Raw genomic sequence first — 574521 nt, forward strand, 5'->3', positions numbered from 1 at the left:
AATGGCTGCACAAACAAGATGTGTGTTGAGGGATATCTCACCCAGGCAGCCCACTGGACTCCCAAAGCCTGAAAGGACACAGTTTCCCTCCCCTACTGACAGTACCAGTCAGTACTGGCCACTGGAGGACACAGAAGCCCCTAACTCCTTCTGAGGGTTTTGCAATGAAGCACTGGCAGGAAAAGTCCTATCTGAGGTCATCCAGCGCTCCCACAAATCCTCCCTTTGGCACTGGCTGGTGCGGAAGGTTTTCTTCCGAGACGTGGTTCTCCTATTCTTGGTTATTTCACTGGCCCACATTGCCTCACTGCCTGAGCTTCCAGCCATCACAACATCCCAAATAAACAGAGAAGTGAAACCAGACATTTTAGAACCCCCCTAAGTTGCAGGTAGGTCCTGGAAGGGACTTTTCAAACTATTTCAAAGCAAAAATCCATGTGACTAGGGCAAACCCAGAAGGCACCTGCTGGCTGGTCACTCTCCTTGACTTGATACTTCAAGGATATTTGTGAACTTCATCAAGGACAAATGCCATGTCCGGCACCTGGGAAGGAATAACTCTCCTGCTCCAACGCTGGCTGGGGCAGCAGCTCTGCAGAAAAGGACCTGGGGGTCTTGGTAGACACCAGGTTGACCATGAGCCAGCAACGCATCATCACAGCAAAGAAGGCCAACAGCCCCTTGGGCTGCATTAGGCAGAGTGTTGCCAGCAGGTCAAGGGAGGGGATCCTTCCCCTCTGCTCAGACCTGCTGACACCACATCTGGATATTGCATCCAGTTTTCAGCCCCCAATACAAGAGAGACAGGGACACATGGGAACAAGTCCAGCAAAGGGCCACCAAGATGCTCAGGGCACTGCAGCTCATGGCCTGGGAGCAAAGGCTGAGGGTGCAGGGCCGGAGAAGAGAGAGCTTTGGTGAGGAACTGATAGCAAGGTAGATATGAAGATGATGAAGGCAGGCTCTACACGGTGGTGCATGGCAGGAAGACAACAGACATCACGCATAAGCTGAAACAAGGGAGGTTCGGACTGGTTATGAGGAAAAATGTTCCCGCCATGAGGACAGTCCAGCACTGATAGAGGATGCCCAGAGAGGCTGTGCTGCCTCCAACCTCGGAGGTTTCCAAGACTCGACCGGGTAAAGCTCTGAGCAACCTGGTCTGACGCCAGAGCTGGCCATGAGCAGGAGGCTGGGCTGGACACCTCCTGCGGTCCCTTCCCACATGAGCTATCCTGTGATCCTACAGTGCCCGAGGGCATCCTGTGCTCAAGTCACACAGCACATCTGTGGTAGAGTCGGTGACAAACACTGGCCTTCCCGTCTAGGAACAGGACTGGTGACTGCTTCTTCTCCCTTGCCATGGGACCTCCACCGAACCCACAGCTACCAGATGGCTGAAAGCTGCCTCCCCCCAGCACTACCAGAGAGAGGGGGAGCGAGGAGCCTGCTGGCGCTCTCCCAGGCATCCCTGGCTTGTGACTCCAACCACAACATATTGTTTTGGGCATCACACAATAACCCCAGATGGAGCAGGGCGTCGTGGGGGGGTGGGATCGGCAGTCACATCCGGGATGCTGCATGTCACCCCTAGGAACAAAGCCTTGGGGGAGAGGGCAGGGGGCTGTGCCCGCTACCCCTCCCTGCCTAGCATGGGGCACAGGAGGGACGAGGAGTGCAGCCCTCCTTCCTCTGTCGCAATCAGCATTTGATTATCCAAACCCAACGGTCGTAAAAGTCCCCCACTCATCTGGTAACAATAATGAGCAGGGGAAGAGCTCGTCTCTTGCCTGGCACCATGTCACTCCTCAGGCGATGTGGCCAGAAGTGCACCTCCCCATGCTCCTGCTCCTCTTCCACTCCTGTTTGAGTGCAAGGTGAATCCAGCGATGGAAACTGGGGGTCCACAGGCACTCCTGTTCCTGGGTCAAATTCCTCTCACTCCATAACCTTGAGCTCAACACAACCACTATCAGAAATTGCGTGTAAAAAATGGGCTGCCCTTGGGTTTTGACTTTATTTAGGAAGTCTTCTCCTGAGGGAGGACAATATGGGGTTCCTGCTAAGGACATCACTGAATAGCTAATGATGAGTAGTGGCTAATGGGGTGGGTGGGTGGGTGGGTGGATGGATGGATGGATAAGTATCTGCTGCCTGGGAGAAACACATAGCCTGAGGCTTGACACCAGTGAACCGAGCACAGTGGGAAGCTGCGGGACAGAGGCAGTAGCCAGTTTTCCTAGGAGGCCCCGGAAAAGCAAAGAGAAAGGGAGAGTTGAACATGTCTCTGTGTACTTTGGATGAGGTGGTTGTTTATTGTTGTATTGTCTGCTTTCCTGTTTCCCTCGCCTCTCTTCCTTTCAGTGAAGCACTGTTTTGTTAAGTTTCTTTGTTCACAAGTGGGGAAGGATAGCTGGGAAGGGAAGCAGGGGAAGGATGGCTGGGGGATGGCGGTGGGGAAAGGAGAGCAGATGCAGGATGATGGGGAAAGGCTCACAGGGCAGGATAGTCCCTTCACAAGCTGGTTTGACTGAATTTTCCCAGGTTTCTGGCTGAAGATTAGTGACGCATTTGGAAGTACCCTTAGAAATTAAGGGTTCCTTAATTGCTCTCTTGTTGCTGCCAGAAAGGTTTCATTTATTACAGCATTACCTCTAGACAGGGCAGCATCTAGAGCTTTTAGGGCTGTGCCCTGGCTCATTTTCAAGGACAACTTGCTCTATAGACACTTCAGAGCTTGAAGAGGAGGTTCCCAGAAGCGTAAATGGAAAGAACTGGGCTGAGAGTGGGATCGTGGTGGCTACCTGTCCAGCCCTGTGCTTCCTCTAACCGGGCTTATCCCATAGGCATGGCACTGGGCATCCTACCATCCCGCTGCTACTCAGCCAGCAAGCGCCTCGCAGTGATGGGGCAGAACTCAGGATGGAGTGAGCTACAAGCAAGGTCTGCTGCAACCCCAGAGCTCCCATAGAATCTCCCAACTACCACCATGCCATGGCAGCCATTCCCCAGCTCCTGTTGGGATTGTCCCAGCAACCTGCCAACGTCTCTGCCTAGTTCCCCCAGTCTCAGGCCTTTCACCCCAGTTATCACTGTAGCCCCAAATGACCACCTCTGCTCCCATATGATCTGGGAATAGGCTCTGACAGCATTCGCATCCATAGTGAGCATTCCCCACCCACAGACTGCCTGGGACCATCCTCCACTCCCCCCCGTCGCTCTCCCTTATATCAGCTTTGGTGTTGCACAGTCTCCACACACCCAAACTACTCATCTGGCACAAAAATAACCAAGCAAGAAAAGGGAACAGGTTTTTGCTAAGTCAGCACTGAATCGGCCAGCGTGAGGGCTAAGACAGAAGGGAGGACAAGGGCTGGTGGCCTGGAGCTGCAGGAGAAAGGACAGGAATGAGACCTCCGTGTTTGGCAGTGGCAAACTGGAGATCATTTAAGCCCAGGAAGTGAGACTTATCCTCCCTTCTCCCTCTTATCCAGCCTGAGTATAACTGCGGTGGCAAACAGGACCAGAAACCATTACAGGACAGGGTCTGAAAAGCTGCCAAGGAACAGAGAAAAACTGCCGAGTCCCTAGGAAGGACCTGGAGGCTGGTGAGATGGGAGGGACGTGTCCTTCACGTGAGCTGCCCTGTGTCCTCTTCACTGCTTTACACATCAAGCCCCAAGAACGATCGTTATTCTCTCCAGCAATAATCTGTGCTAAAGAGGCTGTCTTCCAGAGTAATTTAGCACCAGGGCTAATACTAAATTTCCTGGAGGAGGATTTGCATGCAGTAAAAATGTGTGAAGGCAGGAGAGTGCCAGACTGCGGGGCATTTCTTACAGGCTCTTCTTGCCTCCTAAACTGGTGCTTAAAGCAAGGCTTGAGCTCCCTTGTGCCAGAGGTCTTGCTCCCTGGGTCTTCATCTCCATTGAAAGCTTTCCATGGCATAACCAGCTCCTTATAAAACCCACCAAGACACTCTAATCAATGTTAAGTCTATAAATCAGTCTTGAAGCTATGTCTGCTTATGTGATGATTAAATAGCCTGAACTGATTTAAATCAGCCAGACTTGGGCAAGGCTTTCAAAGAGTTGTGCTGGACTGCAGGAGCCCATGAAAGCTGTGAACATCTCGCTACCTCCCAGACACTTTGCCCCGCTCCCCACAGTGCCCAGGACATCCAGCCACTGCTTGAACCCCGGGCAGCTGCCTACAGTCCCAGCAGGCTGCTCTGTGCATGCTCTCCACCGCTGACTGCTCCGGGAAAAAGGCTGCCTCGCAGCGCTCAGCCGATGTGGCGGGGAACACCCAGCGCTGCCGGGACCGAGGTTGCACAAATCCCGGTGATTCAGAGACCCGGCATGTTCCCACGCTCCATCACCTATGCATGCTGTGAGCGATACGTTACTAATTTCCCTGTTGGCTTTCTCTGTATTTATCCATGACTTCAGCCTCATGTCCCCCACGCTATGGTGCCTGCTGGGCCCTCCCTATCCAGGGGCTCCTCCACACCCATCACCATCCTCACGGATGCAGGGGAGGCTGTTTGCCTTCCTCACCGCCACGCTGTGATCTGGGGGAGCCTCTGAAAGGCTCTGGGATCTCGTTCCTGGGTGGCAGAAACCCACGTGGAGGGAGTCCTTGCCCCTCTTCAGGGACACTGAGTTTTACATGTGCTTGTATTGCCTGGTCAGGCATTATTTTAAGCTCTTCTCATCTCTTCTCAGTCACCCTTAGTGACCGCCCTGGATAACTCTGTATCCTGCACGAAGACATCAAATAAGATGTACAGTGCAGGGCCAGCAGACCCGCTGTGAGTTACTTCTCACCCCAACCATCCTCCCTCCATGAACACTGTTATCTGGGGGCCGTAGCACCCTTGCACAGATACAGCCCCTCGTGCCCTCAGCCCCAGGGCAACGGAGCTGTGGGGTCCCCCCTTCATCGGAGAGGTGGGAGGAGACCTTAAGCTATGACTAAGATTATCCGTGATCACTCGGCAATGAGGTCCGCCTCACTGGGTGCAGCTGGGGTGGCTGAGCAAGGTCACTTGGGAAGTGACATTCTCCTGGGGCTCCAAAAAAAAAAACCCAGGGCTCTACAGCTGGCTTTGAGCTCTTTGCTCAAGCAAAAAAAGCACTGTGCTGAGCTGAGCGAAAATGAAGCCTGCTGGGTTAGAGGTGGTGAGAGTTATTTGCTGGTTCGTCTCCGTACCAGGAGGATTTAGGCTGGATTAGGCAGTGGCTGCCCGTGCCACTCCGACAGTCCTTCTGCAGGCGACACGAAGCATAAAGCCTGCAGCATTACGTGCGCCGGGTAATCTGACACAAAAGTGATCTTGCGTCCTCAGCTGACATGAATCAGAGATTTGCGGGGTGGGGGGGCGGTTGTTTGGTGTCTTTTTGTGATGTTGAACCTACAAAAGCATACAACCCTCCCAGGGAAACACTTGGCTTTGGGAAACTCGTACTCAGTTTTGCAGTGCTCTCTGAAAGCTCTGCAAACCACCCCGTCCCCCTTGCCACCTCCCCGTCCCACTCAGGCTGTGCTGGGCTCAACGGAGCAAGACAAGACATGGTCTTCTGCTTAGCATGAAGCTCTCAGCTTTGCTGCCAACTCTCTGATATTGGCTATACCGCTTAATTCGCTGCTTTGATTTCTCCAGTGTAAGCTCAGGGACATAGCAAGACTTTCAGATACATGCAATAAAACCAATCTTCATTATTTTTCATTTGCATCTTCAATTCAATCTTCAATTTTTCATTTGCATCTACCATCAAGATGCCCCAGCTGAGACGCCGCTTTGTTAGGCACCATTCAAGCCCCGGCCCCAGAGCACTTGCACCCAAGGAGCAGAATGAAGGTGAACGAGGGCACTACATGATGTGCCCAGAGTCATCGTGGTTTTGGTGAGGTTGAGATGAGCCTCCAGTCTTCAAACTCTGAGCCTCTCTCCCCAGCTGAACCACAGGACCTCCTGCAAAGCAAGACCATATATAACCAAAGGGATAAAACCCCCCAGAAGAAGCATTAACTTTACATATATCCATTATTTTTCCTCTGAAAGGTACAGCCGTGACCGCTGGGCTTGCTCTACCTGCCCTGAACTCGGCGCGCAAGCAGCCATGGCTTTCAGACGGAGATAAACTGTTCTGCTTTACAGCACTTGTGTTACTGTGCTGCTCCGGGGGCAGAAGGGAAACTTCTTTACAGTGAGTCACTGACCTGGAAAGGATTTGACGTGCCGGCCCCGTGCACCCCGCTCCCCTTTCTCGCCAGGGGCGAAGGCGCAGCGCCAGCATGTGCAGCCTCATCTCCCCATCTTACCTGCTGGTTATCTCACAGCCGCACCTCTGGGTGCAGGGTTAAAGTCATATTTATGCACTTAGCCTTGCCATCAGCTGCTGAGCTTCTCCTTTCTTAAGGTCCTCTGGGAAAACATGCTTTTCAGCTGTGCATCAGCCTGTTCCAGAAGAGAGATCAGCTCAGGAGTGACAGCCACCAAACTTGCATTGAACAGTGCCGCATTTCATTTCCCAGTGGCCACCCCTGGCTCCCCGGCTCCTTGCCCTGACGTCTCATGGGATACCTAGGCACGAAATCCATCAGTGATAATACACCTTTGTTAAGGAAATCTCTCTCCTTCAAGATGCTTCTCAGTCAGTGGAATCAAAATAATACATAAAAGCAACTTGCTGCTGGCAAAATTTTAAGGCAGGAACAGGATTCTCTACAGGGAGACCCAGACTCATCTTAGCTTTGTAATGGAGAACGTGATTCTGTTTTCTCATACTGTCAGGTGAGAAAAGTTCATTTAATAAGGAGATGGCAGAAGTGCACTCTGTCCCAGTCTGGGCAAACAGCCACAAGGGAGCTGCTCTGTCCGCTGATCTGGAGGGCATTCTCATGCTCTTTTTCAGTTGCCATCTCACACTGGAAGACCAACGTTTTCTCATCTCACCTCAACCACCTGAAAGACCTTCCTGCAGGCAAGCCTGCATTTGCTGTGGATCCTGCTAGAAACCACTGTGTTTATATATGTGTGTGTGTGTGTGTGTATGTATATGTTCCTGCTGGGAACATCTGCTCTTGGTAGACGTTTCCCTTCCCAATTTCCTGGAGATCATACGGAGGGCCAGAAGGGTGAGAATTCCCACCCAAACTTTCATTTCCCTCACCCAGGGAAGTCTACAGGCTTTTTTGGTTTAACTTCCCAATTTATGTTAATGCAAGTGATAATTGTGATTTCTATATGAATTGGAGCTGCGAATTTTCGCAAGCAGTGGCTACTTCCCCATAACAGCAACAGAACATCGAAACGTTCTGTTTCTACAAGAGATGTGAAAGGGATGGTCCATGTACAGACAATGAGAAAGTCCAAAAGTAAATTACATCTGCCCTGTTAGCCTGGCTTCTTTTATTGCAAATAAGTGATGAGAAACCGCTTCCCAGAACGCTTCTGGTTTCTACAGGGTGAAGCGAGTGACGGTTCTGTAGCATATTCTTTAACATTTCCCAAAAAAACTTCTTTTGGCAAAACAATTCCTCTCATTTCATGAACGTGCTTTGAACAACCTCAGATGACTAAGCAGGATCACCGGCTTTTCCTTGCGAGAGAGGAGGCCTTGCCATTGAAGAGAAGATGGTTTCTGCTGGCAAACCAGGTCAGTGGATGTCCCTCCATCGCTCGCTCGGACTCCTGCCACTGTCTTAGCGAAGACCCAGGGGTCTCTGGTCAACATGAGCAGCAAGGTTCACCAACTCTGATTAAAAATACCCTCCTTCTTGATTTTTTAAGAGTTACCAGCCCACTGACCTGGTTGTTCCCGCGGGCCTGTATTTGCATGACTCATGGGGTGGCACAAGGGGGAAAAAGGAACCGAATGCAGGGAGGCGAGGAGGAACTTCTCAAGCCGCTGCTGCCACCAAAAACACTTAACACGAAACTCCGACCTCAGTCACCCACTTCCCCATTTTCCTTCCAAAAAGTGCGAAAAGTGGCAATGCAGCAAGCCGGACGCTAATAAGCAATTTATGTCGCAGCCAGTATGAACCAGTCTAGGCAGCGTGACTGGTGTTTGTCATTACAAGGGCTGCGAGGGAGCGTGGGACAGGGGATTTACAGATCAGCCTGTGCATTTTTGGATAATCTGTGGACTGCCTTTAGGTTCTGTATAAATAATAATAATTAAAAGCGGATGTAACTAATTGGAATCCATTCTACGGCAGTAACATGATCCATCTTATTGCCAATCCCCTGAGTCACTCCGTCCTCCGGGTGATTATTTTTCTGCTTTTCCCTAATACAATCCGAACACTGCCTTTCACACTGCTGATGGATCCAGTGTGGGTTGGTGCTGCCGGGGCATTTCAAACCCTCTTCTAGCCCAGACACAACCAGCCCGGTTAGCTCCACACCAGCAGGGCAGGACTTGTCCCGTATTTCATCAAAGCTGCACATTTTTAAACTTAAAATCCCCTCCACCATCCACGAGTCTGGTGTTAACCCAGTTGTGTTAACACCTATTATTTGCCCAATTTATTTTGAATTAAAAGCAGCGATGGGCATCCCAGATTTCCTTCTAGGCAGCCTTACTGGGGCTTGCTTTGCATCGTGATCTCTATTTTGGGATAAGGCTCCCCTTCCTTGACCTCCTGGGAAGAGCGTGTTGTTCCCAGGTTTGGTGGCCCCGCGGGAAGGCAAAGCCCAAAGCGGGGCTCTGCAGCACTTGCACAGGAGCACGGCCAGCTGTGGAGGAAGGTCCTCTCCCTGCACATGTGACACCGTGTGCTGGTTTTGACTGGGGTAGAGTTAATTTTCTTCACAGTAGCTAGTATGGGGCTGTGTTTTGGATTTGTGCTGGAAACAGTGTTGATAACACAGAGATGTTTTCGTTATTGCTGAGCAGTGCTCACACAGAGTCAAGGCCTCTTCTGCTCCTCACCCCACCCCACCAGTGAGCAGGCTGGGGATGCACAAGAAATTGGAGGGGACATGGCTGGGACAGCTGACCCCCACTGCCCAAAGGGATATCCCACACCGTATGACGTCATGCTCAGCATATAGACGTGGGGGAAGATGAAGGAAGGGGGAGACTTCAGAGTGATGGCGTTTCTCTTCCCAGGTCACCGTTATGCGTGATGGAGCCCTGCTTTCCTGGAGATGGCTGAACACCTGCCTGCTGATGGGGAGTAGGGAGTGAATTCCTTGTTTTGCTTTGTTTCCGTGCACAGCTTTTGCTTTGCCTATTAAACTGTCTTTATCTCAGTCCACGAGTTTTCTAACTTTTACCCCTCTGATTCTCTCCCCCATCCCACCGGGGGGGAGTGAGTGAGCAGCTGTGTGGTGCTTAGCTGCTGGCTGGGGTTAAACCACGACACACGGTCTGACTTGTCCCCTCCTGGGAACAGCAGTCCTGCCACTGCTCAGGGAGGGAAGCTCTTCTTCCAGGCTCATTCCCAGGCTCCCGAAGGTTGCTGCTCCCTGCCAGCACCCTTCCAGGATTAGATATGGAGAAAGTATGGGGAGAAAAAGTCCACCTTGGCTGGGAGAAGAGCCTTCTAGCTGGATTCAAACCTCTCTGAAATTAGGAGGAAGTTTCTTGTGGGTTTCAGAAGGGTTTGGATGAAGCCCACGCTGCTGTAGAGCAAGAACACCGCTTTTTTTTCTTGTTTCTTTTTTTTTTTTTTGAGATTTTCTGTCATTCATGAGGGTCCTGTGCTCTTTGTTTTTGTGTGACACTAAAACCCTCCCTTGTTTCATCTGCCTTCAGGATGCCTCCAGAAGGTGACTGTTGGTCAACAGGCTTTCTGCAGGCTCTGGAAATCAGGTGTTTGACTGTTTTGCTCAATGGGCAACCAGCAACGTGGAGAGTCATATAATGCCTTGATTTGGGGCACCCAGAGAGGCAGAGTGTCCTGAGGGCGCTCATAAACCTTGAAGGCCCTGACTAGCCTTACCTGGGGCTTCCTCCACCCCTGCCCCCCCTCTCCTGGTCGCACGTAGGGTCCACCCTGAAGCCTCATCTCTGTTCCTGTCTCTTGGAAAGACCTTGGGCTTATGTCGCAGCCTTCCTAGTTTTGGTTCTGGTCCCATTTTTTTTCTCCTCTCCTGGGGTTTAGTTTGGAGCAGAGGAGGCTGAGGGGAGGCCTTATTGCTCTCTACAACTACCTGAAAGGAGGTTGTAGCGAGGTGGGGGTCGGTCTCTTCTCCCCAGTAACGAGTGATAGGACGAGAGGAAACGGCCTCAAGCTGCACCAGGGGAGGTTTAGGTTGGATATTAGGGAAAACTTCTTCACTGAAAGGGTGGTCAGGCACTGGCACAGGCTGCCCAGGGAAGTGGTTGAGTCCCCATCCCTGGAGGTATTTAAAAGACGTGTGGACGTGGTGCTTAGGGACATGGTTTAGTGGTGGGCTTGGCAGTGCTGGGTTAACGGTTGGACTCGATGATCTTAAGGGTCTTTTCCAACCTTAACGATTCTATGATTCCTCCTGACTGCCTGGATAGACCGGGACCTGTTTCCATCGCTTGCCATGCCTGTTGATGTGACCAGGACCCTGCTCTGCCCGAACTACTCTTACCCCGTTTTTAGGGGGGACGATGGAGATGCTAAAAGCAACACAGGGTAGAGATGGAGCAAAACCATTTCCTTCCCACTCCTACGCAGCGCTCCCACCGCTGGGGTCCCTGGCGGGCGGGAGCTGGTCCCCCTGGACGGGAGGAAGGGCAGCGATCCCGCCCAGGGCCCCCGTTTTCCATGCGCCCAACGCGGGGATGCTCGGCACAAGGCGGGGGGGGGGGGGCGCGGCGCTGCGGGGCGCTGCGCGGGGGGGGGCGCCCTTGCGCGCCGCCTTGCGCGGCCGGGTGACGCCACAAAGGGCGCCCCGCCCCGCCGCGCCGCCCCACGTGCGCGCCGCCCCGCCGCGGCAGTGCGCAGCCGGCGGCCCCGCAGGCAGGTGGGAGCGCGGCGGGCGGCAGGGCCCCCGCCCCGCCCGGCCCCGGCTCCGGCCCCGGCCCCGGCCCGCCGCCATGGGCGCCCGCCCCCCGCTCCGCCGGCCGCCGCCGGCCCCTCGCCCCGCCGCCTGAGGCAGCGCGGCTGGACGGGCAGCGCCTCGCCCGCTGCGCTGCGCGGCGGCCCCGGCCCCGGCCGCCACCATGGGGGCCGTCGCGGCGTGCGGGAGCGCCGCCGCCTTCCTCACGGTGAGTGGGTGCGGGGGGGGTGGGTGGGTGTCGGTCCGTCCCTGCGCGCTGCGCGGGTGGAGCGGCGGCGCCCGCGCAAGATCCGCGTGTGCGGGGGTGGGGAGGGGTGGGGATGCGCTGCATTCCGGGGCTGCCTGGCCGCCCCTCCGCCCGGCTGGGGGGGGTGTGTTTTGGGGGGGTTGGGGGTATGCATGTTCCGGGCTGTCCCGCCGTCCCCCCTCCGTGGCGCCGCGGGGTGTGCGGGGCTCCCCGGTGCCCACCCCGGGGGTGCTGCCGGCCCCGGCACCTGGCAGCGGGCACCGGCTGGGTGCAGCGTCCCCTGCCCCATCCTCTCCATCCCCGTTTTACCGCAGGCGGGCGAAGGGCGGCATTCTCCCCGGGGGCCTCATCCAGGGCTGCGCCGCACCCCGGGGTCTGAGCGCATCCTTTCTTCGCCCCCCTGCCCCGCTCCCAGAGCTCAGCACTGCCCTGGGGGCTGTCCGTCCATCCATCCATCCATCCATCCTCCTCAGCTGCTTTTCTTGCCGCCCTTTGGACAGGCAGCAAAACTCACCGCTGCTGCCCTGACTTAATACAGAAATGTTTTCCAGGGGGCCCACCTCCAGGTTTACCTTCCCAGGTAGGGCCCTTCCCAACCAGCGCTTTAGGGCTACCCCCCATCTTTTCGGGGAGAGACAGTAATTCGGTGTGGCAGACACATGCCGCAGCTGCTGCGGCTGGGTTGTGTAACCGAGGAGTGCACTTGCTCTTGAACTCAAGGTGGATCTTAGCAAGCTGATGCTGGCTCGACAGGAATCCGAGTAAACAAAAAATAATCTAAAGCTGGGAGAGCATTAGCTGGGAAATAGCCTCGTTGCTTTGAAGGCGAAGGGTAACTTCACACAGCAGCAGAGCAGCTGGGGTCCGTGCACGGTGCTGGCTGGGTGCTCCCGAGAGCTGGTTTCCCGCTGGGAGAGGCGAGTGCTGCTGCACGTCTGGAAGATGAGATGCTGATGGGGAGCTTGAGATATGGAGCTCCAGCTGGGATCCTGGAGGTCAGTCGGGAATGGCGGGTATAGAGGGAAGAGGGGAAAAAAAGAGTGATATAAAGGGGTAGGGAAATAAAACGGCAGTTTTGCAAAATGAAGCCGAGACTCTAAGCAAACGCGCACAGATATTGCTTGTGCACGCGTGTACTCAAACCTCTGCATGTGCTGATCGTGCGAGCAAACAAGCCGTAAGCCAAAATTCCCGTTTACTCGTGAGCTGGCAGGATGCTCCCTTGGCCACCAGCCAGGGCTTCTTCATCCGACATCTTCATCTTCGAAATTTTGGGCAACTCCCTTTTGCCCCACAAGAAGTTAATGTCTTTCCAGCCCAATGGAAGTACATTCAAATCAATAGTTGGTGGGTCTCTCACTGGTGCAACAAACTTGAATCCGCCCGGCCACTTGATTTTTGAGCGATAGCCGCTTGGCAGTGGTTGTATAAGGCTGGTGTCGGTCGTGGTTTCTCTTGCTTGATGTGGGCTTCGGGCACCCACCGGCTGCCACAAGGTAGCTTCCACCATCTCCCCCAACGCCCTCATCTCAAACCGGCGCGATGTCGCCTTGCTTTGACTCTGGGCTTTCGGGGGCCTGGGGGATTTAATCTGCTCGGAGCAAAACCGTGCCTGCCGGGGATGCTTGCGCGCTCTGGTCGGCGCTGGCTGCCGGAATAGCTGATGGGTTTTCCTTCATGGGGACCAGATGTGCTGGTGCTGCTGTTTTGGCATGCTCAGCTGCCTGCGTTTCGCTCTGGAGACGCAGTAAAGGGACTGCTGAGCAGGGTAAGCCCCGGACTCTCTGTTTCACAAACTCCAGCTGAAATAGCTGGTTGTGTTGCAAGAGGTAGAAACTTGCTTTGCTCTTCAGTGTTTTCCTCACAGGCAACGTTTTTCAGAGTGAGTAACTTGATCCTTTTTACAGTGAGCAGGGCAGGAGATGGGCTCCTCCTGTCTGCAAAGTTACCGTAAAACTTCCAGACCACTTTATTTGTGTTTCTGGGTTTGTTTTATACTATTTTTTTTTTCTCCTTTCATGTCGCAAGCAACTTCCCGGTGCTGGTTGGCGGAGGGTGCAGCTGACCTTCGGGAAGGGCGGCGGGCTGTGCAGCCCGTCCCCGACCTGTGCCAAAGCATCGCCGTGGAGCCAGCTGCCATTTCTACCAAATTCTGCTGGTTTTGCTTGGAAACGGTTCCCAGAGTATCAATTTAGCACTGTCGGTCCTTGGTCGCGTACAGCTCTCTGCTCCTGCTCTTCTCTACCGGGGTCAAGTGCCCTGTGTTTAGATGGTTTTTCTCTTTTTTCTTTTTTTTTTTTTTTTTTTTTTTAATTTTTTAGGTTTATCACTGCCTGCCCACAGGGCTGGCAGTGGGGCATTGCTGTACACAGCCCAAGACGTTGACTGCCTCGAGGTGTCACCCCATTTCAGGATACAAATGCCTGTTGATCCGTCAACTTTCTGCTGGCATGTTGACTCACCGAGTGGGTTTGGGTCCTGAATGAGCCGCTATATTCCCTGCCACGTCCCCGTGCACATGCCCGGGAAGCTTGTGGGCCCCTAAAAGCTATTTATTGTGCAAATTGCCCATCGGGTCTGTCCTGTAGCATGCAGTTATTTAAGAGGGTGATGGAGGCACGGCATAGATGGTATCATTGAGATGGAATCATCAAGCTGGGTGGTGGTAAGGTGGGTCATGCCCACGTCAGCTGCGGGGTGCTGCTGGCTCAAGGGTTGGTTTGCAGCTGAGTGTGAAGGTCCTCTCATCTGAGCCATTTCCCTGATGCGAGGAGGTGAAAATGAGACCGTTCCTCAGCCTGATTTGGTTTTCTCATACCGTTAAACCTCCACGTGTTGGAATAGGGGAAGGCAGCTGGGAAGCGCCTTTGCCCATGCGGCGCAGGGTGTCGATGCTGAGCTGGGGATGCTCTTTGGGATCGCGGCCACCCCGTCCTGCTTGACCCTTTCAGCTTCAGTGTCGAGAGCTGCTGCATTGGGCATGGAGAGCAGCACCAAAACTGCTTGAAACCAGATCTGCTCTTTAGTGTTGTCTTGCACCAATTCCTTTTTTTCTGTGTTTTTTGGTTACCCTATACACTTTCTGTGGTATTGGAGTAATGAACTGAAATCCAGTGGCTGAGCAGAGCTCACTTCATTATTCTGTTGCTTTTGCCGTTGAGACTGGGTGTATCAGCCAGATAGGTCTAGTTTTGCGTGCTGCGTGGTCAATCCTGAGGATGAGGGACCAAACCAGCAGCCACCCCTTTGTCTTGAGGATGTCCTCCTGCTCCTGGCCTTCTCTTTCAGAGATCTAAGTGGTGTTAGCCATGAAACCTGAGCAGCACGATGTTTTTAGGGACCAGAAAGACCAATCCGAATAAATAGCAGATGCTCAACGCTGCTTGGCCTTCCCCCACTGGGACTTGCTGTTGTCCCTAAGCTTGGAAGTGCATGTGCAGCTGAAGATCTGGAGACGTTCAAAAGCATCAGTGCCACTTTGCTTGAGATAGGGTTTAAAAAAAAAAAAAAAAACAGAAACAAACAGAAAACAAACCTGGTGCTGTTACGGTAGCATGGGTCCCACTGACTTTAGTTACCCAGATGAGTGATGGAAAGATGCTGGAGATGGGAAGAAAAGGGAGAGCAGGATGAGACCCGTGGCACGTGCCTGTAGCAGCGTTGTCCATGGGTTTCCTGAGGTCTGGCTTGATGCAGAGGGAGAAATTAGGATCTGAGCTGGTGGCACGCAGCTCATCCCTGGCAAGGCAGGAGAGCCGCTGCCTGTCCTGCCTCTCCCATTGGCACGGGGAGGAGGATGAGTAACGCAGGTGACCCCGCACGCAACCTCGGGAGGCCGGATCCTGCTGTGTCTGGTTTGCTAATTCAGGGTTGCGTCATGAAGATTGCGGGCGGCAGGTTTCCTTAGAGCCAGCTAAGCACTTCGTTAAATCATGTCTTAAGGGAGGGGAAAAATAAAATGCATCCTGTAAGCCTTTCCTGCTTGCCAGGGCAGCCCCGCTTTTTGTTTTAATTTGACGTGCCGTTAATTAGCCTGGCCACTGCAGGATCCTTGTCAACTCCTGCGGGCTTGCCTGCTTCTGCCTGCTCTGTAATTGCTGCTTCAGGAGGGAAAAAAAAAAAAAAAAAAAAAAAATTGAAGCATTTTGTACAAATCCCAAGCCGTAAATTATTTAGCAGGTGAAACAGAAATGTGCTGTGTGTTTCCAGGAAGCAAGAGACTGCACCAAAAATGATGCGGCGCGGCTTGCGGCTCTGCCGCGATGTGCCTTCTGCAGAGTCATGTTGTTGGGAGGCTTTTTTTTTCTTTTCCTTCTGAATATGTTCTTGCTGGCTGATAGCCCAGAATAGGTAGCAGAGCAAGAGGTGAAGGCTTGTATAACATAGCCAAGTGATTTATGTGCCTGGCTGTGCAGTTGAAAAGCGTTAGGGTCTCTGGTCTTTTTACCTTCAGTGTAGGAAAGCACCTTTGGAAATTCAAGGTAACGTTGGCTTGTTCCTTTCTCCCTCCTAACGCAGCCTGCAGCTGTTTGAAAATGTTTTTTTCTATTTGCATGTTGTATGATGTTGTGTCAGCCTTTCTTTTGATATGCCTTTTGTTCCGGGTGTCGTATCTCCGCTGGCATAACTGAATATAATCCATGGACCAGAGGTCTTCTGGAAGAAGCATCTACCCGCTTGGTAGATGGAGCTTCTCCTGGAGATGGAGCTGCCTCGATGCAAAGGGAATAAAGCCCTGGGATTGGAAATAGGTAGAGATAAACAGATTTGTAGCCATCATCTAGCCAACCTCAGCTGGGTGCAGCTCAGTGTCTAAAAACTGGAGACCTTTTACCTGTGTCTGATGCAATGAGGAACTGAGTTACAGCAGAGCTCCTCAGAGAGCTTAAAAATAGCATCAGGTTTTCTCTCCTGTTGCTAATGCATCTGGTTTAAAGTGGGTTCAGATGTGGTTGGAGGCTCGAAACACAACATCCCTTGTGGTCTCAGCAAACCTTGTGCTTGCGCAGAGTTATAAAAAATCATGAAAGGGCAGTGGGGCTGAGAAATAGTCCGGTAACGCCTGCTAGCCTGGATTTCATCCCACTTTGCGTTATTTAGAAAGGTAACTGTTTGAACAAGTGCAGATTAATAAATGCAGAGGAGGAAAGTTTTACAGGTCAGAGCTGCCACCTGCCTGTGTTTTTTGTCTTCTCGGCAAGCTCCTGGCTCATGCTGGAGCCTCTGAGCCTTGAAATGCAAAACGGGTCTGAATTTTCCTGGGGTGGCCAGGTAGCAAGTACTGCTGAAACTCAATTAGCAGTATTTACTGCCCTGGCAGGGTTGCAGTGTAAATGATGCTTAGTCTTACTGAGAAGCGTGGTGTCAAATTCAAGGAATTATAATCGTAGCTGGCGATGTGTCCGGAGAGTGTGCTGCCATCCGCACCGGTTCTCTTACACCCCAACCTCGCTGAGCTCCTTCCCCTGTGTGTAGAAACATCTCTGTGGTCCCGTGGCTCTGGGATGTGCTTCGTGACCCGGCAAGGGATCGCCAGCAGAGAGGGCTCCAGTTGCGTGCTGTTGTTGACTAATACCTCCCGTCTGTCTTCCAGCTGCTCGTGCTCCTTGGCACCGCTGACGGTGAGTCGAAGCTGACCTCCGAGCAGAATGCCATCAGCCTCTCCCCTGGCAAGTACCGCCACTTCGACCGTGCCACCAACAAAGAGCTGATTTGCGACAAATGTCCCGCAGGAACCTATGTATCTAAACATTGTACGAAGAGTACCTTAAGAGAGTGCAGCCCTTGTCCAGATGGGACCTTTACTAAGCATGAGAATGGCATAGAGCGGTGCCACCCTTGTAGAAAACCCTGTGAACTGCCAATGATTGAGAAAACTCATTGTACTGCCTTGACTGACCGCGAGTGCACTTGCCTGTCTGGTACGTTTCAGACAAACGATACCTGTGTCCCTTACACAGTGTGCCCGGTCGGCTGGGGCGTCCGCAAGAAAGGAACCGAGACAGAAGACGTTAGGTGCAAGCCGTGCCCTCGTGGTACCTTTTCTGATGTGCCTTCTAGTGTGATGAAGTGCAAAACGTACACTGACTGCTTTGGGAAAAACATGGTGGTCATCAAGCCAGGGACGAAGGAGAGCGATAACGTCTGTGGTTCTCCAGCGTCTCTTCCGAACACATCTTTGACTTTGTCAAGCACTGAAGTGGGTGAAGAGCCCTACGAAGTTCCACCAACCGCTCATCTTCCCAAAGGTAATGCCTACTGCTGAAACACAGACACGTTTTTGGTTGTGAGATTGCGTTCCTGCCTCGGTCAAGGCTGGCTTTAGGCTATTAAAGGGCAGCCTGGGCGAAAGCGTGGATGGTGCTTTTGCTTTGTGGCCGGAAGGCAGCTCCAGAGTGCATCAGGTTGCCCACAGTTGTGTTAAACCACGTTTAATAACGTTTTCACTGCGACTGCAGTTGTGATTGGACTCCTGGCTGTCCTACTGTTTGGATTGAAAGGACATCACGTTCCCCATCCTCTTTTCCCGTCTGTGTGTCATGCCGGCACAAGTCTTTGTGCATTTGTGGCAAACCTGAGCAGAGTGCAGCAGGAAAACCCTGGCAGAAGAAGGAGCTTTGCTCCACCAGACTGCTCCCTGATGGATTCGCTGCTTTTATGCCCGTGCTTTTCCTGCTGCATTTTGCCCTGTACTGAGCCAGCGTATTGGCTTGAATGGGATCCATTGCCAAAACAGCCCTCCAGGAGCCTAGGCTGTGCTGTAAATTTTTTCTTTAACCTCTAAGATTTCTGTTAGTCATCACCGGTGGGGAGAACCAGGTTGAATTCCCCATTCTCTTGTTTAATTGAAAATGATGTATCATCCCAGTCTTTAGGTAGATGCTTTAGCTGTGGCTGGTTGCAGAGGTGCTGTAGGACCCCATTTGAGGTGGTGCTTAACACTCTCAGGGAAGCAGCCTCCTTACAGTGTCTCAGATGGGGCATTTTAATTAAAAAAATGCAACTTTTTATGGCCTGAACACCTGAGTTGGTAAATAGAATAGCAGGGAAGTGTTGACAGTGGTAGACTCCCAGTCTCCCTTTGCTAGGTCTCAAAGCTTGATATGATGTTGGTGTGTCATTGGGAGAGGACGGGAGGGTGTTCCCTGAACTTTGAAATCAACTGTAGACAATTAGATAAAAGTGAAAACATTCTCCCTGTTTGTATCCTGGTCAGAGTATTTTGGGTAACCAAGTCAGAGGCAAAATCAGATTACATGTGGTTACACCCACTCTCTGGCTCACCTAGGATGAGACATGATCTTCAAAAGCAGAGTTTCCAAAGTAAGCTCTAGTTCTTGCCACAAAAGCCCTTCCTCTTTTCACCAGGCTTTGGTCATGCCACTGGCTGGGACCTGAGAGCTGTTGGTTGATATGAAAAATCACTAAAGATGGAAAGTAGCTCTTACAAAACCTGGTAGAGAGATACTAAGCCTCAAAATTTTGATGTGTTTCTAGCCCAAATACCACATTTTCCACATTTGGAATGAAACCCATGTTCATAAACCTGAGAAACCTCAAAGTTGTAGGTTTTCTGAGAAGTACTGAATGTGGGACAAACACAGATTGACAACATGCCTTTAATCACTTTGGTTTTTTTTAGATAAATTGCCACTAACCTTAACCAACAAGGGTCAATTTTATCTTGAACCTACCTCTGTAACTGTACCCATCTGTTCCCAGAGCCAAACCTCAACTTCACCTCTTCCCCTTCTCACTGCCTGGCGTTGGGTTTCTGTCTGCTGGCCAAGCAGATGCTCAGACGGGTCTTAGACTGTGACATGATGCCGTATCGTGTCTCTGGTGCCGTCACCCTGAACTCTCCTTTCCTTTCACAGGTTTGAACTCTTCAGTTCCTGATTTTGTCCCCTCTCCTGCACCACGCACATCCAGTGGCACAGCAAAGCCAGTGGGCTACTACAACGAAACCTCGGCCAACGAAACGGACGGTGCCGGTGGGACCCTCGTGGGCTCTGGTGCTGCCAGCGAGGCACAGAGCTACCGGCACAAGCAGACCAGCCAAGCACTGGAGAAGCAGCCATCGTTGGAGATGGCGGGGGGCGAGAAGTCCAGCGTCCCATACAGGCCTCCCCGACGAGGTCAGCAGAACACCCACCAGCACTTCGACATCAACGAACACTTGCCATGGATGATTGTCCTCTTCCTGCTGCTGGTCCTGGTGGTTATTGTCGTCTGCAGTGTCAGGAAGAGCTCACGGACTCTGAAGAAGGGACCCAGGCAAGATCCCAGTGCCATTGTGGAAAAAGCTATTATGAAAAAGTCCACCACCCCCACGCAGAACAGGGAGAAGTGGATCTATTACTGCAACGGGCACGGTGAGCAGTAGCGACCGGGGGCTGTAGGGGGTAGCGTCCTTTGTGCCATCCTGTGTGGTGATTTGGCGGGGCCACCACCGCATCCAGTGACTGATTGCTTTTCTGGCTTGATGGGTCTTGTAGCAAGGACAAAGCCCATATACTGCTTCCTCAGATGTTTCTTCATCCTTGGCTTCTCTCCATCCCTGTTCCCATGGTGCATCCCTACTCCTGAAGGAAGAGTTAATGGAGGGAATGTCACCTGCTCACCCCAGCTCCTCTCCTCCTTCCCACCCATCCTTGGTAGAAGGATCTTGAATGAAGCCACCTTCTTTTTTTTTTATTTTTTCCACTTTTCTGTTTTACTCTCTCCTTATTTTCTCGGTGACTCAGATGTGGGTCTGACTGTCTTTTGTGTCATCCTTTTTTCCCCTCACCCTGTCTGTTTCTGGAAGGCTGAGTCATCCTCTGCCTCTTGGCAGCGCCTCAATTTCAGGTTCTTAGTCCTAAATCCCAACTGCTGGCTTGTGTCCCCAGCCCTTCGCCTGTGCTGGAGCCAGGAAGGTTGTCCTTAAAGGTTGTGTCGTGGAGGGATACAGCTCCATGAGTGTCATGAGGTCTTCCTGGAGGTTGTGCTTTGTAGTGTTTCTGTTCTTTTGGTGGATGACTTGCTGTCAGTGTTTTGATGAGACTTTAAAGATGACCTGCTGTGGTCATTAAATTGAAATTTGTAAAAAAATCAGTGACAAATTAATGGTGGTGTGAACGTGAGCACCAAGCAGCCCTGATCTCCCTAGTAGGATGCATGGTTCTTCCTCTGCAAAGCTACGGTGGCAGTTTTGACCCACCCCCCCACCCCCCGCCCCTTATCCTGTGCAGACAGGCAGTGCTGGAGTCCTTACTTTGGGTTGAGGTTGCTCAACCTTAAACATCTGTTCACGGTTAACCTTTAGAAAAGCACATTTAACAAGGAGGGGGCCAAACAAAGAATGGATTGAAAAAAGATTGGAAGGTTTAAGAGAGATCAGTGCTTGATGAAAGTCATCCTTGAGTGCTTAAGTACAAAGCAAAGAAGGCTTTGAGTAGGGCGTCTTCTGTCATGTACTCTCTCCTCCTTCCTTCTAATTAATAGACCTCCTACACTTTGTTTGCCTTTGTTAATGCATTTATATAACCAGTAAGGTCTTGCTGGAATTAGTTTTATGCCTTCTCTTGTGTTTGTGCTGCTTATCAGTTTCCTTTTAACTCTTTTGACTTTTTGGGGTGCTGTTTCTTGAGCTTTTTTCCCTTTGCGATAACTTTTTCCAGTAACCCCTGCACTCCATTGTCCCTAAAATCTGTGGTACCCAAAGCGTGGTCCATGGGGCGATGGTGAGTGATCTGCAACAGGGTTGCAGAACCTTACTAAACATCCTTATTTGTGGGTGGTACCAGAAATACTACATGGCTTTGGCCATGGTTCATTGGCCAAAAGTGACTGGTTTTTACTAAGTTGTAGTAACTTTTTTCCCTATGATCTTAACTACCAGGTGGTTTAATTTCTCACTTTCCTATTTTTTGGAACAGCAAGTGTCCTTATCTCAGAACAGGGCCTGAATCTGAATAGGGTAGGGAGTGATTGAGTGCAGGGACCAGACCAAGTTGCTCTGACCGGGTGCGGCTCTGGTTTCTAACCTGGCGTTTCAGACCCTGTGTCAAAATGCCCACGCTGCAGCTGGCCCTTTTCCTGGAGGCCACATTAGAGCTGCCTTCGTGGGCAACGCTGTGCATTTGGTCACCAAGCATGATTCAGGTTAAAGAAACCGTGCAGCTAAGAGAAGGTGATATGTGGTGAGCAATGAGGCTATGTTAACCCATTTAGGTATAACCCCACCTCCCAGATCTTGCTGTCCTTTGGGGGACAGCATCATTCATGGGTCATCCTGTGCTTCCCAAGATGAGTTGTTCCAGTCTTCTCTGTCATCCTTTAACAGCTGAATTCATCTAGTGCATCAAATTCACAAGATATTTGCAAAGTTTTCCCCTTGTCTTGGGAAATAAGCTGGATGTAACGGCAAAAACCACACTTAGCTGACAAACTGGCCCAGTGTCTGATCAAGCTGCTCAGGTCTGGAAGTGAATTGCCCTGTTGCTCTGGGCTCCTGGCTGGGTGGTTTTGCACATCCCTCGCGGTCGTTCTTGCAATAGTCAGTTCCGTGTTGGCACGGGTGGCTTCATGACTTCCTCCTGCCGCTGAATGTCCTCAGTTGAACTTTGTGCAATGAAGGCAGACAGACAAGCGCAAGCCAGTTAATGCTTTGTCTTGCTTTTAGTGCAGCTCTGGTGTTGCCTCAGTCACGTTGCGTGAGCTGGAAGGGCCTTGCTCGTTAGTTCTTACTTGGTGGTGGTGCTCTGTCATGTCAGACGTGGAAATTGTTCTTCTCCACGTTGGTGTATAAATCCCTCTTTGGTTTTCCTATTGAAACATCTGACTCTTAAGACTGTTTACTTGAAACGAGAGAAGATGTAGTGCCATAGAGGAATTGACCTTTTATTTAATAACTGGCAGTACAGCTAAGATGTACTGCAGAGCTGCAGTGTCATGGCTTAGCTTTCTGCTGCTCCAGCAGTGTTTGTACCCAAATCACGCTTCATCCTGAAGCAGCGTTTCAGACAAGGGCGAATATAGCCAGGAACAAACTTCAGGCTGTTGCAGGGAGGAAATCTTTCCCCACCTGTGCTGCTAGCACAGATCCCTCCATAGTAGGCAGCCAGAGCAAAGCCTCCATAGATGTGAGGACCACAGCTGCTCCCCAGATCTTCAGGTGCCAGCCTGGTTTGTGGTTGCACTAGGGGGGTGGAAGGCAAGCAATTAGGTTTAAATCATCTGCTGAGGGTGAAGCTCTGGGGTCTGGTGCTGGCAGCGTGCCAACGTCCATATGACCTTCCCCCCTTGTTGGCCATGCCAACAAGGACCTGGGGTGTGTTTATTGCGGGGGCGAAGCCTGTGTACGTAGCTGTTGCGCACAGTCTCCCCCCGCTTCCTCCTAGTTTACCATCTCCTCCCTCCTAATCCTTTCAGTAAACAGCTTTAACCTTTGAAAGGGAAGACCGGGTCTGACGTAGGCACTGCAGCCTCTGCTCGAAGGAGCTGTGCTTAGTGGCTGCCCTTGCACCGGCACCCCGTGTACCTTCCGTGATGCCAGACAGGAGCACAGCTGGCATCCAAGGCTTTGCCCGTTTGGAGGATTTTATTATCAATTTTTATTACCGATATCTTTAAACCGGTCGGTTCTGGGTGACGCATGGTCAGGATGGCACCAGCACTGCTCAGTGCTGGATCAAAGACGTCTCGCTGTGATTGGGCTTCTTTCCAAACGAGGATGATTTTAGGGTGGAAGCAGTGGCTCAAATTCCTGCCTGGTTCCTGATGGTGCTTGATGTACCGAATTGCTTAAATAGTTGAGATGCGTGTGCAATTCTGAGCAGTGGTGGTTGTCATGGGGCATTTTGCTTGTCCTCATCTTCCCGTGAGCTGTTGTCTATGCCCCATGCTCTCTCTGGTCATAATACGTGCCTTAACAGCCCAAACCTAAAAATAGCAGTAGCTTTGGAGGCTGGTGTTAAAACAAGACCCGTGTCCTTAACATGGACGTGTTCCAGCCAAGACGGCAAATGACGATGATTCTCACTGGATTAAATGGTTCAGAGGTCTGGGAAGAGCTTGCAGTGACTAACAGCCTGAGTTAGCAGCCAGCCTACCTCCACGTCTGGCCTTGTGTCTGTCCCCACAGCAGGGGCTCTCCCCACAGCCCCTAGGTCTTATCTGTGCAGGATCTTGAAGGTGGAGCAGCATCGATGGTGCAGCTGTGGTTGGAGAAGCTGGACCTCTTGCTGCTTCAGCTGGCTCTTACTTTCTAGCCCTGCAGATGGAAATCCAAAGGGGAAAAGCAGTTTGCCAAAGATTTCCAAAGAAATTATCAGCGTAGTGCCTGACCGACGTGGGTACTGGGCTGATAGTGCTCTGTGGTTTTAACCTTGTATGACTACTTTCTTTTAGAAGATCAAGAACAGCCTACAGACTGGAAACACTTTATTCTAAACAATCCCTTTATCTTAGCAAATACCCATTTCATTTCTTCAGCTGGTTCCAAAGGCAAGGAATTGAGCTGGTAATAGAAATGGAGAACAGAAGCCTGTCTCTTGAACGTCTTGGAAATGCCAAATTTGGCATCAGTCTATGCCAAACATGAAGATGGGCCTGAAATCATCTCGCTGAAATTGCTGATAGTGTTGTCTTTGACTTTTACTCATTGAGTAGCAGAAGATGAAAGGCAAGAGACTCTGTAAAATGTTACATTTTGGACTAAAACCTCCTGTGTATACAAGAAGCTGCCTGACATGATGTGCCAAGAGGCAAGAAGAGAATTTGGTGGTGGAGTTTGTTTTTTTTTTTTTTTTTTTTTTTTGAAGTTGGAAGACTGAAGAACAGATCTTGGCAGCGCTGGCCTGGCATGAGATGCCACTTTCCTTTTATTTTTCCTCAAGTCTGGTAATTGCACATTATTGCAGTGGGTGGTGAGAGCGAAGCCAGGAAGCCTCTGATTAAATAATCAAAGAAATAAACTGTTCTGCAAAAGCTGTTTGCAGCTGAGGTGGAGCTGAGGCTTGACTGCAGGTAGAAGAGCATGTACTGAAAATGGCTCAGGACCAAAAGCAGAGTGGGGAGTTGAGGATGATGCTGGAAAGATGAGGAGTGTTAGGATTTGGGGGTCTTGGTTGCTCAGCTGTCAGGATGCCCAGTTGTCATCACGCTGGGAGCTGGGATCGTCTTGGTTGGTGGTTTGTAGGGAGCAGTCCTTGGCTTGCAGCTCGGTTGCTGTAGGACCAGGGCTAGGCTTGAGCTTGGTCTGCTCCAAAGGAAGTGGGTGAGGATGTTGAAGAGGGACCAGAGCCTCACGGGGAAGCCCTGTGCCATGGAGAACCTGACCCTGTGCTGCAGCTCTGAAGCATCCCCACGTGAATATAACCCAACAGGTGTGTTGGCAGTATGCATCGGGGCGTCTCAGGTCATTGCAGGCTTGCCCTCACGTGGAATCAGATACTTCTTTATGGTTAGTGTTGGAAGGTGCTTATCAGAGTAAAATTACTTGATTCTTTTTCTTTTAAAGAGACAGCACATTGACTGAAAAAGCCCACACACAATCGTAATCTTTTCTATAGATCTGTTACCTAATGAAAGGAAGCAAGTGCATGGAAACAACCAAGCAGTGGATATTCTTCCTCAAGCCTCGTGTCACTCCCTACTCAACTGCTACCCTAAATAAGGAAACCCAGCTGCAGGGGTGGCACTCGCAGGTCTACAGGGTGGCTACCTGGCAGTGAATGCTAATTTAGGACCCTTCCTTAGTGCTTGTATGGGTAAATGAGATGAAAGCCATGTAGTGGGGTTTTTTTGTAGTGTTAGTGTTCCCTTTGATCAACTCCTGAACTGATCGCAGCTTGGTGGCAGGAGCATCACGCTGGGAGGCAGGGCAAGGATGGAGGAGCTGCTGTGGAAATGCACCCCTGGGGACTCCATCTCTTCTGCATATCTGCAGAGCACGGGGAGGAGCGATGGGATTAAAAGCTTCACCAGTCTCAAACCGTGGTGGCCTCAAAGTTTTGTGCCCAGACCACAGGAAGGGCAGAGATGGCCAGCAGCATCTCACGAGGGTGGGTGTGTCCATTGCTGCTAACATAATTTGGTAATTGTGGTTACTTCTGGGGAGGAGCAGCCCTGGGCTTGTGTGCAAACCCTAATATGACTCTGGCAGGCAGAGCATGAAATGAGGGATTAATGTCTGTCTACCTGCCAAAACAGAGAGGTGGAAGGTGTTGGTTTGTTCCGTTTTTTTCAAAGCAGTCTCTCTTCTGGCATCTGCAGCTTAATGATCTGCAGATGACTGCTGTTCCTTTAATGTCAGCCTGTCTACCTCTGCAAAGTGAGACCCAGGCAGAAAGGGAGCTTGTTAAATTGGAAGGGGCAGGTACGTGCCAGGCACCATGAAGAATATGGATGCTGTGGTACTGCTGAGCCTTAAAACAGGAATGCTCCCTCAGTGGGGCTTGTTCGGCTGCGCAGGAGCTCTGCGTTGTGTGCTGCAGTTGCTCCAACACGGGCGCAATGCTTTGCTTCGGGGTGGGATGAAGCAATTCATCTGCAATGCAGACCTCTGCCATGGGAGCTTTGGGGTGACATCTGATGAGTTCGAAACAGCATCTTCCTCAAACTACTCAAAACTTTGCTCAGGTTTGTCCCAAAGTCATCCTTGACCTTTTGGGAAGCTGTGTGGTTTCCATAGGATGTAGGCAGGAGCTTGACCAAGGCTTCATGGTGAAAAGGAGCCTTGGAAAATGCAAACGAGGGAGGCTGCTGTTCTGTTTAGAGAGGAGGAAACATAATCATATCTTGCTCCTCAGCCTTATTGCATTACCAGGCCTGAAGACTGGTGCTTGATCACTTCTAATGTGTGTTGCTATGTGAGCCATCTAGCCGCAACATGCGCAGGGCTGTGCGCAGCTGCCCTGGGAAGCTGGTACGTTTGCTCCCAAATCTGCTTCAAAAAACAAAGAAAAAAACCCTAAACTATCCCGTGGTGAAAATTCCTGGGTGGCCCCTGGATTAATTTAATAAGAGATCGGGATTTGTGCCTGCCTGTTAAGGTGTAGGGCCGAGTGTCAGAGGCAGGGCAGCTCTGTGGGGAGAGGAGGGGTGTCCTTGTAGAAAAACACACCGAGCCCAGGGTTTTTTTGCCAAAAACCCAGCAGCCGTTTCTGTGCCGGGAGGGCTGTGATTTCGCACGTCGGTAAGGCTCTCACACATAACTCCTCAAATAACAAGGCAGGTTTTTTTTTTCCCTCACTTGCCAAAGCTTTGTCTGGGGGGCGGGGGGGGGGGAGTACGCGGGAGGCGAATTTAATCCTCGGGTTGGCATCTGCGGGTGTCTGGATATTTATATGGCTCTGGCTGCGGCAGTGTGCTTGCTCAGGGTTACCAGCTGTCCGACAGCGTTATAATGAAGATTAACTCTGTGAAAGCCGTTTAAAATTTAATAATTACATAAAATACTTATGCTGGCCATTCCCTTTTAAACCAAAGGAAGAGCAAGTCCTGCCAGCATAGGGAGAGATGCAGGGAGAGCATCCCGTGGCGGTGGGCAGGAGCTTGCGCGGGTCCCTGGAGGGCTGGACCAAAGGTGCTGTTCTGGAGGTGGCCTCCACATAGCGTGTGGTGGGAAGGCAGGTCTTGTCTCCTGCTGACCCTCAAGTTCCCGGGTCTGAAACATGTTCGTGACTGCATGTGGCTGATCACAGACCTTCCTCGATTGCCTGGTTTGGTTGAGTTATTTTCCAGAGAGCATGTGGGAAGTGTTTGTCAGCAGTCCCTTTCCTGCCCTGCAAGACTTTTGTTCTTTTTAAAACAAAACCAAACATCACTAGTGCTTTGCCTAAACAGCACTTGCTGTGGATGTGAATCACTGGCTCCTGGGAGGGTCTGATACCAGCACTGTCCTCCATGGGAAAACTAGCAAATCGCTAACAAGTCTTCATAAGAGTATCCTTTCCTCCTGTCCCGACAAAGGCTCCTGTTAGAAACATGGAAAGGTTTGGGTTGGAAGGGACCTTCAAAGATCATCTAGTCCAGCCCTCCTGCTGTGGGTAGGGACATCTTCCACTAGACCAGGTTGCTCAAAGCCCCATCCAACCTGACCTTGAACACTTCCAGGGATGGGGCATCCACAGTTCCTCTGGGCAACCCTGTTCCAGCACCTCATCACCCTCACAGTGAAGAATTCCTTCCTTATGTCCAATCTAAATTTACCCTCTTTCAGTTTAAAACTGTTGCCCCCTGTTCTGTCACTACTGGTCCTGGTAAAAAGTCTCTCTCCATTTTTCTTATAAGCCCTCTTTAAGTATTGAAAGGTTGCAATAAGGTCTCCCCAGAGCCTTCTCTTCTTCAGGCTGAACAACCCTAACTCTTCCAGCCTTTCTTCATAGATGTGTTGCGTCCCTCTGACCGTTTTTGTGGTCCTCCTCTGGACCTGCTCCAACAGGTTCATGTCTGTCCTGTGCTGAGGACCCCAGAGCTGGATGCAGTGCTCCAGGTGGGGTCTCACCAGAGTGGAGCAGAGGGACAGAATAGCCTCCCTTGACCTGCTGGCCATGCTGCTTTTGATGCAGCCCAGAATACGATTGGCTTTCTGAGCTGTAGGCGCACATTGTGGACTCAAGTCCAATTTTCATCCACCAGTGTCTCCACCAGTCCTTCTCCACAGGGCTGCTCTCAATCCATTCATCCCCCAGCCTGTGCTGATGCTGGTGATTGCAGCCAGGTGCAGGACCTTGCACATCTTCCAAACCTCCTCATTTAGGACCTGAAATATATTTGGGGGGAAGGAATTGAGTTTCCAATAACATCCCCGTTTTGTTGGAGGTTGGTGAAATTTTTGCACTTTGGGAAAGTATTTGTGTTGAGGATTTGGGATTTCTAAGTCCTGGTCTGGCCAAGCTGTGGTGTCTTGTCAACCGGAGTTTGGATGTGCCGCATCCTGGCTCACTTGTACATGTAGGCTCTCTGTGTGTGCTCAGAGGTAAAAATAGGCTGCTGTGGCTGTGTTTCGCATGAGTCAGGAGGATATTTGGAGGAGGTAGGTGGGTTGAGTTCAGGAACAGAGCTGGGTTTGCAGTGATTTGGAGCTTTTATCTGAATGTAGGGGAGGGTTGGGCGCATCACCGTGGTTCTGTCTGACTTGTGTGTGCCCTTGGGCTGTGCTCTCCACCCATGATGCTTCATCCTGAAGGTCTGTGCAAGTGTCAAAATCCAGCCAACCTGTCACGGTCAGGATTTGTCACTGCATGTGGTGGACAAATTAATATTGCCCATCTCTGGGATACCTGTGTCAGTAGGTAGGTGGTGGAAGCTCCAGGTGCTCCAGCTCAGATTGGTACTGGGATGGTGGAGGGTCAGTTCCTGCAGGTGGGATGGGTGGACTGGTGGGACCTGTCCCTGTTGGTGAAGGGCCGGAGCATGGAGTCTCCTGAAATCCAGCCTTCTGAAAATGCATGAAGCTGGCTCTGGAACCCTGGGCAGATGAGCTGCTCACTAGATGAGACCATGTGCGCCAAAGGTCCTGGAGGATCTCCTGAGCTTTGCTTCCTGGCTGTATAAGACAGCCTATAAGACTTGAACTGATGTTGTGTTAATCCTTTTCTTGGTGCTATGTCCCTTCATTATTAGTGGGATGGGAGGACACATGGCTTGGGAGGGCTCTGTAGACTTGAGCATGAGATTTCCCCTTAAAGGCAGCAGCTTCTCAATGGGCACTCTTCTGAAAAATACCAAATGACGTTTGACTTGAGCTCCGAAAATGAAAATAATGACAGCTTTTTGTTTGTGAGAGGGTGGGGAGAGGAAGGAACTGAAGCTCCTCTGTGGCTAGGCTGTGGTTAGACTTTACCGTATTTGCTGTCAGGTGCTCGGGTGTAGCCTTCTGGTGTGGTAGCTCTTCCACTCCTCTTGAGTTTGCTTGAAGATGTGAAAAAGTAATGGCAGAGAAGAGAAATGGTCTCTTGCAGGTATTGTACCTAAGCGTGCCAGCAGGGCCAGTCATGGCCCCGTGCTCCACTGGCTTCTTGCCCTTCTTGAGGCCAAACGATCGCTGAAGAACTGGGTTCATGTCCAACCTGTAAATAGCAGGGCTATGGGAGATGAGCAAGGCTTGTCCAGAACAAGCTCGAGAGTCATTAAAGCTCAGCCAAGTCCCATGCACTGGTGTGATGACCACCTTGGTGACGTTCATGAGTGGAAGGAGTGACTGCTCTGTCTACAGCAAACTGTACCTCAACAAGGTGGGAGACATCTGAAGGAGTTGGTAACAAGTGGGAAAAATCTTGAACCAGATTCAAAATAAGCAAATGGAAGTCACTGAAATAAAATGAAATTATGTTTATGGCAAAGACTGGGGCAGAGGTGAGCAGTGTGCTTGGAGGTGTGAGACCTGTCTGTAGATCTGCCCTGCCTCTCCAGGAAGGTCCTCCCTTCAGCTCAGCATCTTTGTAGATGAGCTGGATGTGTATTCAGCAGTGCTGTTTGCTTGTGCTGCTCTGCAGGCATCTGTCCATCTCCGGACTTGTCTCCATTTGTCTCAGTTTGCTCTGGCTGTAGACATGCCTGGCTGTGCCCATGTTCCTGTGTGCGTACATCCACCCTTGGGCTTCGCGTTTGCCTGTGCACAACATGTTGGCCTTGTGCTGGCTTGAAGGGGAATTCTTCATTGCTCTGGGATTACCACCACTTTAAAGTATTAGGTGGTTACGTGGAGTAGCCCATCACAACATGTACACAATTGCAATATTTAGATAATAGCAATTGAAATGTCACCTGCCCAGGTATCCAAGACACACATGGATGTCCTGGATCCTTCAGATGCTGTCGTTGCCTGCTCTGGGGTGGCCACGGCACACGCAGCTCTGCTGGATACAGCCATGGGGGTTTCACAGCAAGGGTTCCTCTTTAATTCCAGTGTCTAAGGCAAGCAAAGCTGGGTGATAAATGGTGATGGTCCCTGATGGTGGTGATGATGGAGAGGGTGGTGGTACCCCCTGCGTTGGCAGCAGGGTGGTAGCAGCTCTCCCAGGCTGTTCCCGTGGCCCGTGTTAAAAAAGGAGGAGGACTCGGGCTATTCTCCAGTATCTTGCATGCTCACAGCAGCTTTAGCATCGCACCGACGTGGCTGTGACAGGCCTCGCATGGGAGGTGTGAAACGGGTGGGTTAAAGCACAGTCTCTGCTGAGCTTGGCCATTTTACTTGGGATTGCTGGGGTCTGGAGGGCTTTGAGCGTCATCTCCAGCCTCAGCATGGAGATGAGCAAGGTGGGAGAAGGTCTACGTGGTTCGGTGAGTGGAGAGGACCCAGGACCTCAGGTGGAGCTGGGGTTTTTTACTCCATGCACCCTGGTGGGCACCTTCCCATCCCAGTGGGACGCTCCGGCACCGTTACTGCTCTGCAGAGTAACTTAGAGGGCTTCTGGAGATATGGAAATAGTAGGACTGTAAGCTTATTATAAGCATTAACATTTAGTTTAGTTTTGAACAAGTGAATTAAGTTACTGTAAATGGCTTGAGCAGTAATACTTGGCAGCATGCAGCTGCAACTTGTCATGTAATGGTTTTAATCTTATTTTTTCAAAAACAGAGGGAGCAATGGTTTTCTAACTGACTAGAGCCAAATCTGCGCTCATGTCTGTGTCTCTTCCATATCTCTCTGGGGTTTTGTTTGCACAATATTGTAGTGGATGTAGCGAACATATGGGGCTTGAATTCATTTAATACTTGCAAGAAAATGACTTTAAGGTTCTTATAGTATTAAGGTAGACGTTTTCAAATTTGTTTTTAATGGAACATTTGTTCTCCAAAGATTATTACGCGCCATTAAGTCCTCTGCTGCCTGGTGCGTTCTCGTGCCCTGGGATATTATTGCCAAGGGATATAAACATGTTTATGGGGCCACTTTATTGAATGGTGAGATTAAATATACTAAACTTGAAAATGTCAGTAGGAGCATAAGCACTTTGTTATAAATCTTGTGCGGGAACATTAGGACGTAAATGTTGTGCCGCCGCATAAAACTGGTGCAAATCAAGTTGTGGCCAGCTGAAAACTTTTCTCACCAGTACAGCAGCTGTAAATACTGGGATTTATCAGCATTAAATACGTAAATGGGAGCAGGTACTATATGGGCTTTTCCTTTTCTGGGAGGGCTAGATGTGTCATGCAGGGGTCATAAAACAGCAAGTTATGTTTTAATGCTTCTCTATGACTGACGAGTGTGGGAGTGGGTGTGGGCAAAGCTCCCACCCAGCTGTAACGCTTCGTCTCACCACGGGATAGCACTGTTGGGGGGACCCGGCTCTGCTCATTTTATATATAAAATGGGAAGCATTTTTTTTATATATATAAAAATGAGCAGCATTATCTATATAGCGTTCAACCCAGAGGGGGAAAAAAAAATCCCTGAATACGAGGGTAGAAAAAGCTCTGAGATAACAACTTATGCACTGAGATATATCTATATATAGATATATAATGGACAGCACCAGAACTGCTTGTCCCTCTTTGCATTGCTGTTGTTACCTTGGTGCACAAGCCTTAAAGAGCTTTTTCTACCCTCAAAGTCAGGGCTTATTTTTTTCCTGGGTTGAGTGATAAAATTAAGCATTGGCTGCATAAACCTAGTCTTTTGCTGGCTTTATGCTGAAACTAGTTGCATTTGCTGGTTTAAAGGATCCGACTCCAAACCTGAGTTGGCTTTTGGCCTTCTTACCAACACGGGTGTGTGATATCCAAAGGCGCAGGGCTTGGCCGCTGGCGTGATCTGGGCTGTGTGTCCTTCCTGCGCAGGACCCACGGCCAGCCTGGATGGATACAAAGGCGTCGAGGGAGAGTGATTTGTCTTGTCTGAGTAACAGGAGGAGTTAACAAGACCAGGCTTAATTCCTGCTACCATGTTGAAATGTGATGGACGATAGCATATATTTATGTGCCTCCGATAATTAGTCCCATCGTAAATCTCAATAGCATATTCGCAGCCTTTTCTTGTTCCTTAATGCTGGGGAACATCTTTGTCTTGCGCTTATTTTGAATAATGAAGAAGGCTTCCCCCTGCTGCCTCCTGAACGTCTCCATCGTTAAAACCAAGCCCTGTGTTTGGTTTGGTTTTTGGGGGGCTGCATCCCCCATGCTGGTGTGGTGGGCTGAGCTTTTATGGTAGGAGAAACCCTGACCCTCGCATCTCCATGTGAGGTAGTACATGCACGTCACCGTACATCAGCTGGGGAGGGAGGTTTGGTGATTACAGTGGGAGGAGGGTAGGGATATTCAAAATGCGGTTTGTACTTTGGTGTTTCTGCTGTAGAGCAGGTTGAACGCTGGCTGCGGATGCTCTGAGCACCATGGGATCATGGCTATGTTATCTAGCTCGGAAGTGAAAACCAAAGTCTATATATAGGAGGTCTTGATAAGCTTGTTTTAATAGTGAGGAGGGTTTGGGTCAAAAATACCTATCTGAGGCTGTGTAGTTTTTGTGTGTGTGTATAAGTATATACACACACATATATAAAATATCTATATCATATATAGAGATACATAAAGTATGTATATATACACATACATATATGAAAATATCTGCATCAGGTTGTATACGCATATGTGTACGTATATACACACATATAAAAATATCTATATCATGTAGAGATAGGGAAAAATATATACGTGTATATGTACACATACAAAAAAGGTATATAAATATATACTAGGTTCTATTGTTTTTATAATATGTAAAAAGAGATATCCATATGTATCTATATCAGGTTGTATAGTTTTTATATATATTTATTTTTTTATGTATATGTATGTGTGTATCTACTTGGCTATATCAGGGCTACCACCTGAAGGTGCAGTTGGGAGGTCTGGTCTAAACTGCATTAGAAATTGTTCAATTTTAGGCCCGCAGAGGGAAGGAGAAATAGTCCCTGTAGCAATGTAGCGATAGAGGTGCACTGGCTTGTGGGGAAATCGGAGGTGTGGTTGCCTCTTCAGAAAAAATGAGTTTATCTCTGTAGCTCACCTATGCCAACCCTTCGTGTTGTGGTTTAAAACAAGGTGGTGTTTGGCTTGATAAAACAAGGTTAATTAGCTATTATGGAAGAGGTATGGCTTTATTTGAAGGTTTAACTCCTGATCTCTTAGTAGACTCAAGGCTGAGCGTGCTTTTTGCATTGCTCCCAAAGCTAAAGGGAGTAAACCCTTACTGTCTTGAACCAACACATTGCAAAGGCTTTTCTGGGGGAAACTCTGCCTTTTTGCTCTTCCGATCCCACACCAGATCTTCCATTCACCCAACACTCAGCTGGTGCTGGGTCTCCCATGCCATAACTGAGTCATCCCAGTCTGCACTGGAAACAGCTCTAAATGCGACTGTAGCTGCTATAGGTGCTCTGTTATGGAAATATTAATCTTTGTAGAGATGCTTTGGTGACTTACCTCTTAATCCAGCTCCTATTCAAAGTGGCAGCTGTGATGCAGGCGTATAGGTAAGCGTGTTGCCATCTCCCCTGCTCCTGTAGTCATGTGGTAGATGAGTACCAAGGTTTTTCATGTGCCAAAGAGCGCAGGAAATTTTACGGTTAAATTAACATGATTAATTTTAGAGTGCATGTGCCTCGTTTGGAGCAACCTATGGGTCTATCACACTTTACTTGCATAGCAGGTGTTGAGCACGTTACGGGTGCTGCTTGTCTGCAGAGCTCCTTGCAGCCTGGACTCATGAAAGGTCTTAAAAATAACAATGATAATAATAAAAATCTCCAAACAAAAAAAAACAACCAAAGAAAATCAAAGCATGGCTATTTGGGGACGGGAGAAACTTTGCTAAAGCTTAGATCTGCAACGCCGAGAGGCTGCAGACCCCCGTGCCTCACGTGTAGCTCTTCTGCCCCACAGGCATCGACATCCTGAAGCTGGTGGCAGCCCAGGTGGGGAGCCAGTGGAAGGACATCTACCAGTTCCTGTGCAACGCCAGCGAGCGCGAGGTGGCGGCTTTCTCCAACGGCTATGCGGCCGACCACGAGCGTGCCTATGCCGCCTTGCAGCACTGGACCATCCGCGGGCCCGAGGCCAGCCTGGCCCAGCTCATCAGTGCCCTCCGCCAGCACCGCCGCAACGACGTGGTGGAGAAGATCCGAGGCCTGATGGAGGACACCACGCCGGTAATGGCGGGCTGGGCTTCGTGTGCTCTTGTCTGACGCAGTGGACATCTTGTCTGGCCCTGGCAAGCATGTGGGTGCGTGGGACCTGGCTGTGGCCTCAAGCTTAGCTAATAGCCAAGTAGCTGGACTCTTATCTCCCTCCAGAGCTCCTCAGGGGCTTATATATTTAAGCTTTGCATGGCTTTTGAGCAAAGCTTTGCCAAAGTTTGCTCAAAACCTTGTCAAAGTTTTGACAAGCTTTTGAGTCCTGCGTGTTGTGGTTTGCATGTATCTTTGAAGGTCCCCAGGAGGACCTGGTACTTGATCCCTTGTGTTGGGGACACGGAAGAAAAAGCATCCCCCTTTAAACTTGCTTTTAAATGCTATAACTAAATGCCCAGGATTTTGTGAGAAGGGCCAAGCATCCTTGAGTACTAAATGTTGCCATTGTGGAGCAGCAAGTTGCTTCCTCTAAGGTGTTCACTGGTGGCATGGGTGCATGCTGTCCTCCAGAGTTGTTGCCCTTTGGCAGCTCTGGCCTTAAAACAATCTGTTCCATATTTTGGGAGAATAAGTAAATTGCTGCAGAATATCCTGCAACTGGGTCTCGGCTGGATGTAAGGTCTCAGGAGGTGCCTCGCTGACCTTTGCAGTTTTGCCTTACCTGTCAGTGTGCTTTGGGTTTTTTGGCTCTGATAATTTGGTGGTCTTCTGGAAGTGTTCATAAAGGTGATGATTGGGGCTTCTTCTGAACGTGAAAGCCAATGGGACAACATGTGGATGGAGGTGGGGGCAGTCGAGGGAGGGCTCTTCCCCCTAAACCAGTTGGTAAAGCATTTCCAGTTGGCCTTAGCAGTGACCCAGACACAAGTGGGAACAAGTGGGCTCTTGGTGGGGGCCTGGCAATGTGGACCTTCATGTATAGCAAAGACTGTGGGGCGGAGCGTTTGTCAGGGCAGGAGATTCCTAAATCCCATTTCAACCATCCCAAACTTTCCCCTATAAGAGGGACCGTGGTCCCGTCACCGTGTCACATATCCTGCGTGACTTCATTTAGTGCACTGAACGTCTTGGTCCCTCATAACCATAGCGTGAAATCACAGGTTTCAATGTATTAGCAGGAGTCCTGGGTTTGTGTTTTTGAGAGACCCCGAGTCAGGTGCGTGCCAAGCATCGCCCCGTGTGTCCTGCCCAGATTTTGGATAGGTTTGCTTTGCCAGCTGCCCAATCACTCCTGCTCTTATACAGTTGCTGTTTCCTCTTTCCAGCTCATGTAATTAAGCAGCATGTAGCTTTCTCATTTCCTACCATTCTCCAAGTTTTTTTTTTTTTTATATCAAAGATGGAAAAAATGAAATAAAGAGCCTGAGACAAAGCTATGGTTAGGAAAAGGAGAGCCAGAGAAAATTGTCATTTTGCACATGTGAATTAGTTTCCAGTATGTGCAATGTCCGAGAGGGACACGTTGTCCTCTTGCTCTCCTGGAACAGGTAGTAACCTCTGTCCTCCTACTTACTGCTTTGAGTTTGAATACTACAGCAAAGCGCTGGGCTGGGACATGAGATAAAATGCGGAGCTTGTTCATCAGCACGGTGCCTAATTAACAGACTTGGGTTGTGCGGTGCTCAATGCTCCTGAGTGTTGTGCTGTTTTGGCCAAGACTGTCAGGTGCTTCTTCTCAAACAGCACAAAAATGCGGGTGGTAGCTCCAGGAATGGGGTTTATCAGGCAACCCATTGGGATGGTGTACTCCCAACGATGGAGTAACCATGAGCCGTTTGCTCACCTTAAGTGTGTCTCTGTAAGTGAAAATGCATTGAGCGGATGCTCCAGAGAATGAGCAAACCCAAATCTCATGGATACTTGTATGCAAGTCTTCTGGACTTCCCAACCAGCTCTCTTGGAGGATGTTTCTCTGTGGTTTTTAAGTGTGTTGTGTTCCCCAGCATCCAGCAGCACCTGGAGGCTGGTAGTCCCCCATGGCTTTCACTTGTTTTCCTAGAAATTGGTAAAATTGGGTTGCTGATCTTTTGAGCAGGTAGCTCAGGTGGGTCCATATGAGAAATAGGACTCATTTCAGCAAATAAGGTGTTTTTTAACAAATTCACTAGAGCTGGCACATCCTCCTCTCCCATGCATCTGACTCGGCTTTTTTGGATGAGCATCCCTTATGATCAACCTTAGGTGTTGGCCATTCCCCTGCCCTAGAGGTTCTGGACCAGTTGCTGTGCTGAAGCGGTGCGTGGGATGTCAAAGCTTGAAAGCACCCTGGGGTACATATTCAGCAAGGCAGTATGTTGTGTTTCTGCAAGGTATTACCTGCTGTAACCTGCCTGCCTCCTCTCCCTGAATTGGCTCCCGCACTGTGGATGCAAGCGATGATGGAGAGGCCCTGGGAGGGATGCGGAAAGCTGTGGGAAGCAGCTTGTGCAAGGGAGAACGAATCCTTGGAGCCTCGTGCCGGCGGCTGAGCTGCATTGCGGTGGTCCGGACCATGAGCAGCTGGGGGAGCCAATTGCTCGATGACGGGAGCAGGCTCTGAGGTCATTTCATTTGTTTGTTTGTTTGTTTTTTTTTTAATCTGCTGGCTGGAGAGCCTTTAATTAGAGCTAAGCCAAGTTTGGCTCTCGGTGGTTTTGTCCATCCAAACACAGACAAATCATGGTGGTTTCTCTCTGTACCAAACTGGTTTGATCTGAAGGAGCAGGTTGCCCCGTGGGTGCTGCACTGCACCTCTCCAGCAACTGGCTGTGCAAAAGCAAAAAAAAAAAAAACCAACAAAAAATAATAAAAAGAGCTTTTTTGTGCTGTGGAGGGAGCAAGGACTCTCATAAGCAATGCAAATGCATGCATCTTCCCTACTGCTAATGGCATGATGCCCTTGGGGTGACCCGAGCCAGCAGTGAGCATCCAACATGTGCCAGCGTGTCCTAGATGAGCCCAGGAGGGGTGCGCAAGGTGGCTGTGCTGTCTGCGATGCCTTTGGCCCTGCCTGGCATGCCTGGGTGCAAAAGGGGGTTTCCCGGTCTCTCCCTGCAGTCCTGTATCATAAGAAAGCACCAACGCTCCCAATTCACAGGTAGAAATTGTGTTATTGGGTGACATAGCTCTCAGACAGCAAATTGGTACCCTAAACCCAGCCAGCCTCCCTTCGCCATCCCATCCCACCCGCTATCGCACCCTTGTCCCAAATCCCTTATCTGGCATCTGGCTTCAGCCTGTGAGACCTGTGGAGGCAAAGCTGCTCTCTCCCCTAGTGCCCCGTTCCCTTGGCAGCCTTTTGGCCTCCAAAATCCAAATATTTATAACCCCTTATAGGAACAGGGGAGTTAATGGGAGTCTCTGGAATGTTACAGTAAGTAGCAGAAACGTTTTCCTTGAGGTATGGACCAGCTCCACTGAAGGCTCACCGGCTTTTGTAGCTGCAGGAGATTATGCTGCTTTTGCATTGCACTGAATGAATTTAGGTTAAAACCAGATTAGCCCTCTGAATCGCTTTGCTAGGGTCTTTTTGCAGCTGATCCAGAAAATACGGCGAGCGCAGCAGCTGTGGGAAGGTTTTTTGGGGGGTGTTTAACTTGCAGGGCTCCTGTTAAAGACTGGCCCTGGCCATGAATGCTTCTCAGGCTTGAGGTTTGCAGAATCTCTCCCCCTGCAGGCAGGCTTGCCGGGCAGTCGCATGTGAGCCCGGGCACTGTTCAGTGAGCACAGGCACACCCCAAATTAGTGGTGCTGACAACAACAAAAATAGAGGGTAGAGGGGGGGAAAGGGAGAGGTTTTTCACTGCTATCCCAGCAAATTGTGATTCTCCATTTTGGGGTTAAGAGTAGAAAAGTTCAATGCAATGCAGGCACTGGGTATTGTGATTTTTTTTTTTTTTTTTTGGGGGGGTGCTTTACAATATTTTGCAGATACCAAGGGGTGACTGCTTGCCTGGGCTGGCCTGGGGCGTTGCTGGCACGGCTGACTGCGTTGGCTACCATAAGTGTCCTACCGTGAGCAATGCTTTAAGCTCTTATCTTTTTATTTATGGCTCTGCTGGCCTCGGCTGAAATATTTCAGGGGATGGATGGAGGAGAAGCAAACGGCCTTGCTCAGGGCGTTCAGCAGCGCAGCCTCAGCAAAGCTTAAAAAAAATATAATAAGGGAGATGTTGAAAATGGAGGGGGGGGCTGCAGCCCGGAGCCCAATGAGATTTAGGTCCATGGATAATTGCATGCCGAGGATAATCCTGTGAATCAGCAGATATGTCAGGGCAGGGTCTGGTGTGAGTTTAAGCTGCGGGGTTTTTGGGGTGTGCCGGAGGAGAAGAGGATGTGAAAGCAGCCCCGTGTCCAGGCACGCGACTCAGCAGCGGCTTTTGGCTCCTTTTCTTCCTCTTTTGCAGGTCAAAACCCTGGGGAGGAGTCAAAAGCCTGGAGCAGCGTTCCCCAAATCCAGCTTCTGACAGCTCCTGCCCATCCCCTTCGTTTCCTCTTTTGGCAAAGCAGAACTGGGCTGGACCCAGTAATTAGCAATTAGCTTTGTGCTTCGTTAACCTCGCATGGCGGAGTAAGGGTGAAGCCGGTGGATGGATTTCCCAGCCCGGGGGGCTGTGGTCTGAGGGCTGGAAAATGCCCAGGCAGCCAGGAAAAAAAAACCAAGATCGCATGTAATTTTTCCTTTTGGACTTGCATCAGGCTTTATTTGAGGTGTAAAGCTGTAGGATAAAGTGGCCAGAGCCCCAGGGAAGGGATAGGGCTGGTTGGGTTTTGCTGGGCTGGGCATCACTGTTTTCCTGCAGGTTTGCTCTAAAGCACGAGTTGTTTTTTGGCAAACCAAGGTTGGGCTTGAAACAGACTGGAGAATGTGCAATAAACAAAAATTTAATAATTTATAAAGTAATACTAATATAGATAATATAAGCACAAAAATATAAACTTTATAGTAGATACAGTTATATTTGAAGTTTCCCCACTGTGGTAGCCGTGTCTTCTTGGGTCTGTGTATTTGCAGTATATTGGGCTCGGGAGTTTAAGATGAACCTAGAAGACGATGGGGTCAAAACAAGCCCAACTCGGTACTGACTTACTCAGCCTGTAGTTGAGTTTGGAAACTCTTCATCATGGCTTCATCAACTCTTCATCGTGGTTTGAGTTGAAAAAGTGGCTGGGCAAGTCCATAGAAAGGAGAAGCCATCAGGAGCTGTCATGAAGACACCACCTCCTTCTGGAGAAGCACTTGGCCGATGAATGGCCAGGGCTGGTGGGGAAGAGCTGCTTCCTCCACAGATGGCTACGTTTTGGTCTTGGTGTCTAAACCCTTCCCAAACCTGGCATTACTCGTCCTGGGTCATGATGATGTTTGACTTGAGTAGCTCTTCTCCAGGGCTGCCTTGTGGTGAGGGACACCAGCTCCACCACAGCAGTGGTGGCCGAACGCTCTTCTGAAACCTGGCCAGTGAGGCTGAGGACACGGAGAAGACATTTGGCCTTTCCCACCCCACCCCAGGGTGCTTAGCACCCTCATGCCTTTCCCATCCTGGCAAAGGGGTTGCCGTCTGCTCTGCAGCACCTGCACACCATCACTGTGTCTCTCTGCCACCTTGGCAAGACCTCGTGGCCTGGCCAACAGTGTTTTGCCTTCCAAGGTCTGGTCTGCCCTGAAGGTGGACCCCCAAATGCCATGTGCACCATGAACCTGCTCATCTGGACAGATCCTCCCTGCGCCTGCGGGGACCGTAGCAAGAGCATCCCCACCACCACCACCATGCATCCACAGCATTGCCCGCGCGGGGCTGCCACCCAGCCCAGCCCACCTGCCTCCTGTGCTGGGGATTCTCCTCCTGCATTCCCTACAGAGGCGTAGCAGTCCTCGGAATAGGGCTGGTGTCAGCCAGCTGTCATCTTTCGGCAGGGAATCCGGGAAACGGTGGCCTCGGTGATAAATTTGTCCCCAATCCCAAGCGGGTGTGCAGCTACCCTCTGCAGAGATTGCTCTGACCCCAGCTCCCTGCCAAATTTTCCCATTTTTTTTTTTTTTTTTTAAAACCAGCAGTAGTTTGAGTCGCGTTTGTGTTGGGGCAAGAAAACCTAACCTGAGCACAGCTGCCCAAAGCCAAGCTGATGCAGCAGCAAACCTGCCACCGGCTTTCATTACTGCCTGCTTGCTGCAGGAGGAATTACAGGAAAGCATTGCCCAAGGGAGGGGATTTTTTAATGCCTGTGGCTGCTCCTTCCTAACATTAGCACAGCAGCTGCAGTTTCTGTTTGTCTGAGTTGAGCTTTTATTGCAGTACAGTGAAACGAAGGCAGAAAATGGGACCAACTAGTTCAGAGCTGTTGAGAGCAGCTGTGAAAAGAAAACAAAGCCAAGCCTATGTCATCTTCTGCACCCATCCCCTTCTATCCCCCTTTTGCCCGTGTAGGAAGGACCTTCAGACACCCTGAGCTGCTTAGAGCATCCTCCCAGATGGATGTTGGTGCTTGAGCCACATCCTAAAGGGCTGCGAGTACACAGGAGCTTTGGGGATTTTTTTTTTTTGGCATTGCAAACCTCTTGCTGCAGTGCTCAAAAAAAAAAAATAAATTGGCGGAGTGCCCCGGTACGACTGACCCGTGCTCGGTCGCGGGAGGCTGCTGATGCGTCAAAGCCGCCACATCGCCTTTGGTTTTCATGCTGGATCATGCATCTAACGGTCTCCCATGTCTGTCTCTGTGCAGGTGCAAATGCAGCCTCAGTGGCAAGCGCAGGACCCCAGCAACGATGACAGAAAGGTGAGAAATGTGGTTCTGGAAAGGCAAAAGAGCTTCAGAGAGTTGGGTTTTGGTTTTTTTTCCAGCCAGAGCTTGGTTTTACTTGAGTACCGCCGTTCTTAAAAATAGGAACGGCCAAGGTGGTTTCAAGCAAATGAGTCACGGGCTATGAATAGTGTATTTTTACACCTATTCCACAGGCTTCACCTCGCAGCAACCTTTTGCTTTCCCTGCCCTTTCAAAACCCTCATTCCCACTCGCTTTCTTCCCGCGGCTTAAATATTAACACGCATCCGAGCATCCTGTTTGCTTTGCCTCAAGCTTGCAACCGTTCAGCTATTTGGAAAGCTTTGGGCTCCCGGGACGCCTACAGTCAAATAACCTCGGGTGATTTTTTTTTTTTTTTTCCTAGCATGTTTTAGCAGCTGTTTAATTAAACTCCAAATGACTCGCACGCTTCTGGGAAGGATTTTTCTGCTCTGCTGGGAAGGCAGAGCCGGGGCAGCTGGCTTCTCCCTGCCCTCCCTGTAATTGCTCCTCGGTCATTGGGTCTCTTTTTTGGAAATCAGGAGTTGGGCTTGTGGCTGGATATTAAATAGATGAGTTGCCTGGGGAAAAACTGGGCCTTAAAGCCTGTTTGGTTTGGGTTGGTTTTTTTTAAAGGGGAAATCGGAGCATGTTGCAATTTGGAAAGCAGCCAGCCGCTGTTCTGGTCCTTCCCTTTTTTTTTTCCCCCCATTAATGGCAATAAGCTGATTGTCGTCGATGAGCTGTATTGGAAAGGGAGTTTCAGAGGAGAAGGCAGATTCTCTTAATTAAAAATTAAAGCTGACTTTTATTTTTAACATGCCTGTTGTGTAACATGCTGAGCTAGAACAAATCCTCCCCTGTTTATTTTCAATAGGGGGGGAAAAAAAACCCTTTTATTCTACCAGGAACAGGCTTCAATGTTAATTTAATGTGAACTAATGGGCGTCTCAGCAGACACGTGATTTTGTGGGTGGCGAATTCTTCAACACAGATGAGGAATGTGCAGGCACATCCATGCCGGCGCGGAGGTGGCTCAGCAGCTCCCTGTCCCGCAGCCTTTAATCCGAATTTTGCATTTTGATCCCTGGGTAGTAGGCAAAAGCGTGTGAGCAGGAATAGCCTGGTCTTCCCTCTGCAGGAGGAGAAAACAGGGTCATGAAATGCTGTTGGGAGAGTGGGTTGCACGTGGACAGGGCTTCCAAATCCGTGCTTTGACCAGTTGAGCAGGAATGCGGGGTTTGGGAAGAAGTTAAATATTAGATGGTCCTTTGAGCAACCTGCTTGGGGGGACCTGGTGACCTGCAGAGGTGCCCAAGCTGCCAGCCAGGGATGTGGGGATGCTGCCCTGAGCCTCTTGTCCCTGCAGGGAATGGGAAGCAGAAATGCTCTGCTTGAGATTTGCACCCTGGGGGGATGCTGAGAGACAGAGGAGGGTAGATAATGTTGGCAGGTAGGAAGGAGATGCAAGAAGGAAGATACAGAGCATGGTCAAGTTAGGAAGCGGGTTCACACCGGCATCCAAGCAGCGCTGCTTCCCCGCGCAGCGTGTCCCAGCAGTGCTTGCTGCGCCCTGTGTCCTCGGCACCGTGGAGCTGAACACTTGCCCTTGGCTGGTGTCAGGATAACAGGGCAAAAGCAAAGGTGCTGGGGTGATGCTGTGGTCACCGCCAGCCCCTGCTTGTCCTTCTTGGTCCTGAACTTGGAGACTGGTGGGATGGATTTCTCCACCACGCTTTAATGGAGTGCTCATGGGAGCAAGGGTGAGATGGGGCAAACAAATCATTAAGTCGAAGTGTTACCAGTGTAGCTGGTCACAGGAGCATGCTGTAGTGGAGATCCCCGAGGGGTTTCGCAGCTCTCGCCCTGCAGCCTCGGCATCGGTTGGAGGCATGGGGCAGGGCTGTGCCTTGCTTCTAGCAAACCGTAGCTGTGGAGTAGGCTTTTGGGGGAGCTTACCTGCTTGGGCATCATCCCCCCGCGTTAATTTCCCCTCTCTTTCTTCCCCCCAAAGCTGGAAGCTGACAGACTGGCGCTGCCGGTGAGTCCCAGCCCGCTCAGCCCTGCGCCCAGCCCCAGCCCCAAGCCCCCCGAGGCGGCTGTCCTCACCGTGGAGCCCTCTCCTTCGGAGAAGAAATGCTTCTTCGTCGATGAAGCGGAGCCCCTCCTGCGGTGCGACTCGACCTCCAGCGGCTCCTCCGCGCTCAGCCGGACAGGCTCTTTTATTACCAAAGGTACCAAAATGAGCCCTGGGGGGGGAGCGGGAGGACCAAAGGGATGCCACGGCACGTCCCCTGCGGTCAGCACACGTGGCAGAGCTGCCCAACATGATATCATTAAAGTAAATAACTAGGAAAACTGGCTCTCCAGGATACATTTATCACACCCTCATTCCAGACCAGAATATCCTGTTAGCAAAGATGATACGGATTTGAGAGGGGTAAACATTTTTAAAGGCTTTTAACTCTTTGAAGTGCTGCCAGAGAAGCTGTAGCATCCCTGGATGTTTGGGGGGGGTTCTGCTGACTTTTGGCTGTTGCAGTGGCCTGTGCATTATTGCGTGAGGTGAAACCAGAAAAATGTCATTTCGAGATTGAATTATTATTACTTTTTTTTCCCACCCTTGGTCCTGCTTGCTGCAGTGTGTGACTTGAGATGTAAATCACCGTTAGTCACCCCCTCCTTTTTTGAGGGCGTTTAATTTACTGCAGTTAACTTGCTGCGTTTAATCTTCTTTAACTTCTGATGAAGGTGAAACACTGAGCTCAGTCAATCTACTGAATTTATACTTGGGTGTGGAAATGAAGCTGACCCAACGAAAACAACTCAAAAGAGCAGAATTCAGCTTTTTTGGCTCCCCTCCTGCCTTCGCTTTTCCATATTGGCCATTCAGCATTTATAAATGCTGTGTTTGCTCTAGCAGGATCCTGGATTAGGTGCCTCAGCAGCACTGGCTTCTCCATCTTCCCCCCTTCCCATCACTCATCGCTCTCCACCTTTTCCCTTGGTTCTCCTTGTGCCATGTCCATCTCCAGAGGTGGCACCAGGGGATGGACTGAGGTATCCAAGGAGAACAAGCCCTGGTTAGCGGAGGTTTCTTGAGGGGTTTCTTGACCACCCTCTCCTTTCCTCCTACAGAAAAGAAGGACACCGTCCTGCGCCAGGTGCGCTTGGACCCTTGCGACCTGCAGCCCATCTTCGACGACATGCTGCACATCCTCAACCCCGAGGAGCTCCACGTGATAGAGGAGATCCCGCAGGCTGAAGACAAGCTGGACAGGCTATTTGAGATCGCCGGAGTCAAGAGCCAGGAAGCCAGCCAGACCCTCCTGGACTCTGTCTATAGCCACCTTCCCGACTTACTGTAGGCACTGGGTCACCACGCACTCTCCGAATATCTGCTAGAGCTAGCTTGGCACTCGTTAAGATGACTGACAATATGCAGGCAGGTTTTGTTGTAGAATATATGGCCAGTATTTTCGTTGAGGTGTCCTTGGTTTCTGGAGGGGGGGCAGTTTGCCAGCGTTGCACCCCTCCACCTTAACTTTATTGCTCAGTCCAAGTCTTTGTACCCTCTGCCCGCTTCCCGAGCATCTTTCCTCCTTGTTCTCATTCCAATCAGATCAGTCGATGCACTTTAAAAAAAAAAAAATGCAGTTGATGAACTAAAAGACCACAAATCTGGTGTAATTTAACACGTCAAATTGGGGATTGCTCTGTAACCCACTTCTGTCAAAGCTGTCGCTCGGAGTGACCATCTCCCACCACCTCCCTTCGCCTCGGAGCGGTAAATGGCAAAAACACGCAAAAAAACCCCAATCGTTGCTGGTTACCGTCTCTTAACGCAGCTAAGCTTCCCACCCGAGCTGACTTTTTTTTTAAATGTACTATTGTATAGCCCATATCCATTGCTGAGATTTTACTAGCACGGTTATTTATTGTATGATTTTCACCTGGACAATGCATCGCGCTCCTATAAGCTAAAGCAGAAGCGCTTTAAACGCAAAGAAAAGGGCCAGTCCCACCAACCTTCGAGGCAATGAAAAGGCCCTTTGCCTTCAGTCGAATGTAAGGAGTTATCTTGCCTTGCTGCTTGCGGGAACGGTGGGGCCCCGAAGGGAGCCGGTGCTGGATGTGGGGAGGCGAAGGCGGCCGCCGGTGGTCCTGCTCTCCTTGTGGTGTAAGACTTAAACCAAGCTATGCTTTTACACTCGTGTCTCTTGTTTTTTATACAGACGTGGCCGATAGGTTCTCCAAAGACCTTATGCGGTCTTAATAGTCTCTTCAAATCACACTTCACTTTTTATTAAAAGAAAAAAAAGGGGGGTGGGGGAAAAAGCTGCATCGTAAGAAGTCTGTCTGATTATATTTGCAATTATTATGCTCCCGTAACGAACAGTCTGTACTACGCTAAATTTGAAGAAATCATGATATGAGGGTGGCGTGTGCTGCCCTGTGGGAAGGGGTGGGAATGGGGGAAGAGGGGAATGAATTGAAAAATTGCCTTCCAGTGTACTAATTTATTAATAAATACTAGGTGTTTGTTATTTGACATGATTCTGTGTTAACCTCCTTAACACCTGTCTCTGCCTGGGGACACCTGAGTTGGAGCAGGGGCTGCTCAGGGTGTCCGAGGGGGATGAAAAGGGAGATTTTGGGGTTTGGGGGTGGTGAGGGGGTTGTCTGCTTTAGCTTCGAGGCCAAAATGTGATCACTTTCTGTTGACAACACTGCCCTGAGTCCCCACGGTCGCTGCTGGGCAGGGGATGCTTCCCCGCAGGGCAGGTCCCTGGCCTGAGCTGGGGTGGGGATGTGTTAATCCCGGTAGCAGTGAGCAGATCAGATAGATGGGTGATGGGGCTTCCAGGGTTGGTTCTTGCAAGCTCTCAAAGACTTTGCAGGTGTTTTGGGGGGGCTGAAGTATTAATTTTCCAGGATACAGCTGCGGTGCTGAGTCACTCCTGAGAGAAGGTCTTGCAGTCACAGCGTTTCTCTTGCCCTGTTACGTACCAATGTCCTTAAAATCTCTGCTTCCAAATAACTCATCCCTTGTTATTCTGTCTACAAATGGAAACCTTAGTGGGACAAATGCTTCTGGTTTATAGTACTGTCATTTTGTATACTTAGCTCCAGAGTGTTTTCCGCTAACTAGGGTGCTGCGTTTTCCTTCTGGCTGACATTGAAATTTGCTGTTACAGAACTATACATAGGTACAGGTTTAAAACTTTTCAACACGTGGACAGATGACGTACAGTGCGAAATAGCAAGAGTCTTTATTGGGAGTGCTGGGGTGGGGTTTTCCCTTGCTGGCAATGAAGCATTAAGCTCTCGGTGGCTGCAACATATCTTCAAAGCATCACGAAGAAATAGCGAGCGTGGCTCGTGTGCCTGGCATAGACCAGGTTGCTAAAAGCAGTATTTTGAGGTGGAGCCCAGTACCACCCTGTTAGCAAGTGGGGTTTTTTTTATCTCCATGTTGGGAGTGGTGGTGGTTGCTGTTGATCTGCCTGGGCAAGAATTGGCAAGGGGAGGGAAGGCGTGTGATCCTGGGCTCAATCAATAGCTTAAGGCAAGCACAAACTGCTGGCTCTAAATTAGCCTCAGCAGGCTCTTGGAGTGAGTCCAGCTGGGAAACTGGGGATTTGTCTTTTTCTGATAGTCCAGATTTTCCTAGGTAAACCCATGGATTGTAAGCACCAGAGCCATCGTGCCACCTTGGAGGGCACCGCCAGCCCCATCCTGCATCTCTGCTTTCCATCCTGGCAGCTGCACACATTTTCTGATGGGCTTTGAAGGTAAAGCAAAAAACAAACAAACAAAAAGAAAGGGTCCCGGAAAGCAGATTTAGCAGCCAGCTGAACAAATGCCATGAAGCAGGCGTGTCGTGGAGGTGCCTTGGCCAGGAGGTGCCGAGGAGGCACGAGAAAGCTGTAAAAGTGGGCACAGGTGGGTCCCCAAGGTGTTGGGCTGCATTTAACTCATCTTGGTGGCAGGTCGTGGGACAGGCCAAGATTTGGGCAATCCTTGGCTCCATCTGTGCTGTGCACACTTCCAGCATCGCTTGTTCCCTCCTTCGCTTGCACCTGGATGTTGGTTGTGTCCCTGGCTCCGTCATTTCCTATTTCTGAGCCGTGCCCTCTAAGCAGCCCTTTGCTGTATGCATATGTATGTGTGTGCAATATATTTATTTATTATATATATTCAATATATACTTATATATTCATATATACTGCATAAATATTTTTGTATTACATGTTATTTCTATATTTTTAAATAATTTTATTATTACGTATTTATATATGTGTATTTTATATATATATATATATATATATATATATATATATATTTTACGTATCTGGGGGCGTGCAGGGGAAACGTCTGAGAGCAGCTGAGCCACACACATAGGCAGGGTATTTCCTGGCGGCGTGGGAGGTGTGAGGAGCCGCAACCCCAGCACTCCCACCCTTCCTCTGAGCCAGCTCTCTTACACCTTAAGAAAACAAACCAGGCACGGGTGGGTTTGTGACCTGGAGGCATACCTCCGTGGGGGGAGAGGCTGTCTTTGTCCTCATACGTGGCTTATTTGAGGCATCGAGGGCAATGCGCAAACCTTGCACGCCGCAACGCTGGTGGTGTACAATTCAAATGGGGGAAGTTTTTGGCTAAATGGGTTTAGCAAGGCAAAGCTGTGAATATAAAGACCTTGATAAACGTATGCATAAAAATGTATCTTGCGTTTTATGCAAAATAAGCATTAGAAAAAGTACTCTCAGGTCTGTATCGTAGGTGAGAGGTGCAGGTTTGAAGTGTGCAGCTTGGGTTTGCCCCTTGCCCAGCCTTGCTCGGCCAGTCGTGGTGTTTGCTCTTCGCGTGCTGTCCTCCACCGAGGGACAGCTACGAGGAGGAGGATTTGGGTGCTGGGGTGGCAGTCCTGGATGGCAGAGCCTGTTAAACCAGAGGGGACAGAAAGCAAGACGAGAGCACAGCCGTGCTCCCCTGCTCTGCCTGCTGTCAGCATCTTGCATTGGGGCAGAGACTGAGATTTCTTGTGTAGGTCACACAAAACAGCAGCCGCTGCCATCCTGCTTGCTGCGGGCTTCGATGTGAGGCATGAAAATTGCGTCTCCTCCGAGCTCACAGTGTTTGCTGGGACAAAACCCTCTGGAGATGCCTCCGGCATGGCCTGGCATCCTCAGGGCTGGGTGGCTGTGCTGTTCCAGAGTCTTTTAATGCCTTCAGTGCAAATGAGATTTGGGATTATTTTTATTTATTCTCTTTTTTTTTTTTCCCATTAATTGCACGCACTCCCTGCAGAAGAACAAGGTATCTGGTGCGCCTTCCTCCTACCCCAGCCCAACTGGAATTTATCCTAATGGGGGAATTAATTGTAACCCTCCTGCAAGGCTGCTTGCATTCCAGGTTGGAAAAGCACCTGGGGTCTTGCAGGGGGTTGTTCAGCCCTCTGGCTCCTTTTACATCAGGTAATTGCTGGTGAATTGCACCACAGCCTCCGTGTAGGAGGAAACATCTGTGCAGCCTTTGTGTGAATAACCTGCGGGGAGATGGGTGGTGATGCCACCCACATGTGCCCTGTGGGCTCCGTGTGGGATGCGGGGGTTATCGGAGGGGTCTGTGCCTCTCCCTGGGGCTGCAGGGCCGAGCTGTGGGAGGGGGACACGTTGCTTACACAGAAATCCTCCTCTGGCATCGCTTGGCTGTGAGCTTTAAGTCATGAAGGCTTTGCGGCTGGGTTTTCTTCTCTCGGACTTCGCTCCTGTGAGTGCCGCGACGGGGAAGTTTCCAGGGCAACTGGTAGGAAATGGGAAGATGGAGGAGAAATAAGAGGAGCCATCATTTATGTGTTCATCCATAATACATGCCTAGTGCCTAGTGGTGGCACGCCCTGACGTATTTATCAAACCAGCCTTGAGGACATGGCTGCTTCTTCACCGTGTGAGCATCTGAGGTTTGCAGTTTCCTTCCTGCTGCTGTAATCTCAATTTCCCTTCCAGCTTCCCTCCCTTTCTCCAGCATTTTCTTAACAAATATAATCCAGAAAAAGGGGAAGAAAAAAAAAAAAACAAACCCAACCAAATTAAACCAGAAGCATCCGAATAACATTAGATCAGCTGTTGATGAAGACACTGGCCAGCAGCTCAGGCAGGGACTTTGGGGGGTTTCCTAAACAAACCTTTCTGTGGATTTAGGTGCTGTTACAGCCAGGCAAGGTTCTCATCTCTGTTCTTCAGGTGCCTAAAATGCTCTTGGGGTATCTGGCTCTGAAGTCACTTAAGCGATGTTAGGGATGTTCCTCTCTGCTTCTGAGGTTTGCTTTGGCTGCATGATTAGCCCGTAATAATGATCTAATTCAAAATGAGAAGCTAGTCCTTCCTCTGATATTTTTTGCAAGGAAAAACATTTAAAGTTTATAGAATGTTGCAACCCTGCAAGTTTTATTTTTTCTTCTAAATTTTTTAAAATTTCTTTTTAAATTTTCTTTATTCCTTTTTTTTTTTCTTCTTATTTTCCTGATGCTGAAGAAGGAAATCGCTTGCGTAGGGCATGACTGAAACCTTGCTAAACTCACAGTGGGTGAGTTATAGACACAAACACACAAAATACGGCACCTTCCCTTTGGGCTTTTCTTCCCCAGATGCGCATGAGTCCCTAACCTGGGGACGTCACCCTGGGAATGGCTGGGAAAGGTGTGGAGGTGGAGAAGAGCCCTCGGATTGACCCTTTTTAGTCCTAACATTGGGAATAAGCAGCCCTGCGCAGGCAGGAGCTCCTTGGTCAGCGGCAGCAGGTCTTGGTATAAGGAGAAACTTTTCCACCCTGAGGACAGCGGAGCAGGTCAAAAGTTGTGACCAGATAAAGCCCTGAGCAGCCTGGTCTGACCCCAGAGCTGGCCCTGCTTCAGCAAGAGGTCGGGCTGGAGACCCCCGAGGTCCTTTCCAATCCCAGATATCTATGGTCCCGTAAGTTACACCATGAAGTAATGAAGCTTTTTTTTTTTTTAATTATTTAGAATCGTTTGGGTCTTGAATATTACCACAAGACAGCAGAAAGCATTTGTACCTTCCTCAAAGATAGCTTACTCTGGATTCCTACCTACCTGCCAGCTTGGACTTCAGCAGCGAGCTTGTGTTTCTTTCAAAGGGCTTCACCACGTGATGGATTTTTACCCAGAGCGCTCTGCTAAATATCAGGAACATGTTTTGCTGGGCTCTCAATAGTGCAAAAGGTGCAACCCAAACCTAGGATTGAGATTTCCCCAACACTGTCCAGATCTTCTGAGCAGCAAAAGAGCTGTACCCCTTGGGCAGAGCACTGGCATGGGAGATTTGTGCCCTGCAAAATAAAAGCAATCTCCAATTAAGCAGTAACAGGATTTAGGAAGAGATGAGCCGCTGCGTCTGAGAAAGGCATTTATGGAAGGTGTTTTCTGAAGCAGTAGTTTCACAACACAGGGACTTGGATGGCAAAACCAGCTGAAGGACCTCCTGTTCCTAGGTGCACCGCTTCACCTCCATGGTGTGGTGCACCTCCACGGTGCCAGGACAAGCTGTGTGGATCCCCTGGGGCAACCCAGACTAGTCTGTGGAACTGCAGGAGGAATGAGAAGCGGTGGTGAAGCTGGTGTCAATCCATAAATCAGCTCCATCTCTGAGGTCAAGGTATGATGAACGCCTGCAAATAGGCAGGAGAATCACTCTGTAGGATCTCAGAATGTTCCAAAGATTTGGATAATTGGATAATTGGGTAATTTAGAACCATAAAGTTAACTTAAGCTGGGAGGGACCTTTTAAAATCACCTAGTCCAGCCCCATTTTCAATTCAGGGACAGCTTCGAAATTGAATCTATTCTCAGACAGAGATCAGGTTGCTCAGGGCTGTGCTCAGCTGAGTTTTGAGCATCTCCACATCTTCCCTGGGCAACCATCCACAGAAAAGGCAGAATTTTCCATTTTTTTTCCACGTTTTTGCTATGAGAGAACCAGATTTATGTATCACAGCATGTGAAACAGTCTCAGGGAAGGGTCCCATGTGTGAAACTCCATGTTGTTGGAGTGCTCCCAGGCAGAGCCTAGGCTCCCCAGCAATTCCCAGGCACAGCGCCAGAGCTTGCTCTGGCCACAGACCACTCCCAACAGTAGCCTGGATGTGGCCACCCCTTCTAGGGTGACTAAGAGGGTCAAATGGTGAGGACATGGCTAGACCACGCCAGCTGGCCTTCTTTTTGACCCCTTGGAGCACCTTTCTGCCATCTCACATAGGCTGTTGGATGCAGATTTGTGGAGGTATTCTGTACCCTTTCCCAACTGAAGGGCGCAGCCTTCCCTCTTGCACCAGTTCTCATTTCTGTCGCACCCTCGGCTGAGCCAGTTTAACTCACTAAAACTGCAGATCACTGTCCGCTTTCTTGCTGGGGTGGTTGGGAGCAGAGGGACCTGATGGGGAGGATGGGGGACCTGCCTGTTTTGGCACCTGTGGGCATTTCTGGCAGCTCAAGATTGTTGCACCGTACCCAAGCCCTTGAGCTTTGCAGGGCTCAGTGGGGCCAAGCCAAAGCGCCCTTGTATCGCTGTGCTCCTCCTACCCCATTTCTGCTCCAAGCCTTGCAGGGACCCCTTGGCTGCAACACCACCTTCACCTGTCTGCTCCCTTCTCATTATGGATGAGATTAACTTTACTTTAATTTAATTTGAAGGGAATGAGTTATTCTGTAAGCATGCTAGTCTCAAAATATATTTGTGGGCACAGGAGCTTTTGCCAGGACCTGTCAGGCTCAGCGGGAAAGCAGGACTGCGGGCAGGACATTAATCTGCCTGACTTTGTTTCTGGCAGCTCAGACCTTTCCAGGCAAATACTTGGCGAGGATTAGATTGATTAAATCATTGATCTTCCGGGGTGCTTTGATGGGTTGATGAGTGCTTTTCATGGTAACTGCTTCTCTTTTACTGATAATATTAATTTACTGTAAGAATAACTATTTGTCTTACAGCTCTCCCAGTGAGCAGTGAGCGGAGGCTGGCAGCGTTATTGTCATTTTACAGGTGGGGAAACTGAAGGATGGAGATGAAACTTCCCATCAGCAAACTGATCAGAAAAAAAATCAGGGTGAAATTCAGAGAAAAGTGTTACCCCATCAGACCCCACACCAGCCTCCCTTGAGGAGCACACAGGTAAGATTACAGGTTTGAAGTACAAAGCCCCAGCAAACGGAGGGGGTTGGAGGCGGTGTTCCCAAACCATGCTTTTTGTTAATTAATTTGCCCATTAAACTAGTTTTTGAGCTGAAAATAAATCCGTGTCCATGCTGGCTCCCTGGTTAGACCATCTGCCTTCCTTTTGCCCTATCTCATCAAGTGCAGCTGGGAGGAACGTCCAGTTCTGGTCTTCCATCCTCTGCCCCTGTTTCCCCCAGAGAAAACCACTCGCTCCTGCCTTTTGCCCCAGCCTGTCCTGTCTCCCCAGAGCAGGGATGCTCCTTCTCTCTGCCTCATTCAAGGGCACGACATGGCAGTGATATCTGTACGGCTGCCGATGGGAGAAAGACCCGAAAATGGTGAGCGGAGCTCTTGGCTTTGCAAGCGAAGAGGTTCCATATGGCCAGGGGAATCACACCTGGAAACCACAGCTGGCCACAAGCAGCAAAAACCTGCTCATCATTTTTTGGGTGGGGCGTAGGAGGGAAAACTTTTGAAATGCAACTTAGCAAATAAAGCATTTCACACATTTTTATCTCCTTTTGTGTTTTTTCTCCTTTTCTTCCATTCCCAAGGACGTCCCTACCCCATCTGGCCATCATTTCTGCAGCGGGAGGATGGAGGAGCAGGGACTGGCAGCAATGGGAAGAGGACAGACTGGTGCTGTGCCAGCCTCCAGGATGGGGGGCACCTCCAAATCCTCCTGTGGGAAGGGAGCACCCACCTGCCATCCCCAGCTCGGACGAACTCTGCGAGTGGTTAGCAGCTTGCAAGTTGACCTACGCCAAAGCCAGGCTGGGGACCATCCAAAAAATTCTTTACTGGACAGTAAAGATGAATTAACCAGCTCAAATGCAGACAGACCACCTAAAGGAGGTGTCAGGAAGGGCATCAACCCTTTCCCTCACCCCTGCTGTTGCCAACTTACATAATTTCCTTTTTTAAAATGACATTTAATCTTGAAAACAGCTTGCTTTTTTTTCCCCCCTCACCTCTGCTCTCTTCTGCTCTAATGGTTAATGGCTGGGAATTTTCCTCTAATTAAATGTATCCATGGACAGATAATCCTGTTTTGCTCTTGTGTCAATATGGTCCTTTAGTTAAATTAAATATTTTCCCTGCCTGATGTTTATCCTTCCCTATCTGCCCCTTGGCTCCCTCCTGGAGGTATTTAAAGACTCTGATCCCATTCTCTTTTTTCTTTTTCTTTTTTTTTTTTTTTTCCTTTTCTGATCTCATGAAGTCAGGTTTTCTCAGGATTTTGACCCATGCCTGATTATTTAAGGGGTTCTCATCCCCAAGCATCTGCTCTCCTCCTCTGGATGTTTTCACCCCTGTAGCAGAGGTGGGGAGAAGGAGTCAGTCATGTCCCCAGCTGCCACAGCTAAACCCATCAGAAACCAAGAGCCAGAGCCCCTTTTCCTTGGGTAAGTGAGTCCATCCTTCCCCGTCGGACCCTCTCCAGGTCAGTCCAGCTGTGGGACACCAGGGCTGTGGCCAGTGCTGCTGCTGCTCCAGACCTCAGCATCATCCTCGGCAGGACTAACGCATGGAGACAGCCCCATGCCATCAGCACGCATCGCTAAGGTAAGGTGAAATAACATCCACCTCTGCGCTGACCTCAGGGATCTTTTCCTTGCAGCTTCCCTCCAACTTTCCTCCCTGCTTTTGCTTGACTTGGGTCAATGGATGGCAATTTAAGACGTTAAATATTTGTTGAATGCCTGCCCCTGTTTTGGGGCTGCACCTAGCTTTGTGTTGAGCTCCACATTTCTGCATGGGGTGGTGAGTCTTGCTCCTTGAAGCTCTTTGCTATTCAGCAAGCTCAACTCCTAGCTGCTCCCCTCTCCCCTCCCACTGTGAACATCCAAGGGAGGGGCTTCGCTCCTGGGAAACCCTGGTTACTTTCATTCTGTGCAGTCTTGATGTTTATTCCTAATATCCTTGAGATGGAGAGTAAACTCAACAGCGCGAGGGCCAGCTGGTATGGTGTCACACCCCACCCCCCCCTCCCCCCATCCAAAACATTAACTCTCATCCTCTAGCATGGGGTGGCCCCATCCAAATTCCCCCAGGGACAAGGCGATGGCCCTGTCCTCCCCCAGGAGCAGAGCACAGAAGACCTTCGGGAGGGTGTGAGCTCTCCTGGGCCAAAACTGGGCCAAGGATGGTCCTCACACTGGTGGCATCTGCAGCCAGGCTCTAGCAATGCTCAGTTTGTGAGCTTTGCCCTTGTGAAATCAGGAGCCTTCATCACGGCCCTGCTTTTGCTTGTGCTTTCACTTCACTTGCATGAACCACCCTGTCTGGACTACTTCAGCTTTTCTCTCCTCTAACTTTCCATGATTGTGATAATTTATGTAACAGGCTGAGTCAGGATTTGTTGCCTGGGATAAAGTGCACAGGCTTCTGCAAAACCTGCCTTGGTCTTGCTGTTAATCTAGAAATAGGGCTGCTAATATAATAAACACGTAATAGTCCTGGCTCTTCTGCCTCCTGTGGTGACATAAATTGGGGGTGACACTGGCTCAGTAACTGCAGCTACTGGATTTTGCCATGAGTGTGTGAGATGAAGTGTCAAAGAGACAAACATACAAGGTTTTCTGGATCTGGCAGTGAAATAAAAGGTGGTCCGGCAGGGACCAAATCCTGGCAGGTCACTGGCAGATGTAACCTTTGAACTCACAAGCATGGGCACATGCTATGGAAGCAGCTCAGCAGGCTCCTTGGATACCCAAGCAATTCCACAATTGGGGGGGGGGGGGGGGGGGGCAGGGGGAAGCTGTTTTGGTGGGAAAAATAAAAGTAACCTGGGTTTTCTCCACCTCATATTGAATGTCCTCCTCTTCTTCATCATTCTTTCCCACTCCCTTTGTTTTGCTATGCTTTCCCCTGCTCTGTATCCTGCAGCTGCATCCCTGGAGGACCTCGGTGTGCAAAGATGTGGGGTGGGAAGGGCTGGGGAGGCTGTTTTCCTGCATCCATCCCCAAGGTGATGCATGCCCATACATCATCCCCATGGATGAATAATGCCAACGCCGCTTTGCTACCGTGGATGGCCATGGGGGTCTTGGTCTGAGCGTGACATCCCAAGCCACAGGTGCTCTGGCCCATTCGAAACCCCTCTGGAGGAAACAAATTAGGATGGTGTGCCAGATTTTAAATGAATACACATGTATCTGTGGAAGAGGCAGTGATACAGCACCTGGCTTGCATCCCAAAATAACATTCAGCTTCACTGATTTTGGCACGCTTGTCCCAATGTACAAGAGCCACGGGGGAATCGACCCTTCAGTTTGGGGTTTGGGTGTTTGCAGGGGTGAAAATGCTTCCCCTGAGGGCAGCAAACCCTTTCTTTGGGGTTAACACCTCTAATGTTGCCCTGGTGCTTGGTGCTACCCTGGGGCTGGGTCCCCAGGCCAGGTCCCAGCTCCCTTCCCAAGTGTAACCCACCAGGGTCTCAATATGAAGCCCACAGGACCATGTTTCAAACTCTATGGCTGTTTCCCAATCAGACTAATTGGTTAGTTACTGTAAAAAACCAGTGCTGCCATTGCACAGCAAACCTATGCTCAGTGGGGACGGACAGACCCGGGGAAACTGCATGACAGACAAGTCACCTGAAATAACCCCTCATTTGTCTGGAGTCCCAGCAGCTCCTGGAAAACAAGCTGCACGATTAATACTGCAGCATCAACGCATGCTGATGCAGCACTGCTAATTATAGAGCCGAGGCTCAAGCAAGCGCAGCACAATTAGCATTTCTTAGATGAGGCTGCAAGAGGCATGAGTGCTGCTCGGCTGGCCCCAGACCTCCTCCAGGCTGAAGGTGGCAGCACGATGCCCATCGAGAGCTGCCCCACCATGGTGGCAGTCCCATGGCGAGTGGCACGGATTTACACCCTGCTGCTCCAAAGCTGATGTTTGAGCTCATAGTTCAGCCTTTAATATCAGAGCCATAAATTGCACGTGGTTTTTGGAGGAAGGCCAGACGCTCCCCACTGGTAGCTCCAGCAGGACGGAGGGAAATGGCGAGAGCGTGACATTAAGGCTTGCAGCATCTGTCCTCTGCATCATTCATTTGTGTTGTTCCCTGAGGCTCTGTTAAAAAGCACAAGGTGTAATTTTCAGCACTGAAATGCTGGCATCTTACCACCACTCATCTCTAAATGTGCAGCCATTTCCTTCCAGAGGAGACATTTTTCTGAAGCTAAAAAGAAATGCATATTTTGACCAGAGTAAGCAGCGATTTTCCTGCGCTTGCCAGTTTTTGGAGCATTTGGCAAGCTGATGTTACCACATTAAAATCCTATTTAACATAATCCTCACTCCAGTGCCCCATTGACACACCCCACCCCCATCCTCAGGCTCTGGGAAACCTCCATGACCAGGGCCACTAAAGCACCTAAAATTTCTCATTAAAGGCCAGGGATGGTCCCTGTGCCCCAACACACGATGCGCAACACTGCTGCAACCGGTGCCAGCCTGGGCACCAATTCCAGGCTGGAGTTTGAGGAGATTAAGCGGCCCTTTTTAGTAGGGTCTGTTGAGATAGATAGCACAAGGGGTAATGGTTTTAAACTAAAGGAGGGTAGATTCAGACTAGATAGAAGGAAGAAATTTTTCACATTGGGGGTGATGAAACACTGGCACAGGTTGCCCAGAGAGATGGTAGATGCCCTATCTTTGGAAACATTCAAGGCCAGGCTGGATGGGGCTCTGAGCAACCTGATCTGGTTGTAGATGTCCCTGCCCATTGCAGGGGGGTTGGACTAGATGGCCTTTAAAGGTCCCTTCCATCCCAAAGCATTCTATGTTTCCATGATTTCTGATCAAAGGGTTGAGTGGGACTTGCAGGGTCTCCTTGTGGGATGTAGGTGCTCAAGTCCCGTGCCAAGGACCTACACCCGCTACCAGCTGGGGAGATGGTGCATGGGAAGTACCATCAAGCCCCATGTGGCTCTCCTAGGACATGTAGTGGTCTGGGGGTCATCCATCCCCATCGCCGCAGTGAGCAGGCTCCCCGCTGTCCCCCAGCCTGCAGACCTGGGTCCCCACAGGGTTTTGCTGGGCATCACATCCCACACCTGCACATTTTTCCACTGCTTCCACCCCAGAGACTCTCAGCAGCATTGGAGCTGGTTAATCGGTTCAACTGAAGAGTTTGATATTTAACTCATTTCCACAGCCAGGCGGCGGCGGCGGGAGAGGTGACCCAACAAGGTCTCGCCCTATTTCAGCCAGGAAAATCACGTCCTGTTCTTTCAGCAGAAAAAAAACTTGGCCACAAACACATTGCATCTGGTTCTGTACTGGAGGCATCTGTTCCTCAACCAAGCTGGTGTCACCTCCTCTGACCCCCTACAACAATGGGCTAAAAACCGGCACAAACCCACTGGCACAGGATCACGTTGATGCATGTAACTGCTTGGGCTGATGGCAATTTTAAAGGGTGGCCCACATGGCGCTCGTAACTTAAAAACAAGCCGCCTTGCACCTGGGATTGTGCCTGCCTGCCTGCGTGTGCAATTGCACATCCCCATCACAACTGGTTTAATGAACCTGAGCAAATGAGCACAAAAACATCGAGCTGTACTGATTTTATGTCACTGCCAGATTTTGCACTCAACTTGGGTAGTGGGAGCCAGGGAGATAAAATGCAGCTCATTTTGTTGATGTCAATGAGGTTTAAAATTCAAGACAAATTAATTGCATCTGTATTTTTTGATCGGTGAAGGCAATTTTGTGAAGCATTTGTTAAAGATGCCACTTAAGGAGGAATTTCCTAACTGCAGAATTTAATAACTTTAAAACTGCTACTCAGTCAGGCTCCCTGCAAATGGGGCTTTGTGCTGCAAATCTCTTTGAGGCTCATAATTCAATCCTATTTAGAAGAAAATTTCTTAGATTTAGAGCAATGAATATTTAAATACTACCAGTTGAAACATTTTCAATTTTGAGATAATTTCAAAGCCAAGAGAGTTTACAGCATTCGGCTACTCTGCAACGCTTTAGCGTCTGAATTCATCTGAACTGTAGTTGAATCTTAAGCAGCTTAAAGAGCTATAAAGGGCTATAGTAGTTTAAAGGGTTAGGGTAGTTTAAGAAGAATATAATGTTTTCAGAGCTTTGGTTAAAGAAACGGGAGTTCACAGGCTGTCAAGCCGAGCAGCTCCAGATGAAGGACTTGATAAGCATTGCTAGAAAAACTCTCTGAAGCACTTGGCATGTTCTCTGCTCTTTCAAACCTTGTCTGCTTTATTTTTTTCTAAGAAAAAAAAGGAAACAAAACTTGTGAGTTGAACATTCACGCAAAATGCAGAATAAAGGCAAAATGTTTGGGAAATCCTGTGAAGGTGGGTTTGCTCTGACAGCAGGCTTGTTGCTGCTCCCTGTATTTGACACTCGTTTTTCTTCAGTACAAAACACTTCAAAACACAATAACGCTCTGGAAAATGGCAATGAAGAAAACACATGAGCTTTGCAGTGCTCATGTTTAGCCCCTTTGATGTCAGATACATGCAAATTAAAAAAAAATGGAGCTTTCAAAAACTCTTTTGTGAGCCTAAGCCAGTTCTGCACAAGCATTTGGCCAGGATGACTATTTCAGATGGGAAAGAAGACAAGGGGAGAAGGAGGTCTTTTTTTGTAAGATACATTTATGCCGATCCTAGCCATAGAAAAAAGCCTCTGTGTACCATTATAATTTATTCCTCTCAACTAAAAGCCATGCATATTCCAGTATAGTTGCTCCATCTGTGCCGTTAATGCTGGACTGTGCAAAAAACAGTTCAGGGTTTATTGGATACAAGAGGCAGCTGAGGCAGAGGAAAGCCTCCTTAGCCTGGTATAACACAGACGGATGAAGGCAGGGGATCTGTTTCCAGGTGTTTCTCCAACTGGACTGGCATAAGGAAGAGCATCTGTGCTGGCACGAGTCACCCACGCCTGTGCTACAAAACAAGGTGCAAAATAGTGCAACTGAGGTGAGCCTGTCAAGGCTCTGCCCGGGGCTGGCTCTGCTGCAGCTTCTTCGCATCAGTCGAAGGGGTTATAAGAACGGGACAGGACTGCTGTCACTCACATGTCCCAGCCACCCACTGTCCTGTCCCTGACACTCACCAGAAGCAGATGTCTGGGAAAGGCATAATAACAGGTAATGACACTTCCTCCATAAACCCTCCTGTCTCAGACCATTTGTGGCTTGGGGAGCGCCTGCAGCAGCCGGGGTCTCTGCGTGTTGGGTGACCCTCCATGGGTTTCTCTCCTGTGACCAGCCAGGCTGCTCCAGCAAAAGCAGGACCCGCCTTTGCCACCCAAAGCTTCCTTGCCAGACTTTGTACCAAACATCAGCTGATTTGTCTGTTTTGAGCCTGGCAACCTCAGCTGACGCCCTTATCTATCTATCTATTTATTTATTTATTTATTTAAATTTTATTTTTCATTAGATGAAGCAGTGAACAATCTGTCCTTCCATTTTCATAAGCCTCACCATGTTTCCCCTCCAGCCATCTCTTTTCAAAGACAAGGAGCCCTCACCTACTCATTGCAGAAGCTGTTTGATCTTCCCTGCATCCCTTCTCCAAACTTCTCCCTTTCTTCACGTGGTGAGCTGTGATGCCAGACGAGGCAGGACCACATCCACACCAGGATCATACTCTCACAGCACTATTGCTGCAGAAGAAGGTGCCAGCCTTGACCAAATGTCCCCTTTCAGGCTATTTCCAGGGGATGAGGTTATTTCCATCAGGGATGGGAAATCTAGCATTGCCACAGTAGAATCCAGGCAATCACTCAAGCAGAAAAATAACTCAGGTGCCATGTAATGAGATCTGACACAAACATAGCAGTAAATGATTTAATTACTCAGCTTATTTCAGTGATGGTGCCAGGATGGACACAGAGGTGCTGGGGGCCTCCAGTTGACAGCAGCATCCTCCCATGGCCCAGCAGCGAGCCTGGGGTGAGCCTCTGGCCTCCCGTCTCACCATAAATATACTATAGGATTGAATTGTACTATATAGAGTGAGTATACTAATAGTATAGCTGGTGTGTGTGTGTATACATATATGTGTGTGTATATATCTCTCTCTCCATACACTGAGGCCCCCAGCAGTCTCATTTCTCCTTCAGTCACCTTCCTCAGCCCCATTTCCCATCTCCGCACCCCCAAACTGCTCCTATCTCATTCCATCTTGTCTCCGTACCCTCTTAAAACACTCTTTTTCAGCTGGGTGCCAGCAATACCCTCTCTGTCCATGAGTATGATATTCCCACCAGATCTTACTTTTCCAGTTCCTTTGGAGACATATGCAAAGGACTTATTTTTCAGAGTGGACGCTCGACATTTCGCAGGAACTGGGTCTCTTCAACATGTGGCAATGTATGTGCCATCCTCAAAAACATCCAGCCCTTGCTTTAATACTTGCTGTCCTGGGATTCATTTCTCCATCACTTTGGGCTCTGGGTTAGGGTTAGAGCACGAGGGTGATCTGATCCAGCAGGATTTTCTGCCCCTTCTGAAGCTGGCAAGTGGCAGATCCCCTCCTTTCCTAAAGCACTTTGCAAGGAAACTGCTTGTGTATCGTATCAAAAAGGAGTGTAACATCTGCATCAGCGGCGTTAAGACTTTCCTGCATCGCCCAAGATTTCTGGCTTGTGAACCAGCTCCCAGGACAAGCCACTGAAAAACTTCCCCCCTGACGTAAGGCACCGTCCGATTTCATCATCCCAAAAGCTTTCCAGGAAGCCCTGAGTCAGGAGATCATGTTCCCCTTCTCTCACCCAGCCCTTCGTCCTGACCTCCACAGTGGTGGTCAGGCTTGGGGGCTGGAGACGTCATCACAGAAATGGGCCGGAAAACGCAAGATTTGGGGGGAATTCCTTACCACGGGTCTTTCTGCTGAGCTTTTGCAAGCAGATCACCTCCAGCTTGGCTGGAGCTCTTCCCAGCGTCTTTTTGAAGGGTTTTCGCCCTCTGGAGGCTAACATTAGGAAAGCAAATGCAAGAGAAAAAAAAAGAAAAATGGCTCAAATCTTACATTTGCAGAAATGCAGCCCCCAGGAAAATAAACCTGCAAAGAGCTGGTGGGCTTCAAAGTGCTTCTCCTGAAAAGCTGATCATGGACAGGGACAACTCTTGCACAGCATTGAAAGCCTCGGTGGGACACAGAGGCGTTGCGCTCAGCCTCGGCCTTCCCGTTCCTGCTGCAACAGCACAGAAAAATGTCCAGCTAATGTTGAATCATCCCGCCTTGACAATTCCAGATAAGAACAGTTGACCTCGTTCATTTTACAATGATATTATTCCCTTTTTTTCTTCCCCATCTTTGCCATAGGTGGTATATTATAAAGGACTACACAGAGGCTAAAATGTACATGACATTTCTAAATTTTCAAAATTAAATGTTTGGATATCCTTTGCAGTTCCCATAGTTTGTCCTCATCAGACACAGCTCAGTTCATTTGCCTGCAATTAGAACCAGGGGAGAAAAACAGTATTTTTTTTTTTCCTTGATGCAAAATACTGGAGGAAGAAGGGTGACACTGAAAACCTGAGCTCAGGTTTGGTTTGCACTGGGCTTAGTCTAGCAGCATCTACATATCTGTCTGATATGATTTCCCTATGTCTTTCTGCCGTGACTTGGTCTCAGTTCCCTGGAGACCCTGATAGCCTCTGAGGGCCTCCTATTCCTCTGTATTTTTCTTGCCAGCCTCTAGCACATCCTCTGTCAAGCTAACACAAAGCTCAGCCTCATGAGTCTCAGGAAGAAAAGTGCTGTGCATGGAGGCACGGTGCCAAGAACATGCCCGATGAAGGCTGTTTTCCAGGCATGGGTGATGTGATTCAGTGGGCTGGAGGCAGAGATGCAGAACGGCCTCTTCCAACCAATGCTCCCACACAGGACACCCTGTATTTTGTGTTTGCTCTCTTCCAGCCAGGCCAGGTCCTTGTATGTCTGCCAAAACGACAACTTGAAGCCAGATGCGTGAAAGCACCTAGCTCCTACCAGTGGCATCAACACCTATGGGTGCTGACACAGGTTAGGAGTCTATATAGGAATGATGATTCTAAACATCTTTGTGGACCAGGATCTTGTTTCCAGAACACAAAACACATAACAGACATGAGGGGCACCAAGGATGGTTAGATTTCCACAGCCTCAGAAGCATCCGCCCACTGCTTCTTACACCTACTACCCGTTCATCTACAAGGAGTTGCCCAGTTCTGATCTATACACCTCAAGAGCTAAAAAAATCCCATATTCCGCCAATATGTCACAGGCCTACATAACCGCTCATGGTTGGAAGTGAACACCATGAAGCAAAGTGCCCCACTCTTACCCTGTCCAGCTTCAGGCCCAATCTCGATGAGGTGCCTACCTCCACCTCCACAACATTCAACACTTCTGCTTGGGGTCAGCTCCATCCCACAGGGCTGCTGAAGGGAAAGGCACAAGCCTTTTCCAAGGGGAAAACCTGAGATTGTGGGAAAACAAAGTCCAGAGAGGAGAGGGACAATAAGGAAAACCTAGATGGGACTGTCCACATTCTTTGTCCTTGACCCACAGAAGTGACAAAGGTTCATCCAGTAGCACCTGTCCAGTGCTACAGACTAGGGCCGGGTTGGCCTTTAGCTTCTCTGTGGGGCTAATTTGACTTCTCATCCCTGAGCTTGTTGAGGTCCTGCTCTGCTGCTGGTACAGGGTCCACAGGTCATCCAGAAGCTGCTCTGGGCCAATAACTCACCAGCAGTCCAGGGCTGCCACGATTCCTTGGTGCCAACACAGCAAGCCTGCGCAGGGCTCAACACAACAAGCTTTGATGTTTCTTGGTCTCTCAGCACCTGAACCCACAGCTGTGAGTTCAGCACCCTAGATCTTCATACAGGACTTGAAGAGATGTCCGTTTACCTCTGAGAATGACTCTTCCCACATTTGGATAGGTCTGAACTTGGGAAGAAGCCTTCTACAAGGCTAACCAAAAGGAAAACAAAACAAAACAAAACAAAACAATGCACTTGCAGGTCCCTCTATCTCAATAAAAAAGCAAGACGATTTCCTACCGTGGTCTATTGGGGAACCATATGCATTCATGAGACTTCAGGGGGACTCATAGCCATTGTAGCCAGGTGGCAGTGGCAGGTAGATCCTCCGTAGGACCTCTTTGGCATTCCTCACACTATTTGGTGTGAGGAAGCGTGCTACTTAGCTGGGTTTGTTCTCAGCAATTCCCAGTACAAGAACTGTGGGAAGGCACGTGGGGGCGGGAACCCGGAGGTGGAAGCAGATTGCTCTGTCTTGATTCCCATTTTAGGGGGCTTGGGGGAAATTTTGACAGGATGGCTCCCTGGGCATGGCACTGGTTGTGGGTCAGGGCTCAGAAAAAAGATTTCCCCCTTTTTTCAGGGATATTATATAATGTTAATGAACCAAGTTACATTTTAGCAAAAGAGGAGGACCTGTCACCACACAGCAGAGGGGCAAAGCTGGGACAGGAGACACTTTTCACAAACCCCCCAGCAGTTCTGGGTACCACTAGAGCAGGGAGCAGGACAACATCAGTTAAACCTAGCTATTGCAATACCTGTGCAGCCCATCACCTCCTAATGCAAGCAACACCATTCCCAACTCCTGTAGGCAGTAAATTACTTAATAATTTAATACTGTGCTCTACAACAGAGGTAAATATGTTTTGGTGGAGGAGTGGAGGTAGATGCATTTCAGTAGTGGAGTATATCAGCTGTGTACTGAAGTTATCAAATCGAAGCAGAAGCCAGAAGGGCACTTTCATAGCGTGTGGTGAGAGGGGTACAATCACAGGGATGTGATCATTACTGCAGATTTGGGGTTGGCTTTGTCAGTGCTTTACAGGGAACCCAGCAAGGCGCCAGCGATGTTTTGAATTCTGTCTGCAGGGCTGGGATTTGTACAGCTGAACAAGTTTTAATGTGATGTTTTCCGAGGCAATAGATGTGGAAGCCCAAAGTGCCACTATTACAAAACTCCAGTCCAAGCAGAGGCACATTTTAAATAAGCAATAAAGATGCAAGAGCAAGTCAGTACCAAATAGCAATTCCACTGAAAGATCACAAAGCCATGACCAGGCACAACCTGATTTTTTATGCATGTTAAAGTAATTGGAAAGTTGCCCTGTATTTGTTCCTCATCTTATTAAAGGACCTGCTGCTATGAGGACACGTCGGGTCGTTTTTCGATGTTACTAGCACTCAGCACAATTTCTTGGCTGGGTTTCACAGTGTGCCAGTAAACAGTTACCTGCTTGTTTACTGGAAAAGCAAGGATTTCAGACCTTCTTTAGAAGATGATTTAATCTTCTTATACATCATTTTGCACTTGGATAAGCAGGTCAGCAGCCAAGGCTTAAACTGATAATAGGATTTGCTATTGCCTTACCTTCTGCATTGGCCGGCACCGGTATGCAAGAACAGGAAAACCAAGGAGTGCACACACATGGCTGAGTCTCTGCAGCTTTAGCATGTTTCCTCATGCCTGATATGCACATGCCATATTAGCAAAATGTGAAAATTTGACTCAGCTTGGCCTACGCTGAACATGAGTCGGAGTCCTAGTAAGTAAACAAACCCATAAGTCATTCTCCAGCCGAGCTGCCAAGAGGCTCTTCAATACCCAGGCAGAATTCAATGGGTGCCACACTGCCAGACTGCATCCACAGCCCACTGCTAATAAGGAAAAATCATCACATTTGAGCTCGCCTTTGGTTCATCTCAGCGTACACGGAGAGCTAATCCTGCAGACTAATTCTCAGCTGGCCCAGCCGCAGGGGAAAGAAAGGGAAGGTCTTTTTAGAAAACGCAGCACAACTTTGCCTTGCTCAGCCCGTGGTCGCTCACGAGGCAGAATTGCACCATCTCACCATGACCCCAACGGGCTACACCAGCGACACAGACATGCCACGCAATGTCCAACACTTCAGGAAGCAACTGGTACTTCCACTTAGCTCCAAAAACTGACTTTTGCTGTGCTTGTGCTGAGCACTGTGTTGTGCCTGGTTGACTCATCACCTGCTGCGTTAGCACACAGGTATCTCTGAAGTCAACCATTGTTGACTTGTGAGTCAGTGACTTGGCTTGTGAGTTAGTAACTCAAAATCCAGCCTTTCTCAGCTGGGCAGCCGTTTGCCCATGCAAGGGTAAGAAGAAACAGGTCTGGGTAAGAAGTGAAATCCAAAACCAGGAGGACAAAACAACGTTTTTCCCCATTTCTAAGCTGGCTCTGAGCCATCACCATTTTCCAGCTCAGTACCTACATGTCCGCTGCGAAAGCTGAGTGAAGGCAGCTGCCTTCGCCTCAGCTGGGGCATCACGACTAACCCAGCTTCTGTCACCCCTTGGCTGGGAGCTGCAAGAGTCAATACAGCTGGGCAAATGTGGGTTTTTTTGGTGAATGTTTTACTCATACCTACCGTCCTGCATAGCATCTGCACATCACGTGTGTGCTGTTTGCTTGTCCCGTGAATGGGGCACGTGTGGTACATAACACCACTTGCAGCAAGAACAGGGACAGAAGGAAAACAGCATAAGGAAGGTAGAAAGGTTGATGGTGAAGAAAAGAAAAATATGAAAGAAACTGTGAAAGACAGGAGAAATAAAAGAGAACCTCTGTAGAAAGCTACAGCAGAGCTCAGCAAGACGATGGCACACCTCCCTCTGGGTTCATTAACCACTAAAAAGATTTATGAGAAGAATTTGTCACACTCTTAGGAGTATTTAGAAAAATGGAAAATTAATCTGGAAAGAATCTTACACCCTATAGATATCTATCCTTTCTAATGAACACTTCATGCTTGCTAAGAGTATAGGAAGCAAAAGGAGCCAAGTGGAAGTTGGGCAGGGTCCAGTTTGAGATGAAGCCCCTGAGGTGTGTAAGGACCTGGATACCTTGGCTCACACAGGTATTTAGGGCTGTATGAAGTGTCCTGAGCATCTGGCCTGGCCTCCAGCCACCACTGAGTGGCTGTTGATGTCCCACATGTTGCACCAGGAGCCCATATCTATTCTCCAATGCCCATGAGCACCTCAGTGATGCTTGAGGCCTTCAGTGAAGCAAAGCAATGGAGCTTCCATGGGCTTTTTGGTATGGGTGCTGCAAATTAAGGGCCAGGCTCAAGGGCAAGAAAGGTCACATCCATTTGTGGGGGATGCCACAACCTGAATGGACCAAAGTCCTCCACTGTAGCAGGGACAGTCCAAAATGGCTTCTGGGGACTCAGGAGATGCTCGCCCTTGCTTGGTGAGAGAAACGCCAGGCAATGGCCTACCTGAAAGCAACTGTGCCACCAAAGCCAGGACTGGGGACACTGAGGTGATTTCTCTTGCACCCCCGACTCCCCCACAGAGCTGAGTTTCTCGAGGTTGTCTTCATTTCTTCTGGGCTTTAGGAGTCCTGAATGCAAACCAATAAGTAACGCCTGAGGCATTTTCAATGCCCTGAACAAAACCACCCTGATAATCCTCAGCTTTCAACACAAGGTGGCAGGCTGTCCCCAAGATGGGGAGCAGGCAAGGAAGTCAAAGTGGCCGTCACCACAGAAAGGAAAATGCCACTCCTTCTTCTCACCTCTTAGAGGAGGGAGGAAGGGCACAAGGTTTCTGTAGGACTTGTAGAGACTTACGGAGAGCCATATGTGGTGAATGAAGGCTCATTGTTGTGAAAGGCTTCCTCCGAGCCTGAGCTCTCTTCCAAAACAACCTACCAGCTTGGGAGGAAGATGACTGAGGGGTGCTCACAGTCTGGTTGTGGCGATGGTGGGATGCTGCTGTGGATGCATCTCCCCTGCCTGGAAATTAGGTACTGGCAGCACCCTCAGCACATCTCCTTTAGTGGTTTGGCTACCAGGACTTGGGGCCAAACTGGATGTCGCACAGCTGAGGGCTGTTTCCCATTGTTTGGACCTGCCTCACCCATATGGACTTGTCTGGCGACCACCGGGCTGTGTCTAAGCCTGGCTACCTCACTAGGCCTGACCCTGACCTGCAGGCTCACTTTGCAGCTTGACTTTGGGCCTGCCTCATCACCCCAACTTGCCTGAGGACCTGGACTCTTTGAACCTGGCCACCATCTCCAGACTTGCAGCAAACCTGCACCAGCCATTTTAGTAGGAAAGAAACAACAGCTAGGGAGGTGCCTTTGAAGACCTCTGGCCAGTGCAGGCATAGCCCTGGCCCAGCTGGCCAGAATTACCCCAGGGGTTTACATCCCTACAGGTGTGGGGGGCTGCTAGGGGCATCTACCTGCTCCCCACCATCCACTGATGGAGGAACGCAGCACCCACATGGAGCACAGACGTCCCCGTGGAGCAGAAGCTTCCCATGGTTCATGGGGCTCCTTGCCCTGAAGTTTATTCATAGGGCAATTTAGATTATATTGCAAAGAGTGACTAAGCACTGTGGGACCGTGGAAAGAGCAGGCTAATCCACCGAGCCTCACATCTACAGTAGCTGTTGGCATTAGGTGATTGGTGTGCTATCTTTGACATGGATGTTGGAGTCTGAACACACCACACTAATGGCTTGATGCTCTGCCTTCTCCTTGCCCAGCTGAGAGCATCCCTAGTTCATTGTACCAGGAATAGCGTGGCCAGCAGGACCAGGGAGGTGATAGTGCCCCTGTACTCGGCACTGGTGAGGCTGCTCCTCGAGTACTGTGTTCAGTTTTGAGCCCCTCACTACAAGAAGGACATCGAGGCGCTGGAGCGTGTCCAAAGAAGGGCAACGAAGCTGGTGAAGGGTCTGGAGCACAAGTCTTATAAGGAGCAGCTGAGGGAGCTGGGGTTGTTTAGCCTGGAGAAAAGGTGGCTCAGGGGAGACCTTATTGCTCTCTACAACTACCTGAAAGGAGGTTGTAGCGAGGTGGGGGTCGGTCTCTTCTCCCTCGTAACGAGTGATAGGACAAGAGGAAATGGCCTCAAGCTGCACCAGGGGAAGTTTAGGTTGGATACTAGGAAAAACTTCTTCACTGAAAGGGCAGTCAGGCACTGGAACAGGCTGCCCAGGGCAGTGGTTGAGTCTCCATCCCTGGAGGTATTTAAAAGAAGGGTAGACGTGGTGCTTAGGGACATGGTTTAGTGGTGGGCTTGGCAGTGCTAGGTTAACGGTTGGACTCGATGATCTTAAGGGTCTTTTCCAACCTTAACGATTCTATGATTCTATGATTAAGCCTGATTTGCATACAGCTTTATAAGAAGTCATTAAGAAGTGCCAGATGCAAGAGCGAAACTGGATGAAAGCTTCACCAGTGGGAACAATCAAAGGAAATCCCAGTGCTCGAGCTCCAGTTTGCCTCAACAGAGGGGAATTCAATTAAGGGCTGATTCGATTTGTATAGCTCAGAGAAAAGCCAGCTGACTGGATGTTGGACATATTTTTGGCCTTGAATCAACCATAAATACCAAGGATTGTTTTAAGCAGACTGGAACAAACATGCTGGACCAAGCCCATCTCCGGCTGCCAGCTGGGGAGCGAGGGTGGGCAGCAGAAGAGGCAGAATTGCCCCTCACCGGTGGAGAGCTGATGTGTAACTGCTTGCAGGGGTTGTCTTCTCCACACACCCCTCCCTGGGAGGAGACCCTGCAGTTTTCGGCTGCACTGGATCTGTCCTTCTCTCCTTTGCAGCTTGCTTATGCCCTGCAGCCACTGCACGCCACTACATCGTTAGTCCTCAGAAACCTGCACAGTTCGTTGCACTAGAAATGCACCTTCTCACTTCAAGAGCTTTTGATGTCGCAATTGCTTCCCTGGGGACACTGAGATAAGGTCAGTAGCCAGTTATGATCAAGCTTTGCAGAAGTTATTAGGTATCCTGTGTTACTCATTATCTTCCTGTTATCGTTTTCTTTTCTTCCTTTGAAAAACCACTGTTTGTTAGATCAACTGATTCATCCTTTGCCAACGCACTGGACAAGGAGTGCCCAGTTTGGTTTCCTTCTCCCAGGTTTCTGGCTGGGGGAACTCAAGATGGGTGGTTTCTTAGTGATCCCCCACATCTGAGCCCACCCCTGGTGGGTACATGTTAAATCCTATTAACTCCTGGCTGCCCCAAAGCCTGGGGGAACTCACCCTCCCTGGGAGTGCATAGGGAATTTTAGCTCTCGCATGCAAAGAGCTGTTGCACTAACAAAATTAATGAGAACTTTGCTCCCTAAACACAAGGGCCCATGTGCAGCTGTGCTGCTGCATAAACACGGGCCAGCTTGCGTGACTCCCATGGGGCCCTTGTCTGTCCCCGGAGTCCCTCTGTGCCCAAAGGTGCTCATAGACTTGTAGCACCAGGCAAACTCCAGTTCCTGCTCACTTTGGGAGCAGAAAAGCTGCACTGATTTGGCCGCAGCTCCCCAAGAGCTACATCCATGGAGCAGAATGAGGACTGGAGGCACAGCCGGAGCTGCTGCTTGATCGGGGCAAAAATAATAGGGCAAATGGAGCAGCCCAGGATAGCAGGGAGCAAGCACTGCTCAAAGACTAGCATGAACAAGGTGTTCATTAATTCTCTTAATACTTCATGTGTCCATGGGGACCTAACAGGTACTCCTTCTCGAAGGAAAATTCATTTGCAGTACAAAGCAGTCCATTGGGTTGATAACACAGAGCATTTTTTCATTTGCTCAGAGAGCAAAATGGAAAAGCACAGCTCCAAAAGGGAGCAATGAACTCATTGAAAAGGATTTGTACTTCATGTCTTAAGACAGCCATTGGTTCTGTGCCTGAGGTCACATGAGAAGTGGCTATGTGAGCCTCTTGCTTGTATGCATAAATCAAGGACTTCTTGGTAGGACTGGGCAAAATTCCTCTCTAAATAACATATTTAACTGAGGAGGGTACAAATTTTCTGCTGAAACAGCTCAAACAGGAAAATTCCTATGGGTGAGTTCACTTGACTTTTTTTCCTCTCCTCTATGTGACACATAAGGGCTTGAACAGAGCTGATGGATTGTCTCTTCCCCTCCTGCTCTTAGCCGTGTCCCCTCCTTGTCCCCTGACCTGTGGCATCTCAAGTGCTCAGCCAGTTCCTCCATCTGTTGCTTTGCTTCATCCCACTACGCTGGCCACAAACCAGCCCAGCAAACATCCGTGAGGTTTCCTGCCAGCTCGGTGAGCTGAATCAGCAGGGCATCTGCCGGGAGGCAGGGAAGGGGAGAAGGCGGGCAGCAAGAGCAGCCGTGCTCGCTTACAGCAGGGATGAGCTGCTAGGGCAGCTCACCTGGCGCATGCCATGTAGTTCTGCTGAAGCCAGCTAAAAGTTATTCTTAAAATTGGGGAGCAGGTCAGGGAAGCAGCAAGTGGTGATTGTGCTATTTGGAAAAGCTATGTCCCCCAAAGACTTTGAATATTGCTGGTAGCTTAGTGCTCCATATCTTAGTTTCCTCAATCAGAAAAGATGCCGAAGGCTGGCTGGAGTTGCCTGGGCAAATTCCTAGTAATTGTAACAGAAAAGTGGACAGACAGGTTATCGCTAGCCAACTACAGCAAAAGCTAAACCTATCTTTTTCAACACTTGGCAAAGACTGCATTTAACACTATGTAAATATTGCATTCTTGGAACCATTTCCCTTTAAAACAAGTGGGCTGGATGAAAGGCTTCCCTGGCTCTCCCAACCGCATAAAAAGGCAGGATTTATTTTCTTTCTCGGCTGAGTGACGGTGGCGGACAACCATACCTCAGGTTTTCCTTCCTGCTTCCATCATGTCCGCTTATCAGAAAGTATCACCTGTCTACTCAAGATAAGGCAAACAGAGTTTGCTCATCTGAGGCCTCTTAGAGACATCCTACGAGCATCCTTTGTAGTCTGAACTGGACAACCCGCAACCAAAAGCCCCATGAGCATGCAGCTCAGGCTGGTCAGATTTGCCGGTGATCTGAGCTAAATCAATGTGTGTTTTTAAGCGGAACCAATGTGAAAGCCAGGCTGTGCTCCACAGGGAGCATCTGACCAACTTTAAAGCTTTGAAACAGAAGGAGAAAACAAAAGCTGCTCTTCCCAGAAAGCAGTGGGGACTGGCGTCTGTCCCATCTGACCTTGATTTTTGGCCATGGGAATGGACATTGAGGCCATGTGTACACAGGTCGGTGTTGTCCCACCTACCCTTGCAGTTGTACGTGAATAAATGGGTAAGCGCGGGCTGGTAGCAGCGTGCAGTTCTTGACAGAACTAAAACCCACCAGCAGCGAGTGGCTCTGGTCTGTGCTGGCTAGTGGAAGGAGGAATGATGCTTTTCCTTTGTGACACATCCTGCAACAGACAGCATCAGTGGAGAGAGGTCCCACAGCGACCACAGCCCTTCCATCTACCCTAGCGGCACAAGCCCCCTTCAATCACCGGGGACAGAGGGATGTGTTTAATGAAGTCTGTGCTCAAGACACTTGCTCACGCAGCTCCCAAGGTCGTGCCAACAGCAGACTCCGTCATGTGTATCAGCAGCACCACGTCATATTGTCCCCTGCCTCCTGGTGCTGGGACCATGAGGATGGTGGATTTGGATGAGTCAGCAGTGTGCTGAGCCAGCTACTGTGCAAGGGATCTGGGGAAAGGAGAGAAACCAGGGGATGTGCCACATCCATCCAACAAAATCCCCCTACGCCACATCTCTTTCAGCTGCTGCCAACAGCACTGTCTCACCCCCTGGGAGACCCCTCTGAGGTGTGTCGAGGGACAGCACATGTTCCTCCGTATTCCTTGCTGGGGTTAGGATTAGGGCCAGTGCTTTACAAGTGTAGACTAGTCCCAAGAAATTTATCTTGCCAGCTTCCCTTTCATAACAGGAAGTATAGCTGGCAAACAATAATTGCAGGAAACGTACAACTGACCCAGGCAAAGGTAGAAGGTTTGCTCTGGATCAACCTTGGGTGCAGATGGGAACAAGGAGAAACGCCAGTGCTGAAAGCTTGTGGGTCTTCTTCATGGACTTTTTTTTTTTTTTTTAACTGAGAAAAGATATTTTGTCACAAATGAAGTCTTGTGGAAATGTGTCTGATGCCACTAAACTATGGATGAAACACTGACAGGGTTACATGTGCTAGAAGCCAGCCTTCTTTCTCACTGCCTGTGATACCTAACCACCATCAGTGATGCCTCCAGGGAAACTGCCCAGCAGAGCTCTTCCATGCTGAGGGTCCTAGGGTGTCTCAGACCCCTGCTAGGGAGCCAAGGCATCTTAGACAGCTGGGATGCACATCTTGGACACCTGGGATACTCGACAAGCAACAAGAACTACTTCTGGGCTTGGTGGAAGGCTCTCAACACCTTGGCCCAGGGCAGTTTTCTCCCAGTGCTCAAGTTCTATAAAACTTGAGTATTCACTGATATGGCTGACAGGTAGCAAAGATGAGAGAAACCACCGATACCCATGGATAAGCGTCTGTTTCAATCCCAGTATCATTTATCAGATAATTAAAATGAAGTATTTTGTTTATTTCAAAATTTTCTACATTTTCCAAAATTTATTTCCTGCATTTCCTTCTCTTAGAGATCCCATTAGAGATTCTTGTTTAAGGTCCCAGAGTACGATATATATTTTACAGCATGTGATGAATTTCAGCTGTAGGGAAAGTCCAGCTTTCAACCACCTCTAATCTCAGCTGTCTTCAGCCTCCATTCCCCAGCCCCCTGGACAGATTGGACACTCCAAAAGTTGGACTGGAGGAGAGCCTGTGATGCATCAACCCTTCTGTAAGGATCAGCATGTTCAGTGATCCGGGACTTGAGGTGGAACAGTCCCAGAGGAGGGGCTCCGCCTGCCAGTCCACAGGTCTGGTCCTCCTCTCCATCAACCCTTGCAAACGGAGGATTTACACTGGTGCCAATCAAATTACACTGGCGCAAAACTGGTGTGAGAGGAAATTCAAGCTGAATATTTGCTGTCCTTTCTGTTCAGCTGGGACCAGTGAGAAATTCAAACCCATGCTCAATGTCAGCTGAGCTTGCTGAATGTACACCCTAACCTAAGATCAGGGTTTATTTTCATGTACACAGTCCACTGTTGACATTTCTTCTCCGTTTTTGTGCTAACCATTAAGAAAGAACCACCTTTGTGCTGCAATAATAAAAGGGCCAGGTGTGCTGGTTAATAAACAAACAAACCTTTTTAAGCCATAAATGGCATTTTCAGGATGTGTTAACTTGATAGTTCAGTATTGCCCTGTCCTGTGTTTCCCTTTCTCTCTTGGAGGGGTTTTGGGATGTGCAGCAAGAGTTTTCTCTCCAGATCTGTTCTACAGGTGGTATGTCTGTACTGGGCCACAATCCCACAGGCTTTCCAGTCATTTCTAGAGATGAGATCTGAAAGGCTATTGGGAGAAAACAAGCCTGGAAGAAATCATAAAATGCACATGCAGCCCAAGATCTTTGGCTTGGCCAGGGACAGCCTGTGATCCTCATAAATGCCTCCTTACATGGATGATGTCTGGACTTGGTCCAGGCTGAGCTCCTCAGGAAGGGACTCTCAGGAACCTGCAAAGCTGAACACGGGTCTACCCAAATAAGTACTGAGCAGGCAGAGGTATCTATAGGCTTAGACAACAGCTGATCAGGACTTTCAGAGTATTTAAGAGGGATATTGATAGCAGACTCAGAACTTGGCACTTGAAGTGGCAATTAAGTATTCACATCCCTACCGGCGCTTAGTTTTGGCTAGGGAGTTGTCTACTTTGAAAAGCACAGGGACTTTCCAGGAAAAACTGTGGTTAGACAGAGCACCTCACACCCATACCTGTTTTACTTCAGAAATACCAATACAATGCAGTCTCAGCATGTCCAAGAGATGTGAATGAGGCCGTGCCACTATGCTTATCTCACCCAAACCCTTTCAGGTTCAGTTTGCAGTTGCTCAGCAACACCCTCATCAGTTCTGCATGGGTGGCAAAGATGCCAGGCTTAGCCTAAAGGATCAGAGCAGTATGACTGCGTGCCACAGAGGCATTTTTGGTGTTGGCAAATGAGAGAGTTCAGGGGCCAAAGAAAAGCCAAACTTTGGTCTCAGATCTGGGGAACTGAGTTGCAAATCAAGGTTGTGTCTGGTATTTGACTCCTTTGGCATCTACCTCTTTGGCCTCTAGTACTGAGGTGAGCGTTTTCCTTGTGAAGAAATTTTTTTTTGGCTGCTCAGAGCTGTCTTTCTCTATTAGTCTCTCTCCTTTTTTTTCTTTCTTTTTCAACACAGAAAGCACAGCAAACTGAAGCCATTAGCACAACTGAGGCCCCCAAACAGGGGAAAAGCCTCTAAGTGGGGTTGCTGAGAGAAGAATCCCATATCTAGCAAGGCATAAGAGATTTGGTACTCAAATACCACCCTGTCCCGCAGCATTTCACTCTTGCTTCAGCTGGATCTGAGCCCCAAGGCAACCAGTCCTCCTCGTGTGTAATGGCAAGCCTGGACACTGAACTGAGGGCAAAGTATTATGGTAGGAGCAGATGCTCATAAGTGAGAACTTTCTTCACATTGGCTCTAGGCGTCTTTGAGTTGTGCAATATAATTGCATCTCTACACACTGCAATACTCCCAGTAGTCATTCCCTATGGCTTCAGATGTCTAAAGGCAAGTGTCATGGCCCTGAGAGAACTGATAGGCTTTGCAAGCTCTTCTTCCTCTCTTTGAGGTTTGTTTGCCTCTACCCAAGGTCAGCTTTGCAAGGGTCCAGCTGTGTCACCAGGGATCAGACTGCCTAGAAGACAGCTAAGGTGTGAGAACAAGCTGGGACACGTCTCATTGGTAGACCCTGCCTTGGCTCAGGAGCCGCATTTAAGTTTTGCCCTCTATCCTTGGGCAAGCCACATTGTGTGTCTGCGTGTGCCCAGCCTTGTACCTTGTTAATCCCGACACCGACTTGCTGACATGACCTCCCGGCTTCACCTTGGACCTGCTCCTTCGCTCGTTTGGGGATGGGACTGTGGCTGAACCCGATTACTGTCACCAGACCTTCTCTGCTTTCCTTGTTCAGGTGCCATGGGACTGTGCCCATCAGTGAGGGCACTGCTTTGCCAACTCCCAGCTCCTGCCATGTGGAGCAGCCAGCTTCTTCTGCTCCCTGGCACTGGGTCTCTCCTTCCCCTGTGGGTTAAGCACCACCCAGGCAGTTGTAAGCCAAGTCCTACGTCTCTCAGCAGGTGCCTTTCCATTGGTTTTCCTGGGAATTTGTCAGTCCTTGGAAACGTGCTAACTGCGAGTCAACCAGAAGCTGTGCTGGAGACTTCCATACCAATGGAAAGCACTCAAAGGTTCAGGGTAACTTGTTATCCAGCATTTGGGATATCTGCTGGTGGTTCCAATCTGCAAGAGAATTCCTTATAGCCCATCTGTCTTGAGTAAAAAGCAACTAATGGACTGATGAACATCATGGATCAGGCACAAAGCAAAGACACTTGGAGGAAGTGTAACCAATCACCACAAGAACGGCTTAGTGCAAAAATTCTACCAGGTGGTGGAAGAGAAGGGGATGCTCTTGGGACGGGAGGGAGTGGCATTGCCCTGATAAGCAACTAAATTGTGCCAGATTCTTTCCACTCTACCCAAAAAACAAACTATACCCTTCCTTAATGCTGTTACAGGGCAGAGTTTCCCCATTTCACAAGGCTATAAGCAAAGAAGGAAGTCTCTGTTAGAAGATGAGAATTCACGTGAACCACCTCTCCCCTTCCAGTAACACTGACAAACGGCTGCTTAAATGCTCCTCCACTGGAGCCAGGGTGCCTTTCCCCACTGCTCTGGCTCCAGGCTCATCGCCGTGTCTCACACCCAAGGCGCTGGCCTGGGCTTCTCTCTCCAGAGTCCTTAGGGTGCAGGAACATTTGGGACTCTTCAGCAACCTCCCACCTGCTTAACATAAAGATATGTTTATCTGTAAAAAGATAAAGTTGTGTTATGAACTATAGAAGTAATTAATTTTTTCCCCAGCTTTATATCCAACACCTTCTACTGCAATACCGTGGAGTCCCACCATATTCCCTATAATACTCACCATAACAATACTCAAGCCACCACACCTGCCCGGGACCCTACTGTAGTCCTTCTGTGTCCTCTCTGTGCCCCTGTTCCCAACTCTTTCCTGTATTTCCAACAGACATATCCCTTACCTCCCCACAGTGCTCCCCAATTAATTTCTATACTCTCCTAATACCATCAGTCAACTCACATGTCTCCTGCCTGGCTCAGCTTGGCTGTTGGCCTGACAGAAGTCTTCACCATGTAGTTGACAACCACTTAACTGGTGTTTGACTAGCTGGACATGTTTTCCAGCTGCTGAGCAGCCAAACAAAACATACTTGTCCTTTCGGTATTTGTTCTATAGTCTAGCCTCTGACAGGAAACATGTAGGTATTTATTATCATTGAGATTACAAGAAATCTCTGCCCTTCAGAGAAACTGTGTGATCAATCTAAAAGGTGTTAGGAAAGGAACTAACAAACATTTCAATACACAAAGCATACTCATGGCTGAAAAAACCTTCCTCAAATTAGTTTGCTTCTCCCAATACACAGGGGGTTGTCCCTTAAAAAATGCCATGGTCATCTGGCCAAGGGGGCCTTTGTGGCAATGTTGTCTTCTTTTCAACAGCGGAAAGAGTGCTTCTTGTCCCAGAGCAAAGAAGGACAGCAAAGAAAAATTTGATTTAATAAAAAGATAGGTCTGGGAGCTGGACTTGTGGGTCAGAGGGACCATCTGATGGTGAAGACATCTCATTCATGCCTGCAAAGGAGAAAAAAGATCAGATTCACACCGGAAAAGTGCTTTTCACAAGGAATTGTACCAAATACAGAGGTTTCTGTATAGCCGGAAGTTTCTGCTTTGCCTAGTCATTTTCTATGCAAAAGAGGAAATGGCTTGCTGTATGAATGGACTATATATATATATATATATACACACACATACAGACTCTCTGCAAGCCAGAATTCATAAGTCCTTTTTGTATTTGCCTTTCTTTGGGCTCGATTACCTCTAGTCATCCATGTGGTGACTCCACAGCTCTCATGGAGGGATCTGACCTTTTCTGTCTCATGCCTGCTTGAGATTTGCAGTGTGCTGCTGGACATTTAGGGCAGAAGGGTGACTGGGAAGCAACTGTGTGACCAGAATGCTCTTTACCAGTAACCAGCATGATGCATAAACATGTTCTGACTAGGTCGAAAGAGCTCTTTTCACTGGAAAGGATATGCAAATCCATGAACTAAATATACATGCAACCCCTTACATGTACTTCAGCCAACACATGTTAAATGTGAATCAGTAGTGCTTGTACAGTTTGTGTTCTTTCACCTTGGAGCCTCTCACAAAGTGGATCCCTTCTTCTTCACCTTCATAAGCATGGAAAACACTTTGGAGGACCTGCCCAAGGTATTGTACCTTAATATCATATACGACCTTTGCTGTCAGAGCAAGGATTTTAAATCCACGTCTTCCTAGGCAAGTCTGTTATCCTAACGCCTACCTATGTAAGGCTTCCTCTCTTGTAAATAAATCAAGCACTAAGTAAATAGAGTACAAAGTAAAAGGAGCATGAGAACATAAGAAAAGGCAGTATATGTATAGTCTATCTCCCCCCTTTTTTGCCTGTCATGGGGACAAGATGAGAGCTCTTTCCCTACACCCTTCCCTTTGCTCCAGGAGAAGAATACCGTTTTTTTTATCATATCTAACACATCAACCTCCCCACCATGTTCGACTGTGTGCCACAGTGACCAGACTTCAAAAGAAAGGTCTTGGCCCTGAAAGCAATCCCAGCTGGATTCTTCATGTGCATGAGGTCACTCCCATGCCAAAGTTTGTGCACTCCTGGAGCTTTAAATCTTCAAGAGCTCCTATTCACACCCTGCCTAAACCCTGCAGGTTCCGCTTGATTCCAGCTACAGGAGATACCCTCTTCCCTCTGTCCCCACCCGGGTTCTGGCTATCTCACTGATGGCACCACCTGGATGATGACAACATTCATCCATCTCCTTCTGCTGGTGTCTGCTCTTGCACACATCATGTCTAGCCTGAGCATTGTCGTAGCTTGTCCCTTTGACATGCCAGGACCAGGACTATTCCTAGTCTCCCTGTCCTGTCCCATCTGTGTATCTTCAGCTACTACTTGTCCTGTTTTTTGGGGCAGGAGCTCTGGGTCTGTACACCTTCAACGCAAAGGTATCCTCCTGACTGCTGGGCTTCTCTGTGTTGTTACTATTACTTCTATTAATAACTTTTATGTGCAGGTAATTACAATAATAAGTAGGAATCCCACAGCACACTGCATTGTATGGAGTCCTCAAGCTCCATGTTATGTAGGATACAGCTTTGCAGAGCTCTCCACACCCAAACCCCTTAGGTGATCATTTCTGTTTGGTAATGCACTATTAAAAAGCATTTCCTTCATTGTCCATTTTCAGAAGAAAGGAGGGGACGACAGGCCATTGCCTGGAGCCGTCCATTTTAAACAGGGCCCAGGTAACCCAAAAGAAGTGGCCTGAAGTTTCAGAAAGGGAAGGGTGGGTTGTGCTTTGTGGGTAGGGACTCAAAAATCCCTGGAGGAATTACTGTGTGTTTTCTGCTAGGGGAACTCCAATAATCGCATGAACACAAAGGCCACCAGTTACAGGCGTTTTCCATTTCCTTTATTGGTTTTCATAAGAGCTCAATGAGCTCTCCATCGTTCTGCAGAAGTCCCTCCTTTGGCCTGGGTCTCTGCACTGGGATTTCTTATCGGCTAAGGCGGCCCTTGGTTGCCTATTGTCAATACTGCTTTTAGCACACGAAGCTTTATATAACCCCAGACAAAATGTATTGTTAAAACCACAGTCCACTAAAACACTCAGATCCCTAATTTAATAATAAAAGAGCTCCAGCAAGTCTAAAGGCTGAAAGAGCAGGTCCTGTATTAGGGATGTCAAACAGCTGTATCTCTATCTAAGCCCAATAATGAAGAAAAACAAAGTACCTCATGTAGGAAAGCAGCCAACCGTGATATGAATATGTCAAGTATTAGTGAATCACACAGAAGTTTGCATGTACGGTTGATTGCTGGGATTATTAAAAATGTGGACCTTTGCTTTTAAATTAAATTTGTCTCAGTTTCCCACACTTGCTTTTTCTGTGCTTTTTTCTAGAAGATTAAATAGCCATTTAGCATTCTGTGACTTCTCATCATGATAATTACATTACAGAGTATTGTAGTCACAGCCTCCTGTGATGAAATTCAGGTAAGTGTGGTAATTAGCCTAAAAAACCACATTACAAACCCAAGTCACTTAAACCTAAAAGAAACCCATAAAGCTGGTCAATGGCAGCGTACAACTGAAGTACTCCGAATACTCAGGTAAATTGTTCTATGACTGCAATGAATTCCTGGTGCTTCAGGAAAAATTTAATCTTCAGGGACCTTATTCATGCAGATAAATATTTTCAGTTGACCACTGGCTGCAGTGAGACAGCCCAGAGCATGTTGCTCCTTTTGGTATGAAATCGTGCAGCCTTCGGCATTGCTGTCAGTTCTAAATATACTACTCAAGTCAGATGTATAATGAGACATTTCATTACTTCCTTCCTTCTCTGCACATTAGAGCAAAGTGAGTCAGGATTTGCTGTCCCCAGTATGAGCAAAGGTTAATTCTGTGCTCTCTGCCAGGATCACCAGGACAACTGAAATATCCCTTTGCTGTCCTCAGGCACACTAGAGCATTGCACCTCACTTGATGGTCATGACATTCCTTGATGACAGGACAGGCTTGTGAGATATCTGCTATATCATCCTTCTAGTGACCCATGGCATTTAATGATTTATATTGGATATAGTTGTACTGAGATGCCCCAGCCAACTTCAGAGCCCCATTGTGCTCAGAGCCATACAAACTGATTAAGCTTTGCTATGAAAAGACAGGGCATAGGATATAGAAGAAAAGATGATAGGACTCTGCTGAGGTCTTGCAAGCCTTTCCTAATCTCTAAAACAGATTAATCCAAACCTAGGTGTAGCTTGCATTTACTCAAATATCAACAGTTCAGGCTTTCCTCGTTCCCTTCAAAATTTGTATGTCCAGCCTAGGCACCAGTCTGCACTCTGGCAAATCAAATTGTTGGTGGATGATGCTGTTGCTGAACCGTGCCTGTCAGCTCTTATCTTGAAGTCCAAAGAGCCATTCCATTTTGCATAATATAACGACACATTGATTGCAGCGAGGCCTTGCCACAAAGAATAGTGTTCATCTCACTTCACTGGAAATGTCAGCCATGGAGATACCTGCTCGTGAGCTGGTCTTCGAGGCTCCCATCAGTCAACAGAGAGAACAACCATCTCTAGTCTGAGCCGATTTAGATACTTTCTTCTGAGCTGTTTTAGATATTTATCTAACCATTCTCTAGAGTACCCATTTCTCTACAGTTTCCAGATGTGAGAGTAAAATCTGCCCCAGGCTTTCTTGAAGATTTTAAACTTATCTTGATGTTGAACAGGAACAGTTCTGAAACCTTGGAAACTACCGTGAGGGTGGAAACCATCTTCCACCCAACACCAAACCCACCAGCAAGCCACGATATAGATGGGAATAAAAGTCAGGAAAACAAGAATGAACAATAAACATATCATGAGCACTTTCTATATACTTTAAAAAATAATCACTCAGGTACCCTACTTAAAAGAAATAATTATTCTGTCACTCTAATTGAAGCATCTCAGCAGCATTTTCTTTCCTACATGTCCCAGCCATCATATTTTACTCATCCCAGCCAGCAGAAGGAGATAAATGGGAATAAAACTTCCAGCTCTAGCCAGACAAAAGGAAATGAAACTGAAAAGCCCACTGAAATGAAGTGACTGCTGTTAGATATAGAAGCTGCTGGTAAATATAAGGAAATACAGATCACACTCATTAATCAAAAGAATGTAAAGATGTGGTATACAGCTCCCTCTCTGTCTCTTTCTCTCCCTCTCCGTGCAAAAAAAAAAAAAAGTGTATATCACTGAGCATGTGGGTGAGGTGTATCCACCAATGAAATGTTCTGATGTCCTTTTTTGCTTTTATAGTATGAACTGGATCATGATAGAATAACTAAAAAGTGATCCTGAGTGGAGATGCCAAGATACTAAAATAAATTCTTGTTGTGTCCAGAAAGAAGGATGCTAGTAGCTGTAGAGACTGGAGTCCTATATACAATTTTCCATCTCAAGACATCCTCAGAAAGATAGTCCAGATTCACCGCACTCAGACCCTGAAACAGAGAGAGGCTAGCTGTCCTCGGCTACTTCTACAGTCAAGAAGGAGAAACTGATACCTCCAGAAAGCAATACTCATCACAGATGGATGGCACGTGCCCTGTGCCATCTGATGTGTTGATGTTGGGCCACGGTGCTGTAGTGAGTTATCTTGCAAGAACATCGGAGATGGTGCAAAGCCAGGAGGGACAAAAGCAAGGCGGTCATTACAGTGTCCTTCATTTTATCAGCATAACCTCTGCACCAGGACTGAGCCCTGGGGAATGATTCCTCACCTTCGGGGGTGCAGTCGTTTGGCTAGTGCATGAAAATGCCCCTCTGGGAGCCCCAGTGTGAGGCAGCAGGACCTGCACAGCACAGTTTGGGGGTTATTCCAGGGGTAGTTGTCCTTCTGGATGCATGAGCCTGCCCAGATTTCTTCTGCACCTTGACAAGGAGCCCTTGTGCCACAGCTGCATCGCTGGCGTGTTGCTGAACATGAGCTCCGTGTGGAAAGGCTCTCCTATATTAATTTGCAGAATATCTCAGCACCTCTTTGCATGAAAGGCACCGTAGCTGAAAGTCTGAGAAGCACCTACACAACTTTTAGGCTCCAAATCACTGTGTATAGTGACAACTGAGGCTCTTAGAACAGTTTACCCTAGAAAAAAAAAAGTAATTTACTTTCACACCCTAATAACAAAAAAAGTGTTTTCCTCATCTTGAAATTACACTCTCCAGCAGCTCTGTGAGCACCCCTGCCCAAGTGTCCCTTGCATCCACTTTCCCCCCCCAAGGCAGGAAAGTGCTTAGAAAATATTTCCCAGGGTCCTTCCTGGCCAGAGGTCATCTCCGTGTTTCGGACCAGCAGGAATCACTGTGTTCTCTGACACAACAAACGGAGAAGGAAGATCTGCCCTGCCCATCCAGCACAGTGCTTTCAGGCTCGTGTTTTTTAGCTGCAACTCCACCCCGTGATGGTGGAGAAGGGATCGGTTCCCACTGATCGCAGGAAAGGGAGGTCACGGGGTTTGCTTGATTGAATCACCACAAGCCAAAATGTTCTCTCTCTCGCTTACTGTGAATTGCTCACAGGCTGTTTAATTTGTTCCAAAAAGAAAAGCAAAACAAAAAAACAAACCCCAAGCCCAACAACCAACGGCACACACGGAAAAGCAGGTGTGTCTCGAGCTCTTGGGAAAACAAAGGGCAGAGACAGAGGCAGGAGTTGACACTTGGATGGGAGGTTTCCTTCCCAGCACAGGAGGACAAGTCTGGAAAAGACTCGGACACGACCAGCACTTGTTGTCCTACAGGTATGGAAGATGTGTGTAAAACGTAACATCGGTCTCCATGTGCGGTTTAATAGTTTGGGGCAGGTGAAGGTGGCTTGAAGGAATTTTCAGGGCCAGATTCTGACATTGCGGTGTAAGCTTTGCATGACTGGTAAACTTGCTGCAGTTTTCTACTGGGCGCATGTTTCATTTTGTGGTGATTAGCTGACAGTTTTCTGTAGGATGCTTTTGGCTTTTTGGGGTATGAATTAAGCCATTCAAGCTTCTGACAAAGTGCTACTGTCTGTTAGCTTGGCTAGTGAATTAATAGAGGCTATGATTAATCTAGTTTAAGCTCAGGGCTGCAGAGGTAAAGAGGGACATGCACAGAAATACTGTGCTAACCTGGACTACATTTATTACCTCCTAAGGCATGCTACATAGTCTCAGAAAAAAAAAAAACAGATCAACTGCAATAGCATTCGGATTTTTTTCACTTTGTTTTATGCTTACCGTGGCTGGTATTTGCAATGCAGATAACAGGCACTGTATTTTTGTCAGCTGTATAAAATGGTGGGTTTGTTTCTTTTAAGAGCAATCTCTTGTATCCTTCAGTTTTATATTAGGTGAGGCTTGCTGACAGGGGAGAGGAACTTGGGGCACCTGTGGCCACAGGCTGAGGCACTGCTGTGTACTGTCTTTGAGTGTCACATTTATCTTGTTCCCATTCTTTTCTACCTGTGTTTTGAGCTGCTTAAATGAAAGCCAGTTTTACGGTGTTATGTTGGAGTGCTGGAGTGCTGTCATCGGTGCACAGTGTTAGGGCGGGATGCAGGGATGCTTTCTGATGCTTTCACCTCCAATGATGTCTATAACCCCAAAAGTCCTGCTCCATCCAAACATCTCTGGTGCAGCAGTATCCACTGGTCACTTAAATGATCGCGATTCAGAAAAAAACCAGCTGTGCAACCTTGTACAACCTTGTTTCTCTCTCCCCATCAGTGGGAAAGCGATGCTCACCTATATGCTTTCAGATTTGGGGGAGAAAGGTGTAATTGTTTGAATGCTCTAACTCTCGCTTCCAGTGACAGTTTTACAGGAGGCAATGAGCTTGTAACAGGCAAGGGAATAGCAAGGGAAAGGACACTGGGAATTTGAAAGTCTGAGGCTCCATTTCTCCTTGCTCCATCACCTGCTGTTGCATGGTGAAAACGCACATTTCAGTCTTCCTCTCACCCAGAAAATTCCTCATCTATTTCTGTCACTTAATCTCTCTTGCGATGTCTGGCAACATTGCAGAATGAAGTGGTACATAAGGAAATTTAGGGGCAAATCTTTAGCATCTGCATAGCAGTGACACTTGACTGAATTCAGAAATGGCTCGCCCAGCTCAGCAGGAACTCGCTGTGAGTATTTGGCATTTGTCATTATTTAACTTCCTTAGATTCCTCTGAATTTGCCTCCAGTGATCCAGATTTAAAAAAACAAACAAACAGAACATGCGTAGGCTCTGGGAAGATATCTTTGTCCTAATCTTCTTGATTATTTTTATTTTTTTAACACCTCTTAGATAGGTTTAATAAAGCAGTTTTCCAAAGTCTGAATTGGAGACGTGGGAAATTCCTCAAACTAGGCAGAGCTTCCTCTCATTGTTAAAACACAAAAGGCCAGCGCAGCCTTTACTAGAGTTCCTTTTTTAACCCATTCATCTTGATCAAGAAATCCTCCATGCTGCCGCTGTTCATGGTTGTAATTTGTGGTTTGCCAGAAGAAACAAGGGCTTACAGTAGGCAAGCATGGACGTGAATTGCATCATTGGTGAGGGCATCATTAGTTTGGGGGCTATATTTGCACATTGTAACAGAAATGCACTTGCACTTGAAACTGAAATTATTTGTTGCTGGAGTTAAGCTCAGCCTTGTGGAAGAATCACGGCTTTTTAAGACTAAACGGGATGAATCTAGAGTAAACCCAAACTCCTTTCAGAAAACCACTTTCCAGTTTTCCGTTAAACAATCTCTTAGGATTGCCGTCTCAAAGCGGGATCCAACTGCGCTTCGTGAGCTGATTCACTGTAGCCGCATGGTTATGTAGAGTTTATTTCTCAAACAATCTTGCATGTTGCTCAGCATGCCTATGGGCAGTTACCACCCGTCAACTAATCTGATCCAGCACCTGCTGTGTGCGGTAACGAAGCAGCAGCTTGTCCCCCTTATCTGCGCTTGGCAGCATCCTGCATAAGGACTGAGCCAGTGCTGGGTGAGGGCAGAAACTGGAGGGCTGTGATGGTGGCCCTACAGTGGGCTGGAGGGGTTGTATTAGGAAAGTGGGTGAGATGGAAGGCACAAGGTGGGTGTGCAGGAACAGGGAGCATGGGAAAGAGCATGCAAAAGATGATTTACAATGGCTTGTTTCTCTCTGACAGAGGAATGATCCACTCCACGTTTTTTGCAGGAAAGAGCAGTTCCTGCAGAGCAGCTAACTCACTGTGGCAGGTTGTCTAGTAATTACAGCACTATATTTGCATGTGATAGTGCTGCACCAGTGGACTTTGTTAAGGAATTTTTGACTATATTTGCAGCCTATTCTGAGGGCTTGTCTGCTTATGGTGGTGGCCTGTAAGAGAGGTTTCACTCTGACAACGATCCTATGACATGGCATGGATGTTGTAACCTTAATCCATCATTTCTGCACCCAGCCCATATCTTCTCTCCAAACCTCCGTTTATCCCTGTGGAAGTCTGTAATGAATTCTGCCCCAAAGCCCTCCCCTCTCCATCATAACTCCCATCTGAAACCAGGACAGCAAACCAAACAAGATGGGAGTACTGGGTCTGGCTGGGATGAAGTTAATTTTCTTCATAACAGCCCATAAGGTGCTGTGTTTTGGATTTGTGGCTAAAACAGTGTTGACAGCACACCAATGTTTTGGCTATTGCTGAGCAGTGCTTGCACAGCATGAAGGCTTTCTCTTTTCCCCCCTCTATCTCTGTAGTGAGTGGGCTGGGGGTTGGGAGGGGCTACAGCTGGGAAAGCTGACCCGAATTCACAAAAGGGGTACTTCAAACCATATAACATCATGTTCAGCAAGAAAAAACAGAGGCAGGGGGCAGGGTTGTTTTCCAAGGTGGCCATTGCTTGGAGACTTGCTGGGCATCTGTCTGCTTGTGGGAGGGGGTGAGCGATGAGAAATCCCCTTTGCATCACTTGTTTTTTCTTTCCTCTTTCTTTCCCCTTTCTTTCCCTTATTAACCTATATTTATCTCAACCCACTAGTTTTCTCACTTTTTCTCTTCCTATTCCCTCCCCCATCCTGCTGACAGGTAGGGAGTAAGTGAGTGGCTGTGTGGGTGCTTAGCTGCAGGCAAGGGTCCACCCACCACAATAGGATATCTAGCCCACCTTTTAGACACCTTCTAATGGACCACTTCTGAATAAACAGAAGGTTTTTCCCAGCCCAGAAAAAACCTTTAACTCCCTTGTGTCATCTCAATCAATCAGCTGATTTACACAAAGTAATATTTGTTTAAGGAAGAACTCAAAGGTCACCTAAAATGGACCACTCCTGCCATTGAAATCCTTCTGGCTGAAAGGGGAGCTGTGTCTCACTTGCCTTCTAGGTATTTCTACAGCTCTCGCTTTATCAGGCTGTTAGTGCAAGTACTGATGGGTTATTCCTGCCCCAGGTTCTCTCTAAACAGCCTGTGAAGAAGGGACAGCTAATACCATCCTTGTCTGGCAGCAGAGAACTGAAGCACAGAGGTAGCAAGGGTCTGTTTACATGGTTGACTGCTGTCAACCCAGGCTCTGCTTAAACCCACCTCAACAGGAGAGAAAATGCTGTGGCAGGCCAGGTCTGAGGGTGCCTGTGAGTAGCAGAGCTGTATGTATTCCCCATTTAAATCTTAATACGAAACATTAATGTCCAAATGCCTTCCCCGAAAACATAATAGAGCTGTGATCTAGTATGTAATTTACTGTCCTCGGAAATTCCTCAAAACGGCAGAGCTTCCCCCAATTGTTCATGCCCAGAGGAAAAGCTCTACTAGAGTTCCTGCTTTGCCTCGCTCCTGTGACCACAGGCTTGGCCTTCAACAACCATCAGGCTGAGTGTGTAGAAACCATCTTCATTCCAAAGCTGTCCCTATGTGCCTTATGACAGGCTGTTCACAGCATGCTCCTTGCTCCCGAAATTGTTTTACTGTTCCTTCTTGAGGGAGAAATTCTTTAAACTCCTGCATGGGGTCCCTAAAATCTGGGTTTACTGATCCTATGGCTGAGATCCTGGATGAGCCTGTGCATGCCTCAAGTCTCTCCGGCTGTAAAACAGGACTGATGCCACTTCCTTCCTTCCTCTCACTATGCGTCCTCTTTCAAGCCTACAGCTTAAAAAGTCCAATTGCCATTCATAACCACTGGCCCTTATCTCAGTAAGGACACACAAGATGTTAGAATCACAGAATGGTTTGGGTTGGAAAGGACCTTAAAAATCATCTACTTCCAACCCCCCCTGCCATGGGCAGGAACACCTTCCACTAGACCAGGTTGCTCAGAGCCCCATCCAGCCTGGCCTTGAACACCTCCAGGGATGAGGCATTCAGAACTTCTCAGGGCAACCTGTTCCAGTGTCTCGCCATCCTCACGGTAAAGAACTTCTTCCTAACATCTAGTCTAAATCTACCCTCTTTCAGTTTAAAACCATTACGCCTCATTCTATCAGTACGCTCCCTGATAAAGAGTCCTTCCCCACCTTTCCTGTAAGCCTCCTTTAAGTACTGGAAGGCTGCTATAAGGTCTCCACGGAGCCTTCTCTTCTCTAGACTAAACAACCCCAGCTCTCTCAGCCTGTCCTCACAGGGGAGGTGTTCTATGTTATTAATGCAAATCTGTCCCAAAAACTGCCTGCTCTTTTCCTAAATGCCTTATTTCTGGCCAGACTTGCAATGGTGGCTCCAACACTGTTTCAGCATCATAGCACCAAACTTGGTGAAGACCTAATCTATCTGACAGCAGATAAGGGAGGCTTCCCTTGTCCCTAATGTAAGTGCAGATGCTTTTGAGGGTGTTAAGCAAGGGAGATTCCTACTGAAGTAAAACTTAGATTGCCCGTACAGTCAGCAGAAACACGGGTGCCTCTGAAGATTTGCCATGGGACATGCCACCAAAATTAGGCACCAACCTCATCTCATTGAGGGCAGAGAAGCTAAAGAATATTCCTGATGTTGAAACATGCATTTTACCTTAGGGCATGCTAGAATTAGGAGAAACACATGCAACAGCAACAGTGTAGTTTGCGAGACCAGAATTGTTCCCTACCTCTGAGGCCATCTGTCAGGGCACAGCTCACCGCCATATGCCTGAACTCTCCTTTTCCCTCTACAACAAGGCAGCCTAGGCTGTGAAGCTGACTGGGAAGAGCCCCTGGCCCATACTGTCTGTTGAATCATTTCTGTGAATCTTGGCATTGGCTGAGACAAGGAACAGGCTAACTATTGACTAGGTCTCCCAGAAAGATACCTCAGCAGGTCATCTACTCTGGCCTTACATCTCATGGCAGGTGTTTGTTTAAGCTCTCCAAAGGCACCCCAGGGCCTGAGAAATGCCACTCCTTCATCCAGCTCAGTGTTGGGTCTCATGAGCAAACCTGCTGTCAGGTATAAGTTGTCTTTGCATTGCTGTGCTTTTACGCCATGTGAGCCCAACATGCACCATAAGGGTTCACAAAGCTGGACCATCCCTGGTCTAAATCTGAAGTGTAATGTCATTTTGAATCAGGCCAAGCATCTGTCTGAAGTCTAATATTCCTTAAAGTCTTCTGAACATTAGTAAAACAAACCAGTCCCATCCACGTTGATGATATTCTATCTTGATCTCACACCTAATGCCAGTGAGGAAGATGAAAGAGCTCTGATGATTTTGAAAACACTGTAGACAAGTGAGGCCTTCAAAGAAGTTAAATACTGGCACCATTTAGCATTTCTGAGTAATCCTGTGCTCTGGAAGACAGATCAGTAGAAAAATAGTAAGGCTGGAAGTGAGATCAAAATATAAACAATTATTTTTTCTCTCAGGCTTGATCATTACAGAAGGCAATTATGAGATATGGACAACAGAGACCTGCCTTCACTAATCTAGGGGATTTGCTTCCATTTATATGATTCTTTCTGCAAAAGGTTGATGCTATTTTGTACTTCTACATTTTTGTTGTTAGGTGTGACAGGCCAGGCCCTCAGGCAGGAAACTCCTGCTGTCCAAAGTGGGATTATACAAACTCCAAATGGCTGACATTGACACAACTTGCAGTAGCTTCCTATACCGCCAGCTGCGCTTGCAGCAATAACAGGAAAAAAATCAAGAGGTTAATAAAATGAAATGAGCAGGAAGCATGCAGTCATCAGACTTTCTAGTACCTCGGTCTATAGAAGTAACCCGTGGCTGGCCTGACTTAGGGACTTAATCCAAAAGTCATTGAAGCCCATGGAAATTCCACTTCAACGGATGTTGTTAGACCTCACTCTTCACTATATCAATATTGGAATGAGTACATGGAGATTTCTACCTTCCCTGTACCCACACACAGCTGAGCTCCAAATGTCTTGTTTCATTGATGCTAACTGTGAGATAGGCCTGACACTTAATAACTGTGGATGGTCCAAAAAGGATGAGGAGGGGGGAGGGAAAGTTCAGTGCTCCATCCCTTCTCCCATCCCAGCCACCAGAGTTGAGTGAATGCATGCTTGTGTGTGCTTTTCCACAGCTTTTCAAAACATATGGTACTCAGCTACATGCAAAGAGCTGGAATAGCAGAGTGGAACTCATTGTTTCACGTTTGCTTTTTTATTTTTTTTCTTTGCTCTTTCTACAAAACTCGAACACAAAGGTCAAGGAGGAGCCTTTAGCTAGCATTGAGCAAAACCTCCTGAGCAGACGTGAGGAAGAAATGCCAGGAAGAGGGCAAGATTTGGACAAGGCTTTCTTTTTCCAGTAAAGTGCTGATTTAAATGCCTTTTTCACTTTGGTTTCAGCTACCACTGTTTTCAGCCTGGCATATTAATGTGCAATGTGGCATGGAGAACATTCATCCCTTCACTTATGAGTGCCACAACATCTGTTTGCACACAACTAACTCACAAAAAATAAACGTTGACCCTACAGTCCCCCTAGAAATGAAACCTCTGCTCAGGTCCTACAGATCGCTTAGCATACAAGCTAGCTCAGCCCCCTGCACCATGCTAGGCACAAAGCAGGAATAGCACGGTTCCTCAAACATCACAGAGCCTCAAACAAGTCACAGCCTGTTTATTGCCTGTTTGAATCCTTATCACTAAGTGGTTCAATTTGGAGTCCTTGATTAACTTGTGTTTATCTTATTTTTGTTCTCATTCAGATGTGTTATCTAAGGTCAGTGCAACTTCCCCTGTCCCCCCTTTCCCTTTTAGCCAACTCTACCATGAAATATTGTTGTGCCTGGGTGTGTGTTTCTTAAAGTCATTGTGTGTTTTATGTCTGAACCAAACATTGTCTGATCATCCAAATTATTACACACTGCCCAAAGGTCATGTTTTATGCACAGAAGGGAAAGGTCTTCTGTTGTGGCTGAGGAAGAACAAACTGGATGGTCACTGAAAACAAGGGCTTTCTACCCAGAGGTTGAGTCTCTGAAAAAACGCTCAGTAGCTGTTTGAAAAGGGTAAAACAGGGCTTAGCTGCTATAAGCTACTGGGCTGCCATGGAGCTAGACTGCCTTGTGCCAGCCACGTATCTGCTCCCTTCACACCTTCTAATCTTTAGGAGCTCCTGGTTCCTCTCTCCATCCATCCTTCACCTCCACAGATCTCAGGGCACCATAGGCCTTTCATCCAAAATGCCTAAAGGGAGGCAGAGCTATTTAAGACACAAGAACATGCTGCCATGGGGACAAATGAGCTTACTTAAGTTCCAGAAAGATATAGCCCAATTGGAAAGATGCAGAGCAGAACAAGTATCAAGGAGGTGGGACGACTGCTGTGCTAGAATGACATAGGACTCTTCAGCCTGCACAACTGATGGGGAATTTTGAGTGATGTATGCTGCTATGAGGCCACGGAGCAAATAAGCCATCCGGTTTCATAGTTAAGGGCCAGGCCTGGCCCTAATGAGTGGCACATTCAAAGCAAGCAAAGGACATTTAGACCTCCTTGCTCCTGGACGTTGTGGATGTTGGCCACTCTCCTAGGTTTCCTTATAGTTTACTTCATTTTGTGCAAGCTTAATAGGCCACTAAGGGCTATGAAACACCAAGGGCTTGCCTCTGCCTCCAGAAGTCCCTGTACTTCTGACAGCCAGAGGTGGAAAGAACATCCAGAAGATGTGCTGCTACAAGATTGCTTTGCTTTCCTAAAACTCTTCCCTAGGGCCTCTGCTGTAGCCTTCTTTGGATAAGAAGTGATTGGGCTAGAGGATCCTTGGATCCAACCAAGTGCCGATCTGCTTATAGCGTTAAGCAACCACTACCCATTCAAGGGGTGAAGGAGCGGTCTCTCAGTGTGAACAAAGGAGTAAAACCACAGAATTAACTGCTTTTACAATGAGGCTTGACAAACCTCTAAAGCCGAGTATAGGAGGGTGACCACACAGAGGGGAAATGCTTGTTTCAACTTACACTTCTGCATTCATAATCCCTCACCAAAGAAGCCACTCCAGGGTGAGTGCTTCTTCAGTTCCCCTCATCAGTTATTTATAGACATTGACAAGATCCCCCTGTGCCTTTCCTTTTCCAGGTGAAACAGTGCCAGCTCTCAGCCTGTCCTGGTATGACAGATACTCTAGGCCCTTAATCATCTTTGTGGCCCTTTGCTGGACTCACTCCAGTATATCTGTCTCTTTTGTACTAGGGAGCCTGGGGACTGTCCACTGTGCTTCAGATGCATCCAGAACCAGGAAATCTTCTCATCATTAAGTCTGGTATCAAATGAGAAATGTTGTCCCAAAGACTCTAGAAAAAATACATGTCTGTGCAGGCTAAGAAAGGCTACTAGATGTGTCTGCCTGTAAGAGACAAGAGTGAAAATCTGGGAGTTAGGCAGAAGGATAAGGTGGAATAAGCCAGGTCTCTGTGAGTGAACAGAGTTTACCTTAGCTAGGGAACCCAAGTAACGAGCCACAGGGCTGTGAGAGTGTTTATAGAAGCAGTCTGGCCATCAGATGTGAGCTACCAAACCCTACTGCAAGGGATTATACAGCATGCCAACAATATATTACTTGTGGCTTTGGTACAACCCAGGTGTCTCTGTACCATGCGACACTGGTAAGGCCATAGAAGCCATGAACTACGTGGGCATCATCTCCCTGCCAAAGATGGAGGTACCTACTCTGAAGAAAAGTTAGCTCTCAGCAAGCCTTTCCTATCCTAACACAGCGAAATGGCTGTAAGTGCAGGTGAACTTTGTTAGCTAGCCCCATGAGAGAGGTAGGCCAGAGGTCTAGCGTTAGTGTGGTAGCTTCCCAGACAGGTCAGCTGTACAGCTAGCCAGCAACCGGGACAGTGCTCATGTCTTGCCAAATGTGGCAGACTGTTTCTCACCTTCCTCCTTCCCTTAGCTAATACTTAGCCAATAACTACTGCAGTTAATGCTTATTCATGTCAGAATACCCTCACTGATCCCACAGATTGCTCTTCTCCACTGACAAGCACTAAGTCCAACTGTGAACTGTTCCAGGAGGGCTGGTACTGTCCAGACTATGTTGAAATGCTCATGGAAAGTTCTCTTTGCTGCTCTCAGAGCATTAGGTGTGCTTGAAGCATGTGATAATTTGGCCATTCGGCTGGGCAGTATTTTCTGTGCTCTCAATTATCTGGCTCAGTGGTTCCTATTCCAGCTACTGTGCCTTGCAAACATGAGTCTTGCAGAGTTATTTTCTTCTTGCAGGAAGTCCTGCTTGGTCATGGTATTATTTAAGACTGATCTGCAGATAGCTGGGACTAAATTATTTTCATTTTCCATATAGACTATTTGAGTATGTAAAAAGGTCATCACCAATTCACAGGAAGGCTTACAGAGGAATAGAGAAATTTAAAGTCATAGGTCAAGAAGGAGAAGGATATACTTCATAAACAAGGATGGAAAATGTGACTTGATGTAGAAGAGGGTGTGAACCAGAGCCCTTCTCTGGAAATATCACTTTGGGAGAAACCCTAGATAAGGCTGTAGATACATTTCACCTCCTCTGTGCTTAAACCAGTGGGAATGTTGTGCTGGAGACGTCCAGAAAGGAATTCCTGAACTTGTCTAAGATGGATATAGCAAAGTCCAAACACAGCTCTGAATACACAGATCGGTGGTCTTGCGTGTCTCCCCTGAATCTCTTTGAACTCATTCCTTGCACAGAAATGGAAGCAGCATAGAGAAACAGAAAGAAGTAATTGGAAGAGGTCAATAAACAGTCTACCTGGCGCCCCATTGTGACAAACTCATAGGGAGGCAGAATCAAGGGCTCTCTTCCATGTCAGCAATTTTATTGCCTGTTCTTAAAAATCTCCACCGAAGGGAACTTTGCAGCTGCCCTCAGTAGTCTAATTCAGTGCTTCTAACCTTTGCAGTTACACATTTTCCATAATCACCAACATACTTATCTTTGCTTCAGATTGTGTGATTTCACATCATCCTTCACTCAGCTATTGCTGTGAACATTTGTGTTAGTCCTTTACCAAGTGACAGACTGTTATTGTGTCCTTACCTGATTCTTCTATCCAAACCAAACAACCTTCAACCTGTTCACAGGGTCATATTCTACTTATGTCTTAGCATTCACATGGCTCTCCTTTGGATGCTCTCCAATACAGCAACATCCGGACACAGCACTCCAGCCAAGGCATCAACAGCATCAAGCAGAGTACTTCTGTTACCTTCCAGACCTTAAATTAAAAATACTTGTTAATAAACTTTAGAATGAGATTAGCCTTATTTTCAAGAACATCATGCTGAGTGGAGTTAGGCAGCAATTTGCTAGGACTCCCTCCAGATTCTTTTCTGCAAGACTGAGGTGGGCAAAACTATATAAAGTCACGTGAGAGATATAATAAATGAAGCCCCAGGCATTGCCAGATTCACCCCAAAACCATTTATCTCAAAGTAATCTGCCTATTAATTCCAATATGCTTGGGATTCACTCTGTCCTTCCATTTCTAAAACACATCTCTCTGAGAGGCTGACCATGACAAATTCAGACTCCAAAATAATGAGAAAGGCAAATGGTATAAGAACCTGCAGTGTTTCATCCAGCTTCTGAGAGGTTTCGCCATCTTTTTCTGAGTTTGGCATAAACGTGGCAATGGGATTTGATTACATAAATTGCCAAGGTTAGATTCTAGAGATGAGGCTGAAGTGTCAGCAGCCAGGACTTAGAATGAAGATGGGCGAGTCAAGAGGGCTGTATCTTGTTAAGTTCATTTCTAAGTTGTTCCCACGTTTACTTTTGCTTTGAACAGTATCTCTCAGGTTGCACCTATGCAGGAACATTACCCTGGTCTATTGTATTTGTGCCAGATGAAATGTGTTCACATGCTAACTCGGTCTAAACCAAGCCTGCCCTCTTCACCTCATCCTCTGTGCTGGCACTGCTGCTTGTCTGAACTTGCAAGCAGACAGCCAAGGGAGCAACACTGGATGAAAAATGACACAGCTGTTTTTGTAGGGATAAACTGTGGGCTCATGCTTAATTGCTTGCCAGGGCAGAAAGGAAGAGGTCCTCCTGCTCCTTACCCTCCTGCCCCTCCTGCCCACCTCTGTTCCTTCCCCCTTCCCTGCTTGGGGCCACAGATCTGCTCCTCTCCTTGCTCTGGCCCTGGCACTCACTGGGCCCTTCTCTGAGCTGATTAAACTTGCTCAGATGAAAGCAAGCTAGACACCTTGCTGCTGGTTTAGTTTTCTGCAGGGAGTTAAATTGTCTCAGAGAGGGGCCTGGAAGGCACCAGCACAAGGCCAGCCATAAAACCTGTCTGCACAGAGAGAGGTGGTTGCATTTAGTACTGTAGATGTAGCCTCGGTTTTCTGCTTGTTCAGATTCCTGAACCAGCTTGAGTGGGCAATAAACCAGACCGATGCCACTGCAACAGTGGGGACAAGCTGTAAGGTCAACGAGGACATCAATCATGCCAATTTATAACCTTAAAACTGCTGCAGAATGACAGGCTGAGGGCTGAATCACCACATCGTGGGTGACCAGATTTGCAGAAAAGGGAAGAGGAATAGGCTGTATTACTGCCAAGGACAATGCCCCCTGAAGTTGGCTCATTGAAGAGAAGTTTACAGTCACATACCATGATATCCTTAGCGTCCTCAGTAAACACTGACACCTGCAAAGGCTGCAGAGCAAACTTTGTTAAACACACATTTTGCTTTTGATGGCTCAGACCCAGTGAGAGGCAAAATGCTGTGACGTTTTCAGGCTGTTAGAAATGGAGCAACCAGCACATTCACCACAGACAGTTGATAGAGGATTGAAGACCTGGTCCAAGCTCACTGTGACACAAAAATGACCACTACAACTCTAGACAAATAACATGAAGAGCAACCCAAACTATGCCCAATGCTGCTATGACAGCCATTCCTGTTCCCCTGAAACAGCCAGTGTCAGCTGGCAACATGACCCTATTGTAACTGCTGGACCAGCCCCAATGTCACAACCCCTTAATTTGGGAACTACTGTAGAAGTGGGAAAGGCATGTCACCTTATCAGGCACCTTGTTGACTTTTTTGCTTCTGTTTTCCTTCCTCGGTGTGACAATGAGTGGCATTTACAGCTTGACTTAATTGTCTGCCTGGGAGATATGTGCCTTTTTGGGATGCCCTGGTGTGTCCCACCTGGCCTTCAGCTGCTGCACAGTGGCTCTGGAGATCCTGGGGCACATCTGCCTACCCCATGAGGCTATCACCCCCATGGACTTCTTCTGAGAAGTCAGGATCTCCACAGGGACCACTTCCAGTTTGTGGGGAAACAGGAGTTCTTTCCATAGACCTATCTCCTGAATTAATCACTGTTTAAAAAATAATCCCCCACAACATGAGTTTAATCCCAGGCTTTCCCACAGACATTGCACAAGCTCAGCGAGTCGCTGCCTCACACACACTGCTGTGGAAACAAATTCTGTTGACAAACCAGCTGTGATCAAACACTGTAGGGACAAGGACCCCGTTGTTATTGGGAGAGATGTCCCCTGTTTGTGCCGTGGGTTCCTGGCTCTAGATTTTATTCAAGGTAGGAACATACATAACACATCAAAGTTTCCTGTGGTTTCTGGGAATTTCCTGCTCTTCCCCACCTTCCACAGTAGCCGTTAGAGCAGTAGGTCTGCATCTCCGTGCAGCTTCTCCAAGGGCACTGACGGATGTCCCTAATACCTGCCAGGTCCAGCCCACAGCAAGCATGCTGCCAGCTCACGTAGCAAAACTTTAGAGTTTTCCTCCCTTGTTGTTTAAGTCAAAGCCCACAAACATTTTGCTGTACCTACAAAACATGATTTTACTGCTTTCGGTCCTCAACACCCTCTTTTGTTAGAACAGGTGTGTAACAGCAGTGGAACAAGTTAGTCCACTTGATAAAGTGATCTGCAGATAAGATGTTGAAGGACTTAGATCAGTGCAGGGGGAAATAATGAGCACTACCTGACGAATGGCATCAGGAAATATCTCCTCTTGAAAAGCCTTGTGGGTTTTCTGCAGTGGCATCTCTGGTCAGCCTCACACGTGAAAACTGAGTGCAGGCTCTAGAGGCAGCTTGTTTTCTGGGCAGTAAGAACATGTTCAGCTCATTATAAAAGTTCGTGTGTCTTGGCTTCCCTTTGAGAGGGATCAAAGCAGCCTGGGCTGTAATAGAAAGCAGAGGACATTCAAGATGGATCTAATTAGAAGACTTTCTATTTGAATCACCTGAGAAGGTAAACCATATTATATCTCTGGGTGTCTTCTTTATTTTCTAAAACATATGGGATAGTAACTATTGTGCTGGGTGGATTTTCAAGAGAGGGTGTAATTATTTTGCAACATTTATGAAAAAGAGAAGCTTACAGAAAAAGTAAAAAGGAGGTCAAATAGATAACCTGTGTCCTGGGTTAAAGTGAGACCTTGCTATTTACCTCTAGGAATCTTCTGCACTTTAGAGTTAACTTTAAATATTTTTCAGCCTGAATGTTGTGGAGAAAAAGAGATTTGGTAGCAAACTTGGGCTTCTTTAGCTCTCTGGGACTTTATAAGTCAAAGATACTTATTGCCTCCCAGCAGACAGCGTGTATGAGAAATGATGAATGTGTCCACATAGCTTCGGTTTTACCAACATAAGGTACATAGATATTTGAGAAATTGCTTGCTGAAAAATTTACAACAATTCTTTTTTCAAGGAGATATTAAATGAACAAGAGCAACAGCCACATTACTTGAGAAGGACGTTAATATTTTTCCCATTTGCAATTTGATATTTGGTTGCTAGTATTCTGGCTTTTGAGATACCGGTTTGGGATTTTGGGACTTTTGACTAGCTGTCAAAGCCTGAGTAGCAGCACGGTTCTCATTTGCATGAGTTGTCCTCTATATGGTTTCTTATGTATACAATTAACAGGGCATTTGGTCTCAGCTACATGGTTGCACAAAGGGCGTATTTGAAAATAGAGGCTGACCCACAACATTTGAATATGAACGCAAGTTTGTGAACAGTGCAAAAGCTGCATGCAAAACTGTAGCAGATGCTGTTTAACTTCATCATAAACTTTGTTTAATGACCTTTTTTCCTTTCTATTATCTGTTTTATCGACCCACTACCAATGAAATACAAGTTCTTTGTACAGATTAAGCTGTTGTACCATATGTGGTCATCATATGCTGCATATACAAAACTATCAGAAATCTTTGGTTTGTTAGTATTTCTATTAATAAGTCATGTCACTATCTCAAGGACTCTCGTCATGGCTTATAACTTGGCAATGTGTCCCTCTTGATCCATCTTGATGCCTCTTGGCCTTGGGATCAGCCAGATCCATGGAAGTCTTGAGGTTGTCACAAGTGGATGATGTCTTCAAAACAGTCTCTTGTAGAATGCTGGATATACTGATGGACGTGCCCAGGAAACTGAAGACACACTTCCTTTTTCCTACCTTTTTTTTTTTTTTTTAATTCTGACAGCCATTCATCCATTGGATAAAAAAAGCCTGTAACAGTATTTTTTTAAATGGATTTTGGTGTGGGATGGGAAGATATTCTGAATCAGTGAGCTGTCTTGCTTTCTGGTTATTCCTATATAGGAGCATAAGAGCAACCATCGTGGCTCAGCTCAAATGTCAAGATAGCATATTTTCTGGTTTGTTTTTTTTCCCTCTGTTGCTTCCCTAGAATATCTTAAAATTAATTTTCATTTTTTAATTGCTCCTCAGAGTTCAGTTGACATTTCCTCAGACCCCATTTCTGAGTGTTAATAGTCAATTCAGAGTCCATCACAGAATACATAATGTCAGGATCATTTCTTTCTACCTTACAGTTATCAGTACTGAATTTCTTGACCCAGTCACTCAGTATCCTGAGATCTCTATGCAGATCTTCACAGGCAGACTTTGTGGTTTTTAGTCTCAATCATTTAAAGTTCTCCACAGTGTTGTTTCACTAATCACTGCCTTTTCCACATCACTTGAGAACAGAGGGTAAGACACAGGCGTACACACACCTTCCCGTGGAGCTCTGGTGATGACAATTCTCTATTGGAAAAGCAAATAAATTCTTCCTACTTTTGTTTCCTATCTTTTAACCAGGTCAGTGTTCAGGTGAAGTCTCACTGCAGATGAATCTCTCTAAGAACCACCTTTGATGAGAAGCCCTGACGAATGCCTGCTGGAAACCCACGTCAGCGACATCAAGTACATTGCTTGGCTATAAACTCATTGCTGTCCTCTATCCATTCACAAGGTGAGGCCACAGATCGTGTTCATATTATACTTTTCTGTCATGGGCTCTTTTGAGCAGGAAAGTCACAGTGAAGCGCCCCGTGTATTTGGGAACGCCAGCTATGATATGCAATGTGGTGGCAATAGGCAGCCATTGCCAATGTTCATTATCATCTCAGGAGGTGCTGAGTTTTCTGCTTTCACCTGGTGATTCACAGCCTTTCAAAGCCCGAGTTTGTATGAACAGCCTTTTCAATACAAAAAGATCATAATTTTACAAAAGCTCATTATTTGAATCAAGCTGATGTTATCCACTCAGGTACTGTTCAGTGCTATACTTAAGAGTCTTTTCTCAGTGCTTTCTTTTCTTAAAATGATTTTCACAATCTGCTTGGGTTCTGCCTTTTCCTGTAGCTCTCTACTAGCTGTTCATTCTGGAGCTAGGGAAGTGCTTTGTTAAGAATAATCAGAAAGTGCATATTTATAGCACAATACATATTTTTACGTATTCTTCAGCTCCCTTTCTCTGTTCCCTCTGGTTGCATAAATGTGTCAGCACCTGTTATAAGGGTCCATGCGCATTTTGCCTCTCCCTTTATGTTTCATAATTCAATCTACTGCATGAGTAAATTAGCTTAGGTATTAATGAGCTGGAAAAGGTTGTTTTTTCTGGGTTTTGATTTCAGGTACCACATTATATTCTGGTGTGTCAGTATTCTTGGGTTCTAGGTTATTTACTTGTTAACTTCAGTGCAATTAATGGGGATGTATACTAAAAACTCAAAATTACACGGATTTTTTTCCAGGAGATACCACTCTTCATTGTTTCCCTTGTTAGCCAAGGGGTAACAAACATACAGAAATCTCTCCTGAGCCCATGATGTTACTGCAGCCCTCTCCAGAGTGGGACACGGCCAGTAGCAGAGCTCTCCCTGCTGCAATGGGACAGGCCCTCACTTGCAGCAACATTTCTAACTCTTCCTTCATGTTCTGGTTGTGCCTTTGCCAAGTACCACCGTGAGGAATATTTGAAGATCCAAAGTCAACTTTTCTCATGGCAGACGAATTTCTAGTACCTCTTTTGTCCCTGTCAGGAATCTACTTAGGACTCTGCTTTCTCCAAGCAATTTCTTTCTCCCTCCACTTCTAGTAGGTACAGCCGACATGAAAAAAAGGAGATATGAAGGAAACAGTCTGGTGACAGTGGCAGAGGAATAATTACAGACCTTGTTCCATGCTGTGTCTTGGATGGAGTGAACGGGCAGAGCGTGCTGAAAAAAGTCTGAACATACTGTTTTTGTAGAGTGTGCTGGTATTTCCTACTCTGTGAGTCAGCTGAAAATTCCCCGATCCTTTTGCTTCGTTTTCCTCTCAGGCTGTACAGCAAAGTCACTGGACAAAATGCCATCCCCGATTACTGCAGGTCTCCACTGCCTATTTCTACTGGTCACAGCACGTTGCCAGACATCACAGGACTCAAACTTTGATCCATTCATCCCATATGTAGTGAGTATACTTTCCCAGCCCCATTGGTTTTCATTTGGTCTCTGTAGCACCCCGCTGCTATAGCTCTCCTTTACATTCACAAAACCTTAGAGGAAGTCAGTGTAAGACCAGGTGGGGAAACTGAACCCAGAGTCTCCCCAGTGTGTAAAAGAGGTGGAGAAATCCAGGAACTGGGTTCTTCTTGCTTCCCAGTCTTAAAGCCTCTCCAGAAGGAACTGAGCAAAACTTCTGGTTTCTCACTTATGTTAGTCTGCAGGGGATTTAAATTGCTGTCCTTGGAGCTAAGCCTAAGTAACAGTTACGTCGGCACTGTTCCTGGATTCACCCATCCTCTATGACAGAGAGAAACCACCAAAGTCAACAAAACCAGCTCAGGCACGGAGGTGCTTACAGGGAGGTGACAGGAGACTCACCACTGTCTTGACAGTAGGACATGAGTATGCATGACCAAAATGCCACTCCTGAGTGACTTGTGTTTAGATGTTGTGCTTGGACTCAGACTTTACTTCAGTTTCCCACTTTTTCAATAATTCTCACATACCTCTTTTGCTTCATCAATAGTGCAAATTATGGAAATCTGTTTTGTGCTTCGTCCTGTATGTGGGTTTGGTAACAGACAGTTTCTGCACAAATAGTCCCTAACTAGAAACGACAAAAGAGGAACAGAGGAACAAAGGCACTGACCAAATGGAAGTTAATATAGTCTGGTAAAGAAAACTAGTCTACAAATCTACCAGCTCTTGGTCTATCACAATTATTATTAGAGCAGAAAATACTTCTTTTGTCTTCTACATTATGAACCCTATCAAGCCAGAACAGATTCTAACATCTATAGTCAGTCCCTAGCACCACAGGGACCTTAGCTCTGATGGACTGAGCAGAACACAATGTGCTTTTTTGAGCAGGTTGAAAAAAGGCAAGGAGAGGGGAAGAGGAAGGTGGAAACTCCTTAAGCTGTTTCTGCCACCGTCCCCTGTCTTGGCAAACCAAGTTATAGCTGGTTCCAGCAGCCTTGTCTGCCCTTTGGCAAATGTCTAATAGGGACCAAGTATCTTGTTTGCTCTGTTTTTTCAAACTGTCTCCAGCTCAGCACTTACGCATTTTCATGAAAAGACTAATGCTTGAATTTTTATCACCTTTGATCCATGGCCGATCCTGCAAATGAGTCATCACTTAATGGTGTGAAATATGTGAAGTATTTAATGACACAGCAATACCCTGCAGTTGTTTGGGAGAATAATTAAACAAACCACTGAGAGCAAACCTGGGGGAAGAGGATCACAGTGGGCTTTCCATAACTTTTGCAGCTAACATCGAAGGTGAAAGGTAGTACCCCTAGCAGTGCAAAAATGCCAATGCACCTTGGGATCTTCACTGCCAGCGCAGCTGCGATACTAAGCCCAGCTCTAATCACACACCAGATGGTTCCTTTATGTAAAGAGATGACTTAAGAGTTGCCAAGCTATTCACCCTTTCTGTAAATAAAGATTTCAGTAGGACTCAAGAAACTGGCAAAGCTGCAAATTTCCTGCCTGAGTCTTTGCTTGTTCTTTAGCCTTTCTTGCTAACTGTGGTGCCAATGTATTTTTAGGGCATGACTAAAAAAATAAGATGGTCCCCATCTCACTTGGCTGCACCCTGCATGAACCCAGTCAAACTGAAATTGTGCCACAACTGCCCTGGTCAACTGCGTGCTACTGAAGGCCCACAAAATAGCTGACCTGACACCTGAGCTGGAGCCAAGACATTTTAATCCCCTTTCTACTCCTACTCAGGCTGGTTTTGCTGCTGCAGAGCTGGGAGCTCAAAGCAAAGAGGAAAGCAGAGAGTAATATGAGTCCACTTTCTGTATTCAAAGGCTGAGTGACCAGGTACCCCAGGTAGCTTGCAGGGCTGGACTGAGAGCACTACATCAGCCCCATAGCTGGTTTGCAGCTCAGACACAGAATTTCTGCTAAGCTGAGACAATTGCCTTGGAGAGATATGCAGAGAGACACCTGCAAACTCAGTACATCCCTCAGCTGGTGTTTAACATTTCCCTACTTGGAAGATATAAATATCCTGTTTAAAAAGGACAAGGAGGGTGGGGAAGGGCAAAGATTGGTGGAGGCAAAAGAATTATCTATGCCAGTATTTTCTTCACTAATTCTTTCATGCCAACAACAGAAGCTAAAGCTTCACTTTGTTTTTTCACAGAGTTTCACTCTCTTTTTTCCAGATTGACAGTGTGCTAGGAGAGGAAAGCTTCCATTCAGAGATGCAAAGGCAGAAGCGAAACAGTACGTACCCAAATGTGTGGTAACAGAGCAGGTTTCTAGTAAGCCAAGGGTGAAATCACTACTGGGGACAGCGTCTCTTGAGGTACTGAACTGCGATCATCAAGGAGGAGTAGCTGTTGTGGTTTAACCCTAGCTGGCAACTAAGCACCACCCAGCCACTTGCTCACTCTCCTCCAGTGGGATGGAGGAGACAACTGGAAGGGTAAAAGTGAGAAAACTCATGGGTTATGATAAAGACAGTTTAATTGGTAAAGCAAAATAAGGAATTCATTCACTAATTCCTAGAAGCAGGTAGGTGTTCAGACATTTCCAGGAAAGCAGGGCTCCGTCACATGTAACAGTTACTTGGGAAGACAAACGCCATAATTTTGGATGTCCTCCCCTTCCTTCTTTTTCCCCCAGCTTTTATTGCTGAGCATGATGACATATGGTGTGGACATCACACTCCAGGTCATATCATGCGTTGTCATATTGGTCAGTTGGGGTCAGCTGTCCCAGCTGTGTCCCCTTCCAGCTTCTTGTGCACCCCCAGCCTACTCGCTGGGAGGACAGAGTGGGAAAAAGAGAGTCTTGATGCCGTGTAAGCATTGTTCCACAATAACTAAAATATCGTGTTATCAACACTGTTTTCATTACAAATCCAAAACATAGCCCCATACAAGCTACTGTGCAGAAATTTAACTCTACCCCAGCCAAAACCAGTACAGTAGTAAAGGCACAAATAAAAGAGATGGAAACTTTTGTCTGGTCAGAGATTGTCATAGGATCATAGAATCATAGAATAGTTTGGGTTGGAAGGGACCTTTAAAGGGCATCAAGTCCAAGCCCCCTGCAATGAGTAGGGACATCCTCAACTAGATCAGGTTGCTCAGAGCCCTGTCCAACCTGCCCTTGAATGTTTCCAGGGATGGGGCATCCACAACTTCTCTGGGCAACCTGTTCCAGTGTCTCTCTGTCTCATTTTTGTAAAAAATGGCTTCCTTATGTCCAAGCCAAATCTATCCCCTTTCAGTTTAAAACTGTTGCCCCTTGTCCTGTCACTATAGGCTCTGCTAAAAAAGTCTTTCTTCATCTTTCTTAAAAAGAAGCCCCTTCCAGGTATTGAAAGGCTGCAATAAGGCCTCCCTGGGGCCTTCTCTTCTCCAGGCTGAACAACCCCAACTCTCTCAGCCTTTCCTCATAGCAGAGGTGTTCCCAGCCCTCTGACCATTTTTGTGGCCTCCTCTGGCCCTGCTCCAACAGGTCCATGTCTTTCCTGTGCTGAGGACCCCAGAGCTGGACGCAGCACTCCAGGTGGGGTCTCACCAGAGCGGAGCAGAGGGGCAGGATCACCTCCCTCGCCCTGCTGGCCACGCTGCTTTTGATGCAGCCCAGGATACGGTTGGCTTTCTGAGCTGCAAGTGCACATTGCTGACTCCTGTCCAGCTTTCCATCTACCAGTATTTCCCAAGTCCTTCTCCACAGAGCTGCTCTCAATCCCTTCATCCCCCAGCCTGTCTTGATACCAGGGGTTGCCCAGACCCATGTGCAGGACTTTGCACTTGGCCTTGTTGAACCTCATGAGGTTCACATAGGCCCACATCTTGAGCTTGTCCAGGTCCTTCTGGATGGTATGCATATGATGACGTATATAAGCACATCTTCTATGCAAGTTGAAATACGTGGTGTAAATAAAACAACGAGCCTCTTAGCAGGACAAGTGTCACAAGATAATCCTGTATGGCTTCAGTCTGTGGCTGACAGCCCATCCACTTGCTGAGTCAAAGGAGAGAAGGGGTGAGACAGCTTTTCTCTGTATATATTATGCCATTTATATCAGCTTCCTATTGCTCTGAGACTAAAGAAATTTGGCTTTTGTCAGACAAGCAGCAAATAAAACACATGCAGAATATCTGCTGAGTAAGAAGCAAGATTTCCTAAGCAGAATGTCACACTAGGCTACAACTAAATAGCAACAAAGAGCCCAAATGTTGAACTGGAAGCCATCAATTTGTGATTTACCCTCACACACAGCTTTGTGCTCTCATGCTATTTCTCTTTCAGTGCTTATTTTTGACCTTCCCCCTCTGGAGTACACCGTTGACATTGAAGTAAGCCTTATGGATTCATCTTTTCTGGAGCCAATCAAAGAGTATATCAAAAACATTAATCTTCCAGTTTCAACAAATATTTCAAATGTAGAAATGACAGTTTCAAACATCAACATTACAACAGGTGGGTTAGTTATTTATTTTTATATTCTGAGTGACATGCTTTTTTGCCAATATTTGATCTCTCCCAGTTTTACCATCCATCACGCTTAGAAATCAGCAAAACTCAACTGTCTCTGCTGCCTACTGAAAGACCCACCAAGACTGAAGCTCTAGCACACAACAGCAGGTTTTGTTATCTGCATCCCACCACTCCTTTTTATATAATGTTGGCATTAGCAATAGCCCTGAATGCTTTTCTTTTCCCAAGGAAAGGACAAAGCCAGAGGAAGCCTGAGCCGAAGGATTTTGCTCCGGTTTGACTAACAAGCAGTCTGAGTTACTTTCAAGTTTCAGGAAGCTGCGATAGCAGTTATCAGACTGTTTACTTCCCTTCACTTGTATTTGGAACGTAAATCGCTGTAAGAGGCTGTACTCTGACGCTGGCAGAGACAGGCTGCATGAGAAGCAGTCTTTTCCTGATACAACTCATGAAACATACTCTTACAGGGCAAGATATCAGACAGGTTTTATTACGAGTGTAATGGTTGTGCAGTGTCACATCCAAGTAACTAATACAGTGGAGGATATACAAGCACACCAAGCATTTACAACAGTAGAGGAGGAGATTTCATACCTTCTTATCACTGGCCCATAAAGCAGTGAAAGGAAGAGTTCATCAGTTCTCAAAACAACATGCAAATGAATCTTTTAAAGGCCTTCAGGGTCACACGCAACATGTAAAAATCACTTTGTTAATACCTTACTTTGCCAACAGCACATTAAGAGCAGAAAAACTTACACTGAAGTGGGTTTTGTTTTGTTTTGTTTTTTATTAGAAGGAATGTTTGTCTTTAAAGCACTTTGTGATAATTTTTTTCTCTCATGCAGCATCTGTCAGGATACAGTCAGAATGACACAGCATCTCACTAGACACCGGGACTTTGAATGACTATTACATGCTCTTGCAATCTTTAAAAGACTATACATTTGCTTTCAGCCAGGCAATATAGAAATATCCAATCTGAAAACTATCATAGGACCCTGGCCAATATGCCAGGTAAATTTTTAGGATCAGGCTTCACATCTCCACCCAATTATTTAAAAGTAATTGATCAGACTTATTTCTGTACCGGTCTGGTTCCCATTTCTGGTTAGTCATTTATATTAGTATAGTAAGATTTGCAAGGCGTCAGATCATCGTGTTTGCATCGTTCAAGTGAACTCACAAGAAGGGTAACATTTAGTTGAGATCACTGGCATAAAGATACAGCAGGGTAAACATATATCATGCTATACATTATGCTCTGTTTACCATTCTCATAGTATTTCTCTGTCTGTCTGACACTAGTCTGTCTGCCCAGTGAGGAGAACAATAGTTGTTGTTCTTGTGAAAATGGATATGCCTGGCCAAGTGCGGTGTGTCGTGACTTGATAACCTGCGCATCTGTCAGCCTAGCACCTGACCGGCCCTGTGGCTACATGAGGCAAATGCCTTTCTACGGGGCTTACTGTGAGCCTCAGACTGAAGGTAAGGAGAAACAGTGCTGAACTTCAGCATTGTACGACTTGTATATTGGTTAGAAGATGGAATAGTGTTAAAGGTGTGATAAAGCAGCACATCAGGACTGACCTGGCTACCACATTGCCCATGAATGTGGAAAGTGTGTAGAGATGCTCTAGAGCTCTTCTCTTTGTGACATGGGTCCACCTTGACCCAAGTACTTGCAGATGTTTAGTGCCATACTGGAGCCCCAGCTGCTGGAATCACTCACATGCCTCTTTGGGACTTTCAGCTTCCGCTAAGCAAAGAGTTTCATCTCATCATATTTTCAACAGAGGAACTTACAAATGTGACCAAAGTGTGCCATAGTGCTCAAGAGAAGAGAAGGAACAAAAAGCCCCAGCATGTACCTTTTGTTTGGTTTTATTTTATGACTCTCGTGACAAGGTGCCCATGAGTTTTTAGAAACCTGACTGATGACTGGACACTTAGGCTTGGCAGCACTGGGATGGAGCACTACCTGTTGTCTCTGCAATCCAAGACAAACCCCCCCAAGGCTCTGCCTTTGCTGGTGGTGGAGCAGCATGCAGAGATACCCAGAGGCAGCCCTAGAGCTGGAAGCAGTCCAGTGCTGTCAGCATGCCCGTTCTAATCAACTCTGCTTAGAGGCAATCCTTTTATCACAGGGCAGCTTCATATCAATACTGCTGTACTATTTCCAGGACTAGAGCTAGTATCTCTTCCATGTGGAAGCCGCACACCCCTAAGACGTCCAGGGCCATGGGTAAAATGTTCCTCTACCACATCGTATGGACATGTCCTTAAATGGACTCAGCTTAGAAAATTCCAGTATCTCTCTAAGCATTTTATGCTCTTTTGTGCCCATTGATGGGTCTTCACCCATAATATTACCCTCCCAAAGTCATTGAGGATTTTTCCATTCATTTCAGTGAAACATAGGTGAAGATTCATCCTGTGTAACTTTCACTATGTAAAAATTAAGTATCTGATAAAAGTTATTAATCTAAATTCTCTGTAACTGGAGCAATGTAACAATTCAACCATTGTAGGAAAGCTGTCTATCACCTTCAGAATGTATCACCTTTTGAACATGTCTACAGCTTTGCATCAGCTAGAGAGAGAGTCTAGATATCTAGCAGATGCCAGGCATCTAAATTAGATATAGAAAATTAGGAGAATCCCAACTTTCCTATTATACAGATGAATCTTTCCAAGTTGTAAGATTTTGATTTAGGATTAAGATGGCTTCACCAAGGGCAAACTGTTCCTGACTAATCTAGCGATCTTAGAGGATGGAGTGACTGCATCAGTGGACAAGGGAAGAGCCACAGATGTCATCTACCTAGACTTCTATAAGGCCTTTCATATGATCCCCCACAACATTCTTGCTGCTAAACTGCAGAGATGTGGGTTTGACAGATGATGGACTGTTAGATGGATAAAGAACTGGCTGGATGGCCACGTCCAAAGAGTTATAGTCAATGGCTCATCATCCAAGTAGAAGCCAGTAACAAGTGATGTCCTCAAGGATCTGTACTATTTAATCTTCATCAGTGACATAGACAATAGGATTGAGTGCACCCTCAGCAAGTTTGCAGATTACACCAAGCTGAGTGGTGCATTTGATTTGCTAAAGGGAAGGGATGTTGTCCAGAGGGACCTTGACCACTTGAGGAGTGGGCCCGTGCAAACCTCACGAGGTTCAACAAGGCCAAGTGCAAGGTCCTGCACATGGGTCTGGGCAACCCCTGGTATCAAGACAGGCTGGGGGATGAAGGGATTGAGAGCAGCTCTGTGGAGAAGGACTTGGGAAATACTGGTAGATGGAAAGCTGGACAGGAGTCAGCAATGTGCACTTGCAGCTCAGAAAGCCAACCGTATCCTGGGCTGCATCAAAAGCAGCGTGGCCAGCAGGGCGAGGGAGGTGATCCTGCCCCTCTGGTCCGCTCTGGTGAGACCCCACCTGGAGTGCTGCGTCCAGCTCTGGGGTCCTCAGCACAGGAAAGACATGGACCTGTTGGAGCAGGGCCAGAGGAGGCCACAAAAATGGTCAGAGGGCTGGGAACACCTCTGCTATGAGGAAAGGCTGAGAGAGTTGGGGTTGTTCAGCCTGGAGAAGAGAAGGCCCCAGGGAGGCCTTATTGCAGCCTTTCAATACCTGGAAGGGGCTTCTTTTTAAGAAAGATGAAGAAAGACTTTTTTAGCAGAGCCTATAGTGACAGGACAAGGGGCAACAGTTTTAAACTGAAAGGGGATAGATTTGGCTTGGACATAAGGAAGCCATTTTTTACAAAAATGAGACAGTGAGACACTGGAACAGGTTGCCCAGAGAAGTTGTGGATGCCCCATCCCTGGAATTATTCACAGTCAGGTTGGATCTCCCTGCCCATGGCAGGGGGCGTTGGACTGGATGATCTTTAAAGGTCCCTTCCAACCAAAACCATTACATGATTCTAAGAATCTGTGATTAAGTTAGAAGAAAAAGCTAAGAAATCACTTTGTAAGCATTGCTTTTGGTTATTTTTACACTTACTTTTATGTTTTTCCTTACAGAATCATGTGGCATGGGAGAACCCATTGTAATGTATATGTCAGTCAGACTCGACACAGACTTTGGGGATGATCTCAGGAATTCTTCTTCTGAATTATACAAAAAATATAAGGCTGACCTTGAAAAAGCGGTAATGACTTTAGTTTTCTATCTAAAGAGGTACAAAGCCCTCTAAGAAATACGGTATTTACCCTAAGTGTCTGGGGAATAGGGTACACTGTCACTGTCTCTGTGGGGAGCTGTGAAGTGTGCAGCAGTGGTAGCTACAAAGTGGGCCAAAGCTGACCTCCACTGAAAGGCAATGTCCATATTCCCATTCATTTTAATATGCTGGCCGACAGGGAAGTATTTAGGAATCTTTTGCATCAAAAGCATGAAAAAAAAAATCACATTATTGGTGCCAGCTTAAATCCACATGAGCACACATAGAATGAAACCATCAACACAAATTTATCCCATGACAGTGGGGAGAAAACTGGGCCTGCTCTATCAGATATGCTACGTGCCCTTATTCACATCAAAGTTGAATGGAGAGTTTCCTATTTTAAGCACACTAGAGTAATATACAGAGGACTTATGTCATGTAATATGTCTTTGTTTACAGTTTAATGCTAGCTACAGATGTTTACCAGGCTTTGTATCGGCAACAGTAACTGGTTTCAGGTAAGTAAACAATTTAATTTTTTCCTGGAAGACGCAAATCTTTATGTCCAGTATCAAGGAGACACCGGTCAGCAAAGACTACATTCATTCTAGCTAGAACCTGTGCCCAGTATATACATACTAAATAACAGTATAATAGCTGCAAAGGAAAGCCCAACTGTTAGCATGGAAATAGGATTGTGGGTACAATTCACTACTGTGCAAAAGTCCAAGAAACATAATCATTCTCCATCTGGATCAAAGCCTTTTGTGGGAAAGACTGGGAAATTCCACTCAAAAGGGGAAAAGGATGCGAGTAAACCTAACATAATTTCCTAGGTCATCAGGAAGATGAATTAGTACATTGACTCTGGATATAACATTGGATCTGGATAACAGAGACATTACTCAAGTTCACACATATTTAAATGCAGCTGTATTTTAGGTTTTCTAAGGGAAGTTTACTAGAAATAGACAGCAGACGAAGGAGATGATGTCACATAAAGGTGTTCTTACTTTGGGAAAAGCTGTTAGCACAACCTTCTTGTATACCAGCACATGTCTTGAGTCACAACAGGAGCCTTCACAGGTGTGCCTTGTGAAGCCTTCCTAGCCAGGCAAGATGGGTCACCACAACATAGAAAATCACTAATATGCAAGGAAATTTGATTCTGGTGCTTCTCTCATTCTTGTATCTGTTTAGGCCTGGAAGTGTTTTTGTGAACTACGAAGTAAAAGCAGGAGCAGCAAGCTTTGATCAGATAGCAAGTTCCAATAGATTTGTACCACGATTTCTACATGCATCATACGAGCTAAAGCCAACTACCTTCACAACAGAAATAACTAGTAAGTTCAAAGCTCTCTCAGTATTTTCCTTCAACCTTTACTTCAGTATTTCTAGCGTGAACCACGTAGCTGCCTTATACTGTTGATTATTTGGTACTGGACCTTCAAAAAACATTTATTTCTCTGGTTGTTTGATTTCATCCCATGCCACCAAAGCTTAGGGCTTACATGAGATGACCATGCACGCAGTACCTCCCACGGAAAACCAAATCCTACCAGCTGCTCTACTGAACCCTGATGCAGTCTTTCCATGGGAGAGAGATGGAATACCCTTAAGTTCACCACCAGAACTGAGACAGCTCTTAGCATATCAGGCTGCCAGCACTTCCCACTTCTTCAAACAAAACAAAAACCTCTTGCAGTTTACATGAGAACAGGTTCCCCCGGCTTCCTTGGCATATTTTCCATGCTGCTGCTGGAGAGTGTGTTACAATTCAGTTATCTGATCAAGTGCCTCAGAGGTGCTGGACCCTCAGTGCACTGAGCGCTGGACTGTCTGTCTCAGAGGATTACTTCAACCTGGTTGCTTGTCCTCCTAGTTTATCTACTTAGAAAGTAGTGGCATGATAACATTTCTGGCTTTCTGCATAAAACCTTCTGGGATCTTTGGCTGACAAAGATAGTAGAAGAATATGTTGCAGGAAGATTGCATAGCTTGTATCAGAAGTAGTGCCCTGCAACTGATGCCGAGTGCATATTAGTTGTGAAGCACCTAGGATTCCCACAACATGAAAGACACCATATGAACATGAGCTGAAATCACAATACTGCAAAATGTTGCTCTTTGTCTTCCCAGATCAGACAAACTTCACCGTGAGTCCTGTAGACATTTTTGAAGGGGATACAGTACAACTGACTTGTCAGATAAATTCAGGAGCTGACAATATGACCTGGTATTATTTTGATCGGGCCATTTCAAGCGGCTTCCCATATTCGATAATGAGAAAATTGTCAAGGAAAGCCTCAGAGTCGACTCTTAAAATTGCCAACGTTACAATGAAGGATTCTGGTATGATTTTCTATCATTAAAACAGCAGATGTAAATCTCTAGAGTGACTAGTTCTATAAAAAGCAAAGAGGAATGTAGTGACTGCATTTTCCTAGAGTAAATGTGAAAAATACACTGTCCCTTGTAATTTTCCAGTGGTTTTTTTTTTTTTTCTTTAATGAACTACATACTGACTGGCATTACCAGTAAGATGTGAACTGACTGAAGTGACTATACAGGCCTGGGTATTCTCAGTGCCAGCCTTCACTGTCATATCACAGGAGAACAGCAGTGACTACATGGCTGTGAGGCCTTCCTACCCTTTTGGTGTGGTAACTTGAGGCTGTGGCTGAATTTGTCCTTGGTGGCCCTTGCCCCCTTTGCAAACATAACCTAACTAAGCAGAGCTTGGAGTTGGAGTTTTTCATGCGCTCATGTTTAGGGCTTTTTGAAAATCAGAACCAGGTAAAGTGGTGGCATTTTACTGGGAGGAGTTACCAGGGGAATTATCATGTGTTATCAGAGCTTTAACTCAAGGTCCCACTCAGTTCTTCTCTTTGGACCGTGAGTTTTACATTCAACTTCAAAAAGGGTAGCCTGTGGCCACATATTTGGGCACACATATGCGAGGTAGGAGTCGTGGCTCCAAAATACTTTGGGCTAAGGATGCCCTGAACCTTTGTGTCTCCACTCCTATGTAAGTGGCCTACTCACTTGGCTATGCCAGTGGGGAAGGGGAACCCACGTACCTAACGTATGAAAAAGTTTGGAGCTCTGATTGATTGCCAATTTCAAAAGGAAGCTTGGCTGCATCCAGGGGACAAGTGCCTGAGAAAGGTTGATCAATACTCTGCTCTCTTTGTTAATACATTCTGAGCAACGTATGAGCCTACAGTTAGAGTGCCAGCTCTTGTGGAGTCCACCCTGGGCACCTATCTCTCACCCATTCTGTGTAGGAACCTTTTGCACAGTCAGTCTGCATTCTTACCATGACATATTGCTGCCACATGGACTATGGGCAATATACAGATCCCCAAAAATACCAACTCAGTCAGATTTTAAGTATTTCAGTCCCAGAGTGCAGGTTTCTTCTCAAGTACCCATCAACACTGAAGCTGCTTAATCTGGATACACTCGGCACCAGGAGTCTGCAGAAAGCATACTGCTGATGACCTGAGGGTACATTTTGATTAGCAAGTAGCAGAGCCACTGCAGAGCAGGGAGATGTGAAAACTAGGTGTGGAAGTAGCTCCCGGCTCCTAACTACAAATGTAGAGGAAAAAACAGCAAAACGTGTTCCCAATGCTAAGATATTGCCTATGCTTTACAGGTTCCTATAAGTGCGTTTTCACAAACAGCAGTCAGTCTGACACACTGATATACACGGACACGAAAACGATAGCAGTATCTCCGCTACACATGACTCCAAACTTAGACGACATCAGTATTATATGCAATAGTCTTGAAATGCAGACAAACAGTCCTCTGCTGTCCTGTTGTATTGACAGACAGCTACCATCACTTACTGGTGACTGGAAAGTAAATGGAGAAATCAATATTACAGGTAAGATTAACAAAAGATTGTCTTTCACCTGCTAGGTTTGTTTATTCTTCAAAGATCTTCTCCTAATTGGCTACCCCAAAAGCCAAGTCCTAGGATGAATACAGGGTATGCTCCAAAGGGGTGTGCGTGTGGGAAGGAGAATGGATGGATGGCGTGGTACAGACTCTATAGGACAATGGATGAATGGCATGGTACAGACTCCATACGTGTTGTGCAGGTGCCAGTGGGATTCTGGGCATCTCCATGAACTGTGCAGACATTGATGCTTAAAACTGTGCCATCCAGCATCATAGCAGCTCTTTCCAAAAACCTTATTTCTGCATTTTCTAGTTTTGAGAGCAAGGATGAGTGCATCAGTCTCTACTACTATCTCCAGAATCACCCTTGGGGTATGAAAAGCTTCTGTGTACCACATACAGAGGTTTGGCAACCAAGAAAGGCAGGTGCTACACTTTGAAACAGCTGCAGCATAGCTAAACACTGAGTGCATGGTTTCCCTCTCCACCTGTGGTTGTGATGCATCACGTCAGTTGAGTCAGTGGCATCCCACAAGACTTTACTTTTAATATGGAAATAAAGAGTTAATAAGGTTCTGAGTAAATGTATTACAAAGAGTTGCAAAATAACTTCAGTAGAAATGCTCATAAATGTCTATGAACCACAGTCATAAACAGCCTATTGCCCTCTTAATATTTTATGGATATGGATTAACTGTTTATTGTTAACTGTTCGTTATAAATGGAATTTAGCAGAAAGCAGGACAGCAAAATGAGACAAAACCTTCAAAGCTCATGTGCACGGTCATTTCCACAGAGGACAGGTACTGGTGTGCAGCAGGTCCTTGCAGAGAGAGGGCTGATCCTGGCCTACTGTAATGAGCTGTTTTGCCCTTGATTCCCTGTGGCCGGGCTTTCCCCCAGGAACTCTGCTCTCATGCCAGATGCATTTTCAGTTGCAGCATGGGACAGTTTTAGTGGGGTTTTCCCCTTATAATTAAACCAGAACCCTTCAGATTTAAAGTTGAATGACTGTCAAGTACCTCCAAATGTTTATTTCAAAATAGGATGACACTAAAATCTGCACTATTTACTCCTCTTTTACTTATCTTACTCATCCTAAACATCACAGATAATGAGGTTAGGCTGAACTAGAATACTCTGCATTTTGGCTTATCCTGAGGTATCCAAGCAATGTTGTTGTTCTCAGATTGGTTTCGCCAGTAGATGCCCAGCACCGTGCTGAGAGACTTCAGGCCTTTGGAAGACCACTGTGAGTGTTGCCAGAGTAAAAGATGTGAATGAACTTCAGAAACGATGAGTTAAAAGACCCGTGCTGTCAAAGGTTACATACAAACCCACAAAGTCTTCCTTAGCTAGAGTGATTGCTTGTGGTTTCCAGAGCCCAGGTATTTTTGGACATCCATAGCCCTTCAAGAAATGTTTATTTCTCTCTAGGATTCTCCAATTTCACTAAAAACTGCACTGAATACAAGCTCAACATCAATGAATTACTATGCCATCCTGAGAAGTCAGGTACAGTGACGACATATACATGCGAGCTGCAGACTGGACAGGGTGCCAGGCGCAGTCAAAACATCAGAGTGACGTACCTCCGGACAGGTAAGAGTCAGGTAGCATGTAACAAACCATCAGCTTTTTAATGTGTACGTGGCTTCTGTGGCACATGTCATTTGCAGGCAAATGATTATAACAAGTGACTCTCAATAATATAACATTTATCTTGTGTTGTCTCAGCCCACGTAACAATATCTTCAAGCATAAACTCATCAGTTTCCGAGGGATATGCTTTCAATCTAACCTGTGAAAGTGATGTGAGCAGTTATGACAGTATCAGTTGGAAAATCCAGTCTGGAAATAAAACAAAAACAGTAGACTGTGGTACGTGCATCAAAAATAGCAAATTTCCAGCCACGTCTGTGCTCACAGTGAAGACTGCCACACAGGACTGGAACGGTGAGTGAACCTGGTTTGTATTGGCTACAAAGGCAATGAAATCACTGTACCAGATCATTTACCTAGCATCCCTAGCCCTGCCACAGTAAATAAAAAAAAGAGTTAAAATCATAACTGCTGGAGGACAGCAAGACATGATGCTGCCAACAACGCTATGTTTGTTCAGTACTAGGGCTCATGACCATGCAAAAGCTGAGGAGCACTTCTGTTGAATGAGCCATGCTTTTTGTGTCACTTCTTTCAGGCACCTACATCTGCACATTCTCCCAGAAGAACCTGGAGAGTTCTGCCAACATGACAATTGAGATTATTTCCTTGCCTCTGAAGCAGAACATCCTGATAGACCCCATTGAAGCACCTATACAGTGCAAACTGCCACAAGCCCTTGAGTGCTGCATAAGTGCTAACACCATGGAAGATTACACTGTCACATTTGTGGTTCAACAAAATGAATTTCAAGTTGGTAAGAACAATAAACTTACAGAATCACTAGTTGCACTGTGTGTCACAACCCAGTCCCTGCGTTTTTTTGTTTCCGGTTAGGTCCGTGTAACCAATTCATATTTACTGCTATTATGACAACCCACAAGCACTCCTGAGAGTGTAAAAAACGGGTAATGGACTTTTTTTAGGATGGTTGCTATGCCTGGGGATCATGGCTGAGATTAATAGAAGAGCAACTGAAGTCACTGCTGTAGTGATAAATACATAATAGGTAAATTCGATGTTTGGTTTGCCTTGCCAGGCAGTGAGAAGTGAGCATCCTCATCATTGTTCAGACGAGAAATTGCTGAACTCCATTTATTTGCTTTTATCTTCCACTCTGCCACTTTTTTGAACTGAGTATCAAGGAAACCCCTGAAAGGAGGTTGTAGCGAGGTGGAGGTCGGTCTCTTCTCCCAAGTAACAAGCGATAGAACAAGAGGAAACGGCCTCAGGCTGCGCCAGGGGAAGTTTAGGTTGGATATTAGGAAAAACTTCTTCACCGAAAGGGTGGTCAGGCATTGGAACAGGCTGCTGAGGGAAGTGGTTGAGTCCCCATCCCTGGAGGTATTTAAAAGAAGGGTAGATGTGGTGCTTAGGGACATGGTTTAGTGGTGGACTTGGCAGTGCTGGGTTAACGGTTGGACTCGATGATCTTAAGGGTCTTTTCTGACCTTAATGATTCTATGATTCTATTCTTATTCCTTAAGAAGATAATCTACTAATTCATGAAAAATGTATAACAACACTTTAAGAATGCAATTCAGAGAAGTATTCTGATTTCTTCAAGGATAGAGGTAACATATCTTCAGCAGCACAAAAGCCTAAGCTTCTATGTCTTCAAATTTAGGGCAATTCTGCAGCTTCCCCGGCATGTTTTTATATACTAGACGTTTTCAAGTGGGTTACAAAACAGTTAATTTGAAAAAAGCAAAGGAGAGCCACCTAAACTAACTCAGAAAGCACGCAGGAGTGTAAAAACAACAGGCTGAAGTGTAAAGCAGGTGGAGCTGAGGGGTCCTTCGGCTGCTGAGAAAAATGCCAAGATCTTGTTGGAAGAGGTTGCAGTCAGGGACCCTCAGGCACAGGCATACTGAAAAGCAACGGGACTGTGGTGCAGATCCTGAGTTCAAAAGAACCATATAAGAACAGCAAAAAAGTATCCTAGCCTAAATGAAACACCTGTGGTAGAAGCAGAAGCAGAAAAAGTATTCTCCAAAATGGTTTCTAAAGCAAATTTTGCTTCCTGCAGAGTAAAGGAGGGTTTGGGCAGGATTTGCTCGTACACCAGTAGTTGAAAAGGCACTGATCATGCAGCAGCTGCCAGAAGATTTATTAACTGGGGAGTAAGAGACAGAATATAAAAAGGAAGTTTTTTCACAAAGGAAGTTTTTTTTCTCTAAGACCCACAGAAAAGAAAGTCTTGCAGATGCTTTCTGCTGTCTGCTAGCTGATTGACCCCAAATCTGTGTTAACCTATCTTAACCCTTCCATACAGGGAAACAGAAAAAAGGAAATTTGTTTTGCTACATGTACAATTACACAGAAACAGAATGCAGCAAAGAGAAAAATGTCACGGCACATTGCAAGTTTATTAACAACATTGAACAGGAAGTCAACAGTGAAAATATAACACTGCGCCTGATACTTGGTAAGACAAAAATTTCTATTTAAAGCTGTTAAATAGGAAATCCAAGTATCTTTGTTAAATCAGATGCCACAAATTTATCACTGGTGACACCTAACAGGAGCAGGTTTTTTTAGCCAAGAATTTTTGTCTCCTTCTTTGACAGGAAATTTTGAAATACAGAGGAAAATATCAATTTTGCTGTAATTTTAAAAAATAAATAAACAAGATGTTTTGTCTTCACTGTATTTGACAGTGGCCTCAGTATGTTCCCAAGCAGTTGTAGTTCAGTCATCTTCTGTCCCTACTTCCTTCTGGCGTAACCTGCACCACTGAGCTTCATCTCCTGTGTTGAAATGTGGTCATGCAGCTCCCAGCTTGCACCAACAATTTAGCAAGGGTAAAAGATTGTGGCGCCTCAGGAAGAAGCTCAGGAGGTCAGCCTGTAGGAGAGCATATCCACTTTAAACAAAAGAATGGCAGCCTCCATGAGGTGTTGCAGAGACCTGGGCAGACCCAGCTTCCAGTCAGCTCTGCAGGAAATGCTGGGTAATTACAATTCAACGTTGCTAAATCCAGTTTTGTTGTTTAGTTCTGACCAGAGTTTGGATATTTCAGCTTCTTATTCTGAATCGGAAAGAAAGAAATGTTGGACATCCCCATAATGCAGAAATTTTGTTTTTTTCCACAGTAGTGATGTCTACTGTTGAATCACTGTATCTGGCCAGATTTCACTTTCTTAGGCAATAAATATGCAGACGCTTTATTTACTTTAATCAGCAGATACTTACGGATATAACTAATCCAACCAAAAGTGTTGAGGCCTTAAGATCTTAATGAATTTCCTATTAGAAGACCTTATCAAGGTCTTAAAGAATTTCCTATTAGTGCTGCAACAGCACTGAGTCTCTTAGCAGAATAAACTTTGTGTGAATTACTGTTCACATAGGGGTCAATATAATCCCACTCCACCCTTATCTAATCATGTAATCTAACAGACAGATCCTAAAACTTTGGGTATTGGTTTGTTGATTTGATTCAGTACTCAAAAGCAAGGGGCTTTATTCAATTTTCTTTTTAATTTCATTATTCCAAAAAATTGGGAATGCAAGACATATACATCCTGAAAGGTCATAATCAATGAAGAGAGCAAGCTGAAATCCTAAATAATTTAAAGACCTCTGAACTTCAGGAGGTCACAGGTTTGATGGGGGTAAATTATTCATCTCCCTGCTTCTTAGTTTTCTACGTCTATGTCTTTTTCTCAACACAGGTAAGGAAGTTTCCTGCTCAGACAGCTTTGGCACTGGAATAGAAGGGGCCACATTAATAAAGCCATGCTGTGAGTTAAATAATCCAGATGGTTTTACCAGAGGCAATAAAATTTACAAGTGCTCCAAGAAATCATGGATGATTGAAAGGAATGACTGCCTGTCTGTACCAGTAAACCAACTGCTGACTAGTGCCAAGGTAATATTTATGAGTTTTCTAGAGGTTGGGGCGGGGGAGGGAAGGAGAGAGCAAAATTTTTTGTTGGATGTTTTTTTGCTTAACATAATCTAAAATATATGAAACACTAAAAAATCAAATATTCAATTAAAACTGTCTTTTAAAGGATGTAAAGAATGATTGGATATATCTATACAAGTCAGTGAAAGAGACTAGGTCCCCTTCTCTGGCCTAGAGCACATGTGGCACTGCATGGCTAACATCCATACACATGGACGCTCTCTCCCCCAGACAAGGTGACCTTATTCAGAGCGTCCAGCAAGAGCAATCACTGGCCTGGGGAGTTCTCTGAACCATGCTCAGGCATTGCCTTGGTGAACGCTAGTTGGCACAAGCCCAACGCATGCTACAGAGTACACTAACAACCATGCAATAGGGACAACTCTGGGCCACTGCCCAACCTCAGACCCAGGCCCTGTTTACCATGCCCCCTCAGCATGCTACACTTCACAGATAGGTGCTGGGCCTCGGCTTTCAGCCTAGGTATCCTATCACAGCACTCTTCACTTCTACAAACCATCCAGAGTCACCCTTCTCTCAGTGAGGTTAGATGAGAACAATTATCTTTCTTTCATCAAATATGTTTATTTTAGTAAATTAGGCACAGCAAGGTCCCAGGCAGAGGTACAGCTACTCAATTATGTATTTTTTTAACTTGCTAGATTGCTCCCTCATATGATTTGGGCCCAGGCCAACTATTTTCTCCCCCTAAATTTCCAGGAGCACTCTGAGAATTAGCACAGATGAGAGATCACTCTCAATATGCAGTTAGGATACCCTGTTCTGGAAGGTCAGAGAGTTGAACACTACCAGCATGTCTAGAATGACCCTGGCTCTGTTTATTTTACTAGTATAAGGGTAGCCATTATGGAGGAGGATCAAGCTCCAGGCAAATTGCACACATGTGATGTACTGTTATCTTTTGTTCCAGAACTTGGTCAGCAGTCCTGAGGCAAAAGCAAACCTACCTAACTACCTTGCAGAGCTTAGGAAAAAGACAGAAAAAGAACAAAGCACAATAAACAATTCTCCTGCAGACCTTGGAGCAATCGTTACCATCCTGGATATGATCTCCTCTATCCCAGCAGATGCGGAAGAGGACAATATTCAAGTAAGGTTTTATTTTAAGTCTTGCCTATACTTATCAAGCCCTTTGGCCCCTTTTGTCACAGAGGATGACATACTTCCTGAAGAGATTTCACAGTTAGCTAGGGTCAGAAACAGGAAAGTATTAATGGAATGAGATGAAATGACAGCAGAGATGAAATGACAGCAAAGATACAGAAGAGTTTATGAAAAGTCAAAATGATGAAGACAAGGAGCCTATGCATGAAAGAGACACTGCTGTATTCTTAGCAACTAGAAATCTAGGGACTCGTAAATGTCTCTAGCATTCTAAGTTACAGGAAAGGACAAGGAATTATGGATGAAAAATGGGACATGAGCCAGCAATGTATATTTGCAGCCCAGAAAGCCAACCATATCTTGGGCTGCTTAAAACAGAAAAATGGCCAGCAGGTCGAGGGAGGTGATTCTCTTGCTCTACTCTGCTTTTGTGAGACCCTACTTGGAGTACTGCGTCCAGCTCTGGGGTCATCAGCACAGGAAAGACATGGACCTGTTGGAGCAGGGCCAGAGGAGGCCACAAAAATGGTCAGAGGGCTGGAACATCTCTGCTATGAGGAAAGGCTGAGAGAGTTGGGGTTGTTCAGCCTGGAGAAGAGAAGGCCCCAGGGAGGCCTTATTGCTGCCTTTCAATACCTGGAAGGGGCTTCTTTTTAAGAAAGATGAAGAAAGACTTTTTTAGCAGAGCCTATAGTGACAGGACAAGGGGCAACAGTTTTAAACTGAAAGAGGGTAGATTTAGTTTGGACATAAGGAAGAAATTTTTTATTATGAGGGTGGTGAGACACTGGAACAGGTTGCCCAGAGAAGTTGTGGATGCCCCATCACTGGAATTATTCACAGTCAGGTTGGATCTCCCTGCCCATGGCAGGGGGGTTGGACTGGATGATCTTTAAAGGTCAAAACCATTCTGTGATTCTATGATTCTATGAGTAGGAGCAGAAATAGAAAAAAAGGGTTGAAATAAGGATAGGGATCAAGCAAGGAAAATCAATTAGATATTACACCAAACGAATGCCAAAACATCTTAGAAATACTTGGGAACCTTGATTGTGAGGTATACAGGAAAAGCACTGCTCTTCTGAGCAGAAAAGTACAAAGATACTTGACATTTTGTAGCTGGAGAACCCTACATGAGAGAGAGCGAGAAATCAAAGATAGCACAAAGGCTGAGAAAGAAGGGAAAGAAGGCTGGAGAAGAAAAAATACTAAGTCGTATGTAAACAAAACCCATGCAGCTCCAGTTTTGGAAACCTTAACTTGAAAACAGAGCATGCAGAGGGTTAACAACTGAAGGTTTCACATGGATTGAGCAAAATAAGAAAATGCTGGACTTTTTCAAAAAGCAATTCTAGGACCACGCAGAAATTATCGTCAGAAACAGCAATGATTTCTATGGGATTTCAGTAACAGCATTATTCTGTTGTTGTTCCAGAATTTCCTCTCCACGGTGGACTTTATTGTTGATGATTCCACAACTGAAGTTTGGGAAGAACTGAATAAAGAGGAGACACCCAAAAGTTCTTTGTTACTGTATTCAGTAGAAAATTTTTCCCTGCGCCTCCAACCAGTTAATAATATCATTCCTCCTGTCTCTGCAAAGACCCTTCAGCTGCAAGGCATAGTTGTCCCAGAAAATAGCAACACAGATTATAATAAGACCTTTCACAGTACAGAAAACCTCACAGTTAATGTGCTCATTGGTGAAACTGAAATTCAGACTCTAACCCAAAATTCAACCATTGTCAGTGTGATGTACTCAAAACTTGGACGTATTTTGCCCCGGAATGAGTCTGAGTATGTGAACGGCTTACTGATAACAACAACTGTGAGCAGCAACAGAAGCCAGAAGTTCGATATTAATATGACCTTTGCAAAGAAAAACCCATCTCTAATGATGCCCCAGTGTGTCTTTTGGAACTTCACACTCAACAAAGGTATGGCGGGCTGGGATACTCATGGTTGTACACCCACAGAGGTTGAAAATTATGTCATTTGCTCCTGCAATCACTTGACATCATTCTCCATTCTGATGTCACCTGATAAATCCTCCCAAGTAATCTTTGAAGATTATATTACCTACATTGGCCTGGCCATTTCAATCTTGAGTTTGGTGGCCTGCCTTATAATTGAATCCTTAGTCTGGAAATACGTGACAAACAACACAACCTCCTATATGCGCCATGTCTGCATATTCAACATAGCTACATCGCTCCTGATTGCTGACGTTTGGTTCATTGTCACTGCCTCCATCAATGACCAAAACCGACAGATGAGCAGAGGTATCTGTTTTGTGGCCACCTTCTTCATCCATTTGTTCTACCTGTGTGTCTTTTTCTGGATGCTCAGCCTGGGCCTCATTCTTTTCTACAGACTGGTCTTCATTTTACATAACACAAGCAAGACTGCTCAGAAAGCAGTGGCATTCTGTCTGGGATATGGGTGCCCCTTTGTCATTGCAGTCATCACCATCGCTGTCACACTGCCGGGGAACAGTTACACCAGAAAGGATGTCTGCTGGCTCAACTGGAAGGACAGCAAAGCTCTCTTGGCCTTCGTCATACCTGCCCTGATCATTGTGGCCATGAATTTCTTCATCACCGCAGTTGTTATAATAAAAATACTGAGGCCAACTATTGGGGATAGGTCAAACAGGCAGGAGAGGAACTCTCTGTTTCAAATTTGCAAAAGTGTGGCCATCTTGACACCACTGTTAGGCCTCACCTGGGGATTTGGCCTTGCCACTGTCATCCAAGGCAGCCATCGAGCTTTCCACATCCTCTTTGCTCTGCTCAATGCTTTGCAGGTGAGTTACACATATGTATGGTTTTGTTTCCTCTATGACCATTTAACATGTAGTGACATTCTTGCAGTGCTGTGCTTGGAGGGGGAATAAAAACAGCTTGGGAAAGCTCAGGGTTGCCTTACACATCCTTATTCCCAAAGGGCTCTTTGGGAAACCCATTCCAGGAATTCAGCAGTATTTCACATTCTCAGCTGCCTTAACAGATGCGTCTTATAGATAAAGACAACATAAAGATAACTTCCAACTTTGCCAGTAGCTTTGGAAAGAACTTCATTCCTGAAGATCAGGAAAATAGCCCTATTATCTTCAGGTGGGCAAGCTTCAGCATGTCTGGTCTCATTTACAGTGCATCTGGAGGCATCATATTGTGCTCTTGTGGGTTCAAGTAATGGAGGAGTATAAACAACATGAAAGTCAAAGAACAGCTGAGTAGTACTAATAATAAAGAGAATAACTGATCAAACTACACATGAATGAGAGTTTTCAGTTAGTATAATTTTTACAACAACATATTTAAGTGGCCAGTAGGATCCCAACACAACGGGATTTCTTAAGGACACAATAGTTATGTATACTCTGTCTCTTAAGAACAACCTCAAAATTGTACGCTTCAGACCAAACTCACTTGCCTTTTACATTGTAAGCCTCCTAGCTTACCTGGGGAGCATAAGCAGGGTATGTCTTCCATACACAACGGTCCCTTCTTCCAAATATGTTTAGTGCTAGCAAACTATCTGTGTCACTTTTGTAGACCAGATATACACACAGTTTAAGCGGGCCAGCCCTGGAGAACGCCTACCACGTCAACAGTCCATTATGTGAGATGCAGTTAGAAAGATGCCATCTATCAAAGAGTTCAGAGTTTAAACGGTCAACATGGACAATGTCTGAGATAATTATGAGGTACTGCAATTAAAAAGTTGCTGTCATTAAACTGAATGTAATTATCTGTCTCCTAGGGATTATTCATTTTGGTGTTTGGGACTCTCTGGGACAAAAAGGTAAGAATTCAAATTATTCCTTATATTATGTGAAAATACTGTTGGAATTTGAACATAATTGGTGTATTTACTGATTGATTTTTTTTTTAACAAACAGATACAAGAAGCCCTGCTGAAGAGGAATTCAATGTCCAAATGGAGTTCGCAGCAAACAAAGGTTAGGTCCTTGACCTAAGAATGTACATCAGAGTTACTGCTGAATAGTCTAACATTCTCCAAGTGTCTTTTAACTCAAACGCACTTTATATTCTGAAGTATTTATTAGAACTAGTCAGAGAAAGACAAGACACTAACAACATAAATATGAATATACCCCCTTTTTCAGAAAGTTCATTATTTCACCTATAATTGGTAAAAAATGAGGAGGAGGTTGGTGGACATTTGCTCTAAATTCCACAAGAAATAAACCACAAAATGTAACTGAAACTTTGTTAGAAAACAGAAAATTTCAGTGGCACCATTATTCATTCACAACCTAAGATAAATGCAAAGGGAACTTCTTGGGGAAGATGCCCTTCAGCTATGCGCAGGAAAGGATGGAGATCTTGAGACTTGAACTCGTGAGACAAAGAGACAGGTTAGCCTCCACTTTATGCTGGGAACAGAAAACGGGAGGAAGTATGAATATTTTTTCAAAAATCATGTCTATGTGTTGCAAAGACTCAGGTTTCGCTGAGCAAAAGATAGAACATAAATGAATGTGGTTCTGGAACCAAGTGTCCTGGACACCCTTCTAGAACAGGAGAGACTTGAATTCCATACCCAGCAAATTCCTGCATTTAACCCAAAACATTCAGTACCTGAAAAGAAAGAAATGATGTTGCAAACAGCACTGGATCCTTAAGAAAGGATGGAAGGCTTCTCTTCTCTCAGAGACTTTCTCTGGCCCAATGACTCTTGCACTCCTCTCTGCATTGAAGCACAGCTTGAATGGGTGTCTGGAAATGCCTTTGATCAGCATAGACGTTCACATTAAAGGGGGAAAACCATTCCACTGCCATCTTTAAAAGAAAAAATAAAGTTTGCACAGTGACTCAGGAAAGTGACTGCTGAGGAATACAATTAGGACAGAAATGCAGGCAGTGTTTCTGCTGAAGAGAGATGTCAAGGAATCATGGAACAGTTGAGGTCAGAAGGAACATCCAAAGATCACCTAGTCCAAACCCACTGCTCAAAGCAAGGTAAACTAGAGCAGGTTGCTTAGGACATTGTCCTGTCAGGTTTTCAGTATCTCTAAAGCTGAGGAATCCACTAACCCTTTTGAAAAAAGCTGTGGTGTTTTCTGCCCTCAGCATAAAAAAAAAAGCTTTTTCCTATGATTAAATGGAATTTCTTCCATTTCAATTTATGCTCCAGAGATCAAGACTCTGAAAGAAAATGCTCAGTGGCTATTTGAAAAGGGTAAAACAGGGCTCAGCTGCTATAAGCTACTGAGCCGCCATGGAGCTAGACTGCCTTGTGCCAGCCACGTGTCTGCTCCCTTCACACCTTCTAATCTTTAGGAGCTCCTGGTTCCTCTCTCCATCCATCCTTCACCTCCACAGATCTCAGGGCACCATAGGCCTTTCATCCAAAATGCCTAAAGGGAGGCAGAGCTATTTAAGACACAAGAACATGCTGCCATGGGGACAAATGAGCTTACTTAAGTTCCAGAAAGATATAGCCCAATTGGAAAGATGCAGAGCAGAACAAGTATCAAGGAGGTGGGACGACTGCTGTGCTAGAATGACATAGGACTCTTCAGCCTGCACAACTGATGGGGAATTTTGAGTGATGTATGCTGCTATGAGGCCACGGAGCAAATAAGCCATCCGGTTTCATAGTTAAGGGCCAGGCCTGGCCCTAATGAGTGGCACATTCAAAGCAAGCAAAGGACATTTAGACCTCCTTGCTCCTGGACGTTGTGGATGTTGGCCACTCTCCTAGGTTTCCTTATAGTTTACTTCATTTTGTGCAAGCTTAATAGGCCACTAAGGGCTATGAAACACCAAGGGCTTGCCTCTGCCTCCAGAAGTCCCTGTACTTCTGACAGCCAGAGGTGGAAAGAACATCCAGAAGATGTGCTGCTACAAGCTTGCTTTGCTTTCCTAAAACTCTTCCCTAGGGCCTCTGCTGTAGCCTTCTTTGGATAAGAAGTGATTGGGCTAGAGGATCCTTGGATCCAACCAAGTGCCGATCTGCTTATAGCGTTAAGCAACCACTACCCATTCAAGGGGTGAAGGAGCGGTCTCTCAGTGTGAACAAAGGAGTAAAACCACAGAATTAACTGCTTTTACAATGAGGCTTGACAAACCTCTAAAGCCGAGTATAGGAGGGTGACCACACAGAGGGGTCATAGCCTCAGTGACCCAGGACGTGTCTTACAGCCCTAGGGGAGGGCCAAGAGCTGAGGCTATGGACTAATATTCACCTCACAAAGAACTCCCCTGGTTGAAGACATGTTGCGGCTACAGAGTTGTTTGTTATCCTCTTCTTGCTGATGCCAAAGGTGTGTTCATCACTACTTCTGCACAAGAGGGGCCACATTCCCAGACAAAGAGTAGAGAAAAGTTTCAGCTGACAGGAATAAAATATCTCTATCTGGGATGGCTGCATGAGGGTGGATAACTGTGTATTCTAACACAGAAATGCTTGTTTCAACTTACACTTTTGCATTCATATTCCCTTACTAAAGAAGCCATGCCAGGATGGGTAAGGGATTGAAGGCATCAGAATCTAATCATTGGCACTTGGGGTGGAAAAAGAAAATGGTGGTAAATGCTAGCATCACTCTTATATGACAATAGGGCTTAGTTTTATATTCATATCTGAACAGGGTTTATTCAGAAAAGCCTGTAGAGGTATTGCTAAAGAACTGGGAAGCAGACTTAAAAACCAGCATCGTTAAGATAAATGAGTACATAGCCTCAAAGGAATTAAGGAGTCCATTAAGACTGGACTGTCAGCCCAGAGGAGCAGCATTGGCTTGAACCACTCCAGCTACCACAAGAAACACAGAATTGTTGAAGTTGGAAAGCACCTCCAGAGATCATCTAGTACCACCCTCCCACTCAGAGCATGGTGAGGTAGAGCTAGTGTTGGGTTTTGAGTAGCTCCAAGGATGGAGACTCCACAATCTCTCTGTGCAGCCTTTTTCTGTGTTTGACCACCCTCACAGTGAAAAAGTTTCTTCTTAAGCAGCATTTCCTGTGTTTCTACTTGTTCCTACCAGCTCTTGTCCTTTCACTGGGCACCAGTGAGAAAAGTCTGGCTCTGTCTTCACTCCTTTCCAGTCAGATGGCCCCCAGCATGTCCTAGTGCATGGGGTTGTTCCTCCCCAGGGACAGGAGGACTTCACCTTTCCCTTTGCTGAACTTCATAAAATTCCTGTCATCCCATTTCTCCAGCCTGTTGAGGTCCCTCTGAATGACAGCAGACTCACCTGATCTATCAGCCACTCCTTCCAGTTTTGTATCATGTGCAGACTTGGTGAGGGTACACTTTTCACATCATCTGTATCATTAATGAAGATTTTAAAACAGTATTGGACCCAGTACTGACCTCTCCGCATGTCCCCTCCAGCAATGGCCTGAAGCCCCAGGAGGAGGCAGCCTGTGATTAGCCAGGCAGAGCGGTGCTGTAAGTTTTAAGTGTTCCAGCCATCTGCTACATGCAGATCTTGTGTCCAGATGAGGCAGGAAAGATGCAGTTTCTGCCTCACGCTTCCTCATTTAGGGTCCCAGAATCATCTACCTGGATTTTTTTAACTGGTACTCCAAGTATTCCAGCATTTTCTGCAGGAGGATTACTCCTGAGAATCCAGGTCTGGGATCATTTCCTAATACATTTTTAAAGCGCCATTCCTTCCTTCTGACTTGAAAATGACATCTGCTTGACGTGGTGCTATTCTGACTGTGGGAAAAAATCCTGTTTCCCAGGAAACTAGAAGAAAGGTGGGAATAACTGATACAACTATCATTAAGCATGTCAGGTTCTTCATCCCCTCCTGTATTGACACATCCAGCAGAGTAAACTAGAGAGAACAAGTTGTTAAGTCTTGGACCCCAATTCTGAATTCCTTTTCAGACAAAATCTGGGCCAGACACTTCCAACTCTAGTTGACACTGTGGAAGCTGTCCCAGGCAGTGGGAACTGGCATATTACCATGGCAGTTCTTCTGATAAGGAATAAATAAAGCAAGATCAAAGTCTTTGATCAAACTTTTTAGATGTGGTTCGTTTACCTTCTTCCTCTACCACCTTATGATATAGGTGACAATGCACAAAACTGTCTAATTTCCCCCACCATGGTAAAACCTAATGAATGGAGAGGGATTGAACAGAGAAAGACGTGTTTTCCATACCTTTTTTTAACACATCTTTTGAAGGAATCCCATTAAATTCTCAAACCACTCCAGAACCAAAAAAGAAACTTCATTTCAGCAGCAAAAAGCTTCTTCCTTCCCATCTGGACTGCAGAGAGCTGTGTTCCAATGCCCTCTAGTGTGTCAAGTTAAATTTGCCTCTGATTATCTCAGGCTGTTGGCCTTCAATGACCATCTGCTAGCATATAAATCTTAGCTTTTGTGGTTATCTTAATGGATATACTTCCTCAGATAAGGGACTATACTGTCTGATATAACAGACTCTGGAGCCTAAGCCATCTTCCCTGGCCAACAGTTAGAGACATGCTGTTTGTGTCCTGTAGTTTCTTTTAAAGTTGATCATCTCCTTCACCGCCATCATAAACATGCAAACAGGTGAACTTGATGCCTCACAAACATCTAGCTTGTCCCTCTGTGTACTACCTGCTTGTACTACTGAACAACATTTTATTGTAACCTCTTTTTTTTACTCTCAATGTGGTTACAAAGAAAGATCTAGGCTTTTCACAAAAAGTAATTTTCTGTCTTACAGTCATCCTCCCTGATCCTGGTGACACCAATGCTTTCTATGAGCTATCCATTTTCAAGAACCTTTAACAACTTATGTGGGAAAACAGGTATGTGACAATAGATCTCTCCTACTGAAGCACAAACATTTCACTATTTCAGTTATGACTTTATTTTGCAAGAAGCATTGCAGAAAATATGAGTAATTTCATTTCTAAATGTGTAATCTTTGCATCCAACCATTTCTCAGAGAAGATGGTGACATTTGGTCAAAGCAGGATATGATGGAGTTTAATCTAGGCAAGCAACTGCTTTTTAAGAGTCTGTTTATTAGTCAGATAACAGAACAAGAAGTTGGTCTCTGGCTGTGCTACAGTAAGTTTACACAGGAATGAGACTTGCCTACAACTGCCTTCCATGCTGCTGCCACCTGAACCTCCCATATTATCAGCTCTCTCTTCCACACTCTGCTCTTGGGCTCTGCGCACCTGGGTCTTAGTTTAGAGCCTTGTGGTCAACAAGAGGGAGGGAGCTGGGATTCATCTCAAGAGCACGTGTTTTAGATGCGTCCCCATGCTCAAGGAAGACCAGTAAGTCTCTCCATTTGTGTGAGTAAATTACTACCCTATGGCACGATTGTCAGTTCAGGCTGACATATCCTGGCTGTGTAGCCAAACACATTGACTTCTGTGGTCACTGGTATTGCTGTAATGCAGCTAGTGTCAGGGCTGCAGACCAAGTCAAAGCCACCTGGGTCATCAGGACAGTGCTAACTGTCCTTACTTTGCAGTGCCAACATGTCCTAGGCTATCTGTCCTTATGTCTAACCACTATGCTTTGTTTTGCAGGAAAATACAGAGTGTCTTCTTCAGAGCCATCCACCTCCTCCTCTGAAAACATTTCCAAGTCATATTCTTTGCTTAACTGAGGCACTGCAAATGCTAAATCATGTAACTCTGAAAGGACCTCTGCCCTTTCCAAGACACACACTAAAAGCACCTGTGAGCCATCAAGAAGTGGACTGCTTCACTTTGACTAAACTGTGCCTTGGTGCATTCTTCTGGAATAATCATTTTTGGTTAACATGTAAGGCAGGGAAGCTTTGAGAGGTGGAATTTTACAGGGCCTACCAATCCCAGAAGAGATGACAAGGTGTTTCAAACTTGGAAGAATTTGAAGGCCTTCAAGTGCCAGAAAAGACATTGGGAGTGAAGAATTCTCAGCCCTTAAGAGGATGCTTAGCACTATGCAGTACTGAGCCATGAATTGTAGTGCTATATACAGCTGTTGTCCAGTGGCTTTAGCATTTCCCCTATCGACTCTCTGAATGATTCCTAAGGCCTGTGTAGATACACAAGTACCTCGTAGCTTCTCTCCTGCCCTCGTATTAGACTCTGGAAAGGCCATAGGGTATAGTGCTCTCCACTTTCTATTTAAGACTTTCTGGAACCAAAGATTCACAACCGAGAAGGTCCATTTCAGATCTTCACTTTTGACTCAGAAAAATGAAGACTGTGATAATTCCTGCTGGTCTTCTTTCAGATGGAATGTACTGAAAGCTCCATGTGGCACTTTTTTGAAGAAAAGGAAGCTTTATATCCTTAGCTATAATTGTCTTTCCCTTGATATGTAATGTGGTAAGACAGAGATGGTTGTTGCCCTCTGTCACAGAGGGGACTGAATTTATTTAATGCATAGTAATGTTAAGTATGCAAGGAGTCTCTCGTGTAAAGTCTGTACGCTTGGGTCTCCTCTCAGAGGAGAATCACACTTGGAAGGCTCAAAGAGCCAACTCTGCAGTGAATACAAACCACCATGGCAGGATGAAAGGTTTTGTATAAATTATTGCTCTAATACTACATTTGTGGAATCAGTTATTTCCAAGCCTGTATACTTTTAAAGGCAGGACTCCTGTCTTAAGCAGAGGGCTATGAGAGAGCCTGCAAAGTATTTATAGCGCACACAAATGTTAAAAACTTGATGTAAAATATGATAGATGGAATCATGACGATTAGATTTGAGGCCAATAGCAAATACTGCTGTCAGGTGGTACAGCCCTATTTGGTTATTGGGGAATCAGGCCTATGTTTACCAGTGGTGAACCTGTTCCCAGGACTTTGGGATGAACCAGGATGGGAAACTGTTACCTACAGTTACACGCATGTGCGACAGTTTGATATGGGCAGGTGGTGATGACTGAAGACAATAAACAAGCATCAATCAAATGTATTACTTATATTGAAAGCAATTTCTTTTTGCTTGAAGATTTAGGTATAATACTAGAACTAGAACACAGTTAGAGATTAAGAAATATTTGAAAATCCAGAATCTCTTTGAACTGCATGGCTAATGGAAACTTGAAAATCAGACCTTCGCACATTATTCCAACCCAAATTTGCCTTTGGACAGCCGTTTGGTCTAACCCACTCTGGAAGTAGCTTGTGCAATATTGACCTGCTGCAGAACCATTCACTCCCATGGAGTTAGAATAGGCTTTACATAAACTGTAAAGTACGAGTCGCTGTAGACAGCACAGTCCCACCACACCTTATCTCTGCAGACATTTCACCTCTGAGGTTTCACCACATCTCCCAGTTTAGCTAAGCGTGGGTCTTGACTGTATGTGAATGAGAAATCAGGATGTGATGGCGAGCTATCTGGCACTGAAGGGCCATCTTTGGGTGGATCGTCAATGGCAAGGTCCTTGCCAGTGTTCCAAAAGCCATGACAGTTCATGAAAGAGAAGCCGCTAAGAAATTAACTGTGCCAGTCTTAAAGACTTGGGACCAAGGCTTCACTTCTATTTATACAAGGATCAAGATAAAAGGGGAGAGAAGAAAAGGTGGAAGTGAATGCTGAATGGAGGAAGAATGGGAAACACATGACAGCAGCCACCCTATACCCCTCTCACCCGCTCTCAGCAGTGAGAACTAGGTCTTTGGCACAGGCAAGGTGGGCAGTGGGCTCACCAACAGCTTGCTCCCCTCAGGAGTCTGGCATTTTGGTCAGCTGGCTGGTTTTGGTCAGCTGGCCCAGTCCTTTACCCTGACTTTGTCCTGGTCAAAGCCCAAATCCCTCCATTCACCCCCCTTCCTGAAGCAAGGGCTGTCACAGGACTTGTTCCCTGATGATTGCTGTCACTCTTGTACCTCCCCCTGCTTAACTGCAAGGCACTAAGTTAAAGCACATTGCAAAAAACCTACCAGGTTCACCTGATCTCTGGAAAGGGTGGGATCTTTCCCTTACCCACCTTTTATAGCAATGGATGAAGAACAGTCACTGCCTTGGTACTTTCCTCTGATTTATTCCAGCTCAGGAAAAATAGTAAAGGAGGGAATTGTGACATACAGGTCTCTGAAGCACAGACCTGCCTTCCCTCACACTCCCTGCTTAGAGTTTTTGGATTGTGACAGTTGCTGAACAAATCTTACATGTGCTCAAGCCCAGATTTCACCCTTCATTCCTTAAAGACTTTGGGAACCTTCGATATAAACAATGCAAAGAGCCCAGGACTGTTTTATCCACACGACAGTGGCCAGTGAAAATCAATGTGCCCCAGAACCAGGGTTTACAGGTGTGCGGTTCTGATACCTTTTCTTTGGACCATGAAGCCAATTATGCTCTGATGTCTGATGTTTTCACAGCTCAGCAGTCTGGCCCATATGTTTACTTCTTACACTGACCCAGAAAACACGTTCAGGAAACAGCTGCATTTTCGAAAAGTCAAGTTAAGCAAGAATAAAAAGGTGCCCCCCGCTCCATGTACAAAATGCCCAGTATGTAAGGTATGTCCAACTGCATGTTACCTTGTAGTGCCTGTGACCTCAGTTGGATTTTTTAATCCCATGAGCAGAAGAAATGAGGTTCATTTCTTACAAGTTTGTGTCCTGTACCCTCCAACCCTCTTCTCTTTCCAATCATCCAAGTTTCCATGGTCTTCCTCACGTACCCAGTCCTCACATATCTCAGCCCACCAAGATTAGGGCTGCCCTAAACCTCTCTCTGCTGTACCCACAGTGCTTTCTGCTGATACAACCTCCCTCACCCACCTTGTTGCCAGCAGCTGTAGGAAACTGGATGTGCTGTGGGGAGGGCAGAGCCACAGAGGTGATGAAGGTCTGGCTGGGGCTCTCCAGGGGCTGGGATGATCACGTTCTGCCCATCCCTCCCTCTGTGGCAGCTCTAACAAGCTCTACCAACCATCAATACTTGGGAACTCATAAGGAGAACTTCTCTGAGGCTTTTGGTCCTCAACAGCTAACAGGATTCAATGCTGTTGAGAAGACATGGGGCTGACAGGCAGATTCACACACAGACCATGTCATTTCTTGAGTACTTTCCTTATAGAAAACCAGGGTAAAGCATGTGATACAATCTACACCAAACCTAGGATCATTTCTTCTAATTTACACTCTTTCCAAGTTCTTTTCAGCTTTTTCCTTGGGATAAATAGTGCAATCCCATGGAGTCCATGTCCCCTCAGGGGTAACCCTGGCCCCGGCCTAATGCTCCCCTTCCTCCCCTTTAATGCTCCCCACTTAATTAAGTGGGGCAGTGAAAATCAGCCCCCAGCCCTAAGGGAAGGGAATGGAGCCGCTGCACCCAGGAAAGCAGAGCTGTGGGTGAAAGGCAGTGCTGGCACCGCAGCTGGCGGGCCTCTGCTCGCCTACCGCCTTCGTCAGGCAGTCTGCCCTGCCCGCCAGCCGAGTTGGCTGTGTCCAAAATAAACCAGCGTGTGGGCCAAATGAGAGCCTTTTTCCCACTTGCTGCCTGGCAGGAGCAACCACTCAAAGCAATGCGCTCAGGAGAAGGTCCTGGGTGACTCTGGTGATGCTGCAAGCATCACCCAGATCATTTAGCCTATGGTGTCCTCAAGGCCAGGTGAGCCAGGATAGCAAAGAAGGAGTCTGTCTGCAGCCCTCCCTGCAGCAGTGATGGCCAGCCAGCCCTGCGGTGACAGCCCCTGTTTAACCGTGGATCTGCAGCAGCCAGCCACGCTGGGAAGGATGAGGTATCTTTTAACAACAAAGAAAATACATGTACATGAGAACCGTCTAGTTCCAGTCCCAGCCTTGGACTAGGGAACAATGGCAGAAGAGCCAGCCCACTGTGATGCTTTGACGTGTTAGAAAGAGGCTTCATTTCTTACACCAACAGAAGATCTGGCAGTGGGGTGGGGGAGCAGAGATATGTGGGGTTGTTTGCAAATACCCAGATCATTTGGATGAAGTCTGAAATGCCCCAGCAATCACTGCAGAAATATTTTCTACCGTTTTACCCCATGGAGCCTGGGCTACAGATCTTATTTTGCCCTAGCTGAGTAAGTGAATGAGGCAGGTTCACACCCTTGAATGATGCCATTGCTGATTAGAAAACACACAAGAGTTAGGGCAGGCACCTTGCTTGAGAATAACTGCTGTGACAGCTCTTCCTAGGGGACATCCTAAGCTTGGGCCTGGGAGATGGCAAAACTACACTTGCTTCTCTGCTCAGGCAGTCTGAGCTGTGCCTTTCGCATCTCTTCCCTGTAGCCCAGAGCTACAAGCAATCCTGACAACACCTGGTGGCTCCAAAGGGTCTTCTACAGGTTACACGGATCTTTTGCAGAAGCTAAGAGGATGTGGTGGCTGCCTTCCCTATGATCCAGGTCTGCAGTCTCCATTAGCTTCGACCACTGTTGCTTGCAGTTCAATGCTGCCAGGTAAAATAGGTAGGTAAGGCAAGCAAGGTATCAGCAGCTGCAAAACCATGTCAAGGTTGCAGGTCTGTAACCCAGCTCCACCACCCGCACAGGCCCGGGGCACACAAGCAAGACTGATGTTCTGCACTAGAAGCCTGTGGGTGGAGGTTAGAGAGAAAGGGATTTGTCATCCCACAACAGAATTCCCACTTCTCATGCAAGTTAAGCAAAGGACAATTGGAAACACAGTTCTTTGCTTTTAGGAGAATAAATCCCCTAAATGCGAGATGGAACAGGAAACAAAGACCTACACATGCTTTGGCCACGGGCAAAAATCACCAACACTGCAGCTACTGTTTGCATTTGCACACGAAGCAAATTTTTTCCTTCATACAACACAGGTTTAAAAAAATCTGATCTACAGTTTCCAAAAACCATTTCTCTGGAGAAATTCCAGATGGCAGGTCAGACTTATTATAGTTCTCCTCCTGGAGGGTCAGAGTTAGGGGATCTTGCTAGAACTGACCTGGTATTCAGAGGTACAGATCAAACAAGGTCTCAGGCTAGAAACTACAGTTAGTCAATGCTTCTTGGGTAACTTCAGTACAGGCCTATTTCAGGAGCCTAAATATAGATTTTAAAAGCCTTAGAAGCTCATGCTTTAAATATTCTGCTTCAATGACTGTGGAAAAGCTGACTTTATTAGACATGATGTTTAAGAGAGCCAAGAGAGGCTGTCAGCTACATCCTATAGTGACTGAACACAGAAAGTATATGAGTTAATTGCAGTGCAGACACACTGGAGAGGGGAACCACCTAAAACTATAGTGCTTAGCAGCTGACCTTTCCTAAGCTTGTAGCCCATGGGCTGAGTGCAGCATTTCCACTTGGGAAACAATTTACACTGTGATGATTACTTTTATTTGAACTTCAGGAGTTCCAGAAAACCGCACTTCACCTGTGGCCATGGCGCCTTTTATCCATTCCCATGCTTCTTTCCTGGATCAGCTCAGAAGCAGGAGAAGCCAAAAACAGGAACTGCAAGCCTACATTAAAAATGGCTGAGTTAACTCGGCCTGGAAGCCAACATAGGAAAGACCAAGCTGCTCTCTGCAGCCGTCCTAGCTTTTGTGAGATAATTTTCCCCAACAGCAGTGAAACAAGCAGTTGGCCCAGCAACGCCTGTTGTTGATTTTGCTGCTCTATTCAGAGCTTTATCCAGCATTGATCAGTGTCATGTTTTGCCTATAATAACCTTCCTCTTTTGCTAGTAATTAACCAAGTATCCATTTGCAAGCAACAGCGACTGCCCAACATGGATTTTGCTACTAGTACAGAGAAGTCCTGTGTCCTGGAGACGTAGGCTCCTAGGAAATGAAGGAGAAAGCATTGATGCTGACCTGCAAAGATCCTGGAAACTGTCTATGAAATTAAGTTGAACAATATTTAAGGGATATTTTAAGCTTGTTGCAGATAATGGAGCATCCCAGCATACCCAGTACAAAGCCCAATGGGTAGTAAAACAAAGCACTTTAATTGTGAACTGAGGAAGGGAGCAGACTCTGAATAGGTTCTTTTGGGCTTCTCCTTTTGGGACGATTGACACGATCAATCTTCAGATCCCAAGGAAAATGTGTGAACAGTTTCCCAGAAAAAGAGTAGAGAGTGACTGCAGCTACACTCTTGAGGGTTTTTTTCTGCATCGATGAGGTGCTCTGAACTCTGTTACTCTCAGGTTGAGGAGCTAGTGGGGCTAGGGTCTAGCTGAGGGGCAGCTGGGATGTGTTCCTCCTGCAAAGGCCTAAAATAACATCATTCAAAGGGAGCAGGGCCAGTCCCTGTCATCTTTCCCAATCATCACATTCTGCTGCCAGCAGGTTTTGAAGATGCATGAGAGCAGGGCCAAAACCAGCTTCCTGATGTGGGGAGAAGAAATCCCTGGACCCAGCCACCAGCAGCACTGGCAAGTCCAACAGCCTCCTTCCAGAAGGCCCCAGACCCAGCAGGACATAAAGCAGCAACCAGCATATCCCAGCAAGGCCCTGATGTCCTGGACATGGACTGGACAGGGTTTCCTCTTTCCTGGAGGAGAGCAGCTCCATCCCCTTCTCTTGGGGCTGGGGACAGACTTTTATTCCCAGGTTTCAACAGGGAGCCTGAACATCAAGCAGGGCCCAAGTGCACCCAATATCACCTGCTGGGACATCCTCTGTGGCTGGATGCCATCACAAGTTCCCAAGAGAGGAGTCAACATGTGGTTTGGCAGGGGGTGAAGACTTGGGCTCGGTCTACACAAGTAAACTGAACACTGTCAGAGCCTATGCATCTTTTTGGAGTGAGTGGTAACAACTTGCAGTCTTATTCTTGGTGTCCCTTTACTCTAGGAACAGAGTATTAACTTGTTGATAATGCCTTAATTAAATGAATGGTTTGTCCCTACTTACAGGACCGGTGTGAGCATCAGGATGAATCCAAGTGTAAAAACAAGTGGAAATCAGCTCCCTGTGTACAACCTACTGCCATGAGAGTGCATATTCCCTTGGCTGCCATCCCTTGTGACAAGTATCTGATAAATACAAGGGTAGCTTCACCCTCTGCAATTATTTACATTCTCATTCTGAACTCCTTCTGTTCTGATATGCAGACAAGAAGAAATTGCTTTTGGAGGAAACCTGGGTAACAAAGTTTCAAGTGTGGAAACTGTTAGAGCCCTTGAAAGCAGAGATCTTAGGGCATAGGAGGTCGGTTGCTTCCTGCCATCTGCAATAAGTTCTAGGATGTTAACATCTTATCCAGCACACTCTATACCACAGACCCAGTCTTCGTTTTCAAACACTCCCACCCCTGTCCTTGACTTGTGCATCTTTCCAGAGATGCGAATTTAATGGTAACCGCTACAGATCCTATCCTATGATAACTGATACTCTGCTCCAACTTCATCCAGAGTCTGCTGAAGTCATGGGAGTTTTATACATGTTTAAAAAAACCTTGGATTATGCCCAGAGAATAGATTTACACTTGAATATTTGAAAACCTTATATGATGAGGCCTTCTAGAAAGACAACTAGCTTTAATGTGAAATTATTTCCCTGCTAGAGAATTGGCCAAAAATATATAGTAGTAGCTTACTATGAATTCTGTGTAATAGCTACTCAGCTTTTGTAAACCAGCACAGCTCCATGGAAAATGAGTGTTATGTACTGATTTACATAGCTATGGATATGTACCCTTTAGATTTCTTGAGTAATTTCTATAGGAATATTTCTAGAATCATAATATATGTGCTTCTATGTGACTTTTTCCAGTGTTTGGAGAGGTTCCACCCATTATTTAACCTAAGTTTGAACTGTGGTTGACAGTAAATGCATGGACTCCCAGCACTACTGCTTGCTATTGGATGAAGAAATGAAACATTAAAAGAATACACAAGAGAGGCAGGGTATGAACTTTCATTAGACAGCAGTTCTACATGATGTTTTTTAACTGCCAAGTCCTACAGAGTAAACAGATTGCTGCCAAGATGTTGACAGGGCATTTCATCCATATGCTGACTGGTCTTCTACAAATGGTATTCATCGTGTTTCACTGAAAACTGATGTCTTATGAAGTATGGAAAAATACCAGGCTGAGATTTACTCCCTGCAGCTCTTTATCTTCTAGCCATCATGGAAATGAAGACAATGGTTAAGACAATGGTTCCAGCAATTCCACCAACTGTCATTCCCAGGATGTTCCCATGAACCTGCCTTGACTGACATCTCTCACCTATAAAGAAGAAGGCTTGTCCTGATGGGCACCTGGGAAAATAAAGTACAGATTCACATGGATCAGGAGTTTTGTCCTGCCCTATAGGCCCACCTCAAGGTCCTCACACTCACTACCCTGGATGAGCAGTTCCCATTAGAGGGATTCATGTCACAACATCCCCACCTTGTTTGGAGGCTATTTACATCCCCTGGAACACCCACAGAATGGGGTTTCTTTGCATCCCCTTATGTCTGCTAGTAGAAACCCATCATTGCAGTGAAGTGTTTTGTTCCTACTGTTCCTTGAAGACCTAGTGGCTCAGACCTCTGAGGTCTGTAGCTCTGGATACTTAGTAGCTGCATCATTTGGTTCAGAAGAAAGTCAAGGCAAGCAGGGAAGAGGTCTGTGGTACCTGCAGCTTGCTTTCCCTTTCACATTCACACAGACTCCATCATTCTGGCAAGGGTTTGGGTCACACGGGTCTTGCAGATAAGGCAGCCGGTCCATATGAACAGGCTCCATATCCTGGGCTGCTCTCTTCTGCCTTTCAAGAATGAGGTCTTCCATGAAGGCAGACTGTCCAGGTTCAACAGGGACTTCAGTGTGATTGAGGTGACTTAGATCTTTTAAGAAAAGGAAAGAGAGGAGAAAGACATCATATAACAGCGAGTGATGCTATATGTAGTATTCTTCATACCAGGGGCTCACAGGGTGCTTTGTGGACCAGAATGTACTCCTTGCCCATTTGCCCTTTACAGAGCTCTTGCCGTACCACAGCAAATTCTGCATATTTAAAGCACAAGATAGAAAATAATACTGAAATTATGGTAACCAGTTAGGTAAATCTGTGGTATTCTGTACTTTGAAAAATTATGCCAAGTGTGGCTGTTCTGTTTGAAAACAAACAGAATGAGGAAGGCCTTTTAGTATGCTTAATGCTTAGAAATGGACATAGCTACTGGTTAGGGTGCTTAAAGGTGTCCAAGAAGTTAACCTTCAGTAAATCATTGCCATTTAGATTCCTCTGAACTCACATTCACTTTAGTCAACATCACCCACCTGAATCTAAGACACAGAAATGCTTTTAAAAGTTGATCCCCATTAGAAGAGAACTGAGAGACGGGTGGCAATAGTTACTTGACTGTGTAAAAAGAAATAGAAAGGATCACTCATTTGTTTTTGTAATGAGAATCAAGAAGAGGGTCTTTACCATGAAATTCTGCAAAAATAATCAGGTCATCATTTTTCAGGAAGCTTCTCCGTCGCATCTGGCTGTGGGATATGAAGTTAGTCCACCCCCAGGATACACTTCTATAGCAATTGCACGAGGCATCAAATTTTCCAACAATTGATGGCTTCTCCCATATTAAGGTTCTGTTAGCATCTGCAATGAGAATATGATTGATGAATAAGAACCACAAAGTTCTGCAGCTGGAAGTATGACATGACTTCTTTGTGCATTACAGTGTTAAATGGGATTTATGCTGTAAAATCAAGTTCAGAGCTGAAATGCCCAAACAAATCACAGAGGACTGACAAATTATGGGTGCCAGCAGATCCTTAGATATGGTCTGCATGAGGACTCTTAGTCTATGTGAGGGCATTTAAATTCCACAACTCCCCTTTCGTTGAGGGCTAACCAAAGGCAAGTTACCTCCTTATTGTCACCAGCTAAGAGCTCCCTCCTGCGTAAGGACACTTCCCCATCAGTTTTTAAGCACCTAAGTTTTAAGTACATAAGTTTTTAAGAGTCTAGCAGATTTTATTCATTACTATGGTTCTGTTAAACATATTCATACAAAGGTTTAAAACCTACTGAAAGAGTGTATACTAAACTTCCACTAGAAAAAGTGAAGAAGGATGGAGATTAAATCTCTAGTGTTTTATTCTGTACCAAATTCAATATTGTTCTGTTGTTCTTATTTCTTTGAATTAACACATCCATGGGGAATCCTAGGGGTGGATGTGGAACTATGGTGCTACATGCTATATAAACCTGGAGTTAAAAGGTAGCCCCTGTCTGAAAGAGTTCATAATCTGCAGTCTACACCCAGCCAAGCAAGACAGGCTTCAAATGCTGAGACTGATCTCACAGGTGTTTTCAGGTATTTTTTTCTTACATACAGCTACAGTGTGAACCCTGTGAATCCAGAGCATGTATGTTCAAGTTAACCAAGCCTCCAAAATGCAGTTTTAACTTAAATTATTGTTGATTTAGTAGTGGAATACAGCACCTTGCTGGCATTGCACCATCCTGCGGTGATATGTCACCTATCATTATGGGCAAACCACAGGTAGAATGGGAATTGCCAGCTCTTTGGAGAACTCTGTATTTAGAGTCAAACTCAGATTTCCCAGGGACTGTTCATAATAACACCAACCTTCTGTGCGTCACTTTTCACATTAAATGATCTTTCACAGACAGGAATTCTGAGTCACACACAGGAAAGTCATACACAGGAAAATGTCCCAAATTGGGAAATGCAGCCAAAGTTGCCCAACTTTGAGTCCTACACTCAATCCTCCGACTCAGATTCTTTGGCCTTCATTTTCATCATTCCTCCAGGCAGACACCACTTACCTGAGCTAACATGTTCTTTTCTTGTGGTGAAGCTTTTGCTTGAGGACATCCTTTTTAAGACATCAGGGTCCTGGTCCAGCACTGTGAGTATAGCTTGGCGGTTCAGAGCTGGCCACTCCAGAACACCATCGTTCTCTCCACTGCACAAGTGAAAGGCAATGCGACTGTAGCCATCGATTCCGGAGTGGGGATACAAACTTATGCCAAAACCATAACCCTCAGGGCTATAAAACCGGGGGCTTTCAATAACATCACTTGATGGTTTTTCAAGGATTTGGCTGAAATTCCGAATGACCCACACAGCTGTGGGACAGGGCATTTCTGTCAGTGTGACGTCATCGATAGCAATCCCACCAGATGACGAGCTGGGGTTGCCCTTTAGTCCTTGGAAGAGGTAACGGAACTTCTTCTGAGCATTGAGGGTTACGTGCGCAATTTTCCAGTTATAGTCATTATCCGCTTTGGTAAAAGGAGAGCAAAACATTGCCATCAGCATGATTACTGATATTATGAAGCAGCTTATTCCTAGACATCCATTCCAGCTGCTTTTTTAGACAATTGGACCTCTCAGAGAACCCTGAAGTCTAGAGATCTTAAGTTGATATTGTGATTATGATATACTCGCATTGCCTTATCACCTAAATGCTTTGGACACATTGTATTAGGAACTTTTCACACATTAGTGAATGACAGTCTCTAGTATAAAAGGCAACAGGCTAAAGGCTAAGACATAACCAGTGGATAAGAGTCAATGACCCAGCATGTTAGAATTAACTGTTGCTGCCACTTGTCCAGGGACTTATCCTGCCCTGCAAACTGCTGCAACTTGACATAGGCAGGTTATCACAGGTCTTGGGTTTTGACAATATAAACGCATAGTGCCACAGTGGCTTAATTTGTCCTATTCAGCAAAATCACCCAAAGTGGGAACTCAGTTCATATTTCCAAAATTGCATATGTTTTTACATTGCCAACCATATAAAAATCAAGCTGGGATTTTTATTGACTGCAGATGAGCACAGGTATTTATATCTGGACAGCTCACTCTTAGATCATATAACAGCCAGTGGAGATCTAGTCAGTTGATCTCTAGCAGAGTTTGGGGTCCCTCTCAGCCACTGAATGTAACATATCATTAATAGGAACATTGTGACTTCTGCTGTGGAGCACCTAAATTACATTATTACAGCCCACAGTTTCACTGCTAAATGTCCTCATGTAGTACCAAAATCCTTAGCCAGATTGCAAGATATTCTGGTAGCTTTGGGAAAATCTTTTGGTTTCTGAGCCAATCCACTGCATTCATGGACTCAGTAAGACAGCATTTCCTCCCCCAATATTCTATATATTCCTCATATTTCCAGCATTACCTTGAAAAGTTTGGATTTTCCTCATCTTGCGAACATTTCCAGTGCCATCATCCTCTTTAAGCCAGATGATCAGCTTGTCAGAGAGGCTTCCTGTCATCTTATAGAAGAACTGGAGGCACTGCTCAGTTCTCTTTGGATAAAGAATTCGGGACTCTAGGATTGCCACCTCATCTGCCTTGCCAGAGCTAGTGCTGAAGTACATGAAATAGCCAGCATCTATGAAGAAAGTGTACAGCATCACTGTCTCTTCCCAGATTTCCCGCTAGCTGCATAGTGTAAATTTATCATTTCAACGCCACTCTTTTAGTAGGCATAAGTGTAGTACTTAACATGAACAGTAGAGGAAATGGTGTGTGACAACCATCCAAGACAGACCAGGATAAGAACAGGACTAGTAGTTTAGCATATATATGGAACTATATATAGGTTGGCAGCTGGCAGCTTATGTCAATTTTGCATTAGTTGGTCTAGTTGGAAGTTGGATGCCTCAGGGATGTCAGAGATACGAGACAGGATTCAATGCTGACTGCAAGTGACTAGCAAACATATTTTTTACTTGATTTATACTGAAGATAATCTAGAGGTGCTATCTTAGAGATCACATTCTCTATTACCTTGTAAAGAGTAAGATAATTTCTTACCAGTGCTGAAAATAACAAAAAAGAGTTGGACACAGAACTGGCACTCTCCTGACCTTGAACATGAAGAAGCAATTTTTACAGCTTACCCAAAGACTTTTTGAAACTAGCTTCTCAGTTTGGGGAAATTATTTAAGAATACTTGCCCCTCTAGTTTAATTTCCCACTAAGATTTTCTGAAATGTTCATTACTTTAGATTTGAAACGTCTACTTTTGTCCTTATATTTACAAGGGGTTCACCATTTGCACACGTATCTTATCTTGGTATCACATGGACTTGTCAAGTCTTATCTGTATTGCATTGCTCTTTCGCTGTTCATTATAGTCTATGATTAAATTAACAAGTGAAATTCTTTTAGCTACTGTGTGAAAGTTTCTTCTGTTGGAGGCTGGTTTCTTGGACTCTTGTCCAAGCTAATATCTAGGGCATCATCAGTTAAACCTGCAGCTGCACAAACAGTACAGCCTCCTGCATGGTTAGTGGAGCTGTTCGAGCTGTCTATCACGTTCACTCTAACCACATCAGGGGAATAGTCTCCATTACCTCCCACACGGTAGCAGTGCTTTGAACTCATACCCATAGAAACCTTGCCAAAGATACCCAGTTGCTTTACGCACATGTATGACACTGCACCGTAAGTTAAATTTATGTTAAATTTAAGTATGTTAAATGTAAGTATGATCACTGTTGCTCCAAGTGAGAAACAGGGCTGTGAACCTTATTCAGGTGCCTAACTTTGTTGTTGAACTTATTATGGTATCAAACCCTGAAATGATCTAGACTCTACCTCCTTTTTGATAAGAAAGTCAAATAAAGGCAACATTAAACATCTATGGCAATTAGAATACGGCCTTAGCAGACTTCAGCATGGGGATACAGGGATCAAATCCAGAGCCAGGCTGCCAGCTCCTCTCTAAATGTTAGGCTATACTTTCTCTCCTTCAGTTTAGCCAGTAATAAGTCAAAAACCCAAGAAGTCAAAACTGTTTGGACAAAATTCGATCCATCTGTGTTAGAAACTTAAAATTTGCCCCCACTTGAGATGACTGCAGAACCAGTTCTCCAAAAATATCTAAATTTGAAGGAACCAAGGGTCATTGAAGGCATCCAAAATGAGAGGCACTCCCTACTCATGCAATCATTTAGACACTCTGGAGATCCTCAGAGGCACCTACCCCTCTCCATTAACTCTTCAGATAATGTCAATACTTATTCTGTACCGCGTCACTAGATGCTAAAGCATAAGTGCAAGTTAAGTGCTTACTTTAGACAGATTGGATTTTACCTGATAATCTCAAACAACTCAGCTGAATTATTTTTCAGTTACAATTATAGTATATGGGTTAAAAAAAGGAGAGAAAGAACTAAAAAAGTCATATAAGGGTTAGGAGCATGTACTTCTAGAAGCTGTCAGATAGTTTTCTTGAGTTCTATTGCATTCTTGGGCCTGATCAACAAGTACCAGCATTATAAGAGGTTGAGGACCTGCTCTTCTTTCCAGTGCGTGTGTCACATAAGGGTAATCGTCTACTCCTGAGTGCAGCAAGGCAAATTTTTCCTTTATCAAAGAGTAACAAAGCACAACTGAATGTGCTTTAGGCCAGGATTCTTTCACTCTGCACTTAGGCAAAATTTACCACAGAAGTAACTTCTTTTTTTTTTTGAAGTCTGTAGTGGTTTTCCCTGTCTAAATAATGACAAAAGAGGCCCTTGCTTTTCAGAACTGCTTGTTGGGATTTAATCTTTATTCTCACCTGTAAGCTAGCACACTGTGACTGTGACAGGGGCTGACTCCACCCCTTTTGAGATTTTCTTCCTTTGAAAAGTGGCAAAATTACCATGTAAACCAGAAAATTATCCCTAAACTCCTATCATAAAATACTTTGCAACTTCTACCTCCAGAACCAGCACTCCTCAAGCTTAGCTTATCATTCACTTTGCAAACACAACATTTATGAGTGGCTATGAGTGCTGTTTCATTCTTATCATGGGGTAACATAACTCTTACTCAGACTTTGGAAGTTGCAGTAAATCCTTTTCCAGGTTATATTTAAAAGGCCTCTAGTCAAGATTGTTCTTTGACACCTTTTATCTTGCTGGTGTGGAGAACATTCCACTATGTTGAGAAAGCTTAATGAGAGCACAAGTGCAACCATGAACTCACACTCACAGGGCCAAGACATATGAAAAGAAAAAAGGGCTTTTTGCTTAACTAGAAACATTACAACTCAGATGTTCGCTGGGTAGTCTTCTAAATATGGTCATTTAATCCTGTGTTTTCAGAGTAGCCAGTGCTGCGTTTTCTCAAGGGTTGACTACAACAGGTTCAGAGACGTTGTTAAAGACACTGTAGTTAAAGTACACAGACCGGCACAGACATGCACAAGGGACCATTACTCCAGCTAATCCCTTTTCCATAGGAAAGTGTTCTGTTACTTTGTTTTACCTCTACAGCGCCCAGAAAGTGTGTGGTCTTCCTGCCCTGAAGCACTGCCCTGTTGACGGACCCAGTCTAGATCATCTCTGGTGCCCTGAATCATGCCGCAGATATTTTCAAGCTCAAAAGAACACTGGTCCAAGAAAGTGTGAGTTGAAGCTGAAAAAAAAATGCACACATGGTTACCTCCAGAGTAGTATCTCATTAAAATTTCTGCCCTAATTTGGGGGGGTTTTGTTCACACTAGTATAGACATCATGTAAAGAAGAAAACCCACAGCAGATGTGAAGCCAAAGACTCAAAAGAGGAAAAGTTTGATTTCTGGAGGGATTCCCTGCATAGAGATATCAACATTTGACCACTTTGCAGAAGGTTAACAAAGTCCCACTCCACAGCTGAAGCACAGTGACTGGTGCTGGCTCTCTTTATGCCTGTTCGTAAGCCTTGGAGAGAAAAATCACTTTGTGAACAGTGGTGGTCTTGCACTTAACTATTCCTCTGCTGGAGGTTATTGTTCTTCATGGCTCACTCATCTGCTTATGAGCATGAGCAGTGTTCTTCCACTTCAAGCAAAGTCCACCCATTTACCTTAGGCCGGTTCAGCTGAGTTTGCCTGCAAGTGGATGCTTCTGTTGGCAGATCCGTAGGGACAAGAACTTCTTACTAACAATCACACATGGTGATAACATCTTCAACCAGCTTAGCAATCAACTAGACAGAGTGTCAGACTCTAGACTTAGCCAATCTCAGGTGCAAAATAATCTAATTAAGACCGAATGTCAGTAAAAGAGGACAAAGTACAGTTACATTCACCTCCCGCAATGAAGCTGCCCACACACCAGCAGAACACAACTATATGTCTGAGCCCCTAGGAGCAACATGAAAGAAAAGATGTGAACGGATTGAATTTTATTAACTAATTGAACTTTTACAAAAGTAAAGACAGTTAGCAGAGCCAAAGAGAGGGATGAAGAGGGAATAAACAGTTTCTCTACAGCACAGGTCCTCTCCCATACCGCCTCAAGAGCACTTGAGAAGAGTTTTTGTGGTTTTAGAGACATAAGGGAGGTAAACCAGCCAGGCTCAAGTATAAATGAAGAAAGAGTTTGCCATGGTTAAATTATGACTTACTGCAGTTATACATGCGATTCAGTCTTTCCAGGTCAACGGCACTGAGATCTAGACGTTGTCCAATTATGTTATTAAATTCTGGTATCTTTGTTGTGATTGTGGGCTTGCTTTCATTTTTGTTAAATGAAAATGGTTCATAGTGCATCAGTGACTCATAGTCATAGGGGGTGTTCAGATCTGTGATGAAGCCGTCATCATACTTCAGAAAATTGTGCTCTTGGCCTGGTAGAAGAACAGAAGAGTGCTTCATTTTTAGAGGAATTGGAAAGGAAATGGCTTTAGCATGGCCCATTGCATACAGTTTTCTAAGGCAGAACTGTTCTACTCAAAAGCAATTACTTTACCATAAAATATTCAGATTTAGCAAGATTTGTTTATAAAGTAATTTGTACAACAAAGCAGTGTCTTTAGATTGCAGTTCTGCACCCTCACATGTGACTTCAGTAAGTTTAAAATCAAACGTCAATGAGCTATAAAGAATGGGATATATAGGAGGTCAGATTAGATGGTCTAAGCATCCTGAACGATTAGGCTTAAGGATTAGTGTACTCCATTCCACAGCCTGTGAATATTGACGCAAATGTTTCCCAGGATATTAGATCATATATGAACAAGGAGAGGCCCTGGAGCCTGCCACTCTTTAAGGGGATGGGTATGACAGTCCTGGAGTGCCTCCAGGTTCTATTCTTCTTTCAAGCAAAGAATACATTTGGAATACATAGGAATCTGTGAAAAAAATTTTGGTTTTACCTTAGACTGACAATATTGCTATTGTATTTCTATTGAAATGCCTTTTGGAAACATGTTTCTCGTGGTTTCTTAGAGAAAGATTTTCATTATGAAGGTGTCTGCTAGGGCAGAGAGAGGGAGCCATTTCACACACTTTGGTATGGAAGTAAAGAGAGATTGCTGGCATTTCCAACTACAAACATTTTCAGAACATTTGGCTTTCACTCTCCAAGAAGAAACAGCACATGACTGCACTGGGTGGATAATTACAGCTTCTCTGTGTAAAGGCTGCCCTTCCTTTCTGCAAGCCCATTCTGGGTGCAAAGGTCTTCAGTCCAAAGCTTGAGATTGTATAAGAGCTTGGATTGTTTTCTTACAGATACTTGAATTGCACCTTTATTCAAAAAGGGTGCTTATCTTGCTAATTAAGTGCTATCACTTTTTATAGCTGGGGACAAAATCTTGGCAGGACACAGGCATGTGTAATGATGCTGGTTTTTATGATCATTACCAGGCAAAGGGCAACTGCCATGTGTTTTTAAAACAAATAAACCATACAGTGAGGAGGCTATTTCATTAGGCTCTCTTGTGTGTTTTCTCTGAAGTCTAATAGGCTTATTAGCTTTTCTGTCAACAGCAATATGAATAGGGGATCTCTTCTCTCATCAGCCAGCTATCTGCATTGCAGTTTATGAAAATGTATTATGGCAAAAACCGCTACCATGCTATTAAATTTGGGATTGCAGATCACTGATGTGGGAACAGATGTGCAGTGCACATACACACACAGAGCACAATCATAGCAGCCTTATTTCCCTTTAGAGGAGCAGATGTCCTTCAAATGGCTTCAGTAGAAGTTTTCTACTTAATTAATTTGCCTAACTGGAAAACGACATTTTCTAGCATGGATAGAAACCTACAGAATACAGGCATTGACTGTAATATCAGACCAGCCCCAGGACTCCATTCAGAATAGTGTCACACTAAATTCCATCACCTGTATCATTTTTTTGGTGTCCCAGATTTGTGGATACTGAATACACCACACAAGTTGAGAGGATTCAATGTTATATTTTGAGGAAAAAAAAAAAATGCATGGAGAATTGGCACTGTTTTGTCAAGCTTTTCAATACCTCTGTACATCATGGAGCTCGCAATAGTGCATTGTAGGCACGTTGTAATTCTTCTTGCTTTGGAGGTGGTTACTTACAGTGCACAGCAAAAATGGGGCCCAAAACTCAGAATCTAGATGCTATTATGATAAAATCATAGAATTGTTAAGGTTGGAAAGGAGCTCTGACATCATTGAGTCCAACCTGTTAACCTAACTGCCTGGTCCACCTCTAAATCATGTCCCTAAGCACCACATCCACACATTTTTTGAATACTTCCAGGGACTGTGATTGCACCACTTCCCTGGCAGTCTATTCCAATGCCTAACCACTCTGTCCATGAAGAAATTTTTCTCTTGTCCTGTCACTTGTTACTTGGGAGAAGAGACCGACCCCCACCTCACTACAACCTCCTTTCAGGTAGTTGTAGAGAGCAATAAGGTCTCCCCTCAGCCTCCTCCAGGCTAAACAACCCCAGCTCCCTCAGCCGCTCCTCATAAGACTTGTGCTCTAGACCCTTCACCAGCTTCGTTGCCCTTCTCTGGCCACACTCCAGCACCTCGATGTCCTTCTTGTAGTGAGGGGCCCAAAACTGAACACAGTACTCGAGGTGCAGCCTCACCAGTGCCCAGTATAGGGGCACTATCACCTCCCTGCTCCTGCTGGCCACACTATTCCTGATACAAGCCAGGATGCCATTGGCCCTCTTGGCCACCTGAGCACACTGCTGGCTCATGTTCAGCCAGCTGTCAACCAACACCCCCAGGTCCTTTTCCGTCAGGCAGCTCTCTAACCACTCCTCCCCAAGCCTGCAGAGTTGCATGAAGTTGTTGTGACTCAAGTGCAGGACCCGGCACTTAGCCTTGTTGAACTTCATACAATTGGCCTCAGCCCAACGATCCAGCCTGTCCAGGTCCCTCTGTAGGGCCTTCTTACCTTCCAGCAGATCGACACTTCCACCCAGCTTGGTGTCATCTGCAAACTTACAGAGGGTGCACTCAATCCCCTCATCCAGATCATTGATGAAGATATTGAACAGGACCGGCCCCAATACTGAGCCCTGGGGAACACCACGCGTGACCAGCTGCCAACTGGATTTGACTCCATTCACCACCACTCTCTGGGCTTGGCTGTCCAGCCAGTTTTTTACCCAGAGCAGAGTGCACTTATCCAAGCCATGAGCAGCCAGCTTCTCCAGGAGAATGCTGTGGGAGACAGTGTCAAAGGCCTTACTGAAGTCCAAGTAGGCAACATCCACAGCCTTTCCCTCATCCACTAAATGGGTCACCTTGTCACAGAAGGAGATCAGGTTGGTCAAGCAGGATCTTCCCTTCATGAACTCATGCTGGCTGGGCCTGATCCCCTGGTTGTCCCACATGTGCTGCATAATGGCACTCAGGATGATCTGCTCCATGACCTTCCCCATCACCGAGGTCAGGCTGACAGGCTTGTAGTTCCCCAGATCCTCCTTCCAACCCTTCTTGTAGATGGATGTCACATTTGTTAACTTCCAGTCATCTGAGACCTCCCCGGTTTACCAGGACTGCTGGTAAATGACACAAAGTGGCTTGGCCAGCTCCTCCGCCAGCTCCCTCAGTACCCTTTGGTGGATCCCATTTGGCGCCATAGACTTGTGGGCATCCAGGTGGAGGAGCAGGTCGCTGTTACCGCTTCAATTACTGGGGCTTCATTCTGCTTCCCATCTCAATCTTCCAGCTCAGGAGCCTGAATACCCTGAGGATGACCAGTCTGACTATTAAAGACTGAGGCAAAGAAGGCATTAAGTACCTCAGCCTTCTCCTCATCCTTTGTGGCAATGCTTCCCTCCACATCCGACAAAGGATGGAGATTCTCCGTGGCCCTCCTTTTGTTGCTGATATATTTGTAAAAACATTTTTTGTTATTCTTAACTGCAGTGGCCAGTTTAAGTTCTAGCTGGGCCTTTGCCCTTCTAATTTTCTCCCTGCATAACCTAACAATACCCTTGTAGTCTTCCTGAGTTATCACCTTCATCGCCACGATTCGAGATGAGACCAAGTTAGTAATAAAGTGAATCATTTTTAGTGCTGTTCATAACAATAAAAATGATGGTCTGCACAATCAATATCCACATCCCATCTACTGCTCAGCCACCCCAAGAGAAACTACACTTACCAGGTAGAGGCAAGTAGGAATGCACATGGCCATTCAACTTGGAGCAATTCAAAATATCAGATACTGCTCTTAGAGGTCAGCAGAAATTGCTTATGCCAGCAGTTCTTATCTATCCAAAAGAGAACACAGTGCTCCCTTAATCTTGTTCCTTTCTGATGACTTCTGATGATTTTCCTTTTCTTTTTGTATGTATTTTTCACTTATTTGCAAATATGGTAAGTGCATAACCCCGGAGACTGAAGTGATCAGTTTGTCCACACAGAACATGAGCAATGGCAGGGGAACTTTGCTGCACTGGCACCATCACTGGCATCACAAAGCACCACCACTGGGCACAAGAGTTTACACTTGGTGTCTTTGCTAACATGCCTTTCAGAACTTGTTATAGCCTTCCATTCACTCTTTTTCAAATAAGCGATCACTAAGTAGCACAGAATCGGACCTTGCAGGAGACAGCAGGAGAAACTGCCTAGGGACCGGGGGACTGTGGAGAGTTTGCTGAAACTCAAAGCCACTGAATCTGATGATACTAAACCTGAAGGCAAGAACCTGCAGAGATAAGCCAGACAGGAGAGGACAGGACAGAGCCCTATTTTATGTGTCTCATCTGATCTAATCACTTTGAGGTTTCTTCATGTACAAAGTAAATCTTTCCAATTTCAGGAAAGCCTGAATCTCTCATTGTAAAAAACTTTCAGATTTTGAGAGGACCTTTGATTAAAAAAGAGCCACCTCCAAGCTCACCATCCCAGTAAGCTTACAATTTGTGTTACATGGCAGGAGAAAACAGACTCATAGAGAGGGGAAGTGATTTGTTCAGAATCAGAGACCAGACCAGTCCTAGAACCAAGGGGAAACAAAGTCCACTGACTTCCAAGCAGGGCCTTTCTCTTCTGGCCTTAGAGAGTCTCTAGTCTTTGACCAGAGAAGTTACATTAAAATCCTGCTACATCTACAGGTTGATGTACAGTGGTCTCAGGTGCAGCCCAGTGTTTCTAAAATCATATCTTTAAGAAGGTCTTAAAATCTAGGAGGGAAAATAAGACACTGATGAATCTGTACTTTACAAAATCTGACTTGAAAGTCAAAACCCACCTGTATTAATCTCATCCCACCAGATTGTCACATAGTCATCCCGGTCCATCCTTGACTGCTCATGGTAAAATCCTAAAGCATGCAGGATCTCATGTTCCACAATTGCTCTGTAGTCACACCCTGCCCCAATAGAGAGGTTCTGTCCAGTCTGCAGGTCCCCCACCATGGACCAACACCTGAGGAAGAAAGAGATCTTACAGCCTGTTAAGTAGAGTTTTCTTCTCTGTGTTTAAGTTCTCAATCTGCTCACTGGATTTCAAGTAATATCAAAAAAGGTTTAAATATAAAAGGAGTAACACAAATCATTATTTAGATGCTGACCAGATGCCTTGATACTCTACAGATACTCTATTGTGAAAGCAGACTAAGCCTCAAAAACATATTCACTACCACTTGCATGAGGCCAGCATTTTACTGACCCTCCATGTTAGATGAGCTTGCCCTGATTTTTGAGATCCGCAGAAGTTTCGTTCTTCATCAGCTGCCATTTTGCCAAGAAACATAATACATACATAGAAACAGTAAACTCGTCAAGAATGACATTTTTTGCAATCACTTGGGCTAGAGAAAGGATCTAGGAGGATTTAGAATAGCAGCATTTGGTCCTTTTTAACAGCAACTATGCAATGCATTGGCCACAGGTGTGAAATTACATTTTTCTGTGAAGGGCCGGCCCCTCATCTGTGGCTCAGCAGAAGCTAATCATGATTGAGGAGGAAAGGAGCTCCTCAGCCAATTCACTGAGAACTTTTTAGGGTAGCCCAAGGGTGATGTGAGACATAAGTGCCAAAGAGCATCTGGGAGAACAAGAAATGTTTGCAGCTGATATAGCAAAAAGACTTTTGTGCTTTTCTAGATGTTCTTTCAAAACACGTTTAGATGTAGCAAATAAAATAAATCTTTCCATTTCCTGGAAAACCTGGATCTCTGACTATAAAACGCTTTCAGATTTTGAGAGGACTTTTCATCAAAGAAGAGCCACCTCAAAACCATAGCAATATTGCAATAAACTCGCTTCCCATAGATTTTTTTTGATCTGTCTTCCAAAGATTTCAAAACCTAAATTCTGGCTATTCATATCCTTGGTAAGATAAGAGGATGTACATGGCGGTCATTACACCCACCACTGAAATGGAAAACAACCCTAGGTAGGAAAGTAGAAGCAGTTGAAAACTCAGTGATGCTGGGATTCACCTCATCGAAGAGTAACCATCCAAACATCAGATATCTATTCCAAGTTCATTATCCAAATATCCTCTGCAGTCAGCAAAGGGAGGCAGCTGCTTCCAAGCTCTGTGTCTAAGAAGATAAGATGGGTTGCTTTCTCAGTGGCCTCTTTTCTTCTGCTGACAGTAGACTTAGACTAAATTTTTAGACTGCTGAAGTCAGGTGGAATGAATTCCCAGCTGATTCTACACAGCAAAACTAAACAGAAATTGATATAACTCTTACCCGTCTTCTTTTCTAAAGAATATGTAGGTTCTCTCTCCTTCATATGGTTTGAAATCAATGCAAGACTTAAGACGGAACATTTCAAATGCCTGGAGAATGACTCCTTTGGCATTCAGATCTGGAAAACATATATCAGAAAAGCACCTTTAACACACTGCAGATCATTCACCCTGGACAGGTAAGGTACGCACACAGATATACACATGGGGCCAAAAGAAAAATGACTGAAAAGAAAAATTATTTAAATTGATTAAATTGTGTTTTGTTATGCTAGCTGTAGAAGAAAAAATGGTTTTGATATAAAGGAGCAATCTAGTTATTAGTGAATTTTAATGTGAGAGAACCAGTTCTGAAAAAGGCATTTTTTAATCACAGTAACCCCAATGCAAATAAGGATTGGAGCTAAAATCTGAACAAAGTATCTGCATTACCTAGGTCATCACCCAGAATATACGGAATGGGGAATTTCCATCTGTACATCTCATTTCTTAGGGCATTTCGCTGATTTGGCTGAAAAGGGAAATAAAAGCTGGTGATGCATCTGTTGTGGGGAGATGGGCTGATTTGTACCAAAATTACAGTTAGGACAAGTGATAGATACAGAGTTCTGAATTACTTACAGGGAGCAAGATATCACCCTGAAAGAGATCCAGTCCAGCAGCTGAAAAGCAATTTTATGAAAGGTAATGTAAATGAAATATCAAACGTATTTCACCTCATAAACCATATTGAGCCTGCTTATATGAAGTTAATATCTTCAGGCATTTACAGAAAAATAAAGAAGGACCAACCTCTTTACACTGAAATATAGGGACAGGCCTAAAGGTAACAGTAGGTTCTACTCAATATTTACTACTCAGCAATGTCCGCATTTTGGTGGCAGAAATCTGGTGGCCACCATTATCCATATCTAGTTTGATAACCTCTTGCTTGCTACCAGGCAGTGGCAGCAGCCACACAATGAGACAATGCTCTACAGAATACCGTAATACTGAGTAATGCATCAGGAAGAATATTGTACAGTGCACCATCAAAGGGTGTATGGAAATCTGCACTACAGGAAATAAAAAAAATTAGAGAACGACAATACAGTGTCTTGTGTCTTTTCCATTTGATTTCCTTACCACTTATATAGAAGCTCAAGAAAACTTCTAAGCTATTGCCCACTTAGTAAAACTTTATAAAAATCATATATAGATGGAGGGGAAATGCTGGTGGGACTCCAGAGCCTTTCCAGTTGATACAGCGTGTTACTGCCTTAACACTGGCAGCCTGTCCAAACTTCAGCAGTGAAAGACATCTGCACCCCTTGTTTACATAGGGTTACAGTCCTAGGATAGATTCGTGCGTCATAGCCAGAGGAAGGTAATTCAGAGCTCACTCAATTATATTTCTCTTGTTACCATGAACTACCTGACCATCAGTCACCCATGTCTTTTTTACAGTACTGAAAATTCAACATTTCACTCACAATTTTTCAGGCCTTATGAGAACTTAGGCATGAACTCACCTACGTTTATGTCTGGAATGTCTTTGACTATCTCACCAGCGTTAGCATCTGCTGCTGCAAGGTAGACAAAACATTATGTGTTCAGATGTGGTGGCACACAGCAAGCAAAACAAAATGCTTCAAAACTCAGAAGAGTTCACAGAGCACTTACCAGCTTCACTGGAGACGTGTCTATCCTGAAAGAGAATAAAATACAACCAGTATGAGGTATGAGGTGTCTCTGGACCAAGAGGAGCCTGTAGCAATCAGTTTTCTACTTACAGAGACTGGAGTACTATACACATAACGTAACAGAAGAGCTAGGCAGAGCGGGAATATTCTGGAGCCCATTTTTGCAATGGGAGAGGAAGCTGGTCCCTCTCATCTCTCGCAATATATAGGGCATGCTGCCGAGCTTTCCACAGAACATCAGCCAATCAGCTTCCAACTTTCCACCTTTGTACCTTTATTATAACAGCAAGATTTTCCTCCTAAATGACACATGACGGCATTGTTGCTATCAATTACCTAAGTCCACTTTGGAGGAATGTTACAGAGAGCAATGTGATAACGTCGTGTCTTCAGTGCAGCTGGTGAAAGGCTTGTCCAGACTTTGTGTAAGAAGATCTCAATCTGGCCCAAAGCTGCTGACTCCTTCCACTGTGCTTGTTATCTGTCAGCATTACAATCTCGACTGCACAGGAGGAAAGCCACATGCTTAAGCAGAATTATTCTGGGTTTGTAGCACTCCAGCGACATTAGAATTTGACCCAGTGCTGTTTTCAATTAATAATTAACATCACATTGTAAAGGTTAGTGATAAAAGATGAATTATTATGAATGCCCTGACAGTGTTTTCCCACAGCAGATGCCATCTCAGGACTGGGGCCTCAGTGCACAACATGCTACCCTTTGCCTCCAGAGGTGGTCACATACATCAGTAGGTCCTTGGCCTTCCAGCCTGATGCTCCTTTCTTTTCTGGTGGATTTCAGACTTGACAAATTCTTGGCCTGCCCTTTGCTGTCTTCTTTCTCAGGGTACGTGGGTCAGGGAGGGCAGATGGGCTAACTGAACCAAGGCTCCAGAAAGCTCTAGATCTCCCACAGGTCCTGCATCATACCTGTTATCCCCTTGCAAATGTCCCATGTGCCCTGGAATGTCACAGTGCCTTAAACTTAGGCAGTTGAATCCTGCTGCCTCATTTCACATCTGAAATTGCAAGTGATGAAGGTGAGGGTGTCCACCGCTGTCATCAGCAATTAGGTAGGAAGAGGCTTGTGCCACAGACACCACCACACACAGCAAAACACAGAGGGCTTGAGTAGGAAAAGAAGAAAAAATGCTCTGGAGCTGCTTCACACACTGCTTCCCAGCAGTGCTGGCAGGAGACACAGGACTCCAGTGTGAAGAAGCCTCAAATGCAAGTAGGTTTTGAGTAGGAAATGTGCCTGTGTACAGTGACTACCCTGTCCTAGAAAGGAATCAGTCCTCCAACCTAAGCAACATATTTTCCTCCAAACAGATCAAAGTAAGAAGCTATTTGTATGAGACCACATTACAGAGGAATAAGTACAGTGATCTCTCCTTTTTTTCAGAAGGGCCACAGAGGACTGATCTTTCACCTAGCATACATGGGTCTTCTTCAACACTTGCTTATATGAACTGTTATTTGGAAGGACACTGATACCTAAGGAGAACAGGACACACCACTAGTAAAAGAGAAGCATGCCTCAAGATGCATCATGTAAAGTTTATTTTCACAGACAAGCACAGAGGGTCAAAACACAGCACAAAGGCCGTGATTTGCAGATGTGTAGCAGTGGATGTGAGAAAGGAACAACAAACTGAAGCAAAATCAGAGTAGTCTGAAAAACACTTGGTTTTTAGTCCCCTTAACTTAAAAATTGCCCAAGAAACTAAAGAGGATGTCTAAAGATAAGTCATTCTGCAGGCATATATTTGAGTTTGTAGAGGACAATGGTTATGCAGCCATCTCACGTTATACTAATGCAATTTAATATATTCATTTAGCACCTTGCACAATGTATGCATCCCCAAATGCATCCTGTGTTCGTTTCATGTGGCAAGGTTTTGGTAGCAGGGGGGGCTACAGGGCTGGCTTCTGTGAGAAGACACCAGAAGTTGCCCCCATGTCGGACAGAGCTTGTTTCAGCCAGTTCTAAGACAGACCCACCACCGGCCAAAGCTGAGCCCGTCAACAACGTTAGTAGCACCTCTGTGATAACATATTTAAGAAAGGGAAAAAACGGCTGCAGAACAGCAGCTGGAGAGAAGAGTGAGAATATGTGAGAGCAACAACCCTGCAGACACCAAGGTGTGAAGAAGGAGGGGAGGAGGTGCTCCAGGCGCCAGAGCCGAGATTCCCCTGCAGCCCATGGGGAAGACCATGGTGAGGCAGGCTGTCCCCCTGCAGCCTGTGGAGGTCCACGGTGGAGCAGATATCACCTGGAGCCGGAGCAGGGGGATGCCCGAAGGGGACTGTGACCCTGTGGGAAGCCCATGCTGGAGCAGGGTCGTGGCAGGACCTGTGGGCCCGTAGGGAGAGGAGCCCACACTGGAGCAGGTTTCCTGGCAGGACTTGTGACCCTGCACTGGAGCAGGGGAAGAGAATGAGGAGGAAGGAGCAGCAGAGACAGCGTGTGATGAACTGACTGCAATCCCCATTCCCTGTCCATCTGTGCCATCAGTGAGAAGGATGCAGAGAAAATCGGGAGTAAAGATGAGCCTGGGAAGAAGGAAGGGGTGGAGGGAAAGTGTTTTTAGATTTTTTCTTATTTCTCATTGTCCTAGTCTGTTTGAATGGCAAAAAATTAAATTCATTTCCCTAAGTCAAGGCTGTTTTGCCCATGACAGTAATTGGTAACTGATCTCCCTGTCCTGATCTCAATCGACAAGCATTTTGTTGTATTTTTCTCCCCCTGTCTTGTTGGTGGAGGGGGAGTGATAGATTATCTTGGTGGGCACCTGGTGGCCAGCCAAGGTCAACCCACCACAAGATCCAAACGAATTCCCATTTTGCTTTCATGAAAACTTCTCAGTAATGCTTAATTAGGTCCAGATGCAGATGAAGGTAAGGAAGCATGCCATTCTTTTAGCAGTGACGTAACGAGCTGAATACTTGGGAGTGAAAAGCTGGGCTTCAAGAAGTGGTAACGGCCATGGAGAGAAAAGGGAAGTCCTGGAAGAGGATTTTGGAAAGTCAAGCACTGGTTCTTCTGGCTAGGGAAGGCTGGACAGAGAGACTTCAGACACAAGAGCTGGGAAGTAAGCATTCCCATCAGCAAAGATAAACAAAAAGAATGAAATACAAGGAGAAAAAAGACGATACAACTAAGAGAAGGACTTTGCTGCTTGGGCGAAAATAATCATTGGAGAGTCTATGTGTTTAGTGTCTTAAAACTAACAGGGAAGCTTAGTTCAAATTCTTAAAATACAGAAACCACTGAATACAGTTTCTTTAATGAAGTAATATATTTTATCTGCCATGGATGACTGTTTGTAATTGTAGTGAAGAGGTTGAGGGCACCTCAAGGACGGACTGGGACTTCAGATGCAATCAAAGGGGTGAGATCTGCAAGAAAAGACAGTTAAAGTAATTAATTTAATGCATGGAGTATGTAGTACAGTTCTATCGTATGTGTTGGGCTGACATGCAGGCTGATTCCAGGGCAAGAAACGAAGCAACAATAATTCTTCCAAATAACTGTAGAGGCTGCAGTCCCCAGTGAAGGAGGTGGGAGGGGAAACTGGAAGGGCAGAGAGCTGTAGTCATGCTTGGAGCTCCAGCCTGTGTCTTTCTCAAGCCATCAGGGGATCCTGGGATTACTGAGCTGGAGGGAGACTGGGGTGAGAGAGCAGAGGGCTTGGGTCAGAGGTGATCTGAAACAGGGTTGGGAGGTGAGGAGGGAGGGTGGAGAAGTGTGAGGCCCAGGGCAGACCCTCAGTGGTTATACAGAGACAGCCTCCAGCTTTCATCAGAGGGCAATGCAACACTGTCCCTGAGTTTTTAGGCATCCTGGTATCAAAATGAATATCCAGATGCAGAGACTGGAACCTTATAAATGCGATTATATTAGATTTAATGTCTAGAAGTGAAGCTGAAGCAGTCTACAACTGGAGACTAAATGCTGTCTCCTAACAAGTCTTTCAATTTCTTAATTAAAATTTCATCTAGCAACCGCAAGCGCTTTTGGAACCACTGACGCCCATATCACACAGAGGGACTGAATTTCCCCCAGTGAATTACTCCCAGTACAAAGCACTGTCAGGGAAAGAACAAAGAGGCCTCAGCTGCTTTTCTTATTGCTAAAGGGGACTTGGAAGCATTGCTGAATGCCCTACATAACCTGCAGAAAAGCTGGGACATTCTGTATGCCAGAAATGTAGACTCCTCTGCATTTTTATTAGGCAGCACACGTTCCTGGTTAAGCATTCATGGGAAGCAGATTTCCCACCTTGCAAAAGTTCTTGCCATTTCAAAAGTTTCTCCATTCTCTGCTGGAACAAAAACAAGAACTGTGCATTTTTTTTTTCATGAAGAGCAAGGGAGAAATCCTCCTGCCAGGAGTGTTCACAGTGGTGATTACAGCCCTCAGTTGCACGGAGTGAGCCTGGATTATCACAGCGTCCTCTCAACTGTCCTCTCCTACCTGAGACAAGTGCTCTGACCCCTGTACTAGAGTCAGGTCTGGTTTAATGATTATTTACTTATACAAAGTGTTTTCACTTTCCAGGCACTGACATTGTCCAAAGGAAACTCACTTCAGAAGGGTGATAGGGTTCATCTCACCCATCATTTGTCATCAGTGATGGATCACTTTGCAGCCGATGGAGATCAGCACATCAGAAGAGCAGTTCATCACAACTATACTGGAATGGGATCCACTGCTCCCCAGAGGTACCCGCTGGCCTCACATGACCCACCAGGAAGTGTAGAAAGTTCATTTTTGGACACCTAACATGAGGTAAGATGAAGACAGCCATCTGAGCTGTGGCTGTCACAGAGGATGGGCATGCACAGTCCCTTTGGCCTGCTCAGAGGGGTGCCTGCCAGGCTGCCCTCTAAACCAGACAGCTCTTTTCCTCCTTCTTCTGCTTCCCTGCCGCCTTTGGCAGAGCAGAGCGGCTGCACACAGTCCTGACAAAAGATTGCAACCTCAGAAGAGAAGCTTTGGATCAAAAACTCCTTCTGCCAGTTTTTCAAGGTCTGAAAAGAACCCCTTCATTTTCAAACCACAATATTCTTAAGTTAGAAGTGATATAGGGGTGGTGGCAAATAGGAACACCATTAAGTAGGCTGATCTTCAAGACATGGAAGTATAATCTGTCCTGAAAATCTGGTTTTTAGGGACCAGAGAATCAAGGTCATCCACAGGGTTTTGTATTGGGTAGTCAAAAATCCAGAAACTTCAAACCACTAGGCATTTATAAACCTTGTTCCTGAAATAGATGATTCTCTAGACGTTTGTTAATCACCCTCATCTTTTGAGCTTTCCTTACCAACAGAAGAATATGTACCTGCTCTGTTCCAGTGGGGATTCTGGTAATATAATACTCTACCTTCAAAATCGGCAAAGATGAAAAGACTGTCATTTTTTAGGAATTTTTTCCAGTGCAGCTCCCTGTGGGTCAGGAATGTATTCCAGCCAACACCTGGGCTCATGTAGCAGTTGCAGAAAGAAGAAAAACTTCCAGTGATAGATGGTTTGTCCCACTGCAGGGTGTCATTTCTGCCTGTTGTGCAAAATTACAGAAGTAATTAAAGCTGATCTCCAGTCAGCCCGGTAGTGTTACATGCAAAGAAAATCTTGCCCAGTCTCTTGACTTTCAACACTTTTTTCCAGCTTGAGCAAATCTCTGCATTTCTATTTTTCTCCCTGGTGCACTCTGACTTACCATATACTGGCTGCTCTGGGTTTGTAGTGAAGCTAAGGCTGAGGGACATTCTGTGGATTACATCAGGGTCTTGATCCAAAACTGACAAGATAACTTGTCTGTGTCCCGCTGGCCATTCAAGAAGGCCATCGTTCGGACTGCTGCAGAGGTGGAAAGTAATCCCCATGTAATTCATGTAGGGTGATGAATTTCTTCCATGAGGATACAGCTGTAAAGCAAAGGCATAGCCTTCCGAGCTGTAAAATACAGGGCTTGTGATATAATCGCCTTTTGAAGTACTGTTAAAGAGGGATGTGAAGTTTCTGATGTGCCAGACGTTGGTGGGGCAGTTTGTCTCTGTCAGGCTGGTGTCATCGATGGCAATCCCCCCAGCAGACTTGGCTGGATCTCCTCTGATGCCCTGAAACCCATACCGGAATTTGGTTTGGACACTGAAGGGAATGTTGGCCAATTTCCAGTGATGTTCTCCATCAGCTGAAGAGGGAAATAAATATATGTAAGAATAAAAAGTCCAAGATACAATCCCAAATCAAGCTGCGTCTTCCTCAAGCGTCCTGTGGCTTGGCTTGTTTGTTTGGATGATGATTGTCTGATGCTCTGCACCCTACCTAATCTAGGAACAGTCTTAAGGAAACTGCCTTCTGTTCTCATGGGCACTAGCTCTCAAGTTACTCAACTGAAGAAAATGAAGGCTAGATTTACACTGGATACTTGAGCAAACTTTCATACGATAAACCACGCCAGTGTTGTCTCACATCAAAGTTTGCCAGCACTTCAGATATGAAAACACACTTTCACTTACCTGTAATAGTGTGCAGCTTTTCCATCCGTCTAACGTTTCCAGTTCCATCGTCTTTCTTAACCCAGATAACTAGCTTATCCTGTGGACTTCCATTTAACCTGTAGAAAAACTGAAGGCATTTTTCCTTCCTCCTTGGATAAAGAATGCGAGATTCCAGAAGGGCTGACTGACCAGCATGTCCAGTTTTTGTATCTAAGTGCATGAAATATCCTCTACCTGGGAAGCACAAAACAGTGATGTGATAAAAGGTTTTGATCCATTCAGTAATGAAATGCCAGTGCTAAATAAGCTTTAGTGTAGTTTCCACTTGCCTGAGTTAGAAAATTATTTTCAAAGTAAAAAAAAAAAATTCCATAGAAAAGAATTCTCCCTACATTGTAAATCAATATTAAAATGAAAATGCATTGAAATATGGCTTGCAAACTAGTGTCAAGTTGATTAGATAAGGTACACATTGGATTGCACTCTTCAGAAATGAAGTATGAACAGTACATGTGTCAATCTTGTAAAGGTGTGCAAATGTAAGTGGGTGCACTTGGGCAGGGATTTTTTTGAATACAAACTAGGAAAGTATTGGAAGGGTCCTGTTAGGTTAAGACCTTCAGTCTTCTGCTTTGCCTAGAAACCATGCCCTCTAAGCCTTTTATCAATAGATCAGACTTCCCTACACAAGTAGCTGAAGACATTTTTGCCTTACTTCTGCTATGGGTAAAGAATTTATTAACTTCCAGCCCTATTACTTTGTATCAGCTCTCTTGCTAATGTGTTTGAAATAACTATTTCCTTTCTTTCACAGTTAGTCTGCAATTCTGTCTGTGGGCTGGAGTGATACCTCCTCTGAGTCTTCCATCTTCCTGGTTGCAAAGGCTGAACACTTGCACCCTCGTCATCCGCATCAGCCCCGTTCTGTATATTCCAATTTTAAATCAGCTTCTTGAAGACGACTGAGCAAGTGCATCAGCTTCACCGAACAGCCTCAATACATCCCTTTTCTGTAGGAAGCGTCTCTCCTGGTAGCAAGAACGTTTTCAAGCTGCATCACACTGGGGGTTTCCAAATACCCTGTGGCTGCATCTACAGGTTTGCACTTTTCTGTCTGTCTGGGAGCTGACTGATACAAATAGCAGAGACTGTGTAGAGAACGATGACTCTGAATTGTCACCTGATGCCACTCTGAGCTCCACTCCTGCTTCCAGCTGCATGTCTGTGCTTGGATGTGCTCCCATAAGCATTGCTGGCCTTCTGCAGTAAGTTCCCCTACAAACACCCAGTAAAGCTGCTTATTTTCCAATAACTGCTGACCCGTTTGCTCTCAGGAAACTTATGAAGGCTGACTGCTTAGGTTTTAAACATTTTTCTTCCCCCTGCTTGAAGAAGAGCAGTTAATTGTCTGTCACCAGCCACGAGAGGCAGGAAGCTGCTGTCAGCTCCCGAGCCACATGCTCTGTCACACATCCAGAGCCTTGACAGTGTCAGCAAACCGCACACCCTGCAAAACGCAAGCAAACAGCCCATCAAACAACAGCCAAACAGACTTGAGAAATAAGAAATTTCTCTTTCCTTGCTCATGATGGGACCTAAACAACCCTCCTATTCGTTTTGCTCCTCGCTTGGTGGGTCTTCCAAGTGCTGGCTTTTGCACTGTGCCTTTCACCGGGCACACATCTGCCCTCTCAAACCCCACATGTGATGAGAACAGCAGCATCTCCTTGCCCTGCCTGCGACGCGCCTGCTCTCCTCCTCACTGCCGGCAAATTTGGTATAACCGCAGGACCTCCAAACTGTAACCAAACGCAGCGTTAGGCAGCAAATACGATCTGTTACTGCCAAAAGCCACCTCTTGCTCTCTCCTTCCTGGGAACAAGTTCCACAGAAATGGCTTTCTTTTCTATTTAGTACTTTTTTCCTCTCCTGCACCATGAGACACTTTTGTGACTAATCACCACTTGTGTTTTGAGAAGATGTCCCTAACCGTGACCACTTCTATGCAGACCAGCTGCAATTCTTTTGCCTTTCAAAAGAAACTATTTGGCTAGAGGATTTTTGGACTGTTTATGTGATATTCCTCTGCTGTATTTAATTTTCTCCCCACTGCCTTTGAAAACAACAGACCCTACTCAATTCCCGTGTCGTGGCAGCAGCCGAAATACTGCAGAACTCAATACACTCATATATGTTCCATATTTGTTTCAATTGGTGCAGTCAGAGCCAAACCCTCGATCAAAAGGACCCCATACAACACTCTTCTAGGAAGAGGGGAAATCACTTCTGGTTTGCTTCCCAGATAATCCTTCAGCCTCCCTACGTGCTGTCGCTTGAATGAACTTTGAATTAGCAGCAGCTACACCCTCCTGATATGGCTCTGCATCACCCAGCACCCCCTCCCTTGAAGAAGTCTTCTGAGGGTGTTTTCCTCCTGCTCCATGACACATTGCTGAAGCTCAGCTTCCTATTTTGATGATCCTGGACTGGTTTCAATGTCAGAATTTGTCTGCAAACAAGATTTGTGTATTGTGAAATTTGCTTATGCATGGTACTTCTGTGGGGATGCATCAAGTGAACTCCTATACAAAGGAAAAGTGTCTTTCAGCTTCAGCTTCAAAAAAACCTAGAAAATGACTCAAAATACTGTAATGTAGACATAAAAGGAGGAGACTCTCACCTGACTCAATTCTACGGAGTTTCATCAAAGTCAGTTGTGGCAATCTGGTGGAGCTCCCTTCATTTTAGTGGAGCTACAACCAATTTACAGCAGCTAAGTCTCAAACCTCCATTTCTTCATGAGATATTACAATTTAGGGAGGCAATTTAAAGAAGGGTTAAACATTTCAAATTAAAATTATTAGCCTTTCTATCTGAAAATTCAGGAGTCATGTTTAGCATCAGGTATACAGTGATTAACATTAATAGAAGGGTATTCCTAATGACTTATTTATCTCTGTATATCTTCATTCTCACATCTCATAAAAGCATGGTAAAGTTTACTGACCATCTAAAACTACATGTGTTACCTGCACAGTTTCCCACCAAAGTATGGTCTTCATCTCCTGGTTTGCCCAATGTGTGGTCCCAATTAGCACCATCTTGTCCACTTTGCACCATCCCACAGATATTGATGTATTCAAAGGAGCACTGGTCTAAGAAGGTGAGGCTCGAAGCTGCCGGGAATAGAATAACATGTTTTACCATGTCCACTAATATCAAACAAGGCTCTCACTGTTAACCCCATTCCGGAGTATTTACATACAGCACTTAACGTCAGGAAATATGTTCTTAATACAACTGAAGACTGCACAAACTTTCACATCTACGTGTCTGTTACCACACATACATGATGTTACCCCCTGAAAGAAACATGCCATTTCTTTCTCCTACTCTTGGCTGAGTATTTCCCTGTGGGAACCAGCTCAGTCCCTGTGTGCTAGTTTCCCCTTTCAGACATCTATCATTTTCTCTAAGCCTGCCTGGGATTGGCTCTGTGGCCCATTTCTCTCCTCAGGGTGTAAATCAGAAGTACTTCTGCTGAACCTAGTGGAAATATTCAGGTACATGTTACCACAGTAAGTCTGTATTGCACAGTATGTGGAGCATTTACTTTCATAGCTTTTCCAGTGGAGCTGGAAAGCATGATTATTCCCATTCATGCTCCTGACCGCAACTGTCTTATCAAACATCACATAGGCAGAAAAAGGTACTTGAAATACTCTGATTTCAGAGACCCCAATTCCAGACTACTGTTACCTGAAGATTTTATCATCATCAACAGCATGATGATCATCATCCATGAAGTAAACTGTAACTATTACAAGTAATACTATGGGAAAGTCTGTGTGAATGAAAGGTGTTAGACCCTTGATTCACTCCAATGGTATTCTATAAAGAAATGGGGATCTGACCTCCATAGAGCTTGCTGCTGTATAAGAACTATAGTTCCTTTTAGCATTGCGAGAGGATCCCGAGGGTGAAATGTTTCTGCTCCTCTCATGTGACTCCATCCACATTATCATGAAGCTTGAGTAAGGATTTTCAAATACATATGGGAGAAGAAGGACTTACTGCAGTTGTACATGCGATTCAACCTCAGTAAGTCAATCCTGCTGAAATCCAACCTCTGCCCAATGATCTCGTTAAATTCAGGAATTTTTGTTGTAATGGAAGGAACGCTGCTATTGATGTTGAAAGAATACGGTCCATAGTGTAGGACTGACTCATAATCATATGGGGTATTGAGATCATCAAGGAAACTGTCATTGTGTTTGTCAAAGGCATACGCATAACCTAGACAAAAACATACATACGTGATTAGGCAAGACCAGAAATAAAACTTAGCACATATAACATCTTTTCAAAATGCTTTACCCATGGCTAAATAATGGTCCAGTTGTCAACATGGAGGCAGCCATTCTCAACCAGAGATGTTTTAACATTGTAAAAACAGGGACATGCATCTACAGACAATTGTCAGTCATTTCAGACCTGCATTGTACCTTCAATAATTTGATCCCACCATATCTGAACATAGTCATCGCGATCCGTCCTGGATTGCTCATGGTAAAATCCCAGGGCATGCAGGAGCTCATGTTCCACTATGGCCTTATAGTCACACCTCTCTCCTATAGACACTGTCTGGCCACTCTGGAGGTCCCCCACATAAGACCAGCACCTATAAGGCAAAGACTCAGATATTGTACCCATTTTGCATAATATCTTCTATTATTTGTATCTACACACTAACTCAACCACAAGATCAAGGTAAAAGTAAAAAAAACAAAATTTTTTTAAAATTCCCACCTGATTTTTGCAGTCTCGCCAAGACTGTAGATTTACAATGCCAGAATACAGAGCAACGTGTACCTTCAGCATCCTTCCACAGTCTGGCAACAAGTCCCTGTCCCAGATGTGATTGACCTTCTTGTTTTATTTTGCCCTCCCTGGAGGGCAGTGCATGCATGTTCTTCAACTGGCTGCAGTTCTTGTAAAGGAGGTGGTGATGGCAAATGTTATTGCTCTTCAACTCTGGGTAGCCCCAGTTCAGCCAGTGTAGGAAGGGGAGTAGCAGAAGATGAGCAGCACAGGAAAGCACAGCAGGTGCCTTATAACCTCATACACTGCATTGGCTGTTGTTCATATGCATGTTTACGAAAGTATCTAAATAAGTGGCCCAATTTTCAAAGGTATTGAGCAGCCTCCAGTGAACTCAGGTTGCATTGGCTTCCCTGGTTTGGTCCTAAATATCAATTTAAATCCTAACTTTTCATGTCCATTTAGAAATAATTCATCACTGTGTGTTTTAAAAAAAAGACAACAAAGATGCCCCAAAAAGCTGTGCACCAGTCTTTCCACACCCGAGGGCAGATCTACACTCAATTCCTAGGCACCAACACTAGCTGGTGTCACCAGCTTCCTTGTGGTCCTTCCCAGTAAGTGGGGAGGTCCCCTGACCTAACTTTAGACAGTCACAGAGTTGGCATCTGCCGCTGAGTTAACTTCCCTGGCACCTCTACAGTCCCTGGACAGTAACAGGCATTCGGGATGTGAGTCACCAGACCTATTTTAGACTTCTATTTTAGGTGAGATAATTTGTGGCCTGGAAAAGTCACCACCTCCCCACTGACTGGAAAGGCAACCCCCGGTAACCTGCACAGCAATAGAGGTTGTTGGCTTCAACATTTGGTCAGGTAAAGCCCAACCCTGCCCCTAACCAATGCCAGGAGGAAATTATTTGCTTGTTTTCCCTCAAAGAGTGGCAAGAAAGGAGTTCCTTTCAGTAGCTAGGATGCAAATGGAAATAAAATGATGTTTTCTCACATTAAGAGAACATCAAATGCAGATAATACCTTTGGTTAGCCTGTTTGCATTTGTTTTATCTCCAGTGTAATACAAATAAGCTCTGGGACAGAAATGAGGCTCAGGTATTTATGTCCTTTGTACAAGCAAGAATGAAAATTAATGTCTCCTGAGTTGGAAAAACTATTATATCACACAAGGCAGTACAAACCAGATTGTTAACATAAAATTACCCGTCCAGCTTCTCAAATTTTAGGTAAGTCTGTTCCCCTTCGTAGGGCTTGAAATCAACACATGACTTCAGCCTGAACATGTCGAACGCCTGCAGGATAACACCTTTAGCATTCAGATCTGAAACACACAGCAGAGGATAACAATAACAGTTGTTCTGCTTTTATAATATTATAAATATCTATAATTCTAGGTAGAAAGTATGAACAAGCGTGCATTAAAAATATGAACATGTATAAAAAATATCTACTTGGATCATAGAGCAGGAAGCTGTTAGCAGAATTCCCTGACTGGAGTAATTTTGGCAGAGGCCATAGGGAGAAATAATATCTTTTATTCGATAAACCGATAGTGCTGAAACAAACAAGGAGACTTTTGGACATCCAGGGCGTTGCTGGGTAATTTTATTGCGTATGATTATATAATTTCAAGTATTGTAAACTTGGAGCTTGGGGCTCATAAACACAGGAGAGATTCATAGGATTTTAACACTGATTTACTATTAGTTTTTACTCCTAAATTGTTCACAATTTAAAATAGTGCTTAAAATTCGATGAAACCAAGAAGGACGAATGCTCTGAACTTTTTTACTTATAAAATACCTATATTTCCTTTCTTTCTGTGCTGAGCTGGAGCTGTTAAGAAGAGATAAGGCATGAAGGGTGCAGTAGATCAACATGCACATTCTTGAGATTAGGATTTCCTGACTTCTTTATCTAGAGATCTCAGCCAGATACACCGGTATGAGTTAAACTGGCTGCTCATCAGCATCCAGCTGGTCACTGAGCTGTGACATTGAAAACAGCGTGTGCTGGGACAGAGCTGTGTCGCTCTGTCTGGCCAGCAGTAACAAGGGCATTAATGCAGCATAACTCGATAGCAAACGAAACAAAAGCAGCCCAAAGAGCGGGACAAAACCAGAGTATATCTAATGCAAGTAATACAGTGCTACCATAATAAAAAGTCTTATTACCCAGGCTGTCAGCTAGGATATAGGGGATGGGAAATTTCCATCTGTAGGAGCTGTTCCTCAGAGCATTCTTCTCCAGCTGTAAATGAGATCAACATGCTTGTGTTAACATTTTAAGCCCCATCTACACTCTTGCTGATGTTGGTTTAGATCAGCAGCACATACCGGTAAGATAATATCACCTTCAAAAAGCTTCCTTCCCGTTTCTGAAATGAGATAATCAACAATTTAGGCCAGAGTAACATATCAAGAACTACAATATGTGTTTTTTTTCAAAGACCACACAATCTATCAGGATGCCTCATCAACCAACCCATCTCACTTTTAAACAGCAACTGCCCAGAAACAAGCAAACAAATAACCATTGCCACGCCACAGCATGACACTCCTCCGTCTGCAGCAAAGGAGGACTTGGGGTTGAATTAAGATTTCCATTGCAATGCCATAACAGCTGCCCAGAGGAGATTTTTTTATTTTTGCCAGGCTTGTATCCTGAAACAACTGCGGACTTTTGAACATTGTAGTTGATATATAGGTGGGATGGATTTGTCCAGAAGTTAGGCATCTAATAGCCTAAGTAGTTAGCTAACCTGGGCTAATCATCTGGGATTCCCCAGATGATCAAAGGAGAAAGACAAGGATTCTGGAGAGGGAGGAGGTTCAGTCCACCTTTTCAAGCACCTCAGCCTGAACCAAGCTCAGATTGAAGGAATTAAATCTATGTGCTATGTCTCTCAGATCCCATTACAGCTGTGTGTCCATTCAGTTGCCTAAACATAGGTGTCTGGTGCCATTTGAGACACACAAGGGTATCCGAAATATCCATATGGGCTGGTGGATACAAAGTTTGGGAGACTCCTACCCCTTCGAGAGCGGTGCTGGAGAAGAAGTGTTTGAACTGGCAACAGACACCTGTGTTTTAAGCAGCTGATCCACATCTTCCATGCTTTAAAACACACAGCATTTGAGACTCTTATTTTATAGCCTTATTTTTTTAAGGTGCCAAATTTCCCACGCAGAGCTGAGTCCAAACCCCAGCAACTGTATGGTCCTTCTAGTGTAACATTTTCATTTAGTGCTATCATATAGGCACAATCTCAGCACAGACAGTTCATCTTTAGACCTTTTGTTATAGAAATAACTTACATTCTCCTCACATACACATGGAGAGAAGAAAAAAAACCCACAAAAACTAGCACCGTGTTTTCTGTTCTGTCAGCAAAACCAGAGGAAACCTACACCAGAGCACAATGCAGATAACAGGCAACACCAGGAAACGAAAACTCTCTCAAAGCAATGCTCTGAAACCCTGGGGCAGGGATGAAGGTAATATCTTGATCATTGGTCATGTGAAACCAACCAGCTCACTTAAGATAAATGCACAGCAACGAAGCAGAAGTTGAATTAGAGCCACTGCCAAGGTTTCTGCAGGAGTCGTGTTGCAGAAGAGTGCAGTGGGGCAGGGTGCAGGTTCAGTCCAGGAGCAGTTGAGTGTGATTCCAAATTTAAGATTAAGATCCTGGGCTTCCTACAAAATTATCCTTGTGGAAATTTCTTGGCCTTTCCATCTTCCCTTTCCAACACCAACCTTTTATGGACCTTTCTGTCCTCTGCCCCATGCCCTGCCCCTGCCCTCCCATCTTCCCTGATGCTACCAGACTCCAAAGTGGAGGTCTTCTCCCTTCTCTCCAGAAGTAGCTGGGGTTCATCCCACACATTTTTAACTGCACTGCAACACTCACCATATCTGTTATACATTTGGGATTTTTCTCACATAGAAGGGAGCTTTCAGTCCACGCTGGTGCCATCACATCTGCCAGACTTGTGGTCCCCAAAGGTTACCTCAGATCTCTGTAATAATTCAACACTCTGCTACTTTCTGTCCTGACTTACCTGAGTTTATTTCTGGAATGTCCTTTCTAAGCCGCCCTCCATCAACATCATCAACTATCAAAAGAAATAATATACCTAAGTTAGCAATTAAATGACATGAGTTGATATAATTTCCCACTTGGTGACTGACAGTCTTCCACTAACATTAAAATGTTGCATCCTTACCTCTATCTTCAACAGATTTTTGGATCTGAAACATAGAAAGTACAGTTTCAAAATCACAGACAAATGACATTAAATCTCACCCTGACCTCAAGCCAGAAAGTGGAGGAGCAGGTGGGAATACCGTAAAGGCATAGAAGCAGGTAACCAGTGCTGTGAAACAACATATCCTCCAGGAATCCATTTCAGAAGATCAGCTGGTACTACCTGTCAGTGTAGATATAGTGTGCTGCAGGCGAATAGCCTTCAGAAGTACTGATAAGCATAAGCCATCAAAAAAGTTGAACTTTAAACAGAAGAGCAGATGTTAGTGATATTAGATATAGCCATAAGCCAATCTGATAAGCAATCTGCTTCCCCATTTTATAACTATTCTTAGCATACTGACCCTTGTAGCAATCATAGAATCATAGCATCATAGAATCATTTTGGTTGGAAAAGACCCTTAAGATCACCAAGTCCAACCATAAACCTAACATTGCCAAGTGGAGCTATTGAACTATTTAATATTTCTGTGACTTCTTCAGACATAATCTCACTCTTATTTTCTGCTTTTCTGGCCCCATCCTGACATGAGACCAACAAAGCTGCTGAGTATGGAAATAGCACACGCTTCAGAAGAGGCTTATGGTCTGCAACCTGAATAAATCACTTTAAGAGAATGTTTGCTTGGTGGTTTTTTTTAATTCCTGGAAATATCTTGGTAGATGGAAACAAATTTTTGTTTTCCTCTGATTCTATGGGTAAAGCATCACCTTTAATTTAAAAATAACATTATTTTTATAATCAACAGAATGTGAGTCATCAATTTCCAGCAAAAGTGTGTTGGTTTGGGTTTCCTCGGGAGATCTTGAAGACTTTGCGTCTCAGAGTAGGAGTACAGCAAGGGGTCCTGGCTTGATCCTGCTCACGTGCCTCTGAAGCCATATGCTCCCAGTGTTTTGCATGGGAATGCCACCCAGGGCTTTCCCTGTGGACACAAGTCATGTGGGCCAGGGTGAAGCAGGGCAGGAGAAAGGCCCCTTGGTGAGAAGAGAAGAGCAGGGCTGAGCTTTGCCTCCGGCAGTTTGGACATTTTCTCCTCCTGGCAACCACACAGAGGTTTTGCATGCTCCTGCAGATCTCTTGCCCCCACACACTTCCTGCACCTCCTCCTCCTCTCATCTTCACACCGCTGCTGCTACCTTTGCCTCTCCTTTGCTCACTTGCCCAACATCATGCTGCACCCCCATCCTTCAGGGCAAGGACTGTCCTGATCTGGCTGTGGAGGGGGGAACAGGAGATATTCAGCAGGGAGGCCTCTGGCCATGCTTTGCAGCCTGCTGGCAGCCTTTCCTCCCAGCCTGTCAGACCCCAGGTCCTGGGTGCTGCAAGAAGTAGGAGGGTTGTTACGGGACAGAAAGGAGGCAGCTGCACCAGACTGCGGTGGCAGGGGCCAGGACTGGCCACCTTGAGAGCCTGGGGTCTCTACAGGTTGCACGCTCAGTACCGCCACCTGCGTGGGGCATCTGCCTGGCAAATCCCCTTAGTTCAGTGGGATCGGAGAGGGGAGTGGGGTACCAGCGAGTGCAAAGAAGGAGTTAATCCACATGCCTCATCGGCAGCTTTCCCCCAGAGGCATGATCACAAACCATCCCATAAAACCAGGGCCACAAGAGAGGAAACAAACTGAATTCACCGAAAAGCATCCATCAGTTCCCAGCTCACCTGTCACAGGAGCAGCAGAATGGGGGTTACAGGGAGAAAATTTGCCAAATCAGCCTCCTGAAACACAGCTTGCAGGGAAAGAAAATACAGTAATGGCCAGATGGCATAAGCCAGCCCTGACTCCTGAACTCAAGGGCATAGACCAAAAAAAAGGAACGGATTTGCCTTCTTGCCACCCAGTCTGTAAAACTTCCACCCTCTTTAGGCATGAAGGCGATGGTAAATGAGATGATACAGAGAAGAGGGTGATTCATTAAATGCTGCTTCTTACTGATACCCACTGCAGGCCAGCAGCGTTGTGTCCAGCAACCATAAGGTTGCTCTTCACACACACAAGAGAAGCCTGATCACCATCACAGTTTGACGTCTTCACTCCTGACTTTTTGCAGGTCTAAAGGACCTGGAGATCATCTGGCTTCACATTAATTCTCGCATTTTTAGCCTCAGAGAAGTGGGTTGTTTTCCTTAAGTAATTCTCTTTCAAGCTTCCAGACAATATCCATAGACATTTTACATCCGTAAGTGCAGTGACTATCTCTAATGTCATCTCAGTCAGGCATGACTGGTTTTAAATGATCCATAATATTTTTGAATGACTGCATCCAAACCTAGCTATAACATTGATGTTTTCTAGAAAATATGAAAAATAAAGGGTGGTGAACATCTCACTAAACTTTTATTAAAAGCCATTGGACTATCTGAATGGATTTCATGGGAACATGTGGTAGGTACCATGTTTTGTTCTTGAGATGAACTCCAGGAAATGTAAAAACATTTCAATGTGTTAATGCTCTAGCAAGGTCCTTAGCAAAAAAATGCAAATAGGAGCATGTGGTAATAATATTCAAAGAGTAGTGCTTGCATTTATATCCCCCAGAAAACAAGTGCATCATTCTAAAGAGAGAAAGTGCTGGTGGTTTATTTCTTGTAGCTATATAGCTATTTGCTGTGATTTAAATTTTTCCTGATTACATCACAGCATCAGCCAAGATCCAGTTGGTAACTGTGGTCCCAATGTGCAAGGTCCAATGTGCAAGGTCCTGTACAAACCCCAGATCTATAGGCGCTCCATGCCCTACAGAGCTTAACACACCTTGCCTGTTAAAAACCCACATTTTTCAGGACTTAAAGTCATTTGGAAGCTTGAGGGTATTTCAGTGTGGCAGGAACCCAGCATGGTCCCATCCCTAAAACTCTTCACATCATTGCTAGCAGATGAGTTTTGAACCCTGGCATGGGGACTCATGCTTATTTTTGCCCTTTTTCTCTATATGCTTCAACTTAAACCTTTAAAAGAAAGCCCTGCTTTTTCTTCAATGCCTTCTCCCTACCATATGGCTCTTCACTTATAATTAAGGCATTACCATTGGGAAAACTAACATGGATTTCAGTGCCCATGGAGGATCTTGTTTTCCAGCATCTTGGTTGAATTTTGCAGCTCCTGGACTCTCAGATGAAAGAGGACAGTGACTCCCCTGACTGTGCTTCGCTGAGCACACCTGTCCTCATGAGCATCATAGGCCACAAAGGGACAGAAGAACCCCAGAACGTGAATCCTGACAGTGATCAAACATGGGACAGTCACTAAATCACAACATTGTCCACTGCAGAAAAACATCTACATTGTTTGTGTCACCCAAAACAGCTCTTCTGAACTGAAATTCAAATATTGAAGACTGACACTGATACCAGGTAAGGAAATACCCAGCACATTTACTTTCCTTCACCTGCCCTGCTTTGAATAGGAGCAGCACCAAAATCCCCACCGCCACCAGCTCTATAAAGCTCCTGTTTCCATAGAGGACACTCAGGGAAGAGCAGCTGCTAACCTGCGATAAGCATTGGTGCAACAACCTACTATTCCAACACAGCACCACTACTCATCTTGGAGGATGGAAGCTCGTTACTCTCAAAATAATTTTAATGTCACTTCATACGATGTCATGGCTATGGTTGTCATCACACTTCCAGCATTTGCTGGCATGTGGATAAATGCTTTCATTGTTTCTGTGCTTTGTATTGCTTGGGTCAAAAAGAAAAGCTTTAACTCTAATGAGAAGATCTTGCTGTCCCTGGGATGCTCCAGGTTTTGGTATTTGTGCCTAGTATGTGTATATTCCTTTCTTTCAATAATTTGTCCCTGGGCCTTTTATGTTCACCCCATAACCCAATTATTTGTAGCTATTCAAAGCTTTTTAAATTCTTCCAACTTGTGGGTTTCTGCATGTCTTTGTGTTTTTTATTGTATAAAAATTGCAAATTTCAGGCACATCTTCTTCATCTACCTGAAAGTAAAAATTGACAGGATTGTGCCATGGCTGTTGCTGGGTTCAGTGCTTTTATCCCTGGTCATCTGCATCCTTGTCTACAAGATCACTGATGAAGTGTACTGTAACAACCTCAATTCCACCACCCTAGAAAATTTCTGGAAACCGAGCAGCAGAATGGATGAACGTTTTTTCACTATTTATTTTATCAGCGGCTTTGGACTTGCCACTGCATTCACGGCAGTAATCTTTTCAGCCTCTCTCCTCCTCTTTTCTCTCTGGAGACACAAACGCAAGATGCAGGCAAACTCAGTGAAGAACCTCAGTATGGATGCCCACATCAAAGCCATGAAATCTATTCTGTCCTTTTTCTTCATTTACAGCGTTAACTTTACATGTTTGCTCTTGACACTGATTTATGCCATGAAGAAGGAAAATCCTGTGACACTTTTTATTTTCGTATTTCACTATGCTTTTTCAGCTGCTCATTCCCTTATTCTGATTTTCAGCAATCCCAAACTGGAAAAGACACTACTAAGGACTCTGCTCTGTTTGAAGTGCAAGGTTTGCATGAGGTAGAAACTGTAATAAAAGCTGGAGCCCATTAAAAATGTTCATATTTTATTATAAAAACCAAGTAATTTAATTTCTAATGCAACTCTCCAGCCAGTGTAGATGATACAGATATTCTATCTTCACTAAGTTAAGAAAACTTTATTAAAATTCTTTGAACTAAATTATTATGAGTTAAATAAATTATTATTGTAATTTGATTTAGGTAATTCTTTGAGTTAAATTATTGTCAATAACAAAGTAATTTAGACCTTATTCATGGGCTAGCTGCAAAAGGGGAATAACAATACTGCAAACCTTCTAAAAATGCTTTCACATTTGCTGATTGAAACTACTTAACTAAACAACATGTTTATATCTATTTTGTTTTACATTTATTTCTGCTGTGGCTGTGTACTTTGTAATATTATGAGTTGTATCACTATCTTGCATTGGTTTATAGCTTATGTGTGAATATATTGATCACTGTTATTCACCAGAGGTGGTTACTGACTGACTTACAAACAGCAATGCAGAAATGGCCGCAGGGTGGACAAGTGGGGTGGAGACCCCATTTCTCACAGCAGCCTTATGTGTCCTCTCTCTGCCCCATTTCATGCAAAAATATGATTTCCCCTGCTCTGTGCAACTGCTCTCCTGTTCTGCTTTTACTTTTTTATGAGATCTGCTTTTACCAATGGACTCTGGCTCGGTAGAACACCGAGGAAGGTGGGTTTTGTGCAAAGTGCGGTGTGGAATAAAGTCATGCTTTCACGTCACAGTGATCCATGGGCAGATGTACGGGGTGTTCGTGCCAGGTGCTGGCAGCTGGGGGGTCCAGGGGGGTCTCTGTGAGGCAAGGTCAAGGCTGCCCTGTGCCAGGGAAAGCCAGTTCCAGCTGGCTCCAATGCACCCACTGCAGGACACAGCTCAGCCCATCAGTGACATCGGTGGCTCCTCTGGGAAAATATTTAAGAAGGGGCAAAAACAATGCCTGGCAGTGAGGAGTGAGGAAAATTGTGAGAAACAGTCCTACAACAAACAGGGTCAGAGAAGGAAGGGAAGGAGTTGCTACGGGTGTCAGAGCAGGGATTCACCTGCAGCCCTTGAGGAGGACCATGGTGATGTAGGTTGTCCCCCTGCGGCGAATGGAGATCCACAGTGGAGCGGCTGGGTGGGCATCTGGCAGCTGGCCAAGGTCAACCCACTACAGCAGATTACCTAAACATGAAATATTTCCAGCATGAAGAGAGCAGAACCTGAATTATTAATTTCTTTCACCAGCTTAGGCCCAGAGGGACATCTTACCTCATGCCAAGTGCCAAGTGTGCATTTTTCATGCATCTTGGCAGGTTTTGTTTCTGCTTTTGATTTAAAACACTCACCTAGAAGGAGTACTTTTGCCAGGTGTGCAGCCCAAACCTCAGAGGCCTCCTGAAGCTCTGCAGAGTTCAGATATCCCCAAAATGATCTCTAGGGAGTCATCTCAGGTGTAGCATCAGCCCTGCTGGACATGGATTCACTCTATAAGAAGCCCTTGAGCTTCTCTGCTGTGTTTTTGAGAACAGCCTTTAATGTATTTCTACTAACAGAAGGCTTCTCAGATCTTCTTTGTACATTTCTATGTACTCTCTATTAGAAATCAACACAGAGCAAGAGTTTCTGCTCAAAGAACATGAGTGGCCCTGGGATGCTGATTTGAAAAGCTGAAGTGAAACCAAAAAAGCTTGGTTTATAACCTTTTTCTTTTAAGGGTTGCCTTTTCCGTAGGCAAAAGAGCACTCCCTTCCCTCTTCCTCTCCATCCCCACAAAAATAAAAGGGGAAGAGGTTAATAAGAAAGTATAAGAAAGTGTTTTCAAACCATTAGCTTTCACTCTGTTCTGGCTTTTCCTGCAGTAGTAAAGCAAAAAATTACGTTCATGTTGTTCCACTAAAAAGAAAGGGTTTGAGTCATCTGGTCAAAATGAGACACTCGGAGCACATTGCCTTTAGCTGTTTGCCTTTAGCTGCAATTCAGATCAGATCCAAACTCCACTGAGTTCCTCTGGCACAGTAGGAGCCACTCTGCACCACTCACATTTCCTGAGGGAGGCAGATCTTAAACATCTCTTCTGGCCACATCTCCCCAGCTGAAAGGCCTTTAAAGGACAGGCACCACCACACCTCCCTTCTTTCCCTGCTGTTGGTCAATGCAGTTGATCCTTTAGCATGATAGTCCCCATTGCTTTCACAAAAAGACCATGGAAAATCCTTCTTACTCCCTACATTCCATGCAACATCATCCCTCAGAAGCTCAAATACCACAAGACTCACCAGGCAAAAACATCTTGCAGATCATAAAATCATAGAATCATAGAAGTTAAGGTTGGAAAAGACCTCTGAGATCATTGAGTCCAACCTGTTAACCTAAACTGACTGGTCCACCTCTAAACCATGTCCCTAAGCACCACATCCACACGTTCTTTGAATACTTCCAGGGACTGTGATTGTACCACTTCCTTGGGCAGTCTGTTCCAATGCCTAACCACCCTCTCCATGAAGAAATTTTTCCTAATATCTAATCTAAGATGTTCTCACAAAAAAGAATGCAGCCCAAGCAAACCACGCTGAAGACACTTTCTTCCATCTCCATGAAACCTCCGTGAATGTGATGCCCAACACAGCATCATCCCTGCCACGCACCACCCCCATCCAGCTGGCACTGGAGAGACAGGTTGTAAAACACCATGGCCACAGTGCCATGGTGCACAGACCGTATGCTAAAGTTGCTCTCCAGAGAGATGCAACGGTGTGCCCAGCTCTGGGGAAAATGTTCCTCAACTACAGGCCTCAGCACCAGCTGGTCTCAGGGCTAGCAACAGGCCTGTTTAGTTTATCATCATCAGCACGGGAATAGGCACTCTGTCCCACGTATGTCTTTGCTTGCACTGTCACTACTTCAACAGCCAGGCCAACTATGAATGGAGTTGATGTTTGATATGGCTTGGAAAGTGCAAATGGCAAAAGACAAAGCTGGAGCTTGACTTGTTTGCCCAAACATAGGCATCTCGAGTCATCTGAGATGTCCTAGGGTATCTGAGACATCTGCACGGGGTTGGAAGCTACAGCACAGGATCTTCTGGAGACCTACAGGGTCAGCCTGGGTACTCAACAGCATCTCAAGTGGCATTAGACACCTCTGTGTGGATGGCCGAATTAGTCTCTGGAGATCTAGAAGAGGGAGATGGATCACAGAGTTGTTGGTTATGATTGCAATGCCTGAGTGGTGTTGTGGTGGTGCATTCCCCACCCCACCCCCCTTCCTGGACTGTTTTACAATCTCAGTAACTCCCGTCAAGACTTGACCTTTGTGTAACGAGTTTGGCAATTAAGCGTCCCTCAACCATATCAGAAACTCTTACATGGCTCAGGTGGGAGTAGCACTGTCTGTACCAGGGAGCCAGTCACCCCCTGACAACCTTGGAACATTTTTTTGACTGTACCAGGAATAATCAGCCGCCCTCACCAGCCTTGGGGCATATCTTATCTGGGTTGTAACTCAGGAGGATCTGTACTAAAGTCACTGGAATTTTTGAGAACTTTAGTAATCACCAACCCGGATTGTGACAATAGGATGGAAATTTACTGATGCCTAAAGTCAATCATTTCACGATCCTATAAACAGCGGTACCAACTGAGACCCTTTGAGCTTTCCTGGACTGCAGCGGGCTGCAGCAGCATCTCCCTCTGAGTGGGATGCCCCTCAGAGCTGTGAATTTTTAAGTTTGCATACAGAGGCCTGATAACAGGACCTGGGCTGATCTCCAGCGCCTTTCACTCCTTAAGAATCAACCTTCGCCCGTTGAGATAATTATTTGATGTGAGTATTTCACTGAACCCAAGGGGAATTTTTACTAGGTACCTTTATATATGCATATTGTGAGTATTTCACTAAAGTCAAGACAAATTGCTAGGCCTATTGTGTGTATGTGCATGTATCGATACAAATATTGTAGTAAACCCTATTTAATCACCTTGTAGGTGCTAAATTAACCAATGACTAGTTATTGCTAAATTCTTGTGATTCTCTCTTAACTGTGAACAAACCTTAAACTGCTGCTAGGCATATATAATCCTTAGACATAAACCGTTGACCAAGTCTGAGGCTAGGATTGGATCCAGCCATACCTAGGCTCCTCTCTGAGAAGGAGTTTAGAAAGCAAGGGGGTCCATTCTGAACCTCGTGACTCAACAGGAGGGCCCCCTTTTCCTCCTTGTACTTCCTTCTAACTCAATTTCCCCTTTCTTTCTCTTTATATATATATATATTCCATTCATTTAATAAATAATAGAGTGAACGTTGCCATCAAACTTTGTTAAATCACACCTTTATAAATTTCTATTAAAATCACTATTTGCAAATATCTTTGGCGGTGATTCTTTAAGCGACCTAGCCACTCATCCATGACAGTTGTGTGGAGGATGTTGAGGACACCTGTAACCAAAGCACTCCAGAAGCACCAGGTTTGGGTAGTGGAGGGGAAGCAGAGGGGAAGGGAGGCAGACACATAAGGGGAGGGGAAGCAGACACATAAAAGATGTCAGAAGTCAATACGAATGGCTGCCCAGTGCTGGCATGGTCTGGAAAACTACTTTGGATCAAATTCAAAACATTTTTTATTGTCGAGAAGTGAAACAGTTAAAAATGCTTTTGCCATGGAAAGTGCTGATGAGTGGAGGGATAGCTCAGGACAGGTTCCACAGCATTTCTACGAGCATAGACATAAAAATGGCTGGAGGCACCGCTAAAAATAAAGCGTGCTCTAACTGTCTTGGCAGCCACAGATGTCTGAAAGCAGAACGAGGGAGCCCTTTTGCTGGGCCAGAAATGGTAGGTACAGGCTGTTAGACCCATGTGTCCAGCAAAAGGTCAACATCAGAGTCCCCCCTTCAGCTAGAAGAAGCAACTACGCTCCACTCCCAAAGAAAAGAGAGAGGCACCACCAGAGGCTATGAGCTCCTAGAGAGCCTCCTGGTTGACTCAGGACCAGAAACAAACAAGCAAAGGCCACGGACATCATCAGAGTGAGCAGAACCACAGTCCCAGATGCCTTCATGAATCAGTTAGGAGCAAAACCATTTCCCTCTCAGACAATATGAGTAATTGCTGTCATTTCTGTAAATTTATACATTTCAGTGACTTCGAGTATTAGTATATTTAAACATCTTCTGCAGTTATCTGATACATATAGACACACAGATAGACAGAAACACTTCTAGCTGTTCCCTATTAGTGACAATATTTACAGTACATCACAAAATGCATTCTTATGTCCATCTGCTTCTCCTGTTTATCCATATTTCACCCTGCAGATGCACCTGAGGTCTGCCAGTGTCTTTGCTCTGCATTGCACGTTCTCAGTGGCACCAAATAAGCAGGGCACACTACTGCTTCCCCCCTTTTTTTCCATTTTTCTTTTGAGCAGAGGATGTGTAGTTCTCCCAAGAACACGGTGGGTTTCTCTCAAGCTCTTCTTTCTTGAGTTCCCAGTCTTCATCTCTCTGGTCTAAGGGGATTCCTTTCATTGCAGCTGTCCTGCGATAGTTTCTGCTCTCCACCTCTGCTCTGGGGGAGAAAGTAAGAGCACATCTTCAGATACTGAGCCCAGCACAGCCACCCCACCGTTCATGAGCAGCCCATCTACAGGAACAGGGGATCATGTACTGGTATGGTCAAAACACTGTTGCCAGCAATACATAAGAAAACACTGAGGCTCCAAATCCAACAGCATTCATCACCCCACGCGATCAGGTACTCGCTGAGAGTTGGGCTAATGTGGGGAACCTTTGGTAAGGATCTACGGTGAGACCAGACTCTTACCATTGGAAGCATAATTTTAACCGTGCAAAGCTCTCAAAGACTGATCTTGTGAATTTGTGTGCTATTAAATAGATTTAAGCACATTTAATGCAATTGTACATGGTATTTTAACTCACTGCAACCACAACATTTCCATTTTCTTTTATTTTTTGTACTGCTCATTCATAAGTACTAGAAATTCTTAATGCCAAAATATCAGATCTGAAGATGACTGGAATTTGGGAGGATTTGTACATAGTTATTCTTTATAGATGACCTTTTAACATCAGAAATTATCTAATCCTAATCCAATTCAGCCCTGAAATTTTGCTAAACTTTGCATTCAAATCTAGAACTAAACTTGACAGTTCATCCCCATTTCAGTTTTTTAAATAATAACTTGAACTAAGCAATGTCATAGAAATAAGGCTGTGCTGTGGAGGTTCAAATTTTGCATGGGGAAATATTATGTAGAAGATACCATTTTCCCCAGCCCAATACCTCTATATGCAAATCATTCACAACTTTCCTCCGGTTGCTGGGGTTTTCAGCTGTGTTTTTCAAGTTGTCTCCGTGATTTCAAGTGTGTGAAACCTGTGGATGTCAGCAATGAACCATCATCCATCCCTGGGATTTCCAAGTCAGCAGTGAGTTTGCTCTTGGCATCCGTGATTTATCAAAGTCCTCATTTTTTGGTGATGTTCATATATTTTCTATTAAGCAAACACAGTCCCAGATCTTCAGTGAAGGACACTGTACAAGCTAACCTCAAAATAAACATATTTCACTGTAGGTTTCCTTATAGCCTTGAAATATCAATGGTTTTCAATATAATTCCCATTGTAAACAACCAAAGCAAATTAAAAGACACTTTCATCAAGACCAAAATGAATACACTCCTTTGACCAGTAATTTCTTTTTTGTCACCTCACTTATGGTTTTGTTAATCACAGCTCTTAAATATATTTCCTATTAAGTGTTGTTAACATTCTCTTTACAATCTTTATACATGCCTGGCACCAACACAGCTGATTATCTTGGAAAGAAGTGACCCCAAACTAAAAAATAGCTAGATACTTCCTGCATTTTGTAGGCACTGAGGAACTTCAGAATGAGTACGTCTATCCTTCACCTCTGTTGTGGTTTAACCCCAGTCGGTGACTAAGCACCATCCAGCCGCTCATTCACCCTCCCGCCACTCAATGGGATGGGGGAGAGAACCAGGGAAAAAAAAGTAAAACCCATGGGTTCAGATAAACACAGTTTAATAGGACAGCAGAGGAAGAAAAAATAAGAATAAGAATAAGAATAAGAATAAGAATAAGAATAAGAATAAGAATAAGAATAAGAATAAGAATAAGAATAAAAGAATAAGAGTAAGAGTAAGAGTAAGAATAAGAATATACAGAACAAGTGATGCACAACGCAGTTGCTCACCACCCTGACCGATGCCCAGCCCATCCCCGAGCAGTGATTGCTGTCCCCCGGCCAACTCCCCCCAGTTTATATACTAAGCATGACATCCTATGGTATGGAATAGCCCTTTGGCCAGTATGGGCCAGCTGTCCTGGCTATGCCCCCTCCCGGCTTCTTGTGCACCTCCTTGCTGGCAGAGCATGGGAATCTGAAAAGTCCTTGACCAGTGTAAGCACTACTTAGCAACAACTAAAACATCAGTGTGTTATCAACATTATTCTCATACTAAATCCAAAACACAGCACTATTCCAGCTACTAGGAAGAAAATTAACTCTATCCAAGCCAAAACCAAGACAATGTCCAAATCATACAACAAAGAATCATGGAATGGTTTAGGTTGGAAGACACCTTTTAAGATCATCTAGTCTAACCACAAAGTTTCAAGTCACTGAAAGATAAATTGGTTCTCTTCCAAAAAATAGCAAAAGCAAAACAATAAGGCCTTCTTTTCTTTCTCATCAGTGGTAAGCAGAAGAAAGTACTGAAAAAACAGAATCCACTGCAATGGGTTGACCTTGGCCAGCTGCCAGACACCCACCCAGCCACTCTCTCACTGCCCCTCTTCAACAGGAGAGGGGGAGAAAGATGGAAAAGCTCACAGGTAAAGATAAGGACAAAGAGATCACTCACCAATTACCATCACAGGCAAAACAGACTTGTGGAAAATCAATTTAATTTATTGCCAATTGAAAATAGGGTAGGATGGTGAGAAACAAAGACAAAACTAAAACACCTTTCTCCCACCCCCCCTTCTTCCCAGGCTCAACTTCACTCCTTCATTCCCAGCTACTCTACCTCTTCTCACCGAGCAGCACAGTGGCATGGACAATGGGGGTTGCGGTCAGCCCATAACACACTGTCTCTGCTACTCCTTCCTCCTCACACTCTTCCCCTGCTCCAGCGTGGGTCTTTCCCATGGGCTGCAGTCCTTCAGGATAAGCCAGCTCCAAGCATGGGCTCTCTCTTTGCTGCTCCTTCAGGGCATGCCCACCTGCTGACATATGGGGTCTTCCACGGGCTGCAGGGGTACAACCTACATCACCATGGTCTTCTCCACAGGCTGCAGGGGAATCTCTGCTCCAACGCCTGGAGCACCTGCTCCTTTGACCCTGGTGTTGCAGGGATGTTTCTCACACTTTTTCCCTCACTCCTCACTACCAGGCAGCGGTTTTTTTCCTTTCTTCAATATGTTTCCCAGAGGCGTCACCAGCATCAGTGACGGGCTTAGCCGTGTCCTACAGTGTGTCTGGCACAGAACAGCCCTGACCTCTCCTCACAGAGACCCTCCCCTGCCACCAGCACCGGGGCACTGACATCCCAATTGTACATCTTGTTCAAGAGCACAAAAACCCTTTTCTCCTACTGCAGAGGTCTGATTTTGTAGGTACTCAGTGTTTACGGAGCTCTGTCAAAAATACCACCAAATATTGGGAAAAGTCCTTTTTTTCTGTAATACAGCAGCACTCTCACATCAGTGCAACGCTGTCCTGACTAAGAGCACAGAGCAAAGCCAGCGGCTCCACGCAGAGATGCACTGCATAGTGTGGGCTTACTATATATATATATATATATATATATATACACACACACACGCAAACATACTTATGTGGGAGTGTATATAATATACATATATGTATATACATATGTATATATATATATGCCCTGGGCTTAGATAGCAGGAGCCTTTGGTGCAGTTTCAGTGCTTGGCACTTTGCAGAGAGGCTGGCAGCAGGCACGAGCCACGGGTCCCCGTGTTGCCTCGGTGCCGTTCCCAGAAGCTTTCACAGCATCCAGGGTAAAGCTCTTCTCATGCAAAAAAAATCTCATGCAAATTATATGCTTGTTGCTCAGAAGCAGCTGTGTTTTGAAGGCTGTTTGCTGTTCTTTGCATGTCCATGCAAACCTCAGTGAGTGGTACAGATACTCTGTAGCAAAATATTCCTAATATTTACATGTTAATAATATTTATATGTCGATACACGTGTTATTTCCATGTTGATGCAAACAGTCCCCAGCACAGAGCAGTTGCTCAGCCCAGGTAGGCCAGCGCATGTTCATGCAGCCAGCAGCACCTAGGGTCAGACACACAGTGTGCAAGGATCATGGTGGTGCTAGAGGGGGCTGAATTGGGATTTAGGAAGGATTTGGATGTTCATAGCCCTGTTTAGATATGCATGTCAACCCTGCATTTGGCACAGGCTGTTATTTTAAAAATTGCCTTTTCTCTCTTTTTGCATGACAGGCAAATTATCCAAAACTGACAGTGATGCTCTGTAACAAAATACCCCTCACATTTACATACCAATACTACAGACACTGTGAGCAGAGGGCAGGCCTACTCTGTGCTGCACAGTATTAGCATGCAGACACACACACCTCATTTTCTGCCTGCAGCGCACATCAGTCCTGCCCAGCTCCCGCTGGAGCCACAGAGCACTGCCTGACCATGGACATCACCTCTGGGACCTTCTGCACACTGGGAGGAGCAGAAGGTAATCATGATGATTATACTACAAATGCCAGTAATTCCCCCTAGTTACCTCCAAATTTGCCGACGTGAGGAGGTCAAACTGTTGCATGAGGGTGAAGGCATCCACTGTGGTTGTAAATTATAGTGGCTTAAAAAAAGGGTTCCTGAGCCCTGGTGATAGAACTCTTGGCTGCCCACAGGTTGCATTATGGCTGTGAGGTGATCATACAGGCTTCATGTGTCTTATAAAATGTCCTAGGCATGGGCATTCCAAGCATCTTCCCAGTTATTAAGTTCTCCCAGCTGAGCCACGCAGCCGCAGGGCAAGTCAGGCCAGCACTGTGGCTCTGAAAGACAAGTTTTCCACCTTAAATTAGTCATTCACCTCAGAAAACCCTCCATCAGCTACACGAGTTGCCCTAGGCTGTTGCCTAGGTGGCTTAGATGAGGTGTCAATCATCCTGTCAATCATCTTGTCATTCATTTTCCCAGCCACCTCCAGCAGCACAGGCACCTCTGCCTGCCGCAGGCATCACCCGTCGGCATTGTCCAGGCAATTCCCCCACCCTTGCCAGCACCTCACCACCGTGGCTCTGGTGCACGGCCAAGCACACAGCAAATGCTACAGACTTGACAGGACTCGATAAGCAGGATTTAATGGTGACATTAGTGCAAAACTGATAGCATTGAATAGGTAAGCAACTGCTATAAATGATTAATCGAGGGCAACAAGCCTGTGGACCTTTCACTCTCTAGGATAGACAATATTTACCTGGTCTGATGTAGAAACTAAGCAAGCCAAGAACTGAGAGCAGTATAAAGGGAAAACCTTCCTCTGGAAGAAAGCGCCCCATTCCCAAAGAACTGGCAAACCTGAGCTTGTCCCAGCTAGGGTCTAGGTAGTAAAAAACCTAATTAATTAGCAAAGCTTAGGTATCAGCTGCTTGTTGTTTAAATTTCTTTAAACTAAAAGTCTAAAGGCAGTAAGAGCTGATTCTTCTGTGTGGAAGGAAGGTGGTGAAGAGTGAGGGTTTGCAGTACGTCAGCTTCTATAATAGCCAGAGCTTAGAAACAGGAACATATGGCTCCCCTAGAAAAATTCTGGGGCTCTGTACAGGGTGATTTTGCACAGTTTGGGTGTCTCTTCCTATGGAAGGACACTGATGCTGTGTCAAGATTAAAGGTGGGCATGGAGCATTTCAGCAGGAACCAACAAGCTGTAGAAGTACAGCAAAAGGACAACAGTACCTACGGAAATGTTTACATGGATTAATGAAAGGTGGTATTTGGTAGGCACTGGCCACCTCAGGCCTTTGCCCAGCCACCATGCCTGATTTTGAACTTGGCAGCTCTTGTGCTGAACTAGCAAGCTGGAGACTTTGAGTTGGATATGGGTCTATAAAAAAATCCATGATTTATATGATGCCAAAGCAGTCTCGAGAATGTGGCAGCGGTAAAAAAGATGCCAGTTAAGGACTATGGTGGGACTGTAAATTCACGGAAAAACCCAGGGGAGGAAAAGCCTTTGGGTGCTCTCAGCATCTCAGGGTCCGGGACATGCAGGTTTCACAAGCAATGTATTTAAACACCAGGTAACGTGTGGGACTACAGTTTGCACTGAACAAGCTGGTTAGCCTCTTGTGATCTGTCCCCCTGCTTTAGAGAGATGCAGGTATGGGACACAGCTCAGACCTCTGGAGGACAGCATCCTGATCCAGGGGAACACCTTTGCAAGGATGAAAATATCCGTGAGCCAAACCAGTGGCTGAAAAACAGGAATGATAATTGGGAACCCTTTAAAAGCACATTCCTCATTGCGTATGGTGCCACAGTGATAACCATAAACAGGTAAGACAATAAGGAGTTTTCCAAAATTTTGAAGTAATATGTGGCCATCCTATTAACAGATCAAATGGTATAATTTTCAATAATTATGTAAAAAAAGGGTGGCTCCATTCTTTACTACGAGAAAAAACAAATGATATACATACACTAACATCAACTGCTGAAGGGCTGTTCTTAAACAAGTCAACCTGTGCATTCAGTATTCTTGCTTTCATTTCCATTGCTTAATAATTGCTCTGTAATATCCTTATAAAAACAATGACGTCATGCAGTGGTAACAATTGTGTAAACATGCCAAGGCAAACCATATATAAATTAATGTCTTCCCAATGGCTTCCTCATGACAAAGACTCGTATTTGCTTATCAAGCACTACTCGTGCTTGATGACTTTGGTAGGCTTTAGGTGGAAAGATAAGTAACACACTCATATTCGTTCCGGTCCTCTATATAGCAGTCAATTTAATTTTCATTGCTGGAGCCCCGTCAGCTGCCGGAGTGGGACCGGCCATTGCTACTCACATTTCTAAGAACCTGGAGCAGTCTTGGTGACCGTAGATTTCCGCAAGCCTCTTGGGAGTGTCGCCGAAGAGGTCGGCCGCGTCCATGGCAGCGTGCAGGGAATGAAGGGTGCGAAGCACCCCCAGTCTCCCCGACTCGGCAGCAAAGTGAGCCGGAGTCCAGCCCACATCGCTCCGCAGGCAATGCCGGGCGCCGTGATCCACCAGGAGCTTGACCAGCTCTGATTGCCCTTGTGTTGGGCAGCAAAAGAGGGAGAGAAGATGCACCTGCATTAGACTTTATACCTTCAAGATGCAGAAGACAACCACACACAATTGATCATAATTCCCTCAGTCACATAACAATGGATTTTACCCATGACCTGGCCACTTGATTTATCAAATAAATGATACCCATTAGAAAATACTGATTTTTTTTTCCAAACTAGACTGCTTCCAGAAGCATTTTACAACAAAACCAACAATAAAATCAAAAAGCTTTCTACTAATTTCTGAACAGCATATCTGAAGCAGTCATTGACCAATTGGCTATTGACTATTTCGTTGTTTCATTTTGGTTTTTAGTTCAATGCAAAATAAAATTTAAACATTAAAAAACTGGAAAACCTGTGAACGGCTTTACTAAAACAGAGGTTTGTTTGATAGGAGATAGAGAAATTACTTGTTTTCATTCACCTTCATATTTTTCTAACTTGTGGAATTGCTTAAAGAAGCCAAAAGAGTTATTTCTACCCCACTTTACACTGCCTTGACTGAGCTAGATCATTCCCAGTGGCACCTAGGCCATGCCAGTCTCTCATCATCATTTTCTTAAATAGCTCAGTTCCCTTTGCTGCTGCCCAAATGAGTAATAATCCATCTGGGCAAAAGTAAAGCATGGTATCAAGTGTAAAACAGCAAATCACACACTTGATTTCTGAGCAAAGACAGATGCCATGATGTGAGATCCCAACGTGTAACAAACACCCCCGCACGGAGGAGTACAGGTCTGGTTTCCCATTTTACACTGTGTAAAATTATGCATTATATATTGTTGCAGTCATCTCTTTTCTGGGCTGCAAAGAGATATTTGACTTTACCAGACACTTCTGATGATGAAGGACAAAATGAGAGCTGCAAATATCTCTGGTCCTGTGTTGTTTATTTGGACAGGTGGGATAAAGGGAGGGCAATGTAAAACACACTGTAATTATTTTGTTCTGCTGCGTTTGATAAATACCTAATAAAATACAGTGGGTTTGACTTTCTGCTCATTCGTGCAGGTATACATGAGATAACTCCTCTGCACTGCATGAAGTCAGGTCTTAAAAAAGTAATGTGGGGGACAAGCAGACATGCTATAGGTACATATCGCGTAAATTGAAAATTTTCACATGGTGGAAAAAAAAGCTTAAAAATCACTTTGATGGTAATCCCATAAATTATTTTGGAGGCAAAGTTCCCATTTAAATTGGTATTTTTCTCTTTTTTGCTTGTTAAGGACAAAATGATCAGATACAAGCTGTGACTCTCGCCAGCATTAATTGCCATCATAGCAAGATGTAATTACAATCAGCATCACCTTTTATGACGCCGGTTTGCAGAGGTAACAGAGGAGGGGCTGCCCTTACCTTTTGCAGCAGCCCAGTGCAGCGGGGTCCTGTCATGCCAGTCGACATCCTTGTGATTTGGGTCGCAGCGCCCTGTCCTCAAAATCTCATCCACCAGGTCGTAGTCCCCCAAAGCCACGGCTTCGTGGAGCTCTGTCATGCTGCAGACTTCAGAAAGGTTCCTGGTAAAAGAGCAATGGTCTTTTAGTGGGTGTTCACTGATGTATCAGCTCCTCTCAAGAGCAATTTTAACAGATCAAGCAGCATCTGGATTAAAATTGAGACATGCACTGTGAGAAACCAGGATTTATCCAAAAATAAGGAAAAAGGAATGAGAGGGGGAAAAAAAATATAATTTATCTTCAAACCAGTGATCACAGACTGATGGTGATGTTTGGTTTGCAGTCATGGCAATCTGGAGCAAAGTTCAGCCAAAGAGAATAATATAAAGGATTTGTGGATAAAACCACCTTGCATTTCTCAAGGATGTTGCTAACAAACAGCCAGCTCAGGCCAAACATTTGCCACGGCTCTGTTGGTACTCACTTACCATGGAAACTGGCTCCTCCCTTGCCAATGCTGCAGACCCATTATTGGTAGCATTTTATTGCAGTGAAAGAAATGCCTGTGCGAGTATTTTCTGATGTTCTTTGGTGCAAATAATCAAGCTATGACATGCTGCTTAAAAATCTTGTCACCATAGCCGTGCTTTGCGCTTTCTGTCCCCATACAACAGACCCCCATCAAGAAATGCAAGCAGATCTTCGGCCCCTGCAAGGCTGTGGATTTCAATAATTATACCTGGGCTAGGGGATATTTCCTGGCTGCTTTGCTGGCAGGGAATTTAAGCAGCTTGCAAGGATCACTATGCTACCCCATCATCCTGAGGATGAAAACACTGCAATATTTTCTCCAGTCTGGCCAAATCAATGGGGAGAAAACTTTTATATTCCCATATCGACAGCTTGTCTTGAGCTAATTAGTCCAGTCCCCTTCATAAACCAGAAGAGTTTTAGGATTTGCTCCAGCTTTGGCATTGCGTTTACTTCATGGAGTAATTTTCACAGATTGAAGAGAGTGTGATTTCCACGTTCAGCATGTCAGAAAGGACCAACATTGGAGCTTGCAGAGGCTGATGTGAGGGAAGGTTTGCAATCCTAGGGGTTACGTCTTGGGAGCCAGAGGTGGATGGGGCCATTTCCATGCTCCCAACTTCCATAAACATCCCAACCACATCCCAGATCCAGGCTGGAAGGACACACCACCATCTCTACCCTGGTTTCTTGTAAGAAAAAGATGAGATACAAATGTCAACGGGAACCACAGCCTGCTTCAGTAAGTCCCCTGACTTAGGTGGTTGGATTGTGTAGACCAGATCCAAGAGAAAGGCCCATACATGACTTCTACTGAGTTTGACTCCTGCACATCTGGGAATATCTGAATATATTAAAAAATATAATAAATTTTGGAGCTCCTCAGCGGGCTACAAAATTATCAATGGCTTTGGCGTGTCTCTGGTACTTTCACCACTCGTGCACCACCTCCTCCTCCTCATTGCCTCTCACTAACCTGGAAGAACCTGTTCCTTCAGATTAAACAGAGGTCTTCAGAGTTGTCCTCCAAGACTTTTCATCAGCATTAAATTTATCCTGAAAATGTTATACTTTAATGCATCCAGCCTGTCACTGAAATGAGTGCTGGACAAAAGTACAGAAAAAAAAAAAAAATCTTGGCCCTTTTTATACAACTTTCTTATTCTTTTCCAAGGAAATGCCAACAAAATTCAAAGTTCAAAAATATAACTTAAATTTCAAGCACCTTTGTGCTCTGCTAGCTTCAGATCATACCCACACACATACATTACATGCAAAGGGAGAGGAAGAGAAGCCAATGATCCCACCCCAGGAGCTCACCACCTCTCCAAGGAGACAGTCCATGGGTGCAGCTTCGTAAGAAATGTAGCCAAATTTTCTGTTTCCTCCCTCCCTTGCTACCTCCCTTTGCTAGCCTTGAAGCTATCTGCTTCATCAGCTGGATCAGCCTATTGATCTCTCAGAAAACTAATCTTTTATTATTGGTGCTGGTTTTAGGGTTAATTCCCTAAACTCAGTGTTACTAAGAGGGCAAACTCTGGGGCTGCGCAAAGGGTGGGTGCGCACAGATCTGCCCCATCAGTAGGGATCTGTGCTTGATCCACCTTAAACTGCTCCAGAAGTTGCACCCAAAAGTGGGATCAGCTTCTTTAGGGTGTTTTTATCCCCTTCTCATAAGGCCAGAAGAAAAGATTTGCACTTTTATGGAGGGAACTTGAGCCAAAGGTCTTCCCTCCTCACCCAGCCATAAGCATTGCAGCTCCTTTGTGGGACGTTGCAAGTGGGACGGAGGGATTTTCTCACAGGGATCCTGGTGCTTGACCCAGCCCTATGCCACCACGCTTGGCAGCACTGCGAAAAAGCCAGAAATTCACAGCCACACGCAAACAAGCCCGTATATAAACCTGTCCCTGCCATACAAAGGCACAGCCCAGCATTTAAGCAGCCGCGGGGTCCTCTGGGCTGTGCAGTGTTCATTGGGGATGGCTCCATGCCAGAAACTTGTTTTCCAGGCCCCGGGAAGATATCTCCCAGAAAGATTGTCTCATCTGAAAACTAAGGCAAAGTTTGGTCCCTCCCCTTCGGGGAGAGCCCGGCAGTCGGTCTGCCCGCGAGAAAGACGTCTTCCTGCAGGAGCAGCCGCCTCTCGCCTGGCTGCGGAGGGCCGTGGGCGGCCGAAGGGTCCATCCTGCTCCTCCGGCCAGCGGGACGGGAGCGGAGGGCAGCCGGGACACCGCACACCAGGTACACGGAGCACCGAGTGCTGCTCAAGGGGGTAAAAGGGTCTGGGGAGAGCACGGGGAGGAGCGACGGTGGCGCGAGGGGGATTTTAAGCCAGTGCTCCTGCTCCCTGGCTTCAGTCTGCTCTTCCCAAAGCCTGTTCCCAACCCTCGAGGGTTCGTGCTCCTCCACTTCCTCCCTTCCAGCCCCTTATCTGGCCCCAAATCCCTGCGTGTCCCTGCGGAGGGGTGGGATTTGCTCCGGGTAAGCTGCAGGGGGGGATACGGTGGACATGCCCCTTCCTTGCTGCGTGTACGGCCAGCGTTCAGGGAAAAGGTGAATGGAGTTTTCCCACAGGGAAAAGTCACCCACCTCCTGACACGGACGTGTCTAGCGTGGGGATGGGAAGCTGCAGTCCCAGGCTACAGCAAGGGAAACTCAGATGAGATGGAAGGGGAAAAAAAAATTCACAGCAAGGGCGATTAAACTCTGCTTCAGGCGTCCAGCACTGAGACATGCAAAACTGAGGCAGTCCCATGCGTGCCCTGCTTTGAGCAGGGGTTTGGACTAGGTGACCTCCAGCAGTCCTTCCCGACCTAAATTCTTCTGGGTGGCTGAGAGGGACACAGAGTGGGAGGTTTTGGGTGCTCTGCCATCACGGCATTTCTCTCTCCCAAACCTAGCATCTACAAGGTGGGTGCCTGCACGGGACCCTGCGCCCTGGCTGCTGTTAGAGCCGGTGGGGAGAGAGATGACAGTTTTAGGATGTGTTTTCCCCTGGTGTGTTTGAAGCCCGATGAGCTCAGATATAGGTGACACGGTGGTGGACTGTAACATTAGCCAGATGAACCTGCCGGGAGAGCCTGCCTGTACTTTACCCCATGACACAGCCATCGGAGCCTCTCCGGGAGCAGGAGATGGTGGCTTTTCAGGGTAGGAACCGAGGGCAGCAATGCCATCCGGGTTTGCACTTGCCAACCCCGCTGACATGATTTACAGCAGCCGAGAAGCTGCTCTCACTTACTGCTGGGGACACGCCGGATCCTCTAACGGGCAGCTCTAGGAGGAAACTGGAGATGCTCAAATCTCCATCTCTGGCTGTCATTAGTGATCGGCCTCTCCTTTTTCTCTGCCTGCTGGAAGTGAAACACTTTCTCTCTTCAAAATCAGCTAATATTAGGCGGGAAGGGACCTTTCTGCAGTGGAGTCATGCTTGCAGAGAAGTGAGAAGGGACGTTCCCGCAGGGGGAGGTAAATTTTGATTTAGCCCTTGGATCCAGGAGCTCCACAGTTTATGGGATGACTGAACCCAAGTGCCTCCTCCTGCTGACTCCAAAGCTGCTGCCTGCTGCTTCCACCTGACATCCCCATGTCCCAACCACACAGCAGACAGGTTTTCCACCACCCAGGTCCTGCTTCAGGCCCAAACCAGCAACCAAAGGGTGAGAAGAGTTGCTTCAATGCCTAAAACGGGGTATTTAAGAGCAGGGACCAGAACTGGGGCTCTCAGGTAAATGCTGTCATAACGCTTAGGAGTGCTTTTTTCCCCAGACCCAGTGAATGTTGAAATGTTTTGATATCTGGGGTAGGGACTAAGGTGATCCCATCCCCTGGTGATGAGAAATGGCTCTCTGGTTCAATCTCCAGTGCCAAATCAGGCAGGGGATGTACTTAAAACAGATTACTCAGATCTCAAGAAGGGGACAGTGACACCTCCATCTGCTGGGGAATATCTCACTGGGGAGTGCTACTGAGACGAACACGTGGAAGTGCCCTGAGACGTGGCTGGGAGACCCTGGCCTAACCCAGGATGCAGGAGCATCACCCGAAAGGCTGGGATCACCCAGCTCCACCTTGAGAAGGGGGATGTACTGGCCTTCCCCAGCCTCGCGTGCTGCCTGTGCTCATGGGGATGTGCTATCACCGAATTACTGAGATCAGCATCACTTCTGCACTAAGCCACACCAAGATGTCAGATGGAAGCAGCCTTTAAAACGTGCAGTATGCTTGTTTACTGGAAAGAAAAAAGCGGCTCAGATCAGTGGAAAAATACACGTTTGCATTTTGGTGACGGCCTCAGCCATTTGCTCCCTGCAACACAAAAGGCGTCAGTGTGAAGGACTCTCTCCTTCAGCTCCCTCACATTCCCCAAGCTCAGCTCCCCCGCTTTGGCAGCCTTCGAATACAGGACAAGCCAAGGTCAGGGGGAAAAAAAGAGAAAAAAAAATTGCAAGGAAAGAAAAAAAGCCTAAAACCACAGGCGCTGGTAAAACCTCCCTTACCGCTGGCCGCTATCCAAGTGAGAGCTCCTGTATGGGAACTGCTTGGTGTTTGCTCTGACGGCTCTTGCCCTGCCCAGAGCCCCCTGCAGCCCCTTCCTCCCTTGCTGGAGAAGCGCCCCGTTGCTGGGATGGACACGCGTGGAGGTGGCAGAGATGAGGTTTTGTCAAGCGTGGGGACAGCTCATCCCGACACCAGCACCACCATCCTTTGTCCTCCTCCACCCCTAACTTCCCACAAGCTTCACGGGAGATGCTGAGCAGCCTGAGGAACAGCAAACCCACTTCAGAAGGTGTTAGGAAGAAGCACAGTGACACTCGCGACCCTGTCCTGCCACACTCATGTGCATAACTCTCCTGCTGCAAGCCCCTGGAGCGCTGGAGGGGAGAGTTTGCAGGATCCGGCCCAAAAAAGCCCAATGCCGGATTACCTCCTTGTGCCAGCTCGCACAGACCCATGGAAGCCAGCACTGATTTATACTGATGTTGGATGCAGCCTTGGGATTTAAAAAAAGCCTCCGTGTTTATCCAAGTGCCGGGAAAGGCTGTCGGAGCCGCTTCCTGCGCCCTTTCAATCCCCAGCTCCAGCCGGGAACTGCCCGGCCGCAGCACGTCAGCTCTGGCAAACAAACTCAAACCCACGAACTAAAGGCAAAAACACCCTTAAACACGAGGAAGCCATTCGCGAGCAAGAACGTGGGCGTGCTGCTGTCAGATGTAACTTCCATTTTCAGACTGAGATGACACCCTGTTTATCGCACTTGAAGCGGACCCAGCTCTTGGCCCAGGCGTGCGTGGACTCCACGCATTTAGGAGCAGGAGACTCATCTCAGGTCTCAGCTACTGTACAACCAGCAGGGCTGCAGAATTCCAGACTCAAAGACACACACAGACATATGCATTTCTTAAAAAGAATGTAAGAATTTGATTTCCAATACCGCAGGAGAGCAGGGGTGATGGATGCTGTTCTCCCACAGTATCTGTAGGGAAATCAATTCCCACTGCTTAATTTAACAGCCTACAGGGTTTTGGGTTTCTTCTGCTACAGATGCTGGAGGTGCAGAGATGAACGATGAAAAGTTGGTTTAGGACAAAAAGAACAGGTTGATGATGTAAACTACAGAGACTAACAGGCTGGAGATTCAAAATTTCCTTTTCTGCTGTTCCTTCAAGGGCTGGACAAACTGGGCAGAGCAGCAGTTTAGCATCAGAGCAGTAAAATGCCCTGCACAGGGCATATCACTGTGCTGTTATTTAAATTCCCCCAAAAGAGCAAAGCAGAGCAAATGCAGCATTTTTACCTGTGCCTGAATCAGGCATCTTCTGAATTTCCCAAGAATTAATGACATAGTTCTAGATGAAAGCTGGAAAGGTGTTTAAAAAATGTCACGTTTCAGGTGTAAAATGTCTTTTCAATTTGTATTTCTTACCATAAGCAAAGTGCATGCCCCAAGAAAAAGGTTTTTAAGGTGTTACAGGTGATGTTTTACTGAAAGAAATTCAAGTATAAACAGGAGTAGTTCATAGGATAAGCAAAGGGGTTTCCCCACCTCTTCTGTGTCCTTTTCTTAATATCTATTATTGCTTTAAAAGTTAATGCTCTGCTTAACCCATTTAGCTTATGAGACTGGTAGGAATTTTAATATTTAGTTTGCATTTTAAAAAACAGCCATAATATTTGATGACAGTTTCTGGTCCTGATTCGATAACCTCAGAACACACCTCACCTAAACACCTTTCCTGTTCAGAAAAGCCGCACTAAAACATCCAGACCCAGAGCGGCGGCTGCGGCTGAACTCCAGCCCTTTGGGCTTGGGATGAGCAGTCACAGCTCTGCTCTTAAACCCGCTGCCAAATCCTTTCGTAGCTCTGGATAAAGGGAAGGAAGCATTCCTAGCAAAAACCACTTTAAAACTCAGTAACAGCCTTGTAGCTACCAAAAAAAAAAAGGTTATATAAAAAAAGTTACGTAAAAGAAGTCCTGCAAGATGACAAACAGGGCTGCCTGGAGTATTTAAAAATCAGAAGAAACTCTCAGAGAAACTACATCATAAAATAGGACACACACCTCTTCAGTAACTTAAAACAACTGTTTTATTTTTGCTTTTCTGCTCTTTATTTCAAAGGGGAATAAAGTTCCCAACAGCTCCAGAAGGCCTGAGTCTCCCCTCAGGTGCCGATTTTTCTTCGGCTTATGTGCTAAATGCCAAAGTTCCCCCGAGATCTGCAGTTATGGTTAGGACAGCTTTTGCTCCAACGCCTGCTCCGTAAATGATGCCTAATTGCCAGCTGGAGCCCCACACAGCAAAGGTACCGAACTCAGAGTATCAAACTTCCCTTTACGACTTCACATGAAAATAAAGTCATTCTTTTTTTTTTTTTTTTTTAATTCCGTTTCTGGCTAAAATTTTTACAGTTCCAGAAATGCAGTACTTGGCTTCCTCGTTTAGTGCTGACCCTGATCAACCCCTGCATTTCCCCCATATATGCGTTCCTTGGTATCAAGAGAAAACCCTGCCCGAAGCAGCTCCTCCGGTTACTGCGCGCCCATCAGCTGAAGGAGGAATCGGCAGGGCAACCTCTCAGAAAAGCGGCAGCGAAGCTGCCAAACTCAGTCCTAAAACAGCCGCTCGTCCAGGCGCAAAACCCCTTCCAGCAGCTATTATTAGCACTTAAACCCGATCGCATCCTCTCTTGCGACCAGGCAGAGACCTTTCGAAGCACTCTGGCTTTACGGGATGTAGGTACGGTGGAGCTGGGCTATCGGACGTTTCCTCGGAGCGATGGACGTGGCAGGGAAGTTTCTCCGCGCGGATGAAGGCGGCCGTTAGCTGTGCAGGGGAGCTCGGAGCAGAGCGATACGTTGCTAGAAGTGAGTCCGTTTCCTTCTCGCTCCCCTTTCAGGTGCGTTTGGGGGGGTGTACATATCCGATGGTGGCACCGCCGAGGTTTTACCGGTGGGTGTTTATTCCCACGCGTGTCGAAGGGGCAGAGCAGGAGAGCGCGGGCGGCAGAGGCAGGGATGGCGGCGCATCCCTAAGCGGCCAGGTCGAAGTCGTCGCGCTCCTCGTTGTAGTCCAGCACCTTCTGCCTGATGCGAGAGGCGTCCACCCAGGTGATGAAGTCCTCCACGGCCCGGGGGATGAGGAGAGCGGGGTCGGTCACCACCTCGGGCCCCACACGGACGTGCCCCTGCTCCACGAAGGTGACGGCGTGGCGCAGGCTCTGGGCCATCCGCAGCTTCACCAGCAGGCAGGGCAGGCGCCGGCGGCAGAAGGCGGCGGCCGAGAGGCTCTCGCAGACGGCCAGCGACCGCCGGCAGCTCACCAGCCCCAGCCCGTAGAGCTTCTCCAGCAGCGCGGCGGCGCAGCGGGCGCGGAAGGCGGCGCTGGCCGGCCCCAGGTCGCGGAGGCGGCGGGCCAAGGCGCGGACGGTGCGGGCCAGCGCCTTGTACTGCACGTAGTCCTCCCGCCGACCCAGCCGGTAACGCCGCAGCGCCTTCACCTCGGCCAGGCTCCCCCCCGCCGCCTCCCAGCTCACCAGCTCCAGCCGCCGCAGCAGCTTCTGCTCGTGGTACTTCAGCTTCCGCACCATCTTGCCGCCGCCCCCGGTTCCCCGCCGCCGCCAAGGCCGGCCCGTTCCGGGGAGGAGCCGCCGCCCTCCGCCCCGCCGCTTCCGCGGCCAGGGAGGCCCGCCCCGGCGCGGCTGCCGGGCCCGGCTGGGCGGCCGGGGCAGGAGCGGAGCCGCCGAGCTTCTCTGGCGGTGCTAGGATGGCCCCGGGTCTCTTCCACCCTGCGCCGGGGCTGCTGCCGCGGGGGGACAACGTGGCGGATAAGACCCAGCCCGGCTGGCGGAGCGAGGGGCAGGGGACGCCGCTCGGGCCTGCCGCCTAGTCTGGGATGCGGCTGGTCCCCAGGCGGAGCCTGGCGCCGAGCTGTCACCCCAGGTACGGGCCGGGGACGGTCAGACCTTCCCAACAGCCTCTCCTGCGCGGCCAGCCCTTCCTTTTCTCTCCAGGGGTCGCATCCAGGCTTCGTCATTCCTCTTGGAAAAATGGGTGCAGCGCTGGTTTTCTCCGCGACGTCCTTCTCGCTCAGATGCGTGGGCCGGTTTTGTTCCCTGAGGAGCTGCAAAAACTCCTCTCTCTGCCGTTCCTACGAGGAGGAGCAGCTCAAGGTCGTAGCCTGGGAACTGCCTCCACGGCCGCCGCTCGCCGCCCTTGGGCTTGCGCTTCCCTGTTTGCGCCCAAGGAGCGAGACTGCTGCTGCGCTGCGCCAGACCTCCCGAGGGCACCGCGGCCTCCCCAGCCAAACCTTCCCCCCTGCCTTTCTGTTGTCTGGTCCTTGGGATTTGGGACGCTGCTCCAAGGAAATGCCCTGATAGAGCAGGTCAGGTTGGACTCAGGATTTCAGATCTCTCAGTCTCACAAGCAGATTCTTGTATCTGCTCAACCTTGAATTTCTTACTCCTGGACCTTCAACGCGCTGAATTGTTTTCAGGGTAGGTGATCTGGTCACACAGGCCATGGCGGTCTCTTGATCTGCTTTGTGTTTTTCCCCAGGTTTGTCAGTGAAGGCACCAATGGAAATGGGGAGCAGCAGCACTGAGAAGTTCTATAGGATCCCCAAAGGGAAGGGACCGCACTCGGTTGGATGTACAGACCTGATGACAGAAAATGCAGTTGAGGTAAAGTTCTTGGTTCTTCCTCCTTTGGATTTAAGCCACAATGTTAGTGAAACAACTCGGTATAGTTTCACAGATGAATCAAACAGAAGGCCTTGCCTGTGTGCAGGGATGCTCCGTGGCTGACGCTCGCAGCTGAGCTTTCTGTCCTGTCCATCCCAATGTAGCATGTGTACTGGGCACAGTTCAGGAAATATCAGGTGCCTCCAGGAATTGGTTCAGTTTGCCAGATGGATGTAACCTGCAAGTCTTCCCCTCCTCCTTCCTCTTAATATCCTTACCTTCCTGATTCCCCTACGCAAGGTACTGCAGAGCGGCTGTGTCCTCCTGGGAGCCACGGGGTTCCTCCTGCCCACCCCACCGCTCCCTTCTGCCCTGGGCTCCTGGGGAGACTCCGCACGCAGTCTCCGTGACTGTAGCTGTTCTCATCACAAAGATCCCAACGGGATTTGGTGGGGTCGGGTGATGAGGGTATGTAATGTTTCAGCTGCAGGGTAAAGCATGAGATGTCTCCTCGGTATTTTATCTATCTGAAAAAAACAGGATGTCAGTTCTGCAAGTGGTTAGTACAGAGAGAAGCCACGATAAGAAGATGGGGACAGTAAATAGCCAGCTAATGAGCTCACTTATGGGTTTCCCTTTCAAATCCTCTTGCTTTTTAACTTTGCTATGAGAATACGCCTGCATTTACACTGTGGTTTTACTGCTCAGACTAGCCAGGTATAGTGGAACTTGTGATCAGTCTGCAGTGGTTATTCCTATGTTTTCCTTTACTGAGCTTACTTTGTATTAGCATAAAGAAGCGATTAGCTTCTCTTTGCAATCAGCCTGTGTTTTTTTCTTAGATAAGCAATCTGTATAATTACAGTTCTCTCAGGCACAAATAATGAACCTCTTTCCCCTTCTGGTAAGCTGTTAGTTACCTGGGGAAGTTCACTGAGACTATTCTGGGGTCAAATTAATATCATTGCCAGTATAGATGAAGGTTTGATCGTTTCTTCCTTAATGGCCTTTGTGTCAAAGGTTGATTTAAGTTTGATCAGTAAATAGAAACAAGCTTCATTAAACAAGCTTTTGGTACACACTGTGTATGAAACTGATAAATTAGTGTTGAAGAAACCGGCCTTTATTCCAAAGCTCGTGTTCTTTTTGGCCCTAGACTTAAGTTGTTAAAACAAAAGTACAGTTGGAGCAGGACAGTGCATTTGAGTAGCGTGTCGCAAATTCCCTTGCAAACCAGGAAGTAAGAAGGCAAATTACGCACAGTTCATCCGCAGGGGCACCTGCTTTAAGGTGTGCCATTGGTACATTGCTGCTGTCTGCGTAGAAAAATACTGGCAAGGGGGGCCCGGAGGCTCCACGTGAATGTGGAAAGCTTGGGGGGTTGCCTGGAAGGCCTGGAGTGCAGAGAGTAAGAGAAGATTCAAACCGGCGGTTAGAAATGGAGGCAGATAAAACACAGGTTAACAAAATTGCGTTTAGAAAGATGGACCACTACAGACTTGTAAACACCTTGATGAGGAGGGAGAACAACATATTGTACTCCTTTGCTGTGCAGCTGCCCAAGAGCTTTACTGACAGCCTTTTGCTCAGGTTAGCCAGGAACACTTATAGCCACGTTGAGACCGTGCCCCATGCTCCACCCGCACCTCCTCTACTGGACCACACTTCCAGAAACAAGTCTCAGGGTAAAATTTTTCTTGCTAACCCAATGGAAAAATATACTTCTAGGAGGGTCCTGTTTTCCCCCCAGTTTAGCAAGCTGAATTGGGTCAGTAACAGATCCATGAGACTCACTGGTGCAAAGAAAGCAATGGCAGCTCCCAGCTGGAAGGGCGTAGGGGACACAGTCACCCCTGTTAAACTGATCAAACTGTATCATTGTACCATTCCCCAAAGGGAGGCCTAGTGAGGAAGACAGAAGAAAAGATCCAGCAGGGTGCAGAAATAAATAGAGCAAATAGGTAGTGAGTGTTCGTAATGATTAACTTAATTAAATGGAGCATTTTGAATTAGCCATAGGCTAACCTAGAGAAGGTGATGGGTGTCTCTACCTGGATGCCAACTGGCATGCTACTTTAAATTCATTGCAGGGACAAAAAGATAGTGGCATAGGATTGGCATCAAAGCCTGTATAGGATCCTAATTTTTTCATGAGATTCTCTTAATTCTCTTGAGCTGTCACTCTCGCATCTGAAACCCTTGACATAAATGTTTTTATCTTCCTTATTCTCTGCCATATATAAATAAATATCAGTCTTCCCTCTTTTTTTTTCTGCTAATCCCAGGGAAGCTTCTTGCGCCTGTATTATCCATCATGCGATGCCACAGATAACGAAGAGGCACCGTGGATTCCAGATAAAGAGTACTACCAGGGACTCTCTGACTTCCTTAATATGTACCGAGTTGTAGGAGAAAGGCTTTTCCAGTACTATGTTGGTAAGACTGGTTTTGGTTTTATTCCTTGACTAGTGGAAGGGCATGAGCTCTATATGCAGGTCATTGCCTCGCTGCTCCGTGAGCAGTGTGTTGTTGCTGCAGGACTCAAAAATAGTTTCTCTAGAGGAAGTGTGTGTATTTGGGAAGGGTTTGTGTAGCGATGCTCAATGCTGAATGAGACCCAGTTCTCAGGCAGATCTGCGGTCCCTGGCTGCTATGAATAGGAGTGTCTGGGCCATTTGCTGTAGCAAGCTGCACCTATGTGTCGGGATTTAAATCCCACAAGGAAACGTGCAAATATACAAAGGTCAGATAGATACTGAGGTCTGAATACCAGCAAGACTTGGATGCGTGACTGTTCTTGAAAATCTGTTCTTGTAGGGTTTAAGAGGCCTTGTGCTAGGCTGTGGAGGGGAAGAGGAGAAGGAAAGTATCTTCTGCCAAGTAGAAAATATTATTTTCAGAATCAGATCCTTATTTGTCTTCTGCATTTTAAGGATGAGGTTTGGTACCTTATCTTCAGATGACTGCTCTGAAATCAGTGGTCACCAAGCTCTTGGGATCTCTCCCACAGGCACAAATGCTTTCTCTGATTTCAGTAGTAATGACATATGCTTCGATTTTTATCTAGGTTCAGTGACCTGTCCTGCAAAGTCAAATGCTGCTTTTAAGCTGGGAGAAAAATACCCACTCCTCGTTTTTTCCCATGGACTCGGAGCTTTTCGGTAATTCTGCAGTTTGTTGACGAACTATTTTTGTCGTCTATGGAGACAGCAGTCTCTAAGAATGGTTCTGAACAGTTTTTCAGTAGGGGGGTGAGATTGCTGTGGCGTTGAAACAGATTTGAAGAACAGGCTGCTGTGTATCAGTATGCCTCCCCTAAAATCAATAGCAGTAAATAAAAGCAGGGTTGGTTTGTGTTTTCCCTTTGTATTTTAGGGGTGAAGGTATTTACCAATCCATAAGCATGTTGTGAAGATTAGCTAATTGATTTTTGGACAGCTCTTTGAAGATGCAAAGTGTCATACATTTTTAAAAATCATTGGCATCTTTCCTTCTGAATAGATAGTATAACAGTAACAAGGTTTTGTGAACAGGCTTTGGTGTCTGGCATGCAAAATCCTGCTCTACTGGCTAGCAAATTCAAACAGAAGAAATACTGAGTGGGGGCTAGCGCATACGTAGTGTGGTCAACCTGTAAAGAGCAGGGTAATTGAAATAATTATGTATGCACGTGTCTCACCAGAGTGTGGTTTTGATTGCAGGACAATCTATTCTGCTATTTGCATAGAGATGGCTTCCCAGGGCTTTATAGTGGCTGCTGTGGAGCACAGGTGCGTATACTGCATGTTTTTGAGTTCTGATGGAAGAAACTTTCTCACATTGAATAGAATGTTATTTATTGTAAAGAGGAACTTGCAATTTTTTTAAAAAGAAAGACTACCATATCTTCTTCAGCCCTGCCCACACCGCCTGTTTCTCTAGCTCAACTTTTATCTAAGCAAAGGGAATTTGCTTAGATAAGCCCTTGAATGAAAAGTCCCAGGGTAGATATCATTCATTATTCTTCAGGCATGCTATTTTTCTCTCTCTTACTGTTAGGACCTGGAGAATATAAAGGAGGTGGGAGTTTTGGTGGGGTTTTTGCATTATTTAGAGAGTCTGTCTACGCTCAGTTGTGATTGCAGCAGCAGTGGTTGGTAGCTGGATCTCTTGAGATAAGTGAAATCTAAAACTTCTGCTGACTTCATCTCAAACCAAACAGAATACATCCCCAGAAATAACCTTTTGTTGATATTACAGAGATGAATCTGCTTCAGCAACGTATTATTGTAAAAAAAAGTCCGTTTCTGAACCCCAGGAAGAGTCTACATCAAACACGGAGAAGGAGTGGATCTACTACAGGAAACTGAAAACCGGAGAGGAAGAGCGCTGTTTGCGCCATAAGCAGGTACTCGTCCTAGGTCTGCTCTAGGAAGTGAGGCAGGAGTGGTGTGTTTGGGACTCACTAGCAGGCTCTTTCCCTTTGGCCATGTCTGCAGTCTTGAGCCATGACCCGGGGGATATATAAAAATGCATCAAGTCCGATGTTCCTGAAGATGGGAAAGCCGACAACAGCTTTCTTCAGAGCATAAACTACTTCCTTAACAAAGCTTTCTCATGAAGCTGCACTGTTAGCTCAGCTGTTTCTCCTGTGGTTCCACTCTACTTTCTGTTTCTTCTCTGTGTCTTCACACTTTTGCTGCCCCACCCAGTCTTTAAGTGACACAGAGTTGAATACAAATGTTTGTGTGGCCTTAGGCTTGCTTCAGGTTTTGTCTGCTGTTGGATAGCAAGATGAATCATGGCTGCTCTAAGGGGAGTGTTTGCTTCATCATCTTCAACACAATTTAATGTGGTTTATAGCAAAGTAAACAATGCAGACTTCCTGATTAGAAGCAGCATTCGTGCTAGATATGATGTGGCCAGACTGACGAGCTCCTGCAAGCATAGACTTGACCTTTAAAATATGGGAGTGTTTTCTTCCAGCTAATGCAGGCTCAGCCAGGGAGGTGTTTATCTCCCAGAGCCATACAGACAGCAGTACAACTGTCATTTCCTGTCTGCATACAACATTCTACTTACGAGTCTAAATACGTAATGTCTGAGCTTGCAAATAACCTCCAGAAGCCGTTGCCTGCAAATTTCACTAGTAGAGAAGTCAGGAGATAGAGATTTATTTGAAATTCAGTGATGCACAGACATCTTGCTAGCTGCCTACACACTGCGGTTCCCAAGGATGCTACTGTTCTTTGGTTCTTTTTTGAAGTTTTTCTTTTGCTGACATAGCAAAGTCAAAAACACTTCTTACACTGAACAATGAAAACCTTTATTTGCAACAGCTTTGCTACAGTTTTCAGGAATGTTTATATATATAAAACAAGATGGGCTTCTTGGCTGTTTCTTATTTTGGGTTTATCCAGTGTAAAGACAGTTTGAAAGCTATTGTGCAGATGGGGCAAGTGATGTAATGCCATTTGCTCATCAAAGCGTGCATGAGGAGGAGCAGCGAGTCAGCCTTCCTTGTAGTTGTGTAACGTAAGCCTTTGCACACCCCAACAACCCCTTCTCTGAGTAGTGACAGGACGAAGGAGTTGAAGGTTGAAGTTGAAGATGCATGTTAAGTTGAAGTTGAAGGTGTAGGTTGAAGTTGAAGGCGCATGTTATGGGGATAAATTTCTCCACGTGCAGAGGATCTACGCAAGATCTTCAACTCTCTGGACCTCCAAAAGTCAGTTTTGTTGTTGGTCAGACCTCATCAGAGTTCTGTTTTACAGATACATTCTGCATTTCAGAATAGTCGTTGCCATATCCTTCCACTGCTCTGCCCCAACTTCTCTTTCTCCCCAGGTGCAGCAAAGAGCGCAGGAGTGTATCAAAGCTCTCAACCTCATTCTTAAAATCAATTCAGGAGAGGAAGTAAGGAATGTGCTGAATTCAAACTTTGACTGGAATAGCCTGAAGGTGAGTGAAGGGCAGTGACTGCATTTTGTTAAAGGCCTAATAATGCTTCTGGTTTCCCTCTTCCATTTCTAAACTGGTTCCTGTAAAGTATTTTGAAGATCACACCGTAGATCTATGAACATATCCTCAGGTCATCCCAAGCTGGATAGATAGTAATGGAGCTGAAATGATGCTCTTCCTACTTCAATAGGATCTATTGCCTAAAAAATTAGTCCCTTATTAAAAAAAAAAAAAAAAGGTTGGGAAAGAAAGTCTCTTACAGCACCTGGATTTTTTTGACAGGATTCTGTTGATACTAGCAGGATAGCTGTGATGGGACACTCTTTTGGTGGTGCTACAGTTATTGAGAGTCTCAGCAAAGAAATAAGATTCAGGTAAGTATGCAAAACAAGGCAAGAGACATTTGGCACTTGAGAGGTCTGGAGCAGGGGACCTTCCCTAAGATCCCCCAACTACTAATTCGCTCTTGAAGAAAAGTTTTGTTTGGCATGTCTTGTTTTTTCAAGTCATGCTTCTTTCAACTGCGGGGATGTGGTGGAACATAATAGCTGTACCAATTTATATCACGATACTGTGGGACCCTGCAGAAGCTCCTGTGCCCAGCTGCACCTGGCAATGGAGACCAACAAATGCAATAATGGATTAATTCTCTTCCCCCAGAGTAGAAATCATTTTGAAACAAAATGACTCATTAACCCGTTTACCTGTTCGGTATCATAGAGAGTTTCTCTTTCCCATGTGTCCTGCAAATCAAAGCACGCTGAGAACTTCCATACAAAGCTTTCTGCTTTTGTGACTGTATCCAGTTGTTTTTGACAGGTGTGGCATTGCCCTCGATGCATGGATGCTTCCAATAGGTGATGACATTTACCAAAACAGTGTCCAGCAACCGCTGCTTTTTATCAACTCTGAAAAATTCCAGTGGGCTGAAAATATCTTAAAGATGAAGAGGCTCAGCTCCAATGACACAAACAAGAAAATGATCACTATCAAGTAAGTGTCCAGGAACCATCCTTTCTGTGGTTGAAGATGAATCTTTACTCTTTTGTTGGAGCCGTTCAGTTACATGTAACTGCAGAAAGACAGGCAGTCACTACTTCCTCACGGCCTGGGTTTTTACTGCATGTTTAAATTAGACAGCAGCATGTCCCCCACAGTGGAGACAGAGACCTCTCTCAAAGAAGCCAGTAACCCTAAGTTCAAGATACTCCAAGGTGTGCGTTCATGCCTTGGGGCACAAGTTTTGCTCCAGGCCTCATGGGTCATCTGTGTTTGAACACTTTGAATAGCCTTCTGGGTGCAGTTACGCACTCACCTAGTGAAAGGACTGCGTGCAGGGGAGCAGATGGCTCTACAATCCGCCTTAGAACAGAGAGACAACTTGATCTTCAAGTTTTGCCAAGCCTATCCTTTATTGCCGTTGCAACGATAGTGACTTACAGTACGTACAAAACTTCCTCCCTTCTGTGGTTAGGACAGAATTTACTGCTAATCTTGCATGTGTGACTGTCTTTGAAGAAGTCTGTGCAACCCATGGCATCTTTTAATCAGACAACTGCATTCTTATAAACCTGTTGATCATTTTTCTGTTTGTAGGGGGTCAGTACATCAGAGCTTTCCTGACTTTACCTTTGTGAGCGGAGAAATCATTGGAAGATTTTTCAAATTAAAAGGAGAAATAGATCCAAATGAAGCTATTGATATAAGCAATCATGCTTCATTAGCCTTCCTGCAGAAACATTTGAGTAAGTATCTGTTTAGATTTTAATCTGAATTCCTATGAAGCTTTTTATAGAACCATTCTGTTTAGAACAACAAGGGCATCCTAGCCTATATCAGGAATAGTGTGGCCAGCAGGAGCAGGGAGGTGATAGTGCCCCTGTACTGGGCACTGGTGAGGCCACACCTCGAGTACTGTGTTCAGTTTTGGGCCCCTCACTACAAGAAGGACATGGAGGTGCTGGAGCTTGTCCAGAGAAGGGCAACGAAGCTGGTGAAGGGTCTAGAGCACATGTCTTATGAGGAACGGCTGAGGGAGCTGGGGTTGTTTAGTCTGGAGAAGAGGAGGCTGAGGGGAGACCTTATTGCTCTCTACAACTACCTGAAAGGAGGTTGTAGTGAGGTGGGGGTCGGTCTCTTCTCCCTAGTAACGAGTGATAGGACGAGAGGAAACGGCCTCAAGCTGCGCCAGGGGAAGTTTAGGTTGGATATTAGGAAAAAATTCTTCACCGAAAGGGTAGTCAGGCACTGGCACAGGCTGCCCAGGGAAGTGGTTGAGTCCCCATCCCTGGAGGTATTTAAAAGACAGGGAGATGTGGTACTTGAGGACATGGTTTAGTGGTGGGCTTGGCAGTGCTGGGTTAACGGTTGGACTCGATGATCTTAAGGGTCTTTTCCAACCTTAACGATTCTATGATTCTACGAAAAGTAAGTGTGTCAGAAAAATTTAAGTAGAAAAAAACAAGTCAAACTCTTTCCCAGAGGTTTGTTAGTTACTTTTGTAATCTCAGCAATTCGGAGGAGAAACATTGCAGTTCTGTTATAATACATAAAAACCTGGAGTGTCGTTTTCCCCTCCTTAAAACATCGTGCCTCCCCTACTTTGCCAAGTTGATTCATCTGTCCTAGAACTTGTTTTTTCAGTGTAGCTTTACAAAAAACTGACTACTTAATTCATTACCACTTGGGTTTTCTTTCCCCTATTTTATAGGTCTCAAGAAAGATTTCGATAAGTGGGATTCTCTTGTGGATGGCATAGGACCCAATGTTATTCCTGGTACCAATATTGACTTATCTCCAGCTGAACCTGAATAAGGAATACAAAGAAGTACTGAAAATGCCACAGACATCAGGACACTAATATTGGCCAGACATTGCTCAGAGATGTAATAGCATTGGCCACCTACACAGCTTTTGGGGTGTGGAACAAAAAAAAGATAAGGCATTAGGTTACATTACCATAAAAATGTAAGGAAGTTTTAGTTCAAATGAGTTAGTGGGATTCTCTGAAATACTGCAACAGGGTAACTTCTGCTTTATAGGCAGCTGGGGGAAAACCACTTGTGTAAGGAAAAAAAATAATCTTAATTTGTTATTAAACTACTTAGTATTTCAGCTGTGCTCTGACAACAGTTGAGAGTTGGAGCAGGTTTTTGCACCTTCTAGTCAGAGAGGTGCCAGTGGAAGAAGGTCTTCAAAACTGTCTTATTTTATTAAGAGTCATAGTAAAAGCTACAGGAAATAGTTTAAGAGAACAGGAGAGAAAGGTGTTTGTTCAGACACAGGACTCCTCATATGAACTTAATCCACTTAAACTTAAGATCTGTGTTTACTGCCATACTCAGAGGATGTTTCCATTCCAAAAGCTGCTGAAATGGTCACTCTTGTTGTAGCAACTGTGATTCCACTTAGGCAAAGCTCCAAAGAGTGCCTCTCTTGTTAACGTTACCACTGTCACTTAGTCATACTATTGTAGGTGAAATTACAGAAGAGATGTGTCACTTCTACCACTCCCTTTAAAAAGGAGTATGTAAGCATTGCTTGATCATCTTGATGTCTCTCATGGTTGTAATACTCTCCGGCCCCTTGTCTTTGTCCAGGTACTAACTAGCATTGCTGTCTGTATCTGTCAGCAGAAGCAGTTGACTATGTGGTTGGCTAAAAAGAAGGCTCCGATTTTTAGAACAAAACTCTTTGAAGCTGCCACATGGAAGGGTGACTTAAACGAACAGGCCTTGCAAAAGGGGGACTACTTCTATCTGTAGCCTATTTGTTTCAAAATCAGGTTACAAACAAAACAACTGAAGCAAGTGGAACAAGCAAAGCAATTAACAGTGTAATTAAATATTTATATAGGCTGTGATCTTAACATGAGATTGCAACAATATCCAAGACTTGGTTTTCAGAATTTAATTAAACTGTCTCCAGCCTAGCATCGTGTATTGTCTCTATTGATGGAATCAACATGAAACTGTTTCTCTTACTAAGTGAGCACTAACAGTTGAGATCTGCTGTGATACTCAGCCAGACTATTACATTGTCAGAAATCTTGGGTCCCTAAAACATTATGGCAGGGTGAAAAATCCACAGCCTCTGAAGAGGAGGAAGAACCTATGCTACACAGGAGGATGGAACAGGATTGGAAAATAAAAACCCCTTTTCAACATATGAGGTGGAGAATAAAAGGCGAGATAAGCTGCAGCTCTTCTAAGGAGAAGTCCTTACCACACGGTACACATGCAGCAGCAAACCCATTCTACCAGGTCTGCTTTATATTTATAGGAAAAGCTTCCTTTCATTAGTGCAATTAAGGCCATCTCATCAATACAAGTTTATTTCGTACGTGACAGCGTGATGTTTCAAAGCATTCACCACAGCTCTCAGTGCTCTATAGAGCTGCTTAGGGTCAAAACAGAGCCAGTAACGGCAGAATGTGCACAGCTACATCTCGCTGCAGTAGTGCAGTTGAAGAAAGCTACTCGGTATGCACACAGCGTTTGGGCTGATGCATAGGGAAAGAACACAGGTCATTAACAAAACACTAATCAGTATATGCCAGCCAAAGCTTTATTCCAGCTTCTTCCATTGCTTCATAACAGCACCAAATGCAAGACTTCAACCCAAAACAACTGTGTTCCCCTACAGCGAAAACACTCCTCCCACCACAAAAAAAGAAGATACCCTCAACTTTTCTTAGAGAGAAAAAAACCCCCACACTTAACAATGCAACTTTTCAGAAAGCAAACATCAGAAAGCAGTATTGTGCAACACAGTAGCCTGTACAGCAACTCGCAAGAAATCTTTGTTCAAGAACCACCCACCAACAGCTAGATACAAGTTAGTGCACACACACATTCAGTAGGGAATGCCAGTCAAGAGGCAAATTCTTATTTAAGTAAAGAAAGTACAGCTGTAAGAAGCCAAGTTGACAATAACAGTCTACGAACAAGCAGTATTCCTTGACAGGGAAGTATGGCGGTGACAGGCATTTGCTCAGTTAGGTAAAAGAAACACACAATGCTTTGCCTGTATTCTTGTTCCCATAAAAAAAAAAACATTTTCATGGGAATGTTTGTGTAGACAAGTACTTGCTCAGCTTCATGCGGTGAACATGTCACTTGGTTTCAGGAATGTTGGAGGACATGAGGATCTTCGGCGAAATCTGAACTGCAGCCAGTTTGCTTTTCTACAGGGAATAAAAACAGATTAGACCCATCAAGATGTTTCCATAAACATGTATAAATGCATTAATATCTGAAGTCATAGCTCTACAAGGCTTCAGACTAAACGTCATCAATATATTGGACCGTATTAAAAGACTACACTTATGTAAAGCTGTCATATAAGGATAAACAACAGAACTGCCCAAGAACATGAAGCAAGCAGCGCTCCCAGATTTCAGTTATGAATTCACTCCACCCCTCAATGGGCTTAGCATAAGCCACTGCAGGAGTTTTTGCATCGTGTGGATCAGGCACCTTCTACTCAAACTGCCTTTCCAGGGTGCGGCCCACGTGTGCAGCAAGATCCAGTTCTGTGCCATATGGTTGCATGACCTTAGCTCACATTTTCTGCACGGTTGTTGAGAGGGTGCATGCACTAATACCGTGCAAAGTATTCAAGAACACAGACAGTGGGCATGTTTGGACAATAATAATTAGCAAACAGAGGGGAAAAAAAAAACCAAACTAAAATGAAGTGGCAAAAACTAGAAGTGTTATCAAAACCAGAAACAGCAAGATCAAGAATAATCCTGAATTTGAGCGATGCAATTGAGGGAGGATTTGTAGATTCACCAGTTTAACATTTTAATCAAGTTCTTTTAACCACTTTTTTGCCCAACAGGTAACTAGATCTCTGTTGCAGGCATCATTATTTGTTACCCGGAAACCAGTCAGCTTTCAGTACAGTTGTACTGAAATACAATTACCACTTCAATCACTGAAAACACAAACGCTATCTCTGCTTAAGCCTAGTTCAGTCTCCATCAGGCAACCACTGGTCAAACACAGAAACAAGTTGCCCAGAGAGGTTCTGGAGTCTCCATCCTTGGATAGATTCCCGACCTGCAAGGAAGGTCCTAAGCAATCTGATCTAGTTGACCCTGCTTTGAGCACCTCCAAAGGTCCCTTTCAACCAGAACTGCTCTATGATTCCATAGATTATAGAAACAGTAATTATCAGAAAGAACCTCTAGTATTTTCTTTGGTACACAGAATAGCTGTTTGCCTGTAACACTTCAGAATTTTTAAGTAACAATAAAGGTGTACATGCACTATTCATAAACTATCCTTACAACAACTGAGATGATGGTATTATCATGGGTTTAGATTCATAGACCAAGACCTATTAAGGGATTGGGGCATTCAAATCCCAAACTACAACGCTTAGTTGAGTCTGTCTAGCAGTTGCTCACCTTGCCTCAGAAATGTGAGCAAGAGGAGCATGCCGCTGGCTGATGCTCAAAACCCTACCAAAATCTAACACTTAGGTGTACCGCCCGAGCTTGTCCAAGAGGCTCAGTCCACTAAGTTAAATAAATAAATACTAAATTGATTTCTAATCAAGACAGAGTAGCAGCTTTCATTGCATGTATTCACCATTAAACTGACAGAGTACGTAAACTAATGCTACTAAGAAAATCACAAAATTTGACTAAATACATAAGCTCAAAAAGTGTTTCAACTGTATTTTCTAAAATAAAGCATTTTCTAGAAAATTAGAAAGCATCCAAACACCAAGTACACAACCTCTTTGGGAGGTTTAAGGCAGTCTTACCTTGAAGTACGGACTCCTCCGGTAAGGACTGCAAGTTTTCCGTTGCAGGGGTTATTGCCTAAACAAAAGGGGATTCTGTTAGGAAGCTGGCACTATCACCAAAATAGTTTTCCATTGAGGTGCTTCCTTTAATACTAGACTAACTTTTTACATCAGCACTGCTGGACTCTTATTTACCACTGCTTTCCCCCCTTATAACTCACTACAGAAGTCTTCTCCCCACTTTTTGCTTTGATGCAAAAACTGCATGTGAAGAATGAACCGGAAATTCATTCGGTCATCGTCGTCAGCAGCATGGCTGACAACCTGAGTTTTGGGTTCCAGACATGAGTTTTTCATTAATTGGTACTTAACCTTACTAAACCTTACTTAACCTTACTATAATTTCCTAATTACTTTGTAATAAAAGTATTTTTCATGATTTACTGGTTAGTTACATGCTCTACTAGCATGATCTGTCAAAAGCCACATATCATCAGCATTGTTCTACAGTCTTGATTAATAGTAGTCTTCCAGTAACGCTTCTTCCTTCAAGCTGTTTTCATTAATCTATTCCCAGACTGAATTCACAGTCCTCAGGCCAAACAGCTGACAGTTTATATAAATCAATTTATGTAAACTAATTATATAAAATCAGTTATACAAGAGATTTATACAAATATCTACAGTCTCCATAGAGATCTATTACAGAAGGAAGGACAATATGATGCCTTAAAGAAAAATATTGTGCCTCTAGTGGTTGGCATGAATGCACAGATTTAGATTAATGCTACTTTGCCTTTCTGTTCTCATGGTGAAACAGGAAGAATCACAACCAAACTCAGAGTGCCCTTTCTAAAAATCAGTACTGTCCTGCCCAGTCCATTATCACACAGCCATACCTCAGATGATCTGCAAGCCCAGTCAGGAATACGGTTCCAGACATTTTCAGGATCTACGATCTCCTCATTGCCATTGGAGAGATTCAAGACCTGTACAGACAGAGCCAAATCATATCTAGCACATCAGTGGATCCTAAGAATACACTCAGGAAATGAGAGCTAGTAGTAGGAAAACACAACTGAGGACTCCCTGCCTTTGAGAAGGCTTTCAGTCTGGATCTGGCAAGGAAGAGCAAGTTAACCTCTAATAAAGCTGAATGTCACTACTGAATCTGCTCAAGGCTCTCCTGGGCTTCTAATCCAAGTATGGTGAAAGAGCAAGGCTGGAAAACACCTACTAGATCAGAACCAGTAGGAAACTGAAGAATAGGGATGTCACTACATACCTGACACTGACACTCATCTGAATACAGCTGAGGTTAGCTTTAGACACCTAAGGAATCTACTAGCAAAAGAGCTGGCTTCCATGATCTCAGGCATTCAATTTTCCAAAAAGTTACATTTACAAAATTATGTTTTGGATTTGCAACCTTAAATTACAACTTAAAGGCCTTTTTATGCAAGTATAACGTCTGTCCATATGTGTACATACACACATGCTCCCCCTGAACTGGAGGAAGACTTCTCATTTATCCCGTAGCTTAAACAGCAGTAGAACACGGCAGCCCATTAGATTATGATCTACTGTTAACTCCCACCAACCACTAATTCAATACACATTTCACTGAAGCAGGAATAGTTGTGTATTCATTATTAATTATGGGATAATTTAAGTTTCTTCCCAGGTTTCTACTGTTCTAACACTAATTCCTCAAGACATCAGTAAAAGGATGCCAAGTTTCATGAGCATTTAATGGTAACCCAGCTCCATAGCATAACATTAACTTGCAGGCCAGGCAGAACCACACACATGAGTATGTATCTCAAACTGGAGCCAGATCCTTCAGACTTCGCAGTCAATGCAGGGGAATAAGATATGAAGGGAATATCAAGTCTTGACATATACCATCCACTCGGTTTGAGACACTGCTGTTTCTATGTAGTCTATATGTCCAGAATCAGCCTTTGCAATACTAAGTCTTAAATTCTGTAATAGACTTCTGTAAAATATTCGAACTTTGGAGGAAGACCAAAGAAGGACTGGATCTTAAGAATGCAGAAAGCATATCCAAACCATACTTACCCTGGTACCTTTTTCAGATACCTCCAAAATGCGAGCCTCGCACCATTTTAGAGAGGTCCACACCACACATTTGGAACCAACAGCAAAGCCCTTCAGGTTACAGGTATACTCATTGTGTTCTACAAAAATGATGACGTATCAATGAGGAGGAAGAAAAGAAAAAAACAAAACCACAAAACCAACCCCTCCAAAAAACTCAAATGCCTCACAGCCCTCTTCCCATACTCCCCTGCCCCCCTTCCAAAGTACAATAAGTATTTGAAAGTTAAAAATCTGTCATCATGAACTGTCTTGCAAATGCATTTCATGGTCAGAAATAGATTTCCAATCATAAAATCATTAACCTCTCAAAGTAAGATTAGTTGCTGTTAGACTGTCACATTATCCATGAGATACTACACTTAGTCTGATGTCCACAACCCATCAAAGCATACTGACATTAACATTAATATAGTAACTTATTAGGGAATAAAAATTAGGTTTTTACAAGAAAGCCATTCTCATGTTTGAATGTGCACAGCATTTTGATTATTTAATTCCTTAAAATCAGATACTTCACCTGCACTGCAGTCAGCCGAGTTCTCATTTTGCTTTTTTTCTACTACTTCTTCCCCAGGCTTACACTCTGAAGACTGCACACGTCCATTTCCACATTCTTCAAATGAGTCAGTCAGATCTTGTTTCATCCATTCTTCCACATAACAGTCATCTGTCTTCTTCTGCCACTCCTTACGCTTCTCAACTTTGCAGTCACATGATTTTACAGTGCAAACAGGCCTCTGATTCATTAAGTCTTTTGTAAGAAATGAAAATTGACTTCCACTGTTTGCAGAACTTCGCAGTGCAGCATGTTCCAACCCTAGTAAGTCCTCCTCCCCATCTTCCTGAGATGGCTGCACATCAGGCAGCACCAGTTCCAGAAGCTGCTCAATTTCGGCACCCAGCATTGACAGCATGTCATGGGTCTTCAGGTCCAGTTGTTTCTCAGGCCTACCACCAGTTGAAGACAGCCTTAGGGGAGGAGGCTCTACTTCCATCCAATCTTCTTGTATAGCTTCTGCTTTATGAACTCCAGACAAATTCAATTCCAGTTTCTTTGCCTTCTCTCCCAAAGCAAGCTGACCATCAGATGGAATCAGCTCTACTGTCTTCTGTCCATCGCTAACGGAAGGCACCAGGTTCTCTCTCTCATTAAGTGATGTTAAGATTTCAAGAAATTTCAGAGCTGCCAACTCCCCCGTCTCCTCACTCACAACTGGCAGCTCAAACGATTCCCGTTCCAACACGTTCTCTCTTGCTTCACTGCCTGGAGCTGCCTGCATTTCAAGTGACTCTGTTACCAGAGCTTCCTTTGTTTCTTCACCAAAGGAGGACTGCACTGAAAGCGCATCTAGCTCCAGTATGAGCTCTTTTAGATCATCATATGAAGAGTGCATTTGTAATTGATCCAGTTCTACTAATGTCCCTGTTTCATCACTCGAAGACGACTGTACCTGGAGCACTGGCAGTCTTTGCGGCTCTTTTTGTTTGTTTCCTAGGAAAAGACTGGCTGCTGAAGCACTGCCTGTCAGTTCTGCTTTCGGCTCAGCATCTTCTCGAAACAGTACTTCAGATAACTCTTGTTCTGCAGCTTTCATTTCACTCCTCAAAATATGAAGACTGCGGCTTCTTGTTGGGCCTAGTAATACATTGTTATCACTCTCTCCTTCAGATAGAGGTATCTCTTTATCAAAGCTGTTTTGATGTTTAGCTGTTTCACATCCATCATCAGCCTTCCCAGACATATACTCAACAGCTCCCACTGACACATTTGCTTCCACAGTATTTGAACACCCAGAAGTTACACCCAGGAAAGGTTCAAAACAAAGTAAAGCACTTTCACTTTCTTCTTGAGCTAATCCACAAACAGCAGTAGTTTCTCTTTTGAGACAAAGACCAATATCATTGTTTGAACATCTGTTTTCCTTTAAGGGGTTCTCAAGGTTTGAGAAAGCATCACCAGTTCCTTTATTAGCCTTCCAAAAAGACTTCATCTCTTCATTAATACTCTTGCCAGAAACTCCCAACTTGACAACAGACAGAGGGACTTCAGAATCCTTATCTTTCCGAGTTTCTATTACTTCAGCTGCTAATAAGAGGTCTTCAGTCATATCATAAAACTTCTCTTTTGCTTCACTAAGCCATGAGCCCTCTGAGCAATTGAAACCTGACAGACAGCAAGCAAATGCTTGATTAGGTATTCTGAGCAATTCACATGGAATTTGCCTGACCATCTCCACACTAACAGCTTCCTCACTTCCATAATCCACATGTCTAACAACTACGTTGTCACCTTTTATGCTGTTGACTTTAGCTCTGTAGAACTTTCCATCTTGACTATATTTTGCCAGACAAATATCACCGCTTTTAATACAAGCTCTGCAATCGTTCAAAGAGTTCAGTCCAAGGTTTTCAGCTTCCTCTATTTTTTCCTCTATGTAGTTCATGTCTTCCGTATCAGCACTGCGACTCCAAAAATATTCTGGACCGTTTACCACTGTGACATAAATTTTTACAGTCTGCCCTGCCTCTGGAAACTTCCAGATAAATGATTCACAATTGCTTACACTGGAAATTTCATTTTGTGCCTGAGCAGGCAAAGGCTCACACACAGTTACCATGTCATTCTCTCTATCAAGTATTTCTGTTGAACAAGTTCTTTCCCTACTTGCAAGATTTTCATCAGCTGAATCCACTGTTATTACACCTTGATGGTCACTGAGAATAACTTCCCATTTATCCTCAGCCTTCTCTACAAATTCACACATTAGCAGAACTTCACTTGTTCTCTTGGTGAAGTAAAGCACTGCTTTCTCTGCCCAGTCTATATTTTTCTTGCGTTTAAGTCCACCTAGAAAGCAGTGAATGCTTATTGCTGGAATAGATGACAAGTCTTCAGGGAGTCTGTGTGCCTGATCAACATTAATTACTGAAGTATTACCATAATCAATATATTGTATACTTATCAAATTGTCAGAAGTCTTTTCTTTTACTACAGCTCGATACCACAGGCTGTCTCCTGCATAAACAGCACTGATTAAGTCTCCTGCTTGGAAGAGCTGTCCACAGGGGTTCTTTGCTTGTGTCCTACTGTTTAAGCTTTCTGAAATGCTGTTAAGCTGAGCCTCATCACTTTCTAGTTGAACATAAAAATCCGATGGATCATTTACATGAGACACATACACTAACACTTTAAGAGCCGGCACTATCTTTTGTTGCAGTACATCAGATACACTTGTAAGCATTATACACCCGCCTTCAGCATCAGATTTAATATCTGACTGTTTATCCATCTGGACGGAGAGCAGAGACTCCTCCCCAACTTTATTTAATAAAAAAGTATCCTTCTTACTACGAAGCATTTCATCAGATTCTACTAATCCAGCTGCCAGATCTCCCTTTGTAGCAGGCTGGAAAAGGTTTACATCTTCTTTGAAGTGCCTTTTGCTACTCCCCCATCCTCCCTGGGCTTCACATCTGCATTTTTCTCTTTCAATCGGCCTACCTGCGTTTAAAGGGGACTCTGCAGTCTCATTCCTCTCAGTCACATCTGTATTTCTAGAGCACGAAGTTTCATTTTCTACACGCCTACACAGTCCTGTATTGTTTATTAAGCTTAACTCCTTCAGTTTGGCATTAATTTGAGTATTACCATCAAACAACTCAATCAACAGTTTACCATCAGATTCTTTTGCTACTACTATCGCTTTTAATTGCCTTTCTAGGACGGCTTGCTTAAACCACGCTGTAGCTTCTTTGGGAACGCTAGATATATCAGATAAGGAACACTTTATGGCCTGCATTGGCAAAAGCAAGATATCACAAGCATCACTGGGTAAAGGAAGCAGATGATCTTTCTCTATTGTCTCTGTGTTCCCAAAATCCACAAAGAAGACTTCCGTATTAGGTTTTGTTTTCATAATTACTCCCCTGTACCAGTGATTGTCAGTATACTTTGCTAGACACAAGCTCCCAGACTTTTGCAAGGTTTCTAAGCTGGTTATTGTTTCACTTAGGCGACTGATGTTATCGGTAAGCTGTGCTAAGACATCTGCACATCTTTCAAGTTGGCAGTAAAATGTCCACGGATCCTCAACGTGCGTAATATAAACATCTTCCTCACTCCCAATTTTGATACCGTGCATAGAGTAATAGTAAGAATGAAGCTGAACTGAGGATACCAGAGGCTTTTGAGGAGATAAAGGCCTGGCCACACTCCTCTCAGTCAGAAACTGGCAAGCACTCTGAAAAGGCGTCATTAAATCTACAATGTTAAATAGCTCCTTATTGTTTATCGAAGCCAAGGCAAATATTGTACACTTCAGTTCAAAGTGAGAGGACGAAGTATCAACAAACTCCTGAAAAGCCTGAATCGCTTCTTCATCCCAAGCAAAAGGATCCTGACCATTTGGTTGGATTAAGTTGTAAAGGCTGCACCTGAAAGCCTGAGCCTCTAACCTAAGAAAGCGTTCATTAGTTGAGCGGAGGTTTGTTAGAGATACCAGCTCTCTGTTGCCATAGTCAACATATACGACTTCCACTTTTTCTGCAGAAGGAGCTTCACTAACAATTAAAGCCCTGTACCATTTTTCATCCTCTGAGTACTGGGCTAAGCATACAGAATTTGGCCAAGCATGTGGGTGGGATGAATTTTTACAGTACTCCTGAATTTCAGCCATTAATGCCTTAAGGTCATGGCAATTTCTACTTAACTGACACCAAAAATAACTAGGATTTTCAACACAGGACACAATGACATTAACTGTACTTCCCACTTCTAGTTGACCTCTGTAAGAGGAGCCTGGCTTCATTTCCACATAATTCTGTCTCAAAGAGATTGGCAGGTTTTCCTTGCCCTCACACTTCTGAGCAGGAAGAGATTCACTGCTTTTAGAACTGTGAATGGCTGCAACAGGGCTTTCTCTGACCACCACAGCTGCGTAAGGATTAAGTGCTCTATCACCTCTCTTTAGATCAGACTCTTCTCTGAGCCTCTTCTCTGCATTTACTTGCTTTTCCTCCCCAGCACATGCTGGGGAAGAGGCCTGGCTCACAGCCTTATCAGGCAATTTCTGGAGAGTCTCGGGTATTTCACACCTCTGGTATTCAGCATGCCCTCCCTGGGCCATGAGTTTACTTACACTTTTCTCTCCTAATTGGGACTGGTCAAAAATTTCAACCATGTATTTCTCGCCCTGCACACTCAAAAAATGAACTTTTAGTCCCTTGTTCAGTACAATCTCTCTGAAGGCAGACAGAGATGCTTCACTCCAACTCCCACTCAGAGCAGAAATACCTGCCAAACAACACTTCAGAGCTAAAGCAGGTAGTTCCCTGAACCGAGGGAGCAGCTCCTTTACTGCACACCGATCTACAGTTTCCGTACTGCCTCTGTCCACCAGGTGTATTTCTACCTCACTGTCCAGTACCCTGGTGATCACCGCTCGATAAAAGGCACCGTCTTTCCCACCAGCACAACAAAGGGATCCAGGCTGTAAGTCCCACCCAGCACCATCCAGCTTTGTGGCATGGGAGTAAAAATTCCACATGCTCTGCCTCAGCTGCCTGAAGAGCTGGCGATGCTCATGGAGCTGCAGCCAGAACTCAGATGGGTCGTGGAGATGGGAGACGTGCGCATCGTGGAACACGCCCAACTTCAGACGCACAGCAACTACAGGAGCAGAGGCCAAATCTCTGTGCGTTAAAGCAACAGGAGGTGCTCCTGGTGGCAGTTCCAGTTCTTCAGCTATGGATTCTTCTACTTCCAGCTGCTCCTGAGCCTCAGGTTGGCTGACCTGCGCATGGCTGCTCACCAGGCAGCAAGCCTGCACCCCAAAAAGATGGTTCAAGTTGACGCCATTTTCCCCGTACAGGTGCACATAATAGAGATGCTCAAAGGAGTTAAAAGCTTTGATGCGAGCACTCACTCCCTTGCCTAGCACCAATGCTTTCAGCTCATCAATCTGTGACGAGGACCAGCCGCGACCCCCATCCGAGATACCCTGAAGAGCACATGGATAAGTCACCACAGGCATGCGAAAACACTCAACAGGCAAATAGCGCAGGTTAGCTCTGGTCACAGTCTCCTTCCTGCCATAGTCCACAAAGATCACCAGAGCCACTTGCTGGTCCTGCTCCCCAGCAATAACCTCCAGCAGGAGTGCACGATACCACTGGCCATCTATGCCACGGGCAGCACAGGGTGAGCCCACTTTGGGTAATAAATCCTGCTCCCACCGGTCATAAGTGTGGCGCATGGTATCAGAAAGGCAACGGATCTCCTGGGACAGGCTCTGCAGCTGGCAGTAGATGTGGTGTGGGTCAGAGACATGGGTCACTAGGACAGGCTCTGTCACGCCCAACTGAAGCTGTGGGTAGAAGTAATCCAAGGGAGGTGACACAGGCTGATATGAGAGCAAAACACGGAGAAGCTGCGGCACTGCAGAAGTCACAAGGGAACATGCTGGAGGCTGCAGCTTGACCTGGTTCCTTAAGTGGCCATAAGCTAGGCAGCGCCTGAGGACCTGGTGGAACCAACTGGGAGCGACCTGCCTGGCCAGGCCCAGGTGATGCATCTGGGCTGCGAGCTGGGGCAGCTCCAGCACTATGAGCTGCGGCGTCATCACCTCCTGCACCAGGCCAGACACCTCCTTGCCATGCAGGTAGCTGAGGAACTCCATAGCCTCCACTGTCCAGGTGGAGACTGGTGCATCCCCACAGGCTGCCACCCTGGGGCCTCCGGAGGGCATGACGTCAGCCACAATACAGCCCAGCACCTCCGGGGGCAGGCGGAAAAGCTCCTTGCAGCCCCGCGCCAGGTAACAGGCAGACGTGACCACCGTGAAGCCCTCATCAAGCAGGAAAACACGGTAGTCCTGGCCGCGGCGACTCACCACACAGCAGCGATACCAGAGCCCGACCACCTCCACCAGACCCAGATCTCCAGTGCACAGCTCAGCCCCACCGGCCACCAGCCCGCCGGGACCCGGGGCGGCCGCCAAGCGCGGCCCCACCGTTGCCTGGATCTCACGACGGAGGCAGACGTAGTCAGCGCTGCGCTCACCCAGCAGCCCCCACAGCCGCACAACGGGCACCTCGGGGCGCAGGCCCACCGCGCAGACCCGCAAGGTCACGGTGGCGCCGGGGCTGAGCATCCCCTGCCCGGAGCTCATCCTCCCCCGCCTCTGCCTTCGCCGCCCACACCAGGCCAAACGGCGGCCCCCGCCCCGGCCTCATAGGGCACGCGCCGCCCACGTGACCGGCGGGGAACCGTTACGCGGCTGTCCGAGTGGTCGAGTCCATTTTGATCCCCCCGGGGGGGGTGGGGGGAACAGGAGAGGCGGACCGGGCTAACACATCGGGCCGCTCCTGCTAAACGGAGACCGCTCGGAGGTGTCGCAAAGAGGAGGGCTACCGCCGGGGCACGCTGGAGCCGCAGGGCTGAGCCCAGAGCCCGCTGGAGCTGCCCTCGCCCGGAGCGGAGCGCACCACGCCGGCTGTGTGGTAGCGGCACGGCCGGGAGGAGGGTTGAGGGGGGAGAGCCCGCTTAGCCTCCATTGGTCAGAGCGGGCGCCCGGGGCGGGGCATGCGTGCAAAGCTTGGCGGCTATTGGCCAGCGTGGGGCGGCAGTGTGAGGGCGGGGCGGCGGCGGGCCCTGAGGGGCCGGGCCCTGAGGCGCCGGGCGGGGTGCGAGGCTCCCCGCCGCCGGTAGCCGGGGTCGGGCGCGGAGCCGTGGCAGCCCCCGCCCGACGGCCTCCCAGCGGGGCAGGGGCGCCTGAGGCGCGGGCTCTGTAAGCGTGTGATTTCTCCCTGGTTTCGCCCCCTTTTTTCCAGGCAGACCTTTAGCTGCCTTGTAGCCTTTAGGGACAATGGTCAGGAGTGGAGGTGTGAGGGAAAAAAAAAGGCCCAGGAGTTCCGCGAGCTTTTCTGAGGCCACAGGAGAGTCCAGCCAAGGAGCCTTAGTGCCATCCTTGGGCTAGTGCTTGGCTTCGGAAACTGAAGCTGGTGAGAAAATAAATATGGCCATGTGTTTCACAGGGCAGAAACTTCTGCTTGAAAAATTTGGAAGTAGAAAACACTCAGAAGTAATGCAGAAAGTGGCAGGTTTTCCTATTCAAATTATGTATTCATTTTAAATACAAAATACTAGGAATCAGCACTGTTACAAATCTCTTTAGTGTTTCACGCTAAAAACAGAGAACTGTATTAAGAATTAAAACAGTTTTTCACTACAAGACTTCTAAAATTACTTTTTTTTAACTCGATAGATCAGGTACTCCTGCATACCCGTTATCGGGGTTATCTGAGTGCCAGGAGTGCAGGCAGGACCACTCGGGATGTAACTGAAGAAGCAGCTTTGGCTGCTGGTTTATAATTGCTGGTGATGGTGTGGAAGAAGGAAAGAGCTCAGATTAGTTTCTCAAGCTGACAACTAGAAAAATAACAGTATTTCTGAACAAAAACTTCTGGCCTCCTAATAATGGTGAGACGAATTTTTTCCAGGCTGGAATCACATACCCAAATGCATGCAGCCACAACAGATCTACAATACAATCAAAAAGTACAAGTGCAAGCCAAGAAGGGGCCCAAACTGTCATCAGGAATTGGCACATTGAAGCTACTAGTTGCAAAGACTAGTCTGGAAGAAATCCTGAGTATTTACTCAGAGAACTAAGTCTTGTACGGTCGTTTCATTACTAGGTATTGCTAAATCAAAGCCAGCTTTGTTCTATCTACATTATGATGGCTTTTATACTGCATTTTTGTCTCCTGATTGCCAAAGGTAAACCTAGTGACAAAGAGCAGCAGTCCCCTTTCCTATGAAATATGGAAAGCTTTAGGTTTAAAAAAAAATAAATCTCTTCAAAAACACAAAATGTTTGAATATAACATTATATTTTCACCTAGATTTAAAATGGGTAGAGTGCCTATTTCCATAGACAAGTGGAACTGTAATGACCCAGTCTGCCACATCAGCACTGGGACTCTCAAAGGACAAGTAGTTCAACTCAGTCCTATGGACAGCATGTGTCTTATGAGCCCTTCAAGAGGGGCAGAGCAAACTAAGCTTTTCATTTCTGGGATACAGGACTGCATTTCACGCATGGATACTCGTCAAACGATTGAGTGAAGAGGTCAGGCAATCTCTGGGAAGTAAGAGGAACTCAACCCCTTCCACCTTTTGTGCAAAGCAACTCTGAAATCAGGTAAACTGCTTTAATCTTTTTCAGTTCCTAGCACTACAGGCTTGGTTTGCTGAGGCATCAAACTAACAAGAGGTAGTTCTTCATGTGTGTGCAAATGTAATAATAACGAAAATTCCCAAATGATTTTATGGATGGCTTAGCCACAGAAGATGTTCAGTGCTGTGTTGTTCAACCTGCTCTTGACCTTAACAACAGGAACCATCTCTATTATCAAACAAGCAAACAGTATTATATTCTACTTGCTTGGTAGATTTTTTTTTTACCTCTGTTTACTGTTTCAGAAAGCTGATGCTGGCTGCCAGTTGAAGTATTATTGTTGCAGTTTTATCCTGTGGATAACTTAAATTTCATACAGCAGTCTGACAAGCAAATAGTATTCTTAAGTCATGGCTACTTCTAACCAATAAGGACTGGATTTGGGGCAGCAACCTATACATGTGATCCTACTGCCAGTCTCCTAAGTGAATTAGTTCCCTGTGGGGTCAGGATGCCTTGTGGAATGAGAATTCAGCTTTCTGATTCTTCTTGGTTTTGTGAATATTGAAGTGGTTTCACGATTTTAAAAAGAACTAACTCCACAGATCCTTCTGATTTGTTCATACGTAAGCCAGAATACCAGTGACCAGGGAGCCTGTGGAAGCAAACACTGAAGTTAGAGGCTTAAAACAAAAGTGACCCAATAAATAAACCCATTAGATTAAACTATCTCCTCTTAAAAATCATATTCTTAAGGTCAATCTCATATTATGTCTTTCATACAAAAATTGTAGTGTTGCATATGGTTAGGGCTACCCAGTCCTTCACAAGACCCCTAAAACTTTTTTTTTCAGCTTGCCAACTCATAAATGTTTGACCTGAAATGTTTCATGCTTGGGGACTACTTCAGTCTGAATGATTTTTAAAAAAATTTTTAAAGGGTTTACTTGTTCTAAAACCTTAATCAGAAAATTACACAGTTCTCCTTGCATAAAATTTATATCCTGCACCCATTGAGTTGAGATGCTCTACTTTTTTTTTTTTTGGCAATAGATTGGTGTTTTCCAAAAGGCTGCCTTGTGCCTAGGAAACACCTTTTCCTGCTCCTCTGAAATATCTGCTAAACATTCCCAAAATTACAAGCCTTTGGGAAATCTAAGTTGGTCTATGCTCCATGGAAATTTTTAGCTTAGTAGTAAAGTCGCAAAGACCCCATCAATACTGAATGTGCTCCGGCTGAGGGACACGGGCACTGAGCAACTGAGCAGAACCTTCCTATGATTGCTCTTACCAGAGGCTGTGGTGCTCAGTTAAATTAGAGAAGGGAGGCTTTTGCCTTTGATCTTAGTGCTCAATCTGGTAAGTTAAACAGTGTCAAGACCTTGTAGCCAGCTGGCAGAGTCTAGACGTAGCCATACTGTTAAATTCTTACAGACTTCAAAAAAAAAAAAAAGGTGGTCACATCTAAATATTCTATTGGGAATTGTCCCTTGCCCAAAATAACGGTATAGACAGCCAAGTTCCAGTTCCCAGGCTCCAGCTGCTGCTTGGCTTAATTGTACAAGATGTAGCTTTAACGGCCCAGCAGTATGCAGGAGGAAGCCACCAGCCTAAATACAAGAGGGGCAAAAGTGAGATCTGGGATGGAAGAGTAATAAAGCACTTCTGGGTTCAGGAGAGGAGGAATGAAAGTAAGAGGGATGCAAAGGGAGTTCAGGGCTGGGAGCAAGAAGGGAACAAAAGAGAGTTAAGGAAGGGAGAAAGGAGGGAGCCTGAAATTGTAAAAAAAACCAAGGAAAATCACTAGCAATTAGGCAGGACAGCATTTTCCAAATTAAAGAGATGCAAGAGGCAACGTGGGGAAAGTGACACTGCATGCAGTTGTGTCATCCAGTACGTTCAACTATGCTAACTGCAATTAAATAAAGCAAGAGACCCAAATAGTTTTGGAAAAGTGTTGACACAGAAAGAACTCCTTACATTTTAATGCCACATTGTCCAACTGTCTTGTAAAGAGAGTTAAAAGGCACTTACCATTCGCATCCATGTTGGTATAAAGCCTTTGTATAGAGACATAAACCCTTCACCCTGTACAGTTTGAATCAAGCAGTCCATGGAAGACTTATACAGCAGACCTCTGGCAATGTGCAAGGAGAACAAATACTGTTAGGATCAGAAATATGCAATTTAAAAAAATCCCCCCCCCCCCCCCCAAAAAAAATAATCTGTATCTGATAAATTTGTACAAGCAAGAGCTCTTTTGTAAGTTCACTGGAGTCTCATCAGAACTGAAATCCACTAAGTAACTGGGTATGCTTAGGTGGCCATCACAATAACCCGCCCCTGGACGTGCAAAACTAAAACAATAAAATGATCATCAGAAAGATGAAGAGCAAATTAGGGACTTAGCACTTCACTCCTAGTGAAATCAGTGAGACTCAGGGTTTCAATTTTCTGCTGAAAAGTCAGTCTCTGAAGTGTCTGTACCTTCCCTGCTTATCTCTTGGCTGGTTCATTATCCTGGTTTTGACCACATCAGCAGGAGTTCCCAGAACAGCAGCTACCAGGCCAGAACAGCAACTGTCAACAGCAGCAGATACTTAAAGAAGAAACTAAGATTTATCATGACAATTTAAGCATCATGATTCCAGTTCTAATAATATATAATATAATATATTAAAACAGTTACCATAAAATCATGAGTAATACCTCATAACTTAACATAAACTTGATTTGGGAGGAGGCTTGCTAGTATTGCTGTTGCTCAGATGTCCTCCCAGCGCCAGCTTCCCTCACCTCTGTGTGCAGGGTCCCTCACTCTCTGTGAGGCAGGGATAAAGGACCCACAATAGGCATTTTATTATTGTTTGTATAAAGCAGATTTCTTCATAATTTAAGGGAGTAAAAGAGATTGTTCTGCAAAGTTTATATTGCTTATTCTTATGGTTTGCTAAAATTAAAACTAAGTTAGATAAAATAGTAGCAGTTCTAGAAAAGTGAAAATTCCTGTGCTCTCACAGATGTGTGAAGTGTTTAAATGCATCAGCAAGGCACTTCTAGTGAGGGCAGTTTTGTACAACGGTTGCATCCTTTGTCTTGTGTCTTTTGTACAAAGATGTCCTCTCAGGCAAAAAAAAAAAAAAAAAAGTAGTTATAAAGGTGCATTTTATCAGCAGTATCATGACCAAAGAATAGGGGCTTCTGCTGGCCCAGAGAGGCAGATCAAGACAGCGAGGCTGGAAATGCTCCACAGCGGAAAAGGGGTAACTAACTGGGGAATACAGCACCTGGCAACACTGTGAGTCAAACTGTTGTCCACAAGCGGTGTGTTCAGAAGCAAAAAGTGTTTCACCGAGTCGTAAGTGGTCAGATCTGTAAAGAGGATAATGAGAAAAAACAGCCTTGTCAGAAGTAAATGGCGCCTGCGCTGTTCATTACTGACATAGGATGGAGGCTTGGCAAGACCTAAATTTCCAGTGCAGCTCCTCCCATCGGCACAGCTGGCACTGCCCCCAGTTTCTGATGACAGTTGTGGCACCTAGGTCCCGTCATTAGACATGGGCGCACATGCTCCCTTCCACTACCGTCTTCTCTGATTTACCCTACAAATGATAAAATGGATCCCAAATGGAAAATTCTGCAAAATTAACTCATTAACCAAATGCAGAAACATCACAATAAGGACAGTTCTACCTCTCCCACCTCTGTGCAAGCATTATAAAAATGCTAGAAACATTAGACAAAAAAGTAGATGACGTAATGGAAGTTATATCATGTTCTGCTGAAAGCAGACATGAGTTATAGCGTCTGGGCATGTAAATTGAAGACAGTGATACGAAAGTTAACAGCAGACATTTCCAATGTCCTGACCTTAAAACTTAAGAGCCCAGCCTGCTAACCAGGATGACCCTTCCAGCACTTTGTAGTGCTTTACAGCCCAAACGTACCCAGTGGAGATCTTTTCCCACTTGTAAAAGAGTTTGCTTGTTTACGTTTACATGCTGACACTGCACGTTAATCTTGTGTATGGAGATAATAGTCAATAGTTAGTTAATAGTCATTCTATAGCCCTCATTTAACAGCTCTTGCTGCAAACGTTATCCATCCAGTCATTCCTTTACCGCTGCCTAGCAAGGTGTAAGCTTACACCACCTCTGATTTTCTATCTTCAAAAATGTTTTTTGGTCATGCTGCTAACATATCCCTGTGCTGAATGACATAGAAATTAGTAGCTGTCATGCCAAAGAAATTTAAGCATGTGAAATAAAAAATTGTCAAGGCAATGCTATAATATTGTGCAAGAGCAAGTGTTTATGGTGGGCACCCACAGGCGGTGTCTTTCAGTCCCAAAGACATCTCCCTCCTTACTTTATAAACACAACCTTGGGAAGGAGAGCAAAGACTATCCAACGTATCCTTGCAGTTTTGGAGAGGCTCAGGAAAGCTCTGTCTTTATGTGGAAGGACTGAGCGCTTCTTGGATCAGCCGAGCACTCAGGCAGCCACTTCACCTTACAACCCTCAGTCCCTGACTGAACTACACTGTAGGGGTACCTGTCTGCAGCTCCATCACACCATGCCTGGGCTGTGGACCTCGTTGATCTGGACACTGACCCATGGACCGTCTCTGTAGCTTGACCTTGGATCTTTCTTATCACCACGGGCCTGCTGGTGATTGCTGAACCGTGTCTGACCCTGGTGACCCTCACCAGACCTGATGCTGGCTCAGCTTCCTGGCTTGGCCTCGGACCTGCCTCACCACCACACGCTTTCCTGAGGATCTGGATCTTGGTGGAACCCGGCTGCCTTCTCTGGCTCTGCCCTGCTCACCTTGCTTGGGCAGCCGGGAGCTGGGTCATGGCTAGCAAGGTCCTTGGTCTGCTGGCTGTGAGACTCCCCCCAGCTCCCGGCTCACCATCCCTCAGGCTGAGGCATCAACTGTTATTTTTAAGGAATTTGATTTCCACAGGAACAAAATGCTCAAGGCAGAAGTCACCTGCAGTGCACTTCAAACGGGTCCCCAGTGTAGATAACCAAGAGACGAAGACCCGGGGAGGAACTGAACTCTCCTTAAAGTTAGGATGCGGCCGTAAGCGCTGCAGACCAAGTTAGGAAATTTACCTCCCATGTTCACCAGAGCAGCTCTCTGGACGTTTGGCACCCATCCAGCCCAAAGCCCCCGTATTCCTCCTTCAGACAGGATCTTCATAAATGCGTGGTGCACTCCTCGAAATCTGAAATCAATATGCAACTAGTAAGTAGAGAGCCCAGCTATGGAGAAATCTTTGCATATTCCAGCACTTTGCTGTGCCAGGTCCTCACATAGGAAAGGCAGTTTATGCCTGCGAGGATCTGGCCCTCCGGATCCATTTTTTGATCCATTTTTGGATCCATCTTTGACTTTCATGCTGCAATATTTTACCAAACATACCGGTTGCCCTGGTAAGCAGCAGTCTGGTCACTAATGACAGACGACCCTTTGGTCCCACAGCTGGGTTGCAATACTAAATGTACGAGACACCAAAGGATGCCAGTGGTTTCGGATGCAAAGAGCAGTGTGTCCTGGTATTTGCAGGAGGGTCTCGAGCCCTGCTGTCTGCAGGCGACCCAGCCCTTCCCTGCACCTGTGCATCCTGCACAAGCCATTTCCCCCATCCTTTCTTCCAGATTCCCTTCTTCAGAAAGCATCCTTCCCTCCCTACTGCAGAGCACTGGCATGGACATGCTGCACATGTAGGATGGGCGAGTGTTTCTGGGCTCTGGGACCCATACATCAGCATAAGGAAGGTGGGTATAAATGAAATAATTTATATTGCCCCCACCCTCTCCACTGCCCAGAGCCATGGTGTGCCTCCCCGGGCACTGCTCTTCCCCCGAAGGGGCTCCAAGCAGCTGGGGAGAGGGGGTAGCAGAAAACAGAGCTAACCACACCCTCAGCCAGACAGTAATCATCAACAGGAAAAAAACCGCCAGCTTCAAGAGGAACCGACCGTAACGGCTTTCCTTCCAACTTCCTTTTTCCTTCCATCTGCATCTGCACCTTCACCAGATCAGTTGGGCTGGCAAAAAACTGTCCGATGGCACCCGCAGACATGCCTCCAACTACAGCTTTCCTGCCGAACAGGGAAAAAAACCGTGCTCCAGACTACACTGAAAATCTTCACAAATGACAGTGCTCGAGCTGAGGAGTTGAGCAGCCGGTGAAACAAGTGTAAATGGTTATTCCTTATATTAACAGCCAAAGTTAAGGTAGTAATTGTGGTGACTGCAGGTAGTTAAGGTAGTCAATAATACTTCTGTCAATTTTAAGAAAGGTTTAAAAATTATCTGGGGGAAAAAAATCAAGTTGTTATACATCACCAAGATGCTCTGCTTCCTCTGCAGGTTACATTATGCTCCTCACTTAGGGTTTAAAGGCAGGATGGCAAGGTACACAAGTAAGGGATGGTGCTCCGTATATTATAATAACTGAATGCCAATCTGAAACTCTGAACCACTTGCTGATATATAAAACTTTATCTCCCATTTCTACTAGAGGAGTTGCGTTAATTTTCTGGTTCTACTTATTTTAGAGGAACGAGAAATTTCGGTATTATCCCTAGTTCCCCCTTCCTATGGCATCAGGCATGACAAGTATTTTGTAGTAGATTTTATAAATCCCATCCTAAAAACAGTTACATTTTGGACCAAAGATTTGATTTTGGAGTAAAATACTTGATTGGATATGATACTGTATATGATTATAGGAGTACATGACTGACATTTTAACAATAAGGATTTGACAGTTAGAAATTACCAAATTTTGCAAAACGTACAGAAAAATCTGCTTCATTCCCCACGGGCAAAGAGTCACTTCTATGGCTATATACTGCTTGCATTGTCAAAAAAGGGATTGAGTGAGATTTAACTGCTGCTGAACTGAACTTGCAAAACAAAGACCTTGGCTTTGCTGTTCATAGGGATCATTTACCTCCTCGGGAAGGATGCACAGATTTAGCTTAGGTTGACATCTGCCGTACACACAGGGACAAAATAGTGTCTTTTCCTTCACAATCTGCCTCTTCAGTAGCCAGGAAAGTTCCATCTCTTGGGCTAAAATACACCACCAGAATCGGCACACCTGCCTGTTCTTACGCTCCCTGTTAATAATCCAATGCCATAATAATTTCTTACCCAGACAGTACTGCTGCTGCATAACACGTAACGGGACCCATCCCTCCAGCAGCTGGAAATCTGAGATGTACCACCCCTCACTTCTTTTCTGCAGAGCTCCAGAGGACATTTGAGATGTCCATCATACCTTTGGAAACGTGTCCTCACCCCGTGTGGAGCTAATCGAGCTCTTGGGTGACCTCGGAGCCAAGTGGGGCACGAGCTGCAAGTCCAGCTTGGCTCCACTGAACCTCTGGTTTGCATTACCCAGGCAGATGTAGGATTAGTCACGGTTACTGACGCGGGTGTTGGGTTTGTGCAATAGCTCACAGCTTCTCCAACAGCCGTCACACACAGCTGTACAGTCAACCACGACTCACCTGCACTTCCGAACATCCCCCCCGGCCCATGCAGAAATAAAAGAGCTGCCACCACATCGCAGACGTTGAGTCATGGTAAAGCTGCCCTGCCTCCACTCTCATCCAGGCTGATTCCTGCCAGCCCAGGACAGCTGCTCCTATCGATGGGTTTTATCATGTTTCTCCATCTCTTTAGGAGAGTATCCTTATTAGAGTAATCATGGTCCTAGTTAAGCCTCTGAGAAACTTATTTCAATATTTCTTAGTCCTGTTCCCAGCTGAATGAAAAGATACTGCCCCGAAACTAAAATCAGAAAGTCCGTATCAGTGCTTACACCCTTACTTTATATTTACCCTTTTTAGGGTCGGCAAGCTGCGAGGAAAAGACAGCTTTTAGGGCTGCAGGACTCCTACAGTAAGGACAAACCCGAAACAGGGAAAAGCATAAATATGCAACATTACCAGAAAGGAAAGCTTTTATCCTCAGACCTGCCAAGCACGGACTCACGGATATGTTCGTACGCAACCATCCGAACGCCAGAGTACACTGTGGAAAACAAAAGCAGGAGACGATTCTTGGGTCTGCCATTTCTGAAGGTCACACTGTGATAGAGAGGTCAAGAGATTGGTTGTAAAACACTCCGGAGCTTGCCTGGGTCAGCTGGTCACTGCTGGGAAACGGGGAAAGCAAGGGGGCTGCCTGGTAGGAATGTCAGAGCCAGAACTTCTTAGCACCAGAGAATCTCTCTGGCTGAGCGATATGTCTGCCAGGAGGCAGCACGACTTATGCCCACACGCTAAGGAGACGCGACCGCATTGCTTCCCTCTCAGCTGGTGCCAAGCACAAAACCTCCCACAAGTGCTTTTGAGGTTTGTCGCTGTCACCATATTTCCAAATAAAACACAGAAGGCTGTTACCTGTGGCCAAACCACTAATGCATTTCTTCATCCTAGTGCTTGCAACCTTATCTTTTTTTCCCACGCCATCCCCACTTCCCTCAAATAAAAGATACTTATTGTTCTGAGGACTCTGAGTGCTTGCTTGCACTGAAGACCTTCCTGCAAAGACCCCAGGGAGATTATATTTTGTTTTCCCAGAAGACAGAATAAGGCTGTGAAGGAATGGACAAGAGAGGGAAGAGAAGGGGTTGAACCAGAATCCCGTATATTTCAAAGTGGGATTGCGGGGTAAGCTGAAGAAGTCCTCACAGATATATTTAAAGTACAACAAGATATGGCAAGCTCACTCCAAAAGGCTGTTGGCCACAGAAAGCAGGAACAAAACTTGTCAGATCATGAGCAGATAATCACCTATGTGGCGGTAGACGGCTGGCGTGGCTCCTTGCCACAGCTTTAGTAAGCCCTCCTCTTGCACGATGCCAGCCGCGGTGCGCAGCATGCCACGGTAAGGGACCGCCTGGCTGGCGGCAGCTCCATTGCGATGAACAGCAGCTTCACCTTGGACCTGCAGTCGAGTTTTTGTGAGATCCAGGGGAAATGTCACTGAAGAGAAAGAGCAGGGAACAAACGTGACTACGGGTGCAGCTGCGGGGAGACCTACCGCGCTGGTAACACCTGCACCACAATCCCCGCTGCCAGGCGGCCAAGGGGGCTGTGCAAGCACCAGCAGGCAGCAGGGACCGTACCCAGGCAGGGTGCAGGCGATTCGTGGAGAAGAGGAGATTCATGTCCAGATCTGTTAAAAGTGGCTCTGGGCATGAGTAACCAAAATACATTCCCGTCAAACACCAAGTCTTTCTCCCTTATTTCTTTTTGCAGATTTGTTATGCAATACGAGTACTTTCCGAGAGACTCTGGATTAAAAATCCTGTTCCAGTTACTCCCCCTGAATAAAGAAGAGTCAAATCTCTTATTGAACATGTGGCCTCTCCAGTTCTGCCCAGCATAGTGGCAGCACACGTTACAGTCAGGAAGAACCCCACAGTGACCATCGTCTTGCAGACACACACGCAGGTGAGCACCTATCCTACGAACCACCCTAAAACATGCTGCTTTTCTGATGCAGGCACAAAACATGTTTAGCCTGTTATTTCTCTCACTGAATAACTGGTGGCCAGGGAAAGCGGTCCAACTCGATGTCAGATTTACAGTCTATTTGTGCATTAAGTTTGGTATTCACATTTAAAGATTAGCAAAGATTGTGAAGTTACAAATCATTAGAGCAATGCAACAGATTTGCCTGTAAGAGCTTATAGAAATTATATAGAATATCCTAAGAAATATTCCAAATAAGTTACTGATCACAAAGTAGTGCTACGCAGATGCCAGGGTGCTGCTTTCTCGCATTTCAGCAAGCAGTTTACTATACTCCATTTTTACAGTCATCTCCACTGTAACCAGAGACGTAAGATTCGATTTTTTTTTTAATTAACCTGTATTAACTATGGAAAGCAAATTCCTGTAGAAGTCAGCCCCTTGCTACTAACTTAGGCAGCAGATCGTCTTGCCTCTTTAGTCTTCTTCCAGAAACCCAGCAAGCGCAAAGCTTAAATTAGGCAGAACTGCTCTGTGTTAATGACTGCAGCCCTTCGGTCTCAGAGGCAAAGATTTCAACCTGAAAAACCCCTCCCTCCAGCCACATTCAAGTGGCATAAAACACTTGCAAGGCTTAAATTATTGAAAAGTCACGACGAGCAGAGTGGAACGAACAGATTTGCAGGAGCAGAAAAGCCGGAGCGAACACCGAGGAACGAGGTGTCCGGGGACTGAAGTTCCCCCTGCCCTCCATAAGTAAATTTTGACCCCCTCGCCTCTCAGAAAATCACAGTGAGTTGTACCTAGTTCTGCCACAGCCGCTGCACAGGCTGACAGAGCGAATTTGCTGGCTCGGGGCCATCTCTCTGGAAGAGGTAAGCTCTTCTCTTCTTCCGCAGGTGACATCTAGCGTCTAACATGAAACAAGGCTAACCAGCTGCCCTGCGAGGGTCTGGAGCAAAAGCAGACCCTATCTCAGCTCTGTTCTGGGTTGCTGAGGAGCCAAATTGCTGAAGGTCATGTTTCTCGAGCGCCAGCACCAGGAACTGCAGCAGCCCAAGTGCCTCCTGCAGCGCTGCGAGGTCCTTATGCAGTGACACAAGAGGCTCCTGTGCAACAGGCTCCTGGGAAATGTAGTCTGTCACCAACGCTACCCTCTGCCAGGAAACCGGTGGTGCAGGTACAGTCACACGCACAATTTTGCCCATTATCTACATTAAAAAAATATATTATTAATGAGACCTCAAGATTATGAGAACGTATGTGGGGTCTGTTTGCTTTATGGGGTGCTGCCATTGACGGCAGTGCCTCGGGAACCCCAGACTGCGTCCCCGTGTCAAACAGCTGCACAGGCATCCGGGATGGATGAATCGGTCCAGATCCTGGTTTAACGAAAGCTGCGTTAGCAACAGCCACATGCTGAGCTGGAGTGCTGGAGTGCTTGTAGCAATTCACGTCTGCTGGGGATTAGGCACAGAGCACTGCAGTTCGAGCAAGGGGCACGCAAACCTGGGAAGACAGAAGCCGATCTCTGCCCAAAGCCCCGTATGTGAAAAGTTTAAAGCTTTTGCTGGCTGAATGCTGAAGCTGTGTTAATTGTGTGCCAGTCCTAATTTCTCTTAAATTAATGTAGGCATATTTAGGTTCTCATCATGAAGAAAAGAGTAAGGCATACGCTGTTCAAAAGAAGCTTTTCATTTATCATTAAGGCTCAGCTGAATCGCTAAGTTAATCATTAGCCATTAATCACTAATCCTCATGCTGAGGATCTGAGAATTTTTTAGGTCACAAAAACTTATCCCAGAACACCTCCCCACACCCCTGTCTGACTGCCTAACATTTTGGTGTGCAGTCCTGGTCACAACGATTCAGACAAATGAAGGGAGCATTGCAGGTGAAATATTCAGCTGAAGGCAGATGAATTTATCTCGTCGGTCACCAGTAATCGGTATTAAATTGGATCCTTCTTTGGGTTAGAATTCATTAGAATTCATGCAGTGATAAAACAAACTGCTGACAAAACCCTGACAAAAATGGGAAGAAGGCATAATGCAACTTAATGTAAACGTGCGTAGCTGCACTGAGGGTGTGAGTGGTTCAGAGCCCTGCTCTAGGCAGTTTATGCAATCTGCTGTTGGCATTTTTGTGCCTCCCTCTGTAGCTATTCTCTGGGCTTGGGTCAGCTTGTGCCATTATGTATCAGCCTGTATATCATCGTTTCGTAATTTAGGTTGGAGAGGACCCCTAGAGGTCATCTGGTAGAATCCTCTGCTCAGAGCAGGGATAGCTTCAGACTTACATCAGGTTGCCCAGGGTCTTGTTTGGGTCACTTCTGCGGATGGGGTTTTCACAACCACAGCCTGCTCTGGTGCTTAACCACTTTGTGAACATTTTTTCCTTATATTCAGTCAGAATTTCCCACGTTGCATCTTATGCCCGGTGCCTCTCATCCCTTAGATGTACACCTCTGGGGACAGTCTCATTCTGTCTTCTCTATAACCATGCTTTAAGGGGCAGAAACCAACAACTAGATCCCTCTTTAAAATAAATCCCATAACATTGGGGCATCCTATGGAGAGAGCAGCTCCCCATGGTCATTTTTAGTCTGACGAACTAAGTTCTTTTTTAAACCAGACTGATTTGGGGTTGGCGGTGAGGAAGAATTTTCTCTTCCCACAGGATCTTTGAAGTGAGCCTGACCTGGAGGCAGACGCTTGCGTGGACAACTCTGTGATTTGTGGAGCAGAGAAGGGCCAGTGCTCATGGAGGTCACAGCTGGAGTTTATATATCCCCAAATCCTGAGGGAGACAGCTCCAGCAGAGAGGACCCTTCCTATTTATTTATTTCAGTTCTCAGTGAGACAGCATTTTCTGGTTTGTGTCCAAAGCCAATGACAGTTTGATCAAACGCTGCATAGGCAGGGGGGGAACATGGACTTCAGATGCGATGGAGACACAGCAGCAGGGTCTGGGAGGGCAGTATGCTGCTGCAGAAAGGCAGCCAGGCTGCCCCGCTCCTCTCACCTGCTTCCATCAGTGCTGACTGCGTTAGTTTACATTGGAAAGGCCATTAACTATTATCTGCCCCGGACTAGGACCTAGTCTGAGGAAAGCTTGTTAGTGACTATCACACCATCGTACTGGTTGTGTCCTCCTCACAATAGTGCCTTTCAGTCTCGTGTCCCTCACCAAATCGTGCCCCAGAAGCAACAGCTAAACAAAAACAAAAGTCCAAAACAAACACAAAAGCCTGTAATGAATGTCTTCACAGAGGGTTGAGGGCTTGTCTTACCTGTATACACAGATCACCTTAAACGGGCTACTCAGGCTGTGCGTATAATGAAAATATACTCCAACGTTACAAGGCCTTTCGCTCTCTTATCACTTTACCCCTTTGTAGGAAAAGAAAGAATTTAATGCATAAAATAAAACCAGGAAATAAACATACAAAGAGCTGTGATAGCAAAACATAGAAGTGTAGTAATATCAGAGTTAAAAGTGATTTATCTGTTTCTTCCAGACAGTTTGCGAAATGAAGATCCACATCCTGCTTGTCACAGTTGACACGTTTGGGCTTGTTCTTCTGCACCTATGACTGACGTAGGTAACACCCCAATGTATTTCAGCATGACTGTTTAATGAAGGCCGTAGATCTGTTTTTCACAACTTTTAACCTCCTACTATCAGGTGTATTTCTGCTGTGCTACTTTTACTGTACTGCCTGCACAGGTACAAAGGTTCCTGTCTGTACACCTACTTCCGTAAAGGAAGGGAGTTAAACTGTATTTGTACAATGCACTTTCAATGGAATAATCATGTTCATGCAAAACGGTGCACAAATTGTACCCCATACAAACAGGGTGGTGTTCCCATGGTACGGCGTTACAAAATATAGTAGCAATGAACTATATTCTTCTCCTAGTAAAATACATAAGGCTGGGAAGTGGATAAGGCATCTGGGTTAGTAACTATTGAAATATCATAAAAATATACATGAGGACAAGTTCGAGCACAGTCCAGGTCTGTCTCTTACTCAGGCACCAGCGTGGTTTTATGCTGGTGAGATTTGGGAGCACAGATACAAAGAGAATGGGACAGAACTAAGTAGGGCTCAGGAGGAAGGACATGGGGAAACGGTTTTGGGGGCAGAGCCAGAAAGGCTGAGACTGATTAAAGAGGAGATGCATGTGTGAAGGTAGTATCTGAGAAAAGGGAGAAGTGTAAGATGTGATGTAGAGCTGGATGCTTGTCTATGGAACAAACAGATGAAGAGCTAGAAAGGCTGAGCAGGGCTTGTTCAACCAAGGAGTTTGGGCCTGAGGATCAGGTCCTGGGACTGAGCAGAAGAAGAGATTTGGACAAAGAGCCAGAGCAAAAGAAGACAAAATCACAAAAAAAAAACCAGTTAAGGTTGGAGGGGAGCTGGAGACTGGCTAGTCCAACACCCTGCTCAAAGCCAGGGTTGCCTAGAGCAGGCTCTCAGGACTGTGTCCAGCTGGGTTTTGAATGTCTCCCAGGACTCCCCAGCCTCTCTGGGCAACCTGTTCCAGTGTCTGACCACCATCATGATAAAAAAAAAAAAAAAGTTTAAGTGGAATTTTCTGTATTTGTTTGTGCCCACTACCTCTTGCCCTTTCACTGTGCACCACTGAAAAGACCCTGGCTCCATCCTCTTTGCACCCTCCCTTCAGGTGTACATACACACTGATAAGATCCCCCTGAGCCTTCTCTTCTCCAGGCTGAACTGTCCCAGCTCTTTCAGCCTCTCCTCAAATGACAAATGCTCCAGCCCATTTGTGAACTTTCTGGCACTTCACTGGGCTCACTCCAGTCTGTCCATGTCTCTCTTGCAGTGGGAAGCCTAGAACCGGACCCAGCGCTCCGAATGGATCTCTCCAGCACTGAGCAGAGGGGGAGGATCACCTCCCTTTTCCTGCTGGCAACGCTCTTGCTAATGCAGCCCAGGGTGCTATCGAGTGCAAATGCGCATTTCTGACTCGTGTTCAACATGGCATTCACAGCTGCTTTCCACTCAGGTGACCCACAGCCTGTACTGGTACATGGGGTTGTTCCTACCCAGGGGCAGGACTTGGCATTTCCCTTTGCTGAACTTCATGAAGTCACTTTTTTGCCAAGAAATCTTGTTTTCTGACATTGTAGTGATACTATAGGGGCCACCAGCAGGTTTTGAATTGTCAGTTCAACCTCCGAAGCCTTTCTCTTCTCCTCAGACACTGGCCTTTAATGAGATGATCTCAGACAGGTGAGAGATACCTTTCATAAGGCTTACTATTTCAGGTGATGCCTGCAGAAGTTTCTTGCCATCTGCCTTGCTGAAAGCTCAGTGCCTGCAAATCACAGCCTCTCTGCTTTGTAATCTTCATATTGCCAAAAAATAATTTTTTTATCTGAAGAAAGCGACGCACTGCTTTGCCACAGTGTCCCTGGCTGTGTCCCTGGCTGCTTGGGTAGCCTTCCAGCAGCTGGTGCAAAGTTCAAGGATTTGTCACAGTAACATCTAAGTTTTGCAAGCGGTGGAGTTGGTCCTCGTCCCAGAGCAGAGGAGAATTGGCTCTGCCTTTTCCAAAACAAGGGCTTGTCCCCTGGGCTGCTTGGTGCTTTGACATCTTGTCTCCATGGCAGTGATCAGCTGGCAAGGCTGGGAAAAGAGGCCCTATTCATTGACTCGGGTAATCCCGGCCAGCGCGGCCACGCAGGGTGCTGCAGCAGGCGGAGCAGCTGCTGCGGCAGGCAGCGAAGAGGCAAAATGGCTCTTGCTGTCCTCTTGGCAGCAATCCTGGGACTTCTTATTGTCAAGGCTGTTTTGTTTCAGCTGAGAAACCCGAGCTCCCCTCCTTGCATCAGGAGCTGGATCCCTTGGTTTGGAGCTGCGTTTCAGTTTGGGAAAGCTCCTCTGGAGTTTATAGAGCAAGCTAGGAGCAAGGTAACGGCTGTGGCAGTGTGCCTGCTCGTGGGTGCGTGCTCAGGGTGGCTGCCTGCAAGGGGAAAGGCAAGGAGAAACTTCTGCATTAAGTTTGCCCCTTTCCTGTCACGTTTTATAACATCAGGGGCATTTAGCTCGTGAAGGACCGGCTTTCTACCAGTAACACAATCTAAGTTGTGGAGCCGATCCAAGCATGATCTCCGTGCTGTGATCATCCTGTTTGGACCCAGCACCTCTGCTGTTTTGCTTTTGCAGTCTGGCTACGTGTTAATCTTGGTTTCAGATAATGTGGAAAGCCCTGTGCCAGGCGCTGGGACTAGGAGACTAATTATTTGCATGCCTAAAGTTAGGTTGGATTTCTGAGTACCAGCTGGTGTCCCTCAGCATTCAAGAGAGACGCAGGCATGCTCGGCAGGCAACTTTTTCCGTCCTAAAAAACTTACCAAAGACGGGTGTGAAGATTTACCCCGTGGACATGCCTTTCTTTCTGTCTGATAGAGAGACTCGAAATGATTAATTTAGATTAGATGCTTAATTTCTAGGCAGCTAATAGTAACTGACATAAAACCCAGTTTCCTGTTTTCATTCAGTGATGATAGCACCTGCTACTGCCATATAGTCAGCCCCAAGTGTTCGATACTGAAGGATCGCACAGCCCACTACTTGCAAAAACTAGCTAAAAATGAAACCACTGTAACATCCTGAAATTTGAAAAAAAAATATTAATAAATACTGGATGTTTAAGATTTATTTTCTCATTTTGAACTATTAGATTTCATATTTGTAAGTACTTCTTCGCAGCCATGGTGGTTATAAACTCGTGGTGTTAAATGAAAGCAGAGGTTCAAGTATAATCAGCTGAAGTGTGAGGTGCAGGAACATCGAGAGCTGTCGGTCTTGCATTAAACCACATGGGGTGCACCATGGAGTAAGCTCATGTGTATGATCTGGAGTTCTTTGGCTTCTTTGAGCTTAACAGGTGGGTTTTAACCTTATATTACTCTGTCTTTCCTTTATCTTTCATCTGTGCATACCATGATGGGTCATTTGTTCATTCATCTTAGGGCAGAAAGAAGGAAACTCATTCCAGTCCGTTCTCCTACTATTTTGGAAAACATGCCATATAATCCTTTAAATAAACTGATCAAGCCTCCCTTAAAAAAAACCAATCATAATATTTCTTTGACTCCTCTGATACAAGGCTGTTAGAGAAGTTCCTTGTTCTATTGAAAACATATCCTGGGGGCAACCCAATTAAAGCAGCCTGCCAAACTGTCCTTTCCAGTGCAGTCCCTTTTGGGGACAGATGTCTCACCATGACTTAAGCTTGCTTTAGTTGCCTTTTTTCCCAGGAAGCTTTCAGCAAAATCTCTTAGGCGAAATTCTAAAACAACCCTGACAGAAGAGTCCTTTTTGGGGTTTCATTCACAGATTGAATGAGCAAAACTTTTTGCGTACTAAAGAATGTATTGAAGTACAAATTCAAACTTAGTGGCTCTGGGTCCATTGATTTTGATGTTCATTTGCCTGGAGACCCTTTAGGCCGCTGTTGGTGCTATGGCAGCTGCTGACACATCTGAACACACCAGAAGCACCTGGAGGACTTTATAAACCCCAGGTTTTGTTGGGACAGAAACTAGAACGATGCATTTTCAATGGGAGAAAACTCAAAATAAGGCAAAGCAGAAAGGGAAGGCTTTCTTACATATCTCGCCTTTATGGTGTGTTTGCAGATAGGACCTTTCCTGTGACTTTTTTCTGAGTCCAGCAACTCAGCTTCCTTGTGACCTCTCCCTGCAGTCCCCAGGGGCCAAGAGGGACCTTTCTGTCCATCACCCCCAGGCTGGCTGCCTGCAGCACCAGCATCCCACCATCCGGCAGTTTCCCTGCCCCTGCTCTCCCCTTCCTCTCCTCAAACACCCCAGGCACGTCCCCTCCCTTCCCACCTCCCACACCAGCTCCATGTGCTGAGGCCAGGCAAGATAAGCCTTTTCCTGCCTGCTCCCTTTTAATGGAGTAGGCACTGTAGCATGGTACAGCCAAATAAAACAGGTGCTGCAAAATACATCTGCAATAATTCTCAGCTCCTTAATATTGCCAGAACAGGGTTAAGTGTCCCTAGTACGAGCAAGCTGCCCTTGTAAAAGTTAGTGCAGAAACAGGCTCTAGGCAGTGTGAAACCTCTTCAGCTCCGTAGGGTCATTACCTTCAGGGGAGGCTTTCGCAATTAGAAAATTCCTTCCCTGGATTAATCCTTCAGTCTGTCAAAGTGACACTCATTTGTTTTTCTTTCTTAAAGAGTTAGCTTTCTTATTATTGTCCCTTTTGTGTATATCCCTCACTGTTTTTTCTCTCAAGCCCTGGAATAACACCAGAATTCCGCTGTTTCCAGCCTGCGCTTTGCTTGAAGTTGGCTGCTTCTGTTTTCCTCCTACAGAAGAAGACGTGGGCTGGAAGAATTGTCTGGTTTTCCCCTTGTGTCATCAGTGGGTCTAAGAAAAGAAAGATCCCCTGCTCTAATAAAATATTTAATCTCTGGTCTAATAAAAGATACCACCTCTTCCTCCTAAAGCTGCCTGGCTAGTTAAAGCAGTTTTGCAGGCGGTCTGGGATGGGCAGGGTGGGCAACCAGAGCCACCATGCAACATAAAATAGAGGTAGAGCTGCTTAATGAGGGGCTCAAAGGATGTGGTCCCCACTTTGCCTGGCAAATGTGACAAGAGTTAATAAGGAAGTTCAGATGCTTCTCATCAGTTTGCTAATTAAGCTAGCAAGAAAAGCTCAGTTAAACCCAGGAGATTGTTGGGCACTGTTGGACCTGTGGATCCATGCATCACCCTCAGCGTGTTGATTGCATTTGGGACGTGGTGCCATGTCTTGGAACTTGGCAAGATGCCTCTCAGCCTTATTCTCCGTAAGCGGCTGCATGAGGGGTGGCTCGCTGGCTTACGTGGCAAGGGACATGCATCCTGCATGAGGTTTGATGGAGGGGAAACAGGCTGGAGAAGAGGACAAGGCTTCTGGTAGAGCATTTCTGAAGACAGTGTCCACAGCTGAGTCGCTAATGGTCTGTGACCCTGGTCCCATGCACAGAAGACCAAAATGCCAAAGTCCCTGAGATAGAGAGAGGACGTGGCATTGAACTTGTGCGTGTGTGCGTGCCAAGGGAGAGAAAACCAGCCCAGTGCACCCAGCTCCCAACGTGAGTCTTGACACCACTGCAGCTGTCTCAGCTGAGAGCGGTTGCTCCCTGCCTGGCAGCGCCCCTGGGAAAAATGGCAGTTTCCCTGGTTTCTGTCCTTTGGGATTTTGGGGAACACCTTTCTGAAGTTTTTCTTTCTCTGGAGTGTTACTTTCATGTAGGCTCAGATCTGCCTGTGATCATGGCACTGCTGTTTTGTGCAGTGTTTCACAGTCTTGGGGGAAAAACCAGAACTTTCATGAATGAAAGCAGCTTCATAGGCCCTAAATCCTAAGAGGGTTTTTATTTTGCTTTCTGTATCTCTGAATGTCATCAGGCGTCCTTAAACACTGTTTCAGACAGAGCAGTAAACTGGGGTGCAGTGTTGGCAGGCAGTGCCCACACTTCGTTGGTACCCGCCCATAACACAACGATGGTAAATGCAGAACTGTTTGACAGCTTGTTCCAGCAGCTGATTGTATTACATTAGAACATCAGCATCATTATATGGGGACAGATGAAAAATCTGTTTATTCAGATGTCTGTCTCAAACAGCAGCTATTAGTAGGTGCTCAGTAACGGGTGTAAGGAGCCGCCTTCTGCTTTTCCTTCCCAGCTTCTGGTCATTGACAGTTTAGGGACTTCCTAGGCTGGAATTTGCATCCAGGTGATCTGACTGTGATAACCTAATCTCTTTTGTTACCCTGTGGATAACTTTGGCTTCACAGCAATGAATCCATAATTTAACCGTGAACCATATGAAGAAAGTATTCTCTCTGGTTTTCAACCAGCTAGCTTCTAAGAGGTGCCCAGTAGCTTTTACATTAATTATGAACAATTATTCTTTTTTCACCTTTCCTGGGATCTAAGTCTCATTTAGTCTCCTTTTATTGAAACTTCCATTCATGCGTGCTGTGCAGCCCTTTGCCTTTTCTAGCTCAGTCTGTCCTGCTGAGATGGAATGGGCAAAGATACACATTAAATTGAAGATGTGGGCACAGGATGCTTTTAGTTGTTTGCTGTCCTTTCTCAGCAAGGTGAGAGCTCTAAATTAATTACTAGTACTTGTATAATAGATCTTGGTGTCATTTCAGAATGTGATTCTTCCAGGCCGCCGCCTTCTGTGATGTTTCTAGGTCTCCTCATAGTTTAGACTGCCAAATGACTCCAGATCATGAGTAAACTTTTAATTCTTTCTAAGGAATGAATGAGGAATATGTTTAAGGCCACACATCCTTATGTCTTCCTAAAAGCTGTATTGGGCTCTTCTTCAGTACATCCTATATATCCACTACTAATCTTGGTCTTTAATAACGCTTGTGAAAATTTGCTGAGTACTGGAATGACTCTTTGAGGCTTCCCAGGTCCTCCGTCAGGAGCTCTCTAGAAAGGCACCGCGTTTGCCCGTCCCATCCTCCTGTTGCTGAGGGTGAGTTAACAGATCACAGTGGGTAGTGCTGCAAGTTCATATTTTAATCCCTCTAGAGTTTTGAATTGAAGTCTTTATCACTGATTTACCTAGCACTTGTTTAAGTCTATTCGACTTAATACTTCCTTTGAAACAAGGTCTCGGTCCGTCACTCCCAGTGAAAGGCTCCAGGGTGGGACTTGTCTTAAACTGATGTGATCGCAAACTCAGGTTGCTTCCCCACTTGGTTCCTTTACACTTTGAGCGTTTGTCAGGCTCAGCAACACACTGGGAGACTTCCTGCGTCTGGCGTGCTTGGAAAAGTCTTTATTACTGGGGATGGGGATTGCCATTAGTAGTTTGATCCTCAAACCTTTTTTTAGTATTTTAATTTTACCTTTAATTTATCAGATATCATATATATTTGTAATTTCCTGTTTGGAGAAAAAAATCCTGCTTTCTGTAAGATATGTCTTCAAATATCCACCGTCAGTGTGCTGTTCAGTGAAGCTGACTTGCTCTGGAGGTCCTTCATGGAGCTTTTTTATTTCAATTTTGTTTAATATTGGTTTCATTTTAATTATTCTAAATAGATTGCAGGAAATTGGATGAGATTCAAAACCAGATTGTTTGTGTAGGTGTTTACAGGTAAGCAAGACGTCCAAGCTTTACTGATGGTTGGTGGACACGTAGTCAGTCCTGTCAGCGGAGTCTGAGGACGGTTCAGCTCCCCTTCAGAAACAGAGGTGGGCAGATGAATCGGGTTTTAGGCCCCCCTGACTGCATAGACTCGATCTCTGTTGTCTATAATGGGAGCTTAGGCAACTTGCTCACACATAATCATCTCAAATAAAGTGTTCCAATCTTTAATTGAGTGTGACCTTAATTGAATAATTAAGTGTTATTGCAGGTTACTATTAGTTCAAATTTAATTTTATTTTAAAATTAGTTTAAGTACTAAGTACATTAAGTTTAATGTGAATTTAAAGTTTAAAAAATCTGATTTAAAAACAAACACAGTACAAATTCACTGATTTTTATCCAGCCGGATGATGAGGACATGCTGTTATCCATAAAAAAGCAACTTTAGCAATTTAGCTATTATTAAAACAATATTTTATTTATTGTCACCCAGAGAGTTTAAACAGTCATTCTTTCTTTAATAATTTACAGTTGAAGGACACAATCAAAATCCAACTGATGTCAAGAGGAATCTTTTCTTTGGCTTCAAAGAGCTTTTGATGAAGCCGGCTTTACAATACAGACACAGACAACAAAAGAAATGGTTGAAGTCAATGGCGTAAACCATGTGAGCAAAGTGGATTCAAGGCTTTTCAGTACTCCAACAGAAAACTTCTTCTCACCCTTGTCAGCAATGTAACCTGGAAAAGAAAATCAAGTTTCTTGATGTGTCTAGAGACTTCACGAAAGCCCTAAACCTTTCCGTATATTTAATAACTTTGCCAAAAGAAGGTGGTGTGCATATAAATGTAAATGCTGGGCGTTTGATTTCCAAGGCTTTTGCCTATGAGCAGAAATTGCCTTGACTAAGAAAAAGATGCTAAAGATGCTTCATTTCCTAATTCTGATTTTTTTTTTTTATGCCTACATCTGACAGCCAGTAGATACGGCACATTTGTTCGCTGGTTTAGAGTATCTACAAGTATCGGTGATCTTTTTCATAACGTTGGAATCCAGAAGTGAATACGTATTGCTGAAAGTTTTGAGAGGGCTCTAGGGTATTAGATTAAGGGAAAATGAAAGAATGATTTATGGCATCAAAAACCTGCCCTGAATGTAAGTCTCAACAAACTCCATCTATTCTGCTCGAAGCTTGTTAGCTATTTTGATATTAATCTTTAAACACCTGTACAAGAAAGAATTGTTGGTATTAGCAGAACTATTAAACTAGAAAAGAAAAGGAAAAAAAAAGACATTAAAACGATGCAGGAGTGGGGAGTTTCTGTTAAAAAATGTAGACTGAAATAGCTAGGATTCTGGATTTTTACAACGTGGGTACTTTGCTATGACAGCTAAGGGGTGCAGTAGATAATCCATCACTTGGGTTCTTTGAATCCAGGTAGGTTGTATTGTTTGAACTGCAATGTAATTGAAATATAAAATGTTCATCTCAGAGAAGGAACCTCTTCTACGCTGCAGGAGGTCAGGCAGGCCGCTGTGATGTTCCCTTCTGGTCTGTCAGTCTACAGATTTCGGTCTGATTCATGTTCATCTTTGCGCACTTCTGAGCCAGGGTGTACAGAGAGCAGGAAGGACCAGGTCCTCCCTCCTGACCTCTCGGCAGTACTGAAGTCCTGTTGGGGCTCCCGTCAAATGCGTTAACAGTACAGTAACCTGAAATCTTTGTTTGTTCCAGCATGGGCCTGTATTCACAATATTCGCTCTGGGAAAACGGTTTACTTTTGTGACTGAGGAAGAAGGAGCTGAAGCATTTTTTAAATCTAAAGACTTAAATTTTGAACAGGCAGTACAACAAGCTGTCAAGAATGCAGGTAAATGAGACCTAGCTCTTTTAATGGAAATCAAATCTAGTTACCCAGGAACATTAAAGCCCAATCCAAAGCCCATTGGCTTTTTGATCATGCTTTAAGTGCTTATCTTAACCCAGGACTATGCTACGAAATGAAGGTGAAATGAAATTCCTATATGTAGATCCAGCACTGTAAGCCTGCTAAGTGATTTGGATTCAGTCTCAAGGGATCAAAGGTTTCTGAACCAGAGGCTGTTATCGCTTTTATCATCAAGCAACCTCAGTTTGAGATCAGGTCCTTTTCTGCGGCTCGACACTCCACCGTCCGTGGTTTGGAGCAATAATATGTTGTCCTATCATTTAATTTGAAAATCAGCTTGTAGCAATAATTAGTTGTTACCCTCTGGTACAACAGTGATTAGAAAGGGATGAGGTATACATCCCATCCGCAGTGGCATGCTCCACCAGCTCACGTGCTTTGAATTCTTTGAGCAGTTTGCCAGTTTTGGACTGTGAAATGAGAGAGAAGCAAGTTGGCAGAGAGACTGAGTCACAGAATCACAGAACCCCCGTGTCTGGAAGGCACTGCAGGAGGTTGCCTAGTCCACGCCCCTGCTCGGAGCAGCGTCAGCGACAGCAGGTTGCTGAGGGCTGTGTCCAGTTGGGTTTTGAGTATCTTCAAGGATGGAGACTCCTCAGCCTCTCTGAGCAACCTCTTCCTGTGTCTGACCATCCTCACAGTAAAAACTTTCCTATGTCTCAGTGGAATCTCCTGTATTCCCATTTGTGCCCATTGCCTCTTGCCCGGAGAAGAGCCTGGCCTCATCTTCTTTACTCCCACCACCAGATATTTATCCACACTGATAAGATCCCCCTGAGTCTTCTCTCCTCCAGGCTTCACAGTCCCAGCTCTCTCAGCCTCTCCTGGTATGACTGAGACAATGTACTACAGCATGAAGACCCAAACTGGGTTTTTTGGGTTAATTTCTTTTTCATGTCAGTTGGTTTTGTGGAGTGCGTGCACATCTCTCTACATCCACATGGAAGCTGGGGGGAAATCTCTGGATTGTTGATTCTGGCACTGAAGCTTCGTGAGGCAGGAAGATGTTACACAGACTGGTAGAAGCAGAGGGCTCACCAAAATCTTTACAGGGTTAGAAGGAAGATGTCTGGGAATGTCACTCTAGGAAAATGAGGGCTAAGGCATTTAAATTAGAGTCACAAGTTATGTGTAAAAATTTTCACTCTATCTTTCAGTGAAAATCTACTTCATCTACTTCCCAAAACGTTTCTGCTTCTCTTTGTATTTAGTTTCTGTCCCTGCAGAAGCATTTTATCAGAACCACGGTAACCTCTACAGCATGATGAAGGCAAAAATGGGTCCTTCTAATCTGCACACGTTCACAGGCGCTTTGTGTACGGAACTACATGAGCACATGGCACACCTGGGCACGGAGGGCGCAGGCGACCTCAACGACCTGGTAAGGTAAGGGAGTTTTGCGGCACATCTCTAAGGCATGGGTAACCTGTGTGGGAGCAGAGATGTTACCATAAAGCTCAGGCTCACAAGTCTTAGAAAAGCTGTGTCAGGGTGCTCATCACTGCTTCACAGTTTCGGGTGGCTCACAGAGCGGACAGGTTTTCATCTAAAGGTGTTTCACCCAGTTAGGAGAAACATCTGAATTACTTATTTGGAAGAAAAAAGAAACCACAGCATCTTCCAACAAACCCTCTTTCCCAAAAGATGGGATGAAAGTTTCACATGTTTATGAAGAACTTATGGACAGACAAAATGCTTGATCTGCAGCAGGATGAAAAATTTCCCTGCCTGTTTTGAGCCAAGCCTAGCCCAAAGCTTAAATAAGACTTCTGCAACTGACTTTGCTGCCAGAACGTCATCCTTCACGTAAAAAAATCCCTTTACTGAGAGTTTCATGATCTCGGGCAACACCTGTATCTTGCTGTATTGCTTGCATGGCAAGGTTTTGGTAGCAGAGGGGCTACAGGATGGCTTCTGTGAGAAGCTGCTGGAAGCTTCCCCTGTGTCTGACAGAGCCAATGCCAGCCGGCTCCAAGACAGACCCACCGCTGGCCAAGGCCGAGCCCATCAGTGATGGTGGTAGCGCCTCTGGGATAACATGGTTCAGAAGGAGGGGAAAGAAACCCTGGGCAACTGGAGCCGGAGAGAGGAGTGAGAATATGTGAGAGGCACAACTCTGCAGACACCAAGGTCAGTGAAGAAGGAGGGGGAGGAGGTGCTCCAGGTGCCAGAGCAGAGATTCCCCTGCAGCCCCTGGGGAAGACCACGGTGAGGCAGGCTGTCCCCCTGCAGCCCATGGAGGTTAACGGTGGAGCAGAGATCCACCTGCAGCCCATGGAGGACCCCACGCCGGAGCAGGGGGATGCCTGAAGGAGGCTGTGACCATAAGAGTCATCCACAGTAAATCTGCTGTCATCTGTTCTTATGATTTTGCCAGACAACACAGGATAGAAGAATTGGAATGCAATGCCCTGCATAATTGTTGTTTAGCTGCCTCAAAATTAAATCCATAGAGCCAGCAGGTGGCTCCATCTTCCTTATGATCTGTAGAAAAGCAAGAAAGTGAAAGAGCCCTTGCCTGAAATAGGTGTTTAGCAGTGGCTGGAACCCAGCAAAGACTGCATAAGGGTTTCTCAGAGCTCAGGAGTACAGGTGAAGCGGCCTGGGGAATGAGCTCAGAGTCTGCAGGATAACAGAGGAGAAAATAGGAAGGAGCGAGATAAAAAGAAAACAAAAGAAGCATTGTTCAGTCCAGCAAAGCTGCAGCCAGAGGAAGGATTTCTCAGGGTGTCTGGCTGCAGAAGGGGTTGCGCAATGCCCAGAAGGTCCACCTGGGCTAAGCTGAAATAAGAGGGGTGGTTGATGGGGAGAAGGGGATGTCATCACCCAGAGCTTTTCTGCCACTGCTTGAGTGACCAAACGCTAACTGATGAAGTTCAGCCACAGGCAGAGGACTAGCCTGAGGTCCGTGTATCTCCCCGCCTCTGCTTAAAATCTCCCGTAAGCGTGTGAGTGAGGTAGGAGCCTTGTGCCAGCCCTTCCATACTCGCGTGACGCTCGAGTCCTGCACTCGTAGTGTTGGCAATTCAGCGTGCCGCGTCCTGACCTAAAACTGCTGCACCAGCTTCCCTGGGGCCTGTAAGTCATGGGGATCTTGTCCTTGCAGGCATGTCATGTATCCAGCAGTGGTGAACACTTTGTTTGGGAAAGGCATCTGCCCGACAAGTCAGAGTGAAATCAAGGAGTTTGAAGAACATTTTCAGAAGTATGACGAAGACTTCGAATACGCTTCTCAGATGCCCGAGTGCTTCCTGAGGTAACGGAGCGGGGATGATGCACGTGGTGTACCCATTACAGGCTTTTTGCTTGCTGGGATATCAACCGTGAGAGACATTTCCCCTGGAGGATGATGAACTGTCTTTATCGACAGTGCACCCTTGGGTCAGGCAGGCTTTCAGCTAGGTGCTTCAAAAAAGTTCTGACCTTGTCTCCTGCATTTTCCTGGCATAAAGCAGAAACAACCTTGCTTAGGTGGGCAGGGTCCGGCTTGGAGCTGTCAGGGAGCAGCAGAACTGGGCAAATGGCAAAGGTCTGAGCCTAAATGTGAGTCCCAAGCTGCGGGGGTCCCCCGTGAGGCATCTCTCTGCTCTTTCCCACACTTTAAATGTTTTCCTAGACTGATCCCAGGTTGCATGGCTGCACTGTCGCAGAGCTGACCTTGGGTAGAGGCAACCAGACTCCAAGGAAGGGAGCCTGTCAGTGCTCTCGGGGCCATGACAGCACTTTGAGCACCTCAAAATAGCCTTCAGAAAGAACTAAGGATGCTCTAAAAATGTGGCCTTCATTTTCTCAGGGGAGGTCATTCTTGAAAAGATTGACCTACGCGATTGTGCAAAGCCACAGTGAAAACCTGTAGTGGAATAGACATGAAAATCTGGGAGTCTTACAGTCACAGGTGCTGGCTGCAAGATGAGGTCTGGCCAAGGTGAAGTCGACACTACTGTCGGACTATTCATCAACTGACTGCTGCCCAGGGGCTTTTGGAAAGAAACCACAGAGTCCTCACGGAAAAGGAAATGTCGGTTTGTGCTGCCTCACTTAACTGCTTCTGGTTTGTTGCTTTTCTTTACAGGAACTGGTCTAAATCCAAAAAATGGCTTCTAAAATTATTTGAGAAAGTAGTGTCAGATGCTGAAAGGACCAACCCTGCAGAGACCGCATCCAAGGTAAACATCCGAGGCTACGAAATAAGATGACTTCGTTCTATATATTGTATGTATTCCTTTGCTGAAGGAATGGAGGGCAGGAATTATTTCAGTACTGGAAGAAATAAGCCAAATATGTCAGCTTTGATAGCTGTACCTTAGTTGTCTGGTATTGCTGTCACCTACAGTAGGACAGACCCATAATTTTGAGTCCTACTCCTCAGTTTAGTTTATTTCCTACAATTCTGAGAATTGACATCTTCCGCTGGGGAATTTTAAGCCAAGGGTTCAGAGCTATGACCCATCGCCAGCCTCTGGTATCGCAGTTGCAGTGAGCAGCTGAAAGAGGTGAGAGAAAGACCTCTTCAGTTATTTCTCTGAGGGCACCACGCTGTGAAATTTCAAAACCTTCGATGTACTATTTTTAAACCCTGGTGTAGAGTGAGTAGATCCTCCAGCAGCCAGACGAGTAGAAAATAGCAGATTACTGGATTGGAAGCCAAGTACCCTAAATATTGATTGTGTCAAAGCTGTGATAAGTTGTCCCCCTGGTTATTCTCCTTAGCTATGGCAAGAATTCTGTCTGTACGGCTGACAAACGCGAGGGCAGACTGGCCTGGGAATTTTGATCTACCAAATGATTATAGAACAGATCATTAAACAAACCAGGTTTTATTTAGACTTTAAAAGCTTTACATACCACAGTTTCTTTCATAAAATAAACCAGAATAATGGAAGGACAGAGAGGGCTGGAGAGGGGGTGGTGGGAGGTAAGAAGGTGCAGGAAGTAGGAGGCACAAACTCAGTGTCTTAGATTGGGTGGGAACGTGGAAAGAAGAGCGGTCATTTTTTATTCAAGGTCAGCCTTTTCCCCTCTGAAAAGCAGACAGGTAGCTTTGCCTTGAATGCATGGTTGCCCTGTATTTAAGGAAATACTATAAACAAAAGCTGATCCTAGAACATTACACAGTTGCTATAGTTTCAAAGAATATCAAGGCATTGAAGTCACTGGTTAGGTCACCACCAAAGCACCTGGAGCTAGGGAGCTCGCTGATGTATCAGACCATCTCTTCATAACAAGCACCTTTTTGGCAGGAACAGAGAGAACATTTTCTTCATTTCCATTCATTCAACTTGTTCAGTCCCATTTTCAGGTTCTTTAAAGTAGAGAAGTAGAGCAGGAATTAAAAAAGAATAGATTTCTTTTTTCTTTCTTCCACATACAGGCAACAATGGGGAGTGAGGGAACCAAATCCCCTAAAAACTTTAAGAAAATGGAGGGCAATGCAAGTATTCAGTAGGGATTCACGTGGTGCATTGACTTCTTCTGGCCCTCTGCCTAGGAGTGAGTCTCACTTTCTCCTAACAGCTGTCAGCTCTGCTTTGTGACTGCAAAAAAAACCATAACTAACATTACTTCTCTTTGATAAACTAGTCGTACATTATATCCTTGAATTCTGGTAAGCCCTACCCTAAACTAGATTTTAGTATGTTTTTGGAAATACACATTATTATCTTTTATTTATAACAGACCCTACTGCACCATCTCCTGGATCACTTGCAAGGAAAACATCTAGCTCCCAACTATGGTCTCCTGATGCTGTGGGCTTCCCAAGCAAATGCTGTCCCTGTAAGTACATCGGCTACAGAAACACCTTCTCTCGATCCTGTTCAGAAGCCTGTTATTTGGAAAGCAAAGACTTTGAACCAGAGGTCACACACACTGCGTGTATTCCAAAGAAAGGATTATCACTCCCACATGCATCACTACAAATATACCCAGGCTGCAATGTCACAGAAGCGATGACAAGAAAAGCTCTTCTTGTTTTTTTCCTAAATTATTATGTCCTCTATCATAAGATTTCGGGAACATATGTCTCATAGCTATTCAGATCCCAGTCTTAAGCTGCGAAGAGCATTTAACTTTATTTTGAAGCACTGTAGCTGTATTATAGTAGAGACTCTATTTTAAATAGCCTGGTGTTATCAATTGCAAAGAATATCAAAAGCATAATATAGAGTAACTTCATCTGTGTGTAAATCCTTGAGTGAATTTGGCTCTTTCGCTTTGGGGGATCTGCTATACAAATGCCAGTGTTGCTTCAGGGGAAGAAAAGCAATAGTTTGATTCTACTGCCACTTAAGTTTTGTCTGTGTTAGAAACGGATTTGACAGATTAATGATACAGATGTATGCATGCTAACAAGCCCGATATATCTAACACAGCTTAGGCTGGACAAAGACGTTTATAGGTATTTCTTAGATGAAGAATCCATAGCAGCAAAAACATCCTTTATTGACCATGACTACTAAGCTCTTTCCAGCACAGTTACGTCCGTTACAGATGTGATTTAGAAAAAAACGACAGTGAGTTATTTTTATATGTACTCCTAGTGGATATATCTATGTTTTTTGTAGACTGGATATTGCTACAATTTACCCTAAAGGGATTTCATCCATTTCAGTGAGGTTTCTGTGGATTCACATGTTGGTATAAGTGAGAGTCATAGCCTGCCGTCTGTTATCAGGATAACTGACATTCCTTCCACAACACTGTCATTACTTACTTCTGTAATATTCAGCTGTAAATAGACAAACAGATATTTCGTTGTTTCTCAGAATAGTCACAACCACTGTTCCAGGGACTGGAATGATGAAAAAAGGCCTTTCACCTTCCAAGGGGAATTTTTACAAGCGCGTTAAACCCTTTTATCTGAAACAATTCCGTTATCCCTCCTCAGCCCATGGAGCGAAGCCACGGCGTCCAAGTGCTGCACAAGAAAACTAAGCGACCAGATTTGTTTTGCAGAAGGAGGGCTGCATCCATGTGGGGCTATTTGGGAAATAACAGGAAGAGTTCTCATCCCTCACCAGCACAGATGGCCCACGACCAGATCTGCGTGCAGGCTGCATCTCCTGCTAGCTCAGCAAGAGGGGAGGGAGTCCTGGCAGTGCTGCGAGTCCTTCTGGTTTCATCCGACTTAAGAGGATTTTCTCCTTTCCTAAATTTCTTGATTTTCAACTTCATTGCATAATCAGTTAGCAAATTATTTCTAAAGGGGATATACCACTGCTTGTTTTGCTGTTAATGAAAACTTTTCCTGCCCATCTTAGTGCGACTCACTGTGTCGATGCCCTGCAAATTATATCACCTCATTTCTGCTAATATTAGTAGGAATTTACTATTCAATTTTTCCTCCATTCATGCTGCTAAATGTAGTCACACACAATGATTTAGTAATTCATTTTAACACCTAGTTATTGGAAATTAAAGAAAGGATTCTGTGTCTCAAAGCTCAAAGCCAAAGCTATGTAATGTTCACTGAAGATAAGTACACAGCAGATGACTAGACCTAATCTCCCGGGATCTGAGCCCTTAGATGTGGATTTACCCTGGAAGCACAGCTCCCCGGGCATCCCAGCTACAACAGGCACATCCAAAAAAAGTGCCAGTGTTTTCACCTGCCTCTGTGATGTGCTACAAAGATACTGTAATTCTGTGCCATATTCCTGAGTTAAAGTACTTTCATCTCTGTTTAGATTGCATTCTGGACCCTTGTTTTCATACTGTCTTATCCTTCCATTTACAAGAAAATCATGGAAGACCTGGCTTCTGTTTTTGGCAAAGCAGGTAATAAATCTGATCACGTCCTTCTGGAACCTAGAAATGATTTATTCTGTGTTGGCCCAGCACACGGCCAATGGGCAATGGCTGGGAATAACAAGTGTTGCTGCTGAGGGTACTACTGATAACATAGGGTCCAGCTCAGAGTTCTTTACTCAGCGTATGCTCAAGACATATTTTTAAGCAAAAACACCTTTGAAGTTAGCAAAAGAAGGTAGAAAAAGAACCGTGTGTATTTGTCTCTTTGTTCCTCACCTATCATTTAAAACTAGATTTGTATTAATGAGTCTTGTGCTTTTTTCATGCATCTATGGTAGGGTCAGATGAGGTCTTTCAATTCAGCTGCTTTTCATGGTGTGATGTTCCCCAGAGTTACAGCTGCTCTGTGCAAAAACAGGCCAGAAACTGGTGTCTTTTCTCTCATCTGAGGCCAGTTTGTCCAGCAGGATTCACCCCCACATGACTAATCTCTTTCCCTCAAAAAACAGTCACCTACTGGGAGCAGTTATTCACACATGCAGTCCCCTGAACGAGGCTTAGACTTTCATGGACGACTCTTGGTTGACATGAGTCAAAACCACATCAAGGAACATGCCAATAATTAACCAATAAGGATAATCGTGAACCAGTGCTTAAGCCTTTCTCCTGGCCCTGCTTTATTTGCTAATGTTAACATAGCCCAAGGGCTCAGCCTTGACTACTTGTCTTGGTGCCTACAGTCCCTGAGATTCCCACGCCGTGTCCTACCAAAGTACTGAAAAAGTCCAGGGACTCCTAACTTCCAAGATGAACTTTGTTTGGCCTCTTCTGGCAAATGCTGTATCTACAGCTACCTTAGAGTTATTAAGTTATCTTCAGTGGCTTTTCTTAAATTGTACTGATTTTGGTCCATTTATTTACTTTGAAATATAAAGAAAATTTCTGGGTGTAAACAAAGTCTTAAAGTCTTGAGGTATTCTGTCAGAAGGTCTAAAGCAAGGCATGTCAGCATGTATCAAAACAAGTATGAAATCTAATTTTTACACAGTCTCTTCTTTCTCATGCCACAACAGGTAAAGATAAAATAGAAGTCTCTGAAGAGGACCTTAAGAAGCTCCCTTTTATTAAATGGTGCACTTTGGAAGCCATACGGCTGAGGTCTCCAGGTGCAATCACCAAGAAAGTAGTAAACCCAATAAGAATTCAGGTGAGTTTCTTTTCTTTTCTTTTTTTTCTTTTTTTTCTTTTTTTTTCCCAAAAGGAGGCTGTATGTTTTGTCTGGAAAGTGGCTTCCCAATAGATCTAGATAAAATTAAAATAGTAGAGATATTCCACAATCTCACATATAACTTCTGTTTAGTTTAACAGATTTACTCATCCTCGTTATTTTAATTGTCATTAATTTAAGAGTGGTTTTGCTTTTTTTGCTCATAGTTTTACCTTCAGTTTTGAACTGAATTTAAATTAAATTGAACTGAGCTGGAGATACTGTGCTGATGCTCTATGAAATAGTAATCGGACACAATAAATACAGTAAAAGGCACCATGATTTATTAACTGATGAAGCTCCTTCTTTTCTGTTTGTTCTCTTCAGTGCCATTTAGAGGGGAAGTGCCAGCGTTCAGGAGTCTAACAAATAAATATTTGGGAGAAAAACACTCTCTCTTAAGGAATCGGCACTCATGCCCATTTAAGAAATTACTAAAGTCCCGTAAAGGTCTATTGTCATATAAGTCTTTCTGTGAAGTTCTTTGTGCTTTGAAGGAAGTGCTTAACAAAAGATTTAGAAAAAAATACCAGTTCACATGGTACGTCAAGAAGTGGGAAAGCCAGAAATAATGTTTCTATTATTTCTATACCTGAAAAACCAAATAAGAACAAAAATAGTCTTTCCACATTCTCTACTGTTTAGGTCTTTCTTATGGAAAAAAGGGCAACAGCAAGAAGAAGCTTCAAACGTGTAATATGCCCACCGTGGCTTTACCACCTTTACTTGTCCTCTGTTAGGACCTTCTGCTGATGGAAGAGAAGTACTAAGGAGGGACTGTTTTGTGAGCTGAACCCGTGATTTTCTCTTTTCTTAAGAGTTTTTTCTCCTTTCCAGAATTTCACCGTCCCTGCAGGGGACATGCTGATGTTGTCGCCGTATTGGTTGCACAGGAATCCAAAATATTTTCCTGACCCAGAAATGTTCAAACCTGTAAGTTGTCACTCCTAGCATGGGTATTTTGCTGTCTTTTCTCCTCTTTATTTCACAACTAAAGCACATGGACAAATTGGCTTAAAGTGGGGCATTCCCCATCGTCTGGAGGATGGCCTCGTGTACAGAGAAGATGTGCACAAAAAGGAGGAGCCTGTAGGAATAAGCAAGACTTTAAAGTTCAGTTCTATATTCCAAATAATATGGTGCTACTGTATATCACTTTGGTCTTGATTCAAAGCCCACCGTGGAAAGACCCCACTGATTTCACTGTTGAACCCAGCTCCAAGTGCTCTCCTCCCCCTGGCATCTGTCTGTGTAGCTCATCTCCACGTATTTACCCAGGCTCATTGGTCTTTCCAGTCAGATGATTTCGGGTAGATATTAGCTCTGCTAATTCAGTAGCTCATCTAGAGTTTCTTGATTATTATTCCACTCCAGGTGGCCGCGTGGGCAGGCTTGTTACTGCTCTTTTTAGCACCATCCGCTGAAAAACGGTTTGTCTTTTTTATAGAAATACATCAAGGAGTAATTTAAACAAAACTTGCCTTTTAGCAAACTCTTCAGCAATTTGAAATCCCTCGTAACAATCCCTGCTTGTCTGAAACCCTAAGCAGAAACCTTGATGCGGCAGCTTATTTCTTTAGTAACTTTATTCCTAAAAGGCAAGGTAGCTTGTTTTTTAGAAACTCACCCTTTTTCCATGAGGAACAGGGGAGTACCCCTTGGACATTGCCGTCCCAAATGGTATCGCCTTGCTTCGTCACCACTGAGATTTTTTTGTCTTGCTTTCATTGGATTTCGATGCTAACAGGTTTCCTCTTCAGAAAGCTCTAAACAGCCCAAGCTGAAAAAAAATCCAAAATAAACAAACAGAAGATTGCATCTTCTCTAAGACAGGTTCCTCAGAGGAGTTAGCCACCATAAACTTGGCGGGGTGTTACCTGAAGGCCTTGGTAGAGTTGCACGGAGTTTCTGGAGGCTGGTATAGTTTGTCGCCCAGCATTCAAGAGATTTACTTCTGTCAGTGTCGCCCACCCAAACTTTAGCCAATACTGCTTTGCTTCTCGTGTTGTTCCTTTGCTCTTAAAGCAACTTGATGGAGCAAGGAGCCCTCTGGGTACAGACAGGTCGTTTTTGTTGAGAAGAGTTCATTTTCTCACACACTGGCTTGCACCTGAGAATGGGACGGTGCAATCCTGGCCTTTCTCTTGTGTGACGGCTCAGACACCTGGCATTTATCTGTGCACAGCGTCTTAGAAACGGTTTGTGTGCCAGACATGCACGAGTCGTTTGTGTGCCGTCATACGATTTTGTGGCTGAGGGAAGGTATGGGTTGAACATTTGCTTTGAATGTGCATATATTTAAAAGGAGAAGGTCGCATTTTTGTAGGCATGCTCGAGACGCAGGATTTAGAAAAATGGGGAGGTATAGGAAGAATGCTTTAGGGGTGATTTTGAAAACCTCTCCAGCACTAAGTATGTTGGAGATGGGACCCTCATTTCTTTCCCTGAGTTGGTGCTGACTTTTGAATCCAGACTCCCAACACTAACAGGTTGAATGCAAAAAACTGCGTTAATGCAACTCTGTATTGAGGATTAGCTGTCCAAGGTCATTTTTAGCCTGGAGAAATAAAGTTAAGCTTTATTTATATAAGGCTGATTTGGAAAAAAAAAGTTTCTTCCCACAGGATCGTTGGAAAGAGGCAAATTTAGAGAAGAATGCTTTCTTGGACAGCTTTGTGGCATTCGGAGGAGGGAAGCATCAGTGTCCAGGAAGGTCAGTGAAACAGCTGGGGTTTATTTATTCCCAAACCCTGCAGAGAACAACTCTCTTGAACTGGGCTCCTCTTACACTTGGAGATAAAGTGTTTTCATTGCTTTGCTCTTTGTCAGTGCCTTAATGTTCAGTATTATCTGGACCTTGTTTAAACTGATTTGAAAGTGGTTTCATTCCTGGAAAAGAGAGGTTAGGTCACGATATAAAAGCAGAATCTGAGACCAGCGTATCAAGGGCTATCCCCCAGGGAGGAAAGTCAACTTTCAGCTGCTGCTGAGGTACCTTTTCATCAAGGGAGAGTTGTTTCACTTACAAACATGCCAGTTTACAGACACAGGCTTTTAGGTTGCCATAAACCAGTTCTAAACTAACCTAAAGAACATTTCTCTGGTGTGTGACTCTCTTGTCATCCTCTGTGATGCCACTGATATCTTTGCTAATCTTCATATGTTTTAACTCTCTCCTCTCTGTTTAAATCTTGTCTTTGCATTAAGGCCCACGCAATTGTACAATGGCTTAAATTGCAGATCCTGTCTCTCTTCACTCCTCCAGCAATGCCAGCCTCGATGCTTCCTGCATTCCTTCTGCTGTTTTCTCTGCTGTCCCTCTTCCTGGAACAAGTCCCAGGGAGCCAGCTGCTCCTCTTTCCTGTGTTCAAACATCTATGCTCAATTCTCTGCCTTCAAAACCTGGTCTCCTCTCAGAAGCAAGTAACCAAGAATCCTTAAAACTAGTCACTTTAACTCAAGAGTCCCATGTGGAGCAAGGAATCCAGAGGGTGTTGCAGAGGATCTGGATTCTTGAATCTGCACCCTATAGGAGGCTGGACACGACTGTCAGATAAACTTTGTGAAGGCATTAAAGACATAAACAAAATGAATAAACCTGCATTCACTATTTAGGCTTGCCGGAGGCAAGTGCTCACTCACTGCTGTACCTCCGTGACTTGTACCATAGTCCTGAGCTAAATATGAGCACAGCCTCATTCCCAGCAAGGGCGACAGCAGAATTCACAAGAGGCATCCGCAGGTACAGGACAAGCTACAAAACAATGTTTCTGAAAGCTGCTTGTTTATATATACTGACCTATTTCTTTGTTCGGGCTGTTCTCTGCACTCTGATAATATCTTTAAAATAAGTTTAAGGTTAGAAAGAAAATGATAACATTTCTACATAGACAACAGGTGGAGAATCTTTTTCTTGCTGAGAGACAAATAGTCCTTTCAGACCCTTTGGCAGTCCACATGGTAACACACACCTTCACATTTTTCAGCAGTAATTCTAAAAGAATAATGTGGTGGTCTTGGAAGAAAGGAAATGAAATCAAGGGATGTATCTAGATCCCAGGTTGCAGATTTCTTTGGTATGACTGAATGAAACAATGATATTTCAAGTTTAAGATGCATTTTCATTTAATTCAGTGCTGTCATTTATAAATGAAATGTATGAAACATTTCATTTCTCCATTGCAAAAGTTCATCATGAAATTAAAAAGCTAATTTGATCAAACTGAAAGCTAGATAATAACTTACTTGTCAAATATTCTAGCAAACTGACCTGGGAAGAGCTCCTACAAAGCCATTTCTGAGCCATCTTCTCTTACCTAAAAGAAAAATTTGATGGCAGTGAAGCTACTTTTGTCAAACCAGGTGACTGTTGCCTGTGCAACTGTGCTTGTCTTGCACGGCTCCGTCTGTTGTCTCCTATCTTATGCTGACATTGTAAACCCTTCAGCACAACGGCCACGATTTCATTCTCAGACTCCATTTACTGCAGGACCTCAATCCACAGCTGGGCTCCTGGGTTCCAGCACAGCACCAATATGTAGCAGTGCATTGGGGGCAAGATCTCAGAAAGCACATCCTTGTCAAACCCCCTTGTGACTAAATAAAATGAGAAGGCAGCCGTGACTCAGAGTTTCTGCAGGAAAACTGCTCTAGAACTCAGTCACGAATACGAAAGAGAGGTGGGCATTTAGCTGCAAGAAAGCTCATGGTTTCTGCTCAGTATAATGCGCTGTGGGAGAGAAGGATGCACTGGGACTCCGCAGTCCTGCCTTTCACTCCTGGACTGTCCCTCTGGCCCCCCTCGGACATGTGTGTTGCGTATCGTCCTTGTCTCTCAGCGTCTCTGTTTGCAGAGCAGAATAACAACAGCAGCCTGTTGGGAAAAGAAAGCACTTTGAGATCTACCCCTAGTAACAAGCGATAGGATGAGAGGAAACGGCCTCAAGCTGCGCCAGGGGAGGTTTAGGTTGGATATTAGGAAGAACTTCTTCACCGAAAGGGTAGTCAGGCCCTGGCACAGGCTGCTCAGGGAAGTGGTTGAGTCCCCATCCCTGGGGGTATTGAAAAGACGGGTAGACGCAGTGCTTGTGGACATGGTTTAGTGGTGGACTTGGCAGTGCTGGGTTAACGGTTGGACTCGATGATCTTAAGGGTCTTTTCCAACCTTAACAATTCTATGATTCTATGAAGCGCCGCAGTCAGTTACCGGTTACATCCATTGCCGCTCGGGCAGATTGCAGCCGAACCCCGCCGCAGGTATGGAGGTATCAGAGCTGGTCAGCCTGCATCCAGCTGTGCTTGTGTTTGAAGGACAGCCCTCTGTAAATGCAGCATTTCCACTTTCAGGGCAACCTAGAGGCATTTTGGCATTTGGCTGCATCATGGTACATCCATGCCAACCCAGTGAGGATGGCTCAGAGGCGGGACCTCAAGGACCGCACTGTGCAACCAGTGCAGTGACTGTGAGGAGCCCACCTTTGTGCGGTGCTGCTGGTGTGGAGTTTGGGTTAGCAAGTCCTGCCTGACCTGAGCTAATTTCTACTGGAATCTCTCTGCACTGCATTCCCCCGAGCTCAAGGTCACCAAAAGCTCCCTATCTCAAGGTAATTCCAATGTGAAATCACGGAGATAATTCGGGTCTGAAGCTATGCCAAAACAAACAAGTATCCTCCCACTCGGGAGCGCAGGGTGGCTCCGTGCGCAGATCTGGATGGCTCTGCAGGAGTTAGCTTGGGTCTCGTGGGGATTATTAGCTTCCTCTTCACACCTGCCAGGCCAAATCCAGGCTGACGCCATGTGCAGTCATGTGGCCTTCTCCCCAGTGAATTCCCCAATAGCTGTTTTATCCAAGTTTTCCAGCATCTCTCAGATAATGGAAAATAAACTGTGTAGAAGACCAAGGTAGTATTACTATTTTAAGTAGGTATTTAAAACTTACATCTAAATTCTGCAAGTGAGTAATCCCGTGGTCTGGCGTAGGCGCATGCTAGTGCCCGAATGCAGAAAGCTCTTGTACATACCAACATTAAAAAATAATAGCCTAGAGGGGTTCACCTGCAGTTATCTGAAATCTTCTCCGGACTGACTAAGAAGGACTTTTCTGAGAGCGTCACAGAAAAAAACTCATGCCCTTGGGCCTCATACTGCATTCTAATGCTGACGCATTAAATAATAACTCCTGCTGTCACAGCTACTCTGAAGTCATCAGGCTCCCAGCTGTATTATATAACTTTATATAGCACAATTAGTCATATAGCCTTTTCTATATTTGACTGTCTTCTCACTCCTATGAAATTATATCAAGGCAGCAAGCGTTAGAAGAACATAAATGTTTACCCAGTGGAAAAAACCATAATGATAAGGGGCTGTTTTAAAATAGGGTGTCAGAGGGATACTGTCGGTCTAACGTTTCACCGGAATGAAGGGGCAGCCGCTATGTTCGTGTTGTTCGGCTTCATTGCTCAGCGAAGAAAGCCACAGCATATTTTCCTACTGAAGATAAACTTTCAGGCAGAACTAAAGCATGGAATGTAAAATGTGTCAAAGACACCCTGTTTCTTATCTGATGACAACACCCGTGTGATGGTCAGGCTGGATGGCCAATGTTTTCCTCCATTTTCTTGCAGGTGGTTTGCTATCATGGAAATCCAGTTGTTCGTTGTGCTATTCCTATACAAATATGAATTTGTGCTTTTGGATGCAGTACCAAAGGAGGTAAAAGATCCATGCATTTAGATAGCGTTCCACATCTTTATATCCTTCATTCATCACGCTCAGCTGAACAACCAGGTTCAACTGTGGTTATGTATAATGAAGCAAAATTTTGAGAGGAGTGTTAATAAAACATGTAATGAATAACTTGATCTTCATTTTAACTCAGAAAACCCAGAGTAACTCCAGCAATGTTAGTGGGGCTGCGCTGTCTATACAAGAATGCACCTGCAAGAGTGTTTTGTCTCACCATTGCCTAAACATTACAAGAGATTTTATAATTGCTTTCTGCCATTCACAAAAACAATGACTATGGAACTGGATTATTAATACTTTAAAGATATGAAATCAGATGCAGCACTCGCAGTGCTCTTCCACTACATAGTCAGGGGTGGGTGGAAGAGAAGTGATTAGGGTAAGACTGTAGGAGCAACTGTGGCACAGAGAGGTTTTACCATTAAGGGAGAGTGGCACGGTCTCCACCCTCAGCAGTAATTTCCTTCCCTGTTTGGACTGTGTCCTTTCCACTTTCCAGAAATCCTTCTTCCTCACAAACGTGGACTGCTGCAAAGTCAGCATGTCTGTCTGTCACAGCCTAAACGTGACAAACACGCTCTATAGCTGAACTGCCAAGGAGAAGAGGGAGAAGTTGAGAGTGGCATGGGCTTTGTATGATTGCCCTTTAGGCTGGAAGTCGGAAGCTGGGAGAACTTAATTCCTCTGCTCTCCTTGAAGAACGTGAGATGTTGATCTCAAGTAGTGGTAGAAAGTCCACCCAGAATGTGGAGGAAGGTGCCTCTTCCTGACTGGTGGTGCGTTGCCACGCCAGCTCTCACTGCAGTTGATTGTAACTTGGGTCTGCACCCACAGGCAATTATGCTGGTGAAGATATTCAAAACCATTAGAGTTTCTTAAGCTCTCACGTGTCATCCTCTGTCAGAGTGAGTGGAATAAAAAGTAATCATGAAGGCTCTACTCAGTGGCTTCAGCAAAGCCAAGAAATAGTTTCAGTATTTGGTCTTGGTTCTCTAAGACCAAAGCTCCAAGACTATGTTTATATCTTTTAGTATTAAAGCATGATGAGAATTCCATTCACTGAACTAACCTAAATGTTTCTACTGATTTTCTTCTTTTTGCAGAGCCCTTTACATTTGGTGGGGACACAGCAACCCACGGCACCATTCCGGGTCCAGTATAAATGCCGGGAATGAAAGCTGCCCAGCACTAACTTCCCTTCCTTTGCCAGCCACCCCTGGATGGATGGACCACTGAGCTGCTTCCCTGTCCTGCATCTTCAGATAGGTTCTCTGCCTTAACAGTTCTTAATTTCAGCTTTAAATGCTGTACGTGCTCTGCGTTGTGGTATGCCATACCAGTGTAGTCCTATCTGTGCTCCTCACCTGATTGCCTACCTCCTAGTACTGAAAAATCAAGCTCTCCTGCTGCATTCATAATTTGTGGGCCAATTATTCGCAGACTTTGCAGATCTGATATACTAGACTCACCAGCCAGACATTCAGGACAAAAAGCTGCTGTGTTTGGAAATCCTGCGTGGAAGTTGTGCTGGAAGCAGCGGAAGAGCAGGTCCCTTGGGCCAGGTCACTGCTTCCTGCAGGTCTCTCTGAACCAAGGCCGAAGCGGTGCCTTGTGGTAACTCCGTACAGCTTCCTGGTGCTGGTGGGCACAAAATACAGGACGGCGCTGAGCAGAGACCTCCGGATCAGATCCACAGCCGCAATAAACTAGCATGACCTCTGTACCACTGCCTGTGTAGTTAAGTGGCGATCTGGCCTGCTCTGCCTGCCATCGGTGCCAACTTTTTGCAAATAAAATGCATTTGTAATGAAAAAATTGCAAGCATGGGAAACACTGGGGTCTTGTTCCACTGGAGCACCTAAAATTTCTACTGAGCTTTATTTGCTCCGCAGGATTCAGAATCAGTCCTTGCATGCATATGCAATGAAAGCTGGATCGTGATGTTTGACTTCTAATGAAAAGTGATTGCAAGAAAAGCTATTGCTATTCATTAGACTCGTTGTCTAATATCGAGAACATTTTTGCTTTCCCTTTAGCATGACTTACTTATAGAACAAATTGCACAAGTCTAAAAATATTTAATCCTATAAAGAATACCTAGTAAAAGTTGTTCAAAGAAGCTGTCAAGTAAGTTCAGATACCAACGCTTTAACTGCTGTCAGATTTCATATACGATAATAGCCGGCATGTATTTTTAGTCTTTTAAGTAAAGATTATTCATCATTTTAGAAGTATTTGCAAAAAAACACAAATGGACTTTCAACAACAGTAAAAACTATGGGAATAACATGCATAGGAAAATAACACGTTGTATAATTCATTAAATGGTTGGCTTACTTCAGTTATGGATACAACCGTTTAACAAACTTTAATGATTTATATGGCTGGAAAATGCTTCGTTCAACTTCTAATTTACCTCCTAGTGGTTAACTCTGCAAGAGCTGCACTCTTAACTGCTGTTTCGCTCTCTCTTCCATAACAGAAAACTATTCCCTTGGTTTTCATGGGTGGTCATTATCCAAAAGTGTATATTTTAATTTTAAAATTTGGAAATGTCCATAATATCCGTTCTGGTATTTTGTAGTTTTGTGAAGAATTTTTTTTTTTTCCCCAATGTGCATTTCTTTTTATTTTTCTGTTTAATTAATTTTGGGGTTTGGGGTTTCTTTTGTGTGTGTGGTTTTGTTTTGGTTGGGTTTTTTTCCCAAGAGAGGTAACTCAAAAAAGCAAAAGTCCGTAATGGCAAACTTGACTTTAAAGTAAAAGGTCCCTAAAGGAAAGTATAACCTGAAGGTCAGCATCAATTTGGTTAGAATGAATAAAAGGCACTTCAAGCCAACTAAAACTGTGAATATTTCATAACACACCCCTGCGCATGGCTTCTGATCTGCCCTAAACACGAGCACAATTCTGCTGCAGTTTCTGCCTATTGCTGAGTTTTCAGACTTGATGTGATCTTGGGTCTGGTCAGAACTACGTTCTGCCTCCTCCCACATCCCGCAAGAAGAGCCTGTGAGCTGGGTGTGTGATAAAAAACATGTTCCCCCCCAGGCACAGAGGAGCAGAGAAGCAAAAGCAGGTGGGGACCCTGAGCAATGCCCTACCCAGCACCTCCGGGGCTGGCCGTGGCCTGGGGGGACACCCCGCAGCAGCAAGGGGGCGGCTCTCCCATTGTGGGAATTCCCTGTGGGAATGGGACACGTTGTGGGATGCAGGGGAGGAGCAGCTTGTGGTTGCACAAGACTTCTTGTGGGATGTTTAGGGGAGGAACCAAAGGTGGGGAAAGGGGGTGATCAGGGTGGGTTGGGGAGGAACAAATGTGGGAAAATAGAGGGATAAGGGGATAGAAGAGGTCAGTTGCATGTACACAGGCTGCTGGGTGGGATGCTCGTCTGGCTGTGCCCTGTGCCTGATCAGTGCAGTCTGCCCTGTCTTCTCCTTACCCTCTGTTCTTAACTTTTCCTGGGTGAGGGGCTCTCGTGTGTGTGCATGTATGGGTGTGGGGTGTGGGGGCAGCAACGGGAGTGGGACCGCGGGTCAGAGGGGCCACGGGTCCGTGGTGCCAGCAGCTGGAGGGAGTGCGGGTGTGCATACTGTGTGGGTGTGTTACGTCAGTGTGTGATGGCTACCAAAAATCCAGCCAGGCTAACTGGCAAGTAGGTGAACTGTGTGTCTCCCAGGGCGAGGCATATGGAGGAGCTGGCTGCTGGAGAGACCAGGGGGTTCAGGCCAGCTGAGAGCCCGTGGGGTCTGGGGGTTGACGGAGACCTGTTTGTACGTGTGTGTGCATGTGTGTTTCTCTGGGCAGGAGGCAGCTGGGGAGAAGAAGGATTCCGAACTGGAGGGATCCACATTGTACATGTGTATTTTTGTATATATTTTGCACTCACAGACCTTCACCCTGATCTGCCAGAGATGGGAGCAGGACGGAGCCCTTGGTGCTGCTCGTGTGAGTGCTGAGTGTTTCTGTCTGTGCCGGCCAGTGGCTCATCAGTGCACACACACCTTGTACCTGTGTGTTTGTGCACGAGCCTGCTGGGAATCCATGCGCAGCCTCGCTGCAGACTGGATGCAGGGGTGTGGAGCTGCGGCAGCCTCACCTCTGTCGGGCTACTGGATTTAGCAACTCCCTAGCAGGCTAGAATCAGTCATGAAAATATTTGTCCTGAAAGGCAGGACATATTTTTATTAAAGTGTAGGCTTTTGGCAGGAAAGAAGTACCTGTTCTTGACAGCCAGAGAGATACCAAACAAGCAGGTGAAGAAAAGTCGGCTTGCCTCTGGGATCCCGTCGCTGTGAGACTGCCCTGGAGGGGATGACAGCTCCATGACAGCCACATGACCATACTTTCCTAGGCAGAAATACCAAGGGAGGTGGATTAGTAAAGCAACGTGGTGGTCAAGTGATAGAGCTAAATGGGGTCTTCTACCTGGAAGTAATTCAGAAGCTTCTGGGGGAGGGAAAGACAGCACTTTCCCACTGGGTATTTTCTACATGTCAGTAGGAGGAGTCAGAATGAGGTTTTTATTCATACTGCCACCACAAAGGTAGTATCTCCTCTCCACAAGTAGATTTTTAACCCAAAAAGAAAAACAATTAATGTATTTTTACCCATCTTTGTATTTCTACCTTCTGGATGAAGTGTGGATGTTAAAGGGAACACAGTGAGGCATCCCTCAAAATGCCCCACAAAATTCCCCTCTTAGAAAATGCAATTGTTCCCCCTCCAGACATGCCGTAGGCCAGATCTATCTGAGCAAAACCCGCGGTCTTGGTGGGCCAGGACTATATGTTGTGAAACAAATGGTAGGAGTCTTCTTAACAAGAGAGAGGAAATCTAGAGGTATGAGACATGAGCAATATAACTCTTTTAAATCAAATTTCCTTTAATAATTTTTGGACTTTATTGTATATTAAAGAAGAGTTTCAGGAAGAAAACCCACAGAAAATATCACATTGCAGCGAAACCTTTTTTGATACTTTTGGGGAAAGTATAAACATACTCCCTGAAATCATAAATTTCCTGTGGAAATATAATATGTGACAGAAAACTCATCAAAACATTTTGAGTTAAAATTGTTGACCTACTGCAAGTGAATCTTATCCAGTCAGCACGGTGAAAAGATAACCCGTGGTATCAGCAGCCACCTCCCAGAATAATCACAGCTTCTTTTATGTCTTCCCTTTAATGAGCCTCACTGAAGGCCCCTCTCATCTGTACTTAGCAGTCAAGTATTTCAAGTGGTCTCTTTCTTTACGCTAGTAACGGTATTCCATATCTTTTCTGTGCCACTGATTGTCACAGAAACCAGAAGTTTAGGCTTAGCACGTATACCTCCTGAAAATAGCTATCTGGGGACTAAAAGATACGGCTGTAGCCATTGAGAGCTAAGCTAAAAATAATTACTTCCTTTCGAAAGAAATTAATTCTAAGGCCCTAGCTCTGCACTGTGCCTAAGCACTGTGCCAAGCAAAACTCGACTTAAGCATGTGTTTTGCTTTAAGCAAACAAAATGGACTTGCAGAATAAGAATGGATTTCAATTTAAGCACACGCTTAAGTGCTTTGCTGAACCAGGGTCCAAATGCCTCAGTTGCTAGCCCGTTGTTTACAGTTAGCCTTGGCATCTGTGTTGCAATTTTAAAGATGTACAAAGGTTAGTGGAAATACTGAGGTAGCTTTGCTCATTTTAGGTGAACCTGGCAAACATTGAGGGCTTTCAGGAAAAATATTTTTTTTAAACGGTCACATTTATAGCATGAACCAGTAGGCTTTATTGGCAGCAAGCATCTTTCCCAGTTATTTGGTACATTCTAAATGCGTGGCTCATCACATGGCAAAAAATACTTCCTCTCCACCGGTATGCAGTGGAAGGGGAACTGGACGCAAGAAAGGCATTCAAAAGATAGCAAGCGTTTAACTGAAACAACCAAGGAGAAGCTTTCATCATGTAGGCATTCTGAATGACATTGGACATGCGACTGATCGGCACAGCATAATTTATTTTTTTCAATTTGATCATAAAATTGCTAGGAAAGGCTTAATGGAGTTATAAATATCTTGTTTCCGTGAGAGTCCTGGGAAGATAATTATAGCACTGAAGTCTTTACAAAGATAGAGCATTTATAAAATGATATTATCGGACGACTCCAATGGATAACGCAGGGAATTCTGCGCGCTATTCCCAGCATTCCCATTGACTCACTCTGCTCTTTGGGCAAATCACTTCATGCCTCAGTGACTCAGTTTCCTCATCTATACGGTGGGGTAATAATGATAATTACCCACTGCTGCAAAGTCTCTATGGATTAAAAGCTGTAAGTGTTGCTCACACGCATCAGAGCACTCAAGCCTGCCTATTGCTAGCAGTGGATGTCTGTAAGACTTTGGATAAGCTACATGCTTTCCTGAATTGGAACTGTCATATTTGTGTTACTGGTAAATTACATTACTTGCAGAGTTACAGTCAAAATATTCAAAAGAAATATTTTAAATCTCTTAGTTCACACTTTTTAAGATGCTGATGAAACAGCTGTATCCGAGACTCCTCAGAAATACTTTGGTTTTAATGCAAAGCTTGGAATTTAAAGACTATGGACAAGTTTCTTGTCGAGTAAAAATACAATGTCCTTTCATAAAGCCAACCTCTGCGTAGGAGCATTATCTAGAAGGCTGTCTAGCAGCTACCTGTGAGACAGGAACTACATCTGTACTCTAACTGTCCTAAGTTGTATCAGGCTTTTTTACTTGTATACTGCTTTTACTGCATAGAAGTTTGATACATCATCTTTCCCAAGCAGCAGGCAGAGTATTGGAGTAACAAGCATCAAAAGGGCTTAATGTACCAGCACAGTGCAACTATTACTGCTAAGTCTTTGCAGCTTTGAAAAGGACAAGTGAGGAAAGGAGTTGTGGCAAATGAGCAAACAGCTGGCCCCGAACTCCAGTGGGATACGATGCCTGAAGGGGATAACATGGATTTTGGATAGGAAAACAAGAAATTCTGTGCTGGAGAGGAGATATTACATCTCCCATTGACAGCACTGTAACTGCCCTGGCTGTGATTTCAAAAGGCTGTTGATAAATTTGAGAGAGATCAGAGCTGAATCAGAAAGTTGATGAAAATGTTGCTAAGCCTGCCGAGCCTTGGAGTCAATCTGGTTAGCTTAAGAAAGGGAATTCTCAGAGGTGACTTGAGAACAGGCTGAGGATACTGAAGTTCAATAACGGATGGGCCTTTGGAGCTCGCTGTGCCTTTCTGCCGCGGACTGAAGTGAAAACGAGCAAATTCCCACCTGAAATGAGGTAAAAATGCAGCTCGGGAAATGGAATTGTTTTACCAAGGACTGAAATTACATTTCTATATTAATAGTCCTGAAAACAAAATTGCACATTTTTCTGAAAAAGAAGCTTTTGATCAGGTGTGTGTGCGCTCCTGGGGTGGAGAGAGGAGGGAAAGGCAACCTGATTACTTTTCAGGAATCCACAAAACATAAATCAGAAAAGTCTGAAGACCTAAATTCTCTGTACAGGCATTCCGCTTCCATAAAGCAACTTTTAGGTAGTCTACAAATGCAGAAAACATCTTTTCTGAGGGTATGATACTGGTCAGACAAGGTAGGGTTTAGAAGATGTCAGATTAGGTACTCACGGCTGGCCAGAGAAACCTCAGGCTAAGGAGGATCGTGTTCTTTACAAAGTGTAACTAGGGAATGGCAAGATTTGGCATTCACTTTTCCCTGGATCCTTGCTCAGGGATTTCTGTGAACATCTGACCCGAATAAGAGCCCAGTGAGGCTCTATGGATGTTGTCCTTCAGCATTGCATTTCCAGACTCCTCTGGCTAAGGGGTCTTGCACTGGTAAAGCACGCTCCAAGCTGAAGACAGGGCTCTGTCACTCCTTCTCATGCCAAAGCTCTCAATTGGAGCTCAACTTGACTCTCTTGAATTAAACAGAAAAGTTTTGGTGGGTTCATAGTGTTGGTCTTTGTTACTGCTGACACAGATCCAGAGGCAATTTCAAGGCATTGGCCTTTTATCTGGCCTTTATTCTGAAAACTATCATTGCTCAGAAAAGCATTAAGTGTGTCCTTCTGTTTGCTTGATACCAAAAGAAAATCAAGGGCTTTCCAGTATCGTGCCATGGCTGCCCGAGTGTGATTTCCAGGTTAAAACGAATAGATAAGCAGTGCAAGATACTTAAAGATTTCTACTCTTTAAGTAATTCATTGCAGCTCAAGATCCTGCCTTTGACGTTCTTCCTCTGTCCAAACCTTGGTGTTATCATTTACTATTTTAAGCCTGTTTATAGAACTAGAATAATACACAGATAAAACAGGATGATTACAAGGCTGCTTTCAGGCATTAAACCTGGGGTTTGAAGTTTCTTTTTCTGAAAAAATAAACCAAAGAATGTTTTACTATCTGAAAACCTGGCAACTGGCCTTTGCTTACCATGAACTGAAATCAAGCACCACTTTGTTAAATGCCAGTCTCATCACAATGGTCTGGTTGTTCCTTAAAATAATAAAAAGACCCGGATCAGCAGGAGATGGTTATATTCTGTCCTTTGGGTTTTAATCAACATATTCAGCCTTGCTAAATTTTTCTTACAGACCTTGGCTGTGCCGTCTGGTTCAGAGGTTTAGTGGACGTGCTCAGTTTGTACCTGTAGGGTACCCTGTATGGGTCTGTAGGAACAAACTGGGTAATGAGTTCTCTCCGTACCCACAAGCCAGGGCAAATCCAAGTGACAGAACCTAGCAAAAGCTGCAATCACTAAAGCATCTGCCCTGAGCTACCACACCTGCCAGCACTGATCTGCACATGACAAGATATGTTTATCCCTCCACACGGAGACATGCCAGCGTTGGCATCTTTGTACAGGGGTTGAAGGGTGGGAGCTGGGGCTGTCCCACCTTCTGGACTCTGAGCATCTCACAACCTGGGAGCATGCTGTGCCGCTGGATCTCTTGATGGGCTGGTTGTCTGAACGGGACATCTCTAGCACAGGCTCTTTCTGCAAACAGATTTACATAATGAATTCACAGCACAGCTGGCTTCTTCCAGAGGTGGCATTGGAGCCGCCCAAGGGCAGAATCTAGAGCAGAGGCCCTGTTTCTTCTCTCCTTTCCCTTTTAACTTCGCTTTACTGTTCCCATCCTCCCTGGGAACTTCACTAGTGCCCTTTTTCCTCCTTCCCAGCTCAGCTGTAAACCCAGCTTACTCTTTCCTTTTTTCCTGGATTTTCAGATATCCAGGCTGCCAAATATCTGAAAAGCTTAAAGTTGGACTGCAACACTGCAAGGGTAAGACTGGCAGATCAGTGCCTTGGTAGAACATAATGCCTGGATGGTCTGGCTCTCTCTTTTGGAGCTCTGTCACACGGCTGGGAGAGCAGGAGGAAGGGGTAGTGACTTCCCTCTGGCTGATGTGGAAGAAGGACACTCCTCAGAGGTTGCTCTGCTGCAATGACTCAGCATCGTGGAAGCTATGACTTTCCAAGAATACCTGTGTCACGAAAACCGGTGCCATTTTGCCATCTCTAGTGTTCACCTTGCACTAGGGCTGGCAGTACGTAGGCACTGGCACCATCTAGGGGCCAACTGTCAATCACCAATGTATTTCTAGAACATCAGTGCCATAATATATATATAAAAAAAATATATATGTAAGCATACACTAACATAATGTGTCTGAACAAAACATGTCTTAGTAGAAGTGTTGAAAAAGGCCATGTGTGTAAGTTTTTACTTCTAGGCACAATTCAGGCACAAAAATATAGTCTCAGTTGTTACCTGCTTGAGCTGCTTATTTTCTATTAACTCAATGTTATGTAGTGTCATGTGCTGACTAATAACTCATCATTCACACTCCTCTGCTGCCAATGATATCCCAATTATGCCTTCAACAGTCATCTAAAAGTGCCAGAATAATGAATGAATATTTCAGAAAGAAAAGAAAAACACAAAAATCCTTAAGACTATGGCTCACACTTTAAGAGAATGAAACACATAAATAATGTTTTATGATCTCTCAATATAAACAGAACTCCTTAGTCTGACATTTTTGAAAGCCCTTCTGTGTCAATCTCTGTAATTATGGATAAAGATTAATAAAAAGCAAAGAAATCTAGTACAATGGACTTCTCCATCAAACCTGTCTAGCACTGCTTCAGAACTAGGGCTCCTAAATTCTACTTCTCAACAATTAATAAACAATAATTACCACACTATATTTGCTTTATAGGAGTAAATTGTGTCTTGCAGTTGATTACACTCTCTGGCCTTCTAATTACCACACGTAAAAATAGTATTTGTCGTACGTTTGTTTTCTTAGTTGTTTATATTCTGAAGCAGGTTAAAAAATATATTCAGAAGCTCAGTCTGTATTTAGATACCTAAATAAGCATCTTGATTTTTCAGAGCACCTACAAGTCTCAGAGTTGCACAGTGCTTCTGAAAATCAGGCCATTTATTTAGGTGTCTATATTTAGGTACATGAGTTTGAAGCGTTTGGCTTGAGGTCACATAGCTATGGCTCATTTTTTATTTCCATTTGGGTCACAATGGGCAAGTCACTTCTAATACGTCTCATCACAAATCTAAGAAATAGCAAGAGAGGTGGTAAGAATTACTTACTAAATACCATCATGATGCTTAACACTTCCTCAAATGCATGAAGTTTCCTTCCCGGAGAATTTCAGTCTAAAACAGGACAGAAATCAGTGCATCAGGAAGGTAAGACAGTATGTTTAGAGACTGAACTTATGTTCTGGTTAAACTGTGCGCATTTTCTGGATTTTATTTGTCTGGCATCTTTGGCATTCCTTCTATAAGCTTATGATCATTTTGACAAGCCAGATGTTTTAGCTTCCCGTATTTTGATTGGGTAAATCCTAGAAACCAAGTGCTTCTACTTGTTAACACATGGCAGCAAACCACAGTTTGTTCTTGAGGAATTTGAGCTGACATTATCAGTCATGCTGTTGAACTGAGACTATACCTTCAAGACCGCTTTTGAATTTGCATGGTAGCTTGCACAGGCCTTGACCTTAGTGAACCAGTTATGAAAGAAACAGTCTAAGACTGTGCAAAGAGAAGATCACTGGGAAAAGGACATCAAGAGGAAAAGAGAATCTTTTAAAGAAACACGGAAATTGGTTTCCTTAACATCCTACCTCTGCAGTTTGTCATCCCTCTACTTCACAACGTGAGATGCTTGTAGCTTTGGTAGCAGGTATACACACAACCGGTGATTCACACAGCGCTGCCTTCATTTTGCACAGAGATGGTAGCTGAGAAGAAACAGGCAGCCCATAGGTGAAAACAATCATTTTAAATACCTCATATATTTCGACAAAATGAAAACTTCCTCGTCTTTCAGCATCTTCTTTCAAATGGGAGAATTTAAATCTGGCCATAATATTTCAGATTGGAGAGAACTGTACTTGTACTTTAAGGATGGTATTTGTTACAGAACAAAAGGCTTTTTTTTTTTTTTCCTTTCTTGAAATGGAGATTGTTTTAAAAGTCAATGAAACCTGTTTTTCCCCTTGATCTATCATGCATCTAGGCTAAAAAAACATCTCTTGGTTAAAAATATTCCTTAACCAGAAACTGGGACATGGCATTTTTGTTGTCTTCAAAACTGAGGGTTAGCTGTAAGATAATAAAGCTCTGTTTTGTGGGACTTTATGTTAGATATGGAATTTTTGCAATGTCAAAGCAAAAAGACTTTTTTTCAGGCAACTCTCACTCTCAGAAGTGGATGGAAAATGTGAAGACTCTTTGTTCCTGTTCTCATTGCCTTAAGAGACACGAGCCTCCTGTCTGACCTCCGTCTGACCCTGAAGATGCTCAGAAACAAGGTGGATATTCCAGAGAGAGGATTTAGGGAGCAGCAGAGCCAAATGCAGGGGTTGTCGCACTGCAAGGCTGGGAGCTCAGGGGTTCCCAGAGTGTTGCCACAGGTTCTCCCCACTTGCCTGACCCCCATACACCAGATTTGGAGGGAACCGGCATCCCTGCGCACAGCTGAAGCATGTGCTTCTCTGCATCTCCAAATCCCCGAAGAAGGAAAGGGCCCTGCTCCATGATCAACCTGCTCATGGGATGCCATGTGCAAGGGCATTACAGGCACAGAAATTTTACAGCAAGAAAAGGATACTCTCCCTTTCTGCAGCAATTTTTCATTGGTGCAATTATTAATCATTCTTCCTGCACCCAGAACTGTGCAAAATGCTCTGTAGATAAATGAAAAAAAAAAAAAAAAAGAAAAAGATAGCCTTTGCTTTACACATTTTTATAGAAACATCTGCAATATGTTGTATCTAAGCTGCTTGGCGATTGCTACACACATACAGGATGGAACTGAAGAGGTGTCGAGGCAATGTTGTCTCACTGTACTGAGTGACTGGGTGATAAAATAGCAGATGAAATTCAGTGGTGATAAGTGCAAAGTAATGTACATGGGAAAAAATAACCCTAACTATACGTACATGAGACACTGGTTCGAGCTATCACTTCTGCTGCAGCAGATCTGGAGGCTAAAGTGGAAAGGTCTCTGAAAATGTTAGTGTGGGGCTAGGAAGTGGTCAAAAAGGGGAAATGAATGTTAAGAATTAGTAGCTCCCCCCTTAGATGACAAGGGGACCCCCAAAGTCATAGGACTTTGAGTCATCACTCATATGCTCAGAGTTCTTCTGAGTCCCTCTGCCACACAGCTCTTGCCTATTCCAGATCCAGCAAAATTCATCAGTTATTTTAGCAGAATCAATGTTTTAAAGAAAGTAATGTTTTCTATTAAAATTAGAAAGGATAGAGAAGATGGTGATAAAGTTTCACACTGGAAACAGAGAACCACATCAGCCTGAAAGAGGGATAGCTGAAGGGAAATCCAATTAAAGTCTGGAAAATAATGATGGTGAGAACGTCAAAAAAAAAAATTTCATTTACTGCCTCTGTAACAAAGGAACACTTAATAAAACAATCAGGAATAAGACTTGAAATTGTTTTTACACAGTGAAGAATTATCACAGCACGGCACAGCACATTGTGGAAAGAAAAACCACAAATGGGCTCAAAAAGAGTTTGTCTTAACTCCTAGAGAACAGGACCACTGGTAGCTACCAAGCAGAGTAGCTTGGATACAACCCTGAGTTCCAGAAGTTCCTACCTCAGTAGTTGCTGAAAAATTATAAGGTAAATAGGAAAAGAATACATGGTCTATTTTTACACTGTTTTACTAAGCATTCAGTCTTGGCTGCTGGAGACAAGATACAGAGCTAGATGGATCCAACTATGGTTTTATATTCTAAAAAAGTAACAAACAATCAAGGGTACGCTAATGCTGATAGAGTCAACATTAATTTTACTTGCTTTATCCACTCTAATCTCCAGACTCAGCCATTTGCAAGAAATCATAATCTATATCTGGCCAAAGAATTTGGGATTATCCCAGTGAGCAGAGATGTCAAAGCAGCAGTGTTCACTTCTTGAGAATCTACAGATTTGGAAACATTACTTACTCATTTCTTCTGAAAAGAGAAAACTTTGTCACCAAAGCTCCTGCAAAGGCTGCAGGAGTGAGTCAGTGTTTGTATTTTGATGATCAGAAATCAGCATAACATAGGGGGCCACAGTCTTTTGGTTATAGTACTTTATTTGTGTTGATATTCAGTGTGGTTGCTTCAGTACATTTGAGAGGCCACTTCTGCTTACAGATTAAGTCTGTAGATAAGAAGCAGGTGCAGACTGAAGATAATGAGTAGCTCAGGATTTGGATGAGATGGGCTAAGCCTGTGCTCGGGGATATCAGTAACAAAACTCCCACTCAGATCTGTGGGAGCAGGACTACAGCACTGCTTGCAAATCTTGCAAGTAGCAGCTGTTTTATCACCTCCTTTGGTATCCTTTCCAAAATTTAAGCTTCCTCCAGGTTTTCGCACTCTACAACTGCTTGGGTTGTGAGAAGATGCTCACAGCATTTAGGAAGCAAGGGTGCCTACTTGGGCTGCATGGCCGGAATAGCGCTGGGGCCTAAGTGAGCAAACAGTGCGACTCCAAGAAGGACGTGGTCTCAGTTGCTCTTACTCTTTTATTTTTGCAGCGCCGCTTTTTCCATGTCTAAGTAATATATTACTTTGTGACCTTTCCCAATAGAAATCCTTAATGCTTACAACAGGGGATATTAAAAGCCCTGCAATTGCTGCCATTCTCATTAGTATCTAATTTGAAGGACATTTTCACTACAAACAGTGGAATTCTGTTTGTTTTTTTTTTTTTCCCCTTCATCTTAGCAATAATGTCTGGATGCATTTAAAAGCATTGCCAAAGTACTGGCTTAGGCGTTCCTGATTTTTCCTGAACGTGGATTAGCTTGCTTTCATAACTGTAGAGATTCCCGTTTTACTACAAGGAAAGCATACGCTAGGGCAACTTCATCACAATGAAAATATTCTTCCCAATAGGAAAATATGAAAAAGAATAAAACTTGAGGCTGGCTACTGTGACCAAGACACAATTAAGAGGTATGGGGTTATGAAGACACAAGGAAATTGTAGAACATAAAACGTGGGACAGAAAAAGCACGGTGGATGCTCTTCCTACTCAGAATATTAAAATAAGACATCATGCAAAGGGAATGCATGTAAATGGAGACAAAGGAAGATATCCTATCAGGTTTAATTCTTAAAACAAAAACCGAAGCAACAAGCATATAATTTGATTTAAAACCCAATTAGTTTATCTTGTGACATCTTCGGTTCCATAGCTTGCTTTCTCTTCTGCATAGTGCTTAAAGCAGTAAGATCACGGTCAGGAATTCATATTTTAGGCACAAGGATAAAACGACAAGAAATAATAATTACTGCTATCAGTTACCGATTATATATTAAAAAATAAAAGTAGAAAGAAAGAAGAAAGCCTGGAAGGTGTCTAAACCAGATGTGCATCAAGACATAAGTCAGTTCTTAGTTAATGGGACCAGGAAGAAACTCCTCTGTTGCAAGTACAACAATCTGCAATGCATTGCTCTTAGGTATTTGCAGAGATGAGGTGGGACACACTATTGATCTCATTCATTACAACAGTTTTTCTGCCATTATTGGAAAGTGCTGCTATAAATGGCATACATCTTTTTATATATTTTTAACTAATGGAGACTTATTCCTTCCATGGATTTTTTATGGGGTATTTAATAATTATATGGGAGTCTTCTAGTTCTCCATTATATTCTATAGATTTTCAAAGACATCTTTACAGAAACCTATTTACATTTCTTTATCACCCTATTGATTAAATCCCTCTGTATTACATTCCAAAGAGAAGAGACTGCAGAAAATCAGCATTAGCCTCTGATGCTTAGCAGTCTCCGACGTACAGCTGGAAGAGAGAAAATAGCCCTTCCTTTAATAAAGCGTGCCTTGGGGGCATCTGCATGCTTTCTCTTCTTTTTAAAATCATGACCATGATCAGCCTTTTTCCACTGTAACCTTCACATTCCTTAAGAGTCCTACAAATGCACCTTCTGGCCTCGTCTGTAACAGGGAGATACACCTTATTCACCTGTTAGTCTGAAAAAGAGTTGAACGACAACTGGATCTATTCCAGACGGAGCTCACTTCAAGGGCCAGTTTGCTTGTCGGTGGTCAGAAGTGGGAATAGGGGTTGGGAGCTCCATCCTCCAGAGGTATTTAGGCCCCTTACAAAGTCACCACAGCGGACATCAGGTTTGTCACTAAAACCATGGCAAGGTGTGCTGGCACTGTGTGGGCGTCCATCCCACCTCTCTCCAACCCATGCAGCCTCTCCTCTACCCTACCTCATCCCAGCTCACCCCTCCTCAATCCCATCCCAGCCCACCCCACATCTCCCTACACCATCCCACCTCACCCCATCCCATCCCTCATCTCCCTACCCCATCCCATCCCACCTCACCCCATCCCACCCCTCCTCACCCCCATCCCATCCCTCATCTCCCTACCCCATCCCATCCCATCCCACCTCACCCCATCCCATCCCTCATCTCCCTACCCCATCCCACCCCTCCTCACCCCCATCTCATCCCTCATCTCCCTACCCCATCCCACCCCTCCTCACCCCCATCCCATCCCTCATCTCCCTACCCCATCCCATCCCACCTCACCCCATCCCATCCCTCATCTCCCTACCCCACCCCACCCCCCCTCACCCCCATCCCATCCCTCATCTCCCTACCCCATCCCATCCCACCTCACCCCATCCCATCCCTCATCTCCCTACCCCATCCCACCCCCCCTCACCCCCATCCCACTTCACCTCACCTCTCGTCACCCCAACACCACCTCTCCTCACTTTACCTCTCTTCTCCTCACCTCATCCTACCCCACCTCACCTCAGGGCAGGGGGGCCGACACCCTGAGGGAGAGAAGCTTTGCCACGCACTGCTAATGAGGACACAAACCAGTGCCTGGTTCCTACGACTCCCTAGGTGCCGGGGGCGACGTGAGACCCTCCCCCGGCTCACCTGTCCCCACACGGAGCGGGGAACGCCGCCGCCCCTCGCCCCCGCCGCCCACTCTGGTAACCGAGAGCCGGCGCGAAGCGGTGGGAGCTGAGGGGCGTGGCCAAGGGATGGAGGAGGCGGGGCCAGTTTGCTCCTCGCATTCTTATTGGTGAGTCCCGCCCGCTCGTTTGGGCGGAGGAGTTTGCTGATTGGGTTGCGGCGTCCCCTCACCCCTCCCGCCTTGTCCTCCACCTTCGCCTCAGCGGCGCTGGGCGGGCGAGAGGTGCGGGGCGCTCGCTGAGGAGCCGGCGGCGCGGTCCTCGGGGCTCGGCGGCGGCGACAGGGGAGGCGGGCGAGGAGGCGCAGGACGAGCGAGGCGCAGCAGGTAAGGGCAGGGCCGCTGGCCGTGAGGGGTTCCTTCCCCGGCGGGCCCGCCCGCTTGCAGCCCTGCCCCGCCGACCTGGCGCCGTGCGCCCGCTGTGGCGGGGTTATATAACCGCCCCTCCGGCTCTGCCCGCGGTCCTGCCCGGGTCCCGCTGCTTACCGCGGGTCTCCTCTCACCGGCGGCTTTTCGGGCGCGGAGGGATGCGGGACGGGCTGCGGGGCGAGCCTGGGGCTCTACCGCCGGCGCCTGCCCTCCGGCGGGGGTCGGTGCCCGCCGTGCAGCCCTGGGCGGGCGGCTGGAAATGGCCGGTGGGCGGAGGTGGAGGCGTGCGGTGAGGGACAACGCTGTGGCGGCTGGTCCGCTGGGGCAGGTGGTTCGTCCGCCGGCGGTGGAGAGAAGCTTGGTGAGGTGAGGGAGCATCCCCGCGGCTGGGGCAGGAGGAGGTGGGAAGGGGGCTTGCAGCCCTGCGGGTAGCGCTGCGTGTCGGCTCGAAGCAGGTGGACGTTTGCCGTGGTGCAGACCTCTCCCAGCTACTCCTGCGACTTAGGGTTGGAGAACGCAGGGAAGCCCGTATCCCCGAGGGAGACTCTTCTTGGGCTGCTTTAAAGTTACCTGCAGCCCACACCGGTGTTATTCGGTGCTTATATAGCAGGTAGCTCTCCAAAGCTGTTGCTTGGTTTTCTTTTTTTTTTCCCCCCCATGTCTTTAAAATATTTTGGTCCCTTTACTGCTTGAGTGCGGAGTTTAATCTAGTTTCCTAAAAGGAAAAGGTATGATAGGTTTATACAGCTGAAAGAAATCATACAGATGAGAATCGTAGTTTAATCCGGGGTTATGCCTTACATGAGCTTCTGTGTCAGGCTTTCAAGTTCTGCCCTTACAAACTGGTTTGCTCTTTGTGTTGTTTACATAGTTAGAATGGTTGTTCTGTAGAAAAGGAAAACTCATTTTCTATGAAAATAGATAATTTCTGCAAAGAAACTCTGCTGCATTTATTCTTGCAGTAAAACTAAATTATATGGTTACACATCATTCCTGAACAGATGAAAGTCTGAATACTGTGAGAATATAAAACAGTCAGAAAAACTACAAACGCATCACAGTAAACAAGGACAGAAGAAGATTTTTATGTACATTATCAACTTTGTTAACTAGTAACTGATACCTTTCTTCTGTAACAGCAGGAACTGTCCCATTCTCCTTAAACTTCTGACAAGGAGCTGTCAGTTCTGTGATCTAGTTTGTCTGTCCTCTTCCAAATATTGTAGTGTGTATTCAGATTCAGTGGCTTGGTTTGTCATTGTTTATATTGAACATGTTTGCCATTGCATTGGTGTCCTAATGTTTTTTAAGTTATAAATTACTTGTGTGTACTAGCAGAAAATCGTTTTCAAGGAAATTTTGAAATTGTATTCCAAGTCATCATGGTGTCTTGGGTATCTTGTAGGAGTTAAACACTGTGAACAGCTCCTACTGAACGTAGTTCTGACACACAGGGTTTCTTCCTTTTTTTCCTCCCAACAGGGAAAGGGAAAGCAGGTCTTGGTAAGAATTGGGGTATAGTTATGAATTTTATGTTACAAGCTAGAGGGCTGTTCTTTAAAGGAGTGTTCCACTGACCCCTGTGTGAGGTGACAGATCTGGCTGAAGGCCAGTGACGTTGTAATATTGTGTGCCCCTTATAAAACTGGCTTGCTTTAAATAGAGTAGCATAGAGGCCAAGCGAAGGTAATTGGAAAGCTTGTTCTGGTTTCTTTGGGTTTGGGAAGGGTTTTTTGTTCTCTGAATACCTTAATGTTACCATGGTAACTTTAGTGGTTGATTTATCATAGCCCAGCTTCTTGACCTTAAGAATAGCGCATAAAATCTTCATGCCTGGCATTGGTTGCTCAAAGTATCGTCTTCCTGTTGTGGAATGGGGCTGGAGTTTTGGCTTAGTAGGGTTGAATACCAGTGTCTGCTGGCTTGTTTTCTGCAGGGCTGGAGACACAGATTGCTTAGCAAGCCAATGTCAACTGAGCTCCTTCACTGGTCGTAGGATGCATCCCTGGCACGGGGGGCACAGTTGAGCCTTCTGAGCAATACGCAGGTCTTGAACAGCTTGCACTGGCCAGCCCTGCTTTAGATGAATAAAACTGAATAGTGCCTTTGGATGTTAAAAGCTTCCAAAAATAGTTACAAAGTCTCGGCTAAATTTAATACGGCTAGAATGTCAATGGAAAGGATTAGAACGTTTGGGATTTGCACCAGTTAGCATTTAAAAAAAAAAAATAAAATCCTCTTCCTCATATCTGCCACTCCTGTAAGAGGAAATAGTGGAGACTGCTATTTTTGTGTGGTGGTAACCAAATTGGAGTTAAAAGGTGAGTGGACTTTGCTGTACTAGTAATTTTTATTACTGTAAAGTGAATAGTCATTGCCTAGGTGGGGGATGCAGGGGTGAAGGTTAAGGGAAGGGGTGACTGTAGTCCATATTGCTTTTGTGACTGCAACAGTTCATCAATCCTGTCATGTGAGGTCCCATTCTGCTCTTTCTAATTAAGTAACATGTCCACATTTAAGTCCATGGAAGCTTTCCATAGTGAAGAATTAGCACTATATAAAAATAATGCTAATCTCCAGTGTTCATTTTGCAGAATGGAGTGAAATTTCAGTAGGTTACCGCTATCTGAACTTCCCTGTTCTACTGGTGCCTTCTGCCAAAGTCTTCAGTGTGGGTCCAGTTGGCTTCAGCAGGAGTTGTATCCTCAGGCTAACACTACAGAAATTGGTGACTCTGCTTTCACTAAATCAGTGACTATTTTAAGTAAAACCTGATTGTTTCAGTAAAATCTTACCCAGCGGATTTGAATTATGGTAAAACTTGCTGGTTTGGGTTTTTTTTAGTAGGAGCAGAGATGGAATCCTTACACTTTTTCTGGATCCTTCTAGAAAAAAAAAACCTGCAACTTTTCTTGCTTTTCTTAATTCCTGTAGACTACAGTTTCCAGGTTTGCACTCAGGACTCAATAATACTTTAGTTTATGGTGATAGTATTTAAAGCTTCTATTTGTAACATTTTGTTTGCTTTATTCTATTTTCAGTCATGTTGTTTGTCATGGCAAGCAGTGTTTAATAAAAAAAAAAAAGAGTAAAGTTTCCTAGCAATTTCAAGAGATATGTTCCTGTTTCTTGATGTCCCTCAGGGACTCTTTTTAAAAACTCTTAAGACAGGAAAATGGTCACCAGGGAAATGCCTTATTAGTTTCCATAAAAAACAGTGGATAAATCTATACGTGCTTGGTGATTATATAAGGCATTAGTCCATTCAAACACTCCATGTGCTCCAGTTGTCTTCATTCAGGAAAATTTCAGCTGAAGTTCTTTGCGCTGTAGGGGTCTAACATCATAACAAGCTGTACATATTTGCCCTTTCAGTTTTACACTAGAAAAGCAATACTTTTTGATAACAATTTGTCAAATAGAAACTTCAGTAAGCTAGTGCTGTTTGCCAATGATTATAATTTTCTGCTGGTCTCTGTTAATTTTAATTAGAGGTGTACCATGTCTAAAACTAGCGAGGTAACAGAATGAATACTTGGCTCTCACCTGGAATCTCTACAGAGCTTTTGGTTACAGTATCTACAGTGTTGAACGCTGACATGACCTAATCTGTTCCAGTGGGAAGGGTGTTTGTTTCATGTTTTGAACTACCACAAATCACAAGCTCTTGCACCCCTTGACTGCAGGAGGAGGAATTTGAAATAACTTACATCAATGTAAAGTGATGCAAATTGTGTATATGAATTGCACGAAAGATTTGACAAGGAGATTCCACCAGGGTCTGGAAGGGTCGTGGTTTTCCAAGGGTTAATAGTACTGCACCCTTCGGGTGCTCTATTCTGTGTAATGTATTTTCAGACTTGAAAGTTTAGGGTCAAAATGCTACACTAAATTAAGAAATAACATAGGAACACAGGTTGCATATGGGTGAACTTTATTTAAAGGGGATAAATGAATGTGGCAAGGAATCAGCATTAGCTGGAGGTTAAATGAACTTGGGCTCAGGTTTGTTTGTCTCAGTATCTCAGTCTTCTGAAGGGAACAATCCTGCTACGGAGTTTACTAATGTGGTCCCAGTTAAGATCTTGGTGAATGAATTTAGCACCAGTATTGGTGCTGGATGATGCCTTAGCGTTACTGTATTATTTTTATGGCATTGCCACTTCTGTTGAAATTCTGTATGACAACTTCTGGTATCTTAAGTATTTGAAAAACTTCCTGATTTGGGGAGGGAGGAGCAAAGGCACAACTCAATTTGAACTCTCTACCATTTAAAAGATGAGTATGGTTTACCCTTATGTGGATGTCTTTCTGTGTTTTTTTGATAATATAAAAGGGACCATAAGAGGGGGGAATTTAACTTATTTTGTCAGAAGCTGTAGAAAGGAATGTGATCCAGTAGTATAGTTACATAAAAGATGACTTTTAATTGTGTTTATTTTATATGGCAATCCAGTTCATGGATTACACGTGATTTAGAATTAATTGTTTTAAGAGATTTGAAATGTAAATTCTTCTGTTCTAAATTAGTAGAAGAATTGGAAAGAGAACATTTTTTTGACAGAGCACTGCCCGAAGTGGCTAAGTAAATTCAAAGAAGCCACAAAACACCATCACCGCACCTGAGCCTTAAGGTATTTGATGGACATAATAAAGGATATGTAGTTATGATTTGTTTTACATGTGTCTAACACTATAAATAACGCAGGAAAAAGTAAGAGTTCTAGCTCGTGACTAGCTGAATAATGTCTGATATAGTGACTTATTATGAAGTTCATGCAGAGCTGTGAAAACACAGACTGTAATTTCATGGATGCTTTAAGTAGATTAGTTGCTGAAAAGTACAATCCTAAGCTTTACTGTTGCCTGTCTGCTCCCAAAAAGCTTTGCCCACTTTTTTTCTGGTTGCTACAAATGCTTATGCAGCCACGAAATGAATTGGGTCAGTTATCTACCTAATAGAGTTAAACCCAAACTTTTTTCTTTAGGCCTGGTCTTTTCCTTTAACTGAATCGGTTTGTGTGGTTGTGCCATGAATTGGAGCAGGAGACGCTTTCTCCACTACAAAAGGTAGCGTGGGGCACTGTCTCTGTGTAGGAAGTGACTGGTGTTGGAAGTGAAAAGCCTGGGGTGCGTGACAGATTATGTTGCATCTTTTGGCAGAAGTGCTGGTTTGTCTAGTCAGAGCCTGAACTTAGAGCCCAAGGGCTTGAACTGTGCTAATAAGTGTTGTTGATTCAAGTATGTTTGTCCCCTCTGATGATCATTGAGCTTGGGCTCAAAGGCAGTTCATTTTTCTTTGGGAGCATATATGTTTTATTAGTGAGATTTCTGTTTTAGTTGTGGTGCTGTGCTTAGTATTGTGCAGTACATGGCCCTTGTTTCACAAATTATACTTTGCTATACAATAGTGTTCCCATACAGATGTTCTTAACTGTGCAGGTCCCATCTTAAATTGGGCAGAGGATTTAATAGTCAGGGTATTGTAAATTGACTGGCTAGTGGAGGGAAGACTGATCAGAATTCTGGGTATATCTTAAGTGTAAAAGAGGCATGTGCGTATATCCACACCCACCTACACCTACAAGTCTTGGAAAAGAGATGGTCAAAAGGCATGCAAGACAGTGACTCTCTTAAGAAGACATGGACAATACCCAAGTCCCACTGAGCAAATCTGTCTCAAGAATTGACTGGGGAAAAAGGAGCAAGCTTTGCTGTTAAAGAGCTCTAGCAGAGCAAAACTACTGCCACATACTGTAAGAGTATTTATTAATTTCTAATCTCAGATGGAACTTTGAAGGCTATATATTGTAGAATTGCCTGCTATAGTGTATGCTCATTTCCTTATTACCAACTAAAATGGTTAAAAAACTGAACTTCATGGTTGTAACTTAAAATCCTGTTCTGTTTTGTTGCTTGTCATAGTGGTTTTGGTTAATTCTTAACTTAAAAGCTTCCTTTCCCATCTAGTACCTTATGATATGGCTCTCCCAGGAGAAAAAAAATAAACAAGTTTAGTGAAGAAACCTGTAGACTTTTCTGACTTCTGTCAATAACATTGAGATTCTTTACTTCACTGCAGACCCTAATAGCTTTGTTATGCATTGAGGAACAGGATGTATGAAACTTGTTAGCTACCATGAAGTTATCTTTAACATTGCTATCGTACCTTATAGTGAAAGTGAAGCTTATTTAGTAGACTCAAAAGTACAGCTTAAGAAATCAGCTGTTACAACTAGAGATGTGTATGGAAAACAGATCAATGTACCATGTTGCCTCTCTTATTCTACTTTGGTTTGAAGTTCCATTCAGCCAGCAGATTCCTGTTTTGTTATATCCAAGGACATTCTTGTAGATCTTAAACTTCGCTACTCCCAGTTCTGTCTAATCTCCCTTCTTCTCACTATAATGCTTATTGAATGTTAATTCATAATCCAATTTCCTACAACTTTTGAGTATCAGCTTGTGTCATCTTTATCCTCTTGAGTCTGTTGTGTAAAGTTGGCTTCAAAACATCCCTCTGTGCCGAGTGGGCTCTTTCAGCTTAATACTTCTGGGGGCAGAAGGGGTTTACCCAGTGTGACTATAAAACACTCAGTATCTTCACTGACTGCAAGTAATTTGACTGTTGTGAAGGAAATACTTCATACTCCCTGGCAAAAGTCTGCTCTGCCATGTAAGTTATATTTTGTAACATACGAGGCTTGAGGTTTATTTTAATAAATCTGAAAGCAATGAGTCTAATCTTGATATAGGCTAGACATGATGGCAAACACATTTAGAGATGGTTGCATTTGGAGTAGATGATCTATTAATATTTTCTGCTACATTCTGAATTTAAGTTTCTTCCCCAGTAGTGGCTGCTGTGAGTCTTTCTTTATAGTACTTATCTGGGTGTGATTACACTGGAATGTATGGTAATGTAGGCTTAAGTGAGTTGGTTCAAATACCAGCGGCAATACTGCTGTGATACTGAGTTCCTATACACTAATGTATACTGTTGAAGTTCTAGCCACCTCCTCCATCATTTATTCAGGCTTTTTTTCCACAGTTAGAATTAAATTCCTAATCTGAAATTAGTTGGAGATAGTTGTGCTAATGTCAGTCTGAGTTGGTGAAAATACTAGTGTGTATTTGATTGGTCTAAAAGCCTGTTCTCAGGTTGACACAGTAAAAAAGAGGTAATTGGCCTGAGGCTTTCACATTACACCTGCTTCCTTACAACACTGCATCCTTGTTTGTTTTAAAACCCTCCCTCATAAATTCCATGCATAGAATACAGGACTAGGAAACTATTCTGTTTTTAGCTGTGTAACGTATTTTAGTACTTGGAAAAGGAGGACAGCTAAGATCCTGTGACCTACCAGCTCTCTGCAGATCATTATATGCACTGAATAGTATTGCTGTACATTTACCTCTGGACAAGATCCTGAATTGTGGTTCAGACTAGATGACCTTTGTGGGCCCCTTCCAACCTTAGTCATTCTGACTAATATTGGCTAATAAATCTGTCTCTCATGTGATCTGAGAGTGTGGTAAGCATGGATTCAGTGCTCCAAACTGATACTTTTGAGCATGACTTTAGTTGTTTTCTTGAGGACTTCTGTCGTTAGCCCTGAGACTTCAGCAATAACAGTTACTGACGTTTCTGTAATGTAAGGTTATGGAATGATGTGCTCTGTCATTGGTCAAATGTCATTTCGGAGCTGCAGCAGAAATGAAAGGCACAAGCATGGCAAATTAGCTCCACAATTTAGCTTTGCTTTACTGAGATTAAGTCTAAATAAGCCTATGGGGTTTAATTTTGGACACTAGTCCTAAATAGTGTAGTTGAACTAATATTTACAACTATTTATAGAGAATAGCAAGTACGCAACAGAGCAAGGGCAAATCTGAAACAGATGAGCACACTGTGTTTATGTAACTCTCTAACTCCTTATGTTATGAGGAGAAAAAGCAGCCAATGATTGTATGTTCTTACTCAAAGAAACAAAACTATAAGAGAATTAATTACTTCTCTGCATAGCTTCTAGTTAGCTTACTGGAGCTCTGTAGAGGTTATAGGTTGATGCTTAATACACCTGTACTAAGGACAAATACCTGAATTTATACTAGTGAACACACTGATAATTAATTGGACCTTTACTTACTCTGCTTGGCTGGTATGAAGTTTACTCTTGTATCAACAGTAGGGATACTGTTTGATGTACGGGCTTGTTACTTCTGTGTCCTTCAGCATGTCTTAAAATTGTCTTTCTACTCTGGATTTGGGGTAAAGGCTCTAAAGTCAGCAGGATGTTCCTAAAAGGTGGTGAGAATCATCTCTTGAGTCTACTCTTCCCTTCGCTTTTTTATTTACTTCCTAATGTGATTAAGATGCAAACAAAGAGATTGCTAATAGGCATGGAAAAACAGGGTACGTTCTGTCCTTAAACTAGAAAATATTGGCTTTATTCTTTGTAATAGTGATGCATCTTTGTTGTACTGTTTTTCGATATTCTGTGTTCATGTTACTTTCCAACAGGGTCTTTTTTCTTTTTTTTTTTTTTTCTTCGCATCGATGCCTGGTGTAACTTTTGAAGTCATTTTCATTTTCTTCTTATCCAGTGCATTACACTTTATCTGACTGCACGCTCAGAAACACCAGCCTGCTTTCCCAGTAACAAACATGACTCTCTTAAACCCAAATACAACATAGTATTTTCTTTTAGGGCAAGGGGCACTTAAGTAATGCCTTGCTTCTGGTTGTGTTCAGCAGCTTGTGCTGACATGGTTAGGTCTTTTCTGTGCTAATAAATGAAACTTAAGCAAAGTCCCTATTTGAGCCTTGGTGAAACTAGTCTTAGTGCCCTGTTTCATAGGTCAATTGTTGCCTTAAAATAGCATGAAATATACTTTCTACAAGCCAAGCCCCCAAACTAAGAATTTCTGGATTAACTTGTGTATGTGATATTTTTAAAAGTGTAGTGTAACTGTGTCTCTCTTCTCCATGCTGCCAGGGATGAGGGGAGACTCATACTTCTTTGGAATGCGAGGCCTCGGTCACTATGGCTGCATCCCGGAGGATGGAGGACAGTTCTTACTCTACTCTATAAATGGAGACAACGATTTAAAGAGATGTTTTGCAGAGGAAGATTTTCATGAAATAATTGACTTCAACGATCTCCCGAATTCTCTCTTTGCTTGTAATGTTCACCAGTCTGTGTTTGAAGATGAGGACAGTAAGGTACAGTGTCAGTTTCCATGTTTTCAATGTAAGAGAAACATATGCCTTATGTTTGTGTTTATTGCAGTTGCAATGAAACAGTTTAATCTGTCTTGTACAAAGAAACTGGATCACAAATATGAGTTTTCTAAGGTGACAACACTGCTCTGCCATGATGTTTATTTCAAGAGCTTGAAAGCCTTTTTGTCAACAACAATGAACAAAAATGTTTTTCTTTTGTTCAGATCTGCAGAATACTGAAATGTGGGTACATGTCTTCATAGCAACCATAGTTGCAGTAATGATGGAGGTTGCAAAGTTAAACATGTGAAGGTTCCTCCCACTTGCTGATCATATACCACTGTGATGGGAGGCTGCCTTTCTTCTGTTTTCTTATAGAATCATAGAACCGTTTAGGTTGGAAAAGACCTTTAAGATCATAGAGTCCAACTGTTAATGTGACACTGCCAAGCCCACCACTAAACTATGTCCTCGAGCACCACATCTCCCTGTCTTTTAAATACCTTCAGGGATGGAGACTCAACCACTTCCCTGGGCAGCCTGTGCCAGTGCCTGACTACCCTTTCGGTGAAGAATTTTTTCCTAACATTGAACCTAAACCTCTCCTGGTGCCACTTGAGGCCGTTTCCTCTCATCCTATCGCTTGTTACTTGGGAAAAGAGACTGACCCCCACCTCACTACAACCTCCTTTCAGGTAGTTGTAGAGAGTGATAAGGCCTCAAATGTTTTAAGTTATCTAAAATACTATTTTATCTGGAAAATCTAGAATGATAGTGAGAACAAAGACAAGAGGAACTGTGTGAGAATATTTTTAACTCTGCAATTAGCCTAAAACAGAATATTGAAAACAATATCCTCTTAAAATTTTGGGGAAAAAAAAAAAAAATTCCGCTTTTGCAGGAAGTATTCAGTCCCTGTTTCTTAGCCTAGTATTCTTCCTGATGGAGATGTCAGGAATACAAAACGGATAGCTTGGGGCTTTATTGTCTGATGAAATTAGTCTAGGCTAATTGTTATAGGCACATCTGAGGCTGCTTGAGTGTCTTGTCCAGAATTTTCAATTCGGAAACAAGGTGGCAGTGGTAAAGTGGGTTTTGGCTGATGAGGTATCCAGATAAAACTACAGAACATATTCACTGGGACCAAAGCTGGCCAGGATGGACAAAGGGTATTTAGTGGGGAAATTACCAGATGAAAGGGAAATAAAGCAAGATTTCTAAGGATACGGGCTTCCTGTTAAAGGTACCTGTTAAAGGTAGTGAAAGTGGTATCTGAGGCTGCACAAATGGAATTGTTTGGATTTTAATTTTTTAGACATCTTGGTCTTCTGTAATGGTGTCTTGTGTATGTTTGAGTAATACAGATTAAAAGAAGAAAAAAGTTCATATCACAGCACTAGACAAAATGATCATATTATATATAAATAAAAAATTCCACACTCTAAATTGCAATCTTGGAAAACAATGCACCACTTTATTCCGTTTAAGTCCTTTTGTTAATAAGCATCTTGCATCTATGTTGTGCTGCTTTGTGGAATTTTATAACCCTTTGGTAATGAACTTCACTAAGGTTGAAGGGGTCTGAAAGTCTCGTTTTAAAGGAAGAGAACAGAAGCCTGCCTAGAACTAGAGAATCTGTCTTTATCCTGCAGAGATTCTATCCCCACTTGCTCCTGAGCTTTGCCTTTTGAGAGCTGTGTTCTTGTATTGAGCTGATGGCTTAGTTAGAAAATGGAAAGGGTGATTATGTAAGTATGTGGGATAGCAATCCCCAAAGACTTGCAGGGCTTAGGGATGTGTCTTAGGAATAGCAGCTGGGTTGTGGAGGTGGATATTCTGTTCCGTGTGCATGTCTGTAAACTATCTGTCAATGGCATGGATTGAACAGCTCTGTTTGCAGGTAAGTAGTTACTCCTGTAAGTCTATATTTAACTAGATGGGATTACCTTCAGATTTCTCATTAAATCCAAGGACCTGGGGAGCTGATTATGATTTTTATTATTCCTGTAGAACATGTACTTGTGTTCCCAGTTGATTAATACCCGTAATCCTTTGTTATTAACTGTTGCTGCAGGATAAGGGCACACATAAATTCAATATAGAATATTGTCAAGCTACTAAACTAAAGTTTACAATCTTACGCAATCGCAATTAATAAATGCTGCGAAGATCATGTCTTCAATTGTATATTGATCCAATGTATATGTAGTGGTACACTAAACTTTTTAAAGAACATACTACAGTAATGGTTATATCTACAGTAGTTTCATGGTGTTATCCGTTCTACAGAAAGTAAAGTTTTTGCAATGTATCTTTGACTTTTACTCCTGACCTACGCTTTTAGGAGGAAAATGCAAGTATGATTGGTTTGGAAGTTACAAGTTAGCTAGTAAAGAAAGCCAGAGAAACCTGTCATTGTAAATGATTGTTTTGATTTGGCATGTGAACTTGCTGCATAAATAATGTTCAAATATATAAACTTCTGTTGCATACCATAGCCACTCAGTATTAATGTAAAGAATTCATGTTGACAACTTTAAAGTTACATTACCTGAAGTGTCTAAGAGCCTGAACTGTCAAGTTCAAACTTTTAACACATATCTAAGCAATATACTCACTAAAGATAGGTTTTAAAAGCAAATGCCTTAAATATTTTTGTTTTAATTTGAATGCATTTAACTACTTAGTATCAGAGAGAGGGTAAGTTTGTGCTTGAGTACAGGCTTGCAGCAGCCCGGAGGGAACACTTCGCTGCACATACACCTGCACTGTGGATCAGCCAATTTACTTTGTTCTTACTGCGTCCTGTATCGGATGTACCCTTTCACCAATCTCATGTGGCTATACAGCACTTAGTAAGGATTCTGTGTTGCCTGCCAAAAGCGATGATGGCATCTGTAGGGAGCCCAAGTTTGGACCTTCATTTTCTGAAGGTGAGGAATTCTTGCAGCTGAAGGCCATGCCCTTTACAGATGACGAGACTGTGTCAGGCCAGGCTTGAGTTTTCTCCTGGCTGGCACCCGAAGGTCTCAATATAGAGTGAGTCTGAAGAGTTGCGGGCCCTGGGATCTGAAGATGAGTGTTGCCATCTGGCTTAAAGGAAGCTGCTCCGGAGTGACTGCCTGATCTTAAACACTGGTAGAAGAAAAGGGCAATATAGACTAGTACTACTACACATGTCTGATTTTGCTACAGTAACAGAGCATCGGGTCAAAAAATCTATCCCTACCTTTCAGACCTGTGTTCTTGGAAAGAAATCTTAATATTTAAGTCAGGAGAATGCCCTGGATAGCTGGGTTTGCACAGGATGGCTTAGCAGCATCAGTGCACTAACAGCTTGCTACAACCAAAGGGAGATGGTTTTGCTTATCTCCACTCCCATCGTGGACAGCCTGCTCCTTTGTACAGAAAACGAAATTGTACCTTCTCTACAATGTGACTAGAAAATACTGAACCTTTTAGTTTTTAAGGAAGAACAAAGGTGCGGAGAAGTAGATTATCCAGCAGGCCTGTTGCGAAGCTGGGGTCACATTCAGCTGTGTTCCCCCATCACTGTCCTGTGTTCTGATCATTTGTTTTGGCATATAACCCGTTAATGGTAGGGGCAGACGTTTTTGTGTTTTGGAGTGTATGGCACTGACTTGGTTGGGTCCTGGAAGTCGTATTGTAAAGAAGCTAAAAATAAAATTACTCCTAAACCCTGGGATTTGCCACATGTCTCTTGGAAAAACTGATGGGACTACTTATGTGAGCAAGATAGGGCAAATTGAGACTGTTATTTTTGGCTGATAGTGTGACTGAATGGGAGGTGCCGCTGCTTTTATCTTTCCTGATAAAGCAATTGTGGTGTTGAGCCAAAGGGCATGACTCTGATTACTCCCAAGGGTGGATATGTGTGCGTTTTAACAGTTAATTGCTACACGTAGCCCTCAGGGTTTCCGGCTGGTAACCCTTTTGTTGTACTTTTGTTAGGCATATATCACTGTTTTGTAAAACCATCCTTTCTGTAACGTGACAGAGTAATTTCCTTCAGGCTGAAACTGGTAAGCACACTGTCAAAGTGAAGTATCTTTGTCTCTTAAGATGGTTTCTTCAGATGCTGTAACGCTTCAGGAGATGCTTACACAAAACTGTCACTATTAGAATACGCTTACATGAGGGAAGGATGTGTTTCTTCATGCTGTTTAGAGGCTGTATGCTCTTTTTTCCTGCTCTTTTTTCCTACTCTTTTGGCTCAAATTGGAAGGAGCACCTATTAAACTTGATAGTTATATTTGGGATAAAGAATGATTGATCAATCAGTTTCTGAGCATTTTAGTTATGGTGGAGCTGCCTGGGACATGATAGCCAAAGTCCATTAAGTGCTTTTCTTGCCAACGTAGTTCAAACCAGTAGGGAATATTATTATTATTTCTGCATGAGAAAATAGTGAGCAAACATGTATCCAGTTCTGGACTTTCCATTACAAGGAAGACATGGACATACTGGAGAAAGTCCAGCAAAGGGCCACTAAGATGATGAAGGGACTGGAGCATCTCTCCTATGAAGAAAGGCTGAGAGAGCTGGGACTGTTCAGCCTGGAGAAGAGAAGGCTCAGGGGGATCTTACCAGTGTGTATTAACACCTGAAGGGAGGGTGCAAAGAAGACAGGGCCAGGCTCTTCTCAGTGGTGCCCAGTGGCAGGACCAGAGGCAATGAGCACAAACTGAAACACAGGAGGTTCCCTCTGAACATCAGGAAACACTTTTTCTTTTTTTTTTTTTTGTACTGTGGGAGTGACTGAGCACTGGCACAGCTTGCCCAGGCTGCCTGGGCAGCTGGCTCTAGGTGGCCCTGCTTGAGCAGGGGTTGGGGGTTGGACAAGATGACCTCCAGAGGTCCCTTCCAACCTCCACCAGGCTGTCATTCTGTGAACATAGGGTGAAGTGTATCCTAATTCTTCTGATGAGGAGGGTCAGTGTGTGAATGCAAGGCTGGGGAATGAAGGTGATTAAAAATGCATTTCCTGAACAGTGAGCTTAATGTAAGCGGGGTGGGGAAGGGAGGAGAAAAGAAGTTGAAGTAACAAGTCAATGGACAAGATAATCTAGTTTAATGGAAGGACTTTATTATGAAAACAGTTACTATTTTCATGAGGGATTCTTTCACGTTACCACTTTATTTACATATATTGGATGACTACTTGCTTTTACTACAGAAGCTTATATTAGACTTCCTTTGACCTTTTTTTTTTTTAAGATGTATTGTTGAGCTTGGGCCTTGAAAAAGATTTAAGGCTACCTCAAATGAGTGTTGGAATATTTGTCCAAGAATGATGCTTTAAGAAAACTCTGTAGTCTTACTTGGAAAGGCTTTTTTACCTTCGTGCTTGTATTCAGCTTTCTCAACAAAGCACATCTTCATGCTGCTATTTTTATTTTTAAGGTGCAGTAAAAGACACCGGACTGTTCAGTGGTTTGCTGTGTTGTCTTTAACTTTTATATGTTAATTCTGGAACTGAAACTTTCTACTGATGCTTTGACTTTGAAGCATATAATTGAAATGTGTCTGTTCAGTGCTCCTTTTAAACAAAGTGGAGCCGGTGTGTCTGCTGCCATGCGTGAAATGTTTCTTTGGTTCCCTTTTCCTACAGGCTAATTCAAGAAGATGCTCTAGAAGGCAGGCTTTGTTTCTGCAGAGGAAGATCTGTTCCTTTTGACTTCATTTTTAAAAATCTGGATTGTGAAGTCAGAACCTCTTTGGTCATATTACATCACTGAAGCCTCTAGGTGTTGAGTCATCATTATATTTAGAGGGTGGCACACTTCTTTTTAGGCTAATATTAGTATTCAAGCCTGGACTCAGTGGAAGGTCACCCTAGCAAAGATGAAGTCACCGCTCCAAGGCTGGAAAGGAATGCAGGCTTCATTCTGCCTTCCTGGTACACTTGCTGTTGCTTTGTTTTACTTTCAGTTTTTCTACCTTTTAAGGTTGTCGTCCGTTGATATGATAACATTATCAGAAACTGCCACTTGAAGCAGACTCTGCCTTGTGCTGTGGAATCTCTACCTACTTTGTTTTGTTCTGCTTTATAAATTGGATGAATGTTACTCCCTGTCATTCTGTAAAAATTGAAGTGTTTTTTTTACTATACACTGTATATGTATTTTTATTTCATTAGATGCAGAGAGCTTGCAAAGAAAGGCTGCAGGAGCAGTGTCCTTCAGCACTTCGTGAATCAGAGCTGCCCTCTGGGAATCCTGTCTTGCACTCTTCCCTGGGTGGTGGTTTACAGACATCTAAGAACTACTTTTCTGTATGATCGTGGAGGTACTAAAATGTAACTATAGGAAGCTGTTCTTGCTCTGAGGAGTATGCAGTCTAAAAAAATTAATTTTCCGTGGCATTTATTCAGTAACTCAATTCAAATACTTTCTGTGTGAACCGTATCAGTGCAATACAGTATCTCAGCTGAAAACACCTATGAACTTTCATGCTCTGCATCTGAGATCCTATCTGACTGCTGGAATGATAATCCCAACTTCTTCAGCCCTGTTATGTAAGTCCTCTCTACAACCAGAAAGAGCTGTTGATATTTGTCATTCATAAACCTGCCTTAGTTAACTTTCTGTGGTATAGCTGCTGGACCTTGTTAGTCAACTATGTATTGACACGCGGGACGGGATGCTGGTGTAACAGCTCCTCTGTAGAGCTGTTGTTTCTGTGCTTTACTCGCAGGTCAGTTGTGAGTTATGTTGAGGAGCTCAGATAACAAGAGCAGTCACTTCATGAAGTTGGGCATACTGTATCATATGAACTCTCTAAACATGACTGGCACTAAGATGCACGGAGTGTATCAGTGTCTGGAACTCCCTAGGATTGTAGAACCACAGTAACAGTAAGGTGCTGAGGTTTTACTGGAGAAAGGGCAGTAGTAAAGTTAATCTTCACTGACATTTGGGATCTATTGAGTGTTCATTCTGGTTAGAGGGAAGAAAATGAATTAGTTTTGATTGGTGTGGTTTGCATATTCAGAATTTTGAATACATATATGTAAGGAGATTATTTAAGGTTGCTCTTGCTGCTGTTAACAAGACAACTTACTGAGTGTACTAAAGGCAGCTCATGTATTTAGGTATGTATATAGGATCTGACACTAATTTTGTCCGAGGTGATCTGCAGAATTTCTAATGGAACTGTAAGGAGTCGTTAGTCTAGTCTGGTTCAGGCATTCCTTCTGTCTTCCCTCTTAGGTGGTTCTGGCTGTTACTGAAAGGCTTCAGCATTTCTACTGTCTTTCTGGAAAAATGCATAAGCTTTATGATTTGATAGCCTTCGAAGAAACACATAGGGCGTGCTGAGATTGTGCAGTTGTAACAGTATGGTCAAGTTGAATCTGTGCGTATGCCCACTTCATCCCATGCAAGCAGAAGGTATACTTAGCCACGATTATCCTGTTGGCATCCAGGAATTGCCAAGCTCCAAATATTCCTCAATTCAGTCAATGCTCAGTTCCTGCTCTGAAGATGTGGTGGTTTTTTTTTTTTTTTAAACAACAAAAAAACTCAACCAACCAAAAAAAGTAACAAGTATTTCTGGGCCTGAAACGCCACTGTCTGTAATGTGGATGCAGTCTAATAATTTATACAGTACTTGGGCTTATTTTCCCATCCACGCATGGGGCTCTTGGTAGTACAAATACCCTTGTTTCGATGGGAGAACGTGCCTGGCAAAAGACCAACTGGGTTAAAGGTAGGCCTGTATTCGTTGCAGCTGAAATTTGGAGTAGTGCTTCAAAGCATCTAACTATACTAGTTGCTTTAAATTACAAAAATAAACTGATTAATATTCTTTCCAGAACACACAAGACAGCAGTTACTGATTGCTTTTTAAATTTGGAAATGTACTTTTCTGCTTAAGAGCAACTATGGAAAAATTCTTCTAGTGTTGGCTTTCTGTGGTCATGCTCTACTCTGCAGTCTAGGGGGAATGCGTTATCTCGAGAAACCAGGATGGGTGTGAAATCTCTCCTGGGAAAGGACCATTCAGCGTAAGTATTTCAATTTTTTTGTACAGGAATGTAATTTTCTTGTCAGTTTTGCCAAGATATGCAGAGTTTTGAATAATGAGACATTTGAACAGAGGTGTTGGTAAATCCATGCCAAGGTTTACGAGGACCTTCTGTTGTGGCATGAGAAAACAGGCTTCGGGAGCAGAGGGAATTGCAAGGTCTTACCTGCAAGTCAGTAAAGAATCGTTTGTTAATTACTCTCTTCTCGAGCACAATGGACATTGTAGGATAAACTATGGGTAAGTCTGATTTAGATATCCCTAAACACTGTACAAATTTAGATTAAGATTCCACTTTGCAGTTGTCTGTCTCCTGTAATAGGTTGAACTAAATTCCTGGACTCAAATGCCTTTTGATCTTTGAGGAAGTCGAGATCTGGCCTGGAACATTGAGGCTAGTATGCCTTTCCTCTCAACTCGCTGCCAGTGTTAGCTGGAACACGGAGTTCAACCAAGGACTTCTGCTGACAGAGAAGTTTTGGTGGTGGTGTTTTTTTCCTTCTGATTATCCTGCTTGAAAATATTTGAGAGTTTGACTGTGTGTACATGGAATACTGAGCCTTTTTTCCCAGGATGATCACAGGATATGTTGCTTTCTGGGATGATAAACAAGAGAACCTAGCAGCAATCTCTCCATGCAATTTTATGACATTTCCTATTTACCAAGTTAGAGAGGGTTTGATTTATTGTAACTGGTGATACTTGCTATTCTTGACCAGTGTTACTCCTGGGTTTTTTGTTGTTTTTTTTTTTTCTTTTTTTTCTTGTCTGGCCATCTAAGGTGTAGCATGTTTTTGTAAAGCAATATAAAGCCAAGACGACAGACACCAGGTCACATTTGGAATAAACCACAGCAATGATTTCTACAGCAACTTCCTTGCATCTAATTGAAACTTTTATGCTGGCACAGTGTGTGTTAAAGCAAGAAGTCAACCCTTCTGGTATTTGCCGACATAAGCAAGAGCTACATCTTTCAAAGGAAAAAGCTGCCTTTATGTAGTCTATAGAAAAGTCTTTGGTGTTTGTTCCACTAAGTAGTTCTTATCTGCTAATAATCAAACACAGTTTTGCCCTTCTGCCTCCAGCAGGCTGTCATTCTGAAGTCAACAAAAATAGTGTTTTTCTAGCTGATAGTGATCAAAAAGTGCAGTAAAGCCATTCTAATGTGGTTAGGGCAGCAGCTGTTCCTTATTTTAATACCATCAGAGGTCCTAATCCATCCACAAGTTCTGATATCAGTTTTCTGGCCCAAGGAAAAGGCTTCTAAATGAAGCTCACCCTTCATTACCAATGTATAAAGACATTGCATTTTCAGAAGCTACATTTTGGCTTAATCCCATTAAAAAAAGTAAATTTATGACTCTACCAGTTATTTAAGGGAATTTCTCAAATGTTTCATACAAAACATGTTAAAAACACTGCACCAGAGTTTAATGTAATTAATAAATCAAACAATGCTGAATACAGGTAGGAAAAAAGTAACACTTGAAAAGGAATGTAGTCTCAGAAAATGAGGGATACTGGAAGGTGATTTGAGGTAACAGAGTAGAGAAGAAAGAGGCAGCAGCTTTAAGACTGTGGCATTGGTTAAGACAAATTCTGCAATAGATTTGAGCACAAAGGTGAGAGAATCAAGGTGAAATGAATTATCAATTACTTTTATGCATTTGAAAACATGTTTTCTTCTGTGCCAGATAAATTCATGGTTCTTTTTGTGGTTGATGGAAGCTTTAACATTTGCTGCAACACTGCAAGGATCTCTCTATGGCTGTGTTCTCAGATCCAATCCTCAGGCAACAGATCTGCTGATAAACTATACCATTCTGTCAGCTGAGGAATTTGTTCAAATTCTTAGTTTCCTGTGTAGCACGACTGCGTGAATGGTTTAAAAAAATAATGTATCTTGTACTATTTTATTGCCTTGCTCTAATGTGATTACTTTTAAATGTAGGTTCTTTTGCTCTAATTTGATTGCATTTTATGGACACTTTACCCTGCTTAGATTACATGACTTCTGTATGGGGCTTTGAAACTTAATACAGAAGCAGAGGCATTGGAGATATGGTAGATGTAATGTGTATGTCTCAGAGGGATAAGAGAAACCTTTTCCATGCAATAGAGACTAATGAGCTGGAAGTTACGATGACAGTAGAATGAGAAAAAGAAATTACGGTATTCCTGGCAAGAGAGTAATGAAGGATCTATTACACTGCAGCAGGGTGGATTCAAATCAGTATGTGTTGTCTTTAATTGGTTTTGCAGTTAGTCTAAAAAGCATAAAGACATTGTAAGACTGCTGCATGCAATAATTTAGAAATTCTGCATTTAATGTTACTGGAATTAGTAGTGTGGAGAAACCTGATAGTGTCATCCCTGTGTTTCCAGTGTGTGGCTGGCTTACAAGGGAAGGAAAAAAAACTGAAAACTTTTAAGATGCTGAGGAAATGAGTACCAGCCCCTTACTGAGTGGAGCTGGCCCCTGTTTTAAAGTCTCAGTTACAAACTGGTGTGCACCATGGGGCTGACTTCTAAAAGCCATGATAAAGTCATGCTATGTGTGTCTCTTCTGTTTTTTATCCTTCATGACTCTTCTTAATGGTGATTGTTTATCTATTTCTCAAGATACTACTTGTTGAAAGCTTTGGGTGTTGTTTTTTTTTTTTTTTCATTTAACAGCTGGAGTCCATGGTATCCCTGACTGAAAATAGTCAGTTCACTCAGGCTAAATAGCACCAATGTTGAAGTGAAGGGAGTGGGTATTTCACATGGCCAAGATTGTGTTGCATCAAGCCACAGGGCTATCTAGATCAGCCTTCTGCCAGTTTGGAAACTGGAGTTATTTTTATTTGGTTTTCCTTCAGTTCCTGGGACAGGGCCATATACAACCTGAGAGCACTGACAGCGCAGGCCCTGATCTGGAGGCTGGCTCCTGTACCATATCAAGCATGTTTAATATACATTAGCAAGTTTACTTTCTTTGACGCTGGTTGCTTTTACTTTCTTGCCTTTGCAAAGCTTTTGGGTAGATTCTCCCAAGAACGTCTGTTGAACAAGCAAAGAGAAAATTCAAGTTATATAATGATACATACTTAAATGAATAACTTCTAGACCCATTTGGTTCTTAACTGCTAGTGATCCTGTTCCTCTGAATAAATGTGCATTGCGGCTTCTCCCCATCTGACTTAAAGGTTTTGGTCATGGACAGTTCCAAATTCCTTTAAAGTCTGCTGCTGTCAACAGGAGCTGCAGAAATATATCACAGAATGGTGTTATGTTGTCCTTCCTTCCCATGTCCTTCTGTAAATCCCTTCATCTTTTGTATCTGTAACTACAAATCTTCCTTGTTACTATGACCAGTTCATTTCAGGTGTTTCTTTAAACATAGTGTCCATTATATCTGCTCTGTGCTCTGTAATATAGCTGCTTCTGATATGAGCGTTCTAATTGCTCCTGTTTGTCTTGTAGTTAGAGGGAGAAACACATAGCACAAATAGTACAGGAGTGCTTCTTAGGAACATGTGCCTTTCTTTTTTTATATTCCATTTCAAGTGATGTAAATAATAAAGCTTATACCTTTTAATAAGTCTTTCCCAAAGAAATGGTTGTATTCATTACTGATTGTCTTCATCTATCAGCCGTACAGTTTTGAAATGGAAGTTTTTCTGACTCCTGCCGTTTTATGACCTACATATAGCAAATGCAGTGTGTCCTGCATATATATTTAAATTTTGAGAAATTTTTGTGGCGGTAACTGTCACTTATTGAAGCATAGTTCAGATTACCTGTTCAAAACCCTATTGCACTGTAGTCTTTCTGTTGAACTAAAATGATCAGGTTGACATTATGTAGTGATGAGAAAACAACTATTTAAAGTAGCTTGTCCAAACTATGTATCTGCATTTCATGTATTTACTTCAGGTCTAAGAATTAAATCCTTATCTGATATTTGTCAGAGTCTTAAATGAGAAAGAGATGGATGTATGCCTTATCAATACCTTTACTGAATACATTACAAAATAAGATGAGTTATATCTTCTATTCCAGTACAATCCTTATTTTTCCAGCCCATTCTATTTTTTTCCCTGTTAGTAAGTCTTGCACAGATTTGCGCTTTGAATGATAATTATTCCAATGTAAAAAACAAAAACAAACAAAACCAAAAAACCCCACCAACTACTTTCTGGTAGTATATCTGAAGGGGGCAGTGGAGTCTGAATGCAAACATTAACAGACACTGGATTCTCAGAAAATTCTTCATAAGCTGAAAGTCATGTAGGATTTTGTTTTATATGTACTGCAAATATATACTGTAATAAAACTGTATACAGTTTTTTGGACAGGCCTATCTCCTTGAAACGTTTATTACCTACCTTGCTTTTTCTTCTACTTCTGCATTAGCAGTTAATGCCCTCCCTACCTTACTTTGCTTTTCAAGGACCTTCAGCTATCCTTTATCCATGTTCTTGTGGCATATGGACTGCTATTAACCCCAGACCTATAAAACATGGGTTGTATCAGTATTCTGTGATATTGATTCTTAGGAAAACTTTAGATTCTCTTTAATGCCTTCTGTGTTTTTGAGCTTTATGGTACACCTGAATCACCATCGGTATGTGAGGTTTTTTCTTTTTTTCTTGATGTCATATCTTAGGGGTGTGTAGGGTGGGGTGAAGGAGAGTATTTGAAACTGCAGTTCTCACACAGATGCATCACTCATGAAAACTGGGTAAAAACGCCAATATTGTGGAAATTGAGATTAAAATTATGTAAGTGCAAAGCACTGTTTCACTTCTTTCTGATATCTCCTTGCACCTGATGATCATGCAGCAAGTCACCTTGATAGTGAAGATAAACTTAATTTGTACCCACTTAGACTATTTACACTGTATAAAGGAAAATCCTAGCTGGTAGAGAAAAAACCCATGCTTTCTGTGAATAATCCACTGTGTGTGAACTGAAGCACATCAGCATGTGTGCGCTCTGGTTGTATCGAGTGCTATGGGTGCCCTCTGCTGACTGCTTCGTGTACCACATAGCTGTACAACTGCGGGAAGAGGAGGAAAAATAACATATGTTAAGGAATGTAGTTCTAAATCCCCTGCCACTCGAACATTACATACAAAATGTAATTTTTAATCCTTGCTGGTTTTGTGCAATATGAAAAACAGTGTTCACCCTAAATGCATTTGAGTTTTATTTCAGCCCTGCATAATAGTTTTACAGAGTAATTATTATTTTGCAGTGTTTTTGCTTACAGTGAACCTAGATCTTAATTTTTGCAGTGTATTGCAGCTCATTATCTGAACTCAGCTTCTAGCTGTGCACTTTCTTTTCAACTTTTTTTTACATATCTGAATTCCTTCCTTGTTCCACTTTTTATATTCCGTATGTGTTATCCTGTAAATAGCTAGGAAGTGAGACTGAAATAATTTCTTTATTGTGCTTGCTTGCAAACCTGGTAAAATAGATTCTGTTGTCCTCAGCAAACATAGCAGCAGCGCCACCGGGCAAGGTGGTATAAATAGTTGGCTATACCTGATTTAGTAACAAAGCTGAGGGAAGGGGCAAACTGGAGGAGTACAGTTTAGCTAGACCCAAGAGCAGTTTATAGCCTATTTATTAAATTGGTTTAAAAAGGAAACTTCTGTTTTGTCTTGGTTGTAATGGTTTTCTTGAAAACCTAAATTGATGTATTGCTTTGGGTCACTCAACTGAATGTCAGTAGGTATATACCGAGGAGAAACTCAATCCTAATAAGCATGTAAGTGTAATATCTGATGCTATAGTCTTAGGCTGTGTGGCTGCTGTAAATCAAATAGTGTTCTGGCAAGGGTTCCAGCACTATAATGTGAGATAATGTTTTCAACTGAATTGTTAAAATGGTCTATGACACGCTTTTGGCTGAGGACAAATAGTACTTCCCTGAACAACTTCCAGGCATGGTTTGGGCGTCTGCATGGTCCCAGGGATCATTCCCAATAGCCATTTCAGAAGCTAACAGTTTCCTTGAAATAATGTAATTATCGCTTAATAGCATAGATGTGGCCAGCGCATGGCGATTTGTGTCAGGGCCCCAAGGGCACCAACAGGCTTCAGTTACTGTGACCAGCCTCACATTCTGCTTATTGGTCCAGGGGCTCCATTTAAGCTCAGGATGGGGCCTTTGTTCCTGGCCTGAACAGTTACATGGGTCTACTTGTCTCAAGCCCTGTCCTTAGACTCACATTGTAGCCTTGGACTTATGTTGCAGCCTTTCTAGTTTTGGTTCTGGTGTCCCATTTCTTTCTCCTCCCGACTCCCTGGATAGACCTGGACCCGTTTCCATTGCTTTCTGTGGCCAGGGCTGTCAATGGTTGCTGTGACCAGCACCCTGCTCAGCCCATCCTGTTCAGATGCTGCCAGATAGGCAGTACCCTCACAGAGCAGGGCCTGTGCTGTGGTCACCCTCAGCTTCCAGCTAATCTTCATTCATGGAGCAGCTTTGCTCTTGCTACTCCCAGACAGTTGTCCTCAGGACATGGGAATGGGCCTTGACCTTCTGTCATGTAGAAGCAGCTCTAGTGCCCTGATACCAGTCTAAGCCTGCTGGATTAACTGGAGATTTCTCATGTGATATCTTGGGATCACATGACTGAACATATGGTCAGGGCTTAGGCTAGTTACTCATGGAAGTATTGCATATGAAATAGGGACAATAATCTAGAAATATCTAGTGGGGGACAAAGAACACGTTTAAGAGTTGTGCAAAATCAAAGGTCGGGTGCACCTTCTTTGAGACCCTAGTGTAAATCAAGGGGTGCTCCAGAGACTCTCAACATAGCTGAAAGCAGGATGCAAAGGCAGGTCCTGATGGAAAGTAGTGCGACTTCAACCTTGATGAACATCAGTGCCAGAGATGACGTGCCGAAGGTGCTTTGCTAGTGTCTGAACCCACATGTGGCTAGCAGTCATGGCTTGAACTTGAAAGTGCAGATAAGTCAGAAATGGGTATTGAAAGAAGTTTATAAACATTCTTTCTTCCTGTTACCTGATCATCCAAACCACAGTAGAAAATGTAATATCTACAGAGGAGAATAATAGTTGAAAACCTTGGAATGATACCATCAAGACTCCTGTATTGCCTACCCAGCTTCATTTGCATCTAGCAAAACACTTAATTCCACAGTTTTCTTGCCTTCCTTATAAGTACAAAAGCAAAACACTTGGAAGCCTTTAACCTAAAAATGGGGTCACTGAAACCCTAATACAGAAGTGCTGTGAAGGTATGTGCTTAAGATACAAGAAGAAAGGTTCATTTTCCAGCTTATTTGATTCTTTCACAGAACTTGAGGCTGGTTTTCGTCCTTTGACTTCAGTTCAAAGGAGCATACAGTCTGTCTTTAAAATTACATTTGAATCTTCCATGGTTGAATTATAAAGAAACTAGCATTTTTTTCCTCCAAAAGATTTGGTTCTTGATTACCTGAGGCTTTCTACTGAAACCCATTTTAACTAAACAAAAAACCCTACGGACTTCTTATCATGGCCTCGTTCTAAATACTTGAGATAGATGCCTGCCTGCTTTGTGAGAAAGATTAAAGAAAACATCTGAAATGGGAATTCATACAGTTCCTTTACCTTTGGTTTTTTGCCTCTTGCTGTTTGCTTTCCTCTGGATCACAATCTTGCTTCTTGCAGATTACAAAATCAGAGGGAGCTACCGTGTGCGTATTCTGTCATTTCATGATGTAGGTTCTAATTTTCAAATTCTCTTTAACTAGAACATACTTCTAGAAGATAATCTATTTTTTAAAAGCTTGTTTGTATTATTGGTGTGCGTTACCACAATATGTTTGATGGATATGTGAAACTGGAGTTATATAAAATTTCGGACAGTTTATACAGTCACTCAAACTCTGAATTAAAACACTGCCAACTGGTACATTGCAGTAGAACTGAAGCTGAGTAGAAATTATCTGCAAGGTTTGAACAGAACATTTTATGCAACTAAAATTTAAGTGCTCTGCAGTGTTAAAGGGAGTCTTCCGAAAAGCAAGTATTGATATAAGCACTACAGGAAACTGATTGCTTCTCAGTGCTTTACACTAATAAATTGCTTTTAATACTTAATTGTCTGCTGAGCTCAGAATCCTAATATGTTTTTAAATATCCAGTGTTTCATCTCTGTGGGGGTGTGTGTGTATATAATGTACACCTTGTACTTTGGTATTTGTTCAAGACTTTATGGGTCTCCTACTATGCTAGCTAAATTTTGATGAAATAGCTTCACTGCTGTACTGATAACAGTAAACCGGATCTAGAAGTGAGTTTTTGAACAAGCACTTAATACTGGGTTAGATAGTTGAAATTGATGAAGTTAATAATTTTTCAGTGCTTAGAAAAAGATCTTGTTCTTCGAACTTGAGATGAATGGTTGGTATTTGGTAGCTTATTCCTTTTAAACAGGCGGCACAATGCCTAGAAAAGGAGGTCTAGAATGTGTTGGAAGGGTTTAGAATCTGGCCCATGGGGGTGATGGTGGAAATCAGTGCATGAAAACTTGAATTACAAAAAAAGAGGCCTAAGGCACAAAAAAAAGCACTTGGAACAAAGGCAGATCCTGTTCCTGGAGACTTAGTTTTGCAGTCTTCCTGTAGTCCTAAAAGTGTCACTAATGGGCATGTTATTTATGACAAGAAAGGTCAACCCCCCACCCCCCTTGAAACAGGAAGCTTAAATTTCTTAAATTTCTCATGAACATGGCTACACTGCTGTGTTGAAAGTAGTTTCAGCCTAATGTACTTAGGTAAGCGGTAGGTTCTGTGCAGCCTAAGAAAAAGATAGTACCTTATTTTTGTGAGGGAAGCTTTCTGCTTCTCGACATCGATACCGTAAATGTGAGCTTTTATCTAACTTCTAGGATGTTTTACTTCTCGCGGTTGGAGTCTCTCATCTGTCTAAACAGACTCACCAGAAGGTGGGGATAAGGACCTTTTCAAAAGCTTGGAAAGGAAACATGGGAGCTTTTTCTTTACACTTCTGCTTCTTACTGATACTTTAAATTCTCCACTTGATATATGCCAGTAATTCAAATCATAATATTGTATTCGGATATGATTCCACTTACTCTCACGATGACTTGAAAAAAAACCCAAGCCTACATCGGTAAAATAGCCTTCTGTTATCTGTTTCTAGTTCTTGGTTGTGTGGTGTTTTGGGTTTTTTTTTTCCTACCCCCCATCTATTCCCTGTCAATGTTTGCCTCCATCAACCTGTTTAGCTGTGGATTATACGAGTTCTGTTCTTCATACCAGCTGACACAAGGATATTTGTACCTCCACCTACAAAAATGATCCAAGACACGTATTAAGTGGTAAATCCTTAGTGGATAGTTTGGAATCCATGCTGTGGAGAAGAAGCATAACCGAATGATTACAGACCTGTTTGGGACTTGGGACCCAAATTGTGTTCACAGGTTTATCTTTCTGTCCTGACCAGGCTGCTTTGCATGTGTATCGGAGGGCTCCATCACTATCCCACCTACTGTAGCAGGGATGTTGTTAGGATAAATGTATCGTGAGAATTATTTAAGGCACTTAATGTGCCTTGCTGTTACAGGTAGCCCCTGGCTGGTTTGTTTGGTTTTTTTTTTTTTTTTTTTTTTTTTTTTTTAAAGAAAAGGAGGGGAGGGGAAATACTGTTGCATTAAGGTGATTAAAATCTGACCATGTTTATGCATATTTGTCATCTTATTTGGCAAAGCCCTACTGAAGTATATAGGATTACTTGGAAAGCAAGGTAATGCATAAGATGGATAAAGTTTCAGCCTGGCTTAGATGAATGAGTTCAGCTAAAATATGCAGTAGTAAATTACTTAATCTTCCCATTTTGTTCAAAACATACTGTAAATTTATTTAAGTACTTGTGCTGTTTATAACTCAGCCTTGGCAAGGAGACTGTTTTTGTTAAATAACTTGATAAAATATTCTAGTTTTATCTTTGTATCTTCCTATTTAAGAATATATTGCTTGTGTCCTCTCCACTTGACTGTTTAGGGACATGGGGAGAAATCTTTGGTATTCTGATCTTTAGGGGGGAGGGGGGATGTCCTCCAGAGTAAAACACACAAAAACACTTAGCAGAGCTAACTGGTACCTAACGGATACAGTCACTATCTAATGCATAAAGATAGTAAAGTAAATGAATGGACTGAAGAGAACGCTTCCTGAAATATTTGAATACATCAGTAATTTAAATGCATTGAACATAAAGTATATTTTTGCAGGCCTTGCAAACAGAAGGACTGATCTCTTTGACCAATGACATGATTATTGAATTTTACTTATCTCTGTCAGAAGATGGTACGTTCTGCCATTTTTAATTCCTCCCACTGCATGCTCATTTAACTCTAGTGCTGAGTGACATAAAAGACCTCTAGATGAGCATGCAGTTTGGGATGCATTCACTTTACAGATGCTGTAGAGAAATTGTTTTCATAAACTTAATCTGTTTTGTACACGGGCCTGGGAAGAAGAAAAAATTTCATTTGGGGTTATCACTACTCCATTGACACTGCACTACTTCCTACATGAGAGCATTTTCTTAAAGAAGGATGTAAGTTCTTGATATCAAATTCTGTTTTTGGCACATTGTATGATATGAATTGTAGCTACTTTGGGGGAAAAAATATGTTTTGCTTTTGTAAATCTCTACTGGGAGCTAAATTTCATCCCTATATTCACAGTGAATGGCAGTTTCCTCCAGTAGCAGTAGTCTGCTGCATGAAGCTTTTAGAAGTTTATGGCCTCTTAGCATATCAAATAGAAGTTTTACCAACAGAAAAACTTTCTCCTAATTTATCAGCTAGAAAGTTACAAATGCCAAGCTAATGTCTTTATTTTCTGATTATTTCATTGTTTCACATGATGATTTACTTTCCTTATCTGTAACTTACACTGTATCTTAAGTGCTTTAGGCTTGTGATGCTTGTTAGTACAGCACCTAAAACAATGTACTAGACCCTAGAGGAATAAACACAACCAAAATGAGTAATAAAGCCCTAGTGATGCCAGGAACATTTTTTGGGTAGATAGGACTCGCGTCCCTCTGTAATATCTTGGTGATACTATTCCGTACTTATACGACTTTGACTTTCCAGTGAATGCTAAGCCAGATCATTTAATTACAAACTTCCTGCTCTAAGGTAGTATTTAAAAATGGTTTTACTGTGTCTAGAAGGAATTAGCTTACTGTATTTACATTAACTGAGTGCAATTACTTTTTTCTTATATTCTGAGTATGTAAGGGCAGATGATAAATCTTCCTACCAGTTTGGTTTTATTCTGCTTTTTTGTGTTGCATGTAGATGTGTGTAGCATGTGTGTGTGCATACTTCAGAAAAATAATTCTGATATGGAAGCTAACTGTGATTTTCTTGGGCTAGCAGAAAAGTCAGGTTACTCTTAAGCAAGCCAGTAGGAAGTCTGCTTGCCAGGCTTCAAACAAACGAGTTACTGGAGCAGCGTAGGCAACTAAAATTGAGTACAAGAAACTTAGACAAGTACAGAGCAGCATAGAGGAGATGTCATTGAATATTTTTTAGGTAGATAACTCATTGCTGCAAAAGTTATTGTTTTATTTGCAAAACAAGTTGCTCTAACTGGAATTCAATCCTGTATGCATCTTAATAGGCTATAGGCCAACTAGGTAAAAAGATGGCTTTGTATACTCAAAAGCCACTGTGATGAATTACATTGTAATTCAAAGTTTGCGTAAATGTAGTGAGGTATTTAAGTGTACTTGCAATGACATTTAAGTGGCAGTCAGTGAGTCAGCTTGACAGAGAATTGTGAGACAAAAGCAAGGGAGTCTTTTCTAAGCTCTTGGCAATGGAAAGTGTACTGTATTATTACCATATTGGGAATTTGACTTCTCTCTACTTGAGGTTTTTTTGAGTCTGCAAGCAAGTGGGGTCTGTTTACCTGAGCAGAATGGCAAGCATTTTATTTGGTGCATCCACTTCGTTCAATATATACTTTGTTCTTCCTAGGAGTGTTCCCCAAATTATCATTGCTGTCCTGAGCATTAAGTACTTGTATTGTATCATCACAGAATCCTAGAAACATTGGTTGGAAGGGATCTCTGGAGGCCATCTGGTCCAAACTCTTGCTGAAAGTGGGACTGCTGCCAAGACTAGACAAAGTCAGCTGTGACACTTTCATCAGCTCTTGAAAACCTCTGTGAAACTCCACAGCCTCTTTGGGTATATGGCATCTGTGCTGCATTACTCTTCAAGTGAAGAAATATTTCTCTAATGTCCAAGCAGGACCTCCCAAGCTGCAACTTAAGGCTTTACCCCCTTATTTTACTATCTATTTTGCTATTGTTTACACTTTCAGCAAATTTGCAATTTGTCTTGTTGTCCAGCGTGCTTAGGAAGATACTGAACAGTGTCTGCCCTGATACTGACCCTTATGATATTCTGCTTGTTACTTGTTGCCAAATGGATGTTGAGCACTTGATTAGTGTTTCAGCCTGTCAGTTCAGCCAGTTTTCAACCCATTTCAACAGTGTGTTCATGCAGCCCATACTTCCTCCGCTTACGAATGAGATCATTGGGTAAGGATTTTGGTAAGTCAGTCTTACCCAAAGCTCTTTACAGTGCTTATGAAACAGGTGATATTTGCATTATATTTGAATGCTTAGTATTAGCATGTTATTTGTCGTATGCGTGGCTGAGACTGGCCTACAGAGAAAGCTCAGTTTGCCTTCTGTGAGCTACTGGACCCTGAAACCTGAGCTGCTGGACAGTCAAAGAGATGTTGTTTCTTCCTTGGAAGCAACTGAGCACTGGGAAGGACAGGCTTCCAGAATGCAAAACAGGAGGGAAGAAAGGTTAAGAGAGGAAGAAACCTGCAGTGCAACAGAGTTGTTGGAAGAGCTGGGAGCAGAAACACAAGCTGCTGAGATATTGGAAAGAGGCTTCCTGGGGAATGAGGGGGCAATGTACTGAGTTTCCTGCAGTGCACAAAACCACATTATTGCTGGATGGAAAGCCACCCAAAGGTAATCCTTCTATCTGTTAGGACACAGTAGACAGGTGAATTTGCTTCCAGCTGTGTTTCATTTCTGTTTTCTCACTGTGAGACTTCTGTATTTTAAAATATTCAAATTCCAGTCTTCAGTCACAGCTAACTGCATAATGTGCTATGTCAGCAAGAGCAGACGCAGCACGCTGAACAAGGTGATTTATTTTAGTTAGTTGTGAAGCAACATCTGGAATAGCATGTCCTGTTTTGGGCTCTCCTATATAAAAAAAGATGCAGACAAACTGGAGAGGGGCTGGAGGGGGGCACTGAAGGAGCACGTAACACGTGGAGAGGCTGTCTGTGGGGGCTGTGTTTCTTCAGCCTAAGGAGGAGAAGGCTAAGACTCAGGAAGGCTCTGGTTGTTGTCATCCTCTACCACCGAATGAGTGTCTGTAGAGAAGAGATAGCCTGACCCTTCTCACAGGTGCACAATGAAAGGACAGAAGGCAGCAAATAAAGTTGCAATGTGGGAAATTCCAACTGGACAGAAGGAAAAACAGTTTTCACAGTGGGTAAGCACTGAATCAAGCTGCTGAAGGAGGCTGAGAAACCTCCATCCTTGAAGATTTTTTGGAACTTGACTTAAATGAGGCTGAGCAATCTGATTTAACTTCAAAGCTCTCCCTGCCTTGAGTAGGAGGTTACACTAGATGACTTCCAGAGGTCCTTTCCAACGTAGATTATTCTACTGTCCTATGACGTACACTGACATGGCACTTTATTGGTGTATCCTGGAAAGTAATGTGGTTTTATGTACACGGGTATTTGTCTGCTGCTTGAATTTTGTTTCTGCTGTGGCAAATCTGCTTTAGAAAATGGATTCACTAGATATGTCTGGTATTGGTCTTTTTGTTGTCTAATTGGCAAATGTAGAGGTTCTTGACATATAAACTGCCATAGATGGAGCACGGTTGGTTGCAGGCCTCTTAAAAGCATGCTTTTATTTGGACTGCTTCCTGGCCCTTCTGTGCATTGTTGTTATTACACATCAGAAGATCGCATTCTTTGCATTCCTTCCGGCATGACTGGGAAGAGATGGAAAATGGTTAGCATCATTCCAACACCAACCTTATCTTTTTCGCATTGTTGATAAAATTTTATTTTTTTCCATGATAGTGGCTAAGTACTGTGTGCTTAAGTTCTTACTTTCTGACAACCTCTGCTAAATGAAGCTATCTCTGGACTGAGATCTTGAAGGTGTTCATTGGCTGTGTCTGTAGTAGAGAGCAGGACAGCGAAGCACGGGTGGGTCTGTAGAGGAAAATAGTTGTATGTGTGTGGGCACGTGGTATTTCAGACTACTTTTTAATCTAGTTTAAGTCCTCTGGGCTGAGCATGCTCGTTATGCTCCTGGAGTGCCTCTTCCACTTCAGTTTTGTCCAAAGAAATCCAATTTGTGTGCGCAGCCTGATCACTGGTATAAAACAAAGTGTGATAGGTGGGGGTTGTCAGGAGGCTTGCTTTAAAAGCACAATCCTGATCTGAACTAAATGCAAATATAGATGTACCTGTAAAATACCGCTGTGTATCTGAAATCTACTGAAGTTGAGACTTTTCTTACGTGATGGGGGAGACTTCAAACAGGAAAATGAAGAATGTGTGGGGCCATATTAGCAAGATTCTGTGTCATGTAAACTCAAATTCTAGAAGAAAAATACATCTTTGATACACAAGTTAGTGTTCCATTACTATGGATTATATTCTGATCTGTGCATATCTGTGATGTGGAGCTACTGAACAGCCATCTGCAAATCAGTTATTGTGCTAGGGTATGTTTAGTTGAATTTCAGGTAAATGGAGAGGCAATAAAAAGCAGAGGGGACAGAAAGGCAACTAATTGGGGGAGGAAAAAGGGTTAAAATGGGTTTTGGTTCATTCCTCAAATTATAGTGTAAAATGTTAAATATGTGGGAAGTCATGCTTGACCAACCTGATGGTGGTCTGTGATGTGACTAGCTCAATGGATGAGGGGAGAACAGTTGTTTATCTTGACTTTAAGGCTTTTGACACTGTCTCCTGTAACATCCTCATACACAAACTAATTGAGTAGGTACTAGATGAGTAGACAGTGAAGTGGATTGAAAAGTGGCTGAGCTGCTGGGCTAAAAGGGTTGTGATCAGCAGCACAAAGGCCAGCTGGAGGCCAGTCATTAGTGGTGCACCCCAGTAGTTGATATTACACAACACTGGCCCTTAGTGTCTTCATTAATGACCTAGATGATGGGAGCACATGTACCCTCAGCAAGTTTGAAGACAATACAAAATGAGGAGGAGTGGCTGATAGACCAGATGAGTGTGCTGCCATTAAGAGGGACCTCAACAGGCTGGAGAAATGGGCCAACAGGAACCTCATGAAGTTCAACAAAGTGAAATGTAAAGTCATGGCCCTGGAGAACAACCCCATGTAGCAGGCTATGTTGGGGACTGACTGGCTGGAAGGAAATGGCCCTGAAGTCCCGGTGGATATTAAGTTGAACGTGAGCCAGCAGTGCATCCTGGTGGTGAAGAAGGCCAAAGACATTCTGGGCAGTATTCAGAAGAGTGGTGGCAGGTTGAGGGAGGTGATCCTTTCCCTCTGCTCGCTCAGATCTGAGCGCTGTGTTCTAGAACTAGAGTTCTGGGCTCCCCAGTACCAGAGAGATAGATATACTGGAGAGAGTCCAGCAAAGGGCCATGAAGGTGACTCAGACTTGAGCATGATATAAGGAGAGGCTGAGAGAGCTGGGACAGTTCAGCCCGGAGAAGAGAAGGCAAGGCTCAGGGGGATTTTATCAGTGTGTATAAATACCTGCTGGGCAGGAGTGAAGAAGATGAAGCCAGACTCTTCTTGGTGGTGATCAGTGAAAAGAAGCAGTGGGCACAAATTGAAATAAGGAGACTTCCTTTAAATACTTTTTAAAAAAGTTTATAATAATAAAAAATGGTTTTTATTGTAAGGTGGTCAAGTGCTAGCACAGCTTGCTTAGAGAGACTGGGGACTCTCAATCTTTGGAAATATTCAAAACCTGTCTGGGCACAACCCTGAGCAACGTGCTCTGGCTTGACCCTGAACAGAGCAGGGTGTTGGACTAAATGATCTCCAGACTTGCCTTCCAGCTACAGCTATTCCCTGATTCGTACTTGTCTTTCTCCCATTATAAAAAAAAGTCACGACTTAAAACTGTTCTTATAAAGCATTGCTATGAAAGCTCCATATGAAGTAGAATTTTCTTGGTAGATGCAGGAGTGTTGGTGTGCTAGTATTGGACTTCTCCTGGTTCCTATTTGCCCACACTTAAATTAATTATTGCAGACCAGTTAATTTAAAATGATCAATTGCTTGTACTGATTTAACAGTCATTAGAATCATTTTATTGCACAAATTTGGGCACTTCAACTGGCACTTCTTGAAGTTTTTACCCAAATTAAAATTGGGATCTGTGGAATTAAAATAGCTTCCAGTGTGTTCTTAGTTTAGGTTATTAATGAGCTCCTGTTAGACTTGGATTTGATACTGTATTCCCAATTTGCTGATGAGACATAACCTATTGTTGCTCTGCGCTTCACTGTCTATTTTGGTAGAAACCCTCTTTAAAAGTTGCCTTGGATCACTCCTGTTTTTCACCTGACTTCAGCACAAAAGCTGGAGTTGATTCAGCTTCTGAATTCTTATCTGGCTCCTTAAATCCAGCTGGCCTGTTTTAATGGACACTTGCGTGTGCTTTGCTGACAATGTAAAAACTTGAATGACTGAAACCAAATTCCTGTTCCTTTTCTGACGTCTTTTTTTTGTTCTTTTATGCTGAATATGTCGCAATATCTTTGCCCTGATTCCAGGTGACAGACCCAGACAATCCATCTTATTTTATCTATGCTCAGCAAACTTCAACTTTAAGAACTATTCTTTCCCCCTGCTTCTATGGCTGAAGGAATGTATTGGCTGTAATAATATCTTAGCTGAGCTGACCCTGTGCTTGGGTTTCACGACTCCCGCACTTTGTCCCATGCTATTTTGTTATTCAAAACTGCTGTTAAGGCTTCTTCCTTATGAATCATTGTGACTCCAATTCTGATGTATCTAATGATGGTATGAAATAGGAGTACACTCAGGCTCCTTTTTTCCTCTCTCCAGCACCGTCACTCTTACCTATTCAAGCCATTATTTTACAGTTCCATCTCAAGTTTATCACCACTGTTGCTTTGTACTTCTTCCCTCCCATACTTAACTTAAAACTCTTTCGAATTACTCCTGTCTTGTTCCAGAAGCAATACCACTCTTGCTGTCTGGTTAGTATTCCCACAGACATCTTGGAGCTTGTTATTTTATGACAAGTGTGCATTTGTTTGCTATGCCACCACCATCTTTTAGCTTTTAAACTGTACTCATTATTGAACTGAGGTGTTGTGAAGTGACATAATAATTTCTGTCTTTATCTTGAAGCATTCTGCTGCTGAAACCTGGGATTGCATTGCCTTTTTCCAAATGCTATTACGTTAACTTACCAGCACTGCCAGTCTGTGATAAACTGCTAGTCCCGATCTTGATCTTCCTGTGCTTTGAAGACACCTCTAACTTTAAGCCCTTGGCAGTTTTGTGAGTGCCTGTCTGTTGCGTGGGTTGTCGTGGGTCGTGCATGGGTTGTCGTTAATATGCCAGGTAAAATTGCTGCTAATAATCCATTTCAATAGAAGCGGTATTAGTAGCCTTCCCCCGGTCTGGTACTTCCTCTGTTGGCGCTGAAGGTAGTGCTATAGCAGTTCCTATACCAATCCTATCTTCTCTGCATTAACAAATGATTTGCTGTCCAGTACTGTATCAGATGATCTAGTGTATGTGATCCACCATGTATTTATCTGAAGTAAACCATAACAGAGAGAAATCTATTAAAGATTCTCTTCAGAAGGAAACTAACTTTAAACTGTTGCTGCCTTTTTTAGCATATAAGTGTATGGATTGCAATGATCTTTTTCAAAACCTCTTCCGAAAATATCTTGAAATTGTGTAAGCTTGTGCTTGCCTACCGTACTTCTACCTATATTTAAGAAAGCTGTGTTTATTCTATTCTATTCTTGTTATGACTTTGTGACGCAACCCCAAATTGATCAATTTTGAGGTTGACCTAACTCCCTGTCTTGATTTGAGGTGGAATTTTCAGATGTTTTTATTAGAATTTGTAAATGATGGACTAAAAGAAGAAAGCAAATAATGATCTCAGAAGTAATGTAAGAGGCAAGATGAAGTGGTTAGATAACTTCACTCTGTGAAAACAGGGTGTAGAGGAGGTGCAGGAATCTTTTTCCAGTTCACCCGTTTTCAGTGGCTTTCTGGGTTGCAGCAGATTCTCCACAGTCGTAAATGGAGAAAGTCTGAGATAACGGAAAGAAAGGAGCTTGGTTTTGGTTCTCTGCCATTATGAGAACTGAAATCTCTGTCAAAGATCTGTTTCTGTTCTTACATTTGAATTTAAAACTACACAGACTTTAGACCACTTTTATTTATATAAGCTCTTCTGCAGTGTTCAGTTAGTTAACAACTTCCTGTTGAAAATAATAGTACCTCTGGTCACAGGTGATGGCATGGGAAGCTCTGAGCTGTTGGGGCCACAGGTAGGGTGTCTGTCTGACTCAAGAGCTGAGTTAGAATCTGAACTGGAGGATGCCTCTGCCAAGCCGAAATAGGCAAGCTAGTTCTAAGTTGGTTTTCTCTCTAAGCTCTTTTTGCATTGATATTTTGTGGAAGAGTTTGGCTTATTTTAATGTAGCAGAAGCAAAGGCTGCGAACTACTGTGTTGCTGTTTATAAATTCAGGAGTTAAAAAAAAAAAAAATTAGTGGGGAGAGGGAAAAACCTGGCTTTAAGTTTGTCTGAAAACTGGAGTTTCTAGCTAACAGCATCTGGTTTTGGAACAGTTTCCCAGTAGTAGAGGGGCCAAAAAGCCAAGTTCTCAGTCTTTTCATTCAGCTCAATCTGCTACTATGGCAAATAGCTGCATCAAAAGACTGAAGGACTTAATGAGTGAGAAGATTCCTAGCTCTGATAGTGGGGGTGGTTGTTGTTGGTCATTCCCCCTCCCTGCAAGATTATGGGTTTGCAATGAAGTACGTACCAGTCTTTTAATGGGGATATCGGCTACCTTCATTGCAAATTCACAGAACAAAATTGCTGTTGTGTAAGGAAGAGGTCTGCTCTCAAGTAGAGAAATATGCAACAGAAAGCATTTCTGCTGCGCTTTGTGAGTCCTCTTGTAGCCTTTGTACAAAATCTTTTAGAGTTAACTTGTATATATTTAAGATGTGACTGTCCCCTACAGTTCAGTTCTAAGCTTCCGAAACTTATGATATAATATGTGAATATCTCTGTATCCATAAGTCCTCCTGGGCTTCTTGAGGTAAAGACCAGCCCAGAGTCTCTGGACAGCACCAAGTGTAGTATCTAAATTTGACATGTTTTCTGATTTATAAAGTTGTTGGTACTACTTCCCATTCACCAAAGGAAATATTTAATTTACAGACAAAGCAAATTCTGTACAACTGAATTCTCCATCACTATTACATAGAAAAAATTATAGTCAGAAATATAAACTAAAAACCATAAATTATTCTGTTAGTTGCAGGATGCAACTATCCTGTGGATTACAAAATCACTGTTTGAGGATACTGATGTTTAGACAATGGAAAAGATATCTCCTCACTCTTTTTCTGCCTGTTCTTAAATTTTGTTTTTAAAAAAATATTAATTTGCTCAGCTTTTGTTTTAGAAGTAGTGCTAAAATAGTTCTTAACCTATAATCACTTCTACATTTGAGAGGTGGAAGGAACTACTTTTTTGTGCATTAGGCTTGCATAAATGTTTTACTTCCAGAAATTTGTATAGTAATAAATAAATCAGTAAAAGTAATTATTTGTGTTTATCTTAATAAACTGAAGAAAACTGAAATACAGCAGTTGTCATAGCTAGGGAATGGTTCAAAGGTATTAGAGGAAAAGTTAAATATGCAGGCCATTAGAATTTAAATAATTTTTCCGGATCTTAAATTGACATTTTAAAAAAAACCCAACCAACCAAACAAAAAACCCCCAATAAACCCCAAACAAACAAATAAAAAACCCAAAAAAACAACAACAAAAAACAAAAACCAAAACAAACCATACAACTCCAAACCTGTCAATGCCTTGAAGATTCTTTGTGGCATGATTTTGTACTTGGTAACTACTCTGCCTTCCAGAAAAGCTTTTGTTATGTATGTGTTTTCAAAATACCATGAGATATTTGCCCCATCTCTGGAAACATTCAAGGTCAGTTTGGACGGGGCTCTGAGCAACCTGATCTAGTTGAAGATGTCCCTGCTCATTGCAGAGCAGTTGGACTAGATGACCTTTAAAGGTCTCTTCCAACCCTCCTATGATTCTGTGATATTTAGTAGCTTTTGAACACTTATTTTACAGGTTTGGAGCTAGCCCCACATATAAATGGATCTTAATATAGAAACTTCTCTGTCTGTTGTCTAGCTTCTCTTTTGTATCTTTACAGGAAAAAGGGAGCAAGTTGGGACTATCTTTATGGATGTCAGAACATGTATCTTTATGAATGAATGTCTTTTACTCCCTGTTGGTTTATGTTCCTGCCAAGGCGGGATCAGTGTAAGACTGTGTGGACCATGTCCCTGTTTCATGACCACTGTGCTTCCTGGCTCATAGCCAGATGGTAGACTGGGGCTGTCTTTTGGTGGTTCGCAAGATGTTCTCTTACTCTTTTATGTCCAAATTTTTTGTACTATGGCCATCACTACAGTGAATGTGATGCCTTAAAGACTTCAACGGCCTTCTCTAGGACAGTCTAATATGGGGCAGCCCTCTGCCCTGCAACAGTCTGCAACCTGATCTAGGAATTGTTTTGCTGGGGAATTTGTTCTTTTTAAAATCTGCTTACTGTATATGGTCTGGTACATGTCCCTTCAGAAATTTGGCTGCATTCTTTGGTGTATGTAAAATATTTTGTAAATAGCAACCAGACATTACAATAATATTTTAAGATACTAAAAGAACATTGACGGAACAGGAAATTTATAACTCTCAGTTGCTCTGTCCAAAAGATAAGAAAATATTTTTTTGTTCAAGTTCTAATTCAGTTATCTTCAAGGAATGCTTCTTGGCTTGTGACTGTCTTCAGTTGCTTCCTTGTGTAACTGAAACATAAACATGCTTGAGAGATGCTTAGTAATTTAGAGTGGGAATAAATCTGTATTAGCTGCAGAGCATATTCTTTCCATGAGAAGTGGTTGCTATTATTTGATATCATCCAATATTAGAATACTTTTTAGCGATCCTTTAAGAGCCAATTTAAAGAGTTGTGACCTTCCTCTGTTATGTGCATTTTGGAGCATGAATTTCTTCTTGTTCAAGTTGATGAAACCAGTGCCATGGAATAAAACTAAGTAGTTCCAAGTACTCCTTTGAGAGCAGGTGGTACACCCAAGATGCCTCTTGCTGTGTATTGTAATATTTGAGCCTAATTTTATCTCTGTGGCCTGAGGAAATTGTAATATAATTGGTGATATCTCAAGTGAACTGAAGTAGAATTTTGCTTGCCCATCTTAAGTTGGAAGGGTGAATATGAAGTTCTGACTGTAAAAGGTCAGTTTATGACTAAAATTTATAGATACTATTTTGAAGTTGCACATTAAATTACAAATTAATACTTGTATTTTTTGTCTTTTCAACAATGAGGAAACAACCACCTTTCTACAGTAACCCTTACTTGTTTTATGCTGCAAGGAAAAATTCCTTTACAGAGGAAAGCTGTGAAACAAATAGTCACCTCCAAACAAATACAATCTCAAATTCATATTTTATGGTAAAGGTCAGTACGGAGCACCTTATGTCAAAGGGCACAGGGTACAGAGGAGTGGGCTTTTTTAGTGAGGCTTCCCCCCCCGCCCTGCTGGGATCCTGTGCATTATATGAAAATCGAGGCTGTTGGATTAACTCTTAATGGTTTGAATTTTTTGATTTTTGAGTGCTTCAGTGCTGGCTTTTCATAGCTTATTCGCATTGTTCTAATTTAACTGACTAAAGAGAAAATCAAGTGATCTATAGCTATGTGATAAACTTTAATTTCCTGTATAAGGGCAAGCTGTAGATTCTGTATCAGAGCTGTATCCGTAACTGTTCTATGAATTGATTCATATAACTAGAACAGAATATTACCTTGAATTCTTGGTAAGAGGTTACAAAAATGATTAGCAGATTAAAGTTAAATTGTCAACAAATATTCTTAGATAATTTGAAGAGCTTACTTGTTAAATATACATTGCTTGATTATGAGGTGAAGTAAGCTGTGATAAGGTTTGTGAACAAAATACAGTGGAAAATAACTGGGGCACAAGTGGTCATGATTAGAAATGCAGAATTGAGTAGCAGGTAAATTCATATTGTCCTAACAGATAATTTTAATGTCACTCTTTAACAAAGAGAGTCTCCTCACTTGGATGTTTAAATCTAGCTTGGACAAAATTACAGATGGATTGTGCTATAGAGAACAATTCCACATCAGATTAATGCGCCTACATCTTCGTGTCTTGACATACAGAACTCAAAGGCAGATGTTTTGGGATTGAAATTACTTGTGGAATTTTTACTTAGCATTCTCGGAGATCTAGCGACCCCCTCCCCCTTTGCAATTTGAGTGTTTTAACATAGTTTTTTATAAAAAAATAGTGATTGAACAGGCCCATTGGACTCTACAAACTATCTTTGACTGTTAAAGTCTGCCTGGGAGTGGGAGCAACTGAGAATTCTTAAAAACAGCATCTACAACAGTAAGTTCAAGCATGCTTGTCTATGTAAATGTGGCTAGGAAATTGTTAGACTGGCCTGAATCTAGCTGTGCTAAGTAGTGTTTTCTCCCAGCAGTTCCTGAGCACAGGTAGAGCTCCACAGCAGTTGAGACATTCCCCAAAGGTGGGCTGAAGACAGATTTCTCGTTTTGTAGGCCAGCAGTACCAGCACAGATATGGACTGTTGTGTGCTAAATGGTGTCAAAACTAAGCTTAGAGTATTCCTGGCAGACTTAGTTTACTGGTGTAGCTGCAGGTACAGTTTAGGGATCAGTCGTAGGTCCAAATGTATGTAGCCACTTAATCTGAAATCTTCAAAAAATTAACCAGCACATTCACAAAGTCAAATAAGTTCATAAGCTGGGTTTGCCTACATGTAAAGCAACTGGAAGACTGTAAGAAGCTATAGAATAAATAAATATCTCAGGCTGAGAAAGTGTCTTGTTTCTAATAAAACAAGAAACTTCACAGAACTTCATGGAAACAGTTGTTCCTGTTTTTTCAAGTTTTTACAGGGACTCCTGATTGAAACTAAGTTACTTAAATGAAAAAAAAAAAACCAAAAAAACCCCAAAAAAACCCCAAAACCAACCAACCAAAACCCCCAAAAAACAACCCCAAACCAAACAAAACCCAAAAGCTGAAGTAACAGCTGAACTGCTCTAGGTTAGTTGAAGCCAATATTTGGGTTCTCCCCCTTCCTGCCTTTGGAAAAACTCTTGAAAAATCACTGTTGTCTAGGCTTTTCTATGTGATTAAGAGGCTTTACAAAGTAAGGTGGTGAGGAATAACATGTATGCCTGAGGTCTTGTCTTAACTGACAGTTTGCATCTACCATAGACTTTGTATGGCAAATGCAGAACTGCTGCCTCAACTGCAAGTATGGGTGATACCATTGTTCGAAAGTGGGAAAAATCTGCACTGGTAGACATAGAGGCTTTCTCTGTTAGGCATTTTAGTGGTAGCTCTAATTTGGCCAGAATATCTAGTGCAGACAAGACTTCCCATGGATCTGGATGGCTCGAATCAGAAGTACGTCAGGCTTTTTTCCTGAAGGCTATCAAAACTAGAGTGAGTTAGAATTTTTGTATGGAAATGTTCTTCTACTATAAAATGTTTTGTGTAATAGCATACATTTGGATTAATTGTTTGCAACTCCCTGTTTCAGAAGGAAGCTGATTGTTTAAATATAGATAAATTGCTTTGAAATAAGATCAATTTTCTGTCACTCACTTGTATTTTTTAATGTATCTGCTATTTAATTACTGTTAATTTAATATTGACAGTGCATTGTAATGCCCTTTTATTAGAGAGTGAACTAACGGATAGAATGACTAAATAATCTAGAACTGTATTGAATACCCATCTTCTGAAACCACTGTACTGATATGTCACGTGTGAGATGACTGTATGGGAACTGGCTGTGTTTTGATTTTTTAATTTTATTTTTGTTAATATCTATTTAGAGCTGTATCACACTTTATAAAAACTACTGAAATATTGAGTAAACGGAGAGTGCAAAACAGAAGAATGAAAGACTGGTTCTGGTCCTTTCCTGGGCTGGGTCAATGGAAGACTATTTCTCAAGTTCTAGTTGGGAAAATAAGTCTGTTTTTTAGGGATAAGAAAAAGGGGAAACTAAATCTGATCTGTTGTATCTTCATGTAAGATACAAGCTCTTAAACAGGCCATCATGGTCTCTTTCTTCTGTTTGTGAAATCATGAAATCAGCCTTGTGGGGAGGGACTTGGATAAAGCCATTTTATAAATACATTACAAGTTCACTAATATAATATTTAAGAATTACTTGGATTTTTTTTTTCTGATCATAGTTATATGCTGTAGGGGGAAAAAACCCACAACTTTAACAGATTTCACATTTTACTTCAGAGCCACTGGAGAAGCTTTATATCTGACTTTTGGGTCCCATATTATCTAATCTCCATCTGTCCTTTGAACATAAATAAAAAAACAATAGCAGAGAATTTATCAAAATGGAAGACAGTGTCTTCTGTCAGTAACGAAGACAAGAATGGATATTTGTATATGGTAAATTTTAAGTATCAACACCTTATTTTTTGTCTGCTGTTGGATCAGGGGATTAACAGGAGAAGAGAATATCTGGTTTAAAGTGTTGCAGCAAAATAAATACCCACCCTATAACATCAGGATAAAATAGCAATTATGTAAGAAATCTATTATTCATTTCTTCATTATTTGCTGTCTGACTGCATGCTGTTTGACAGTTTACTCTTTTTTTCCCTTCCCCCCCCCCCGCTTTGAACTGGACTGCTTTTGCTGGCTTGGCAGTAAGCACTGTTTTCTCTCAGCACAGCCATTAAATCTCTCACCTGTGTGTCCTGTGCAGAGCTGCAGCTGAGAGATAAGGTTGGTCTCTCTCACAGCAGTGAGCATTGGTATTCCAGGCTCTTCTTTCAAGGGCATTTTGCTGTGATGAAGCATCTCAAATGACAAGGAAAACATACAGGCATGTTAAATACCCTCCTTGCTAGTCTGAGACAAGTAAGGGTAAATGGAAATTATTTAAAAATACATTTTGAAACTGTTAACAGAGTTCATGGATAACTGTAAATCACATTTTTAGGCAGGAGTATTACAGGCCTATCCCAACTGGCATCATCTGTTAAATAATGTTTAGTAATAGAGAGTACCTGTCCTGCCCAGCTTACACTTAAAATCCAAATAAAACACAAGGGCTCTGAGCCCTTCTGAATGTGTGTTCCTGTCTGTTCTTCATCCAAGGTCACAAAGGTGGTTCTGTGGAGAATTGCATCTGTCTCTTCAGCATCGTGCTCCTGTGCCAGCCTATCAGCACCTCCATCTTCCCAATGTGAACTGAGAAGGTGCCTGAGATTTCAGAGTTCCTTGCAGCTCTGAGAGCTTTGGCTTGGCATCTTGTGTGTGTGGCAGTCTCTTACAGAATCCATGTATGATCTAGTCTTAATTCTGTTTTCAAGTACTGCAAGAGTAAATACATGTAAGCATGTCACCTGTTTTGTAGTCTTTTATGAAATTAAAGAAAATATAAAAATCTATTGATTAGAAATTTGCCTGGGAAGTCTTACACATGCTCATTAACATTGCCATACGTCTACACAGTAGATAAGTATCACCGTTCCTATCTTGCTGTTGAAGAAATTGAGGCATGGTGGTAATGTTATGTGTAGGATTCAGTTCAAGATCAACACTTAAATGTCAGCTTATACGTATGCACTATATGTTTAAGTTTCTGATGTAGTTGCTGGAAATCTAGTTAGTAATTGGTAGATGTTAGAGAGCAATTCAGCCCATCTTAAACTACATATCAAGTGACTAGTCAGCAAAATCCCACTCTAGAGTCCATAGATGTGTTGAACAAGAAGCATTCAGTTGCCCAAATACAGGTGCTTAGTGCTAATTTAGATATCTTGGATAATCTCTCGGGGCCTCTGGCTGATGGTGCAGAAGAGAAGGGTCTTCCAGAGGTCCTTCATCACATTTGTCAGCCCTGTCTTGGATACCGTAAGGCATCTCACATTGCACTAGCTGTCCGTGCTGAAGCACTGAAATTAAGTCCCAAGTCTGTTGCCTATATAATGGCAATGTATATACCGGGATGTGGAGATCTATGTTTAGTTCTATTAATTTAAAACTGAAACCTATGCAATTTATCTATGGTACTGTGTAGATAGACTGCAAATAACTTTAGCTTACACTGCAGGGTTATGGTCCTCTTCTCTTACCAGGGATTCATGTGTGTGTTATGTATTCTGTGGGTGGTCATCTGTTCACCAAATGAATCAAGAACAACATCCTGACTTCTGAACTGCAGCAGCTCGTTTTATGAGCAAGAGGGTTCTGTAGTCTGAACTGTAACAGTTCTTATCCTGCGTGGATCTGGCACAGGGAAGGATTTGTAACCATTTCCAGTAGACAGAAGACACATACACTTATTTCCACCCCCTCACGCCTCCCCACGTATACTTGGAAGCTAAGGACTATGAATGATACCACCACGTTAAAAGTAACTGAGCAATTCTGACTCAGAGTTAAAACTTGTATGTAGCCAAATGAGACAGCAAAATGATGCTGGCTAGATGACATAGTTGTTTATTTAGTCACTGAAGTAGTCTCACATTATCATATGTGGGGTTTTGAGTTGCTTGATGTTATCTCTGTTAAAGGAGGGAGAAATCCTACATAACGTTTATGATGTGTTTTATTTTCTGACTCTTAGACCCAGGTTCTGAGATCTATAAGTGTGACTGACAGAAAGTTATTACCTACAGGAAAGCAAAGTATCGCTTATAATACAGAAAAGTTACCTTTCAAAAATCAAGGCCAGCCAAGGCATGGTTCAGCCAGGGATTTTCCAAGCTCTAGAGTTTCTGCACATAGGAGGAATTTATTGATTTAGGGTTATTCTAAGTTTAATTAAACTTCCATTTTCTTTTTTCTCTGGCCAAAATTCTGTGTCTTTAAAAATCTTCAAACCATAGGAAAGATTATTTGTTATGAGAAGGGGTGAATGGGAGTCCTTTTTTGCCACAATTGTTGCCAATTTAGAATTTGTAGAAACTTTAGTTTGGGGGTCAAACTAATCTTGGAAAAATCGGCGGTTTTGTAGCTGTTGGATAGTTTGTTGTTCCTTATTTATTGTACGTGCCAGTTAAATTTTCTGTCTAAAAGATATTCGATGTATAATTCATCTATTTATCATCTTTGGGGAGTTCAAAGATGCTCTAGATGCTCTGTTTTATATCTTTGATATTGCTGTGTTCCATAGCCTCTGAAAATTCATGAAGTTTTGATAGTAATTTAGAACCTAGGAAAGAGTAAGCGGGCGCAGGTAGGCTTCCCTGGCTTAACACCCTCTTGTTTCAGCTTTGACTCCATTCTTGGAGACATTTGCTAATGGACATTAATGGAATGTTGGGCTTTTTCATCTATTAAAAAAGGGTATACATCAAGAGTTAAAATCCTCACAACAATGTTAAAAGGGGCATAATTTAACAGAGTAACATTTGATGGTTGTTCCGTTTGGGAATTGAGTGGGAATATTATTTCCAGGTAACAGTGAATTCATCTAGCGTGGTGATGCTAGCTCATAGCATCGGGTAATGTATTTTATCTCATTTGCTTTCACATCTCCCTTGACTTCAGACATCTCTCTCTGAATCGTGTCCTGAAAGCACCAGCCTTTCACCCTTCAGTATATACAGAGCGTAAACCGCAGCATAGCTAGAGACGAGGAGAACTCCTTCCCTCAGTTCCCAGGTCTTGGCCCAGATTCTCCTGGTCTGATGTGTTGCTGCTGTGTTCCCCTGGCTGGATCTATCTGTTACTTCCATGCTTTTGGGGGTAATCTACTTTAGCGTGAGTCAATGCTCACTGTCGTAAGAAAAAAATAATAATTATGCATGTTCTTTTTCCTTCTATGGCTGAGCTGAATCCTACTCAATCTTCAGTGTTCCACTTTCTTTTAATGTCTTTATGAAAACCTCTTTGAAGGAGCTAACTTCGCTCCTGAAGAATGTATCTAGTTGGCCTTTATCTTCTGCTGCAGACAGAGAAACAACTGTCTTTTTTCTGAGCTTTTTTTCAGGGCTGTCTCTTACATTACGAAATTTTTATGGGTTTTTATAAGTATTTATAATTCTGTTAATAAATAGGATTATATTTGTAAAAGTATGTTCCTAGCAACAGGTATATAAGGGCGCTCAGTTTAAATACTTTTGACTTCTGTAGGTTGAACAAGATCAATAAAGATGCACATCATTAAAAACATTTGAGTCAGACATAATGGGAATCTATTTACGGTGTTCCATTCAAGCATCAACGGGTCAGTGATGTAGGGTTTCTTTTTATTGTTCTGGATTTGTACAGCACTTAATATGGTTTGTACCCGCAAGCAAGAGCTGCTACAGAAATAATCTCTCTATTGCTAGTAATGAGCACAAGCTTCATCCCATGAGCAAAAAATGTCATGCTTACTTCTGAATTTAGGTGGTGTTTTTGGTTACAATGTGGCTGTGAGGTCTGGATACAGTGAAGTTTCCCTAAGGGTACATCAGCAGTAGTTTGCTTGCAAAAGGAGGGTCAAGATTTTGCACAAGTTGTTTTAATGACTTGACAGTTGAGCTCAAAGTCTTAAATCTGAGGTGCTATTTATACGTATCAGGCTGAGACACAGCTATAACTATGGTAACACTGTAGAAAAACAAAAACTCCACGCACAGGAGTAAAGGTTGTAGACTAGGCTTGTGTTGTCCCAGGCACTGTACGAATCCAGAACGCAAGACTGTCCCTGGCTAGGGACTTATTTTCCTTCTGATTTTGGAAGCTTTTTGTCTTTTTGAAGGGGATTGCTGATTCATGTATAAGACATGATCATCAAGTGTTAATCATCAGAGAGTCTAGTGATGCTACAGGATTACATTGGTTCTTGTGAAGGAATGACACCACCTGGAGTTACGTTTAATCAGTATTATTCTGAGTTCTCAAACCTGTTTCATGGCTACAAATGTAACTAAAAACTTGGTATTTCTGTACTCAGCCTAGATGTACAAGTGGCTCTCAACTGCTCTTAAATTCACTCACCTGAAATATTCGTACGTAGTGAATGGCGCCCATTTAATTCCATGCATGATTGTTACTACAGACAAACCTGAAATGAACTGAGAAACTTCTGAATGACTGTTCAAAACTCTCTCTCTCCGTTCTCAGAATTAGTGGTCGTGGCCTTAAGCCCAATGTAAAATTGGTAGGGGATGGCAATAGCATTATATACTTTCGGATGCACTTACATTAGCATTCTAGTTCAGGTCATTTTCTTCCGAAATGGTCTTCCACCTTCTGTGCTTTGGCTCGCATCGCAGAGCACTCTGCATGTGGGTTCCCTTAGATGAACCTAAACCAGAGGATGCCTCCAGGACTGCTGCTACTCTGCTGCTGCTGGGTACCAGTCCACAGGGCATGCTAGAGCTAGCCTAAAATAATCCCTCTTGAAATAGGTATACTGTTGATGTCAGGTCCTCAGCACCAACTGTTTTACTTGGAAAAAACAATCTGCTTGTATTGGTCAGTATTAATATTCCATATATTGTCTAGCCTTTAACTTTCAGGTGAAGCTTTAAGGTATATACGTGATCCACGAACCTTCTGGCTTAGCACCCGCCCACAAGAGAGCGGCTTTCCTGCTCACGTTAGTACAAAAGGTGGGATAAGCAGCAGTTTGTGACCTGGAGAACCTACTGAAAGAGTAAGTTCTTCGAGTATGCTGAAGTGCATTATGTGTCTATATCAATTTGTGTTTATTAAATATGATGCTTTAAAATATGCATGAAATACGGCTTTATTTTTTCTTGGGAGTTTGCCAAATTGAATTTAGCAAGACCATCTAGAGCCACAGTTAAGAATTGTTTTGAAAGAAATTGAAGGAATCTTTCTTTACATTTGATTGAAAAACAAGTCTTCTGATCTGGAGAAAGCAGTCAATATTAATAAATTTTAAATTATCCATAATAAAATTTTTTTTTAACATTAGATGAGACTATAAGGAATTGTAGAGTGCCCTGAAAAAAAATCTTACATAGGATTTCAAATGAGAAGTGCGTAGTAACAAATAGAATATGACGTATATTGAAAGACGTAAGTTGAAGCGCTCAAATGCTCTGTAGAGTTCTTCTGTTAGGTAATCTTTGTTTTCGAGAAGCAAAAACAACTAGGTTGTCTCTGTAAAGAGCTCACTAAAATCCCCGAGTGAGCTAGAGTGGTTTTTAAGGGGAAAAAATAGGTTATGCTTAGGAACAGGCAAGAAGAAACAAGAAATGAAAGTAACTGTGATCTCAGTAAGGTTTCCTTACTCAGGTGGAGTGGAAAAATTGCAATGATTCTGTTGTGAAAGGAGATGAATAGTAGAAGTGCAAGAGTGATCGTGAAGTGGAACAGGTTAGTTCACACACCATGGACTGGTTTTCATAAGATTAAGGAGATGGGCTACTGAAATTGATAGCTGACAGTTTTAAAAATGAAAAAAGGAAATAAATTATTATGGAACTAGCCAGTGTAGCTCTGTATTGTAAGATCTTTTTTCCATCACTGCTATGAAACCACACTCAGGCCAGGCACTTTCACTTCAGATGTCTTTCTAGACCTTAGGGATCAGCATTGTCTAATTCTTGATCTTTTCATCTTTCAATTGTTTGTTATGTTTTTTTGTCCTGTTGGTCCATACTGTTAAAACTTTCATTAGTTGCAGATATACATGACTAGTCTTTGCTTTCAGTGTTTCCTTCGAGCTCTTTGATAACCACTTACTAACTTCTCAGTTTTCTGATGGCATGGATTTTTCCATTGCTGCCTGCTTAGAACTTCAATCAGGCATTCTTCTAACTTTTTTTCTATGATATCACATATATATGATATTTAAATATATGAATAGAAGTTCTTCTAAACATGTACAAAAATGTTAAGTTCATATTCTTTCTTAAAAGTCTTTTCCTATGGTTTATGAAAAAACTTGACAGTGATGAAGTGATTGGTATACAAAACAATTGATTACCATGATAAACCATATTGATTCTTTTGCTGCTTTGTACTACTCTATCCATTTCTGCTGATTGGTATAGTCTTGGTCTGTAAAATCTTCAGTGCTGGGATATGTTTCTGTCCTGGTTCTGGGTCTTAGTTTGTGATTACTGCTGAGGGGCTACTATAAATGCAAGTTAAAAAGCGGGCAAAAAATTCAATAGAACTTGGAAAAGAATGTTCTGTTAAGAGATCTCAGCTTTTCTGTAACAGCATCTAACCTTACTGCCAGCTCACAGCGGTAAAGAGGGGATTTCTCAGCGGAGGTTGTTCTGTCATCGGCTAATCTGGAATTCCCTGCTCTTACCAAATTTACGGTGCTGGTGAAAGAATAAGACAGGAAGCTGGGTAGCTTGACTCTAATCTGAAGCTGCTTCTGCTTTTAGGTGCCTGAATCCACAGTGCTGGTATATAACTTGGTATATTTTCCCCAGGTGTCTTCATTTTGAATTTCATTAAGGGTATGGTAGTCTACAGTGCAAACTGCCCATGGTTCAGCATGTATCTGAGATAGTGTTACACAACCTAGTTTAAATATCAGTAGCAAACTGTGCAGCATCATAGAACGTGATCCAAGGTACAACAGCTGTCAATGAAGCAGAGTAAGCAGAACAGTCTCTTGCATTGAGCTATGTGCTGCTGCTAGGTTTATATCAGTAGCTAAATATTTTAATTCTGCCTGTGTCCTCGTTTTGGCTGAAATAGAGTTAATTTTCTTCCTAGTAGCTGGTATAGTGCTGTGTTTGGATTTAGGATGAGAATAATGTTGATAACACACTGATGTTTTAGTTGTTGCTAAGTAGTGCTTAGTCAAGCACTAGTCAAGGACTTTACAGCTTCTCGTGCCCTGCTAGGGAGAAGCTGGGAGGGGGCACAGCCAGGACAGCTGACCTGAACTGGCCAAAGGGCTATTCCATACCATAGGACATCATGCCCAGTATAGAAACTGGGGGGAGTTGGTTGGGGCAGGGGGCAACCACTGCTGGGGGACGGCCTGGGCATCGGTTGGCGCGTGGTGAGCAATTGCATTGTGCCTCACTTGTTTATTATTATTATTATTATTATTATTATTATTATTATTATTATTATTATTATTATTATTATTATTATTGTTATTATTTTCCCTTCCTTTTCTGTCCTATTAAACTGTCTTTATCTCAACCCACAAATTTTACTTTTTTTTCCTGATTCTCTGCCCCATCCCACTGCAGGGGAGGAATGAACAAACGGCTCTGTGGTGTTTAGCTGCCTGCCAGGTTAAACCACAACAGCCTGTTAGTCTGATTTACCCATAAATGTCATCTCTAGGCCTGCAACAATTAAAAGTAATTTATGGATCACAAGAGTGAAACATTAGAGGAAAAACAATGGTGCAAGTCTGGGATAAAGATCAAGTTTAGAAGTCCCAAATTTGTAGATATTTTATTTCTCTCTATCATTAAAAAATAAACTTGCAAAGAATAAACAGACCACTGAGTCAGCAGGTGTAAAACTTCTTCACTTTACTCAAATTTATTTCTTTCAGTTGCATACTGGTACATTTGTGAAGGAGTCACCCTAAGGACAGACAGTGTAAAGGTTGCCTAGTGTGAAGTCCTAATTTCAAGGCAAATTTTCATGTTCTGTTCTTTGAAGGGGCATTGACTTCCCGATCACACACAGACATGCCTCTGATCTTTCTGAAGATCATAGTGCAACTTGTATGTCTAAGTACTGGGATCGAATTTGCAGTATGTTGATCACTCCTGATGATATAGGACTAGATGTTCTCTAATCTCATGGGTGGGGTTAAATAGCATGCTTTATTAAAAAAGACTTAGAGCTATTAAAAGCAGAATGGTGAGGGGTTTTGTTGGTTTTTTGTTTTGTTTTGTTTTGTTTTGTTTTTCCTTAGTGCTCTGCTGTAGATTTTAAAGTATAATAAAGTAATGAACGTTACCCTGAGCTTAGTGGCTTTAAATGCTGGGCTAATTTACACTCAGAGTGGAGCTTTCAGTGTCAGGCGATCTTTTTTGCCAACATAAGCGCTCAGCTGAAACAACAGCTATGACTCAGTTGCCAGTGAACGCTGCTTGAATTGATTTAGTCCGAGTTCAGATTTAGCACATAATCATGTTCAATTTGATCCACTGTGCTGCCTAGAGATAAAAGGGTTGAAAAAATAGATTTAGCTTATGTCAGTCTTTGTGGTGATGTCATTGCCATGAGAGATGGAATAGCGCTGTTACTATGCTGTGCCTGCTCAGTTGGTGGGTGTACGAGGGAAAGGCAAGGAGCAACTCAGTTAAGTGCAAAGAGCTTGTGTCGGAAGCTTGCAGTTATTGTCAGCCTTGAGACAGAATTTTGGACTGTTCAATTGCAATACTGAATTGAAGATTTTTTTTTTTTCCCCTTCCAATCATTTGTTACTCTGAGGTTGCCTAACTCTGTGTACAAAAGGGGGGGATGCCAGCCCGTAGCATGGACTGTGATGTCTCCACTCTGGTTGCCTGTGGGGTTGACGTGGAGATTTTTGCCAACCAAGAGGTTAAGGTATGCACCTACAATTCTTTTGTTACAGATGCTTCTTAGAAAAGCCTTTGGGGAGCAATAGGCATTTGTATGTAGCAATTCAGAATAAGGAGGCAGATGAGATTCTGCTGCAGTAGTAAAAGACATGCAGTTAAAAAAATCTGTTAATTAGGGGAGAGAAATATGGGAAAGAAATGTGCCTGCTTTTCACTGTGTTTGATAAGCTGAAAGAATAGGCTGGTGTTTACTCTTTAATGATATAAGAAATGGGTTATATAACTGACATCTGTGCATATGCATGTTTCATGCTCATAACACATCATTCATTGTTAATTTTGTCGAGATATTTTTAGTCCAGTGTCACTTTTTAGATCAGCCTTGCCGTAAATGTTATTTATCAATGTTGATAATCTTCAGATATTTTTACTCACTTGAACAGTAGCTGTTTCTTTTCTTCAGATCCAAATCCTTTTGTGAAGGGTTAAAAGTTGGTAGCAAGTATTTTGGTGCACCTGCAATATAACAGAATACAAAAAGTTGTGCATCTTGCATATCATATGAATACCTCAAAAACAATGCTTAAATCTTGGGCTTGATATGCTGGGCTCATAGTCTCTTAATTAGACAACTGCTGTAGAAAAGTCATTGTGTGCAATTGCTTACTGTTTAAATCAATTATCTTTTTCATTTATTCTCATATTACTGCAAGAAAATCACTGCAAATTAAGTTCGAAAGAGGAATTTTAAGTATGCTTTTCACAGATCATCTGGAAGAGCTCATAGATGTAATACAGTGATATTCAGCAGTTTATTTAAAGGACAAAGATACAGACAACATTAGTTTCTAATCTGATTGTTCTTAGTATTGAAAGAATGGAACAGGGGAAAAAGGATTTACAGATTGGAGGTCAAATTTTAAACTCCTGTTCTGTTTAATTCTGAGTCAAACATTGAAGCCAGTGGAAATATCTGGAAATAAAACCACTTTCATTTGCAAGAGGTTATTATGATTTTTATTTCCCTGTTAGTTTGTTACCAAGTGATATCATGTATACTTTGTACAGGTGCTTTTGTGTTGCCAGCAAAAGATTCTTTTTAATTTAAGAAGCTTTTTCTTAACAGTTTAATACTGGATTAAGAGATGAAATAGTGAGTAATTCAGAGGAATGTTTCAGGTGAGCAGTCTTCCCTGCACTGGGACATGTTTCCTGTAGTGTTCTGAAGTACTAAAATGTTTGTCTGCTTATTCCTTTTTTTTTCCTTCTTTTTTACTTAAGAACATATTTTTTTAGAATTTAGGAATCCCACCTGCAGTGATATGAGCTTGCACCTGGAGCAACTGTCTTTCAGAGACTGGTCCACGTTCAACATAAGACTATGCAAGAAATTAAAGTTGTAGTGATCTTCTTGTATCCTTATTCATATGACAGTAGCAATGAAAAAGCAAAATTTTGGCTTCCATACAATCAGGAGAAAGCTTTCCATTGACTTTGGTAAGACTTAGATTAGCCTGATTTAAGCTGCAGCATCTGGAAAGTGTGGCCCAGGAACATGGGATAAAAGAGAACAAAGGGGGGTTACAGAGACATTACAGGAATTGTAATCCCTTTCATGTTACTTGGACTTTCTGTACTTTGTTTGCTTTGGTTGAAACTGCCTTTTTTTTTTCTTTTTTCCTGGTGTCTGAAATAAAATGTTGAGTGCAAAGACTTTGGGTATATTTACAATGGAGACTGCACTGCAGACTGCACTGCAGCTTAGAAACGGTAAGTCTGCTTTGAAGTTGTCTGGCATTTCTGCTAGAAGCAGTCTGTCCTCAGTGACCCACCGCTCACTGCAGACTAATTTTCACTTAGTCGTCAACAAACTCAGTTGTCGGAGGCTGTGTGCAGCGCTGCCGCAGCTAGGCTGCGTCCAGTGCTCAAGCCTAGCTAGCTCTGCGCTGATCCCCAGTCTTTCTCTACACAGCAGGCTGCTCTCTGAAAGTTTCAGGGCTACTGATACTTTAAAGGTGGAGGCACCTACTGCTCTTTACTCACTCCCAGGAGAATCGCAGGAAAAAAAAAGAAGTGTTTTTTTGGTCTGCAAAAGGGGTTCGCTTCAAGGAGGGGTTTTTTGTTGACGGTATGGTCACTGTCAACATAAAAATGTTTATGTTGACCTTGATAGGATGAAGGGAACATCAAGCTTTAAGGGTAAAAAGGAAGGAGGCTGTTTCTAAGAAGAGATGGGTGTGGAAGGTGAAGTAAAAGAGCAAAAGCAAGCACAGAAATCCTGCCTCCTCCCCCTCCTCTGTTCTCCTGTGTGCGCCCCTCTGCCCAGCCCTTCGGCAGGTCGACTGGAAGGCACAAGTAGTATTGAAAACTGAAGTCTTGGCTATTGTCCTTTCAGTTTTCTTCTGCTATAGAGCTTTTCATGTAGGGGAAAGTTTTTTTGTAGGGAACCTTCTGGCTGTGTGAAGGGAAGGCACCTTCAGTGGTATAACAGAGATTTGATAATACGTGTGGTGCTCAATGAGATTTGTTAAAATGAACTATTAGGCCTATAGAAGTAGTTCTCTAATGTCAGCAAGGATTGTGTTTAAGGTTTTAGGATATGCTTGCAGCATAGCTTACTTTATTTCAGTTTAGGGTTAGAACTGAAGTGAGGCTTTGGAGAAGGATGCTGGCTGTTCTGAGCCATCGTGGTCCCACTTGCGGCATGTGGGTTGGACGCACCGGGGAGGCTGCCTGCCGCCAGCAGGCCGCAGAGGGGGGTGGGCAGGAGCTGCCCTGTTTGCCAGGCCTGCAGTGGAAAAGCCTGGTGTGCGTTTGGGCTGTAGAGCAGGAGCTGTCGCAGCAGGTGACAATGGTGACTCCTTGAAGCTGCTGCTTCTCAGGAGCATGGGCCCTTCAGTGCTGGGGAATTCTTACACAGAGAGGCAATGTCTGCTACTGGGCAGAGGGCTTGGAGTGGAGTGAGCTGCTTAGCTTATTGCTGCTTTTCCACCTATGGAAGTGACCTTATTCTGTAGGCATTATGCTCTTAGCATCTGGCAGAGAGGCTCGGAAATACTCTTTTTTCCATTTGGCCTTTGGAACAGGAGAGCGATTACTTAGTACTGAAGGCAAAGCTTTTTAGTTTCAGCAGTTGGAGTGGCTCATCCTTTCGCCAAACAGAGGCTTGTATGGATGCCCTGAAACTGGCAGCTGGCCCACAGCACTGACACCGTTGGTTTACCATCCATGAACCCATCCAACAGGCCTTCCAGTGTTGATCAGCTGCTGCTTTGAATTGTCTTTTATAAACCAAAAATTGGGCCAGGCTAATCAACATGCTACTGACTGTACAGTGCCTGTATATCAGGAACTAGTAAAGTTGAGAAGGCAACCATAGAAATCATGAAGTGCAGTTCTGCTTTGAAGTTCACCTGGATAATTAAAATTCTTCTTTCGGTGTCTCTAGATGATAATTTTATGTAATGATGTTTGTTACATAAGCAATTAGCTAATGAATATCTTGTTTATTTCTAATAGAGGAATTCCAGACATCAACTGAAACAGTGGAAGAGAATTTAAACTCTTATTTCTTACTCTATACAAGATATTCTTATATTATTAATTCTTCATGTTCTCTCTTCAGTTACGTTCACACGCACCATTCCGCTAGGCAACAAGATGCAATTGGGACAACGAGGCACTACTGTAACAGAAAATTAATGGTAATGATCCAGACTGATGGAATTTGTATCTGAAGACATTAATGTAAAGTAATGTGGATAGGACCATTATCTTAATGCAGGGAAAAAACACACATGAGCCAGGCAGCAAAGGGAAATAGCAGAAATAGTTTCACTGTTCCGACTGTATTGCTTTGGGGGATTAATCCTCATTGGAGGAGGATCTCTGTCAATCTGTAAACTCATTACTCAGTTCAAACGCTCCAGTAAGCACACTGCTAATACTAGTTGGTTGGGATGGATGGTTTGGAGATCAGTCATTGTCCTGTAGTTGCCTTTGAGAGGTTTAGCAGTCTAATGTCTTATCTAAACTTCTGAGGTCCAGAGGGTGAAAGCATACTAGGTTCCTGTGTTTTTTCCTCCCCACTTCAATTCTTCATTTGTAAAAGTAGCTGATTCACAGAGATGTTGTGAGGTTTAAAGTTGAAGTGGTCCAAGATTAGAGTCAAGTGAAGAAAGCTGTAGAAAAAGGGAAGGCTGTTGCTGCCCCTCTGGGTACTGCCTGCTGCCCCTCTGGGTACTGCCTGCTGCCCAGTGGCAGAAATCATGACTTGTTGGGAGAGTGTCAGGGTTTCTTTTTTCAAATTCTCCTTAGCCATGTGAGCTTGATTTGTGGGAAGAGACTGTTGCACAGTCATAAGACTGCACAGGCTGGGGCTGTAAGGAGGAAGCCAAACAACAGTATGACTACCAAAAATACCCTGATGGCTTGAAAGGACTGCTTTATAACTTCTTCTGTTAGTATTTACTGTACCTGATAGTTCTTTCTATTTGCATTTAATGTTGCATCTGTGAAATCTTCAAGATCCAATAGTTCTGCTTGAGAAACAGATACACATCTTTTGATCTCTGCTTACTCTCTGTCTTCATCTAGAGTAACAAAGAGGAAGAATGAAAACACTTAGCTTTCTTACTCATTTACTCTATCTGTATTAATGCTTTTAAAATAGGACTGTTTGGTTTGGAGAGAAAAGTGCAACCTTTTCCTACAGTGTTCAAGAAGCTGTAATATTGATATAACTGATGTAAAATAAGGGAGTTAGAAAGATAAAATATGTCACCTTTGTTTTAAGAGGTTTGTAATTTATTTTTTTATATAAAGCACTAGTCGTTACGTTGTAAATATGAAAAATTTCAAAAGCAACAGAAATATTTAGTACTTACATAAGCAGGTACATGTCCAGACAGATACTTTCCACTTCTAATTTAACGGTAGCGCTGTCCTCTGTTCTTCAAAAGGTCCCAGAAGCTGTAGTGCTGTTTCCAGCACATTGACCCTGCTGCATGCCTTCAGTGGCAGCGCTGAGAGACTCTGAGCCAGCAAACCTGGGGCTCACGCACCCAGTGCTGCTGCAGACTGAGGTGCTGCAGGTAACCTGTGTTACAGTAATAGTTTAGGGTTTGCCTTTGTCCTTCTAACAGCCCCCGTGTGAAGGCAACTGAACCCTTAAGAAGTTTCCAAAGAAGAAATGATACAATGGTAAGACTTCTCAGGGTTGTGATGTGCCCCCTAGGCTTACCTTCAATTATTTGTATTCGCTTTTTGCTTGTCTCAGAGGCAGTCAAGCTGTTACACTGGAGGTCAGTGGCAGCTGCCGGTGCTTATGCACCTGTGAACATGAGATGCTTTCCGCTTATCATTCTTCACACTTTTAATATTAACAGAGTGAACAGCAGAACAAGTCGGAGGGTTTTGTATTCTTTTTGCTCCTCCTTTCTGTTGGAATTCACATAAAGATATTTCCTTTTCATAAGGATAATTAGACAATGAGCAATTTGTGGTCAAAAGAAAATAAATAATAGCTAGAATGTGTTGCTAGAAGGTGCAGCATTAATCCAAGGCAGGTAATAAAGTAAGATGGACCTTGCAATTATACTGATAAATGGCCCGGCCTATGTGAGGAACAATGGAGACAATGATTTGCTTTAGCAGACTTGAAGAATTAATCTGTACAGCTATAGATTGAGGTACTTTTAATACAGATGCAAGTGTGATTTTTCATTGAATAATTACTTTGCTTAGAATTCCCAGAAGAACCTGGAGAGGTGAAGTACACAAATTCTTTCTGTTTTTCTGCAAAAGTTTTTTCAAGGGCACATTGTTTTCAGGTTTATAGTGATCTAGTCTCATTCTTCTCTGAAGGTACTGTATATGTGCACCATTTTGTCTCAAGCTTTACTGACACCGTTTGCTGCTTCTTAGCACAATCTAAGCTTCGATATTGAGAGAAGTTGCAGGTTTTGAGGCAAAGGTCTGCACCAACCTTGTTGTGTGTCTCTCTTTAATATTTTTTTTTCACGTAGATTAATGGATATGCTTTAAGGTTGTACAGTTCTTCCTTTAATATATTCTAGGGGTGATTCTACCAAAGGTGTTAAATAATCTACTTAGTTTTGATTGTTCATGGGCTGAACAGCATATTTGCTTTGGAAGATATTATCTAATCATATGCCAGAATGCAAACAACCATGACAGCATGGTCTCGAGCAGTGAATTCTTCCTTGGCGAAGAGATGCTGAACAAGAAGAGTACCGCAGTTTATCAAACACTTGGCTAACTCACAAGCTGCCACGGTCCAGAAACTGGCCAAGCTAAGCCTCTAGTCAGTGCTCAGTTGCTGCAGGGTTTTGTGGTTTCCATCCACATATTTATAGTGGTGCCAGGACTGTGTGCAAGGGCTTTTCCTGAAAATTTCCCCCATTAATATGGCTAAGTGTCAATAAGCACCTTCTTCTGAATGCCAGCAGAATTAAAATTTTCCCCGTGGGAGACTTCTGAGACTGTACTGTCTAACTCTCCTTGAAGTAACCGCATTTACTGACTTCCTAGTGTTGAGTCTTGATTCTTTGGTTTGGTGTAGATCATACAGATGAGCTTCAATTGCTGCTAGCTTGAGGCATGACAGCTTAGCTGCTCCCTGCACTAACTGCAGTACAGGATATTACACATTTAATTTTTTCTGGCCAAATAGTAAGCTTCTCCCCTCTTTTTTTCTCATTGACAATGCTTCTAAAATGCACATGCAGCCATCAAGTTTGGCTCCAGCATATGCTTTCCATCTAGAATGCAGGTTGATTTCTGCTTTGTTCATGTTAATTCCTGAAAGCACAGAGCACCTTCTCACAACATCAGTGTTCTTGTGATGCATTTAACTGCCCTCATTTGGTGTTTCTGTTGGTGCTGAATCAAGGAGAAGCCTTTGGTTGCAGCAGCTCTGATGGAGTAAACAGCCCCGCTGTCCTTGCAGGATGTCCACACAGAAAACGGCGCAATAGGAAACCAGATAGATGGGCCTGTGGGCAGCAGCTGCGGGCTGCTGTTTGCATCTCCCGGGCAGTGTGTGTCTCTCTTCTGCACTCCTGGAGCTGCTGAAAAACTTCAAAGTGGTGTTGTGGATAAAAAGCTCCAAGTATTTTTGTTTGCAGATGGCGAACTAAGGAACCAGGAAATAAATTTTCTGATTACAAAGCTGGCTTGGAATGTATCAGATCTGGTGTAATTAATAATCCTTGTTTTTAATAATTGGGTTCTGTAGAAGTTCAGTCTCAAATGCTGTTTGAGCTCTAGATGCTTTCCAGAGAGCAAGGAGCTTTGCTTAGTTGATAGCTAGTTTGGGTTGTTTTGTTTTTTTTTTAATTAGCCCAAACTTGCTACCTTTCAGAATCTGCCTGAGATTCTGGCAACATCTGGAAGGAGAGATGGACTTTTATCTTGCGGGATGGTTTCATATTTAGCAGGAGAAATGTACTGCAGCATGGAAGAGTCTCCAGTTTTGCATCACTGGATAGTTCTATCTGTGGAAATAATAGTCATGGAGCTGAGAAACACAATGAACCTCCTGTGCTCAGAGCAGTATCAGCAGGCAGCTGTACACGGTGATTTCTTCAGCTCAATTTGTCACTTGCAGAAGTATCTGTCTGCTTCATATACTGCAGTGAGTAATCTTGCTACATTGGCCATAAAAGGTGGAGGCATTCAGACAGCTGAATCATGCACCGTGAGTTCTGTTGTGTTTTACCCATGTCATGGCCAGAGAAGTAGTAACCTTGCAGAAATCTCATTTGTCCTTTAATTCATGTAGGTCAGGTGTGCTGGTGTGCGGGCAGATAAACAACTTATGGTAAAAGAACTGCTAATCCTCTCCAGAAATGAAATTCCATTTATGGAGGAGATAAGAAGATTGTTTCATTTGTCGTGTAAGTCTTACTCCAGGTTTACCAGCCTCAAGTTTCATTGTCCTTTGCTTCATATTCTCTTGCCTGATGACAAGGTTCATTCAGTTTTGGTTACTTTTCCATGTTTCTCAGAGAAAACCAATAACTAAACCAGTAAGGATACAAACTTTTTCATTGTCTAAATAATTAGAACTATACTGAGAAATGTGTTTTAACCACCACTTCTCTGTAGCTGTTGGTTTGGTGGGGGTCCTTCTGTTTGGTTTTTTTTTTGTTTTTTTTTTTGGGGGGGGTGTTTTGTTTTTTTGGGGGATTATTATTTTATTTGCTAGTGCTGATTAAAAAAAAAACCAACAAAATAAAAAACAACCCACTGTCAGAAATGGCTTTTCCCCCTCAAAGAGGAACATTTATTTAAGAGAAGCAAGTCTCTTTAAGGAGCAGGTCATAGGTGGAAATCCTCTGAGCTGTCGTTTTAACCTGAGGGAGGAGGAAAGCAGTTGGTTATTCAGAAAGGTGGCTGAAATGAGGAAGGGGAGCACAGGATTTCAGAGGAGGGAAGTCAGTATGACGATAGGGATTTTCTTTGTTTTTTGGGTTTTTTTTCCCCGTCAGAAGTGCCTCTGTGGTGCAAGACCAAGGACTGAGAAAACTCTTGCGGAGGCTGGAACAGGCAGGTGGATTGGGGCAGGCCTTCTTATTGAGCAGGTGACAAAGGCAGAGAAGTTCAGGATGGAGGGAGAACTGATAGAAAAAAGAACCATTGATTGAGGACTTTGACTTCTCATGGTGTAGTGGAATGATTTAAGGACTTTGAGAGCAGAAGCTGACACGAGCTGTCAAAAGAAACCAGGTGATGGTGAAAAAAAGGGGGACTTTGTGACAAAGCTTTTACCAAGCAGGTGTTAGCATCATTGAAACCTTACGTAAATTAATCTTGAAAGTTCATCTGCTTCCCTGAAAGCGCCTTCCACAGGCTTCCATTCTGCCTCCAGGTAGAAAAATCCCTTTGCAAACTGTTACTCTGGGCTGCTGTCCCCCTCCTTTCAACTCCCTCCTCAGAACTCTTTGGTGTTAAATGTCTTACAAGAAAGGAAGTCATTGAATGTGGCTAGACTAGGCTACATACGCATGCATGGGACAGAATATGTTTTTGTAAGCCCTAAAAAAAACCCCAAACTATTCTCTTTTCATAGATCTTATTCCTGCCTTCTCTGTCTTCCTTTCGGCTTCATCCTTCTGCAATGTAAGAAGGAATTATGTGTTTTCCCTTGTTGTTGTCCAGTGCGGTAAATGATACTATAAATAAAAAACAATACTTTCTAAATTGTTTAAAGTACCCAAACAGTGATACAGTAAGACGTAATATATCAAATTATGAGAATATTCTGGGCGTACTTCTTTCAGCAAATGGAGAGAGGTAATTTGTACTTGATTATAGGTTTTGATCCTAGCAATTAAGGAAGAAATTAATAATGGCAAGTACTTTTGGTGAAAATTTATTTTGAAGAAAGCTTTTGAAATAAAGAAAATCTGAGATCAGATGAACAGGGAAAAAAATTTTTTTTTCAAAGTAATTTTCAGCAACCTTATGGAGCTGGTAGATAGTGTCTTCTAAGAAGATTATCTGAGAGACCGAGAAGGGCATGAGAATTAGCAGTTAAGGAGGCACTTTTGAATGCATAATGGAGATTATCTGTCCTGATGCAAAGGACAGATGGGATGTACATTAAGCGACTGTTATGGCTAGATCAGATACTCCTTTTGCTTTACAGCAGTTTAAGGATTTCTATATAAAGAGAAAACTAAGTGTGCAAAATCACAAAATGAATTTCAATTAGCAGAGGATTTAAAGAAGAACAAGGAAATTCCTGGGATGCATATAAAGTAAAAGGAAAACAATGTGCAAATCCATTAACAGCAAGAAGACAGCACATAATGAACAATGCAGGGAGGGTTAAGGTATGCCTGATTTTGTGTGTGTCAGTCTGTATAAAGAACTTGACAGATAATCAGCTAAATTAACAGAAATAAACAAACAAACAAAAAAACCTAGTGGTGGCCAGAGCAGAGAAAAACTGCTAAAAATACAGAGGTAAGGTAAAGTTACTCAAGTGTACAGGATGTGATAAAATCTACCAAAGAATGCTTTAGGACATAGTTGAAATAATCTTTCCACTATTTGAAATTATCTTTGAGTTCACAGGTTACAGAGAGACTGCTGAGGATGAGAGATGGGAAGAAATAGCATTTGTGTTTAAAAGGAGGAGGGGGAGAAAGGCCTGGATAATTACAGATAGTTTTATCTAACTTGGATTCTGGGAAATAAGTTTGTAAGTAATTCAGAATTAATTAGGCCTGGGTTGTCTAGAGCAAATCATGTCAAATCAATATGCATTCCTTGTTTGACAGGGCAACTGGATAAGTGAGATAAAGGAGATGTGGAAGGTGGATATTTTGACTAAAGCTTTCATGCTGTTCAACAAGTCATTTTCATAAGTAATTTGCAGTCTAAATATAATTTCCATAAAGTGGGTGCATAGTTGTTTACAAAAATGTCTAAAACAGAAGTGGTTCATTCTCAAAGAGTGAAGGCATTTAAGTAGACAAGCTCACATGGTTCTTCTGGAACCAAGTTGACATTAATGACACTAGTCCACAGCAAAAAACCTTAAAAAAATGTGTGGATGACACTGTGCTGGTGGGGCAGGGTCAAAATTCTGAACAACCTTAAATTAAGCAACAGGATGATATTCGGTGAGGACCACTGCAAAGGAGTAAATCTTGAAATCAAAATTACAGCTATGTAAAGAAATTCACATGTCTAAACAGTTGTGTGATGCAAATCTCTTCAGTTCTAGTGAATTGCAATGAGTAATAGTCAGCAGTATCATATTTTTGTAATCAAAACAAATACAGAATCACGGAATGGTTTGGGTTGGAAGGGACCTTTAAAGATCATCCAGTCCAGCCCCCCTGCCATGGGCAGGGACATCTTTCAATATATCAGGTTGCTCAAAGCCCTGTCCAGCCTGACCTTGAAATGCTTCCAGGGATGGGGCATCCTGTTCCAGCATCTCACCACCTTCATTGTAAAAAATTTATTCCTTATGTCCAAGCTAAATCTACCCTTTTTCAGTTTAAAACTGTTGCCCCATGTCCTGTCACTACAGGTCCTGGTAAAAAGTCTGTCCCCATCTTTCTTATAAAGCCCCCTTTAAGTATTGAAAGGCTGCAATGAGGTCTCCCCGGAGTCTTCTCTTCTCCAGGCTGAACGACCCCACCTGTCCCAGCCTTTCCTCATAGCAGAGGTGTTGCAGCCCTCTGACCATTTGCATGGCCCTCCTCTGGCCCCGCTCCAACAGGTCCATGTCTGTCTTGTGCTGGGGTCCCCAGAGCTGGACACAGGACTCCGGGGGGGGATCTCACCAGAGCAGAGCAGAGGGGCAGAATCCCCTCCCTCGATCTGCTGGCCACGCTTCTTGTTATGCAGCCCAGAGTACAGTTCCCTGCATGTAATTTCTGGATGTACAGAAGATGGTGCATACCACTTATTCTCTCTCTTTGGTACATTGATGCTGGGCTACCATGGCTAGTTTGGAGTGTGCTCTAAAGAGCTGGAGAGAACGTGGCAAAGCTGCAAGAACGTTAGAAGCTTAGCAAAGAGGCCGGGATGGCAGCCCTTCCAACGGTGCCGTTACAGCGCTTACACTCTTCTGTTATAGCTAGTTATTGGTGTGGGGAGATTATTCCACTTCTTGAAGTTGTTACGGAGTCTCGTTGTGCGGAATAAAAGTCTAGGCCCACTTGGTGCTTGGATAGTGGTTTGCAAGAGCCAGGTACTTTCTGACTCTGTTGTCAAGCTGACTGAAAGCTCTCGAGTTGTGGATATTGTGGTGTTCTTGAGCTCATTAATTCTGTTGAGTGGTAGTTAATTATTTTGGGTTCTGTGCTAATGGGGCCATTGGTCAGTTAAAGTAAGCTTGCTATTGCAGGTGTGCCATTTGTCTCTTCAGGCTGGTTAGACTTTTCAGATGCACATTTTTTATCTAAAAATGAGATTTCAAGTTGCTATCTTGTTTACACATCCTAAGAAGAAAACCACTGAAGTGTGACAGGTAGTACCTTTATCTTTAGAAACAGCTGATTATATTAGAAGAATTCCAGGGCTTTGCGACCAGCCAGCTTTCTGCAGGCTACTGCTAGTCCTTGAACCATAATCTGAGAATCATTGAACTAAAAAAAATTCTTATTAATCACGACAGCTGGGAGCAAAGCCAAATGCTGGGCCATAACAGTAATAAGTGTGCTGCTTATGTTAGACAGAAATAAATTATTGGCATACTTAAAGTTTTAGAGGTTTGGGAAGTTGATGTATTTTTGTCTGAATTTTTAAATAAATGAATAAAGAGGAAAGATGTTTAGATATCTATTTCTTGCTTTTGTAGCAGATAACTAGACTGAAACTGTTGAAAAACTGTAGTGATTTAAGCTACCTGCCCACAATATTAACTCCCAAAGTAGTGATATTTCTTGGGGTAGGGGAAAGAGCTTGGTGTCACCAAGTATTGCTGAATAAAAACATTTGCTTGGCTTACAGTAGCAGTCGCGAAACAGGAGATTACTCAATGCGTACTGCATCCTAGAAAACAATGCAGCCTTTGTTAATGTCATTGGCTCGGTGTTTGCTAAAATTTCTGCTTAAGCTTTAACTGGTTTATATAGTTTTATAGCTTATATAGTTTTGTAGTGAAACAGAAGCAGAGCAGGTGGATTTTAAGAAGTTTTAAAATGTCTTGGATAAGGAGAATTCACTTTGGGAATAAGTAATTGGTATATGTGTATGTATATGGTAAAATGATAATTAATGGGAGCATATACGTCTATGTAAAATAAAGTATGTGGTTGATAATAGCTGCAGATTGGTATATATTGAACTACTCTATTTTGAGACCACTTATCTATAGGAAGGTACCCTTGCTTTCAACCTCTTTTGATTTATTCTCCCCTAAATGTTTTCCATCAAATTTGAGGTTTATATGTAGCAAGTCTAGATCTACTGTGTTTCTGATTTAAATACCCCTTAGAAAGAGTCTGTGGACTGCACTAAGGGACTTGTAGGATGAACTTGTTCACTTTTAGTTGATAATTTGTCCTTCTTAATTAAATATCGGTATCCCACACTGATTAAGTAAACAGTTCAATTGAAATTGAAAAGTGTAAATTCTGTTCTTGAGGCTCCAGCTGACATTGCTTCTGCAGTGCAGTGATTTGCAGCTGGATGCAGGTAGAGTCCGTACATCAGGCTGAGGGGTCTGGGAGACCCCCTGACATTTGAAGATGTAACCTCAGTAGTGAACAGGTTGCTTTCCTTTATTTTGACTGACTAGTTCCCCCAAAATTGGTAGTCCCACGTCTTCTCATGTCATTTAGAATCTATTTGCACCAAACTTTAGTGCTTTGAAAGTCTCACTGACCTCAAAGCCAGACTCCCTCGAGTCCACGCGTTTGTCTCCCACTCTGCAGACGTACGCATTACGGACTTACGTAACGGCATTTGCAAGGCACGTACCTTTCTTTGGCACAGAGAGAGGGTGAAACAGTGCCACAGGGCAAGAAACTGGACTCTACGGGAAACTAATTATTCTTATATGTCCTACTTATTTTTAAAAAACTTGTTCATGAAAAGAATAAAATCTACATTTGGTTACCACTCTGCTTGCCAGTCACCGGGCTCGTTGCCTTCATACTGATTGCTCTGGATACAAGCTTCTGTGAAGAGCGGCTTCAGTTTCATAATGCCAGTCCAGTATCACTTTAATATCATGCTGTTACTGATATATTTTTCACATCAGGAAATGAAAATGATTTTGATGAAGAGCAGTGCTGTTTTTAGCTGTAAGATAGGATTAGTCTACTTTCCAGTTCTTGTTTCTAAACAAAATCTGTGCCAACTGGAAATTATCCAGTTGGTTGAAAAATGACATGGGAGCAGTTTGGTCAGGAATATTTGCTTTTTCACCCTGGGGTTTCTTCCATCTGCCTAATAAAACAATTATATCACTGTAAGACTGAAATTCCCTCCTCTGTATCCTGTCTGGTAGTGGACAGCACTAGCGGCTGTTGGGGCAAATAGAAACCATTGCTTCTTTTTCTGCCCTTACGTACCTGATACAGAGCCAGGGCCTGTTATCTCAGTAACTCCTTCCTGGGTGCTGGGAAGCTGCTCACCAAGTCCACCCAAACCCCTCTTCTGGCCTACACAGCCCAATTTTCTCAAAGGTGCCAAATTCTTGATTTCATTAGGTACTATAACACAACAAAGTTCTGGAGGCTAATTAAGCATTGTGGTATATACTGGAAATGAAAATATGCTGTTGAAATTTTTTTAATTAGGCAGGTAGACCACTGTATGGCATTTCTTTGATATTTCAGCATCTGTGCAGCTTGGGATCCTGGGGTCCTCCAAAGACTGTGACCTCTGATGGGAGAGAAGACAGCCTCTCAAAGTGTAAAAATATTTCAAGCACATTTTTTTTTTTCACTGAAGCTTATTCAAACTGGAAAGCATCTTCAGATTTTTGTCGGACGACGTTGAAACAGGTGTTACAGTGATAGTATAGAAAAAGCATGGAGGGAAGAGTGTAGCATCTCTGTTTATGCAGATACTCTCCATCCATTTTCTGCCATGCTCTGCAAAGTCAAATTCCCAGGTAAACTTTTCAGAGTGACAGCAGCATTAAGATCAGTCATACCCAGCAGACTATAGCTCATCTGAGGCTCCTCTGTGGGCACCAAATCAGTGAATGTGGGAGAATGCTATACTTGCAGTCTTCTATAGTTGCCTCTTTCAGTACAAAGTATAAATATAACCATTTTAGTCTACGGAAGTTCTGCCATTTGAAGTTAGGAGGAATAGACTGTTACCTGTAGTTATCCTCTTTTTTTTTTTTGTTATCTATATATATACACTGGTGTCTTTCCATTTTTGATAGCACCATTCCTGTTGTGAGGAAAGTCTATATCCTATGCAATAATAAAAAAGATTTTTTTCTCTTCAAATAAATGTATCAAGCTCAAATGTTTTGCTACAGACTCCATTCAGTCACTCAACTGGAGATAGCGTATTATTGTCCTTGATGTATCTTTATTGTGCAAAAAGACTCCACTCTTAGAGGCTGTAGCTTCTAGGAGCTGTTCGAACGTATATAGAAAACAGACATGCTTGAGTAATTTGCAAATGAAGTGTAAGAGGGCGAATGACAGATGGTCGAGACAGACTGGCAAGAATAAGAAACAGTCAAATAGTACAAGCAGGGTGTTAGACAGTGGTCGCAGTGCTGCAGATTCTGCCCACTAATTGTGCAATGGCAGGGAGAAAGGCAAGAGGGGATAGTAGGAGGCTCTTTGGTTTATGTTTTAGTGCGGAGGTGCAAAGTAAGACTAATGCCTTGAGTGAAAACTGACTTCTACGTTTTTGTTTCTGCATAGACTGTTTTTTTCCCTTTGTATTTGAAGCCACACTTCAGCAGAGATTTTTTTACTAAACTTCTGAGGATGTGTATTGGTGGGTCAATAGTTTCCCCTTGCGCCTTTTTTCGATGGTTAAATAACATTTATGCAGGAGCATGAGATTAGATTCTCTTCCACTTTCTTGCTTGTTTTTTTTAATAGTCACTTTCAAAGTTGTCAGTGTCCTTTCTAAATCCAGACAAATTGAAACTATATTTTTAGTCATGTTAGTCCAGCTTGCAGTTGTTGGGGAGAGGGAAGGAAAAAAGCATTCCCCGTGACCGTGATGAGAAACAGCTGAAATGCTATAAATGTTGATCACTGTAGGCGAAATAGTAAATCCAGGAATGGGCAAGGCAAGCACTTCATTTTAAACTGTCCCATGGCTTTTTCTTGTTTATATTTCTAGTTTAACTGGGTTGACAGAGACAGGGAATGAATAGTATGTATTTTATGGTTGTTTCACAACATTACAGCTCCAAGAGTATAAATAAAGTTTCTCAGCTTAGTGTTCTCTTTATTCTATTTCATTCTTGCATTTAGCATTCTGTTCAGTGCGGTCCTGATTCTGCGTCACTGACAGCAACGAAGGTGTCCCCTGACACTTTGACAGGCTTGGCAACAGATTTTTAAGAGACTGAGCTTTCTAGATGCTCTGACTGGGACCGTTTATGCTTGTAGAAGTAAGATGCTCCTGAATTACTTAGGGAAACGCTGGTTCTACTCCCGTGGTTCCCTGTAAGTGGGCACTGTGACCATAAGCGAGTCTGTCCTCGCCTCAGTGTCACCACATGGAAGAAAAGAGTGGTACACCTCAGAAGGGTTGAGGAGATGACACTTAAGTTGTCAAAGATCACTGAAAAATAGTGTAATAAGAAGATGGATATTTATGCAGTTTTTCTTGCGGTCCCTAAGTTCATACAGTTAGTAGGATTATTTTTCATGCAGCTTCTTGTAATGCATAACTTTAATCCTAGTTTCCTGCACAAGTTTGACTACCATTCACTTAGTTATTATTGTCCCCAGCACTTTTTTTTTTTTTTTTTTGCTTTTCCAGGAGTGCCAGCTAACTATTCTTATGAGAGATACTGGCTTGCATCTACGTTAGCATTTTTAGTCTGAGCTGGGGATCCTCATGAGGCAACTTTCCTCTTGATCTTCATTAACTATGCTTTTCGTTCACATCACAGAGCAGTTCACGAACTGGATACCTTTCAGATGAAATTAATATAGAAGACACACTCCAGTAGTGTGCTTAATACGCTCCAACTGCTAACGGGCGTTCAGTCCATGGCACCTGATCAGAAAGTCCTCAGCACCAACTGTTTTGCTGTAGAGATCTGCTCCTATTGGAGCACCTTATTGATAAAAACACAGCAACTATTGGTAAAAACTAATTAAGGTTGGTTTTCTTCCTTGGCTTTGTTTGCTAAATTAAGATAATAGGAACTTTAGGAATTACTGAAACAGGCTAAATGTATAGACAGCTGTTTGTTCCTTGTGCTACCAATTAATTGTTGGGCTTAAATGTTTGCAGTAATAAGACAAAATCGATAGCCAGTATTGTACTATGTACATTCTTAAATCCAATGCGGACGAGCTCCTTGGAGTTCACTACATACATTATCTACTCATTTATTGTTTGAGTTCTTAAAATCAAACAAATAAAAAAAGGTTCTTTTCAGGAAAGTGTGACTCTTTTCTTCATGTCTTTGTTACTAGCATTACTTTTATCATTCTAAAGCCAAAATGTAAGGCTGCTATTTGGAAAACAAAAATTGCATGAAATCCTCCACAAACCTGTTCTTGCCTTTTTTTCACTGCCAAATACGATGCAAAAGAGAAAAAAAAAAGAAAGTATCGAGTGATGTTGCACAAAATGGTAGCCGGCACAGGCATCCAAAGTAGCTTCTCGGAGGACAAAGCATGATGTCTGTACAGAACGCTCCCTAGCACTGGGGGCGAAACGAATAGGTCTGGTCATATAATGTGCACTTGGCCAGCCGGTTTGAAAGAGTGCTTCCAGCGTTTCAGGGAGCTAATATGGCATCTGGAACTGGAGTATTTCAAATACGGAGCGCTCAAAAAAGCTGTTGCGGGTGATACAGTAAAATAGCAGTGCTCGTATAAAGAAGAAATGTAAAGTGTGGATTTTTCTTTTAGCTCAATCGTTGGGTGTGAAATTGAATTGAGAAGTCTCCAAACTATATTAAATCACCCCCTTGGCATTGCCACAGGAACAATTTATTTCATCTTGAAGGAGCCTTTGGTTTCCAGATCAGTGGAGCTAAGCAGGAGGAATGTGCGTCACATTGAGGTAAACAGGGATGTGAGCTGGTTAAAAACAGAAAAGGCAACGCAGCAAAATTCTGTGCCCCTGACATTTGTCAGCCTCTTCTGAAATGTGAATGCCGTTTCCATTAAGCTTTGGGGCAGATACAATCTCTGTACCTTTTGTTGTGCTGACGAGTTGGAAGCTGAACATAAATTTATTTAGTTCAGCTGATTTTTCAAGAAGCAAGTCTGTCTTGTTTTGTTCACCAGGAGGTTTGCAGTGCTATTGCAGTGCTATCATGCCTTGGTGGACTGTCCTCATGCAGGAGGACCGGTAGTGAGGGATGGTTCTTACTCCCTCCGTCCTGGTGTGCGGGGGAACTATCAAGCTTCTTCCACTTTCCTACCTATTTTTGTCATCACACGTTTTTGTGAGATGATGAATTACAAATGTCTACACCACACTGTGTAATGTCTGTTATACTTTCTCAAAGTCTCTCTCTGGAACAAGTCGCTGAATCTATAAGCAGTAAGCATTATATCAACTATTTCTGCTGTCAGAATGATTTGGGCACAAAACGAAGGCAAAACTCTGGATGCAGCCTTCAGGATGTAAAAGTTCTATGCAGATGCCTCCAAACCAGCCCTGGTGTTTAAGGGTAACACGGCAGCATGCGTGAGCCATGGACCAGGGCTGTTCACTGCAAAGAGCAGAGCAACAAGGTCACTTAGCATCATGTCTAGAATACAAAATGTGTATTCTTTACATAGTAAAACTTAAAGGTATTAGGTCACCCTTTAACATTAACAAGATTGCAACAGTGCAAGCAAATCGGTCTTTATTTAACCGCAGAGAGCAAGATTTAATGCATTTTTTAACCTGCCCCTCTTGAAGTCCAACCTTAAAATTTATTTTTGCTTCTTCTGTTTCATTTCATCTTTGGCTCACAATTTACCTGACCTTCACCCCTTAAAAACAACAGAAAGCCAAGCACAGAACAACACACTGCATGAACTGGGGTAGCAAACCTGGGTTGATTTGTTCATGTACTGAGGCAATTGTGCAGTTTTGGAAGAGGCTAATTAGTGCTGTGTTTAATATAAATAAATAAACCCAAGCTCTTTTCACCCCTATCTCAGTGCTCTAATCTAACTTCAGGAAGAGATGAGCAGAACTTTGCACTGAGTTCCAAGGTGAGAAACACACTTGTAGACAGTACGGTAACCAGTGGTCATTGCAGAGTACTTTGTAATTCTGGCTACCTGACAAAATACCTAGTGTTCCCTGTTTTTTTCCCCCTTTCAAAATTTCTCACATGTAGAAATGTTACCATCTTAAAATGTACCCTGATGAATGACAGGTGGAAGGACACATTTTTCTATTGCATTTTTTCATTGCTTTTTCCACCTATGGGATTGTATGAGGGATTCCCTTTGATAACAGCAGAAACTTTCTGCAAACCAACATTCAGAGAGTAGTATTCAGGCTGAAAATTTTTTTAAAATAATACCCCGTCCCACTGGTAAGGAGGGAGTAGGAAGATCTCACACGCTTGGCTACAGCTACCCTCAGTGAAAGGTAAAATAAAAAGCTAGGACCTGGAGACCTGTGCCTTAAGGTGATCTCTGAATGATAAATTCAGATTTTATTCTCCTGCCATTTCTTAAAGGCCTGAGGACAAGACCATGGGAGCTCTATTGATCATCATCATAATTGGCTTAAAATATTTCCTCCCTTTACAGCACTCCTGGAATTTTAACTGAGAATCAATGGTGCTTTCTCATATGGGCTTCCAAAGTTTCCTGGTAAGTTTTACCTGTTTAGAAGCAGAGAATTTGATCATTGATTAGGCTGTTGTTTACGCTGGCTACTTGCAGGAGTTCTTGCCATTTAAGGAATTTTCACATGTGAGTTATATCAAGCTGCTTGCTTGTTTTCTGTGGCTCATGAAGTAAGTGTTAAAAGCACTTGAGGTGAACCCAGTTCTTTAAAGTTCTGATTAGACAAAGCAGAGCCCCTTTTTCTTTTTTTTTTTTTTTTTTTGGATGTCCAGAACTACTGAATTGCATACTGCTGTCCTGTAATCTTTCCTTCCTATCCTTTTCATGAAAGTAATTCGCCTTTTTGCTACTTCTGGGCCAATGGCATTTTGAAATTTTACGGGTCTAGTACTGAATAACCTCCTCAATTTGAGCCTAAATCTTTTAATGGGCAGTCTTTGTTTCATACGAACACTGTTGGTTATTTTAATTCGGATAATCCCTTTCCCTTCACATCATTTACTGATTTCCTTATACTTAGGTGTAGCGGGAAACACATCGTACCTTAGTTTCTGTTTCCCAAGGTGAGATCATCTACCTTTACCTCCTGTGATAGCCTCGCCACTTCTCTGATCATCCTTGCAGTCTTCTGTTGCTCTTCCAGCTTGCCTCCATCTTCCTTAATCCTGGATGAGAAGAGCCATACACAATATCCAGATTAGGTCATTACAGTACCCTTTATGTGGCATTGACATATCCCAATCCTGAAATTACTTCCAGCTGGTATTTTCTAGGCTTCTGTGTTATTATTTTTTTAAATGTATGCCACTTTAGTGACTCCTTTATCCCCCCTAGAATTAACCAGTATGCCCATCCTCTTTGCTATAAACGGGGAATTAATCTGGTGGTAGAATGTTTTTGTTACTAGACTCTTTGGTGTACGGCCTCCATATGTTCTATCAAATTCCATCTTTCTTCTTGTGCCGCATGAGGGATCTGCAGTGTTAGAACCAGCGTGGCTATGTGAAAATAGAAAACATTCGACTCTGAGATATGAGCTTATTTCTTACAGGAAAATTTACCTCCAGTACAGAACTAATTTCAGGAAAAACATATTTCATAATTGTAAATTATGTCTCAGTTTCCCTATTGTATACAGTTAGTTCCTTGGCTATGTATATTCATTTATATAAACGAACAGGAAAATTAAAATGGGAAAAATGCTTGCTTTATTTGCTTGCAAAACTCTACGAAAAAGGATTAGACTAAAGTTTCAAATCACAGCCATCTCCTAAATCAAATGTGTAACAAGGGTGATAATGAGAGTAAACACACTGAATAATAAAATGTAATTTGTGTTCTGAGTTCTAGGGCTCTAATCCAAAGCTCAGTGATGTCTGTGGAAAGGCTTCCATTGATTTGAATTAGGCCTTGGCTTTTGTCCTGAATGGTCACAGTACCAGTGGAGCTATTCATGAAAGAAATGTTTGGAAATAAATCACAGGAACTTGCTGTGTCGGAACCCAATTCACTTGCTAATTCAGGCAGTCATGTTGTACAATGCTTGTTGTGTTGATACTTTGTCATAGTCCCTCTCCTGAACTAACCAATTTCAATCTTAAAAAAAAAAATCTTTTGCCACTGCTGCTGTAATTGGAAGGTTGTTTCTGGATCATTACTCTGATGTTTGAAACCTTCTTTAACTTCTAGCCTAACCCTGTTTATGCCAACTTTTTGCACTTGCTTTATGCCAACATAGTCTTTTAGTCTTTATACAGTATACTTTGCCTTTACTCTATACAGTTCTGGTAAGCTACTGATGATTGTCCCATCTCCTCTCAGGCTTTGCTTTGTTTTGCTAAATAAGCTAGGCATTTTCATTTCTTATTCAGTAAGTTGTTCATTCCCTGTAGCCTTTACCTGAATCTATTCCTCTTTGGCTTAATCTATCTGGGATCCAGGCAACAAAACCTGCATTTTTAATGAGGTGTAATAGTGCTCTATATAATGTTGTTAATACGTTCCTTGCTTTACTGGAAATACTTTTCCAGATGCATCCAGTATTTTGTTTGCTTCCTTATGGCCGCACTTCACTGATCACTTTTATCGTGTGACTTACAGGATCCTGGTTCCCAGGTGAGCTCCATTCAGTAGTAGAAATCGTTTTCAGTCCAGGAGCGCATAGCTTTGCCTCTGTACTCTGCGGCTTTTAGCTTATGGCTGTTACTCCAGTGCTCGTTTCTTCCCTGGATGGTGCTCTGTTTGTCCTCTGCATGGCTGCCGTAAATGATAACAATCAAGCTTGAGTAATCAGCAGCATTAACTAGTATGTTCCTACTTTGTGCTAATTTTGTTAATTTAAAAAAAAAAAAAAGAACTCTAGAAACTGCTAGAGGTGATGAATGATGGGTGTTGGGAGCTGATGTAAGGTGACAGCAAAGAACTGGGGAAAGGTGCCTGGTGTTGGGCAAAGGAAGAGCGAGATGAAGCGAGGGCACGGAGCCCTCGAGGGAGAAGTGAGAACTTCTGCAGTATTGGTCACATGAAGGCCACTCACATTTGCCAGAGCGTTAATTGGGTCACAATTTACCTGACCTTCACATACTTGGGATAGATGAAGACATGCCAAAATCCCAGAAATAAATGCATCACTCGTGACTTTCTGCATTCTGACTTTTTAGGAGTAGCAACACTGCTGCTTAACTTCAGACATTCCTTTATTTTTTTTTCAGGAGTTTTCAAAGTATTCTGAAAGTTTAAAGACTTATATTCTAAAAGCATCTTTAAAATACCGAATCCTAAAAGCACTTTAAAAGTCCTGAATTGAGAGGATTATGAGTCTTGAATAATTTATCCACAAAACTTGAAAGGGAGAGAATTTGCTTAGGTCTTTAAAATGTATATGATACATTTTCTTATAGATTGGAATGACTCTGAAAGACTTTTATCCAGATAAGTACATTCAGCAGATATTAGAAGTCACAGGCTATAGCAATTAAAGCATAAAGCGTTTCCTGGGAATTAATGTCAAGCTGGGAGGAGTTGAGATGGCTCAAGATGCAGCTGAGGGCCATTAACTGCAGCTGATGATTAACGACCTCTGCTGAGGTCATTATTATTATCAGCTGAAAATGTAGAAAAATTCAGATGTATGAATCTTTTTAATGGGAGATGCAGGTTGAGTCGGTGCAGCAGATGTGTCCCCACTGTGGACAGACTGCGCCGTACTAATATCAAATGGAGGGCTTGATTTCCCTCCTCCCCGATGGTGTTTTTAGGAGTGTTAATCAAAGCTGGATCTCTAAAGCTGCACCAGTATCAAATTGAAAAGTAAGCAGAATAAAGTTCATAGCGCTTTAATGTTCTCCCAGTATTATATTTGGCGTCCAGTACTTGATCAGCTTTATTTAGAGATACTCCCATCTGTCCCTTTCGGTGCCTAATGAGAGTGCATCTCAGTATTGTCCAGAAATGTGCCCAGAACATTCCTCGTGCTCGCTGTTCTTAGACCCACGTCTGAAATCACATCCTCCCTTCTTCTGCATTATGGCCCTAACCAAGATCTACGTTGTCGCGTATGCTGTGCACAGAGAGGGCACGCACACAGGACTGGCTGATGCAAGAAAATACCGCTGCGTCGATACAGCGAGAATCTGTTTCCTAATAAAGTCAGTCGTAATAGATACTTACTTCCCAGTGTCCAGACTAGTCCATGCATGGTTTCTTCCACGGTTGGTTGAAATATCTTTTTTGTATGACGAATGATGTCATTGTTGACTTGTGGGGAAACTGAGAGCTACTACAGGGGACTAGGAAATACTCACCTTGCTGCTTAATTTTAGCTTATGTGACTTCTGTTATAATACGTTGATCATCTCATATATATGTGTGTGTGTGTATATAATAAAATATAAATACCTTGATATCGCTCATATATATATATATGCATTTAAGTTTCTTTACTTCAAGGTGCTTTTTAAAAAAAAATACTGAAGAAGTCTGAAATCGGTAATATAGGTAACATAAAGAGATAAGCTTTAATTAGTTCGTCGCTATTATCTGTTATCTAGATGATACACAGTACTGCATGTTTCTGAACACTGCGTTAAGTCCTACTTTACCCATGCGCTGGTGCCCTGTCCCTTTCCCTGCCCCCAGCCCTCTTCCCCTGGTCACTGTGAAGGTTGTAGCATCAAAATGCCAAGCAGGACAGGACTTAGATGACTGCTGCTTTTGGCTGACCTTTACACAAATGTCACTGGATGTAGCCTTCTGCTCAGGAAAATGGAATTTTGCAAAATTGTAAGCAAAGCAGTTAAAAAACAGAAGTCAGGTGTGAAATGTTGACAATTTAAACGTTAGGTGGTATGACTAGACTTGCTTGTACAAACCTATCAACCTCACGCTGTTTGTGGGATTACTGTGTGCCTTTATTCGCCCTCAACCAAACCACTGAGCTCTTGCCTCTTTTTTTATTCCTCCCCTCCTCCACAGTATCTCCTGCGGTGAGAGGAAGAGGTGAGTGAGGTCAGGCGAAATGAAATGAAAATCATGAAAGCTTAATAGACCACAGGGAGGTTCCTTTGAAAGGGTGCCAGAGGTGGAATATCAGTTATGGGGAAGAAGACCACAGAGTTGGCAGTGAATGAAAGGAGATCTGGTACATGCGCATTAGTGTCTCATGCTCCTTGCCACGAAACCGGTTTGTTTTCCTCGTTAACTCTTTAACAAATGTGTCATGCAGACAGTAGGCGCTCCCGCAGTGCTGTTAGTGCTCCCTGATGCAGCTTCACTGTGCTTCAGGACACATTTTTCTAAGAAGTTCTGGATTCTTTCTCTTCCTTGTAAGATCAACAGAGGAGAACTGAAGTATTGATGAGATTACATAAATTGCATTTTCTATTTCATCTTCTGCGGCCTCTACCAGTTATCCACTCTGGGGGATAAGAAATTGTTTTCCTGGATGAGAAGAAAAGAAGTTACATTTTAAAACATGTAAAAACATGCTTACTTGCAGATGTATCAAAGAAAACATCAGGTTATTGTAATTATACAAACCCCTGATATAATAGCCTACAGTGTATGAAATCATGTGGCAAATCATCTCAAACTGTTTTTTTCAGGATAAAGAAGTCTTAAGAGAAGGGGCTTTGCTCTGGCTGATTCACCATCTTCTAAGACTCCAAGTCTTGGTTGCGGTAGTTAAAATGCTGGGACTTCGTGTGAGACTCACTGGATAGCAGTCTAAAATCTGAGGAAACACAAAGGCTAGACTAAATGATTACTGCTCCCTTTCAGTCTTAACATTTTATGAATCTATGCTTATGTGAATGAAAAGACCTGTGCAAGTATGTCAGAATTGATTGAAAGACTTTGGTTTTATTTGATGATGTGGAACTAGTCCTCTGTGTGTGCACAGTTTACAGAGAAATTGCAGAGGGAGCCTGATCCTCCAAGGCTGCTAACGTACCTTGAATTTCTCTTGATCTCTAGGTCCATAGATGTGGTACACTTCAGACCTTTCTTTTACAATGTTAAAATATCCATAGTTGTGTCATGTGCTTTTGAACATGGAGTTCTACAGCTAAACATTTTTAAGCCTGAAGTTTGTCTTTGGGACAGGTCACTGTTTTCAGTTATCTTATTTTTTCCCTGCTGCTACAGGAACTCTGAAGGAATGAGTGTATATCTGTGCTAAGTATTTAAATGACAAAACATCCAGAAAAACATACCATGCAGTACAAAATGACCCTGCAGCGTTGATGTGAATGTAACCCTCGGTTACAGTGGGCCTGATTTTGTCTGCTGACTCCATTGTAATTCAGCACAATGTTTGCTTTTGTACAGACGAGACCACAGTTGTCTGGTATTTTCAGTCATATGCCCTTTTCAGCATCATTTCCTAAGTCACTGCTGCAGTTTTGCTCAGCTTTTACGAGAAGTTCAATAGTTGCTGGGCTCTCAAGTTGCAGACTCCTTCCCCCAAACGTTTTGCAGAGTTCAGCGCTTCCAGACCAGTGTTTTTCTTAGTTTCTTTTCACAGGGCCTTTATGAGTCAATGGACACCCACCCCCAAAGGCCACAGGCTGAAACCTCCTGGTTAAACAGTTGCCATCAAGTTTCAGATTATCCTTTGACACAGACTGATGCGACAGAGCACAAAGTTAATCTTCAGCATTATTTCTTTTTCATTTGCAGGAAAAATTTGAAGGCTTGTTCCGTGCCTATGATGACTGTGTGACATTCCAGCTGTTTAAAAGCTTCAGGCGTGTGCGGATAAATTTTAGTAGTCCCAAATCAGCTGCTCGTGCCAGAATAGAGCTGCATGAAACACAGTTCAGAGGGAAGAAGTTGAAGTTGTATTTCGCACAGGTAATGAAATCTGGTATCTACTTCTATGTTAGTGCATAGCTTTTACAGAAATACTGTGCAGTAGCACTGAACAGAAGTAATAAAGGTTCCTCCCATGCCCAATCTCTCTGCTAAAAGATTACTCAGACATCCTTACATTGCCTGAGCTGTACCTGCCCAGTGGGTCTGCAGTAAATTTAAAGGACCACTTAGGACCCAAGTTGCTTATTCAACACACAGAAGTTACGTAGCTTAGAACTGATTTACAACACTGGGTATTTTCTGTGGGTAACTCTCTAAACTAACCGTAAAAAAGCAGTAATGTGAAGTGTTATAAGTTCATAAAAAAAGTAGGGCCGAATTACTTATTTGGCTGCAACCCTGAGCCGCAGTCAGGCTTCCTCCTGCCTTTTCTTTTTTCTTACTGAATACATGTGTGAATTTTCTAAAAGGAATTCAGTAAGTTCAAGTAAAAGGGAGAAGGTAGGGGGAAAAGAATTACTCCAGCCTGGGGGCACAGGGGATGATGTCCATCTGTTGGAAGTGTCAGGTGGGGGTTTCAATTCTTCTTGGCCACGGCTGAGAGAACCCAGATGTCCCACAGCCTGGGTGAGTACTAGGCCCCAGCCAGGATACAGAAAGGTGAGGGAGGTTGAGAACCTGACCACCACCTCTTCTGAATGTATTTTAATAAGTTGCTGTGGCCACTGTGGCTTATGGGATGGTCACTAGTGCTTATAAGCAAAGTACGTGTGCTTTGAGCTGCCAGATTGGTCCTTCAGAGGTCTTAGGTGAAGGGCGGGCTCATTTGAACATCTCAGTCAAACCTAAAAGGCAGTTAAATTTTGAGCCCCTACAGCCTGGACAGAATAGGAGCTGTTTGGAGCCTAGGCAGAAGCAGACCCTCAGGAAGATGGAAGACTACAGTTGTGGAAAAGCCAATATGCTTAACTGGTTAGATGAGTTCAGAAGATCTTACAGCTGGATTTAGGTGTTGACAGTCTACCTCAGTCCCATTTTATATGCCTTAATCTCCCAGATCTGGCTCTGAATTTTTTCTGGAAGGTTTCAAAACCTGCTGTTAAGCAGATCCGAGAATCATTTCACTCTAACTGCACAATCAAGAGGTTAATAGGAAACTTGGGATAACACAAGAAAAAGAAAAAATGTGCATAGTAGTGATTAGTCTCCATATCTAAGCTGATTTCCTGCAAAGCCATTTAGGTGTCTGCACTATGCTCTCCAGTACATGCAGTCTTAAAAGAGCTTATTAGTTGTGTCCAGGGAATGAATATGTGGAAGCAGCCCAGTGTCTGGAGCAGTGTCTGTTTATATGGACCTGAGCCAGACTGAATAAACACTTCTAGAACTAGAAGTTCTGGGGAACATGGAGTTGAGAGACCCAAACTGGCTCTTTGCAAACCCCACCGTGGTACAGCAGGGTGCTGTCTCAGGCTTGCTGTCATGCCAATGCAGCTCATTGCTTCTGGGCCCGAGCTGGTTGTAAACTCGCTCAGATATGGCTGTAGTGTAATTCATTGGTGTTGAGACTCCTTTAACATACCAGAAAAAAGCAGGAATTAAACTAGATAATTTAAGATGAAAATAAAATGAGAACAATTAGTTGCAAATGACTAAGGGATGTGACAGATTCATTTATCACTTCAGCTGAAGAAATCAAATCTTCAGAAACCTTTCTGAAGTTACTGAGAAGGCCTTGGTGCAGGCGTTACTGGTTTCTCACCTAATGTCTGTTTTTATTTAGGAGTTTAGGCCAGTAGATCACAGCAATATCTTTTCAGCCTCAAAAATCGCTGAACCAGCAGCTGTGGATACCAAGGCTTTGCATTTGTCCTCAGAGAACATATACAGTAGGCACAAACATTGTAGCTTTGCTCATACAACAGCCCCCCACCGTGTATTTACTGTAGAGGAACCATCTGTAAGGTTGAGATGAAATTCATCTCCAGGCCTTCTCTGCTGAGACTGACGCGGAAACCCTGCCTGGGTGGCATTTGGTATTAGAAGTGTATGATTTGAGTAATTATTCCATTTACCCATCCTATACTAAACAATGTCTTTGTTATGCTTTAAAGATTCAGACCTCTGAGACAGATGGAGACAAGCTTCATTTGGCACCACCACAGCCTGCAAAACAGTTTCTCATCTCGCCTCCAGCCTCCCCACCTGTAGGGTGGCAACCAATAGATGATGCAACACCTGTCATCAACTATGACCTCCTTTATGCAGTTTCTAAGCTAGGACCAGGTAAGCCTGTGGTCCTTGTGTGAAAATGTGTTGGAAGCAGCAGATGAGAAATAGCAGTATAGAGAATAACTGTAGAGGAAGTCGAGGTAAAGCCTGTAAGTTGCAGTAAAGCTTTGGATTTAAGTGGATGCATGTCAACTGGTTCTTTGCTCCTTTCAAAAAAAATGAGTTTTACCATATGTACATACAGAATTATATCTTATCTGCGGCTCCTGAGTGCTATGTGATTGAACGGCAGATCAAAGCTTGTTTACACAATTTATTGTGCTTGGATTTGTGCTTAGATGAGACAACTGGTGGTTTATGTGGGGAATGGACAAATGCTTGTCCATGAATTTGCAGAGGTTTTGCTTTAAATCACATCTGCTGGGTGCTGCTTTCCAAGATGCAGAATACCTCATCAAATGTTTAGGCATCACTGCATCTCCAGCAGAGTGGAGAATCTCTCACGTTAACAAGTTTGTTGAGAGAGAACTAATGTTCCCCAACCCTGGCAGGATTGCTCTGTTGGGACTGCCCATTTTCTGTTGAAAACTGTGTGCAGAAGGAACGGGATAAGTTATAGCTTCTATCAAAATCAGGTAGATGTCAATGGATAATGCATAGACTTTATTCTGTCTTCCCATCTTCAGCTAATGCCAGGAATTGAAGCTAGCTGGGATTTTCAAAACAATGCTTTCCCTTAGAAAATGCTCATCTGATGAAACCAAAACTTTTCATAGGAGAGGATTACTTTTGATTTAATTACGTCATCTTTACAAATAGTTTTCTTTCAAAGGTGTTAAAGCATCCTCTTTTAAAATTTTCAAAATGGAAAAGGTTTCAGGTCTAAGCAGTATCATTTAGAAATCAAGTCTAATTTACATTTGTAAACCATTAGCAAAAATAGCTTGTTAAATTATTTTCATATTGAAATAAAACACTTCAAATCCAATCTAATAACAATTGGAGGGTGAGCTCATGAAAATTTATCACAGTTTATTTTCGAAATTCTTGTGGGATGCGAGATTTTTTTCTCCCCAGCTGTACTGAAGACACTTCTTTCTTGTTCTGAGCCTAGCTTCCGATTGCAGACATCTTATCACTGGGGCTTTTGCGTAACTGCACCAGGGTAACCCAGAGCTGAAGTGCGCGGGGTGCGGGAAGAGATGTTTCGTGATCCACAAGGTTTGCAGGATCATCTCTTTATCTTTTTCACATGGGATCTCTCACAGGGGGAAAATATATCTCAGGAGAACATCAGAGATTCTTGTGTTTTATTCCCCTTCAGCAGGAAAGCCCATAGAAAAGGGCTGTCAGGTGTAACACTTCGTACTATATTGCATATTATTATTTCCAGAATTGATGCTTTGCTTCTAAACTGCTGAATAAAAGAAAAGCAAAATACTCCTTTTTTTTCCTTTGATGCAGCAGTGTTATAAATGGAAACATGTAAACAAATTCCCTAGCTAGCTGGGTAATAAATCAATTCCTGTTCTAGAGCAGTGGAATGTGAAATATCACTCATTGTCCCACACCCTGGGACAGCTTTGCGTGAAGGTCATATTCACCCGTATTTAAGGAGCCTGCAGGGAGCAATATGAAAAGTCATTGTGTGCTCTCTTCTTTCTATTTTTAGCAGTTGTTAGAGAGATCAATTTTAGTTAACTGCAGTGGCAGTTTTAAAATAGTGTTGCAGTTCTCAGTTGTGCATTTACTATGTTTAGAATTTCATTGAAAAACAAATCCCACCAAAACTCGTTTCTCAGTATCACAGCAGTAAAACACACTGCTGTACATCAAATAACACTGTTAGCCTCAGCTAAGTTAGATTCTTTTTTTCATTCAAAAAACACAATTGACAAATGTAACTGGCTTAACAGCTATCAAACAATACTCACAGGCACAGTCGTTTACAGAACTCCGAATGTTAGAGCCTGACTTCTATGTCTTTTAAGCTGTGAGGAATCTTTGCTATATTAAATACACTGACTTGGTAAGATTAATATCTGAGGACCAGAAAAACTCATTTAAGCGTGTAGTGAACAGTTTCTTTGTGCGTCCTCAGTATAAGATGAGCTTTACTGACCTACTTCACTGGGAACATAAGATACACCACTTGGACACAGACCCACACTACTTTCCCATTCCCTGAATACAGGTCATCTCCTTTCACAGTACGCTGCCATAATCATCATGGCCACAAAATTAGAGACTAAAACTGTCCCTAGGCGCAAAGGCTGGGAGATTCGCTCCAGAGTAAAATGAATAGTCTGGAAGCTAGCTAACAGATTTGCTGTGTGTTGTCTTTTTCCAAGCTCAGTTTTGGGACAGGTATTTTTTTTTTTTGCAGCCCTGTGGCTGCAGCAATGACTGTGGCATCTCAGGGGTCCAACGGAAAAGATTTCTTTTTGCTGTGCACAAAAGGAGGCTGGCTTTTGGTCCTTCAACATTAAATTGAGATCAGTAAGGGTGCATTTACTTCTTAGAGAAGACCATGGCACGTTTAATTAAGTTTCTGGTTGATTGATGTATATTCTCACTTTCTGCAGATGCAGAAATTGAGCTTTAAATGAGGCATGAACAGAATGCCGTAGACCAGTCAGAGCCAGCAACTGTGTCTGTGCCTGGTTCTGCCCACCAGCCTACACTTTTTTCAATGTATTGCAAATAAAGAAGTGTGATCGTTAATCTCTGATGAAAAACACTTCCACTGTCAAGAGAACTTCCAGTAGTTTAAAACACTGATGAAGATACAAAGGCATTGCACTGAACTAGGGTGGTAGTTTGGCTGTTTGCCTGTCAGGCCCAGGTTGTGTCTCTGCCTGGCCTGACTTGGACCTAACTCTTTCCTACAGGAACGCTTGCAACGTACCAAGCTGGTCTAGGCCCTCATGTCTCTTCCATAACATTTTCTAAGGTCTTAGTTTCATCCCACTGAGGAACACAGGAAATAATTTTAGAACCATAGAATCACAGAATGGTTTGGGTTGGAAGGGACCTTAAAGATCATCTGGTTCCAACCATGGGCAGAGCCACCTTCCACCAGACCAGGCTGCTCAGAGCCCATCCAACCTGGCCTTCAACACTTCCAGGGATGGGGCATCCACAGCTTCTCTGGGCAGCCTGTCCCAGTGTCTCACCACCCTCAGAGTGAAGAAATGAGAAATATCATATATCATATCATATCATATCATATCATATCATATCATATCATGAAATGTTTGTAAGGGGGAGGAGGGAATCTCCAGGTCTAGGTTATGTACATACAGCAGAGCTGCTCCTCTTAAAGAAAAGGCAGCTATGCTTGCTCTGCCATTTATTAGTGCAGCAGTTTACAAACCATCACCATCTTCCTGGCAGTGGTGTAAGTCCTTATTTTCTGGAAAGTGGTCCTGCTCCCTCCCTATCTACCCCCTAACCTGCATATTTCTTCCCTCCTTCCCCTCTTTCAAACCTGTTCCCCCAATTTCTTCTCAACAGACTGCCCTGTACTCCCTCCCTTTTTCAGTCTGCACTCTTCAGAGCGCCTTTCCCCAGGGTCCCAGGTGCCACCCTGGCCTCCCCTTGCCAATCTCAGCCCCTGCCCACTGCCCACACAGCGGCTGCCCAGCCAAATTGCCTTTCTCCCATGGCTTTGATTCAGGGATCACGGCTCCACTGGTGAGATCTGCACGATGCAATGACACACAATATAGGTCAGGGTCCTGAGCACTTAACTGCTCCATGTGCTCCCTGCTGCAATTTTGCCCTCTGTCAGTTAGCACTCGCCTCCACAATTTCAGGCACCATTTGAAAACCAGTGCAGGCTGGGCACTACTTCCAGTAGCCCATATAGACAAATTTGTAGCAGTTTCAGTTCTCTCCACATTTCCCAGTCCTTCATCAGCATTCCAGCAGGCTTTGCACCCCCTAAATGCCCTCGGGCTACACTCCAGGTCATGTAAAACACATTTTTCATGTTAGGAAAGCACCATTCTGAAGTGTTACACGTGATGGCTCTCCGGTCCACAGTGGTACCTCTTGGGACACAAAGGAGACCCCGCAGCAGTCTGTGCCACGCGGCTGCTGGGTCCGCGAATGATTAGTGGTCAGAGGAGGGGCTGGGTCAGGGTTTCATTTTCGTCTCTGAGCAATTAAGATGTAGCTGTTCCTGCCATGCTCTAGCTGGGCTTCTTGAGGAGGATGCATAGCTACTGCCCCTGCTCTGCCCTGGGTTTGGCTTAGCCTTGCACGGGGAAGGGGGAAACAGGGAAGAGCAGGACCCTGCCCAGTAAATGCCGCACGCAGGGATTTCAAACCATGTCTCGCACTGCAAGTTTTCTACGCCCAGGTGTTTTCAAACTCTCATGTTTGTTCTCACTAATTCAGAGGAAATAGTAAATACTTCATATGACTTCCAGAGAGGATTAAAAGGGGCTGGAGGGGCAGTCAGATGGGTGACAGATGAAATTTTCCATCTCTGTCCTTCTCCCCTCTGTTCTGTGCCTGCTTCTGCCCTTCCCTCCCCTTGCCAGGGCCAGGGTGCACAGAGCTGCTGGGTGCAGAAAGCTTTCCCTCTGCCTTGTTCTGCTGCCCAGGAAAGGCATCATAGAATCCTAGAATGCTTTGGGATGGCAGGGACCTTTAAAGGCCATCTAGTCCGTCCCCCCTGCAATGGGCAGGGACATCTACAACCAGATCAGGTTGCTCAGAGCCCCATCCAGCCTGGCCTTGAATGTGTCCAAGGACGGGGCATCTACCACCTCTCTGGGCAACCCGTTCCAGTGTTTCACCACACTCATCAGGACAAATTTTTTCTTTGTGTTCTGTCTAAATCTACCCTCCTTTAGTGTAAAACAATTACCCCTTGTCCTGTCACAGCAGGCCTTGCTAAAAAGACTATCCCCATCTTTCTCGTAGGCCCCCTTTAAGCACTGAAAGGCCACAGTAAGGTCTCCCCGCAGCCTTCTCTTCTCCAGGCTGAACAACCCCAGCTCTTTCAGCCTTTGCTCATAGGAGAGATCTTCCAGCCCTCTGATTGTTGTTGTGGCCCTAGGACAGTGCCCTTCTCCTGCAACATCAGTAATGGGCTTTCAGGGAGCAACTCCTCCATCTTGCATATGGCAGATGGGTGCAGTACAGCTACCATATGGGCTGGGTTGTTGTCTCTCTTCCAACACGAACATGCACCCGTACAAAGGACTACCCATTATTTGCACCACATTATTTGTAAAGCACTTGGATGAAGGGACTGTAAGTGGAAGGTATTTTTATGATGCTAATGACACGTTTAACAGGGAATGGACAGCTCTGAACTCATTAACCTTTGATCATGAGTCAGAATCAGGGATGAGGTAGCTCCACACTATCATTACCACTTCTTCATTATTAATTAAGTGTATGAACATACTTTTTGCTGGACAAAAGAGCCTCATTAGACAAGAGATACACCATCAATGAAAGGTCATAGTACTGACTCACAAAGGGACATAAAATCACATGCCATTATTTTTAATTCTGAAATATCCTAAGTTGCTGTTGTGCTGTTCTTGTGGTCATCTTTGTTGCATCACCCGAGGCTGTGGGTTTGCTTGTGGTTAATGTGGTCACAAAAGGTAGTGCCAAGTGACAGAAAGGCAGCCAGGCCCACTGTTGAATGCTGAAACTTCAGATTCCTATTTTGTTTCTTACGTGAAGCAAATGAATAGAGGAACATCGCTGCTGTTTTCAGGGGTCTGTTAGGAACATTTTCTGACAAATCTATATGGTGGAGGTGCCACGGCTTAATTCTTCCCTGCATTATAGCCTGAAGGTGGAGTTTAGATGTTTGAGCATACTTGATAAATTTTGTGGTATTTTTCTGAGTAAATTTATGTGGGTCTTCATTGTTATCTCAGCTTACATGAATATTTAAACAACTTATTATTAAGGGATAGAGATAGCCCAAAGACTGCTGGAGGAGAAAGACGCCCCTCCCCAGGAGCGCTTTGGCTTAAGCTGCAAGAGTTCTCGAGGCAAGCGGGAGAAGCAGGAGTGGTGGGGCAGCGCAGGGCCTGAGAACATGGAGGGGGCAGCATCAGAGCCAGCTGAATGAGATAACTGGACACATGCTGGAGTGATGTTAACCACAGGAGGTGGTGAGTCTTAACTATGCTAACTCGACTTGCTACTCGTAGCTTGGGACAACCTATGTCTTGTAAACACGACTCGATTGCAGTGCTTCAACCGTTACTACACTAGCATAACTGCTGCAGATTTAGCTCAATTTTTTTTTTATGCTGGAGATGTTGTTTACGAGGAAAGAAAAAAAAACATAGGAAAAAGGAGAAGGGAAGGGGTAATCTGGCTGTATCTATTGGATTTTTATTTTGTACTTATTACCTTAGTATTTTTTCGCAAACAACGGTTACGTTTAGGAACAAGCTACAGCTGTATAAAAGTCCCGTAGTTACTATTGTCTTGTTCCTAGCTCAGCCATAAAAAGGTTTTCTGCAGTTTGAGCCACAGTTCTGCAGGCATGAATAATCGTGAGTCCAGAACTGAGTCTGCAGCTCATTTATGCTCAGAAATAACTGTATGCTTTAAAAACTTAATTTATGAGTGCATCGCATTTTGATTTGCAAAGTGACATTAATTGCTGTTGCAGTTACTTGTGCCAGAGGCATCTGAATATTTTTCCTTGTGTCTGTACGTATTTCCACTGTTCTTTTTCAGCTGAAAGAGTCGTTCTGGGAAGGATTTGAACAGTAGAAAAATGTGGCATTTGAACTGGGATTATTACCTTTTAAGAGGGCAGTGAATCTGAGTTACTTCACGGTGCTGGTGTACGAGGAAGGGGCCCGGCGCTGTGTGTGCGCAGCGCTGCAGAGCTGCTTGGAGCTGACAGTGACCAATGTAGCCTTCAGTGCTGGTTGGCAGCATTGACGTCAGCCCATAGCTGAGAAATTAGCTGAAGCCCACAGGGAAAATAGGCAAAGAAAAACCATATAATTTCTCAATGCAGCACAACCAAGCTATTTCTCTTTTTATATTTTAGCCTATCAGCAAGACCTGTAATGCTTTGCTCAATTTGGATTCAGAGGAAAGGTTGCCAAAAATAGAGCAGTTAAATGTCAACATTAATGGTATCACAGCAGTAAAATATTTCTCACAGCAAGATGCCTGACTTACAGCTATTATTCACTAGTTGCCTCCTATTTTTTTAGGCAAAAATGCAGCACGTCCTCTAGTCCTAAGCCACCCAGTCTTATTTGGACCAAGAATTTGTCAGCACAGAGAGCATGCCGTGACAGTCCCAGAACTGCGTGTGCTAATGCAGGGCCAAACCTGCAACGCCTTCCTTACATGAATTACTCTGCCATAAAGTTGTCGACAAATAAAAATCCAAATTAGTGACACGAGCAAACCACAAGTGCTTTGAGGTAGGGACTGCCGTTTCACTGTCGTCATACAGCACCTAGCGCTGCCAGGTTCTGCCTGTGATGCAGGCATTTAGGAGCTGCTGCACCAGGAATACAGGTCAGCTGGGTGTACTGGGACCCCACCTTCCTCATCTCACAGTGTTCTGCAGGCAATATGCAGTGGGTTTGGAGCAGTCTTATGAAAACGAATCCAAGCTGTCAGGTATGCGTGCGGTCACTGTAAGCCTATTTGAATTTAACTGCGGCTTGTGGGTCTTGGAGATGAGAGTGGACAAATAGTCCAAAGGGGAGTAGCGCGTTATCTGGAATGGTTTCTAGTTTTTAGTGCTGATAATGGGTGTTTGTCACTGCTAAAAGACCAAGTCATCCTGTCAGAAATGTCACTGTTGGGACTTTTTTTTTCTTTACAGTCTTAAATTATTGCTTAATTAATTAATCACCAGTCCCTACTTAGATCCTGTATATAATGCAAAACACAGAAGTGCCAACAGACTGACGTAGGACTGAAAGTCCTATGTCTGATCCTGATTTTCCTTTGTTTGCTTGTGGACCCTTGCAGGTAACCACCTAAGCCGTATTCATCTACCTCGCAGGAGTACTGGGTGGAGACTTAAATAAGGAATGTACATAGTTAGAAAATCTAATCTACTGTTTAAGCGTTTAGCCTGCTAGCGAGCATTTACAGACTGTACTCTGTAATCTCATCCGTGGAGACAGAATTTGTTACAGCCCCAGCTAAAGAGCTTTGAATCTCAAAATCCGTCTGGAGCAGATACGTGTATTTTTTTATTTCTGGAGCAATTGGGCCAAGTGTTGATGTCTGTCTGGAGGCGACAAGTTGCAGAATCTAGTGGACTTTAGATGGGACTGGAGCCATGCTCGGCTGAAAGAGAACGACCACAACAAAAGAGAAGAGCCCCAGCCCAACAGCTGTGAAACGACTTCAGGCCAAACGTTTGATAGGTTGGATTCCAGTCCCTCTTCTTAACCATGAACTTCTGTGCTCTCTCTCCTCTTTGTACTTTTTTTTTTCAGTGCTGTTGGCCACTAATAGGTGCAAAATACCATCACAGGCACCAGGGTATTTTATTAGGCCTTACAGACCAATGATCGCTGCCCTCCGGGGGCAGGATCCCCAGGATCTGTTGTGACAGCTGATACAAGTCTAGCCATGCTTGCCCTCGCCTACAGGAGCAGCACACACTCATCTGCCCTATCCAGGTGCAGGAGTATTCTGCAGTCCAAGAGTGCCGTGGTCTGCACTGCTACTCGGACGGTCGTCTGCTGATCTAACTGTTTTTCTCTGCTTCCAGGAGAGAAATACGAGCTGCACGCAGGAACAGAGTCCACTCCCAGTGTGGTAGTGCATGTCTGCGACAGCGACATGGAAGAAGACGAGGACCCAAAGAATTCTCCAAAGCCAAAAATCATTCAAACTCGGCGCCCTGGTCTGCCACCGCCTGTATCTAACTGAGCCTCTCCGGCAGAAGCAGCACATCTCTCCTCCGGCACAGCTCTTGGTTTTTGTTTGCTTTGTTTTGTTGAAAGGCAGCCATTGCCTTTTGAGTACCAGGACATTAAACTCATTGAAATCCCTTCACAGTAATCAAGCCTATGTAATAAAAGGGCTAGGAAAAAGATCTTTGTATATGTAACCATATCACACACCAACAAATAGATTTTTCTGGAAAGGACAAAACAAGGCTGAAGAAACAAGGGAGGGTTTCAGTCTAAGGATTTTTTCACAGCTATAATTTGCATGCTAAACACCACTATCAGAGAGATTGTTCAGGGTGGGCAGTTAGGCTGATATCAGGCTTGATATTCAGACTCCCAGAATACTTGCTAGTGCCCTGCATCGAGCAGCCTGCTCCTCCGCCCTCCTCAGTTCCCCAGCAGACCTAAATCTTTGCCCTTTCTTTAATTTTTTTCAAGGGGGGCGCATGTGTTGTTTTTAATCTACTAGCAGCTTGGTGGCCTTTTCACCCCCCTGGAATTTTCTGTGAGGAATACTATCTTTGCAACATTTTTAGAAACGGCAGAAAAACACCCTCTTCCACCAACCGCTGTGGAGTACGCTGATCCTTAATGGTGGCAGGGGTGGGAGACAGAGCTCTCTGGGCTGAGGGGAGAGGCAGCAGCTTGCTGGAGGGTCCGGTGTCTTTCAGTCCGTCTCTCTAAGGAGGAGGGAGCCAGAATATCAATAGGGATTGCCATTTTATCCCCCGTAAAGGTATGAGGGATACTTCTCTCTGAGCTTGAGGAAGAAAGAGAAGCTAACTGACTGCTCGTTTAAGATGGGATTCATTGCTCTCTGTCATAGCTGTAAGTTCTAATCATGGCACAGGCTGAATGCTTTCCTAGTGGTGTGTTGAATAGCCCTGAAACTGTTAGTAATGACTCGTACATCTCTAATATTCAGACCTTTTCCCTCCCCACTTCCTGTGCTTTAAAGCCCGTTTTGAGCTGTATGCAGTTTGGATTTGTGGAGGTGAGGAGAGGTTAGTTGGTGTTCTTTTGTTGTTTGTTTTTTTTTTTCTCTTTTTTTAGGCCAAAGAAAACAGGACCATAATTACACACTTGAAATTAGACTGCATGCAACTGAATCCCCGTTTTTCCACTCTGTCCTGCATGTTTCTTTCACTTCCAATGTATACTGGGTTACAAAAATTGTTCTGTGTTTTCATCATGGCTGACAGCAGACAAATACTGGATTCCCTGTCTGGCAGACCTTCCATGATGATTTTTTTTTTTATGCGTACTTGTCATTTTGAGAACATATTTTCTAGACATTTGAGCTCAGATTTTGCATATATTTAAGCATGCGCTTAATTTATGCACGAGTAGTTCCACTGAAATTAATACTGCAGAAAACTGAGCATATGTGTAAGATACGGTGGGATTTTTAAGCTAATTAGCTGCAGCTGTACTCCCAACAGTGACTATAAAATGGCACAGTGAGATTCCACGGTTTAAAATCCTTTACAAGTTCAAATAAGTAAATATGTCTTGGAAGCTCATTCTGGGATCTGAAAAGTCAGCTTAGGTTCTGTAATCAAGATTTTTGTCATAAAACCTAATGATCCGGTTTCTGAGGGAGGGTTCCATTCCACCCTTAATTAGCGGTGAGGCTACAGGCTTCAGCAGAGGCAAGTCCCCCTTGCTGGGCTGGTGGCTCTGCAGGGCTGCCAGGAAAAAAAGCACGTTGCTCGGTCGGTGAAGACAGGAGATGCCATTCTCATGTAGTTCATTCGCTGACCACCCCCTACTGCTCCCATTGAGCTGTAGTGCTTTACTTAGCATATGCCTATGATGTGATACTTGTTACTGCATTATGGACGTCGTCGTGCGTGTGTTACACTAATAGAAGCACGTTAAATACAGCCGAGACTGAACAAAAAATGGGGCTTTAGTATCCTCGTGATATCTGTGTAAAGTTGTCTTAAAGTAACTCCTTATTTTTTCAGTGATGCATTTAGAATTGGTTTCAATAAATAAATTGTCACTCAGTGCCCTAGGACCTGACACTCCTGTTGAAAACACCGTCGTAGGCCACCTGCAATATTTCAGGAGTAACACCGCTGTCTTTTTTGAGGACATACAGAACGCTAAGGTCCATGGGTTTTAGACCAGTGTAAACAGGGAGAGTAAGATTTAAACGGCTGAGATTTTTTGTCGATATATGCTGTATGGAAGAAATTACTTTCCCATCATCAACTGATGTAAGCGATCAGCGATCATCTCCAATCAAAGCTGATACTCTGGATTTTTTTACATGCAAAAGTGTTGGAGGCTGAATCTGGTCCTTGTATCCATGTACTCAGACTTTGGAGAGACTTGGTTCTGAACCGCCGACTTTGGCCTCAAATGGTGTAAAACTATACTGCAAATTAAAGCATTGGATCTTAAATGGTCTTTCCTCAAAGTGCATTTTCAGACGTTTAAGAGCAGGCCCCATTCAATGACTACTCTTTGTCTTTATAAAACGATGTAGTACTACCCAGGAGGGACTGGAACATAGCTCATTGGTTAAAGCACAGAAATAGAAACACAGCTACAAACCTGAAAACTCAAAGAAGCCTGTTTAAACTGTGGTCAAAGCTTATATATCACCTTTATATGCTAAAACAATGGTCATCATAGAAAAATGTTTCAGGTATTATGGAATAATGTCCCCATCATAAAAGTAACAGCATTTGTGACTCTTAAGGTAGCATTTTGCTAAAGGCTGGTTCTTGCCTGGCACAGAAGAAAGGCTTCGGTCAAAAAATGCTGACCATCTGGAAGAGTAACTCTCCTAGTTAATTCCGTAACTCACAGAGAGAGCCCCTACTCACTTCAGCAGGAATCTTCTTTGGTGAGCTCAGTCCCTCTGACTTGCACTTTTCCCAGGGTGTCTGCAGTGCTAACGTAGCTTCTCTCATGTTGTAATACTGTAGATTGATAAGAACGAAACCTCTGTGTTACCTTGCAGCTCCTGATGCACAGTGACACAGACGACGGGACGGCCTTTTCGTTTCCTTCCCGAAGCAGGAGCCTGGGGAAGGCTGGCAGCCGAGCCCCGGGGCCCTCTGTAGGGTGGGCCTTGCTCCCGCTGCTGGCTGGAAATTAAAGAAGGAACTCGGGAGTACAGCTGCTGTTTCTGTTGCCCGCTGCCTGCTTGTCCTTTCTGACCTTTCAGATACGAAATCAAAATGTTGATGACTTCCTAAGCACAGTTAAAAGCATGAAAAATGGAGAAAGGGTATTTTGGAATCTGCTCTTTTGGAACAAAAGAACAATTTTTGTGGCCTTGATTTTTGTAATTAAGACGAGGTAGTACAAACTCCCCCTTCCTAACACACACATTCACACTCAAGTACACTTTGTTTTCAGCAAGAAAACATGGTGAGAGCATCCTCTCTTCAACCAAGACTGCAGACATAGTTATTGTAAAGTGCTTTATATTATAAAAATGTGCCCCGCAGATAAATTGTTTAACATTTATTTGATCCTAAATTCGGTGGGAGGGGTGGGTTGTTATTATTTTGGTCTTTTTCCCCCTCCCTCCCATTCAGCAACAGCGAAAAAGCTTTCTGCAAAGAGACAGACTGTTCTTTGTGCAGAGTAACAGGCTGAACCATCTTGCACGACTTGATTACAGTGGTATGTCTGAGCACTGTGACAGATTATGTTAGCATTTCCATTGTATTGTACATACTTTTGAAATATTCTATTTAGTCATATTTTATAGGAGTATTAAAAAGCTATTGGCTAATTAATCACTTTTACACTTGTATAACTCAGAGCTTAGTTTAAAAAATAAATATGGCAAACAATATTTTTGTGTTCTGCTTGCATTGGCATTTTGAAAAGCAACGTTTAAAGAGTTAAGCGATATAAATAAACTGACTAGTGTGGTATACACCACTGCTCTCTTAACTGGTAGAACTGAAAATGCTTAAATGTGTGACATAGGCCAAACTCTGTTTCAGTAGAAATTAGGGAGGAAAAGTAGCCCTCTCGTTGGCAGGATATGCCATGTTCCATTTTAAACTGCTGCAGTTTCACGGAGTCATGTGAACTTGCACTGGTTTGCGTGGATTTGGCTAGGTGTACGCAAAAAAAGAATACAGCACAGTCCCCGCTGAGCGAAAGCACATCCCCGACAGCCGACGCGGTTCTTCCTGTGCTTTTGTTGTACTGGGGAATGAGTGCTTGCCTAAGGAACATGGCATCCAGCTACCATCCAGGCTGGGGAAAAGCTTCTATTAACATTAATTATTACAAAAATCAAAACTCATTGTTTGTAGTCTCTTGTGTCAATTCGTACTGGATCTTGCAAAGGACTGGAAACCAGGAGGTGAGTTTGCTGATTAACTGTCTTGTGAAATTCTTATATTTGATCACTCAGATCTGCATTTGGAAACATGATTTTTTTTTTCTGGGTGCCTGGCATAAAAAATTCAGTTTCTCAAAGGATGATTGTTCATTATTCTGAAAAGTAGATCTGCTTACAAAGTCTTGTTGGAAATGTAAGCTCTGAGCTCACTGATTCCTTTTGAAAAGACAGGCCTTAACATCTGTGTTTTGATTAGAAAAAGTAGTAGTAGTCGTCTTCTTACGGAGTCCTTCAGAGGTAAAATGCACTATAGGAGGCCTGATCCGTTCTTCACTGTTGAGCAACAAATGGTCTTCCCCAACTACAGTAAGGTTCTTCATCTGATCCGACTGAAATGTCGCATTACCTACATGCCGACTGCGGCTCTTCCGTCTTGCTTGGCACTGGACAGAAGCTTCAAGGCCTCAGTGGTAGATGGTAGGAGCTGCGTGTCCCGGAGCATCTCAGACTGGGCTGTGGTTGAGGACACGACTGTCTGTATGCGTATAACTTCGGCACGCGCTTAATTTGCACACACAAATGGGCAGTATTTATTCATCTGGGCATTTGTGCATGCAAGCGATAACGCACAACCTAACCCTGCACGATACCGACTCAAGGGAGTTAAGAGCATTTCTCCCAGCTGCAGCAGGGGCCTGTGGCTTCCGTGGCTCGTGCCTTGGTAACCCACAGCCGAAGCTCTCCGTACTTCATTACCGACAGTCTGGCTGTTGCTGTTCCTTGCGCAGCCCTGGTTTTTTGTCCTAAAGAGTGACAATCAAAGCAAGAGAGATGGTGATTTGAGGAGGACGTGTTGGGAAGCGGAGAGCAGGCTCCAGCTCTGCAGCTGGCTCTGTGGTGACCACCTCCCTCCCTGATGATCGGCCCAGCTTCTTGAAATGGATTCAGCAACTCGCAGGGGTTGGGGCCTTCGGTGTTTTACTGTTGGTGACGAAATCCGTAGTCAGTTTGGTGGTGTTACAGGCAGACTTACGGGAAGAGCTTGCCTGAAGTGAAGGCAATACCTGTCACGGACCTGGGGAGCTGGAACAGGCTTTCTGAGGAAGAGGGGATTTAAGCAGGTTATCGTGGATATCCTGATTAAAGTGCATTCAGATCGCCTCCTCTAAAGAATCTTTACGAAATTTATTTTTGTTCCTTCTTCAGTGGTAAACATTTTACCACTAAACATTTAGCCACTTTTGACTTCCTCTCACATACTAGTGTGAATTTAAGACCTTTGCATTTCTTTGATTCCCCTCTGCCCAAGAAATCATATTTAGTTCTGTTTTACTAAAAAGCAAAACCAGGTATGGATTAAAATCCCAGACAGACCTTTGCTTATACTCATCCTCATGCAATGCTCTTGAATAACTATGCTAGCAAAAAAAAACCCCAAACCAATAACACCAAACATCAAAAAAACATTGCTTTTTGTGTTTTAGCACATCTTCTGGGGGGAGTACAGCAGCTTTCAAATACTCTAGGCTCCTCTCAAAAGGAGATACTTTTTCTAATGTGAGCTGTGCTCTTTTTTTAAGTACACGTAGACTGCGGCATTCGGGGGTAAAATGACAAGGGAGGAAGTGTTGTAAAGCTCTTTCCCCCACGCCTGTATGAAGTGTTGAGTGTGTTTGCTTTGGCTTGGAGGGGAGCGGAGTCCGCACCGTTAGAGGCAGAACGGCAGCCGCACTCCCGATGGAAGGGATGCTCAAAAAGCATTAAAAAAAGAGACTTAATTCGTTTCTCCCCTTTTGTCAATTTGTTCAGTTGCTACACAGAGATTCTGGGGCTACAATAAGAGTCATCCGTGAATTCTTTGAATATAGGATTGAGTACCGATGCAGCAGCTACAAAGCCTAGGATCTGGGGCATCTGTTAGTGAGATTCTTGCTGGAGTAAGACTGGGAAAGCTGTGAAGTGTGAGCAGCCTCAAAGTTAATGAAAAATGAAGGTATTCAGCACCTTAAGACAGACTTCAGGGTTTAAATCCATGTAAATGAGAGCTGTATTAAGAAGGGCCCATTTGCTGTTCCTGAGTCAGGGGCTTCCTCACTCACCCGAGTAAGAGTGTCCAGCAAGAAGGATTAAACTTCTCTGTTATTATACACCAGAAAATCAGCCTTGTTTTAACAAATTATTGTATGTGATCCATTTAGCTAGTATGAGAAAGTTGTACCTACATTAACGCCACACAGATGCGTTCTCTTCACTATTCGGTTAATGAAGGTAAATGTTTTGAATCCATTTTAGATCAGAGTTCTTGTTCAGAAACTTCCAAAAGAAATGCCACCTGTAATGTCTGACGGATCCTTAAGTGTCAATTTGGCAAGTTGTCCTACTGTGGGTAGCTGCAGAAATATTTCATGTATGTTGTTGTAGATTTAAAAACATGACTCATGTTTTCATTCAAGTGTCTGCATTTCTGACACAGATGTGACATATCTGTATATATGATAAATCAATACTATTTTTAACCACATATTTTGTACAAATATTCACATTAGCTCTGTACTTCAGTGAAACTCTATTACGGTATTAAACATTTTGGTGGAATTAGCAAACTCCTTGTCCATGCCTTGTTTTCATTTTATAACAGTTTTAAGCAGCTGAGCCATTTCTTACATCCAAGACAAATATTATCATTTCCACCTATTCAGAAGAGTGCCTTAAATCCATATACACCTCTACCCTCTAGTGACGAATTCCTGCCACTGCAGAAGCGTGCAGGTCACGACCGGAGTTGCCCAGACCTCGGGATCTGAGTGACCAGAGCCCAAAATTAAAGTTGAACCAACACTAAATGTGAGTACCATTTTTCCTAGCTAATGAGAGTAACGATTCGCGTGAGACAGCACATTGCTGTTGAAGGGCACCCAACCAGAGACTTCAATACGCACAGGTGCAATTTTATAATGGCTTTTTTCTTTTCTTTTAACCTCTTTCTCCCAAACTTCTGGCGTGGGTCGCTGTCAGGAATCAGATGATGAACTTGGTGCTACAGTTGTGGTCTAGTTCAGTTTCCTGTGTACAAAAGCCACATCCACACAGCTTCTACCAACCACAGGAGCAATATGTATTTTCAGTTTTGTACTAGTCTCAGTCTCGTATCTCTAACAGAACAACAGTAATTAAGGGAAGGGGAAAAAAAAAAGACATTAAGAAAACAATTAAAGAGCCTTGTCCCCTGCTATAATTCTTCACGCCAGGGTGAGGGGGAGGAAGGTATCACTCTTGCTTAAAAAATTTAAATACAGTGACCAGACTTTGCCACTGCCCCTGGCTTGAGCGAGTCCCTCACTGCACAGCTCAGTCACCTCGAGCTTGAGAAGTCAAGCTGTAACTTTACACAAAAAGGAGGGGAGGCAGCCAGAACCTGACCTGGATTCCAGCCTGAACGCTGGTTACACGTAACCCTTTTCTGCCTCCTTACCAGTAATGTACTATGTCGGAGATGTGAAGGCTCCAGTAGGTTGCCACCAACATGAAAGCAGGTTCATCCTGTATGGATTAGGGAAAAAAAAAAAAAAAAAAAAAGAACAAAAAACCAAACCCCCAAACCTTTCAGTTATGTTTTCTTTACATTGTAATGCTTGTTTGCACCAGAACATGTAAGTTAGGCAGTGCCAGCTATAAAGTTATTAAATAAGTAGCATGTTCCTACGCACCAGTGAAAGTATAATGGTTTTCTAGGCTGCCACGAGGTGGGGTAAGGTTTGTGTACATACACAAGAAGGGGTAAGGTTTGTGTACCTACACAAGGCATGGGCTCTGGACCTTTATGTAGCACAGATCCTCAACTAGTAAAGGTGGGAAACCCAGCTCGGACTCCTGTCCCCTTCGGCAGTTCAGTTCCCAGTGAGATGAGGAGGGATAAACTGATTTTCCTCTTCATTCCAGGGCACGGCTATGGGTCTTGAACATCACAATATGGGAAAGTGTAATCATCCACCTGAACAAAAATGGAAAATTTAGAGCCTCAGAATACAAGAGGAGAAAAAGGGCAGACAGAAAAACACCTGAATCAAAAGCAATTTTTTTTTTTTTTTAAACTGAAGCAGCACTTGGGAGATATCCAGAATTTTGCTCCTTGCCTTTACAGTCGGGTCACGGCACAGCCAGCCCAGCCCGGGCCCTGTTTCTTGTCTCTTTAAAGCAAGTCCACGGCAGCGATACCCTTACAACTCGCCCCATTCCGGACCTGCCCAGGCGCTGCACCGCCAACCTCCCCCCCTCCCTGCTCCTCAGGGCGGGAGAAAACCGCCCCTGCGGCGGCTCCGCCCTGCGCCGCCCGCCCGGGCCGCCTCACCCTGAGCCGCCTCCACTGACCTCCGGGAGCTGCCTCCTCGCCCGGGCCCTTCTCGGGGAGCCCGGAGAAGCGCTAACCGCCGCCCGCAGCGCTCGTACCGGCCAGGACAACACGCGTGGCCGCAGCCCGCGGGCTGAGGAGACTCCGCGCCGCCGCCCCGCCTTCCCGCGCCGTGACCGTTATCCGGCGCTGACTGACAGCGCCGCTGGCCGCTCCCGGCGGGGCGGGGCGGTGGTGTCGCTCCGCCTGGGCCGCCGGCAGGTAATGGCGGGTCGCGGCGCCGCCGGGGCTCCTCCTGCTTGCGGCCGGGCTGGGGGAGGCCCCCGCGGGGCGGTGGGAGCTGGGGCAGTCCGGGCCGAAGGCCCGGGGCGGCGGGGGAACGGTTCGTTAGGCCCAGGTGGGCCGCGGCGGGGGCTGCCCTGCGTGTCGAGGTGGTCTCTGGCCTGTGGGAGCGGGGGTTTCTTGAGCCCGGGTGTCGCTTGGGTTGGCCCCTCAGGGTGAGGTAAACCTTTCACAGAGGTGTCCGGCCGCCGTTGGAGGCTGCTGTGCAGGGAAATGCCGGTCTGCCCTTGTCATTCGTTTGTGTGCTGAGCTCCTCTGACTGCTGAACGGGTCTCTGGGCGCTGGGCGGGCTGGCAGCTCCCGGCCCCGGGCAGTCAGACACCTTCATCGCACCAGAGCCCCTTCAAGACCCCAAAGCTGTGCTTTGTGGTGCCTGGTTTCTGGAGAGACCCAGGCCAGTAGATGTGCTCAGGGTGTATCCAGTGCAGACCAGTATAGGAAGGCCTTGGGAAAAAACAACATTATTTATTATTGTGCAATTACAGGACTAGGTGGCATTGACATTAACTGTGTAAAATTCAGAAGTGAAGACCTGGTTTCACTTGAGAGGACTTAAATTCATGCTTGTCGCTCCCCAGAACAGGGAATTTATGCCTCAGCCATGGGCTGTGCTTAATTTGGCAGAGGGGCTGCAGATGGACAGAACAGCGTGTTCTCCCTTTCTTCCTGGGGATTCAGCTGAAAGAAATCCTGCACGGGGTGACACTGAGTGATTCTGCAGCCTTTGGGTCTGTGGTGTTTGCGGAAAGGGGAATTAGGCCTCTGAAGTGTCAGTTCGTTCTTAGCAGGATTCTAGGCCTGGGTTTTAATTTTGGGAGACGTGCAAGTTCGGTGTAACACTTGACTACGTGCAAGTCAGCAGTGCCTATGCTGTTTTCCAGTGTAAATATATATATGAGAGATTTAGCTGGGGAATTGGAGTAGGAAAATTTCCCATGGAAGATACCTTGTGTTCTACCAAAATGACAAATCCCGTTCTGTCATTGCAGTGGTATTCAGACGCTTGTTACGCTATAACTTTTTATATTACCTAGGACGTTTCTGTAGTCTGGATATTAATATGGATTTATTGGTTACACAATCACTGTTTTCCAGCTGAATTTCAGTAGTGATGTGTTCCAAAGGATTGCTGGAAAATGGGAACCTAAAGGGAACTGTGTGGAGTATCGTATCAGTACAGTCCACGTGCAGGATTGCATTGAACAGTATCTGGTCTTGTGGTTAAATGATGCTGTTGAGCAAGAAGTGGGGAATATTAGCATGAAATTTTAGGTCAGTTACAGATAGGGAAATCCTGCGTGAGGGTTCTTACAGGGAATCTTACTTAGAGTTAGATAACTGAGTTTTGAACAAGAAAGTGTTTGGGAAGGGCAGAGGGAAACGGGCAGGGGAGTACAACCCAATGCAATATGAAATTATGTGTCATAGTATGTCATGCTATTAGATAAGGAATGCCAGTCATAGCTAGGAATAGTCAATATTCTTGAGTCATATGATCAGAATTAGTGCTGAATGTTTATCTAGGGAGCAAATGCTTTAGGGTACAGTGTGTAGCAGTCACCATCTCATGCAGTTCACGGATGGGATTTGCCTTATATTCCTTGTGCCTTGCATACTTCAGCTGTCCTTTCCAGTCAAATACCACTGCTACCTGAGTGCAAGCAGCATGATGCTTGCTTGAAAGATGTAGTATTTCCCGTGGCTCACAACTGTATCACTGAATCTTTCAACCACCTCTTTCCAATCCATTCAGAGACCTAAGTGGTTAGTTAGAAGAACTTAAACTGCACGCTGACTTGTGTGACTTGTATACGTTCTTGTTTGTAAAGCTTTCTGTACGCTAGAAGTGACCTTTGGTAGTAAGTGTCAGAATTAGTTGATCAGTAAGAGCTACGTTATGTAGGGACGCTATGATCAGGTTAGAGATGTGATAAAATGTTGGGAAACTGATGTTCCTGCTCTTTGTTTGTCTAACTCTTGATCTGACACCTTTTAAGCGGCAAAACCTTTTAATGGATATACTGCTGTATATGAAATTCAAAGCTTATTTGCTAGTTTCTCCACTGGAAATTGTACTCGGCACATTTAGTAATCCTATACCGAGTATCTGGGCTGAGAAGCTGTGACGGTTTCTAGCTGATCCTCCTTCCCTGATGGGAGCTGGGCAGGCGCAGAGTCCTCCAGTTCCCCGTGTACTTCCTGCTCCCGTCGCTGCTCTGCCACGTGGTGCTGTTGTCTCGGTGCCACGCTTGCGCGGAACAGAAGTAATGCTCCAGAGATTTTAGTGAGGGTTATGAAGTTCTGGTGGAGATGGACGGTGTTATTCTCAAGGTGAGAGCTGCCCCTGTTTACATCTTAACAAGCAGAAGCTTTCTCATAGGACGGTTTCTTACAACTTTGAGTACAGAAAATACTTGAAAACTTCTCAAATTGCAAGAGCAGGAGTTCCTCTGTATTGGGACCAGGAAGAAAAAAGGAAGAGGTTGGGCCGTGGTGTTGGACAAAGAAGTTGCTTTGCAAACTGCATTTCATTCAACAAATTGTAGTGTCTCACTTCCCATCTCTGAAATTGGGATATCAATATAACTGATAGGTAAAAGGTCTCGTTCCTACATAGGAACGAGTGCTCAGTGCTCAGTGGAGTGCTCAGTGTTAGTAAGGCAAGCTGTGTAAATACATAAGGAATAGTTTAGCTACTCATTCTTAAAACTAAGTTATGACTTTGATGAACAGGTTAATGCAAACAAATCTTCTGTCTCTGCTCAACAGATGCCACGTTGCCTCAGAAGAGGGGACGAATACCTTCCAGAATAGCCATGAACTGTTATTGGAAAGTCCTGGCAATTTTCTTACTGTTTCTTCCAAGAGCATTGTCTCTCCAGCCAGCCCAGCCCAGAGTGTTGCTAGTGTCTTTTGATGGATTTCGATGGGATTACATCTATAAAGTCTCAACGCCCAGTTTTCACTATGCCATGGAGAATGGTGTTCACGTCAAACAGGTCACTAATGTGTTTATAACGAAAACGTATCCTAATCATTATACAATGGTGACTGGTCTCTATGCAGAAAGCCACGGTATAGTTGCTAATGAGATGTATGATCCTATTCTGAATGAAACTTTCTCTCTGAACAAAATGAATATCTATAACTCCAAGTTCTGGGAAGAAGCCAGCCCAATATGGGTAACGAACCAGGGGGAAGGACATAAAACCGGAGCAGCTATGTGGCCTGGAACAGATGTGAAAATACATGGAGTCTTTCCTACATATTATATGCCCTACAATGAATCTGTTTCCTTTGAAGACAGAGTTGCTAGGCTTATTGACTGGTTTACATCGGAAGAACCCATAAACTTTGGTCTCCTATATTGGGAACAGCCTGATGAGATGGGCCATATCCTGGGCCCAGAAAACCCACTTATGGGACCGATAATTAGTGATATTGACAAAAAGCTGGGATATCTTATGTCTGAACTGAAGAAAGCGAAGCTGTGGGGTGTGATAAATGTTATAATCACAAGCGATCATGGAATGTCACAGTCCTCCTCGGAAAGGCTTATTGAGCTTGATCAGTATGTGAACAGAGAGCTCTATAAAGTCATTGACCACTCTCCTGCAGTAGCTATTTTGCCAAAAGAAGGTAGGAGCTATAGCGGTAAAATTCTCTGAAGGAAATACTTGAGTATCAAAACTTTATAGACTTCGTTCCTTAACTGAAGTGGTGGTGGCAGCACTGATGCCAGTAGGACATCACCCTTGAGCAAGGAGTACTTGCAGGATCACTTCTTTGTTCTTGTTAGCTCTATCAAAAGCCTGGGTTAACTTTCTGAAATGAAGAGTGAGCAAATCTGACTGTTGCTGAGTAATATTGCCAAATATCCTTTAGTCCTTATGGGAAGTAAGATAATCTAATGGCATTATCAAGGATGAATGGCGTTCTAGATAGATAACAACTGAATGTTACATATCTTGCCTTTCATCAAGATGCTAAAGCCATAGCAAAAGAATTAGATTTCTAACTCAGACAGTAAACTGAAACCAGATGGGGACCTTTGATAAAAAGAAAGCCTGTGTTGGCTGTTTGATTAGCTGCCAGCTGCTGTAGTTCACTTTAAGTTCTTTTTACCCCGCCGTGCTGAACAGCCAGCCAGTTATGTTCATACCATTTTTATTGTGATAATGATGGGCAAGAATACTGTTGGAATTGAAATCTGAAGTCTGGTTGCAGTCACTGAAAGGTTGCTTAAGTGTCAGGTGTGCGTTTAGTGTCACTGATGTAGAGGTGCTGCTCTTTATTTTGATGATCAAAAGCTATAACTATTTGGTGCAAATGTGTTAACCTGGAAAAGAGCACTTTTTTGTGTGGGCAGGGGTGCTAATTTGGAAGTTGAGTTTCAAGGTGGCCTTCTGAAAAGGTGTTTTTTAAGATTTCTGTAACATTTGCATCACTAATGGTTAGCACCGTATTTACGCCCCAGCGGGGAGGACATTTTGCAGACTTAAGTGTCTTTTAAATGTGTAAACAAGTGTCTCGTGTCATTTTTAGTTTGAAGAATACTCCAGACTAAAATGCTAGTATGTCCAGACTGAGATCAGTTGCTGCCTGAGCACACGCACGTGCGTGTAGCTGGGCACTGTTTCTCTCAGCGGTGACAGAAGAGCCGAGTTTGGGAGCTCCATCCTGATGGAGACAAACATGGTTGACCAGGATGTTCTCATTATCAAATAAAGGAGTTGTAAAAGTAAACTTTATTGCTGAAACACCCCTGATGCCGTAAATGAGAACTTGAAGATGCGTAACCTGATTCTCCTGTCTGCTAAATGCTGAAAAGAAATAGTATCTCTGCAGCAATGAGATGACAGAATAGTAAAAAAGCCGTTTCAATGGATTTCAGAAATAGCTTGGATTTGGTTTGGCCCGGAGGTTCAGGTATTTATTACACCACCAATAAACAAGAACTAGTTTTGAGCACAGCTAAAATTCCTTCCTTCTGTGTTACCAGATGTAATTTTTATTATAAAACAATGAGCTTCATTCTCAGTTTAGCTGTGAAATAACATATATTTAAGTACATACGATTGATTCTTCAACAGTTATTCCATTTGTCTTGCTTAAACCAAGGCAATGGTGAAACTTAGTGAGACATTGAGAAAAACTGAATGCTTAAAAATACGGCGATTCGTGCTACTTTAACTGTTTGGCTGCATATTTCTTCCTCAAGAGATGGATTAAAGCCATTATTTAACCATGCGAGTGTACTAGTGTGTGTGGAACTAATTATATGTTCATGAAGATGGTACCTGTAGCACAGCTGGTCATGCTGGCCTTTTTCTTGCATTTAATATAAATATATTAATTTAAATAATTAATTTAGTGTAAAATCATAGTTTGCTGCATTTGGGGCTTCTCCTCTCTGTTATCCCATATAGAAAAGTGGCATAACAAAATTAATTTTGTTACTAATATAGTCCTAGAAATGCTAGATTGGAGTCCCTTTTCTTGTTGCTGTAACTATCTCTATCATATCTGGACTTTTGCTGTCTCATCTTGACCTTTATTGTGTTTCCTAAGTTTAGTGATTCTTTTTTTATGCCGCTTTGAGATAAGAAACATTATACATTAATCTCTTTCCAGTTTTCCTCCAGAATTTCTATACTGGATCCTAGGAACTGAGGAGGAAAATGAAGACAGTTTCTTTAAAGACACTGGGCACCTTCCCCCCAAACTTTTTTTCCCTTAGATATATTCAAAACCCCATGCACGCTGTAAATGGTAGACCGGATTTTATCCTTGGTTTACTTCAGGCGGTGTCTTGGGTCAAACTAAGCACTTGTTCTTGCGGTCATCAAGGCGATCATTTCTTGGGACAGACAGAGAAGAGCTGACTCGCAGGAACACCCACTGCAGGATGTACAGCTAACCGTGGAGGCAGAACTGGCGAGAAATGATACGTCAAAATGACAGGACGTGCTTAAATCCCACTCGTCTGCTAAACACGGCAGCGTTGGCCACAAAGAAAATGTAAACATCTTCCAATCGTGCTTCAGAACTTGTGGTGCTGAAACTGGCCTGCAGAGGCTAGCTGAGAACTCAGCTGTCCAGCTGGATTGTGCACGTGTGTAGCACAAAGTACTTAAATAAGTCATGGAGCTGAGTTATCTGGTATATAACACAAGTCTGTTATATACACCACATAGCCCTCAATAGGAATCTGTGCTTAAATGGAGGGGGGGGGGGGGGAGGTTGAAGAAACTTGCTCAGATTCCTGAACTTGCTTTTGTGTTCCTGTCTGTGTGTCCCGGTTCCTCCTTTCTGTGCGCTGGTGTTCCAGCTTGTCCAACTGCTTTCCAGCTGTTCAGTGACTTTTACTGGAAAGAAAAGCTCAGAAACTGGAAATAAGCAAATAAAAAATTGGGGGTGGAAAACACCCATTTATTTGGTAGTGTTAATACAGCTCTTGAGGGTTTACACTCACTATGCAGTAGATGACCAGGGAAGGGACAGGAGTAGACACTAAGAACAGAAAGGAGTAGGTAGTGCTGGTAGCCATTATGGAATACGGAGTGGCTGACAGTTCTAGACCAAAAGTACCAGCTTCATCTGCCAGTCCAACCTGTCCCTTCGTATGTCTGTCCTGTGTTCCCTGCTTAGGCCTCTGCAGGCTTTGTACAGCTCCTAACCTGTTAGTGGCATCTGGACGGTGACGTGAGGGCTTCTGTTGAAGGATTAATGCAAGCTCGTTTTGCTTACCCCTAGGCAATGAATTGCTAATACTATGATGTTACATGGTGCGTAGCAGCAAACTAGCTACTCTTTCTGAATTGGCTAAACTTGTCATCAAAATGGTAGAAGATCAAAACTGGGAATCAAATGAGGCCAAATATGTAGCTGTTTATTGGAGCATCTTGTAGAAGGAGGAATAAATGGTTGGGTTCACTCAGAAATAAATTTTCAGAGATGCCAAGAAACAAAGTGGCTGCTCTCTTTGGCCTTTTAAAGGAAAGCAACTAACAATTAAACTGCTTTAAAATAAATAAAAGTGTCACTTGTCATCATAGACAACCGGGGGAAAGACAAAATATGGCCTTAATGCGCACATTACGTCATAAACAGGTTTAGGAGCTATCTTCTTGCTTTCAGGCTTTACATGGAGCTAGGAGGAGCTGGTTTCTTTTCTGTCAGACTTAACTGAATGCTTTCTAACTCATTCTTGTGAGAAGCTTCTGATAACTTCTGCTAACGTTCTGATAACTATGAAATGAGGGATTTTTCTAAAATTGGCGAGGCACCTACTGCTTATGCACAGGCTGTGAAGTCTGATGGCAGGTGTGACCTTACTGTGAATGACGCTCTGGATTTCTCACAGTAACTTCTGTGCACGCGGTAGTCCGCTGTTGTCTCTTACAGCTGTAATTAGCTTTGGGGAAAGTGCATTTTGCCCTCTTCTTTCAGTTGTATTTAAACTGCTGATGAGTTCAGTAAACATTGGTATGTTTTTGTCTTTTGTTTCTTTTGTTTGTTTGAAGGCAAACTGGATGAAGTATATGAAGCTTTGGCCAATGCTCATCCCAACATGACTGTGTATAAAAAGGAGCAGATTCCAGATAGATTACATTACAAACACAACAGTAAAATTCAGCCCATCTTAGCAGTGGCTGATAAAGGATGGGAAATTGTATATAATAAGTCAGACGGTTTTCAATGTAAGTATTCTGTCTTTACAATGTTTTGCTGTATCTTCCTACTCGGAGACCTGACATGGTACTTTTTCTCCCAATCTCAACAAATGTTATTTTTTTTTTAATTTTTTTTTAAGACTGGAGGAGAAAACTCTGACGCTAAGTGTGTGGAATTTATAATTTTTTTTTTTTCCTGATGGGATGGGAAGCACTGTACTATTAGGGGAGGGGGAACTGCACTTCCATTTCTAAAAATTAAACTTAGTGAGATAAGATCATTCACATGTTTTAGTGGCCGCATACTTGAGGTCTTCTTGCGAGATCTAGCAAACTGACAAGCACTTCCTGAGAGATTAAAAAAAAAAGTTGTAACTGAACATGTTGAATAGATGACGAATGGCGTTGTTTTATCATGTACTATTTATTTACTGGAGAAGGGTTGGGTTGGAAATACAAGAATGCTTTCTGAAAGTCCTCAGCTTCTGTGGATGCCTACGCTTACAGTAACCTTGTTCTATTGCTAGAAAGAGTCTTTGAATATTGTGTTACTGTACAGCCGTGATTTTCATTTGCCTTATAAGGATAAGATGCATTCTAGGTGATTTGGAGGAAAAAAAAACCACTTCTAAGTTCCTCACCTTGGGGCTGTGAGATTTATTATAGGTAGAATGCAGACAGTAGACTGTAACTTTTGGTTAGCTAGGAGGAAAAATACAGGTGTCATATGGTCAGTTCTTAAGTTTCTTAATTGAAAACCTTTTAAACTTTGCTGCTGGTTATGAAGCTGAAGAGCGTTACCTGCAAGACTTAACAAGTTTTTCAGTTGTTGATAGCTGATGAGAGCAGCGTTTGATGCCTGCATGTTTATTGACTTGTTCAGAGTTTTTAGTGCCCCCGTAAGGAAGGGGCACTGGAGACCCACTAGTGAGATCTGTAAACATTTTCCTTGTTGATGAGCAGACAGTGCATAAAATGGGACAGCGTCAGAGCAGTCAGAGCTTAAGTTCTGTCTGCTGCTAGGAGTCAAACAGACAATCTGTCTCTACATGGATTTTTTTTTTTTTCCTAAGAGATCTGGTCCAGTTGCAAAGTTGGAGTTTTTCCTTGAGGAAAACCAAGGAAACCTGGATGTAGCACAGCATGCCATTGACAGTGCTGTTACTGCCATGCAAGCTTACCTTTTATTTTCTTTTTCTTTTTTTTTTTTTTAAGTAGTGCTCTCCATTCTTTTTTTAAGGCATCTTCTCTTTGTAGTTGTGAGACTTGGTATTTGCTAGGAGACATATGTGCTGTTGATTAAAATGGTTCCTCTAAACCTCTGCAAGAATAAATTATGGCTGTTCCTTTTCTGCATTATGCTAATTCTAGGAAAAGGTTCAATGCTTGTTTTGCAGCTTCAGAATATTGACCTTTATCTATCTTTTCTTTCTAGTTGGTAATCATGGATATGACAACGTCTTACCAGAAATGCATCCAATTTTTTTGGCAGTTGGGCCTGCTTTCAGAAAGAATGCCACCAAAGAAGTCATGAATGCTACAGACTTGTATCCCTTATTGTGCCATCTCCTTGGTATTAACCCACTGCCAAACAATGGTTCATTCAACGCTGTGAAAGATATACTTGCTGAAGAAGTTCCTGTAGCCTTTGGAGCAGACACCTATGCTACTGTTGTAGGAATATTTCTGGGCAGCTTCCTTGTTGTGGTTTTTATTGTGGTGTTTGTTAAGCATTTTGTCCTCACCCAAGCAAATACCATGCAAATGCAACTTACTGAAGCTGCCCAGCCACTGTTGCAAGATTAATAACACTTGGTGCTATTTTCTATTTGATGCTTAAAATAAGCTTATGCAAAAAAAATTAATAGGAGTGGATCAGCATAAATATGTGGAGTAAAAGGAAATGGATGCTGATCCATTGGTACACTGGAGTACATACGTACTAGGTATGCAGAGAAAGAGCATGTTTCTGTTTCACCCTACAACCACTTCACCTTTCAGGGGTTGAAAATACTCTAGGTAAACCTGGAAAGCTGTATATTTATGTAGACATGTAGTGACAATAGACCTTGAATACCTCATTCTGAGCTACTTTTAGGGAAATAACATCAACTGAGGTGCACTTCACAGGCTATTACGTGGTGATGTAATTTCCCACCCACCCCCCTTTTTTTTTTCTTTTTTCCTTTGAGAGCATTTTAGGGTTTTTAAGTCTCTTAGATTCTAACAAGTCACTGAATGTAACTAGACTTCTTTGGGATTTTTTCTTCCCTGCCCAAGGAAGCTTTTTGCATGGATCACCATTACAGATAGCTTGGTGGATTAAATCCTGAGAAAACAACATTATTATTAAGCTAGGTCATGCAGTGCTATGTGTCTAAGTTTAGAGTTAGGCATATTTCTTTAAACTACTGTGTTAATTGTAGCCCCAAAATATGAATCTAGGTGGTATTGCCTTTAGCAATCAGCATTAAACTACTTGTGTTTTGTTTTGTTTTTATTTAGGTATAGGTCTTTACAATTTTAGGTGAATCTAAGTCTTTACTTTTTCTATTGTTTCCTGTGCACTGGACTAAATTTTCTAGGAATTCCACATGGCTGGCAGTTTAAAGACACATACAAGCACAACACCTGTCTATCAATGCATAAATAGAGTCTTTTATATTTCTGTAATGAGAGGGTTCTTTCAGAATAAGGCAGATGAATCAGTTAAGGACCATACATGTACAAGCTGGTTTCAGAGTGCTGTCAAGCTTGTCACCGGGTGTGACATCAGATCTGTTACTGGAGACTCTTCTCAGGCGTGGGCTTGGCTTTCTGTCTTGTGTTTTATCTGATATGTCTGGGTGGACTTTAGAATTTGATGAGTAGGATTAGACATGCAATTTAAGGAACAGCTGTATAAATCTTAAGCCATATATATTCTTAAATCTGAAAAAGCACACTTTAATATGAAAAAAGATATAAGACTGGAGTTTGTTCTTCCAGAGGAAGGTCTCTGTCAGGGAAAATTATTAATTTTGAGTCAACAAAACTATATATTACTCTGATTCTTTTGTGTGGGGCAATACATCTTGCTATTGTGGGTTTTTTTATGAGCTCACTTAAACAGTAGGTGAGAAGCTGCTGACTAAGATTTGTATGAAAAACGTGGTGTGAAGTGAGAAAAGTTGACTAGTTGTCAGACTTGTTTAAAAGCTGATTTTTTTTTCCCCTCCCTGTGTGAGTTAGTATTTCTCTGCACTTCGCTTCTGAATACAATGCCTGAAGGCGAAAGAAACACTTTCAGAATTCACACAAATACTCAGTCTGGTATTTCTGGAAGTGCAGTTTATTGCTTTATCCACAGCACCCAGCAGAGGGCAAAGATGGGAATGTCTTGGCTTCGGATGTGCTCTGTCAAACTAAGGGTGTGACTAACAGTCTGATGCTGCAATTGGGAGGGTTGCTAGCAGACCTGGCAAGGAGCTGCAACAAGCTAACTCACGTTCAAAACTCATTTTGCTGAACTTAATTCCAGACTTAATGAATGACATCTAGGCGAGTTCAGAAGCGAGCGAGCTTCTTGCTGCCTCAGTGATGACTCTACAGTGCCATGTTACAAACTGCCCGGTCCTCGCTGTGTCAGAAATAATCTGTTGGATTCCTCCGCGATGGCAGGGACGCTTGCTTAGCATTAAGCTGTCTTGCAAACAGATGTGGAAAGTTTCCAGAGACCACAGCTGGGTGCAGTGAATGCTTGAGAGGGAAGGCAATGAAATATTCCAATTTAAGGTATATGCTGAAAGTCTAGCTGTAATAGTAGCTTTAGGAAAATGGGAAACTAGCAGATGTGTTGGAGGACAGCCCCTTAATTTGGGGGATAAGTATGGTCTTGCGTAACTTTATCTGACTCATCACTGCAATTCTGCTGTTATTCCGTGTACTGCCTCGTTTTCCTATGTTGCCATTTTCTTAAGAAAGCCCCGAAGGAAAAATTCCGGGATAGCTGTGCCTGACACTGTAAAGCTGATTCTTGGTGGAGCGGACCATTAGGTATGTCTTAAGTTTAATTTGCTAATACCAGCTAAACCAGAATGCTGCAGGGGCTTATCAGGCTGAAAGATGAAGGCAGTAATGACATTCACGGTAGTTTCTAGAGAGGCTAGGGAAGGCCGAATAGAAAACGTAAACCTCTAAATTGCTACTAATCACTTCCCTAGCGACCTTCCAAGAAGTGGATGGCAGATAGCAAATTGATGCATTGAGTCCACCTTTTCTTGCTTATTTGCAACTTAAAAACAAATTCTAGCACAAACTTAGCGTGTGTTTAAAGAAAAATCTACAGGCTCGGTTAAGGGAATAACAGTGAAAATCGGAGATGCTATAATCCTCACCTGTAGCTACTTCAGTTACACGCTTTCTGACTTTGGAACGTGCTGCTTTAATAGAAATTCTTCTTATTGCAGTAATTTCATAGCAATGCTTATGGTAGATGTAAAAATAACTGGCTTGTAATCTCAGAAGTGTTCATTAAACTCCCACTTTTTTAATTGTGACGGGCGTAGTTCTATCATCGGCCAAAGTGACCCTTGATTTTAAGGAGGGGACAAAGTTAGTCAGTGTTGTTCACCCATCCTGGGACTTAGGCTTACCTGCCCAAACATGCGAGAAGGGAAGAGCAGTAGGTTTCTCCTAACAAAAGGTTTGGGAACAATAATATTCGAAATAGTTTGGGAACACAAACATGAGAATTCTTCTTGATATCATTGTTCTGTATTGCACTGTAAGGCCCTTCTCTGAGGAGGGTAAAATGAAACTTTGAAGGCAATCTTTCAGCATTCGGGTATTTCAGTTTAGGTTTAAACACGTTTCCTTTATTGCTTAGGTGTATTTGCAGGTACCTCTTGGGTAGATACCGTGTTAGGATATTTGCCTAGCCAGTGTTTAAACACTGTTTTAAGTTGTTGGGTGTATGCTTAACGAACCTGAAAGCACATATGATGCCACTGGAGAAAAATATCAACTTTTTCTCTGATGTGATGTGAGTTTTTTTTCAGGCTACCTTTTCGTTGGGAAGGATGTGGGCTTTGGTTTCTGTGTATATGATACTTTTTATGAGGTACGAACAAGTTTATTGGAAAGTAGATTTGAGTACACTGTATAATAACGTAAGCTTGGAAACTGAGAAGCGTGCATGATTTTGTCTTTCATTGTTGACCTGTGAAGCATACTTTGAGATGTCAAACGTTTTCTTTGTTTCTTCCTGTTTGGAAATGTTGAAGTTGAAATATATATTTGCTATAGTGCTATCAGGCATTAAGTGCTTGCTTCATTTAAAAACACTTCTAGAAAAAAAAGTTGAATTGGGGGGGGGCAGCTGGGGGAGAACAGCCTTAACTCATATACATCCCAAATGTTTCTTGTACTCTGCATAGTGTATGCCTTCATTAAAAATAACTGGAAGTGTGATAGAACTTAAGAATTTTAGGTCAAAGCTCTTATATAAAAGACCTCGTTTCCCACCTTGCTACTGTATATGGAAAGAACAGCTATCTGTTACCAACAATGGTAATACACTTTCTTTTATCAATGACTTTCTTTTTTCCCGACTTTCTTGGAAAAGAGGTGCAGTAATCCTGTTTACAATAAATGCAGTCTCAAAAAAAAAAAACCCAACCAAATGCACAAATGCCTATTATAAGATGAAGGGTTGTGCAGCGTGACTTTTCGAAGTGTGGAACAACACAGTCTTGAGCTGTGTGGGGGAAGAATGACAAGCGTGCAGCTGTTGAGTCTGCTGTTTTGTAAAACGCAAATGTAACAGGCTTACTTCCAAATTTTCCCTGCTTAAATAATGGCCATGGATGCTGTCTTGACCATACCTACTATGCTGCCGTACATACCTTTCAAGAAATGTCATGTTTGTACTACAGTAAAGGTAACATAAGCATTTATTAGATGTTAGACTACAAAAATTATTGCAAGCACATGAAAAGGCTACGTTCAGCAGTGGTGTCTGCAGCATTGCAAATGCCTTTTCATAATGAAATTCAAATCTGAATCATACTAAGTTAGCGAATCTCTATTACTGTTTTTTTGCAATAAAAGGTGGTAGCATGCGTATTAAAGCAAGCATCTGTCCCTGTGGACTGATCCTTGGAGGTACGTGATGCTGTTAGTTTATTTTCGTAGGCAGTCCATTCTTTTCAGTTTATAACAAGTTAAACTTCCCCCTGAAACAAGTGGTTTGGACCTACAGTTAGTTGAAATCAGCTCAGTTCTGGAACTGTTTCCTTGGTGCTAACAGACAAAAAGCATATAAACCCAGAGGGCTGGATGTTTTAAGGCTTCTCTACCCAGTGTGGAGAGCTCCTTTATGGAGGCGGTCAACATAATGAAACATCAGTCTTTACTGCTGGCAAAGTAGCGTGACAAACTTCCCCTCTTCCCTTCTAAACTCCAGTCCTAGTTTAAGTGTTAAGGACTTCCCCTAAATTAATATGCCCTGCGTGAACGTTGCAGAGTTGCGTATATTTAGCAAGTCATTAAATGTTGCCACAAACTATTGTAGGCTATCGCCTTTATCACAGCTTTGAGGAAGGGGGAAGCCACAGTTTCTCATGTTCTTGTTTTGAATTAGCTATTCAAAAGGATATCAGCCACTGACTTTCACAAGCAGTAATTCATACAAACTGTAATTAGTGGAAATATTTTATTCTGTTTAAGGCACTAACACTTTTAAAAATAATCATCTCCAAATATATCAACTTTAAGGAAAAAGAGGTGTTTTTCTAGATTCTCTTGATTCGTACATGATCTGTACGAAATCCTGGATGTACAACAGCTACTTTGAAACCCTCCCTGCCAGCAGCAAAGAATTGCGCCAGGAAGAATCCTCAGCGCTCTTACAGACCATGCTGCATCTTTGGAATTGAAAATAATTAGCAATGCAGCTGGAATATAGTTTATCCTATTTCTTAATACTTAAAATTCCTCTTTAAACCCTTCCTACAACAGCACTGCTTAGACTCAGCACTAAAGGGAGGAGGAGTAGAGGGTAATAAGGATTTCTGCTAGATACGCAACCACTCACTTTCTGGTTTCATAGGAGCACGGTTGCCTGTAGCAATTCTTATCAGCAGGGGCTACCTAGAGCTAGGAGGAGAAATGTATTGAGACCTAGATTTCTCCATCTGTAACAATATTTGTATTTCAGATTAGTGCTGCCGCTGCACTTCAGTCAACATTTACATTTCTGGTAAGTAAAACCTTGGTGGTAACCTTGACACCTGGCCTACGATGGTGATGAACAGAGGAACTGAAAGCACATCAGTCACACACCGTATGACAACTGTGCAGGGGAAGGAAGAGAAAGGGAAGAACCTAGTGGAGCATATACTGTGCTAATCAGTTTTAGCATCTAGGAAAAAAACCTTCCCAGGTAGAGGACAGCAGAGCTTGGTCTTGCCAAGTCTGCCAGAAAGATAAAGGTAACTCGGCTGAGTCAAGCCTCTCCATATAGAGATGATGCAAAGCATCTCCCAGCAAGTCTGCCACCCTCCAAGGATAGCAGCCTTTATTCGCAATATTACAAGAAAATAACAGCGCTCTCCAATGTAGCAGTTCAAGCATCCTCCCTTTTACAGCATCTCTAAGCCTAGGTTTGATCCTACACAACATTCACATCATAGTTACTCATTAACCTGACCTCTTGGTGCATGTAATTAATTATTTTAAATCTTCCAGCAGGATGAAGTGACTTCTGTGTTCAGTCCAGTTATCACTATTATAGCAAGACTCTAAAATCTGTACGCTGTCAGTAACAGTACAGACTTTTCAGGGGGCCTGAGCCTCTTTCAAGTTCAGATTAATCCAGAGTAAAGCGTTAATAAGTAGTAACTAGTAGTTTAAGAAGGGGGGAAATAAAGGCAGAACAGCTTAAGTTTTGTGTTGTGTTTTTAATCAGTAAAACAGAATCCTCAGGGAGGAAGATACAAATTAGTAAGACATCCACACATCATTTTTAAAACTCAAATGTATTTTTTTCAGTGGGCCGTTAAAAGTAACCTTTCCCTCCAAAGCCCATACTTCCTCCCAGTTGGGTCACTAAAAGGTAGTCTGTGGCTAACACCAAATTGCATTGAACTTGAGCCTGTGAAGAAGGAACCACGTTGCACGCTACCAGGTACCTCAGCTCTCTCACTTCAAATTATCCGTTCTTAAAACTATCAAACTTGCAGGAAAAGGACTTTGTAACTGTAGTTTTCTTTTTGGGTTAGCATTAACAATTTAACCTCACCTTCTTTCCTCCCTAAGAGATAAGTTACCACTAAGGCTTTCTAAATCAAATTCATTTGTTTTTCTAGCAAGTTACTAGACTTGACCATTAACAAGGCATCGAGAGTTTCAGTTACGAGAACCATTAGCACTGGTCTTCACCAGAACTTTACATCTATACAACTTAGACACTACAGAAAACAGAGCCTATCTCAAAAAATAAATTAACTTTTCCCTTTACATTTCCAGGGTTTAAAATAAGACTTTGGAATCCTTGCTTGATGATTGCATGTCAAACTTTCAGTTGTTGCTTTTTAGCACGGCAGCCTTCAACAGATAATTGTCAGCTGGTACCCAGGGCAGAACCACCTTTATTACAAAAACACCTTCAGCAGAGTTGACACCTGAAAAGCTTTTCACAGGGTTTAGAAGCAGTAATTTTACTACTACAGTGCATTAAACTGAGTAATCCAAGGATTCTCAGATTAAATCGACATCTTTGAGATAAGCAAGTACTACCATCCCGGCTCTCCGGGCGCAGGAACTGTGGAACTAAGTCATCCCCAGACACGCGTCTAGAAATGTCAGAGCCATTTGTCCAGTGTTATACCTGCTGAACCGCACACTTCATTGCTCAAAATAGGGGTGATACGCACCAATTCTTTCCTCACTGACTTCCTTCTCGCCAGTTTCTTGTCATATTGCTGGCTTAAGGTGGAAACATAAGTATTGGATCTTCCTACACCCTCTATCCCCAAATTTAAGAACAAATAAGAATATACTGTCCAAACAGAACTAACTTCTAACTCTCATAAAAGCTCTTCTTTCCAATACAGGTACAACAACAGTAAAAGAAGTCAACATTAATTTAAATTTAATACAAAAAACAATTATCATTTACAAATGTTAAAATTCACTTAGTCTATCCTGGCTAGTTCATACTCTGGAATTTCACTTTGAAAGTGTTCAAAGGCTTGAACGAAAAACTAAGCATCCTTATTATGTTAAGCATCTCCTCCAGCAGAAAGCCACCTGTTCACCATTTTGTTCTGAAAAATATTTTTACAGCACTACTAGTCAGGCAGCACACACAAACAAGTTAGCAAGATGTGGCTGTACAGTATTTTGTACGGATACTGTTAAAGTGCATCAAAGAATGCCATCCAGTGCAAGTTCAAACTCTCTTCCTGAAATCCCTATTTAGCAAGCGAGGCGAGGTTCCCTACGCGCTATCCGATTAAAGGGTCGTCGTCATCATATTGTAACTGAAGTCGGGAAAACGGCTGTGGGGGAGCTACTCTATTCTTCGAGATTATTATAATGCAGGTGAAAGTAGTCAGTATCATAAAAGCCCCAACAACTATCCCAATAGCTTCTGGAAGATTTATGCACCACTGGTCGGTGAGCAGGCACTTGGCGTTACTGAAAGTGCCATTGTGTGGCCGAGGCGTCAGTCCCAGGATGTGGCACATCATTGGGTAAATATCAACGTTGTTCATCGTGCTCTGCTTGTAACCCCGATGAAAAGCAGGCCCGCGAGCAGCCAGGAACGGGTGCATGCTTGGGAGAGCGTTGTCATAGCCGTGGTCACCTACTGGAGAAATGCAAAGTTAAGGGTTAACATCGCAGTTTCTGTTTGCATATCAAATATTCCCTCCCTATCTCTCCCCCACCCCCAAAAGGCATATATTTTAACCAAAAACTAATGCAGAACATAAAAGCAGAAGATAAAAGCAGCTGTTGGATTAAACACTGAAGGAACCCAGGGTCCCTTCCCTCTTCCCCAGTCCCCAGAAGTCTGTTCCCATACTGGTCTTCAGCCGTGGTCCTTCCCACCCCCCGATTATCTCTTCTCCTTTCGGCCACTAACATTTTCAGTTTTCCCCTTCGCACTCCTCATGCCAAAGCTGAAAAGGATGTTGCCACTCCACAAGTCCGTAGCTGGAATGGAAATTTGTTCTTCTCAGATCCTGGAAAGACATCTCCCCTTGCAAAGCAGACACTTTAATTATTTCTTAAAAGCCAAGCACTTTCCCCTTGACAGTGTTCAGTTCGAGCACATCAAGTACCCTCAAATCATGTTTATCAGATGAGGTACTTCAGGAGATGGGATACCCAAATCGTCAAAGTCAAAAAGCAGTCAAAGGATCACGAAGACAGGCAAACAACAAGACATTTGTGGCTACAAGGTCACCAGGACCTGGACATTTGATAGGTTTCTAAGAAATACTCACTCCAATTTTTGGTGGAATATACACAGCTAAAAACCAGACACAGTCAAATTTCCTAATAACATGCCTGAAAAATCCATCCAAGATGCCAAAAATTTCTCACAGCACACGCAGCACTGTATTTGAGTGACTGCATTTCAGCTTTGAGCTCATTTCTTAGTAACAATTTAATGAGTCTCCCTGAGAACTGTCTCCTTGGCTGCTTCATTGACGTTTCTGATGTGAAATGTCAAGATTCCTATTGATGAGGTCACACTCACCACTTCCGTATACTTCCAATATTCCTTTTTAATGTTTTCCACCATTATGTTTGTTACCACAAAGATACTGCACCACATCTTGCTTGTTCGTTTTAATGCAATCCTATGTTTCTTGATTACGTATTTTTTCCTTTTACTGCTTGCTTGTTTTGTACAGAGCTGTTCCAAGTCCCCTCTCCAATGAAGTTTCCTATCTCTCACCTCTGAAGTAGGAGGGCTGGTGTGTGCTAACATTGCTAGATAAAGCGTAGGTGTTGGTACGCTTGCCGATCATTACGCTGCCACTTTGTCCATGAAGACAAGTACAATAAACACTTAAATAGCCTTTTAGGCTAAAACCTTCCCTGCCTGCTTCTGGGAAGCCTTGGCTAGCAAAATTGTTTTGAAAAGCGATTCACTTCAACTGATACAACTTATAAATATACACTTATTAACTATTTTTAGGTACATGAAATTGAATCTAACCATAAACAAGAAAGAGACCTCTAAAGAAAGAGACCTCTATTAGAGAACATGTGTGCTAAGTGTTGTCAGTTTGAAGATGACTAGCAAATCTGTGGGCAGGTTAAAATACAACACATCTTACATTAAAAGCAGTACTTTTGTACAAATAATGAGAAAAGTTGAACTTAAACGTGCAAAGGGCAGACAGTAAGAACAGCCAAACTGGGTGAAACCGCGAGTTTACACCACCCAGCATCCTGTCTCTGACAGCGGTCACAACAGGGAGTCTGGGAAGTACCAAGCAGGGTTAGCCCCGACGTACCCACCAGCCTCGACCTTCTGGCTGCTCAGAAACTTCCTGGAAGTTGATATTTAATTTCTATTAATGGATTTTTCTTCCAAGAATTTGCCCAATCACTTTCTGAACACACACGTACACACACATACATACACACACACACATATATATACACACACACGTGCAGCCTTCATCTGCAACCAGAATTATGGGTTGAATTCTCTTATTATGACAATAATGCAATCTATCTGGAATTTCTTTGAGATGTACTTTAATGTGACTGTTGCATTTTTTCAGTAAGTTATACACGCCTCTTTTGTCTGCAAAGAAAAAACCTGCATGTGAAACACCTGGAAATATATACATACACATATACATATATATACACACATATATGCATGTACGTAATTTGACATTCATAGCATCTAGCAGGAAGAAAGTGCATAGCTTAGCAATGCACTGTGTGAAGTAACACCTGTTTTGTTTTTTGTCTTTAAAACACGCTATTTGATGCCCCTAACAGGAAGAACTCTGGCTTCTTTGACCATTATTGTTGCATTCCTATTATTTTTTAGTATTTCCTCTCATTTATTTTTGTTTCCTAGTATATGCACTGTAACATTAAATGTTGTGTCTTGCATTCTTCAATTTATGCTCCCCATATATATATTTTATATACAAAAAAGTTAAATCACACTCTAGTGGAAGCGTGAGACAGACTGCTAACTTGCCAAAGATAACTTTTAGAAGTGTACCTCAGGCTATTAAGTTAAACATGACAGTGTTTTAGCCAATGGAATATCCCCCATCTCTTCCTCATCTGTTAAAACACTCCAGGCTCAGGCTGAGAACGTTCTAGAAAACGCTGAGATGTTCCTAAATATACACAGTGCCAGGACTCCACTCACTAAACTGGGACCATCCTACAGATGGCTGGAATAAAAACAAGACAGTTTCCCAACATAAACCACCAAGAGCACAAACGAGGAACACACACTTACGTTTTGAAAGTGACTCGTTTTGTACAATTGTCCAGCCTTCGTCTGCAACCAGAATTATGGGTTGAATTCTCTTATTGTGACGATAATGAAATCTGTCTGGAATTTCTTCTCTGAGATATACTTTCATGTGACTGCTGCATTTCTTCAGTAAGTTATATACATCTCTCTTGTCTGCCAAGAAAAAAAGTGCATGTGAAACAGCTGGAAATTATGTCCCATTTACTGCAATTATCTGTCATTAACCTAAGATCTATTTTTTCGAAACGATTATTTTCTAAAAGGCAGATAGAAAAGGACTTTTTCATCTCCCTAACGAAATGCTACATGTATCAAGGTGGATTTCACAGTTTTAAATCAGGCACCTCCCGGCTGTGGTTTTGGACCTACAATTCAACTCACCCTCTGGGCTTGCAGGGGAGGGGGCAAAACTCAAGCAGAGCAATCAAGAGAAAGCAATCACACACCAAATTAGTCAATATTTATCCAAAGCAGTAAGTATTACATTTTGTTACTGTATAAATCATTTTGTTCATTACAATTGCTTCAGTCTGGCCACAGTTGTGGAAACTGAGACCAGCAAGACATGCCTGTTAGTAACTACTCCAAGATACAAAAACTGAATTCACAGTATGAAAACTGAAGTTTCGTTCACAGAAACAGAAGTGGTAAAGCAACCGAAGTTGGGTTTAGATTTTTAATTGGAAGTTTAGACAATACCAATTTTTATTCTGAATAAACCTGAGGGCTTATTTCATGCTCCCTGTGAATTACAACCGCATAGAATAAGTGAGCAGCAAGAGAGCAGGCATACTAAGTGCCTATCTGCTTTTTCAATAAGCTGTACCAGGACTATCTTTACCACCCATAGCAATTTGACAAGAAATGCTCCTTGGCCCATTGATTACCAAAACAAAGTAAGTTCTAAATAAACACATGTTCTTTAGCTTATTCATTAAATTATGTCAAAGCTGTGCAATATGAACTACACTGGTTTTGCAAAAAGATGTGAACGGTGTACCATAGTGTGCGCTTTTTAGTAGTAGGATAAACAAGATTTCACTCTCAGTGAATGACTTCAAAAAAACCCAAAACATACTCTGCCTTGGCAGCACTGCAGCAACTGGACTCTTGTCTATCAGGGTGTAGTTATTGCGACCAATGCAGTCATCCAGGATAATCAGCTTCTCTGCAGAACAGGAGGCCATTCCGTGATCACTTGTTATTATGATATTAATAGTGTCCCACAAACCTACTGCCTTCAATTTATTAATAAGGAAACCAATATGATTATCCACTTCTTCTAATACTTTGCGCATGTTCTCAGTGTCATCTGGTCCATACTTGTGCCCGCTTGCATCTGGTTCTTCCCAGTATAATGTAGCAAAACTGACCACTGGATTAGAACTGTTCAGCCACGCAACAATTTTCTCCACCCTCTCCTCAAATGTCACTGAAAAGTTATACTTCATAAAGAATTGAGGGGTTGTATCGTTAATTTTTACATCGGTACCAGGCCACATTGCAGCAGCACTTGCTCCATTTCCCTGCTGTTGATTTGTTACCCAAATTGGAACTGCCTCATTCCACCAGAAGGGATCTGAATCATTGAACTGTGAAAACTTCTTCTTGGCATCTGCATCGTACATGTCATTAGCCACGATGCCGTGGCTTTCTTCATATAAACCTGTGACTATGGTATAATGGTTTGGGAAAGTCTTGGTGATAAAAGCATTCGTAACTTGTTTTACAAGCACGCCATCCTCAATGAACTTCTGAAGATGAGGAAGTTTATAGGTTTCCAAGTAATCAGCCCTGAAGCCATCAAAGGACACGAGGAGTAACCTGGATACCGAATCACCAGCAGAGCGAGCACAACAGGCAACTATTCCAGAAAAAAATAACGTCAACATTGAGTTCATTGTCGATACTTCGAAGTATTTCCAGCAGGTAATCAGATGCACCTGAAAAATTTAAGAAGATAAGGCATGTAACAGAATAATTGTACTGGAACCAGTTTAACTAGCTATACATTATGTACATCTTCCTTATAGAGGTTAACTCCAAAATAACCGGTCTAAACAACCACTGAAGTCAACAGTATATTTCCCTACTGACTTCAAAAGTCTCTCATATATTGTAATAGTTTTTCGTATATTAAAACAAATGAGAAATGAGATTTTTTTTTTCATTCCAGACTAAATGAAAGGAAGAATTGTTTTCTCTCTTTAAGCAATTATTCCATCATTCTGTGTGTCTTATTACAATTCTACATTCCAAGACAGACAGTCAGTATTCTTCCCTCGTGTTCAAGCACAGGCACCTGAAAAATTCCAGCTCCACATCTGAGAGTCCTGTGCAGCTCTAAATCCTGCTTACACATCACTGTTCAGACCAAAAGTTTGGTTTTTTTACTGTAATTATAATTTTTCTTTTTCATCCCTCCTTTCCTTTTCCACAGTTTCCATCCTCTTGAGTTGCTGGAAGACTTTTGAGCCTTACAGCATTCCTATTTACTCATTGCTTACTCTACAGATGGAACTGCCCGGAATAACTTCTATTTCTGTTTTCCTTCTAAGTTGTTGTACATCTACCATAACAGTATTTAAACCTGTTCTTTATGTATCGTATTTCTCTCTCTCTCTAAAAAAAAAATTAAAAAATCGTTAGTAACATTAGCTGTGAGGCAAGTATTTCTCACCAAGGAATTAATGACTATTATAAACACAAGGTATGATTTGTAAGTTGGGGGGGGGGGGGGGGGAAGCAGCTTATTATGTGTGACAGGAGCACTTTGTGAAGGAAGGTCCGGAATTATTCTATAAGCCTTTAAGAAAGAGGAAGCGAAGCTCCCGGTTTCACAAAAACTTTTGCAATATTGTTAGACAGCGTATTTACTTCTCAAGAGCTCCGCTCCAGCAAACTTCTCCTTTATCTCACTTGCACAAACTAGGGTGATTCTAGGAGGAACAGCAGGTATCTTCCTAACTGCCGTAATATCTGCTGGCCTAGCTCAACCATTTCCCTAAAACTCTTTAAAACTGAGAGTGTATTATTTTAAAAGCGTAAGTAGCTTTAATGGTAGCTAAAGCTTTAGCAGTGAGAGGAATTCAAAGCATGGGAAATCATCCCCCCTGGCAACCAACAGCTAAAATTCCTTGAGAAGCCAAATTTTAGAAGAAAGGATCGTCAAAACCAGCATTAAGGTACCTCCTAATAGAGAGGACCTGTAACACACAGCCCCTTTAAAGAGGGGAAAAAAAAGAAGAAATGAGATGGGCAGCAACCCGTTTCATGTTGTCAGGTGCTTTAAAAAGCAGAACCAGAGTTTTTCATAGCGTAGTAAGACTTAAGGCCTCAATATTAGCTTCGAAATACTCCAAAGATGCTAAGCATCTGTGTTTTTACACCCTGTATCACAGCTATCTATAAAACGCCATCAGCCTTACAGCTATCCGCTCCTGAAGCTCTCCTCCACCTCCTAGCCAGGTTTTCAAGTCTCCAGTAGCTCAGATCAGTCAGAAATGAGTTAGCCTGGCCTTGAAAGCTTGCGGCGAGATGCCGCGCTGTCATTACAAACTTAAAATAAAAAAAGACTCCTGCGGACAGGGCCGGCTCCCGCGGCGCGGCACCGAGCCCAGCGCCGGCACTTGCAGCCGGGGCACCCGCAGCGGGTCCCGGGGCCGGCTGCTCGGCGAACGGACCGGCCCCGTCCGGGGGGCCCGGGCGGCGGGGGGCCCCGGCGGCCCCGCCGCTCCCCACCAACGCCTCCTACCCCTCAGCGGACACCCGAGGCGGGCGGAGGCGCAGCCGCCCCGCGGAACGAAGCCCGAGCCCCGAAGCGGAGGGGGGTGGTGGTGTCCCGCGGCCCTGCTGCGCTCGGGCAGCGCCAGTCACCACCGCCTCCCCCCGCCCGCCCGCCGCCCCCTTCCCCGCCGCGGTGCCGCCGCGACCCCACCGTGCGGGCCCGCTCCTGCTGGAAGCGCCGGCGGGGACGCGCTGGAGGTGACTGGAGGGACGGGAAAGCACCGCGCCTGCGCGCCCGCCGCCCGCGCGGCCCCAACTGCCATCAGCGGCGGCAGCGGCGCAGGCACGGCCCTGGCGGGGGGGCGGCGGTAGCGGCGGGAGCCCGGGGTGTGATTGGCTGGGGGCCCGCCGGAGGAAGCTCCCATTGGCTCCAGAGGGGTGGGCGTCGCGCTGGGGGACACGGAGCGGGGCGCGGGGGGGCTGAGGGGAGCCATAGGGGGCTGAGGGGAGAGGGCTCAGAGGAGAGGGCTGCAGGAGAGCCATGGGGGGAGAGGGGTGCAGGGGAGCCGTGGGGGGCTGAGGGGAGCGGACTGAGGGGAGCCATGGGGGGCTGAGGGGAGAGGGCTGCAGGGAAGCCATGGGGGGCTGAGGGGAACAGAGCTGAGGGGAGCCATGGGGGGCTGAGGGGAGAGGGACGCAGGGGAGCCATGGGGGGCTGAGGGGAGCCATGGGGGGCTCAGGGGAGAGGGACGCAGGGGAGCCATGGGGGGCTGAGGGGAGCCATGGGGGGCTCAGGGGAGAGGACTGAGGGGAGCCATGGGGGACTGAGGGGAGTGGAGCTGGGGGGAGAGGACTGAGGGGAGCTATGGGGGAATGAGGGGATGGAGCTGAGGGGAGCAGAGCTGACCGGAGCCATGGGGGACTGAGGGGAGCAGAGCTGGGGTGAGAGGGCTGACAGGAGCCATGGGGGACTGAGGGGAGGTGAGATGAGGGAGGGCTGTGGAAAGCTGAGGTGAGGAGGGGCTGAGGTGAGAGGAGCTGTAGGGAGCCGTGGGGGGCTGAAGGGAGGTGAGGGGGGTTGTAGGGAGCCATGGGGGGCTGAGGAGAGCTGTGGGGGGTGGCTGTCACAGGCAGGGAGATGTGGCGGGTTGCAGGGGAGCACAGGTTTTATAAGAGGCATGTTAGCCCCCCCCCGGGCTGGGATGCGGGGGGGTTGGCCCCCGAGGTGGGACGGTGAGGCCTGCTGGTACGGGGTCAGAGCTCGCTTGGGGTGCAGGCTGTTTGCTGGGTCTGCTGGGGTGACCGGTGGCTGCAGCAGGACGCCGTGGGGTGAGGCAAGGTGAGGCTGTGATGGGGTGTGTTAATGGGCGTTGTGCTGAGTTTCCCCAGGATGCCTGTAACCTGCCTCCTTTGCAGGTGTCACAGCAGCCCCAGGCTGTGGTCTTTGCAAGGCAATGGCTCTTGTCAGGGTGACTACAGATCTGTTCTCCATGACTCCTGCTTCCCTTTTGGCCACACAGCTCTGAAGTTGACTGTTCATATTTCCTGCGTATGACCTTTTTGTGCTCTCTTGTGACAACGCTGGTTTATCCTTAAACTTAGAGTACATGCAGGATAAACCAGTGCGTGTGTTGTTGAATGCAAGTACTCTTGAGTGCGAGTGCTGCTTTTAGGAAGGCAGTGTGTGGTATGATGGGTTGAGGTCTGTTTTGGGTGCTGGTGTAGGTTTGCTTCATAAACTAAGGTAAATAGTTTACATTCCCTTGGTTTTCCTTTTGAGAAGGGATTAGTAATTCTGCCGAACCTGTTAAGTTGCTGGTGCTGAATAACAATGAAATCAGCTCTGTATAAATAGAGAAAACAAGTGTCCTTTAATAGCACAGGGCAGAAATCATCACTCCATTTTAAATTGTGTCATAAAAACTGAGAAAAAGACATGTCTATAGCTTCATGATTGACTTAAGTAAAGGATCTGAATTTCATTCTGTGTATCCTGCTAGCATGTTTATTCTGAACGCTGCGTAGATTTGAGCTTGTTTCTTCCTGATGGCTTTCACATATGTATGAGTTTGGCAGGTTGTGCGTGCCAGCTGTGGAGTGGCTCTAAGGATGTGGTACAATAGGCTGAATAAAGTGACACGCCTCTGGTTCACCTTGATTTATGGAATGTAGCAGGTGTGGCAAAGCACAGGATTGTTAAAGAGGAAAAAAATAATGCCAGGTGAGCTAGATAAGACTTCTCACAGCTATTCACATGTTGTGTGTCAAGTTCAAGTCAAGGTCTTTTTGTCTGTTTTTCTTTTTTTTTTTTTTTTTTTTTTGGTTTATTACACTAACTCAGCTTTGTAAATATTCATGTGACAGCTGATCATGTGGAGGAGGGAAGTGTCCTTTGTGAATTACTTTATTGTTTCCTTCACAATATTTATTACACAGAGTGAATTAGAGGTCAAGGGAATACATAACAGGTGCAATCTTTTAGCCACTTTCATCAAATTACGATTGAGGTCTTGTTACAAGTTTTATGCAGAGATACAGACAAATTTTAAGCATCAAGGCTCTTTTGCTAACCTAGTTTGGCAACATACTTACTCAGCTATTCAGTCCTAAAAGGTGTGAGTAATCTCTTGTTTACCCTTACCTGTGTGCTTTGAAACCTATTCACGGTATTCACCTATTCATGAGCCCAGCCTAATATAATGTGTCCAATTTGACACATCGTAGAGGCAGCATTCCATACCAACTCTGGACTTCGAACTGGGCTAGCCAACACGTATCACATGTTTCGTACAGCTCTTGGATCCATTTACAGTGTATGCCTACAAGAAATGGGTAAGTTACGTGTACACTTACATTAAAAGAAGTAAAACTGGGAACTACCAAGATGTTTGCCTTCCCTCACCTCTCTCTGTACTGTATTTCACCCCACATTTGTCTGTATAGACTGCAGTTCTTTTAAGCACTAGACCATACTAAATCCTGCCAGAAGTTGTGCAGATTTACTGCTGTAGCAGAATTGAGCATTTGCAGCTCAAGAACCATTACACGCGTTTGTTTGTGTCAGTGGAATTTAGTGAATGACAGGAAGTAAAGGGTAGGCAACCTCAACATATTCTCAGTGTTTGGCTGGGTTTAGTAAAACACTTAATTTCTAGATGGGAAACTATGCCCTCCTGTTGGCAGTGTTGTGGAGGGGAGGCAACTCCTTGTTTATTTAGATGAAAACTAGATGTTGCACATGGATAGTTCAGATACTTAAGTATTTTCTTAAGAAAAAGCAGGGCATTTTCATTACTTAGAGTTAAAAGAACTGAATACTGAAAGAGAAACATTTTTCTATATTTTTCCAGGGTTTTTTCTCAATTTTATCCGTGTGACAGAGATCTCTGGTCATTTTTGCTGAGTAGTTTTTTAATCCATCATTTACTGTGTTTTGATGCATCTTTATATAGTTGAGATGAAGAAAAATAGGAAGACGTTTCATAAAACCGTAAAAGGGCTAGGTGACTAACAGCTGTTAGGCTGTATTAGATTTTAAGCTTTTAGTGCCCATTTAATCTGAAGAATAGGTTGTACATGGAGGCTATAACCAAAATAGGGCTCTTAACCATGCTGTTTCTCAAACCGTCTATGGAGCGATATCCCTAAGGCTGCAGGACGGTGATACAGAGTAGTGTGGTGTCTCTGCCTTCTCTATTTTGGCTGCTAGAGCCTCCACTGTGAGCAAGCTTGAAGGCAGCTTGCTGGGCTTTCTAGGGGTGCTTAGTTTCAGAGGTAAACAGGGATGTTGAAATGATGCCAGATTTTAAAGGTAAACAAAAATGTTTTCCTTGGAGCAGTTGGGTGAATAAAAAGTCAATATTTCTTAGGCTCTCAGATATTCTAATGGAGTTTCCAACCATGGAGTTGGAGAGCAAATCAAACAAAATTTTATAAAAGAGACTGGAAGACCACAAATAAAGGGCTTTGAAACATCCAAATCAGGAATAATTGTTTAGGCCCTGCAGCAGGTAAAGCAGGTTTTCAAGTGTCTGTTGACAATGACTACTCCTGGTATTATTTTTAACAACTAAAAGCTGTTGATAACAGATGAGAGATGAGTGTCCTGCGTGAAATAATTATGTCTAGTTCCCAGTTGACAAGTGTCTGTCTAATGCAGAGTCAAATTTACTGATGTGTTGGCTTTAAATATGCCTTTTATGCAGTCAGTAGCAAAATCTGGGTGAAGGTGAATCACGGTTATTACGGCGGGGTCCTGAATTGATGAGCCAGCCCCTCCAGGCTGCAGAATCCAGGTCAGTCCTAGTTGAGCAACAAATGGATTTCTGGAGGCGTGCTTCAAGGATGTGCTGACTCTTGTGTGAAATGGTGTGAGGATCAAAGTCTTCTGCCGAACCACTGCCTTCTGCAATGGTTTTTCTGTGTGTTTTGTTTTCCGTACTACCTCTTAAATAGAGTACAGAAACTGCTATAGCTGCACATGTCAACAGTTAATATGAAACTGAGCTGAAGCATGCGTTTCAGAAGATGAACTCCATATGCACATATACAGCACAGAGAAAACTGTCAGCATACCTATGCAGCTTCTTGTCCTTCGTAAGGTAGCACTTCATAGCAGCGTGGTTCCAGTGGTCCTCTTGGGTGTCCAGAGGTGACCATCCAAAGGCTGGAGCAGAACAGGGCCGTACGGAACAGTCTTGTTCCTTCTTCTCACCAAATCATTCCCATTTTGAAAAAGAATGGGGAGCAGCAAATGCTCTGAAGAGCGCGGTTTTTCACAGACTGTTCCTGTTATGCAGGTCTGTGAGTGTTAACGGCTGTAGGAGTAACTGCGTAGAGGAACTTGAGTCTCTCATTCTTGTAGAGAGCTCAGAGTCAAAACAGAAAAGTACTCTACACGGAAACTTCCTAAAAGATCTGAATGCGGGGTAAAGGTCTTTTCCTCACGTTGTTTAGTGCAAGATCAGCAGTGAATAAAGCACTACTGTTCCTGAACTGTGAAGAGATGAGGCGCTGCTAACCATAAGTAACCACAAGTAAAAGCTGAGGCTGGAAAGGATGCAAGAAAGTTTGTTTGCAGTTGATTTCATCCAGGTATTTATTGCAGTCAGGAGTGAAAACAAAGTGGTATGATTTTACTGCAACTCCCTTGTAATATGCCTGTAAACCATGAACAGTCTTTCTCCCAGAGCCCACAGGGTAGTTGTGATAATGGACTTGAACTACGTGTTGCAAAGCTTTGGAAACATTTGAGCTTTACAAAGAAAAAAGTTATTTTTGTAAAACCAGCATCCTGAATGGCCGGGAACATTCATGATTTTTGCATTGAGTGCTCTTAAGTGTAAACGAAGGGCCTGACCCTATGGGATGCTAAGATCCCTCAGTTTCTACTGACACAAAAAAATGTTGTTTACCATCATTGAGTTTCACATTCAGCTGTTTCCAAGAACTCTGAGTGTTTTGTTTTAACTGTTCAATTTTCTTGCTTCTCTTACGGCTGGAAAAAGATACTCTAGAGCAAGCAACTGAAGGACCTCAATTTGTTTAGGTTATGAAGAAAGATTTACAGGCTCTTTGCTTAAAGTGTGCAAGTATCTTCATGGAGAACAAATAAAACTGAAGGACTTTTTTAATTAAAGCACTAAAATCGTAGCAATAACCAACTGGAAACGACCTCCCGAGAAATTCCAATAGGAACAGGTTGCTATTCCTAAGCAGGGCTATTAACTAACGAAGCTACTCGTGGCACTGATGGATGAGCTGAAGTTTCCAGTACCGTGGAATGTCTAGAAGACATGCAAGTTATTGGCTTTAATAAAGGCGTACCCAGGTAACAGTCTTTTTGTATTGGGAATCTGAGTTAAATAGTGTAATGTGGCTTTTTGCCTTTAATTATTAATCTCCGAGAAGATGTGAGGTATGCTGTTTAGGGGTCTGACGTTCTTGCTGCTCTTCCTTCTTTTCACCCTTCTCTTCCGCTCTGGAGGTCAGGGATAACTGACTCTAGCCATGCAGGAATTTCTTTACAAGCTGGTCTTCTGCTTGACATTTTAAAATAAGTCAAAGCTGGAGGTGCTGATTTCTGTTAGGGTTACAGGGTGAACAGATAAAGTTTCAGTAATAGCTTCAGTGGTCTGATTTTAACATACTATTCTAAGTGTGTCAGGGCCCTTACTATATTTGCTGTCCTTCAGGTAAAATCAAGTTGGTCTAAGCAAACAACTTGAATACCAATAAATGTCCGTGTGTGTTTGGGCTACTGAACTGAGCTCTGTGTATCTCTGTAGAGTGAACCAGGCAATTATCTAGGTTCCTAGCATGAGTTTTGATGTTCATTTGTAGGCTTCTAAATGTAGGTGAATCCCAACCTTGCTGTCTAAAAAGACATCTGTTTTAGGGAGCTCAGATGACTGAGTTTTGCAGTAATAAACACCATCTCTAAGAATATACTTAATCTCCTTCTGACATAATTCTTTCCACCTCTTTTTATCACATACTCTGAGATGCCCGTCGCTGTCCATTGGACTGTAGGAAGAATCAGTGATTAGCTAAATCTAGGTGCTGAACAATAGACAGCTAAACTTAGTACAAACAAAGTGTCTAAAAATGAGACCTAAGAGATCTTACTGGTTGACTGTAACTTGTGTCTTATGTGTACTAACTGCCGTTATGGTCATGTTAATTGTGGTATTTATTGCTTTAAAAAGAATAAGGTTAGAGTAAAAATGGAAATTCAGTCAAGCAGTAAAAAATAAACCTTGAAAATGAGGAGTTCTGTTGCTCACGTTCTTTGTCTTTATATGAATTTTACTACTTATGGTTTATGTGGTTATTTGTATTTCTGCCGAGCAAGTAACCAGTGTTACCGGATGGCTCACGTGGGAACGGATGGTACATGCAGTGGTAAGTGACACAACTTCAGTTACAGAACTAACAGCGGAAAGTATTGCTATTACTAACTACCGCATTAATTCAACACCTTCTAGGTTTGGGAGCAGAGGAATTTAGGGAATGGATGAAATTGGTGATCTCTCTTTTTTGTAATCTTCCATTCTTGTGGCTGCGGGGCTGGGACTGTTCCTCGGACGGCTTCGTTTTCCAGTGGAGCATGGAGCGCAAAGTGGTGCCTGGACCTTTTTCGGCTCTCCTGCCTCATACAACCTCTTTCCTCTCGCTTCTCTGCAGGAGAGAAGTCCCATTTCACTGGACACATGCACACAGCTGCTCTGCCCTGTTCCTTTGCTGGAGCGGAGCGTTTTTGGCTGCGAGTGGGGAGGTAGCAGGCCAGGACACAGGGGAGCAGGCCAGGACACTAGTGTCCCAGGTCACAATATGGGCGCCTCCATTTTGATCTCGTTTGTTATATCATAACATTTGAATTGTGTCACGAAAATGATTTCTGTCTTCCCTGAAGATGAAGCGTGAAGGTTGTAAAGCAGCAGTGGGTTCATATAATGTGATTTGAAATGCACCTGATTTTCACCTGGATAAATTCTTAAGTGCAGTCAAGTTTACTCTGGGGCTTTATCACTCTCTCTCAAGTGACGTCTGGATCTTGGAGCTGAGTGGTACTTTTCTTTGCTCTTGAAGGGGGGCAGAGGAAAGGAGAACTTGGGTAACTCATATTTCTGACTAATGAAATCCACCTCAACTGTATTTATTTTTAAATAATACTCATACGTGACACTGTTATTCCTTATTTGACCTGTGATATTTTATACCCTCCAGCAGGTGCTGCTGCATCCTGCTAATGTCGTCTTCGTGGAGGAAAAAAAAAAAACAGTCATTTGATTGAATACCATGCAACAGGACTTTGCTCTTTGTTTTGCATCATGAAACATGTTTTGCATTTGTGTCTGTGTTCTCTTTTCTTTCTCAAGTTATTTGCCAGCAGAGTGACTAAGGAGGGAATTTTTATGATCCCAGCATATTTAATCTTGCAAGCGCTCTTTGTAAGAAGGGGTTGAAGATCAGTGGGAGTTGCTTATCAAGGCCATCCTCAGAGCAAATTGAACAGACGCAGGTAGAAATACATTTGTATTTCTACAAAATGTGAAGAAATGCAAGTGTTTTCTTAAAAGTAAAAAGTACTCATAAAAAAATTAAAGTTATAAAAGTTTCTAGTTGGCTCATTGGTTTTCCCCAGCTTTAGTACATTAAGCTCATGATTTTAAATCAGTCTTATTGTTAGCCTAATAGCTGGTCTTGAATGCTAGAAATTTGCAATGCAGATTACACAGCACACATTTCAGAATCTCTTACTTACGATTTGCACATGAAGAATTTTAGCTGAGTTACATACAGAAAATATAAAGAGGAGATGTGCTTCGTTCTGTTTGCTGATGGACCACTTGTGCCAGGCAGGAATTTGTGGTTAGTAATAGTTGAAATTGGACCTTGATATGGATAACTGCTGGTTTTGGCTGGGATAGAGTTAATTTTCTTTATAGTAGCTGGTATGGGGCTATGCTTTGGATTTGTGCTGAACAGTGTTGATAAAACAGGGATGTTTTTGTTACTGCTGAGCAGTGCTTACAGAGAGACAAGGCCTTTTCTGCTCCTCACCCCACCCCACCAGCGAGCAGGCTGCGGGTGCACAAGAAGTTGGGAGGGGACACAGCCGGGACAGCTGACCCCAACTGACCAAAGGGATATTCCGTACCATATGATGTCATGCTCAGCATATAGATGTGGGGGAAGAAGAAGGAAGGGGGGGGATATTCAGAGTGATGGCGTTTGTCTTCCCATGTAACCGTTATGCATGAGGGAGCCCTGCTTTCCTGGAGATGGCTGAACACCTGCCTGCTGATGGGGAGTAGGGATTGAATTCCTTGTTTTGCTTTGCTTGCGTGCGCGGCTTTTGCTTTACCTATTAAACTGTCTTTATCTCGACCCACGAGTTTTCTCACTTTTGCTCTTCAAATTCTCTCCCCCATCCCACTGGGGGGGAATGAGCGAGCGGCTGTGTGGTGCTTAGCTGCCGGCTGGGGTTAAACCACGACAGTTACCTATCCTTGCAGTCCTTGAGTTGCATCAGACCAGAAATGCACTCATGAGCTAAGAGATCTTATTGATCTCTGATAGTTACCTGCATCTTTGTACTGTATTGCTGGTTCCATGTAGGGAATTGAAATTCTGCTGTAGTGTTTTTCCTCACTGTTACAGTGATTAAACCTGGTTGTGACTATTATTTTGGCACTTTTGGGGTTGTCTAGGAGCCTTAGAAGGTGAATGAAGTTTAATAAGCTGAAGTATTGGTTTGCTTTTGATATTTAACTTTATTAGTAGTCTAAAATGTTCAATGTAAGAATAATGACAGTAAACTACAATCATAAATCTCAGGGAGGCAGCACCTGCTACTCTACCATGTGAAACAGCACATGTTCCCCTGGTCGTTCTGTTTGGAGATGGCTGGAACGACAATCTTTCTCTCTAACCTCTCTTCTGTGTTTCTTTTAGAAATTCCACCTGGCTGTGGCAGTTGTCTCTCAGGAAGTTACAAGGATGGGTCAGGAGGGAAACGCTTTCATTTTTCCTTTTGGCTCAAACCCAAAGGTTAAATATAATTAGATTCTAAGAATTCTGATAATAATCTGCATAATCCAGATGCAGTACACGTGTAGATAAAAAGTCCGTAGTTAATAAGGTCTAAAGTTCTCATAACTTTGATAAATTCAGATTTGGATCTTTAATGAGTTTCAGCTCCATTGATTTCAGATGCTCTAGAATGTGTATCTGTCTTTAAGAGGGCAGTTCATTTTATGGTAAAGCTGGGAGTATTCACCTGCTTTAGGTTCTGTCGAGTTTTGTGTGTCTCTCCATTCTTTAGAGAAAAGGAACTGTATAGACGAGGTGGCTAACTAGATTGCTAAAGTCAAGCGGCATTAACACAACTTTGGAAACTTGGGTCTGTGTCTTATGACATGGAGATATATAACCTAAATGTGATTATAAGTAATTGATATATTAAGTATACATAATAATAGTTAACGCTTATTCAGTGCTTGCTTTTCCTATTTTCCAAGGCAGCTCGCAAGACTTCTTATGGTTTTGGCCCTAGTTTATAGATGAGAAGATGAAGTCTCTAAATATGAAGTGACTGGTTCAAGGTCCTAAAGTGAACCAGTGGCAAAACTGGAAAGAGTTCAAGTCTGAGGCCTTTTTATTTTGGGTATACCACTTTATATTTTTTTATTTGTTGTTTTTTATAAATGATCATCATTTGTTAATGATGATGTAAGTAACTACTGAAATGTTGCAGACGATTGCTTGTATTGTTGAGGCAGCTTTGCCTTGCTTTTCCTTGAGGCTAGGCTTTTGTGTGTTGAAAATATGAGTAAATGGGTGAAGTCTGCATTTCTACCCTTTTACACAAAATGTACATAAGATTTCCAGTAAAACTATTTTTGACTTCCTGTGAAAGAATACATATTTTGTACCATAGCTTTCTAGTACTGGTAGGTGCTTCAGCTGTTTTTCACTATACTTGGTCAGGCTGTATCCAGAAGAAGAAAAAGTGATTACAGCTCTTAAGATATGGTTAACAGCAGTCAGATTGACAAAAGGGTTAATAGTGAGACAGCCCTGTCTTCGGTGCAAGTGTAGTTGTTGATTTAAAGCTCTCTGTAAATGATTGTTGGAGATCTGCCATGTGTAGCAGAGCATTCAGAAAGCATACCACAGACTCTGCTTCCTCCTACAGAGCGTTTGTCTGTCAACATCTCACTTTAATTGCAGTCTTTTAAGGTACCAGAAGGCAGGCAAAACTCACCAGCCAGCAGTCATGGAAGATCAGGTCTTCACCAATGTTTATCAAAATGTTAACACCACCAATATTTATGACATTCCAGAATCTGAGGAAGACAAAGAGAATAATCTTTATGATCATGTCCATGAAGATCCAGCATCTCCTTCTTCCATCACTACTATCCCAGAGAGCATGGTTAGTAGTCAAGAGAGCTCAGAAGACAGCTGTAGTAATTCTGTGGCCTCTCAGCATGGGGATGATGGGGATGATGGTTCTTCTTCATCTCACCATGGTGCTGAAGAAGACCACCCATACCAGGAGATGGATCTGATGAGCCCAGCTCTGGAAGATAAACACGAAGAGGGCATGATGTTTGAGAGCAACATACGTTTTCCTCTGGATTTCCAGTTGCGTCGGAGCCAGAGCACTTCTTCCAACTCTTCAACTTCCCTCAAGTTCCCCCTTAACAATAACTTCGGAGAAACCGACAACTTTCACGAAGATTATGAGATTTTCATATTTGTAAAGGTAAGAGCTTGGGTGCTTCTAAGAATACAGTAGTTTTAAACCCCAAATAAATCTGTGTCCTCCAAATCAGTAAAATACAGCTACCTGCCGCTTTGTTCCAAACGTTGTTGCCTGTGTGCTGCGGGGCGCCAAGCCATAAGACCTCTTATATCTTAAGGCACAGAAACGGAAGATTCGTGTTGTGTGGAGATGCCTGGGATTTCTTCATTTCAAGTGGAAATATGAATATGGTGAAAGCATTCTGATTGTTGCTGCAATTCATTTATTCTGTGGTATCTCCCTGCTGCATTACTACTTGAACTGGTTTAGCTAAGCTGGTTGAGCTATCCCTGTGTTTTACTATCTATCTAGTAGCTAATAGCTCAAAGGTGATAGTTATTAATGCTATAAAGAAAACTAAATGTATAGTTTAAATGATGGCAATAAAATTTCCACAAATACTCATCCCTGAAAGAGGTCTTTCTTTTATTTCTTTCCATATTTAGATTAACGTATTTCTGTGATAATTTTAACATGTATTTTTCATTAATTTCAAGTTAGCTTTAAATTACTGAAGGGACTTTCACACTTTCCCTAACCTTGTAAAGTATTTCTTAAATTTCTAAACCATAAACACCTGTGTTCTTGAATAAACACTACCCTTCATTAAAGCTCTTGTATTCAACCTTTCTCAATATTTATTAGGCCGTAACACAGACCTGACAGTTCCTTCTTTTTAACTACATAAGAGAGAAATTTTCAAGTTCTTGTTTCCCTTAAATAGGACCATACACCATGAGTGTAATACTTTGTTATTTCAGCAGAAGTCTTGTGAAGTTTGTCACTTTTCAACATAAATAAGATTATCAGAAGCTGTTCCTCAGTTCCACAGGTGCTCTGAAAGTAGGATGAGAGATTTTGTTACCACACATAGTGAGAAATGGTTTCAGCAATGTCTGTATTTCGTTAATTTAGTTTATTTAAGCAAGAACACACTATAACCTTTGCATTGGTGTGAGGTACTGATTATCTTGTATGAGCTAGGGAAGATCAAATGGTTTGATGGACTCTCCTAATACTTCATTTGGTTTCTGTTATAAATCTTGGATTTCTTGGAAAACTGAGTTAGTTAAAAAGTTACCCCGCATGTATGTGTAGGATAAAGGAGATCACTTCCATAAAGTGTCAACAGAATCTTGAGATTCTTTTGAATACATTAAGAAAGTTATGATTTAAGTATTTTTCCTTTGTGTCATGTCTTCCTGTAGATGAAAACTTGAGGTTATTCCCTTTTCATGTCTCCCTTCTCTATGTGACAATCCTTTGTGATTGCTTTTCTCATTTTTGTACAAAGAGAGATCATTTCAGTTATTGAGAAACAGAAAAAAACAAACAACCAACCAAACAACCAAACCAGAAATGGCTATTGGGTTACTTAGTCCTATTCTGCATAAGATAAACCATAAAACATCAGCCACTTCTCTTGAATTTCAATATAACTGCAGCTTCTCTTCTAAAAAGGTGTGCATCCTTCAGGAGAGGGAGTATCTACTGACTGCTGGGTCGTGAATCGTTCTGGGTCTGTGCGTACTGCCAGAAGGGGTTTTTGCTACTGATTTCTGTAGAAGTGGGCTACGAGAGCCATATGTGAGGGCACTTGGCCTTTTCATTACCTTCATAGTACTTACAGTGCATGGCTCTTTGAAGCCGTAGCTGTCCTATATCTGTGACTGGATCATGGTCATTGCTAAAAATATATTAATTATAGGGGCAAAGTAATATCTATGGTGGTGTTTCTAGTTCATATCTCTGCTTGTAGTCCTGCATGCATGTACCAAAAGTTGCAACAATTGGGTATATTTTGTTTGTTAGTAACTTCATGGTGTTAGCAACATGAATGTTGTATTTTGACTTTAAAATAATCTCCCTTTAGTCCTTATTCTTTCACCTTGGTCTTGTTTAAAGATACTGGTGTCTTCTCTTCCATGCATGAAAAAAGAAAATGCATGCAGATGCTCCTATTCAAACAGAGATGGTGGGGTTAACTCGAATTTCTGAAAAGTGAGAAGAGGGGCTTTTTGAAAAGAACTATCATGGAGAAGGGATTGAGGAAGTCCTTTTCCTTGCTTTTGTTGTGCAGCATAGCAGAGTATCCCATAAAGGGGCTTATCAGCTAGTCTAGAGAGAAGCACAAACTTTGGACCCAATTCAGTTGCCTAAACAGAAATGCCTGGTGCCGTTTGAGATGTCCTTGAGCCCCAGGACATCCCTACATGGCTGGGAGATGAGATGTGAGGCTTTCACGTGATCCATACTGCGATTCTCCTCCAGCAGGAGCTGGAGGCCCGGTGGGCAGGGCACTGGGTACTTCTGTGTGGGTGGCTGAACCAAACTCCTACGGCAGCATTTTATTCCTTGAGAAAATGATGACGTTTCATTTTTGGATTTTTGCTTTCTTTCTTTCTTTCTGGTACTGAGGTAATAAAGCACTAACTCCATGGAGTGCAGAGCCAGCTTTGCTGTCTTTAATTATCTAGATAGCAAAAGTCAGCCTATAAAATGGAAGGTCATAGGGTAATATATAACAAGAATTGTGAAATACCTGAGGGCTATCACTTCTTGCACGTAGGAGCCAAATCTCTCCGTTGTGTCAAGGGCCATTATTCATAGACAGTTCCTTTCTGGTATGGTCTCTAGTTCATCTGAGGCCAGTGTTGCTCTGAAATTGGGTTCATCTTCTGGATTTGCTCTTTTCTGCAGACATTAACAGTGAGAGCAGGACCTTTTGCTGTGGGACAATAGCGGTAATGACAATCCTGCCACTATTTACTCTTTCCTTTGTTTGTAGCACTAATAAATCTCTGAGTGGCTGGAAACGTCATTGTCAGACAGAGGTTGCTGCTGGCCGAAAACCAGAGAAAGTGGGAAGATTAAACGGTATCTAACTTACAATCTAGCTGGCTTAGTTGCAGTGCACTGCCTAGACTAGAAATTTAACTTCATCAGAATATTTTAAGTGCTGTTGCATTAGGACCATATTTTCAGTCAGACTGGATAATCTTTTCTGTAGTCCATTCTGTGTGATTAGACACTGAGAAAATCTTTCAAGGCCATTAACTCATCTTTCACTCATTATCAGTACTTGGTAACTATGTCATCTTTAGTGGACTATCTCAGGATGTGCCATAAGGTAAAAATTTTTGCCTTTCATCAAGGAATTCCCTGTACCTTTAACAGCAGAATACAGCATGTACCAACATGGAGATGTTTGTGTGAATCCAGCATGTCCAGGCTTGTCACGGCCACCTTAGTGCCCTTTCAATAACATTGTAATTTCTTCAAACAAAAGCCTTTGAAATTTGAACAGAAATATGACTGACACATGAGCTAAGTTACTGAGTGTATAGGACAGCTTGACCTAATTGTAGCTGTTGCTCAGAGGTCCAGCCTTTTCACTTGTATGCTGTATTTCCCTGTTTAGCAGTGTGTTTGTTGTGAAGGTTGAGTTTCTTTGAAAATTTTAACTTTTTGTTTTCCTGAAGTTTGAGTTGTTATTTAAAGAATAGTCCCTCTATTTTCTTTTCAGAAGGAAATTATTGCCCTTCTGGTTTACTGACGACACGAGACGGGCTACACATTATACCCTTTCTATACACATTTGTGCCATAGGAGCACAGTTCCCAAAAGAAGGAAGGTAATTCTTTACCCCGAGCAACAAACACCTCATGTTATGCAAACAATACAAATTTAATACAGCGGTTTAGCATCGTGAACACACGTGTTGGATCACTGCACTGGGGTAACGGAGTTATGGATGCTGCTGGAAGGCAGCTCTGGAGATCACCTAGTCCAACCCCTTACTCAGAGCAGGGTCAGGGCCATGTCTGGTCGGGTTTTGAATATTTCCGAAGACAAAGAATCCACAACTTCTCTGTACAACCATTCCAGTGTCCTACCTGTCCTCATGGTAAAAATGTGTTTTCCTATGTTTAAATGGAATTTTGTGTATCTCAATTTGTGCCTGTTGCCTCCTGGCCTTTCACTGGATACCAGTGCTTATATTTAAGAATGCTTTTTTAAGAAAGATACTGCTTTTAACTTCTTTGTACATCAGAACTTAAACTTCTAGCTGTTTCCATTGGGATTATTGCATCCTTTAATAAACTTTCTTTAAGTCAGTAGCTGGGAAAGAAAGGGTATTTCTGTTTTTTCCCGCAAAATGATTCCCACTCCTTTGTTTCCAAGTCAGGAAGGTCTGAGGGCTCTAACTTGATGGCACAACCCTGTGCTAGCTCCCTGCTGACTCACAAAGTTGAGCTGAACTCTTATGAATGACAGACCATGTTCTGACAGGGACAGTGGGATTAATCGCTTGTATCACTGCAAAAATCGTGCTTCTTCCCATTGAGTTGGCTTTTCTGTTGTTTTGCAGAGCACAGTGGTATCCGTTGAGAAAGTTTTGTTTCAAAATGTGCATTAATGGTTTAGAACGTGAAGTTAGAGGACATAGCTAATTTTTAGTATGTATTATTTGAGAAGAGCAGAGCCAAATTGTAACGTAAACACGTGGATGCCCAGTCTTAAGTTAGTGGTTATGCTGGTGCTTTGCTGAGCAGAGCTGAGCATTTTGTTGAAGCAGATGGAAAGTAAAAGAGTACCCAGCATAGGTGAACATTTGTAGCTTTCAGTAGGAAGTCCTGCAGGGGGTTTCAAATAAAGGGATGGATATCGACATTAATGAGAATATCAGTTTTTCAAATTTTCAGCTGCTTGTTTCTTACTACACTCATAGTCTACAGAGTAAAACAACTGTACTCGCAATTTTGGGGGGGGGGTGATCTTTGCAAGCATAATTGGATGTCCAAATACCTTTTAGCAATGCAAGCCGGGTAGTCTTTTAATTGACTCCAATATAGCACATAAGGCTGGTGTTAAACTGTATCTTCTCCACCGAGGTTTGCAGGTAGTAAAAGGAGTTCTGGCTGAAGCCAGGTGGCAGGTGCAACTTTCAAAATGTACATAAAATTATAGCAATTTGGCTTTTTATGACATTTTCACTTTTAAAAATATTTTTTATAGTAAACGTAATGGAAGTAAGCAAATATTATTTCGGTCTTATGAATAAGCTTAGAAAAAGGTTAAATGATTCATAATCCACCTTTTAAATAGTGTTAACTGAGCAACTTCAGCAAGGAAAATATCCAAGAACTATTTTCAGAGTTGCCCAGTCATGGCAGATTTACAGTCCAAGATGCAATGTGCTGCAGTTAATATGTTCACAGCAAGAAATGACTAATGGGAAGCCAATATCCTAACATGATACCTTTTTTTGATAATTTTAATGAAATTAATGGATGTTTTTTTGCTGCAAATAGTCTTATTTAAGATAGTTTACAATTAAGTATAGAAATACAAGTCTGGAATATCCCTAACAGATGCTTCTTTGCAAACATTCAGTGACGCAGATTCTGCACTTATACCAATTAGTCTCTGTCAATGTTTAATTATTTTCCTGAGACAAATATTTTCCTTTATTAAAATTCTGTTGCTCTGAATTATGCTATTTTTCTTTTTAGTAGATAGGTTCTTTATGTATTAGAAGACAGATATAAAATTTCCTTCAGTCTTTGCTTTCCTAGACTAAACAAATTCAATTCCTTCAGCCTGCCTTCAAGCTTGAGTCAACATTTCCGAACTTTGAGTAGTTTGGTGAGTTGTGGGGGGATTTTTGTTTGTTTTAGGGGGTTTTTGACCTTTTCCAGTTTCTCCCTAGTTAATTGATATGTTTCTTAAGCTCTGGTTTTCAGGTACAGGTAGTGTATTTAGCAATAAAAATTTCTACTGCAAGTGCCTCTTCAATTCATCATCTGTCCAACCCTCTAGTTGGGACGCTTTACCTGCTGTATTTTAGCATATTTGTGTATCCTTTAACATTTTGTTTAGGATTACAAAGTTCATCTTCTAGCCCTGGTATTTTCCCAATAAATGCTTCTGTAATGGTCTCGACCATTTATTACTTGCCTGTTTGCAAGCAGCTGTAATGCAGTCCTATTGCACAGTTTGCGCCTGCCATTTGACTTCAGGAGCATTAGGTTTCTCCGAGTGAATGTGATCAGACTCTGATCACCCATCACTGAAAACAGTATGGCTTTGAAGCCAGAGAGTTGCTCTGATATAAATCCGATGTGGAACACACTGTCACCAATGCTTTTTCTCTCCTAACTCAGGAAATAGAGGTACACCTGTAATATCTCCGCACCATACTCTGCAGACAAAGCATGGCTTTATGGCTGCCTCCTAGACCCTATCATGGATAGGAGACTGGTAATCTCTTAAGTCTTAACGTATAAACCTAGTAGCTATGTAGCCCTTATTTCTGAGGAGGAAAACTGTGTTGTGGGTCTCCTCATAGCATGATTTATGCTTATCTGAATTACTCTGTTTGCGTGTGTGAAAAGATTAGCGAATGGCAGTTCTGGTACAGATAACATCCAGTTGTCCAGCTATCAGTCATGAACAGAACATGTGCTTTAGCAGCAGGGCACAGCAGTTTGCTTAATCTTTCGGATACAAAGGGTAAAAGGTCTTGGTTCTGACCTCTGCTGAGTCTGTGCCTTGCTCATGCACCTTTTCTGCCTCCGGAAAGGTCCATGAATCAATTTTCAGCTGACACTCCTGTGCCACCTGCAGCTTTTGGCTCCAGCAGCGACTGTGGCTGGGTATAGCGCAGTAGCGTAGCAACAGCTTCAAAATACGGATCCGTATTGTCTAGGAAATTGTTACTGCACAGTGATTGCAGCAATAGCAAATACAATGTAAATACATAGGTCATACTGGGAGAAAATTAAAATGGGATTTATTTACTTGTTTCTTTTTCTTACCATTTTCTTTTTGTGACCCCCTCTTTGATGTTCTGAAAATAAAACTGTTATCCCAGCCTGTGGGGTTTGTTTGTTTGTTTGTTTGTTTTTCTTTTGAAACATCTCAGTTCTTTTTGTTACATTTTAGGAGAGGAAAACGTTTGGATTTGTGGATTGATTACTTTTTTGCTGTCCCTGACAACTTATCTATGTAGCAGTACTGTCAGCTGTTAAATGGTTTCTGTCCAATATAGAGGGATTTGTATTATTTTTAATCGTTTATTGCAGAAGTACCTAAAGAGCAGCTCTACTGAGACTGGTGTTTTACAAACACAAAGTAATAGATAGTCCCTGCAAAGTGCCTGGTAATGATATATGTAAATTATTTTGGAATCTGCAAGAAGAAAGCTGCTTTTCTGCTCTGCTTTTTGTTTTCTTTGGAAACAGGGATTGGATTTGGCTCACCCAACTTAAGGTGTGTCTGTAAGCTGTATTAACTACATCTCTGCAGGATATTTAGGCCATTTTGCAGCAAAAAGCTATCTGAAATAGCACAATGGGAGGGTAATTCATGTGGCCAAGTGTAAGCGTCAGCTGTAGGGTGAGGTTAGTTGTTCTGTGGACTCATTAGTTGTATTGAGTAGGGGCCTAATTCAGTTTTCCAACCATAGGCATCCAGTGCTGCTTTAGGTGCCTTAAGGCTTCCCTCCTGGCCTCCTGCTGCCTCTGCAGAAGGCCACGGGTCTCCCATGGATCGTTCCTCATATGTGGTTACAGAGTTCCTCAGCTATCCTAGGGCCTCTCGAATGCTGCTGGGTATCAAGGTTTAGGCAACTGAATCAAGCCATAAACTTTCACTGCATACAATGGCATGGTCACTTGAAGTTAAATAAACTGAATGCCACCAGTGACAGTTTAAATAAAAAGCCTGGATTACTAGATTAGGCTGGAAGCTAGTTCTGATAATGGTATCTGGAAACAAACTCCAGACATATTTTTCCCCCCCCCTGCCCAGGCTATTTAATTTTCCTTTTTCTTTCAGTGTCTGCACTCAGCAACAGCTGAAGTGCAACTGTGCACTGTTGGACAGTTCGGCTGTTCACTGGACCATCTAACTTAATCAGATAGAATAATCTCTGATACATCTTAGCATCTTTCCAAGACTGAGAACCAGCACTTTCTTTAACTTAAGTCAACCCTTATCCTTCACTTAACGGCAACACCTATATGCATTTCTTTCAACTATATTTGTTTTGTAGTTTTATTTTTATTTTAGACACCATAGTAGAAAAGAAAAGCCAACTGAATTTACTAGGTTTGAATTCCTAGGTACCTGTTCAAACACAGCTTAAGATTTTAATTGTGAAAAGAAAATCTGCTTTGTTTCTTTGGGTCATAAGACCCCATGTTGGAGGGAATTTTCCACTGTTCTGCAACTGTATTTACTGGTCCATTAGAAACATTTTCAGTGTTCTCTCATACACTGTGATTGTGGCTGAAAAGGAACATCTGAATATTTTTCTATATCAGTGGCAATTTTTTAAATACAACTGCTTAATGGCAAATGTTATGAACCTGTATGAAACTATCTTCTGTGGGGGAAAAAAAAAAAGGATGTGGCATGTCACTCTAATTTTAGTCATTGATTTGTTATCTGCAGGTGTGATTTTTATACTTAGACCTCTAGATGATCCTTTTCATATCAATTAATGGTACAATTGTGGTTGACTTTTTACTGTTGGTACCTCTCTGATAATGTTGTAAAACATCAGTGACCTTCATGAAGTTATAGTGATACAATTAGGAACAGAGGAGAAGTGAATTGGTTAGTGCACAGGTCTGGTTTCAGTACAGGCAAGCAGTGTTTGAAACCAGGATTTTGATTCGTGAGTTAATTGATTTTCTGTTGCAGCCTCCATGCAGTCACCTCAAAGCAGTCTACAAGTGTTAATGAAGTAAAACTCGAGAACACATCTTCCGAGAGAAAAAACAATATTTTCCTGCTTATGTGTTTATTAAAAATGAGGCACAGAAAAGTAGAAATCTTGGCACGCTCACCAAGATTTTTTTTTTTTTTTCAGTTCCTGGTAATCTGAGAAAAATTTCATGGGACTGGAGTGACCTTTTGGGACATGAAATAGAGTCCTTTACTGTCACAGACAGCCTCATATAATACATAACTCATAAACCGATCAAGGTCGATCTAAAAACTAAGTGGCCATTACTATTAATTTTGGAAATCTGTTTCAGAACATCACTGCTCTGATGGTTTGACACCTTACTCTAATTTCCAAATGACATTTATTCATGTGCAGCTAATACATCCTTGTTCTTGTGCCAGCATCGTCCATTAGCATTCATTCTTTCATTTAGTGCTTTTTTTTAAAATCAGTTTAGGCTTAGACATCCTCAGATGTTTTTGGGCTAAACCAGCCAATCCTTTTTGTCTCCATTTCTTCCAGTCGTCACAGTAATTCCCTTCTGTGCATATCTTCTTTCCACAAAGATGCCTTTTTTTCACAGCTGCATCCTGTCTCAGGTTGCTGCTACTTTTATAGCCAGACTAAACAAGCAGCAAAAAAGATTCTTTTAATAACTTCCTGGTTTAAGATACCCACCATTGTTTAAGTAAACACATCATTCTATTTGAGGTGAAATATCCTGATATAAACACATTAGAGTCAGTCAGAAATAGCTTCATTAATTTCTTTGTGCCTTTCACAGTTTTTGACTTATCCTGACACCTATTTTCCTTTCAGCAACAATAATGTTTTCTAGCATCATGGTAAGGTTCCCTAGCCTGCCTGCAGAGCACCAGCAGGGCATAATTCCCACTGTCCCGTTGCCATTAAGAGTGCTCGCAGGTACCAGTCCTGAGTCTTAAGTTCAAGAGCTTTGAAGGGCTTTTCTCTGGATCCTTAATTGACATTTCGATGGAGCTGTTCACTTGTCTATGTTACTGCTCTTTGGGAAATCTTAGCATCTGAAGCTCAACACTGTATGCCCGTAGTTTGAGGACTGGTTGAGAAGCAAATGGAAGGAGTGGAAGCTTTGCATCTGAATATGTAGGTATTTAATCTCTCTTCTGACCTCTGCTCATGTGTATTTGTACCATTTTTTGATTTATTTTAAAATGTATTTGATTAAAAATCTGGCCATCAGAAGTATGTTATACTTGCCCCGCAGAACGGATCATTTATACTTGCTCTATAAATATGTGCATCCTTACCTGTGACGCTGATACTTTGGTGGCTCCTCGTTACAAGAGGGCCTCTGTTAGCCAGAAATGGCATGTGACTGGTCGGTGAGGTGTCTAAATAATCCTGGCAAGTCCTCATTAAATAGGAATATCAGGAGAAATAATTTAAACTTATAAAGTTTTATTTCTTAATGTCTCTAGAAATTTTTCCTAATTTTAATGTCTATTAGCTAGAACCTTTCCAGATAAGTGCTGGAGAAAATAAATCAGGAATCCTGAATTTCATAGAGTAGACTTGTTGACCTAGGAGTCCTTTTCTTAGATTTATTTGTTTCTTTTTTTTTTAATATCGTGCTGTGATTTGGGCATGGAAGGTAACCTTTCTTGTACATATTATGGGCTTTTTCACAGGCCATCAAGGAGGCCCATTAAGAATGAAGACTGCACTTACATCCCTGTTGTTTAAAAATAATTATCCAGGAGCTCAGTGCTGCAGCATGCTGAATGCTCTGATGGTTATCCATAAAAAGTATAAAACACATGCCTAATGTTTTAGGATATAGAAACTTTCATTCACATTTTTCTCAATCATTTTAAATTAATAAAATTATGTTTCTACTTAAATGCTTCAGTGCTTTGGGAAAAGGAAGAATGAAAAGCAGGACTTTTTTTAAAAGCTGATGAACATTTAGAGAAGAATCATAGATTTAAGGAAGAGGAAGTTCAATGGACAACACTAAAATGCCATCCTTTGCTTTATGAAGATAGAGAGGTTAATTAATTTAAAATGTTATCATATAGAGAAATCATAGATAAATTTAGATGTAAGGTATGAAACTGTAAGAAACTAATTGTTACATTTTCATTTCGGTATCTAATGTTTCAGTCTCTGTGTCATCATCAATTCAGATGAATATTATAAAGGGCTATAGGGCCAGTATTTTTAATCAAGTGATTCAATGTGGATCACAGTTAATATGCTGTCTGCTCAGTGGGTCTTGGTGAGATTTCAGGGTTACTTCTAAATAGTAGCATGCTCAGGCTGAAAATGTAAGCTGTGCTGAAATTAATAAGAGTATAGCACTGATTTAGTGCAGACAGGATGTTACTTAAAATACTTTGATGCATACTCTGTGCAGGCAGTTTGAAGATTTCTTGGATTTGGGCATCCATCTGTGTAAAATTTATGAAGTCTGTTTTAATGATTGTCTGTCAGATATAAAATTGCTTGAACATTGGTCTGAGCTGCTTGCTTTTCTCTGTTGTTTCCATGGTGGAATAGAAGTTGAATATGGAGAAGGAGTAATTCTGACTTGGGCTAGAAATAGCAGTTCACAAACCTCAAATCTATTTGATTTAAACAGCCCGAGACCCAGTATAGACCATCTTAAGGAATTCGTCCAGTCTAAATTTCTTGGAGGTCAGTCATTAAGTTGTAGATCAACTAATGGGGAACTCTGATCACATCTGACCAAGTACCACCTGAGAAAGAGCAGTTTTTTGAAGTGATTCAGCTGCTGTAACATGTAAGAGGTCTGATCCCATGAAAAGCAACTGCTGGAGGCTGGGCAGGACACCCCAGGGCATCTAACATGGCCCTGGAGGGCTATGTCTGCGCAGTCTAACCCGACCATCGATTTCTCAAAGCCTTAAGTTACTACAAGGTGATATTTCTGTGAAGAGATGCTAAACAAATATACTGGACAAAGGTCCAGTATCAAAAATCTGTTATATACCATGTGGCCTGTTTTGAAGAGGCACCAGTCTTTCTTCCCTTTCTTTGGTGACCACATGGATTTGTAAATAAGCAGCAATCAGTAGTTTCTAGTTACATAGTGCATAGTTACAAGGTGACGTAAAAAAAACCACCTTTGTAAAAACCACACATTGTTTTATGTATGTATCATACTGCAGGACTGCATACTTTAATAGACTTTATGAGTCATCTTAAATGTACTTATTTTCACCCAATGTAGGCAGGGTGCTTATCTGTGGAATCAGTAAGTTCACCGTGGTCCTAACTATTCACGTACTTCCGTTGTGCTAGCGCTGTGTGCTAATGAGCCCGTATAACGAACAGCAGAAGTTTAGAGCAGCAAATTCGCAGTCATTTGGCTCCTCCCTGTGAGATTGCAGAGAATGAAGTTTGGACGGGAGCAGAGTTTCTTGCAGGCATCAGGCGCTGATTGGCCCTGGGCACCGCGGCTGATAACAGCTAAAAATAGCACGGGTATAAAAGCCCAGCGAGCAGCACAGCTGCCCTGGCATTCCCTCCTCACTGCCAGCGAGGGAGGAGACGGTGTTCTCCAAGTCCCGGCAAATATGTGACCAAAGAGCATTCTGCTGCTTAATTCCACTTAGCAATTAACCTGTCAAATAAAGACGCACGCTGGACTCTCTGACTCATGGGGGAAGTAACCAAGTTCTACTTTAAAAAAAAAAAACAAAAAACACCACACAAACTGAAGGCCAGATTTTCCAAGCAGCTTTTCCAAGCAGAGTGTGGCAGGTGGGCTGGTGGAATGTCTTTGGAAGTGTGCCTGCAGAATATCTGTATTTGTATGTACAAGGATGTTGTACATATACTCACATAATCGCCTGTATAGGGAGCATCCTCTGCGACGATGGAATTCTGAACACTTGGAAAAACAAATGTGTTTTTATTTGACAATGGTTTGACTAAGCTGGCATTGAGGAGTTCAGGAATCTATTCTTAGCCTTGCTGTTGCTTCTGGGGAAATCAGGTCACTTCCTTGCATTGCTGTTCCCTTTCAAGCTCTGCCTGCCTTCTGTTTTAAACTGTAGACTTTGGGGGAACGGTGACTTCAGTGGTTGATTGCATTGCAAGATAAACCTTTGGATGTCTGAAGTGCTTTGGATGAATGAAGGAGGCAGACACCTGCGTTGAAGAGCTCCCCTTTTAAAGTCTGGCAAAAGTTACACTGAATTGAGAACAGGGTGTAATCAGGGAAAGCATTAGGAAGCCTTAAAAACAGGTGGCAGTATCAGCCCTGTCAGTAGTAAACTATTCCCTCCTGTATTCATTTCAGTTGCTCTGAGTCCTCCTCTTTGATTTTATCAAGCTTTTCACTATAGAATTTGTATGGCTGGATTTCCTTTCAGTTTAGTTATAGTATTTTAACTTTTTTTCTGGTTTATAATAATATACTGCAAGGTTTATAATATCCTGCAAGATTGACAGAAGACCTGGCTAACTTGCCTCCCATTTTGATTCGATACACTTAATTTTCTGAAAAGGTCACTTATAACTGCTTAGCCATTTTCCCTTTCACAAGAACATTCAATTACCTTTTAGTTTATTTTTTAATTGAGAGATCTCATGGCAAACGGGATAATTGCGGAGGATGTTGGTTTGGTAGTTCTGTAGACTAAAGTCGTCTTCTTCTGGTCAGGAGACCCAGTGTGAGCAGTGGTGGTAGAAACTGCCACACAGTGGTTTCCACCTAGTTGAGATACAGAGCTGAGAGGAGTCAATCCTTACAGCACACCTATGTCACCCTTCTGAACTCTTCACCTTTCCTCTCTGAAAGTCAGTTTTCTGTGTAAACCTGTAGCCAAGAGAGAACCTGAGAGTCTCTTATTGGTGCCATCCTCTGCAGGGGGATTTAGGCTTGCTTTCAACATCATGAGATACCCTAATATATATATATTTATGAATTAGACTGGTGTCAAGGCTCACGTGTTGCTTGGGTAGGAATGGGTAGAAATTGCTAATAATGAGTAAAGGGCTCCATATCTCATCAGCACGTTTCTAACTGATGTAGGTCTCCCAGGAAAACCCACTCCATTCTCTAGAGTTGTATCATAATTGTCATCGAGGTCAGAGCAGCGAGACTGCAAAGACGGCTCTGTGCTTTGACATTTCGATATATCTATGAGGTTGCTTCCAGCTATTGCAGCTGGTGACCAAGGGCCCTCACCTTCCTTGTAAAAGTTACACCTGCCACGTGCACTATGTTCAGGAAAAGATGACAAATTTTTGTAAAATCTTCCATTTAAGAGGAAAAAATCTTTCATCTTTCTAGTTAGACTACTCAGTATTTCCAGACAGACTTACTTGAGGCACCATCACTACTTAGACTCCGTGCTCAGAGCTCAATTTCATACAAAGATTTACTTTCAGTCTTAAGCTAAGCTCTTCTTTAAGAATTGCCACCACCCTCTTTCATTTAAAGATGTGTGATACAGTCTCTGAAGTCCTAAAAACCTGCACAATGCGGTCACTTGTGAAAATCTACTAACTTGAAAGTGTAGCTGCAGCAGAGAGGTTCACATCTGTGCTTAACCACATTGCTCCAATTGGTCCTGGTTGTCTGCATTAACTCTGCAGCAAAAAGGGTCCTCAAGCAAAGAAAAACTAAAATGAGATATCACCAAGTCAACATCAGGTGCTTCAAGACGTTGAACTCTTACATTGAAGAAAGAAGGAAAAAAACCCAAACAACCAACCCACCATTCATTTAATAACAGCTTGAGGTGATGCCCTAAGGAAAGTGAGCTTGTTCACTGGCAAACTTTGTGGAAACTTTATCACAGAAGTACCAAAAGGTGAAATGAAAAATGAATGAGGGCAATTTTCTAAGGAGAATGGAAGAGTTCTAGAGTTCACTGTGAGGCTGAAGGTCAGCCAGCGGCATTAGCCCAGGCATACAGCACTGCCATTGATGGGGGGACCAAAAAGTATGCAGAGGTTAAACTTTACTGCCATAAAGAGAGATGTAAAGATGTTGATCCCTGCTATTTCATACTGAACAAGCATGGATTTATCAAGGAGCCAAAAGCCAGAAGCCCTTTTCTTAAGCCAAATAGTACGTACACCTCAGAGGATACTGTCATCCGCTGTGCAGATCCACACACATAACCTGCTGTGCAGGTACTTTATGGCTTAATCTGGCATAGCTAAATGTCACTGATGCCAACATTTGAACCCATGGGAACTAGTTTGAGTCACGAGTAATTTCAGACTGAGTTGTTCAAGGCTTCATCTTTTAGGAATAATGTGCATCAGAACATAGAAACTAATTTCTGCTTTCAGCCAAATTGTTTGCTAAACAACAGAGTGAAACACAAATGTATCCAATGAAATCAGCAGCAATTGTGCATTCTTTGGGCCTTATTTACTGGGGGAAATTGAAACCTAGCCTGAGATCTGCATGAGATGTACATGCCATTGTGAACACTTTCTGTAAATAATAATTCATAAATTGCGATTGGAGTAGTGTGTTGTGTGATGGTCTTTTGCTTGGAGGGATTTAATCCTCGTTTACATGTACATACTTCAAATCCTAATTAATTTAGACTTAATTTATGACAATGAAGCATACCAAGAAATGAACAGAAATAGTCTAAATAGGGACAGGGATATGCATTACTCTGTTGTGGACTTGTAAGTAAAATCATATAAATTGAGTTCTGTGACAGCACTGAGTCAACAGCAACGGGTACATCACACTTACCTGGTGGTGTTTTTCTTCATAACACCTAACGGTACGGAGGATTTCTTTTGAAAAGCAAGGGCTGAGGGTATCTACATTCCTCCTTTCATCAGCTATGGTATCCATATAGCCCGCAGTTCGGGACAGTCCGTAATGCTCTCCATTGTATCCCCTCCAATACCGCTTTCCAGAGCAGTCTCAGTCCCATTTGGAAGTATCTTTTGTTTTTAATGGAAATGATGGTTTTGGAATGATAGTAAAATGAAGCAATAAAGGAAGAAACCGCTGCCCTCTAGAAGCCTCTCTAGTGAATGTGGTATTGGGAGATGACTGTGTACCTTCTAAGTGCCACTTCCCTGTGAAAGGTTAGCTGTGGCTGTCTCAACGCGAGCCCTGAGATAATTATCCATAATGAAATCCCTCTTCACACTGAACAGCAGCGGGTTTTTCTCTTGAAGTTGTTAATGCTTATTAATGTTACAGCAAAGTTTGATACTGCATCTATGTGAAAACATAATTATATATAAAAATAATTTCATGCCTTTGGAGTAGAACGTACTTTGCCAAACTCCTGTCTGAGCTGATTCTAGTGATCTACCATTCCGTTAAACAGCTGAGTTTCATCCAGAGACCTTTAGAGCCAAAATAATGCATTTTCGTACGGTAAAGGAGAGCTCCTGTAGCTCATGGCTATGACAGACTCATAATGTCTGGGAGATGGATGTAGAGCAAGCTATCTAAAATTTGCCAGTTAAGGGGAGCGCAAAGTTTTCTGGGCTAGATTTTGCCATCTCATCCTGTTTCTTGGGACATTCAGGCTGTATGCCTGTTGTATGACTTGATGTCTTCTGTTCCGTGCCCTTGAGTGTGGGACAATTTATAAGCAGCAACAAAATCACAGTTCCTCCACCAAACCAACAAGTTTTGAGGCACTGTACATCTCTGGAGTTAAGGGGAAATATCTGCTCACCCAGCCTTGGCATGAGGCTAATGAGAAGAGCTTTGTACATCCTTGCATGTCTTGGGAGGGGAACGTGCAGTCTGACCCCAAATATCTGAGACAAATCCCTTTTGCTTTTTCTGAAGATCAAACAAGAACTTGATAGTGACGCATTGTAATTCAAAAGGAAATTAAAACTATTGATTTCTTGCATTTATTAACTTGTTAAATAAGTAGCATGTTGAAGCTACCAGAATGCAATAAATGCAGTTGCAAATTGCCAGTAATTCAGAACTGTCCCTGGAAAATATATTTTCAGAATCCATTCAAACATGCTGGTTTAGTACCTGGTTGCTGCTTAACTGTGTTTTTTTAGGCAACTAAGCAGTTAAATAATTCCCAGGTAAGACCATAGCTCCAAATACCATTTACTGCAGCTCCAGCAAGATTTTACTTCTTCTTTTCACCCATAATAGAAGTTTATTCACAACATGAAAAATGTTACCTGTGTCGTGTAAAACTTGTAATGCTCCTCTCTCACAGAAGGAGCTGGGTGGCAGCACCAGGGGATGGATGCGCTCTGTGCCCTGATCCTTCTTGGTAACTTCGCGGTCTGCTGGAGAACTCCACGATAGAATTACATTCTGGATGCTTGGCCTCCGATTCACCTCCTCGGGACAAATCTTTGCTGGAAGCGAAGCTTGGATCAGGCCTGTGAAAGCTGATAGTGCGTCCGAGTTCACCTACAATAGAGGTCTTCTGTGGAGATGTGGCAGTTCCTTTTCTGAAGCTGTCCTCTTCTTTTATTAATAGGATGACGTGCTCATATTCATTTATATATCTCATAAACCTCAAACTATAATGACTTGGCTTATGAAGAGTTCATAATTCAGTGCCTAATGTTCTTGTACGTAACTCAAAGCCTCTGCTACTTCTGACTTGTGAGAAAATGATACGCCAAACTAAGCGATTCATTCTTTGCAGTAAAATGAGAGTGTACTAATTATTTATCAGTATCGTACCCTTAATTTGGCTGAAGAAAGCTGATTTCATAACACAAAACAGAGCTGCGTAGGCAATAATAACCATTATAGTAAAAAAGGTTCCACCCAGATGTAAGCGATAAGTCAGTTTTATATGACAGCAAAGCAGTAAATAGGTTCCCGAAGTAGTACATATATATATAATTTCCTCCTTCAATATTTATCTTAAATCAAGCTTTCAGAATCTATTTTAAAAAACACAGCTTTTATATGATCAAGGACTCTGTTTTGCTTGGTCTCTTCTAGGGGTTCCATAGGGAGATTTTTGAAAATCAGAGGTTTTTTTGAGGTGGCCTGGGTTATTCTCTCTGTGGATACCTACAAGCACAGCTGGAATACCAGACGTGTGGTGTTCACACTACAGCTTCTCTAGCCTCTGCGTACCCCATACCAAGTCCTGGGCCAGAGGATGAGTTCAAGGTGGTGCCTCATGGGTGAAAGCGGATGGGGAAGGGACCTTCCAGGGGCGCTGCTGCCCAGGAGCATCCTGAACCAGATGGAGTCTGGCCCGTTCCTGCAGTAATTTATATCTGGGGCAGGGTGGAAATGGCTTCAGGGCATCTCAGCTCCCTTTCTCTGTATTGTACAGTTTCCCTTCTGCTTTGCTGAGCCTCAGCACAATAATCTTCGTCTTGCAAACTAATTATAATACACCACTAAACCCAGGCAGTAATTGGGAAGGAAGGATTTAAATGTTTTGACACGTTGAGTCTCTACTGAAATTGCTACATCTGTACAGTTTAACTTTCAGAAGCGCAAGGCATGCACAACTTCTGAAGTGGGAGATGACGCATAGAAATCAGGCACTAAAGCCACAGACTTCTTTTACTTAATAATTACAGCGGGATTTGTCTGACCATTATAATGTCTTTATCTGGGCTTGTTACCCTGGTCTCCCTTTATTACCAGTGGAAAAGAGTAGGCACTTCTAGGGCACATTTTTTCATTCTAAAATAGACATTTAAATAGGTCACATGCATCGGATCGTAGAAGTGCTGGCGTCTTGAATGCTGATTTTATTTAAACATTTTGGTTTAGCATTAGCAGTATTACCTTCTTACTGTTCTCATAGCTGGCCGTATGGTCTCTTCCAGTGCTGATATGTACGCTCCTGTGATATAAATTGTTCAAAGCACTTGCCTATATCAAAACAGTGTTTTAAATGAGGCTGGAGCTACAGGTAACCTCAGTCAAGATGACCCACTTCCCCTTGTTTCCAGGAGCCCTCATTAAAGGGAAATTACGTCGTCACTTGAGGTGCTAAAGCAAAACATTTTTTCAGCAAAAACAAAAGCTTATAATCATGTAGTTGATAATATGTCATTTAGGGATGCATTTTAGAGATACAGTGACTATACTTACGTTTTTGGCAGACTTTTATAACTGTAATATATAATTAGAATGCAATGATTCTTTTTGCTACATGTAAGTACACTTAGCCCATGTCCTTGGAAGTTTGCCTGTAGGCCTAAGAATAATTATACTATAAATGTTTGGTAATTAATGTACCTGGTCCAAAAATTACATGTAAAAATTTGAAATCAAAGCAGTAATAACACTTAATTCTCTTATAGTTAACCTTCCAGTTATTTGAATGAGTGCTAATTAGATCTAAAAACCATAAGCACACTTTTACACTAATTATAATGTTGATTATGTTGTAATTACAGTTGCAACAGCATAATGAGATTTACTTGTTAACCATTTCAGTGCTTCATGGAGCGCACACGAAACGGCTGTTGTGGGAAATTCCTGTAGAGCTTACCCAAAGAGCCACGGAGTTGTTGGCTGCTACTGCTCTGGACCCGTGTCAAATGCCTAGGGGTCACGGCAGGGAATTAAAGATCATCACGAAAGCACACAGCTAAGAACACTTTCAGGAAAGACGAGTGTTTGATCATGTCAAAACCATACCCAAAAGGCCTCTCTGTGTCAGAAGGGGAAGGCAAAAGTGCTCGTGTCTGGCCGTGGGAGCTGCCGACAGCCTGCGAGCCGGAGCTGCGGCAGTCCCGAAACGGGAGCAGAGCGTGGCGGGGTAGAGGTGAAGGAAGGGACTTTGCAAGGGCAGGAGGGCACGGAGGCAGCCAGTCCCTCCAGGCAATGATGGCAATGAAGAGGAGGTCCCATCTGACCCCTTTGCCTTCGTCCGCTCTCCTCTCCCGTGCCAGCACTCCCTTCCTCCGTGCCTTCTAGCTGTGTCAGGCCTTTCTGTCGTGTGCCACCGCTCGCTTAGGGCTGCTGTGCGGCGACCTCCGAGTCACGCAAGGAATGCAGGGTGAAGGAAGGGAGTAGAGATGACGACAGTATGTCAATAGCAGGCTGAGGCCCTTGAAAGTTTTCTTCCATACTCCACCCCAGCGTATCATCGCTCTCCTGGCCCCCCTCTACAACCAGCACCCTGAGGGACACCCTGAGGAATAGTTATGGGACCCAAATATTTTATTTTCCCAGGACCCCGCGGCTCTTTGTTCTCCTGCATAACCCCATTCCCGTTCCTCTGCTCCTGAACTCCATCAGGAGTGGTGGCATGACGGGTGCTTTTCTCACCCAAGACTATTCAGTTTCAGCTTCTGTACCACTTTGTACCTCACACAGGGGTTTTCGCTGAGGCAGAGCTCTGCTTTTCTGCACACTCCTTGCACCGATGCAACGGCCAATGCACAGGGTGAAGAAATTAGGCTTTTTTGTCCTTACCATTCTTGGCAATAACAATATTAGGACTTTGAACAGCTAGAAGCAGGACACACACCCTTCAGAAAAGAAGGAAAAAACATCACTGTTGCTTGAAGCAATGAAACCAGCCTGCTGCGGACCTTCCCTCTTCCCCTGTCACTGGTGCTCCCAGCCATAGAATAAGGGAGGGAACAACAGAAACGCTGAAAACGAGCAGAGTTATTTGCTCAGAGAGGGATCCTGCCGTAGGTAGCAGGAGCTTGTCCCCTCCCCTGTGAGTTAACCCCACCCTCTTGTTTTATGCTCTGGGCTATTTTGGGCAGGCAGTGAGAACTGCAGCTCTGACAGATGAGGATACTGTACCAGAGCACAGCAGCACTTGTTGCTCTGAAGGACACTACACAGCCGTAACAGGGACTGCTTCTCTGCCGCCTGGCTTTTTTTTTTATGGTTATTATTTATTTATTAACCTGCAAACTTGTTTTCTCCACTGGTTTCGAGCTTTATCATTACAAATGATGTTTTAAAAGCTTTGGGAGAGCTGTTCGGAAGGGAAACCTCCCCGCTGTGCAGTTGAAACCTCCTTTTGCCACTTAATAGCGGGAGATCAGCTGGTAGCCTTGGGGGTGAAAAATGACAGACTCTGTTCCTGCAAATGGGGAAGGAAAGGACCCTGAAATTGAGCTCTTTGTGAAGGTAAGTTGCACTGTGAACTGGACACTGGCGTGACTCACGGATCAGCTCGGCTTCTACTGAATAATCCAACTTTAATTTTCTGGCGCTGTGCAGAAGCGGTGCTTTGACAGCCCGTTATCTCTTGCACACATGTTCACACTGCTTTCTTCTTCGTGACATTAGAATTAGGTAACGTTGTGGAGGGAGAGTCAGAGTTCCTGCATTTCATTGTTATTTCTCTCCTGGCGAGTTTGTTCTGTTATTCTCAGCCTGCTGCCTGCAATGTACTGTGTCCTAACTTTAGGCTTTAGCCTTTAGGTTTTTCACTAAGAATTCTGACTTCCTTCTCCATTTTTGGGAAGAGAGCACAAAGATCTGAGGGGTACCATGACTTGGTACCTCAGCAGAGGCTGTCAGGTCTGAAACACTAATGGATGATAAACCAAAAAGGACTGAAATAAGCTGGCAGTCTTCTGATTATTTCCTGCAATACTTTTTTTTTTTTCCTAAAAAAACAAAAACTGAATCAGTATTTACTCTCAGGTTCCTCAGCCCGAAGCTCATTCTGATTTTACACAAGGGTAACTGAGAACAGAAACTGAAACAGAAAAATAAGTACACCTGTTATATGGTAGGATTTCAGAATGTTTCCAATTTGGAAACATAGGTCTTGGGCTATGAAAATCTTGCCATTAAACTCAGTGGCACAGTTCAAACCCATTACACATACAACCTTATTAATAGCAAACTTCATGCAAACTCTGTCCCAGTGAAGAGCTCAGATTTTTTGATGTTCAGAGCATGTTTCAAAGCCTGTACGTACATCGAGGCTGAAATCCACTATGCCCATATAAAATGCGGGTGTTTGGTCTCTCCGAGCCCAAACCATCCCTGTAAATCAATAAGATTATTATTAATATGCGGGAGTTACCTCAGACCCTTTGCAAACAGAGCACTGAATGATTGGGAAAGCAAATTCCAGCCCCTCCCTTCTGTCCAGTTGAAGGTATATAATTGCTTTGTACTCCCTGATGGGTATTTTGGGCTGTGAGTTGAAATGTCAGCCACATCCATGATGTGTATACATGGCCTCTTCACGCATCTTCCAAAACCAGTCAGTTCAGATGCAGCCTTTCTGACCGAGCCAGCGTCGAGGTCTTTTTCCCTAGCAAACAGATTCTACAGGAATTTCTGGTTCATAAATGCCCAGTAGCTCCTCTGTGCAGAGCTTAATGTATTAAACTGGACCTACATGGGTCCCTACATCCAGAAACCTTGCCTCTTACAAGTTGTTTCTACCAAAGTGAGTTTAATGGAGAAGTTTGTGGGCTAAAAAATAGCTTAGTGGGATTGTCTGGCACTCTGTCATCACAAATGTATTGTGGAATGCAAACCTTTAGCTACAGATTTGTTTTAGTGCCCACACTATTTTATTGAGGCTGATACGGATGTTTGTGATGATATATGGTTCTTTGACTGCATCAGCTGTTAAAGTGAAGGTCATTGCCCAGATTCATTGTCTGAACTTCTGGATCCGTAAGTTACTGGACAAAATTTGCACTGCATTCAACTGAGCCGTGCCATCACCTGAAGATTTATAACTCCAGAAAGAACATTTCTAGTAATGTGACTTCCTGCATAATGCATGGTGCAGAATTGCATAGAGACTCTCACATAAAACTGATAATTTGCAGAGCTGGAGCAAAAGAATTAATTGGTATCTTCCTGAAGACTTTCCATTTAGGTTGAAAAATTGCAATTCTTGATGTTTTGGAAAGGTGCCATTCATTTAATTAGAAGTCTAAAAAGTTGTACAGTAAAGCGTGTAACCAGAATATTAAGTTATACAGCTCAGACATTGAAAATAAAAAAGAGCAGAACATCCAAACAAGAGACGAGCTAAAAGTTTAAAAATAGGAGCATATAAGAGAAATATGAACAGGTGAAAACTTTCCTGGAGCGTGAAATTTAAAAGAATAGGATGTTAGTGAGGGGAGATAAACAGGAAGGCTGATCCAGGAGAGAACCTCCAAAGGAGAAGGCACTTACTCTGTTTTAAGGCTGGAAAGAAGAACAGAAAGGTGGCAACTTCTGGATGAGTATGAGATACTGGGACAAGTGGCAAATCTAAATACACCGGACCACGCTTGAGGCAAGTTCTAATAGCAGGAGATGTTGGGGTCAATGAGCATTTCATCATTTGATTTTTGTGGAGCTAATACTTCACTCGAGGAAAAGAGTCCTGCATCCTCGAATGAACACACAGCCAGAAAATGCAGAGATCAGTGAGAAAAATGTAGGACAGCAGATGTGGCCTGGAGAATACTGCATCCTCCATAAGCACAAATAAACCAGAAAGGGCTGTTTTTCACCAGCTATAGAGTCTCTAATAAAAGCAGTTTCTGTCTCAGGTTAAAAAAAGAAAGGCGTTACACAATTGCTCTATTTCCTTTTTCTATTTAACAACGAGGAGAGCAGGAGCCTTAGAAAGACAAGTAGAGAGATGATTGTAAACAAAAGAGCCGTGCTGTAACCCAATGCAGGTGAGCTGTCTCCGGAGCTGGGCAGGTAGGCTGGGCACCACCAGGACACAGCTCAACCGCTATGGCACAGGTTAAGCGGTTATCGCACCTACTTGTTATCATCCCCACTGATTTTGCTCTTTTTCTAACGGTTCCCTAACCTGGATCTGTGAGATATTTTTTTGCGAACGAGTGTTTGTTCTTGCAAGATGCTTATTTGAGAGTAATCCCCCCAAATCCAGGGCAGGACACAGGCAGACTGATGGTGAGAACGGGCCGAGCTGAGGAGCGGTGAGGTGCACCGGGCAGATAATGCCGCCTTAATCAGATCTGCAGTTCGTGTAAGCGGGCCTTTTGTGAACGCTGAAACTCTCCGGCAGCAATTCCCCCTCTAAACTTGTTTGACAAGGAGTTGGAAGAGGCTGCCAGGGAAAAAGGCTCGCTGTGGGGTAGCGCGAGGCGCTGGCAGCAGCGGCGTCGGGGAAGTGAGCGTCGGGAGGTAGCGCTTGCTCTGTGCTTAACCTAGCTTGTTGTAACTCAGGTTGATTTTAATTCTTTGTGTGCTGGAGAAGCAAAGTACTTCTGTATAAATGACACCCTGATGGAAGGTATATTTAGCTTTTTCTGGCAGTCTCGCACCTGTATACTTGAACATAATGACTACACTGAAATCGTGCTCTTTTTACATGCAGACTATTAAAATCCATATGGGAGGATCACAGAACCTTTATGGTTTCTTTCTGTTTGCAGTGGAAACAGGTGTTTGGATGTACATTCCTTGTGCTTCAGAATTAGAGTGGTGCCTGATATCTAGAAAGTTAATTTGAAGGGAGATGATACATTGTATACATGGAAAACAAAGCATGATAGAAACAAGACTTGAGCGTACAACTGTCTATGTGCACCGGTCAGGATGAGTGCAGTCTAGAAAACAAATGACACAAACGGTCCAAAGTACATTGGATTTAAAAAAATCTTCCTGCTTTAGAAATACTCTGTAACAAGATATATAATAATCCATGTTTCGGGCAATCAAAAGGCAGTAGTATCATCATGGTAGCAGGAGAATGAGTGGTGAACTGGCAGACAGTTACTTCTGGAAGGAGTCGTTGTGGTACTGAGTGATTAATGTTCTGGGTATGTTCATCAGCTCAGGGGTGCAAGAGCTTTGGCTTAAAAGGTGTAAGGTTTTACTTCACAAAGCGTTCAACCACAGTCACACTGACCACCCATCTAGAGAAAACATGAAGGTGCTTGCAAATGTAAGAAGCAAAAGAGACCTCTCAAGGGCCTTGAGCTTCCACGCTCACTGACTCATACATCGAACGTAATCCCGTCTGCCAGCGGAAGGCATAAAGGCGTGAGACGCACCGAACGCTCTCAGCCCCTTCCTCCCATGAGGAGCTGAGTGTTGTGCGTGACCAGGCACTGTGATGGTGTGTTTGCAATGTCGCAGGGATACGGCACCAGTCAAGGCAAGGTTCAAGGACTAACGGCATTGAAGTATTTGTAGGGCCCCTTGCAGTCATTTTGTGTTAGAGGATTATCACAAGGAAGAGAGGTTGGTCCTGGGATGCTCACCGTCTCCTGGAGCAGCAAACAGATGTGCAAGGAACCTGTGAGCCCTTTGTCATCTCCAGCAGTTTCATTTCGGAGAGTTTTAGGTGTCTGTTAGGAGTATGTTTAAAAGCGATGGCAAGATTTGGAACCAAACTTACTGGCCCCGAATGAATGGGTCAGAGAGCCCGGCTGTGCAGGCCAAAGCAGTCGTCCTGCTGATACAGTGTGCTCTGTCAAAAGCCCAGGGGTTGCTGCTCTCGGGAGGGCATGGCTGCCCTTCTCCCCTCCTTTGGACAGACTTATCCCAGAAGTTATCCCAGGGAGGTGCAAGATTTTTGTGCACTCTGGGGTTTCTTTTTGTGCATTTTTTGGATTTTTTTTTCTAAAAAGTTATCTCTGATGAAGGGTGATTTCAAACTCACCCTGGTTTGCAGTTTGGTGAACTGCTGCAAGGTAGCTGTAAAGAAGATAGAAATAAAAATATTGCTCCTGGTACAAACAATCATTCCCTGCTATTAAGGCTTTTGTGGTTTTAAGGTAAGAGAGTCACTGATAAGAAAACTGATTACAGTTTCAGAATTTGAGGGTTATCAAAACCAATAATGGCTTTACAAACTGGGAGAGAGGACTTGACAGGAACCTTTTAACCCATTATAACAATACAGGCTCTGTAATTTATTTGATTCATAGACTGCCCTCAAGAAGTATTTTGATGATGAGTAGAAATCACAATCATATCTGGAAGGTACAAAGTTTATTTCTGTTTCTTGAGAAGTTGGAGTATTTTACTGGGTATGAAGAACTCAGCTTTTGGCTTCCATACAAAAACATTCCAATGTTCAGCGAAACTTTCTAGGTAAAGAGGAAACAGTAAAGAGAGAAAAGCACAAGGAAGAATGATGATACTGAAACATCTGATTCAACCTGTCTGGTGCTCCAAGACCGACAATAACATTTTTTTGGATCCCTGTTCATGTGGTTGGCCAAGGCTTTCACATTTTGAGAGAGACTTAGACACCCTACAAAGCAGACACGTACAGTGCGTGCAGTCTCTGGCATTTTTTAGCTGTCACCCTGGAAGTGGCTTGAGCATGGGCCTTTCTTATGGATCTTGTACTGTTCACCCATTTGGAGCTGTCGAGCAGATGACGGGCACCATGGTTCATGTCTCTTCCAAACTTATTTTGGTGAGGCAGTGTATGAACAGCAGCCTAAGTCTCCTCTTCTAGTGCACTGGCCTTGTGATCAGTATTAAAGTTACCAAACTTACAAGGTTTCCTGGTAGTCCGGACACCAGCATACATACTGGGAGGAAAATAGTTTTACAAGGTTTGTTCAAACATCTAGAAATATATTTCATAAGCTCCATGTAGGCGGACTCAGTGTAGTTCTGGCTCAGTTCCTATCTTGCTCAGTTCTTTTCAAATCAGGAGTGCCTCCATTGAAGCCCACAGAGTTTATATGTACATAAAATGGGCACAAGAAGAGAGTCAGGCCTCCTAAATTTGAATCGCACTGTTTAAACAAGAAACTTAATAGTAACCCACTACAGACCCAGTTAAATCAGGGAAATGCTGCCTGGACTGACAGTTACTTCTCTGGTCTTTTTATTAAGTATTTTCAATACAATAATAACAAGAATTGTCAAGGGAAAAACATCCATCTTGGCAAGATCTAATTTTGCTTTAATCTTATATTGTTAAATGAAAATAATTCAATAAATTAACAAATAGCTGCCTAGCAAATGTTTTAAAATGACAAGTTGCTTGTTTTTCCTTGTGATGAAGAAAAACAATACTCTAAAGAAGCTTTAGCCTGAGTTATACAACCCAGAGTCTCTATGTCTGCGGGTCTGTTTTCCCTCTGAGCATTCGCAGGCTTTGTTTTGCATCAAGACAAGTGCCTCATTGGTGGGAATATCAGAGATGGGCAGCGAATAGTTTAAGCACGCCAAATTTCTAAAAGGACTTGTGATTATATAATGACTATTCCTGCCACCTTGAACCTAGTCTGGAATGCTTTTAGGATTGCTTGGGAAACGATCTCAAGTTAAGGAGGGATTTTCGACTATGACTCCTTCTGCCTAAGTTCATGACCTAACTATTACTTTATGGCTAGAGGTGAATGACACCCTTATCTGCCATGGTTTGGGTTTTTTTCCCTCATAAATGGCTGTGACTACTTGCTTTTTATTGATGCTTGATGGCATATATGTTATATATGTTAATTGTGATCAAAACATCTGATTGAAATGAAACATATTCAAATGCTTTGTTGAATATGCATAACTTTATTTCTTTAAATGCCTTTATAAATTGGATCCATAATTCATATGGATAAGACTTCAGAAAGATTCAGGATGGGTCATATCCCATGGCCATAAAGGCCAGTCAGGTTTGTACTGCTGAGTTCAATGGCAGCAGAGTTAGGCCAGCTTAAGTGTATTTGAGATGTTTAAACTCCACCTACTAACTCCTTCATTTACTCCAGCTTTTCTGAGCCACATAGTCAAATTAGGTAAATGCAGTATTTTAATTCTCCCGTGAAGAACTTGTGATATTCATAATTATTATTGCTTGTCCTTAGACATCGCCACTGGTATGCTTTGGGTGCTCTATGTTTAGCTGCAGATAGCTCTTTTTCCATCTCTGGCAGCACGCGTCTCGTCAGGCTCCCAGGTTGTTGTGTCATGGTTCAGCAATGACAGTGAAGCTCCAGTCAGTGTCCCCAGGAAACTTTTATTGGCAATATATGGCTCTGCTACGGCTATTCCAGAACAGCAAATGTCACAGAGATCGTTTGACATAGCATCCCAAAAATACACAGGGATCCTTTCCAAGAGAGCCGGTAGGAAGTACGTCTGCCTGTGCTCCAAAGTTAAATGTTAGTATCAGTTCACCTGGCTATGTCAAATATATTTTGGTGGAAGGCTGTGTAAGGATCATTTAGGATAACATATTGATCATGACAGCAGCAATATTACTTAGTGCTTGTATGACACCTAATTCTTCAAAATCTGGCAGATATCAGCAACATAATCCCAGTAATACTGCAAAGAGGTAACATAAACACTAGTATTTCCATTTTGCAGGTAAAAGCTGTGGTAGAAGATTTTTCAAATTACTCTTTTTTAGTAGAGTCAGACAGATGATAAAGGTCTGTGAGTTTGCGTGTTAGTTTTATACATGAATAAAAGAAGTTTTCAATGATACTTTTTTTTTTTTCCAGGCTGAGTCAAAGTCATAGGGAGAATCACACGGCGTAAGGAAGGGTTGGTTTTGTGCTGGTTCATATTGTATTCAAACGCATAAATCTTATGTGAACTAGGAAATCAGAGCAGGTACCTAAAGTGCTATAGTAGGTACTTTGAAAATAGCTTCAAGTGGTCTGTTTGGCACAGTAAAGTTTAACGCTGACGAAGTCCAAAATAGATCCTTCTGCCCTTTCCTTCCTTGCCCCTTGCTCTCCCCATTTGTTTGCACTTCTGTATTGCTGACATGCAGTAAAACTCATCTTGATGTGATAACAGTGATATATATGTACATCTGGAGCTATGAATTTAAAAAATCTTTGATTTTTGTAGGTCTGATATGTTTAATCAGCATCATGTATTCCTGGCATGATTTTTTTATATTAGACTTAAGAGTTGGAAATTATTACAGTGGAACAAAAGTCATTCAAAATGTATTCAGTTGTGTTTTGAAGATCCAAACCAGTAATTTTATCTAATAATACCTAAGGGCAGAACTTTCTGTAACTGATTACATTTACAGCATGTCATTGCTGTTTGCTGCGCAACTCGATTGCAAGTTCACACATACATGTAGAACAGGTCCATAGGTTGTTTTCTCTGACTGTGTTAAATCAAATGACTCTTTGTAAATGAGTATTATTCTGTCCCTCTCTATAATAATTTCATAACTTATCTTTTAGAGTGTTTATGATTTCACCCTTCTACGTGTATCCTTTTTTAATGAGAGTGGTCACTGTCTGAGGTAGATCTTCCATGATATAACACAGATTCCTCTTCGATTCAGCGACCCTAGTGTACCACAGAAATTGCGTGGCTACAGTGTCATAACAGAAGTTGTACTACAAAAGAGACAGGGACACAAAGCACCTGAGATACCGTTCTGTAACACGCCATAGCAAAGTTTTGGCATGTTAAAATGGCCCCAAGTGTTGTCAAAACTCAAATCAACACGGTTTTACTTTCCACCCAGTGTTTCAGTGCTTTATCTCAATACAGAGCGACAGCCACAGCTCCTCTATTATTTTGTTTGTTTGTTTGTCTAGCTCTAATCAAAATATGAAAAGGTCCCGCCATGCAAATTCTGTAACATGTTAAGCTCAGTAACATTGCTGGGTTACTACTCAAGTTCTTGGGAGGCTTTATTTACTTTTTTGCTTTTCTGCCTCCTTCAGCAACGCAAGGTGAGTTATTCAGGCTCTCCTCACCTTGATAAAATGCTGATACCAGTCCTTCCCCACCAGATGTGGACTCATTGTGGGAGCAGGGACCATTCTTCACCCTTGTCCTCGGCATGGCATCCTGAACACCACTTAAAATAGAAGAGAAATATATGATGGGATCACGTCTTTGATATGAAACTGTCTCCTGACAAAGTATATTGAAAATCTCAATTTCCTGGACATAAAAGAAATCAAATCAGAGGAAACTGGACATTTGTCTGCTCTCAGGTACAGGCTGTTGGGTGCTTTATTAAGTGTCTGGACCTGAGCTCTAGCCCAGAGTTTGTGCAGCCGTGTTAGCACCGCGCTGTGCCCAGCCAGGCAGTGGTGTGGTGGGGAGCTCAGTCTGAGCTGCCTCCCGCAGCAGCTGAGCCGAAGCTCCTTTCTGCTGGCACCCTGTCCACTCTTCCCTGCCCTCCTTTTTGCTTCTCAGGGTCTTGTATCATCTGTAGTGCTTTGTTTTTCAGCTTCTCTGTTTTTTCTGCTTGTTCTCACAGGCATTCAGACTCATAAATTTATACCAGTGTCCTAATCCCCATGATTTCTATGTTGGTCTCCAGGGTACCCTGGTTCAACTTCTGCCTAAGAGGTATTGTATATCTGGAGCTCGGATGCTTCTTTACTTTTTTTCCCATGCACCTGATTGCCAAAAGACGTTGAAATAACTCCTTTATATGTATTTCTGGCAACTCTGCATAAGACTGAGATAAAGCATTAACTGAAATGTATTTCAGGAGGGTTGTGTTGTAATAACTTATTAATGCCTCTGTAGGACACTAGGAGTCAGACCTATCCCTGCTGTAGCTATTTTGGCATAAATTACATTATGTTAAGGATGAAGTTGCTCAGATAGTGATAGTTTGCTCTTCTAAATCCTCATTCTTGATAGTCACTAATTCTGTGTGCAGAGGAGATGACAGAAGCCTGTGGCATTTACCTGCGTATGCTTGATGCAAAATGTAACAAGAATGTTCAAAGCCTAATATTCAAGGCCAAAGCTGATTTTCATTTACTTCAAATTCTACAAAACTCGAATTTCATACATTTAAAACTTGCAAAGATTATATATGGGAATAGTGTTCTTTTTCCCTCCTTATGAAAGTCAGGCTGTAAAAAAGCCATTTTTTGACTATTTTTGTTGCTTCTCTTGCATTTGTTGGTTTCCTCTGGACTAAGAAAAAAAATGATGATGCAATTCTCCATTCACCAGTATTTTAGGTGTTAATACCTGTTCATGATACTGGGAATGGAGTTTATACACAGAAGGAAGTTTGCTTGATTTAGGTATGGCTTTAGTTTCCCCTTCTGTTAACCATGAAAATGCCAAAGCAGATAGATATAAAATTTTCTAACTTCTGCTGCTACTAAAGACATATAAGTATAACGCTCTACTGTTTGGAAAAAGGCTGATCATAGAATCACAGAATCACAGAATCACAGAATCACAGAATCACAGAATCACAGAATCACAGAATCACAGAATCACAGAATCACAGAATGGTTTGGGTTGGAAGGGACCTTAAAGATCATCTGGTTCCAACCCCCCCACCATGGGCTAGGACACCTTCCACTAGACCAGGTTGCTCAAAGCCTCATCCAACCTGGCCTTCAACACTTCCAGGGATGGGGCATCCACAGCTTCTCTGGGCAACCTGTTCCAGTGTCTCACCACCCTTGTAGTGAAGAATTTCTTCCATATATCTAATCTAATTCTACCCTCTTTCAGTTTAAAGCCGTTATCCCTTGTCCTATCGCTATGTGTCCTTGCAAAAAGTCCCTTTCCAGCTTTCTTGTAGGCCCCCTTCAGGTACAGGAAGGCTGCAATAAGGTCTCTGCAATAAGCCTTCTCTTCTCCAGGCTGAACAACCCCAACTCTCTCAGCCTGTCTTCACAGGAGAGGTGCTCCAGCCCTCTGATCATCTTTGTGGCCCTCCTCTGGACTCCCTCCAACAGGTCCATGTCCTTCTTATGTTGGGGGCCCCAGAGCTGGACGCAGCACTCCAGGTGGGGTCTCATGAGAGTGGAGTAGAGGGGGAGAATCACCTCCCTCGCCCTGCTGGCCACGCTGCTTTTGATGCAGCCCAGGTTACGGTTGGCTTTCTGCGCGGCATGCGCACATTTCTGGGTCATGTTGAGCTTCTCATCAACCAACACCCCCAAGTCCTTCTCCTCAGGGCTGCTCTCAACCCATTCTCCACCCAGCCTGTGTTTGTGCTTGGAATTGCCCCGACCCATGTGCAGGACCTTGCACTTGGCCTTGTTGACCTTCATGAGGTTCTGCAGCTCCAAAGAGGGTGTGCTGCTGCAGGCTAGCAGTGGACTTCAAAGTATGATGAGCTAATCCATGCAGATGTATGCTCCATCTCAAAAAGCATTTGACAGCTAAGCTCAACAACTGTCTGAAATTCAGAAAAGATAGTTTAGCATACATTTTAAATGTTCATCAGTTGCTTTTTCTAAAAAAAACCAAACAAACACCTTAGTTATAAAACACAAGGTGATAATAGAAGGTCTATAACCTTCCTGGATGCTGATACATATTAAGTGTACTTAGACCCCAGTTCTGCAAAGGAGGCCACACAGGCTGCTCCATGCTTTGGCAGCTGTCTCTGAACATGATTCTCTTTGCAAAACCCAGTCCCTGAGATAAAAAATACAGAGGCCTTTTTAGAGCAATTCTGAAGCACTTTACACTCATGGTCAGCACTTTACGGGTGTAGAAGCTGAGAAGTGGTTGCCTTGTGTCAGGAGGTCCAGCAAGAACACGACGCTCGTCCTGTGCTCCATCCTTTAGACGTAGCTCTTGTGTCTTTTGGGTTTTGTACAGCACTTAGCACCACGGAATCAGTATTCGTGTGCCACACCTGCTTAGTAATTCACAGTAAATATTCCAATAATAAATACACAAATTATACTGGTGACAACTATGCTTTTTTATTTTTTTCCATTGCTATTAGTAGGGAGGAGTCAAGGTTTAGGTTATCTTTTGTCTGGCTATTTTAAATGCACACAGAACTAATGTGTTATGACATTGGAAAAGATTTAGAGAATAATAATTTTAAGACTTCAAAAAATACCTAAGATTGCCATCCTTAAGGCAGTCTTTCTCATTTAAATAAAAGACCAAATGTCACTTGACGGCAATATTAAATGTATCTGTAGGGGCCTTTTTAATATAGTGGTAACTAGTATAACAAGAAATATTAACAGTTAAGGTCAGATATAGTCAAGTTAGAAATAAGCTTAATAGTAACTGTAAAGGTGATTAACCATTGGAATGAACCACCAAAGAAGTCATGCCCTTTCTTCTTCTGGTTAAGATCAGGACTAGATATGCTTTAATGAAGCACGTATAGTTAGAGTTGATAAAAGAATAAACAAGCCATAAAACCTACAAACCACGAAGGCATTGCAATGAAGGATATCTTGGCAAGCCAGAACAGGGCTTGGTTCAAGCACAGAAGAAATCTTGGATTTCCATGTCTCTGAAAGATAGCACAAATTTGGTCGAAGCCAGTCTGACAGAAATTATGTTCAGAGGCTGCTTGCGTGTCTTAAAATATCTCTTGGTATCCTGGGTGTGATAATGAGATGGGATTAGTTCAGGTAGTGGCTAAATATGTAATAGCTTATCTTTGTCTGGATATGCAAGGGCCAGACTTTGGAAGGGGCTCCAAAGGCTGCAGCAGATGCTGGCTTGGCCAGGGCTCTGAATGCTGTGTTGGTACGGGTCAGACCTTGTGGCCGAGATGAAGGAAGAGCAAACTGGGAGATACGACAGCTGAATTCCCTTTCTGTCTGTCATGGAGCCATAGCCTAAGTCATGCCACATCCCTGTGCCTTGGCTTCATGTCCTGTGAAACATTTGCACCAACATTCATTTTCATATCTGTGTAGCCCAGTAGCTTCTCCAGCTAAAATTGCTTTCCTTCTTTTCTCTTTACCTAGAAGAATGACCGTAAAAGCTTTTCAAGCATTGTGGTTTAACTCCTCACAAAATACTGACTTAATTCTCAGGTCGGGCAGATGCTTCTCTATATCAATTGCCAAGCTTGTCCTTCCCGTAACATTTCAACACCCAAATAAACATCCTGAACCTTGCCACCCACCGCATATAGCTATTGTTGTTTTGGGTGCTGGTGCGTGTCTGTACCTGTGTATTGTCCAAAACAAGTGGAATTCAGAGGAACCGGCGCCCCGATGGATCATCGCTATTGTTGCTGGTGTTTTTCTAGATTGTGATTCAATTTGTGTGGGTCAACAGGCACGCTGTGTTACTGCTTTCCTTTTGCTTTTAGCTGCTGAATGGGCAGCTTCAAACAGATACGAATGCTTATCATGGGAGGAAATTATTTTCTTTCACTGCCCTGTGTTTTGTGATGAACCATTGCTGCTGATTCAGTGTGCAACTGGAGACCTGTTTCATTTGTTTATTTTGTTTATAGCATTTTTAAAAAAACTGTTCCTGGATGAAGAGGGGCTGAATCATGGAATATTCTTGCAGGTTATGGGATCTCTCAGAATGGCAGTTTTAGTCATTTTTCTGTGCCCAGTTCTTTTAAATGTTCAGGACATGCCAAGAGGATCCAGTGCTCCAACCCCCTTCATTAATAAGCCTTTTTTTTTTTTTCAGACTTTCACTATTGTTTGGGTGATTTTAATTTTCTTATCTTCTCTGACTGTTGACTTGCACATGCAGTTTGACAAGGAATGGTACTTTTGCCTTGACTTACTGAGTTGCCCTTTCTTGTACTGAGGTGCTCTGACTTTGGATTTTTGGTTTTGTTTTCTTTTTAAAGCCAATATATCTGAGTCCCCCAGTTAAGCTCTAGACCCGGTGCTAGAGCTGGGTCTTGTTCAGAAGGCTCAGAAGCAATCTGTTGCTTCCTCTGCATTAAGCATTCACCCTGCTCCAAGGTGGAGCCACCAGGATCGCCTCAGTGTGTGAATGTAATCTTTTGGCGTTTGGTTGATCTCCAAGTACGTATTTCTCTGAACACTCTGTAAGTCTTACTTCTCACTATTCAGTCTGTAAAAAAGGCGGTTGAACATGCATGCAGGAAGACTTGTTTCAGATTAGGAAGTATCTACCTGCCCATCCTGGTACGCTGAACCCACCACCCTTGGATATGCATCTGCAGGGTGGACATCATCCTCTTCCTGGGCTGAGCAGGACCTCTGCCTGATGGCCTGATGGTCTGATGTTTATCTCAAAAGAGTTGATTCTGTAAGAATAATAATAATTTTTAAAAGTGCTGATTGTAGACAGCTACTCAGGTCCAACCTTGGAGAGCCTGGGAAGGATGTGACCAGGACGGGAACTTAGAGGAAGCGCTGTCCCACTCCCCTAACAAAGAGACAAACCTTGAAACGGTGATTTTGTTCTCCGGGGGAAGGAAAAGCCTCTCCCCCTGACCTTGGCCACCGCTCCCAGCCCCGTCTGCACGTGTGGCAGCGCCTTGCTGTAGCTCCTATGGGCAAAGGGTTTTTTCCTAATTAGCTCCTGTGGGCCAAACATTTAGTTGTTTTTTGGGTTTTTTAGTTTATTTACAATTTTATTTAAATAGTTATTTAAAATCTTATTTAACTATTTATTTAAAATTTATTTTAAAAACCATAGTGCAGCTAGTAGTAATCATGTTGTCTGGCTGCTGTCAGTCAGAGGGTTTTTGTATTGGCTGATGTTTGGCTATTCATTGGAAGTGTGAATTTATAGGATTTCTCTATATTTCTTATTTTTCAAGAACCACTTGAGTGATTAGCACTTCACAATAATAAAAAAATCTCAATTTCACAGAGAATTATAAGTAAACAAGAAAAAATAGCTAATTCTTCAGAGCTTATTTAGGTACTTGAATGAATTGGGCCTAGCTGTACAAAAATGTATATAAAATGTTCAGAAATTCTCTTGCCAAATGCTAGTTACTCAATTACCTCATTAACGTGGATGTTCCAATCAGCTTTTTTTGGCGGGTGCGTGGTGTCTGGACTTCAAATGGCATTCTGCGGATTGCAGTTGTTCAGGCTAACGGCTCTCCGACTGCCTGCGAACGGGAACTGCTGCCTTCTTCAAGCAGGAGCACAGGATAAAACAAAATGCTGCCAGAGAAACTTCTTAAATGAAGCAGGGTGAGATTCAGCCCTTCTCTAGATGTGATGGTTAGGCCCAATTACCTGTTTAAGAGTACAGAACTAGAAAGTGGTAAGGTATGAATTATAATTGGTTAACCATGCTGGGAAGCAGATTAACCATGCCTGTTAACAGATTGCACAACAAACTGGAACTATAAAATATATAGTATAATAAACATATGTAATATAAAGACATAATATAATATCTAATAAATATAAATTAAATATAGAATACAAATTATATAATAATTTTTATAAAGGACAAAATATAAAACTGTAAATATAAAATATATAGAAGTGGTGTAGAAGACTAGAAAGATTGTAGATTGATAGAATGAAATCTCGGTCTAATCCATCTAGAATGAAATCTAGGTCCAAAGCACAAGCAAAGCATAGGAAGTATGATGGCCTGCTTGCACCGCTTTAAATATCCAGCTCTATCAGCCCTAACCTGAGTGTTCACATTAAACTGTAGTGACAAATTTTAGTGAACATTCTCCTGTAGAACTGACAATAGGAAGAAGGTGCAGATGAGATTTTGTGTCTATTTTGTTAAGCTTGAGAGAGGAAAAAACTGTGAGAAAGAACTTGTTTGTAAGAGTGCCAAACAGTGATTAGGTCTGCAGTGTTGCAGGTCAGGAAAGGATCATGAAAATGAGGCAACCAGTTGAAAACAGAATAAAGATTTGGCTTACAGAGTGTAGTTGGAGACTGCCTTCAGAGGAAGAGACGGTGGCTCCAGGCTATGACCTTAATGATAAAGGGGCGAAGGAACTTACAGGGCTTGAGCCCCATGACACGCTCCATTTCCACCATATCAAATGGGTTTTGTTTAATTTGAATAAGGCAGTTGAGTGACAATCTCAGAGAAGTAGAGTGGACAGGCAGGGGAAGGGATGGGAGGTGGGGGCAGATTTCAATGTTGCTGTCACCAACTTGGTTGGTGAAGCCAGTGAACAGAGTATGTGGCTGAAAGGTGAGGGGCATAAAAGGAAAGAAAATCAAGAAAGTGATTATTTTGGGGGGGGGGGAAGAGAGTGAGCAAGGCAAGTTTGGGGAGGAGGTTACTGATTGCTTCTGAGCCAGGTATGATAGGAAAGACCAGGCTGGAGAAGAGTTTTGCTGTATGACCGTGCTGGGGTCGCTGCTGGTCTTCTTGGAGAGTGGTCCACTTGGAGCATGAGGGGCCTGGGCGAGAGAGGGACTCAGGAGGGATGAGAATAAAAAAAAAGATGATATTGGGAACAGACAGCATGGTCAAGGATGCCAGAAGCAAGAGGACAGTAAGAGGTGAAGAGGTGCTAGGGAAATTGCAATGGCATAATTAAGATTTTGTATAAAGGGAAGAAAAGTAAGAATTATTTTAATAAATAGCATTGAATTAAACTTAATTAAGTTTTTTTATGCTGGATAACAGGATAAAATGAAATTAGAGGAAATTCAGTCTGAGCATCAAGTCAAAATGTGTTTTGAGAAAATTGTCAGAACCATTTCCTATGGGAAGTTTGTAAAGCAGCATCGCTGGAGCATTTCCAACTGCGCCAAACAGTATAGACACAGAGATTTGAGAACTCATCCTGCACTGAGATGGCGAGTAGACAAGAAATATGATTCAAACTCCACTCAGTGATCCAAATGTTTTTTCTATTTACAAGATCTATCATACATTAGTTTCAGAAGTCTGTACCGTAAAACACTTGTAAATTGTACTTCTACTGGTATACACACTTATTGAAAATTTCTCAGTAGCTTTTGGAAGGCATCACTGTTTTTTTTTTTTTTCTTGAGCATTTGATATTGAAAACGCAAATTGGTTTCTTTTAGATGAGTCACAAGGAATGTTTGCTTGCTGTTTGTGTGTACGTCTTAGACTCTTGTTTTCGTTGCAGGTATTTACATTTACAAACTCGGAACTTGCTCTCTGTTTCTTGTTTAATGAAATATTCAGAGAGAATTGCATTCCCCTCCTTTGTAGATGGCTATCAGAAAAGACTACCTTGTAGCGTAACACCCACTTTAACGGCTAAATTTGACTGTATGTCTGTGTAAATGATCAGATGAACAAATACAGCAGTTTTGGCAGGTAAGAAAATGTTGAAGGTGAAAAAATATCCCCTCAACACTAAATTCTGTAATGATTTCTCTATGAGTAGCTGGGAATCTGAAAATCTGTCTATATTGCATTTGTATTCTCATAGCAGGAAGGCTTGGTCCAAATGCTGGTAATATTATATTGCTAAGTAATTATTTTCCTGAAGGTATTGTGGGTTGCATTGGGAAGTCATACTGAGACGCAAACATCAAACCAAAGACTAGTTTGAGGCTGCGATGTGCTGCTCCTTTGCAATGCAACTTGATCTGCTTTCAGTGAAAGTCGTAAGCAGTCATCGCATCTCGGGATGAAGCTTCTCTCGTACCCTCTGCAGCGCCGTCAACTTTGGAGATGCAAAAGGAGGTAGAAAGACCAAGTCCTGCCCACTGCAGGATACCCCCTGAGAGTTACTGATTGCTCTTTCATCTTAAATCAACGGAAGTCACCAATGGACAGTATTTATAAGACGTTAAATAAGATACAAAATGAGACCATTAAGGGCAGATTATGGCCTGCGCTGGTGGTAAATGCCGTTATGAGCGACACCCCCCCATTCAGACCTTTATTTGCAGTGCCTGCAAGTGACTCTCTCTTCTAATAGTGCAAATAAAGTCATGGAATTTCAATAAATAATTCAGCCCTGGATCTGATTTCAGGTTCAGCATTAACTTACAGCACCTGGCTGCTGTTATTATTTGTTAGTCCGATACGCTGCTTAGAGGCATGGAAATTTGGCTGCAATCCATCAACATTTGCAGAATATACTATATGACCAGATTACTGTCCCTGGCTCAGAGATTTTTAACAGACATTCAAATTCCAGATGTGCACAGATTTAATTCATACAAGAAAAACTGTGTGCAGGATTCTGGTACTGTAATGGGAACTGGAGCTCTGCATAGAGTTTGCTTTGGAGAAATGACTCCTTTATTTGCACCTGATCTCTACTAGAAACAGGAATAATTTGACTATAATTTGCATTGCCTGTGGCACCTTTTGACAATGATCCGTCTCATTTTATTTTCTGCAGCTTTCCTGGGGAAATGAATTTTTTACATATTTAATCAGCTCTCAGGATATAGAAACATCAATATTTGAAATTATTATCATTGGTGCTTTGTGAACAGCTAAAACAGATTCATTCCCAGATTCTTTTTCCACAGCCCATAAAACCACTTGAAATTTTAATCACTTATTGGAAAGAAACTAGTGAATCCAAAATATGACTGTGCTCTCACCGAAGTCGGTGAAATATTTGTCATGAGTGGGAATATTTTGTACAAATATTGACTGTTATGGAGGAAGAACTAGATCAAGTGTATTAGAGTATAATATATTAATAGCTGTGGCACCAAAAGGCCAAACCCAGAATATCACCGTATAGGCATAAGCTGCCAAAATGTTGGAGCTGCATTCTGTATGTGCAGAGCACGAACAGCCATCCAGTATGAATATGTTGCAGGACAAGTTTATTTGTCTTAAAAAAGGATTTGTGGCTTTCTTATTCAACATCCTTGCCTCTTCCTATGAGATACACAGATGTAGCCCAGATATCCACACAGTAGCTGATGCTATTGACTTTAAAATTGTGACGATTTTCTGAGTACTGCTGAGGCCTGACTCCCCAAATCCTGTGACTAAGCTTCCTTCCACTAGTTTAACTCACATACAGCAATGCAACTTATAGAAAAAAAAATTACATAGATAAGCAATGGGGTAAATTAGCTACCTTTAGCAAAACCCTACAAATGGGATGTTTGTGGCCGACTTCCCTGGGAGTAAGAACTTCACCCTGCAATGCAAACATATACCACTAGAGGGGATTTTACTACCACTCTATGTCTAGCAGATGTCTATCCTGAAAAACCTTTCAAAACATATGTTCTAGTGCAACCACAAGATGTTGGCTACAGACTGAGTGAAATCTATGGTTTGTATTACGCAAAAGGTCAGGAAAAATTATTATAATTGTCCCTTCTGGCCATTAAACCTATGAGTGAAATTCTGGTCCCATCAAAGTCACGGGCAAAATTCCCATTGACTTCACCAGGGCCAGACTTCATCCTGTGCAGGTCAGAGGAAAGCAAAAGTCTGTGCCACCAAGCATCTAGCACTGACAGCAAGAACAGCTTTGTTGTCAGAGTCACTAATATATACTGTTAGAAAGGATTTTAAAACATCCTATGCACCCTCTCTGCTCCGCAGCAGGGTGAAATAAATCAAGACCAGTTTTACCAACTTTTTTTCTTTTGATTTCTTCAAAGCCGCCACTAATGCAGATTACACAACCTCCTTAGAAAGCCTGCTTTGTGTTTCATTATTCCTATAATTACACTGGATTTTTTTTCCCCTAAAGCTTTATTGTTGCAAATTGTAAGCGAAATACTTAATCCTATCCTCTGTGGGCATGAACAACAATGGATCATCATCCTCTTTGTAAAACAGTCTTCTGCATGCTTGAGGAGTGTTATGGAGTGGTAGAACATCGCATGTACATCACATTATCTTGTTGCTGTTGCTTGTAGATGCATACGCTGATGATTCATATTGTTTGTGATTGACGTAAAACCTCCTTTGCTTCATCCTCGCAGCCTCACCAGCTATTCCCCATCCTGTATTTGTACATTAGATTTTGTTCTTCTGACATCTTATATCTTGGGGTTTACTTTCCTAAATTCCATTTAAGTGATTTCAGACACTTTATTCCATCTTCTTAGCATCATTTTGGAGTCTACTTCTCTCCTGGGAAATACCAGTAACTTCTCCGTGCTTGTTGCTGTCAGGAAATTTTGTAGGGTTCTGTCTATTGCTTTCTCCATTTTGCTAATGGAAATATCAAGTATGACTCATCTTGTTGTAGACCTTTATGGTACCTCTATTTGTTAGGTGTTTCTAGAGTAACAGAAAACTTGATTATTACTACTCCGTAAGTATTTTTTCAACCACTCATACAAGCACTTAGCAGAGATTTCATACAGGTCCTATTTCCCTACTTTGTTCATGAAAATACAATCTGGAGCTTATGTCAGAAGCCTTACGGAAGTCAGCTTCTAGATACCTGCTGCTACCTGCTGCTTCCTTCCTACCCACTGTGCTGGATACCCTGTCAGAGAACAAAATTTGATCAATTTAATGTGATTTGCTCCTGATAAGTCCTTATTGCCTTTTCTTATCAACTTTACATCTCCACATGTGCTTGTGAGCTTACTGTTTAATCATTTGTTCCAGTATCTTTCTATGTGTTAAGCTTGTATAGGTGTGATTTCTTGAGTTCTCTTCTTGTTCCTATGGCGTCTCATGTGCAATGAATTATTGATGGGTCCCCCAAAAGCAAAGTTTTTAAAAGCTGTATCTGTGGTTACATCCAGTGGCTAATGTGGGTACACAGGATCCTGTGCCATGCTACTGGTAAGTGATGGGAGCACAATTGCTTTATTAGGTTGGAAAAGGCTCAGGAAGAAGTGTAAAGGATGATTGTTATTTGTCCATCAAGCCAAGAAAGAAACATATATATCCAGTGCACTATGTCCAGAAGCACATGACCTTTGTGCATAATCTAAGGAGAGCTGTGATGAGAATGGCAATTTTGGGTTTTGAAGAATTTCAAGATTTTGCTCTAAATTGCTCTAAGTCTAAAAAGCACATTTTAAAACATTCGCAGTGTTATTGAACAGAAGCTGTGGGTTTTCTGTGAGAAGGGAAATTGAAACAGTCTCAGTAATTTTGAAAGGAACTTTTGGCTGGTGGGTGGGCTGATGGGCAGCCAGGAGCTCTGCGAGTCCTGGCCGAGCTGTGCGTTGGGACCCTGTGCTTTTACGGCTTTGCGTGGTCCCAGCACCTGCCCAGCCTCCTGCAGGACTGCGGGGGGTAGCCAAAGACTGGGACTCCAGGCGTATTTCCAAGGTGGTATGGTCAAAGCCATGGCACGTGTCCACCAGATATTTGTCGAATTCCAAGTGTGCTCCTCAAAAGAGTATTCTTCCAATGGAGATTTTTTTTTTCAACAGTCTTATATTATTTTTTTGCCTAGTTGCACAAGAAGCTCACAGTCAGGGATACTCCCAAAGCAGATCTAGAAAATTCTGACTAAGACTTTTAAAAACAGCTATTTCTTCTGGGTGGCTCCTGGCCCGATTTTCCAAGTGTGGAGAGCTGATACTTGTGAGAAGTCAGCCGCCTTCAGATTGTCTCATAGGATCTAAAACTGCTAGCCACTTTGAAAATGTCAGCCTGCATTTACCACCCATCCTTTAGCCGGTATTTTGCTAACATTGAAAGGATCCTTATAAATGAAAGATGTGCAATATGCGGTTTGTCTCTATGATACCGCTGATGTTACTTAATGACTTTCACTCTTCTGGGGGATTTTCCCTTATACATCACCATGTGAGAGTCAGATTTGGTATGCAGAAATTCCTCACAGCAAAGCATGATGGAACATGATCTCCTAGAAAAAAAATGTTTTGGTCCTATCCTTAATTCAGGAATTGCTGTATATATTTTGGTGTAGAAAGTTTCATTATAATTCCTACTTCCTTTGATTATTTACTATCAATATCTCATTAAGTTGAATGCATGCAATAAGTAAGGGACCTACAAATATAAATGAGAACAAAATAATTTCTTGGACCAGGGTGTCGGACCAGCCTGTGCTTTTCTACTGTTGTCATCCATCAAGTCATGGACCTTTAGTTCTTTAAAGAAAGCGGAAGAGGTGATGGAATAGCATGAATCATTTTTACATGCTGAGTCTATCTACCTGTGACTAGGCTGTAGTTTCCTAAATCCAGACTGTACATGACTGATTGGAGTTCTTAGGCATCTCAAAGTTTATTTCAAAGCAAAACGTATTTCATGCAGAACATATGCAGTGGCCAGTGGCTCTAACAAAGCCCTTGAGGAAAACCAGGACCTATTTGTACAGGCTGATCACTGTGCCTGTAGCTATTATGCCACCAGGACCTCAGCTGATGTGGCAGATGAATCTGCTCTGCACCAGGCGCATGGACCAGCTTGAGTCAACTGATCTTCAAGTATGAACACCCTAAGCCATCATGAAAGGATCCCTAGGAAGAAGCTGACCTATGTGACTGATCCCTCCCTGCCCAGGCTGCCACTCATGTGAACAGAAAAGCTGGAAAACAATGATTTACCAAACCTAAAGAAAATATTTGTCATGTCTTAGCTACTGATGCCCATGGGGTCTCCAACCTGCAATTCCATCTCCTGAAAATCCTGAATGTCTCACGAGTACAAATGCATCTGTCCCAAAACTGCGGAGATCTGAGAAGTGCAATGGCAGCTCCTTGGAGATCCTCAACTCTACTGACGTGCTGCTCGGCCGGTTTGAACCGAGCGTAACAAGCCAGCTCCCTTCAAATTGGCCGGCAGCGCAGACCAAGTTAAGCTTATGTGCATCTATAATATATGTCTGTATCTATGCCAAACTTGGACAACATTTTGGCTGGCTTTTGGGGAGCTGGCTAAAGAATTTCACCACTTCCTTTTTGTTTTGTTACTACCCTGACAGTCTTTCTAGCAAATGCTCTATTTTTATTTGACATATATGCACATGGTCCATTTCCATGTGTGTGTGCTTGGGAATATATTCCTGCTCTATCTTGCCCTCCCTTGGAAGGCTGCTGCTAAGAGTTTCTCCTAGCAAAATGAAATCTCGGAAAAAGTCCAACGAAGTTAAAATGCTGCACAGCAAATTTATTATTGTTGTTACAGGCCCCCATTCAAGAAAGTACTTAAGTATGTGCTTAAGTCCCATTGAAATCGTCAGGACTTAAGAACATGCTTAAAGTCAAAGATATACTTCCTCTGAATTGGGATGTATTTCAGCACATGCTTAAATGCTTTCCTGAACCAGAGCCACAGTCAACAAGAGTGTCCTGTGATACACAGGACTTGTGCTGTAAGATTTACTTCTTACTTGAGACCTACCAGGGCTGCTCTATGAATATACACTTCTTAGCTTGCCTCTCCGTTGGTGGCACTCCAAATAGCTTACTGGCTTTTACATTTGGACGAGAAGTTGTGAAAGAAAAGAGACGAGAAACTGGAAAAAAATGATCCTTACTAAAGCAATACCTTGGCATGTCTGATCTCATGTTGCAGCCAATGATTTTTCCCTACAATGGAGATTTGTGCTATTGTGTGTGTGGTATAATTACTAAGACAGATTTTTTTTTTTTAATGGCACAATAAATAGGATATTTCCTGGCCTGCTCTGCGTTTCGAATAGGATTTTCACTTCCCCTTTGGGTTCTGAGCGTAAGGAGAGTAAGTGTCAAAAGGCAGGCGCTTTCCCAATTTTAAAACAGAGAGGGTGTAACCATGTGTAATGTGAGTCTAGGTTTTGATTGTAGGGATGATGAAATCAAATCCCTCCTTAATCCTTACTGGGAAACATTGAGGTAAATTAGCCTGCCTGCTTTTGTTAACTTGTTAAAATCCTTTTGAAAAAGAAGGGTGTTTTAGTGTCATCAAAATTATCTGCCTACGTTACCACAGAGTCTAAGAGAGTACTGCACCATTGTGCAGAATGGCCTCAATGCAATGAAAACTAAAAAAAAGGAGAATAGATAAACCCAAATATATTATTTTCCTGGAAAAAACATAGTGCTCTCTGATATGCAACACTTTCCAGTGCCACCATTTTTAAGCTACATGCTTCGTTGTTATTATTAATGATGGTATATTTTTTAAAGCTGCTGTATTTTGGGAATAACTGGAAATGAAACTTGCTTTTTTTCCCCCTTTAAGGTTAGTTAAAATAATACACAGTTGTCTGTGTGCATTGCAGTCACTGTGCATGTACCAGTTGGAGTATTTTTGGAACAAGTGAGGAAGTTTATTCCAGTTATTTCATTTATAGCAAAGTAGTAGCTTGAACTTGAGAAGAGCTCCCTGTTTGTGTCGTTCAGCTGTGCTGTGCAGTGGTTGGAGGCTCTCGATACTACCGCTACTTCACAAAAGTATTTGGCACAAGCTCATAACATCACTGAGACATTTTTCCTCCCCCCCCGAAACCCTCTTATTTTTTTTCCTTGGTAATGTGGCATACATCCCCCACTTGTGCACACAAATATCTTTAAGGTTGAATTAATTCATTAAAAATAGCTGAAGTATTTAAGGAGAAGTACCTTATAAATAATAAAGGAGAACATCTTGTTCATTCTTGCCGTTACTCAGATAGAGGCAAGCAGCTGGTATGACGGTGAGGTTGATTATACCTGATGTGATTATACCAAGTTCCAGGGCAGGACTGTGCATCAATTGGTGTGAAGTACCTAAACGGCTGGAGGTTAAGTAGAAAAGCGTCTTTTTTTAGTAATAATAATAAGAGTAAGTTTGTGTGAAGCAACAGGAGCAGAAAGTGATGTTTCCAAGATGGAGTAAAATAATTCTCTAGCAATTAGGCCTCCACAGATTCCAGGCTTACCTATTACTGGGGTCCACATTTATCCCACCTAAATTCAGATGCTTATCGGATTCAGTCAAAGTGAAAAGTGGCCAGATTCATCTTTTGGACGTGCATCCCGGCCTTGCCCGCACAGGAGACCTTCCCTTAGGCACCTCAGTTAAACTTCAGTGGGATGAACATTGGCCAAAGAGTCTCACCCAGCGAATCCTCAGCTCTGTTTTACTCTTCCACAGTCACTCTGGGAATTTGCCTTTTCAGGTGAGGTCCTGCCCTGTAGGGAACAGGAGGGGCTGCTCATCTGCAGAGAGAAGGTGGCTCTGAAACCCTTTCACAGCTTTGGGAGTTATAGCGTGCTTTAAAACCTCTGTTTCCTTGATCCTAGTGCCCACAAAGCCTCAAGTCTATCCTTAGTTGCAATCATTAAATCAGAAATATCTGGTATTACTGGCAGGGAGAGCGCGTATATCATCAAATTGCTCCTTTTTATAAGTGGTTGATCACTTTTGCTGTGCTTCAGGGAAGCTATGTGAGAAAGCTTTTGTGCTCATTTGTGAATAACAGCAGGGATAAATGGTGTTTCTCCAGCTTGTCAATTATTTGTTCTTTTCTTTCCATCCACTGTTTGAGTTCTTGATCTTGATGAAGGTATTATTTAATTCCTTCATTTCTGAGCCCTTAACCTTGGACAGATACATAATAGGCTTGTATTTAGGCACTACCAGGGTGGTTTAAGCAAGCTGTTTTCCTTTGAAGCGAAGAGTGACTAAGCCCGGGAAGTTCTCTGTTCTTCCTCATCTCCTCCTGGTAGTTAATAGACTTCACAAGGGATCTCGAGACACTGTGTTAAGCCTTTGAAGTTATTACCTATTAAGGTTTTGCTCTTTCTGAGTGCTGAACATTGAATTACTGACTGCTGTTAGAAGCAGTGAGGAAGGATTCACAAAACCGACAAAGCCTTGCCTATAATTTCTGCAGAAAAAGAGCTGAATTTAATGGATAAATTGTGTTGATGGGGAGATTTTGATCCTGTTCCCTCTGTCACCAGTTTGCCTTGTGATTTGTGGTAGCGTTTTCAGTTATGCCAGTCACATGAGATCAAAACCCATGAGTCAGACTCCACCCAAATCATGAGCCTGGCTTCCAGATCCAGGAGTTTGAACAGAGATCATACCGTACTTTTTCTTTAGTTTATCTTTCTTTTCTGGAATTTCCTCTGTCTATTCCCAATGTGTCTCTAGCAATTAATGTTTCCCACTCTTTTGGAAGTGTTGGGAAGATATTTTGACCATTTGAGGCAGTTGGAGGCCTTGTTTGACCTCCACAATTAATTTTATTTTTGGTGTCTAAGTGAATCTTATTTCTTCCATACTCCTCATCTTTCTCCTGTCCCCAATGACTTGTGCATCCCTTAACTTCACATGGCCCATCACTTCTGTGTTTTCGTTGCCATTCATCTGCTTTGTTCCCCCAATAACCCTCTCTGGTCTCGAGAGGGTTTTTTGCCATTGCCTTGCAGGAAGGAGAACATGTAAAAAGATGCAGATCTGGGTAGCACTTAGCCTTTGTATGAGAATGTATAATTGGAGAGAGCAGGGAAATGGTCTCCCTGAGTCTCTTTACTGAAAAAGGTGAAACTGTTACTTGCAGCACAAGAAGTGGGGGATGAGGATGGGCAGCGGATTGCCTCCATGCAGGATGGAGACCTGCAGGAGGGCTGGAGCTTTGCATGCTATGTGAGACAGGACCCCTTTGCTCGCAAGGTATTTGCAGGACTTGGCAAACCAGGGTTTTACACTCACTTTGAAGGGAGTCAGGTGAAGAGTGAATCAGACTCAATGGAGTTATAAGCCAAAGTAAATCCAGAGAAGGTAAGATGAGAATCAGCCCTTCTGTCTGCATTCTTTTGCCCTCTAATTCAGTCGTCGATCTGTTTTTCTTCAAATTTTAGGTTTGTAATGTATTGTTTGTAGACTCAGTTAGCCAACTCAATTATGAAGGATATGATTATGATGGTGAAAAAGCCAAGGGGAAATTTGGTGTCGTATCGCTGTTTTCTCCTATAACATTTGCCTCTTTTCAGGAAGGGTAAGAAGTTAAAAGTTCTTGGCAATGGTTTAACAAGCCAAAGCCAAAACAACAAATGTGACTTGCAGTAATTATTGCATGCAATACGGTGGTGCCTGGTATTCCCATGGTAACGTGTCATTGTTTTGCCATGAAATTTGCAGAACAGAGCTAACTATTTAATTAATAAAATTTTGCAAAACTAGGCTACTCACACCTCAGGCAGATGGGAAAATGCATCTTCTCTTGCTCATCCTCATGCCATACCCCTCTTTTACCCACATTATTTGCTGATTCTTGCATACGCCATGTGCCAGGCATATTGCAGATCCATAATTTCTGGTAAAAGTGCAGCCAAGCTGTACCCCCATATCCAAATACCTCTGGAGTCTGAGTGTTTGGAACCGAATCTGAACCCAGAGAAAAACTCTTTACATAGCCCTAAACTTTACGACGGGTTGTCTCCAAGGCTTGAATCCACACTCACTCCATATTCTGGTGGATGGGAAATCTGGAATTTGTTTTTAAACCCAGAATCATCAAAAGCTGCATTCAAGACATGAGAAAGATTCATGACGCCTACCAGAAAACCTTTCAGCTAAACATTTCACATGCAAGGCCTGTATTTGTAGCAACTGGACACATCGCAAAATGTTTCTTCTTGTGCTGTGAACGTTTCACAGAACTGCAATAACTAGAAGTGATTCCTTCTTTAAGACAGTGAAATGGTACCTCACAGCTTGAATATTAATAAGATAAAATTTATGAGAGCAAACAGAATAACATAATATTTTCTCCAAAGGAAAAGGGCATGTATTTCCTTAGCTCTTTCATCAGCTGTTTTCGGACACACACTGTGTGCATAAAATACAGTTATGCAACCCATGTGGGTCAACAACGGAAGGTTGGTTGCTTCACCAGAATTATAAGAATCTTTTAAACACAATGGTACCACAAATTAAAATGGAAATCTATCAAAACCATTATCGTCCTGAAAGCTTTGGCCACAGGCATAATTATTGTAGAAGGATGTTGTCCTTGGACTCAGCTTTGGCTCAGTTCGTCTAGTGTTATTTGTATCCCTCCATGGCTCAAAGTCAGAATTTGCATGGCTAAGGACCATAAATTTTTAGAGGAAAAAACAGTCTGTTTCCTCAATGCTAACACCAGCAGTTCTTTATTGTTTTGTAGTGGTTTGTAGGCAACTCATTAGGTACTAGAGATAGGAACAGACCGAATGCGGTGGCTGAAATCTGCCTTGAACCTTGGAAGGATTCGGATGGAGATTTCTGTCTGGATCTGGTTGGTTGTGTCTGAGGCTGTTGCTTTACTGGATGTGAACAAGAACGAGCGAATGTCCGGAGAGCTTGGGTTTAAATCTAGATCTGAAAGTCCACATTTTGGATAGTACAACAGTGAAGCAGGTCTTAGGCTGGTATAAGCTGCAGTCCACAGACTTAAATAGAGCAGAAAACCTGTCCTGAGTTTTCTAGCATGTCCATGAAGCAGGCAGTGGTGTAGGGGTGAAAGTAATTGAAAGAATATCCAGTCTCCTGGATGTTGCTTGCCATCAGCTTTACCCGGAGCTGCCCTCAGGAGAGGCACCAGATTGCTTTCTCAAGCTCCTGACAAAGGCTGAATCCTGGAGTAACTCCATTCTTGTGTTGACGATAAACTATATCAAATAACAGGCACTGTCAGTTATTTTTAAACTGGTTATTTTTCTTTCAGCATTGGGTTTTCCATCTTGAGGGACATAAGTGACTAACAAGTCTGAAATCTATTTTTCTTCTCTTTCCATCCCTCAGGCCGGTATAGACGGAGAAAGCATCGGGAACTGCCCGTTCTCCCAGCGTCTCTTCATGATCCTGTGGCTTAAAGGAGTCGTGTTCAATGTCACCACTGTTGACCTGAAAAGGTAAAAATTGTTCAATTTAATTGAAAATAGTTATACGACCCAGTGTTTGCCCTATAGAAAGGCCCCACCAAGTTCAGTCAGATTTGTATCTAGCCTAGACAGTCTGTGGTGCACAACAAAATAGCTGGGATTCAGGTTTAGCATTTGTTTTTTGTTTTTTTTTTTTTTCCACGTGTGGAATGTTTTATATTTAACAGGGTGCTTGGGGTAGTTTCAAAGTCTTCTAACCACAAGCTACAGAAAAAAAAAAGAAGGGGAAGCTGATTTTGTAGGAACTATAAATATCTGTGCAACTACCTGACCATAAAGATTACTGATTTCATGACTTTTTCTCTCTTCAGAAAGCCAGCTGACCTACACAATCTGGCTCCTGGGACCCACCCACCTTTCTTGACTTTTAATGGAGAAGTCAAGACAGATGTTAACAAGATTGAGGAATTCTTGGAAGAGACTCTTGCACCTCCAAAGTAAGAACTTGGGATTTTTTCAGTCAATATTCCATTTCCTAGGAATGAAAGATGTCCTAAGAGGAGTTCCTAAAAAGCACTCCCTCCTACAATCTTTACTTACAGGAGTAATATTTATTTATGAAACTTGCTGGCTTCAGTGAGATGACTTCCATGTGTGAAGGTTACTTGTATGACTAATAACTGCAGAATGTTTTCTCTGTACACATTTCAGGATGCCCTTGTATGCAGAATTAAGGAGACCAATGCTAGAAAAATTTTGTAGGGGTCTGGTGTCCACATTTTACCAAGCTAAAAATAACCTGGAATAGATGCTGAGAATTGCCACACAAAATATCTGTGCCAGGAAAAGCATTTTACAGCAAAAAACTCAAGGTTTCTGAGCTGTATGGTGTATTAGAAAGGTTGGAAGGGGAACTGATTACAGAGTATGAGAGGTTCTGGAGGCAGAAAAGTGCTCATTATTCTAGTCAAGAAATGACAAGAGCCCATGACTGGTAGTTATAACCAAACTAATTTGGATTAGAAACAAGGCACAGATTTTCTCAGTATGGATGATTAACCATTGGAACAAGCTACCAAGGAAAGGTTTAGATTCACCAGATATGCCTTAGTTAGTCAAACGTTTTGGACTTAATAGAAGGATAATGGGAAAAAAATTGTTGGCTTGTGTTTTGGACTTTAAAATCTATGAATCAATGAAAATTGGCTCGGTTCCTTACGGAGTGTTTTACCTCCAACTGAATCAGCAGCTATAGGCCAGCCCTGAGGCAAGAGATCAGATATTTAAATTTTCTATACTCTGGTCCAAGACCACTGAAATCAGTAGGAGTCATTAGTTTGTGTTGGTCTTTCAAATCAATATATTCCTTTGCACCAGATGTCTATAAAAGAATTCAGAGACTGAAAACTTTATGTTCCTTCATCTGGGTAATACTAACATGCCTTGCTATTACATCCTGGAGTACATTTTCAGTGTAGGGAATTAGACACGACTGCCATTCATAATAGAGAGAGCTGACTGCCAAACTCCCCTGCACCTTTCTGGAAATTTATGCTTCTTTCTGATTTAAGGCCACTGTATCTTGGATCACGGTCACATAAAGCACCAGTGCAATTACCTTTGCCATGAAGCCATCCTTGTGCAACTATCCAAACGCCTGCCTTGACAGACACGGATATTACTAAGAGGGACTTGCCAAGCTGTTGTTTTGAGATAAATGACAGTGTTAATTACAGTTCCTCCTACAGGGCTTTTTTCTTTCTTCTTGTAAATTGTATTTGTAATCATCACTATGTTGCTGGTAATGAGATGTTACTCTCCACACTGCTTCTCCCTTTTCAGGTACCCCAAGCTGGCTGCTAAGCACAGGGAATCAAACACTGCTGGAATCGATATCTTCTCCAAATTTTCTGCATACATCAAAAATACCAAGCAGCAGGATAATGCTGGTGAGTAGGATCATTACCAAATGTGCCAGGGAGTTTGTGTATGTGGAATGGGAATAATTTTGCCATTCTCCCAACATTTTATTGTAAAGTCTGTTCAGATGACACCAGGTACCGCTGCTGATCAACTTGAGATGGTAGGTTCAGTGGACTCAATTCACATGTCCATGGTTGAATTGACTACATTTATACACGTAGATAAAACAGGCTGCAGTGTGTTCAGTAGCCCCTTTACCAATTGCCATGACATGGCTCCTGTCCCTACAGCCCAGCGTCCTCACCAGAACAGGATCCCATACTGCTTACTGGAAGTGGCTGGCAGCCCGTGCTACCTCCTCTACTCTGCCCAGGCACTGCTTAGAGGAGTGCTAATTGACTGGACCCAAACCCATGCTAGTACTAAAAATTTAGCAGTGAATGACTGGATGAGAGCAACCCATGCCCTGACCCTTCATAATTCGTTAGGTGTGGCCATCAGACTCTTGGACTGCTTATCTCATGATTATATTACGCTGTTGTAGCTAATTTGCTCATATAAACTGAGTTATGTCAAGATATCAAACATAAAGTAATTAAATTAAAGAAGTGGCTTTAAGAAATGTAATTGCACTCTGTAAGCTCCAGACCTTCCCTCACATGTTTGTGTGTCAGAAGAAATACCCGCCCATAAGCAGGATGCCATGCATATTTACACGCATCCTACACTGTCTTCGTAATGAAATTGTTTTTCTTCTTCACATTCCTTTCCCTTCAGAGAGGCAAGACTTCAGTCTAATCTCCTGTTGCTCCGTGAAAGCTAATGGATTTATACTGCCACATCTCCTGAGATGATCTAGTAGACTATCTGCAGTCACTCACTGATGTACATCTTACCTTATCTTACTAGTTTCACAGACAGAGACCTAAGGCATGTTAAACACCATGCGCTCATATCATATCATATCATATCATATCATATCATATCATATCATATCATTCAGGGAAGACTAGATTTTTTCAGGTTCCAGCTCTGCCACAGATTCCATCTGTGCAATTATATTTCACTGCCTGAGGCTGACCCGTGAGATGAAAATGGGTAAATGATGATTTATGTCAGATAACAATCTGCTCCTTAAGATTTTTATGTTGTTAACAGAAGGAAATAATTATAGTGATTCACTTCTCAGGGATGCTAAAAAGTTATTTTTTTGTCTAATGCTAATGGGATGCTCAGCTAACCTCTGTAGGAAGTTGTAAAAGGAAGATAAATTAAGAGTTAGACTAAATAGATGTTACAGTGAAAATAAAATATCTTGGCCATTTACAAGGAATTTTTATGGTCTGCTCTGCAACTGTAAATCTTAAATTCAGCTGTGCTGCCCCTTGCATTCTAAAACAGCCACGGGTATCTGTCCACATGCATAATCCCAACACGTCCTCAGTGACTCCGCAATATGCAGATCCCTGGACTCATAAGGGCTAGCAGCTCCAGCCAGTAATAAATGGCTGTCCTAGAGGTGTCTGCATCTGGCTATAACCAGAGCTGGAATTCAAGGTCGGATATCCATTACTGTGAGATAAGGAATCTAACCCCACAAAGTGCTCGTCACCGGGTCTCCACATATTTACTAGCTCCAGCATGATTAATGGGAGCTTTCCCTAGTTCTGCCTAACAAACTCTTGGTTTAGGTACTCTTGAAAATAAAAGGACAATGCTTCCCAATGGCAATTAAGCACACCAAGGTTCTAAAGAAAAGAGATGTTAAGCTGCAGGAGAGCAACAATCTTTGTTCTCTGCAAACGTCCTCACTCCATTTTGTTAGCTGTTTTGCGTTCTTGTGATACCCAGGCACATTGCAATCTCTGAACGTACTGATACTCAACTTTCCTCTTTGAAGTAGAGAAAAGTTTTTAGCTTAATTTTTTACAGCTGGAGTGCTGCAGTGCAAGAAGAATAAAGCAGAGATGAGCAGAGTATACGTAGTACCTACATGTTCTTTCTATCAACTGAGTAAAGTACCTGAGGACCTCGGAGTCCTGTCAGTGCAGACTTATGCCATGTGGGAAGTAGACCTCAATTTCAGCAGAGTTGAATTGACTCAGTTTCCAAGGGCTAAGCAAGAATAGCTTTTCCCTTATTCCAGGGACGTTTTGCTCACTTTCCTATCCAGTTCATCTGAACCTACAGCAGTTATTCTGAAGGCTGATTCAGATGGCAGGTAATGAGTTAATTAAAAGGTAGTTGTGTTAGATTTCTTGAGCAGTGAAAAGACTGTGCAAAAAGGAAAGGACAGCACCACTATATACATATTTCCTAATGAACCTATTTCTTTTTGATTGGTATTTTTTAAAATTGCAACAGCAATCAAAAAGAGATTTGGGGCCCTAGCCCTGATGTGATACATGTCATTTTGCAGCAGGTTCTGATGCATTATCTTCCCTGTATAACAGTAGAAGTAGTTGTATATAGTTCTGTAATAATAAAAAGCATTTTATAAACATAAATGTAATTACTTAGGATAATGTCCCTTTCTCTGTCTCCATATGAGCAGGTGAGATCCAAAAAGAACAGAGATTGTTGCTTGTGGTTATCTTAATGGTTCCTATACAGCTCAGCTCTCAGATAAAGGTAATACGTGTCTCACAGTCATCCTCTATATTGGCTCCTAGCTCCAGCTGACTCAGGTGCTTGGGTGAATCCGGAAAGCCACACCAGTGACCGGGACATCAGTTGCACATGATCAAAATACACAAATAGTAAAAGACTTGTTAATAAATCCAAAATAGAATGGGCAACCCGGACTGTTATATAAAAAAAAAATAAAAAATAATTTTAGTTGGGAATAGCAGAGTGCTGTATAGCACCAAGTAAGCTGAAGCACCCAACTTCAGGTTGTTTAAATTATGTTCTCTTAACTTGCGAGTCAGGGATGTGAATTCATTAATGCATGGGATATCAGGCTGGGAATTTGTAGCATCAGCCTATCTCTAGCTGCGAGAAGTGTGGGTTAGGTGTAATTATATACGATCATTCTTCATAGCATAGTGGTTTAGCAGAGATCATGCGGTCTACGTAACGTGAGCTCTCACTACAGCCTGTGGCTATTAAATCTTTGCGGAAAAGTGGCATGAAGTGGTTGAGATGATTAATGAGATTTATGCAGTATGAGGATACTGGATGTGAGAAATAATGAGAACCTAATGCATGCCAAAGATAAGCCCAAGCTGTTCTTCAAAGGAGGGTTTGCAGCCAGGGTCATGCAACAATTTCAGACTTCAAGTGATGCCATCACTTGCCATATCATTGCAGTATTTCCTATCCTGAGAGAGGTGGCGAGATGGAACTGATAACAGAGTCTGTAGCCTTTAAGTAGCTAATTTTTTTTTTTCTTTTTCTGATAGTGGAAAAGTTACTGAAGAAAACAAGATTTGTAATTTCTTGGTTTAGTGTGTGCCTGAATTCTTGCATGTAAATGAAGACACAATGATACATATGTCTGTTTGTTTCTAAGATTGTGATACCCTCTGCTGGCAAATATGTGAATATATAAAGCAATCAGTTTTATAATCAGGGCTGAAACATCCCTTTAAGAAAATAGGTTTCCTTCTATCGAGACAGTTTCCTCTTATAAATGCAACATCATCAAAAGAGAAGTGTTTCATAGTAACCTATCGATTTTGACAAAGTTTTCATGGGAAAAATAATGTTTTTTCTGGATGAGTTAAAATTACTTTGAAGTAAAAGGCTTTAACATTACACAGAAAAATAGTGCTTTCTTCTGGATTCATGCAGTACTTCATTAGCCTCACGCCGTTATGTTTTATGCCTGGCACAGAAGCAAGTGATAACCTTCCTCTGTAAGTCTGTATGGCAATATGCTATTGATCATGATTCGTTTACTTACCAAAGGTATTTGGCAGCTAGGCTGCCCTGATTTAATAGTTCCCTGAATTTCTGATTCTTTTTTTCCGTCTTTGTTTTCCTAACTTTTCTGTCTTATAATATAAAAACGTTGAAAGATTTGGAACAGGCTGGTGAGGGCTGTAAGCCCAGAAGCAAACATGCTCATGCCATATCACACTTTTAAGCTTCTTGAAAGGGAAGGAATTGATTCCAGATTCTCAGGATGTGGCAAGCTGTGTTTAAAGAAAGTGTGTGCATTTATTATTTCAAGTCAGTTCAATTACAATGGGCTTGATTCCTTCCACCCCCCATGTCACTCGATAATTTTATAACAGGCCTCTCTGAAGGAGTCACCTCCTCATCATGGGATCAGATCTGCGCCTTGCTTCGATAACACAACTGGGTTATTCAGTCCTCCAGCCGTTGCCACCAGGCTTTGCCGCTTGTACTTGAAATGACAAGTACTCATACACACAAGAACAGGACTGCTTGGGAGAGTTGAGTGGCGATAGTATTAAAAATTATTTCCTGGCTGCTCTTGCTCAAGTTTTTTTTTGCCAATTGGAGAGTTTTTGGTTGCTTAGTGATTGTTTACTATCTAGAAGGAGATCTTGTCTGAGCACAGGAAAGTAAACCAAGATCTTGTGAGTTTACTTTGGTTCCTTTCATTGATGTCACTCAAGCTCTGTACAGTAACCAGGGTAGCAACAATTTCTGTATTCACTGGAGGAGGATGAAATTTAATTAATTGGAATGCTGTGTACATATTCAGTACCCTGCTTAGTACTTTTTCTTGCGAGACTATATACTGCAAACCAAGGGGACAACCTATAGTAACCACCCATTAACTGTCCCGCCTGAAATTGTAAGTTCTTTGGCTCATAGAATGAGCCCTTTGATTTCATTTATGAGTTTAAAAAGTTGTTCTTGAATTGAGTTCTTAGGGGGCACCAGCTCCAGTGTGGGTGGGCGCATTCATTAGTGGCACGGAAGGATATTTCACTGTACGGCTCTTCAGAAGGCGCTGAGTCGGGAGACCACCAACATGACTTCATGCAGAGGAATTTCCAGCCGTCTGACCAGAGGACTCCGCTTGTCTGGTTTGGATTTACATCAAGAGACCAAAAATAAAAGCGCATTTAAATCATTAACTTACATGTGATTAAATGCCATTCACCTCTTTCAGTAGCTACATCACACTTTGTGGTTAAGTGCGTGAGGTGGGAAATGCCTCTCTTCATATGCTGTGTATGTATGTGCGCGGTAGATCTGCACAGACGCATACAGGACTGGAATTAAAACTGGCCTACATCAGTATTAGGCAGCTTTGCCTCTGTGGAGTTACTCCTGCTGAGAAGAGAGTCAGACCCACAGTATCGGTAAATGCACAGGCTGGAGGGCGTGCTCTGATCCTTTCTAGAAGCCATCACATGCCTCCTTAAATAAGCAGAAAATCAGTTCACTCCAAAACCCTACGTAGAATATTTACAGTAATAACAGCTCTGTGGTGCAGACCCTTTGTGGCACCTGAGCTGATGTACCTAGCGGGGACAGGAGCTTCGTGATGTTGTGGGTCAGCCTGTGTCACCCTGACAAGCGTGGTCTGGTCTGGTCTGGTCTCCAGCAGCAGGTCAGTGCAGGAGAGCAAAACATCTGTCCCCAAAGCATCTCCACACTTGGTGGGGAAGGGCTGGAGGTCACCTCTGTTCCTTCCAGCTTGGCTTCTCACATCCAAGGGGGTCAGATTATAATGGTAAACATGACGTGGCTTGTCCTGAGTCTTTGATCCTTCTGGCCTATTCTGTGCCTGAAGGCAAAGTTCCTGACAAAGCTGCTCTTGACTTTAACGGAGCGAGTTTAAAAAGCTGTTTGGATGCTCTTGAATTGATGGGGAGTTTCCTGTGACAGGGATCTTGGATCAGGCTCTAATTCAGGACCAACATCAATGCTTTACGCTTTTTACATAGATTTTCAAAGTGCTATACAAATATATAGAGAGAGATATATACACACGTGTGTGGGTGATGTCTGTGTATCAACTTGCCATTAAAATTCTTTCCGTCTTCCTCTTTAGTTGCAGAATTTCCCTTTTCCACTACAAAACCCCACACCTGTCCAAGGCCCAGCACGAGCCACACTTTGTCCTATGCTGTGGCAATATTAAGTTTTCTCTGTCATTCAACCGGGAAGGACTAGAAATAGCTTTTAAAATTGTTTTAGAGAGAAGGACTTGCTTTGTGATGGAACACATCAGGATGACAGATCTTTAACTTTGGCATTTTGAAGCACAAAAAAACTATTTCAGAACATTTTAAACAAGTTTTTATGGCTCCCTCTGAGCTGAGTACTGTTGAGCTCGCGGTAGCTAAAGTGCCTGGCAGCTTTACAAAACCAGCCCTAATATAAAAAATACCCAGTCTTTAAAACATATGTAAAATAGCTTTTCTGCAACATTTGTGGCACATAAAGTACCAAATATATGTTGGTGAGTGTGATATAAAGCTTTTATTGCCATTCATTTGGGATGACCCATATAACTCACTAGTGATATGTTAATAAAACTGTTCTCCACTCTATGTCTTTATAAAAACACACATACAAAGACCACTAAAACAGCGGTGATAGCTGTGTGCTAACTTGTTAAGTAGTGCCGCAAGTTGCATTTATCATCTGTCCTAAATTGCTTTATCTGCTTTCTGCCCAGTAATCAAAGACTGATTCTAAAATGCTCAGAAACAGCGGTTTGCAAAATAAGTTTGCTTGACAAATAACTTTTTGAAACTTCTCCTCAAATCATGCTGGCTGGAGGCCCAGAGCCATCAATATTCTGTCTGGTACCAGTGACAGTTTTAAGGACCAATATCTTTTGACCTGCCAAAACTAAGAACTGAAAATTTATGCCATTGGAAGGAAGAGGTTTTCAGTTTTCTAAAATTATAACAAACCATCATCTTAACCTTGGAAATACGTACCTTATTAGGGAATGTTTCTGAACTTTCCTATCATTTAGGTTTTTTTCCTTCTTCTAAGACCTTGCTAATTAAGATATGAAGAATTCCTGATAGAAATGTGAAAAATACTACTTGAAAACAATACAAAACTAAAACTAAAACTAAAATTCTGTGTTAGTCCAAATGTGATCAGACTGCAAGCCCTCCAAGGCAGGGACTTGGTATGCCTGATTAGCAGTCTTAGATGCAGCCATTCTGGGAACAGTAAATATTTACAATTAATAAATTAATAAACTAGCAGGCATAGTTTTCTGACACATCTATGCTGAAGTACCTTTGAAACCATAGCATACCGTAGGGAGGGACAGAAAAAAATGAAAGAATATCTATATTTATATAAGTTCAAGACAGAAAATATGCAAAACCGTAAAAAACAGTTGACAATATATACTGCAGTCAGAGAGGTTAATGATATGCTCAAATTAAGGCATGTTCTCAAGCCTTTGTTGAATCGGGGCCTATATGCACAGGCCAGCCCTAGAATAAAATACTTGCAACGGGAACAGTAGTTGGCAGATGCTATTCTTTAAGAGGGAATTATTTCCCCTGTGTGTTTGAATATTCCTCCAAGTGCTGCTGGCTTTACTGGGATGCTTTGTTCTGTTTCCCAGCTGAGCTCCCATGCTTGCACACAGGAGCAGCAGCACAGCTGGAAGTGGATTAGAGCAATCTGGCAGCAGCAGTCCTGGGAGGAATTAAGCACCTCGCTGCTGGAATGGGAGGCCTAAATTACATTATTATTTAGAATTGAGTTTTAACTTCATTGTTCTATGGTTTCGCACTGGTGGGTAACTCCCCTCATTGCGATATACTTGGTGCATCTTAAGTATGTTCCCCACAGCAAGGACTAAGATGAAGTTATGGCCTTACTCAGTAAAGTGTCCAAATCTTATATAAGAGAATGTCCAGATTTAAGCACCCAACTGGTCTTATTATCCCAAGAGGATTGTTCACAGGCTTATATTTAGCGGTTGGAGAGCAAGATTATCACATGATAGAGAGCCCAGTGACTGGCTCCTGGAAGTCAGTTTGCAAAACTGTTGGTGACTTCAAAGGGAGAAGGGTTGGCCCAGAATCTGTTTTTCCCAAAACATACTTTTTGTTTTATGCATGCAAATGTTCTTCATAAAATAACAGGCAAGAGAAGAATGAGACATAACTGAAAATCAGTGTTGCTAATTTTCTTTATTAGATCAGATCTTAAATAGTTGACCTTTAGCTTGAATCAACAGTGCTTGGAATAAGGTGACTAATTGGGAACTGGAGACATAATTCTTTTCTAAATATCCTGATTCTTCTGACTGCAGAAAAAAAAAAGCCAACCAGAATTTCATGGAGTTTGAGGCTTTAAGGAACTTCAGGTTATTTACTATGATCTCCTGCAAATCACATCCCAGTCAGTTTTGGCCATTGAGCAAACATGTTATTACTTCAGCCTTTAGAGTATAAGTTATTTTGCATCAGAGCAGAGAACAGGAGAAACTGAAGGGTCTTCGATGCACGATGCCCCTCTAAGGGGGGGCAGAATTTACTGTATGATAGATGCCCAGCTGATGGCAATAGCTGGTGCATATTTTGCACTGCAGAGGAAGGTGAATCATGGTGATTCAGCCAGTCAAAGCTGAAAACCAAAGATTTCCTGCACCTTAATCTGGAATCAGGATGACTCTGAACGTGTGAGGAAGGCATCTACTCAGCAAGACTTTCTGCACCACTCCAAGGCGTTGGTCCAACTGTTACCATCTCTAGAAGAGAATGACCAGATGGCCATGGATAAGCCCCATAACACATCTGATTAATTGCATACTGCGAGAAAAGATACTGTAACCTTTCCAAGCTTCTTAAGTCTTGAAGCATGATGTTTAAATACAGTTATTGTCTTAACGTTGAGTCGAAAATTCTCTGTGACATTGAGGGTGGTGCAGGCAACCTACCTCGGTGCTTGTTCCAAGACCTAAAAGATGATATTAGGGACTTTAAAGTGCCATGACCTGCCCATGCGACTCTATCCCCCTCCAGCCCAGTTTCTCCCATTTCTGCCAGAACTGGATTAAAGCCTGCCTTTTCTTAATCTCTTTATAAACACCCCAAGAAGTAAGTCCACCTCCCCTCCCTCCTTGTTTGTTCCTTAAATAGTTCATTGCTTTGGCAATCTGGAAATGGAATTTGTCCAGCTTCCAACCATTAGACCTTTTCATGCCTTTGTCAGCAAGGCTGAAGAGCTCCCTCACACTTCCCAGATGTTTTGTCCTTGGGTGAGCATCTGTGCACATTGGCCTCTCAGCCTTCTCTCCGATAAGCTGAATAAATAGACTTCAAACCTGACATTTTGAGGCTTGTTTCCAGTCCTTGAGCACCGTATTATTGTTCTCCTTTGACTTCTTCCTCGAATTTTCAAAGCCTTTTTTAAGTGGGGACACCAGAATTGGGAAAAATGTTCTTAATACTTGTTGCACCACTACAGTTACAACAGAGGGAATATGACCTCCCTACTAATACTTGAAAATTTTTCATGCATCCCGACAGAATTGTAACTCTTCTTGCTTCTGCTCCTTTCAGAGAGGTTAAGTTGAGGCATAATCTTGGTGACCCCTAAGTCATTTCATGGGGCTTGAAACAAAAAAATCTCAAAAGCAGAAAAACAATGGAAAAGAATTAAGATGTGAGTCATTTGTAAATCTCTTCGTCTCATGTTTTTTTGTATCTGAGTAACAAGTTTTGAACACAAAGAGCAGAAAATACTGGAAACATTAAAATAAAACAGTTTGAGATTTGGTAATTGAACTGAGGGATTTGGGAACTCAATAAGCTTTAAAACTTCATCTTCTGCTGCTAGCTAGGCATTGCTGTGTTTCCCTCTTACGTGTGTTCACTCCACCACTGCTGAAATGAAATAATTTAGCTGAAATCAGTGGAGTGCAATTGGGACTATCCTGGTGTAAACAAAAGCAGACTTTATTCCTCTACATGCCTGGGATTGAAAGAAATTGATAGTAAAGGTGCAAGCATCAACAGCCTGGAGAACAACCTTCTTTGCTTAAATATTAGAACACAAGGGGTCCCCACAGCACTGTCACTAAAGCCCAGTTGCACTCTCTACTAGAAGCTAACTTTATTTTAAAGCAGAAACATGTAGTTAGTTTTTCTTTGTTAGTCCCAGAATCATCTTGTTTGCTCTTTGGTAGTAAAACAAAACTTTAAACTCTGAATAAACACACAGCATCCTAAAAATCCAGATATTGGAGTGATAATCTCATACTATAAATAAGTGGTTTTATAATCTGCAGGGCTTGATGGTGGTTTGTTTTTTTTTTTTTCAGGTTTCTGATGCAAATCAGCTGCTGCTTGTCTGCAGTTGGTTTAGGGACACCTGCACAAGGCTAGCATCACAGGGGTCAGGATTAGGCGCTCGGGGACGTGCTCTAGAAATTATGCTTGTCACTTAACTTGCTGCTACAGAGTTACGATGATTTGTGAAATGCAAGTTAGGTACTGTTCTTCCTGGGGCACTTGTAGGCCAGTAGTTTTACATTCACTTGCTTCCTGCCCTCAGGGTCGCTTGGACTCCTACGAGACTTGGAAATGAACCCTTCTTTTGGTGTCATTTGAACACCTGGGTTTTTTTCTTAACAAACAGCATTTGAAGGTGCTCCAGTTGCATTCTTCATGATAATGTTAAAAGTATTACATTTATTTCTTGCCTCTACTGTAAAACCAAATAAGAAAAGGAAAGGAAGAAACCTGAGCTTTTAGTCTAAAACTAGAAACAAGTCAAAACAAATTTCCTAGATGCTTGAAAATTATGTGTTTAATTTTCTTTTTAAAGACATTATCGATTCACCTGTTTCCCTGGGTTTAATTTGGGAGTAGGACAGATGGTATCACAAAAATAGGATTATGCCTCTTTTTTTGTTATATTTACAGCTTATCTCCCTCAGCCTGAAACATACATCCATGGCTGGTGTGTTACTGCTTTTACTAATGTAAAGTTTGTGGCTGAAGAGTGTTATTATCCTTATTTTGTATATAAGAAGTTGGAAGGCAGAGAATTTAAGTCATTTATATAAAGTCATGTAGCAAATCTTGGGAAAAAGAGACTCAAGTCTCCTAAATCCAGGTAACCTCTTAACCCTTGGATCATCGTGCTCTGGCTTAGGAAAGGGTACCTGGGGAATCAAGGTCTCAGCCTCTCTGAGGCTGAGACATACCTTCTGTGGAGTTTTTGAGACAAGTCTGTCAAAATATCCCAAACTTTTGGGATGAAGCTCTAATCGATCAATCCACATCATCAAGGGTTTGGAGATGGGGTGGGGAGGGAAGGGAAGAGGGGTGATAAGGGAGGGATCGTCTCACCTAAGTTTGTCTAAAAGTTACACATTCAATAATCCTGGCTTCTTTTGTGATCAATGGAGAGGGACAAAAATCCATTTCTAAAGCACAGTTTGATTTGTCTTAAAATATGGACCTAAAGCTGGGAGAACTTCCTTTAGAGGTGCCTGTCTTCATTGCTATCTATAAAGGAGACGAGGACAACTAGGTTGGACTAATTACTTAACACTTAAATGGCTAAAATTAGACGAGGTGAATCTTATCCATAAGTAAATCAATAGATTTTTGATGAGTCTGGGTTCCTAAGGTTGCTTTGGGTATCTAATGTCTGTATTTCAGCTCCATGTTCCTCTGAGTCTTGGCTGAAGTGCTCCTGGAGTTTAGCACCTCTGTTTCTCTCACTGGACGTACACAGAACATATGCGCCAACATATATGGAGAATCTGTACCTATTTATGCCTGGTTTAGACCATGTCTGAAAGGCAGCCTATGGCCAAAGTTGTGTGGCTGTTTGCATGTGTGCACCTGTGTCCGTGTGACTTCTCCCACTCCTGGTGTATGCTCACCCAAACGCTGACCAGGAGTAAAAATCCCTTTTCAAGTCCCAGCTCTGACTGATCTGGAGGATGAATATGAACCCCTGTCCCCTAAGAGAAACCCCTAACCAGCAAAGTAGAATTGAGGAATAAGAGACACTATTCTTTTCTCTTCTGTGTACACAACTAGGTATTTGTTGGTTCATTAAGTGAGTAGAAACAGACAGATCACAACTCTTCAGCATGGTTGTATGGGCATTTACCTTTATTGTGGGAACATGCTCAAGTCTCTGTTCCAGTGAATATTGAATTATTTCTCTAGAGTGGAACATCTTTAATAGGAGAGGTGACTCACCCCAGAAACTCCCTTTGGCCCAGACTTAGGCATCTAAATGCCTTGGATGCATGGGAGCATACAACCTCCATCCTTCTCCTCTGCATGTCCAATGGCTCTCTTAGTGACTGCCCACTCATTTGCCTCTCAATATAGACACTGCTCAGAGCTGGGGATTTTACAAGGCAGAAACATGCCTGGAAAGAATGTTGCAATGCTCAAACTGGCAATGTATTTGCCCTTTGGGGAGTAAGCCCTAATATTTAAGTAACTTTAAAAAAAAGGGAAGGTGTTATCCTACATCACTTAGGTGAACTGTGAAATTATATTCAAAGGGTAGGATTCATCTCGCCTAACTTCACCTCCCTGAAAGTTAGGTGTCTAGTCTGAGCTAGTACTTTAGGCTTCATCTGTAATTCATGCAGCGAGAAGGGCATGAGTCACACCAAGTTTAAATCAGGTGTCTCAGGCAGTTGGAAGGAATTGCCCTCTGGAGATGCTACGGACCTCTGAGCAGAGAGGGAACCTACATAACCAGCTTAGACAAGACACCTGACTCTTTAAAGGGCTAAACAGAAGAAATCGAGGCAGCACTCAAATCTCAAGGGTTATATTGAAATCATAGGGGGGTAGATAAACTGTTCAATCTGTAATACAGTGGCGCGCATATTGCAGTCGCAGCTCCTCCATGTGAGAAGGATTAATCTATACAGATTAAAGTTACAATACTCTGTTGAGCCTGCCTGAAAATAATGAGCTGGACGGAGAAAAAAAGAGAGTGAAAATATGAATCCTTGGTCTTTAATCAGACTGTCAGACTAGTAGAATGATATTATTTTCTTACCTTAAATTGCTGTTTCTTAGCTGGTTTCTCTCTCCTACCAGAAAACAGTATTGGGTCTCATATAATATCAAACTCTGTGAATCTGGAAGTGATCAGGAAAGGTGGTTTGTTTTTTTAAAGGAAAAATAAATCTCAGATTGTTTGTGTGAGACTGTGAATATTTATGTACTGTTCCCCCTTTTCCCTCATTGCGTATTTCACCAAGTTCATTTGCGTGTGTTACAGGATAAATCTTACCGGAGGGCAGTGGAAGAAAGCAGTAAAAAGGAAAAGCATCAATCAGTGATCCAGGGTAGCAGCAGGAATTGTTGTTCATTTTTGTACATGGATCGCTGTTTGTTGAACTTGCCTGGGCTTGACAATTAAGAAACTCGCAGTCCTGCTGAGGTCAGTCTCAGGTGGTTTCAGATGATGGCTACAAAAGCCATTATGTTGCTGGGCTTCGATGACTTTGAAGCCTTGTTGTCACTGTGCTTTCCATGGTATTCACTTATGAAGAGGGCCACATATATTTTACTTTGGCTTGGAGAAAATATTTTGTGACAAAATGTTTATTTGACAAAAAATGCCATGGGGGGTGTGAGTAACCTGAGTTATTGGCAAATGTGTGTTGAATTTGGTGAATAACGATTTGTTTTGAAAAGTAAAAATATTTTCTCTTAAACTTTTTGAAACAAAAGCTTATTCTCTTTTTAATTTTGAAATGACATGTTAATTTTGAAGATTACCAACATTTTAAAAGTGATGTGAAAATGATTGAATGTCTAGGCACGACTTACTTAACCAACCATCCCAAAACACGGCTTTCTTTTTGTTTTCATGTTTGTTTGGAATTCTTATGTTATTTTGCTTTAAGTTTGTTTAAAAAACTGAACTAGTTTTGCTGTCTTTTAACGTAAATGAAATAGTTTTAACATTCAATTTGGCCAAAGAATTAATTGTTCTTAGTGCTTTTATTGTGTCCTCTAAGCATTGCATCTCTTCCATCATAACTATCAAGTAAAATCCTCATCTTGCAAATGGTTCCACTCAGACACATAAAATAGGAGTCATCTCACCTAATTTTAGCTATTTTAAATTTAGGTAGCCAGTCTGCCTGTTCTCAAAAGAGAGAGAGAGGCTCCTCTGGTGGCAATTCAGCTTTTCCTAGGCTACTATTTTAGGATGGAATGATTTGCCTTCCAGTGGCTCCTTTAGGCCACAGAGATTGGCGTTTACGTGCCTTGTCTGCTTTGCTATTTCTTCTCGTCCCAGCATTAAACAAGGAAGGAAATATTTGGAATTCAAGGAAGGGGAAGAAGAGTCCTTGTCTGACCTCTGAAAATGCTGTGGGTGTGGGCAGTCTGAATCAGTTTTACTTTTTCCGAACCGTTTTTCTTTTACTACTTTCTAGTTACTTTCCATTTTTCTTCAGCCTTATTTGGCCCACAGAAAATAGAGATGGAAACGACCGATGATGCTGGAAGTTTTATGGCTGGTATTATTTAGGAGGTCAGATTAACTGATTATAATAGTACCTTTTGGCTTTAAAAACTGCTGGAGAAATCCTAACCCCACTGAAGTCAACAGCAAAACTTCCACGGGCTTCAATATGGCCAAAATTTCACCCTGAGTACCTAGTAATGAACCTTTGTCATCTGGCCCTCCCCTTGACTTGCAGGATTGCTCCATGCATTACATTTTCCAATGTTTTGTTCAGTTGTGGTATAAATACTTCAAGACACAAAGATTTCTCTTTGTCCCCTGGAAATAGTTGCACAGGCTAATAGTTTAAGGAAGTTTTTGCTTGAAGAGTTGAGTAACAGAGCCAAAGTCTGTTCTTGGTTGAACTGGAGTAAATATGGAATAGCTTGTTGACAACGCGGAGTTACTCCTCTTTTATGTCAGTGTAACTGAGAGCACAATTTTGCAAATTATTAGCTTTTGTTACATTATTTGTATTTCTGTGCGTGTCAGGATTTGTTAATCTCATTGTTCAACATCAAGTAACCTTTTGCTGAAAACAGAGCGTCATTGTGAATTAGGTATCATCAGCTAACTTGAACCTCACCCTGTGCATTTGACAGATGGTAATACAGTCATTAAATGTTCTGTGGTTGCTTTGAGGTTGGAAAGTGCTATTTTTCTGGCTTCTAACTCAGGATTCTTAAGTAAAATTGTATAAAAGCATAGTTTTGAAGGGAGAAGGAAAAATCACAAAAAGCTCATGAGGTGTTTTTATTAATATCGTTGCTTACTATTGGGAGAATGACATGGCAGGACTGTGATTGCTCTAAGTTGCTTTTGGCTGCGTAAGTAGCTCAGAGCGGAGTAGTGAAGGGTGAGAGAGATGGTTCCACCATGGATTTTGTATATAAGCAGGCAGAACTTCTTGGAATTTGAAGTTATATTAAATACATCACTGTGGAGGCAATATGATGCTGGTGCCTTTGTGCTTGGTGATTTCACTGTCCAGAAAGATGGTTTCCGGGAGTTCAGACATTGCAGCTGTTGCAAGGGTAACCTGATGACAGGGCTCCTCTCGCAGAGCTGGTCACATTTGGGATCTCTAAGTTCATACTGAAAGTCTGCTGGGTGGAGAAGCAATTGGAGGTAGAAATTTCAAAAGCAGCACAGAGCCACATTCTCAGGCATAGTTCCACTTGGTGTTGTAATATTGAATCCTCCACCCTGACATTACCAAGACAATGCAAGGCTGGGATTAGACTCTTCAGGACAAGTTCTCCAGACAGCTGATTTAGGGGTCACCTAAACCAAGTGTAGAAGAGAAGACTCCACTGACTACAGAGGAAGCTCAGGGTGTTTAATTCAAACCTACTCATGTAATTTACTCCAGGGAAGATTAATCCCACCCATTGACTTGCAATGGAGCCTCAGCTGTTATCAGCAAACCTATTTAGTTATTTAATGATGTTTCCAAGAGAATGAGTTGCCAAGGGAATTAGCTGCTTAGCCACTTCTGAAATTCATTGTGGGTAGTACATTCACAAATGGGGAATTAGTCACTTTTTAGTTAGTTAGTCACATCTTTTTAAATGTCCTCATTCAGTCTAGTGCTGTGACTGGTATTCACTAGACCCCTGCCCTGGAGAGTGCCCACTGTCCCCTATGTTCTCAGTGGAGACAATGTATATAGATAGAGTCATCCAGATTTTCACAAAACGGCCATAGTATGGGAGGTTTAGAATTCAATCTTTCTTCTGCTGGATTTACTCAGTAATATGAACCCAGACAGCTCTTTTGTCAGCAAGAGTCCCAAAACTTTCAGAGCTGTGGGATATTCTGAAGAGGTTATTTCTTGGACTCTGTTCACATTTTTTCACCTTTCACATAATGCTTAAATATCAACCAAATAAGAGAGAAAATGAGAGAGTTTTTCTTTTACCTGAGGTGTCAGCCTTTAGTCATGATCCACTGAATGTTGAGTTATTTATGGAAAATGAAACAGTTCAAGAGGAGAGCCATGCAAATTACCTGATACTCCACTGGTGGAGTCTCATCTGGCAGATCTGGGCTGACATCACATTGAAAAGGCATTTGAAACTCAGTCTTCCACTTTCCAGGAAAATGGTCTCTCTATACCACTGGTAAAATCACAGCACTTCCACCAAAATTTTTTGTAAGAAAGAAGAAACTGACCTGCTTTTGATACCTCTCTCTTCTGGGGGCTCACTGGTGAATTCAAACATAAGGTTGGTTCTCCCACCCATTCCAGCGTTAGACACTTGGCTCTCCCTGAGATGTGGGGCTTAGAAGCCTCTTGCTTAAGTATTTTTGAGATTCTTTTACACATCCTCCTACTTTGAGTGGGGATTTCCCTGAGCACCTTCTCAAGGAACCTAAGACTTCAAATCGTATAGATAAATCTGCATCTGTCAGGGCACCTAGAAATTAGGATTTGCAACATGGATATTTGCATCATTGATGGGCTTTAAAAACCTGACCCTGTGCACCTAAACTCCATTTGAAGTGGCCATTTTAGGATCTTAATTCTTTTAGCTTTTCAAAATTCTGTCACTGTTCAGTTGGAAGAAAGGCAGTTCTCCCTTGTTCACTACTCTTCTACTTTCATGGGTGTTCTGAGAGATTTACTAGATCAGAAGAGTTTTGATTAATTAAATAGGGTCATTGGAGTTACAAGTAGTGGTCCAGTTCTTGACTATCAGGATATGAGATGGTCCCGACCTTGTGGTGATTTCACTGGGAGAGCTCAGGATCCTGTGGGTTCAAGCAGAGCCTGTGAATTAAGTCACAGATGCGTTGAACCCTGAACATACGCTTATTTCTGGCCTAAAGCTGTCATATGCAAGTGCCAAGTATGAATTCAGATAGATGTTTTTCCCACTGTCATAAGTAGGCTTCACTCCAGGCATTGTTTTTAAGACAGCCATGACGCACTTTGATATATCAATAAGAGCAAAAAAAAAAAAACCCAACCCTAATAAGTTCCAGAAAAGTTACATAAACACATCCCACCTGATGCTCCTGTCTTCGTACACACACCTAACTGACCCCATGGGCCAGCACGAAGCATCTAATGTAGTACTGATATGGAAATATTGCACAGAAGACTCAGAGAACCGACAATCCTACTGGGTAAAGGGGATACTGGAAAATGCTCAGCATTAAGCCAGTTCTCTAAAATCTGAATGGGCAAAATTGAATTAAATCGCAGTAGTTTAATTCCATTGTCTCTAAATGAGTTCATTGTCAGAGGATGTAGTCTGAGGCTGACCAGGAGAAGAACTGTCTATTCAACAGGTGTTATGGGTCAAACCAAAAAGAGATTGCTAAATCTTTTGAGTGTTGCCACATGAGGGTATATTACAAGCTATGCAGTTATTACCCTTCAGTAGTTGTGCGGCGGAGCACAGCTGCAGATGATTAAAGGCACCACTGCCAGGATCTGACAGCAGAATGTCAGTGTCAAAATTCAATTTGAATTGATTAAATAAGGAATGGCAACACTTCTGTTTTATGGATGGCAGCACTTCAGTCGCTTTAGATGCTCTGCTTTCAGAAATAAAGTTCTTTCCCTCCCTGCTATGTTTGTTGGGGTGTTTTCAGTTGGATCACAGTCATTTCTCCAGTCAATCAATTAAGCCAAGATTTGCCACCGTGTCTAAGAGTCAGCCACAAAAGAGCTGGTATGGTTCCCTGGTGCTTGGCCAAGAGGCTTCAGTGGGAGCAAGACATCAGGCAGCTTAATCTGACTTCCACCACTGGCACAAGGTTTAATGGATGTTAGGGCAGCAGAGAAATCATGTTCTGTGGTGTTCAGCTCCTGCTCTCTCAGTGGCCCTGTACGCGCCGCCTTTCTCTCCGTGCCAAAAACACAGGGCAGCTGACAGCAGAGCCAGCGGAGCTACCTGTGCCAGCAAGCTGCTCTATGCAGGGCGATCGCTGCAGCCTTTTGAAGCTTGCGTCGTGCTCCATAAATATATTTATCTCCATAGGCCTTGTAGTGCTACACCGCCTGAGTAACTTGACGCATTGAGTGGTCTCCCCTAAGTTAAATGGCAGTAAGTTACTCAGAGATATGAGATTTTACAGGATTAGGCCTCAAATGCTGACTCCAGGCCAGATCTGCAGCAGGTATAAATCACTGCAGGTAATTTTCACCAGCTGAAATTCTGGCCCTAAGCCCATGAGTCATGTTGTTATTTTTTCACATTGTAAATTCTTGCTGTTTATATTGCTTTAGCACTTTGGGGCACTTGTCAGGGGCCAGGACCCCATCATGCTTGTCACCCTTCGAACAGAGATGCAAAAGACCCTTCTTGCCTCAGAGCGTTTGCAGTTTAAATAACATGTAAACATGTGTACAGTCATTCAGCTTTCTGTAAGTGCACTATTGCAATCAAATTTTTCTATTATCCTGCCGGTAAAGCATAAGAACACAAATTCTGTGCCCGCGTTGATTTTTTTAAGTAAAAAATTTGCACTCTGCTGTATATTATGTCTAATTGGCCTTTTAAGCCTAGAATTTCTTGGAACCAGCAGTAGTGTGGGACATGGTCTTTAGTAATTGCAGTGAGAGGTCCAGAGTCTCCTCTCCGTTGCGACGCCCCATTTGAGACATATGAAAAACAGAATTTGCACTTAAGTTGAACCTGAAGTGAGGGCAATCTTAACAGTAGCTGAATATCTCATCTCTTTTGTGTAGCGTTGCATTTAATTATTGTTATATTACTTTCATTTCAGTTGTAGTGTATCTTCCAGCTCTGTAGAGCTCTGGTTAGCATCTCTGGAATTATTGCTATTGACTTTAATTATTCTGGAAGGGGTTTAAAAGTAGTAAAACTACAAGTTTTTAGAGCTGAAGTAATGCTAGAAAATTCCCCTTCATTACAGTCCTACCTGGCTGCTTAGAAAAACAACGTAGTGGCGTACAGATCTCCAGTCTTCTGTGCAATGGCCTCAACAGACCAGAAAAATATCAAAGGGTGTATGTGTTTTATTCGTATATCATACTGACAAGCTGTTTTTTCCTTCCATGATCTCTTTCACTATTTTTTTTGTGCTAGTCAGAAGATGTGGCACAACAGATTCCTGTGTCCCCTTTTTCCATTGCAGGATGAGCTTTACGCTCAGGCAGACCTTGCTGGGCTACTTTGTCATCAAATTGTGTAGGCGTTGGAGTACAAATTAACAACAAAGAAATGGTTCTTGGCTTTTTGTCTAGATACTACCATAGCCATTGATGATGAGTGTTTCTAAATAATTCTTACTCTGCCCTAATAACTTATTCATTGATTTTTGGCAAAGCTCTTGAAAGAGGCTTGGTGAAGGCTCTGAAGAAGCTGGATGACTATCTGAGAACCCCTCTGCCAGAGGAGATTGATGCAGACAGCACTGAAGAAGAGAAAGTGTCTAAACGCAAGTTTCTGGATGGAGATGACCTGACTCTTGCTGACTGCAACCTTCTGCCCAAACTCCATGTTGTCAAGGTAAAAGGTGTCATGAGATAGTCAAAGAAGCCTTGTCTGACAGTGAAGTGCCCTGCTCCAACAGCCAAGTGCTAAACCCAACATGTATTTCAGCAAAGATATCTTAAGTTCTTGAAGAGCAGAGTTTGAAACACACTTTTGCTCCTCAATATTTCCTATAGGTTAACTTAAGTAACTTTGTGTTTAGTACATGGGGAAATTGTCCCATCACTAGTTAGGGGCAAAGACAATATTAAGATCTCAGTATGCTGTCTCTTTATTTTTACCCTGCTGCAAGTAACAGTAGTCTTTCATATTAATTAGTTCCCATTATTCTTAGAGAGACATCAAAACTTTAGTCAGTTCTCACCCATTTGTAACTTAAGAGCCGCAGTCCATCTTTTGGGGGAATATTTGTTCCAGCTGGTATTTCACACAGAGAAGTTAACAAATCAAAGTCACTGCTGAGGTCCAGGATTTAAGATGTACAGTGGCCGCTGGTACAGTGCAAATGGTGTACAGCATCTTGACTTCTAAATGTTGCATTTATTTAATTTATCAGATGACATGTTTCTTTAGAATAAAGCAAGTACCTGGCAGACCTTGGCAAGCAAGAAAGCTAAGAATTAAAGCCAAGTCATGCATCTAATTTGGCTCCATGAGCCAAAACATAAACTGAGCCTAGGAGCTGACTGCACACATGCAAAAAAAAAAAAAAAAAAAAAGGTGCATAAGAAATCCTCACAGGTTTAGCTCTTTCTTTGGCTCGTCTTCATTGGTGACGTTGGAGTCAGACAATGCAAAATGAATGTGTGGCCCCTTACTGGTTCCTGTCTCCTTGGGATGAAATGAAAGAAGTCAAAAGAGAATAAAAATCTTTCTCAGACAAGCATAGCCATAGGGTATTGCCTGAAAAGCATTTTACAGATGGAAGAAAAGGGTAAATTATTTTTTCATTTGATGGAAGATGTGTGCTGGAAATTGTGAAAATCTTGACTTAAGTTGCCCAGCAGGTTTTATCTTCCCCATGTGTGTGTGAAGCATCATTGAAGGCAAGAATGCTTAATTAAATGCAGTTTAGGACAGGATTTGGACTTGCATATACCAAGTGGATCCTGGTAATAAACACAAATCACATTCATTTCTGAGCATATGACTGTCCTAAGATATCTGAGATGGAAAACAGCTCTACCACGTGCTTTAAAAATAAAGGGGAACTTAGTGGCACATATGTATGTAATTTATGCCCCGGAACAATTTTATACTGTAAGAAAAATTAGAGATTGGAAGCACTCATTAAATCAGCTAATCCATCCCTTCCTATCAGCTAGTTCATTCTGTCACCACAGGATTATTCTATATGGTATATTCTTACAGGAAAACTGAAATATCCCAATCCAGTAAGCTACTTAACCAACCAACTAGCTTTAAGCACAGATTAGTCCCATTGACTTCAATGGGACTATACAGGTGCTTAAAATTAAGTATGCACTTAACTATTTTCCTGAATAAGGGCCTGAGTGTTTTTAAAAATCAAAAATTTCCCTTGATAGACAATTTCCTAGTCTAACAAGTCTTGAAATAACCATTTTGTCCCCGAGTTTATCCTAATACTCCTGTTTCTAATGTCTGCTAAATCATCTTGGTTTCTCAGTCATGGTACCCATACCACCCTGAATTTTTCCTTTGCGTGAACATGGATACAGCCTTCCAACAGCTGTAGGTGGTTACATCCTCTGACATCATTGGCCAGGCGAAATATATTACATGTATTATAAATAGAAATATAGTATATATAAAATATATGTTAAATATAAATATAATAATTGAATATGTTAAATGTAAATATAATAATTAATATTAAAATATGTTCTATATTAATTGTTACTAATGGCTTTCCCTTCAATCTATCTTCCTTTTTATGATTCAGCTAATCAGCTCTTTCTTATTTGGCATCTCAACTTTAAGAAGTGATGTACATAAGACTGGTAAAAAACACTAAACACCAATATGGTAAAATTAATGAACTTTAGGTATCATAAAAGTCATAATTTGGGGATAGTTGCCAGGCCATTGCATTAGAGTGTCGTTAGGCCAAGTAGCATCCTTGCAAGATAGGGGACAACCAATGGTCGCTTTTCAGGCTTTTATATTATAAGACCCTAATTGTCCAAACATTTCTCTTTTGCTATTAATTATGTGACAAGAAAGAGTAAGAAGCTCTCTAAAAAGGAATCTGGAGATATATCACCAACAGAATGCTTTTTTTCCCTCTTTTATCTTTGGTTTAGATTGTGGCAAAGAAATACCGCAACTTTGAGTTCCCGACAGAGATGACAGGGCTGTGGCGGTACCTGAAGAACGCGTATGCCAGGGATGAATTCACCAACACCTGCGCGGCAGACAAAGAAATTGAGCAAGCCTACGCAGACGTGGCCAAGCGACTCAGCAAGTCCTAACTGACCTCAGTGGTGGCTCAGTATCCCCTTACAGACTCTTCTCCTTGTTGCCTTAAGATATACCTTATCATTATGCTATCTGGTTGTCATTCCCATGACTTCACCTGTTCAAGTGTATTGGTCAGGGACAAATCTGCTTCTCCCAGGAGAAAAGAGGAGTCAGCTCCAGTGTGGGGGGTGGAGACCCTTTGAAATCTGAACCTAAGATCTAGCTCAACTAGTATTATTTGCAATCAGTATTGGAAATAAGTCCACTTTACTAGTTTCTTGTTTCGTGTTGGGGGTATATCACCACCTGTATTCTTTGGAGATTTTAAAAATAGGATTTTAGCTGAAATTTCAAGTAAGAGAGTTAGGAACATATAGAACTGGTTCTTCTGTAGGTTATTTCAAGGATGCTTTTTCCCCCGTCCTATTGAGATCCTTGAGGCAGGAGCCAAATATGAGAGAGAGAGAGGGGAAAAAAAAGAGTTTGACCCCAAAGAAGAAATGCAGTTATATTTAAAAAAACGCTCTGAGTGCATATTCTGTCTTAGCAGGCCCAAGAGTTTATAGGGTATTTATTTTTAACTTGGCGCAAGAGGGGGAAGCCTGAGTGAATATGTCAGACTTGCAGATGCTATTTTGCATAAAATTTGCATGACGTTGTTGGATTCGAATGTTTAAAGCAAAAGAGAGTGAATGAGCAATTGAGCAGGCAGCCCTTGGAAGAGCAGGGCTTGTGCCAAAATGCCCAGTGGATCTGCTAGTTGATAGAGACACTCAGACACAGCAATAACGGGGGCAGCATATTGACTCCAGCAAATAGAGGGAATTGGCACAGCTAACCAAACCACGTAGGATATTGTCATCTTGACTGTATGGTTGCCAGTTCCTTTATAATTGCTATCTTGGGAAACTTGGATAGGCAGGAGAAAGCTGTCGTTGCACACGAATTCCAGGCAGGAGAAGCACTTTCTTCGCATTAGGCTCCAGATGGGTCACTTTCAAGCACTCAACATCTCACCCCAGGAGAAGTTCGCTCCGAGACCCTCAAAGAAGGCAAGCTAAAACAGAAAGAGGCACATTTCCAGCCAGAAATTCGGCAAGTATGCTAGCAGAAATCCATGTGTAACACCTTAGTCCAACTCTGCCAGGGTTTACCGATCCAGGTTACACGGTTCTGAATTAGGATTGTTTTCTCAAACCAATTATTTTTTTCTATCATCTGTAGCATCTGCCTGACACAACCTTCTTTACACTAGTGATTATTTGCATGTTACTTTAGCAAATTCAGAATGACAGCTCTTTTGCGTGAAACTTACGTGCCTTGATATGTACAACAGTGCACATGGCTCTCGATTTTCAATTTGGGGGGATTTATTGTTGATTTCAAAGACAAAATAAAGCTGAGCTGTAACCCAATGTGGCTCCCCTTCTGATCGGAGCTGCAGAGAGCTGTACTGATTTGAGGGGAACCCCAAGCTGGTGAGCTGTAACTGAGGAGAACCTCGCAGCAGGCTTGTTTGCAGCCAGAGAGCTGGAGGACTGGAGACAGCATCAAAAGCCAGCCTCTGCCGTGTGACGCCAATGACAATCTGAAGCCATCCAGTTGCTTTGGTGGGATTATTCCACTTTTCACAGTAACCCAGCTGGGAGCAGAATGTTGCTCGTTGACTGTGAAGATAGTTTGTGGTTGACTATTGTTTCACATGCAATGGTCAATTTGTTCTGAACTTTCCAAAACCTTGGAAGAAAATCCATGAACTCCCAAGTCTTCCCCTAGAACGGGCTATTTTAACAACAACTAGACTGGAGGGCAAAGGCTCGCACTCTTTAAAATATTGCTGAGAAATCAGCTGGCTCAGAGAACACTAATAGCAGCCAGAAAAATCTAATGAGATTAGAAGTGTCTGTGGAAGCACATGTGGCTTGTTAAAAACATTTCTTCATGCGATTGGCGTTATTTGTGATTTTTTTTTTTAAATTAAGGCAATTATTTATTTATTTATTTATTTTAATTGACTCAGTCCTTTCCATCTGTCTTTCTGGTTTTGCTTTCACTCAGCACGCTGGTCAAGATGGCTCTGTCTGTTTAGAAAAGTATTATTAGCAATGCTCCTCAAATGCGTTTCTAGTCAAAAGTCTTCTGTCTGATTAATGGTCACTGGGACTTTTTTACTTTCAGTATGATTTGGCTAGAAGCATGCCGATCAACAGAATCTACATTTTTCTCAGTTGTCTTTTTCCAGGTTTGTACTTCAATTAGTGGCTTTGCTTAATCACAGTTGCAGTGAATCTTTGAATGAAGACACAGAGGCAGATGCAGATTCTTGCTCCGTGCTTACTATATTTAGCTCCTTAAAGAAGATTGTCCAAATGTGCAGCAGATCTCAGGCAGGGCAAGTGAACCAGTTCAGGGTCTGTCATGATTTCTTCCGTCTCTGTGAATCTTCACCAATTTGCTGAATCCCGTGGTTCTGAAATATTCTAATATGTCTTACTTTAGTTTTGCTAGGAGAGGGCCAAAACACAGTTGATCTCAGTGACTTCAAATTGCATCTGTTTTTAAAAAATTATGTTTAAAAATCGTTGGGCTTATACCAAAACCAAAACGAGCTTTTTGTAAGATGATTTCCATGTTCTTAAAATCTGTTTAGGATTTCATTATAAAACCTGAAAACCCCCAAGGTACCTTCCTTTTAATTAATAATAAAAACATCCTTAAATATCTTCATTTTTCTAATAACACCCCCAAAAAATGTAGATATAATGTACTGATGGATATGAGAAAGAATAAGAGGAAAATTAAACAGTTTTCAGCTACCGTGTCTGTTCTGTGTGAATTCAAGTCTCACTCTGCATCCTAACTTTGCATCTTACTCATAGCTCTATTATAGGCTGATCCAAGACTATGGACAGGTTCGGGCATTCCCTGACCTTTGTTGGCTTTGAAATCCATGCTCGTGTTTTCAGATCTGTACCTTTTGCTCACCTTTGTGCTTTTTGGCTTTAGCCATAGCCAGAAGCAGGAAATACTGAAAATCCTACATACAAAAGTGTTTTGCTAAGATTTTTGAACTCAGTTCTCAAGACTCAGGATCCATCACCAGTGAGATTTTAAAGGGCTCCAGACTCCTTTAGGCAGGGTATTTTTGGTGACCTTCTATTGTATTTAGAATTATAAGTAATAAATATTAATCATACAGGATTGTATATCTACATTGGCAAGGCAGCATTTCTGAAAAGAATCTAAGTGACAAGACAGACATTGCAGATTTACAATAACTTTGTTCATAAATTTTTTGCAAGATGTAAAGAAAGACATAGTGCAGAGGGGGAAGAAGCCAACAATGTGGATTTAATCATCTACATTTCAGAAATGCAGACCAAATGTCTGTAAAGATGTCCATTTCATCCAAACATTTCTTAGATATTTATTTCAAAGCTCCCTGTTCAGTCAATCCAACACTCCATTCATATTGGAACTAATATTGATTTTTCTTCTATTAGCAGTGGTATGGGAGTGTTAGAGGATCCCGTATATTCGTTACTCTTATTTTCTGTTAGACTATTTGAATTGCCAAGAGGTCATCTTACCATGCAGGTAAGACTAAAGAAGTATCTGTGTCAAGACTTTAAACGAGGGCTTCTGACAAACATTTTTTTCCAATAGAAAGAATCATATCGCTTTACCAGGACTAGTGTGGAACATAGAGGTACAGGTTACAAGCTCTTCTCCTATGTTTGCATGAGCTGAAAAGCCACTGCCAGGGAAGAATGACAGTCTGTATCACAAAGAAGCTAGAAATCTTTTTTTCCTACAGGGAAGTTCAGCTGAATTGGGCATAGCATTTATTTTGAATATGTATTTATTTTATTTGAACCCCTAGCCACCTTTCCTCCTCTCTCGTCCCTGCTCAAAGTCAACTCCACGTTGATAACTCCACTCCATAACCATTCTGCTGTTTCCTCAGTGCTAAGTAGCAGGGTGCTCATGGATGGGCACAGGGGGAAGCACGTTGTAGCGTAACCCATCTGTCTTGTGGGATGAAGCAGAGTGCCCACTTTCTGCACTGACTGAGTTTGGCTAATTAGCTGAGTTTAAGGTATTGCAAAAATTTAGGCAGTGGAAATCCCACTTATGTAAAGCCCCAGAAACACATGGAAACATTCACTTTTTTAAATGAATTGGTGTTTTAACGAAAAAAGTGACCCCAAAGTCTTATGTCCTCCTTCATGTGTATTCTTTTAAGCATCAGGAAGTTTGCATTTGTTTATTATTCTGCTAGATATATTTGTTATTCTTGAGTTGCTTTTGATATTAAGAAATATTTTTTCAGTAAGATTTTGCCTTTCTGGTGAATCTTTCATCTCTTCATTAATTTTGATGTCTGCAATGACCTAGTAATTCCAGAGGAGGCAGGAAAGCTGTGAGGCTTATACTTGTTGAGAAGTTGAAGGAGGTAATGATTTTTTTGGAGAAAACAGTATTAAGAGCATTTTTTAAAAATGTGTCTTTTCATCTGGGATACTTTATCCAAGAGTGATAGACTGTTTAGTCTGGACTGTGATTTTCAGCACGGACCTGAGCAAGCCACCATGTTTAAGGCAGCTTTGCCTAGGAATTTCCCCAGGGTACATGGAGGTGTTCCCTCTGAGTCACAAAATTTCCCATTTCCTTGGTCAGGTGGGATCTGCTGGTTTGTATTGGCACTGAACTATGACAGCCCACTAACTCAGTGTTAGGCAGTGAAAATAGAGGTCCTGTTGCCTTCTGTTCCCTTCTAGCTCACGTGCAGGGAAAGCAGAAAGCATTAATCTCTTTTATTTCCTTGCCCCACATCCCAAGCAATACTCCAGCCTTAGGAAAGCACAGGAATCCCATCCAACGCTGGTTTTCAAAGCTTGATCAGTTCGTGTTTTAACATTTGACCTAAAGGTCTGAAGAGCCCCATGTAACTCCTCAGACACTCACCACGCAGCATTACAGGACTCGGCAGCATCACAGAGACCGCAGCAAGCATGTTATTCCCCTGTTGCCCCAAATCATTCCCCTTTCACCATTGGAGAGATGCTAAAGCTGAAAATACTCCAGAGGATGCACTTGAATGTGATGTATTTTGAGCTGTGCTCATCAACTAACCAACTCTGAATGATGACATTGTCGCAGCTCAGCAGGTCGTGCCTCTGCTGCCAAACGGACAGACCATCGCCCGTTGGAGTAGCAGCGCTTGGGTGGGAAATGCCGAAGCTGCTCAGCCAGCGATGGTGCAACCACGATGAAAGGTTTCAGTGCCACCTTTTCTCCAGCCCAGCTCCCTAGCTGAAGTGTGTTAGCAGCTCAGCTGGGGCCATGATCCAGCACTAATGAGCATTTCTAGCTTGCAGCATGTGAATAGAGACTACTCATGTGTTTAATGTTAAACATGTGCTTGCCTGCTTGCCTGGATAGGGGCCTAAAAGTCATGACAGAAAAGCCTATATTAATGAACAGCATTATTATTCTCTTTCCTTTGAAATCCAGTGGCAGAATTCCCAGTGGGGGAATTCCCAATAGGAATTCCCAGTAGAGCCCAAGGCTACATAAGCACGAAAATGTTTCAAGCGTGAAGATGTCCTTAGAAAACAGAAAATACTCAAGGAGAAAAGGAAGCAGCAGTGATATCTAGGGTCTTATTACAGAAGAAGGACACCAGCTCTGTCCTGGTGGTAACTGGAGGGACACCACCAGTGCTGTCAGGCTTCATTCTGGTTTATCATGGGGAGGTTCAGAGCAGAGCTGGGACCAGGTCGCGCTAGCTGTGTAATGCCAAGGCATGTTCTGCTCTATCTCCAGCCACACTCCCTACGGCGGTATCCCACAGGGTAACGATGCCTCCATTGTGTCTGCCGCACTCTTATTATGAAGTGGCTTGTCTAAAGAAAACTAAGGGTGGGGGAATTTTTTTTATATATACATGGAGTAAAAACAATCCAAATATGCTTTAATGGTTCTCAACATGATACTGTCAATTCTCACCACAGGGTGGAATTTGTTGGTGGAAATTAAATTAAATTAAATTAAAACAGAAAAGCTTGGCTATTGCTAATGGGTACTACTGGGAGCCCTAAAAGCAGTTTCCAGTGTAGAACCATAGCAGGAGTGAACATCCTTTAATTCCCAGAATCACTTGGGTTTCACAGGGTCATTTCAGCCTATTCTGCTGCACTGCTGAGAAGTTGCTCTTTCCCTGTCTCCCTAGGTCTATAAACTCTGAAGAATTTTGGAAATGGCTACGGGCACCACATTAATTTGTTTCTTTTTCACTTTTTTCTCCCCTGTCATTAAATTAACTACTTTAGTTTGGAAGTAAATGACAAGTAAATAGCATTTGCAAACAGCAGATTTCTCTGCTTTTTAATTAAGGAAGTTTTTAAGAGTTTTCAGGAAATGAGAGGTTATCCCCAGCTTTGGGAATAAACTGTGGTATAAAATATATATAGAAGTGTGATTCTGATTAAATAATCTAAGCAGGAAGATTACAGTTTGTTTTAAGGAGCATGCTTAGGACTAAACAAACAGAATAATCCAGATATTGCAATAGGGAGTTAAGATTCAGTTCCAATCATCTCCATTGTTTTGTTTTGTTTTGTTTTATTACTGATTGTACAACATAGAAACAAAATATACATGTATTCACTTTATGTAACCGCATTATTTAATTCAATAATGCTGTCAAGTGTGTCGGGATGGAAGGTGGCATAAAGAGGAAAACTTACACTCTTGAAACAGCACTATTATTGCCGTGTCTTTGATTTTGTTCCCACTGGAATAAACAAGAGCTGCACCATTTAGTTGTGTAGAAGCAGGATCTCAGCTTCACAGATCCAGATAGTCTGGCAGTCTCTGTGGAGGACAGGGTAATTTGCTGTTTAGCAATCTGAGTCTTGGAATGGGCACAGCGCATTTCGGAAGGCGTCCAGGACCGTCCTTGGGTGAATGGCTAGCATTGCTTGCGAAGGACCACAGCGAACCCCCTGCTGTTATAAAAATGAGATTAAGCCATCATGAGATGTGGACTGGCTAACCCTGAACCAGACACATTTGCCTGCAGCGCAGCCTCTAAATTGGTCTGACATCAGGAACCGCAGCGTAAGAGCTCGGCCTCAGAAGTGAGTCAAAGCAGCATCTTTGTCACCAGTCATTTTCTATTTATAATGACACAGATCTATTTTATAATCACGGGGAGGCACAACAGGAGTGTGCTTTGTTCTGCCTAAATCGCATTTCTCGTGGGGGTGCATTTAAACACAGCCTTTGGCCCCTTGCCGCACACCATGCACACCCAAGGCGGGCAATTCTGGCACAACAATGCACACCCTGTCGTGCTTGAATGCTCAAAGACTCCTGTGCTGAAGCAATATACTCCTGCTAAATGGCTTAAAAACGTTCCCTGAAGTGTACTGAGCTGCCACGCCGCCTCACTTCTCATTTCCAATGCCATTTTGTGTCTAAGCCTTGGGTTTCAAATCAACCAGGAGTATATTGCATTGTTTAGTGCTGGAAATTACTGGGCATTATTAACCATAAGAAACTGGGGTGAAAAACTGCAAACCCCAATTCAAGCCTCTTTCCTAGTGCAAAACTGGCTGCTTATGCATGCGACTGTATTTTCAGAGGCTGTGAATCGATTCCCTGTAGCTGCTTGCTTTGGTTTCTGGAGAACAGGTCTTCATCTCTGCAAATCCTTGTAGCTATGATGGTACACCCCTCCTTTTTTTCTTTTTTCCTTTTTTTCCTTTTTTTCCTTTTTTTCCTTTTTTTCTTTTTTTTTAAGTTAAGAGTCGTTCTCTGTATTGCTTAGAAATTTATGATCTAGCAATCGATAGATTTATTTTTGTAGTCTGACTGTTTTCAGTTCTATAACACCTGAAGATCAAAACCAAGTTGCATAGTGAGATTTGGGGGTGAACAGAAACGTTTTTTTTCCTCAAAATCCACTCATTTACAAATTCTGACTCATTTGGGGCACAATCATGGTTACTTAGAGGGGGGGTCTGATGTTGAAAGAGAGGAAGGGGAACCCACTGTACATGTTACTGTCCCACTGAGAGAGGATAGCAGGAACAAATCTGGAAGTCCTAAGAGGTATATGGACATGTTTTCCATCTTTAGTGTGAAAGCAACCTCTACTGAGACCTGAATGGCCCTAAACTGACCCACAGTTGCTTAAAAATTGCAATGACCTGAAAAAGCAAAATCTGGGATATGAGCAATGACATGACGATCAGGCACGGCACCTCTTCAGGGCGTTATCTAGGCAAAAAATATCTCATTTGAAAGGACACTCAAATTTTTAGGTACTGGCCTGGACCCAGGTCCAGGGCTGGATTTTCTCCACCAAAATGTCATTAATCTCAGAAACACCTAATGGCTGTTGGGGTTGTCACCACGTGATCTGCTGGGATAAAAGCAAAATTGGTAACTCTTAAGGAGAAAGCAGGAATGATCTTTAAACTTGGACCTGGTACGCTTCAAAGAAAAGTAATTTATTTGTAAACAACTATTTTATAGTGGTTGACAGTGAAAAGTACCTGTGCATCTAGGGGTCTCCATCAGATAAGAAAGACAGGGTAAATCGCTTTGCATATTTGTGATTTTCAGTTGAGGCACATCCTCTGTTAATGGGTAATTTTAGATTAGACTGTAACCTTTTGGGGTAGGAACTATATGTTTCTTCTCTGTATGTGCAGCTCCTAACACAACAGGAGCCTGATTAGAGCCTTTGTGTGCTGCTCTAACCCTCATAATATATAATAATAGGAATAATATAATTAAAATGTCATTAATATTATGATTGTGCGGCTGTATTCTGTCAATTGTGAATAAAATTCATGTCCTTTTTGTATAATAGGTAGTATATTTTATTATTGAAAGAAGAGTTAAATTTAATTTTTAGAAGCAAAAAGGTATCTGCTCATTGTTTCATTTTAAGCTTTTGGATAAATAAGCAAACATTTCTTTTGTATCCTTCAAATGAGTATGTGTTAAATGAAGAAATCCACCTTCCTGAATTGGAGCTGTTTATAATCTTATATTCCAAGAGTGATTAACACCTGATAATCTGAATAAAAGTGGTTTATTTTCTCATTGGGTTATTCCTGAACTTTTGTTTAATTTGTTAATTGTTTTTTTTACATAGGCAACATTCCCTTGGCTGCAAGAAAAAAAACGTGCGCTCACAGCTTGAATACAGGTATACTCGTCACTGGATCTAACAATCTATTTAACAAAAATAAAGGGAAAGACAGCAAGGACAAGTAAGCTGCATCTGTGCTAGAAGAAGAAACATGGCCGGGGTATAACTCGCGCACTGTCCCCCAGATGTTGGTGCAATACGGCTAGTGCAGCTGGTGGGACCGTGTTGGCCTGGACCGGAGAGCACTCTCCAAGGCAGTGTCGAAGCGCAGCATGCTGGATATGAGAACTGGTGGGGTTATAAAATGGGTCTGAAAACAGTGGATGGGGTGAAAGGGGGAATGATTATTCAGTATTTCTCATATCACAGGTTACGTGTTCCTAATGAAATAATCAAGCAGGAAGTTTAAAGCAAACAGAAAGAAGTGCCTTTTTACGCAGTGTATAATTAAACTTTGGACCCCTGTACCAGAGGATGCTGTGCAGATCAAAATGAATATGGGGTTCAAATATGGATATGATAACTTCATGAAGAACAGATCCATTAATGTTGTTAAACATGAAAGTTTAGATGCAATTTCCAGGTCAAGTCACTAAATACCAGGGCTGGGAGAGGGTCCAGCGGGAAGTAGGTTTCCACTTGCCTTATTCCTTATATTGCTTCTGCTGCGAGAGATTAGACACAGCTGAGGTAGGGCTGGGTGGCTCGGCTCCAGGATGGCCTTTCTGGTATTATGATACACAAATGTGAAGTATTGTAAATTTTATTGCAGCACAAAACTTTGATTTTATCTTCCCCAAAGCAAACCACTTCCAGAGAGGCATTAGAGACAGAGGCTTGGAGTTCCTCTCACAGCAACTGACAGGGAATCACCATCCACCTGAAATAACAGGAGTTCATCATCCAACAGCTGCAACTGGAGAGGAACAAATAGGATTCCTTCCGGCTTACGTTTCAACTTTTCTTCTGGTCACCAAAGACTGCACCCTTTGGGCCACATCTCTCTAGCACCACATCTCTCTTGATGTGATGTGTGATATAAAAATGAGAATTTGTTTCAAAGTCTTCAAACCCAAGCTGGTAAGTGTCAGCCTGATGTTTCTGCTTTAACTAGTGCTGAAGTAGGTATTCAGTTGTGCAGAACTGTAGAAGTCCAGGGCCTTTGCTCACTGCTTTTGGACTAAGCCCTCAATGTGCAAGCACTAAGGTGCACCTTCATAGCAGACGTGGTCTTTCCCTTCTCTCTGATCATGGCAGCATGGAGGAAAATCAGGATACCTGCAAAACTCATCATAGGGCATATCAAATACTGAATAAATAAGGTAGTACGATCCCTTTTTTGCCCAATTTGTGACTGATTCTGAATGGAAGCACAGCTTTGCTGTTTGGTCACTCAACTGCATGAGGGTTGACCATGGCCAGCACTGCTATGGGTGATGATTGGTAACACTGCCATGCATTTTCTCATAGAAACCCACAACTTGCCTAGCTCCAGCGTGTCACTGCATTGCCAGAACCACATGCGTGAGACTACGCCATCCAGATGAGCATCTCTGAGAGTGGCCGGTACTGAATGCTTCAAAGGGTGGTGCCAGGAGCCCCAGCGCTTGGCGTTTATCATACTGACCAGACATAAAACATGTTCCACACTGGTGGTGGTTTTCTAGTGTTTATTTCATTAAAAATAGTACCTATAGCTCTGGCTCCTCTCATTGTACAACTAAACCTGACACTGGTCTCAGGATCTCCAGACGCTGGTCTAGGTGATATTTTACAGCAGAGAGACCATCAGATCCATTAGGCACTGTGTAAAATAAGAGATTTCTGTGCGTGAGTGATTGTGATTGCAGACCTGAATGATGAAAAATGGGGTGAGTAACCACTTGGATCACTCATCATTTTTCCTGTCTTTAGTTTATCATTCCTTATGCATCTGCTCTGAACAAGCCCAAAGTTTCCCCTTTCCACAGCTGTGTCTCTATGCTCCTGGTCATATTTTTGGTCATTCAGTCTCTGAAGTATCGCTTCTACCCAGCTAATCGCTCTATCTGATGGGGATTTGTACTGCTGTCTCTCCCTGCTTGCCCCATGAAAAATAGAGTCCTTAGCGGACTCCACGGAGCTGCTGGCACCTCTTCCTTCAGGGATGGGACGGGGGGGAGCTTTGTCAAGGAGGGTTTAGTTTGGTTTTTCTTTTTTATCTCAATACCTGCTGTAACACTCTACACATCCCGCTAGACACGCTGCAATCAGTCCCGTCTGCGCCAGGCAAGAGTTTAGACATTTCAGGTGTCATCCATCCTTCATATCTCATGCATGCCTTTCCTTTCATGAGCCCAGCAGATGCCTTTAATTGCCAGCCACTGCGCTTGGCTTTCCAAGCAGTAGCAGGGGAACTACGGAGTCCCTCTGGCGAAGGATGAAACAAAGGGGCCCAGCAGTGTTATGACATTTTCTTGCACTGAACTGGCTTTGGGAAGAATGGGCTCATTCCTCCCGTTAGATAAGCACAGAAATCTTAAGCAGATGCTTGCAAAACATCAAACAAATATATACTTAAAAAAAATAAATATAGGCTATACCCACATGCCCCATAATCTGGCCAATATTCAGGCACCGCTAACAGCATCTAGCCTTTCTCTGGTGAAGCCTGGAGGAAAAGGAAAAACCTGCAGTCTAGTCACTCCGCAGCAGGACTGCAGCCGGCTCCTCCAGCACCATCATCCCAGGGCCGAACGTGGCAATGCCAGGAGCTGGTGGCCAGTCTCCAGTCCGCCCTGTTGTTCAGCAACTAGAGGGAAACACAACCCTTCTCTCCCGTGTGTTGTGTGTACACTCCACGGGCTTTAATCTGTTTAAGTTTCTCTTTAAATCAGCATTGCGGAATGCAAAGAGGAATTTCATGCCATAGGGAAGAAGGTGCAGCAGCCTGGAAAGCCTAAATTGCCAAAAAGAAAGGGTGTTTTCTTTAGTGCTTAAGTAAGCCTTATGCTCCTGATTTCTAGGGCAGTGATAATAATAGGGGGGATTTCTGCTAGTTTCCTTGCATAGGAAAGCCACAGGTTTTGGGAAAAGCTGGATGGAAGTATATTCATTGAGAAGTGTGAGAAAGAATTTATTGCAAGAAGTCCCCCTTCCCTCAACCCTTTGTTAAAACAACATTAAAGAACATTACTGGTGCCATGAGAAGGACTTTTAAAAACCTGCTGGACTTCAGGTCACCCCTGTAATCCTCATTCACCCCCTTGTGCGGATGGGTTGTGGTACCAGTTTTCATCTGCTTGTGTACCACATCCTGCACAGGTCCTGCCCCGTTCGGCACCCTGAACGGGTGATGCAATTTGTTTTCTCAGCCATGTGGTGTGCTGGGCCTTCTTTAGTCCTTATTACTCAGCCTGTTAGGAAGCTCTTTAAAATAGTCATGGTATCATGTGCTTTCTACAGCAGTGGTGTTTGTAACTGCTTCACAGACATTGATTAGATCACTTCATGTGTCCCTAAGGGGGAAAGGATGATGTTTCACAGCGTGGGAACCAAGACTGAGAACTTCAGATATGAGTTTTCTCTTCACTTCGAATGCTCCGTTTCACCTATTTCACATGATTTTTCACAGTACATTGCACTGCACAGCGATTTCATGGTACTGTTGTACCAATAAATTCAGTGTGCTGGGAAAACTCCCAATCTCTGGCACAAACTGGCACAAAATGGCTCTTGTCCGTACTGGTTTTACCTTCCTAAACTGGATGGCTGCCTGCAAACTGCTTATTAGAAAGAGACCCTGGACAAATGAACTTCCAAATGATGTTGGGGACAGATTAGTTTGGGAGGGTCCTAGGTGGCCTGAGCCAAGAGAGGTCTCACAGTCTAGATATACATACATATATATATATATGGTATATATATATGTATATACGCTAAGTAGTAAAGGCAGGTATTTGGGTTATGTTCCCACTGCTTTCAAGTGCAGCTGGGAGCACTCAGAGCTCCTGCACCTCAGCTGTTGCCACCTCAGGTCTCAGTGCCACCGTAAAAAGCAGCCAAATCTGGCTCAGATGAACAGTATTTGGTCTTTCCTAAGTTCGGAGTGTTTGACTTTGCAAGTGTAGTGATGTCTTAAGATAGTTTTTTCCTTATATAATATTTTGTGTGCGTGTGCGTATGTATGCACACGTACATACATACATCTATTTATACGTGTGTGTATACATCTATAGTAGCAGCCTTCCCTCAGAGCAGCGTTTTAATTCTGGGTATCTGTAATGATCACAGAAAATCGATGCAGTTGGTTTTTGAGCCACCACAGGGGACCAGCTGGCTTTTGCACCGCGTCTCCACTGAAGCCTGCATCCTAGGGAGGTTATTTATCACACCGCAGCGAGAGTCGTGCTGCCATGCCCGTTTGGCCGGGAACATGCACTGCCCCTTGCCACGGGGCATGATTCCCCAGGGAGAGCCCCGCGGCTGTCAGAGCCAGTTGTATGCTTTGCTCTGCAGCCAACCAGAGTAGCACTCATATTTATGGTGTATGGGCTTAAATCTTTATTCATAAAGCAGCAGCTTTAGCTTTTCATTGTCAACGTGGATGTTGAACTAATCAGAAAGGGGAGCAGGGGAAGGGTGGGGACCGGAAAAGAGGAGTTTGTGGGAACATAACAATGTTAAAGAAAAAACTCTGCTTGCTGTCAGTTAAGTCTCTCCATTAGTTACCTCTACCATTATGGATTCATTTTAAGATCCAGACTTCAATATACATAACTTTAAATCACTAACATCCTTCATGGCTCTGTGATTTGCTGGTTCCATATGTAGCCTCTTGGCCCATCGTGTTGGCACAGGTTCAATTCTTGTTCTTCCTTTGGGTTATGGTTTCTTTGCTTTGATGGGGGGATCAGGAGGGAAAGAAGAGGGAAAGAGCAAAAAAGGGATGGTGAGATAGAAGGCAAGTGATGGGGGGAGGGAAAGAATGGGAGGAAAAGAGAGGAGCACAAGGAAAAGTAGAAATAATACAAACTGAGAGAAACAGCTTAAAAAAAATAGGAAGAAGTAAAGAAACAGTGTAAAAAAGGCAGAAAGAGGAAAACAATGAGAACTATTGTCACGAGCAGCCATTCCCATGGCGCTGCTTGCAACAGCACTGAGATGCTGAGGAGCAGGAGGAGAGGGCTGATACAGCCCTTCCCGAGCGCCTAAAATGGCAGTGCCATGCTGCCGCTCGTCCCCTTGCAAACAGGCTCAGTCCCCACCTGAACTTTATAATTAAACTCACTGAGATTTTACTTGGGGTCTGGGCTGACAGCTGTATTGAATTTTGGTTTATTGTGTGATTTATCAGGGCCGTCGATGGGCGTTTGGATGATTTAGTGCTGCAAAAATACCTTGGAATGCAACGCACAGCAATATCTGCATTATTAATAACAATAATAATAAAGATAAATGTCCCTCCCCAGAGCTTTCGATGGCCGTGCCACTCAATTTAACATTTTAACAGTGGCATGTGGCCTCTCCATGGCACCTGGTAACGTCTGATGGATTTGAGCAGGCAAAGAAAAGGTTATTTGTCAAACGCTCAGCCTCAACTGTATAGTATTTTGAAAGCTCCAGGTCAGAACAGCCTAAGCCACATTCCTGTCCCTGACATCCAGCGAGACTGAACTTTGTCATGTTATTAAGCTGTCAGCAGCGCTGGGGCGTTATTTAGATTTCTGGTGGGAACTCCTTACACATGCTTGGGGTGCTCTAGTGGGATTATATCAACACCATTGTAAAACACACACAAATGAGCTGTGCTGTAATTACCACATGAAGACCTCGCTTGGCTGGGTTAATCAGCAGAGAATGGAAATACCAGATAAACACAAATGGGCCACCAGGATGTTTATTCCAGTGGCAACAATGCCATTGTTTCCTATGGAGACTAGCCTGATGCTGGGGCTCCTCTGGCAGCCAAACCACTGGCTGCCTAGCATCTGTGCCATGCATGGAGGAGCAACACGGGGCTCTGCTTCCTCCCCTGTACCAGGGTCCTACAGGCAGGACTGGGGCTGGGAAGAGGCAGAGGGACCAAGGGATTTAGATGATGTGATATTTGCTGTTGTAAAAAAAAAAAAAAAAAAAAATATTCTCTACATCCCTGCACCAGTTCCACTCAAAGGTCTGCTTTGCACAAGACTCTTGTGCCCACCAGGTAAGAGAGAGGCCACTTTCTGTGCACCCCTCCCCGCGATGCTCTCTGAAGTAGAAGGGGCAATTACGGCTTTATCGGTTCCAGCTGCCTGTCGGAAAGGGCGCGCTAGGGAAAAGCAGCTGTCTGGGAAGTTTCATTCTGTTGGTTGCCATTCAAAAAATCACATTTTAACGTGCTTTTAGCGTTCACTTTTTGGGGACAGACACAGCCTGATTTAAATTGACTGCACAGCCCAGTAGCCACAAGCCACCGCAGCCAAGTGGGACCATGGTGTCACCAACAACCCTGGGCAGAGCAGAGGGCTGAGATCCTCCTTCACAAATCCTCCCTTCTCCGCCCAGTACATCAGACCTGTTTTATCTACATAGCACCTGGGTGCTGTAACTAATAACTAACTAACCACGGATGGCAGTTTGCTAAGCAAACAACTGAGCCCCTGGAAGATGTCCTTGTCTCAGGTGTTTGCTACAACCTGCACAACTCTGCCCACGGGCAAGGGGTTGCCTGAGCACTCCTTAAGTCAATGACAGTGGTTGTCTGGAGTAGCTTGAATGAGCAGTGAGGATGGCTGTGCACAAGCCTGCCTGGCTCTGTCAGGAGCTGATGGCAGAGCACTTGGTTAATCCCTTCCTCTGGAAAAACTACAGGGAAGCATAAGGGATGGTGACAAATAGTGAATGGGTCACACCAGCATTGTTTGGCACAGGAAGCTTTGGAAGAGGTTTTCCACACATCCTGACATCCTATTATATTAATGTAGTTATATAATAATGAAAAAATGTAACACACTATGTCAATAATATAATAAGTGCTTGAAGTGACTATGCTGTTCCCACAAATTTGCAATCCAAGTGGAATAAAGATGTCTTTCTGGAGCCTCCATTTGCAGAGAGAGGATTGTCCAAAGATGTTCACTCATCACCCAAATGGCCAGGTTAGTAGTTCGGCCCTCATCCCCTGGATGAAGCACAGGATCATCAGTGCCTTCGCATTACTGGCATAAATAGAGGGGCTTGCAGGAGGCTTTCCTCCTCCATGGAAAGGAAGGGGAGAGGAAAAGGGTAGTGGTGAGTTACAAGAGAAACCTAGAGACAGCGGGCTGGGGAGAGAAAGCCAGAGCCAAGAAAGAACGGTGTTTCCTTAGGGCCTTTTTGCCATCTGCTGGGTCTACAGAAAAGTATAGCCAGCCTCTGAAAGGCGCCTCTCTGAGTCCCCAAGTGTCCCTTTCTTCAGTTATTTCTGGGAATATGTAGGACACCAGAGACTGAATAACCATGACAATCTCATTGCTATTTCTTCCTCCCTGCTCTGTTTGCTACATCTATCTGTGCCATGCCTCATGCTAGCTCTTGACCTCCCATCTCATGTAGGTGGTTGAGGTCCACCATGCTCAGCATTGGGTCTAAAAATGCATTTGATAAATAATACTGACCAAAAACCCCTTAACTCCTCAGTGCCACCACCACTATAGCAGACAGGAATGGACATCACAGATCTGCTCCTCTCCTGCCTTTATCCACTCCTTAGTGAGATCGGTGAAACCCTGATGTCTCCCAGGAGCACCCCAAGAGCCATGAGGGTGGCTCATCACCCACAGGGACCTGACCAGGAACTTGTTGCTGAGCTGGTGACTTGGGGTCCCAGGGGCACAACACATTTTTATCATCAGGTTTGGAAAATTTGAATGCACAGCTCATAGGTTTTCTGCATGTGACTCCTCAGTTAGGGGCTCTTCTGAGCGATGTCTATCCCAGATGAAAAACATTTTTCAGCCAAAATGAAATTCACATTAAAACCCATAATCTAGTAAAAATTTTCATATAAAATTGCTGGTTTGGACACACACTCAAATCCCCACCAAAACAATTAATCTTCATTTACTAACCAAGATACTAAAGTTAAATATCTCATCTAAAGTCAATATTTGGAAATGAAATTACATTTTTAAGTAAGATGGCAGCTCAGAGGGAATTGTCCCTTCCAGTGCACTGAAATGGGCAATTTTTGGCTGCCCGTCATTGTCACCTTGTGTTCCCCCTGCCTGCTTTACTCATCTGCTGTCCTCTGACACATGAGCTGGGCAAACATCTTCATTTGTGTGTACCGTGGCACAAAACACAGGGGACCCACAATTTACTAGTGACTGAATATGAAGGAAGAGGATGAAGAAACGATTTCTGCCTCAGTCTCAGAGGGGTGGGCGCAGGCAGCCCCCAGCTTCTTTTCATGGGCACTCAAAGGTGGCCAGATGCAGCTTGGATTGGATCTTTTGTTTCTTTGACTCCCACTTGAAAAAATGCATGGTCACATACCTATCCTTAAATCCAGGGTTGAAGTCAAGGGGATTATATGGTCTGTTGATCTGGGATAGAGTTTAGCGTGTGCTTGAAGACATGCTCATTTGGTTTACTGAATGGGAACATTTCCACTAAGTTTAAAGAGAGAGTGATTGATTAAAAAAAAAAAAAAAGCCAAGATAAGGGAGAAGGTCAAGGTCACTGGATGGGGGTGACATAGCAAGAGAAGCACCTTCAAATAGCTCCAGCCTCTGAACAGCATTGATCAGCACCTTTAAAAGTCAGGGCTTCTTTAAATTGTCCACAGACAGGCACCAAAAACTAGTGAAACATAAATCAGTAGGGATATGTGAAACATAAAGATGAGTAGACAATAGAATTTGGAGGAGCTACGCAGTGATGAATTATTCACTATGTAACCCACGTTTTCCTTATGGTATTATGAAATGTCTTAAGCAGGAAAATAAGAAAATAAACACCTTTGCTCCCAGTGTGCTTGAGCATTTCTTGTTTCATATTCTGCGGAACCAAGATTTCTTGCCTTGGTACTTGCTTTCTTTTTGCCATCAGTCAAGATCTTCTGCAGCTTCAGAAGAAAATGTGTCATATATTATTTTCCTCATAGCTGCAGAACCAAAATATATAAGAGAAAATGTAGAGCTCACTTGAAAAAGAGGGTTTAAAGTGTTCCCCTGCAAAAGGGAAAGTATTGTGACATTTGAAAGATTTTTCTTCCTGGGACTCAAGGTTTTTACCAGTGATCTGCATCTGTAGCCTTTCCCAAAACGCTCTGTCATCAAATGATTCAATGTCATCATCAAAGAATTTTTGGCTACTGATTTTCCTTTAATAATAGCTGAGAAGTTTAATGAAAGGAAAGATCTGCATAGATTTCTTCCTAAATTGGATGAAGTCCTGCCTTTTTTCTTTTTTCTTTTTTTTTTTCTTTTTTTTTTTTTTGGTAATATTTCTGCTCAGAGAAAATTATAGCCTCTGGTGCCAGTGATGTGCTCTGTATGTTTTGTTTATTACAGCGGTTTTAAGTGGAACCATGGGTGAGGGAGTATCATTATAAAATTCTTGATACCCCTGATATATTTGTGCAAACATAGTTGTGGGCACCAAAGGCAGTGGCGGAGATGACATTTTCAAAGCGTTTTCTCCTTATTTTAAGCATCTGCTCAGTCACTCAAATGCAGCGCATGCCCACGTGCTCTCTAGGCAGAGAGGGACCAAGGTCCTGGTTCAGACTGGACATCTGACCTCGCGTGTCCGACCCTACCTGAGCTGAAGCCAGTCTTCTGCTGCCGCCTCTCCAGCCAAACCATGGTTCGGTGGCGGTACCCGGGTGGCCAACCCCTTCCTGGTGCTTGCCGTCACCGTGGCAGGAGCATTGCAAGAAGATGTCTGGCTTCTCAGGATAGAGTTGTACAAATCAGGAGTGATTGCAGTTTCTACTAAAATCCTCCCAGGCATGTAGGTTACACACACACAGTGGTTGGGGGATCAGGTGGTTGTCCCACATTTGTGAATAGCAGAGAGCTGCAAATTTATGCCATGTCTGCAGTATGTGTGAAGATGAACTCTGGAAATCATGCCTGCTGGCGCTATCTTTGTAATGCTCTGTATTTCTTTATTTACTATTTTCTAGCACTGAATTGCTTCTGTCTCCTTGTAGGACTGCAAGAGGAGACAGCTGTGGAGAAGATAAACAAGGAACCATCTGAAATGCAAGGGGCCAGGTTTCCTAAAGAGCCAGGAGCTGGTTTTCTTCCCATTTAGTGTCTACAGGCTGGGCCAGATTTTCCAACGTATTCAGGCAGCAGCACTAGGTGACTCCCAAGAGTACGCTGGTACCCCACGCTGCAAAAAACTTTGCTCACGAAGACATTAAACCCTCTTAGAAACTTGTCTGCCATGAATCATAAGTCTACTTATTTATTTATCTGACTGTGAACCGTAAGGGTCAATTAGCTGATGGTGATGCAGAGCGGGAGGCAGCTGAGAATTTTATTTATCTTCAGGAACTGCCATATCAGTGAGGGCTGCCTGTTGCCTCTGCAGAGCCCAGTGCAAAGTCAGGGGCTCACACCAAACCCTTCAGGTGGGCTTGGCCTCAGACCAAGGTGTTTCTGCCACCAGTGACATGAGATGAGCACCTCCACAAAGCTGTTTACCTTGCTGGCTGTAGGCACCTCTCTTAGGATGGGAGGAACCACATTCTCTTCCAGAGGACCATCTCAGCCTACACATTTAGCTTTAGGATGGCTGAAGACAGGTGAGAATAATCTCATGTGGAGATGACTGGGACTACAGGTGGCCTGAACTGAAGCACTGGGCTCGCACTCTTTGCTGGATTGGGCAATCAGCAGCTGCTATAACCAATCCTCAAGATTGTCTGAGGTTACATTCACTGAACCACCCCTCTGAAAGGGACAAATTCCGCTCCAGTCCAAGAAAGGCTCCTCTCATTGCAGTGCCATAGGTCAGTGATTAGGAGACACATAACTGAGAACGTTTGTCCCTCCAACAGTAGAGGCAGCTGCCAGCAAAATGTTATGAGTAAGAAGCAAACCAGGCAAGAGCCGTAGACATCCCCCACTGGAGCCAGGGGAAAAGCTCGTATTGACATCTCTGCAAATCAGGGCTGAGCCAGACGAGGGCTGTGAAGAGAGAACCCTGTGCACTGTAAGGTTGTGTTGGATTACAACCAGGGAGGGGAATATTCTGTAGCCTACAAGATCCCTGCTGGGCAGCACAAAGAAATTTCTCTTTCATCAGCACAACTGGAATTAATCTGGATTTGTTCTAGTGCAAAAAAAGAACTAAATTCACTCTGTATGTTTCCCCTCCTCTCTCCTTTTCCCACCCGCTCAATATGCATTAAAAATGAGCCCTGAGCCCTGCTCTGAAGAAGTGACAACTTGAGGTCCACATGCTGGGAGTGTTTGGGAAACGTTTATATGATGGGGTCATCATCTGAGACAGAGAAAAGGAGGCAGAGGGAAGGAACAAAACTCTCAAGAAAGGAAGGAAATCAATAAAAGACTGGTTACTCAACCCTGGGATAAATATAGAATAAATAAGTAAGTAAATACCTTGCTGACTCAAGGCATCTTGTTAGGAGGGGCTTTGAAAGCAAAATGTGAATAGAGAATGCAGCGACTTGGCAGAGCAATAGCGGTTTGACTACTTTGGCTGAACCGTGTCTTTATGTTGCTGCTGCTGCTGTCGTCTTTTTTTTTTTTTTTTGACCTGAGACATCATGTCTTTACCTATGCTGACAGATTAAACCATGTCAAGGAGCATTTTCAGGTGCAGCCCCTTGGTTGTCTCTACAGTTAAATTGTCTGGATTTTCCCCAGCATGCTCTGGCCTGATCCCAGCAGGGCCCAGTTGCGAGCTGGGAGCTAGCAGAGAACAGGGAACGTTCCCAGTAGCAGTTTGAATGCAGCTGCCCAGTTTTGGGAGAGTAGTTAGCAGTGTGGACATGGACATGCAGTGAAGGGCTGCTCCCATGTTTAATATACTGATATAGATACAGTCCATGTGTTCATGGTCAAAATAAAGTAAAATATTTAAACATATATCTATCATAAACAACTAGAGGCAGATTTCTGGAAGGTGTTGGCGTGGGAATTCATTGGACAGCTGAGCAGCAGGATCCTGCAGTCCTGCCCCTCTGCTGGGCTAGCTCTACTGCGTGTCCGGCCCCTACATAAGCTGAGTCACCTCTGTAAAATGGCAGCAAATGGCACGCTTCACACTTTTTTTTTGTTGGATAAATCTTCTGTCACTTTAACGAGCTGAATTAATTCAGCAAAGAGTCAACAAAGAAGGCCTGGGGCAAGAGCTGCAAGGCCAGGACAGAAGGAGAGGGACAGGGGATCCAGCACCACAAAAGGTAATGGGAGGGATCTCCAAGAGTCTCAGTGGGACTTGAGCCTGGCCCATGAATATCCCATTGATGCTGGTGAGATCCTGCACACAGGCTTACACACCCTCCTCACCTGGAACTCCCCGTTTAGCAGGTCCATTTGTTGTGTATTGCCTTTTCTCTTTCCTCTCACAGCCTATAAAGTATTCCCATCTCCCCTTTCTCTTTCCTATTGTGTCTTGGCCCATGTTTTCATAGGGAACATGTGTATTTCATGAATGTACAGTCTTGTGCATACGTTGCTCATGCCAAGCATGAGCCCATTCTGTATCAGAAACAGTCATTTATGGGGTAGGGAGTAGTCAAAAGCTTACTATTAATAGTAACTCCTGGCATTTGGCAGTAAGCATTCAAAATCTTTGGATGCTGGGAACATATAATTCATTGCAACAGCCTCAGACTAGCCCACATGAAGAAATCAAGTTTTAGTACAATACAAAAAACTTATTCTGAGGTTGCATCCTACTTATTTTAAGGGATTTTCTGTTCCAAAAGTCCAATTATGAAAAAAGATAGGAAAAATGCTTTTTTTTTAGTAGTTTCACAGCCATTTCTTGTCACAGTGAGGATAGGGAAAGATCAGCACTTCCTATGAGAAGTGACCAATTCAACAAAAAAATGCTAGAAAGGGAAAACCAAACCAAACCCAAAACAGTTAACCCAACACATGGGCAATATTCAACACAAAAGAATAGGAACAAATAAACCAGGAAAATTACTAGAAAATTATAAAAGGTTGGAAAAAGATGGTTAAAAATCAAAGGGAAAAGAAGAAAATAGTTTTCTTTAATTCTTTTTCAAGCAACACCCAATCAACGATTTTGCAGAATTTTACTATTTCAGGACATTCCAGAAGACTAAAATTTGACTTATATGCATATTGACTAGTATTTTATATTACTTCTGTTTCAGAATTTCCTGAATAAACAAGACTGGTTAGTTTTACTGTACTACCTTGCATCCATAGTACTTTAGGATATATTAATGGTCTTTTAAGGGTAAGGGAACCGAGGTACAGGGAGACATTAACAAGACAAGTACTGGAATACCGAGTATCTAGAGTGTATCTCCAGCTTCTTTGCTAATGAGTTTTGTATGGGACAATACCACCTATTTAAATTTAGATTGTGTTTAAAGATACATAATGCAAATGCAAGTAGATCAAAAGTCACTGGTCTCCTGTTGTGTACTGGTGTTAAGGATTTGACTACTGGCAGAAGCCGAACAAGTTTAAATAAACTAGTAAAACTGTGCACAGCGGGTAGAGCAAAGAAGTGCATTTGTTTCCATAATCCATGCATTGTTGTCACTTACGGATTCAGTTAGAAAGAGGTATTTTTCTTTGTCCCAGATTTAATGGAAAATAAATATTCTTCTAGAAATTTTTTAAAAATTTAAAATGTGGACAACGTCAAAGCTTTCAGCCAGTCTAAATGTGGAGAAACACTTTAGGGGGACTTGGTGGCTTAGGAAGCCCAAAACATCATACAGTCTTTCACTGTCACTTGGTAGACCTTACTCTACCCCAGGTTGGTAGTTTCTACCACACCAGGCATGTTTGCCTGATTTTTATGAAATAAGTGTTTTTAATGAACTTAGTGCCTTTACACCATGAACCCTCCAAAAGAAGGTTGTACGTCTTGATTTTCTCTTGAAGGAAACAAGAACCATGAATTGATCTTCATGCTGGGAACAAATGCCCTGGCCCCATACGCTGCCTCATCTCTGCACCTCTCTGCTCCTGCTGCTGTTCCTGCGTGTGGTCACTTTGGCAGCTATGGTAATGCTCCTTGGGCTGCTTTGGGTAAAATAAGCCTGCATTTTTAATTGCCCTTTAGAAACCCCTTCTTGATATACAATTTCAAGGGCTTTCCAATTTCTTCTGTGTGTCACGTCTGTAAAAGTTTCTCTTCAGGGTACATCTTTGCTAGGAGCAGTTCTTTCAAAGACTGCTTTCTTTTTGTAGAAAGGAAACATTTCATTGGTGAAGTCTGAGTTAAAAGGAATATTTTTTTCACCCTCCTGGTATCAGGGAGCTGATTTGAATAAAAATATTCTGCCTTGAAAACCAAACCACATGAAAAAGAGGGCAGCACGGGGAGGCAGGAGTTCAACAAACAGTGCTGGCGGAATTGGCAGAGATGGGTCCAGGTGCGATCGTTCCCAGCTGCCCACCCTGCCTCTCTGTTGGGGGTCACTACCCTGCCCTTCTACTCACAGACTGGTGTCTTCATGCAAACACCGGCAGCATCAGTTCATACACAGGGATATGATAGAGCTGAGGAGGCAGAAAGTTCATTGGACACTAGCTGTTGGGTGGAGGCTAAGGTGGAGGTGATACTGACCACAGGAGGTGGCATTCCCACTAGCATGTCTCTTGGAGCCCTGGTTTTCCAGCTCCTTCTACCTGCTTTGCCCACTTGCACCAGTGAAAAGAGTCAAAATGCCCAAATCATTCATTCAGGTCAGGAGGACGTAGCCACACTACGTGCAAGTGTGCTGACTGCCTTTTGGCCATTAAATGTGATGTTAAAGCTATCTATGGATATGTCGCAACAATTTGGCTCAGATCCTTGATGGATCAGGAGCAGCAGAGAAGTGCACAGTCCACTCCCACCCACTCGCCTCTCAGCGGCTCCACATTCACACCCCTCAAAAAACTAAAAAATCAGGGAGGTGCGTTGCCTCCAGAGAGAAAGTGTGACGCTCTAGCAATGCATAGCGCCTGTGGTTCTGGCACCAGCGGAGCTGACTGCCACACTTTCACCAGCAGATCACTCAAGGCAATGGAGAATTAAGTTCAGGGAGAATTCAGGGAAATTGCTTTTTTAATAACAGGGCAGGAGTTTTCACCCACCTCTTTCACCCTAGCCTGAATGCTACAGAGAGTAGTTATCTGTATGAATTGGCTTCCTCAGCCAGTCTGAGTCATTTTTCTGAGTCTTAAGTTTTAAGGGATTTTTTGTGGCTACACATTGACTCTGGTTTTGTCCCTGGCATCCCTACAGGAAATTCAGCTCCACAGTTTTGGTGTCAGACTCAGCAAAACAGCCCTAGACTGAGTGGGAAGAGTTAGACCCGCTGGGAGAACAGAGACAGCGTGAAGAGGCAGGGTGAGGAGAGGTTGCCCTGTTGCCCTTGTTATTCTAGTTTTGTGGATAACCAGAAGGTTACAGCCTTCAGCACTTCTGCCAGTCAGAGTTATTTTTAATTAAAAATAAAACCAGGAAGTTTTTAATATGGACAAACCAATAATGGGTTGTGTCACTGGCAAGTTCTAAAAATTATACTGCTGAGTCTTTATTAAAAGTCAAAACCATTTTGCCTACTTTTTTTTTCTTTTTTTTTTGGTAGTTTTTTAAAAATTTTTTGGGGTTCAGCCATGGGCCCAAATATTAAAAAGAACTTTTCTTGCTAAAGACATCACCTATAAACTTGGGCAGAAGCTGACAACCCAGTCTGGGACACTGGTACCATACAGACTTTCATGTATAAACTGAGAAGGGTATGGTCAGCAGTATATGTTCTACACTGAGTGACATTGCCCTATTATCATAGTGTATTTATATCTCACTCTGCCCTCCAAAAGCCCCACAAGATATCAGAATATATGTGATAGCCCATCAGTGATCAAATATGAATTAACAGGAAGATGTGTAAGGAATCAGCTCAATAGAAAGCAAAAAAGCGTGTGATGAAAGAAATTATGTATTTGGCTGGAAGGAGGTTACTAGATCAGTTTTTTCAAGAATTATGCTTGTCATTAACCATTTCTTAAGAATGAGCATATTTAATATGGTCATTAGTCACTCTAGCACAAAAGGCTGTTGAGATTTGCTGATGACACAAAGAGAAGGACTGGGGTATTGTGCAGGGAGAACTGATGTCCTGAGGGCGAGAAAAGCAGAAATAGGATGATATTGAATAGAACAAAATGCAAAGATTTCACTTTAGAATTAATAATGGGAATTTTTGCTGGAATATCAGAGCCATCAACTGGAAGCAACTGAGATGGGAAAGACATTAGTGTATTAGCTGATAACACATTTATTCAGAGCCACCAATGTAATGGAACCAGAATAACACAAAAGTTTTCCCAGGGTAGAGGACGTGTGCAGCAAAGAAGATGTTTTAACACCGTTGTCAAAGATTTGCAATATTGCCTACCTTTTGGGTACCCGTTGTTGTCTGGACAAGCCTGAGCAAATCAACCCTGTGAGAGCAGACTAAGGGGTAGCACCAAATGGGCTAGGTTGGGGTGCAGGAACAGCCTCACCACATTTGCAGAAAACTTTCCTCAAGCCAAATTAGCTTTCACCTGGCAGGTGACTGGACCTAATGTACCTCCTGCAGAGCTATGAAAACAAATCTCCTTGTAGGCTCCTCTCTGCTAACACCTTTTGCTGGAAATCCAGCAGCACCTTTCCAGTGCTGCTGCCCTACAATCGTCCACTTCAGTGTGCCAGCAACCTCTCCTGAAGCATCTGATAATAGTCACGCTCAGAGACGTGACCATGGTAAGATGAGCAGCTATTTCCAGTTTGGCAGCTTGGCAATTTTTGTTTCCCTGGGAACTGGCAACTGCCCACATACACTCAGCCACTGTGTAGGAATCCATAATTAATGTCACATTTGCTCTACCATCAGTCTAGACACATTTGTCTAAACTATTGTTTTTAAAAAAGAAGTAAAAATATAAAGAATGTCAATCCCCAACAGACAGGGAGTAGAGAGTAAATAAAGCCTGGCAGGCTCTTTTGCCTTTGATCACTTTTGCCACAGTCCTAGCTGTTTTTTGAAAAGGTCTGGCATAGATTTGCAAAAAGTTATTTCCTTTACCTTCTTTGGCTTTAGAGTTGCCCTGCGTTAGTTGGCATCACACAACAGAAATGCTGTTAAATAAAGTATGTTGTGTATTACTTGGGCACCTTTTACTGTTGTGTTATTCTATTTTCCTCAGCCTGCAAATGTCCAGAAGGTTCCGAAATAGCTTCACTTACCTTTGAAGTTTAGTCATTTGTGAAGTGTCTTATTGAAGGAATAATATTACAGAGGCTTTTGGATCAGAAGTATATCATTAAACATCCAAATGAAAGCACAGCGAAAATTTCAATGGGTAAGAAAGATCCTGATTTGACATCTTGCTTTATAGCAAGTCAGAATTTGTTCTTTAAAAATGCCAGTAAAGATGACCATGTAATTTCTCAGTAAATGATGCTATTTTCTAACAAAAAAAGATAAGTCATTCTTCTTTCTCTTTTGTTCTTTCCTTCTTCTTTCCTTCTTTTTCTTTCTTTCTCTCCCCCCCTGCCCTTCTCCCCCCTCCCCCCTCCCCCCCCCCTTTTCTCTCTCTCTCTCTTTATCACATCTTGTTGAATTTCAGTCCTCTAAAGCTGTGTGGGTAGCTTAAATCACTCATCTAGGGTTCCTCAGAAGCTAATGGAGTATGACATCCCACCCATTATTTTACAGTTGTCTCTTCGGATGGAATAAGGAACATTGTGAGGGTTCTCACTCCTTTCCATCATTTATACAGGAAACCTAGGCAAGTAACTTAGATGTCACCTTAATTTATAACTTCAGGTGTTTATAGATGTAGATATCTACTTATGAACTAGTTGTCTTGACTCCCATTACAGTTAAAATCTTATTGGTATGGTTAGTGGAACCCTGGGCACAGATCATCTGACCAGATGTAGGTGTCTACAGCAAGATGAACCTCAGTCTAAATGTCACTGGCTGCTGGGATTAAACCTCCACTGACTGTAACAGGGATCTGGATGCCCAGCACACATGTAGAGGTGTCCTGAAAGCTCTCTGGGCATGACTCATCCTATTCTTCATGTTTAACTTATAAGTAAACCATTCAGATGAGAACTCCTAACTGTAATTCTGATCTGTAAGCTACTCTGGAGAAATGACCAACTCTCACTGTTACAACTGTCTACCAAACTTTATGTAATTGGCAAAAGTTGCCTGCAGTGAATTTTTTCTTGAGATGAATGAGTTAGAATGACCTCAGACACATCCTTTAGAGATCATATCTACCTATTTATAACATTTCAAAGTCCTTATCAACATGATATCACCACAAAAGCCTTTTAACTGGAGACAGAGAAGAGCTGGCTTTTGGTTTTAATGCATCCAAGCATTTATGTCACCCTTATTCACATAGTTTCTGAGCATTTAGCAAACGATGCAAGCAGTGAACTATGATGGTCTGTGTATTTACTTTCTCCAATTTTTGCTTTCTGTGATTGATAAGAAATACAGCTCTAGAAAGCTCTCCATGCAACTCTTCTAAGTATACCCTTGTAAATAAATGGTAAAATTATTATTGGATTTAAGGAGAAAGATACACCAACATCAAGTGTTTTGCAAAAACCTGTCTTGAAGTGACTATAATGCAAATAGTGTAAAATTAGGGGGAAATCTATCATAAACAAAGCTTATGCACACGTTGTGTGAGCAAATTTCTTTTTATTTTGTTGTGTGGTGGCAGCCATTATATATTTCTGTCTGAGTGCATGGGATTTTAGAAAATAAGTGAGTGTAAGAGAAATTCTAATGAATGGAGAGGTGAAGGAAGAAAGTCAGAAGAGTGAATGGCAAGAAACACAGTATGTAGAGATAACGTTTTCCCAGTGCAAGTAGCCTAGACCACACCTAAAAATGAGGCTCAGTTGGAATAAATTAAGTTTTCCCTATTTATATTTTGACTGAAGAGCTCAGAATATATCTTTAAGGACTGTTTGTAGACTTTGGGGGCATTTTGGGGGAAAAAAGCACCCTCAGTCTGTGCTCAGTTTCATGTAACTGTTGCAAGCTTTTGCCATCCCTTTCATACCACCTCTCCAAGAACGAAGCTCAGGGAGTGTGCTGAAAGGCCAGGGTGTATCTTCTAAAGCTCAGTACAACACAGGCCTACAAATGTACACAACTTTCATCCGGGCACTTAAACGTCTCGCCATTCTTCTACCTCATGCACGCATTTGTGTGCTGGACTCCCATTGCCTTTCCCTGAGTGAACATCAGCAAGGAAACAATGACCTGCAAGTCGGTTGAGGAATGAGACATACAATTAGCAGTGAAATAAAAAACAGCTGGTGCAATTGAATAGCTGTTATTCTGAGCACATGAACCTGAAAAGATACTGTTTATTTTATAAGACAAACAAAATTTGCCTTCTGTTTGATCTAGGAGAGCATCTACCATTGGGAGCTGTCCATTTTCATTTAGTCTTCCTGGTGCCGGGGCCCACTGTGCAGAGTTATAAACAAAGAGCAGAAAGTATCACTTTCCTTGTTAATTTGACAGTAAACAATATGAATTTGACTGTGCAGCTGTTTATTGATACCACCCCCCCAACAATTTAATATAGAAAACAGTAGCCAGTGTACTGGGACTGCACTGTTTATAAAATTCAAGGAGCTAGAGTGGCCACAATCTCTTGTTGTAAAGCAGACATCAGGAGGTACTGCAATTTGTGCCTTTTGCCTTGCACCAGGGCAAGCTATGGAGATGCGTTACTGAGATCAAGATGAGCAATTTTTTTCTTCATGGATCTCTTCAAGATGGTGTTTTCAGAACATTTCTTATTAGCCTTTCTCTGATTTCTGTGAGGTCAATGAGAGCATTACCGCCTACTTCTGTAGTGTCTGCTCAACTAGCTTGCAACATCTTGACACAGAAAATGGGTCTTATGTTTTTATTTATAACACGTTCTTAGTACCAAAATAGATGAAATGCTGTATTTTATAAAATAGTGACTGGCAATATTTGTGCTAAAAAAAAATGAAGCTGATTTTGAAGTTGCTCCAATGTTGTTGTGAGATAAAAATGGAGGAGAGGAATGATGCAGAGGCACATTGATTTGCTTATATAAACATCTGGGTTGATAGGAGCCAGACTACAGTCTTCGCCATCAGCTCCTAAGGATGAATGTCCTTAGATCATCCATCATTAAAGGGACCATGAAGGCAATCCCTTCAATCATCCATTGTTTTCTTGCTAAATACCTTCTGTTTAACAAGCTCCTTTTGGTAGGATTTTAATCTTGTGCTGAGATGTTGAATCTTCTGCTCCATACAATACTCCCAGGTTTCTCATCTGAAATCTAATAAAACGGTGGCATTAGGCTTGCAGTCAGCAAATACTTTCTTTTAGTTCTTCAGCATTTCTTCAGGGATTTATTACTTAACACTTCACACCTGCTGAGTCCAAAGGGTTGTCTGAAAGGTGGTGAGAGATGGATTTGGAAGCCAGCACTATGCTAGCTACTACTACTCTATGATACTTTATCTGCATCACAGTACCACTTCCCTGAGCCTATCAATTTACAAACAACTCTACATGCTCTTATGTACCAGTAAAAGCTGAGTGCTTTTTGCAGCCTCTCATCTGTATTTTTTAAGGGTAAAAATAAGAGAATCACAGGAAGATTTGTAGTTCCACAGGGAACAAATAGTGGTAAATGATTGTACTGTCTCCCCTTGGTACAGACTGGTGAGGGACATTGGTCATTATTGCCAGTTGTGCTTGCAATCTGTGGACTTGGTTGGAAAATATGGATCATGTAGGAGAACAAGTAGTTAGTCCCATGACATTTCAAGAGGTCAAGCTCTGCAGGTTTGATTCAGATGACAGACGTCATAGTGAATGGGGCAGAGAAGTCCTAAAGCAGCAGTTGGCCTCTAATTCTGTGCTTCACTTTCTGGTTTTATGAGGTATCAGTGGATCAAGCTGGACTTGGAGAGCAGTCTTGGATGTAACGCTTTGGCTCTAGTCATCAGCAGCAATGGTTCTGGGGCTCATAGTTCACTCCAGCCATTCTCTTTCCTAGTACTGTAAACAAGATGTTTATGATGTGCATAAACCCACAAAAACTTTTCTCGTAGTTAGTAGGTGGGCATTTGCCGTTGGTTAATTGGCAACCTTTCCAAAGCAGAAATACTCCAACAGGCTGACTATGTTATAATTTCTTCTTGATAGAGGGTGTTTTGGTCCTTGAAGACTGTGAACAGAGGACAGGGGGATCGCAGTGTATTGTGCCAGGGTTGGACCGCCGTGACAGACTGGTGCGGCAGAATAAGTGTGTCTTGGAGAAAGAGGCTGCAAGTGTCTATTTGTGTTCTGGGAGAAGACCCAGGCAGCTGGCTCTGCTTGGGGTGTGTGAGCAGGTCGAGGCCCACTTTTCTGTTGGCAGCAGTGGCCATATTAACCACAGGGCCAGGCTGTCACCGAAGGGCGTGATGGGAAGGTGGCTGGTCTTGCAGAAAGGCATGCTGGGAGGGTGGGGCTGGCACTGAGGATGCCTTTCCCTCATAGTGGTGGAGGCTGCAGAAGCTCTCCCCAGCCAAGCATAACTTCCACCTTTTCTTCGTTTGTGCTTGCGGTTTTGCCCTAGAGCTACCAGATGCTGGCAGAGATCTTCAGCCTCCCCAGGGGCAGTAAGGGAGAAATTCTACAGAGATGTCATCTTGCTGGTTTTATTTTCTCAAGAATAATGTAGACATGGCCTTTTTTTTGTGTGGCCATAATCCTGTGACACACTGCTAGTGCGTAAAGAGTTCTGCAGAAAAGTTGATGTCCCAATCCAGAGAATACTCAGCCCACACAGATGATGTGCAAAAGTAGACAACATGGGCTATCATATTTGAGAAGCGAGTGTAATAAAAACAAAGTTAAGACATTCCTTGCCAGATTTGCATAATTTTTAATAAGAGCTTTTTACTTTTGCTTTTTCTTTTCTCTTACCTATTTTGTTAATGCTTCCTTGGAGTGATGACTGATGCTGTATCAGCCTTTTGGATCAAGGATTGTTTTAAAGTTTGTAATGACTGCTTGGAAGAATTCGTACCACTTGATTATGCCAAGTTTTGATTGGATCACTCTCACTTGGCAGAGATGGTGATATCAGCTTTGATTTTTTTTTTTTTTTTAAATCACTGTTGCCCAATATTCCAAGTCAACAGTTTGATAATTAAAAATATATGTATGGTTTTCATTGGGCTGAAAGGGAATTTAACTGTACGCATAATACCCTTATGTGCATTGATGATTTAAGGGGTAGCAGAGAAAGCAAGCTGAAAACTGTTTGCTGCCAAATACACAGAATTCAGAAGAACAGTATGGGTGTACCAGCAGAAATACTATGACTCCATTTGCTTTGAGATTTTTCAAAGAAATTGAAAGAAAAAATTATTTAATGTCCATATTTTCCCCCCAATATATAAATAAAGAGCCAAATATTTGAAATAACATCCTGACACTCTTCTTGATTCTCATGGCATGCAAAATCAAGAACTGCACAAATCTGATCTGTGATGCTCATGGTTGCCTCATGACAGGTAGCTGCTGAGATGGTGCTGGTTTCTGTCAAGTCAGGATATTAAAATATCACCCCTTGTCATACAGTTGAGGAGCATTGCCAGTTCTCAGGATGGTGGATATGTTTGCAAACAAGTAGGGATGTACCTTATATTATACACACCCTGGATATGTTTGAAATAGTGGTTTAAAATCTACAAGCTTTGCTGAGAATTCTTCTTCCAAGTGAGCCTGAAAGATGTCTTCTCCTCACTGAGCTCGGCCAAGCTTATCTTAGCTGGAAAATGTGCTTTCACTCTTCTGAGGTTTGTATTTGGGTGGCACCAGTAGTAGCTGTGCCCAGTGACAGATCCCATGTCCAGCTGGACCCTGAAGTGGCATCATTGAGTTAATTTTGTGTTTTTGTTTTCTCCCTACATGATACCACAACTTCAACAGGGAAGCTTATGTCTGAAAGGCAGAAAGTTGCCTACAGCCAAAAGCTTACTCCATACTGCTTACTTGCTCTTTCATACCACTTTGCATATTGTTTTGTATCTGCTGGACTGAGGTAAGGGGCAGTAGCAGGAAAGCCAATGAGTGGTTGTAGCAGCGGTCTGGTAGTGCACCTAACTAAATCACTTGTGGAGCCCAATTAATAACAGCAGGCCAGAGAGAGCTGTCTAGCACTTTTCTTCAGCAGTTGCAGAGCAGCCCTCACACATCCCTTTCCACTCATTTTTCTTCTGTGTATGTTGGCCTGCCTGTTGGCACCAGATATGAAGACCAGTGCTTGGACTTGGTGAACCTGGCTTGGGTTTGGCTCTCTCTCCAAGCTTTCATAGGAGCCAAGGCCTGTTGAGCATTTACATGACCTAAGTCTTAAAGATCTTTGCAAACAATAAACTACATACTTGTTGATATTTTTCTTTTGTTGTTTTGGCCTCAGAATCCAGTTTGTAGGTTTCTTGAGTTCCTGCAGACGGCAACTGCAGGAGAGTTGTCCCCAACTCTAAAGTAACATCTAAACTGTGAGATTTAAGCTTCAGGGAGCCAGGAACAGGAAGGGTCCTCCCAGTTGAAACTAATTGGATCCATGCTCCGATATCCGTGCCTGTTTCCAAAAGGGTATAATGATTCCAACCAGACTGTTTGCTCAATGTCAGTCTGAATTTAACTTCATGCTACTTTGCTTTATTTTAATTTGACATTATTTTCATGTTTATTTTACCTAATAAGTGAATCATTTAACTATAAAAGACTCATTTTGGAGGGTTAAGGGTGGAATCTGGAATGGGTGAAGCTTGGAATAACTACTGACCTGCTCGATTATGCTGGAGTAGGGCATGAGCAATGATGTCACATCAGGGAGGCAAGCCAGACACGTAGGGGTGAACAGGCCTGCCATTCTCCCTTCCTCATCATTGGAAATGTCAGTAGACTGGCTTGAAGGACAGATGCGGTTGAGTTTGTGATAAAGACACCCTGAAGTCTCCACCAATCAGAATGCATTGATGCTATTTTAGAATTTTACTTTGAAGAATAGATTTTAAGAGAAAACTAATGGCATTAATACCACAAAAACACCATTTCACTCAATCTGCAATATCATGATATAAATGAAATATGAGACTTTGAAGGTGGCTACGGATTACGTAAACCTCACCTGAAGGGCACAGTCTGCGGTTCAAAAAGTGCACTGTGAAATGGGGACAAACTGTTTCTGAAAACTGCGTCCTTTCATCATTTCTCAGACTATCTTCCAAAATAAGCTGTCAGTTAAATTTGAGATTCTTTAACAGTGAATTGAGTTATTCCTGATATACACTGTTCTGAAGGTATGATTTAGTAAGAGATATGTTAATGTCTCCTGACTTCAAGGGAATTTGTTTCCTTTGCTGTCACTTGAAGTGGGATTCATCTTCTATAACTTTAGAAAGCTACAGCGAGGATATCTACAGCTAGGATAGTCAACCCAGGCATCTTCTGTAAGCAGTGGAAAGAAATAGGATCTCTGGGTGATTGCTTCATCTAGCTTATTTTTGTTATCTGTATTTGGAAGAGATACATCATGACTTTAAACTGCATTTCTCCTTATTGACTATTGAGAAAGCTGGGGTTGTTCAGCCAAGGGAAGAGAAGGCTCCAGGGAGACCTTATTGAGGCCTTTCAATATGTGAAGAGGGCTTATAAGAAAGGTGGAGAAAGACTTTTTACCAGTGCCTGTAGTGACAGGACAATGGTTTTAAACTGAAAGAGGGTAGATTTTGATTAGACATAAGGAAGAAATTTTTTATGATGAGAGTGGTGAGACACTGGAACAGGCTGCCCAGAGAAGTTGTGGATGCCCCATCATTGAAAGTGTTCAAGATCAGGCTGAATGGGGCTTTGAGCAATCGAATCTAGTGGAAGATGTCCCAGCCCATGGCAGGGGCATTGGTCTGGATGATCTTTGATTGGTCTGGATGGCCTTGGGTTCCAACTCAAACCATTCCATGATTCTATAATTCCATGATTCTATAATTCTATGATTCTGTGACTATAAAGAGAGTCCAGAGTGACTATTTCTATGTAGCAGTCTATATTTTAAGTGTATACCTGTGGTCAGATGAACTTGGTCCTTGTGGTCTAAAACTGAAAACTTTGAAATAACGTGATCTTACCCACTGTACAAAACAGACTGTTACAGTTTACTTCATTACCCCTGTCCTGGGTCACGTCTTGCCTGGCCAAAGCATAACTTTCACGTAAATACCTACATTTTCCAGAAAAGCATCTGTTGCTGGTCTAAAGATCTTGTGCACAGTCTGCACTACTTATTTCTAGAGCTATACTTACATCTGTATCTGCTAAACTATCTTTTGTTTGACTCAGATGAGGTTATGGAATGATCCAAATCACTCAGTATTGAGGCTCTGTCTTCATTTATTATTTAGCCACCTGGAAAACTTTGTGTAATCTGAAAATTTTATGAGCAGCAATTTTTATACTTGTTTTCAGAATAATGATCAAAGCACTGAATGACATGACATGACACATTACACCAGTCCCTGTAGGAGCCCAGTGGATGCACCATATTCAAAACTAATTTCCTGTTGACATTCCTATTTCAGAGCTCGGCTAGCTAATAATTTCTTAATCCATTTCACATATGTGTTGTTGAGACTGTGCAATGCTCACGGTTGAAGGAGAATGGCGGTACAGACAAATGACCTTACAAAAGCCCGTATGCTGCATATATCTCAGAAGATATTATTATAGACCAAATATGTTGTTTCAAAAGAGAATCAGGTTAATTTGAACTTACTGAGTAGCCCCAATTGCACCTTATTTCTAAATTCTTTATTTACTGAATCACTTTTCTGCATTCCTTGAATTTTGCCATCAATTGAAATCACATAAGTCTTCGCGATCAGGTTAGCTATCTGCACCATCTCACTTTTCTGCCTTGAAAACCTGCACATCAGTTTCGATCTTACTTCTGGAATTCTCCTGAGCTTCTACAGTTATAAAAACAGGTATCAACTCACCAAAATCTCTTTCAGGTAGTTCTTAGGTGTAAATTACCAAGATTTGTTGAATTAAAAATTGTTCATTCCCCATAGATTGCCAGAGCATGTTTCCTGAAGGCAGTTAGGCTGGAAGCCAGACTCTGTCCCCACCTACAGACCACAGTCACCTGAGTTCAAGGAGAACCTCTTTATATGGGCTTCATACAAGCCTTGACTGAAACATATGACTACACATGAATTGCTGTTAACAATATGCAGCACTTCTTATCCTGAAAAAAGTTGATGCCAGATCAACATATTCGAGGATTGACTGACCATGATATCTTACCACCTGAAAAAAAAATGAACAAAAAGACAAAGTAGCTGACTTGCCTGGATCATTTTTCTCTACTTATCCATACCTCTCAAGCACTGCATACTGAAATCCTTTTGTAGGCCAAGCAATAGAAGGGCAAATCCTGCCCTCATTAATACCAACTCAAGCCCACAGAAGCCATTAGGATTGGAATAGTCCATCTGACTGCTACTTTTAGCCCAATGTTGGCACTTTTCTGCTTATGCAAAACCTCATCAATTAGATTTTGGATAACCAAAACCAAATGTGACTGATTTAAGAGAAGGATGGTGTTGTGGTTAAGGCACTGGAGCTGGGTATAGGATACATAAACTCAGTTTCTGGTCATCTCAGAGTCTTCCTACTTGACCGTGGGTAAGTAGCACTGTAAGGGTAATATCATAGAATCCTAGAACGCTTTGGGATGGAAGGGACCTTTAAAGGTCATCTAGTCCAACCCCCCTGCAATGGGCAGGGACATCTACAACCAGATCAGGTTGCTCAGAGCCCCATCCAGCCTGGCCTTGAATGTTTCCAAGGATAGGGCATCTACCACCGCTCTGGGCAACCCGTTCCAGTGTTTCACTACCCTCATTGTAAAAAATTTCTTCCTTATATCTAGTCTGAATTTACCCTCCTTTAGTTTAAAACCATTACCCCTTGTCCTATAGCTATTGGCCCTGTTAAAATAAATAAATATACTAATGGATACTAGACAGGGGTTTTTGCTAGCTCTGGATCATATTTTAGTTGAGAAAATGAGTATCTAAGTGAGATAATTTTCATTTCACAACCATAACAGACCTGAAAGAGTCTTTCTTTCCACAGAAAGGGAGTTACTCAAAGGATAAAGAGGTCAAAGAGATAAAGAATAAAAAGCATTAGAGCACAAGCCATGATGTCTTGTCCATACATGATATCTGAGTACAATAAAGCTGACGAACATTTAGTCACTCATAAAGCATCATTCTTACAAAGATTTTTTTACGCTGTACCTTCATATTAATAGAAAATTACTATCTTAAGGGAAGAAAATGATTTTTCTACAAGGTCCATTCTGCTGAGCTGGAATATAGCCATATAATTGTCTTGCTATTAAGCAGCAATATTTTCTTATTGATGGGGAAATAAGGCTTTGTGCAATCAGACAACCTGTGTCAAATAAACTGAGTTAGACAGATTTGTCTAAAGTTGTCTTGGACTCTCACCCTCTCTCCACCACAGTAATCTGATCCTGCAAAATTTCACAATGAGTTTTTGGCAGTTGTTCCCCTAAGGTCCATGACTCTTCCGATAAAATCCTAGACACTGATCGGAAAAAAACCTTCAAAGCTAGAGAGAGAGCGCATTATTACAGTGGTTGACATAATGACATCTGGAGGAAGACATTACCACTCAAAAATTGACCATGGTGGTGTGGTGAGCACTGTGGCTTCTCCTAACTTCAAAGCTCAACATGGTAGTTAACAGATGATAATACCCACTTCCTTGGGTCTTACTGAATTTACTTACTGTGCTTCTTGAAAATTATCTTCTCCACCACAGGAGTGACCAAAAGAAAACCTCTACAGAAAAAAAAGTCATTAGCATCTGCACTATGGAGTCAAATGTGCCCATGTTTATATGGGGCTTTGATGTGTGTGAACAAGTGCTGACTCTAGATTTTGTAAATATAGTATAACGTGTCCCTAAATATTTTTAATGTAGTTTTTGAACACAGTGAGAATATGAAATCTGTTATCAGATATTTAGCAGGTCAAAGAAAAGCATACCTCTGCTTGTGCTGGTCCACCTATTTAGGACCTTTTATCTATTTGTCTGTCTGTCTTGCTGTTCTTCAGTCTGTCCGTCTTGCTGTTCTTCAGTCTGTCCATCCAGGGAATCATTAAATGCCCACATGCATAATTTGACACCAGATAGTTTTCTGCTCTGTGTTGAGCAGCTGTATTCGAGACTGTCTCGGGGAGAAGGATGGGATTAGGGAAAGTGTCAGAAGTAGGAAAGAGACTGGGAGAAGTCAGAGAGGAAGAAGGAATGAGCCCTGGTTTTGTGCCTATTGCAGTCTGGATGACTCCCAGCATTTTTATTGCTCATTATTCCTTTGAAGACAGTAAATGTCTGTGAAAATTACTGGTGAAGTTTTCTCACCTCTACCTAGCTCTAGTAGAAGATGACAGTTTACTCCCACTGCTGCTTTCTTTTTTAGCTTTAATAGTGGTTGCTCCATAGTCTTCATCAATACAGTCCAGTCCTTCCCCTGACCCAGGTGAATGCCAGCATGTTGGCACCTGATGAATCATGGAGGCAGAAGGGAGAGTGGGGTTTTTTTGAGACCTAGGATATTACATTTAAAATAAATAAATGAATAATCCAACCAACCTGAAAGAACATTTTATAGTTGTAGAATCAAGTACTTAAAAGCTGATAAATGCCAGAATTAAGGATGTCAATCAACTTCAAAACATTGCCTCCTGGCATTGTAAATTATTACACAGTCTTTGGTTATCTATCTCATCACATACAGCTTTTTCTTCAAGGCTCCTATCGCTATTAAGGCACATATAACAATGAGTAGCAGAAAAAGATATGGAAGAGTTGCCTATTAAGTTTGCACCATAAGAAGCAGAGCTGAATGTAAAAATGGAGCTGCAAAAAAGGAGCTAATAGCTGCAAAAGGGGAGTTAAACCACTAATTTTGAGACCATAAATTTTTGACAATTACTGTAGTGTCTTCATAATCTCTGTATCTGGGGAAGTGTTGACTCAAATTATAACCAATCATCTAAGCAGTCATCACTTTGACAAAGTGGTTCCTCTGAGACATTGCAGATTCTAGCTGGTTGTGAAACCATAGATACAATCGTCACACCCATAAAAATTTAGAAAATTTGTAGAGACGTACCAGAGTTGCTATTGTACCTTTACTGGTTTCACTGAAACAATGCTGATACATAAGTAAATCCTTCAAAGACTTTGCCCAGCAAACTGGGCAGTCCTTCTAGTTTCTATAATCTCATTAATTCCTCTCTTGCTTATAGAAAAGGCAATTAAAAGTTCTTCTATTTCAGAGGGCATTTTTGTTACAGAGAATCAAGCAAAGCTGTGTGCTTACACGTACAACTCATGGACATAAGTGGTCTTCTTGACCTGTCACAAGGCAAGCACATTCATGGTAGAACTGATGGTCTTTGTCCAAGCTCCGCAGGAGACCCAAATCAAAGATCACCTCAGCAAAAGGTCTGCAGCATCTCTTCAGTCTCTTTGTATCATTCAAACACCTTTAATCTCACCATTAGCAGCAAGGAAGTGAAACATGATTACATTTGTATCTACTCCAAAACTGGTTTTAAATCCATCCCACACAACAGCTAGCAGAACAAGCCTGAGACTGATGGATAAATTAATCTGTTTGTTTTGGTAGCAAATCCAGACCAGTCACTGACAATGCATTGCAAAGGTCAGTTTACCCTATCATCACTTAGGTCTGGAGTAGGTGTCTAGCCCCCATGTCTGTACATTGTGCTATTGTAATTCCTCCTCTCCCTGTGTGGATCTGAATTTCAGACACTCACGTATTATCAAAGACAGACAGCTTGGATATTCCCACCACTGTTACCTACACCAGATTCTGGGTGTGAATTTGTAGTTCTGTATAGAAAAGCTCAGGCTGCATCCCGCAGCAGCCTCCCCAACTCTGAAGTCCTCCTGATAGTTCTCCTCTGTGTCGGACACACTGCTGGGACAGGTGATGTTGGGTGTTTAAGCAGGCCTGCTTACCACAGGAGAATGTCTGAGGCCAAAATATGGACATTCAGGACAAGCTGAGTCCCTCCTTGTAAGTCCGTCTGATGAATATTAGTAAAGGACAGAAAAAAGACGTAGGAGTGAAACATCTGGGTACAAACCAGCCCCAATGCTAGTGCTACTACTGAAAATGGCAGACAAGCAATAATAACGCTACTGGTTTTCTCATCATGCATGTGTGCAGGGGGCTAAACATAGGAAAATTACACAGAGAAGCGTAAAGTCTGTTTTTTACGAACATTTTGAAGCCTGTAATCTTACTGATGGCTTTCTGATGTAGTTTTATGTGTGTACATGTGACATCTCAGAATTAGAGGAATATAAGTCTGGAAGTCTGGAAAAGACTTCAAGAAGACATTGAAGACAAGGCTGATCCATGTTGTTCTTGACACATTTGCCTGTTCTGAAAAACACCACATGATGACAAACTCAAATTCGCAAGCAAATATGTTGTCTTAGCCTTAAAAAGTTTGTCCTCTTGTCAAACCTAAATTGTTCTTGCTGAATTTTAAGCTCATTACTTCTTGTTTACCTTCCCTTGCTCTTTGTGTGCACTTTGTGTGTCTAAGCCCATGAAAATTCTGAACTGTCCAAAGGAGAGTTTGGAATCCCTCTTGTCTCCCAAAGGAAGTTTTAACTTCAGTTATGCATTACTGTCTAGGAAGACATGGTTAAAGGAATAGGATTTTCAGTTTGATCTTTGAGTATTTTTTTTTAACCTTGGTTTTCTTGGTTTGAGCCAGCTCTAGAGGAAACTCTGGCATTCGCCAGCTCTGGAGGAGCTTGTCCTCACCAGTGTCTCAAAGAGCAGCCACCCACAGCACAGTGAAGAGTTGCTCTTGTGGTGAGGGAACTGTGCTTTAGTCCTCTACCCACTTACCAGGAGTAATTTCTGAACACTTTCTTTCACAAAGGTTCTCAACAGGCAAGTTTTTCTCACACAGTGTCCAAAATAAAAGCTTTTTGTCTTTACAATTAGAAAGGACTTCAGACATTGACTGCTTCTTTTGGTGAGAGATACTTGCCTAGAAAACTGCTGTAGTGAAACTCAAAGCGAATATCCAGCACCTACCACCCTCTGTCACAAGTACATAGAGTAGTTGTGTTCCCTTTCATATTTGCTGAGAAATTTCAAATATGTCCATACCAAATTTGATGCCATCTTACAGGCAGCTACTTTCAGTTCTGTCCACCATTTCAATTTCTAAAAACGCTTTTCTGTTGCTTGATGGGTTTTCATTTTCCATCCAATAACATTACTGCAAAGTGATGTTAAATAGATAAATACATCAGTTTCCTTTTTCATTCTCAGACTCGCGCACATACAAACCAGAGGGTGTGCACGAAGTGCAGGAGACAGAAAAAAAATCAGAAAATTCAGGCATGTGCCTTTTTACTTCTGCAGTGAATGAAAACTGAAGGTCCTGAAGTACCAGAATCCTACAAGACTTGCAAAGCTGGCCTGCTGCTGCCAAGAACATGCTGTCATTTGTGGCTCCTCACACTTCCTTGACCACAAGAGAGCCCGGAGACAGGAATCCACCACTGAGGCTTTGAAAAAGCTGCATTAGGTTATTGAGCAACTGGATTCATGAAACTCTCCTTGTTATCCTATTTGTGGTGTCTCTCAGCTTTGCAACCCATAGCAAAATGGCCGTTTCTGACTCCATTTTTACCTAGTGTGTTGTATATTTTCACACTAGACAGTCTGATGTCTGTCTTAACACAGACACAAATTAGCTGGGAAAAAATGTATATTACATACACATGCATGCACACACCCCTTTATGCTTCAAGAGCTTTAGGTGACAAAGTCAAGCAAGAAATTAGGAAAAGCCACTGTTTAGGTAGCCTTTGCAACCCCAGTTTTCTTTCCATGTGCAGAAGATCCATGATAATGTCTCAAATGAAATGATCACATCCTATCTCTTCCACAAAATCTTATCCAGTACTTGGGATCATTAGTCTCGAGGGTAAATGAGAAGCATAGAGACCCAGGATCTGCTGTATGGCAGTACCATGCCTCATGTGAGGATGTGGGAAAAGGGACTAGGGGACTATAGGGGCAGAAAAGAGTGGTCTAAGAGGCCCCATCTGCTTTCTTGCTGTGATTCCTGCTCTTGGTGCTGCGAAGACTTGTGCTTGTATCTCCCCTGGTAATTAGAATTACTTCTTTTCTTCCAGCTGACAGTATGTAAAGCTTGCACAGAAAGCTCATTTTTAGTTTAAAAACTATATAAATTGCCAACTCTGGTAACTGTGGGAAAAGCCTTAACAGACAACCCCAGCAACAATGACCGGGTCAAACCCCATATTCCAGGGGCTGGCTTTTCCCTTGCCCTGCTTATACCCATCTCCCACCTGACTGCCAGGTTGCCCATCTCCCTCCCCAGCAGCCTCCCTCATGCTGCTCGACTCCAGCAGGAGGAGCAATGGGAGCACACGAGAGGCCTCCCCCATTTCCCAGCTCCCCCAGCATTACCAGCGCCCCTTCCACAGCCAAGAGCAGCAAATTATCTGGAAACTCATATTTGGCTGAGGGCTGGAGGAAACTCCAAAGCTGTTAAACTTGAAAAAAACTCTCTCTGGAGTGTGTGCGACCTCAGAGTTCCCAAAGGCTCATTTCGTAGGATAATTTCACCGGAGAAGGTTTTCGCAGGAAAAGGCATGTCTCTGACATTAGGGTAAGCCCCTTGCTGAATTCCAAATCTTTGCTCCAGAGAAGAGGGATAGTAGAATTTTTTAATGAAACACCTATTTGGGTTTTGTTGTGTTTTATATTGTAAAACAATGGATTTTTTTTTTTTCCTTGGGCTCTGTTTTGGCAACAGGTGAACCACATTTGTAAAATTTCAGCCCAAATGGTTAAATTTACAAAGTTATGAAGAGCTATAAAAAGAGTGTCATAGTGGGAGGAAGTACAGGCTTCCTTTACTATAGGCCAGGATACAAAAGCCATGTATGTGCTATAGGACAACGTCCTATAAATAATGGTATAGAGCTAAGGGCTCCTGCATTTCTTCTGCAGGTGAGGATCTGTGCTCCTTCCAGCTTCTTCCCAGTGCTGCCACAGAGGGTACGTGCCACACCAAGCTGTGTTAAAGGAGGGCTAGACTTCCCTTAATCTCCTCTCCTCCCTACTGGTAAGTGTATTCCTGGGTAGACACAGATGTACACTTAAAAGAAGATTGGAAGGATTTAGAGATGCAGCATGGATTAGGCTCTTTGCTTTTTAGCAGTGTCAGGAGCAAGGATTTGTGGCAAACTTAGGGAACACAGCTGGTGGTGCCTTGGAGGCATCTCCAAGGTTATGTGGGAGGTAAGGCAGGAATTTGGGTTTCATAGGAGCTTAGAGGGATAGTGAGGACAAGTTAAGCACCCAAGACCTTTTGTGGCTCTTGCCCTTCCTGTCTAATCTCCGCTAATCCCCCAACAGCTGTGCAATGAAGGATATTGTTAAAAATGGGATGTTTGAACTGGAAACCCTTTTAACAAAGCCAAGAGAAAGGTCTTGAAAAACTCTAGAGAAAGCCGAGTTGTCAGAAAGGAAGAGCAAACGCTGGTGTAGTCCTCCTGGATTTCTAGTGGTGCGTTTCAAAGATGGAGCAGTGCCATGCAGATGACATGTCCACCCACAAACTCGACACCAAGCACTCCAAGAGATCTGTGCATCCGTGATGGAGGGTGATCCAAAGTGCACGGCTCTCACCCATTAGGAAGTCCCCCCCAGTAATTACCTGCTAATTACCTAGATGGCCACAGAGGCAGAGGGTAGCTGGTCATAAATTACCCTGAGATTCCTGAGGCTGGAAAGGGCTGACGGGGCTGAGGTCGAAGTGCAGCACGCTGTGACTCTTCTGCTCCGCTCCACTGGGAAAAGAGCAAGACTGGCTTGGTACAAGCCACTGTGAAATGGCAGGACATTCTTGTGGTTGACTCTATTATAATTTGCTTTGGAAATATTTTGGACGTCTCTCTTCTTTGTTGGGCAGGGAGGAGGAAGTGTTTGAACCTTTAAACCCAGTATGTCTGTCTGTTCCTACTTACTACTGCGTGAGAGGGTGAAAGCAACACTTCAGCTTAGAGGAAGAGCAGAGCTGGCTAAATGTTTCATACCTGCTAATTGCTTTTGTTCATTTATCTGTCTAAGGGGTTTATGCCAATGTGCTGCGTTTTCCTATTTCACTACCTTTGAAGAACAACAGTTCTTGGGACAGTTGGACAGTTTAGAAAAGGCAAATTGACCTCACAAGTGATACTGCTTCATTTCCAAAGCTATCCTGCTTTCTTTTCACCTGCTTTCTTTTCTCACAGGGCTTTGGAAGTAAAACAATATTCCAATAACAACAAATTGGTTTTTTTTAGCAACCAGCCTAAGTCCTTTACAGACAGATATCATACAACATTGAAAGGGCATAGGGGTAGAAAAAGACATGAATTCAGAATCTGCTGGTCCAAAATGTGGATTTAACATCACGAAGAAAGCAGCCTGGTGTGCAGGGCATGCAAAACAGACTGTGAGTCCTCATACTAGAAATTTCACTTCTCTGTGCCTCAAATTATTATCCTATAAACTAGAGTTAATTATACTTGTCAGCTTTGTAAAATACTTTGAGGATTATTGGCAAAAATGACCATCTAGGAAAAAAGTGTTATTAATATTATTAGGACTGATGACACAGAGTTAAGCGGTTCCAATTTTATCCAACGGCTAAACACACGCTCCAGTTTTACAAATTACAGTGTGGGCTATCCAATTTCATGAGCACACTTGCCACTCGGTGCCACAGCGTTATACCTCTGGCTCCACACTTAAGGTGAACAGAGTATAATCACCATAGAATTTATGTCAATTTTGTGGAAATGTTATGATTATTCACAGCTGAGACTTCAAAGACATCTTAAAGCACTTGGTAGCCATAGAGTTTCCTGTCATGAATCTCACGAGACCTACCTGCGGCACTTGCCACTGAGCCTGGAAATCTGCCCATCGAGCTGAAACTTGCACCCACACAGGGAGCCCAGCTCCTGCATTCATGGGAGTGAGCCTGGGACAGCAAAGTTCAACTTTGCTTCCATTAATTGGCTCAAAAGTGGAATTTTTTGGGTCTGTGCAGAGATGGACAGGGTCATAGCCAAAGTATAAAAAAGGAGGCTCTCTGGTTTATCTCTTTAGGATTATATTTTATTCAATAATATAAACAAGCACAAATCTCCAAAAGTTGGAAAACTAACCTCTGCTAAACCTCTGCACTCAAACTCAGCCTGTGTCATGTGTATGTTACTGCAAATATTACATCAGATTGGTCTTTTTTAAAAAAAGATAAGCACAGCTTAGTGGAAGTCTGATGGAGCAACTCTTCCTTAAAATTCTGTTCATAAAAATTATTATTTAGACGAGAAAACAAGGTCATTAATATCATGGGCCTGATTTAAACTCCACCCCATCAGGTGCAGGATCGTATGATCAAAAGTGCGCTCTGTCACGCTTTTGATGGATGCCAATAAGCACTAACCTGGTCTGTACAAGCTGGCTACCGCATGGTGTTCCTGGTAAGCAGTGCAGACAACGACACATTGGGGTTTTGGGGAATGAGGGAGAAGACATGGACATGATCTATACTGTGCCATTTGCCCTCAGGACCAGAGAAAGGGGCCTGACCCCATTTAATTTATTTTTGTAAACGTAGCTGTTCTGGGCAGGATCCTTTGGCCTCTCTGGTAACGTATATCTTTAAAGAGCCATTTCCAGGATGGGAAAATTAGCACATAGTTTAAAATTAACTAAGTAACTGAAAATTATACAGAAAATTGTCTCTTGTGGATGTAACCCATGCTTTTAGAACCAGAAGTATCACAGTTAAAATCTAGTCAATGACCTTCCCTACAGTAACCAAAATTTCTGCACACACAGTCTTGAGATTGACCGACAAATGTTTTTGTTAATTTGTCTGCAGAAGTGAGAGTTTTCATCATTATTTCCATTAAAAGCTAAGAAAAAATATTTTTGCTGATTTCAGTGGGTATCCACAGGGTTAGTAAAACGGGCTGAGAATCACTAGGACATTAGACAAAGTATTTAAAAGTCAATTCACATAAAACAATGAACCATGTAACACACATATTTTAAGTAAAACACTTTATGTTTGAGCAGTAACTCTCTGCTTTTGATACCATTTTAATACCCATATGAGAAAAAAAAATTGTGAAGTTTGTAGCATGAGAACTTAATTAAAGTCTCAAAATAACTTGGTTTTTTTGCTGTTCTACAGTAGAGGAAATGAGAGGTCTGAGTCAAAAATCAAGGTCTTCTTACACTACATGTTGTACAGAAAGAGAGGAAGAAGCAGGTTCTGGTGCTAAAAGATAACTGTCTGGAGAGATGAGATTACGGGCATTAAAATGCAAGTACTGTTTTCCTTATGTTATAAAAGAGGAACTAACAACTACATGCATCACGCACAGGATTGTATATCGATTTTATCTGAGATGAGATAAGAAACTTGCAGCTTGGAAAAAAATCTGTTCCAAACAGTATCAGCCTCTGTAGCCTCTCCTGCAGGGTCTGATCTTGCATTGCAAGGCAGAGGGATGTAGATGGCCTTGCGATTGTATCCAGTCACTGTAGCTTGGACCGTTTGATGCAAAAACGGACACTGGCAGGGATGTCATCTTGTGGCTTTGAGGTCAACAGCCAGTTCTAGTCCTGCAGTCTGCTTACATCTTTCTGTGATGGAGAGGGAAGCAAGCAAGGTGCTGGGCTCTGTTTCCTTTTTTTCTTCCAAACGGTTTGCTCAGTGCTCTCTGCTTTCAGCAGCAGCCCTCTGGGGCTTGCAAAACAGAGGGTTTTGCTCCATAAACGAAATGGAACAACCACCTTCTGGTCTGAAATTTGTCTGAAAACCCAAGCTCCAAGCCATCAGGGGATTGCACTCCTCCTCTGCTCAGAGGAAGCTCATCTGCAGCACCGAGGTCTGACAGCCTTGCAAGTGATAGACGAGTCCCGCTTACCTTACACGTCATGGTGCAACTCAGGAACCTCCAGACCGGAAAGCTAAGCTAGAAGTTGTGATAACTCATATCCGCTGCAGGCCAGTAAAAAGAGGACTTGAAACTCAGGCACACCAGTGGCTTGCACAAGCCACACACTATTCTCAGGGCCAAATTTTGGTCCTCATGCATCACTGGGAGTTTTGCATGGGAATTAAGGTTTGGTATTAAGTAAATAAAGTGCCTACCTTGTGTCACATCTTCAGCTGCATATTTTTTTTTCTTTGTGAACAGTGAAATGGTGTCTTATGCATTTGCAGTTAAATATGGCTACAAGATTAGGTAAGCATGATAATAAAGGGTTATGGAAATGCACTGACCACAACTCAAAGTGCAAGTCACAGTGTATGAGAATACACATGTTTGGAGGTTAGGTTTATGAGAAATAAAGATCTGAATGATGCTGTGCTTGCGAGTCATGGGCCTTGTGTTTTCTTAATGCCAGGAGTGATTTATTTCTTGTAAACAGTTTTGCTCAACTGGGGCATCCAGTTACTACAGACCTTGTTTGGTATAAAAACTAACGGCATAGAAAAATATTGCTCTAGCAAGGTTTAACTGGTTGTCAGCCCAAACATGTGGCTGAACATGAATTCCACTGCTTGAAGTATCCTCTAGTCGCTCAGCAACATCTTAATGTCAAGAGGAGATTATAGTCAGCGTTCCCATTGAGCCGTGAGTCAGAAGTACTGTATGGAAAGAGGACATTTCCAGCAAAAGCATGATATGGAAACTAAACACAGAAGTGCTGGAAATCTTCCCTCCCATAGAAAAAAAGAAATGTAAAAGGCTAGCTCTTCTGAAGTGGAAGTTCGGCTGCTGCTGGGAATGTTATGAAAATACACATTACATGCATGGATCCTCATATATAACTATGCTTCACAGCATGTTTCATCACCCACCTTTGCCCTCCCTTTTTGAATTCAGAAAAGATGCAGGAAGAAACCTTGCTTCTCCACAAAAATAAGTGCAAAACCTTGTGAAGGTGACATTTTTGCAAAGCAGGAACTCTGATAACTTGAAATGGTGTAGTTTTGCTTGCATTGCATAAAAGCTGGTTATTAACATACCTTAGATACTTTGAGAGGTATGGAAATGTTTAAAAAAAACATGGACTGAAGAGATTGGCCTCAGTGAAATTTACATTAAAAAAACCCAAAGAGACACTTAAATATTCATAGTTTCCATTTCTAATCTTTCTCCCCGTAAGTTTCCTGACATACATAATTCTCAGCTATGTTTGTGAGATGCCCGGCATTCTGAGGTCAGATGCATATTTCTTGTTTGGATCCAAATAGGTTATTTTAAAAGTTCTGATCCTATACAGGCTTGCACACAAGAGTAACTCTGAAATGATCAGGACTATATGCAGTTTTAAATTCAGCCACATACTCGCATATACATACATATATGTTTGTGTATATATATATATGTATATATAAAACCATTTGCAGGATCAAGTGATACAGAATCTAGGTGAGAAAATAATAACGTATATGCAATATGTCAGACTTAAAGGGTTGTGATCAATGGCATGAATACATCTGGAAGCCAGTCACTAGTGGTTTGCACCAGGGGTTTATACTGGGGCCAACAGTGTTTATCATCTTCGTTAGTGACCTGGTTGATGGAACAGAGTGGGCCATCAGCAAGTCTGCAGATGGTACAAAACCAGGACAAGGGGCTGGTAGACCAGACGGATGTCCTGCCCCTGAGGAGGAACAACCCCGTGTACCAGTACAGGCTGGGGGCCATCTGAGTGGAAAGCAGCTTTGGAGATCTGGGGTCCTGGTGGACACCAAGTTGAACATGAGTCAGAAATGTGCATTTGCGTTCAACAGCACCCTGGGCTGCATTACAAAAAGCGTTGCCAGCAGGTCGAGGGACGTGATCCTTCCCCTCTGCACTGGTGAGGCCACACTTGGAATGCTGTGTCCCAGTGCTGGGCATAGACATGCTGCAGCATCTGTCACAGAAGGAGAGGCTGAGAGACCTGGGATTGTTCAGCCTCAGGAAGAGAAGGCTCAGAGGGATCTTTCTTACCACTGTGTATAAGTACTTGGTTGGAGGCGGCAGGGGAAAAGAAGATGGAGCCAGACTCATCTCAGTGGAGCCCAGTAAAAGAAGAAAAGCCAGTGGGCACAAACTGAAATGCAGCAAATTCCACTTAAACATAAGAAAAAGCTTTTTCGCTGGGTGAGTGGTCAGGCACTGGAACAGGTTGTGCAGGGAGGTTGTGAAGTCTCTGTCGAGGTTGTGGAATCTCTGTCCTTGGACATATTCAAAACCCAACCGGACACAGTCCTGGGCAACCTGCTGTAGGTGACCCTGTTCTGAGCAGGGGCTTGGATTAGGTGATCTCCAGAGGTGCCTTCCAGACTCAGCAGTTCTGTGATTCTGCAATTCTGTTGAAGAAAACACAGTTATTTGGAGTTATCTGATGAATGATTTCCTCATTTTGCTTAACTTCATAAAACTTCATAAAAGTTTAGAGAGAAATGAAGTGATGGATTTTGTTCCAAAAATTAAAAACCTGCTCTGCTCATACATAAGGTTGCTTTCAAATCAGTTTTAGGTCCTCAGGTATACTTGGTAATCTTATCTAAAAGTAATGAATTTCACAGGCTCACTATCCAGTGTGTTAAAAATTTCTTTCCTCTCCTGTGTTTGAAAGAGCTTCCTTTCCATTTTCTTTATTCTTTTAATTCTTACACTATGAGGTAGAGGAAATAGGAAAACTTTTTTTTGCCTATCTCAAATATCTTCTTATGCAAAACCAGCATGTGATAAATTTTGCTAACATTGGAATAAAAGTGTGAAAAAATAGGGTGAAGTATCCTTAAGCGCTATGAATGGAGTACCCAGGTAACAGCCTTTTGCTGAAAGGGTTGTCTATTAACATTTTTTGCAGTGTTTTTCTTTTCACTTGAGAATTTTCCAGTTTTCTATGTGCAGTGATTCAGTTCCTAGCAGGGAATGGCCTGGGTCCAGTTATGACACTGACCTTAGAAATCATTTGTAATGAGAATCTGAGCTGAATTTCATAACCAGGAACAAAATTTATGGGTGTTTGAATCCTGAATTGGATATGAATTTTGTGGTTGGGGTTGTCTGAAATATTTGTTGTTGTTGTTTTTTTTTGTGGGAGACCTGGACCTCACTGTGCTCTCTGCACAAACTCCATTAAAAGTGGCTTCTTCCATTAAAAAGCCAACAGTCTAAAAAATCTAACTTTTCTGCATTCAAAAGCCAACCATTCATCAGAGTAGTCTGAGACTGTCCACCTCTTAGGTGTACTGATGCAGTGGGAGGTGTCTGGAGGCTGAGGGCTGGAATAAATCATCTAGCGGGTTAGAGCTGACCGTGAGCCACGAGCTGCATAAGAATAAGCCAAGAGATAGCCCCAGAGTAAAAGTCACCAAGCCATTTCTTGTCAGTATGATAGGGATTGGGATAAGATTTTTTTTCAAGTTGGTCATCTTTAGACAGTATGACAAAGGAGATGTTTAAGAAGGGAACCAAAGAAGCAAAAATACGGTAAGTTTACAGATATTTATGGGAAACTTCTTCCAAACTCAAGGGACAGCTTAGAAAAATGCATGAAGGTGTGTGCCAGAAAAAAATAGCAAATAGACAACACTGATTAGCTTCATAGGCAGCTCAGAGCCTCCAGTTCCTACTAGGCAGAGACACACCGAAACAATGCTGACTCTTGGAGACCTGTAATTTGATTTCTTCAGCTGCAGTTTGGAAGAGAATCTAGGCTCTGGTTACTGTAGCACTAAAGATACTATTACTGCTGGCGTAAACGGGAACCTCTTCCAAATACAGATAAGCAGAAAAAGATGTAATGTTGAGTTATTCTGCCAGTCTAGAGGTGACCCTTCTGAAACAGGCTGGAGGCCCATATGTGCATGGCAATGCGGTGAGGTATATCCCACTACTGCTTTCACTATATCTTTTCTGTGGCTAGGAGAGGGCTTCAGTCCTCAAGGCTGTCAACTAGGCATCTTTCCTGGGCACTAAATTTATTTTAAAAAGTAAATATCACTGGGCTGATGTGTGCACTTAGCCTTGATGAAGTCATTAATGTGGTTTCCAGAAAACTGTTCATAAAATTCATGGCTGCACTTAATTGCTACCATTTTCTTCCTCCTCACATATTCTTATATTAATAAGAAAAAATACTGAAAGCCCTAATAAACTGCACACACAGAAGAGGAATGCTTGAACTGCTGGTCACATCACCACAGATATGCAGGCCAGTGGTCAAACGGGGGATTATGTGTCACTTAAGGCACTGAATGACGCTGCAGCCACTGAGGTGGCTCAAGCCCAGTTCTCCTGACCCAAATGCCACCAGCAGACGCACATCGCTGGGTGCGATGGGTGGGTGGGGAGCAGAGGGGGGTGCAGCTTATTTACCCTTAGAGTTGTGTCACCTTTTTGGTTGGTGCTCTACTCCTGCGATGCTGAGCCATGGATGAGCTCACTGAAGAAGACAACTCACCAATATTCTTCTAGGAAAAGGTAGGGTTGTCCCACCAGGGACAGTTTTTCTTCCTGAGAACTCCTATGTGGTGTTTCTGAACTTACACCTCTACAAAGGGCCAGGACATTGCCTGGGTGCTGCCCAACCTGCTTAGTTTGGGGCTTTTTCTTGGAAAAAGGGAAAAAGGGGAGCATGAGGCTAATTAATAGCTGATGGGAGTATCAGACCATTTCAAGTACGTGAACTTATTTTTTACCTCTAGCTTTGCACAGATTTAAAGGGTCAGGTTAATCTCACCTAACTTTAGCTCTTTAAAAGCTAAACATCTTGTCTAAACAAATTGTTTAGTCTCTCTGTATGGTTAGCATCTTCAGAGGGCATTGATTCCCCCTTACTCAGGGATACTTTAGCCCTTGGTAATCTCTCCCTACTCCTGATCTTAATCCCTCCCTGATCTTTTCCTCCTGAGTGCAGAGGGAATCTCAATGACTAGCCTGGGTTAGGTCCCTTTTTTTTTGGAAAGCCAGAAGCAGGTGAGGTAAGTCCCACTATCTGTGATCAAATCTCAGCCCCACCAGCTGCTAGCTAGCCAGGCTCCAGCTAGCCCATGCCAAGAGGAGCTGTGCTGCGTGGGGCGGCAGTGCCTTGCACTTGCATTGCTGGTTCTCTAACTCGAGTCTCCAGGGAAAGTTTGAGCAGTGACTCTGCACTGAGATCAGCATTTCCAGGGCATCGCCTTGATACACATATCCTGTGAGAACAAGATCTTTTGCTTTGTAGGCACATCACAATGCAGTGAGATCGGCGGAGTTACGCCAAGCAGGCATCCAACCTCGCGTATCTAATTTATGCCAACACACAGGTTGCTGGAGGACATTTTCAGAGAGCCAGGATCCTCCTGCCAGGTTAGATGGCTTGCGCTGCAGAGTGCACCGACACGCGCACAATTCAAACTACCGTGGTGGCTCTCCTTTTAGCAAGTCTTTCAAACTGGCCTGGGGTTTGGCTTTGTGGACAGCCTAATGACGGGGGTCTTACCGCTCTCTGCTGTAGAAATCATTTGATCTACTACCGAAATTCAGCTTGGGAAGCCTCTGCCTGCACATAATGCTACATACCACCTCTACACAAGACTGAAAACATGTTCTCCCACTAGCCACTGTGGATGGAACAAGCTGTAAGCAGAGCATAACTATTCTGGGCAGGATTTAGACAGAAGACGGGGAATGAGGCCTTCAATTTGAAGTCGCCTGGCTGTAGAAGAATCAGGAAAAAAACCCTTTGTTCCCATCGGCCTCCAGAAGCTGACATTCAAAGCTTAGCAAGAGGCATCTACAAAATGTTTGAGGGCTAAATATATCACCATCTGGAATGGGATTGCCCAAAAGAGAGCGAGAGAAAGACTCCTTTTTCGCAAGTAACTTGTTTAATAAAAATAAAATTCCTCTTGCATTTTTGACATGGGACTGTAACCACTCTACCCTAACTCTCTTTGTCATGCTCAGATCTATGAAGTAAGAGGAAATTATAGAAATTTATCATGTCTGGGTTCTCAGGATTGATTATGACTCGCTGCTTTTATCTTCCAAACAGTCACTAAATCTAATTGCCTTGTTGTAATGGATTAACCCCTGTGGTCCACAGTAGCATTTATACTGTGTTCAAAGAGACTGTTACAGAGTTAGGGTACTTTTTTTTTGCAGCAATATACTTTCATAACAGGTAGGTGCTCTTTGGGCATAACTCACCCTTTGTGGGTCTTGGGGGTCTAATTGGCTCATTGCGTTGCCTTTCTGCAGGGGATGAATTTCACATCACTTTGGGAGCAAGTATAGATGGGTCAAAGGGCCTTCCACAGCATAACCATTTCTTTTAAATTACAATGCAAGCACATTTTGAAACCCCGTGTTCAAACATAGGCATCTGTATTGTAATCAAAAGCATTCCCTTGCTGATATTCGTGGGATTAGTATTATTATTAGTCATAGTATCTTAGCCCCTGGGAGACCTGAACTCTAGGGTCAGGTCCCCAACAAGGAGCTGTATAAATACAGACCCTGTGTTAATAAAGTTACCACCTAAGCTGTCTTACATTGTGTTTGCCGAGGGCTAATGGCTCCTGGTGACTCAGCGGGTCCCAGTGACTCTCCAGGTGTTGGTAACAAGATCTTGTACCGCAGCAGTAGGTGTGAGGCAAGAAACAACAGATGGCTTTGGACAGCAATGGCAAGGGAAGGAGACAACTGCTACTCCATGGGACAATCAGTAGACAAAGTATGCTGGCACCCCAAATCCTGACCAGTATCTTTGGAGGTGCAACAGGAGAACGATGTTTTAAGGAGGGGTATGAAAGAGGAAAATGCAGTAAGAATGAGAAGAAAGTGAAAAATTCAGAGGAATGAGGGACAGGATCTGTGGAGATGTCATGTGGAGTAGGGCCATCAATGTCAAAGGAGGAACACAAATGTCCCTGTTTGTATCAGGAGGAAGGAAAGAGAGTGCTGTGAGACAGAACGTGAACAAGAGAAATGGCACCAAAGAAATAAGGAAGGTTGTGTTGCACCTTTGAAAGCACTGGTGAGATCTGACTTAGAGAAAGTTCAAGAAGAAAGGGAGAAGAAAGGGAGATGAAATGGATGATGGTGAGTCAAATGTGAGGTGGGGGAAAACTGTAATGAAGGGTTGCGTAATATTAGGGTGTAGAGTTGTCTGGAAATAGCTAAAAAATATTAGCTAGAAGGTCAGCAAAGTTACAGGGAGACATACTGGGTAAGAGGGAAATCAGCCAAGTCTTGAGCTCGCCACAAGAGTCTCTGCACCCAACAGGGGTGAGTGAGAAGCAGCTGACAAGGGGGAGGAGACACAAAAGGGAAGGGTAGGAGTAGGGACAGAACCCACCACCAAAGCAGACACCAGCAACAGAGATGATAGAGAGAGTATGGGCCATGCTTCATGAAACCAAGTCTAATGGGCAGCCAGTTGGTAGAGCAGGAGAGGTGGTAAGCCATGAATCTGAGAAGGGATGTCAGGACAGCAGGTAGATATGGAGATATGCCTTTGTAAAAAGCCATGTAGATGAGACTTGAATCAGGTTTGAAGTTCATAAAAGGATTTTTAATGGAATTATTTCAGATTCCTTCTAGAGTGAATAGGAAGCAGTTGTGATCCAGGCCCCACAGTCAGAGTAAATCTAATCTAACACATTTTCTTCCTTCATCACAGAAGACACGATTGCAATCTCAAATCAGTGTAACTGAATGTTTAATAGCTTCAAGCAAAAGAATAGAGCAGGTGAACAAACTGCTTTAAATTGCTCACTTTAAAGAAGGGCAAATTGTCTGATACATTTTTGTGGGTGCACAATTGCCAATATTATTAGTTTTATTTCACTTTTTACAATGTACTTTTAATTAAAATGATTAGGGAAATTCTTGTCTTAACCATTAGCAAAATAATCGCTTTTAAAGATCTCATTCACTCCTGAGTTGGTTTTATATCCTAATTGTCATACTGATAAGTGTTTAAATGAGGTACTTCACAAAAATTGTCATTGGAAAATGGAATCCGTTTGAAGTTTGTTAAATGAAAATACCTTTTAATTATAGAAATTGCTATGAAATGCTTTCCCACTGTCTGTACAGCTTGAACAGCACAGTTTAGGTTGTACTGAAATGGCTCAAGCTGAACTTTTGTTTCACCTCTGAGTTTGGTACAATGGTTTTCAGAGGTTAGTTCAGGAGACTGCATTGCTGATCACTAACTTGACATTTTCTGACCCATCTTTAACTCTGATATTTTCCCACTGTAGCAAGTCACGAGGATTCACACGAGCAGGCTGAGATTCCTGTGTCTAGGGATACATTATTACTGTGGGTATAACCATGACATCTTTGCAAACAACAAACCTTTCTTATCTGAGATGAGCTTAACTGTACTACTCAGAATCTGTATTGCAGAATAATTTATAGCAGTTCATTGGGACACAAGCTGATACAGAGAAAGAAAACAACATTTTTACATTTTTATGCACAGTTTCTGCAGGGAGCCTGGGTTAACTGTTTCACTGCCTTTTAAGGAAATTTGTTAATGAGTGTAGACCACAGAAATTTGCCTGTTAAGAATGTAAATTCAGTGCTGCTTTCCCTATGCACATATTATTCTGCAAGCTAAGGTACTTCTGGATGTTTCTGTGATGTGCTTCAGCACCATATTTTGAATATTAGTATAACCTTGGTTTCAATTCTACCTAGTGGTGATGAGTTCCCCAAGTTAATTGTGCATAAAGGCTTTTGAGAAGGTATTAGCAATGCTTGAGAAATCTTCTTTCGTTTCAAAGCCCAGGCAGTGCTGGGGTTGTGGCTTCTCCGTGGCAGCCCTGGTGAGAGCCCAGAGCCCTGTTATAGCACTTTCAGGTGTGTTCCCGTGGTGAACGTGTTCACCTCGTAGACAAGTGCACTTATGCAAACCCACCAGCTTGTGTCCTGAGGACCTGACCTTTTCCTTGGCAAGTGGCCATGATGTCGTTTCGTGAGCATTTGTGTGTGTGCGTGTGTTTCTGCATGTCAAACATAAAAGGATGATTCTGGTGAACAGAATAAGAACTTAAAAAAAAAAGCAACAGCAAAACAAAACAAAAAAAAATCTAAAGGAAAATAAATGGCTACTCTCAAAATGAATTTGGCACCACAAGGCTTCTCCCATGTTCAGACATCTGCAGAAGGCCCAGGCACTGGCAAGAGGAGGATTTAAACAACAAACTAAACAGTAGAGTACTGTATTTATGTGGGACCAACATGACAAACTCTATTTAGGTTTTATACCAAAAGCTTAACCTTTTGCAGTCTGTGGGTTTGAGCTGCACTAACAAGAAGCAATTCCCGCAGTGGATTTCTTTATTTTTCTTTTTGCTTACGGTGTAAGGCCCCAGGCTTCTCAGTGTGGCTTCTCTCATAGCTGGCACACAATAACAGGGGTATATGCCAGAGCTGCTCTTACTTCTCCAAGGCAATGAATCAGAAAGATCTGTGGTGTTCTAATCTGAATGCTTTCTTTTGCTAAGCTGGAAATCCATTGCTTTCTTAGAAACCAGACAGACATGGCAATCCCTCCTGCTCACTCATGTATTCCACCATAGGCAGGTTACTGGTCGTATATAGACGCACATTTTGACTAAGCAGCATGATGGATGAGGAGTCTGGTGACATACAAAGTGCAATTTGCTTTACTTAGATGTCTGCACCTCTCCTGTAGAGAGGGGATTACAAGGATGGGCAGAGCAATCGTTCCTTTCATGCTGCTTGCTGGCTCCCAAGATGTCTCAACACAGAAAACAGCTCCAATCACAGATTCAGGGAAAGAATAAAGGTCAGAGTTGACAAAAGTTCAAATTCAAGAAGTTATTAAGAACTCCTAAGTGTGCCTAGGCTCTTCACTTTCCCTTGCAGTCTCAGGGTTGACATGGTGCCCTGAGATTTCATGATCTTCTGTCAACAATCAGCCAGAAAATCAAAACTCATAACAGCGTAACAGCGTGTCTTTACATGGCAGAAATATCTGCTTGCATGCCAAGAAACAGAATTGGAGATTCTATGGGAACACTGCCATTTTGAGACACCTGCCATAAAACTATTTATATGCATGTAGATGTGTGTGTGCATGTATCTGTCTCTGCGTACGCATGTATGTGTGTGTGTAGATGCACACATCTACCCATAAAGTGTCTTGATGAATATGCTTGGTACGTACGAGAAAAGACAATATATTTTCTTCTCCAAGTTTCACCTTTTCACCCCTGACAGGACAAGGGGTAATGGTTTTAAACTAAAAGAGGGTAGATTTAGACTAAACACAATGAAAAAATTTTTCACAATGGGGGTGGTGAAACACTGGCATGGGTTGCCCAGAGAGGTGGTAGATGCCTCATCCTTGGAAACACTCAAGGCCAGGCTGGACGGGGCTCTGAGCAACCTGATCTGGTTGAAGATGTCCCTGCCCATTGCAGGGGGGATGGACTAGATGACCTTTAGAGGTCCCTTCTGTCCCAAAGCATTCTGTGATTCTATGATTCTATGATTTATTCAGTTTTTGCAATGTACTCAGATGATTCATTCAACATATTTTTAAAAATGATTCCTTTGTGTTTGGCTTCATTGCATGGATTGATAATGACCACAATATATTGAAGGTCTGATCTAATATTCATTCACCTCAAAGGGAAGTTTTCCATTGGAGATATTGCATAAAGACTAAGGGGACTGGAATGTTAATAATCTGATTGTTAAATGGTTGCACGTATATGACACCTGGAGTCACAGCTCTTTCATTCAGTAGTAACTGAGTATAACTGAAGAAATAAATAAACAGAGGCTTGAGTTGTTTTCATGGAGATATAATCAGTTTGAAAAGCTGGAAGATGCGCTGTAGTTCAAGTCTATCCTGAGACTTCTCTTCTAGGAAAATTAGTTTATTTTATAAGATGTATGTGCTATGTGCAGACTGCAGGCTAAAAATTCACAAAAAAAAAAAAAAAGGCAATAAGTCCTATTTAATTTTTTGGATTCCATGATTCCCTTGAATTTTTTCCATATTCCATGTTCATAATTACTTATTAAATAATTTTTGCAAGTGATTCTGAACTCAGTGGTCAGTCATGGCCAAGCTTTTAAATGGGAGTGTCCACAATTTACCCAGTTCAGAGTATCTGTTCACATGACATGTTTGTACACTGCTTTAAACAAAGGTATTTGCACAATGGATGCAGCTACGAATACTCATAGCTAATGATGCATATTATTTTCTTTGAAAACTCTTAGAAGACTTCCTTGTAATTCACAGCAGTGGAGAAAATCCCCAGCAAAGATTTTTTTTTCTGCTAAAATGTTTTGGATTAATAAAAAATAAACAGAACACAGGCAAACAAAATTTTCATCTGTAGATGAATTGTGAACATGCGTGAATATTGTCAGAATATAAATTCTATTTGCTCAAGTCTTATTCATATGAAGTGTGCATTCCTCTGTGTGTGCGTGTGTGGTTTTGTGTGTGTTTCTAATGAGCGCTTCAATCAAATATTTGTACAGCCTGTGACATTCCTGCTTTGTCAGAGATCTGACTGAGGCATTTGCCACATCAAATATTCTGCTATGAAAATGCATCTTTTTTTTTTTTTTTAGGCTTTTATTATTAGTGCCTTAGCTCAGTACAACAGTAAATGATGCAATGGAAGTGCACATGGTCCTGCAACCTTCACCTGTTTTACCCTGTATGAATTTCAGGTTTCAGTGTGGGCAATTTACCTAGTGACTCGCTTTGAACTACACTGATTGCAATGCACGGTGCAGAGGAAATTCTGTAAATCACAGATACTAATCATAGTCAGTGAGCATCAATGACCAATCTAGTTCAAATGATACACCTGCAGCAGAGACTGAATCCCAGTACCTGTGCTTTTGTGTGTTCAGACAGATGCTATTTCAGCTCTGCTACCTACACAGACCCTTTTAGGAAAGTATATGTTTTATTATAGTTGATTTTATGGCCCTAAAGATGAGCAGTTGCCATTTCCTGGAGCTCGTTCCTGGGGCTCATTTCCTGGACCTGCATTTATAGCTCATAGCTGACTACTGTGATCTTAGTTAAAGGCAAGAAAGAGCTCTTGTAATTTATCTGGGAAGACGCTGCTCCACAGAGGGAAGAAATCATCTACATGTTGGTGCTTAAACCCAGATTATTTTGTACACAGCAGCCAGGGACCAGCCAACTCTTTATCCAGAAGCTGTAAGGCAGTTGGCTGTGGAGAACCCTGACCTGCTGGCTGACAGGTTTGGAGCTGTCTAAAGGCTTGAGATGAGGAGGTCGATCCCAAATTTTGAGGACTTCAAGTGAGGAGACCCAGGATTCTTCATGGATGCCTGGGAGTCATCCCTGACAGGGGGCAGAGGGAAACATATTCACATGTGTTTGCTAAAGAAACAAAGTGACCATGTTTCATGGGCACTGCATGCAAACAGGAATATATAGAAGATACCTTCAGGAGCTGTTTCAGGTTTATTGTCTTAAAAATTGTTCTTTCAGTTTTTCCTCCCGGGCCAGGTTTTCTAGCTGTTGTCCCATCCTCGTGTGAGTTTCACTTCTGTCCTCCCTGATCAGTGTATACTCTTCCTTAAGAGAGGTGCCAGAACTGGATGCTGTATCACAGCTGGGGACATACTAAAGAGAGCAGAAGGGGTGCTTCATGGTCTCGTGGATTACCCTGCTCTTTGTCATGGTCACTTTTTTTTCCCGACAGCATGACAGTGTTGACATGCATTCACTCAATTTCTGGTCCACTGTAACACCTTGAACTTTTTCAACAGAACTGTCGGTCACCCTCATCTTGTATTTGTGCAGTTGATTATTCTTACTCCAATCTGCACTTTTGCATGTGCTGCTATTAGATTACACCCTGTTCTTTCAGACCATTTCTTCACTTTGTTCAGCTCATCCTGATGTCAATCCATTCTTCCAGCATGCATGTAGCCTCTCCTATGCTGTTGATATCTTTACATTTATGCTCTCCATCATGCAAGTCATTTGTGAAAGTACTGAACAGCACCAGGCCAGGGCAGACCCCTCCATATGTTTTATTTGCCGAAACCTGAGCTTAATTTCAGGGAGGAGGTAGAAGAACAACTGAGTTTAATAACATTGAACGACCATCATGATCTCCTTAAAGAAATGCAGAAAGTTTAGCTGAGGATTGGAGTGGGTGTTCAGGGTGCAGAATAACTTACAACTGTGCATGCTGATAGACTGACAAATACTGCAAAAGAAGGCACACGAGCAAGATAGCGCTGGCCAACTTCTCTTCTTTCTCTCTCTGCCTACACACACTGCCATTAAGTGACCAGATGGGTCCAGAACTTCATCTTGTGCAAATCTCTACTAGATTACAGCAGCTGAGCCTCCAGCTTCTTGTCTCCAGAGCTGCAAATCCAAAGCCTTTCACACGTACAAAGTTAAGCTGGAAAGTGATTTTCTTCACTGAAACCCACGAAGGTGTCAATGTGCCCTGGCACTCCAGAAGATTTTGTTCTTTTTGTGTTAGAAAGGTTTAGCTGGATTAAAGAGGTTGCTTTGCATAATAAAGTGGAAATTTTTCATCTGTGATATTCTTCCTGGGCTGATACTATTATACATTGTACAGTCCAATAAAAAATTAATTAAAAATCAGGCTGCAAAAAATGATGATGGGAGTATTTAGAGGGGGGAAAAGAACCCCTCCATTTTGGAAGTGAAATGAAAGCTTCAAGTAAATGCTGAAGAGTATGTTACATGTAATCCTGAAAAACTGTCTATGAAATCTCAGGAATTTTTAGAAATCTATTGATTCCTTATGGCAAGTGATTTATGTAAAGTTATGAACATTACTGTAATTAGGGTCTTTTACTGGTAAAAAAAAAACCTCAACTACAAGAAAACTTAGTATAATATATTTATATACATATTTGTGTATTTCATAAATGGTTCACTGTAACATGCAAATTCCTTGGCTCTTGACGCTGCTCTACACAGATGGTGAACTTTAGTCAGCTAAATAAGTAAGTGCAACGTTTCACTTCAAACTTTTCCTTTTATCTTCCACCTTTCTCTGCTGTTTCCCTCCCATCTTTTTCTGCCAGCTACTCCACAAAGAAGCCTGGGAACGACTATAAGGCAGTCTCCTCAGATCGCTTAATATTACTTCTGTGAAGACAGCCTGAATTCAAAGGCTCCGTGTGAGAGACTGGGAAGATCTTCCTTTCTCCCTTGGCAGCACTTTTATGCTGATAAACAGCAGTTTGCTCTGCATGTTTCAGTTAGGAGAGAATATCTGTACAGGCTGACAGCATTAACAGCCTCCTCCTAGACTAGTCAAAACCCCTTTTAGCTCATTTAGGGCATCACGTACACAAGCTATACACAGCCTGCATCAGCTTTTAACCTAGATCCATGCAACTCATTTCCAATATTAACACCATAATCCCTCGGCTGTACCAAAGCACCACAACCATGTGCTGATTGTGCGAAGATTTGATCAGTGGTTTCATAGATGCTCAAGGCTGGAATGGGGACACTATAGTAGATTAATTGATTCAGTGAATTTAAGGCCAGAAAGGCCATGGAAAAGCATTTAATGGTGGTGCACCTATCAGATTATCCACAGTAACCTGGCTACAGACTCCAATAATTTTTGTTTGATAAAGCCTTAATTTTGTATTGGCTAAAACACACCTTTGACATTTTTATAGTCCCTTGAAAAGATCCACCGGTGAATCTTTCATTGCTTTCCTTGCAGTTTGTGGTAATGATTAATCATTTCCGTTGTCATAGTTCTATTTGTAATTTTTAGGGCTTCCATTCCCATTATTCCTTTCTCTAATTGATTAAAGAGACATTGTATGCTGAGTCTTTCCTCCTTGAGAACATTTTCACAGACTGTAATTGCATCACTGCTCAATTATCTCCCTGATAAACTCCATGGACTGAACAATTTTGACTCAGGTTGAGTTTCTCATTGAAAGCCATTTCCAGTAATTTGAGATTTGCCTTCCAATTTTCCAAAATTTCTTTAAATATGGAGTCATTGGGAATGGATGTATGAAATATTCCAGCATGGTCTCACCAATACTTATATAAGATTGCCTTCCTGCTTACCACCTTTCTATTCATATTTCAAGTTTGTCTTATAGTGTCTTCCTAGGAGTCGATGTGAAGTAGCTCCTTTTCTGAGTCATTGCTTTCAAGAAGAGAGTGCCCGGCTCTGATTCTAGGTCAGACCTCGGATCCTAGGGGTCATTTTTGCATTTACCTATATTAAATTTGAGGCATGAAGTTAATCTTTGTGTGAAAGGTCTATGAAAAAATGGGGACTGACTTTATGAGAGTTTTATTGACCTAATCCCACACAGAAGCCATTCACTTCACCTCTCAGACAAAACTGGAGACTTATCTGGTTTCTAATAATGAAAAAAAAACCCTATTTTGCTCTGTGCTGCAAAGGAAAGTTTCAAACAGAGATAGGCATAGGCTATAAGCTGGTATTTAGATTTGGATGCAAACCTTCGTATGGCCTGAACTAATGGGTGGAGAAGTTACCTGGAGACATTGGATGGCCAGTCCACTTGCATTAAGACTTCTTGAACTGCTGTACAGCTGAAGGTAAAAGTCTATGAGATAAATATGTCTGCAAAAGTGCTATTAGCCTGAGTGAGACATCTGGCTATTTCCTCTGACCTGAAGAGAGCTTGATATAAGTAAGCAATTTCTGTTTAGCGAAATAAATTTTTCTCATTGCATTTTTTTCTTCTTTTTACAATAGGCTCGGGTACATTTTCCTATTGCTTTGGCAAATGGGTCAAACTCCTTTTCTTTAGTCCCCTGATTTCAATAGCCTGATTACTACCATTTGTTTGATAGTGTAGCATGTGTAATGTTTTATTCCATATACTTTACTGAGCATGGATGTTGGACTCTGGCTTTTGGCTGGGACTGACCAGCAGAAGGAAAGGAAGGAAGGTCTGTCTAGTCCATGATGAAAAGACGAAATTTCCAGATGTTGAGGGTTTTATTTGAAAATATGCTCCCTCCTATGTGTGAAATACCCTAATTTAAAACCAAAGTCAAAAAAGAAAGATAACACACCATTTTTTTTTTTATAATCTCCTTTTCAATATTGCATTTTTTAATCTTTCTTTTCTTCCTTCTCTAGCTCATGTTAATCTCACAGATGCTCAGGGGAATGGGAGATTCATAGCAAGGTCTATTGATCCTTTCTTTTGCTTTGTTGCAAAGGTGTGCACAGTGAGTTAGGTGGTAACCCTAATTCCTGCCCTCTCCTTTCCCATTGTCCTCAGGGAAAACCCTCCATTTCTTATTTCCCAGTCAGATGTGGTATTTCCCTGCTTTTGGATCATTGCCTCTGTCAGTGGACAGGCATTCACTGGAATGAATAAGTACTCCCTGATTGAAAAGATGGCTGTCCCTGCTTCATTATCACAAAAATTCATTATCACCACATGCTGAAATTAGATAAAAAGTGATGAAGGTTGCAGAAGGAGACATGTGGCCTGGTTCATGCGGCTACATAATGCACAGGAATGTGACTCTTCTGTCTCCTTGTTTCAGGCTCCATCAGGATACAATCTAAGCCATTTCACCCCCGAGCTCCTATTTTAATTACTCCTGGTTTTCTTTTTCACTAGACCTCCAGCTCCTTGTCTGATCTTAGCTCCCCTCACCTTACTCTCTTCATGTTTTGTATGGCAAGTATTTTTTGCGGACTCTGTACTTACACAAGACTGAAGCATTTTGATGACACTTCAAGAGAAATTCAGCTTGAAGGGAGTGCATGGCATGGAAAAAATTCAGACAAACCTTCAGAGAGACACAAATGAGCACAGGGTCCTACAATGAAAAATATCACGCAGCATTGAGGCAGGCAGAACAACTCTGACAACCTGAAGTTAAAATCTGCCCTATAGGTCCTACAGAAGTTAAGGTACATTTGATCTTCAGGAAATGCTGTACCCCTTCTTCTTTACCATCTCTTATACTATTGCAAGCAAGAAGCTCAAAAGCCTTCTTGGCCAGCCTAAAGTCAAATCTAGTTGCAGAAAGCTAAGAAAAACTCAAAACTCATGAACAAACCAACAAAGACACTATCCTGTCCAAGGTCGATTTTCAAATGCCAGAAGTCACCAAGTCCATGAATACTGCTGTGAAGCTAGTCTGGGGCTAATCTGCTTTAGGTACTTTGAGAGATGATACTCTGGTGATGGGCACCAGTATAACACCCTAAAATTGATAGCCTAGATTTTTATAAATGATGAGAGCTGTACACTGCCCTAAGGTTAGCAGAAGTGCGACGTGCTCAGTTTTATTGATGTTGTGTTTCTTTTCTTTTCTTTTCCAGCAGTGAATACTGTTTAAATTACAGAAGAAACTTCCACCAGTCCTGATAATAGGGGTGGGGGATAAACCTGGCTTGTAGCTCTGAGTAATATATACCCCTCACCCCAACACTGCAAGATATTAGCTCAAGGCTTGTCAGCCTCTTGGGTTTTAATTAATGAAGTTCCTGTTAAGGACATTTTTTTCATCACTTGCTCTATTCCAACACATTTCTTTCATTTGAAACCTGAGCGCTCTGCCAAGCAGGCCCACAATGTCAGAAGGGGAGGGAGAGCCTGTCTAAACTACAGTCGTCTCTCTGTTCAACTTGATTCAATTTAGTAGAATTTCACTTTGCCGAATGACAAGATGCTGTATTTTGACAGTTGCCTATTTATGCTAAAGTGGAGGCATAATAAAATCAGTTTGGCGTCTGGCTCACTCTATCTGTAGCTTTTACTTAAGAATTTGATGGTCCTTTTTTTGATTTGACTGACATTACTGTTTAGTTTCTGATTTGTTGTGTTGGACTGTTTTCCCGTGTTGTTTTTTTTTGGGGGGTGGGGGGGTTAAATAAAAGCTTTCCTAAGAAACTGGCATTCTCTTCCTTGAACACACCCTTCCTCAGCTGCAAATCTAAAAAAGGAGACAGCATTGTTAAAAGGAAGGAATTTTTTGTATATTTTTTCCTTTAAAACTTACTGGAAAAAGTTAAATGCAACAACCGAACAAAAAACGCCTACAGTTTTAAAGTAACAAATGCTGAGGCTGTGAGTAAGAGGCATTATGTTACTGAGGCAAAATCCCCCCCCAGCTTTGGTATGAAGTTTGTCTGATGATATGCTGACAGATCGTATGTTGGTATGTTTGTATGTTCGCATGTTGGGCTCCCCACCATAATGTGTGACCGTCTTCCAGTAGCCCACTCAGAGATGTGACTGGCATTTGTCATCTGCTGTCTGCTCTTTCTCATACTTTCCCCAGGAGACAAGTGTGTGCAATAGGAGATTTTGCTTTCCCAAGGAATATTTTCAAGAGCTCGCTGATTGTCCTGTGTTAAAGGAGGAATCTCAAAGGTTGAAGTCTTGCATTTCAGCAGAAGACAGTGAGTTTTGTGCTGTTTATTAATTCCTGGGGAACTAATTCCTCATTCCTCCCAGATCAGTATTTCTGGCAGAAAGGATACACAGCCTTTGATCTCAAGCCCCAGAATGTAACACTCCACATTCAGCCGCATCACAGCATTTGCAATCCCAGCCCAAACCCAGACTTAAAAGACAACCCAATTTGTGAGCTGAACCAAAGAGCACTTGTGTCAAGAGCATTTCTGTGGTCCTCTCTACCTGAAGGCATGAGGATTATGAGAAGGAAGGATTAGTAACCCTGGTCCTGGGCTCATGTCAAAGCAAGACCTGCCTGCTAAAATAAGGGTTTCCACAAGGAAGAACCCAGAAAGATGGAGCACTGAGGAGCTATGCCACTCTCTCCTTGCATCTCTTACCCAGACAATCACAGAGCATAGACCAGCTACTCAGCCTGAGGGCCCTGGCTCTAGTCTTAGTTGCCCCAGTCTAAATCAAGCCTTGTCCTGTACAGACCCATAAAGATTTTAAGGCATTTCTGCAATCCCATTCCTGTGTTCTTCATGCCCAAGGTGGTCTTAGATGTTGACCTTTCCTCTGGGGTTTTCTGAAGAATCAGTCCCTGTGTTGGTGCACATTAGAAAAAACAAAGTAGAAAACCCACACTTAAACCCCCTGGTCAATAACATGCTTTATTTCAAAAAAATAAAGCTGTGTTTTATGATCTGTATATTAGATCCAGTGCAAAACCGGATTTTGGGTACCTTCTGAAAAAAATAGTTTGTCATGGTCCTAATTAATTATGATCACCACAAATCCCTATTCATACCTGGGGACCCTGTTATCCCAATTAACATCAAAAGGTTTTCTTTCAAGCTAAGCACTTAACTGCAGCTTTGTCACCTGGAGGGACAAAAAGCATTGGTCTTCAGCTTTTTTTCATGCCAGCCATGAGGAGGTCCCACCCTCCATCCCTGGCTCCAGCCTTGGTCCCGGAGCTGGGCTCTGCCCCAAGCTCTCCTTTGGCAGCACGGCAGCCAGGCACAGCTCTGCACCATGCATCAGTGTTAAAAAGTCATTAACAGGATGGTGGCTGTTAGAAACCGTAATGGGAGCCTATAATTTCATGAATATATCATCTATCTTTATTGAGACCTGTATTCGAATCTCCTTAAAACTTGTGGCTAGCTGTCATTTGTATAATTTGTCTTTTCTTATGTGCAGGTTGCCCAAGAATTACAAGCATAAAGTAATTTCAAGTTCTGACTTCATGCTGAGCCGTCTCAGGGATGTCGGACTGCAGGACATCACCTGGATAACCTAATCTACTCTCTCGTGAGTAAAGATGTAACAGATGCTAAGCCTGGGAGGTCCCCCAAGGGCCTTTTTTGTGTACAAATCCAAATATCCTTGGCTACGTTCCCCAACACTCAGCAAAAAAAATCAGATCTATTGCTCAAGAAAGCAAAACAACCTCAAAACCATAGTATTGCACAGGATGAGCCCAGGAGAGACTCAAGTCGTCACCAATGGTTTGGGCACCTCCGATTGCAGGACACTGGCCAGGTGAAAATGTCCAAGGAATCTAGCCAACGTACAAAATTATTGCAAATCTGATATGGAGAAAATTTTCCTGGCCTTGTAACTCATGAGTGGTTTAAAGCTGAGCACGGGAGCAAGAAGAAATCAAGAGGGAAGCAACAGTGCACCTGACCTCCTGTCCCATGTCGGGCTGTCGCCAATCTCTCATGAATATGAGAAAAATAGGGAAAAAATAACACCAAAAATCAGCAGCCAAGTTATTCATCAAAGGTGGGAAAAAAAATCTTCCTGGCCTCTCTAGGCATCCAGTGGAAACCCTGAAGCATGGGATTAATTAAATACAAAGAAACATAATTAATTTAATTAAATGCAGTCCTTTTAAAAAGGGTTGCTCTGATTAATGCCTGCTCCTGCAAAAGCTTATGAATATATTTAGCCCCATTCCCAAATACAACATTTGCAGGATCTTGATTAGAGCAGCTAAAAGCTCACTAATATGAGTGCAAGTGAATACCTTGCACTTATGGTGTGAAAGCAGACACAAGAAATGCCATTTTAAACAACACACTCAGAAAAGACACCAAAACATCCCTCAGTTTAATATCTTCTGGGGCCAGGAGGCACCATTCAGAACACCTAGACCAACTTTCTGCATAATGCCAACCACAAAACCTCACTGTGCGCTTCTCACATTAGGTCCATCAGACTCTGATCGAGCCAGATCCCGCCACTCATTTCCATAGCATAAGGTTTGGTGGGGTTATTTTTGATACATCAGTTTCACCCTCTGATAGGACTTGGCAGTGGCTGAGCTCAAATTTTTTAAGTCAAACCCTTTCCCAATTAAGTGGCAGACCTTATCATATCATCGGTCTTAATCAGTTCCCACGCAACAAAACCCATTAAATAAAACATCCCAGCTGAAAGCTTTGGAAATGAGTCTCAGTCTCAGTCACCTCCAACAGAGTTTGGGAAACTAAGGCTCAGAGACTAACAGTTTGTTACCATTGGGTGGCCACGTATTCCAGGATTTAGTAGATCTGCTGTTATTTCCTAACCTTCAAGATCTGGTGGAAATGGCTGCTTTTTTTTTTACCCTGTCAGATGTCTTGGAGGGATGCTTTCCTAAAAGGCTGGAAGTCTTACTTGGAGAGATGTCTTAGGTTTTATGGAAGAGTGACCAGCCTGTCACTTGTGCATATTTTAGTCTTTAATATTGCTAGGTTATCTCCTCAACACAGCTGACGTGCATTATCTGCAACTATCAGAAATTACAGTCCTCTGCATCATCAGCTACAGGGCCAGGAAAATTTTCTCCATATGAGATTTGCCTGTGAATTTGGGTGTTAGGATTTTAACTGTTGCAAACAGTGAATATTAATGGAACAGAATTCATAGTATTTCCCCAGTTCACCACTCTTAACACTGTGAATACTTTCATTTCTTACAAATGGCATTAATAAAAGTTTTAAGAATGAGCATTGTGATTCTATGGAAATATGGATAGTTTTCCAGTGAGTGTATGTCTCTGTGAGAGACACTATAAATATGAATAGACTCATTATTTTTAATTCAAGCTCGTCTTTTTGGTGTTAATTTTTTTTTTTCCTCAGTCAAAAGTAAAGCAAATGTTAATAACCTCTATCGCCAGATAGGAAGCAGATGCAAGAGATCTTAGCTGTTCTTCCCAAGGCCTGTTATAAGTTTTAGCTCAAATGTCAACATGAGTCAACATTTTACTTTTACTGACAGGTTAGTTTAGTTTCCTATTTAGTATTGGTTGAAACACTGCAAATCCCCCTTAGAGACAAAACACTGACTCCTTAACAGAAAATTGTTCTAAAAGCCTGAGTGAAATTTTGTGAAGTGTTTTGTGTGTTTTCTCCCTATTTCCTTGAAATTGCAGTGAGAAGGAATTTTATCATCAAAGTGAGCAGAACTGGCAAGGCATGAATGAACACAAACCAAAGAGGCTCCCCATCGCGTCTGTCTTTGATGAGATCCATACACTGCACCTATATGCTCCATCTGCGGGGAGATCCCAGCTGTCACGCTTGTCTTTCATCTGCAAATTTGAATTCCCCTCCAGACCTTGAAGAAGTGACTAGAACTTGCCTGGATTTCATACAGTTCATTGGCTCACTTTTATGAAATCCTTCTATCTTTTCTTTTTTGCTAATGGTTATTTTTTGCTTCCTAGCTGCCCATGTAAGTAGCTGTTGGGTTGTGGGAGGACTAACTTCCACACAGAAACTGAGGTGCAGAAAGACGTAGACTTTCATCAAGTGGACTTGGATGTATGAACAAGAACACACATTAACCTCAGATATAAGCTAAAGCAAATTCCCTCTGTCCGCTCTTCTCCTGAGCTAGATTTCATTATCTGTCAAGACTCTGATGCCAAAGGCAAAGTTTTGCCTATCTGCCTCTGCTATCTTGTTTCACTTTCCATTCCCTCCAAGTGAGTACCAAATACTGAACCCTGCTGTTCTTAATTCAGGCATACTTGGGGGCATCTTTCTTTCTCATTTGTTCCAAAAGGACCTGGCAAATGGCATTGAAGAATTCTTTGACGTCCACAGTCTGCCCTTCCTGCCCATGGGTGGCAATAGGGAAGGGGATTTTGTGAGGCCGCACCACTGAGGCCAACCTGAGCTGAGGATACTCCGTTAATGTCTATGGGGAAGGATACACCACTGTGCCAACCGCCCTTTCAGTTGCTGCAGGTGCTCCTGGAATAGACTCTGACATCATTTGCCTGCCTGAAGTGCTCAAAGCTGCAATGAGCCTGAGACCAGAGACAGGCTTAAATGAAAAGAGAAATCATTTTCCTTCTAGCTGTCAAAATCCCGTATAAATGATCAGGTTGCAGGAAAAGGATCCTGTTACTCTGCTGAATTTGATCACCCCTTCTTATGCTTTTTCCAAAACTCCAAGCTTTAAGCGAATTCTCTTCCCTGGATTTAAAAACAAAGCAAAGCAGAAAGCTGGACACAGATGTGACATGGGGCAATCATTTCACAAAATACTACAAGGAGAATGATGTACTGTATCACACAGACACGGGAAGTGTCACATCAATACCCAGACTTTGCCAACAGGGTAGCAAGAACTTAATTTTGAACTCTGATCTCTAATCTAATGTGATCACAGCAAACAGCAGTGGTGAACACACTGAATTTATTTGCCTCCGCTCTATATTTAGAGGCTTGTCTACACAGGGAAGATGCTATGAAGTTAAGTCAGGTGTGAGTTTACAGCACACACTTTCTTTTGCACCGCCATCTCATCTGGACACACTTTCTACAAGTAAGCATGAAGTAGGTTGGTTTACTGCACTTTGGGGCACTGGGAAGATATTTTCAAATCCCCAAAGGCTTTGAACAGCCGTATTAGCTGGCCACGTGAACTGCCTAATAGTAAGGCACCTCACTGCTATTTATGCCAATGAAAATCTGTTCCAAAATCTCAGCTCCATCTCTGCCTGATTTAGTGCTTTTTGAAGACAATGGAATTGTGGGACAAACTGAATAAATATCATAGGACTGCAGTAAAGACTGTACTGGGATTAGAAACTTGACATGCTTATCCTATATGAATAAGAATCAGAGTCGCCATTGAACTGGCTGTGATGAAAATGCATGAAAGCTTTTGAGAATATTTGGAAGCTTTCTCCTCACCAATATATAGAAAGCAGATACTGAATCCTAAATAATTACTGAGACAAGAGGTATGTTTCAACTGGAAAGCACAAAGAATCTGACTAAATATGATACATGGGAAGAATGACTCACATACAAAAAGGGTTGATTCAAAATGGAATTATTTACTCTTGAAAGTGTCTGTTTATGGGGTGACTTGAATGAAATATTGAAACTAAGGATTATAATACATTTTCACCAAGCAGGAGTTTCAAGGATAGATGTTTGAAGGAAGAGTGAACATATTACATAGGGGAGGGAAAGCATTGTATTACTGCTAGAACATGGACTTGAAATACAGAAAACAAATCACGATTCTCTTTGCTGAGGCTTTGCACTGCTAAGACTGTATGTATCTGTCTTTTGGGTAAAAAGGTTTTTTGCTGTACCTCAATTCCCCACTCTACTGGGTCAGAAATAGAATAATTCTCTGTTTTTTAGGGTTATTGTGAGGATTAATCCATTGATTTCTGTAAGCACATCCTGAATTCCTCAGATGATGTCAGCATAAGAATTGAAGGAGGCATTGTTTTAGGGAAAGAATAAATAGCCAGGAGGGATTTTGGTTCAAAGGAGATGGAGGCAAATAGTATGAGCATCCTTAAGCAAAATTTAGATGACTTCACTGCTGATGATATGGGAGTATTCAGCAGTTTTACTCTCGAGAGCAATCAATACGTTAGAGGAAAACAGGACTTTTTTTTATTAACCAGAAAACTCTGCTGGGTCAGTATTAGAAATGACAGATAATTTTTTAAGCATTTGCATTTTTTTAAAAAACAGGTTGCCCTTCTCTAGCATAAAATGCTGAAAGTATTATAGAGATGACAGGATCAGCACCGAGATATTGCAGGCCCAAAGCACCTAGCTCCTGGTCCTGGTCCTACACAACCTTGTATCCAGCTTGAATACACACTTTCTGTATGACGTACAGTGGAAGATACCTTTCAAAATCATCTTTTCCTTCTTACAGTTGGTGGAGAAGGTATTTAATTTATGGCAAAGGTTTCACAAAAGGATAAGCCTTAAGAGGCAATACAGAAGCTAAAGGCAATGGGTTTGAGATGATATTTCTTATTTTAAATTACAGCATCTTTCATCTCTGATTATTGTTGGATGGCATTCTCCTTCTCAATCCCCCTTGTATCTGTTAAAGTATTAAACTAATCAAAATAGTAAATATTAATAAATCACAGGGCCTGCCATATTTTAAAGGGATTCAGCACTAGGGAAAAATTTATTTCTATGATCAAATATTGCATGACTAGCAAAAGCATTACAGAGCAACTTTAAGTTCCTCCAGAGCATTCATCTAGGTCTGCTTTGGAGAGACAGTAGGGTACATAGTGATCACTGCTGTAAACCATGTCTCTCAGCTTCTAGGTGGGGTTTCAGCTGCACAGGTATTTATATAGATAGGTTCATCCCACTTAAGTGATGTGTTGTATAGAGGTATTGTTCTCCAATGCTTCCTATATCATCAATAAAAGAGACACAATTTGTTGACCTCATTAGGGAGCCTAATCCAACTACCTACATAGCTTGTCTTTGCAGGCTTTAGTCAGGTAAGATGGTCTGGACCCATGTGCATTGGTTTAATGAAACTCTTACAAAGCTGTATCTATTCTTATAGTGCCTGATCTACTGACCAATAAAGTCGGTGGAAAATACTTACATTGACTTAAAAGAACAATCGAAAAGCCAGCAGTACCTAGAGCTAATACCTAAGGCAAAACCAGGGGCATCAAAGTGGTGGTTATGAAAAATTGAGGCTGATCACCTCTACGGCCTAGGGAGCTACTCTAGGTGAGGTACATTTTGGGGTAGTATGTTCCGAAGGATTTATTTCTTTTGAAATATTATTTCAGTGCTTTCTGCTCTGTTCTGAAGGATATAGGGGAATCCTGCAACACGCTGTGAGAGCAGCCAAGGAAGATTTTGATTTATCCTGCTGTCTTGTGGTACACGTCCTAAAGATGAGGCTTTTCAATCCAAAACAGTATATGGAAAAAAGTTCTGCAAATGTGGGCAAAAAAATCATCCTTGTCTTTATTTTTTGAGATGATGTGTCATAGTCTTTCTAGTTAAAGTGCTTTCACTAGCAATCTGCTAAGGAAAATATGAAATCAGAATATTAAAAAGTGGAAATTAGACATTTGCCTTTTTAGATACATAATAAACAGTCAAACTTAATTAGTTTCAAAATAAATGCTAAGTATCATCTACCAGTACCGCATCTAGAATGAAAAGAAACCACAGAAAAGGTCTGCAGAGCAATGTGTTTGGCACCCGCTCTGCTTCTTGGAGTCACTCTTCATAACTGTTCAGGGCAGGATTTTTCTATGACATCTCTTTTTGTTTGCACAGTAATCAGTCACTCAAATATTCAATCAGTCCTCAAGAAAAGAGGAATTTCATTTATGCTGTGAACTCCAGATCACATGGAGAAGGACCGTGTTCAGTTCATCCAAGGAACATGGTTAGATACAAATGTTAAGCTAAGGCATATATACATCCAGTACGAAAGTCACGTCCTGTTTAATATTATAAAAATGCATAGCCTTTTGCATTCTGTACTTCTGCCAAGGTCTACAAAAAACCTAGGGTACTATGCCTACAGATAGACCACGGCTTTGTCCTGGCTTGTGGCCTGTATCTTCTGTCTTTGTACTTATTATATTGACTTTGTTGCTATAGTACAATAAAATATTACAATATTCTCTATTGTAATACTGTTAAGTTCCATTTTCAACACGGAAAACTGAAGAACTAAGCAATGTAACCTAACACACGAACAGTATTATCAAGGAGCTAAAGCTAATCCATTCTTCTGCAACTGGAATTTTTTAATGGAAAAACTATCTTCAAGTGGAAAGAAATACAGAAGTCCTTAGTCTTCATATAAAATTGTTATTCAGGATAGTGGGGATTTTAAGGAATAAGGATCAGCTTCTGTTATCCTCCTCATGTTATTTTATACCCTACCTGATGTCTTACTGTCCCAAGACTAAGGAATTACATAATGTGGCTATATCAATGCCTGCATAGAAGAAATCTTTGAATCAAAGATACTTAGAAGAACAATACAATAACTGAAAGTATAAGCAACTAAAAATTAAGGAAAATTATTGTGCAAAATAGAATATTTTAATCAAAGTCACACAGTAGTAGTAGAAATAAGGATGTTCTTACAACTCTGCTCAGTGCATAGAGTGCTTTAGTTAACACACTACACCCTCTTCCCCACTCAAAATTGTAAAAGAAAAGGATGGAAAGAACCTTGAAAGGTCATCTAGTCTGTTGTGGGAAACCAACCTTAGTAAGTGATAGCTATATTATTCCCAACAAATGTTTGTTTTACCTGTCCTTAAGCACCTCCTGTGCTGGAGATTCCACAGCCTTGCAAGGCAATCCATCTCAGTACTTAATTACATTTATGTTTACATTTTTCCCCACAGGCTATCCTAAATCTTTCTTGTTGCAATTCAAACCTATTACTTTTTGTTCTACCTGCACTAGATGTGAGGATAGTTTACTCCCTTCCTCTTTACTGATAATTTCACATATCTGAAGACCATTATCACGTATCCCTGCAATTTTCTCTAAAGAAGACACTAAATAATCCTAATTCCTTCAATTTGCAGGTCATGTTTTCTAGATTTCTTACCATTCTTGTTGAACTTCTGTGTGACTTCTGCCATTGGCCTACATATTTCTCAAATTGAATACAGTAATTCAATTTAAATTTAGCCAAACCAAGTAGAGCAGAAGGATTACATCACATGTTTTATTAACAGTATTCTCTATTGTCCTTGTCAAATAGCATCCTATTTTTTACCAGCCACTTCTTTATTTTGTGAAGATTAGTTTAATTCTGCTCTGGTCCCTGAATATACTTTCAGAATTCACTTTTGGATGCCTGCATAATTCATGATCCATATATTTAATGAGCTTTCTCTCTCTTCTATCACCAATTCATTCATGAGGCCATTGAATATTACCGCAGAAGACTACTACAAAACTCTGCTCATGACATATTTCCTGGTAGAGAGTGTAGTATTGGCAACCATTTAGTTTCCCAGCAATTTTTTTCTTCCATGTATTATTACTTTGACTTGCTCTTAAGAATGCTGTTTAAAACAATATCAAAAGCTTATTAGAGGCAAGATAAAACATCTATGCTTCTACCTTATCCAAAAGGTCTGTTGCTATGCCAGAAAAAGTTTAGTTTGGTTTGGCAAGATTTCTTCTAAAAAAATCCACAACAGCAATTTTTCCTTTTGTGCTGTTTTGCAGGCACTGTAATTCTTACTAATCAACTCTGGACCATAGAGTCACCAGGCTTTAGGATTTTGATGGGAGACCTAAACATCTTGATTTGTGGAACAAGTTCCTGAAGTGCAGTGTTTCTTTGCTTCCTACCCCACAAACTATCCCCCTTGGCTGTAACAGTGTATGCAGACTAGAATCCTGTTATACATCTCCATATTTTTGTAAAGATGATGATATGATTGTTGTTTCAATACCAACTGCAGCCCAACCTTTGGCTCCCAAATGTAGGATTAGAAAAAAAAAATTTTTTTTAAGTGTTTTCTGCTTTTCAGCTAGACCTCAGTTATGCAGGGTTGGAAGTAGCAGCTGTGCTACCGTTACCCCAGCAGCTGACCTGGATTATGCATCACGTTGGGTGATGCTAACAAGGGGGCTACTGTCCCCACTCCCACCTCAGGAGCACCAGCTGTGGGGCTTTCTGCACCGGCCTCTGCAGATGGATCTGCAGTTGCTCAGCTGGACATGAGCCAGTGCTGATTTGAAAGCTGAGCAGCTTCATTAGTGCAGTGCTGTGCCTAAACAGATCCGTAAGTCCCGCTGAAAGCATTGGGCTGCTCTCAATGAGCCGCTTGCCGCTTCTGGATCAGAGCTGCTTCATCTGCAGCCATGCTGTAGTCCAGATGATGTGAGTGCAGGTCTGCTGTCTGTGAAAGGCCATGCTAAGAAATTCATTTTATAATGCATATTCAAGCACTGGCTGCACCTTCTTTTTGGAGAAAAAGAATCTGTATCCATTATTTCAGTATATTTAACAACAGGACTATTTAAAGTACTTTTCAAATATTGTTCTTTCATGTCCCTAAATGTCCTTTTAGGCAAGCAACCAAGTGTTACTATCTTTTTTTTTTTTTTTTTTTCCTAATAGATGAAGACAGTGAGGGGAAATAGATCTTATACTGAAGGGTAGTTTCCAGCCCTGGTTTCTAGTCTCTAGCCCTACAACATGCAACTGCTGGATCGTGGGAGAGATTCAGCTATTGGGATACTCCTATGTGGTTCCCAGGAGAATGAGAAAGCAGAGGAAGACAGCTCAACTAGCCTGCAGATATGTGCAAATTGGGATATCCTTGGATTTGACCTTTATTTAATGAACACGCCCTAAAAGTCTATGTTACTCACCACAAACCCAGCACAATAAGCCACTGCTTTCCAAACATCTTGACCCAAAATCCCCAAAGAGCCACCAGATACTTATCGCATACTTTAGAAAGGAGAAAGTACTGTCCAAAAGTCCTTAGAAGGAGGAGAAGCCAATGCCTCCCAGATGTCCCATTGATCCCCTGCAGAATAGCTTCAACTGGGTGCTCAGCTGGCTGTGGGGTAACCCAACGGACTTGGCTTCAGCTCACCTGCTTCTCCCCAGATCACTATTTCTGGGTCTCTAGGCATCAGTGCAACAAGACAGCTGCCTGCCATAGGCAAGGTAGAGGATCCACGTCTGGAGAGCTGGCAAACTGTACATAACACAGGAGGCTATATGGCCACCAAGACAACATACAATGTGTCCCCTGGCTCAGCATCATTGCTGAAAGTACCTTCCAGTCTTTGTATTTCACATTCTCAAGTAATATTTTACTACTTGACTTGCCACGAAAGCCCAGGAACAGGAGGATGAGAGATTTCTCTCTGCCAGGTAATGGCTAAAGAAGTGGGTCTGCCTTAAATTCCTCATTATTAACCCTGGGACACCTCCTGTTTAATTCTCAGAATGTGAAAAACAGAGAAGATTTAGTTCACAGTACATTTGCAAAAAAGCTCAGACTATACAAATAAGCATCTTGCAGCAACTGCAAGTAGAGGCAAGTTCCAGAAAGGGAAAAAATAGTCTGATGCATGTCATCTTGTGGTTTTTTGCTAGATTAATGAAAAGCCCACACAGCATAATTATGTTTACAATAAGCTTACAGGAGTTTTCCCACAAGGTAGAGGAGAGTCATAGAGGGATCAGGTTAAACCAATTATTTAACCTTTACAGAGCTAAACTTGCAAGTGTTTCAGAGGGAGGGAAAATGGGCTATTTTATTGGTTGCTTACGACTATGTATTAAAATAGTGGTCTCCTACTTTATTCCATCATGTTGCAAGAGCATACACTGGAAGATCCAATTCAGATGACCAGGAAACAAATTGTTGGATGCTTAGATGACTTAAATATTCCACTGCTAGCACAAGTTTGCTTTTAAGTACCATGAATGAGTCTCCTCGCAAATAACCTAACATGTCTGTTCTTCACAGAACATGGCATCCAGATTGTGGAGGTTTAATGATAGAGTGAACAAATAAATCATCGAGCTTGACTGGGAGTTGTTGCATTCACTAAAATCAAGATTTCCTTTTCTGGAGCTGGTCTTTTGGGCTTGAAACAAGTGGGCAACGGTGGAAAGCACTGAAAAGAAAACAATATAGTATCATTTATCAGGTCTTTTGCAATGTCAGCTCTCCATTGTTCTTCCTTAAAAAAAATACATACTTCTTGGCTTTCCTAATTCATCAGAGAGACATGCAGTTGTTCTGGTTTAGACATTAGCATTTGTTTTGTTTATTCCAGTTCCAGTGGGCAAAAATCAAATAAACCTGATTAATTCAATGGTCTACCTACAATTTTTCCAAAGGATATGGCAAGCTATGATAGAGTAGAGCTTGAGAAACACAGATATAACACCCTAGGGGCTAAATTCTATGGATGTTGTTGACAGAGCATCTGTCTAAATGATCTTCCAGCTAGTACTGGGCAAAATCAATTTTTTTTTTGTTTTGTTTTGCTGACAATTTGAAAATGTGGGGAAAAAAACCATTACTGCTGAAAATTCAAACACTTTGGCAAATTGCATCTTGGGGAAAATATTCAGAACACTTCATGTGTTTAATCTGGATTTGAGAGCTTTTTATTTTTCACAGAGATAAAAAAAAAGGGATTTTGTAACAAGCTGTCATTTCTGTCAAAAAATACCAAACGATTTCATTAAAAAATGTTATGTAAACCCCACCCGTTTACCAGTTATAAAAGCTGCAGCCAACACCATGCTTTATACATCCAATAATAATTAGCTGGCATATGAGGATAAATGAAAATAATATCTGAATGGTCAACCTGGGGCTCTCCACCTACTTGCTCCAAAGCCGTTCACATGTGACTCCCATGCTGGCACTGCACACAGGTTGGGACCCACTGGGAAAACTGCCCCTCTAGCTGCTGAGGAAACCATCCAGTATGGTCATCCCAGCTTGTGCTAGGATTGAGCACTGTGTTCAGAAATGAGTAATAGGACCTCACAGGTAGACATTAACCTTTTCCACCTGTGAATGCCTCCTGGCACTCCTCTGTTCCCTGTTCTATCTGCTTTGCGTAGGGCAGGTCTCATTTGTATGGTGATTTTGGCAAGTAGCTCACAGGGTCAGGGAGGTGCACCGCCTGGGTGTGCATGGACTGATCCTTCCTCTGTGTCCTACAGCAGGTGACATTTGCTCTTTAGAAGGAATCCCAGTGGCAGCAACCAACAATAAATTAGCTCCTGACCTACCATAGAACTATCTGGCCAAGAGACAGTTCAGTTTGCAGGCATGAAGCTGTACATCAAACAGTACTCAAATTTCTCATTGGCTTCTGCACAACTTAGATGAGATAATGCACTTCAAGAGCAAGGTCAAACATTTTCAGTCACGGGGTTTCCAGTTCAGCAACTCAGTTCCTATTTGGGTAGCAAAGATGTACAATTTTCCAGTTGTGCTAGTAAAGCATGAGGGATTTGTAATCTTTTCACACCTCTGAGAACTAGCCCAATTATCTAGATACCATAAAGGAATTGGCTGACTCAAGGTCTCATCCAGGAGTGGGAGTAGGAATAGATGTAGTAATGATCTGAGGTTTTTCATTGCATATATTCCTCTCGCTGTTTTAACCATAGCAGTCAAAGTACTACAAAGTCAAGCAGAGATACTAAGTCACCTGATAAATAGATCACATTTTCTGGTTCACCTGCATTGCTGCAAGTGAACCAAACAAAGCATAGGCAAAAGGTAACTTCTTATGACATGTCATCTCTAAGGTTATGTCCTGGCTCCAAGCAAAAGAAAAAACATGTAAATATCCTTTGTCACAATAACTTTTAAGATTGCCCAACAAATACTATTAAAACACTCTAATTTTCAGTCCACTGTGACTTTCCCAAGATTCTGTGTTGGGACTGAAATTTTCCATTTTGGTTGCTAGTTTATAACTGATTTTTTTTTTCCTTTTTTTTGGGGGGTGGGAATTTAGGGTGAAATCATTTGCCATTTCCAAGAAGAAGGCTAAATTAATTTTTGGTGTTAAATTCTGGGGACATTTCCTTTGATTTCTAATGGGAACTTCAAATTGTACAGCTGGCTGGTTGCTGTGGATGGGATGAGTCTTTTGCATTCCCCGTGAGAATCTGCCCAGAACTGGCAAAGTTTCAAGCTTTTGAAAAACCACAATTCACACAGTTTTAAGATATTAAGCAACCTCCCCAAAGTTTTCCTCTGCCCAATTACTCTGCTACCTCAAGTGGCAGAAGTCCGAGAGGGTGATATAGAGGCTCCAGCCCTGCTGATGACCTGTGTGGGTGCCAGGACCATAACTCCTGTGGGAAAGTCTACTTTTTCAGGCTGCCTTCTTAAAAACCTAGGAAACAAAAAAAAATGTTAACTGCAGGAATATGCAAAGGTTAGGAATCACCAAATTTCAAAGTGCTTGAGCAACTTCAATTTGGTTTCTTGTGTCTAAGTGGTGTTCATGCAGATTTTAATGAGTCGATGACTTTCTACATTTCCCACTGACCCCTGCCTCATTCAATGCAATGAGGCTCTGCTTTGGGAACCAACGTTTTGAAGGAAGGACACATATTTTCAGTACTGCTATCTCAGCGCTTTCACAGCCTGGAAAGGGTAAGAAAAGAAGAGAAAATGAAGGCTGCAGGAAAAGAAAGGATGGTCCCTTGATTAAATTAGTTGAATTGGATTCACTTTTACCCTGGTGTCTGTTAAGTCCATCTTGTCACTGAAACCAAACTTTTCCCACAAGTCATTAACTGTGCATTTCTCATCCTCTAGATATCTGATAAGATCATAGATTCTGCAGAAATGCCGATTATTCCTGACTGCGGCCGAACTCAGTGTGCACAATCAGGTCATGTGTCTCATACTGCATCCCTCTAGATCTCACTTTTCATCAGTCTCCCTGTGCCTTGGTTCTCCGACAGACCAATGGGGATGACAGCACCCCCTCCTCTCCGTTTTGGGAAGACTGATGAGTGAATGTTTGTGAAACCCTCGGATCCTGTGGTGGTGAACCCCACAGGAGAAGCCACAAGGAAATTAATAATTCTGTCTTCAGAATGAGATTTGTACTGTAAATAAGGCCTGGGGTCACACTTCAGATAATAAGCAGAGAACAAAATATTGAATTAGGAGAGCACCATCCATTCTGCATGAGGTAGTGGGAAATATACTAGGTGTTCGTTTAATTAAAGACTTACATAATTCATACACACAAGGGAAATGATTTAAGGTTCATTTTTGAGTTAAGAATTGATTTGCAACCTTAATAATGTTCTTTTAAAACAGTGTGTGGGTGGCATGTATGTTTGTTATAGCCTGCCAGTCAGGTAATTCAGGGAAAGAGGGAAGCTTTGAGCTTTCAGCCCCTGGTCATTTCTTATGGATAATTCACTACCTGCACATCCTTCCTGGAAGCTGCTACATGTATGTTACTGATGGCTTATAAAAACAAAACAAAACCAGAAAGATGTAATGCAATATTTATTTAAAATCCCTGTTTTGGGAAATCATTGAATCATGTCTGTCTTGAGGCATTGTGGTTCCTTTTCTAAATACCTCTTACTGAAGATATTTCACCGTAAAACAACCAGTCTTAGGGCTGCCCGTTCCAGGGCCAGGGAAGAATTTTTTGAAAGGCAACTCTCAGCCTTTCAAAATTAGAAATTCTTTGTTAAAACACACTCTATTTTCTTTAAGATCAAAACCCAAACCTTGTTTGAGAACATGCGTTATTATTTCAAGGGATTTTAAAAATCTATCCTGAGTAGACCAGTGTGGATCACTGGGTTTTTACCTATGAGGGTGTTTTTTTTTAATTATGACAGCAGGCACCTGGCGTCTGTCAGAGCTTTTGTCTGAACCCAGCTGCATCCTTCACGCTGATCCCACTTCCAGCTTCAGACACGGTCCAATGCTATGGAAACAGAAAATCGATGCTGTACCATGAAGCGGGCACACAAGGAAGATTTCCTGGCTGGAAATGGCTGGGTCCCAGTTTGGGGAGACTTGTAGGGGCCTGGGACTGTGACACTGAGCAGAAAGCTCAGGAATTAACCATTGGGGACATCTGGGGACAGCGCTGAAGAAAGCAGAGGAGGAAACTCTGACTGAAGCATTACTGTCCCACACAGGTGTGTCATGGGTGGGGAAGGGTCAAACACAAGTGACCAGAATGGGACTGCTTAAAATGAACAAATTTGGCCAATATCTAATAACATGGGTCTCTGGCTACAATTTGCCCTGTATCATATACATAGTGCCAAGCCACTGTGGGCGTAGAGTCAGACAGCTGGGGCAGCTGAGGTCTTAGGGATGCAACAAAGAAAGAAGTGGATATTGCTGTTCCCAACTCTTGTCATTAACTGTGCACATTTAGATCAGGAAAATCCCCAAGAGGCACAAGTCAAGAGCATCTCTAGTGTAAATGTCTGGAAGTCAATGAAATGAAACACTTTTTCATTAGTAGGCAATCAATGATTTTTTTTGCAGGCACCGGTACCTCCTCTCAAGCACCTACATCTTCTTTGTGAACATCTAAAACTAGAGTGGCCTGACAAAGAAGAGCATTGAGCCTTTCAGGTCCAACAGAAGTCACTAAAAATCAAGATCTGACCCTGCAACTTTTGACTTTTACCATTCATGGCTGTATAATTTGCTCCACCAGGAAGATACCACTTTCCTGCCTTTGTGCAGCAGGAAAACTATGATATAGTTGCCATGACAGAAACATGGTGGGATGACTCGCACAACTGGAGTGCTGCAATGGACTGCTATAAACTCTTCAGAAAGGAGGTGAGGCCAAATTTGATTTTTTAGTGACAGATAAAAGCAGTCAGAAGGCACTGTAATGGGAGGAAGAATCTGGCTTCTCACTTGACACAAAGCACCCACAAATCCAGGAGCATTGTCCTCTGGCTTTCTGGAGGCAGGGGAAAAAAATGTCTTCCTCTCTGTCCACTCATTCCTGTCTCTTCTCTCCTTTTCTGTATCTCTCTTTTACTCTCACTGAACAAAAAGACAAGGTTGCTTTCCTGGGCCTCCCAGGAGAGTTTAAAATAATCCTAAAAATGCCGCCAAAAGGACTGTAAACATATCTCTCTCTGGGATTTAATTAGTAGAAAGAGCTGTGCAACCAAGTGTATATTTAAAGCAATCTAATAGCTTGTGCCATGATGAAGTCTAACATGCCAGTTTGTGTCTGAAAAAGAGAAGGGGTCTGGACAACACCATCACTGTCAAAAAATATAGCCAGTGAAGGCAATAAATAATATTCGCTCTGTTGCCAGTTCATCAGTTCTTATTTAACAAGCCAATGCAACAAAAGTTTAATGCAAAAATGTACTGCAACCTTCTTCTACCTCTCCCTCCCTCTTCTGCTCTCTCTCTTGCTCTCTCTCTCTCTCTCTCTGGGATTGGCTTATTTAAAAACTATATTTCTGCCCAGGCATTCAAAAATGCTGAATGCCTCAAGCAAACTAGTAGAATAAGCATGTTTCTCTACTGCTTCTTGGCAGGGTCCACTGCCTGAGTCCTGCTTTAAATTAAAGCACATGTGGCTTGAGTTTAGCATTATCATGAAAATGAAATTACCACTTTAGAAAAGTCAAGTTATTTTGGAAGTGAAAACTGCAGGTCAGAGCCCACCAAAATTCCAAAAACTTGCTCGAAAAATGTCTTGTTGAAGGTTCAGAGCTGCTGCTGCGGACAGTGCATCCTTTTGGGTCCTGATTTATAGTCTTCCCCTTCACAGTTTCCTACATTTGTTACACGCTCTTGGGAAAACCTTACAGACCTTGGCTCTTTGTCACTGGCTCCCTCTGCAGCTCCTCCTCTGGAAAGGGGAGAGCAAAAAAAATATCTATCAGAAATCAGCTATATTGACCCGAGGCTCATCCTATTGTTTTGAAGTCCTTTTGAAAATTGCCCTGGCACTGGTAAATATAACAAAGCTATGTTGAAGTGCTGGGTGTTTGCTCAGCTAAAACCCCTCTGTACTATTACATTAATTTTCTTGCTGTCAGACAAGGGCTGTGTGGTGAGGAGACAGGAGCCTGCACTCTCCCAGCTTGGAATGGGTTCTCCTGTGCTCTTTTTCATGCCCAGAGGTTTGAGTGGTGGTAAATCTCATCCGTTGCAGCAACATGGTGGTTTCAACAGGGTTTGGGGTTTATGTTTGTGTGTATGTGCTCACACACGTGTATATAAGTATTTTGGTTCGTTAATACTTACGTTAACTATATATTCTTTTTTCCTCTGGGCTTGTTATCATGCAAAACTAGATACATCAGGTCAAAAATGAAAATAGACAGACATCAAGTCCCATTGCTCCTATAGAGAATGTGACATAAGTGGATTGGCTTGTCACATCATGGTAGTAATGAATCCATCTACAGGGTGCCACTTGCCAGAATCTGAACTGTACCAAATGGGTGGGTTGTTAAAGAAATGTTGTCGGATGGGCTCGATTCTTTTTCTCCACAACATTGATTTTATTTTATTGCAATTCCACTGGCTTCAGTGGAGTGAAGCCAGTCTCTGGGAGGGTTGAGGAGGAGTCAACCGTCAACATGCCAAATTGTGCAGCTGAAGTTGGAATGACCAGTGCATTGTATAATCCTGTGGAAACATGTACGATGATTGTGCAAATGGAGCTGGTAATCTGGCTAAGAAGTCAAGCCACAATAACTCACCCTGTTCCCTACACACACAAGCATGTACACTCATACGCACAGAGAGAAAACTGTGTCTGGAAGAAAATAATTCTTCAGCCAACAACCTCAGAGACAGTTGGAAGGACAGGAGAATGGTGGGTGCCAAAAAAATTTTCCCCAGGCTAAGAATTAGTAATACTGCCTTGCCTGTTGAGGTTTGCCAACATGACTGGAATTGGTGGTGAAGTGACTACTGATTTTCAGAGAATTTGGCTCAAGCCTTCATCTCTTTCATGAAGCATATAGAATAGAATAGAATAGAATAGAATAGAATAGAATAGAATAGAATAGAATAGAATAGAATTAGTTCAGTTGGAAGGGGCCTACAGCTATCATCTAGTCCAGCTGCAAGAACTCCTGAGTAGGTGCCTACTCCTAACTTTAAGCTAGCCCACCTACAACAAAAGAGTTGGAGTTTGACCAAAGTCCTACTATAACTTGGTAGTCAAGAGCAGAGCCTAGGGTCCAAGTTTCTTTGTGTTGTACTGTGAGATACTACCATTGGTCTCAGCAGGTGATGCACTTCTGCAGCCAAGGGATTGGTCCTGAGGCCTCTGTAGACCTACTTTCCCCTCAGACACATTCCTTTTATTCTCCTACCTGCATCTCTTCCAGAAGGATTTTTGATAAGACCAGTCATGACCAGGCTTTCCAAACCATCACAATGAGCAGAAAGGGGATTTTGTTTCTGTAGAGAGATCCAGGGCAAGAGGTATGGTTTGATCAGTCACAGTGCCTCCAGGCCTGAGGGTGAGGAAAAAGGGACACTGACAGCTTGGGGATAGAGCACCCAACTTAAAACCCAGCAAGAAGTGCAGGGGCAGCTCTGGGGCAGCAGCAGGGCTGAGAACTGAGGTCAAAGGGTCTAGGGAAAAGTGGTGATGGGCAAGTGTACATTAGTGGACATAGCAACCCCTTTACACTCAAGCAAATCATGTCTGTCCTTAATTTTTATAAGATCCTGTGAAAGAACACTTCTCTTGAGCTTGGAGGGTAAGGGCAGATGGGGGATTCAGATGAGAGGTCATTTAGGCAGGGTGAGGGTTGGCAGGCAGTGAGGCTACAGCTGTCAGTGGGTGGCTGTGAAAGAGCAGGGAGCTTTGCTTTTGCTTTGTGGGGAAGGAAGCACAAGAAGCCCTGTGTTGTAGGGTAAGCGTTGAGTACAAGGTAAGGAACAGACTAGAGGGTCACCACATGACATCCCTCCGTCTCCCTTCCTGGGCACTTTAATCAAACTTGAATTTGTGCTCAAGACCTGTTGCCCCAACATGTCTCCATCCTCTCACATATGACTCCCCCCTTCCATCCCATGTGCCAGCATATCCTCTAGTCAGCTGAACATACCCGGTACACATTAGGTAGTTTTCCAGCATAGTGGTTAGTTCAAGCTAGGTGTTACAGGTCTCTTATCGCCAACAGAGCACTCCTATCTATGGTCACAGGATACAACATGTGCAGTGAGTGGCCACTTCTGCTCAGCTGAGCTTCCAGCCAAGCACCCTGCTTCTGCAATAAGCAAATAAATTATTAAGTAAGGAAGAGTCTTAAGTTCCATATCTGAAAATATGATTTTTCAAAGGTGAAGTAAGGCACCTGGTGGAAAAAAAGTAGCTCTTAGTGTCCATGAACAATGAGAGGCTCTAAAGAAGCTCTTGCCAATCCAGGAAGGAGATCCTGGAGTCACTGCAGGTCTTTGAAAATAGAAACACAGGTATCAGCAGCCTAAAAAGCAAATAGAGAGAGAAAACTTGTTAGTAAAGACTAAACTATAAAGCAGAAAACATCATTATTTAACTATACACGTCTCTTGGGCTCATTTCTTGAAAACTGTGTGCAGATCTGGTCACCTTATCTCAACAGAAAAAAAGGAGGGATCAGGAAAGGTAAAGAGAATAGTGATCAGTGATGATCAGATGTATGTACGATATGGTATCTGCAAAAGGAGGGACTGGAAAAGAGACAGCTCATAGAGGGTTGTAGAAATGGAGCGTTACAAGCGAAAGCAAATAGGAAACAATGGCTTTCCATTTTGTAGAAGATGGGAAGTGGAAAACACCATAGGAAATCATCAGTCTGCAGGTTTAGATCAAAACAAAGTATTTTTTAATCAAAAATGTAATTAAGTGGGGGAAATCATTGTTGCAGGTTTGTACAGAAGCCAGAGGTGTTAATGGGCTTAAGGGGAGATTCAATAATCCAGGAATAATGGGTGTACTAGTGAACAGGCTGTAGCCTCTAACTCAAAAAATCTCTTCTGAACAGTCTGTGAGATGATGAGTGGGTACAATATTAAAAATCCCTCTATTTTCACATGCTTATCATGAGCTTTACCATTGCTTTATCACAGAAATGATGGGGGAGGGTCCCCTTTAGTATAGTTACTCCTGGGTTGGTGCACTCAGGGTTAGTGTGGAAAGCCCCACATTTGAATCCTCTCCCTGGCTTTCAACCCAGACCCTTCCTTTTTTTTTCCTGCAGAGCACTGCCTATCTGCTGAGCCATCCTCTTCCCTGAGTACATCTACACTGTCATGTTAGCTCATGCCTCAAATTTGCACTCAGCCCTGAACTCTGATCACCTGTGCCAGTGTTAGGCTCATTCTCTGACTCATGTCTGCAATGAGCTAACTGGCTCTCCAGGCAGAGGAAATTCAGGAATCTAGGAGCAGGAAGGTAGGTGGGAGATGATCTTGTCTAGTGGTTAGTGCTTGCACTTGAAACACCTAGTTGCCAGTTCTGGCCCCATATATATATAGAGGAATATATATGGTTTCTTTTCCTATAATACACACACATATAACATATACATGAGAAATATTTGTATTATATATTATTTCTTAAGTATATTATATAGCTAACAAGGAGCTTAATAAATCTGAGGGAGAGCAAGAGTGAGAAACTCTATGTCCGAATATCCTGTAGACCTTTTCTGCAGCAAAAGGGCATGTTTCAGTTTTGGATTCCCATTTCAGACTATGTAAAATGGCACTAGACCCTAAACAGCCACACTGAGAGGCAGAACTTCAGCCTTACTTCTTTCTTCCATGCTGACCTGACTCAACCTTCAAAGGCCCCCATAAAGCCACAAGAAGGTCATAGCTCTGGACACAGTCCTTTCTCCTGCAGATGGGCTATGGGTCTGGTGCTGGCTCCCTTGAGAAAGCTGTAAATCAGATGGAGTCACTCAGCTGGCGAGATGCAGCTCTTAGGCTGCCACATGAATCCAGCTCGTAGCCCAAAGACCTTGACGATGTTCTGTAAGGTAAAATGTCTGCCAGGATGGGATACAAGTTCAGATTAAGATATGTAAATGTAGATGACTACCTGCAAGCTGATCTCTAAACTCCAGGTATAGTTGATGGAGATCTAACTGGCAGAATCAGTGAGTTCTAAAGAGTGATTCAGCTGACCAGATCCAGGTGTCTTAACCTGCAAACTGGCTCCCATCCCAGCTTCCCATGGCTGGAATGTAAGAAACTACATTTCTGAAGGAAATATGCCTTTCTAACATTAGATTATAACACTTGGGCTCTCAAGGATCTAAATTTTGTCTGCAGACCCTAATAACCTCTTATGTAGGCTCCTTTATTGATTTAACCCTTAGTCTCTCTGTCCTGCAGTTCTATTTTAAGAAGGTGACAAGGTTACTTCCTTTCCTCTATGGGATGTAACAAAGATAAATATAGTAAAGGTTTTTAAGCTTTCCAATACTGTAGTTAAAGGTGAAGTACTTTTACTTAGCACATATCTACTTAATATAGCATATAGCAGTTCTCATTTACAAAGATAAAATAATTTTTGTTATGAATTTTTTATGTATGGCCCAGAATTCCACTGCCCTATCTTCATACTTATTGTGTAAGTGTGAGAAAGAAATATATATTTAAAGACTCCAGTATCTCTTATTTGGTTAATGTCCTACAAGTATTTAAATGAGTCATTTGGTGGCTCTGCACTTCATGATTGGTTAAGCTATTTAACATACTTTATTGCTTCCGTGATTTATTGCCTGATGAGGACACTCAAGAAAGTCTGAGAACCTCTTTGGGGTTTATTGAGCTGGTACATATTTTATGCTGATTTCAAATAAATCAATGTCTATTACAGGATAAAAAATGGGAGCGTTGGAAAGAACGTTGAGGAGAACTATTTCCGGAGCTTTGTGTTCTGCTTCATGCATAAAGCATGAGGGCCTCATTAACACGGAAGCATGTGCATGTGAACCTTTAGGTCCTTATTAATCATTTTGGTGACTAATACATGGAGCTCAATGATTCCCATAAGCTTCTCTGAAAGAAACAATAACATACACTGTGTGACACGGTTCCCCAAAGGAGTGTGTAACAGTGATGTCTCTTGTACAATACCTTATACGTAGGAATCTCTTGATAGATAGTTGTGATGTTCAACATATCCTTCCCTGCCCCACTCATTGCATTTCAAACAAGCCCATCGAGTAATAAGGCAGAGTGTCACTAGTCCTTATCTTGTGCAGCTGGTACCTTGGTCATTCACAGCCCTCAGAAGCTCTGCTGTTGATCTAATGAGAGCAGGACTGAGTTCCCTGTGAATCAGAAGAAAATTATTTAAGCTTATTGACCCGGGACTTCACTGTGATGTAAGTACTCCTGCGGACGGAGCAAAAGTTTCAGGATGATTAAGTCACAACTTTTTCTCTTGGCAGCTATCTGTGGGCTATGAGGTCTTCTCTGGGCACCATCCTGAGGCTGGAGAAAAACAAGACTCCTTGAGTCTCTAGCTTGTGCTAAATAAGAGTGGGAGGAGCAGGTAGAGAAGTGCTCCCCAGGTGTTTTCTGGAGTGATCATTCCCAGCAGAGGACAAAAAGAACAATGTCATGATAGTGTTGAATATTCTTTCAATAAGTCCTTTGCAGTCTCTTCCAGCCTTATGCCCTCTGCAAATTTAATGTATCCACTCTCTGTTTCATGGTCTGGACTGACCTCTGTAGAAATGTCTTGACAAGTTATATCTTCTGATTTTGGCAGATTCCCACCTACTCAACAGATATAATAATTTGGTCAGTTTTACACCTAAACTCTTTTCGGTTGGACTATGACTTTAGTTTGCTTATGAGAATGGCAAGTGAAACAGAATTGATTATGAAACACTTTAACTTTCCCCAGTCAAAAAGAACTGTTTTCCTGTTTTGAAAGAATACTAGATTGGTTTATTCTTGGCAAATCCTTACTGGCTGCTACTCATCTCCCTAGTATTTTCCAGGTGTAATAATTTGTTCACTTGCTCATTCCAGATTTTTTCTGGGGCTAAAATGTAAACTGACTGACCTACAGTTCCTTGGCTTTTCTGTTCTCCTCTTTTTATAGTGGGCACTATTTCCAATTTCAGTTTTTCACCTTTCTGCCAAAGGCTTGTCAAAGATAATTGCTAACATTTGTAAGGCTGTTTTACCCTGCCTTTTCAGGCTGTGTCTGTTTGTGCAAACATTGTGGTGCAATAGGAGTGGATCAGTCATAAGAAACAGTTAGTCCCAATGCCCGCACTCTGCTTGTTTGGGTTTTTCCTCAGACTAGCTCTAGTTTGGTCCCAGGGACTTTATGCCCATTAGCAACTACTAATTAATGCTCCCAAAGTGCGTCTTCATGTTTAGCTTCATTGTGAAGTCTAAGCCTGCCTGGAAAGCAAACCAGAGCCTGGTAAATGGAGCTGATTAGGAGATCCTCTCTAAAAGTGCATCCCCCATCCAACTCAAGGGATGTGGAGCTGCACCCTCAGCAGCCTAGACTGGAGTTCATCTGTCCCAACCAATCTGAGAATAAGTAAATCATGGAAGTACTCATTGTTCATGATTTTGATCATCTTAGACCTTTAAATGAAAACTTGGTGAAAAGGTGCTAAGCATATCCTTGTTGTCAGCATCATCTGACAATAGTTCTTTCTCTCTGTTGGGTAATAGGACAGCTTTCCTTGGTTCTCTTCTTACTGCTGATCTATCTATAGAATGATTTCTTGATACACTGTATGTTTATTGCTACTTTAATCCCATTTTGTATTTTGGCCTCTCTGACTTTATTCTTAACATGTTTCTGCTTTTCTCATATACCAATCCTAGTAATCTGCCCTCATGTCCACTACCTGTATGCTTCTTATGCTTGAGGTCTACCCAGAGCTCATGCTTTAGCCAAGCTGTCTGCTCCTGTGTTTCCTATTGTTCCTCTGCACAGGTTGAGAGTTAATACCAGAGCATGAATTTGGACACAATGATCACTTAAGATCCTTTGGAGCCCTTTATTTACATGATACTATGACGGTTTTCTTTGTGATGCCACAGGAATAATTTATTAATATTGCTGGTACATTGCTCCTTGGAGAATCACAGTCTATTCCAGTAAGACTGTTGCTTACATGTGCAAGAAAGGAAGATCATGACCTGTGTCCAGACCTGAACCAAAGACTATCCAGGATATTCAGGTCATTGAGGAAGAAAGTAAGATGACATGTACAGCCACGAAGCTGTGTTTGCAGAACAGCATTTCATAGCAGGTCGTGAATAGACATGAGTGAAATTTAGCAACTGGTCTGGCTGAGGATTAAAATTTCTATGAGTCAACAGACTGGCTTTTAACCAGAGGGAGTCATGTCTAGCATCCTACAGCAGTTGAAAACCTGCTATAGCCTTGGAAGTGTCCAAAATGTTATGCAAAAGCAGAGATTTTATTGTGATGGTGTGTGTGTTTGGTTTTTTTTCTTTTTTTTTTTTTTTTTTGCACAGAAGTTGTTCTGAGGATAAAAAGTTCTCATCCAGAATTAGAAGTCATGGCTTGTTTTACATGAGTACAGGAGAACTGGCAAGACACACAGAGCCCATGAGAACAAACTAGCAACACAATGGATTTGCAATATTTAATCAAGTTCCTGATGATCACAAATCTTGCAACACATTCCAAAACTACTAAAAACGCTATACAGAAACCAGCTGAGCCAATATTTAAAGCCTTTTTAATTTAACAGAACCCATTTTTTATAGTATCCAGGATATGTTTCTGGCTTTCCTACTTGTCACATGATCTCCTGTCCAGATGTGCTGGTGTATATCTAGTAGTGGACCAGCCAAACCACAGCACTTTCCTCCTGCTTGTAGCGCGTTACTGTAATTCAACCATACTTCTCCCAGCTACAGAAGCACTACATTAATATGTGGTATAACAACAATAACATAGGAGGGGATAAAACTAACCATAACTTTAACTATGTATCTAAAAATAATAATAATAACAACGGAGTGACCCTATTCAAAGAGGTTAATTTGTGTGCAGAGTATAAAATCCAAATATGCAGTTGTTTTGAAAACTTCCCCTTTTTCTCACCTGCAATAGAAAATTTGTGCTGAGGAGATGATTTCCTGCGGCTTTCTTCAGGAAATTAGCCTCCCCCTTTGTTTAGATCCCACAGATCGTACCATGTGCTCTTAGACAAACCCATGGGCAGCCAGCTCAGGTCTCCTACATTTTTGCAGCCGTTTTTTCTCAGTGGTGGCTGCCATGCCGACTGAGAAGGGAATTCCAGGCTTGTGGGTTAATTATTAACACGGTTAAGCGCTGGCAGCATGCTCAGAATTAGAAAGGAAAGGCCTGAGGGCTGATTCTTCCCTCCTGTTCACAGTATAACCCCACTGGACTGACTGCGACCTCCCAAGGCAAGGGCCGTATCCACACTCCCCCATGGAAAGTTAGTGGGATTCTTATGAATGGCTCCATTAGGAGCCGGACTGGCTTGATGCCAAAGAAATCAGTGGAGTTGCTTCTGATTTACACGGGGGTAAGCATGCGGGTGTATTAAATCCATAATCCTTGTCCCCACAGCAGCCAGGAACTCAGCAGCTGGATCCTGCAAAGTGCTACAGAAAACCCTCCGGTGTCAAAAAGCATCGAGGACCCCATCCATGTCAAAAAGCATTGAGAATGCTGACACAGCAGCATACCAGGCAGCTTAGGAGATGAGGAAAAGTGGGTTCCGCCAACTCAGTCCTAAACAGCAATTTCACCTTGTGTGCTTTTGCAGTCTCCATCACCCCAGGACCTTCATCTTGTAGATCATTACTGTGCCTTTGGAAGGTGGAGTGATGTTATTTTACAGAAAAAGTGGTCCAAGTTCTTCCTGCCTAGATTTGCACATGCAGCTTAGATGGCAGATGAGTCTAACTGGCTTAGATACCCTCTGCAGTCAGTGGAGAAAGGAGGCCACCAAGACCTCAGCTGCCTTCTGAGGGTGACCTAGAGCTACTACACTAATTTATGTCCCTTAATTTAGATGGC

The 574521-nt window shown here is 43.3% G+C and overlaps 15 protein-coding genes and 1 long non-coding RNA gene across 36 annotated transcripts; 8 read left to right on the forward strand and 8 right to left on the reverse strand.

Moving 5' to 3' along the window:
• The first annotated feature begins 11048 nt into the window (after positions 1-11048).
• Positions 11049-45330, forward strand: TNFRSF21 (TNF receptor superfamily member 21). Of its 3 annotated transcripts, none has more exons than XM_087776371.1 (7): positions 11049-11201; positions 16834-17488; positions 19118-19615; positions 34116-34381; positions 41063-41116; positions 43137-43356; positions 44261-45330. In XM_087776371.1, the coding sequence occupies exons 1-7, from the start codon at positions 11157-11159 to the stop codon at positions 44488-44490; spliced, it is 1968 nt and encodes a 655-aa protein (XP_087632497.1). In that variant the 5' UTR covers positions 11049-11156; the 3' UTR covers positions 44491-45330. The 3 variants fall into 3 exon arrangements, with proteins under 3 accessions (XP_087632497.1, XP_087632496.1, XP_087632498.1); XM_087776370.1 differs by lacking the exon at positions 11049-11201 and adding an exon at positions 12173-12235; XM_087776372.1 differs by lacking the exons at positions 11049-11201; positions 41063-41116 and adding an exon at positions 12173-12235.
• A 37222-nt stretch (positions 45331-82552) lies between these two features.
• Positions 82553-130414, forward strand: ADGRF5 (adhesion G protein-coupled receptor F5). Of its 2 annotated transcripts, XM_009467327.2 has the most exons (22): positions 82553-82840; positions 98570-98723; positions 100077-100207; positions 102426-102486; positions 104530-104700; positions 106027-106206; positions 108754-108881; positions 109356-109414; positions 110097-110239; positions 111036-111248; positions 112558-112791; positions 114246-114410; positions 114546-114764; positions 115009-115227; positions 116746-116898; positions 118148-118344; positions 119315-119494; positions 120944-122314; positions 123274-123315; positions 123413-123472; positions 128211-128295; positions 129034-130414. In XM_009467327.2, exons 2-22 carry the CDS (start codon positions 98642-98644, stop codon positions 129111-129113), a joined length of 4173 nt encoding a protein of 1390 aa, XP_009465602.2. In that variant the 5' UTR covers positions 82553-82840; positions 98570-98641; the 3' UTR covers positions 129114-130414. The 2 variants fall into 2 exon arrangements, with proteins under 2 accessions (XP_009465602.2, XP_087632272.1); XM_087776146.1 differs by lacking the exons at positions 111036-111248; positions 112558-112791.
• A 1401-nt stretch (positions 130415-131815) lies between these two features.
• MEP1A (meprin A subunit alpha) lies at positions 131816-154166 on the reverse strand. 2 transcript variants are annotated; one of them, XM_087775888.1, is made up of 15 exons: positions 154085-154166; positions 153975-153999; positions 153824-153877; positions 152934-152974; positions 152745-152823; positions 152314-152431; positions 150862-151037; positions 145772-145993; positions 144650-144799; positions 141564-141779; positions 140194-140652; positions 138823-138996; positions 138025-138235; positions 137487-137662; positions 131816-131892 (listed from the first exon to the last, which is right to left on the reverse strand). In XM_087775888.1, exons 1-14 carry the CDS (start codon positions 154151-154153, stop codon positions 137515-137517), a joined length of 2142 nt encoding a protein of 713 aa, XP_087632014.1. In that variant the 5' UTR covers positions 154154-154166; the 3' UTR covers positions 131816-131892; positions 137487-137514. The 2 variants fall into 2 exon arrangements, with proteins under 2 accessions (XP_087632014.1, XP_009465691.1); XM_009467416.2 differs by lacking the exon at positions 131816-131892 and having other exon boundaries at positions 137374-137662.
• A 3113-nt stretch (positions 154167-157279) lies between these two features.
• Positions 157280-169748, reverse strand: LOC104014739 (meprin A subunit alpha-like). The gene is made up of 13 exons (XM_087776409.1): positions 169689-169748; positions 169568-169592; positions 169403-169456; positions 167675-167715; positions 167513-167588; positions 166542-166659; positions 165009-165184; positions 164578-164799; positions 163533-163679; positions 160522-160737; positions 159720-160193; positions 159384-159557; positions 157280-157395 (listed from the first exon to the last, which is right to left on the reverse strand). Exons 1-13 carry the CDS (start codon positions 169746-169748, stop codon positions 157352-157354), a joined length of 1827 nt encoding a protein of 608 aa, XP_087632535.1. The 3' UTR covers positions 157280-157351.
• Positions 169749-173163: 3415 nt separating this feature from the next.
• On the forward strand, positions 173164-174117 carry LOC104014659 (taste receptor type 2 member 2). The gene has a single exon (XM_009467328.1). The coding sequence runs from the start codon at positions 173164-173166 to the stop codon at positions 174115-174117; it is 954 nt and encodes a 317-aa protein (XP_009465603.1).
• A 4613-nt stretch (positions 174118-178730) lies between these two features.
• ANKRD66 (ankyrin repeat domain 66) lies at positions 178731-188400 on the reverse strand. Of its 3 annotated transcripts, none has more exons than XM_009467329.2 (4): positions 188382-188400; positions 187853-188013; positions 186244-186472; positions 178731-179697 (listed from the first exon to the last, which is right to left on the reverse strand). In XM_009467329.2, the coding sequence occupies exons 2-4, from the start codon at positions 187989-187991 to the stop codon at positions 179517-179519; spliced, it is 549 nt and encodes a 182-aa protein (XP_009465604.1). In that variant the 5' UTR covers positions 187992-188013; positions 188382-188400; the 3' UTR covers positions 178731-179516. The 3 variants fall into 3 exon arrangements, with proteins under 3 accessions (XP_009465604.1, XP_087632179.1, XP_087632178.1); XM_087776053.1 differs by lacking the exon at positions 188382-188400 and adding an exon at positions 188302-188357; XM_087776052.1 differs by lacking the exon at positions 188382-188400 and adding an exon at positions 188200-188337.
• Positions 188401-190391: 1991 nt separating this feature from the next.
• Positions 190392-207480, forward strand: PLA2G7 (phospholipase A2 group VII). 2 transcript variants are annotated; one of them, XM_087774620.1, is made up of 12 exons: positions 190392-190668; positions 195628-196869; positions 197485-197609; positions 199895-200045; positions 200677-200770; positions 201311-201379; positions 201849-201996; positions 203436-203549; positions 203832-203923; positions 204369-204542; positions 205146-205294; positions 206260-207480. In XM_087774620.1, exons 1-12 carry the CDS (start codon positions 190407-190409, stop codon positions 206361-206363), a joined length of 2724 nt encoding a protein of 907 aa, XP_087630746.1. In that variant the 5' UTR covers positions 190392-190406; the 3' UTR covers positions 206364-207480. The 2 variants fall into 2 exon arrangements, with proteins under 2 accessions (XP_087630746.1, XP_009465605.2); XM_009467330.2 differs by lacking the exon at positions 195628-196869.
• Positions 207481-207602: 122 nt separating this feature from the next.
• Positions 207603-219616, reverse strand: TDRD6 (tudor domain containing 6). Its single transcript, XM_087774619.1, has 5 exons — positions 212950-219616; positions 212391-212509; positions 211208-211297; positions 210327-210384; positions 207603-208734 (listed from the first exon to the last, which is right to left on the reverse strand). Exons 1-5 carry the CDS (start codon positions 219599-219601, stop codon positions 208673-208675), a joined length of 6981 nt encoding a protein of 2326 aa, XP_087630745.1. The 5' UTR covers positions 219602-219616; the 3' UTR covers positions 207603-208672.
• A 981-nt stretch (positions 219617-220597) lies between these two features.
• Positions 220598-232050, reverse strand: SLC25A27 (solute carrier family 25 member 27). Its single transcript, XM_009467331.2, has 9 exons — positions 231920-232050; positions 230433-230624; positions 229584-229668; positions 227601-227723; positions 226732-226844; positions 224899-224983; positions 224099-224191; positions 223646-223748; positions 220598-222266 (listed from the first exon to the last, which is right to left on the reverse strand). The coding sequence occupies exons 1-9, from the start codon at positions 232020-232022 to the stop codon at positions 222195-222197; spliced, it is 969 nt and encodes a 322-aa protein (XP_009465606.1). The 5' UTR covers positions 232023-232050; the 3' UTR covers positions 220598-222194.
• Positions 232051-236138: 4088 nt separating this feature from the next.
• Positions 236139-261479, forward strand: CYP39A1 (cytochrome P450 family 39 subfamily A member 1). Of its 2 annotated transcripts, XM_009467332.2 has the most exons (12): positions 236139-237060; positions 244027-244162; positions 245452-245626; positions 247347-247496; positions 248313-248406; positions 249917-250015; positions 251926-252016; positions 253063-253196; positions 254094-254189; positions 255881-255969; positions 259883-259970; positions 261107-261479. In XM_009467332.2, exons 1-12 carry the CDS (start codon positions 236884-236886, stop codon positions 261176-261178), a joined length of 1401 nt encoding a protein of 466 aa, XP_009465607.1. In that variant the 5' UTR covers positions 236139-236883; the 3' UTR covers positions 261179-261479. The 2 variants fall into 2 exon arrangements, with proteins under 2 accessions (XP_009465607.1, XP_087633074.1); XM_087776948.1 differs by lacking the exons at positions 253063-253196; positions 254094-254189; positions 255881-255969; positions 259883-259970; positions 261107-261479 and having other exon boundaries at positions 251127-251969.
• On the reverse strand, positions 257993-271266 carry LOC148053497 (uncharacterized). The gene is made up of 5 exons (XM_087776949.1): positions 271184-271266; positions 270645-270710; positions 264225-264354; positions 261473-261641; positions 257993-258129 (listed from the first exon to the last, which is right to left on the reverse strand). The coding sequence occupies exons 2-5, from the start codon at positions 270655-270657 to the stop codon at positions 258091-258093; spliced, it is 351 nt and encodes a 116-aa protein (XP_087633075.1). The 5' UTR covers positions 270658-270710; positions 271184-271266; the 3' UTR covers positions 257993-258090.
• A 5455-nt stretch (positions 271267-276721) lies between these two features.
• RCAN2 (regulator of calcineurin 2) lies at positions 276722-368934 on the forward strand. Of its 3 annotated transcripts, XM_087773444.1 has the most exons (5): positions 276722-276874; positions 285916-286142; positions 353812-353985; positions 356061-356232; positions 364928-368934. In XM_087773444.1, exons 2-5 carry the CDS (start codon positions 285918-285920, stop codon positions 365086-365088), a joined length of 732 nt encoding a protein of 243 aa, XP_087629570.1. In that variant the 5' UTR covers positions 276722-276874; positions 285916-285917; the 3' UTR covers positions 365089-368934. The 3 variants fall into 3 exon arrangements, with proteins under 3 accessions (XP_087629570.1, XP_009465608.2, XP_009465610.1); XM_009467333.2 differs by lacking the exon at positions 276722-276874 and having other exon boundaries at positions 285906-286142; XM_009467335.2 differs by lacking the exons at positions 276722-276874; positions 285916-286142 and adding an exon at positions 327929-328193.
• A 3236-nt stretch (positions 368935-372170) lies between these two features.
• Positions 372171-373942, reverse strand: LOC148053498 (uncharacterized). Of its 2 annotated transcripts, XR_015707978.1 has the most exons (4): positions 373804-373942; positions 373232-373426; positions 372908-372975; positions 372171-372587 (listed from the first exon to the last, which is right to left on the reverse strand). It is a non-coding gene; the product is annotated as an uncharacterized LOC148053498 (long non-coding RNA). The 2 variants fall into 2 exon arrangements; XR_015707977.1 differs by having other exon boundaries at positions 372171-372975.
• ENPP5 (ectonucleotide pyrophosphatase/phosphodiesterase family member 5) lies at positions 373910-387092 on the forward strand. Of its 2 annotated transcripts, none has more exons than XM_087773439.1 (4): positions 373910-374044; positions 376895-377764; positions 381652-381828; positions 383237-387092. In XM_087773439.1, exons 2-4 carry the CDS (start codon positions 376942-376944, stop codon positions 383605-383607), a joined length of 1371 nt encoding a protein of 456 aa, XP_087629565.1. In that variant the 5' UTR covers positions 373910-374044; positions 376895-376941; the 3' UTR covers positions 383608-387092. The 2 variants fall into 2 exon arrangements, with proteins under 2 accessions (XP_087629565.1, XP_087629566.1); XM_087773440.1 differs by lacking the exon at positions 373910-374044 and adding an exon at positions 376427-376456.
• A 3319-nt stretch (positions 387093-390411) lies between these two features.
• On the reverse strand, positions 390412-398385 carry ENPP4 (ectonucleotide pyrophosphatase/phosphodiesterase 4). Of its 3 annotated transcripts, none has more exons than XM_087773443.1 (4): positions 398250-398385; positions 395391-396255; positions 394295-394465; positions 390412-391651 (listed from the first exon to the last, which is right to left on the reverse strand). In XM_087773443.1, the coding sequence occupies exons 2-4, from the start codon at positions 396211-396213 to the stop codon at positions 391290-391292; spliced, it is 1356 nt and encodes a 451-aa protein (XP_087629569.1). In that variant the 5' UTR covers positions 396214-396255; positions 398250-398385; the 3' UTR covers positions 390412-391289. The 3 variants fall into 3 exon arrangements, with proteins under 3 accessions (XP_087629569.1, XP_087629567.1, XP_087629568.1); XM_087773441.1 differs by having other exon boundaries at positions 390412-391654; XM_087773442.1 differs by lacking the exon at positions 398250-398385 and adding an exon at positions 397741-397941 and having other exon boundaries at positions 390412-391654.
• An 802-nt stretch (positions 398386-399187) lies between these two features.
• CLIC5 (CLIC family member 5) lies at positions 399188-485378 on the forward strand. Of its 7 annotated transcripts, none has more exons than XM_087775613.1 (8): positions 399188-399377; positions 408889-408980; positions 409087-409313; positions 458222-458331; positions 458673-458798; positions 460144-460250; positions 479953-480134; positions 482405-485378. In XM_087775613.1, the coding sequence occupies exons 3-8, from the start codon at positions 409107-409109 to the stop codon at positions 482570-482572; spliced, it is 900 nt and encodes a 299-aa protein (XP_087631739.1). In that variant the 5' UTR covers positions 399188-399377; positions 408889-408980; positions 409087-409106; the 3' UTR covers positions 482573-485378. The 7 variants fall into 7 exon arrangements, with proteins under 7 accessions (XP_087631739.1, XP_087631737.1, XP_087631735.1 ...); XM_087775609.1 differs by lacking the exon at positions 399188-399377 and adding exons at positions 407501-407593; positions 408064-408209 and having other exon boundaries at positions 408889-409313; XM_087775611.1 differs by having other exon boundaries at positions 408889-409313.
• Positions 485379-574521: the final 89143 nt, after the last annotated feature.

Source organism: Nipponia nippon, unplaced genomic scaffold, assembly GCF_047370975.1.
Source record: "Nipponia nippon isolate SJK-2023a ecotype South Korea unplaced genomic scaffold, ASM4737097v1 scaffold_4, whole genome shotgun sequence".
Taxonomy (NCBI): domain Eukaryota; kingdom Metazoa; phylum Chordata; class Aves; order Pelecaniformes; family Threskiornithidae; genus Nipponia; species Nipponia nippon.

Coding starts and splice junctions, on each gene's coding strand:
- CYP39A1 (XM_009467332.2), top strand. CDS start 236,884: ATGGCTCTTGCTGTCCTCTTGGCAGCAATCCTGGGACTTCTTATTGTC. Junction 248,407..249,916: donor CTGCAGAGACCGCATCCAAG/GTAAACATCCGA, acceptor TATTTATAACAG/ACCCTACTGCACCATCTCCT. Junction 252,017..253,062: donor TTCTGTTTTTGGCAAAGCAG/GTAATAAATCTG, acceptor ATGCCACAACAG/GTAAAGATAAAATAGAAGTC.
- RCAN2 (XM_009467333.2), top strand. CDS start 285,906: ATGCTGCCAGGGATGAGGGGAGACTCATACTTCTTTGGAATGCGAGGC. Junction 286,143..353,811: donor TTGAAGATGAGGACAGTAAG/GTACAGTGTCAG, acceptor TTTCATTTGCAG/GAAAAATTTGAAGGCTTGTT. Junction 353,986..356,060: donor TGAAGTTGTATTTCGCACAG/GTAATGAAATCT, acceptor TATGCTTTAAAG/ATTCAGACCTCTGAGACAGA.
- TNFRSF21 (XM_087776370.1), top strand. CDS start 12,188: ATGCTGATGGGGAGCTTGAGATATGGAGCTCCAGCTGGGATCCTGGAG. Junction 17,489..19,117: donor AACCGCTCATCTTCCCAAAG/GTAATGCCTACT, acceptor TTCCTTTCACAG/GTTTGAACTCTTCAGTTCCT. Junction 34,382..41,062: donor TGATGGAGGACACCACGCCG/GTAATGGCGGGC, acceptor GTCTCTGTGCAG/GTGCAAATGCAGCCTCAGTG.
- PLA2G7 (XM_087774620.1), top strand. CDS start 190,407: ATGGCTCCATGCCAGAAACTTGTTTTCCAGGCCCCGGGAAGATATCTC. Junction 201,380..201,848: donor GTGGCTGCTGTGGAGCACAG/GTGCGTATACTG, acceptor TTGATATTACAG/AGATGAATCTGCTTCAGCAA. Junction 201,997..203,435: donor GCTGTTTGCGCCATAAGCAG/GTACTCGTCCTA, acceptor CTTTCTCCCCAG/GTGCAGCAAAGAGCGCAGGA.
- LOC104014739 (XM_087776409.1), bottom strand. CDS start 169,748: ATGGATTCCTGGAGGATATGTTGTTTCACAGCACTGGTTACCTGCTTC. Junction 169,593..169,688: donor CCTGCTTCTATGCCTTTACG/GTATTCCCACCT, acceptor TCTATGTTTCAG/ATCCAAAAATCTGTTGAAGA. Junction 157,396..159,383: donor CATCTTTGCCGATTTTGAAG/GTAGAGTATTAT, acceptor CTTTTCTTGCAG/ATCTCACCCCTTTGATTGCA.
- SLC25A27 (XM_009467331.2), bottom strand. CDS start 232,022: ATGTCACCTGCGGAAGAAGAGAAGAGCTTACCTCTTCCAGAGAGATGG. Junction 224,984..226,731: donor TGCTCTGGTGAACATGGGAG/GTAAATTTCCTA, acceptor TCCTCTTTACAG/ATCTGACCACTTACGACTCG. Junction 222,267..223,645: donor TACCAACATGGATGCGAATG/GTAAGTGCCTTT, acceptor TTGCTTCCACAG/GCTCCCTGGTCACTGGTATT.
- ANKRD66 (XM_087776052.1), bottom strand. CDS start 188,240: ATGACTGCAAACCAAACATCACCATCAGTCTGTGATCACTG. Junction 188,014..188,199: donor CCATCAGTCTGTGATCACTG/GTTTGAAGATAA, acceptor CTCTTTTACCAG/GAACCTTTCTGAAGTCTGCA. Junction 186,473..187,852: donor GCACTGGGCTGCTGCAAAAG/GTAAGGGCAGCC, acceptor GCCCAACACAAG/GGCAATCAGAGCTGGTCAAG.
- LOC148053497 (XM_087776949.1), bottom strand. Junction 261,642..264,224: donor TCTCTGGCTGTCAAGAACAG/GTACTTCTTTCC, acceptor TGTGCCCACCAG/CACCAGGAAGCTGTACGGAG. Junction 258,130..261,472: donor TTGTCCTGAATGTCTGGCTG/GTGAGTCTAGTA, acceptor TTTTCCCAACAG/GCTGCTGTTGTTATTCTGCT.
- TDRD6 (XM_087774619.1), bottom strand. CDS start 219,601: ATGAGCTCCGGGCAGGGGATGCTCAGCCCCGGCGCCACCGTGACCTTG. Junction 212,510..212,949: donor CTCGGCTGACTGCAGTGCAG/GTGAAGTATCTG, acceptor TCATTTTTGTAG/AACACAATGAGTATACCTGT. Junction 210,385..211,207: donor GGGCTTGCAGATCATCTGAG/GTATGGCTGTGT, acceptor CCTTTTGTTTAG/GCAATAACCCCTGCAACGGA.
- ENPP4 (XM_087773441.1), bottom strand. CDS start 396,213: ATGAACTCAATGTTGACGTTATTTTTTTCTGGAATAGTTGCCTGTTGT. Junction 394,466..395,390: donor TGCAGTGCTGCCAAGGCAGA/GTATGTTTTGGG, acceptor TTTTCTTGGCAG/ACAAGAGAGATGTATATAAC. Junction 391,655..394,294: donor AAACGAGTCACTTTCAAAAC/GTAAGTGTGTGT, acceptor GCATTTCTCCAG/TAGGTGACCACGGCTATGAC.
- MEP1A (XM_087775888.1), bottom strand. CDS start 154,153: ATGGGCTCCAGAATATTCCCGCTCTGCCTAGCTCTTCTGTTACGTTAT. Junction 152,432..152,744: donor TATTCTGGGTGATGACCTAG/GTAATGCAGATA, acceptor TATGTTTTCCAG/ATCTGAATGCCAAAGGAGTC. Junction 144,800..145,771: donor GAATCGCATGTATAACTGCA/GTAAGTCATAAT, acceptor TTTTTTTTTCAG/CTTCAACTCACACTTTCTTG.
- LOC104014659 (XM_009467328.1), top strand. CDS start 173,164: ATGGAAGCTCGTTACTCTCAAAATAATTTTAATGTCACTTCATACGAT.
- ADGRF5 (XM_009467327.2), top strand. CDS start 98,642: ATGCCTGCTGGAAACCCACGTCAGCGACATCAAGTACATTGCTTGGCT. Junction 100,208..102,425: donor ATCCATTCATCCCATATGTA/GTGAGTATACTT, acceptor TCTTTTTTCCAG/ATTGACAGTGTGCTAGGAGA. Junction 106,207..108,753: donor CTGTGAGCCTCAGACTGAAG/GTAAGGAGAAAC, acceptor TTTTCCTTACAG/AATCATGTGGCATGGGAGAA.
- ENPP5 (XM_087773439.1), top strand. CDS start 376,942: ATGAACTGTTATTGGAAAGTCCTGGCAATTTTCTTACTGTTTCTTCCA. Junction 377,765..381,651: donor AGCTATTTTGCCAAAAGAAG/GTAGGAGCTATA, acceptor GTTTGTTTGAAG/GCAAACTGGATGAAGTATAT. Junction 381,829..383,236: donor TAAGTCAGACGGTTTTCAAT/GTAAGTATTCTG, acceptor TTTTCTTTCTAG/TTGGTAATCATGGATATGAC.
- CLIC5 (XM_009467338.2), top strand. CDS start 408,822: ATGGAAGATCAGGTCTTCACCAATGTTTATCAAAATGTTAACACCACC. Junction 458,799..460,143: donor GAGACTCTTGCACCTCCAAA/GTAAGAACTTGG, acceptor CTCCCTTTTCAG/GTACCCCAAGCTGGCTGCTA. Junction 480,135..482,404: donor CCAAACTCCATGTTGTCAAG/GTAAAAGGTGTC, acceptor TCTTTGGTTTAG/ATTGTGGCAAAGAAATACCG.